Here is a 511,607-nt window from a genome sequence, read left to right on the forward strand (position 1 = left end):
CCGGTTTTTTTTAAAAATGGTTTTGCCGCGGAGCGCTTAAAACGCTCACCAGCGCTCACGGCCGGACTCGGCATGACAGGTTTCCGTCTTCTGCATGCAGAAGACGGAAACCTGAAAACGGAGTTCAGGCGCTGGTGTGAACAGAGGGAGCTTTCCTTACAGATGATGCTGACCTGTGAGGAACAACCCACAGGTACAAGTCTATGGACAAGTATTGTGTGGGACGGGCTTCTTTACAGCCCAGCGATGACGCTAAGTTATTAGGAATGCCCTTCTGACAGTGGGGACACATCGGTACTGAAAGTAACAGCACCAATATCTCCAGCCCTGGGGCGCATGCTGGTCTGGTATATAAAACTGCACTTTCCTCTTTAAGCCATATAAGTCAGAAGGCAGTGTCAGGCAGGGGGCATGATTCAGATCTCTAATCAGAGGCAGCCAGTGTCAGAGCTCAGAATCACTTCCCTTACTTGCTCCTGCCTGACACCGCCTTCCTGACAGTACAGAGTCTAAATAGCATATCAGGCAGTGCTGATTGCTTGGGAATGGTGGGAGCTACAAAAAAAATTCCAACTGTGGCAGAATCATTGGAGCAGCGACTAATAAATTATGTAAAGAGCCGGACATGTTAGAGGTGGTGATAGGTTCCCTTTAACGCAGTTGCCCAATGAAACAAATGTTTACAAATGCTATCCTTTTCATTTAAAATGTTGAAATTTTAATGACAGTAAATTATAAGAGTATTTATATTGCAAAAGGCTATCATTTGGAAACATTTTTTTGTGATTACACAATTCCTTTAAATTTTCTTAGCACCTGCTTTGTGGCTTATATTCATGACACAAGCCTGCTGCTCTGAAAGACTCTGAACCTCTACAGACTCTTTTGGCTTATGATGAAGTTAGGCGGGTATAGATGGGAAAATTAAAACTACATAAAGCATGATTTCTCTTGTCAATGTAATCTAAGATGGGCTTCAAGTGTTTAATACATATGTGAATAGGGCTTTATATATAACAATTTTTTTTGAAGATTCTGCAGCAATAACTGTTTCTTTCTGACTCACTTGCTGAGTGTTTATGTGAGCACATTAAGAAAACCCTCTATTATTAAAGAACTTGACCTTTTCCAAGAACTCTGAACCGAAGGTATTTTAGACAAATGTAAGTGTAAACGTAAAAGCAAATATAAGTTAGACCAATTTAAGGCTGAAGCCCCACATTGTTGAAACGCATTTTTTTGTTGTTGTTGCAGATTTTGTTGCGGTTTTTTGAGCCAAAGTCAGGAGTGCCTGCAAAAGGAATGGGAAATATATAGGAAGCTTATCCTTTCTGCTCAATCCACACCTGACTTTGGCTCAAAAAACGCAACAAAATCTGCAACAAAGAAAGCTGAGTTTCTGCAATGTGGGGCTTCAGCCTAAGACCAAGGCCACTCATTGCAGAAAAGCTGCAATTTTACAGCATATCCGAACTTTTCCGCAACATGGGGCCTCAGCAGCTCTAAACGGTAAGCAACATTTAACCCATATGGCATACACACAAGATTCACAAATTATTACACAAAAACTAAGTAAAGATTTTTTCTACACTTCAAAGAAATGTCGCATAAAACCAGAAACAATGTATCTAGGTTCAACTATAAAGTGACAGTACAAACCCTATATACTACAGTCACCAATGGAATGGGTCACAAGTGATAATTAACTGAAAAATAACATTCTCATGTTACAACATAGTTGGTCATTTTCTGGCAGTGGAACTGTAGCTCATAATAATACTAGCAAATATGTTATTAATCAGACTATAAAAAGAACAAACAATTAAACTGCATGTCATTAAATGCTTGGAAACAGAAACAAAGCCTACAGCTGGCAAGCGTATAGCAAGATTGTAAAAAGGAATAAAGTGCAATCTGATTTTTTTTTGCTTCTTCAAAAACATGAATGGATCTTTATACAAAGAAAAGGTAATATTTGGGAATGTTTCTCATTTTCTTTGTGCTGAGACCCATTACAATTGATACAAAAAATGTACAGGGGAGCAAATCTCCTGGTAATAAAGGCAGCTTCAAGATCAACTATCAAAATGTAGGGAAAAAAATTGTCAATAAAATGACAAAAAGAACCAATACAGACCCTTTTAAATCCCCAACCACTACAAAACCATAACTCTGGTGCTGCCCAAAGATCTTTGTTAACTTGGCTGTGATGAAGTCTATATATGCGACTGCTGCCAATCACTGCAGTAGATGTATAGATGGAGATGTATACAGCGGTCTCAAGAACAGGTATAGCAGTGCTGGAGTAGTACAGAGAGCAGAAGGTTGTTGATTCCTGTACAAAAACTTCCCAAACAATTCACTGGAAAGGGAATACAAAGGTCCCCTCAGTACATTGAGTGGTTTGATAATAATCACTGCTAATAGGAATTACCACTATTTGCTGAACAGCACCTGTACTAGTTCAACCATAGCAAGTATAGCAGCATCCAGCTTGTAGGTAACATACAATTACCATGGATGGGTTGCATTGTTGGTCTGATTTATAAAACCTATTTACAATTGGTCAATAAATTGGTCAATAGTGGGGAGCCCCATGTTTGAGGATCCAGTTGGTCTGTGCATTACACAGGCAGAATTTTTATATCAGTTTTTGTCTTCTATGTTCGTACTGCCAATGCAATGAACACTTACCAGGTTCCCTCAGTAACAGTTCACTGCTGGGGCTCCCAATAGTAAAACATGCTATCATCAGCTCATCTTCAAGAGAGCCTTTGAACGAAAATGCACTGTCAAAGGCAAAATGTAACTGTCACTTCAACCTTTTTTTTTTGCGCAGGGTAAATTATTTTAAGAATTTTTGTTGTAGGTGTTGAATTAACACAAGTTCTGACGTTTCTAAATGAAAATCGCTAAGGAAAATCTGTGTTTGGCATGTACAGTCTAAAAGCCAGAGGCATGGGACAGAGACAATTTCACAGTTAAGAGGACGAACATAGTTAGATACATGTATGTAGCAGCAATAAAATGAAAAGCAGTTTGGGAAGTCTGCATGTAACAGGTAACTATAGTCAGAGTGTATAGTAGATGTTAAAGACATTTTCCTTAGTAATGCTCATTTAATGCATTGCTTAGGGGCGACTTCAGAGTTTTCTTTTTAATAAATGTCAACATTACCTAATTTAGAATATTTGCAATAATACTTATCACATCACCTACAAATGAGAAAAAGGGTTGAAGTGACAGTTACACTTTTAGTTTAATTCAATGAAATCATACATGTAAAATATAAAGATAAAAATAATCTTCAAAGTGCCCGTGTTTTGCATAATTTTTCAATATTTCTGTAAAGCAGTTGTAAAACACTATCTTCTAAATCAGTTTTGCTAAATGAACACTGAAATGCATTCTTCACAATGATCAATGCAAGTCTTTTGTGGACAGTATTATGGGTTATCCAAGCAAAAAAGACAAAAACAATGTAAGGCTTTAGGAATCTACGGCTAAAAATGCATAAAACACACTGTATTTATGAATATTTTCTTGATCAAATATATATTTAGCTTTATACACTATATTAAAATACATTTTAAGCATACATCTTGTAAAAGGTTACCAATATGTTGCTATAGAAGTGTGTAAACTTTAAATCAAGTGTTTCTAACTTTTTAACAAGCTGCATAATTGCTGAGGAATGAGTAAAACATGGGCAATTTCAGACGTTGTTGGTCCTTGCGACACCAGCCAATCACTGTTCCTTCACTGTTTGCAGTATAAAGATGATGGCCATCACAGGAAAAAGTAATGCTGAAAGGAGAAAAAATTAAAAAAAAAACAGTTTATCTTGAGAGACTATTTCAAAAGCATTAAGATTTTATGGCTGTAAATAATATGGGAACTAATACACAACTAGCAACTAAAAATTTTGTGAAAATGTGTAACTGAAGCGGTGTTAATTTTATGGTGTCTATTTGTATCAAAGATCATATTAAAGGGTTTCCCAGGATAAACTAAGAATTAACCCCTAAACTAAATTCCCTCGCCTATCTTCTAATTTAATTCTATTAAAAAAAAAATAAAAAAATTACCCAAATCCCTAGAGCGTTCATGTGACCGCAACACAGACACTTTCGGATAATCCGGTGACGTTCCATTTCACCACTTCCAAAACGGAAACGTCACCATTACTCTCCCCATTCTCATCAATACTTACCAGCTTTCCTGTGTCTAGATATGGCTCCTCCCCTCTTCCTCTCTGCTAGTAGTGGGTGTGATAGCTTAGCTAGAGAGACTGGGGGAGGGATAGCTTAGTAAAACAGGAGGGAGTGGCTAGTAGTGGGCAGGATAGCTTAACTGGTGAGAGAGCAGAGGGTGTGAGTGAGAGGGAACTAGGGTGGAAGGTACAAAGCTGCACAGGAGGAAGTTATATCATGCAAACAAATGAAAGGATGCCAGCAGCTCCCAGAGACACCCAGAAATTATTCCAAACACTGCTAAAGGTATATGGGTGTACTTATTAACCAATTACTAGCACTAACAGAACTTTTTTTAAAAGAAAAAAAAAAGATTTTTTTGCCCGAAAAACCCTTTTAATGTAACTTGGTAACATATTAATGAATTTTCTAACATCTTGTTCAAAGGTTCATATTTCTTATCTTAGTTTTTTTTTTTTTGTAATCAAAATCATATTTTTAACATCAGTGTTCATAACCCCTGATCTGGTTGCAGGGGATTTCCAGCATCAAATATGCCAACACCATTATGCCTACTTTTTTGGGAGCGTTATGAAGACAATGCAGAAATTAAAGAGACAAAATTCTCTTACACAAAATCATGATTTGCATACAAGGCATATATCTGGCTCACAATTTTCATATTCCAATGCTTAACACAAGTTAAAAAAGACTCTTTTTGGTTTTTTATCCTCTATAACTTTTTTCACTCTCAGTAAAAGACTTAAGGGCTCATTCACACTACGTATACGGCAGCTTATTCTGAACGTAAAACACGTTCAGAATAAGCGGCGTATAAAGCAGTTCCATTCATTTCTATGGGAGCCGGCATACGAGCGCTCCCCATAGAAATGAATGGGCTGCTTTTTTTTCACTACGAGCAGTCCCATTGAAGTGAATGGGAAGCGCTGCGTGTACGGCTCGGCAAGAGCCGTACACGCAGTGCTTCCCATTCACTTATGATTCCAGCTTCTACAACCTACTTAGTGTGCAGGTTATGCAGGTCCAACAGCAACAGCTGTGGGCTTATGTGCAGCAGGATACCATAAAAAACATGTAATCTTCCATGCCCAACCATGTAGAAATCACTTACATATATCATCATTACAATCACACATATAACTTTTCATTTGATTCCAACAAATCCTCAGTGCATTTTTTTATTTTTTTTGTCAATGAGTGAAGTTCTGTACATGTGACAACACCTTATGCCCCATTTTGGCACAGAATATTTGCTACTTACCATACTAATGGTCTATTTGACTTTGGGAAGGTTATTTCGCGAACCGGCTTCAAATCCCATGTACTCCATAATCTGTGAAAAACAAACGGAAAAGATTAACTAACTATTTCTTTGGAAAAAAGAAGAACCAAAAAGGACCACAGTGCTGAATCCTACAGAGGTTGTGTCCCACCTCTAGAACCCACATCCATATTGAGAATGGAAACCCATCTCTTGATCACAACAAAAACAGAGAGGCTGAGTTTGCCTACATCTCTGCATTCATTTGTACAGGAGTTGCACAAATAACTTTGCTGGCAACCTATTTTTGGGATAGCCTTATCAATTGATACCTCCACCACCAGAGGGATGAGTCCAGTCCACTTGTGGCAGAATGCAGAGCTTTCCACTGCTCATTAGGCTCAAGTTAATGGCCCTAATAAGCAGGAAGTCTTAAGATACAGACTCTGTATCAAAATCAAGCTGCAGTGTCCTGCTGCAATCTCTGCCTCCCATCAAAAACAATGGGAGGCAGAATCTGTGCTGAATCTGCCACTGATTCCTACATGTGAACAGCCCTTAACGGTACCAAATTCAGATCCATACCATATGTATAGGAAATGCAGCAAATATCTTACTCATGATCCAATTTGGAGGGTCTAATAACACAAATATAACTAATGTAATATCTAATAAGAAAATGCTTTAGAAATAGAGAATCACCATTAAGGAAGACTATGTGTTTGGGTTGCTGGGGGAGATAGTGTACTGTGTATGCAACAAGAACACTGTTGGGGCATTCATTCATTTAAGGCTGCATTCACACTGAGTAACGCTGGCGTTTTTTGTGCTTATTTTTGCACATAGCGCCGCGTATACGCCGCGCTATTTTGCGGTGGCGTTGACTGGCGTTAACGCGGCGCTATGTGCAAAAATAAGCACAAAAAACGCCAGCGTTACTCAGTGTGAATGCAGCCTTGGGCTTCTTCGACTGTGGCACGCTGCCTTCTTATACGCATATTGTCCGATACAGGACAGCACCTTATGGAGCAACACCACTAATCCTTCCTTCAGGAGTATAGAGAGTTTTATGTAGGTCTGTGGACAGAAAACATTCACACATACTAACTGGATTTTGTAATCTATATGCTTGGATTATTGGACATTTGGATTCATTGACGCACTTTAGTGGGGTTTTTTTTAGACATATGATTCACAATTTATATATATATATATATATATATATATATATATATATATATATATATATGAACCTAATTGATGATTAATAAACTTTGATATCTGCACTTTTCTGTGTGAAATCTTTTGTATACTGTGAATAAACATACTGTTTCTTTATGAAGTGGGAAAAAAAAACTACAGTAGATTGTGGATTTGGAGCTCCATATGAATTTTTTCTAGCTCCTATATTTACTGTATTGAAGGTATTAAATGAAAAAGATTAAGTTTCTTACATCTGTAGATATGAAAGAATATACACTAAAATACAAAACAAATCGGTAGTTCAAGATCACAGCGAAAATATTGTCCTGCAAGATAAAAGGGATTGTACACTGGAAATCATATAATACATTTTAGAAAAATCTGTAAAATGTATTTATTATCTTACCGCACAATGCCATTTTCCAGTCCTCCAGCTACGACATTAACCGATATTCCCTCTGGTTGGTTTGAAAAAGCAACACAGGAGATTATCTCTCTGCAATGTACATGTCCAATAAGATCACCATTTACAGTCCAAAGTCTCAGGTCACTGCCACCACCAACTAGAAAGATAAAGAAAATAAAACTTGTTTAATACATGATAAGTAAATTTGATACTTACGTTGTATACATGGTTCCACCAATAACTTACCTGAATCACAAACTGTTGCAATGTCTCCCATTGTTTCACTAGCTGAAACTGCTGTGACTGGACTTTTGTGGCCAGTGAGACTTTGAACATAGCATAACCTTAAAAGAAAAAAATAAATGAGTAAGTGATGAAAGGACGTCTTATTTGTAACCATGTTATAAACATTTTAGATTCTACAGTTTCCAAATACACCTCTGTTATTCAACTTTGGAGCCCTATTTTCAGGAATTACTGTTTACTTCACATGCAAATCAGGGGGGAAAATGTTTTGAGGCATTCTTTAGGACCTAGGTCTAAGTGCTTTGGCCTCTACTAGAGATGAGCGAACACCGTTCGATCGAATAAGTGTTCGATCGAATAGCAGGCTGTTTGAGGTATTAATTCCCAATCGAATACCACGCGGCATACGCAGTAAAAATTTGTATCCCCTCCCACCTTTTTGCACCAATAACTGTGCATTGAAATGAGGTTTATTGTACTAACAGAAAATGTGCAATATGCATTAAACCAAAAATTTGACCGGTGCAAAAGTATGGGCACCTCAAAAGAAAAGTGACATTAATATTTAGTAGATCCTCCTTTTGCAAAGATAACAGCCTCTAGTCGTTTCCTGTAGCTTTTAATCAGTTCCTGGATGAAGGTATTTTGGACCATTCCTCTTTACAAAACAATCACCCCAGTCCATGCCTCTGCCTGTAGCCATCTTTTTTCCTGCTTAGCTTACCTCCACATCTACACTGCCTTCCCCGCTAGACATCACCCCTGTCCATTTATTGTCGGTGGCCTCGTCCTCCACCAACTCCTCTTCCAATTGTTCACTCTCCTCTTACTGCAAACCGCACATGACAACAGCATGCCCTGATGGCAAATGTGTCTCATCATCATCACTGAGGATGGAAAATGCTGGTTGCAGGTCCACAACCACAAAATCGCCAGGTGATGGCGGATGCGCCAATGTTTGGGCATCAGTACACACAAAGTCGTCTGGTATCTCCAGGGATTCGGGAAGTGGTTCAACAGAGGGAGAGACAGTAAAAGGACCTGAAAAGAGATCCTGGGAGGGGGCAAGGATGGGATGACTCTGTTGGGAAGATTGGGCATGTTGGGAGGAAGGAGGGGCAGATTCTTGGGTATGAACACGACTGCAGGTAGTGGCTGACCGGCTGCTGGAAAAGCAGCTGGAAGCATTATCCGCTAGCCATTGTAACACCTGTTCCTGGTGTTCGGGCCTGGTCTGTGTTGTACCCTGCACCTCTGCTTAACGCAGCTTTCATATCAGGAATTGTGATGAGCGCATGCTAATGTTTCTTGTCCAGTGGAAAGGATGGGATAGGATTTCACATAAGTCTGCCACCCATGGAAACTCATGGTGCAGAAACTGAGGGAGCTTATTTTGATGAACCTTTGGGTTTTGGAGATGGAACTCCATCAAAGGTCTCTGTTGCTCACATACCCTGCTCAACATACGATATCTAGGGTTTCAGTGTGTGGTGACCTCGCACAACAGTCGGTGCTTCAGGCAGATGTAGGCGTTGCTGGAGTGTATTGAGGCTAGCACCAGGTACTGTAGACTTGCCAAAGTGGGAGCACAAGTACCGCACTTTAACCAGTAGCTTGTGTAAATTGGGGTAAATTGTTAGAAACCGTTGCACCAATAATTTGAAAACGTAGGCTATGTGTGGACCGTGTTTGAGTCTGGCAAGCTCCAGATCTGCTACCAGGTTCCGGCCATTATCACATATGCCAACTTGCACTTGTGCCCAGGTGCAGCGTGGCAAAAAACAATCCAGGATGGCATCCCTGACCTCGGAGGCACTGTGCTGTCTGTCCCCCAGGCTGATGAGCTTCAGCACGGCCTGCTGACATATTCAGGTATTTTCCCATTTTGATAGAGGTTTTTTTGAGTGTGGAAAGTGTGTAGGTGATAGGCTGTGATGGTGGGGTAAAACTGTTACTTGGGCTTGTTATATGCCCCAGGCATGCTTTCCCTGCTGTCCCAGTTGCATTCCAGATGTGTTGGCATCATTTGCTGTGGTGTCATAGTGGACTTGGTGACCCTCCTGAGTCGAATGGTGGGTTCCCCTGAAACGAAGCATTTTTCCCCATAGACTATAATAAGGTTTGATATTCGATCGAATAGTCGAATATTGAGCGGCTATTTGAAACGAATAACGAATATCAAATATTTTACTGTTCGCTCATCTCTAGTCTCTACTTTTCCCTTTATTTGATTATGAATAAAATGGTGATTTACATAACAAAGGGGCACCAAAGCTTAAAGCATATTTGGAAAATTTTGACTCCTCTACAAGTCACTATATTTAGGTTTATAACCAATTTAATGATGATAGACCATTTAATACATGTTTCATACCGATGACCTATCGGATCTAATTTGTGGACGTGCTGGAAGCTGTGGCAGTTGATAAGAAGCAAAAGAGGGCCTGTCTTTATTCAAGAAACAGAAACAGATGTGCAGTACACTTGTGTAACATGAATTACATGAATAACAACAGAGTTGTTTCTGTCTCATGTACACTGCAATAGCTTCACATGCCTGGAGGCTGCTGGTACAGCTAATCTGTGTGAACTCTGTGTTTTGGACTCCGACAGATCAGTTATTTGGGATGGATAAAGATCAGTTATTGATGACCTGTGGAAAAGTCATCAGTATGAAATATGCATTAAAAGTCAAAAAACCCTTACATTCCAAATTAATTAATTCTTATTTAATTTCAGGATTCATACAGTGCTCTACTTAGCAATATAGAGCCATATATAATACAGATGAGAAAAGATACATAGCCATATTATTCAGAATGTGGATGAAGAAACAGTATTAGGATAAAGTAAAAAAAAGGTTTCCCCCGGTTAATCCAGAAAAAGATACCCAAGATACAGCCGAAAAATTTTCTCTTGTGATCCTGAGTGACAATCTGTCATCTCTGTCCCTAATCCTGCACTAATCTTGGCAATCTGTACATGGATAGGAAGAGAAAATAGCCATAGGCTAGCAAATAATCCTGTTTTAAGTGCGTAGTGTCTCTTATAGATCACAGAAACAGCAGCGCATGATTAACAGCTTTGATATAGTAGGGACTTATATATACCGACTAAGCAGATATTTACAGAGCAGAAAAATGTCACACTGCAAATATCTAGTCAATATCCCATACAGCTAAGCTGAAGAGCTGTCCATAGAGACCAGTACTCTATTAACTAATATTCTGCCTAAGGATGGACTTCTATATCATGATGTCTAGTTTTAATTTCCATACATATTTCTGCACTGGTATGCTGCGCTTCCTCAGGGAATTCTGAGATAATTTGGAAGAGTAATAGAAAAATGGGCTATGGGGGTAGCTACTGGCCAGTGACACTACCTCTATGCCCTGAAGTCTGCATATAATAATAATAAAAATTTTTATTCATATAGCGTCAACATATTCCGCATATATTTGAACACATTGCGGCTGCCAAACAACTAATATTGTAAAGCCTCAGCCCACCAGGGCGTAATTGACAATGGTGGCAAGAAATCCGTAGGAGGAGAGTGTGGATAAACCATGCTTTGGATCCTTTAATGGGACTCAGTAAACAGTAAAGGTGCTCAGTGAGTAACTCACTTCATACATCCAGTAATGAAAGAAAAACTGACACTCTTAAATGCTTATTGTGGATAACTTTCCAAACGGTTTATTATATCCAAATATGAGCAGAAAGATTTTGTTCTCAGAAGGACCTTTATGAGTCATCGTATATTGAAGAGAAATGGAACAACCAAAACATAGTGCATGAAGATACAAAGGTAAACCAGCCACCAGGGCCCAGGATAAGTATGCTGAAGATTTCTTTTGTATTTTCTGCAACAAATCAGCTCTGTGTGAAAACAACCTCATAGTTCTCCAATTGCTTAAGTATGATAGCCAGGAATGGATTAAATAGTGGAAACCTTGGGTGTGCACTCTGGGGACTTCAATGTCAGAGAGGAAGAGAGGGGCCTGCATCAAGCTGCAGATTTGAACCTGTAGTTTAGCATTATATTCAACTGTATGTGCACCTCCAACACATGCATACAGTCAGAAGCAATAACAGAGAAGAGAGCTATTAGTTTAGGGTGGGGAAAGGAGGGGGGGTTGTTCCTGACGGAGCAGAACTATACACAGTGCATACGAATCATTCACAGTAAAACAGTATGACCGTAGTATTGACCATAAAGGAGAAAGCAGGACAGGGTCACGAAGACAGGAGTATAAAATGAGGTGAGAAAAGTAGGAGAATAGTAAAAGATATTCCACAACTGCCACACTTTCTGGTGAGTACTGTTATCCTGCTGGGGAGTCACAACTCCCACATCCCCCTGATATGCAAGATCTCTTGTAGCCAATCCATTGTGGACGTGGGGGAAGAAGATTACCAGCGACAAGGAATGATGTACTTGGCCGCTATCAGCATATACCTAACTTAACAATGTGTTTCTGTATTTTGCATGAGAAAAAGAAAAGAAGGCGGCGGGCTGGGTCATCCTCCAATGATACCCCAGTGATGTCCTTTATGATCCTGAAAACCTCATGCCAAAATGGATGGAGACGGGGACAGTTCCACTAGACGTGTTGCATTGTGCCCCGTCCTAAGGAGCAGAACCAGCTTTGGGCGCAAACCGTTGGGAAAATATTATAGGCCACAGAAGGGACCCTGTACCTGGAAAGAATCTTGTAATTAGTCTACTGCACTTTGCATAACATGGAGAACTTATGGCAGGAGCAGAAGGCAATGTGCCACATGTCAGGCAGGAAGGTGATCCCAAGCTCCTTTTCCCAGCCAGCTACAAATGAAGGCAAAGGAGAGTCAGGATCAGCGGTCAAGAGGTTATAGATGAGAGACATTGAGTGTAAAGGCAACATAGTGCTTACTCAGAGTTTCTCAAATTAAAAAAAGGGTTCAATGCAGGTCATTTGCTTTCCTGGGGGAGGAATAGAAGTAGTAGAGTTGGAGGTATTGCCAGTGCAAAGCCAAAGTTCTACTCTCCAGAGGTACTAAGTCAGAATAAGGCAGTTCTATTGGGAGGCTTTTTTTGGAGGCTGATTTTGAGGCAGATTCCTGACCAAGAAACTCAGTGTGGACTCAGCCTAAGAGTTAGAAACCTTACCATTATTAGTGCCCTGGAACTTCACTAAGAGCTGCTTCAATGAAATGGGTATTCAGAAGACACTGAAAAAGGTATCTCCTAAGACCAAAGGAGTAAATCTCCCTCTTTTCTCATGCTTGGGATCAGAGCAGAAGGAAGGCAAAACAACTTTCTGGGATTAGTGGAACCTGGATATTACCTAGGCATATAAGAGGGGCCTGGAGAAAAGATGTCCCAAATAAGAATGGCTAATGGAAAAAGCTCGTATGTTGCCCACTTCTGTGTCGTATGTGATGGTTAGAAGAAAGGTCCTATTTCTGAGAGAGGATTTTAATAGTCAATTTCTCTATAGGCTGAAAGAGGGGTATCCATCTGAACAGACAATACTAAATTTAAATTCCTAGGGAGAGATCTCTCCTAATTCACATTCTGCTCCTTAGTACATGAAATAGAACTGGCAATCACAGGAGCTTTCCCGCACTGAATTTATTCCCATGGTGTTTTAGGTGTAATCAATTTTATTGAAATTTTGCAAAAAAAAAAAAGAACAAAACACAATAGGGGGAGCTTTAAGCCCACACAATATCTACTAAGGCCTCAGAGAGACCAAGAAGTTGATCATCCACCGGGAAGGCACTCCTGGTCAAGTGAGGCCAATAACAAAAGAACAAAAACAAAGTCAGAACAACCAACAAATTCAAGAGGGGGAAGGGAGGAAGTCACAGTATGACAAACACAAGTGAAACAGGAGGCAAGGGGAGGACAAGATAGACAGGACACAACAAGGAGAGAAGGGTGGGCTACAGAAAAAAGGAGAGAGGAGAGAAGAGGGAAGGGCCCAAGGGAGCCAGGACTAGGCAATGAGAAGGCAGGAGTTCAACCAAACAGGGAAGAGAACTCTGAGGACTCTTGAAACACTACCCACGACTGCCAGAGGGCATCAAACTTGGACGGGTTGGGAAAGTCTTCTGTGACCAGGCCCTCCATCCTCCTGATAAGGAGTTCTTTGAGCCATTCCAGCAAAGAAGGAGTCGTGGAGCGGAGTTAGTGACAGGGGATAACCGTACTAGCAGCTATGAGGAATTGGTGCAGAAGATCACCCTTCGAAAGGCATTTTAAAAGTTATTTTTGACATGTTTTCCTCTGCACATTTCCTTACCCTATTAAATCTATAGGAAAAAGCTTGTGATTCTGTAACTAAAATAAATATGTAATAATTTTCAAAAAAGCATATGCTGGCACTGTGAAATGTATATTTTCCACCATGCAGGGCCTTAGCCTTAATGTAACTTATGAGAGTGCATTTACATATTCAGTTTTTGCATATAATTTTTGAACACAGGTGTGGATTATAAAGGCGAAGACAATAGGGTGCAGTAAATGCACCTTCAGCAGAATGTTATTTCCAAATGATTTTCATATGTTGGATATTATATCATCAGTACAGTTGGAAGAATAATTTGTAATATCAAAAGTTCTTCGTAGAACATACCTGTTTAGATCCCAAATGATGCACGTACCATCCATGCTGACACTTATCAGTATACTATATGGTTTACAAACAAACAGGTTGGTTATTTCGTCAGAATGACCATATAGATGTACCTCCGACTCCACTTCAATTTCCATTGGCTGTATAAAAATTTAAATTTTAAGTTTATTATAATAATAAAAAAAAAATAAAAAATTACCATACATCTATGAATTCTATATATTTCGTGTCGGTATGTAAACCTAAGTGGCTTCATGGCTACAGGCTAGAAGCTAAACATTTGTACTCGTACTTCTTTCCCTCTGTCCTCTACTGTTTGTTAACCTAGCAAATCAAACATAGGGGAAAGAATAAAGAGAGACAAACTGCAAAGAGATACATCACTCTCTTTAAAATTTTGTTTATATTTTGTTACCTTTTATTTGTTCTTTGGGGCAGATGTGTTAGGGGGCGTTCACACTACCGTCGGTGTCCGACATGTAGTGTCCGCTCCTAGTGTCCGCTCAAAATCTGTCACGGACACTAGGAGCGGACACTAGATGTGTCCGTGACACCTGTCATTCACTTGAATGGGCATCGGGTGCGTTCTTTTGCACTCCGTGCCCGTCCTTCCCTGTCCGCAAGAGAAGATGTCCGACTTCTCAAGCGGACAGAGGAACCCTGCATGCATGCGGACACCGACGGTAGTGTGAACGCTCCCTTATATTGCGTTGTTGATCCAAGCTTGCCATAAAGTAATCACTATGTGTTAAAGAACAGAGAAATAGCGCTAAATCTATTCACTGACACAGCAGTGAAAACTAAGCATGCACCTCCTTCCCCTGTTGTACAGAGAAAAGACATTACAGGGCTGTGTGAGGAACCTATTAAATCAATGAGGAGAGGGTGTGGGCTACGGCTCTAACGAATAAATGAGATAAAGTGTTCATATAGTGTTATTTTTTTTCTATATGTATTCTATGAATTTTATGGGTTTTTTTTAGAATATATAAAACTTCTGGCTGCCATAGAAACCAAATAGGTCGGGTGATCCAGCCTACTGCAGATTGCACTAGCTCAGATTGCACTGATTGCCTGTTCGGGCTTTCTGTTCAGCCTTCTGTTTAAAAAAATGTGGAGAGAAAAGTTCTGCAAGCAGTCCATATTTTTCTGGAGGAAAGCGAGCGGACCACATTATAGTCTATGGGTTTCGTGAGTTTCCACAAGTAATCACTTTTTTAAGTGGATTACGTTTCTGTTCATGGGTCCCCAAACAGACCCCACACATGCAAACCCAGATGCAGGTGTGACCCTAACATCATCTTGCTAAAACAGCCACCTGTTACAACATGTAAAGGCACAGGCCTTTTTGCACACGACAGTGAATAACCGTTTTAAAACTCATGAATGTCTATTGGTTCAGCCAAATGTTCATTTTCTTTCACATAATGTTTTTAATGGATATCAAAAAAACAAACATGTTCTATATTAGCTTGTTTTGACGGACATAAAAATTGACAAGCGAATAGATTCATAGACATTCATGGGTTTTAAAACGGCTGCGTCACAGCTCTCAAAAAACAGACATCACATGGCTGTTATTCAAAGTGAATAAGGCCTTATCCCCCTACGCTCACCTTAAAATTTCTAAACCCTTGCAGATTTTGCATACATAGCTCAAATAATTGCTGACATAACTCTGGTGCCTTATGTACATTTTACTCCTTTAGCTTTTTCAGCAGATTAGATGTCCATTTGGGGGGTCTCCGAGCGTAAAGGCTAAAGGAATAAAAAAGCTATTACCCACAGCATTTTTCAAGCGGAAAGGGGAACAGAATTCACAAACAGAACTCCAGCGCTGGTGTGAACTCAGCCTTAAACTAGTAACATATTATCCCTCTCTGCATTCCCTTATTGATCAGTTTTTATGACTATTTTTGAGAGGTGAGAAAACATCAATTTGGGCATCTGAATTTTAAGTTTTATGGTGTTTATCATGTAAACTAAATAATGTATTAATTTTATTTTAGGGGTTGTTACAGATGTGGTAATACTAATTGTGTGTTTAATTATTTTCATTAACAAGGGGGATTAATAAAGTAAATTTTTACTTTTTTGCTTTAAAACAATATATTTATTGCAGTCAGAATTGACAGCAGAATCTAAGGGGTTAAATGGCAGGCATACTTTCAGATTGATGGTATCCATGGTACTCCCTTCCCTGGAGTTATCTGAAGTGACAGTGACAAGAGGGTAAAAATATCATTCTTCTCACCTTGCAGACTCTCAGCTGTACATATTCTCCTACATACTAGTTGAAGTGAAGCTCCGTTTTAACCAGTGATATCTCAAGATCCAAGTGGGCAACATACAAGATTCTTGGTGTTAAAACCAAAATCACAGCTGTAGCCCCCGTGGCTCTAGAGTTAGAGGTATTCAAAGTGTTCCCTCTGCAGTTCACTAAATCTTGCTTGAGGTAATATGTTATGTACTTTGCTCAAACTCCAAGCTGGTTTCATTCAGATCAGTGTGGGTGGGAAGGGGGGTTAAATGAACTGAAAGACTTTTTTTTTCACAGACATTAACCCAAAAAGAACGGTCTAGTTGCTGACGATTCTACTGTACAAAAGAGGACATCAATGAGTACTTCTAGAAATATTGTGCAAGAGAATCCTTATCTCTACATAGACTGTGTCAGGGTTGATCCCTCCATATAGCAAATGACTAGCAATGCTAGTTTGCCGGATTAAAGACAACAAAGATGCACACAGTCTTAGGCTAGGTTCACATCATGTTGTTATATTATTGTTCATACATCCATTAGAAGAAAACATATGTATGGCAAACAGATGCAAACGGATGCCTTGGAATGGGCAACTGTTTTACAGAAACAGATGGTTTTTCCATGGCATCCATTTGCATCCGTTTTTTTTTCTTCACGAATGAATGAACAGTATAGTAAAAACATGATGTAAACATGAAAACCTAGCCTTACCTGATCAGAACTGTTGCATCCCCTGCTAGAAAATAGTAGGGAAAAGTTTTTGTGACAAAGTCTCACTGAAGATGATAAGTGCATTTTGTAAAGGAGGACAGGGGGGGATCTTTAGAACATGGACCCAGCAGCAAGAACGAGGGACATCAGGTATGCTTATTTAAATTTGTAATTCGGAATGAAGGCCAGCTTTAAAGTGGCTGCCCTGGCAAAATTGGTCAACCCTTTTAAAGTTTAAATAAGCTGGGGGGAAGTGAAAAAGTATACTCACCTGTCCCGATTGCTTTGGTGCCCTCTCGCGCCTCCCAGGTTATCTGCTCCTGCGGCATTTTCCGGAGTTGAGGCCAATCAGCGAAGGGCCTGAATGTCACTACCTGTGACATTATGGATCCTCTTCCTAAGGCCTGCTGAGGCCAGACAATCAGCACAATGCTGGAAAAAACCCAGGAGAGTAGACGAACCGGGAAGCGCAGAATGACACTGGAGCAACGGGAACAGGTGAGTATGCCTTTTTTTTTTTTCATTGCCCCAGCAGATTTAAACTTTAAAGCTAAAGCCCCAAATTGCAGAAGCGCACCTTTATTTGTTGCAGATTTTGCTGTGTGTGTTTGAGCCAAAGCCAGGAACAGACTGAGCAGAAAGAAGAAGTATAAGAAGCTTCCTACATATTCCGCATTTCATTTGTAAACTCAAAAGAAGAAAAACACAGACACCGAGCAACCTTATAGTGTAGTATTACCGTAAAAACCAGTTTGGAATGGATAAGACCAAATAGCCTCTCAGCTGTACCAGTTGTGAACTGTTCACAACTACGTATTAGGGTTGGATGACCAGGCGGAGGGGGCAGCACACCTCATAGAAACTGAATTCCAAGGGAACCGGGAGTAGACAGCAGCAATAGGGAAGTAGTGGCAGTGGTATATTTATGGTCTGTCTCAGTCTGATTTTTTTTATTTGGCTGTGAACTTGTATAACAGATCTGTTTTTATACATGTACACTTTTGTGATTATATGGATGTGTATTGTTACCTTGAATTGTAGAATACTGTTACATTTTGTTCTTCATTTTTCTGGTTTTAATAGTTTTTCTGCACTTGAAAAAGGGCGTTTTGGCCCGAAACGCGGTTACTTGTTTTGCGTTGTGCTTACTTCTCAATAAACATCAATGAACCAACATGTGCCTTTCTGACCTGTGAGCACCACTTCCACTACTTCCCTATTGCTGCATTTCATTTGTAGCAATTCATAGCTTTGGCTCAAAAAACCGCAACAATATCTGCAACAAAAAAAGCTGTGTTGTGCATCTGCAATGTGGGGCCTTAGCCTAAAAAGTTTTGCCTGAAAACCCCTTTCAGGCCCAAACTAGACTGTATCCTTTAGGAATTAAATTACTTCAAATTGCAGAAAAGTTGCATATACAAATCAAAAGATATGAAAAAGGTAAATGAGAATTAACATACCGTGGTATTGGTGAATCGATTTAAGTATGCTGTGATAACACCACATTTGCTGCCAGTGTAAAGTTGACAGCTGTCTGGCACCCAAGCACAACTTGTGACCTGTATAAGGAATACAAATATTAGGTATGGTAAATAAACTAAAGTTAATTGGTTAATCTGTCATTATTCGGGTCAGAGATGTGTGAAAGAAATTACTTCCACTATCTTGTCTTCAAAACTCCTGTAAAAATAGTAAGAGGGTATCGGTAATATTCCCCTTATCTGTAATAGTTCCCCCTTATCAGTAACAGTCACCCTGTAAAAATAATACTACTCCCTTATAGTTTCCTATATTTCCTTATTAATAATAATCCTCTCATAAATAATAGTTACGCTAGGTTCACACCTGCGTTCACGGTCTCCGTTCTATGGTTTCCGTCTTCTGCATGCCAGAAGACGGAAACCACAGACCGGGTCCGGCCGTGCGCGGCGGTGAGCGTTTTATGCTCTCCGCCGCGAAACCGGATTTTTTTTATCCGGACACAGAGTACTGCATGTCCGACTCTGTGTCCGGATTATAAAACCCGGTTTCGCGGCGGAGAGCGCAAAACGCTCACCGCCGCTCACGGCCGGACATCTCTCTCACCCATTCAAATGAATGGGTGAGAGAGACTCCTGCAGGTTTCCGTCTCCTGCCTCTGTTTTAGGCAGGAAACGGAAACCTCAAGTACGGACACCTGGGCACAGATGTGAACGAGCCCTTACCCTTATAAATATATAAATATATGTATAAAGTCCCCCTTTATAAATAACTACAGTGAAGGAAATAATTATTTGATCCATTGCTTATTTTGTAAGTTTGCCCACTGACAAAGACATGAAAAGTCTAGAATATTAAGGATAGGTTAATTTTAACAGTGAAAGAGAATATACTGTAGATATTAAAAAAATCCTGAAAATCACATTGTATAAATATTATAAATTTATTAGCATTTTGCATAGAGAAATAAGTATTAGATCCCTCTGGAAACACTTTATACTTGGTGGCAAAACCCTTGACGCGTACAGCATTCAGACATTTTTTGTAGTTGATGATGAGATTTGCGCACATGTCAGGAGGAATTTTGGTCCACTCCTCTTTGCAGATCATCTCTAAATCATTAATATTTTGAGGCTGTTGCTTGGCAACTCAGAGTTTCAGCTCCCTCCATAAGTTTTCTATGGGATTGCGGTCTGGAGACTGGCTAGGCCACTCCATGACCTTAATGTGCTTCTTTTTGAGCCACTCCTTTGTTACTTTGGCTGTATGTTTTGAGTCATTGTCCTGCTGGAAGACCCTCTGCTCCAAAGTACAATCTGCTCTACAGTGGCCCCCACACAGTACAATTTGCACCCCAGTGATCCCCACATACTACAATCTGTTCCACAGTGGCCCCCGCACAGTACAATTTGCACCACAGTGATCCTCACTCACTACAATCCGTTCCACAGTGGCCATAACAAAGGCTTTATTGTGACTTTAATGCCGACATAAGCCTTGAAATTTTGCATCTTGTATCTTTTGCTGCATTTACATTCTTGTATTTGATAAAATATTTAATATAAGAATGTTACAAAAAATTTTTTTAAATTATATACTGAATGTTTCAGACTATAAGATGTACTTTTTTCCCCAAAAAAATTGGGAGGAAAATGGTGCATTTTATAAGTCCAATTGTGAGGGTGTTTTGGATGGATGGCAGAAGCAGAGGAGCGAGCTCGCAGCATTGACCCACTCCTGCTGCCACTGGTTGCCTGCAGTGGCAGGAGTGTGACAATGTGCAAGCCCTGAGTTGCAAGGCTAGGGTGTCCGAGCGAACCCATCTTGGTATCTGCCGTGCTATTACAGTGGATGCCAAGTCTGTAAAATGATGGCAGCTGCTCTGCTGCAGAGCGGTTGCCATAGTGACTGCTTCTCCGCTGTACTGTACAGTGGAGACCCGGAGCTAATTGCCCACGATCAAAGTCCACCTTGATCACGGGCATTACTTCAAGGCCCCGCTAAAGTGTAAATGTAGTCCACCGGGGCGGTCTCCCCTGGCCCTGTACCTTTATTGTTGCAGGGCAGCTCCCACACGATCGCAGCAGCCATCTCGTTCCTTTGACAGGTAGGAACCTAATGAAGGATCCCATGCCTGCCATAGGAAAATTACTACAGTAGTAATGTATGAGATCTCCCATATGGGACTTGCAATCAAATGATTACAGGTTCAAGCCCCCGAGGCGGCTTAACTAAATAGTTAAAGGAAAAAAAAAAAGTTAAAAAAAGTTAAAAAATTAAAAGTTCTAAATTACCCCCTTCCCCTAGAATACATATGTAAGTAGAATATTACTGTGAAACACAGACACATTAGGTATCCTTGTGTTTCCCTATTGACTGAGCATTTAGAGAGATCTCTACATTCAAGTACATTCTATCCTTGAAAATCAGGATCCCTACATTGAAATATTATAAAACTTTTCATTATACAAACAACAACATTTGTCTCGCAATATTTGTCTGTAATTGGACAACCCCTTTAACGTGACAAAGGGATCTCTAGGCAACATCTTAAATATTATCCATTTAGAGACAATAGCAAAGACAGCACCGAGCTGTATATGGTGAAGTGCAATAAAACAATGTCATAGACAGGTAAGCAAAAGGGTCTCTCACCTTGATAAGTTTTTGAGGGATTCACAACTACCAGATGGGCCTCAGAAGCTTTTAACAGGGGGTTCCTCCCTGGGTGACGTACAGCCACAGGATGCGTGCCACCATCAGTGTCAATCGAGTACAAGAAGGACACCACCAGCCTTCTCACAGCAGTTTATTGCACTTGAGAAAGGGCAGTCTAAGGCCAGAAACGCATTGTTGTGAATTGTTGAACTCTAATAAAGATTTGATCATTCATCCATTGGGTGAAGCACGGTGATCTTTTAACTGTGGTACTTCTGGTACTCAATAGTATCCATGGCATTGATATGTAGCGAATATTGAAATTAGGCCATAAAAAACTTACCGTATTTTTTATACGGTAGGACTATAGGACACACTTTTTTCCCCTCAAATTTGTAGTGGGGAGAGGTTTGATGAAGAACAGTCAGCCAAAGGGGTACAGGCCCCACAGCCATCTGAAGATGAGCATAGTATAATGTGTGGGGGCCACTATGAGGAGCCTATTGTACTGTGTTGGAGCCACTGTGGGTAGTATATTGTACTGTGCGGGGGTCAGGCGGTGCAAGCACGTTAGGAGAAGAAATCCTGTGGCGGGACTGGTGTGTTCCACATTAACATAGGTAAATTCCACTGCAGGACTACCTATCAAAGTGGCCCTGCACCTGTTTCAAAACTACAACTCCCATCATGCTTGGACAGGTTGGAACGATGGGAGCTGTAGTTTGGCAACAGCTGCAGAGTACACAGGTTGTACAACACTGATGTCCGCATATAAGAGTTTTGCACAACCTGTGGCCCTCCAGCAGCAGATCCCCCACCCCCACATACATTTTCTTTTCCTATTTTCCTCCTCTAAAACCTATATGCATCTTATGGTCCAGTGCAACTCAGAGTCTGAAAAATATGGTAAATCCAGGGCAACCCCTTTAAGGCAGACTACTCAAACATAAAGCTTGGGAAAGCTGGAAACATGAGTGTAGACTTGGTAAATGAAGTTTAACCCTTTCGTAACATCTGCCAGCTGTAGTATATATAAATATTATGAAATTTTGTAGCAAAGTCCAATAACTATTTAGGATTTCTACCATACATAGCAAGAAAGTAGTATTGGGGTCTATGGTACATGGAATTTGGGGGGGGGGGATTGGGGACATGGGTTGCTGCTTAAAAGGAAAAAAAAAGTTTTTAAAAAGTCTACATTTTTAAAAAAAATATAAAAAACGTTGATTTGAATGACCACCTTTCCCTGGAATACATATAAAAATAAACAAAAAGTAAACAACATATTAGGCATTCATGTATCTGAAAATGCCTGAACTATAAAAATAATACTTATAAAAATAATAATTGCACTTACTTTCAGACAAGCAAGTAGCAATACCTGGTGTGGTTTTGTGCAAGGTACACAAATATGAATTTCAGGATCCGTATCAAAGAGAGCAAAAAAGGAATTTAAGGATTCTCGTTACACCTGTTAGATTGCCTAATTCTTGACCATCTAAAAACCATTGTATATTTACAAAGTTTCACATTATGCATACAAGTTAGTGTGGAAGCATGAGTATATCATTTTCTTTTAAATATTTTACCTGATGTAGTTCAGAACACTGAATGAAATTTACAGGTGGCTCACTTTGTTTGCTTTTCAGTCTCAGAATGTTATCAGGATACCCCCAGCTTAGTATTGCTGACCACTGAATATCGATGCTATGCATACTTCGAACACCTTAAATAAAAATAAATCAGTCACACTTTATTATAGTTGATCTTGCTGTTTTTTTTACATCATGAGAGAAAAATTATATATTCGTAATATAAAGTAGAACTTTATTTTTATACTAACTAATAGAATACCTGTGGCTTCGTTCATGGAAAATATGTTAAATTGTTGGGCATGCTAAAGTAAATTTTCAGTGTCACACTCAAATTGACATTTTCAGAGTGCTACAGTAAATCTTTTTTTTCCCATTTTACTAATTTGTCGTAACATTGATGTGAACTTTTTTTTTTTTTTAAATTTCAACATTTTTAGTGATTTTACATATTCAATACATATTATGTAGTATAAACTATCTATTTTTTTTTTTTTTTTTCAAAAATTAATATTTATGCTCCTTATACAAAAAAACCCATTTACACCCAATTAACAACATAGTGCATTCCTTCCAGCTCCCTCCAATCTATAAGTAGTTCACGGACAAAAGAGTAAAACTGGTTTACAGTTACACAACTATCTATTGTAGTGCTTCAGTGATGAAAGCTCCTTGTATAGTATACAATAATGACAATCTTACTATGAGGTAGTTTTCGCCTGACCAATATTGCTGCTCAGTAAGGCTGCTTGCGCACTAAAGTATTTTTCACAAGTCTTCGGGCCGTGAATTCTACAGCTCCAAAGACATCTATGGAGCCTGCAAAATTCACAGCTTTGTGCACAAAGTCATCTATGGAACCACCAAATCCATGTCCCTGAGGCCTGTGAAAAATACTGTAGTGTGCAAGCAGCCACTAAGGATACCAGAAATGTTTTGTCATTGCGTGCGTGTATGTGTGCACGCGTGTGATCCATGTGAATGTATGTGTGTGTCCATGCATGTGTGTGGTCTGTGTATACATATGCGTGAATGTGCACATGTAATCCATGTGTTTGTGCGTGTGCAGTGCAAGTGTCCATATGTGCAGTAATTGTGTATGAGTGCATGTGCTCTGTTCGTCCATGTGCGTAATGTGTATCATCTGAGTGTGTTTGCGAGCGTGAGGGGTTGCTAAGGCAGCCAGGAGGCACTGCAGCATTAAAACTGCAATAAAAACAAAAAACATAATGAACAGTAACAAAAACTCATGTGTATCCCAAAATATAGTGGTTCACATGTAGTTCTTGACCAAATGTCTGATGGCTAAGTACTAATTACTAACTATCTTGGATTCTACAGGACAGTCACGTATAGTGGGTTTCTCTCCCGGTCGGTGAAAGGTATGTCCCAGATTCAACTCATCTGTGTACGGTGAAGACGCAAATGAGTTGAATACAATGGCGAAGCAGGACCAGACAGTGCTTGCTTCACCACTGTTCAACCCCAGGAGCTGTAGGCATGATGTGACCAGCAGAGATTTAGTTTTTGGCGAACTGAGCCTTGCACCAGCAGTGTTTTTGGCCCTTTGGGTGAGTTGAGCCTTTAACCAGAGATTTGTTGGCCCTTGAGGTGAGTTGAGCCTTTTAACAGTCGTGTTTTTGGCCCTTGAGGTGAGCCTTTAACCAGCAGAGATTTAGTTTTTGGCCCTTTAGGCGAGTTGAGTCTTGCACCAGCAGTGTTTTTGGCCCTTTGGGTGAGTTGAGCCTTGCACCAGCAGAGTTTTTGGCCCTTTGGGTGAGTTGAGCCTTTAACCAGCAGAGAATTAGTTTTTAGCCCTTGAGGTGAGTTGAGCCTTTTAACAGCAGTGTTTTTGGTCCTTTGGGTGAGTTGAACCTTGCACCAGCAGTGTTTTTGGCCCTTTGGGTGAGTTGAGCCTTGCACGAGCAGAGTTTTTGGCCCTTTGGGTGAGTTCAGCCTTTAACCAACAGAGATTTAGTTTTTGGCTCTTTGGGTGAGTTGAGCCTTTAAACAGCAGTGTTTTTGGCCCTTGAGGTGAGCCTTTTACCAGCAGATTTTTAGATTTTTGCCCTTTGGGTGAGTTGAGCCTTGCACCAGCAGTGTTTTGGCCCTTTGGGTGAGTTGAGCCTTGCACCAGCAGTGTTTTTGGCCCTTTGGGTGAGTTGAGCCTTGCACCAGCAGTGTTTTTGGCCCTTTGGGTGAGTTGAGCCTTGCACCAGCAGTGTTTTTGGCCCTTTGGGTGAGTTGAGCCTTGCACCAGCAGAGTTTTTGTCCCTTTAGGTGAGTTGAGCCTTGTACCAGCAATGTTCTTGGCCCTTTGGGTGAGTTGAGCCTTGCACCAGCACAGTTTTTGGCTCTTTGGGTGAGTTGAGCCTTGCACCAGCATAGTTTTTGTCCCTTTGGATGAGTTGAGCCTTTTAACAGCAGTGTTTTTGGCCCTTTGGGTGAGTTGAGCCTTTACCCAGCAGAGATTTAGTTTTTGGCCCTTTGGGTGAGTTGATCCTTGCATCAGCAGTGTTTCTGGCCCTTTGGGTGAGCTGAGCTTTTTAACAGTAGTATTTTTGGCCCTTTGGGTGAGTTGAGCCTTTACCCAGCAGAGATTTAGTTTTTGGCCCTTTGGGTGAGTGGAGCCTTGCACCAGCAGTGTTTTTGGCCCTTTGGGTGAGTTGAGCCTTTGCTGGAGGGTTTGGAGGCTAGCAGCGGCTACTGTCCAGCTCCAGAGCTGCTACCAGGTTCCGTCCGTTATCGCACATGACCATTCCTGGGCCTAGGTGCAGCGGCACAAACCACATTGCCGTCTCATTGGAGGATGGCATCCCTCCGATGAGATTATGTCAACTAAGTACATTCACTCATAAACGGCATAATAGTCAAAAATACCAAATGACAATGGTCACCCATTCACCTATACTCTGGAAAATCCAAAAAGTCACAAACATGTGTATCAGCTCACCTTAACATCATATAGACACGTCAGACGCGCGTTTTGCCCCTGCTACAGGGCTTCGTCCGGGGACCTCTTGATATGGCATATGTGTGTATATAATACTATTCATCTGGACCCCTGGTTACCCTGCCCATGGCATAAATATTGATTCTAGATAACTGTGTGTATTACCTCACTAACATCACTTTGGCTTGCTGGCACTTTTAAACCTGATGGTTTTTCCTGGTTATTTTGTGTAATTTTTGTAGTGTGTCATTATATGTCCATGTGATTTTTTAATATTTGGATAGCAATAAAAAATTATATTTTATACCTATCTGTGGATATGGTTGTTCTTTTTGTATATGTGTACACTTCAAACTGTTGATTCATAAAAAACCTGTCTTAGATAGACAACTAGATAGTGGCCTACTATTTGAACAAGCAATCTGGAACCAGAATTATGCTTTTGATGATGGAGTCAAGTAGATTTATCAACTGGCATCACTACCATTTTCAAAGAGCACTGGGGCATCCCCAGTGCTGCGAGAGAAATCTCCAGCGCCGCCTCCATCTTCTTCAGGAACGGCCTCTCCCTGCGTCGTCTTCCGTCTTGGATTTCAATCTTCTAGGCATGCGCAGTTGGCTCTGCCATCAGGCCTCGAGCAGAGTCGATTGCACATGCCCGGCAGCCACAAGAAAATGGCCGCTTACAGCAGCTTACTGTGTAAGCGGCCACAAGAAAATGGTCGCTTACATAGCTTACTGTGTAATAGGCCATTTTCTTGTGGCTGCTGGGCATACGTAGTCGGCTCTGCTTGAGGCCCGATGGCCGAGCTGACTGCGCGTGCCTAGAAGATTGAAACCCAGGATGAAAGAAGACGCAGGAAGAGGCTGTTCCTGATCCATCCCAAAACGAATGCCACCAGGGTAGTACTTGGAATTAGTGTGGGCATTCATTACGGGCACTGTCACCAGACACCTGGCTGATATGGTGGCCACTCAGCTCCTCAGCAGCTGTCATATTTAAATATGTAACATCCAGTGTATTATTACAACAAATGTCAGAAATGTGTTAAGTTATATGTAAACATGCAGGTTTTCAGATGCAGTTTTTGATGCCAAAACCAGATTAGCTTATAAAAGGTGTGAAGTTATGAAGGACAGATGTTACTTCTCTCAGTTTTTTTTTTTTTAATTTTATTTATTTTTTATATAACTCTCCAGGTATTGGCTTCAAACATCACCAAACCCTAAATGTGTAAATACACCCTGTATGTACCATGACGCTATGTTCAGATGATTGAGATGTGAAAAATGCTGTGGAAAACGTTCATTTTTCACAGCTGTTTTTCACCCAAGAGGCACCTGTTTTCATGGATTCCACTTACATTTCAGTGTATGGAGGGATCCATGAAAATAGCCAAAATTAAGACATGACCTGTATTTTGACTGTCGATGAAAACAGAAAAACAGTCATGTGAATAGTCCTCATTCACTGACACTGAATTTAATAATGTTGTGTGACATCCGTTAAAAAAACAGAAGTTGCACAACCATTAATCACTGTCATGTGAACGTACCTAGAGACTGGGCCTCCATGTTATGTTTGCATTTTGTTGTTTTTGAAAAGGTTGTATGAAAATACATTTGAATAAATACTATTTATCATTAAATTTCTGTTTCTTTATGCATGAATGGATGTGTCTGTCCAAATGCGGTTTCATACAATGTTTATAAAATATTAAATTCACAAAACACAGGACCAAAATTACCATATATACTTGAGTATAAGCTGACTTTTTCAGCACATTTTTCATGCTGAAAAAGCTCTCATTGGCTTATACACGAGTCAAGGTCCACGGAGCACAGAAAACTGGAAGGACCTGGAAGGGGGAGGTCCTTTAGTGCTACTGCTCTGTGATTGGCTTGTCATGAGGTCACTTGACTGTGATGTCATCAAAGGTCCTGTAGCCACTGGTATGTAACATCTGCAGATAAGGTTGAGTCTAAATCCTAGTAGCTCCGCCCACACCAGAGTCCGATCACATGGTCATGACATCATCAGAGGTCCTTTAGCACACTAGGATTTAGCATCTACCCTGCAGATTAGTGGCCAGGATTCATTGTGTCTTATGTAAGATGTATGGAGGAGAGGAAGCTACAGTAAAGTGAAACACACAGGTACCTTCCTTTAGTTACTCTGCCTATTAATGTCAGGCATTTGGGGTTATTAATTTAGTTTCAGTAACTCCATGTGCCTCACAATAATAGCAATTAACCCCATCATGTCCCTCATATTAACCCCTGTGTGCCCCATAGAAGGGTTACTAATATGTGAAACACATGGGGGTACTAATAAAGGACCTTAAAGAGGACCTTTCACCACTTTTGGGCACATGCAGTGTTATATACTGCTGGAAAGCTGACAGTGCGCTGAATTCAGCGCACTGTCGGCTTTCCCGATCTGTGCCCGGTGTAAAGAGCTTACAGTGCCGGTACCGTAGTGCTCTATGGTCAGAAGGGCGTTTCTGACCATTAGCCAGAGACGTCCTTCTGCCTCGCAGCGCCAATCGCGCTGTACTGTAGAGCGGGGAGGAACTCCCCCCTCCCGCTCCTGATAATGCTCGTCTATAGACGAGCTGTGTGAGCAGAGGGAGGGGGCGTTCCTCCCGGCTCCACAGCAAAGCGCGATAGGCGCCGCGAGGCAGAAGGACGTCTCTGGCTAATGGTCAGAAACGCCCTTCTGACCATAGAGCACTACGGTACCGGCACCGTAAGCTCTTTACACCGGGCACAGATCGGGAAAGCCGACAGTGCGCTGAATTCAGCGCACTGTCAGCTTTCCAGCAGTATATAACACTGCATGTGCCCAAAAGTGGTGAAAGGTCCTCTTTAATTATGAAGATACCTAATTATTACCTCCATACAGTGTTGGCCAAAAGTATTGGCAACCCTGCAATTCTGTCAGATAATACTCATTTTCTTTCAGAAAATGATTGCAATCACAACTTCTTTGGTATTGTTATCTTCATTTAATTTGTCTTCAATGGAAAACCACAAAAAAAATTGTCAAAAAAAGGGGGTGGACAAAAGTATTGGCACTGTTTGAAAAATCATGTGATGCTTCTCTAATTTGTGTAATTAACAGCACCTGATACTTAGCTGAGGTACCTAACAGGTAGTGGCAATAACTAAATCACACTTGAAGCCAGTTGAAATGGATTAAAGTTGACTCAACCTCTGTCCTTGTGTGTACCACATTGAACATGGAGAAAAGAAAGAAGACCAAAGAACTGTCTGAGGACTTGAGAAGCAAAATTGTGAGGAAGTATGAGCAATCTCAAGGCTACAAGTCCATCTCCAAAAGACCTGAATGCTCCTGTGTCTACCGTGCGCAGTGTCATCAAGAAGTTTAAAGCCCATGGCACTGTGGCTAACCTCCCTAGAAGTGGACGGAAAAGAAAAATTGACGAGAGATTTTAACGCAAGATTGTGCGGATGGTGGATAAAGAACCTCGACTAACATCCAAACACTGGACTGCTTGACTGTGTGCATGGCATTATGAAGTCTGAAGACTACCAACAAATTTTGCAGTATAATGTAGGGCCCAGTGTGAGAAAGCTGGGTCTCCCTCAGAGGTCATGGGTCTTCCAGCAGGGCAATGACCCAAAACAGACTTCAAAAAGCTCTGGAAAATGGTTTGAGAGAAAGCACTGGAGACTTCTAAAGTGGCCAGCAATGAGTCCAGACCTGAATCCCATAGACTACCTGTGGAGAGATCTCAAAATGGCAGTTTGGAGAAGACACCCTTCAAATCTCAGGGACCTGGAACAGTTTGCCAAAGAAGAATGGTCTAAAATTCCAGCAGAACATTGTAAGAAACTCATTGGTGGTTACCAGAAGCGGTTGTTCGCATTTATTTTGTCTAAAGGTTGTGCTACCAAGTATTAGGCTAGGCTGAGGGTGCCAATACTTTTGTCTGGCCCATTTTTTGAGTTTTGTGTGAAATGATCAATGATTTGACTTTTTTTTTCATTCTCTTTTGTGTTTTTTCATTGCAAGCAAAATAAATGAAGCTATTAATGCCAAAGAGTTTGTGCTTGCAATAATTGTCTGGAAGAAAATGATTATTACCTGACAGAATTGCAGTGGTGCCAATACTTTTGGCCAACACTGTATGTCTGACATATCAGTAACTCTTATGTGAGGCACACAGGGGGTAAAGTGATTGGTTGAAATATTGACCTGGCAGAAACACTGATGGGTTAACTGCTATTACTATGAGGCACATGGAGTTACTAAGCTGCAATGCACATGACCAGACTTTTTATCTGCAATGGTAGATTTCCCCCTAGGCTTATACTCGTGTCAATAAGTTTTCCCAGTTTTTTGTGATAAAATTAGGGGTCTCGGCTTATATTCAGGTCGGCTTATACTCGAGTATATACGGTAATATATATAAAACTCAACCTTTATTGGTATACATCTAAAAACATCTCCTAGATAGCAGCAATACTGGAAATATAATAAGGTGCACTCATAAAACCTTGCTCATAGAGAAAGAAACTATCTTACTAGGGACTTGATATGCAGGGACTTGATAAGTGGGCACAGAGTGAAATTATCCTTTTTAGTACCCTACAGTATATCCCACAAATTTACTCTAGTCTTTACAAGCACAGTCCCACATAAAAGCTCTCCCTATTTCTCGCTAACACAAACACTTCATTTCCAACATGTTCCACGCCTAGCATAAAGATGGACAATCTTCAGGGGATTAGGCAGTCTCTTCTTAGTGATAAAAGAAAGTGAGCCAGTGCTCCAACCCAATATGATCAATCTGAGCATATCCACAGATAGCCCTAGTTCGGGGGAGTTGTGTCCTCGGTAACCTTGTTCAGCTGCTAGGTGTAGGGCAGGCTGTTGGTCCCTTACTGAAAAGATATTTTTGGCCTATTGTTAAGAAAACCTAGATCCTGAACTACTCCAATTCAAGGGAGGGAGTATCATTTAAAACTGAAATGGAGTCTTCTAGCACTACAGTGATGTCATAGTTTATATAATGTACATAAATTTGAGGTCATTATGCTTGGCCAAATACGAGGATACATTTTTTTGTTGAAGTATTTTTTTTTCTAAATAAGAACTACCAAATTAATTTATATCAGCTCTGGTTTTGGATAATAAAAAAAGAAAAGAACGCTGAACTATTGGGGTAGATGAAGAATTAAAAAAATGTTAAATTTAGATTTGGGCTTGAAAACCATAAACATATTAAACCAATCTTTAACACCACTAATTTCTGTAAACTGCTTACTTATTTTATTTAACAAAACAAAAAAAAATCAACATGTTAATTACCTTGTTCCTTGCTGTAACTCATCATTAAGCAGAATTTTCTTGATAAACCACATATAGCCCGAGTAGGCAAAGATTGTAAAGATCCAAATCTTTCTCCATGTGGCTGACTGAAGCAGACCGTGGGATCTGGAGCACTTGGGGAACCAACATATTCCCCCCATTTGAGTCCTCTTATCCACGGAAGTGGGCTCTATCATTGCAAAAAACTGAGCATTAGTACATTATTAGGGTTACATCTGACAAGAAAAAGAAAAAAACATGTGGACCTACCATGAAAGTTTGGTTAGGCAGAAAAACATAATGCTACCCTAAGTTCCATATAAGACAAAAAATAGAGAACATAACACTGAACTAAACAGAGCCAAAATGTAGAAACTGATCATCCATAACTTTCCCAAGCAATAAGTGCAGTTAGTTTTGATGCCACATATGCTCATTGCTCTCTCTAATGTCAGGTGGTCAGTGTTAGGAAAGAGCAACCAAATGTTGTGATTCTGATCTCTGACACGGTCTGCCTCTGATTGAAGCTTTGAATCATGCACCTTGCTTGTACCATACCATGCAACAAAACTAATTGCAATTAAAAAAAAAAAAAAAAAAAAAGCTCAGGTACAATGGGAGCTAGGGAAAAAAATTCCAACTGCAGTGGAGTCGGTGGGGGTGGTGAAAGGTCCTCTTCAAAGGGTTAACAGACAACAGTATACATGTATATAATGTAATGAATACAATACAGTTCTAAACACAATATTTAGACAGTAGAAGAAAGTGGGCAGACTTGGAGCATGACTCTTTCAATAAGAAATGAAGAGGAATGTAAGTCTGCAACTTGTACTTTAACTTTGGGAGAGAAGTAGAGGGCAATTACCGTAACTAAAAAAAAAAGTAAATTGTCTTGGAGTCTCTACTTTCTTCGCATAAAGTAAGCTCAGAAAACAGACAAATGCTTTGATATCAGACCTTATGTAAGCTATGGATTAGTCAACTGCAGGCTAGGACAATGACACCAGAGAACTAGATATCAAAGCAGCCACTGTGTATTCAAGGGTACACTGTGCTGTGCAATATCATAACTTTAGGCTGGGGTCCATGTAGTGTAAACACAGTGATTTTGCTAATCCCAGCCACACAAATATCCACAGTGGACATGCTGAGATTTAAAAAACCGTTGTGTTTTTATATATCACAATATGTCATTTATACTTACAAAAACTCTGCAGACTTTCTGTGAAAAGCTCTGCGGTGTAAACCATGATACGTCTCTGCCACAGTTTTTCCAGCATCACTTTTTGGATGTGGCTTGCTACGCTACCATAGCCTTAGATGGTCTTTGGAGACTCAGGCTCACCCAATATACTTTAACCTGAATTGCATTTTTTACAAACTCTTTTTTGTTTTTTCTAAAGAAATTGTTCTCCCTAAATGAAAGATGATGCTTCACATAATCTGCCCTGGTAACAGAATCCCTTTAAAGAAGACTTGCCAACACTCCCGACATGTCTTTTAGAAAGACAATAAAGACATGTCACAGAAGGCAATAAAAACTAATGAAAAGTCATTGCTAAATGTTTTACTAATGACGTTTCATTGGCTTTTGTTTTCTTCTTTGATAAGATATTATGCTGCAGTTTAACCAATTGAAGAGGTTTTGTTAACTCTGCTACAGCTGTATTAGTGACTTTTTCTGACTTTTAAGCAAAAACAAGAAAATTGAGATTAAATTAATGTAAATAATTTTTTTTACGTACAGGATACATAGATTCTTTAGTGTTGTCTCTGTTTTCCCGGAATGCCAATTGAACTAGCAATCCCATAGCTGCAGGAAGTTCGCCTTCCATTAAAAGCTTTGATCCTGAACGACTCACATGGGCTGAATGGAAAAGTTGCCTAGGAGTTTGACCATATGTTTTTATCATAGTTTCTAAAGCCCGTCTTTGTACAGGGTCTTCAACTGCTGAAACATCCATTCCAAAATAAGTCTAAAAAACAAAAACAAAGCATGACTCTTATGACATGACACACAATCATAAAACATATTACTAGGATATCTCATTAATCTTATGCGACTACTAGACTCAAGTGATATTCTGCTGATAACAAGGTGAGTAACATACTAAACATAAAAATAAATATGCCACCAAATGAAAGGAGAAGTGGAAGTAAAATTTTTGCTATGTGCCACTATGGATTGTCATTTTCAGATTTGCTTTTCAGTAACTGACAACCAATTTTCAATTTGTTAGTAAACATCTATGCTAAGAAACTGAGACACTAAAACAATATGGCAGCAAATCCAGTTGTAGATTAGCATTTAGATCTCCAGAAGAATAAAAACTTTTTTGTCCAGTAGAACCTACCCTGTAAATCAATGTCTGTGTCAATAGAGCTTTGCCCCTATAATGAATAAGGAAACTTCCAATCTCTCTTAAACATTAAATATAATAAAAATCATAATGAATGTTCACTCTAATGTCTAAATTGCTAATAAAACGCCATTGGTAAGTTTTGGATAAAAACTTTCTGAAAATCTTAATATCACTGGCACAGATCAAATAGTAAGTAGACTTACAGCTGGATGAAACACATTAATCGCCTGAACAGCAGCACGTCCTTTCTGTTTATAGCCAAATACCAGATCAATCCAATGACATATGGTTTGTGAAACATAGTCTGATTCAAGGGCTTGTCGATGAATCAAAATGAAAAGACGAGGATCATTCCGTGCCCAGGGTGGAAGATTAACATGATTAACACGTTCTCCATTTTGACGTACTCCAAAATCAAAGCCTGTGTAGTTTAAACACAAATGCATAAATAACAAAGATGACCACTGTAAAACCTGAGGTTCAAGGGTTTTTATAGTTTAAATGCAAATAGTTTACAGTGTAACTAAATTTTTACCCACTTAATTTTCTGGCAGTATTTGTGCCACCAATACATTTTGTAATGTACCGTATTTTTCGGACTATAAGACGCACTGGACTATAAGATGCACTAAGGTTTTAGATGAGGAAAATAGAGGAAAAAAATTTTGAAGCAAAAAATTGTAAAATATTTAATATATGGGAGTTGTCGTTTTGCAACAGCTGCAAGGCCACATTGACAGGTGACCCTGCAGCTGTAGGGGGACACATAGAGTGGGTTTTTTTGCGGGGCCAGATGCACTTTTTAGTTATACCATTTTGGGGAATGTCTATTGCTTAGATCACCTTTTATTGAAAAAAACCTGCCGGTTTAGCACTTGTGATATTGACGTTCACCGTACAGGAAAACTATTAGTAGACCGGGCATTTTCGGACACAGGGATACCTGATGTGTATGTGTTTGACATATGATTTTCTACTGTTATATATATTCTAGGGAAAGGAGGTGATTTAGAACTTTTATTTATTTCATTTTTTAATTATATATTTTTAAAGCTTTTTTTTTTTTTTTTTTTTTTTTTTTACTATTTTATTCCCCCCCGGGGACTTGAAGCTGCAGTCACTTGATTGCAAGTCCCATAGACGGCAATACAACTGTATTGCCGTCTATGGGACATTCTGTATATTACTATTACGGCTGGTCATAGACCCAGCCGCAATACTAATATAGCAGTGACAGGCCTGGGAGCCTTCATTAGGCTCCCGGCTGTCACCCGAACAGGTCAGCTCCTGCGATATCGCCACGCAGGAGCCGGCCTGCAACTTTACAGGTATGGGGTCGGTGGGGACCAGCCCTGGGGGAGAAGGGGCCGCCAATACAGACCCGGCATCCGCTGTAATAGAGAGGCGGATGCCGGCGAGGGATAGACGCCGACACAGGTGTCGGGACCTGAGACATCGCTGCACTCCTCTGCTCTGCATGAAGCCAGCGGCGGGGGGACGGAGGAGCAGAATAGCATCGTCCCTGCCGCTGCTGGCTTCATGCAGGGCAGAGGAGCGCAGCGATGTCTCAGGCCCCGGCACCTGTGCCGGCGTCTATCCCTCGCCGGCATCCGCCTCTCTATTACAGTGGATGCCGGGCGGCCACATTCGGACTATAAGACGCACCCTTCTTTCCCCCCCAAATTTTGGGGAAAAAAAGTGCGTCTTATAGTCCTTTATGGACAACTTTCGACTCCTTTATGTGAATCTTTTTTTTTAATTTAACTCTTTTACTTGCCTCTCTATTAGAGCTGTCCCCTGCTTATCATTTTGTCATTGAGCATGGAGTACAGGGCTGTGTGAAGTGAACAGAAAATTAGGTTGGTGGAAGGTCACTTCAAATGGTTATATCTCAGGCATTTTGAAACATAGAAACTTGCTTTTGGTGTCATATGAAAGAGGAGATCCAGTTGAAAGAAGATATTCTCTTCTATTCATCTTGTAGTACTGAGAATACTGTGTGCAGGGGCCACTATGGGGCATAATAGTGTGTACAGGGGCCACTTGGGGAAATAGAACTGTGTGATGGGCCACTATGAGGCATAATGGTGTGTGCAGGAATGCGAGGGAGGGAGGGGAGTCGGGGTCTTCGGCGTTGATCGGGGCTGGAGGCGTGTCAAAACATACTAATTTCTATTTATCATTATTTGTATTATTAATTTAGGCAAATTGCGAGACTTCCCTGTACACCAAAAAACAAATTTATGCCAGTCAGGAACTGGCATAGATTTATCGGATAACACACAGATCCTGCACTGGACTAGCTAATCTATCTGCCTCTGCGTCAAAGAAGCTATAGTAATGGATAAAACAGGAAGAAGTTCTGCTCCTATTCAAGTAGGTGCAGAGCTGTAGTACCCTGGTGCCTCTTCTGACATAGTTGGACCTTTGGCAGTGATATTTGCATATGGAGTAAAAATTAAAAAAATTAAAAAAAAATTATTTTGCCAAAGTATGATTAAAAAAAAAATAAATAAATCACCTTTTAAATGTGGCATTCCAAAAGATGACTGCAAAGATGTATTTTCATCTTTTCAAGGTATTGGATACTTTGATCTTGAAAAGGTTAAAAGAGTTGTTCAACCATTTGTAATTGATAACCTATCCTTAGGATTTGTCATCACTTTGATATTGGTGGGAGCTGCAATAACCCAGCTTGCCAAGAAGTGCTGGCTCCATCCACTGTATAGTTCCTGTATTGGTGCATTGCTGAAGATAGCTGATGAGTGGAGGTATCAGATGTGAGATTCGCTACCTAATATTGATTGCTTCACCTTGAGCTAGATTATCAATATCAAAAGACTGGGAAACCCCTTTTTTTTTAATGTAGATTTTGAGCCCCACATAGAGCTCACAATGTACTCCCCCCCCCCCCCCCCCCATCAGTATGTCTTTTTTGGAATATGGGATGGAAAGCCATGCAAACACGGGGAGCATACAAACTCCTTGCAGGTGTTTTTTTGCCCTTGGCGGGATTTGAACAGCAAGACACCAGCTCTGCAAGGCTGCAGTGCAAACCACTGAGCGACCGTGTGGCTCCCAGCAACCTCTTTAAGCGTATTACAGCTCCTTTAATAAATAATAATCAGAACAGATTTTACATACCTTCTCGGTTTACCAAAAAATCTGGTAAGTAAAAAAACTCTGGAATCAACTCTTTCACGTCAGTCATTGATTCATAAGAAGATAATCGCCATGTTGTATTCATGGAATGAAAGGTTCTGTCCGGAATATCAAAGCTTTGATCTGAAATGTAAGCAATGTACAGATATAAACAAAAAGATATAAACATGAAAGATAAACACTTGTAATAATAAATACATTTTAAATGGCTACTGAAGCAAATCGAAGCCTTCTGTTTGTCTCATTCATACCATTAAAGTCAGTGGTGGCAAACAAATAGAGGCAAACAAGAAAATTACATCGAAGAAGGAAGAAACAAATTAAATAACTCCAAGAAACTCACCATGTACCAGTCTCTGCAAAGGGACTACACCATGGCCACCTACCTGGAGAAAATATCCCACCCCAAACAAAGAAAAGCCCTGAGCCGGTACTGACTGAGTGCCCACAACCTAGAGATTGAAACGGGGCGGCAAAAGCAGACCTGCAAGCCACGGTAGAACAGACTGTGCCAACACTGCGACCAAGGGGCCCTAGAAGACGAGGCCCATTTCCTACTACACTGCACCAAATACTCAGCTATGAGGGCCATCTACTACCAAAGACTCTCTGCCCACAAACCAGACTTCACATCTGCAGATGAGAAGAGGAAACTCTACATCCTACTGGGAGAAGAGGAGTCCACCGTGGAGATCGCTGCCCAAAACGTGTCACGCTGTCAAACAAGAGGAAGATGAAACCCCAAGGACTATTAAACCCCCACCCACCACCCAAAGACCTTTAAGCCCCCATCATCCGCCTACTCCATGCCCGCCCATACCCACATGTCCCAAGCAAGAACAATGAGACCCCAAGAACACATGAACCCCCAACCCACAAACCCCCTACCCACCCCCTTCCCCCAACCCCAACCATTCTTTGCTTTGGCAACACCACATGTTTTTCTTTGGTCATGCTAATAAAGCACATTTGTATTTCTATTTGGTGGGCATAAAACAGAAACTGCTTTCTATTAGGTCTCAATTTTTGCAGGGAAAAATAACATAGTTGCAATTTTCATTCTGACAGAAAAAAAAAAAAATAGGATGCCAACAGAAGGCTTCTGTGTGCATCTAAAAACTGATAAGAAAAAAAAAATCACTTCAAGATGGATAAGTAAAAACCTTTACCTTCCCAGAAATGTGAACAGAACCTTATCTGCAGTAAGAGCTCTCCCTGCCTGAGGACACAGAAAGTCTAATTTAATTAGACTTTCCGGGTCGCTAATTTAATTTAAGCGGACAGAAAAACCCGACATGTAGGTTTTTTGCCCCCACAGTATCATATATGAGCGACCCAGAAACAGGTTTGAAAATGACCTTGACCACACTCATGGCTGGGATACGACTCCACAGACAGTACTGCTGGTGACCTGCATGGAGCAGGTGATCTGTGGACCAGTGGGAGACAGGCAAGTGGTCTGTTCCAAGAGGATTGGATTCCAAGTTTAAGCTCAGTGTGAGCCACATTGCTGAGAAGAAACCACAATAAAGCTTATTTACCTCAGAAGGTAGTTAGGGTACAAGGCGTGAGGTATTGCCCTCTGTGTGGGCTAGGTTGTTGTATTATTTTTGTTCCTGCTGAAAGCCAAATAAAGCCATTTGTTGTGGATTTCCATTTCCTGCTATGCTGTTTATTTGGCAACCATCAGGCTACCTTTGATGCTAAACCACTCCCAATTGTCACTATATATATATATATATACACACACACACATACATATATATATATATATATATATATATATATATATATATATATATATATATATATATATATATATATATGGATGCCTAATGTGTTTCACAGTAATTTTCTACTTTGAGGGCAGGTTCTCCCTGGGGGACTTGAACCTGCAGTCATTTGATTGCAAGTCCCATAGACGAGAATACAAGTGTATTGCCATCTATGGGAGATTCTCTACATTACTATTAATAGTTATATAGCGATGACAGGCCTTGGAGCCTTCATTAGGCTCCTGGCTGTCGTCTGAACAGGTCAGCTCCTGCGAGCTTGCTGCGTAGGAGCCGGCCTGCAACTTTAAAGGTATGGGGCAGGCCGAAGGGGGGGAGGACATCTCCGGAGGGGGGAGGACACCTCCGGAGGGCACCTCCGCTTACCTCCTGTCACCTCCTGTAACGCTTACAGTGGAGATGCCGAAGCTTATGCCTACAATCAGAGATTGCAGGCATAAGCTTCAGCATCTCTGCTGTAAGCATTACAGCGGAGGTGCCGGTTTCTATGGCGACCGCTCTGCAGAGTGGCGCCATTACATTTACAGACCTGGCATCCGGACCCGGCATCCAGACACCGGGGCGGGTGCCGGGGCCCACAGCATCGCCACGTTCCTGCCAGAAGCATGGCGATGCTGTACATTAAAATCTGCAGAAGTACTTACGGTACTTCTGCTAGCAGGCCAGGAAGCAGACACACGCTGGGTGCGGGCCTGAGTTTACGTGGCCACGTCACTCGGCATGTGATGGAGCAGTGGGGGTGGGGGTGGGGGGGGTGTCTGCTATCCTGGCCTGCTACAAGAAAATTACCGTAATAACCCGAATATAAGCCGAGGAGCACTTCTTCAGCACAAAAACTGTGCTGAAAAACTCGGCTTATACTCGAGTATATATAGTATTTCCTCTGAGTATTTCCTTCCTACATCTGAGATACTAATACTCACTACACCCCCTGATAAATTCTTTGAGGGGTGCAGTTTTCAAAATTGGGTAACTCCTTTGGGGAATCCACTTTTTTTGGTATCTTGAAGGCTCTACAAACATGACAAGGCGTTCAGATACCAAACATTTGAATCTGCGCTCCAAAAGCCGCATCGCGCTCCTTCCCTTCTGCGCCCTGCTGTGAGCCCAAACTACAGTTTATGTCACATGTATGACACTAGTGTACCCAGGATAATGTAGGTAATGTCATATGTGGGTATAAACTGATATTAGGGCAGAGCCGGACACAGAAGGGAAGAAACTACACCCCTGAAGTATTTATCCAGGGGTACAGAGAGCATTTTTTAACCCCCAAGTGTTGCTATAACTTATTATTCATAAATGAATACGAAGCTGATTCTGAAAGGTGAAAATGACAATTTTTCCAGGAATACGTCAATTCAATGTGTAAAATGTTGTGTCTGACTTGTATCAGAGATGAACGCTCCAAAAGCTGTTGTGTCAGGGATACCCGCTTAACAGTTTTTGGAGTGTGTATCTCTGCTGACATAAGTTGGGCACAACATATCGGGCACTAAAATGGTGAATCTCTGGAAAAATTTGATTTTTAACTTCTCATTATTAGCTGCGCATTCTTACTTTCTTATGGTAGAGTTGGAAGGGACCTCAAGGGCCATCGGGTCCAACCCCCTGCGAGTGCAGGTTTTCCTAAATCATCCCAGCTATATGTTTATCCAGATTCCGCTTGAAGATTTCCATTGATGGAGCTCCCACCACCTCCCGTGGCAGCCTATTCCACTCTCTCACTACCCTCACTGTCAGAAAGTTTTTCCTAATGTCTAATCTGTATCTCTTTCCCTTTAGTTTCATCCCATTGCTTCTTGTACTTCCTTGTGCTAATGAGAATAGGGTAGATCCCTCTGCACTGTGACTACCTTTCAGATATTTGTAGACTGCTATTAAATCTCCCCTCAGCCTTCTCTTCTGCAAACTAAACAATCCCAGTTCTTTTAGCCGCTCCTCATAGGACATGGTTTGCAGACCTTCCACCATTTTGGTTGCTCTTCTCTGGACTTGCTCCAATATATCGATGTCTTTCTTGAATTGAGGTGCCCAGAACTGTACACAGTATTCCAGGTGTGGTCTGACCAGGGAAGAGTACAGCGGAATAATGACCTCTCTTGATCTAGATTCAATGCTTGTCTTAATACATCCCAGAATTTTATTAGCCTTTTTTGCAGCAGCACCGCACTGTTGGCTCATGTTGAATTTGTGATCTACTATTATGCCCAAGTCCTTTTCCCCTATGCTATCACTTAGTTCTATTCCTCCCATACTATATATGTTTTTTACATTTCTGTTACCCAGATGTAGAACTTTGCATTTGTCCCTGTTAAATACCATTTTGTTTGCCTCAGCCCATTGTTCCAGTGTGTCTAAGTCCTTTTGAATACACTCTCTCTCCTCTCTAGTGTTGGCTATTCCTCCTATCTTCGTATCATCTGCAAATTTTATGAGTTCCCCAATAATTCCATCGTCCAGATCATTTATAAAGATATTAAAAAGTACTGGGCCCAGAACAGAGCCCTGCGGCACCCCGCTTTTGACTTTCTTCCAGTTCGATGTGTAGCCATTTAGTATTACTCGTTGTGCCCGATCATTAAGCCAGTTGTGAATCCACCTAACTGATTTTTTGTCAAAGCCATACTTAATCATTTTTTCAATAAGAAGGTTATGTGATACTTTATCAAATGCCTTACTGAAGTCAAGATATACTATGTCCACGGCATTCCCTTGGTCCAACCATTCAGTGATTTTGTTGTAGAAGGAAATCAGGTTAGTCTGACAAGATTTATTGGTCATAAAGCCGTGCTGGCTCTGGTTAATTAATGCCTTCCCATCCAGGTACCGAAGTAAATGTTCCTTGACAATTTGCTCAAAGATTTTTCCTGCTATCGAGGTCAGACTTACCGGCCTGTAATTTCCTGGATCGTCCCTTTTCCCCTTTTTGTAGATGGGGACAACATTTGCCCTTTTCCAATCTAAAGGGACCACTCCTGTTTCTCATGACTCACCGAAGATTATAGCAAGGGGTTCTGTTATTTCCTCTGCTATCTCTTTCAGGACTCTAGGGTGTAAATCATCTGGTCCTGGGGACTTGGTTTCCTGTAACTTGGCTAAGTGCTCTCTTACCAGACCTTTGCTTATAGTCAGCTTGGAGTCCTCCTTCCCCTCATCTCCATCACCATTAATGTCGATATTTCCATTAGTTTATTGGGAGAAGACGGATACAAAATATGAATTTAGTAGCTCCACCTGCTGTTCCACCATGTTAACTGTTTCTCCTTTGTCATTCTTCAGGACTCCAATGGTCTCCTTCACTTTTCTTTTGCTTTTAACATATCCCCAAAATCTTTTTACCTTACTCTTTGCCTCTTTTGCAAGCTTCAATTCGTGTTCAGCCTTAGCTCCTTTGATGCTTGTCTTGCAGAGTCTGCAGACTGCTGTGTACTCTTCCTTAAGTATAGTTCCCATCTTCCACTTTTTGTATGTTTCCTTTTTCCTTTTTAGCAGGTTATGTAATTTTTGGTCATCCATCCTGATATTTTTAGGTGCTTCCCATTTTTCTTCCTTCTAGGTATTGTTAGTTCCTGTGCTTTAATGATTTCCCTACGGAAGATTTCTCACCCTTCATGTGCATTTTTGTGCTTAAGAATTTTGCACCATGGAATTCTGCTAACCCTTGCCTTCAGGCTCTTGAAGTCTGCCCTGCTAAAGTCGAGCCTTGAAGTCTGTGTCTTCTCAGGTCTTCTTCTTCTTGCAATCCCAAACTCAAGTATAGCATGATCGCTGAATCCCAGTGTCCCTGCTACCCGTAGTCCCTTAACCATGTGCTCTTTGTTGGTTAGGACTAGGTCCAAAATGGATGTTCCTCTCGTGTTTTCTTCTACTAGCTGGGCAATGAAGTTGTCTGCTAGAGAGGATAAAAATTTGATGGAGCCTTTACTCTTGGCTGTATGGGTTTCCCAATGAATGTCAGGGTAATTGAAGTCTCCCGTGATCACTATTTCATGTTTCTTTGAGAACGTGGTCATTTGCTGTGAAAAAATCTCATCCATGTCTTCTGTCTGTCCTGGTGGTCTGTAATAAACGCCTAGTATGATGTCCTTATCATTGTTTTTCCCTTGAATTACTACCCAAATAATTTCCAGTAGATTATCATTCTGTAAAACTGTAATTTCTGTGGAGATGTGTTCTTTTTTAACATACAATGCAACTCCACCCCCTCTTTTATTAGTTCTATTCTTTTTGAATAAGTTGTATCCTTCCATCTGTATGTTCCAATCATGCATGTCGTTCCACCAGGTTTCTGTGATGCCGATGACGTCATAGTTTTCCTTGTGTATCATCAGCTCTAGTTCTCCTTGTTTGTTTCCCATGCTTTGTGCATTTGTGTAAAAACATTTCAGATTGTGCTCTGTTGTATCCTTTTTCGTAATTTCCTTCTGAGTATCCTGTCTTGGGTCCTCTTCACCACATCTAGCAACCTTGTTTAGTATGTCTTTTAGCTGCATGTTCTTGTCTTTCTTTTTTCTTCCCATCCCCTCTTCTTCTAGTTTAAAGCCCTTCTGATGAGTGTGGCAAGTCTTCTGGCAAATATGTTTTTCCCAGGTTTTGTGAGATGTATCCCGTCTCTAGCAAGGAGTCCATCGTAGAGGTAATTCACGCCATGGTCCAAAAATCCAAATCCTTGCTCTCGGCACCACCGTCGAAGCCAGGTGTTTACCTCTAGTATTCTATTCCATCTCCTGATGCCATGACCATCAACTGGGAGGATTGATGAGAATACTACCTGCGCATCCAGTTCCTTCACGGTCTTCCCCAAATTTTCAAAGTCTTTATAGATAGTTGGTAAATCATTTTTTGCCGTGTCGTTTGTACCCACATGTATCAGTAGGAATGGGTAGTCGTCCTTGGAGCTGAGGAGGCTTGGTATCCTATCGGCCACATCCTTGATTTTTGCTCCTGGGAGGCAGCATACTTCTCGTGCGGTTAAGTCTGGCCTGCAGACAGCTGCCTCTGTGCCTCTTACCAGTGAGTCACCCATAACCACGACTCTTCTTTTCTTCCTTGCAACACCATTTCTTGTTGCTCCTGATTGTCTCTGGGTGACTTTTGTTTCTTCTTTTGCTGATAGGTTATTTTTGTCATTTTCATCCGCCTGCATGAGAGTTTCATATCGGTTACTTAGCTGTGTGAGTGGTGATGGCCTTGTGATCCATTTGCATCTCTTGGTCACATGTGTCCAGTTTTCTGCCTCTGTAGGTTCTCTCAAGTATTCTTCCCTTACTGTATTCGGGGGACTTGCATCAGTCTCTGCAACTGTAGGCTCTCTAGCACTTTCATCCCCTACTGTGTTCTGGAGGCTTGCTTCAGCTTCATCAATGAAGACCTCACTTTCTTTGATGCTTCTCAATGTCACTATTCTTTCTTCCAACCTCTGCACTTTTTCTTCTAAAAGGGCCACTAGTTTACATTTCATACAGGTGAAGTTGGCTTTATGGTCCGGCAGATCTGTAAACATATAGCAAGTGTTGCAGCTCACCATGAGGGTTTTCTCCTCTTCCATGTTGCTCATTAAATTTGGATGAATGATCTTGTATATGTTTTTTTGGGTTTTTTTCCTCGTCTGACGCCGTCTAACGGTGCGCGGTTTTGCGATGTCCTCTAACCAGCGAGACCCAGCAATTCCCAGCAATCGATGAGATTAAGGCGACTCTTCTCCTCTTCCCAGCATGCACCAGAAATATTCAGATGAGCTTCCATTCATTTCTGGAAACTAAATAAATGAAACACTCAAGGATTAAAAATGCTCGCTATGCCACTTGATAATTCCCATCAGTGGAGTAGTGGCCAAAATGGTGTGACATGTCTGCGGATTCCACTTTATTGGCAATTCAGGGGCTTTACAAAAGTGGCACAATGTCCTAAAACCGAACTGTGCTCCAAAAACCAAAATAGCGCTCCTTGCCTGTGTTTGGCTGTGCACAAATAGCCGTTTCTACCCAAATATGGTATTAAGTACGTTATAGGGGGTACACCAGTGTCATACATGTGGGCATACAGTGCCATTTGGGTACACAGCAGGGCACACATGTGAAGCGTTATGCGCTTTTGGAGTGTAGATTTAGACTGTTGGTTTTTGGACACCATGTCATATTTTCAGAGACCCTAAAATTGCCCTACAAAATGGGGTCACTTCTTGGGGAATTCCAGTTTACTGTCACCTCCAGGGCTCTGCAAAAACAACATGGCGTCCCGAAAGTCCCTCTAAATCTGTACCCCAAAAGCTAAAAAATGCAGTGCACCATCCCTTCCAGTTTACATCTACATATATTATTGTTGGCCAATCAGGATGGCCCACTTAATAATTTTAGGAGTGCAGATCTCTGATAAAACAAAGTGGATGCAACGTATTGGGCACCAAAATGTCAAATTTCAATTTTCATTTTGTACATTAATTTTTAGGAAGCATTTTAGGCTACAAAATGATAATACCCCTTAATTCATTCTTTGATGGTTGTAGTTTTTAAAATGGGGTCACTTTTGAGGGGTTTCCATTGTATTGATCCTTTAGGGGCACTGAAAATGCAACATGGCAACTAAAAACTATTTCAGCAAAATCTGCCCTCCAAAACCTAAATAGCGCTCATTCCATTCTTAGCTCCACCATGTACCCATACAGAAGATTATGACCACATACGGGGTATTGCTATGTTCATCATGAGCAATTGTTTAACAAACTGTGGGGGACTTTTTCTCCTTTAACCCCTTGTGAAAATTAAAACTTTGGGGATAAAGGAACATTTTAGTAATTTTTAATTTACACATCCCAAGGTTAGTAAAATCTGTGAAACGGCTATAGGGTCAAAATGTTCACTATACCCTTCAATGAATACCTTAAGGGGTCTAGTTTATAAAATGGTGTCATTATTTTTTCAATTGCTTTGGTAACTGAAATTTTGTTTGAATGTGCAATGGGTCTGAAACATTTTAAAGCAAAATTTGTGTCTTGAAATCCAGTTGGGGCTCCCTTCTTTTTGGGCCCTACTGTGTGTCCGTACATAGGATTAAGGAAACAAAGTATACATTCTTTGAACATGGGAGAAATGAGGTAATCTATTTTGGAGTGTTTTTCTTCATTTTCATGTGTTGTGTGCAAAAAAAAACCCAAAAAATTGCCTTTAAAATGATGCTTTAGTGTAAAAAAATAAAATTCCTCTGCCTCTAGCCACCTTTTTTGCTGCTGCGCTTGCATCCACATCTACACTGCTTTCCCCCCTAGACATCACCCCTGTCCATACCTTTAGCCACCTTTCTTCCTGCTTAGCTTGCCTCCACATCTATACTGCTTTCCCCGCTAGATATCACCCCTGTCCATGTCGGGTCGGTGGCCTCGTTGTCCACAAACTCCTCTTCCAATTGCTCACTCTCCCCTTACTGCAAACCACACATAACCACAGCTTGCCCTGATGGCAGCTGTGTCTCATCATCATCACTGAGGCCCAGAAAGGCCGGTTGCAGGTCCACAACCATAAAATTGGTAGGAAATGGCGGATGCTCCAATATTTGGGCATCGGGACACACAAAGTCGTCTGGTAGCTTCTGCGATCCGGGAAGTGGTTCAACAGAGGGAGAGACAGTAAAAGTACCCAAAAAGAGATCCTGGGAGGGGGCAAGGGTGGGATGACTCTGTTGGGAAGAAGAAGGGGCAGACTCTTGGGTATGAAGATGACTGCAGGTAGTGGATGACTGGCTGGTGGAAAAGCAGCTGGAAGCATTATCCGCTAGCCATTGTAACACCTGTTCCTGGTGCTCGGGCCTGGTCTTTGTTGCACCCTGCACCCTGCTTAACGCAGCTGTCATATCAGGAATTGTGATGAGCACATGCTAATGTTGATGAACCCTTGGGTTTTGGAGCTGGAGCTCCATCAAAGGTCTCTGCTGCTCACACACCCTGCAACAACATATGGTATCTAGGGTTTCAGCATGTGGTGACCTCGCACAACAGCCGGTGGTTCAGACAGATATAGGCGTCGCTGGAGTGTATTGAGGCTAGCAGCAGCTACTGTAGACTTGCCAAAGTGGGCGCACAAGCGCCGCCTTTTAACCAGTAGCTTGTGTAAATTGGGATACGTTTTTAAAAACCATTGAACCAATAAGTTGAAAACGTGGACCAGGCAAGGACCGTGTTGGAGGCTGGCAAGCTCCAGAGCTGCTACCAGGTTCGGTCCATTATCACACACGACAAAAATGCCTTGCCCCAGGTGCAGCGGGAAAAACACATTGCCATATCATCCAGGATGTCCCCCAAGCTGAAGAGCTTCAGCACGGCCTGCTGACGTCTCCCCACGCCAGTGTGCAGCGTTTCCAGCTCGTAGCTGGGGTCGATTTAACGGTGGAGGAGGAGGAGGAGGAGGGTGGAGTTTCAGCACTCCTGACAGGAATATTGGGTGGGGAGACAAGGTAGGCCGCCACAGTTTGCGACCCGGTCCCAGCCTCAACTACATTCAGCCAGTGTGTCGTGATTGAGATGTAGTATCCCTGGCCGCATGCACTTGTCCATGCGTCAGTGGTCAAGGGGAACCTTGTGCAACTTAGTGCAGAACTTAGGGCCCGTCTGATCTTATGGGACACGTGCTGGTGCAAGGCTTAACTCACCCTAAGGGCCAAAAACACTGCTGGTGAATTTTGTTCAGTTCCAAAGGACTCTGTGTTTAGATTTGGCTCAGTCACAGCTCCACAACATGCCCTAGAAGGCAAGGTTTCCTTTAGTGGCTCCACCTCAGCAGGATGATGAAGCTTGGTTGAATCTGGTGTCGGAAGAGAATGTGGTTTCTGATGTACATCTAAAGTACTGGAGCATGTTGTTTGGTCTATTAAAACCTGATCAGAACCCTGTAGAGGTACTGTCGAGTCCGGTATTAGAGGACCATTACCGGTAGTAGTGGTTGCAGTCAATTCTCCATCTTTGCGGCCCTCTAAATAAAAGACTCCCAGGACTTGATGCCAAAATGTTATCAATTTGATAATCCAAATCAAGGTCAATGTCTGGGTCCTCAGTCCAATCCACTGCATCAATCCCACAAAATAAGAGTGATGGTTCTGGAACCACGGTTTTAGGGGCTAAGAATTTTAAAGGGGCTAACACTCTGCTGGTGCAAGGCTCAACTCACCCAAAGGGCAAAAAATTCTGCTGGTGCAAGACTCAACTCACCCAAAGGGCAAAAAACTCTGCTGGTGCAAGGCTGAACTAAGTTAAAGGGCCTAAAACTCTGCTGGTAAGAGGCTGAAGTCACCTAAAGGCCCTCAATCTCTGATGGTAGCTCAGCTTATAGGCCACATCACACACACACACACACACACACACACACAATCTACAATGACAGTTGAGGGTACTGTTAGATTTCCCATTGCCTATTCCATCTGTGGTTGTCATGGGAAACGTTATTTAAAGGGGTGCTTGGTAATGTTTCTTTAGCGTCAAATTTGGGTTTCTGTCCATCCAATTGGGGAGGAAAGAAGGTTTTCAGGTACTTTCCCACTTTGATAGAAGTTTTTTTTTTGAGTGTGGAAAGTGTGTAGTTGATAGGCTGTGATGGTGGGGTAAAACTGTTACTTTGGCTTGTTAGATGCCCCCAGGCATGCTCATACCTCCCAAATTTTTAAGAACTGAAAGATGGATAAAATGTGTGGTGCACGTAGCGCGCCGCGGCAAATTTATCTCCAATAACTTTTATGTTGAAAGATATGCTTTATATTTTTTTGCATTTTCCATGTGCCCCCACACAGTATAATCCTCCTACAGTCACCCGTAAATTATATGTCCCCCCTCTATCTCTCCCCCAGTTTCATATACACCCTTCATCTGCCCCCAGTGTCATGTCCCCCTTCCATCTCTGCCCCCAGATTCATGTCCCCTTCATCTCTGTCCCAGATTCATGTCCCCATCTCTGCCCACAGTTTCATGTCCCCAATCTCTGCCCCAGTTTCATGTCCCCCCATCTCTGCCCCCAGATTCATGTCCCCCATCTCTTCTCCCAGATTCATGTCCCCCCATCTCTGCCCCCAGATTCATGTCCCCCCATCTCTGCCCCCAGATTCATGTCCCCCCATCTCTGCCCCCAGATTCATGTCCCCCCATCTCTGCCCCCAGATTCATGTCCCCCCCATCTCTGCCCCCAGATTCATGTCCCCCCATCTCTGCCCCAGATTCATGTCCCCCCATCTCTGCCCCCAGATTCATGTCCCCCCATCTCTGCCCCCAGATTCATGTCCCCCCATCTCTGCCCCCAGATTCATGTCCCCCCATCTCTGCCCCCAGATTCATGTCCCCCCATCTCTGCCCCCAGATTCATGTCCCCCCATCTCTGCCCCCAGATTCATGTCCCCCCATCTCTGCCCCCAGATTCATGTCCCCCCATCTCTGCCCCCAGATTCATGTCCCCCACATCTCTGCCCCCAGATTCATGTCCCCCCATCTCTGCCCCCAGATTCATGTCCCCCATCTCTGACCCCAGATTCATGTCCCCCCCCATCTCTGCCCCCAGATTCATGCCAGCAGTGGCGTAACTACCGTGGTTGCAGCAGTAGCAGCTGCCACAGGGCCCGGGCCATTAGGGGGCCCGGTGACAGCCGCTACCGCTGCGTTTTTTTTTAAATAGGCTGTTACGGGCCCTATTCACTTGCCGATCCTGGCTTTGCAGACCCCCGAGTATAATGACCGGCGGATCGGGAGAGGCAAGGGAACATAAAAAACTGTTACTTACCTCTCCGCGATCCTGCCAGGCCTCCGTTCTACTGTTGTCTGACGTCACATGAACCCGGCCTGCTTCCCAGGTCATGTGACGTCAGACGTCATTAACGAAGGACGCGAGCGATGGTCAGCACAGGAGGACAGCACAGGAGCCGGGGAACAGGTAAGAAGCAACAGTGGGTTTTTTTTTTAATGTTTTTATTCCCCGGGTCTCCGATTATTATACTCTGGGGTCTGAAAAGACCCCAGAGTATAATAATTGTTTATGGTTGTCCACAGAGGGACACTATTGGGGTTAATACTGTGTGCAGGGGCCACTACTGGGGTTAATACTGTGTGCAGGGGCCACTATGGGACATAATACTGTGTGAAGGGGCCACTATTGGGGTTAATACTGTGTGCAGGGGCCACTATGGGACATAATACTGTGTGCAGGGGCCACTATTGGGGTTAATACTGTGTGCAGGGGCTACTATTGGGGTTAATACTGTGTGCAGGGGACACTATTGGGGTTAATACTGTGTGCAGGGGCCACTATTGGGGTTAATACTGTGTGCAGGGGACACTATTGGGGTTAATACTGTGTGCAGGGGCCAGTAAGGGACATAATAGAGTGCGGAGGAGGGGTCGGTCGAGGTCTTCGGCGTCAGTTGGGATGGGGGGGGGGCCCCATGTCAAAAGTTCGCCACGGGGCCCCGCCATTCCTAGTTACGCCACTGCATGCCAGTCTCCCCTTCATCTGCCCCCAGTGTCATGCCGTCCCCTCCTTCATCTGCCCCCAGTTTCATGTTCCACCTCAATGTCTACACACAAAGACCACTTAAACTCACCTTTTCCTCGCTCCCCTGCCGCCTCGCCAACACAGTTGTAGGTGCGATGTGACGTCATCACATCGCACCTACACAGCAACTAGCCGGAGTGCAGCGGCAAAGCAAGGAGCTGAGCTGTGACAGCTCCTTGCTTTAGTCGCGTATGTATTGCATAAATCTGGCCTTTATGGAAGAGTGACAAGAAGAAAGCCATTTTCAAAGATATCCATAAAAAGTCTTGTTTAAAGTTTGCCACAAGCCACCTGGGAGACAGACCAAACATGTGGAACAAGGTGCTCTGGTCAGATGAAACCAAGATCAAACTTTTTGGCCACAATGCAAAACAATATGTTTGGCGAAAAAGCAACACAGCTCATCACCCTGAACACATCATCCCCACTGTCAAACATGGTGGTGGCAGCATCATGTTTTGGGCCTGCTTTTCTTCAGCAAGGACAGGGAAAATGGTTAAAATTGATGGGAAGATGGATGGAGCCAAATTCAGGACCATTCTGGAAGAAAACCTGTTGGAGTCTACAAAAGTCCTGAGACTGGGGCAGAGAGTTATCTTCAACAAGACAATGATCCAAAACATAAAGCAAAACCTACAATGGAATGTTTCACAAATAAACTTATCTAGATGTTACAATGGCCAAGTCAAAGTCCAGACTTAATCCTGAATCTAATGGAGAATCTGTGGAAATAGCTGAAAACTGCTGATCACAAACACTGTCCATCCAACGTCACTGAACTCAAGCTGTTTTGCAAGGAAGACTGGGCAAGAATTTCCATCTCTTGATGTACAAAACTGATAGATACATACTACAAGTGACTTGCAGCTGTAATCGCAGCAAAAGGTGGCCCCTTTAAGTTGTCTTGTGCTGAACCAGAAATGTTCCCTCTAACTCGGATGTATATAATTTCTTTTTGTTCTGGAATTAATCTATTCGCTTTTAAAATGCAGAAATAAAGACTTTGTAGGGGTCTTTTTGGGCAGTCAGACCCCACCTATGAAATAGTGAGTTATACCCTATACCAGTGATGGCGAACCTATGGCACGTGTGCCATAGAGGGCATGTAGAGCCCCCTCTAATGGCAGGTGTGTGGTTGCCCGAAACGCTCACTACCGGGGAATCCGGTACCGGGGAATCCGGTTAGTGAGCAATCTCTGCCTTCAGCTGCTTGTGCAAATGCACATCCAGCTGAAAGGTGTCAGTGCGCACTGCCTACACTGACTACAGAGTGTGACCTCTGCACCGACGCGGGCGTGATGACGTAAGTCATCAGCGCCCGCAGTGAACAGAAGAGAGGATGCTCAGAGGCCCTTCAGGTAAGTATATTTGTGTGTGTACTGTCTGGGGAGGGGACTACTGTGGACCATTTCATGTTGTGTGGGGAGGGGGCTACTGTGGACCATTTCATGCTGTGTGGGGAGGGGTGCTTACTGATGGGTAGATTGTATTGTGTGTGTAGATACACTAAAGACACTTATTGTCTCTCTGATTCGTTCGCACCTTGACTACTGTAACTCCTTACTAATTGGTCTTCCCCTTATTAAACTCTCCCCTCTACAATCTATTCTGAACACAGCGGCCAGGCTCATCTATCAGGCTAGATACTAACGCGATGCCTCTGGTCTGTGCCAGTCACTACATTGGCTGCCTATTCATTATAGAATAAAATATAAAGTTATCACCCTCATCCACAAGACTCTCCATAATGCTGCACCTCCCTAAATTTCCTCCCTCATCTTTGTCTACCGCCCAACCCGTGTTCTCCGTTCACTCAATGACCTAACACTTACATCCTCTATTATCAGCACCTCCCACGCTCGTATACAAGACTTCTCCCGAGTTACACCACTTCTCTGGAATGCTCTACCCCCGGACAATCAGATTAACTCCCAATTTCTACAGTTTCAAATGCAAACTAAAGACACATCTTTTCAGACAGGCTTATCACAATTTCTAACGTAAACCCTTCCGTACTATAATTAGAATACCCAAAATTTAACCCTCCTCTATCCCCGTTTCCACATTTCCCCACATGATATGATGACATTTCAGGCTAACTTTATAGGTCCAAGCTCCATCCACATGTTAAAGGACACGACTGGTGACGGCTCATAAAGTTTTATGTTTGTGTAATGACAGTAACTTCTATTACAGAATTATTTGACCCCTGTATAAGCAATGCCGCCCCTGCTACCTCTTGTGTCACCCCCTCTACCTCAAAGATTGTAAGCTCTTGCGAGCAGGGCCCTCAGTCCCATTGTGTGAAATGACTTTCTTTGTAATGCATCTTTCTGTCTGTATTTGAACCCTACAAATTGTACAGCGCCGCGGAATATGCTGGCGCAATATAAATAAAATTTATTATTATTATTATTATTGTCTAGTGTTATACTTGTGATTTGTGCATTTGTTCCCAAATAAAAAATCTGTGTGAACATTTTTTTGATTTTTTTTGGTGATTCTATTCCTTATGCATAAGGTTGTTTTACTTTTAAAACAGCATAAGAAATTAAGGAACATTAACAATAATATAATGACACACACAAGAACATGCTTACGAATAGAAACGTACCTTGATATGCTAGGAACATTTTGGTGAAAGGAGGCAATCTGACCAAAAAGTGCAGCACAGTACCACTGTTTGAGTAGTGTGATCCATAATGATATGGCTGTACTGGAGGCATTGGATCATCTTCTCTGTCTGCTTTGCAATACTCATCTTCCAAATACTGAAGGTAAGAAAAATGTGTTAAGCTTGCATAAGGTCAAGGATCTCAAATTTTCTATATAAGAAACAGTAAAAAGTTTGATCTTTACATAACGTTTTTGACCAAGATTTGAAACTTCCAGAGCGAAACAGCACAGCCTTAATGAACCCCTTCTCAACACCATTTTTGCTTTTGCATTTTTTTTTTCTCTCAGGCTTCCAAAATTCATAATTTTTTACATGTTCTGTTCAAAAAGCTATTTTACGGTCCGGTACCGTAGCTCTTCTATGGTCAGAAGGGCGTTTCTGACCATTAGCCAGAGACGTCCTTCTGCCTCGCGGCGCCAATCGCGCTGTGCTGTGGAGCTCCACAGCACAGCGTGATAGGCGCCGCGAGGCAGAAGGACGTCTCTGGCTAATGGTCAGAAACGCCCTTCTGACCATAGAAGAGCTACGGTACCGGACCGTAAGCTCTTCACACTGGGCACAGATCGGGAAAGCCGACAGTGTGCTGAACTCAGCGCACTGTCAGCTTTCCGGCAGTATATAACACTGCATGTGCCCGGATATGGTGAAAGGTCCTCTTTAAGTATTAGTGTCCGTTTATGGAGATTTTTTTTAACCCATGTGAATTTTTCTACATCCATTTGTATTTGGAAACATTGAATGTAATTACTGTGGATATAAAATAAAGTAAATTATTTTTGTAACTTTATATGAAACATGGACTTCAATGTAGTTTTTTTCAGTGATATATTAGACTTTAGGAGTGGTTTCTTTATATTTTCATATTATGGAATTGTGTAAAAGTTTTTTATAACTTTAATTTATACTGGGGAATGATATTTGATAAAATTTTTAATTTTGTCTTTTTTTTGTGATGCAAACAGGATAAAAGAAACCCATGCCATGAACCCCTAAGTTTTTATGCTGATGTTAATACCATAGGAGAAAAATCTGTGATAACTTATTATACAAAAACCATAAACCCTCACCATGTGAAAAAAAAAAAACTATTTTAAATACTGGAAAAAATTGAATACTCGACTCATTTCTCTCTCAATCAGAGAGTTCATGAGTAGACAAAGATATTCGGCATCACATAAATAGCGATCTCCAATATAGTAGAAGGAAAAAAGGGATGGTCAGAGAGCAGATCACATATTGAGATACAGTCTGCACTGCAGGGAGTCCATTGGGCTATTACCTCCTGAGGTTGTCTAAGCTTAATAGCAGATGTCAAAGCAGGCAGAACTGCAGTGTAGAGCACCACAAATACTGGATGAGAAACACAGAATGTGAACAAAGACTAAAACCGGATAGACTGGTGAGCAGAAAATCAGACACAGATGAAGACAGGGCAAATAGGCAGCAGAAGGCACATGCGCAACAAGTAGAAGATACAGTATATTGCAGAAAGCCCAGGAACAGACAAATAACAAAATGTATTGCACAAAGCCTATGATAAAATCACAAATTTTAAGATATCCAAATTACAGCCTGTATCCCTTGGATCCCTTAATAACAGATGGATAAAAACAGGAATGAAAACAAATAACAGGACAAGCATAAAAACAAGGTAGACATAGCTGAACACTAAGCATGCACAGGCACATAACATAGAAACCACATATCAAACAGTACAGACACCAGGACAATATAGGCATAGAACAATTAGTAGCATGTAAACTAGGTCTGCCAAGAAGGGGGCATGATATGGCATCAAAATGTATACATGGATATACCTGATTTGACAGGTGAAAATTGGACTTGGAGTTCTTTCTTGTTTAACCTCTTCAAGACCACCCCTAAATGTACCTTCATCACCAGGCCTCGTTTTGTAGGGGACATTTTAGATTCTCTACAAATGTGACATGGTGTCCAAAAAACAACAATCTAAATAAATCAGCTGTCAAAAAGCACATAGCGCTCCTTCACATCTGCACCCTGCTGTGTGCCTAAGTGGCAGTTTATGCCCACATGTATGACACTGGTGTACCCAGGATATTGTACTTAATATATGTGGGTAGAAATTACTGTTTGGGCACAGCCGGGCAAATAATAAGGAGCGCTATTTTGGTTTTTGAAGCACAGTTTGGTTTCTGGACATTATGCCACTTTTGAAGAGCCCCTAAATTTACAGTAAAGTAGAACTTGCAGACACATAACCCTACTTTGGACACTACACCCCGCAAGGCATTCATCAAGTGGATAGCGGTCATTTTTAAGCTTTGAGTGTTGTATTAATTTCATATCCAGAAAGGAATGCACAGTTCATAATGAAAAGTGAAAATTGCAATGTTTCCATAGATATGCCATTTCAGTGCTCGATATGTTGTACCCAATTTGTGTCAGCAGAGACACACACTGCAAAAACTGGTAAGTGTATATTCTGGGCACTTCAGCTTTTGGAGTGTTCATCTCTGATACAAGCCGGGCACACATATTACGCACTGAAATGACGTATTTTTTTTTTTTATTTGTACTGTTAGCACACTAGAACCAGCGATCAGAGAGGATCGCTGGTTCTATACTAACTATAGACTTGCAATACAGTGTATTGCAAGTCTATAGAGGAAATTAGCTATGCAGACGCATAGGTTAGCTTCCTCTCGTCCCGGCAGGATCAACCAGGTAAGAGGGGGTCTTAGCAGCCTGGGGTCACTGGCCAGACCCCAGGCTACAGAAGATACTTATGGGCACCCCCCGATCTCGCCGCGAGGGAGGGTGCCCGTGAGACATTTAACATCACAAAAACCTCTGGATGCGGCAAAGATGTTTCACCGCCGCAAATGAAGGGTTAAAACCTCCACTTGATGCTCGTCTCCAGCGGAGGTTACGGAGCAGGGTGTTAGCTATGAGATATAGCTAACCCCTGTTCCCGATGCCGCCCGCGGCCAACCCAAGACCCATTTTAGATGGGTCAGTATTTTAACGTTGGCATGGCACAGAGCCCATGCCGCGCCAACGTTAATCTACAGTGGGCGGTCGGGAAGCACTATCGGCTTTCCCGTTACGTGCCCCTGGTGAAGAGCTATCGGTGCCATTACCGTAGCTCTTCAGTGTCAGAAGGGCGTAGACTGTGAGGATCGCCCCTCCTGACAGTAGTGTCCATAGCGATGGTGCTGAGCGGTGAGGAACGACCACCCTCGTGACAGTACTTGTCCATAGACTAGTACTGGGGGGGCGATCCTCACAGCTTTTTCTTACGAGATTCGTTTTTACGACGTTCACTGTGTAGCCAATGACATGTCACCTGTATTCTATGTTTCGGTACTATTCTGAGGATACTAAATTTATATGGTTTTATTTACGTTTTAACCCCTTAACAAAAATCCAAAACTGTGCCAATTTTTTTTTTCCCCTAAAGATCGCCATATTCTGACACCTGTAACTTTTTCTATACTTCAGTTTAAAGGGATGCATAGGCCTTCTTTTTTGCGGGACCAAGTGTACTTTTTAGTTATACCATTTTGGGGAATTGTTATAGCTTTGATCAATTTTTATTCAAATTTTTGTCAGACGCAAAGCAGTGAAAAAAACGGCAGTTTGGCACTTTTTTTTCTCACTATGGAGTTTACTGTACGGGAAAAATATTTTTATAGATCTGTAGACCGGGTGTATGTGTTTCACAGTATTTAAATGGGATCTAGAATTGGTAAAAGTCATTTTTAGATGAGCACATTCTTGCATAGCCTTTAGAGGCTATTCCACACATGTACCTTTTGTATGTAAATTGCCTCAGTAGTCTTTAAATAAGTCAATTTTCTTTCATATGCTAATTAGCTTTCTCCATGCATCGGAAGTGTGTGCTATTTTCTGTGTATCCTAGCAGGGAGATGAGTCATCAGCACAGCAGCCTCTGCTGTGCATACACATAAAGAATAGCAGAGAGGAAACGGGCTTATTTAAAGACTAATGAGGCAATCTAAAGGCTATGCAAGCATGTGATTAGTTAAAAATTACTTTTCCCAATGATAGAGCCCCTTTAAGCACTTTTATATGTGTTCTAGGGAAATCAGGATGATTTGAACTTTTATTATTTTTTAATTAAATAAAAAATAAAAAATTAGGGTCTTGAACCCAAGGGGATTTGATCACTAATGCAATGCATTACAGTGCAAATCCATTGCAATGCTTTGCAAAAAAAACATAGAGCATAGAGTAGCCTGCAACAGAATCCATTGAATGACACGCCGGGGAGCCTTTATAAGGCTCCTTGCTGTCATGGCAATGGAATCCCGGGCCAGTTGCTCCGGGTGCTGGTGATCGCCAGGAAAATGGCAGCACCTACGTGCTTGCTGGGAAAATCGCGCCTCGGTCAGCTTTGACCAAGGCGCCAGAAGGGCTAATGTTTAGGGTTGAGCTGATCTTGACTTTTCAGGATCGATTTTGAAATCCGATTTCTGATCATTTTTCATTCAAACCCGATCTCGATCCCAATTCCAATCCCAATGCAAGTCAATGGGATTTTTTTTACTAATCGGAGATCGGATTTTAAAAACAATCCTATTCACTATACAGCATGGAGTCTAACAATTGAACGCTTTAATTGTTAGAATCCACGCTGTGTAGTGATTTTTTTTTTAATCACCAAGTAGCCAGAGGATTTTTTCTTAATCCTCTGGCTACTTAGTCCCCCCTGGTGTCCACTTACCTGCAGAGATGGCTGGTCCAGTGTTCGGTATGTTCGTTCTTCTTCGCCTCGCTGCCCCCTGCCTCCTCAGTTAGGAGAGTGTGGGTGGGTTAGGAGAGTGTGGGCGGGTACTGGGTGGGGAGACATCGCGTCTCCCAGCCCTGTAACCGCCCACACTCTCCTAAGCCACAAGCCCCGCCTTCTTCCCAACTCTTTAACACTAACCTGGGAGGCGGGGGCAGCGAGGCGAAGAAAAACGAGAACACCGGGCACCGGACAAGCCATCTCTGCAGGTAAGTAGCTACTAGAGATGTTAGCTAGTCTCCCATTAGAATTAGAGATGAGCGAGTACTGTTCGGATCAGCCGATCCGAACAGCACGCTCGCATAGAAATGAATGGGGGGTTAAGCGGCCGGCCACCGTCAAAGCGGAAGTACCAGGTGCATCCATTCATTTCTATGGATCGTGCTGTTCGGATAGGCTGATCCGAACAGTACTCGCTCATCTCTAATTAGAATGAATGGACGCAGCCGGTGCACAGGGGGTTAAGGCTGTGTGCTGGCTGCTTCCATTCATTCCTATGGAGCCGCAGCGTTGCCTTCACACTGAGTATACCCTCCGCTCAGAATGTTAAAAGTGAGTAACATCAAGACTAATAAAATTCATGTTTTATCTATAAATTATTAAAAAGACTAAGAGGAAAATGTATTAAGTCTCATCATAAATCAGAGGCATCCGCTGGAAGACCATGTGCCAGAAAACCCAGTTCACCTGCTATTTCCTTAAGGTACTGACTTGAGAAGCTCCTGCAGTGTTTAAAGTTCTCTGAGCTTATACAAATAGCAACTGAAATGGCATATATAAACCCTGTTCCTCCTGAACCAAGTGCCTGTTAATTTAGCTATACTTCAGTTAGGCTCTGAGACCTGATCTTGTGTATTGCACAGCTTTATTCAGACCCTTGGCTGGTTAGCTTTATCAGGTTGTACTTTTGTTTCCTGTTTCTAATATGACCTCTCTGAACTGAACTTTGGCTTTATACTTGATATCTGTTTATCTCCTGATCCTGCCTCTGACTTGACCTCCTGATACTTTTTCACCTCTGCAGTGGTGAGCATTTCTTTTAGGCTTCGTCTTTTTGCATTTGCTTAGCAGCCCCAAACTAATACCACAATGCAGTGAAAAAATGCCTCCCAACAGTGCCAAACAAATAATATAAGGTAGTGTAAAAATCCCCACACAGAACAAATTACCACAATAAAATAAAATAGAAATGACCCTCAGCAGCAATTTCACAACGCAGCACAAAATACTTCCCCAACAGTACCACGTATTGCAACAGTCGAATGTATATGAAAATAAAACCTAATGATTCACTAGTAGGGCTGAGTGATTAATCTAACCATTTTGAGTCCCTTTTAAATGTACTAAGATGCTAATTTTTTAGAACTGTAAACTTTACTACTACTCCATCTCTATGGGAGCGTTCACACTACCGTCGGTGACCGACATGTAGTGTCCGCTCCTAGTGTCCGCTCAAAATCTGTCACGGACACTAGGAGAGGACACTAGCTGTGTCCGTGACACCTGTCATTTATTTCAATGGGCATCAGGTGCGTTCTTTTGCACTCCGTGCCCGTCCTTTCCTGTCCGCAAGTGAAGATGTCCGACTTCTCAAGCGGACAGAGGAACCCTGCATGCAGGGTGATTGAAGAGTGATGCAAATAAGATTATAGCCAGAACTGTTTTATCTATGTCTTTGAAAAATGTTTTCTGACACTTATTTTAATGCATTATTTTAAAAGGTTTTAGCAAAAAAATGCAATGTTTTCTTTAAATTTTCCAGGTCCATACAGTGTGCTGGAGTTTTAAAAAAAGCAAGTAAAAAAAAACTGCATTGTATAGAAAAAAAAAAGGTCAAATATTGTTTCCCAATTCCTAAAGTAACCAATTATAATTTTCAAATTTGACTGGAGGTTTATTTAATAATATAAACTTTCCAAACTACCTTACATACCTTGTAATTATCTATATAGCGATCTTCCTTCTCTTTTGATTGAACAGCAATAGGCTTCCCAAGGTTCCTTCAGTACAAAAATACAAACAAGTCAAGTATACAGAAAATACTGATTTTCAATAATATCTCAATACATATATTTCACAATTACCGTATATACCGTATATTGAGTATAAGCCGAATTTTTCAGCCCAGTTTTTGAGCTGAAAAAGCCTCCCTCGGCTTATACTCGAGTCAGCAAAAAAAAAATAAAAATAAATAAATATATATATATATATATATATATATTTTTTTTTTAGGAGTGTGTGTGTGTGTGTGTGTGTGTGTGTGTGTGGTCTATGACAAGCCACAATATCAATGTATAGAATCTCCCATAAAATAGTGCAAAAAAGATTTAAAAAAATTTTTTAAAATAAAAGTTCTTAATCCCTCCTTTCCCTAGAATACATACAAAAGTAGAAAATGACTGTGAAACACTTACACATTAGGTATCCCTGTGTCTGACAGTGCCCACTCTACTGAATATAGGGTATCTGCAGTGCACCTGGTCTGTCGGGAAGGGGTTAATAGGAGCACTGCAGATCCCCTATATTCAGTCAGACTGAATTCCAAGTGGGGGAAGAAAAAACAGTCCTCAAGCTCAGGGAAGGGGCAAACAGACAACCAAAACACCCCCTCCCCTTTCCCAACACCCAGCATCTACCGCACCCAAAAACTCCGACCATTTTAATTTTTGAAATTTTCCAGTAGCTCCTGCATTTCCCCCACTCGGCTTATACTCGAGTCAATAAGTTTTCCCAGTTTTTTGTGGTAAAATTAGAGGCCTCGGCTTATATTCGGATCGGCTTATACTCGAGTATATACGGTATAACAATTCTGCAACATAATGGATTTCTTAGCACTGCACATAACTGTGGTCAACCACAGAATTTCAAAAGGGGTTGTCTGACATTTTAATAAAATTGACTACAGACAGGAAACTTTACAGCAGAGAAAAAAAACCTTGCTTATCGTTTGAATGTCTATCCCCTCCAAAGTCCCCACTCCCACTAGTCTAGAAGCGGTGACATGCTCAGGGACGTACTGTATTTATGGCAACGTAACTTAAAGGCAGGTACTAGCTCTGTTGGAAGGAAGAGGTAGCATTTTTTTTTAGGTGACGGTTTGATTAATTTTTCACAAACAGATACTGCTTTGGGGGCAACTTACTGATTGGTGGGGTCCACACAGCCGAGACCCCCACTGACCATAAGAAGTGGAGTGTTTTCAACCCCAGTTTGAAGGGAGTGTCAGGTCCGAAAAATGCTCTGCCACTACATTAATTTCAATGGTAACCACTAGACACAGCAGATGTACAGTACTTTGCTATATCTAGTAGTTACCACTGAAATGAATATATTGGAGTGTGTTTCTGGCCTTTTGCTTAATTCAAACTGAAGTTCAAAACACCCTAGTTCTTGTGATTAGTAGGGATCCCTGCTGTTGAATCCCCCCTCACAAGCTATGCCTTATTCTGTGTATAGAATGTAGCTTTTTGTAACAAGAATCCACCTTTAATCATGGAATTCATTAGATCCATTGCCAAAGGTGTATTTAAATCAAGTAACTAGCCAATGCTAAGGGATGGTAAGGAAAGAACCACAAGTAACAAATAACGTGCTGCCTTAGTCACTCGTCTCATATCAACATGATAAAGTTTGATTTGTACAATGTGTTTCAGAAATGTACTGTTCCTTTCCTGGCATTAATAAAACAAATTGATAGACATTAAGCACAATAAAGTCATTATTATGGGGGATTTCAACTACCCAGATATCAAACCTGCAGGTCCAATAAAAGGAACAGGTTATTGACAGTTATAAAAGACCTTTTACAACTAATGCAGGATCCTACAAAATATGAGGCACTTTTAGACCTAATTTTAACGAATGAAACTGACACATTGTCAAAAGTGGAGGTTGGGGGGGGGGGATCTAAGTAATAGTGACTGTAACAATACATTTTATTGTACAAATTAAAAAAAAAAAAAAAAAAGATGTTCAGTAGAGGGGGTACAAAAGACTACACTTCAGGATGGCCAATTTTAACCAGTTCAGAGAGGAGCTTAGCACCATAACTTGGAACAATGTCCTCAAAGGGAACACAAATAAAATTAGACATATTCCTTATGGAAATAAGCGGGCCATAAATCATAGAAAACCAATATGGTTAACTGAAACGGTAAGGAGTGCGATGAGGGACAAAAAGGAAGCATTTGAAGTACTAAAACAAGAAAGTAGTGTCAGCAATAAAAAACTATAAAGAAAAATACATTGTATAAAAGACAAATAAAGAAGGCAAAGATTGAGGCTGAGAGAATAATTGCCAAGTAAAGTAAAAATTTACACAAATAATAAGAAAATAAAAATTAATTTGTGCCCTCACTAAAATAATCTGGGTGGAAGAAGGATGAGGAAAAAGCACAACTATTAAATGCCTTATTCTCTTCTTTGTTTACACAAGGAAATACAATTGACAGCAACATGATTAGGGGTAATGTAAACTATCCACTAAATGTCACCAGTTTAATCCATGATGAAGTGTGGTGGCGATGCCTTAAAAAAACCCAGTAAAATAGAGTAATCACCAGGTTTCCCTGAGTTCTGAGGGAATTATGAATAGTCCTAGACAGAACCTTATATCTAATATTTAAGGATTCAGTAATGAATGGGTCTGTTCCACATGACTGACTTATAGTAAATGTGGTACAGATTTTCAAAAAAGCCTCTAAAAGTGAGCCTGGAAACTATAGGCCAGTAAGTTTGACCTCTGTGGTGTGTAAGATATTTGAAGGTTTTCTATGTGATGCTATCCTGGAATAGCTCAATGTAAATAATTTTATAAAACTCAATCAGCATAAGGAATCAGTCCTGTCAAACTAATTTGATCAGCTTCTATGAAGAGGTCAGCTCATGACATGGTTAATGTAGTATATGTACTACATCTGGACTTTTCAAAGGCTTTTGATACTGTACCACATAAAAGGCTGGTATACAAAAAGAGAATGACGGGATTGGGGGAAAACATGTATTTGGGTTCAGAACTGGCTCACTGATAGGAAACAGAGGGTACTTGTTAATGGTAAATATTCAAACTGGGTCAAAGTCAATGGTGGGGTGCCACAGGGATCATTATTGGGTATAGTAGAATAATACAGGGGACTCTAGGGAAGCTGGAAGCATGGGCAGAGACTTGACAAATGAAGTTTAATGTAGACAAATGTAAGGTTATGCATTTTAGTCGAAGAAATAAAATGTATGATTATGTACTCAATAATAAATTACTTTGTGAGACTGCCAACTGAAAAAGACTTGGGGATAGTAAGCTAACCTTCAGCAACCAGTGCCAGACAGTTGCCGCCATGGTAAATAAAGTTATGGGATGCATCAAGGTACAGATTCTCCTGACAAGAACATAGTTATATTTCTTACAAATCACTGGTATGGCCACACTATTGTGTGCAATTTTGGGCCCAAGTATTCAAGAAGGACACAATTGAACTAGAGAGAATGCAGAGAGGGACGACCAAAACTATTAGGGGAATGGGTGGATTGGAGTACAACAATAGATTGTTAAACTTGGGGTTATTGAGTTCACAAAAAAGACATCTACGGTAAGACCTAATAATGTACAAATACATGAAGGGACAAGAACAAAGAACTTTCTAATGATCTTTTGATTTCTAGTCACTGGACAAGAGGACATCCTCTACGTCTGGAGGAGAGAAAGTTTAACAAGCAACACATACAGGGATTCATTACTCTAAGAACAGCGAGGTTATAGAATTCTCTGCCCCAGAAAGTGGTGATGGTGGATTCATTGAGCAATTTCAAAGAGGGTCTGGATCTTTTTTTTTTTTTTTTTTTGTAGATTGTGAGCCCCACATAGAGCTCACAATGTACATTTTTTTCCCCATCAGTATGTCTTTGGAATACGGGATGGAAATCCATGCAAACACGGGGAGAACATACAAACTCCTTGCAGATGTTTTTTTGCCCTTGGCGGGATTTGAACACCAGGACTCCAGTGCTGCAAGGCTGCAGTGCAAACCACGGAGCCACTGTGTGGCCCCTGGATCTTTTTCTTGAACAGGAAAAAATTAAAGTTTATGGGTTCTAGATTTTGTTAAAGGGGCTCTAACTTAAAACAGATTATGAGCTAAGCAAATGCCTGAATAGCCTTTTTAAAGGCTATTCATGTGCTGCCACCAGTTCTTCCAAAGAACCCCCCGTTTTTAGTAAAAAATCGGTAAAAATTATATGCTAATGAGGCTCACCGAGCATATCAATGTGATACCTCAGTAACGCCCCTCCATGGCTTGTGCTCCATTATGCCTTCCTCCTCCACATTTGCTGTACCGCCTACATCCTCGTTCTCTTGCTCCTGGCACTTAAAATCCCGTGCATGCGTAGTAACGCTCTGTTTTGAGCGCTACTGCGCATGCCCAAGTGCCATTTTCTTGTAGCTACCTATAGAACTCAGCATACTGCTCAGTATGCTGTTCGATAGCAAGCTACACCAAAATGATGCTTGCGCATGAGCAGTACTGCGTGTCCGGGCGCCATTTTGTTGTAGCCCACTATGGAACAGCATACTTACCAGTATGCTGAGTTCTATAGGTAGCTACAAGAAAATGGTGTACGAGTATGCACAGTACTGCACGTCCAAGCGCCATTTTGTTGTAGCCTGCTATAAAACAGCAGGGACTACACCATGGCCACCTACCTGGAGAAAATACCCCACCCCAAACACAGACAAGCCCTGAGCCGGTACAGATTGAGCGCCCACAATCTAGAAATTGAAACGGGCGACACAAGCAGACGTATAAGCCACGGGAAAACAGACTGTGCCAACATTGCAACCAGGGGGCCCTAGAAGACGAGACCCATTTCCTACTACATTGCACCAAATACTCAGCTATGAGGGCTGTCTACTTCCAAAGACTCTCTGCCCACATCCCACACTTCACATCTGCAGACGAGAAGAGGAAACTCTATATCCTACTGAGAGAAGAGGAGACCACCGTGGAGATCGTTGCCCAATACGTTTCCTGCTGTCACCAAACGAGAGGAAGTTGAGACCCCAAGGACTATTAAACTCCCAACCCACCACCCAAAGACCTTTAAGCCCCCCATCGCCTGCCTACCCCACGCCCACCTATGCCCCAAACAAGAACGACGAGACCCCAAGGACACACGAAACCCCAACCCACACACCTGCCCCCTTCCCCCACCCCCAACCATTCTCTGCTTTGGCAATACCAAATGTTTTTCTTCGGTAATGCTAATAAAGCACATTTGTATTTGTATACTGATTGCCAGATTGGAGTCAAGAAATAATTTTTCCCCCAACATGGGGCAATTGGGATAAGCCTCATAGGGTTTTTTGCTTCCTCTGATCTGAATCAACACTTTAGGGTTTATGTATAGATTGGACTTGATAGATCTGTGTCTTCACCCTACCTCATCTACTATGTGATTTAATAACTGTAGGAAAACTGCATAGTTTATTTTCTATACACAATGAGGGCTTATTCACATGTCAGTCTGTCTGTGTTCTCCATGGACAACACACTATTCTATTGTTGTTAAATGCGTACTTGCAGGCATCCATTTCTCTTTTTCACAGATTGTTGAAAGTGTAAAAATTCATGTTATTGTGCTGGGGAGTAATTCATTAATATGTAACATATTATTAAAAAGGTTTTTCCAGGCAGAAAATCTTTTTTTTTTTTTTTTTTTTTTTTAGAAAGGTCTGTTAGTGCTAGAAATAGTTAATAAGTACACCCCTATACCTTTAGCAGTGTTTGGCGTGATTTCTGGGTCTCTCTGGTTGCTGCTGTATCCTCTGTGTTTGCTAAGGGAGCATTCACACTACCGTCAGTGTCTGCTGCTAATGTCCATTCAAAATCTCGCACGGACATTAGCAGCGGATACTAGCTGTGTCCGTGACATTTTTCAATCATTTAAATGGCGATCGGGTGCGTTGTTTTGCACTCCGTGCCTGTCCTCAAGTGTCCGTTCCTAAAGATGTCCGAGTTTTCAAGCGGACAGCAAAACCCGACGTAGGTTTTTTCTGTCCGCTTGAAAGGTCGGACATCTTTAGGAACGGACACTTAAGGAGGGGCACGGAGTGCAAAACAACGCACCTGATCGCCATTTAAATGAATGAAAAAGGTCGTTGAACGCTGACGGTAGTGTGAACGCCCCCTAACATGGTGTAGCTTCCTGCTGTGCAGGTTCCCTTGTAGCTGCTCCCCCCCCCCCCGGGGCTTGAACCTGCGGTCACTTGATTGCAAGTCCCATAGACGGCAATACAACTGTATTGCCGTCTATGGGAGATTCTGTCTATTAGTATTACGGCTGGTCATAGACACCAGCCGCAATACTAATATAGCCGTGACAGGCCGGGGAGCCTCATTAGGCTCCCGGCTGTCACCCGAACAGGTCAGCTCCTGCGATATCGCCGCGCAGGAGCCGGCCTGCATCTTTACAGGTACGGGGCCGGTGGGGACCGGCCCCGGGGGAGAAGAGGCCGCTGACAGACTGCAGACCCGGCATCCGCTGTACTAGAGAGGCGGATGCCGGTGAGGGATAGACGCCGGGGCCTGAGACATCGCTGCCCTGCCCTGCATGAAGCCAGCGGCGGGGGGACGGAAGAGCGGAATAGCATCACTCCTCCCGCTGCTGGCTTCATGCAGGACAGAGGAGCGCAGCGATGTCGCAGGCCCCGGCACCTGTAATGGCGTCTATCACTTGCCGGCTTCCGCCTCTCTATTGCAGCGGATGCCAGGCGCCACATTCGGCCTATAAGACGCACCCTTCTTTTCCCCCCAAATTTGGGGGAAAAAAAGTGCGTCTTATAGTCCGAAAAATACGGTAAGTGTTATCCTATGCCACTATACCTACCTATATTCTTTTTATATGGTCTAGCATAAGCACCCACGTTCTTTATTCTATGTGTCTATTTTTGTATGTCTTTGGCCTAAATCCATCTGCCCTGCTGTACATTATTGTTTTTAATAATAATTTGTTATCTAGTGTGTAGTAAAATATTTGATATTTTTTTATATTGGTTGGATTATTGTCTTCTTGTATTAGCTTGTGCTTTTTCCATGATGTATGTAGAACAAAAGCATTTACCAAAGAGAGAGGGTCACTTCAAATGTCTGTAACTCCGGTTTTATATCACCAGATAAATTTATTCTAGTATCACAAGAAAATGGAGATTCAGGCAAGATTGTATTACCCACTACAAAAGAACCAAAGATATCACTACTTAAATACAGTCGGGAATGTGAAAATTATATGCAGCAGTTCATGCTGCATATGAAAATCAAATTCCCAACAGTGTTTTTAAAGGGTTTGTTCCATGTTGGACACTTATCCCCTATTCATGGGATAAGAGATAATGGCTCGATCACTGGAGCCCAACCTCTGGGTCCTTCAGTGGTCAGGAGGACAGAGGACTGAAAGTCCCCTTTAGGCCTCTTTGTGAATGGAGCACCATGGGACTTGCGTATTCAGCGTTCCATTCACCTCTATGTCGTTGCAGGCACTGACAGAGCTTACAGTCTTGTCAGCTTTATAGAAGCGAACGGAATGCTGGTCATGCAAGTGCACTGGTGCTTCATTCACAAGGAGGCTTTGGGAGACTTTTGATACCCTGTTCTCCTGGTTACTGAAGAACTCAGCGATTGGATACTATATGCCCTGTCCTGTACAAAATAAGAATATGAGTAAGTGTCTCACCTTTCTTGCGATACAAGCAGGACTGGTTTCAGTTAAAACTGCAGCAATGGTTAAAACGCCCAATCTGAGCTGAACTCCAACCGGGGGTTGTGGTGCAGGGTGTTAGATGTCCTGATGCCGCCCATAATAGTACGGTAGCTGATCTGAAGAGCTAGGCTTAATAGCGGTTGTTGCCTTGGGTTAATTGCTCCCCCTTATAAATAGCCTCCCTTAACCTTTTCGCTGCCAAGGGTCTCTGGAAATTTTACACCTCCAGTAGCCAGAGCAATGTTCACAGTTTTGAGATGGACAAATCAAACCTAAATTGCAACATTAAAAAAGCATCCAACCCCCCATACCTATATATTTTCGTAAAGTAGACACCTGCAGCATTGTCAGAATGCCACTTGGTACTGTATACGAACAGGCACCTTCATGCAATTTTGATTTAAAGTGAATGTTTTATGAAAAAATGCAAATAAATGTATATTAGTTGTTAAAAGCAGAAACCAAACAAAAAATGAAATGCACCAAACCTCCTAAAATAAGAGTTCAACATGTGCAGAGTTCATACATATCACTATAGCCTGCACCCGCATGCACGTGTCTTCAGAAAATCGCTAGAACTGGAAGGAACAAAAATCCACTTTGAAGCTGGAAATGTTAAAAAAGTATCATCCTATAAAATGTAGTGATTACACACCATGAAAAGTAAGTGAACCCCTAAACCCTATATATTTTTTGAAAGTAGACAACCTGAAGATTACAAATGTCTTAATGGGTCATCGATAGCCACATCCACCTTCATGCAACTTTGCAACCAACACAAATAATTTTTTTGAAAAAGTACGCTAAAACATATATTTGCACCTAAAACTCATGTTCAATCTCAGATTCATATACAAAATACATTTAAATTAATAGCTTAAGGTGTATACAATGTGGATATATACTATATGTACCGCAAACATCAACTACAACAAGAGCTCAGACTCCCAAAAACATGAATACAGAAGACAAGCAGGATTTAGCTGTTATTCACTAATATGTTAAAAAGCTATACTGCACCTACCAAACTGTGACTGTGATACCAAAATCTAACTTTTTTCAGAGTACACAGCATTCTGTATATAAAAACACAATTTCATAGTTCATATATACAACCACCTTCATTCAACTTTGCAGCAAACAGAGATTGCTAGCAAAAATTGCACAAAAATTCAAATTTGCCACTAACGTGCGGCTCAAGCAATCCCTTTAGGCAAACAATGTACTGTCCATAAAACTGCAATATGTGAGGAGTTCATACATACCACACATGTATATATTTACAGGGGCGGGTGTTAAAAGATCGCCAAAATCGGAGAAATGCGCCATCCCATTTTGTGCATGCAAATTAAATAGGACTCCCTTCGCCAGCCCTGTATACCTGAACCATTTTTCTCGGTGGCATAAAACTGAAGATACAGCCAATCGAAGTGACTTGTAATGCAAGTTATGTACATGTGTGTTTACCTTGCCTCTGTGAGTATTTAATATATAAACATTTTCAGCATTCTACCAAAAATTATGCACCTCTCCTCAATGGCAGTGTATACAACAGCTGCTCCACCTACACATCCTCCTGACTCTGGTGAGGCATATGTGATAACACATCACCACTGCAATACTTACGGACCACCAAGGAGTGGAAACGAAGATGTTCAAATGGTAAGTATTGCTTTTTTATGTTATATAGTTTCCTGCTTGTAGTCAATTGTTTTAAAGTATTAGACAGCCAATTTACATGTTTACCAGAAGCATTTTACTAAGTATATGTCCAGAAAGGTGCCACTGCTACAGTGGGGAGATAACTGGAGAAAAAAAAAGCAATTTTATGTAGTAAAATTTATTATAAATTTCCTAACATCCACTGTGCACTACTCACTTGAAAAATTGTATCTTTAGACACAGAGTTGACCTAATACGTGCATAACCCAACGTCCTTACAGTGGTTGTCAAACGAGACACTGATGATCACTAGGACTACTATATACTGAATACTATATTGAATCAAATTACAAAGAAATTCATATTCATATTCATCTCTAAGTTGAGCATCCCCCCTCCTGAGTAGCTGTAGTAGCTGAGTAGTGTAGGACACCTGACAAAGCTGCTTAGATTAATGTTTGTATATGTGTTGTCTAATTTATGGTTGCACAAGCCAAAAATGATTCTACAAGACATGTAAGTACCTGTATATTAAGGTGTTGCTAAGGTCAAGCGTTTCACTGGTATAATCACAGAGTATGAATGGGAAAACAGGATATTGCATTAGGTCATTGAATGATCTTCCAGCATGTTTGTTCAAGTGAGTCAGATATTCAAAGTTTGTTATCTGTCCAGAACTCCAGAGTTGGGTCAGAGCCGTGATGTTTCCATACTCCAACAGATTAGGAAGATTATTGGTCAATATTTTCTGGTACACATCATCTCGCACCTTGAAAAAAAAAAATACATGCAATTTGGTTAATTTTAATTTTCAGGAGCCATTACATTTTAAAGTGTGCACAGATAGTAAACATCTGTGTAAGCAGTAATGACATGATGAAAGAAGACTTTTACTGTACATAAATACAAAAATAAAATAATGCACGGAATAAACCTTCCAATTTATCTTTATCTTAATAATTATTTTCAATTGCCCCAACAGCCATTGTCCTACTCAATCCCAAATGTTGTTCTTCCCTACATTTGTATATCTGTGTGTGATGATTTGCTACACAGGAACCCAATAAGTGGGCAATGATATTATATCTGATATAGAAGGGAATATCATTGGTGTACTCAAATCATGCATGCCACGGTCATCAATCCTGAAGTGCTTGTGCTGGGGACCAAGGAATAATCAGGTATGTTTCTCTTTAAAGTTTTCTTTTTTTTCTTTTGTCATTTATTTTTGTTTGATTACATTGTCTCTATCTTTATACACTTCCTAGGATTCACTGAAAAAAGTTGAAAAACTGCACAGTAAGATTACTAAAAACAAACTTTTATTTGATATGCATTATAAACAATAGAAAGGCTTCACATATTGAAATGATAAATGAGGACCAGGAAATATCCATTTTGTACTTATTTAGAAAAATAAAAAAAGGAAAAATTCACATTTTTCGAATTTTGAAATCTTATGCATTTGAGGCAGATAGTCCTACCATCCAAATTAAGTGTGGTAGGTGGGTAGTGGTAAGTAGGTAGTGGTAGGTGGGTAGTTAGTAGTAGTAGTATCCAAATCTCTGCTCCATGTTGGCATTATTGTTTAATTTAATTTATTTTAATCACATCATCCTGTGGCAGTAAGTTCCATAGTCTCAATGTTCTTACTGCAAAGAATCCCATCAGTGTGGCTTGGATGTCTAGTTGCATCGCCGTCTGAATTGTAAGCTCCTGCCGCTCATAACTCTCAACTGAGACTCTGCATTTCTTTAAAAAGTAGCCTTATATAACTCCTTGCCTCCCAGTCCACTCCAGTGGGTGTCCTACCTACAACACGGCACCTGGTCCAGTACACTGTCAGTAAGAGGAGCCACATCCCCCATAGTACTTTTTCATGGGTCCCCAGTGCAACTGAATTAGTCTCAGAAGACTGCTAAAGATCCTGCACTGACCTTGTGGCTACCCTCTCCTCTCCATTACCAGATCCATCATTCCACCTCCCCACTCTCCCTTTATTCTAATGCAAAATGATGTATTGCTACTGGAAAAGTAGCTATTTTAATATCAGATTCATGCCCCATCCAAGTTACCTTTTTTCCCCTGGCAGGTATGTTATTTTGCGTTGTAAATGGAGGGCAAGCCTGTCATACACTGTAATTCATATGCTCCCAACTACTCCCAGATTAGCTTTGATCAAGGTGGTCTAACTTCCCCCTGCAGCTGTGCTGGTAGAAGGGGATTTTGACATGATTTTTTTCAGAAAAAATGGACCATCACTTCATGGAGGCCCCCTAAACCCTTCTTTAAAAAGATTGGCAGCAGATTTTCAGTGACTGTTTAGACCACATTCCTTGTTCGATCCGTGGAGTATCAACCAACCTTCAAACTAATTTTTTTTATTCTAACTCAACCCCATAAGACATACAAACAAATTGTCTATATTTGTTTAAAAAAACCTTAACTTGTATTTCCTTAAAGGAGAGCCCATGGGCTCTATAGGGGACCAAGCCACTACAAGATGTTTTCACTACTCTTTCTGTAAACCAACTCTAGTGATTCGAGCAGCTTATTTTTGCAAACCCAACTAGGCAGTAACCAGACTCTTTTAGGCGTTGATGACTGAATCGTTTTTTTAATCACCCTCTTGGTGATTATCAGGCTTCCTCATGTATCCTCCCCCGCCCCACCCCCACCCATTCCAATCTGGCAGGAAAAAAAAATATCTAAATTGTCTCTTTATGAAATTAAATGTAGAAAATAAGATTTAGCTTTTATTAATCATGAAAGCAATGAAAGTGAGCTTGTTAAAAATACCAGCATCATGCCATCAATCCATGAACAAACTATTTTATGTTACCAAAACAGTCTCTAAATAAGCATTTGGAGTTGGAGGCCATATAAGGCAAATTTTGCAACTTCTTATTGATATAATATCTATGAACACTCGACAAGTCACATTGAAGCTTCAACTATAAATTGGATTGGTGAATCTATTTAAAATGGTATATCACTCCTATAAAGAGACACTAAATGTAGTAACATATTTATCAATAACACCTGGGATGTTTGCAGTACATCCCCAGGTATTAAGAGTCAATTGTTAAAAGCACAGCGCTGAACCTAAAAACTAAACCCATCCCTCGATTTCAGGTGTCCTCAGGGGTATGAGTTAAGACAGTGATGCTAAAAAGAGCAATTCTTATATACGGTTAGCATAAACTCCCAAAAGGATTACCTTCTTTGTTAGCCAATGGACTTGGTTCCCCTAGACTCACAGCGCATTTAAACCAATCTCTGTTCTAAAAGTTGATCCCAACCAGTACTCATAGCCAATTGCAATGTTTGCAATGATGCGCAATAGGAATGCCCCAGTATGCACAATAAATACAGAACCAGACTTAGCCTCCATCACAGTCCATAAAGGAGCGGGATGCACCTGTGTGTGCCTGAGCGTGCAAGCTCCACTCCATAACACACTTAGTTTTTGTCCGGTAACTTTATGTCTAGTTCACATGCATCCAGACTGATGTCATTCGCACATGTGTACAACTACAAACCACGGACTAAAGATTCTTTTTTAGGATAGTTCTGCATCTTTTGTCTAATAATAGACAAAAGAGACATGGAGGAGAGAAGGGACTGGTACATATTCCAAGTGCTAGTTATGTTATATTCAAGTCTGATTTAAATGCCTATTAGCAATCATAGAAAAAAGCCCATTTATATAAACAAATACCATTACATCAATAAATGGGGAATCCAAAATTACATATTGGCAGTGGTACTGTATCTGTAAAGGAAATATTATCTATCTACCTATCTATCTGTATCAATAAATTTTTATTCCAATTTTTTTAAAAAAAGGAGAAAAGAAGGAGAGGAGGGAAATAAGCATTGGCTATCAGTTTTTGCCACCATAATGATCATACTAAAATATTGATATACATTTATATAATGTATGTTACTGGACTATCTAGGATAATCTAAGGTGGAAGACACGACAAAAATTTCTATACAGGGCATTAGAGAAAAGCAGAGAAAGTAAAGCCCTCATTTTACACTTGTGGGCTCAGGCTATTCAGCTCAGGCTATCCACTTTGTAACGGCCAAGGAAAGTGATGGATGTTTCATGAATTTCTGAAGTGAATTTAATTCTATTATTATCATTCAACATTAATACAAAGTCTTGAAAAAGAGATTTTTCATCTTCCCATAGGATATTAGCATTATCTATATATCTTTCCCAGAATGAGTTATAGAATAGAACGATTAATCATCAGAAAAAAAAAAATGCTCTCACCTGCCTAAAAAATATTAGCATAAGTTGGTGCACACGTGTCCACAGAGGTACCCATTTTCTGATGGCTGCCTCCATACCCCTGATATTAACGGAGTTAAACTACAAGACAGAATTTAAACTCACTTTCCCTTCTATACATGTCCATATTTGCATTCTCCTTGCTAAATGAAAGGCCTTGTCTCTCCTCAGCTGTATTTCTGCTTTGAATAAGACCATAACCTACCCGACTGATGGACCTCTGCTCCTTGAAGAGCACTGTCATGCAATTTGACTGGATGGTGGGCGTTAAAGGATTTCCTAAACTATTATGATAATCTAGTCCACTGTTACTGGGTGGCTCAGTTTTACATTATAGTAGGCCCAGGCCCAGTGGGCCTTGACCCAACCCCTGCTAGAGTAGTGTGTGGCACAGTACACTCACTGTCCTACATACAGATAGACAATGCACAGCAAGTCAGATCAAGTAGGATAACTTGATTACCAGGATTTTTATGTCCGATTGCAATTCAGGTTTAATAGAATGTTTATTTTCAGCATACGGAATGTCTCTGGATTTTTTTTTCTTCCAGGAAAAAAAAATACTACTTGCTTGGTTTATATCTATCTATTGTACTTTGTTCTTGTACTGTATCAACATAATATGCTTGGTTCTGTTACTTTACCTATGAAGTAAACTTTGTTCAAATATTGTATCTCTGTAGAAATCCTGGCTCTGAAACTGTATGTAGTAAGCTTGGTTCCGAAACTGTTTTTATGTAGTAAGCTTGCTTCTTGAATTGTATCTGTGCTGTAATCTTGGGTCTTTTAATTTATCTATGCAGTAAGCTTGGCTCTTGTATCACATATACAGATATGTAGTAATCTTGTTATGCAGCAGTAACAACAGAAAAAATCCAAGACTCAGGCTTGGATTTCTACTATGGCCCTTTAGTAAACGGCCATAGTAGACATGCTTTTTTTTTGTCACTTGAAAAATACTCTTCATTTAGTTGCATATTATGCATTCACTGAGCTTGTTTCCGTTGCTGTATCCATGTATTGAGATTGATTTTGTTACCAAGTATATTGAGTAATTGTGTGTGGTAATTTAACATACTACATAGGAACACTGACTTTAGTACATTATCTAGACAATATGCTTGATTTGTTTAATATGCCAATACAATGAGCTTCATTTGGTTACAGGCTAGGCATAATGTGTGTGTATATGAGCCAAATGTTAGAATGTTTACATGATACATGCAGGTTTCTGTGCATATTTTGTGTGTAAATGCATTTGTGATACTTATGCATTTGTATATATGTATTATATACATGCATGTTTATTCAAAGTAGGGATATGAGAAAGGGAGGCCGAAGCACAAGTGCTATACAGTGGCCTTTTGTTGTCAGTTTCCCACCCTCTTGTTTTACTCACATTTGAATAATAAGTTATCCAAATATTATTTAAGATATTTGAAAAGGCTTCACAATTTCAAGATTTTGATATTACTAGAAATATACAGTACTTTCTACCAAGAACTACTATATGAATACTCACTTCCGCTGACACATATAGAAGGCGTTTTCTAAAATTAATTCATTCTAAAGATTTATTTTACACTTTTTTCTTTTTGAATAAAAAATCTGTGTCAATAATACATTTGCAATACTACAATAGGAATTACCTTTGTATTGTCGAAAGCCAGCAACAAGGTTCTTCCATTTGTTAGAAAAATCTCTACAGCATTATCTCGTAACTGCCACCAGCGCTTGTGTACTTCCTTTATTTCTTCATAGGTCCAAGAAAATGATGCAGGTTCTGATTCTCCAAGAAGAGGCTGCAAACAGTATAAAACAGCAATGGTCTGTATAGTTTTTATGGAATTTAAAGTACTACACTGAAAGTTGTTGTAGTACTTAAAATACAATCATGTACAAGAATATCAACACAAAATATAAATATAAAATCAAATTGGAGATAGAAAAACCTGGCAAAAAAATCCTAAAATTAATACGTTAAGGAAAAAACTCTGCATGCTTTCTGTGAAAAGCACTGCGGAAAAAAACGTATTGTGTTTCCGCTGCATTTTTTTCTGCAGCGGCTCATTATGTTGGGCCTTACTCTAAGGGTAGTGACACCCTATCTAGCTGAAGTTGCATCCACTTAATTACTGGCCATTTGGTTTTGCTGCTACCACCAGTAATTAAATGCATCCAAAGTAATTTGGTATTTCATTAACACCAAGAGGAGTGAAAGACTGGATAAGGGTCGGTTCACATTAGCGTATGTATTCCCTCCATTTAGAGGCTGCATGGAGACCCCCCGGATGGAATACAATAGCACTTGCAAGCGCTGTCCTGTAAAAGCACACTGACCCTATAGACTATAATGGTGTCAGTGTGCGTGCCGCACACTGCCCGCACGGATGATTCGTTCATTATATATCGTTCGTTCATTATATATACTATCGTTCATTATAGTCTATGGGATCCATGTGCTTTTACAGTACAGCGCTTGCACTTGCGATTGTATTCCGTCCGGGGGGGTCTCCATGCGGACTCTAACCGGACGAAATACATACGCTAATGTGAACCATCAAGCATGTAGTGAATCATTCAAGCAACTAGTGTGACAGGTATTGTCTCAAACACACCTGAGGCAATGTATCAAAGGCTTCATGCAATGTATTAAAGGCTTCATGCAATGTATCCACCAACGTACTTTAACCCCTTTATGACCAATGACGTACCTGTACATCATTCTTCGCATAAGGCTGTATGGAGACAGCTTAGGAGCTGAGCCCTCTTCATACTCCATATTAAGGCTGGGTTCACACAAGGTTTTTTGGTCCGGGAACCTGTGGCGGAGGGTGTCTCAGGTTCTGGACCATAAACTGGGTAGCCGTGACTAAAAGTCGGTGCACTGCACCGGCATCCAGTCGCGCACTTCTCTCCGGATTACGCCCAATAAATGGGACTCGTCCAGAGGAGGGAGTGTCTTCAGGCGGAATCACGAGGCGAAACGGCCTGAAGAATGAGCATTTCGCTTCTTTTTCCAGGAGCCGGAACAAACTGGCTCCTGGAAAAAAGACCTGAGCAGCTCCCATTGATTTCAATGGGAGCCATCTTTTTGGTCAGGATTTTGAGGTGGATACAGCCTCAAAATCCTGACCAAAATACTCCATGTGAAATTAGCCTTATAGATCAGAACTGTTAACACTTTAGATGTCGTGGTTAAACCTGATCACGGCATAAAAAGTCTGTCGGTAGCGTGTAATAGAAGTGAATGGATTTTGCCATTCTACACACATCCTATACTCGGGGAAGTAGTCCAAGATCCATCCTATACAAGTTACAGTATTACTTGATAGAAAGAGATAAAGTATATTGCTCAGGGCGCAGGGAACACCCATAAAAAGAAGAAAAATTTTAAAAAATACAGATTATACATCAGAGAAACCATAGAAAGTTAGAGGTTTAAGTGATCATACAAAAAGAGCTACTGTGATAGAGATGTGTAAACTATGAATACTGGAGTGTAAGGATGCAAATAGCTGGGTTGTTTTAACTTACTCTACAGACTGCACATACATGACCACTGTTCATGCATGTCATCCTTGATGCAGTTGTAGAGGGTCTTCCACTCTAGTGATCATGGTGGTACCACTGGTAAAGCCTACTACTGTGGATAATTGATAAAGATTTCTAGTTGGTCACCCCTTCTGCCCTTTTACAAAGTAGGATAATTAAATTACCAGACTTTCAATAACAATGTACAAAACAGACAACTATATATCATAACAGCCAAAGCAATCTTCTTTTCAAATAAAGCATGCTTAACACTTACATAGGCTTCTACTGTATCACTTGAAGAGTCCTCAACAAAATACATTCCAGTTTTCCCTAATCCCAAAATAAAGATAGATGGTTAAAACAAATATAAAAACCATATGCACTTTAAAGGACAAAACAAAATTTAAAAATACAACCAGTATATAAAAATAGAAAATAGATTAAAAAAAAAGTGATGTGATAAATTATTAAATCAATTAAATAAAACAAAACAATAATGTATATTTTTTAGTGAGGAATTTTGATTTGAGTTTTTTTTTTTTTTTTTTTTTTTTAAACGATTGTGTCTTATACCTGATGTTTTCTAAGGATTACCTCTAACAATGCATACTAAGAATCTGCAGTTCATCTTCAAGGGTTTATCAAGAAAGTCAAATCCACATTAATGGTTGACTGGTGATGACACTGAATATATAAATGCTAAACTGCAGGAGTATAGTACATTTACTTTTCAATGTGAACATGACCTTAAAACTCATAGGCATTGCTACTTTTTAAACTAAATCTAAAATTATTCTATATGTTTTTATACCATGTTTCGCTGAAAATAAGCAAGGGTTTTATATTATTTTTGTTCTTATTTATTTCTATGAAGAACAATCCACTCACCAGACACTCTTAGATCCAAAACAATTAGAGTCTGCAAGTGGCAATGGTGGATGGGCTCACACACACAGATTTGTGTCACTCCTGTCACTGTCACTGTGAGACCTCTTGCCATTGCAGCAGCATTCTACAGCAGCCAAGTGTAGCAGTTGGCTCCCCTGGTGACCGGAAGCAGTCACAACAGAGTGATACCAATTGGATACCCAATCTGTGTTTGAGAACCCGGCACTTCCGGTAGTCAACCCTTACTGATGTGGAGAACTCTCTCACTAGTACTATCTTGTACACATAGCTTAAAGTCAATGCCTGATTCTTTTTGGGGTATCTGCTTTCCTTGATGAAGGGTCTAATGTATCTGTTCTGCTGTATTCCATTTACTTTTTTACATGTATAGCTGCTTGGACTTTTTTTTTTTTTTTTTTTTTTTTAATGACCTGTAACTAAGGCTTATTTTCAGAGTAGGTCTTATATTTCAAGCATACTCTAGAAATCCTGCAAAATCATGGTGCAGCTTATTTTCAAGGTAGGGCTTAGGTTTCTGACATATGTGTAGTCCAGGGATCTGGAGTAGGCCTCAGCCCAGATGTAGATCCATGGCCCATTACTGGGCCAGAAAAAAGTCTGCAGATCCTGAATTCCAGTGCACACCCATGAAGAGAAAGGAAGCGGCTGGGTCTGTCCTGTAACTCGAGTCCAGTGAGATAATATTGCACTTGTTTTGTTTGTGTGGCTGGTAGTAAGTCACACGTATAGTTAGGTTATCATTTCTGTTCAGTTATTTGCTGTATTTTGTTTTGCTCAATTTTGTGCCTGCAGTCAAATTTTATTTATTTTCCTATTTTTTTTTCTAAATAAACTTGCTTGCTGCATCTTTTGTGTCCCTGTCTTTGACTGTCTGGATATTCAGAGTGAGGTGGAATTGAGAAAAAAATGCAGTGCTGACGTTTTCTTGTGGGATTTGTTTTTATGGCTTTTTATGTTTTAATAACTTTACAAAAATTCTAAATTTTGAAGAAAAAAAATTCTTTGAATCACCATATTCTGACCCCTGTAACTTTTTTAATATTGACAGTGTACGGAGCTGTGTAAGGCGTCTTTTTTTGTGGGACAATATGTAGTTTTTATTGGTACCATGATGGGGAAACACCAAATCAGCCATTTTGATTCTTTTTCTTGCTATGCCATTTACCATATTAGACAAATGTTTTTATATTTTAATAGCTTGGGCGTTTTCAGACTTGGGGAAGCCTAATGTGTTAATGTTTACATTTATTTATAATTATATTATATTAACTTTATTAATTTTTTTAATATATTTTTTTAAAACATAACTTCTTTTTTTTTGCCCCATAGGGGGTTTGAACATATGATCTTTAGATCACATGTGGCATAGACTGCAATACTACAGAATTGCAGTCTATGGCAGATTTGCTATGTAAGTATTGAAGCTTGCTGCACGCAGGCCTCAGTAGTTACAATACTATTGTAGCACTGAGAGCCTTCAGAAGGCTTCAGGCTGATATGGTAATGGGACACCTCCTGCGATGGCACTGCGCGGGGGGGTGGGGGGGGCTTGGTTACTTGAAAGAAAGAGAGAGCGAAAGTGACCGCTCAGATGCCATGTTCGCATTTGACCACGGCATCTGAGTGGTTAAAGGGGCTCTATCACTGGGAAAAGTCATTTTTAACTAATCACATCCTTGCATAGACTTTAGAAATGCTATCCCACACCTACCTTTAGTATTTAGATTGCCTCCGTGGTTTCTGAATAAGTCCGTTTTTATTCATATGCTAATGAGCTTCCAGCCAGCACAGGAAGTTCCCAGCAGCACTCGTCTCTCCTATTATCTCCTATCTGTGTGTGCAAACAGGAAGCTGAGTCATCATCAGCAGCAGCCTCCCATAGGAAACAATAGGAGAGGAGTGCACGATGTATCGTGCACCAGTCTAATTAGCATATGAATAAAAACAGACTTATTCAGAAACCACTGAGGCAATCTACATACTAAAGGTAGGTGTGAAATAGCCTTTCTAAAGGCTATGCAAGGATGTGATTTGTTAAAAATGACTTTTCCCAATGATAGAGCACCTATAAATGCCCATAATCAGAGTCATCTCTTATCACGGGCGATACTGCCGGGTTCCTGTATGAAGCACTGCAGACCTGGCAGCTAGTGCGGCCGATTTGTTTCAGAACAGCCGCAATATTTTTTCAGCGCATCAGTATGTTACTGTACGTTCTGGTGCACGTAAGTATTAAAGGGATTGTCCAGGCAAAAATGGACAACCCTTTTAACTTTTAAATCATCCTGTCACACTTTTCATACTCACCTGTCTCAGATGTTTCGGTGTACTACTCTTGCGTTCTGGTCCTTCTGCTGAACCGGTTGCTTCCAAAGTTCTACTGATTGGCTTCAGCAGTCACGTGACCGCTGAGGCCAATCAGCGAATAGCATGTGATGTCACTACCTGTGACATCACAGATCTCTTACTGAAGCCAATGAATGGTCTCAGTGGGACTGTTGAGGCCAATCAGCAGCTTTAGCAGAACTCTGGAAGATATCTGTACAGCAGAAGGACCAATGGCTGATTTATAAGTTATAGAGGTTGTCCAATTTTGCCTGGATAAACACTTTAAATAAGTTAGCGCTAAGGTAAGTATGGACACATCTGTAGCTTTTATAGATATTTAAAATTACAAACCTAATAAGAGTTCTCCGATGGTTTCCCTTGATGGAGCCACATTAATACATCTCCGATTTACCCTAAAAAAAAGTCAAGAAATATGTAATTTTAACAAATTTTACAATTAGTGCAAAACAATCTTTACAAGGCTATCTAGTGATTATAATAGGGATTCAAACTCTGATCAGCCAGTTCCATTGGCAGTTCCAACCCTATAAGGACAGTTACATTTTTAAACCTGACTTTTGTAACTTTATATGGCAATTACCGTATTTTTCGGACTATAAGACGCACCTAGGTTTTAGAGGAGGAAAATAGGGGAAAAAATTTTTGAAGCAAAAACTGGTAAAATATTTAATATATGGGAGTTGTAGTTTTGCAACAGCTGCAAGGCCACATTGACAGGTGACCCTGCAGCTGTACGGGGATGCATAGAGCGTTTTTTTTTGCGGGGCCAGCTGTACTTTTTAGTTATACCATTTTGGGGGATATCTATTGCTTAGATCACCTTGTATTGAAAAAAAAAAACAGGAGGTGATTTAGAACTTTTATTTATTTCATATTTTTAAAGCTTTTTTTTTTTTTTTTACTATTTTATTCCCCCCCGGGGGCTTGAACCTGCGGTCACTTGATCGCAAGCCCCATAGACGGCAATACAACTGTATTGCCGTCTATGGGACATTCTGTATATTAGTATTACGGCGGCTGGTCATAGAGACCAGCCGCAATACTAATACAGCAGTGACAGGCCGGGGAGCCTCATTAGGCTCCCGGCTGTCACCCGAACAGGTCGGCTCCTGCGATATCGCCGCGCAGGAGCCGGCCTGCAACTTTACAGGTACGGGGCCCCTGGGGACCGGCCCCGGGGGAGAAGGGGCCACGGATACTGACCCTGCATCCGCTGTACTAGAGAGGCGGATGCCGGGGAGGGATAGACGCCAGGGCCTGAGACATCGCTATGATCCTCTGCCCTTCATGAAGCCAGCAGCGGGGGGACTGAGGAGCCCCTGCCGCTGCTGGCTTCATGCAGGGCAGAGGAGCGCAGCGATGTCGCAGGCCCCGGCACCTGTAATGGCGTCTATCACTTGCCGGCTTCCGCCTCTCTCTTACAGAGGATGCCAGGCGCCACCTTCAGACTATAAGACGCACCCTTCTTTTCCCCCAAAATTTTGGGGAAAAAAAGTGCGTCTTATAGTCCGAAAAATACGGTAATTAGCTACTTTAACTTTCTGAAGTGATTTAGAATTTTTTTCCTATGACAAAGTATACTTTACACTAGTGAAAAACATTCTTCTAAGCATTTTGCATTTATTTCTATAAGAAAAAAAAAAAGTAAATGGGTCTGAATTACTGTATATATTCGAGTATAAGCCGAATTTTTCAGCACAGTTTTTGTGCTGAAAAAGCCCCCCTTGGCTTATACTCAAGTCAAGCAAAAAAAAAAATAATTTTTTTTTTGCGGGTGGTCTATGACCAGCCGCAATAGTAATGTATAGAATCTCCCATAAAATATTGAAAAAAATAAATAAAAAAGCTTTAAAAAAAATAAAAATAAAATAAAATAAAAGTTCTAAATCACTCCTTTCCCTAGAATACATATAGAAGTAGAAAATGACTGTGAAACACATAAACATTAGGTATCCCTGTGTCTGAAAGTGCCCGGCCTACTGAATATAGGGTATCTGCAGTGCTCCTGTTCCAAGTATATTCAAGTATATACGATATCTAAAATTCACAATTTTGAACATTTAAAATTCTCTTCTTTTCAGAGATAGAAGTACCACTCAAATTAGTTGATAAATATTATATGATATATCTGCTTTATGTTGGCATAATTTCTCAAATGTCCTTTAATTTTTAGAATGTAAGAAGGTTTACAAGTCTAACGGCAGTTTTCCAAATTTTCAAGATCCATTTTATAAGGAGCAATTCAGTTCTGAACACCCACATAAACCACCTCATTTTCAAAACTACACTCCTTAAACCAAATAGAAAGTTTTGGGGTTACACACTGTGAAAAACTGAAAAGAGCGGACATATCCTGACTGAATTTCTGTCTCTCCCACCTAGGTTTTGGGGTTATACACCGTGAACAACTGGATTGAGCGGACACAGCTTGACTGAATTTCTGTCTCTCAAACCTATGTTTTGGGGTTACACACTGTGAACAACTATATTGAGCGGACATAGCCTGACTGAATTTTGGTGTCCCCCACCTAGGTTTTGGGGGTACACACCCTGGATATCTGGATTGAGCATACATAGTCGGACTGAATTTCTGTCTCTCCCACCTAGGTTTTGGGGGTACACACCCTGGATATCTGGATTGAGCATACATAGCCGGACTGAATTTCTGTCTCTCCCACCTAGGTTTTGGGGGTACACACCCTGGATATCTGGATTGAGCATACATAGCTGGACTGAATTTCTTCTCTCCCACCTAGGTTTTGGGGGTACACACCCTGGATATCTGGATTGAGCATACATAGCCGGACTGAATTTCTGTCTCTCCCACCTAGGTTTTGGGGGTACACACCCTGGATATCTGGATTGAGCATACATAGCCTGACTCAATTGCTCTGTATCCCTGTTTTGTGGTTACACAGCCTGAAAAGCTGGTTTGCATGTATATAGCAAGAAGTAACTGCTGTGGATTGCTGCTATTTTGTTGTGGCCCCCCAAAATAAAAGCTGTTTGTCTGGTATATAGCAAGAAGTAACTGCTCTGTATTCCTGATAATTTGTGTGTGTGTGTGTGTGTGTGTGTGTGTGTGTGTGTGTGTGTGGGAACCTCAAAATAAAAACTTTTTGTCACGTATATAGCAAAAAGTAACTGCTGTGGATTGCTGCTATTTTGTTGTGTTTACTCATCTGTAAAATCCTTTTCTCGTTGTTTCAATGGGAGACACAGCAACCATGGGTATAGACCTGGTCACTAGGAAAGAAAAAACATTTGGCTCCGCCCACACGTTATACCCTCCCACTGACAGTGCACTCAGTCAGTTTTGTACCACAGCAGTAGGAGAGAGTCCAAAAACAAGAATATGGAACCAACCACCAAGAACAAACCTAAATATGTGAAGAAATAAAACCTCGTACATCAAATAACAATGGGTGGAACAACGAGAAAAGGATTTTTACAAGTAAGTACACCAAAATCCCTTTTTCTCGTAATATTTCACTGGGGGACACAGCAACCATGGGATGTCCAACAGCAGTCCCCGAGGGAGGGAAAAATAAACAGTCCTGAGAACAACTGGTACACTTCCGCTTGCAGCACCCTCCGACCAACTGGCATTGGCAGAAGACACAGAAAAATCTGGTAAAAATTTAGTGAAAAAAAAAAAAAGGGACCGAAGTCCAGGAAACAGCCTGCTGTGGATTGCTGCTATTTTGTTGTGGCCCCCCCAAATAAAAGCTGTTTGTCTGGTATATAGCAAGAAGTAACTGCTGTGTCTCTCTCCCTATCTCTGACCACAAAAATGGCAAATACGGCGGCGGCCGTTCTTATACATGGGAGGTCACATGTTTTCGGCAGCCAATGGGTTTTTTCAATTTTTTTAAACTGCCTCCGTTGTCATAGTTCCTGTCCCACCTCCCCTGCACAGTTAATGGTGCAAAAAACGTGCCAGGGAAGATGGGAGGGGATACGAATTTTTACTGCGTATGCCGCGTGGTATTCGATTGGGAACGAATACCTCAAATGGCCTGATATTCGATCGAATATCTACTCGATCGAACGGTGTTCGCTCATCTCTAGTTATATATAATGACAGTTGTTATTTATTGTGGACTGTGTTTCTGGCTGTGCTGAATCACAGTACATTGTATGCTTGTAGATGGCTGATTGCAAATAAATGCTTTTTCAATATATATAAAAAAAAAAAAGTGGTAAAGGGACGTTTTTGTATATATAAACAATTGAAAATGTTTACCTTATCTGTTCACTTGCTGCTTTCTCTTTTACAGTAGAAGATAAAGAAGAATGTGTTTTGTCCTCAAAAAAGTAAGACAGCGGTGGCTTAACAGCTTCTGTAAAATAACAAGAAAAGCACATAAGTATAGGAAAGAACACAGAAATATAAAACTATAATAGAGAAATTATCAGAAAATGCCTGTAAACTCTCACTGTTAGGGTTTTTTCTTACTCTGTACAAGTCAGTCACTCAGATCATTGTAATTGTTTTTTCTTTGTAAACCCTTTTCATATGTACAGTTTCACTGAATAGTACTCTAAAATAAATAATAATGATGTTTTCAATGTTTTATTTTTACATTCCTGAATTTGCTATTTCTTCAACTGTTTGCTTCTAGCAATCACATTATTATTCTAAACACAGCATCTATGATTAGAGATGAGTGAGTAGTATTCGATCGAATACCTCCCCTGCATAGTTATTGGTGTAAAAAAAAAGCGCCAGGGAAGGTGGGAGGGGCACCAAATTTTTACTGCGTTTACCACGTGGTATTCGACAGATTACACCAATAACTATGCAGGGGAGGAATTTGATCGAATACTACTCGCTCATCTCTATCTATGATGCACAACCACGTGGGGACTGGACCTTAAACCCAGACAAATCCAACATAATAAAAATGGCAGCTAATGCATTTCATACTCCTTAGAAAGTCACATGACTAAAATCAATCATTCATAGGTAAAACATGTTTAAAAAATGAGAGAGAACATATAAACAAATGAATACTCTGACAGGACAAGGGTGAAAGTAGTAGAAGTAGTAAACATCTCTCCCAGGTTCCTGTCATATACCTTCTAAAGCAGCTGAGAAAGCTTGTAGCAGGAAAGCTGTGTTACTTGCTGGAGGGTTTTACTAAAACCCTGGTAAATGGTCTGGCTGCTGGAGTAGGGAGAATTGGGTTGAAGATGTAAATTATAGGATACGTCAGCCAGGTAAAGTGAAGCCTTACCAAATCTATCAGGTAAACGCAATCAAACCTTGGAAGGACCGTGAGGTGTTGTTAGTAGTCAACAATACATATAAAGGGAATGGCGTCTCTGGGATACCTAAGGTTACATTCCAGAAACTGGCTGGTTCACAAATTCAGGAGGGAAAAGAGTTTGTACAGCGCAATAGAGTATTCTCTGAACTACACACTTGATAAAACATGACATAACAGAACCAGGGGTAAAAGTAAACCAAAAGCCATACCAGGTACCTGAGGTGAGGCACAAAGCTACTGCAGAAGAAGTGCAAATGATGATTAAAGGGGTTGTCCCATCACAAGGATCCTATCTATACTGCTTGTTAATGTGGATATAAGACTTTTCCTAAATACATTGCTTCAGCAAAACTGCTTTGTTTGTCCACTATCTTATTTTATTCAATTCTTTGTGGCCACAGCCCTGACTTAGCTGCTCATGAGTCAAGTGATGTATCTGCTGCTCTCAGGGGGGAGGGAGGAGGGGCTAAGTGCACGGGAGCGAGCCTGTGTATCTAGCTATTCCTGTATCTGCACCACGTGACCTAGCTTCCTGTTAACAGATAGGGGAGAGGCGCTGCTTTCATTTCTTCTGATCTCCTAGTTATCAGGCTAGCTAATTCAATTGTGTTCATTATGGCAGAGACAGGCAGTCTCTGTATGTAACACAGAATGGAGTTGCTGCTGCCTGTACTTCATAGTCCAATATGGGTGGGCAGAGCTACACGCGAATTTGGGGGCGGAGCTAAATGGCAGGTTGTATGTGAAACCCCGCCCACCAAATGATGCAAGAAACCAGGAAGAAAGAAGATTTTACAGCAGTAAAGACTGATGAGTATATGACGTGGGAATACTCCTTTAATCTCGGGGTTATCGAGGAGTCACAGTGATTGGTCTAGTTCTATAGTGCTAATCCCAAAAGCAGATGACACTATATGATTTTGTAATAACTTCAGAAAGTTGAGTACAGTGTCAAAACTTGATGCTTATCCAATTACTCGAGTGGATGAGCTCAATGATAGATTGGGTAATGGCCGATATTTCACTACATTGGATTTCACTAACGGCTACTGGCAAGTGCCATTGACAAAGAAGGTGAAAGAGAAAACTGCCTTTATACATATCTACCAAGTTCCTGTCATATACCCTCTAAAGCACCTGGCAAAGCTTACAGCAGGAAAGCCATGTTCCTTGCTGGAGGGTTTTACCAAAACCCTGGTAAAAGATAAGGCTGCTGAAGTAGGAAGAATTGGGTATGTCTCTACTCCATTTAGCCACTCCAGGTTTTGGGATGAGTGCGCCTAATTCTGTGTGTCCTGAAATGTGTATGTATAAAAGGGAAGACACCACACAGGAATATTTCCCAGGTGTGAGTAGAGTTACACCTGGGAAAACCAGGTGTGAGTAACACTACTGTGAATTGTGTTTACGGATCTGTGCAGTAGGATCAGCTCTCTAACTATGGTTAGGTATCTATGTTAGAGGTAGTGGCCAGATGGCTAGTATTTTATTTTGTTATGCTTTTGTTTTGTTTGCCTGGAAGCACTAATAAAAATGGTTGCGGCCTGTTGCACCATACTTGGTTAGACTGGACTTATTGTTGTAACAAAAGTGCTCTTCTATCTGAAGAGACGACAATCCTCGAGCTAATCCTGTTACAATTATGCAAAAATCACAGCCAGGGCTAAGAAGCTGCACGCAAGACCAACACTAGGTTCACACTAGCGTGGTCTCTCCGTTGTTCGGGTAAATCAGGGGACTAAAAAACGGAGAGGCAGACTGCTAAAACAGTGGTAACACACGAGTTCAACGGACCTCATTGGTTATAATGGGAATCATCGGAATTCCTTTAATTTTATACTGAAACTGGCAGAGGAAAAAGTACTCCGTGCAGGACCATTTCTTGTGCCGATTTTTGGAGGACACTGTGATGAGGTCTACATCATACATCATCAAGCACAATGTCAAGCATCATATTGAGTGATAAAGTTTGTGACCACTAGACTCTCTAGAGCAGTGGAAACACAGTGAATCACACTTCTCTATCTGCCAGTCTGATGAATAAGAAAGGGGTTGTTGAGTGCCAATTTCCTAACTGACTGCATTGCGCTAATTGTAAAGTTTGGTGGAGGAAGCCCCTTATTTCCACAGAAGGGAAATATTAACGCTTTAGTATGAGACATTTGGACAATTGGATGCCTCCAATTTTGTGGAAACAGTTTAAGGAAGGTATTTTCTGCTTCAGCATAACAATACTCTTGTGCATACAGCAAGTTCCATAAAGGCATGGTTGAGGAAGTTATATGTGAAAGAACTTGAGTAGCCCATACAAAATCCAGACGCAACAATCTCCAACACCTTTGTAATGAATTACAATGGAGATTGCAGGCCAAGCTCTCTCTCATCCCAAATCAATGCTTGATCTTACAAATGCTCTTCTGGATTTATAGGCCAGACTTCCCACAATCACATTCCAAAACCTTGTAGGTGCAAGAACCAAGAAAGCAAAATGCTGTTCCAAACAGCGAAACCTGAATCCTTTCACAAACATGCCAAGGTCACAATGGTGGAAAACCCATGTCTTCTCTGATTAAAAAATTAAAATGCTCACTCCCACATTTCATATTAAAGATGCCCAGGGTAAGACATGGTTATCTACATGAAAAATAGTTAAACCTTTACAATCTTCTTATTCCTGCTTTTATAATTTACAAACAAAGAGTGGACTTCCTTAATGATCATCAACAAGGAGAGCTCATTATCTGTTTCTTAAACAGTCTATAACACATCAAGGTCCCATATGACACAGCCTCTCACTTATTAGACCCAATAGCATTGGTGGAATTGAGGGGAGTAATTAATAGCTTTTCCTTAGGCAAACGTCCACCTCCAGATGGCTTTAGTCTTTTCTACTTTAAAAAGTGTGAAGACGTTCTACCCCACTATCTCACTCAATCACCCAAACATGCAATGTGTGCTTCAAGAAGTCCCCATTCACAGACAAGCCTTGAATGCACATTAGATTCTAATCCACAAAGAGAACAAAGGCCTTCATTCATTCAGCAGTTATAGGATGATCTCGCTGCTTAACGTAAGTGTTTCAATATGGGCCAAATTACTCACACATCATTCTCTCCCATTTCACTGATATAGAGCAGTCTGGTTTCATACCAGGAAGGGAGAACAGGGACAATTCAGTTTGTCTCACACAACACACCATGCTCAAAAAAATCATAGTCCACTTGTCCTTCTTGGCTTAGATGCAGAAAAGGCATTTGACAGGGTCAACTGGACTATCATGGAAGCAGTATTCTTTATAACTCCAGATGCTGCAACCCAGATGGAGGAGACTGGAGGATGGGATTAGTAGTGGCAGATGATGTGCCACCTGCTAGGCTGAGCACAGTCAACCAAGCACTCTAGCCCCGTTCTGGGCCGGACACCACTGAGGGGGGTCCTGCAGCACTACTCAATAGTGGTGATAGTAGTTTCCCCTGAAGAGCTCCTCTCTGAGCCGGTGAGATGGTGTTCTGAAGGGCCCTGATGGTAAGGCAGGCGCTACTCAGAAAGCCAGTGGTTGCAGTTAAACAGAGTAACAGCTTTATTGCAACAACTGGAAACAGGTACAACGGCAGCTTCCAAAATGTGGGTAGTAATACTACAATGTCCAATTTCCCAGCCTTGGTTTATAGGAAGTTGCCCAAGGATGTTACAGTCTCTAGGGCAAATTTTTGCAACTACTACTCCTCGCGTGTCACTCCAAGATAAGGATGCAGGGGATAGTGGTGTTTCAGCGAGTCCTGACAGGGACCTGGTTACCTTCAGCTTAGGTCCGAATACATTCCTCCAGTCAGGGTCCTCTCATGCTCCTCCTGGCATGGAATGCAATAAGCCAGTAATAGTCTCTTTCTCAGGGCTGTCTGTAGTTGAGTCTGGGGCAATGTTCTCTCCTGTAAGGGTAGCCGTTGAAGACCAGTCTTAGCACTGTAAAAGTACCTCTGCACAGTCCAGCACGAACTGCACAGGTTCTCTGCTTCCACTAGACCAGGGATAGGGAACGTACGGCTCTCCAGCTGTTGCAAAACTACAACTCCCAGCATGCATACTCGCTCTCCTGTTCTTGGAACTCCCATGGAAGTGAGTGAAGCATGTTGGGAGTTGTAGTTTCACAGCAGCTGGAGAGCCGATGGTTCCCTACCCCTGCACTAGACTCTAGACTGAGGCTCAATGGTCACACTGAAGACATAGGCCTCCTACAACTCCACCCAATGGCCTGTGATTTGCAAGAGCTGAACCAAGGGTAAGAGTTTGAAACGCTGGGGTAAACAACAGGAAGGCTGCAAAACAACATATGCACAAGTGACATACAGTAGAACATACCAACACAACCCAGAGGCACAATAGACAAACAATGCAGTAGCACTCTGGGATTCTGCACAGACACTAAGTAAGACTATGGGTTGACCCTCCATTAGAAATCATGATTGTGCAGGGTTGCCTGCTATCCCTTATCCTGTTCAAATCAGTCATGGAGATGTACCTTATAAATGTTAGACAACAACAAGAAAAACGACATTGGAGGATTGAACTTAGCAGTCCCCATTCTTCAAGCCACCACTTTTGCTGTTGACTCCTTTTTTTCAGGCATACGTTTCCATAAAATACCTTGACATACATCTTGCTGACAGTCAGACTTGTATTGATTTAATATTATTCCCCTCTTAGTAGATATCTACATTTGATTTCTTTATCAGGACGAAAAATGTACATATCCAAAAGCCCTACATATCATACAAATGCTTCCTTATGGGCAATTTTCTCCAGGTTTGTTTGGAAATAGAAAGAGAACCAGATTAGCTTAGTTAAGAAGCTTAAGTTCCATGGAGGGCAAGTCTTCCTGGCCTCCACACATTACAGAACCACACATCTTCTCCACTGGCTTGAACCTTTGATGTCTAGCACTTAAAGGGATCCTATCACTCAGACATGATTTTTTTCTAAGTACCATGTCGGAATAGCCTTAAGAAAGGCTATTCGTCTGCTACTTTTCGTCATTTTCTCCGCACTGCCGTTCGCCTACAATCCCGGTTCTTCTCGGTTTGCTAATTAGCTCTCTCGCAGCACTGGGGGCGGGCCCCATTGCTCAGAAAGCACTGGGGGCATCCCCAATGCTGCGAGAGAACTCTCTCCACCGTCGCCTCCTCTTCTTCAGCAGCGTCATCTTCAGCCTCTTCTTCCAGCGGTGGCATGTTACTTCTAAGGCCGCGGGCCTTGGGCAGAGCAGACTGTGCATGCCCACAGGCCACGAGAAAATGGCTGCTTGCACAGTATTGAAAGCGGCCATTTTCTTATTAGCATACCGAGAAGAACCGGGATTGTAGGGAACGGCGGTGTGGAGAAGACGACGAAAGGTAGGAGACGAATCTAAGTGGTACTTAGAAAAAATCATGTCTGAGTGATAGGATCCCTTTCATATACTTGAAACATGCTGCACTTGTAGCTCATGGCCTTTCCTTTATCAATAATTTATGGCTTTTGAACCCCAAATGGATGTTTCCCAAAATACCTTGATATGGAGAACTTGTTAGGCATGGAGAACACTATCTAAACTTGCTTATTTTCCATTTTCAGTTCTCCCTACTAACTTAATACCTCAGACTATCTCCAAAAACCAGTCTAAGCCTCATATCTCATCAGACACTCTCCAATTCATTACTTGAAGGTATTATCCTAGGCGATCAAACAATGCCAGAAATTCCTTTCTTTGCACCCTCGTCCCAGACCACTCACTCCCTTTGAAAAGAATTAACTATATATCTTCTTGCTCCTCAATAAGACCTCCTGCCTATATTGTGAAATAATGGCTGAAAGAGATCACTAAGCCAATGTTTACTCTCTCTCAGGAGTTTTAAATCAGTCATAGAGACTGTCCTCTTTATGTGCTAGATATATGCAATGTTATTTTTAAAATTTGAATAAAATCTCTTAGGGCCCCTTCACAAGGAGTATACGCTTGCTGATTCTGAATGTGTAAGGGCCCCTTCACACGGCGTAAGCGTGTCACTCATTTAGACACGTATACACGTGTCCGAGCGCGGCACTTCAAAACAGAGCCCATTGATTTCAATGGGAAGCGCTACGCTCAGACACGTGTATACGTGTCTAAATGAGCGGCGCGCTTACGCCATGTGAAGGGGCCCTTACACGTTCCGAATCAGCGGCGTTAAAATAGATCCCATTGCTTTCTATGGGAGCCGGCATACGTGTGCTCCCCATAGAAATGAATGGGCTGCTTTTTTCCCTACTGCTTTCAACGTGATACACGCATATCACATTGAAAGCAATAGGGAAAAAAGCAGCACATTCATTTCTATGGCGAGCGCACGTATGCCGGCTCCCATAGAAAACAATGGGATCTCTTTTAACGCCACTGATTCGGAACGAGTTAACACATTCAGAATCAGCGAGCGTATACTCCATGTAAAGGGGCCCTTACAAATTAAAAAAAATAACACCAATTTGTTAGTTTTCTATCAATTCTTTGATTGTTTAAATTTCTGTACACTGGCTCAGATGAACTGACTGTTGCTATTTCAAAATTATTTGCAGTATGCATTCACACTGTTCAATAATCTCAATAAACTTTTTTGTGTGAGATTCAGAATCAGAAATGTTTAACACAGAACTGATGGTTCTTGATAGTGTTATATGCTAACTTCTCTCCAGGGTATGCTCAAATACAGGTCAGTAATTCAAGTGAGAGCCTGTTCTGAAATTCTATTATAGCACTCCATACCTTCTTCTGGTTCTTGGTTTAACCTTTTCATGACCGGGCCTAAAAGTGCCTTAAGAACCAGGACTAATTTTTCAAAGCTAACGTGTCACTTTATATGGCAATAACTTTGAGACTTTCATGACACATTATACTTCATGTTAGTGGAAAACACGAATCAATATTTTAATATTTATTTATAAAAAAAAATAGGAAGTTTGATGAAAATTTGGAAAAAAAAAATATCGCAATTTTCAAAATGTGAAATGCTCTGGCTTTCGAACAAATAGTCATATTAACCAAATACATTGATAAATATTATCTACCATATCTCTGCTTTATATTGGCATCATCTTTTAGTCATTCTTTAATTTATTTAAGACATTACAAGGCTTACAAGTGTAATAGCGGTTTTCCAGATTTACATGAACATTCTCCGAAATAATTTTTTAGGGACCACTTCAGTTCTGATGGATATTATAAAGGCCTATATATTAGAAACCCCCATAAATCACCCCATATTCAAAACTGAACCCCTCAAAAAATTCAAAACAGCATTTGGGAAGTTTATTAACCCTTTAAGCATGTCATAGGAGTTAAAATAATATGGAGGTGAAATTTAGACATTTAATTTTTTTTCACTAATAATTCATTTAACCCTAAAATTAATACCTTCACAGGCTTCAAAGGGTTAAAGGGGCTCTATCAGCATAATTATGCTGATAGAGCCCCACATATGCGTGAATAGCCTTTAAAAAAGCTATTCAGGCACCGGTAAAGTTATATTAAACTACCTCCCGTTTTAGAAGCAGCATGCTACCCGCGCCATTTTTTTTATCAATGTCAGTTTGCTAGTTAGACGGGACCCGAGGACATCGCTGGAAGAGGAGGCATGGCTGAAGATGACATTAGACCCTGAATGCCCGCCCCCTGTGCACGTTCAGTAAGTTGAACATATTCTGTCTTAGGATTTTATTTTAAAACAGGGGGGGTAGTTTAAAATAACTTTACTGGTGTCTGAATAGCCTTTTTAAAGGGGCTATGTGGGGCTCTATCAGCATAATTTTGCTGATAGAGCCACTTTAAAGAAGAAAATGCATCTGATAGTTTATCATGCAATTTGTCCCGAGCACAGAAATACCTCACATGTGGGTGTAAACTTACGTTTGGGCAGACGGCAGTGCACGGAAGAAAAAGAGCGACAGTTGACGTTTGAAAAGCAGATTGTGCTGGAATAGTTTTCAGACGTCACATCTCATTTGCAGAGCTCATAGAGTACCAAAACAATGGGAATCCCCCAAAAGTGACCCCATTTTGGAAACTACACCCCTCACAGAATTCATCAAGGGGTAAGGTGAGCATTTTGACCCTATAGCCGTTTCACAGATTTTATCAAAATCAGGATGCCCGACTTTCCCACAATAATGGCTTCTGGGAAAGTCGGGCATGATCTTCATAATAGCCCTTATAGATTTTTAGCAAATTGCTGTTAAAAACACTGTCGGGAATTGAGATCTTCAATGAGATCTAAATCCCCAACAGCGTTTTCAACAGTAAATTGCTTTGGCACAGTAAGGGTTAACGCGAAGAACCTGGTATCATTTTAAAGATGAGATTATCATCTTTAAAATGAATCTAAAATTATCCTCATAGGCCAAACGAGTCATGAGATATGGGCATTAGAACTAAGGACGTAGCAGCTACGTCCTCGGCTAGGCAAGTGACACCCTGGGAGGATGTAGAGCTACATGATTGGCAGTGAAAGGGTAATGCACATTTTCTGTTAGTGCAATAAAGCTCATTTCAATCCAGAAATATTACTGTGTCCATCAGTTATTAGATATATCAAACTGATATGGTTGTTGCAAACACCAAAATATTTAGAACTAAAAATGATTAAGATTAATAGGGGTGCCCAAACTTTTTCATAGGACTGTAGGTTGCAGATGAGTCTTCTACTTTTCCAAAACATATTCAATTGCTACCACCGCATTATAGAGTACATTTTTGTGCTCTGTAAAGTGTTTTAGCTTTGTCTTTATATAAGGTAATTTAGCCAGGAATTTTATTTTTATCAAAAAGCAGATATTACCGTATATATTCAAGTATAAGCCGACCCGAATATAAGCCGAGGCCCCTAATTTTACCACAAAAAACTGGGAAAACTTATTGACTTGAGAATAAGCCTAGGGGGGAAATGCAGCAGCTACTAGAAAATTTCAAAAATTAAAATGGTCGTAATTTTTGGGTGCAGTAGATGCCAGGTGCTGGGAAAGGGGAGGGGGTGTTTTGGTTGTCTGTCTGCCCTTTCCCTGAGCTTGAGGACTGTTTTTTTTCCCCCCACTTGGAATTCAGCCTGGCTAAATATAGGGTATCTGCAGTGCTCCTATTAACCCCTTCCTGACGGAACAGGAGCTCTGAGAATCCCCTATATTCAGTAGACCGGGCACTTTCAGACACAGGGATACCTAATGTGTATGTGTTTCACAGTAATTTCTACTTTTGTATGTATTCTAGGGAAAGGAGTGATTTAGAACTTTTATTTTTTTATTTTTTTTATTTATTTTTTTGCACTATTTTAAGGGAGATTCTATACATTAATATTGTGGCTGGTCATAGACCCCCCTCCTAAAAAAAAAAAATAATAAAAAAAACAATAAGCCGAGGGGGGCTTTTTCAGCACAAAAACTGGGCTGAAAAATTTGGCTTATACTCGAGTATATATGGTATGTTCCTGTAAGACCAAGTTCATACAAGCACAGTTCTATCTCCTACAGGTTAAAGAGGCTCTATCATTGGCAAAAGTCATTTTTAACTAACCACATCCTTGCATAGTCTTTAGAAAGGCTATTCCACACATACCTTTTGTATGTAAATTCCCTCAATAGTGTTTGAATAAGTTGTTTTTATTCACATGCTAATTAGGCTCCAGCGTGCACAGGAAGTTGTCAGCCAGCTCTCCTCTCTATGCTGTGTGCTATGTATGAGAGAAGGGAGGAGGAGTCAGCAGCAGCAACCTGTGCTCTATATACAGAAGACACTGAGAAGCTAATTAGCATATGAATAAAAATGGACTTATTCAAAATCTACTGAGGCAATTTACATACAAAAGGTACGTGTGGAATAGCCTTTCTAAAGGCTATGCAGGTTTGTGATTAGTTAAAAATTACGTTTTCCAATGATAGAGCCCCTTTAATGTAACCCAATTCAGATAATACTTTCTGCCTTGCCAGACAAAAGTTCACTGTAGAGTAACAAGAGATAAGATGGTGTAATAATTTCTGTTTGTATGATGACTGTATAAATTATTTTTGAACTGATACATAGGAGACTTGCGCAGCACTACAAGCTGTAAAGTAAGCATGAAGCAACTTGCCTTCTTGTCTTTGCCTGTCCCTGAGAATGTACTTGTTTGGAATCGTTAAATAGCATTTTTGTAAGCGTCTTCTCTCTCTGTTTGGACCTTCAGTTGGATCAAGCTGGTAAGACGTTGGATAGGATACCGGGTTGTACCAAACAGCCCTTTGAGATAAGATACATAAAGTTATAGTTTTAAATAATCTGAGAAATAACAAAAAAAAAACAAAAAAAACATTAGCTACAGTGAGAAACAAGTCACACAATAAAGCACACAAAATAATAGCAACATAATGCATATAAATGAATAAAAAATGTGCTAAAATAAAACAATCAATAAAAAGCCTTTGAGCCTTTGACATACCAAGAAACACAAGATGAGAGCTACAATCAAGAGCTGTTTGATGGACAAAAATGGGTTTCAAGGAGAAGAGTTTGGTGGAGAAGAGATAATGTTAAGGAATTAGTCAGGGGTTGCTCTAAACAACAGTGAAGGGAAATCTTAATGCTTCAGCATTACAAGGTTTTATGGCCTGTCCTTAAGATAAATTACACCAAAATGCACACAAAACAGCCAGTTAAAACTCAAATACATCTTTATTAGTGACCATATAATTGCATAACATAAGATAAGATAGAGGAAGGAAAGGAATAAAAGACGCCCAGAAATATTACCAGAATTTTGCAAGATGTACTCCAGGAGAATTGTAGTGTTAAACGTACGTTGTGCCTGTTGCCCATTCTGTTTATATTTTGCAAAATTCCGTGTATCAGAGTTGTAAGGTACCGTTTTTGATGACTGTACTATAGAACACGGGGCCCATGTCTTTGTATACAGTAGTGGCCTGGCGCCAGTACTGGAGGTCAGCTCCCAATGACTTCAATAGGAGCCGAGCTGCTATACCAGCACCCGGCAACTATACAAGGACTTCCGGCCCCATGTTGTCTTTAGTATGGGTGGAGGAAGTGTGCCCATACAAATGATATGAAGAGGGGGGCGTTCCTTACTGCCCAGCCATGACACGGTAAGGAATGCTCTCTATCACAGTACTGTGCAATAGATGTTACGCCCTTGTGACAGTGAAGACCTACAGTAACGGCACCGATAGCTCTTCACCCGGGGCACAGAATGGGAAAGCTGATAGTGCGCTGAGTTCAGTGCACTGTTGGATTTCTAGCAGTGTATTATACCGCATGTGCCTCAGGAGGTGAAAGGTCCTAATATATGCTCGACTATATCTGAATAGCTGTAGGAATTGCTTCACATTATGCACATGGGGGAACTTGTGGCTGAGTAGAATGAACACACTGAGGCCTCCATGCAGTTGTGATTTCCCTAAGTATGAATTTATGAGGAAAATAGATTTCCCTGCCTTCTTTAGCTGCACGGTCTGCCCCCTGATTGTTGTGATGGATAGAAGTCGCCTCATGTCACGCCATGGTGATAGTGGAGCAGTTTACTGATGGTCTGGGTATTTCTCTGTAGTCCTCCTCCCTTCCTCCCTGTTTCTTCCCCCAACCTGTATTTTTTTTTTCTCTCTTTTCTCAATTTCACAATTAAAAATTAAAACAGATATCCTTAGGATAGGTTATCAAGGGTTAGATGTGTGAGGGTCTGACACCCAGGACCCCCAAAGATCAGCTGCTCCTGAACAATGTGTCATGGTAATGTTCAGCTCTGCACTACCTAAAGCCGCCACTATGCCTTGTAACATACGTTACTGGGAGCAAAGCTGTCCACAAACAGATGATCTGGGGCGGGGGGTTCCAAGTGTCAGACACTTGCAAATCTAATATTGATGACCTCTAAGCACTGTAAATGGACTAAGCAATGTGGGTAGGGGTTAAGAACTAATTATAAGTAATTATTTACTTACCGGTCATGAGTCATTTGCTGGACAAGTTCTTCCCAATGTCGACTTGCACTTAAATCAACCTTGTACATATTGCGAATGTGTTGTATAACAGTCTTTCGTTCCATTCCTTGAGACAAAGATACACTCTGAGTTATATCACCAGCTGTTTTGGAAATGTCTTTCAGTTTTGATTCTAGACGTTGGAAAAGTCTGCCGATATAGATAAGGTTAGAATAAGTACAGTAATATAAAAATTCATTTAGCACTCTTATTGCCAAAGACATATGTAAGATTCATGCATAGCTTCTTCCTTTTTACAACGTGACTGCAACATGACTGCTACAAGCTGCTCCAATGAACATTTATCTGATCACCTATTAGGGAAACGTACTATTACATGACAGTCATTTCACACCATATCACTACAAAGCAGCAAACAGGTATTTAAAGCTACTGGTACTTCTAATGAAGTCCCAATGAACATAAAGGTGTAAGATCCTTCAGATGCTTGCAGTTGTGCATAAACCTACTATTCGGCCACCTCTAAACAGTGCTCACAAAAAGAAATGGTTGCACTGGGACCAGACATACATGAAGACTAATTTGAAACAGTTTTGTTTATCAATGAGTGCCCCCTGTAACCCCCTAATGGTACAGATGGATGGAGAAGTGGACGGAAACCATGTTTCCAACAAGGCTGCAATTAGAGATGAGCGAGTACTGTTCGGATCAGCCAATCCGAACAGCATGCTCGCATAGAAATGAATGGACGTAGCCGGCACGCGGGGGTTAAGCAGCCGGCCGCCGTCAAAGCGGAAGTACCAGGTGCATCCATTCATTTCTATGGAGTGTGCTGCTCGCTCATCTCTAGCTGCAATGTCAGCAAGGTGGTGATGGAGTCATGTTTTGGGCCAGAATCATGGGGAGAGAGCTAGTAGGTCCTTAGGGTCACTGAAGGTGTGAAAATGACCTCTGCAAAGTATATACATGTGTGTAAATTTCACCTCCATTTTGTTTTAACTCATGTGAAATGCTGAAAAGGTTAAGAAACTTTCAAAATGCGGTTTGGTATTATTCAAGGAGTGCAGTATTGAGAATGGGGTGATTTATAAGGGTTTCTAATACAGAGGTTTTTCAAACTCCTTCAGAACTGAACTGGTTCCTTGAAAAATGGGTTTTGGAAATGTTCTTGAAAATTTAGAAAACTGCTGTTTGAGTTGTAACCCTTATCCGAAAAAAAAAATCTGAAAAAAATTTCAAGTGTTATTAAAAGTTTAAGGCCAACATAAAGCAGAGATATGAATGAACACTTACAAATTTTCACCCAAATTTCTGTTTTTATAATTAAACACATAACATATCAATCAAATTTAACATCAAGTACAGGATGTTGTGAGAAAACAATCTCAAAATCACTTTGGTGATTACAGTGTTCCAAAGTTATTACCGTATAAAGTGACAGTTCAGAATGAAAAAATTGAGCTCTATCAGGTAGAGGAAGGGGTTAATAGCCTCAATGAGCCTTATCTGAGGATTTCAGCACACACTCAGTATTATTCTCTGTTAACAGCCATTGCACCATGGGATTTGTAGCAATAATATAGGTCACAACACTGGTATGTATTCTAACAGTAGAAAATTCGGTGCAGTCTATTGGATTTGCAAGATTTTCCTTTTACCTTATTATATGCCAGTAGTAAGTAGTCCACTTTACTAGATAATCCTATATGGGAAGGTTAGGGTATGTTCACACGGCAGAAAATGGATTCCGCGTGTGAACATACCGGGCGGCTAGCCGTGACGGAATGCCAATGCAGTGCACAGGGCATCTGATCGCGGCTTCCGCTCTGGATTAGGCCCGAACGAATGGGCCTAATCGAGAGGGAGTCTTGTGCCGTGCGGCTGAAGTCAATGGGAGCCATTTTGGCAAGCGGATTATGAGGCGGATTCCGCTTCAAAATCCACTGCCAAAAAACTCAGTGTGAACTAGCCCATCACTGGAGAGTTTGTCTATAGCTGCCAGTCAGCTTAGTACTTTAATTTTGCTTGGACAGATAACAGCTGACATCAGATTGGTTGCTATTAGCAACTGCCTCATTTTACTTTTCCACCATTTTTTCATCACATCTTATGCTTTTTCAGAACATATTAAAGTTTTCAGTCATAACCTTTGAAGAGCGGCAGTGGATGCGAGGTGATCTGACCTGACTTTGGTGGAATCCTTTGCATCCCCACTTTATACCAGTAACACCAGGCACTTTTCTTAGTATTATTATACATCTGACCTCTGAGGATACATTTTTGTTTAGAAACATGTAGGTCTTTCAAAGGTGCTTTAGTAGAGTATAATTCTCTATTAAGGTTTGTGAGGAGCACTACAGAGCATTATACTGTGTGAAGGGCATGAATATGGCATTATTCTCTATAGGGGCACTAGGTAGCATTACAGTATATGGTGTAAGCCGATGGCTGGTCAAGTAATGGAGGGGGTGTACATCTCACCCAGACTACTAAGGTGAGTGAGATGAGAAAATTCCAGAAGGAATGTTTGTTCTCAGCAGACAACTTTCGTCTGCTGAGGTTGGTAGTGGGACCTGTCATTCCACCCCCCCTCCAGTCCACACTTTGGGGATGTTCCGGCAGCAACTCAGCTGCAGAGTACCTGCTCATCAAGGGAACTTAATAAGCCAGTTCCAGCAGCAGACTTTGGGCAGAGTTTGGCTGGACAGCCAAAGGAAGAGGTCATATTTTTGGAGCTGTGTCTTGAGTGATTCAACTGGCTTTTTGATTTGTTATTCTAGGTGAGGTAACCTATTCTAGGTTTAGTTAGACCCTAGCCGGGCAGGTATTTATTTTTGTACTGTTACCTTTTGTTGCTGCACTATATTTTTGAGTGAAAATAAAACTCTACCTTTGTTTTGCACAAAAGAAACTGGACTTGTGTGTCTATGCCACCCCACCTAGCAACCCCAGACCCTGACAATGGATACTATAATGCTACCTAGTGCCATATTTGTGCCCTTCGCACAGTATAATGCTCTTGTAGTGCTCCTCACATAGTATAATGCCTTCCACACATGCTATGTTAATACACCACACACAGTATAATGTCCAGTTATGATGTGTAGACACACCAATAGGAGATACAATGTGGAGGCCACTAATGGGACTTTGTGCATGAGCACCTTAACATTTAGGTAATAACCCCTTTATCATCCCTAGCATAACAGTTAGTGTTTTATTGTCTAAGAAAAATACAGTACCTTTTCTTTTAATGAGACTAAAAGTTATGTTTTAGCTTTGTTTTGTTTTTTTTTGTTTTTTTAATGTAGGTTGTGAGCCCCACATAGAGCTCACAATGTACATTTTTCCCTATCAGTATGTCTTTTTTGGAATATGGGATGGAAATCCATGCAAACACGGGGAGAACATACAAACTCCTTGCAGATGGTTTTATGCCCTTGGCGGGATTTGAACACCAGGACTCCAGCGCTTCAAGGCTGCAGTGCTAACCACTGAGCCACTATGTGGCCCCTGTTTTAGCTTTGTTTGCTACTGCTCTTAGTAACTATATCTATCAGTAAATACTTAATGGTACAATGGTAACAATAAGAAAAATAAATTAAGCTTTGTTTAAAAACAAAATAATAACTAAAAGCGACAAAAAATAAATAAATCTTCTTACTTTTGCTGATTATTTACAATTGTTTTTTTCCAAGCTGCTTTGTTTCCAAGCTCTTCACTTTCACATTTTTGGAGCTCCTGGAAATTTTAGAACACAATTGATCCAAATGTTGTGATGTAAAACAAAGCATGCCATGACAACATATTATAGTAACATGGTTTGTAAATCTGAGAAAAGGTCTATCCGGGACTATTATCCTGCAATGCTAATACAGTACAGTGGAAGACTTGGAACCTCATAACATACTCCTCCTCTTATTTTCTAACTCCAAATTTGCAAGACTTTTTTTTTTTTTTTTTTTCCATCAGAAACGTAAAATACATAAAAGCATGCATTCTACAATTAATGTCTGTTGCTCTCATGACAGATGAGAGTAATGGACATTAATAATTAATCAATCTGGCCTTTCATTTTAAAAAATCAAAGCACAGTAGAAAATAACATGATTTATAGCAGCAGAGCACAATAAGTAAATCACTGCTTTGTAAAAATAATATCAATTATATAATTTTGTATAAGGATTGTGGAAAAAAAAAAAGATTTATGGAGAGCACAGATCGACACATTTAACCCTGGGAGGGTTAGATAGTTGTTAAGAAGCATTTGGAAGTTGGTGGATATTTTGGTGTCAGGATGGGACCAGGAAGTAGACACTAACAGGGACCTAGAAAGTGCCAGACTAGGTGCAATAGAAAATGTTTCATTCTTGTGGTTATGCTTTTTTAAAACCTTCTGCAAATACTTTTTAACTACATGGAAAGTTAAAAAGCTACCACAACTAAAAAGTTTCAAAAATATTTTTTACTGGTTAAAGTAAAAGATGACAGAGCTAAATAAAAAAACAGTATGTTGTTGCATTCTCAAACCTCTTCAAAAGCCTTAAGAAGATCTGTCCGCAAGGGGACATTTGGAGGCATGCATTTGTAACCACATTCCTTTAATGCACTTATAAGTAAGATTCCCATTTCTTCATCTTCTCTGGTCAAACCCTCCTTATGATTGTACATCAGTTCAAATAAATACAAAGCCATCTTGGGTCCATGCTGAAAAAAACAAAACAAAACAAAAAAACGCTCTCACTAAGTCCAAGCTCCATAAAGAACAACCATGAATAGCAAATTAGAGATAAATAAACATGCAAAACAGCCTGCATACAATATGAATCACTATAACTGCAATTTTACAGTACACATGACAGAATTGTAATTGCAACTGATTCTAACCAGTTCTTGCTGATATGAAACAGGTACACCAAAGTTCCCTTCTGCCCCCCTTCCTGCAAAGCACCAGGGAAACATAATATAAAATGTACAATGAGAAGGTAAATGGTTAACACTATAAAGTGTTTCTTTTGCACACTAAAGCCACTAGTTTCCTTCTAGAAGGTTCCTGGAATTGCCCATCTGCTTAGTCTTCAGGGGAAATAAACCAGCCTTCTTTCTTTTCATCTGCATTCCTGAGTCAGTTTCTACTGTCTGCAACCACCAAGCTTCCAGTTTTATTGCCCAAGAATGGAGTCCTCATTAAGGTTAACAAAATATTCATAACATCCCTTTGTGCTTTAACCCCTTAAAGACACAGCCCAAAAGTGTATAAATGACCAGGCTTCATCTTTCAAATCTGACATGTCACTTTTTGTGGTGATAATTTAAGACACTAAGTTATCAAAATGATTCTCAGATTGTTTTTTTTTTTGTGACACATTGTATTTCTCGTCAATGGGAAATTTTGGTCACTATGTTTTTGTTTCATTATTAAAAAATAGGAAATATGGTAAAAACTTGGAAAAAATACACTTTTCAAACTTTGAAATTGCATGCCTTTTATACAGAAAGTCATATTATCCAAATTACATCATAAATATAATTTACCATATCTCTGCTTTATTTTGCAATCAAACTTTAATCATCTTTTCATGTGCTTCTATTATATTATAATTATATTTATATGATATTATATTGCAAGTTGAGCAATAATTTTCCAAATTTTCAAGAATATTTTCAAAACACATTTTTCAAGGGACTAGTTCAATTCTGAAGGGGCCTTGAAAGGCCTCTCTAATAGAAACCCCCATAAATCACCCCATTCTCAAAACTGCACTCCTGAAAGAATTCAAATCAGTATTTAGAAAGTGTCTTAACCCTTTCAGCATTTCACAGCAATTAAAACAAAATGGAGGTCAAGTTTACACTTTTCAATTTTTGTCACTAATATATTCATCTAGCCTTAAAAATTACTCATTCACAAGGGGTTAAAAGGAAAAATCGGCAGATTTTCATGTAAAAGGTTTTAGTTACATTTGCACAGCCCTTGAAGTCCCCGAACATTGGAAACCCCACTACACATTTTTTTTTTGCATGGCACTTTATGACCTCAAGGACTTGATACTTATTTTCCACCACAATTTGCAAATAAATTCTTTCCAAATCAGACAATGTGATTTTCTGGATTGGTTTTCTCACTTTGTCTCTCATAGTTGAGGTCTACCTATGATGTCAATTACAGATCTCTGTCATTTTTTTAAGTGGGAGAACTTGCACAATTGGTGGCTGACTAAATACTTTTATTCCCCACTGTTACACTGTCACCACTGATCCCCACTGTAGTTACATAGTAGATGAGGTTGGATAAAGACATCAGTCCATCAAGTCCAACCGATAACCCTACAGTACCCTACTGTGTTGATCCAGAGGAAGGCAAAAAACCCAATTGCCTCATTTCAGGGGAAAAAAATCCTTCCCGACTCCAACCTGGCAATCAGTATAAACCATTGTATAATACTCCAATCTATTGAACGGCCATGATCAGGACATATTTTGAACTGATCCTGAAATTCTGATATTCTTACACTATAATGACAATGCACAGTGCGTGCCCCGAGATGCCCTGCACACCTATTCAAAGCCAGGCCAGGCATCAACCACTTTAATGCCAAATTTGAAGTGGCATACATCCCTCATCAGAACATTTTTATAGATAAGTGTCTGATCAGTTTCAAAGACAGGTTGAAACTCCCCCAACACCTGCCCAATACTGGCTTAATGAGAAGGCATTAAAATGTATAACCTATGTGAGAGCAGCTTAGGCTAAACCTGAAGGTAAGGGATACAAGAATTGAGCCCCAAGAATGCCCCCCCAATCCCAGTGAGAAAATGTGGGATTGGCTGCACACACTGCTAGACCAGGGTTATCACTTACATATGGAAAACTTTTACACCAGCATGTCATTCTTTAGGTGCCTCATTTCCAAAGAAATGCAGCTTGTGGGACAGTATGCAGAAATCAGAGAGGCCTCTCTGAGGAATAGATTGTGCTGTGTCTCAGAAGGGATGAGAATACAGTAGTCAAAAATGAAAATATGGTGCTGGTCAAATAAAAGGACACAGCTGGACTCTTAACTAATTAAGTGACTTTTGAAGGCAATTGATTGCACTGATTTTATTTAAGGGTATCAAAGTACAGGGGGCTGTAAGTAAGTCACACTTTTCAGATTTTTATTTGCTTAAAATTTTGAAAACCATGTGTCATTTTCGTTCCACTTCACAATTTTGTGCTATTTTGTGTTAGTCTATCACTTAAAATCTCAATAAAATACATTTAAGTTTGTGGTTGCAAGCTGACAAAATGTAAAAAAGTTCAATAGGGTATGAATACTTTTGCAAGCCACTGTATGACCAGCGGCTCAATGTAAGCAAGACCTGCACAAAATAAAGGCTTGTGCAGTAAAAAAAAAGAAAAAAAAAAAGTATAGTGGATGAGGCTGGGGAAGACTGGAGTTTAGCAGAAGAGATTGGAGAAGGGACAGATCAAGATGAACACTCTGCGTGGAGGATCACAAGGGTAACGCACTCAACAGCACTCAGGGCAGCAGAGTGACTGCTTTGCTTGCAAATCCAGAGGCACTGACATGAGCAGAGCAGAGCAGTGGGGGCAGTTTACAGTAATTTAGTTTTCTAAACTACTGATTAATTTACACATGGCGCATGAGGTCCAGAAAATAAGCCATGCTGAATAGAAAACCATATAAAACAATTTTTGTTGAAAAAACTATATTAATGTGCAGCCCCTGTGATCAAAAGAACTAGGAAAGCAAATTTTAATGTTTAAGTGCAATAGTATATATAAAAACAATTTTGTTTTAGGTGAAAAGCTAAATTTACATTGTTTTCACATTTTATACCATTCTTCTGCTTCTAGTGAAAAAATATTCTCAACTTATTTAACAAATAAGGCTAGTTATTTCAATCCTTATGTGTCCAGAAAAAACATTGTAAAACTAGTTGATAGTTCTTGGATTTTTAAGGTGGGGAGCCAAAAACAAAATTGAAAAATACAAAAATAGAGAAATAAAAAAAGTGGTGGCACTATGGACTATAACGCACAAAGTCCAATTTTATATGTTTCACAGCATTAGTGCAGAAATATTCGTACTTGGACTTAAGGCCATTCCTGACCCAGCCTTGGGTATGGTAGTGCTCTTACACCCAGAAAAACAGGTCATGCAAACTTTTGGATATAAAAGAAGAAAAGTGGGGGCACTCACCAAGGTTGAAGATTATTTAAAAACGAGTCCTTTATTCAGAAAAGTCATAAAAACATTGGGAGAAGAAGATGACAGCTGGACAAAAGAACAGGCAACAGCCGTTTCACACACTTCGTGCTTTCTCAAGCCATTTGTAGTAACCAGAACCTGAAACTTTACATTTCTATATACCAAAAACGATCAATCATTTCTTTGAGCCAATCAATATAAGACACGTCATTTTCAAGGGGTTTAAAAAAAATGGAAAATACCTGTGGCAGGAAGGGGTTTAACCTCTTCCCAACATCCGCCGTAATAGTACGGCGCTGCTGGAAAGGAACCTGTGTGCGCACCATGCCCTGCGGGTGTCAGCCGTAACACCCGTGGTCGGAAGCGGGTCCGGCATCTCCGGGGTTTCGCAGCACAATGGTGCCGAGGGGTGCCGGTGTTGGGCAGCCCGGGGTCTAATCAGAGACCCCGGGTCTGCCCCATGCCATCTCCTGCACCTACCTAGTTGATCCTGCCAGGAATGGAAGCAGTCATCCTGTGCATCTGCACAGGCTGACTGCTTCCTGTGTTCTGCAATACGTGTGTAACACGTGTATTGCAGCTATATATAGTGAAGCAGTGATCAGCAGATCACTGCTTCAATCCCCCATGGGGGATAGAAAAAAAAAAAGTAAAAAAAAAGTAAAAATAAAATGTGAAGACAAAAACCCCAAAAGTCGCCAAATCATTAGGACATAAGTGGCTGCGACTAGAAGGAAATGTATAAGGGCTCGTTCACATCTGCGCCCGGTCTCTGTTCTGCAGGTTTCCATTTCCTGCACAAAACAGAGGCAGGAGATGGAAACCTGCCAGCATGTTTCAAGCCCATTCATTTAAATAGGTTTCAAAGATGTCCGGCTGTGAGCAGCGGTGAGCGTTTTATGCTCTCCGCTGTAAAACCGATTTTTTTAAACCGGACAGAGAGTCGGACATGTAGTACTCTGTGTCCGATTTAAAAAAAAACAAAAAGTTTTGCATAAAACGCTCACGGCCGGACCCGGTCTGACAGGTTTACGTCTTCTGTATGCAGAAGATGGAAATCACAGAACGGAGATCGAAAGCTAGTGTGAACCTAGCGTCAGCTGTGCGAGCGTTTTCAGGGGACACCCCATATTTAGAGCTTATGAGAGATAATACACCAGCGCTGATCCCCCAGAATGCTCCTCTTCCCCATCCATGTCATAGGAGCTAGTGGGAAAATAGAATGGGATTTGGTGTACCCAATTTACTGCGCAAAGCTTACACATTCACTTCGGGGTTACTAATGCTCACTACATCACTTGATAAATTCTTTAAGGGGTGCCGTTTTCAAAATGGGGTCACTTTCTAGAGGTTTCCACTGTTTTGACTCCTCAAGGGCTTTGTAAATGCGACATGGTTCCTGAAACTGATCACAGCCAGATCTGCCCTCTAAAAGTGGGGTACTATGGTAGTCGGGTGAACTTGCATAACAAATTTTGGGATGCGTATTCTCCTTTAACCCCTTGTGAATGTGCAAATTCTAGGGCTAAATGAAAATATTAGTAAAATAAAATCAAATTTGAAAATTTCATCTCCATTTTGTATTAATTCCTGTTAAGCACTTATAGGGTTAAAATACTAAGTATATGTAGTTTTGGCTTATTTAAGGGGTGCAGTTTTGAAAATGGGGTGATTTATGGGGGGTTTTAATACAAGGGTCTTTCAAAACCCCTTCATAACTGGATTAGTCCCTTAAAAAAATGGGTTTTGGAAATTTCTTTGAAAATTTTGAATATTGTTGTTTCACTTGTAAACCTTCTAATGTTCGTAAAAAAATAAAAGGGTGACTAAAGTTTGATGCCGACATAAAGCAGAGATCTGGACATGAGATTTATTATATAATTTTGGCGGTCTGACTATCTGTATGCAATGCACATCATTTCAAACTTTATAAAATGCATATTTTTCAAAATTTCCACCACATTTCCTATTTTTCATAATTAAACACAAAACATATCAACCAAAATGTACTACTAACATAAAATTATAATGTGTTATGAAAAAACAATCTCAAAATCACTTTGGTAAGTTAAAGTATTCCAAAGTTATTGCCACATAAAGTGACACGTCAGTTTTGAAAAATCGAGCTTGGTCAGGAAGTCAAAAAGTGCCATTTTGTGCGGTTTTCTACGTTTTTTTTATGATGTTTGCCGTTCAGGTTAAATAATTGTTTAATTTTATTGTTCATGCTATTACGGATGCAGTGATACCAAATCTGTAATGTTTTTATCTATTTTTCTTTATTTTATATAATAAAGCATTTTATATGGGAAAAGGGGATTTTTGGGGCTTTATTTATTTCTAATTTATTCTAAACGTATTTAAACATTTTTATTTTTTACTTTTTATAACTTTTTGGGGGATTGAAGCAGTGATCTGCTGATCTCTGCTTCACTAGATGTAGCTGCAATACACGTGTTACACATGTATTGTAGAGTACAGGAAGCTCTCAGCCCTGTGCACACGCACGGGGCTGACAGCTTCCATTTTGGCAAGATCAACCAGGTACGTGGAGGGGACGCATGGGACAGACCCAGGATCACTGATCAGACCCCGGGCTGCGCACTACCAACACCGGCACCATTATGTCCCGATCCCCGGAGATGCCGGCGGTCATGTTTGACCGCCGGCATCTCAGGTGTTAACACCCGCAATCGGACCCTGTTCCGACCGTGGGTGTTACAGGGCATTGTCAGCTGTAACATACAGTTTCTGTGTGCGCACCATGCAACTGCCGGCGGTTTGCGGGAAGTCCTTCCTGGCAGCGCCGTACTATTACGGCGGATGTCGGGAAGGGGTTAAAAACCATTGCGTTTTTGGCAAATGTTAGCATGTTAATAAAACTTTTGGAAATACTGGTATTTTCGGTATAGATGTAATAGGGAAAGAAAGTCTGTGAAAATGCATTTCTACTAGTCTTTCCTACAGCCCTTTCTGGCTGCGGCTTGCTTTCTGGGGCTTTACCTAAGGCTGGATTTATATCTTCATCAGCGTCTCCTTCTGGATATTCCGTCGCAGAAACTGTCAAAAATGCGGCGGATGAAAAACTGCTTTAAGTACAACTTTTTCGGACCTAGGTTTCAGTTCAAATTAATGGACACCCAACTGATCCCTTTATAGTCTATGGGGTCCGGCCAGCACCATTTGTGTCTGCTATTTTAGCTGTTTGGTTCTCAAAGAGCAGCGTATAGCATAGACTTGTTGGAAATAAAATGTTAAAAAACTTTCCTGTCCGAATGTCTATGTAAATATATAACACATTAAGTAATACTATATTTAATCTGAGCTCTTACTTGCAAACCAGGATTTAAACATTCTGCTAATATATCCTGATGCCTTGGTTCAGTGACTATTTGAAGAACTTTCTTTCGATTCTCAGTTGATTGTGATGGTGACAAAAGATGAGCCAAAAGCCTTCCCAGCTGAACACGAAATGTATCAATACATAGATAAAGTATAGTTTTCCACTGATGTTTGGGAGAGCTTGCTCTACCTGAGCCCTGCAGAAGGAGAGACATTATAACATTTTCAAAGAAAAATCTAATTCAATGGAAGGTAATGTTATGTTCACACATGGCAGATTGATTGTAAATTTATACCATACATCAAACTGAAATATGTGCATGAGTTTTTAAAAACCAGTAATTTATGTGGAATAGTTTTAGTTATTTTTGGAACAAGCCTGCCACGGGTAAACACAACCGTAACCTCCATCTCATCCAGCAAGAAACAGTCATAAGAATAAAATATCACTCAGTACATGAAATGTGGGAGTTACTAAGTAAGACTAGGTTCACACCTGTGCCTGGATTCCGTTGGGGATGCAGAGAGAAAAGTCAAGCAGGACTTTTCTCTCCATATTTTTCAGGCGGAAACTTGGCGGACCCAATTATAGTCTATGGGTCCGCAGTTAATCACTTTTTAAACAAAACCGAGGAAAAGAAACCCAAATGCAGATGTGAACCTAGTGCAAGAATGCTTTCACAAATAGAAATATTAAGTTTATTGTTGTCGGTTGCTTATGTCCAAAAAAATCTAAATCAAATCTTTATTTGGTGTTGCAGAGAGTTTTGGAAGGAACTCAACAAGGAGGTTGTTCCAACATACTGGAGAATTAGTGGTGTAAGTACCGCCATAGCAGCTGCCACACGGTACGCAACCTTTGGGGGCCTATTGGCCCCTGCTGTTTTTTTTTTTTTTTCTTTTTTTTATATAGGGTTGCTGGTTACAGGCCCTATTTACTTACTGATCCCTGTTCCTGTTCACAGCTGCCTCCACTTCCCCTTCTACCCTCCTGGGGGCTCCATGGGACCCATATCACATCTCTGGGGCCTGCTGCAGGGAAGAAGGGGAAGTGGAGGTGGCCGAGAGCAGGAGCGGGGATCGGTAAGTAGGGCCACGGGCGAACCCCAACAAATAATTCTATTATTATACTGTGAGGTACTCTTCAAACCATAGAGTATAATGATCGGAGGCCCAGGAAAGGTGTGCTCCAGCTTGACTCCCTGCTGTCTTCTGACTTCTGTAGTGATGTCATGTCATGAGTCTTGTGACTCATAATGTCGCTAGTGTAATGTATGTCTATAACGTCAATGAAGAGGACTGAAAACAGAAGGGAATCGAGAGCAGGAGAGGAGAGTACCACTGTTTTTTATGTTTTTCACCTCTCCATGTCCTCCGATCATTATACTCTGGGATTTGAAAAGACCAAAGAGTACAATAATAGTTCGTGGGTGGAATACCCAAAAATTTACGGTTCTGCTGAACCCGAAATGTTTACATTATTTTCAACGAACACCATTGCGGCCATGATGAGACATAATACTGTGTGCATGGGTTGCTATAGGACATTAAACTGTGTGAAGGGGCTGCTATGGGATATTATACTGTGAGTAGGGACTGCTTTGGGCCATTATACTTTGTGGAAGGGCCATTATAGCACAATATACTGTGAGGAGGGGCTGTTATGGCAAATTATATTGTGTACACAGCCAGCTGGATTGACGCTCTGCTGGTCTGGGCCCTTGAAGAGGAAATGTTTGCCAGCTTGTAGCTGTCATACATTTACCCTATCATTCATGCTAAATTTCTGGTGTACAGGGCATGATAAATATGCCCCAATATGCATAATAATACTTTCTACAAACCTATTTGTGCTGTCTCCCTAAAACCTAAATACTTCCTCAGTACTTTACAGGTGAAATTAACATTCATGACCTAGGAAAGAGGCTCGGGTGTAAAAATATGAACCATAAAATAGTACAAATGTTATGAATTGGCATATTAAAATATGAGAAAAAAACATTTTGCACTAGTTAAAATATTATGCATACATACCAATGAACGCATGATTCCTTCAATCATGATTCTCAATAATTCACTTTGAAATTCATTTCTAACATGGAAAACATTCAACTGTAAGTCATCATCAGATGCTTCTAAATGCAATTCTGCTTCGTCTTTTACTTCTGCAATATCTAAAATAGACCAAATTCAAACGTACAAAAGTGAATCTGCTGGCACATAAAACTTACCCCTATCTGCAATGTGTTTTTTTTTTTTTTTTATAATAAACAAATCAAATAAAATGTACTGATGAGATATAGAGAAGTAACATATATTTCAGTTCTTACCTACTAAAATGCATAGGGAAATTCAAAGATTTACACCTGGGAAGTTAAAAGCTCTCAGCTGTAAGTTACCCTGAGTGCTTCATGTGAGTGGAACGGACTTGCGCTTGTGTAGTCTATGCTTTATTCATTCTACTTGATCTCCAGAAGCCTCAGAGAAATGAATGTAGTGTTGGCCACACATGCACACCACCTCTCAGTTCAAGCAGAACACTTTGCAGAATTTACATAGCCCCATTCTCTTGACAGCTAGGGGTTCCAGCATCACAGATGTATTCCCTATAGTGTTGATGTCTATAGTGGAAAACGCCCTTTAAAGGGATCCTATCACTCAGACACAATTTTCTCTAGGTACCACATCGGAATAGCCTTAAGAAAGGCTCTCCTACCTTTCTTCGTCTTCTTCACGCCGCCGTTTGCCTACAATTCTGTTTTTTCTCGGTATTCAAATTAGCTCTTTTGCAGCATTGGGGGGGGGGCAGCGCTCAAACACCACCATTTTCTCGTGGCCTGTGGACATGCGCAGTCTGCTCTGCCCAAGACCCGAGGCCTAGAAGTTAAAAGACACCGCCGGGAGAAGAGGATGGAGGCAAATGCTGCAAGAGAGCTCATTTGCATAACGAGAAAAAACAGGATTGTAGGAGAATGGTGGCGCGGAGAAGACGACGAAAGGTAGGAGAAGAATGGCCTTTCTTAAGGCTATTCCAAAGCGGTGCCTAGAAAAAAATTGTGTCTGAGTGATAGGATCCCTTTAAGTAAAACTGAATTGTGAAAAAGGATGCCACTTATACTGTATTTTACAAATTCTCTAGTTCTTTAACTTGACAGGGATATAAACAACTGCATGTTATTACATAAGTTAAAAAAATACAACAAAGGTTAAAAGAAAAAACATAGATTGCAATTCTCTACTAATCAGTCTTCCACTCACTAAACTCTGACCAATATATTCTATCCTAAATGCAGCAGACAGACTCATATTTCTGTCAAATCTCTACGCAGATACAGATGCATCTACCGGGACTGGTTGCCCATTCAGCAGAGAATACAATTTAAACTTTTGACACCCACAAATCATTCTACAGTGCGACATCTCCCTACATCTCCTCCAGCACAACGGTATCTTCCCCAGTTGCAGAGATACTGGTGCTGTTAGTTTCAGCACCGATATTCTTCCATTGTCAGAGAGACCTGCCTTAAAGCTCAGGGTCATTGCTAGGCTGTCCCGGCTATGATCACGGCGATATATTTATATAGTTGTACTCACATCAGTACAGGTCAGTACTTCTCTCAATAGCTAGTTGCACACACCAAGGCATTGAGAAATCAATGAGGACCAATTCACAGTAAACTGGTAAGTCTTTTTGTTGCTTTGATTCTGTATGAGGCTATTAAAGGGGTATTCCTATTTCAAGGATACTAGCTTACGTAAATTCAACAGTTTTTCTAGCAATGCTGCTTTGTTTGTCTTCTCATTTTTCACACAGCATTTCCATCTAGCAAGGCCTGTATCTGATGCGCAGGACAGATGACGTGAGACACTGCTCTTTGGGGGGAAAGAGGTGGGTCTCAGTTCTCTCATTGTTATGTTACATAGTTATATAGTAGATGAGGTTGGATAAAGACATTAGTCCATCAAGTCCAACCTATTTACACCTCTGCAGTGAGAACAATCAGGTTGCAGTTTTCTGATAAAGGCTCAGAGAGTTTTTGTTATCTCTCTATGTATACCCAAAGATAACATTTCTCTGTAGAAGCATGGAAAGTGTTTTATACAAACCTGTGTAACATAAAATTCATATACTGTGCATATTATTTTATCTGCATTTATATTAGATTTTGAGAAATCATAAACATCTCTAGTCTGTATCAATTGTGATACTTCATAGTGTCCTGTTAATCAAACAGTCAAAGCCACCTACCACCAGCTTGCTGAAGAATACAGGAAGTAAGAAGAGACTGTTAGCAAAGCAACAGACATGGAAAGGGGAAAACCCCTTTAATCAATTTTTATAAAATCACACTATAAAAACTGTATACCTTGAAAAATAAGCCTGTTTACAGCAAGAACTGTCAACCGCTGTAGTCTCTGTACAAGTTCAGATTCAGAAGCTCTTATTGGATTTTCTTGACTCATTCTTCTGTGCATTAGCTCTGTAAGCTCACTGCTTGCAAATGAACGCATAGTGATTAAAAGAGGGTCTGACTGTGGATACAATAACCTTTGTGCACCTAAAAAAAAACAAACAAAAAAAAACTAATGAAAGTTGTCATACTGTAAACTATTTTTTTTAATTTAATTTTATAACCTCTTAATGACATGGCCCCATTTTTCAAAACTGACGTGTCACTTTATGTGGCAATAACATTGAGATGGAATTCCCACAAGGTAATGGAACAAATATTAAAATATAATTTTATTGGTATGCACTAAAACAATACTTTGCCCTGGTATAAATTGAATAAAAGGAAAATACTACCCCAACCCTTCACTAGACCTGCCCTATAAGATGTAGGGTCATAAGGTCAATATCCAAATCAATTTAGAGTGTGAAGCTATTTTTTCACTGTTCTCAAAAACATGTCCTAATCTAGAGGCAAGGGAATGCTCCTGTTGATATACGTTTAAATCACAGGGCACATTAGGAATAATATCCTGTACCTACTTAGGACAATAAATATGTACTACTTCATGGGAAGGGGTACATGAAATACACAGTCCTAATACCTAAACTGATTAAGAAGGAGTAATGGCCACTAGTCCTCTTTATTTTCACTGACCAAAAATACTCCTGAATGTGTAAAACAATTGTAACATGTCGCACATTCGGCTGAATCACTGTAATGGACTAATAACACACTCAAACTAATTTCTGTGCGTTATAGTGGCTACATTAGAGGAACAGGGTAACTCCTAGAACTAGGATAACCTGCCAGTGAATGATGATCACAACTGGCCCCAGGTAGATCCTATTAACCCCACAATGCTCACAGTGTATATGGTGTTTGTGTGGCTCTAAAAAACATGAGCTGCTTTCGACAACACACAAATCCACTCAGTATCACTAGTAGGTGGAGTGAATGGCAAGTATGTATTCCACTCCACCCAAAGATAAAGTTGAATCATCTCATATGGTGTCTATATAGTTCTAATAGGTGAAATCCGATACTTCAAACACCCCAGATTAGCTTAGTATCACTAGTGAATGGAGTGGACACTAGCGTATTCCACACCACATAATAGTACAAAATTCAATGTCCAAAGGCAGAATTGCCATAAAAATAATACAAACTTTATTAAAGAAATACAATAAAAAAAACATGACAAACAAAAACATGCAACAAATAAAACAGGAGGAACCAATACTTCCAAAATGGTATGTAAAAATCACATAGCAATAATTATGTTGGACTTTCAAGCAAGGCTGAAAGTACAAAGAGTAAACATAGTGGCAACATCATAAGACAGACATACCATGAACAGGGGTGCGTCTGTTCAAGGTATGTCTTTCTTATGATTTGATACTCACAGTCTTTCCATGTACTGAGTTTGTTTGTACTTTCATCATTGCTACAGATCTTGGCTACATTTCTTGTTGCTTTTATGCACTTTATATACCTATATAGCCTTTGGTGTTGCCACTATGTTTACTCTTTGTACTCTCAGCCCTGCTTGAATGTCCAACTTAATTATTGCTATGTGATTTTTACATACCATTTTGGAAGAATTGGTTCCTCCTGTTTAATTTGTTGCATTTGTTTTTGTTTAAGTCATGTTTTTTTTATTGGATTTCTTTAATAAAGTTTGTATTATTTTTATGGCAATTCTGTCTTTGGATATTGAATTTTGTATTTTGGGGTGAATTTGCCATTACTGTGCCTTAGGTTGCAGTGTGTATATTTACCACATAAAAGTACAAGGAACATCTCTACACGTTTCCCTCTTAATGTATAGAGTTCCTCAGGAGACTAGACAATTAGCGATCTCAATAGCGGTATAGATAATACAAAATATTACAGCCATCTCAATAATGGTGATTAAAATTGCTTTTCCCCACAGCTTGATGGTAGGTGTGAGTACTCTGATTGTAGGCTATATTAATAAATAATATACACAAAAAAATACACACAAACACGGAGAGAACATACAAACTCTTTGCAGATGTTTTTTTGCCCTTGGCAGGATTTGAACCTAGGACTCCAGCGCTGCAAGGTTGCAGTGCTAACCACTGAGCCACCATATGGCCCCAGCTATATTAATATTTGTGCCATTAACTTGTGGGAATTCTGTGACAAATTGAGGTTCTTTTTTGGAAATAATAACATTGAGATGCTTTAACCCCTTCCCACTGAGGGCATTTTTCGATTTTCGTTTTTGACTCCCCCCTTCCAAACCCCATAACTTTAACTCTTAGAGCCATACGTGATCTTAATGTTTGCAGGACAAATTTTTCTTCTTGATGCTACCATTATTTATTGCATACAATGTACTGGGAAGCTGGGAAAAAAATTCGGAAGGGGGTGGATATGAAGAATAAGTGCATTTGTGCGACTTTCTTACAGGCTTCATTTTTACGGCGTTCACTGTGCAGCCAAAATGACATGTCATCTGTATTCTATGTTTCAGTATGATTCTGGGGATACCAAATTTATATGGTTTTATTTACATTTTAACCCTTTAACCACTTCAGTACCGGGCCAATTTGTGGTCCAGGACCAGACACATTTTCGGGTTTTTTGTATGTAAGGTTTTGAGGGCTGTAACATTTTTCTCGTATGTCTCATTCAACTAATTTTTGTGTCTTTTTTCGGGGACACATAGGGCTTTATTTTTATGTTTTTATTTTCGAATGTGTTTTTTTTTATATCCGGGAAAATATAAACATAATAGGAGGGAAATTGTGTTTGATTTTCACTTTATTTATTTTTTTATTTAATATCACAAAGTGCTACTGAAAAACTTTATAAAATAGTTTTTCCTCTCCGTTACGGTAATTTTTATTTTGTATGGTGTTGTTGGGGGTGGGGCTATAACCTTTAATAGTGTCATTCAAGTCAAGAGAACCAAAAATGACGACTTTAGATTTTTTTTTATTTTTATGAAGTACAACTTAAGTTAATTACAAATTAAAAGTTTTGAATTTTTTTCTTCATCCGTTAACTTTTTACAGACTTCTAAAGTTTCAAAAAAGTGCACATTTTAGCCTGGTATGGCTTTACATTTTTTATCATATCTCGGGCTAGAATTAAGATAAAGAGATGGGAGAGGCATCATTTTTATCAGAACGGTATCGTCTTTCATTTGATATGTCACAAGACTAAGTTTCTTTATATTTTGTTATGGAGAAATCAAATTCAAAATCAAAATCACACGGAGTTTACGCTCTGCTCATTCTGAACATAAACTCGTTCAGAGTGAGCGGCGTAAAACATCCCATTGACTTCTATGGGTGCCAGCATATGCGTACTACCCATTGAAATCAATGGATGCTTTTTTACCTATTTCTTTCAATGTATTATGCTGTTTTTACACCGCTCACTCTGAACGATTTTATGTTCAGAATGAACAGAGTGTAAACTCCATGTGAAGGCTCCCTAACATGTAGGAATAGCCTTAAGAAAAGCTATTCTTCTCCTAACTTTAGATGTCTTCACCGCAAAGCCATTCAGTAGAAATCCCGGGTTTCTTCTGTATGCAAATGAGTTCTCTTGCAGCACTAGGGGCGTCCCCAATGCTGCGAGAGAACTCTTCCAGCACTGGCTTCAAACTGCTGGCCATGCGCAGTCGGCTCTGCAGTCGGGCCTCGGGCAGAGCAGACTGCGTATACCAGTGACCATTTTCTTGTGGCTGCTTACCCCAGCTTACTTTGTAAGTGGCCACAGGAAAATTGGCACGGGCATGTGCAGTTGGCTCTGCCCGAAGCCCGACGGCAGAGCCAACTGCGCATGCCCAAAAGTTTGAAGCTGGTGCTGGAAGAAGGGAGAAGAAAATGTCATTTTAATGATTGAATCCCTTAAATGTCTGGTTTTCTTGAAATATAAAAAAAACAAAAAACTTGCAAGTCTTCAGTAGGTGATACCTTTTTTAATGGCTAACTCATAATGACGACAGAATATGACGTTTTGAAGCTTACTCTGGGCTTCTTCTTCAGATATATCTAAAAACACTTTCTGCAGGCTGCATATTTGTGTACAATTGGACATATAGGGATAGAATTACAGGAGGGGGGGGGGGAATGAGGCTTATTACTATATACATATAAAAACAAATAATCAATTCCCAGTTCCCAGGTTCTTTATCTTTACGGCTGTCTTAGTTCAGTGATTTGTATAGAATGACATGAACCCATGTGATGCATTCATTCCATTATCTAGAGAGGCAGGATGAAGTCATTGAATCCTCTGCTTTGAACCTTTACACAGACGTTGCAGGTAGTGTAGGTTACGGTGCATATTTTAATGGTGATTGGTCAGCTGAGAGATGGCGGCTGTCCTGGTTGGATTTAGTGATTTTACTAAAAATATTGTGCTTTTGGAACTCTTTCCGGTGGTTGTTGCCATAGTGATCTGGGGTAAAGCTTTTACGGGCAAAAGAATAATTTTACATTCTGACAATAAAGGTGTTGTCTTTGCTATTAACACGCTTTCTTCCAAATCAGATCTGGTGGTGAAACTGTTGAGACATCTAGTGTTATGTTGCATGACCTTTAATGTATGTCTAAAAGCAAAGTATATTGAAGAAAGGTCAAATATGATTGCTGACGCATTATCTCGTTTGCAGCTAGAGGGCTTTCATCTTCTCGCTCCAGAAGTTGCAGCAGAGGGAATTGCATGTCCACTGCACTTATGGGACATTATCTGGAATTAGTATCCCAGTAAGTCAGTGGCACCCTAAACATGTGCTGATTACTCAGCCGCATGGTTGTCATGGATTCAATTCTGTAATAATCTACACATTGATTTTATGAAAATTAATTTGTCTTTAGCTTTATTATTTATCTCTGATTTAATGTATAGAGAGCTTTCTCATTCCTCCATTTCCGAAACGTTGGCAAGGATCTCATTTTTTCTATGTTTAGGTGGAGAACCCCCATTTATGAGTTTTCACCCAGTTCAACTGTTGAAAGGTTATAAAAGGTGTTATGATAATAGGTGCCCTATTACAGCAGACTTGTTAAATAGGATATGGTTTGTCTTAGATCAGGTTTGTTTTGATTTATTTGAGTTGACGTTGTTTAGAGCAGTTTATGCACTAGCGGTTTTTAGTGCATTAAGGATTAGTGAATTGGTTTGTAGAAGTAAGAATTGTATGTAAGGTTTATTGGTGAACGATATATAAGTTAATGATGATGGTTTTGCAATTTATTTAAGGAGATCCAAGACAGACCAGGAAAGTAAAGGTATTTTGTTTCATTTGTATCTGTTAGGTGAATCTATTATCTGTCCTGTATCTAATATGAAAGCTTGGTTATTTTGTAGGCCCGTGGTTCCCGATCCTTTGTTTATTCATAGTAACGGTATGCCCCTGACTATTTTCTGTTTTTCAATTTAACAGAGTGCTGCGTAAATGTGTATTGAGACTCGATATAAATGGTTACAGATTTTCAGCACACTCATTCAGGATTGGTGCTATTACAGAAGCAGCTAGATTGGGTTTAGATGAAGCCATGATCAAACAGGTAGGTCGCTGGGACTCCAGTAGGTATAAGATGTATGTTAGACCTAATTTGTTGTAAAAATATTTTGTGGTTATACATATTTTTTTAAAAAAATGTATTGTTTCTGTGATTTTTCTTTTTGTTTTTTAGGATATCATGTAACTGTTTGGATACTAGTCCACTCTTTTGAGTACTGGGCTAGACAGAGGGCACAGAGTAGGAGCTATTCAGAGAACCTCTCTTTTTCTCGGTCAAAAGTTAAAATTCTTTGGTATGGTGTAAGGGGTCTCTCTTGGAATGGCTTGTTACAGGAAATACATAAGCAAATAAATAAGCTCATTTTGTTGTGGCCTAATCCTAATATTATTATTTTTCATTTAGGAGGAAATGATCTGGGTAAAAACTTTAGATTTAATGTGGCAAATGTGTATACCGCAGTTTTTGCTATAATAAAATGCATGTTTCCTGACTCATTGTTGATTTTTTCTGAAATTAATTAATTTTCTTAAATTATTCAGCGGATGACCTGATCAGGTAAAGAGTTGGCCCATGTTGATAGAATTAGGAAAAGAGTGAATAGGGCAATGTTTAAGTACTTGCCCTCTTTGGGAGGTTGCTCCTACAGAGATAATGATCTGGAAGGCTTTCTTCCTGGTTTATACAGATCAGATGGGGTTCATCTCTCAGAAGTTGGGATTGACATTTTCAGTTCGGCGCGTTTCTTCCTGACGAAGCCAGGAAGTGGCGAAACACGCGATCGTTCCATAGCTGGGTAGGCTCACTATTACCTTTTATAACAGTACTCTGTACTTGGTCTTTATACAGTTTCACTGTTTGGTCTTATATTTATTTATTGCACAGGTTTCAATGTTATCGTGTTTCACTTTATTATTGTTATCTTATGTTACTATGTAACATTTATTTGTGGAATTGAGTTAATTGAATGTGGATTGCACACTTTTACATGTATGACCTTGCTTAGTTTACTATTTATATAGCATAACATTGAGCCTCCCATATTATGGTATTATTGGTTTATTTGGTCCTTCCCATATTTATTATATCATTATTTTTTTTGTTATATTATGTTTCTATATATTTAAATAAAATATTTAATGTTTTATTTATAAGTGATCCTGTCGTTTTGACACTATTTTTTGTTGCTGTATAGTGGATTCACTGTTTTTGAGCCTTCTTTGTATTGTGTATAGTGAGCAATAAGGGTTTAAGGTTAAACATTATAATTATGCTGCGGAAAATTAACCGTAAATGCAAACACAAAACCAATTACATAACTGTCTTGTTTTTAGTCACGATAAAATACTATTTACCTGTAGTGTTCTTTCTTTTAGGTGATCTTGTATAAGAAGAATGAGGAAAATGACACGTGGTGGAAATAGCTTGAGTGTCTTCATTTGAAGTTGTTTTTATGAACTCAAAAGCAGAGTGTAAAATTTTGAACTGGATTACAACAGCCATATCTGGGGGAAAAAATTGAATAAACCTTTATTTTGATACCAAGCCTATTTTGTCATATGTTACCTAGAAAAATATTCAGTAAATTTACTTAAAGCACAAAAATGTGTTCCATTTACTTGAGCTGCAATACAAAACACAGTCTATGAACAGATGTGCTACTGTTTCTGGAAAAAGTGCAGACAAATTTTCTAGATCTGGTCATCCCCTTTAAAGACTTGGATATCAATGACTTATCCTTAGGATAAGCATTAATGTCAGATTGCCGAGGGTCTGACATCAGGATTAAGACCACAGTGATGGGAAGAGCTCTACAGCCTCTTCTCTGTCACTAAATACACCAAAATACATATCATATCCATACAGCCCCATTCACTTGAAGCTGGACACAGGCTATGCAACAAGTAAACTTGATGTTACTGGCCTACGAGGAGGAAAGGCTACTGTTTTAATCAGCTAATATGTTGGGAACCCCAGGGATGTCAACTCACGCTGTTCTGCAGGGAGTATGCCAGATTTACAGACTCCTCACCTGGTCATCCTGCCAAACTTTTTTTTACCCACAATCCTGGAAGTACGTCATATTCAAAATCATTGCAGATTGATTCACATGAACCTATTAAAATAGTGGCTCTCGTGATTACATGGAGAAAGTAAAGAAGAAGTTTCCTGAAAATAAGCTCAAATCACAATTCTCAAAATAAAAAAAACATTCAAATATAATCTCTACCCAAGATAGGTGAAAAGAAGAGGACTCAAAAGTACAGCTGACTAAATGAAGGTGTAAAGAAGAAAATGCATATACAATCTATAAAAAGATTATGAGAAATAGCTCATCCATATGAAATTAAGTCACATCCTATCGTGCACGACCCTGTCCTCCTTGACTCCTCGAAGCTCCAATATCAACGAAGAAAAAGATCCAAACGGGTTGTTTGAAGGATCCGCAACACATGGACGTGTAAAAATACGACTTTTATTTCATGACTTTTTAAAATTTAGCCACAACAAGCGATAGGCGCAAAGCCACATTAAAGGGGCTCTATCAGCAAAATCATACTGATAGAGCCCCACATATGCGTGAATAGCCTTTAAAAAGGCTATTCAGGCACCGTAAAAGTTATATTAAACTACCCCACAGTTTTAAAATAAAACCCTAAAAAAGAATGTTATCTACTTACACATCGTGCACGCTGGGCGGGCATTCAGGGTGCGCCGTCTTCTTCATCCACGCCTCCTCTTCCTCCGATGTCCTCGGGTCCCGTCCTCCTCCGGCGCTCGCGAACAGACACTGATAAAAAAAAAAAATGGCCTGGGCGCCTGCGCAGTAGCCGTAGTAGAAGCCGCATGCTACTGCGCAAGCGCGCAGGCCATTTTTTTTTATATCAGTGTCAGTTCGCGAGCGCCGGAGGAGGACGGGACCGGAGGACATCGGAGGAAGAAGAGGCGTGGATGAAGACACACTCTGAATGCCCGCCCAGCGTGCACGATGCGTAAGTAGATAACATTCTTTTTTAGGGTTTTATTTTAAATGGGGGGGGGTAGTTTAATATAACATTTACGGTGCCTGAATAGCCTTTTTAAAGGCTATTCAAGCATATGTGGGGCTCTGTCAGCATTATTTTGCTGATAAAGCTCCTTTAAGCAGGCTGCAGAGTACAAACCTAACTAGTCCCGAGCACCAGGAAGAGGTGTTACAATGGCTAGCGGACAATGCTTCCAGCACATTCTCCACCAGCCAGTCAGCTTCTACCTCAACTCCTCCTCTTACCCAACAGTCTGGTCCTCCCTCCTCACAAAATGCCCAATCTTCCCAGCAACCTAATCCCACCTTTCCCACCTCCCAGGAGCTGATTTTGGCTCCATTCACTGTCCCTCTCTCTGTCCTGAATCACCAGAGGTAACAGATGAGTTGCCTGATGCACAAACACTGGAGCATACGTTATCTCCTGTTGTTGTTGTTGACCAGCAATCCGCCCTCAGTGACGACGATGACGACACACAGTTGCCATCAGGACAGCCTGTTGCCGTCGTCGGTGTGCAAGAGAAGGAGCCGTCAGATGAATTGGACGAGGAGGAGATGGACGATGAGGACACTCACCTGACCTGGACAGGGCGGAAGTCAAGCAGGGACAGCAGTGTAGATGTGGAGGGAAGTGCGGCACCAAAGAGGGTGGCTAGAGGCAGAGGCATGTCGAGAGGCAGAAGACAGCTGCTTCACGGAACACAAGCCACAGCCAGCAGGGCCCAAAATGTTCCCTCTTGTAGCCAGCCTAGAAAAACTCCCCCATCGAGGCCACGGTCTTCGGTGGTGTGGAATTTTTTTAATGTCTGTGCGGCAGACAAATATACAGCGGTTTGCACACTCTGCAACTCTGAAACTGAGTGGGGGCTCTGAAAAGAGCAACCTTACAACCACTGCCATGCGCTATCATTTGGAAGGCAAGCACTGGGCTCAGTGGCAGAGAGCAAATGCAGGACAATCGTCGTCCGGCGATGCCGCCACTGCCTCTCCCACTGTTGCCAGTGCTGGCGCTGCAGTCCAGACCAGAAGCCAGGAAACCTCCACATCTGCCTCCACCACTTCAGAGACTTCTCCCTCATCCTCCCCTTCTCCTGCCTCAGCTCCTTTTCCTGCCTCAGCTCCCTCTCCTGCCTTAGCTCCTTCTCCTGTACCATCATGCGCCTCCTCAAAACAACCCACCATCTCCCAGACTTTTGAGCGCAGGCAAAAATACAGCGCTACCCACCCCCATGCACAAGCCTTAAACGCGCACATCTCCAAACCGATGGCCCAGGAGATATTGCCGTTTCGGCTTGTTGAAACTCAGGTCTTCCGTGACCTGATGGCAAGTGCGGCACCTCGCTATGCCGTGCCTAGCCGTCACTACTTCTCCCAGTGTGCCGTCCCTGCCTTGCACCAGCACGTGTCACTCAACATCTGGCGGGCCCTAAGTTCCGCGATTTGCACAAAGGTCCACTTAACCACCGATGCGTGGACACGTGCATGCGGACAGGGACGCTACATTTCACTGACTGCACACTGAGTGAATGTAGGCGAGGCTGGGACGGGGTCACAACCTGGGGCGGTCTACCTCATTTCCCCGCCCAACATTCCTGGCAGGGGCTCTGAACCACCACCCTCCTCCTCCACTGTTACATTGACCCCAGCTACCAGCTGGAAACGCTGCAGGACTGGCATGGGGAGACGTCAGCAGGCCGTGCTGAAGCTCATAAACTTGGGGGACAGACAGCACACTGCCCCAGAGGTGAGGGATGCCCTCCTTGATGAGATGGCAACATGGTTTTCGCCACTGCACCTGGGCCCAGGTATTGTCTTGTGTGATAACGGCCGCAACCTGGTAACAGCTCTGGAGCATGCCAACCTCCAAACACATTCCATGCCTGGCCCACATGTTCAATTTAGCGGTACAACGGTTTTTGAAAACATATCCCAATGTAGCCGAGCAACTGATGAAAGTGCGGCGCTTGTGCGCTCACTTACGCAAGTCCACAATAGCCGCTGCTAGCCTCCAAAGCCCCCAGCAACGACTCCATCTGCCAGAACACCGGCTGATTTGCTATATCCCCACACGCTGTAACTCGACATACCACATGTTGAGTAGAGTGTGTGAGCAGCAGAGACCCTTGATGGAGTACCATCTCAAAAACCCAAGGGTTCATCAGTTTCTGCACCATGAGTGGCCATGGATGGCAGACTTATGCGAGATCTTGCGTGTCTTTGAGGAGTCAACCATGAGGGTCAGCTGCGATGACGCAATCGTGAGTGTCACAATCCCGCTCCTGTGTGTGATGCGAAAATCCCTCATCACCATCAGGGATAACGCATTGGACGCTGAGGAGTTGGGCATAGGAGCAAAAACATCCCAACAGGATAGTCAGGGCACACTCCTGTCCGCTTCACAGCGTATATTGAGGGAGGAAGAGGAGGATGGCGAAGTAGCAGATCTCATTGTCACACAGGAGGCTAGCGGGGAAGTTCATTGCGTCCCATTGCTGCAGCGCGGTTGGGGCGAAATGGAGGAGGAAATGGAGAGTGACCATTCCGGTGGGGGCAGCCAAGTGACGCCAAGTAACACATGGCTGAATACATGTTGGAGTGCTTTGCAACTGACAAACGCATTGCCAAAATCCTGGAGAGGAACGATTTTTGCAATCCTCGACCTCCGGTATAAAAATTATGTTTGTAATTTTATTCCGGTAGAGGGGAGGGCCAGTCGCATGAGTGACTGCCACAAGCAACTGGTACAGAATATGATGGAGAGGTTTCCATCAACTCTCATTGGCGACACACAGGAGAGTTCCTCCAACAGGCCACAACCTGTCATCCGTCCACACCCGGCAGCGGCACACTTTCCAAGGTCTGGGACACGTTAATGGCGCCCACTCGCCAAAGTACCGCCACTGAGGGGCCTAGTGTCACCAGGAGGGATAAGTATAGGTGCATGTTGGGGGAGTACCTGGCCGACACCAGCCCTGTCCTCTCTGATCCCTCTGCGGCCTATACTTACTGGGTTTCCAAGTTGGATTTGTGGCTGGAACTTGTGCTGTACGCATTGGAGGTCCTTTCCTCCCCTGGCGCCAGCGTGCTTTCGGAAAGGGTCTTCAGCGCTGCCGGTGGCATAATTGCGGATAAGCGCAGCCGGCTGTCAGCTGACAGTGCTGAAGCTCAAAAAAATGAACAGCCACTGGATAGACCCATCATTTTCATGTCCACCGGTGTCAAGCACCCAGACATGAAGTTGCATGTGTGTGCTTACCCTCTACAATTCCTCCTCCTCCTCCTCCATCAGCGTTGCAGAATTCTGATCCTATTAGGATCAATCCACCCTGATTCTCCCCAACTCTGCTGTTTAGCGTCTGAATCCACCCCGATTCCCCCAAACTCTGCTGGTTAGTCAATCCACCCTGATTCCCCCCAACTCTGCTGGTTAGAGTCTGAATCCACCCTGACTCCCCCCAACTCTGCTGGTTAGAGTCTCTACTCACGCCAAGGGCCAAAAACACTGCTTTTTAAAGGCTCTGCTCACACCAAGGGCAAAAAACACTGTAATTTATAGGCTCTACTCACACCAAGGGCCCAAAACACTGCTTTTTAAAGGCTCGATTCACATCAAGGGCCAAAACCACCACTTTTTAAAGGCTCTACTCACGCCAAGGGCCAAAACACTGCATTTTAAAGGCTCTACTCACTCCAAGGGTCAAAAGCACTGTATTTTAAAGGCTCTACTCACGCCAAGGGCCAAAAGTACTGCTTTTTAAAGGCTCTACTCACTCCAAGGGCCAAAAGCACTGCTTTTTAAAGGCTCTACTCACGCCAAGGGCCAAAAACACAGATTTTTAAAGGCTCTACTCACTCCAAGGGACAAAAACTAAATATCTGCTGTTTAAAGGCTCCACACAACACAACGAGAGTGATGGTTCTGGAACAACTGTTTTAGGGGCTAAGAATTTTAAAGTGGCTAAAACTCTGCTGGGTGCACGGCTCAACTCACCAAAAGGGCCTAAAACTCTGCAGGGAGAAGGCTGAAGTCACCTAAAGGGCCTCAATATCTGCTGGTAGCTCAGCTTAAGGGCCTCTAACTTAATTTGGAAGGGCTCACATTAAGGGCTATAAAAGTGAATTTTGGAAGGTCTTACCACATCACACACACATCCACGGTGACAGTTCAGGTTGGGTACTGTTGGATCTCCAATTCCATTTGTGGTTGTCATGGGCAACGTGATTAAAAGGGGTGCTTGTTAATGTTTGTTTAGCTTAAATTCGGGTTTCTGTCCATCCATTTGGGGAAGAAAGAAGGTTTCCAGGTATTTTCCCACTTTGATAGAGGTTTTTTTGAGTGTGAAAAGTGTGTAGTTGATAGGCTGTGGGGGTAAAACAGTGACTTGGGCTTGTTAGATGCCCCCAGGCATGCTTACCCTGCTGTCTCAGTTGCATTGCAGAGGTGTTGGCATCATTTGCTGAGGTGTGATAGTGGACTTGACGACCCTCCTGAGTCAAATGGTGGGATCCCCTGAAACTAAGCATTTTCCCCCATAGACTCTAATGGGGTTCAATATTCGATCGAATAGTTGAATATTGAGCGGCTATTCGAAACGAATATCGAATATTTTACTGTTCGCTCATCTCTAGTAGTTAACTTAGGGCCCATGCACACGATGTAACGCGACGTTGATTCTGACACGAAAACTCGTGTGAGAATCAGCGCTTCAAAATAGAATCCCATGACTTAACCCGCGTAACACATTGCAATAAAAAAAAATTAAAAAATCTGAAATTTCCCCATTGTGGGACTATTAAAGGATTATCTTATCTTAAAAAGCCTCCTCCCATTGATTTCAATGTGTGCGCGCGTAACACGGAACCCATTGAACTCAATGGGATTCTGTTTTGCAGCGCTTGATTCTGACACAAGTTTACGTGTCAGAATCAATGCCGCATTACATCGTGTGCATGGGCCCTAAGTTTACACACAAATTTACACTTTCTATTTGCACTGCTGTTATTTTCATGATGCCTTAGCACAGCATTGACAATACCCTCTTTGCCTGCTGAAGGACAGTGTAAAAATCGTTCAATATAATGTAAAAATCGTTCAACATAATGTAAGAGGTCATAAGTAAACAGGCAGAGAGCCTCCTCTGTTCTTCATCATAACTCTCAAATCATATTTAGTAGCTCCCATAGCTATGAAAAATGTGTGTCCATTAAGGAGATCCTGTTTTGTACAATCCTTCTAGCTTCAATTAGAAAAGTTTGGAGCCTGGAGTATAGAAATGCATTTTATTCACAAGGACTTGCCATGAAATCAAATGACCTAACTAAAGAGAAGGAAATGATCAATTCCCCAAAAAACAACAAGTATAGCATTACTTATTGAATTGCATTGGGGAAATATGTGCATAATAAATCTGGAGTACATTTTTAAAGATGCTTTGTTCTCTCCACAGCCTAAATAAAAAGCCAGTATACCTCTAATATTTTGTTTTGCTTAGAGAAAGCTATCAACATTGTTGGAAGATGAGTTAGTTCACAAAGTTTTTTGCAGGCGGATTTTGACATGGAATCCGCCTCAAAATCTGCCTGCAAAAAAGGCTCATATTCAGGCTCATATTCAGTTCAATGGGAGTCGCTCGGTTCTTTTTCCCACTAGCAATTTTTTTCACGTAGTGGGAAAAAGAAGCGACATGCCCTATCTTCCCGCAGATTCCGCGACTGAGACAGCCACAGCATCTGCGGCGCAAGGCCTACTCCAGATTAGGCCCATTTAGCCAGAAATGGGCCGGAAATGCCACGATGGGATGCTGATGCAGTGCACTGGCTAGCCACGCAGAGAGTTCACATAGCGGAAAAGGTTTCCGCCATGTGAATATACCCTTACAGTTCATACTCTATATGTGGGTATAAAAAAAGTTGCTCATGTAAAGCCCTAAAGAGCTAGACAGCACTATGTTCTGAAGTGTGACACATTAACAATTAGACTGCACCCACTAAATTCTCAAAGTTCACTCAATTAGGACCCCTGAACATTGAAAACTTTTAAAAGAATCCACAGTTTTTCTATACATGAATCATGTATACTGCGTTCTTTCCATAGTAACATAGCTGATAAGCTTAGAAAACAAACGCCAGAATAAAACCCATGCACAAAACTGATAAAAAAAAATAAAACACACCACAAAAAAAAGTTTGTAAAAGCACCACTGAAAATACTTTAAATGAATGATGTTTTAAGATAAGTGTTTTAAAATCCCTATAAACAATTATGAAATAAAAAGGAGGCCTTAAATGCATTTGAAAGGAAATTCTTACTTCGCAACTTTTCATTTTTGCTTTCATTCAAATATCCAAGTATTACTATCAAATCCTCAAAAATTCGAAAATACTGGGATCCAGATGAACTGCAGGAGTGTATGGTAACAGCTATTAAAAGTTGCTGCAAATCACAAGCAAGCAAAACGTAGTCATCTGGGGAAACACTGGAAGACAAAATGACAAAAAGTTAACAGTGATGCATTAATTAAAGAGGTTGTCCTGTTATTGACACTTATTTCCTATCCAAAGGACAAGGGATAAGTGTCTGATTGCTGGGTCAGTCCCCTAGTGATCAGTAGAAATGAAAGTCACCCTAAGCTCTAGTTGTGAATGGAGCGTCAGTTCATTTGCGTGACCCCCTTGCCTGCTGCATTAAAAAGCAGGTAGCTAAGAAACCACACAGGCCCATAGACTATATAATGGGGTCAATGTGTTTTACGTAAGGTGTCTGCACAAATCATGCGGAGAGAAAAGTACTGCAAGCCACTATAGGACTCCCCGAACGGAATAGCAAACGCAGATGTGAACCAGGCCTCACTGAATAAAGAAAAAAAACTTACCTTGTTTCAATTCCACATAGGGTTGCTAATGTGTTACACAATGAATACAGAAAGCCACTATCAAGTAGCATATCTGCAACTTTTGAGCAGGAGTTAATAATCTGAAGCAAAAGGCAAAATAAATTGTGCAACAGGCTGGCATCATGTAAAGAATTTTCAATCAACCCAAGAACTGGGATGATGCACCACTTCTTGAAGATATTAGCAGTTTTGATTTCATCAACATCAAACCTGTTTGGAATGAAAATAAATGAGCCTTTTAAATAAAGATCTTAAAAGGAAATTACCATTTAACAGAGAAAACAAACAAAAAAACACCATAAACATAAATAAAAAAAAAATACTAATTTCATAAAATGTAAATAAACAAGAAATATAGAAACACTACATGGCGGTAATTATTATAATCATTGGTGATCAGACACTGATAAGGTAAGTTACATAAATTATGCAAACAAACATCAGAACTATCAGCAAAAATACGTTTATGGTATATGTCTTTAAATTTCTCAGAAATGCTGACTCAGGTCTGTTTTGTTGGTTCACGAGGCCACTAGACATGTTTGGGTTTTATGCTATTAAAGGGGTATTCCCTGTAAACATAAGGGCTCGTTCACACGTGAACAAAGGAGCGGATTTTGACAGCGGATTTCGCTTCAAAATCCGCCCCTTTACAATGGTGGTCTATGCAGACCGCTGGGCTTCTTTTTTCCGCTAGCGGCGGGCTGCTGCTAGCGGAGAAAAGAAGCGACATGTCCTTTCTTCAGGCGGAAGCCGCGGCACGCTAGACTGCGGCTTCCGCCTAGCGGCAGCACCCTCCCATGTCGGCTCATTCAGTTGAGCCAACATAGGAGGTGAAAGCCGTGACCGCGATGGTCGCGGCAGGCAGGTTTTGACCAGAGAGAGACGCGGCTCGCCGCGTCTCTCTCTGGTCAAAACCCGGGCAGGCGCTGCACATGTGAACTGACCCTTAATAATGTTGTTGTTGTTGTTATTATTATTATTATTAATAATAATAATAATGCATTTTATTTATATAGCACCAACATATTCTGCAGCACTTTACAAAATGTAGGGTGCAAGTACAGACAGAAACTTACATTACAGAGAAATAGTCAATTCACACGATGGAACTAAGGGTCCTGCTTGCAAGAGCTTACAATCTATGAGGTAGATTGGGAGACACAAGAGGTAGCAGGGGCTGTTACTATACTAGTATTAAAAGTGCCCCCTCTAATTGCTAATGATTTCCAAATATAACGAAATATAGAATCTTTATGTGTTCTCAGATATCATATGTCCAATGCCCCATGTTTTAGACATACAGACTGTAAAGTTACTAATGATAAGGAAGGCTTTCAGGTCATGCAAGAATATGTCGATAAAGAACTCCCTTGCTTGCTTCCTTTTCATCTCCTTGCCATAAAACAGTCATTACTTCTAGTCATGTGACCCTCCTTTCAAGCTAATTCTTCCTCTGTCAAACATGTGACATGCTTTTACATCTCGATTTAGAGCATTCACTTTCTTCATGATATTGAACTATGAAGCGAGGAATTGCTTCCTTCCCTGTGGTTTTATTGTTTTTTGGTGACAGTGAAGCAGGGTAAAGGCATACCTCCCAACTTTCAAGGAACAGAAAGAAGGACAAAATGTGCTCCGCACACTTCTGTGCTGACTCCTCCCATTCTCATCCAATTTTCCACATGCCCCCACACGATATAATGCTCCCACAGTCACCCTAACATTATATGCCCCCATATTATAATGTTTCTCTCCAATTTCCCCACAGTAAGAAGTCCCTCTCCTCATGCCCCAGGGGGGGGAATACGAAGGGGGGGGGGGACATTAAAGTGGGGAAGCTGGAGGGGGACATTAAAAAATGGTGTAGTTGGAGAGGGACACATTAATGGCAGCTGGAGTGGAACATTAAACTGGGGACAACTAGAAAAGGAGATTAAACTGGGGTAGCTGGAATGGGACATTAAACTGTAGGGGTAGCTGGAGGGTGACATTAAACTGGGGCAAGTAGAGGCGGACATGTTGTCCACAGTTTAATGTCCTTTTCCAATTGCCCCCAGCTTAATGTATTCATCCACTGAACGTTATTTTTTAATGTCCTTCTCCAGCTGTCTCCAGTTTAATGTCCCTCTTAATCTCCCCCTAGTTAAAGAGGACCTTTCATCAGTTGGGGCACATGAATTCAGCGCACTGTCGGCTTTCACATTCTGTGCCCCAGGTGAAGAGCTATCGGTGCTACTACTGTAGCTCCTTACCTCACACAGTACACCCTGCACCCCTCATCTCTGCCCCTCTCACACAGTACACCCTGCACTCCACATCTCTCCCCTCACACATTACACCCTGTACCCCACATCTCTGCCCCCTTACACAGCAAACTCTGTACCCCAGATCTCTGCACCCCCTCACAGTACACTCTGCCCTCTCACACAGTACACCAGGCACTTTACATTTTTCTCCACTGATATAACTCTGCTTCATGTGAAGGATCGTGTTACAAGAATAGACACGCCCCCTGTCATGTGACATCTGATGTCATCAGCAGGTCCTTACAGGATCGTAGTATTAGTTTTTACCCGGAGATAACAGCCGGATGGTGATCTAATAAAGTTTATACATGAAGACATGCATCAGGGGCATAGCGGGACATGCAGTAAGCCATCCGGGACCGCGGGACACCAGTCTGATAGCGGGACTGTCCCGCGGAAATCAGGACACTTGCGAGCAATGGATAAAGGCAGTATCTCCACTCCCCCACATGCAGTGCTGGTTTTACATAAAGTGTGGCCCTGGGGAAATGAAAAATGGAGCCCAAATTGCTGTACCTAAAAAGTGCCTCTAGAGATTTACATCTTATGCTGTGGACTGCCTAGGATAGGGGTAGGCACCCTTCGGCACTCCAGCTGTTGTAGAACTATATCTCCCAGCATGCTCTGCTGTTCTTGGAACTCCCATGGAAGTGAATGGCGCATTTTGGGAGTTGTAGTTTCACAGCAGCTAGAGTGCCAAAGGTTGCTAATCACTGACCTAGGACATTGTCTGGAGATTAGAGCAGAGAGAAACAGAAGAAGCTGTGGCTCCAACTGGGTGGGTCAGAAAGTTTACAAAGCTCCCTCTTTTTGGCTAGCCGAGAGCCATGACATCACTAGTCACTGCAGTGACGACCATGCTGCCTAGCTGTCTGTATATCTCTGTGTTTAGCTAAATTATACATATTTGTATGTGGTTGATGTTGAGTGTCATACTTACCTCTTTTTTTTCTGGTGTTTTGTTCTATCTAAACTGCTAGTAAGGGCCGTAACTACCATAGAGGCAGCTGCCACAGGGCCCGGGACATTAGGGGGCCCAGTGACAGCCGCTACTGCTGCGGTTACTGGCTGAAGTTACTAAGGGACATACTACTGTGTGCAGGGGCCACTAAGGGACATAATACTGTGTGCAAGGGCCACTAAGGGACACAATACTGTGTGCAGGGGCCACTAAGAGACACAATACTGTGTGCAGGGGCCACTAAGGGACACAATACTGTGTGCAAGGGCCACTAAGGGACATAATAGAGCGCGCAGGAATGCGGAGGAGGGGTCGGTCGAGGTCTTCGGCGTCGGTCGGGGGGGGAGGGGGCATGTCAAAAGTTTGCCACGGGGCCCCGGCATTCCTAGTTACGCCACTGCTGATAGTTTATGTAAATTGAAGGCTTTTCCTAAATATATTGCTTTAGAAATTCTGCTTTGTTTGCCTGTTATGTGAATTTATTCCTCCCATTGTTTACACTGTGTTGCTATAAACATGAACCTATAAGACAAGTTATGTCACTCTCTCACTGTTCTTGCCGGGCAGGGCAATCCATTCAGATAATTGCAGTTATCTGATAAATCCAAGTCTGTTATGTCTCTGAGTAAACACACAGATCAAACTTTGTTTGTTCTATACAAGAATCTGCAGATTATCTGACCTGCAGAAGTGTTCTGTGTCCTGTTCAGCAGGAGGGAGGAAGGAAGTGAAATACAGGAAGTGAGAAGCAGACTTTCAGTATGTCCAGTTCACAATCACTATCTAAATATAGGTTCTGGGGATAATATCAGTCCTTGAGGAGAGAGCACCTTTGCAGGCGTGTAGAGACTTACAAAGCCATTTTCGCTCCACTGGGGGATTATAGGAAATATTCAAATCTGTTTCCCAGAATGTAATTAGGAAAACAATGCCTCTGCTTGCTGCCCTCTAGGGACAGCCCCCTTAAACATCATGCATGACTCTTTCAACAAGCCTAAAGCAATGTTGCAAGGTTTAGTCAAACCAGTAAATATATCCCAAAAGGAACAGCATATAATAAGATGTTTTAATTTTAATTTTTCTCTTGCTTACATAGTGCCAAAATATTCTGCAAGTGGGGGGTACCCCCATATGCCTTTTGAGAATAGGAGGAAACCAGAGTAGCCAGAAGAAACCCACACAAATAAGGGGAAAACACACTAACTCCATGTAGATGTTGTCCTTGTTTTGAGTCAAAAGCTATAATAGAGAACCTTCTAACTTTCCTGGATTTTGCGGGACCATCCCAGATTCTAAGCGGAAAGGGACATTAGACTGTGGGGGCAACTGGAAAGGGACATTACACGGAGAGTAAATAAAGGGGGAAATTAAATGTCAGGGCAGCTGGAAGGGGACATTATACTGTGGGGGCAGATGGAGGGGGACATTATAATGTGGGTTATATCATGTTATGGGGACTGTAGAGGCATTATACAGTGTGGGGGCACAAAAATAAATAGATGAGAATGGGAAGAGTCCAAATGGAAGTGTGTGGAGCTAAATTCACAGTGACAGGCACAGTGCACCACACATTCTGTCCTTTGAAAGTTGGGAGGTATGGAGAATGGTGAATGGGTCTTGTATACATGAACGCATACAATCCTCAGAAAATGGTTGGTAACAGAACAATAGCGAGCAAGTGTTGTATCCTATCCTACTAATATTATAAATGTGAAAGTTTGGATGTTTGTGTGTTTGGATGTTTGTTACTTAATCGCGCAAAAACGGCTGAATGGATTTGGATAACATTTTTCACATAGATAGTTTTTAACCTAGAATAACACATAGGCTATTTTGTATCCCAGTAATTGACATAGATTCATGACTGTTATGAATTTATGTTCATATACTATGTTACACTGTAGGAGATTTCAGCTATTTGCACTTTGCTGATAACCTACTGTTATCTTTCTAAACAAACACAAAGCTAACACTGCACATTCTCTGATCTGCAGAAGACTTCTGTGTCCTTTTCAGCCAGAGGGAGGAGGGGGGGGAGACAAATACAGGAAGTGAGAAGCAGACACTCGAGGCAGCGTGTTCAGACACTGACCTGGGAAAACCCCTTTCATCCAAATTGACGAAACACCACAGCAGGTGGATCATCAACACCAACAACACACATTATATGGTGTCCCAGCAAGCGGCTGAGATTTGGGAACAAAGGCACGGTGCCAGGAACAAGTTCATGGGCAGGCAGGCTTGAGAGCTGTCGAATCGCCAGAGCAAGTGGATCTTCAGTGCCAACAGCACGCTCATTATATGGCGTTCCAGCGAGCTGCTGAGATGCCGAAACAATCACAGGCACGGCGCCAGGTACAAGTTACGTGGCAGGCCAGCTTCAGAGCGGCTGAAACGCCAGGAGCAGGCGGAACATCAACACCAACAACATGTTCATAATATGGCGTCCCAGCAAGATGCTGAGATGGCAAAACAATCAAAATCACAGCTTGAGGTTCAGCAGCAGTTCAGCTTGAGAGCTGCCAGAACACTGCAGCAGTTGGATCATCAACACCAACAACATGCTCACAGTATGGTGTCCCAGTGAGCTGCTGAGATGCTGGAACAATCACAAGCACGGCACACCAACTGTCACACACAGCTATACTCCAGGTTTCCATAACAACCCTGCCATTTTTTTTTTACACTACACCCATAGCAGGGCCGTGTGGGTATCCAGAGATGCAGCATAGCAGGGTATGCTGTGCATATGCAGAAATGTTACAGAACTGTGTAGGCTGCGAAGGGGTGAACCTACCTCTTTCGCCGCCCGAGGCGAACTACAGAAAGCCGCCCCCCCCCCCCCGGAGGAGGGGGTGTGGCCGAGCAGAGGGGCGGGGCTTAGCGCCGTTCGCAGGCAGAGAGCAGGCACGGAGAGGACCTGCTCTCTGCCTGAGCGTGAGGGGAGGCTGCTGGAGCAGCGCTGCTCCAGTGGCCTCCCCAAACCCCCGCTCGGTGGTAAGCCAGTCCAGGAAAGTTTGTCCTGGACTGGCTTAGGGAAGCAAAAATGCCGCCCTCCCTGGGGCCCTGGCATAGTGACACCTGAAGTGGTCGCTTTAGGTCGCCTCATGGGAGGTGCGGCGCTGAGGCTGCATTTGGGCATTGTTTGATGTTGTGATAAACTATTGCTGGCGGTCATTATGTAGTATTAGCTGGGATTTGGCATTACGTACATTCTTACTCATAGGATTCTTCTTTTCATTTCTACTACTTTTTTATGTTAGTATATTTATTATGTGTCCATGAGTGTTTGGTATTTGTATTTATTTTGTCTCACCAGCATACTAAGCTTTACTTGCTGCACTATAAACACCATCTTGGTATCCCTGGTACTTAGACTTATGTAGCCCCCATGACTTATATATATATATATATATATATTTATTAGAGATGAGCGAGTACTATTCGAAACGGCCGCTACCATTCATTCTTATGGGAGCTTGCTATTCGAAACTGCCGTTTCGAATAGTACTTGCTCATCTCTAATATTTATTGTTTGTATCTATGTATCCATACTTTTATTCAGGATATTAATAAATTTATAAGTTTTATACTATTTGGGTGTGGATGTTTGTTTTGTTATCATGATTGTTGCCCTACACGCCTGTGATGTATTATTTGCCTCTGTATAATTATGCACAATAATTTATTCTTCCGCTCTTATGATGCTGAAGCTGCTGTCCTCAGTGCGACTTTCAACTGTATATGCATCTACAACACAGGCAAATAATAAGTTCCCAAGGTAAAAGTAGAATAAAGTATTATGTTCAGCCATAGTGATGTTATATATAGTGATATGATTTCCCTAATGTTCCAAACTCGGTTCTAAGATGGAAGTTTGTAGAGCCTAATTATGCTTTGACGCTTTTTACTTGGCTAAATACTTTTGAAACTAAAAAGGATCTTCAACTGTAAATCCAGAAAATGATAGCTAAGCACTGGTTGGACTCAGTCACTCACGAAATGAGAGTAGAGATCCAGGCTATAAATCTTACCATAGGTATAGAACAAACTGTCTACATGCAAAGGGGGGCATTGAAAAAATTTGACAAACAATGGGGAAAATGGCTAGATCACTCGAGGTTGGCAATGAGAGAACTATTACAAAATAGACTATTCAGGTTGGGGTGAAATTAGGGATAGGGTAAATTTAGCAGATACTGGAGGAAGGAAGGAGTGTTCACAATGTTGGTTGAAAGGCTGTGAAGGGGAAAGAGGCCTATAATTGTATTTATTTGTAAACTACTCCATACCACTACTACTTACAATAGTTATAACAGGTACAATACTTACTCCTCATTCAATCCAAAATGCCGTCCAAAGAACATTTCCAACAAGCACTCTAAAACCTCTCGACTTGCATGATGGAGGTATAACTGGTTTGCAAGAAGACAGAAACCACTTTTCTTTAAAAATGCCTCCTTTTCTTCTTTAGATGCCCGTAGAAAATATGCATTCAATAGCTAAAAATTAATAAATTGAATATTTAATGAAAAAGTAATAATTAAAAAAATATACTATGAAGTGGGAAATATGAGACAATAGATTTCCCATAAAAACAGAAAATTGTTTTCTCATGCATATGCAAAATTAACAGCATTAGGTAGGCCCAAAATACAGTACATACATTTTAAGAAATCTATAGTTAAAATGTAAAAAACCACACAGATTCTGCTTTTTAAATGTCTTTTTTTTGTTTTGGCTTTTTTTTAAAAGGGACCTATTATTTAATGTGGCAATACCTTTGAGACTTTAACTTACCCACGTGATCTTGAGAGGTTTTTTTTCCGTAAAATATTATGTATCATGTTAGTGGTAAACTTTGACTTTGACTTGTGTTTGGGGGCGTTCACACTACCGTTGGTGTCCGACTGCAGTGTCCGTTGCTACTGTCCGTTCAAGATTTTAGCAACGGACACTAGCTGTGTCCGTTACAATTTCCATTCATTTCAATGGGATTTCATCTGTTGTCAGTTTGTGTCCGTTTGTGTCCTTAAGGGTCCGTTAACAACCATGTCCGTTTTTTCAAGCGGACAGAGAAATCACACATGCAGGATTTTTTTGTCCGTTTGAAAAAACGGACATAAAGTGTCCGTTTTTTATTTAACATGAAGGTCTATGGGCAACGGACATATAACGGACATTAACTGATGGCCATCAGTTAGGGAGCGTTCACACTACCGTCGGTGTCCGACATGCAGGGTTTTTCTGTCCGCTTTGTAAAAAAAAATATGTAAACTTTTTAGCACAACTGCAGGGACAGTATTGTTCTATACAGTAAAATGGTCAAAATTGGCACCAGGAAAAAAAAAGGATTTTTTGGCCGTGCTCAGTGAGCTAGGAGAAAAGTGTTAAACTGCATCAAAATCTGTGTCATGCTAAAAACAAAGTTTTTTTTTATCTTTATTTAATCTTATCTTATATTACTTTCTTAACTCCTTGCTGCTCAGTAACATACTGTTACCGTGTAATGAACATATTGTGGGTGGTTCAGGGACAGCACTCACTTCAGCTCCTAAAATACACCCCTTGATTTCTGTGTCCAAGGGGTGACATGGCAGCCAGGCAGCCAATCAACGGCGACCTGGCTGACTTTCTCTATTGTACATAGGGATACCATGTGTTATTTACTGCATTACAGAATTATTACAGTACATAGCACTGGCGATCAAGAGGACCCAGGTTCCAGTTCCCTTGAGGGATAAGGGAAAAAAAAGTGTAAAAGTTATTTTAACCACTTCAGTACTGGGCCAATTTGTGTACATTTTAGGTTTGTTTTGTATGTGTAGTTTAGAGGGCTGTAACATTTTTCTCTTATGTCTCATTCAGCTAATTTTTATGTCTTTTTTCGGGGACACATAGGTCTTTATTTTTATGTTGTTTTTATTTTCGAATGTGTTTTAATTTTTTTTTTTATATCTGGGAAACTATAAACAAAATAGGAGGGAAATTGTGTCTGGTTTTCACTTTTCTTTTTTTTATTAAATAACACAAAGTGCTACTGAAAAACTTTATAAAATAGTTTTTCCTCTCTGTTATGGTAATTTTTATTTTGTATGGTGTTGTTGGGGGTGGGGCTATAACCTTTAATAACAGCATTTTATTGGCATATTTTACTTATTTTTTAAAATTATTTTATTTAATTTTTTTAAAAACTTTATTTTTTCAGATGGTCTTGGAGCGCTGTATACACAGTGATCGAGAAGGCAGGGAAGGGAATAAATCTTCCCTGTCTTCTCTCTTTTATTCATATGCTAATTAAGTTTCTCTGTGGACCCGGAAGTGTCTGTTTGCTGTACATACATATAGAGCAGACAGTGCAGAGATTAGTCATCAGCACAGCAGCCTCTGCTGTACATACACAGAGAATAGCAGAGAGGAGGGCATGGTGAGACTTTCGGTGCACAGAGAAGGATAATTAGCATATGAATAAAAATGTACTTATTCAAAATCTACTGAGGCAATTTACATACTAAAAGTATGTGTGAAATAGCCTTTCTCTAGGCTATGCAAGGATGTGCTTAGCTAAAAATGACGTTTCCCAATGATAGAGCCCTTTAAAAAAAACAAAAAAAACCCAAAACCTTAATTTGAAAAATGCATAACGCAAACAAAATAAAGTAAACAAACATATTAGGTAATCGTGTGTAATATATACATATGTAAACACACTGCAATGCATAAAGTAATTTGTTTTGGCCTCCCCCAAATATAGTAAGAAAAAGTGATCAAAAAATCATACAGTTGAAGGTTTTTTTTTTGGTTTTTTTTTTTAACATGTAAGCCCCATAAATGTTAATGAAAGCTAATAAAAACTTTATATATACACCTTAAAATGGTGCCAAATGAAAGTAAAATTATTTGCACAAAGAATAAGCCTTCACATAGCTAAATCTGAATTATGTAAGGCGGAAAAAGTTATTGACTCTTCCTTCAGAATAAAATTATTAATTTAATTTTTACACACAAATCTTCTTGAATATTTACTTTCACACCACATTAATTGCACTATTAGTTATTAGAGATGAGCGAACACTAAAATGTTCGAGGTTCGAAATTCGATTCGAACAGCCGCTCAATGTTCGTGTGTTCGAATGGGTTTCGAACCCCATTATAGTCTATGGGGAACAGATACTCGTTAAGGGGGAAACCCAAATCCGTGTCTGGAGGGTCACCAAGTCCACTAAGACAACCCAGGAAATGATGCCAACACCTCTGGAATGACACTGGGACAGCAGGGGAAGCATGTCTGGGGGCATCTAACACACCAAAGACCCTCTATTACCCCAACATCACAGCCTAACAACTACACACTTTACACACTCAATACCACATCTCTGACAGTAGGAAAACACCTTGAAACATGTGTATTTGGCACTTGCAGTGAGGAGAGCTTGTCACCAGCAGTGAATTTGGCCCTTGTAGTAAGTTGAGGTTGGCACCAACATTTGTTTTGAAAATCAGGGTGGATTGAGCCTCTAACCAGCAGAGTTTGGGCAAATTCATGGTGGAGGGAGCCTCTAAACACCCCAGTTTGGGCAAATTCATGGTGGAGGGAGCCTCTAAAAACCCCAGTTTGGACCAATTCATGGTGGAGGGAGCCTCTAACCAGCCCAGTGTGGGCAAATTCATGGTGGAGGGAGCCTCTAAAAAACCCAGTTTGGACCAATTCATGGTGGAGGGAGCCTCTAACCAGCCCAGTGTGGGCAAATTCATGGTGGAGGGAGCCTCTAAAAAACCCAGTTTGGACCAATTCATGGTGGAGGGAGCCTCTAACCAGCCCAGTTTGGGCAAATTCATGGTGGAGGGAGCCTCTAAAAAACCCAGTTTGGACCAATTCATGGTGGAGGGAGCCTCTAACCAGCCCAGTTTGGGCAAATTCATGGTGGAGGGAGCCTCTAAAAAACCCAGTTTGGACCAATTCATGGTGGAGGGAGCCTCTAACCAGCCCAGTTTGGGCAAATTCATGGTGGAGGGAGCCTCTAAAAAACCCAGTTTGGACCAATTCATGGTGGAGGGAGCCTCTAACCAGCCCAGTTTGGGCAAATTCATGGTGGAGGGAGCCTCTAAACAGCCCAGTTTGGGCAAATTCATGGTGGAGGGAGCCTCTAACCAGCCCAGTTTGGACCAATTAATGGTGGAGGGAGCCGCTAAACAGCCCAGTTTGGGCAAATTCATGGTGGAGGGAGCCTCTAAACAGCCCAGTTTGGACCAATTCATGGTGGAGGGAGCCTCTAAAAAACCCAGTTTGGACCAATTCATGGTGGAGGGAGCCTCTAAACAGCCCAGTTTGGGCAAATTCATGGTGGAGGGAGCCTCTAACCAGACCAGTTTGGACCAATTAATGGTGGAGGGAGCCTCTAAACAGCCAAGTTTTGGGAAATTCATGGTGGAGGGAGCCTCTAACCAGCCCAGTTTGGACCAATTCATGGTGGAGGGAGCCTCTAAACAGCCCAGTTTGGGCAAATTCATGGTGGAGGGAGCCTCTAAAAAACCCAGTTTGGATCAATTCATGGTGGAGGGAGCCTCTAACCAGCCCAGTTTGGACCAATTAATGGTGGAGGGAGCCTCTAAACAGCCCAGTTTGGGCAAATTCATGGTGGAGGGAGCCTCTAAAAAACCCAGTTTGGACCAATTCATGGTGGAGGGAGCCTCTAACCAGCCCAGTTTGGACCAATTAATGGTGGAGGGAGCCTCTAAACAGCCAAGTTTGGACCAATTCATGGTGGAGGGAGCCTCTAAAAACCCCAGTTTGGACCAATTCATGGTGGAGGGAGCCTCTAACCAGCCCAGTTTGGGCAAATTCATGGTGGAGGGAGCCTCTAAACAGCCCAGTTTGGGCAAATTCATGGTGGAGGGAGCCTCTAACCAGCCCAGTTTGGACCAATTAATGGTGGAGGGAGCCGCTAAACAGCCCAGTTTGGACCAATTCATGGTGGAGGGAGCCTCTAAAAACCCCAGTTTGGACCAATTCATGGTGGAGGGAGCCTCTAAAAAACCCAGTTTGGACCAATTAATGGTGGAGGGAGCCTCTAACCAGCCCAGTTTGGACCAATTAATGGTGGAGGGAGCCTCTAAACAGCCAAGTTTGGACCAATTCATGGTGGAGGGAGCCTCTAAAAACCCCAGTTTGGACCAATTCATGGTGGAGGGAGCCTCTAACCAGCCCAGTTTGGGCAAATTCATGGTGGAGGGAGCCTCTAAACAGCCCAGTTTGGGCAAATTCATGGTGGAGGGAGCCTCTAAACAGCCCAGTTTGGGCAAATTCATGGTGGAGGGAGCCTCTAAAAACCCCAGTTTGGACCAATTCATGGTGGAGGGAGCCTCTAAAAACCCCAGTTTGGACCAATTCATGGTGGAGGGAGCCTCTAAAAAACCCAGTTTGGACCAATTCATGGTGGAGGGAGCCTCTAAAAAACCCAGTTTGGACCAATTCATGGTGGAGGGAGCCTCTAACCAGCCCAGTTTGGACCAATTCATGGTGGAGGGAGCCTCTAAACAGCCCAGTTTGGGCAAATTCATGGTGGAGGGAGCCTCTAAACAGCCCAGTTTGGGCAAATTCATGGTGGAGGGAGCCTCTAAAAACCCCAGTTTGGACCAATTCATGGTGGAGGGAGCCTCTAAAAACCCCAGTTTGGACCAATTCATGGTGGAGGGAGCCTCTAAAAAACCCAGTTTGGACCAATTCATGGTGGAGGGAGCCTCTAAACAGCCCAGTTTGGACCAATTCATGGTGGAGGGAGCCTCTAAAAACCCCAATTTGGACCAATTCATGGTGGAGGGAGCCTCTAACCAGCCCAGTTTGGACCAATTCATGGTGGAGGGAGCCTCTAACCAGCCCAGTTTGGGCAAATTCATGGTGGAGGGAGCCTCTAAACAGCCCAGTTTGGGCAAATTCATGGTGGAGGGAGCCTCTAAAAACCCCAGTTTGGACCAATTCATGGTGGAGGGAGCCTCTAAAAACCCCAGTTTGGACCAATTCATGGTGGAGGGAGCCTCTAAAAACCCCAGTTTGGACCAATTCATGGTGGAGGGAGCCTCTAAAAACCCCAGTTTGGACCAATTCATGGTGGAGGGAGCCTCTAAAAAACCCAGTTTGGACCAATTCATGGTGGAGGGAGCCTCTAAACAGCCCAGTTTGGACCAATTCATGGTGGAGGGAGCCTCTAAAACCCCCAATTTGGACCAATTCATGGTGGAGGGAGCCTCTAACCAGCCCAGTTTGGACCAATTCATGGTGGAGGGAGCCTCTAACCAGCCCAGTTTGGGCAAATTCATGGTGGAGGGAGCCTCTAAACAGCCCAGTTTGGGCAAATTCATGGTGGAGGGAGCCTCTAAAAACCCCAGTTTGGACCAATTCATGGTGGAGGGAGCCTCTAAAAACCCCAGTTTGGACCAATTCATGGTGGAGGGAGCCTCTAAAAACCCCAGTTTGGACCAATTCATGGTGGAGGGAGCCTCTAAACAGCCCAGTTTGGACCAATTCATGGTGGAGGGAGCCTCTAAAAACCCCAATTTGGACCAATTCATGGTGGAGGGAGCCTCTAACCAGCCCAGTTTGGACCAATTCATGGTGGAGGGAGCCTCTAACCAGCCCAGTTTGGGCAAATTCATGGTGGAGGGAGCCTCTAAAAACCCCAATTTGGACCAATTCATGGTGGAGGGAGCCTCTAAACAGCCCAGTTTTGGCAAATTCATGGTGGAGGGAGCCTCTAAAAACCCCAGTTTGGACCAATTCATGGTGGAGGGAGCCTCTAACCAGCCCAGTTTGGGCAAATTCATGGTGGAGGGAGCCTCTAACCAGCAGAGTTGTGGGAAAGCAGGGTGGAGGGAGCCTCTAACCAGCAGAGTTGGTGGAAATCAGGGTGGAGGGAGCCTCTAACCAGCAGAGTTGGGGGAAATCATGTTGGAGGGAGCCTAGTATTAGCAGAATTGTGCAACGCTTATGGTGGATGAGTATGAGGATGCGGAGGAATTGGAGAGGTTGAGTACAGACATGGAGTTTCATGTTGGGGTGCTTTACACAGGTGGGCACAAAAATGAAGGCTCTATCCAGTGGTGGTTCATTTTTATCAAAGTGAGCCGGTCGGCACTCTCAGCTGACAGACGGGTGCGCTTGTCAGTGATGATGCCACCGGCTGCACTGAACACCCTCTCAGATAGGACGCTGGCGGCAGGACAGGACAGCACCTCCAAGGCATATAGGGCAAGTTCAAGCCACAGGTCCAACTTCGACACCCAATACGTGTAGGGCGCAGAGGGGTCGGAGAGGACAGGGCTGTGGTCGGAAAGGTATTCCCGCAACATGCGCCTATACTTCTCACGCCTGGTGACACTAGGACCCTCCGTGGCGGCACTTTGGCGAGGGGGTGCCATCAAGGTGTCCCAGACCTTAGACAGTGTGCCCCTCGTTTGTGTGGACCGGTGAGAACTTGGTTGCCTACTGGAGGAACTGCCCTCCCTGCCGCCAACGTCACATGCTGGAAACATCTCCATCATATTCTGCACCAATTGCCTGTGGCAAGCATTGATGCGATTGGCCCTCCCCTCTACCGGAATAAAAGACGAGATGTTGTTTTTATACCGGGGGTCAAGGATAGCAAAGATCCAGTACTGGTTGTCCTCCATGATTTTGACAATACGCTTGTCGGTTGTAAAGCACCCCAACATGAACTCAGCCATGTCTGCCACAGTGTTAGTTGGCATGACTCCTCTGGCCCCACCGGAAAGTTCAATCTCCATTTCCTCCTCATCCTCCATGTCTACCCATCCGCGCTGCAACAATGGGACGATTCGAAGTTGCCCGGAAGCCTCCTGTATCACCATCACATCATCGGACAACTCTTCTTCCTCCTCCTCCTCCTCCTCCATTAAACGCAGTGAAGCGGACAGATGTGTGGACCTACTCTCCAGCTGTGACGGATCGGATGCTATCCCTAACTCCTCTGTGTGATCTGAGTTATCCCTGATGTCAATCAGGGATTCTCTCAGAACACACAAGAGCGGGATTGTAAGGCTCACCATCGCATCCTCAGAGCTCACCCTCCTTGTGGACTCCTCAAAGACCCGTAGGATGTCACAAAGGTCTCTCATCCATGGCCACTCATGGATGTGAAACTGAGGCAGCTGACTTTGTGGAACCCTAGGGTTTTGTAGCTGGTATTCCATCAAAGGTCTCTGCTGCTCAACCACTCTATTCAACATCTGAAACGTTGAGTTCCAGCGTGTGGGGACGTCGCACAAAAGCCGGTGTTGTGGCACATGCAGGCGTTGCTGGAGAGATTTTAAGCTAGCAGCGGCTACTGTCGACTTGCGAAAGTGGGCGCACATGCGCCGCACTTTCACCAGTAGCTCTGGAACATTGGGGTAGCTCTTTAGGAAACGTTGCACCACTAGGTTGAAGACGTGGGCCAGGCATGGAACATGTTGGAGTCCGGCAAGCTCCAGAGCTGCTACCAGGTTCCGGCCGTTATCACAAACGACCATGCCTGGGCCCAGGTGCAGCGGCTCAAACCATATTGCCGTCTCATCGAGGAGGGCATCCCTCACCTCGGAGGCAGTGTGCTGTCTGTCCCCCAAGCTAATCAGCTTCAGCACAGCCTGCTGACGTCTACCAACGCCAGTGCTGCAACGTTTCCAACTCGTAGCTGGGGTCAATCTAACAGCGGAGGAGGAGGCGGTGGCGGAGGAGGAGGCGGTAGAGGAGGAGGAGGGGGGTGTTCTTCTCGTGTCCCTGCCAGGAATGTTAGGCGGGGAGACGAGGTACACCGGGCCAGTTTGGGAAGCAGTCCCAGCCTCAACTACATTCACCCAGTGTGCCGTCAGTGAAATGTAGCGTCCCTGTCCGCATGCACTTGTCCACGCGTCGGTGGTCAAGTGGACCTTTGTGCAAAGCGCGGAACTAAGGGCCCGCCTGATGTTGAGTGACACGTGCTGGTGCAAGGCGGGGACGGCACACCGGGAGAAGTAGTGACGGCTAGGGACGGCATAGCGAGGTGCCGCAGTTGCCATCAGGTCCAGGAAGGCGGGAGTTTCAACAAGCCGGAACGCCAACATCTCCTGGGCCAGCAGTTTAGCGATGTTGGCGTTCAAGGCTTGCGCGTGTGGGTGGTTAGCAGTGTATTTCTGCCGCCGCTCCAATGTCTGAGAGATGGTGGGTTGTTGTAAAGAAACGCCTGATGGTGCCTTTGATGGTGCAGGAGAAGGAGATAAGACAGGACCAGGGAAGGATGAGGTAGAAGTCAACAAAGTGGCGGAGGCAGATGAAGTGGTGTCCTGGCTCGTCCTCTGGAGTGCATCGCCAGCACAGTCAGCAGTGGCAGTGGCAGAGGCAGAGGCAGTGGCAGAGGCAGTGGCAGTGGCGTGAACGGCAGGCGGCCTTTGTCCTGCCGTTGCTGCCTGCCACTGATTCCAGTGCTTGGATTCCAAATGACGGCGCATTGAAGTGGTGGACAGGTTGCTCTTCTCAGAGCCCCTAATCAATTTCGAGAGGCAAATTGTGCAGACAACACTATATCTGTCCTCGGCGCATTCCTTGAAAAAACTCCACACCTTCGAGAAACGTGCCCTCGAGGTGGGAGTTTTTCGGGGCTGGGTACGAACTGGAACATCTTGGGAGATTCCGGGTGTGGCCTGGCTTCGCCTAAGCTGCTGACCTTTGCCTCTGCCTCTAGCTACCCTTTTTGGTGCTGCACCTGCCTCAACATCCACACTACTTTCCCCGCTTGACATCCCCCCTGTCCAGGTCGGGTCAGTGTCCTCATCATCCACCACTTCCTCTTCCAACTCCTGTCTCATCTCCTCCTCCCGCACAATGCGCCGGTCAACTGGATGCCCTGACGGCAACTGCGTCACATCATCGTCGATGAGGGTGGGTTGCTGGTCATCCACCACCAAATCGAACGGAGATGGAGGAGACTCTAGTGTTTGAGCATCTGGACACAGATGCTCCTCTGTTAGGTTCGTGGAATCGTGACGTGGAGAGGCAGGTTGAGGGACAATGAAAGGAGCGGAGAACAGCTCTGGGGAGCAGGGACAGTTTGGGTTATTGTTCTGTAAAGCTTCGGAATTTTGGGAGGAAGGAAGACAAGACTGTTGGGTAATAGGAGGAGAGGAGGCAGAGTCTGACTGGCTGCTGGACAATGTGCTGTAAGCGTTCTCTGACAGCCATTGCAAGACCTGTTCCTGGTTCTCAGGCCTACTAAGGTTTGTACCCTGCAGTTTAGTTAATGTGGCAAGCAACCCTGGCACTGTGGAGTGGCGCAATGCTTGCTGCCCCACAGGAGTAGGCACGGGACGCCCTGTGGCTTCACTGCTACCTTGCTCCCCAGAACCATTCCCCCGACCTCGCCCACGGCCTCGTCCACGTCCCTTTCCGGGAGCCTTGCGCATTTTGAATTCCTAGTTAGAAATTGGCACTGTATACCAGTAGTAAAAATTGTGGGTGCACGTAACCCCAATATATTCTTTGAATTCCCAGTCAGACACTGGCACTATATGGCAGTAGCAAGAAATGAGGGTATTTGTATTCCCAATATATTCTTTGAATTCCCAGTCAGACAATGGCACTGTATACCAGTAGTAAAAATTGTGGGTGCACGTAACCCCAATATATTCTTTGAATTACCAGTCAGACACTGGCACTATATGGCAGTAGCAAGAAATGAGGGTATTTGTATTCCCAATATATTCTTTGAATTCCCAGTCAGACAATGGCACTGTATACCAGTAGTAAAAATTGTGGGTGTATATAGCCCCAATTCTATTGCTAGGGGACTTGCAGGGTATTTCTGGGGTGAAGGTGGGGGGGCACACCGTTGGAACGGGTATCGGGGTATATATCGGGTATACGGGAATACACTGACAGTGTATTCCATTCAGGATCCTGGGAAAGCTGGGTTGCGGCGATTGAGCCCGTCAGTGCCACGTTACACTGACAAGCTTCTCCCTGGAATTTAGCTCTTACAAGAGCTGTTGGTTGTCTTCTCCTTCCTATCCTAGCCTGTCCCTGCCTACCCAGAATCTAAGCCCTAGCTAGCTGGACGGAAACCTCCGTCCTCGGTGAATTGCAAGCTCAGAATGACGCGAACCTGGGCGGCGCTGTTCTTTTAAATTAGAGGTCACATGTTTTCGGCAGCCAATGGGTTTTGCCTACTTTTCTCAACGTCACCGGTGTCGTAGTTCCTGTCCCACCTACCCTGCGCTGTTATTGGAGCAAAAAAGGCGCCAGGGAAGGTGGGAGGGGAATCGAGTAATGGCGCACTTTACCACGCGGTGTTCGATTCGATTCGAACATGCCGAACAGCCTAATATCCGATCGAACATGAGTTCGATAGAACACTGTTCGCTCATCTCTATTAGTTATCAAGGAGTAGTTCAGGCGCTCTGTATGTAACCATTTCAGAGGTCAGCCTGTCCGTTGTTTTGGTCCTCTAAACTAGTTTTACTTTCTTTGACCTGGCACATGTCAACAATTATCTCTCATATCTCGCCACTTTGGCCAGAACAGATTGGTTTGAAGAATGTGTGCTTTTCAAACTTCTTGCCTTGCTATAGACAAGAATTATCAGAAGCCAGTGAACCAATTATGAATGGAATCAGTCAGGCTAAAAAAATAGAGAAGTTGGAGGTTTGACTTACCGACCACATAGGCTTGTTTAAGACATACACAATAAAAGTCATTTTACACACAAAGAACAAAGATGAAATCTTACTTTCAGGACTCCTTGTTGAATAAGTGAAGATGGATGATTAACTAATACTATAAGGACATCTGCTTGGATTATTTCATTGAAAACATCGGCTACCATTACGTCTGGCATGGTAATCAGCACTCCATATAAGAGTCTATAAAGCCCACAGCACACAAGGTGCATACATTCATCCACTGATCTGAAAATAAAAAAAAAAATAATATTTGACAAAGCATTTGCTTAATACACCTTTTTAGATAGTTATGAAAACTGTAAAGCCTGTATAAACAAAGAGTACACGATCAATGAAGCGCTAAGGGGAAAATAGAAATCCTGCTTGATACAAGTTGCCGAGTAAGCGATCAATGAAACCCTATGGTGAAAATCAAACTCCGGCATGATATGCGCATCTGCACACAGCACCACACGCCAGAGGATTAGATACGCGCATCTGCACACAGTACCACATACCGTAGGATTGGATATGCACAACTGCACACAGTTCCACACACCAGAGGAATAGATACATGAATCTTCACACAATACCACATGCCAGAGGATCAGATACATGCGTCTGCACACAGTACCACACGCCATAGGATTAGATACGCGCCTCTTCACACAATACCACACGGGTGAGGATTAGATACATGCCACTGCACACAGTACCACACACCAGAGAATTAGCTACGCGCCTCAGCACACAGTACCACATGGGGGAGGATTAGATACGCGCATCTGCACACAGTTGTACATGCCAGAGGATTAGCTACGCACGTCTACACACAGTTCTACACGCCGGAGGATTAGATACACGCCTCTTCACACAACACCACACGGGAGGATTAGATACACCTGCCTGCACACAGTTCCACAGGCTGAAAGATTAGATACGGGTGTCTGCACATAGTACCACACGGGCGAGGATTAGTTACGCGCATCTGCACACAGTATCACACACCAGATGATTGGATACGCACATCTGCACACAGTTCCACATGCCAGAGGATTAGAAACGCACGTCTGCACACAGTACCACATGCCGTAGGATTAGATACACGCATCTGCACACAGTTTCACACACCGGAGGATTAAATACGTGCGTCTGCACACAGTACCACATAAAGGAGGATTAGATACATGCATCTGTACACAGTTCCACACGCTGAAGGATTAGATACTGGTGTCTGCACATAGTACCACCCGGGGGAGGATTAGATATACACACGGTTCAAGACACCGGGAGTTTAGATACGCACATCTACACAGTACCACACGCCGGAGGATTGGATATGCACATCTGCACACAGTTCCACATGCCAGAGGATAAGAAACGCACGTCTGCACACAGTACCACATGCCATAGGATCAGATACGCGTGTCTGCACACAGTACCACATGCTGGGGGATTGGATACATGCATCTACACACAGTACCATATGCCAGAAGATGGGATACGCGCATCTGCACACAGTACCAGATGATGTACGATTAGATACGCGCATCTGCACACAGTACCAGATGATGTACGATTAGATACGCGCATCTGCACACAGTTCCAAACGCCGAAGGATTAGATACGCACATCTGCACACAGTACCACACGGGGAGGATTAGATACATGCATCTGCACATAGTACCACACACCAGATGATTGGATACGCACATCTGCACACAGTTCCACAAGCCAGAGGATTAGAAACGCACGTCTGCACACAGTACCACATGCCGTAGGATGAGATACACGCATCTGCACACAGTTTCACATGCCGGAGGATTAGATATGCTCATCTGCACATAGTACCACACGGGGGAGGATTAGATATGCACGTCTGCACACAGTTCAAACGCCGGAAATTTAGATATGCACATCTACACACAGTACCACACGCCAGAGGATTGGATATGCACATCTGCACACAGTACCACATGCTGTAGGACTAGATACGTGCATCTGCACACAGTACCACATGCTGGGGGATTGGATACATGCGTCTGCACACAGTACTACATGCCAGAGAATGGGATATGTGCATCTGCACACAGTACCAGATGTCATAAGATTAGATACGCGCGTCTGCACACAGTTTCACACGCCGGAGGATTAGATACGCACGTCTGCACACAGTTGTACACGACAGAGGATTAAATACACGCGTTTGTACACAGTACCACACGCCGGAGGATTAGATATGCGCCCCTTCACACAATACCACACAGGGGAGGATTAGATACGTGCCTCTGCACACAGTACCACATGCCAGAGGATTAGATACGTGCATCTTCACACAGTTCCGCACGCTGGAGGATTAGATATGTGCGTTTACACACAGTACTACATGGGAGAGGATTAGATACATGCCTCTGCACACAGTATCACAAGCCGTAGGATTAGATATGTGCCAGAGGATTAGATAGACGGCTCTGCACAGAGTACCACACAGAGTTTTACTCCAGGTTTCCATAGCAACCCAGTCATTTTTCTTCACTGCTGTATGTCAGCTTTAAAGAAGCAGGGCAGTGTGGATGACACTATTACACAAGGTCACATTCACACAGCTCTACTCCAGGTATCCATAACAACTTATCACAGGTTTTTCACTGCCAAAATGAGATACACATAATCACATGCCGCTTATGGACATACATGCAAACAACATACAAAATACACCAGTGCAAAATTGGACAATTCTTATGGGGCCACTACACAAACAAAAAATTTAATATACCCGTGCGAAGCTGGGTCCTCCTGCTAGTATAGTATAGATTTTAGTATTCTGAAAGAGTATCTGTAATAATAAAGATAAAGTAAAAGTTAAATAATACAGTACCTTTCTTCCATATACACTGCATCTGCATGAGCAAGTCCAAATACTGAAGGCAAGGAAAAGCTACCCCATTCTTCGGACTGTTTCTTGTCAGGAACATCTGGCCAACTTGAACTGGGTAAAGATCCATTTAAAGGAAAAGCAAGACTGACACTGCCTTGTCCTTTCCTAGAAGAGTAAATTCCTTTTAGTTTGTCAGGCCTCTGCAAAACTGTGTCTTCTCCAACGCCTTCCTGGCTTATTAATGCACTTGACTCATTTGGAGTGCTTTGGTCCAAATCTTCTCTAGGTTTCTCAGAAACTGTGATACAGTCAGAAAGCATACCTGATTCATAGACTGACTGAGCTGACTCACAACTGCTCACATTTTGATCTTCTTTCTTCAGTACGTCTAACCTGTGGTAAGATTCGTCCATTGCATTTTCCATTGCTTGTTTGCTGTCTGATGAGTCTGTCAAATCAACTGTACTCTTATGAAAGCTTCCTCCTAACCTTTTCGGCTGTATTCTGGGTGAACAAGAGGGAGATGCTGGCAAACTCTTGGATCGATATCTCTCAACCACAGGAAGATGTATATGCTGCTGCGATGAAAATATTGAAGTTTCTACTCCTACATTAAAGAAAATACACAATGTTTTAAAGTCAATTTTCAATTCACTTGTTTCTACAAAATGCTATTTTTTTTATTTTTATTTTTTGTAAATGTAGATTGTGAGCCTCATATAGGGATCAAATTGTACTTTTTTTTTTTCCATTTAAGTATGTCTTTGTAGAATGGGAGGAAATCCACGCAAATACGGGGAGAATATACAAACTCCTTGCAGATGTTGGTCCTGGCAGGATTCGAACCCAGGACCCCAGCACTGCAAGGCTGCAGTGCTAACCACTGAGCCATCGTGTTTGCCCCCTACAAAATGCTATTTTAAACATTTCAAAGAAAACAGAATATTGTAGACGAAAAAAACATAACATGTTTTAGGAAATTTAAATGTTATTTTTAAACATTTGTCATTAAATGGGTATTATCAGAACATGTTCAATGCTTGTATCCCAACAGCACATATGAAAATGGGTTGGGTTTTGTTACGAGTGAGATTAGAATAGGCACCAAAACACAAATTAAAGACAAGTTTAAAAAAAAGCATTTTTAATACCCTGCATGCAACCTATTTATATAATTGAAATACCATTAGTACTTCAGTAGATGGTATCAGTACCATATTTATGCTGATAACACTCACCTCCTTTCATGACATCACCCCTGCATTGATATGTAATGTAGCATAATATGGAAGCCACAGTATAGCATATTATACTGTATGGAGGCCACGGTGGAGCATTATACCTTGCTGGGACCACTGTGGAACATATTATAATGTATGGTGGGCCACTATGGAGAATTATACCATGCTCGGGCCACTGTGGAGCATATTTTACTGTGGGGGGCCACTGTGGAGCATTATACCATACAGGGGCCAGTCTAAAGCATATCATACTGTGCAGGGGCCGCTACGGAGCATATTATACTGTTCCGGGGTCACTGTGGAGCATTATACTATGTGGGGGCCAATGTGGAGCCTATTATACTGTATGCTGGTCACTGTGAAGTGTTATAATGTGCAGGGACCACCGTGGAGCATATTATACCCTGCATGGGACACTGTGGAGCATATTATACTGTTCATGGGCCACTGTGGAACATATTATACTGTGCAGGGGCCTCTATGGAGTATATTTTACTGTGCGCGGGTCATTGTGGAGCATATTATAGTGTGAAGAGGGGACTGTGAAGCCTATCAAATCAAACAAGCTTCATTGACACGTCTCAATAGATATTTAGCATTGCCAAAGCTAGTAAAGTGTGTGTGTGTGTGTGGGGGAGAGTTGGGGTTGGGGGGAGAGTGGTGGGTATGTGGGGGTGGGTGATTTGGTGTATAACAGTCTGTGGGGTCTCATCTTCCTCTTAGTTGGGGTTGGCTGTATGGGGGGGTGGGGGTGTGATTTGGGGTTGAGACCCCAAATTCATGGGGTCTCAACTTCCTCTTAGTTGGTGACAGCTGTATGGGGGGTATGAATTGGGGTATAACAGTCCGTGGGGTCTCATCTTCCTCTTGTTTGGTGACAGCTGTACACGTATTGGGCAGCGATCTCCACAGTGGCCTCCTCTTCTTCCAGTAGGATGTAGAGTTTCCTCTTCTCATCTGCATTTGTGAAGTCTGGGATGTGGGAAGAGTCTTTGGAAGAAGACGGTCCTCACAGCTGAGTATTTGGTGCAGTATAGCAGGAAGTGGGCCTTGTCTTCTAGGGCCCCCTGGTCACAGTGCTGGCAAATTCTGTTCTCCTGTGGCTTGTACGTCTGCCTGTGTTGCCCTTTCTCCATCTCCAGGCTGTGGGCACTCAGTCTGTAGCGGCTCAAGGTCTGTCTGTGTCTGGGATGGGGTATTCTCTCCAGGTAGGTGGCCATGGTGTAGTCCCTTTGCAGGGATTGGTACACGGTGAGTTTCTTGGAGTTATTTATTGCGCTTCTCCGTTCCTCGATGTACCGCTCTTTGTCTCTCTTGATAGATCCTTTTAATTGAGCCTTGTTCAGGACATGTTGGGGGTTTTGGCTTGGCAGGTGGTTGTTGTTTGGTTGCGGGGTGTCGGGTTTGCTCAGGGCTCTGTGGTTTAGCCAGGCTTGGTGGTGGTAAGAGCTGGGGCTGCTGCCCTGTATATGTGTCCAGAATGATAGTGCCCTCTTCTGCATGGTGATCAATAGGGGGAGCCTCCCTAGCTCTGCCCGGCATCGCATGTTGGAGGTGCTGCGATGGACATGGAGGAGGTACTTGCAGAACTCAAGGTGGAAGGTCTCTGTTGGGCCGGAATCCCACTTTGACTGGTCTGGGAAGGTGGCTGGGCCCCAAACCTCACTGCCATAGAGAAGGATCGGAGCGATGACTGCGTCAAATATCTTCAGCAAGACACTCAGCGGTGGTTTGAGGTGGTACAGTTGTCTTCTGAGGGTGTAGAAGGTTCTGCAGGCTTTTACTTTCAGGGTTTCTACTGCTGCTTTGAAGCTCCCTGATTGGCTGAGCTCCAACCCCAGGTAGGTGTAGCTGTTGGTTTTCTCCAGTGTGGAGCCTTTCAGTGTGAATTGTGGGGTGGGGGCTTTGTTGTGGACATTGGTTTCTTCTGAAATACCATGACTTTGGGATTTTTTTTCTTTTTTTAATGTAGATTGTGAGCCCCACATAGGGATCACAGAGTACATTTTTCCCTATCAGTATGTTTTTCCGGAATATGGAATGGAAATCCATGCAAACATGGGGAGAACATTCAAACCCCTTGCAGAAGGTTTTCTGCCCTTGGTGGGATTCGAACTGAGGACTCCAGCGCTGCAAGGCTGCAGTGCACTGAGCAACCGTGTGGCCCACGACTTAGGTTTTCTTGTGGTTGATGGGTAGAGCCCATGTGGTGCTGAATTTTCCCAGCACCAACAGGCTTTCTTGGAGGTCTTTCTCGGAGGTCTTTCTCAGTGGGGGACAGGAGTAGGAGGTCGTCGGCGTATAGCGGGAACTTCACCTCCCGGTCGTTCAGGGTGAGGCCTGGTGTTGGTGAGGCTTCTAGGGCTGCAGCCAGTTCATTGATGTAGATGTTGAAGAGCGTTGAGCTCAGGCTTCCAGTGTAGGAGCTCTTGATGACATCATACGTTCTTCCTCCTATTCCACTCTCTAGGAGTTTCAGGAGCAGACCCAGGTTCCATACTGAGGTCAAACGCCTTCTTACGAAGTCTACGAAGCAGGCAAATATCTTGCCTCTTCTGGTGTTGTGGACATGCGTCTTGATGAGGCTGTGCAGCGTGTAGATATGGTCCGTGGTGTGGCGGTTTGGCATGAACCCTGCTTGGCTCTTGCTGAGGACCCCGTATTGTGTGAGGAAGGTGAGGATTCTGTTATTGATGATGCTGTTGAACAGTTTCCCTAGCGTGCTGCTGACACAGATCCCTCTGTAGTTGTTGGGGTTGTATTGGTCTCCATTTTTGTAGATGGGGGTTATGAGGCCTTTGTTTCAGTCTTGGGGGAAGTGTCCTGCATTGAGGACGAGGGTGAATAGTTTTGCCAGTGCCGCGTGTACTGCTGGAGGGCTGTGTTCGATCATCTCTGGTAGGATGCCGTCAGGGCCCCTGTATGTCTTCCTGTTTGTCTTTTAAGGTGATTGGTGAGTCCAGAGGGTTCTGGAAGTCCTTGATGACTTTCTCCATATCCCTCAGTTTTGTGGTTATCTGTTGCTGTTCTGGGGTTAGGACTTCTTCAGGGATGTTTTTGTAGAGATCTCTGAAGTAGTTGAGCCAGATGTTGCCATTTTGGATGTGGCGGGAGTTTTTCTTGGGTTTTGTGCCCATGTGGTGCCAGGTCTCCCAGAATGAGCTGTCTTTGAGGGAGTCCTCAAGTTACTTCATTTTGTGGGAGAGGTACCTCTGTTTCTTCTCTCTGAGGATGCCTTTGTATTGCTTGCGTAGATTGTCGTAGGCTTCCCTCACCTCCATAGAGAACGACGTAGAGCCTTGAAGTCGCTGTGAAACCATTTGTGAGACTGTTTGTTAGTAGGTCTCTTAGGCTTTGTCTGTTTCAGGCCTGCTAGTTCTGCTGTGGTGTACAGAATGTTATTGAAGTCCTTCACTGCTTGGGTAACACCTTTTTGGCCTGGCTGGTAGGAGCTCATATAGAAGTTTGTGAGCAGTTCCTTGATTTTGGGTCAGTTGGCCGCATTGGTGTATTCGGTGGCTGGCCCATTTAAAGGATGGTGGCAGGTTATAGAGAGCAATCTGGTGGGGCTGTTGTGTGGGTGGCTTGTCAGTGGATCTCATGTACAGCAGGATCTGGTTGTGGTCCGACAGGTGTGTCTCAGGGGTGACTATGAAAGCTCTATGTCTGCTGGGTCTGCGTCTGTAATGACATAGTCCACCACGCTGTTGCCCATGTGGGAGTTTAAAATGAAGCGTCCTTGAGAGTCCCCTCTGGTACGCCCATTCATTATGTACAGTCCCAGACTCCAGCACAGGTTCAGCAGCTGTCACCCGCTCTTGTTGACTCTGTCATAGCTATTTCTTCTTGTCTATGCGGACTCTAGAGGGAACCTCGCCTCTCAGGATATGCGGGTTTTCATCAGAGACAGGTAGTCTTTCTCTGTGCCCGTCCTGGCGTTTAGGTCGCCGCAGATCAGCACTCTGCCTTGGGACTGGAACTGGGCAGCTTCCCTTTGTAGGACCTCATAGATGTCTGGGTTGTGGTAGGGGGACTCTGATGGGGGGATGTATGCTGCACAGAGGTATATGTCATGTTGGCCGTTGAGGATGGAGCTGCATGTGATTGTCTCCGCGTTTAATGGCTTTCACATGTTCTTTAAGCTCCTCCTTGAACCATATTATACCATGTAGAGGCCACTGTGAAACATACTGTGCAGATGCCACTGTTGAATATTATACTGTAAAGACACCACTGTGAAGCATATTTTACTGTGAAGCAATATCATAGCTCTCAACCGTCCTGCATTTAGTGGGACTTTCCCCATATTAAGCTCCTGTGTGTGGTGTGATGTGGTGTACTGTGTGTGTGTGTGTGTGGTGTACTGTGTATGTGTGTCTGTGTGTGGTGCATATGTCCCAACCATCCCAAATTCTGCAGGACATTCCCGGATTCTGGGTCATGTCCTGCAGTTCCTGTTGGTGGAATGTATGTCCTGGTTTCAACTCATCTGCGACCTCCAGATACAGTGAGGGAGGAAGCAGGAGCTGTCGGCACAGCTCCTCAGGACTTTGGCTGCATTTAACACCATGACTGTTGAAGCTACGGTCATGAGAATTTGCTTTTTTTCCCGGTAAAGAGGAACAACAGACTTTGGGACAGGAGGTCGGCTTGTAGAAGAATAGACCTGTAAGGATTGGAGTCAGGGTCAGGCAGTGCAAAGTGACACAGCTGGGAAAGCAACACTGTGCAACTAATGACAAAAGGGGTCGCAGGCCCTGCAGCTATAACTATGCTGTAATATCTGAGATGAGGCAGACCAATGCACTTCCTAATTGAAGTGTGCCTACCACGGCTCCTAACCTTCTATCCTGGCGGCTAGGATAAGGGGAGAGGAGGCCCTGAAAGTCCTAGGGACTGGAGTCACGGGGTCACACCTAAACAGAAAGCACAGTGTCAATGCAATGCAAAACAAAAGACTAAACAGCATGGAACAAGGGGGGACCACAAGTCCCAGCAAGACACAGAAGAGAAGGCGAGGTCAGACGAGCAAGAGGTCAAGCCAGGAGATATAATAAAAGGTACCAAATCAAAAGACAAGGGATAGTCAAAAATACAAGCCGGGCCTAAAAACCAAGAAACATATGGAATACAAACAGACAGGGAATCAGACTGAGCAGAGGAACCAGGAACCACAAAGTGAATGGCTGGCAAGGATCCATGCCTGGGTGGGGTTTAAATAGCAGCAGAGAACACACCTGATGGCTAATGGCATGGAGACTGAAAGCAAGGAAAAGATTAACCCTTAATGACCTAAGCACACCCAATAGAACTCCTAACATGTCTCCCAGGGAGACGCCGCGCAGCAAGGAGACCGCGGCGACTCCATATCTTGACAAGACCAAGGAGCATCTGCCAGCAGGAACAAGAGATCTGCAGACCAGGTCCTGCGGGGTCAATCTGGGGCCGCTAGGATAGCCAGGACCCTCTTTGGTTTTGAGCTTTTTGAGAACTCGAGGGAGAAGAGGAAGGGTAGTATACAGGTAAAGAAAGTGGAAATCCATCCTGGGAATCAAAAGGGCCTATGACTATTTACCTGGGTTCAGCTTTTCTCGGCTTAGGAAGTCTACAGCCCAATGTCCATTCCTGAAATGAGAACAGGGTCAAAACATGACTCTGCCCAAAAAAGAGAGCAGAAGGCTTCCTGCATAACCGCTCAGCTCCAGGTGCCCTGATTGTTCAAGTAAGTGACCACAGTGGAGTTGTCCGTCTGGACTCTGACTGAACAGCCCTGAACGAGATAGAGCATTAGATTCATCTGGAGAGAGGCTTCTGATTTGGACCTCAGGCCCTGAATGGTCAAAGCTCCGAAGGCCACTTCCCAACTGGAAAGACTGGTTTGGGTGAAAATGGAAGTGAAGAAACAACTTTCCCTGGGAGATACCTGGGGAGGAGAGCCACCAAAGAAGTTCCTGGCGAACCTGGGATGGAGACTTGTCCCAGTGTGCCAGAATCACCAGTTGCAGAGGATGCGAATGGAATGGAGCATAAGGGATGGACTCAAAGGTCGACACCATCGTGCCCTGGACCCACATGCATAGACGAAGAAAGCACAGAATTTTTCCCCAAAGGAGGGACACACTAGACCGTCGAGCTTGGATCTTGGATTGCGGAAGGAGAATCTTTCCCTTATGAGTATCAAGAAGAATGCCCAGGAATCCCATGTGCTGGGAAGACACAAAATAGGACTCGATGAGCCAGCTAAACTGACGAAGGAGATCCAAAGTGATTTGTAAGCTGGTGATATTATCTGTCCTGCAGGTTACTTTCAGCAGGCAAACACACTGGATCACTCAAACTTAACCCAAATAAAATGTAACTTTTATTAATAACATTTAAAAAGGTGTAATCGACCTCAACACCCAAAGTGAATATGGACGCATCCTTTAAAACAGCTCAGGACGTTGGTGTGGTTAAAACCACAATTCCCAGAGCCCAGGTGGTGGACTCGGTACTAGCAAGGGGTTGGTCAACGTTGCCTAGATAGCTGTTAGATTATAATTACAATCCTTATGAAGAGCTCATTGAATAGTTTACAGGGTAGTGCTGATTATATGTACTATGGGACGGAGAGGTAATATTGTAGCTGAGGAGTTTCAACTTTAACAGTTGACTAGGACATATTGGCTCCCCAGCTTATTTGACGAATGCCCTTATCTTCGGTATATCTGTATGCTTAGCGTGTACCTAATATTCCCCGCAACATCTGTATGCATACCAGTAGGTGTGATTAGGGTAGACTGTTGAGACTCAGGGGCTGACCTGAGGAATCTGCTGTAGCACAATGCTATGAATAGGTGTCAGCCTAAGCCCAATTAGGATCTCACAGTCATGACCACGCTCTCAAAGAAACATGAAATAGTGATCATGGGAGACTTCAATTACCCTGACATTCATTGGGAAACCCACACAGCCAAGAGTAAAGGCTCCATCAAATTTTTATCCTCTCTAGCAGACAACTTCATTGCCCAGCTAGTAGAAGAAAACACGAGAGGAACATCCATTTTGGACCTAGTCCTAACCAACAAAGAGCACATGGTTAAGGGACTACGGGTAGCAGGGACACTGGGATTCAGCGATCATGCTATACTTGAGTTTGGGATTGCAAGAAGAAGAAGACCTGAGAAGACACAGACTTCAAGGCTCGACTTTAGCAGGGCAGACTTCAGGAGCCTGAAGGCAAGGGTTAGCAGAATTCCATGGTGCAAAATTCTTAAGCACAAAAATGCACATGAAGGGTGGGAAATCTTCCGTAGGGAAATCATTAAAGCACAGGAACTAACAATACCTAGAAGGAAGAAAAATGGGAAGCACCTAAAAATATCAGGATGGATGACCAAAAAATTACATAACCTGCTAAAAAGGAAAAAGGAAACATACAAAAAGTGGAAGATGGGAACTATACCTAAGGAAGAGTAAACAGCAGTCTGCAGACTCTGCAAGACAAGCATCAAAGGAGCTAAGGCTGAACACGAATTGAAGCTTGCAAAAGAGGCAAAGAGTAAGGTAAAAGGATTTTGGGGATATGTTAAAAGCAAAAGAAAAGTGAAGGAGACCATTGGAGTCCTGAAGAATGACAAAGGAGAAACAGTTAACATGGTGGAACAGCAGGTGGAGCTACTAAATTCATATTTTGTATCCGTCTTCTCCCAAGAAACTAATGGAAATATCGACATTAATGGTGATGGAGATGAGGGGAAGGAGGACTCCAAGCTGACTATAAGCAAAGGTCTGGTAAGAGAGCACTTAGCCAAGTTACAGGAAACCAAGTCCCCAGGACCAGATGATTTACACCCTAGAGTCCTGAAAGAGATAGCAGAGGAAATAACAGAACCCCTTGCTATAATCTTCGGTAAGTCATGGGAAACAGGAGTGGTCCCTTTAGATTGGAAAAGGGCAAATGTTGTCCCCATCTACAAAAAGGGGAAAAGGGACGATCCAGGAAATTACAGGCCGGTAAGTCTGACCTCGATAGCAGGAAAAATCTTTGAGCAAATTGTCAAGGAACATTTACTTCAGTACCTGGATGGGAAGGCATTAATTAACCAGAGCCAGCACGGCTTTATGACCAATAAATCTTGTCAGACTAACCTGATTTCCTTCTACAACAAAATCACTGAATGGTTGGACCAAGGGCATGCCGTGGACATAGTATATCTTGACTTCAGTAAGGCATTTGATAAAGTATCACATAACCTTCTTATTGAAAAAATGATTAAGTATGGCTTTGACAAAAAATCAGTTAGGTGGATTCACAACTGGCTTAATGATCGGGCACAACGAGTAATACTAAATGGCTACACATCGAACTGGAAGAAAGTCAAAAGCGGGGTGCCGCAGGGCTCTGTTCTGGGCCCAGTACTTTTTAATATCTTTATAAATGATCTGGACGATGGAATTATTGGGGAACTCATAAAATTTGCAGATGATACGAAGATAGGAGGAATAGCCAACACTAGAGAGGAGAGAGAGTGTATTCAAAAGGACTTAGACACATTGGAACAATGGGCTGAGGCGAACAAAATGGTATTTAACAGGGACAAATGCAAAGTTCTACATCTGGGTAACATAAATGTAAAAAACATATATAGTATGGGAGGAATAGAACTAAGTGATAGCATAGGGGAAAAGGACTTGGGCATAATAGTAGATCACAAATTCAACATGAGCCAACAGTGCGATGCTGCTGCAAAAAAGGCTAATAAAATTCTGGGATGTATTAAGACAAGCATTGAATCTAGATCAAGAGAGGTCATTATTCCGCTGTACTCTTCCCTGGTCAGACCACACCTGGAATACTGTGTACAGTTCTGGGCGCCTCAATTCAAGAAAGACATTGATATATTGGAGCAAGTCCAGAGAAGAGCAACCAAAATGGTGGAAGGTCTGCAAACCATGTCCTATGAGGAGCGGCTAAAAGAATTGGGATTGTTTAGTTTGCAGAAGAGAAGGCTGAGGGGAGATTTAATAGCAGTCTACAAATATCTGAAAGGTAGTCACAGTGCAGAGGGATCTACCCTATTCTCATTAGCACAAGGAAGTACAAGAAGCAATGGGATGAAACTAAAGGGAAAGAGATACAGATTAGACATTAGGAAAAACTTTCTGACAGTGAGGGTAGTGAGAGAGTGGAATAGGCTGCCACGGGAGGTGGTGGGCGCTCCATCAATGGAAATCTTCAAGCGGAATCTGGATAAACATATAGCTGGGATGATTTAGGAAAACCTGCACTCGCAGGGGGTTGGACCCGATGGCCCTTGAGGTCCCTTCCAACTCTACCAAAAAGAAAAAAAAAAAAAAAAAGCCCTTCATATATCTAGTGGCCATCCTGAGCTGTTGTATAGGACGTGTCCATGTTCACTTTGAGAGTTGAGGTCAATTACACCTTTTTAATTGTTATTAATAAAAGTTAAATTTTATTTTGGTTAAGTTTGAGGGACCCAGTGTATTTATCTATATGTAATTGGTTGCTGTTCACCCTGAGTATATATTACTTTCAGCAGGAGGTCATGCAAAAATGGAATGACATGACTCATCACCTTGGTAGGGGAAGGGGAGCGCAACAAACTGGCAATGACGTAAACCCACCGCGAAATGAAGAAAACACTGATGGCACAGCACAATGGAAATATGTAGGTTGGTGTCGCGAATACTGATGGAAGACAGGAATTCGCCAGCCTCCATACAAAATCTGCAGACACAGACAAATTGGATAAACAGGACAAACAATCATCATCTAGGTTGGCGAGCCAGGATTCCCGGAAGGCGAACAGCCATCCTCCTAGGGAGTCGCAAATGGGGGAAGATCTTCATGCAGAGGAGGGCTTGGAAGGAGGAGGCCTGGAGGACTTGAGCTATGACTCCCAGGCAGGTCTAGCCTTGAAGGAGGTTTTCTAGGAATGAGAGTCTCAGGAAGACTGCCCTCTGGAGTGCGAGTTGGCGTTAAAATGCTGAAAGCGGCTGGAAGAGGATGGATGGCATTTAAAGATCCCCCCCCCCCAGTAATTTCAAAAATGAGCTTCTCCAGGCCCTTGCCAAAAAGCTTATCTTGCTGGTCCAGAGAGAAGAAAAGGGCCATGATCATGTCCTTAGTGGCGGATTCAGCATTTCAAGATCGAGTTCAAATGATACAGCAGATAGCTACTTTGTGGTCTCCAGCCTTGGCAGAACAGCGAACTGCTTCTAGAGAGGCATTGCACAGATACTTGGAGGCATGTAGGATTCAGCCGCTATGAAGGCTCCCTTAGAGAAAGAGTCCACTATCTTGTCCAAGGGATCACTGAGGGAGATGGAGTCCATCCAAAGCAAAATGGAAGACTGGGATAGCCTAGTTATTGCGGGATCCACTGCTGGGAGACCCTGACCATTTGTAGACACACTGGTCTAGAAAAGGAAATTGGCCGACCAACTTCTTAGTGAAAGGCAGGGGATGGTCTGTGTGAAGCCATTCTTCTTTTAAGATATTGCTCATACAAAAAGAGGCTAGATACAGTGTTGGCCAAAAGTATTGGCACCCATGCAATTCTGTCAGATAATACTCATTTTCTTCCAGAAAATGATTGCAAGCAAATGATTGGTATTAATATCTTCATTTATTTTGCTTGAGGAAGTGAGGTAAAAAGTCAATTAATGTTGCAGAGAATCATGTTAGAACTGATACAAAATTACTGTGCCAAAAGGTAAGCAATAATACAGTATAAGTGAATAGCAACCATGTTAAGGAAGTAAGTGCAAGGATCAATGGACTCCTAAGAGTAATTGACAACTAGAGATGAGCGAACCGTAAAATATTCTATATTCGTTTCGAATAGCCGCTCAATATTCGACTATTTGATCGAATATCGAACCCCATTATAGCCTATGGGGAAAAATTCTTTGTTTCAGGGGAACCCAGCATATGACTCAGGAGGGTCACCAAGTCCACTATGACACCTCAGCAAATTATGCCAACACCTCTACAATGCAACTGAGACATCAGGGGAAGCGTTCCTGAGGGCATCTAACAAGTCCAAGTCAAAGTTTTACCCCACCTCACAGCCTATCAACTACACACTTTCCACAATCAAAAAAACCTCTATCAAAGTGGGAAAATACCTGGAAACCTTCTTTCTTTCCCAATTGGATGGACAGAAACGCAAATTCGACGCTAAAGAAACATTAACAAGCACCCCTTTAAATGATGTTGCCCATAACAACCACAGATGGAATAGGCAATGGGAAATCCAACAGTACCCACCCTGAACTGTCATTGTGGATGTGTGTGTGTTTGTCTGTGATGTGGTAAGACCTTCCAAAATTCACTTTTATGGCCCTTAACGTGAGCCCTTCCAAATTAAGTTACAGGCCCTTAAGCTGAGCTACCAGCAGAGATTGAGGCCCTTCAGGTGACTTCAGCCTTCTCCCTGCAGAGTATTAGGCCCTTTTGGTGAGTTGAGCCATGCACCAGCAGAGTGTTAGCCCCTTTAACATTCTTAGCCCCTAAAATGGTGGTTCCAGAACCATCACTCTCATTGTGTTGGATTGATGCAGTGGATTGGACTGATTGCAGTCTTGCTATATGGCAGTTCTTGCTATATATGTGAAAAACAGCTTTTTTCTGGGGTCCCCCACAAAAAATTGCAGGAATCCACAGCAGGCAGTTCTTGCTATATATGTGAAAAACAGCTTTTCGGGCAGTGTGTAACCCCAAAACAGGAATACAGAGCAATTAGGTATGGCTATTTATGCTCAATCCAGATATCCAGGGTGTGTACCCCCAAAACCTAGGTGGGAGAGACAGAAATTCAGTCCGGTTATGTATGCTCAATTCAGATATCCAGGGTGTGTACCCCCAAAACCTAGGTGGGAGACACCGAAATTCAGTCCGGATATGTATGCTCAATCCAGATATCCAGGGTGTGTACCCCCAAAACCTAGGTGGGAGACACCGAAATTCAGTCCGGATATGTATGCTCAATCCAGTTTTTCACAGTGTGTAACCCCAAAACCTAGGTGGGAGAGACAAAATTGTCAGGCTATATCAGCTCAATCCAAATTTTAAGGGTGTACTCCCCAAAGCTAAGTGGGAGACACAGCAATTCAGTCAGGCTATGTCAGCTCAATCCAATTTTTAAGGGTGTACCCCCCAAAGCTAAGTGGGAGACACAGCAATTCAGTCAGGTTATATCAGCTCAATTTAATTTTTAAGGGTGTACCCCCCAAAGCTAAGTGGGAAACACATCAATTCAGACGGGCTATATCAGCTCAATCCAATTTTTTGTTCAATCCAGTATTGTTTGCCCTCCATGATGTGAACTATGCCTTTGCAGCGCTTCCAGCTCTTAGCTGGGGTCGATTTAATGGAGGAGGAGGGTGGTGTTTCAGCACTCCTGCCAGGAATATTGGGCGGGTGGAAAAGGCAGACCGCCACAGTTTGCGACCCGGTCCCAGCCTCAACTACATTCAGCCAGTGTGCCATGATTGAGATGCAGCGTCCTTGGCCGCATGCACTTGTCCACGCGTTGGTGGTCAAGTGGATCTTTGTGCAATTTAGCGCAGAACTTAGGACCCGTCTGATGTTACGGGACACGTGCTGGTGCAAGGCTCAATTCACCCAAAGGGCCAAAAACACTTGTGGTGAATTCTGTTCAGTTCCAAAGGACTCTGTTTATATCTGGCTCAGTCGCAGCTCCAGAACATGCCTATGAAGGCAAGGTTTCCTTTAGTGGCTCCTTCTCAGCAGATGATGGTGGTGAAGCTTGGTTAACCCTTTCACTGCCAGGCACGTACACTGTACGTGCTCCCAAGGTGGCACTTCAGTAGCCGAGGACGTACTTAGTACGTCCTCCCTACTAATGCCGATATCTCTGGACTGCATCAACATATCTTGATGCTTTAAAATGCATTTTAAAGAAGAGACTCCCATCTTTAAAATGATACCAGGGACTTGATGATTTTACTTACAGTTTTGTAGTGATTCACTGTTGAAAACACTATTTGGCATTGAGATCCAACTGCAGATCTCAATTCCCGACTGCGTTTCAACAGTGAATTTCTCCAAAACTGTACATCCAATCATCGAGTTATTGATATTTTAAAGATGAGATTCTCCTCTTTAAAATGCAATTGAAAGCATCAAGATACGTTGATGCAGTCCAAAGATATAGAGCTCCAAAGTGTCCCCCCCCCCCTCCTGTCTAAGCAAGCAATTTGCAAAGGAAGAGGGACACCGAGCTGTGCAGCAGAGAGAGAGAGAAAGTGAAACAATCTCTCTCTGTGCATAACTTGTATGTGACAGCAGGAGGGGGGTGGCAGGGACTCTATTGTCCCTATTAACCCTTCTCCTGCCAATCAGAGCGTATACCATACATTTGCCTCTGATTGTCACATACAGTTATAATGTAATTCCCCCCTGAGCTTTACTAGTGGGGTATTCTTATGTTATACCTCCTGAACATAACCAGGAAGTTTATTGGCGCTGTGAATTTTTGCGCAATTTTTGCTAGCAATCTCTGTTTGCGGCAAAGTTGAATGAAGGTGGTTGTATATATAAACTATTAAATTGTGTTTTTATATACGGTATGCTGTGTACTCTGAAAAAAGTTAGATTTTGGTATCACAGTCACAGTTTGGTAGGTGCAGTATAGCTTTTTAACATATTAGTGAACAACAGCAAAATCCTGCTTGTCTTCTGTATTCGTGTTTTTGGGAGTCCGAGCTCTTGTTGTAGTTGATGTTTGCAGTACATATAGTATATATATATACACATTGTATACACCATAAGCTATTATTTTAAAAGTATTTTGTATATGAATGTGAGATTGAACATGAGTTTTAGGTGCAAATATGTGTTTTAGCGTATTTTTTCAAAACATTATTTGTGTTGGTCGCAAAGTTGCATGAAGGTGGATGTGGCTATCGATGACCCATTAAGACATTTGTAATCGTCAGGTTGTCTACTTTCAAAAAATATATAGGGTTTAGGGGTTCACTTACTTTTCATGGTGTGTAATCCCTACATTTTATAGGATGATACTTTTTTAACATTTCCAGCTTCAAAGCAGAATTTTGTTCCTTCCAGTTCTAGCGATTTTCTGAAGACACGTGCATGTGGGTTCAGGCCATAGTGATATGTATGAACTCTGCACATGTTGAACTCTTATTTTTAGGAGGTTTGGTGCATTTAATTTTTTGTTTGGTTTCCGCTTTTAACAACTAATATACATTTATTTGCATTTTTTCATAAAACATTCACTTTAAATCAAAATTGCATGAAGGTGCCTGTTCGTATACAGTACCAAGTGGCATTCTGACAATGCTGCAGGTGTCTACTTTAAGAAAATATATAGGTATGGGGGGGTTAGATGCTTTTTTAATGTTGCAATTTAGGTTTGATTTGTCCATCTCAAAACTGTGAAAATTGCTCTGGCTACTGGAGGTGCAAAATTTCCAGAGACCCTTGGCAGCGAAAAGGTTAAATCTTGTGTCGGAAGGGAAAGTGGTTTCTGATCTACATGTCAAGGTCAAAAAAGCTGTTTTTCACATATATAGCAAGAACTGCCTGCTGTGGATTCCTGCTATTTTTTGGGGAGACCCCAGAGAAAAGCAGTTTGTCACGTATATAGCAAGAAATAACTGCTGTGGATTCCTGCTATGTTTTTGGGTGACACCCCTAATAAAAGCTGTTTGTAACATATATAGCAAGAAGTAACTGCTGTGGATTGCTGCTATTTTTGGGGGGGACACCCCTAATAAAAGTTGTTTGTAACGTATATAGCAAGAAGTAACTGCTGTGGATTCCTGCTATTTTTTTGGGGGGACCCCTAATAAAAGCTGTTTGTCACGTATATAGCTAGAACTGTTCTGTATCCCTGTTTTCCACCGTCCGTGGAAAGCTGGACTCCTGTCCCTGCAGTGTATAGCTCTGAGAAGAGCTGTTGTTCTTCGGTTTTTCCCTGCCTATCTGAAGCTAACCCTATCTAGCCCTCAGCAGGTCTCTCTCTGTCTCCCTATCTCTGACCGCAAAAATGGCAAATACAGCAGCGGCCGTTCTTATAAATGAGAGGTCACATGTTTTCAGCAGCCTCCGTTGTCGTAGTTCCTGTCCCTCCTCCCCTGCACAGTTATTGGTGAAAAAACCGCACCAGGGAAGGTGGGAGGGAATACGGATTTTTGCTGCGTATGCCGCGTGGTATTCGATTGGGAACGAATATCTCAAACGGCCTGATATTCGATCGAATACCTATTCGATCAAATGGTGTTCGCTCATCTCTAGTGACAACCATGTTAAAGGAAACAAGTGAAAAGGTAAGGAAATAAAGTTATGGTATACCTGGGATCATGACCACCACTACGGCCCAACGCGCGTTTCCCCTGTATACACAGACTTCGTCAGGGGTAAAGTTAAGTGAGACCCAGTAGCAGTATATAAAGGAAAATAACCAATAAGAAGCAGGAAGCCACAGGTGTTGAATAAGAGCTATGAGACTATTCTGGCCAAACACTGAGTAGATACACAAACACCCACTAGAGCGGCTGTAGAATTCTCACTGAAAAATTAATAGATCAACCCTGAGTGTATGTAAATGCCATCTAAACGCCAATAAGATATTCCTATTTTGAGTAAAATGTGAAAAAACACCTTAGACATATTCACAAAGAAAGGATCGCTATAACATTATAGAGTCTCGCTTCCTTTTTTGAGGATAAAGAGACTGCTATATGCCTATATTCACACATGGCTGATTTGTTTCAGATTTTTTTTTTTTTATAGGGATCACAATGTACTTTTTTTTTTTCTCCTATCAGTATGTCTTTGTAGAATGGGAGGAAATCCATGCAAACACGGGGAGAACATACAAACTCCTTGCAGATGTTGTTCCTGGTGGGATTCGAACCCAGAACTCCAGTGCTGCAAGGCTCCACTGAGCCACTGTGTTGCCCCTTGTTTCAGATATTTCTGTGACAGACAATAAGCGCTCTTTCTACAAGATGAACTAAAGAGTTTGTGGAGTGAGAAGAGCAGCTTAGATCCTACAAATGTGGATAAAGCCAAACAACCTGTGGAACATATGAATAGCTGACATGTGTATTGAGTTGTTAAGGGTTAATGATCCGTGCTGCAGGGGAATTATAGGGTTAGGCTGAGGCCCTGCATTGCAGAAATACAGCTACATTGATAGTCTGAACACAAGCCAATAGAGGGAAAAAATATTTCATGAAAAAAATATATATATTACATACATAATAGATATATATATATATATTACATACATAATAGATATATATATATATATATATATATTGCATAGTACTGCCCCATTATTAATGACACATGAGAAAATACAATGAATGCAAGTGAAAACAACATTCCCTCATACGCGAATCTTATCCTGGGGCTGTGGGAACAAAGGATCTTCTGCAAATGTTGACACTAGCTCAACCTTTCACAACTCTGACCACTCACGTACTTATGACTTTAGGTATACGTTGAACTGTCAGTCATCGGGCATTATTTATGCTGCCACTTGTCCCTGCAATTTGATTTATGTATAATCAGGTTTTATTAAAGGTTTTATAATTAAAGCACAAAGACAAACAAGTAAATCTGTACATGGGGCACACAGGCCCCAATCGACATAGGTAGAACACCCCCGACTGATAAGGCACTAGTACAATATAAAATGTAATCATTGCTAAAGCAAAATACAGAGAAAATACAAACTGACCACATGGGCCAACCAATATGAGCAGCAAAAAACACATACAGGGGACATGGAAAGAGGCAGCATGGTGGCTCAGTGGTTAGCCTTGCAGCACTGGAGTCCTAGGTTCAAATCCTGTCAAGGACAACATCTGCAAGAGTTTGTATGGGTTTCCTCCGGGTACTCCGGTTTCCTCCCACCCACCAAAGACATACTGATAGGGAATGTAGATTGTGAGCTCTATATGGAACAAGGAAAATGTTTGTTTTGGTACCGTGTTAGCCAGTGGTTATAAAATATAAAAAAAAAAAAAAAAAAAAAAACTTTGCAAGTCTTCAGTAGGTGATACCTTTTTTAATGGCTAACTCATAATGATGACAGAATATGACGTTTCGAAGCTTTCCTCTGAGCTTCTTCTTCAGATATAACTAAAAAGCACTCTGTAGAGGCTGCATATTTATAACTGGACACAGGGCTAGAATTACAGGAGGGAGGGGGAAGAGGCTTATTACTATATACTTATAACAACAAACAATCAATTGCCAGATCCCCCAGTTCTTATCTTAATGGCTGTCTTAATGATGTGTATAAAAAGTCATAAACCCACGTGAGATGTTCATCCCATTGTCCAACGTCTGGAATAGGGTCATGGCCTTGTACTCATAAATCAGTCGCTGTTTCCTTGATTTAAAGTTCCCTTTTAAGATCAAGATTTTCATGTCATTGATGATGCTGTGGTGTTCCTGGCAAAAATGATTTGGCACGGGAAGATCAGTTCTCTGTTGTTTGATTGTATGGCGATGTGAATTAATTCTCATTCTGAGTTTCTGACCAGTCTCTCCAACATACAGATTTTCAGTGGAACATTTGGTGCAAATGATCAAATACACCACATTAGGTGTGTTACAGGTGAACGTACCTGGGATTTTATATTCCCTGTTAGAGTTTGGTATCTCTATCCTGTCAGTGGTCAGTATGTGAGGGCAGGTTTTGCACCTCTTCTGTCCACATGGGAATGTTCCTTTGCTAGTTGGAGGTGACAGAGAGCTGCTAATAATCATATTCCTGAGGTTTGGTGGCTGTCTGTAGCATAGGAGAGGGGGGTCAGAAAATATGGATTTTAGACGGTTGTCTTTTTGCAGTAGTGGATGTAATTTGCGTGTGATTCCTCTCAGCGTCTCCAGGTGGGGGTTGTTTGTGACAACCAGGGGTACCCGAGTGTTCTCCTGTTTGGTATTGTATTTTAATAACTCCGATCTTGGTATCCTGGTGGCTCTGGTGATTTGGTTATCAACTGTTCTTGGATGGTAACCCTGCCTCAAGAATGTGTTTTTGAGGCCCCCAAGGTGTTCGTCCCTATCTGCAGGGTTTGAACATATGCGATGGTATCTGATGGCCTGGCTGTACACAATGGAGTTCTTTATGTGTTTAGGATGAAAACTATCCCATCTTAGGTACGTAGGGCGGTCAATTGGTTTCCGATACAGCGATGTCTCAATTTTGTTGTCCTGTATCTTGATGACTGCATCCAGGAAGTTTATTTCGGAGAAGGAGTGATTGAGCGTCAGGTTGATGGTGGGATGGAACTGGTTGAACTGTTCATGGAAGGTTTTCAGCTGTTCCTCAGACCCGGTCCAAATCACCTCCAACTACAAAGGAACATTCCCATGTGGACAGAAGAGGTGCAAAACCTGCCCTCACATACTGACCACTGACAGGATAGAGATACCAAACTCTAACAGGGAATATAAAATCCCAGGTACGTTCACCTGTAACACACCTAATGTGGTGTATTTGATCATTTGCACCAAATGTTCCACTGAAAATCTGTATGTTGGAGAGACTGGTCAGAAACTCAGAATGAGAATTAATTCACATCGCCATACAATCAAACAACAGAGAACTGATCTTCCCGTGCCAAATCATTTTTGCCAGGAACACCACAGCATCATCAATGACATGAAAATCTTGATCTTAAAAGGGAACTTTAAATCAAGGAAACAGCGACTGATTTATGAGTACAAGGCCATGACCCTATTCCAGACGTTGGACAATGGGATGAACATCTCACGTGGGTTTATGACTTTTTATACACATCATTAAGACAGCCATTAAGATAAGAACTGGGGGATCTGGCAATTGATTGTTTGTTGTTATAAGTATATAGTAATAAGCCTCTTCCCCCTCCCTCCTGTAATTCTAGCCCTGTGTCCAGTTATAAATATGCAGCCTCTACAGAGTGTTTTTTAGTTATATCTGAAGAAGCTCAGAGGAAAGCTTCAAAATGTCATATTCTGTCATCATTATGAGTTAGCCATTAAAAAAGGTATCACCTACTATATGGAACAGTGATTGTCAATGTCTGTTAAGCATAATAAAGAGGGCAAGGGACCCAGAAGGGTAAGACAAACAGAGTGACAGGACCACAAACACGGAAAAGGGGGGGAAGACAAGATAAGAGAGCAAGAAGGGAAACCGGGGAGTGAAAGAAGAGAAGGGAAGGTCAGGAACGCAACCAGATCCCTCTTTAGGAGAAAGAAGAGGAAAAGTCAGAAGACTCCTGGAATAACACCCAGAGCCGTTCAAACCTGGAGGGGTCAGGAGAGTTGCAATTTGATTTATGTAGGACTAACAACTCCAGGGCAACATCCGGGAGCATGTGTTGGGTATCATCAATGCTAAAGACATAGAAAACATTGATTCCTTAAAGACCATCCCGAAACACTTCCTTCAATTCCACGACTGTGATGCATCTACTTTGAGATTTAACGCTATTCACCAGATTCCCATCGGCTCATGTGCTGGACAATGGGAAAAGAAACTGGCACAACATGACTGCAAGTGGATCTTTAGACTCAACACTGTCTCACCCAATGGGCTTAATGAAAATGTAAGCTTTGCATCGTTATAGACCACACCGCCTTTCTTTGGTTTATATTTTATATATTTCTTTGCCCTGTCCCACCAGTATATTTCTATGCATCTGGACAATTGCTGAGTGTATTTTCCATGCATTACCTCATTGATCATATTTTAAATGTTTTTAACCTTTTTTGTTTCCATTTTTTGTTTCGCCCTTTTGTAGGTTTTTGCCCCTGTGTGTTTGGAACTCTTGTATCAACCTCTGATGCTTCTGTTCTTGCCATCGACCTACGTCATCTGTGGATATATTCATTTTTTACTTAGTGTTTACATGTTTTTATATTTTGTACCCAGTACTCTCTTATCTGTGTTCACATTCACTTCACTGTGCACCGGTTGCATTTTTTATTTCATTCACTTTTTCACTATTTGTTTTGGAACTGCATTTGTGCAATGTAATCAATATGATAATTTTATTGTCTCATAATTTGTTGGTGTCACTTGTATTCATTGAATATTCTCATGCGTCATTATTAAGCTCCATTCACAGGGAGTAACGCCAGGCGTTTTTTGTGCTTATTTTGTGCTTATTTTTACGGCCGTAAAAAGACGTTTCCATTGAGTTCTATAGTAAGATACGTCCGTAAAAAAACGGACGCAAAAATCGGACGTAAAAAAAGGACGTATTTTTCTATAGAACTCAATGGAAACGTCTTTTTACAGCCGTAAAAATAAGCACAAAATAAGCACAAAAACCGCCTGGCGTTACTCCCTGTGAATGGAGCCTAATAATGACGCATGAGAATATTCAATGAATACAAGTGACAACAACAAATTATGAGACAATAAAATCATATTGATTACATTGCACAAATGCAGTTCCAAAACAAATAGTGAAAAATACAATACTTTATACCAGGTATACCATAACTTTATTTCCTTACCCTTTCCTGGGGGGGGGGGGGGTTTCACTTGTTTCCATTAACATGGTTGTCACTTACTCTTAGGAGTCCATTGATCCTTGCACGTGCTTCCTTAACATGGTTGCGATTCACTTAATTATACTGTATTATTGCTTACCTTTTGCACAGTAATTTTGTGTCAGTTCTATCATGATTCTATGTGACACTAATTCACTTTTTACCTCACTTCCCCATGGTATGTGTCTATATTTATTTGGCTATATATTCCCCGGTCACTCCACCCTTTGGACTTGTGATTTGGTGTTTTATTGATATTATTTCCTTGTTTCCCCATCATTTTTTTTTTTTGTGTTAATGTCTTTTAATATGTCAATAAAATATTTAAATTTTATATGAAATTTCTGATGTGGATATTTTTTACGGATTGATTTTAAGGTATCGCCAGGTTGTGATTGTGGAGGAAGATGATGTCCTCTTGAGTAGGTCTTCTGAGATATGGAGGGTCTTTCTCACTACAAGAATGAGCTCCTGCGTAGCAGAGGATCTATATGTCCCTAGCAGAGACGTCCCAAGTAGATTATTAGTCATTAGTCTATGGATAGTTCATGAGTATGAAAAAGTGATTTGAGGCAACCCCTTTAATATGCTCAACAGTGTTGGTGCTAATATATTTGACGTGGGATACTTTCCCTAGCTTCATACATTTTTTTCACTATTTTTACACATTAATAGTTATGTTAAACATAATATGATAAGTTTATAATCGCTTGTAGTTTATACTTTATGAAGAAAGTTAATAGACTAAAACCACGGGCATATACATTTATCACCATTATCATTTATTTTAGAACATCACACGATAGGTGTATTTGTCTTTATAATGGGAACTGGGAGACTTTATAGACTTTGTTAGTAACAGTAATACCCCTGTTTCGGGGTGGGGGAGTAATACACCTGTTTCCAGTTGCAGATAATTTCTCTTATAGAAATTAGGTGAAGCATAATGGCGGGTATCAGTATGTAGGGGTGTGGTTAAACAGGGATTTTATGTCCAATTGCAAGTTTCGGCAATGACAGTTTTTCAAATGAGTTTCAGTTGAGATTGTGACACAATTTTCTATGGGGTCACATGGCAATCAGGTGATGATCAGATGATGATCTAAGGCACTGTTGATTGGAGCACAAATTATAGAAAAATTCCCCTTTTTGTTCCCCTATTCCACGCCCCCTGAGGAAACCAACATGAAATACATGTTAAGGCGGTTGCTTCTCCTCCCCTAGCATTTCACTGTTGCTTAATTTTAAGTATGGCTATTAATATGACTTGTATTTAGCATAATATTGCAGCAGAACTGTAATAATATGCTGTAATGTGATAGGGATTTATCTTATAAACCTGCAATGTGCAGCTGTAATTTGGAGATATTTGTACATATTATTTGATATATAGCCAGATAAGAAATTGTCATCTGTGTTAACACAGAGTAGTAGGTATAGGTTTGGATATAATACCTCGTTGTATCCTACTGGGATGTATTTTAATATGCAATACAAAGAGAAATTTAATGGATTAAAATAAACATTGATAATCTTATAAGAGTTCGCAGCTCCAATGTTGTTGGGTTTTTTTTCGGATTATAGTTTATGGTGTCTACAATCTTTTTGGCTGGTATAGGGCTAGCTTCTTAGTGAATGTGGGGAACAGGACCTCTTGAAGGAATTCCCATGACATGGTGAGGGTAATGGTGGTAAAAAATTGATTCATGGAATGCTTGCCGCTGAGCAAACAGGTGAAAAGTTGGTCAGGCTTTTTTGTTCATTTGTAAAAAGTGTCCAATGTTCAGCTCAGGGCCTTCTCATTGGTGCTGGTTAATATAATATTAAACTTTATCCTCTATGATTACTTTATGTAAATTTATAGTAAAAGCTCTGGTGTGCAATCTTCAGTCAAAACAATGTGTGTTTAAAAATATACTGAGCTTTAGTTGTCTTCCTCGACGCTAAAGAAATAATTTTGACAATGATAAAGGCATTATATACTGTCTGTGTCCACGTCCATATCCTGTTGGTGATCACTGTTCTTGCTGGATCTTCATCACAATGTAAATTTTTAACAGCGTCATCCAATGTTGCGACCTGCTTTTTCTCTACTGCAGTCTAAGGGTCCATTCACACGGAGTAAACACGCATTCATTTTGGCAAAATACACGTGTAAAAGATACACGTATAAAAATAAGACTCCCATTGACTTCAATGACATTTTTTTTACACGTGTAAAAAAACACGTAAAAATACACGTGCAAAATGTCATTGAAGTCAATGCTAAAAGTCAATTGAGTCTTATTTTTATACGTGTATCTTTTACACGTGTATTTTGCCAAAATGAACATGCGTTTACTCCGTGTGAATGGACCGTTAGGGAACCTTCACACGGAGTTTACGCTCTGCTCATTCAGACACATATACGTGTCAGAGTGTGAGCGCTTCAAAACAGATTCCATTCACTTCAAAGTGTGCCGGCTTACGCACGCTACACATTTAAATCAATGGGAGGCTTTTTAACCCATTGATTTCAATGTGTAGCGTGCGTAAGCTGCTACACATTGAAATCAATGGGTCAAAAAGTCTCCCATTGATTACAATGTATATTGCGCGTAAGACAGCACCCATTCAAGTCAATGGGATTCTGTTTTACAGCGCTCACTCTGACACGTGTTTACGTGTCAGAATGAGCGGCGCGTTACTCCGTGTGAATGCAGCCTAACACAATCACAAACAAAATATGTTTTAGAATATCTCTTTACAACATACAGAAAAACATTTACTGACCTTTGCTTGAAAACACAGGACTCGTTTTAGATTGCCCTTCGTTCAAAGATTGCCTTTGGTTTATTACAGATTTAAGTTTTTCCTGAAAAATTTTATCATCTAAAGAGAGAGAAAACACATAACATTCACAAATATGTATCTTAAAACTTAAAAAGTTTTACAAATTTTTGAAGCATTAAACAGGAAATGTTAAATGATAAAAAGAAAAAACGCTCAAGATCCGAATTGTACTAAAAAGTATACCACTACAGTCCAACTGCACAGAAAGATAACCATACAGTTCTTAAAGTGCCATTCCAATATGTCCACAACAACAATGGTTTCATTCTCTATACAGATTTTTTTTTTCATATATATACTAAATTGCTAATAGTTATCAATTTCACTGCTAACTATAATTAATACTGTAATTTATTGTTATATTTGGAGTTAAAAATTCTTCCCCTTGTAATTTGGCACTTGTATGTTTTTCTTTTTTCTGTTTCTTTTTACTACCTCATTAACCTTGTATAGTTAATACTCAGTGTCATAATGGTACGTTGCTTTAATGCTGTGGACATTGGTACTGTCCCTGCAGCATTACTTTAAGCCCAGGACAAGCCGTTAGAATCTGAAGATATGCCAGCTCTGGCAGATTAAACCCATGGATGCCATGATCAATAGAGATCATGGCATCTAGAGATTCAAGGGCAAGATCGCCCCCACCTGCCACCCCTTGTATACTTCAGTGTAACGGGGTCTAAGGGGTTGCATTGGCAGCCAGGAGCCTGAGCAATGGCCTGTTCTCATTATACATAGTATGTTAGAGTTGTCTTTTTTTTTCATATGGAACCCTCAAAGCATTAATAAAAGCTAATCAAAGCATTATACGCATCTCAAAATGTCAAATGAAGTACAACTTGTCATGCAAACATAATAAGCACTCACACATCTATGTAAAAAGAAAAATAAAAAAAATATGAATTTTGGAAGGCGGGGAAGGAAGATGTGAAATGAATGTATTTAAAGAAATTGAAATTTGTAAATTAAACGTCCATTATTATTTCTGTGAAATGCTTATTTGATTTCTAAATGATGTTTTGATTGGTTTGAGGGTGAAAATGGGGTGAGGTACACTGAGTAGCCAAAAGTCATGGGAAGGTACAGGATGCGCTGTCAATAGCGGGTCACGCCTCCGCGAACCCTGATAACTGCAGCAAGACGACGAGGCATGAACTCCACGAGGTGTGGGAAGAGTTCTTGAGGGATATTGATCCACGCTGTCTGCACTGCAGCCCACAATTGTATCTGCGTAGTTGGAGCTTGGTCCATGGAGCAGACACTGGTATCCACAGCAAGCCATAAATGGTGTTGAGGTCGGGCGAGCAGGCAGGCTAGTCGAGGGTTGTGAGGCCACGGATGTGTTTATTAAGCCAGTCTCGTGCCACCGAGTGATGACATGTTGCATTGTCCTGTTGGTACACAGCATCCCCATCACGGAACTCCACCACAATAAAGGGGTGCAGATGGTCTGCCATAAGTTGCATGTATTGAGCACCGGTCATTGATCCCTGCACCTGAACAATGGGGCCAAATTGCGACCATGTGAACACGGTCCAGACCATGACGGAGCCACCTCACGCCTAGAAACATCCCTGTTGGCATGCAGGATGCATGGCTTCATGTGGCATATGCCACACTCTCACACACCCATCAGCTCTGCACTGCACTGGAACCGTGATTAATCAGACCATGCCACATGCCAACACTGTTCCATGGTCCAATGACGATGGTCGCAGCCCATGTCAATCTTAGAGCTCTGTGTTGCGGCGTCAGCAAAGGCACATGGGTCAGGCGTCGACTGTTGAAACCTATGAGGTGCACAGTTCTGTCAGAAATGGGGTCCTGGGGTCAAATTGGCGTCGATTTGACCCAAAGTAGACAGTCAAGAGCCCTGTACGACTCTGGGGAGGAGACATGATGTCTGTTCATCAAACACTCGTGGTGTGCCAGTTTATGCGGCTGCCAACGTTGTCTCTGCGATATTGCAGGTCCACCCAAGACAAGGTTAACCTTAGAAACCCAAATTCCCAGATAATCTCCAAAATGCTATTCCCCGTGCATCTTGCAAAGATTATCATCCCACGTTCAAAGTCACTTAACTTGTGATGTGCTGCCATGTTCACGAGACACCTGTCTACAGACTTTTCAGATATTCTGGTGACACTAGCATCATAGGCCGCATCAAGTCTCACTGTTTGCGCATCATATCCAACACAACCGAAACTGGGATATGCCTTCCCATGACTTTTGGCAACTGAGTGAATATGACAAATATAGGTTTTTAAAAACCCCTTCAGAACTCAACTGTTTCCTAATAGTTTCAAGAAAATCCTATAATCGTTGTAAGGGTTTGTAAAATATGGAGGAATTTTCTGCAGATTCCACAGATTCTGCCTCCCAATTTTTCAATGGGAGGCAAAGATCACAACGGGAACACTAAAAGAAAATAAAAAAAAATAAACTTCCTGCTCACTCTTGCAGTGCATTCCACAGGTAATTAAACAGCAGACTCTGTGGCTCCAGACCCCCTGCTGATTAGGCTCATTCATCTGCAGCAGAAAGTTGGGAAAGGAATGCTCATGCCCTGTATCAGCATCCGGTCACAGGTGACCCACAGGTTGGAAAATGAAAATGAATTCCTCTTCATTTTCTGCCATGTGAACTTACCCGTTAGGGCCTGTGCACATGGAGTATACGCGCGTATCACATTGAAAGCAATAGGGGAAAAAAAGCAGCCCATTCATTTCTATGGGGAGCGCACATTCAGAATCAGTGAGTGTATACTCCGTGAGAAGGGGCCCTTATGTCGCTGTTTGAATAAAAAGTAAAAGCAATAGCAATTCCCCAAAATGGAATATCTAAAAAGTACACCTGACCCTGCATAAAAAAAAAAAAAGACGCAACCCCATATGCAAGTATTACGGGTGTCAAAATATGGCAACTTTTAGAAAAATTTTTTTTACATAGTTTTGGATTTTTGTTAAGGCGTTAAAATGTAAGTAAGACCATATAAATATTTGGTATAATCGGAATCACATTGAAAAAAAGACGCACAAATGCACTTTTTCTTCAAAACCATCACATTCTGATTTTTTTTTCCAGCTTCCCAGTACATTGTACAGAATAATTAATGGTAGTATCATGAAGAACAATTTGTCTTTCCCCCTACGCCCAAACAGCAGCACAAGATGGGGTATTCCTGCCCCTGTGTACTGTTAGGACAGGTGGAAAGTTTAATAAACTAGCAACTTTGCCCTCCCATAAAAGGCCCAGGCGACCTCCCCCTCCCTGTGATTTTTTCTGTCCTGTTACCAGGACAGGTGGAGGGAGAGGTCTCCTTTCCTCTCCCAAATTGATTACTTTAAGATAGGGCCTCTGCTCCCCCTTTGGTTACTTACCTGGGGTAGTGGAGGTCCCCTTCTCGGGTGCAGCATCCTGCGCCTGCTTCCAGCGCCGCTCCCCCGCCACCCAGGACTTGCTTCGCGCATGCGCGGCTCTTCCGTCCCGCGCATGCGCAATACAGAGGAGCGCTCCGGACGGTTTTTTGGCCCTTTGTTAAGGGTTTTCTAAGGGGCATGGTTCCCCCAGCTGGGGTCCCTTCGGGCTAAGGGGGCCCAGGTTAGGCTGGGGCTCTCAGAGTGTTCCCCAGGTTTAACCCCTTAAGGACCAGGCCATTTTTTGGTTTCGCATTTTCGTTTTTCCCTCCTCACATTTCAAGAGCCATAACTTTTTCATTTTTCAGTTCACAGAGTCACATGATGGCTTATTGTTTGCGGGACAAATTGTACTTTGTAATGGCATCATTCAATATGCTGTGCAATGTACTGGGAAGCTGGAAAAAAAATTCAGAATGAGGTGCAATTGGAGAAAAAAAGCATTTGCGCCATTTTCTTATGGGTTTAATTTTTACAGCGTTCACTGTTTGGTACAAATGACATGTTACCTGTGTTCTACGTGTCAGTACGAACGCGGTGATACCAAATTTATATAGTATTTGAAATGTTTTGATACTTTTAAAAAAATGATAAACTTTGCAAAATAGAAAAAAAATTTTGTGTCATCATGTTCTAACACCTGTAACTTTTTCATATTTCCATGTATGGAGCTGGTTGTGGTGTCTTTTTATGCGGGACAAGATGACGTTTCTATTGATACCATTTGGGGAAAGATCTGATAGTTTGATCACTTTTTATTCAATTTTTTTATAGGAGGCAAAGTGTTGAAAAAAACGCTTTTTGGCTGTTTTTATTTTTTTTGCCGCTACGCCGTTCGCAGTACGGGATAAATGTTTTAATATTCTAATAGTTCGGGCATTTTGGAGCGCGGGGATACCTAATATGTTTATGTTTAATGTTCTTTAATTACTTTTATAGCTAATCTAGGGAAAGGGGGGTGATTTGAACTTTTATATTTTTTTTATTTTTTTAATACTTTTAAAAACTTTTTTTTTTCTTCTGTTACATTTATGATCAGACCCCTTAGGTACCTTGAAACCTAGGGGGTCTGATCGCTCATACTATTCACTGCAATACTACAGTATTGCAGTGAATAGGAAAATCGCAGCACTTCTATTAGACGATGCCTCTGGCATCGTCTAATAGATCTAGTGCAGAGACAAGCCTGGAAGCCTTCAATAGGCTTCCGGCTGTCATAGCAACCGATCACCGCCCTCATGTGACGTTCAGGAGGGCGGCGATCGGGGAAACATGGCGGCGCCCATGCCGCCTGCGCTGTTTACACGCTGCGGTCGCGTTTGACCGCAGTGTGTAAAGGGTTAACAGCAGCGATCGGCTCGGGCACCGACCGCTGCTGTTATTGGCAGGTCCTGGCTGTATGATACAGCCGGCATCTGCCGTGTATGGAGCGAGCTCAGCGTGTGAGCTCGCTCCATACATCCCCATGCGACCCATGACGTACAGTTACGTCAAGGGTCGCTAAGGGGTTAAAATTGGGCTGATGAATGGAGGGGGCGGAGATGGCTTAGGTCCGCCCTCCCCCCCTTTCCTCCACCTTACTAATACCTGGTTTGCCCAGTGCAGCTTGCCTGTCAGCTCCAGCTTGCAGGTTCCTACTGTCCTGGGCAACCAGAAGGTAGAATTCCCTTACAAGGTTTGTTCTGAAAAAGTGACAGAAGGTGATGTATTCCCCCTGGTGGGGCCTGAGGGTAAAAGCAGTAAGGTAAGAGAAATAACAAAGAATATGTTTCTCTTTAGATGTCGTCTTCCTCCTAAATTCCTGAAAATCCTAGGAGGAAAGCTTCCAGCAAACGCCGCCACCTAGCCTGCATCAAATGTGAGGTGCCTCTTCCGGACGGCTATACTTATCAGTGTTGTCGAGGGTGCCGTGGTCCCCCGTCGGAAGACACGTCCGTCCAAGATGTAGTTGGCTGGGTGAGAGAGTTTGTTGAGTCGATGAGAGAAATGAAGGTCTCGATCTCCCAGATATCTAAGAGACCTCGCTTGGAGTCATCGCCCCCTTCTCTCCCACCGATAGAGGCTCTGCAGATCCTGGATGAGGTTTCCTCAGAGGAGGACAACCTGGAGACGGTCAAACCAGTCTTCTCGGTGGACAGAATGCCTAAACTACTGAAGGTAATACGGCTAAGGAGATGGGGAGGCTACTGAGGAGACTCCGTCTAGCTCCCTCAAATCCTTTAAGGCCAACGCAGATATGGTCAAGAGTATTGAAGCGGAATGGAGGTTTCCAGAGCGTCCATTCAATGCTTCCAGGCGCTTTAGGACTCTTTTCCCTTTAGCCTAAGCCCAGTCCAGAGCATGGGGCCCTCCGCCCAAGGTTGACATAGCGGTTTCCAAACTATCAAAACGCACCGTGGTACCAGCGGAGGATGGTTCTAACCTCCAGGATGTGATGGATCATAGGGCGGAGGGGTCCCTGAGGCGCATTTATGCCTCCTCTGAAGCACAAGCCTCGGTGGGCATTGCAGCTAGCAAGGTAGTTACCAAGCTGCGTTCGGAGGTCTCGAATTTAGAAAGAGACATCGACTCGGGTGTCCATCGAGACGATCTCCTGACGGCCATGACAAGTATCAGCCTCATGTCGGATTACCTCTTGGAGGCGGCTTTCTATCAGGTTAAGCTGGTAGCAAGAGCCATGGCTTTGTCTACTGCCGCGAGGCGCCCCCTCTGGCTTAAGCCCTGGAGGGCAGATAATGCCTCAAAATTCAACTTGTGCGCCTTACCATTTGAACCAGGCAGATTGTTTGTATGATGTTCTCCCTGCCCTCTCCTCGGAAGAAGATTGGTCGAGCAGTACCAATAAGTAACATAAGTATTTCTGCAGTTTGAAATTAACAGCATCACTATGCTCCTGCTATGAGCGTGGTGATGCTGCAGCCCGGCACCCGCCCTGGTGTCTGGATGCCGGATCTGTAACTATAATGGCATTGCTCTGCTTCAGAGCTGTCACCATACCAACCGGCACCTCCGCTGTAACTTTTACAGCGGTAATGTCGGAGGTCCCTGCAATCATGCCTGCAATCAGAGATTGCAGGAATGAGCTAGGACATCTATACTGTAAGTGTTACAGCGGAGATGCTCTACGATGTTCCAGTACGAGGGGTCCGGGCAGGTGCCGCCATGCTGCTGGAGGGAGGAGGGAGTAGGCGTGACCGGTCTCTCAAGTGCGATCCTCTAGATAGGAACTGCGGCGGCCGGCTGCCGTTCTCCTTCAGGTCCGGTCGGATGGGGATTCGACTCAGAGTTCTTGCCGGGTATTCCCCTCAGAGCTCCTGTAAAGGCTCCTCGGCCGGCAGTGCTTCTCTTTTGCAGGCTGCTCTATGCAATATGACAATTTTTGCAATGTATTGCAATGCATAAGCCTTGCAATGCATTGCATTAGTGATCACAACCCCTGGGGTTCAAGACCCCTAGGGGGTCTAATAAATGCAAAAAAAAAAAAAAAAAAGTAAAAAAAAATAAATAAAATAAAAATAAAAGTATTAAAGTATTAGTAAATAAAAAGTATTAAAATTCAAATCCTCCCCTTTCCCTAGAACATATATAAAACTAATAATGTTAATACTGTGAAAAGGAAAATGTTTGTTTCGGTACCGTGTTAGCCAGTGGTTATGAAATATGAAAAAAAACAAAAAAACTTTTTAAGTCTTCAGTAGGTGATACCTTTTTTAATGGCTAACTCATAATGATGACAGAAGGTGTTTTTAGTTATATCTGAAGAAGAAGCTCAGAGGAAGCTTCGAAACGTCATATTCTGTCATCATTATGAGTTAGCCATTAAAAAAGGTATCACCTACTGAAGACTTAAAAAGTTTTTTTGTTTTTTTTCATATTTCAATACTGTGAAACACATACACGTTAATTATCCCTGTGTCCAAAAACGCCCACTCTACATACCTATAAATATATTTTTCTGTACGGTAAATGCTGTAGCAGGAAAAAAAAAAAAGTTGACTAACTGGCCCTTCCCCGAGACTGAGTCTTGGAATTCAGTCTGACTACATCCAGGCTAAGTATAGGGTATCTGCACTGCTCATATTCCGTCGGGAAGGGGTTAATAGGAGCACTGCAGATATGCTATATTCAGCCAGGCTGAATTTCAAGTGGGAGAAAAAAAAAAAAAAAAAAAAAACAGTCCTCAAGCTCAGGGAAGGGGCAGACAGACAACCAAAACACCACCTCTCCTTCCTCAGCGTTTGCTGCACCCAAAAACTCCGGCCATTTTAATATTAGAAATTTTCCAGTAGCTGCTGCATTTCCCCCCTAGGCTTATACTCGATTCAATAATTTTTCCCAGTTTTTTGTGGTAAAATTAGTGGGGTCGGCTTATATTCGGGTCGGCTTATACTAGAGTATATACGGTACTTGAACTGAATCCAATAGAAAATATATGGAAGATAGTAAAGCTCAGATTTCATAGGAGTCCACTGAACTTTCAGGATTTGAAGCATGTTTGTGTGGAAGAATGGGCCAAAATCACACCTGAGCAATGGATATGATTAATTTCTCCATACCGGAGGAGTCCTGAAGAAGCAAAAGCTTTTTAACGATGTATTAAATAAATTTCAGTAAAGCGTATTCAATACTTTCTCCGTGTCATTTCAATTTATTACACATAATTTAATGTATGGACATCTATGCAGGGCCGGTGTCAGCGCACGGCATAGTCGGGCAAGTGCCGGGGCCCACAGAGCCTCTGGGGGCCCCCCGGCACTTGCCTGCCCCAGCACTTGCCTGTCCCGATCTCAGCTCATCGGCTTCCGACGGACGCCGATGACCTGAATACATAGGCGATTAAAGCAGGAGCTGTGAGCTCAGCTCATGCTTTAACGCTGCCGCCCGGCTTCGGCGTGTGTAGGCGCGAAGTGATGACGTCACATCGCGCCTACAACTATGTGATTGGAGTGAGAAAGCAGAGAGAGGAGCGGCGGGGAGCGATGGAAGTAGAGTGTGTTTGTTTTGTATTAAACATTAATGTGGAACATAATGAAGGGGGCCCCTGAAACTGGGGGGCAAATAAAGGGGGGGGGGAATGGCATGATACTGGGGAAGATGAAGGGGGTGGGGAGAGAACGGTATGACACTGGGGCAGATGGGGGGGGGGGGGCGGCATGACACTGGGGCAGAGACGGGGGGACATGAAACTGTGGGCAGATGAACGGGAGTGGGGGAACGGCATGACACTGGGGAAGATGAAGGGGGGGGAACGGCATGACACTGGGACAGATGAAGGGGGGAGAACGGCATGACACTGGGGAAGATGAAGGGGGGAGAACGGCATGACACTGGGGCAGATGGGGGGGTGGAACAGCATGACACTGGGGCAGAGACGGGGGACATGAAACTGTGGGCAGATGAAGGGGGAGAACGGCATGAAACTGGGGACAGAGATGGAGGGGGGGGACATGAAACTGGGGGCAGAGGAAGGGTGTATATGAAACTGGGGGAGAGATGGAGAGGGGGCATATAATTTACGGGTGACTGTAGGAGGATTATACTGTGTGGGAGCACATGAAAAATGAATGAGAATGGGCGGAGTCAACATAAAAGTGGGTGGAGCTAAGTTTGCACATTTTGCCCCTCTTTCTACTCTTCAAACGTTGGGAGGTTTGGCGTTGGTGACGCCACACTCCTGCGTGACGTCACTCGCTTCATCTACGAAGCACAGTGTCTCGACTCCCCCGCCTCCTTTACAAGGGGGCCCACTGAGGCTCTGTCGCCCAAGGGCCCATAAAAACCTGGAGCCGGCCCTGCATCTATTGTTTTGAAATTTTTGCCTGTATGGACTGATTTGGATTGAAATCAATAGTACCTTTAAATATATATTTACTAAGAAAATTGGTGACATGTTCAATACTCATTTCACCCACTGCATATATTTATATATGAAAATATATTACATACATTAGTAAATAACGCATTTTTTTGGACTATAAGACGCACATAGGTTTTAGAGGAGGAAAATAGGGAAAAAATGGTAAAGCAAAAAATGGTAAAATATTTAATAAATGGGAGTTGTCACATTGACAGGTGACCCTGCAGCTGTATGGGAATGCATAGAGCGTTTTTTTGGGGGGCCAGATGTACTTTTTAGTTATACCATTTTGGAAAATGTCTATTGCTTAGATCGCCTTTTATTTAAATCAGAGGCAAAGCGGTGATAAAAAGAACACACAGCAGTTTGGCACTTTTGATTTTGACGTTCACCATACAGGAAAAATATTAGTAGTCCGAGCATTTTCAGAAACAGGGATACCTAATGTGTATGTGTTTCACAGTGATGTTCTACTTTTATATGTATTCTAGGGAAAGGGGGCAATTTAATAGTTTTTTTTTGTTTCTTACTATTTTATTAGCCCCCGCTTAGGGGGCTTGAACCTGCAATCATTTGATTGCAAATCCCATTGACGGCAATACAAGAGTTGGCAAGACACCTGTGGACCTGTGATTTTTCAAGTAGCATCGCCAAGCTCCTGCCACCATTGGTTTCCTGCAGCGGCAGGAGCGTGGCGATGCTGTGGTCCCTGACACACAAACCCTCCCAGGCATCTGCCGTTCTAGGACAGCGGATGCCGGGTCTATAAATATAATGGTGCACAGCGGTCAACATAGCAACCGGGTCTCCCTGTAGCTCTTACAGTGGAGATGCTGGAGCTAATGCCTGAGATCTCTGATCACAGGCATCCAAGACCTGCCCGCCCCCCCAAAAAAAGTTGCTTGACTCGAGTATAAGCCGAGGGGGGCTTTTTCAGCACAAAAACTGTGCTGAAAAACTCGGCTTATATTCGAGTATATATGGTAACTTTTTTATTTCTATTGCACAGTAAATAGCAAATAAAAAAGGAAAAATGCAGCACTGATGTTTTTGCATTTCCTTCTCACAATATAAATCATATAAAACAGTCATACACAAGATATACGCCAAATTGTTGCCTTTGAAAAATACAGCTTTACCGTCATAATAAAAAAAAAATAGGGCTCTTGAAATGCAATAAGAAAAAAAATGTAATATAAAATGTAATATAATGTAAAATATTAAACAATTTGTAAGCATAGTTTATCCATAAGCAAGTTATCTAACAATAAATTAGGCCTACATAAAAGAAATCTCACCTATGTGTAAGGAAAAGAAAAAATTATTGGGATTATGACAAACAAAAGTGTTTGTTGGTGGATGGACTGCCAAAAGAAAGCTGAAGATTAACTTCAGTAAGTCCATCTCCGGAGGTGATCCAAGTACTTCTTCAATAATTTTTATATAAGATCCACAAACCTCTTGAGGAATAGAGGTTACGTAGCCTTCCTTGTGTTCCTGAGGTGTAAAGACATTAAGATGAAGATCAGTTAAACATTTCAAACCACAATAAATATTAAAACAAAAAAATAATAAAAATAATTCTCTATAACAAGAGAGATCAGAATCGGGTATCTTGGGCTGAGAATGAGTCCTATGGCAATAAAAGAAACCATTTAAGGGCCCCTTCACACGGCGTTTACGCTCTGTGTATTCAGTCTACGTGCCGTGTACTCTGTCCATTTTACACGTGTAAAAATACACGTGTAAAATGTAGTTAGCTATTGAGTTCAATGGCTTGTTCGTATGACACGCGTCTTTTTGCGCGCATCTCAATGGCTACCTACATTTTACACATGTAAAATGGACAGAATACACAGAGCGTATACAGAATATACAGAACGTAAACTCCGTGTGAAGGGACCCTAAGGCCCAGTTCACATCTGCGTTCTGAGTGTCCGCTTGGAAACTTATATTATACGCATTAAAAAGTGGTTACCTAAGGGAAACCCACGGACCCCATAGACTATAATGGGGACGGTGTTGTTTTCCGCACGAAACATGCGGAGATAAAAGGGCTGCTTGCAGGAGCACAAAGGTGAACATAGCCTTACTGATGTTTTGGATTTTGATTGGTGGTGAACACCTGAGCACTGTTGAGCGATTGGAACTACGTAAAAATATTCTCACCTTCCTATGTTTTGTTATAAATAAAGACAGCTGGAGGAATTAGCCTTCAACTTTATTGTAAAATACCCTTATGTTAGTATGTTACCTGAAACCTGAGAGTGATCCTAGTGCCTGGATCTGGGACTGCACTCAAGGAAAACACCAAAACCACATACTACATACTCCCTACCTTTTTGTCTCACTATCCATTTCATTGTTCCAGATGGTCCCCAGTTCCCAATTGTTTTTTGGGTGCCTAAAGTGTATATAGAGAGTTTTCTGTGACTTGTTTATGGGTGAATGGGTATAGAGAAGTATGTGATTCTTATTCTTGAAACAAAACCCATCCTATTATCAAATAAGCAAATTCCCTATCACTTATTAAAAAAAAAGAAAAAGAAAAGGAGTTAAGACTGAAGTGTATATATGTATTTATTTTTGTTGTTGTTTGTTTTTTTTGTTTTTTTGTTTTTGTTTTTTTTTTTGGGGGGGGGGGTACCAGTATTGTGATAAATGGAACGTCTGTCGCCTCCTATAGTCTACCTTAATGAACGGAGGGCTTTGTTCTAGTTTTTTTTTTTATTATTGTTTTGTTTGTTTGCCTTGTAGATGTACAAAATCTGGAGAGATCAAGGGAATGGCTACCCATATACTTTTAGCTTAGATGTCCTAGAGTGCTCTATACTATGTTAACTAACTATGATGGGGTCCCCTTGCTTGGAATGTGCCCCCTATAGTAAATGTACTATCCCCTGTGCCCCCATTAAAAAAAACATGCACCCCAGCCCTGTGTCCCACCTTTCACAACTAGGCAGCAGGCAGTAATTTCCCAGGGGTCCTTGTGCACAGGTTAGCTATGTTTACTGGCAAGACAGTGGTGATGATATTCACTACACTGATTCCCCCTCCACTGACCACTGTTTGGCCTCAGCAGTCACGTGGAATGCAGGGCTTCTGGGGAACAAGCTATGGCAAATGACTGAATGGGCTGTAGCAGCGGACACCAGATGGATGAGTCAGGAATTTTTTTGTGTGTTACACCTGCCCTGGGCCCCTCCAATTCCTGGAGAACCCCTTTAAGCTATGTACTAAACCTGGGAGTACACCCTTGACTTCTTTAAATCACTGCACATTTGCTGAGAGCTCAGTGATGTAGCTCAATCAGCTTCAGTGCTAAGTGGTGTGCATAATCAGTAGATGTCAGGCCTAATTTTTTTTTAAATTTTGGGGGAGGGGTGTGGCATTTAAATTTTCACCTTAGACAGAAGAAAATCTAGAATCATCCCTGTTCATCATCAATGTTCCAACATACTGCTCATTAGTAACCGCAAATAAAGAAATGTTCAGCTCACCCACTTGTGAGCTGCTCATTGCCTGGTCATAAATAAAAGGGGGCACTAAATTATAGAGGTTATTTGTGGTCACCATCCAAAGACCATTCCTAATGCATAGTTTAGCAAAAAGCTAAACAATAGCCTTTTCTTACATCTACTTCACCAGTATTTAAAGAGCAGGTGCCTGCAAGAGGGGAGTAGAAGAAGAAATCAAGCTGCAAGCATGCTATTTCAAACCAAATAGTGTGCCTGTAGACAAGCTGGCGAGGGCCACTTCTATACTTTTTAGGATAACTGTGTGCAGACAAATTTTAGAGTTACAAATGTGATTTTGCCATAATTTTCATCAGCATTTTGCCTTGATGATACACATAGTTATACAGTAGCGTGGTGATATGCAGGGGAGGGCATAGGTTAGTGTAACTATGAGGAGTATGTACAGGGAAGGGAATAGATCTGTTAGTGACAGAAAGAAAGTGAAGTATCCTTGTAGGTTATGAATCTAACCTTGTGATGTCCCAAACCTTATCAGAAAGGGACTGCTAATTCCCCAAGGGTTCAGGGTTTAGGAAGAAATTCCAGCTTTGCCAAGCTGTTACATTTCTTAGTCATTGCATCTTGCAGTTACACATTTCAACCAAAACAAAGGAAAAATTGTAAGGCACTATGATCAAAGTGTAAAAGAATCAGGTCAACGGTACATAGTAACAGCAAATCAATCAAATACATTTTCAAGGGACTCATTAAAGCCCAACAGAGTCAGGGTGTTCAACTTATACATTCAGAACATTTCCCTCCTTTTTAATGGTTCAAACAAGTCACTAAGTTGGCTTGGAATTTGAATGAGTGGGATCACTGTGAACCCTTGAAAACTAAATTCATGAATGGTTTTAGCATGCTTAGAGACAGTGTTTTGGGGTATCCATTCACTACATTAGACCGGTGTTTGTTCAACCGTTCTCTAAGGCTCATGGTCATTTTCCCCACATACTGGAGGCCACACAGGCCCTCTAACAAAACATAACATAGAAAGAGGCACATAATATAATAATAATACATACATTTTATTTATATAGCGCCAACATAGCACTGTACAATTTCTAGGGCTGAATTATAGACAAAAAGATACATTACAAAAAATTTCCACTTCACACAATAAGACTGAAGGCCATGCTCGCAAGAGCTTACAATCTATGAGGAAGAGGGGGTATGTCACTACCTACCTACATAACAGTAGGTAGGGGTGACATAGGATGACGCATTACTTATAAAGTGGTCAGACAATTTTGTAATAGAGATTACTGTCATTACACAAACAAAACTGTATGAGCAGTCACATCCTTTTAAGCAATATAGTTAATAATTCTGTAAAAAACAAAAACAAAATAAAAACAAACAAACCATTCCTCCTCTTATAAAACAAGACAGGAGCTACTAACCCTCTTCCCAAGGCAAGAGGAATCTCCCTATAAAAAGAAGCATGTTGTTGGCTAACAACTCTTTAAAACCTGACATTATCCTCCTACTCATACAGGAGGTCAGTCCAGGAGCAGTAGGGTGTCATTCCAAAACCCAATTGCAAGGCAAACATCTCCATGACTTTTGGATATGGGATGTCCCTCACTCCTTCCTAAAACCACCCAAACTACAGTAAGTATTGACTTTGGAATAAATGCACAAAACACTTTATTTTGGGTGTCAAAATGGCCACAGCTTTATTAAACTCACAGAAGTAAAATAATGACAGAAGGAGTCAGGTGAAGTGCTAGACCATTGGGATTCACGAATACTGTGAGATCCCCAGCTGTCTGACATACAGCACCCGGCCAGACAGCAATAAATAAATAAAGGGGGCGGCACGCTCCGGCTTGCAATTCTAGCAGAGCCAGTACACTTTAAGGGCACCAACGACCCTGTGCTTAACCACTGTGCCCGCCCCTGGATGACGTTCCTATTCCGACATCCTTCAGGCTGGCCATTTCCAAAGCTCAGCCTGTTCACCACCATGAGGTTTAACCTCCTCTATTAGTTAAAATAAGTCCACAATAACTTGCCTGCAACTTCCACCTGACTCCTCAACCGCCACAGAAGAGGCCATTTGACACCTTAAATGGACTCGACCGCCACCAAACTGATTAGGAATGCTCTAGCCTCTAGAAACCTTATATACCACAAGTCTCCATACCATCTTCCCTACAGTACAATACAAGCTATGAATGTGGCTAAAAAATGCAGTTAGAAACTACTAAAAAGAAATAGGACTACAATACTGAAATTTCCATAAACCAGTATACACGGGGAATACCGCCATACCACAAAAATGTAATTGCCAACCATTTCTGCACTTAAGTATATACTTCCCCCTTATGAGGTGTGAGGTCCCACTTATGGTGGCAACTATATACATATGATATAGATGTATATACCACGTACGAAATAACACCTCTGCAAGGAACTGCCACTAAAACTAGAACTGTCGATTTAGCTCCATTGGCAACCCTATACACTGCCGGGAAAGACATGGAGAGTTCAAAGAAGGGTAGAGAAAATTACTTGCTGTGCGTCAGCTTCACCAGATACTACAGCAACTCCAGGGGACTTACTGTATTGAAATAACTCACCATCGTTGTTTGATGGGTGCCAAGCACATCAACAATAAAACAAGCCATTAAATGATGCTTAGCATGATGAGAATAAGCCCATGATCAGCTCGAGATACAGAAGTCTGTGAAGGCAGCGTGAGACCCTTTCCCGTCATCTCTCATTCATTGTCAGAGTACTTGATGACCTTTACCCTTAGCCGCATGCACCGACCCAAGGGCACCCAAACCGAAATTCGAGGCTGAAATTCTCTTCTTTGCTGGACATGAGCCAGCACCATCCTGATGCTGACCGTTCTGCAAGGGGGGGGGTTGCAGGCCTATATAGCTCCTGCTCGCAGAGCATGTGGTCATCATAGTAAGCAGTGCTGGGTTCCATTCGCTAACTGGCTGCGATAGACACTCTACTGCAACAGTGGCGGTATCAAACTGTTGGCAACCTTAAGAGAATATAAGTTGGTCAATATAAGCGGTCAAATACCTTCACTAAGATAAGTACAAATCAACAGAAAGGGTCCTTGAAGCTATAGATTGTTATCAAAAACATGCCCCCTTTTTTTTTTTTTTTAATAAATATTTTTCTCTCACTCTCCAGCCGCAACCAGCACCAGCTCGGAGGGCTCAATTTAGTGCACAGGCATGTGAAAACTGATAGCCATGACCCTAGGGATGTACCCTAACAGGGTCTTCTTAAAATTAATTGGTTTGCCATAACCAGGGGTCCATACCTTTGATGGTTACCCCTCCACACCAGGGGGCCATACTTCAGATGGCTACCCCTCCACACCCAGGGGGCCATACCTCCGATGGTTACCCCTCCACATCCAGGGGGCCATACCTCCGATGGTTACCCCTCCACACCAGGGGGCCATATCTCCGATGGTCACCTCTCCACACCAGGGGGCCATACCTCTAATGGTCATCCCTGCACTGGGCTACACCCGAGGTGGTTGCCCATTATTGGCCAAATTATAAGTAACTTCAAGGACCCAGTAAAAAAAAAAATATATATATTTAATGTCAATGGTGCAAATTATATTGCACAACAATAGCTATAGTTTAGGATTATATTTAAGAAAATAAATTAATAAATAACTATATTACATTCTGTTAAACACGCGTGATCAAGCTTGTTAGTGTATCGCAAACAACCTGTTACACAGTGGCTTGTAAGCACTTGTGTGTGTCTCAGTCCTAAGCCACCAGGCCCTTTAGGGTTACATAATAAGGCAAGGCCAGTGATAGTAACAAAGTAAAACACCGGTCTAAAAATTGGAGATCCAGACACACATGGTCATCTCTTCTACCTGTACTAGATCACTCAGCTAGTTAGACATGTATGTACAGTATTGTACTTATGTTGGGACTATGCATGCAAATCCCTTTACATATATATTCATACAGCACCATGAAATTAAAGGCTCTAAAAGAAATATAACTTATAAGAACTTAACTTAAAAGAAAGAATAACTTACATGGCTCACCCCACTGTTTAAGCAATAATATTAAGTAATACCAGCTCCAGAATAATTCTGACCCATGTAGGTAATACGGAAAAACTTAGCAGCTGTCAGTGGGTACATTATACTGTTATAGTACACCACTGAGAAATAACCCATCACATAGTATATGACATGGGACCGGCTGCATTATATGATGTAACATATAATATTGGTAATCTATATACTTATTTGGATACAGACTGTAAATGCTCCTAAATGAAGGGCTACACGGGAAGACTAAGAAATACAATAATCCGATGCATTATTTGTCTGATATCCATTGTCTAAATGTGTTGGGCCCTAATACGGAGGTCATAAATAGAGCATTAGATGCCATATAAGGAGGAGGAAATAATAACACAAGCACTTAACTATTCCGGATACAAACCCCTTCCTGTTGAGGGGGAGGTCCTTGGAGCTACAAAAGTCTGGCTGCCAATCTGTTCTACCACACCAAATTACCCCCAGCCGCAAGCACTGGCCCAGGAGCACCATAACACCCAGAATGGCAGATACCACACATAATAACCCACTCCCCTGGACACCACCCAGCAGGAGCCCATAGACCAGCTAGACCAAGGTAAATTAATATTAGGGGAAACTAACCACCATGTTTCCCCACCTCCGAAAATTTCAACCAACTCCAAGGACCCCCTCACCCCCCCCCCCCCAATTAAAATTAACCTTTATACAGTACCTTCTATAGGAAGGGTTAATAGTAACACAAGCACTAAACTTCTCTGAATACAAACCCCTTCTCATGAGGGGGAGGTTCTTGGAGCTACAAAGTCCTGGCCGCCAATTTGTTCCACCACCAATTTACCTCCAGCCGCAAGCACTGGCTCAGGGGCACCATAACACACAGAATGGCAGTTTTCCATATATAATAACCCACTCCCCGGGACACCACCCAGCAGGAGCCCAAAGACCAGTCAGACCAAGAGAAATAATCCCCACCATGTTTCCCCACCGCTTACAATTTCAAACAACTCCAAGAACCCCTCACCAACGGTATAGCCAGTATACACAGTATGACCTGTATACAGCCCTGAGAAATTACATAAAAATGATTAACTTTAACTTATCCCCAGCATGATAAGTATTAGCACAGAAATGGAGGATATACAGTACAGGGATTACAGTGCAGCCTCCATTACCCTCACCACACTGTACCAGGCTGTCCCTCTCTCACCACAGTGACCTCTCAGCTCCACCATAGAGAGCCCCTCAGTCCCCTGGACTTATGTACAATCTGCATTAATTGACTGTATATATCTTGAGGTAATACTGAAGTATACATTATATATCAGCAGTGTGTGACATGAGGGGACTCTGTGACTATATATAACCTGAGGTAATACTGCAGTATATATGATATATCTGCCATGTCTACAGTGTGAGGTAAATACATGAGGGGACATTGTGACTGTACATATCTTGAGGTAATACTGCAGTATATATGATACATCAGCCATGTCTGCAGTGTCTGTGGTAAATACATGAGGAGACTCAGCCATGTCTGCAGTATGTAGGGTAAATCCATGAGAGGACATAACTGCAGACATCTTGTGGTAATACTGCCTCATATACAGTATAGTTGGTGATACTACACTAGTGCTGTGTAATGTGAATGTGGTCACACCAGTCCTGTGTGAGGTGATAAATCTCAGTCTTATACTCCCTGATACAGCAGACATGCTTCATCCAGGTCTTGTGATGAGAAAGAGGATGAAGGTGGATGAGACAGGAAGTTACATCTATTCCTAAACTCCTCCCTCCCTACAGTGACACACTAAGCACTACATACTCCTAAAGCTGAATATACACAGATATACCGTTAAAGCTGAACCATTCTGTATAAATCTACACAACTACTGCACAAAGAAGAAACTGCAGGAGTTATTGGTTCCCCCATCCCAAAGTCATGTCCCCCTTTGCCGATGGCTCCGGGGGTGTCTTATCCGCCATACCATCCACATCTGCTAATGCGCCTAACAATAGACCTTCCTTCACCTCTCCTCCCTTTGTAAACCATCCTAACAGCCACTGGAGCAGACATGTGAGCAACACCAGACAACGTAGAAGATTCTCTCATTACTATTTAGAATACTCCGTTAACCATGACTAATATATAGATCAGGCTCTTTATCTATCAACAATTCCTATAAAAAAAAAAACCTAAAAAAAAAACCTACCACCTTAAAGACCTCTGAGTCATCATAGAGCTTTCCGTTATACTAAACCCCATGGACATGTACTATATAATGGATATAATGGAAATTACTTTATACACAAAAATCTAAGAGTCTAAAAAGAAAACTAGGCAATCAAGCAAAGCATAAAGAAATAAAGAAATTAAAAAAGAGCCAGGAGCTCTAGAGGAAGGGGGGGGGGGGGGGGAGAACAGCCAAGAGCTTCAAAAACAATCCTCGAATATCTTTTCTCCAAACATATTCTTCTCTCTCTACACGGTACCTATTGCACAAACCATCACCAGATTTGGCTTCTGGTACCATCTTTATACTGATGACACCCAACTATATACCTCATCGCATTACATCAGCCCTGTCTCGCTTTATCTGAAACAATCTCTCAAAGACTGAACTTCTGCTGTTTGCACCATCTAAGGCTAAGATCACACAGATTTTTTTGGACTGGAACCTGAAGCGGAGGCCGCCTCAGGTTTCGGTCCAAAAGACAGGTTGCCGTGACTGAAAGCCGGTGCACTGCATCGGCATCCAGCCGTGCACTCCGCTCCGGATTAGACCCAATAAATAGGCCTAGTCCGGAAGAGGGAGTTTCTTCAGGCTGAATCGCGAGGCGATTCGGCCTGAATAATGAGCATCTTGTTTCTTTTTTCCGGGAGCTGGAAGATTTCAATGGGAGCCGTCTTTTTAGTCAGGGTTTTGAGGTGATTACGGCCTCAAAACCCTGACCAAAAATCTCCATGTGAACTTACCCTAACAGACCCATCCCTGATATCTCCATTGCATTCTCCGACCCATCAATAACTCCTAGGCAGAATGCCCATTGCCTTAGGGTTGTGTTTGACTCAGTCCTTTCCTTCTCCCCCCATACAATCACTCACCATAAAAAGTAGAGAAATATTGTATCCTATGGTCATCTCTGGAGAATCAGAAGGAACTGCAAGGATGACAAAGATTATACTACCCAGAGCAAGGTCACTATATAACAGTTTGAATAAAAACACTATCCAACACTGCCTGACAGAGAAATAACTAACAACTTTCATCACAACATACTTTAATCAAATCTACTTTACAGAAATATTGGCCAGTGTGACCAGTATCTTAAAGATACTTTACCAGACCAACTAGCTACTACTTAAAGGAGGAGAAAAACCCTCAGAAATTACCTATTACCTAATAGATTGAGGGAGAACTCCACCACATCTGATGCACTTCGCAAATCAGTCATCCGAGGAAGCTATCGCTGTAACCATCCCAATTTTTTGACTATTGGCAACCATTGTAGCAGCTGCATAACAGGAGAATTATTTAACGTGAAACCGTTCGTAAACTGAGCCTCATTCTATGTTCTATATTTGTAAGGGAATGTTTTGTACAGGCTGAAAAAAAATCTGGTTCAGGATGTGATTTTTGTTCTGGTTTTTCCCACTTTTTTTTAGCACACTGTAAGGACCTGGAAACTTGGAATGCATCAAACATCACATTAAAAAAAAAAATGTGTCACATTTTCTGGTTTTCGAGATGCTATTTTTTATGTGGTTTATGATGTGGTTTTATTTTTTTTTAACACCATTTATGCAAAAAAAAATCATCAAAAACAACAAGCAATTTTTAAAGGGAAGTTTCCAGGCCCATAGTCTACTGCAGCAAAAAAAAAAAACAACAAAAAAAACACAACAAAAAAAGAGACAAAAACCGCGCTGTCAAAAAAAAAAGTGTCAAAAAAGTTTATTTTTTCCTGAAGCAGATTCCACCCCCAAATCCGAGGCAGATTACGCCCAGAATTCGACTACCATCGTTCTCAATGGGAGGCAAAGACTGCAGAAGGATGCAGCAAAAAGAAGCGTACTGCTCAAGAAGCCATGGCTAAAGACTCCCTGCTGATTAGGCCCATTCATCTGGGCCTAATAAACAGTGGAATGCAGCAACAAAAATACCCATGCACTTGAAAATGAAGAGGAATTTGCCTTCATTTTCCACTGTGTGAACATACCCTGCTTCCAGTATGGGGAGAGAATGACCATGAGCCTTAGGGTCAGTTCACACGTGAACTGCCCGCGTGGGTTTTGACACCGAGAGAGACGCGGTGAGCCGCGTCTCTCTCTTGTCAAAACCCGCCTGCCGCGACCATCGCGGTCGCGGCTTTCCCCTCCACTGTCGGCTCAAATGAATGAGCTGACATAGGAGGGAGCAGCCGGGGGCGGAAGCCACGCGGCTTCCGCCTGAAGAAAGGGCATGTCGTTTCTTTTCTCCGCTAGCAGCAGCCCGCCGCTAGCGGAAAAAAAAGCCCGGTGGTCTACATAGACCACCATTGTAAAGGGGCGGATTTTGAAGCGAAATCCGCTGTCAAAATCTGCCCCTTTGCCTATGTGTGAACTAGCCCTTAGAGAACTCTTACTATGTACAATTGACCCAATTTTTGAACACTCCAATCACAGTACTTTATGATTTTTCCTTTTTTTGGAAAAAAGGCAGTGTAGTGGAAATCTAGAAGGATATATGTTGCTTTAGCAGAACATAGTCTGCTAGGGATCCTTATTTAAGTTACATGGGCTGGAGGCAGGTTAGCAGAGGGAGTCTTCCAGTCCACACTTTTAGTCCACTACGGGGTTTTTTACCTAGTCCCAGGTGTTCTCAGGTGAGGCTCATTACTGGGGAAGGAAGCCTGGTTAAAAAAAAAAAAAAAAAAAAAAAAAAAAGGAGCTAACAAGTTTTATAGCCTGAGAGAGCACTCTCTTGTAATGGATGTTTGCACAGTTTGCTACTGCGTTTGGTGACACATTTTTGGACCTGCACTAGGTTAGTGAGACATGCTGCTATTTAGTTACAGCCGAGCAGGCTTAGTGTTTTATTTTGTTTGTATGGTGTTTTTCTTTGTTGAAGCACTATTGGAGTTTAAATCTGCTGCCTGTGTGAACTTTGTCAATTCTGATTACAAATTACAATTACAAATTCTTAAGTATAAGTAATTTGCTAAGTATGGCCAATTTTAGATGGGGGATGTAATATATGATGAGTGCGCCGGCTCCCTTACAGCATGCGCATACGGACATCATGAATGCACGTTAATACTGAGATTCAACTCTGTGCATATGCGTGGTGGTATTATCCATGCGCAAGTGTAGTTGAGAACGTCAGATGCCAACACAGATGATCGACACAAACATGCTAATAGTGGAATGTGGTATGTATTTTTTTTAGCTTTTTTACGAATAACAAGATACACTTTTCTCTTTGCTATATATGGTGAACTCATGGCCCCTATTTGAGGGGTGGAAAAATGAGAGTGGAACATTTAAAAATGAGTTTTGTTATGTGTGGTTGTATATTCCATGTGTTTGCACTTGAAAAAGGGCCTCTCTTTCCCTGAAAAGTGTTGTACCTGTGAAATTAATTAAAGAGCAATATTTTGCACATCTCTGTAATGAGTTGGTGAGGTTTTGTTTGCAGGGCTGTGTATACTTTTCAGTTATATCATTTTGGGGAATTGCTTTTGCTTTAATAATTTTTTATTAAAATTTTTAATCACAGGCAAAACAGTGAAAAAATGGCAATTTGGGCTTTTTTTTTCCCGCTATGGCGTTTACAATACAGGAAAAATATTTTTATAGATTTGTAGAGCGGGCGTTTTTGGGCACAAGGATACCCTACATGTATGTGTTTCACAGTATTTAACTACTTTTACATGTGTTCTAGGGAAAGAGGGGTGATTAGAATTTTTTGTACTTTTTCGTTTTAAAAAATTTTTTTTTTTTGCATTTATTAGACCCCCTAATTGCAATATATTGCAAAAAAATTGTCAAATCACAGCAGACAGTGTTGGGGAGCCTTTACAAGGCTCTCGGGTGTCATGCGACGTGACGTCGGCCCTGGATCTTGCTCCAGGTGCCGGCAATGACCGACAGAATGGTTGTTGGAGGGATTAATGTCCCCGATCGGTGCGGGTACCGACCGGGGGCATTAGTACTAAGTGTCTACTGTATAAATCAGCGTATATACACACTACGCTTTCATTGGCCAGTTACCTATTTATTATGGTCTGTCATTCACATTCATGCCATCCCAAGGAAGAAGGCTTAGAGCCGAAACGTGCGTTGGGGTTAGGAGAGTGGGCCAACCAGCTGCAGTTTTTACACTCCATCTATGGGTATGTAAACTTTTGATCTTATCCATTTACTACATCTTTTGCTCCAAAATCACTTGGTGTGTCACTTTTTTGATCCGTTTATAGCCCTACTGATTACTCCTAGCATGGAATAATACACTTTGATATACATTTTTTTGCCACATCATGTTCTTACTCATGTAATTGTGCTGTGCACTGGCCCTGAACAATGTTTAAGTACTATGTAGTTAGTGATGTGGGTCAGGGATGTAATATGTAGAGATTGCTAATACTAAAAATTCTCAATCTATTGGAGCATTTTGTTACATCATTGATTTTGTTCATACCCCTAATATGCTGGGTTTGTCCTTCACACCTACTTGTTGGTAGATGTTGTTTTGTCACCTTTTTAACATCTTATGTATTGTCTTTGTATAGTTAATAATAAAAAGTTTTTCTATATTTCAAGCATTTTCTACCTTTTGTTTGTTTACCCCCTGTATAAAACAGCGGCAACTTCCGGGCGGCTACCATAGTTAAACACCCGGCATGCGCCGTACTAGTATGGTGGTTGTCGAGAATGGGTTAAAAAGAAAATGGAGCTTTTGATCAATTAGGGTTTATTCACATAATAGTGAAAAACTTCTTGCAACATTTGTTACACATTTATTTTGAGAACATATGGAATTCAATGTGTCTATTCACATGTCTTTTTTTTTTTTGACGGTCCAATTTTCGCAATGACATATTCTATGTTTTGATGGACACACAGACCAAATTTAAATCAATTAATCTGTTTTTAACTGATATAAAACAAGTTTGACATCCATTAAAAAATGATCAGTAGGATGGGTCAAAAAAGAAAGGTCAGTGAAAATTTTATTTTTTTTCAATGATCGTTAAAAACAGATGATACTCCATGCCATCAAAACATGGAACAAAAGAACAGACCTACAACGGCCATTAACCCCTTGGTGTCACAGTCAGTTTTGGACTTCATGACACATTTCCTTTTTTCAAATATGAAGTGTCAGTTTATTTGGAACGCTTTAACTTTTCCAGGTGATTTTGAGAATGTTTTTCGTGACACATTGTACTTTGTGTTTGTTGCAAATTTGAGTCAATACGTTTTGTGTTTATTTATGAAAAATAGGAAATTTGCTGAAAATTTTGAAAAATATACAATTTCAAATTTTTTTTATTACAGTATCCTCTTTTTCATATAGAGTCATACCACTCAAATTAGTTAAAAAACAAGATTCACCATATATCTGCTTTATGTTGACATCATATTTTAAACATTCATTACATTTTTTTTGAACAGAGAAAGAGAGAGCACATGTTTAAAAGAAGGTGCTCAACCCAGTTACTGAAAGTGTAACAATTTTTTATTGGGAAAAAAAAAAAAAAAAAAGTTTAAAAACAATTAAAAGAAAAACAGACAGTGGAATCTAGAAAATGGCAGGAAAAGATTGTAATAGTTGGCAAGGGAAGATAAGCTAAAATCGCCCTGGTCTGAATGCTCACTGTAAAGCTGCTTGTGGCCACCCACATCAAATCTTATTGGTAGTAGCAATGAGAGGTTGTTGAACTGACTAACACAACATTGGGCAACTCGTATCCCTGAGCACTGCATAGGACCACTCCGTTTGCCAATTGAGCACTGATACAATGCTATTCCCATCCTAGTTTTATATTTCAGCAGTAATCTTCAAAGTAAGTTGCTCTTGTCCAGTAATATCACTCTCTTAGGGCTAGTTCACACGGAGCTAGTGACCGCGTATTTTGGTCCTGCTTTTGATGCGGGAAGCGCGTCAGAATCAGGACCAAAATGCGCCTTCCGTGGCTAACCGTGACTGTCGCGGCTTCCCGCTCCGGAGTAGGCTCAAATAAATGGACCTAGTCCGGAGGGATTCTCTTGACGCGGAGTGGCGATTTCCACCACGGTGTCCGTCTCAAGAAAGGGCAGCTTGCTTCTTTTATCCACGAGCAGGAACAAACCGCTTGCGAAAAAAGGTTGCTAGCGTTCTACACAGACCTCTATTGTGAGGGGGCAGATTTTGAGGTGGATTCCATGCCAAAATCAGCCCCCTCTTGCCCTGTGTGAACTAGCCCTTAGTATACACATATAGAAGGTTTTTCACTCCTTCCTAGTTCATGGACAGAAACAGCTTTGTGTACCAGTCATGTGTTGTCCCTCCTACCCATCTTTCTCTTTGAGGGTGTTCATATTTATTGTTTTTGGTGTGATGTATTATCATGTTCTTCTTGACTTGAAAAAGGGACCCCAGATCCCAAAAACTATTGAGATTTTCAGCTGCTTCAATGTTTATGACAATGTCATTACCTGGTCCCTTTGAATGTGTGTGAATGTGTCAGCTGGTTTATTTTTAAGTTTAGGAGACACAATCATCAACAAAATCTGTAATAATTAACTTTCTAAAATAAGAAAATATTACCAATTTAGCTCATAAAATTAGATACCTGTAAAACTTGAAAAGCAAGCAGGAAGTGATGCACCACTTTGGCTTTCAATAACCTCTTTATATTAAACACTTTGTAAGGATGGGTATCTCTGATTAGTATTTCCAGAGAGGTCATTAATGTTTTCCAAACGCCAACCTTAACAAAAAAAAAATATATATATATACACAAATAAATATATAAAAAAAGTTCTCTGACAGAATTCAAGATATTAGGAATGAAACCACTCCCTTAGTTGCATGGTGGAAACCCATCTCTCATTTGGGATTACTTACAAAGAAGAAAAGCAGTCCAGTCTGCCAGCGACCATATAAAGCATAGTAGAAATCTCCTTTAGGGTGCATTCAGACTACGTAACGCCGGGCGTGTATGAGAGCCGTACACGCCGGCATTACGGCAGACTGCCGAACACTTCCCATTCACTTCAATGGGAGCGCTCGTAACAGCGGCGTTTACGAGCGCTCCCATTGAAGTGAATGGGAAGTGTTCGGCAGTCTGCCGTAATGCCGGCGTGTACGGCTCTCATACACGCCCGGCGTTACGTAGTCTGAATGCACCCTTAGGGTGCATTCACACTGAGTAAACGCTAGCTTATTCTGAACGTAAAACACGTTCAGAATAAGTGGCGTCTAAAGCAGCTCCATTCATTTCTATGGGAGCGGGGATACGAGCGCTCCCCATAGAAATGAATGGGCTGCTTCTTTCACTCCGTGCAGTCCCATTGAAGTGAATGGGGAGTCCCGGCGTATACGGCAAGCTCTGCTCATGCCGGAGCGTACACGCCGGCACTCCCCATTCACTTCAATGGGACTGCACGGAGTGAAAGAAGCAGCCCATTCATTTCTATGGGGAGCACTCGTTACCCCGCTCCCATAGAAATGAATGGAGCTGCTTTAGACGCCGCTTATTCTGAACGTGTTTTACGTTCAGAATAAGCTAGCGTTTACTCAGTGTGAATGCACCCTTATTCAAACAATAGCATTACATGCCATGTAATGTCCCCTTGATAAAGATCCTGTGTCAATACGTGGTGAATGATGCTATTGTTTGAATAAAGAAAATTCCTATTATGCTTTATATGGTTGCTGGCAGACTGGACTGCTTTTCTTATGTATATATTAATTAATTAACATCCAAAACGGTTAATAGACATTTACTCAACTGGGGCAAAGCATCAATGTGGGAAAGTGGGAAAACTGGGAATTTGTTTTAATTAGAAAATCTAACTGCTAAAAAATCATAAGCATTTTCACTTGTCATAATAGTTCATCAAGGAGCACAGAAGTAGCAGTTAAAGGGGTTCTCTATTTTCTAAGGGAGCCTTCACACGGAGTAACGCTGGGCTCAATATGTGCTTGTTTTTGCTGCCGTAGAAATGCAAGGGCAGCGTTTACGTGGCGTTTTTTTTACTATGAGCATATACGCCGCGTATACGCTCATAGTAAAAAAACGCCGCGTAAACACGACAAACGCTGCCCTGCATTTCTACGGCAGTAAAAATAAGCACACATTGAGCTCGACGTTACTCCGTGTGAAGGCTCCCTAATACTGATGGGCTATCCTTATGGTTCTGACTGTCAGGCTATATAGCTATAGATCAGCTATTACCAAAACAACACTGTTCACTTGCCATACAAAGTGCAGCAGTGGCTTTAGGTACTACAACGTTTATGGGACAGCTCTGCAATATCTATAGTTGTCACTACACATCGTATGGCGAGTGAGCAGCGAATCTCCCATTTAAACATTGCCATGCTTCCCCAAATCAGCTGACTCTCGGAGGTCTAAGGATAGCCAATCAACATAAAGTGAATAGCTCCTTAAAGTGTAAATCAGCAATGGCCACTGATCATAGCAGGAAGCTGAAAATATAAGCATCATGCTTTATTTTACCACATATTCCATGGTGTAAGACCTATTCACCATTCTCCTGACCACAGGAACCAGAAAATAAAGAAGAATCTGAGATGGATGTTCACCTCAAATTCCTTTTCATCTTCCTGTGTGAAAACTTATTCTAAGATAGTTTTCGCGTATCTATACTGTAGACTTTAAGTAGTTATAATATTTCCTCTAATGGTTTGTTCACACTTGTGTTCCGATTTGCATCCTTTGAGTTGCATAGGGACCCAAAAGGCAAAAACCCTATTCATCTAAAAAGCAGTTATGAAAACAATGATCCAAAAATCTACTGATTTTAAGTGGAATGTGGGACGGAGACTTGTACAGAGACTTGAATGCTAGTGTGAACCTAATGTCCATGTCCTATTAAGGAAAACAGATTTGTTATTCGCAGATGATTGAGGAGTCAAGAGATTGCCACCGGTAATATTCGAAATATACAATCTACCTGGTAAGAACTGTAACACTTTCAACATGTAATCTCAAAGTTTGGTTGAAGCAGAATATCTTTTACATACCTCCGCCTTTGACCAAATTTTCCAATCTAAGAGCAGGTGTTCCAGTAATCGAACATCTTGAATTAAAGCAGTAGTTTGATAATTTAGACAAAAATTTCCGTTTTCACTCATATTGAGTAACCAATCACCAGTGCATCCTTTTAGTATAGTCTGAATGATAAACATATTAAAATTAATAAAATAATGCATCCTACTGAAAACATTCATCAATTCTACAGCAAACACAAAAATGTCAAACCTGAAATAAAAATATTACTTACTAGCTACCATAAACTGATTACTGAGATCATTATATTAGAGATGTAATCTATTAAAGGGGGTATTGATCTCAGAAATGTCAGATATGATAGAGAATTCACAGTTAAGTAATTTGTTTTGTTAAAGTCAAAATATTGACTACATCATGGATCAGTCAGTCCAAATTAATGAGCATGTTTAAACTACTAATAATGACACAGACACTGAGTTCCATATCACATCAGCCATGCTAGCCCCTTAGCCCAGCTCAGCACAACTGACCCTTTATTGAAAGTACACACACACTTTAGAGACAAAGAAAGGAGGGGTTACTGCCCCCTTGACATTCCTGAGCTGCTGTCCACCTCCCATTGGCTCCAAACTTCAATGTCCAGCCAGACACCTCCTTGCTGTAACCTGAAGACTTCTGCCTCTTCTACCATGAGGTAGAAGACAGGATATAAACTCCATCTTGGATTCAAAGTCCTTTGTCTCAGAACTGTAGGAAACATTAGTATTTCCAAAACACATCATACATATAAAGTATATGAAACTTGATTCATGTTCTCAGACTTGACAGTTTAACCCCTTAGTGACCGGCCTGTTTTGAACCTTAATGACAAGCCAAATTTTGGACATTTGCCATGTGTGAATTTATCAGTAAATAATTCTGTAACACTATAGCGCATCCAAATGATTCTGATATTGTTTTTTCTTGATATGTTGTACTTTACTGAGAAGGTAAAATTAGACGGATATAACTTGCGTAAATTTATTTAAAAACTCGCAAATGTTTTTGAAAAATTTTCAATGTTTTCCATTTTCAGCTGCGATATCTCACATATAAACAAGCAGAAGGACCCGACTTTGCATGGGTATATTTAATTTTGTGTTTTTATGTAATGGCCCCATAAGAATTGTCCATTTTTGCACTGGTGTATTTTGCATATCGTTTGTGTGTGTCCATAAGCGTCATGTGATCATGTGTATCTCATTTCGGATATCAATGAAAAACCTGCAATCGGTTGTTATGTATACCTGGAGTAAAGCTGTGTGTATGCGACCTTGTGTAACAGTGTCATCCACAGCACCCTGCCCCTTTAAGGCTGACATAACGTAGTGAAGAAAAATGGCTGCATTGCTATGGAAACCTGGAGTAAAACTCTAATATGTGGTACTCTGTTAAGAGCCATGTATCTAATCCTCCGGCGTGTGGTACTGTGTGCTGACGCATGTATCTATTCCACTGGTAGGTGGTAATGTGAGGAGTGGTGCGTATCTAATCCTCTAATGTATGGTACTGTGTGCAGTGGCATGTATCTAATCCTCCCCTGTGTGGTATTGCGTGCATTGGTGCATATATAATCCTCTGGCGAATGGTATTGTGTGCAGTGGCACCTATCCAATCCTCCGGCATGTGGTATTGTGTGCAGTGGCGCATATCTAATCCTCTGGCATGTGGATTTGTGTGAAGATGCGTGTATCTAATCCTCTGGCGCTTGGTACTGTGCGCATACGCGCGTATCTAATCCTCCAGCGTGTGGTACTGTGTGCAGACGTGCATATCTAATCCTCCGGTATTGTGTAAAGATGTGCATATCTAATCCTCCGGCGTGTTGAACTATGCGCAGACATGCATATCTAATGCTGCGGTATGTATAACTGTATATAGATGCACGTATCTAATCCTCCGGTGTATGGAACTGTGTGTAGACGTGCATATCTAATCCTCTGGCATGTGGTATTGTGTACTGACTTGTGTATCTAATCCTCCAGCGTGTGGTACTGTGTGCAGATGCATGTATCTAATCCTCCCCGTGTGGTATTCTGTGCAGTATTGTGTATCTAAGCCTCCGCCGTGTGGTATTGTGTGCAGTGGCGCGTATCTAATCCTCCAATGTGTGGAACTGTGTAAAGATGTGCGTATCTAATCCTCTGGTGTGTGGAACTGTGCGCCGACGTGTATCTAATCCTGCGGCATGTGGACCTGTGTATAGACGCACGTATCTCATCCTCCGGCATGTGAAACGGAATGAAGATGCACGTAACTAATCCTCTGGTATGTCAAACTGTTTTAAGACTGGTGTATCTAATCCTCTGGCATGTGGAATTGTGTGTAGATGCACATATCTAATCCTGTGGTGTGTGTAATTGTGTGCATTGTCGCGTATCCAATCCTTCGGCATGTGGTATAGTGTGCAGTGGCGTGTATCTAATCCTGTGGTGTGTGGAACTGTGGGCAGACTTGCGTATCTAATCCTCTGGCATGTGGTACTATGTGAAGACGCGCGTGTCTAATCCTCTGGCGTGTGATACTGTGTGCTGACCTGTGTATCTAATCCTCTGGCATGTGGAACTGTGTGCAGACGTATGTATCTAATCTTATGGTGTGTGGAACTATGTGCAGACGCGCGTATCTAATCCTTTGGCATGTGAAATTGTGTGCAGACGTGCGTATCTAATCCTTTGGCATGTGGAATTGTGTGCAGACGCATGTATCTAATCCTCTGGCATGTGATACTGTGTTCTGAACTGTGTACCTAATCCTCTGGTGTGTGGTACTGTGTGCAGACACACGTATCTAATCTTTAGACATGTGGTACTTTGTGCAGACAGGCATATCCAATCCTCTGGCATGTGATACTGTGTGCTGACCTGTGTATCTAATCCTTCAGCGTGCGGTACTTTGAACAGACGTGCGTATCTAATCCTCTGGCATGTGGAACTGTGTGCAGACGCACGTATCTAATCCTCTGAAATCTGATACTGTGTTCTGATCTGTGTATCTAATCCTCTGATGCGTGTATCTCAGTTTGTATATCAGTGTTGGATCGTACATTTGGAGTGACCATGTGTATTGCAGTTATAATATGAGTGAAACATGCAGGTTTGTTTTGGCTAATGGGGGTCAGGGTGTTGGGAAAGCTGTATCTCTGGAACGGTACATCCGAGTGAGTTGTGGCCTCATCTTAAACCTTCCCAGACACCTGAAGTATCTGTGTGCCAAATTTGGTGAAGATCAGCCCAGTCGTTTGGTCGCTCATAGAGAACAGACAGACAGACTGACAAGACAGACAGAGACAAGATTTCATTTTTATAATATAGAGAGATAATACAAGGTAAAAAAAAAAGTTAGTAGTTCCTTTTGTGTTTCAAGCATATTTGAAATAATTGTAGCATATTTGAGTAATTTAGACAATTTAGAAGTTTATAAGCAAATTTTAGAAATTTTGAGTATGATTTTTTTCCTGTACCAAGTTGTGTTTGCAGACAGGAATCGGTGGCATAATGATAGAACTTCCCATTAAATTACCCAATTTGGAAAACTAGACCCCTTCAGATATTCTTTGAGGGGTATAGTGAGCATTTTGATCAAACAAATATTGTTTTGCAAGAATTACAAATTACGAAAAAAAAAATATTTTCATTTTCTTCAAATATATGTCATTTTAAAGACAGTTTTTTTTTTTGCACACAACACATCAAAAAGAAGAAACACACCCCAAAATATATCACCCCACTTCTCCCATGTTAAAAAAATATACACTTTGTGGCCATAGACCTATGTACGCACATACAGTACAGCCCAAGAAGTGGGGAGTGCTAAATGGATTCCAAAACACAAATTTTGCTTGCAGATATTTTAGGACCATTGCACAAACAAGATTTAAGTTTCCAAAGCAATTGAAAATCCCCATAAATGACACAATTTTATAAACTAGACCCCTTAAGGTATTCATTGAGGGGTATAGTGAGAATTTTGACCCCATAGGTTTTGAGAAAAATTGTGTAAAAAAAAAAAAAAATCAATCATATTTTTTATACAAAAGTGTCATTTTATAGGCAGTTTTCTTGCACATAACACATGAAAATGAAGAAAACATCCCAAAATAGATTACCCCATTTCTCCCATGTTACAAAAAGGAACAATTTGTGGCCTTAATCCGATGTACGGATGCACAATAGGGCCCAAAAAGAAGGGAGCACCAACTTGATTTCAAGACAATTTTTGCTTTAAAATGTTTCAGACCCATTGCACATTCAAACAAGATTTGAGTTTTCAAAGCAATTAAAAACACTCCATAAATGACACCATTTTATAAAATAGACCCCCTCAGGTATTCATTGAGGGGTATAGTGAGCATTTTGACCCTATACCCGTTTCACAGATTTTACAAACCTTGGGATGTGTAGGTTAAAAATTACTAAAATGTACCTTTATCTCCAAAGATTTCATTTTCACAAGGGGTTAAAGGAGAAAAAGTCCCCCATAGTTTGTTAAACAATTGCTCATTTTAAATATAATTTTTATTGAAAAGAAGAAAGCTTTTACAATATAATAAAAAGCATCTACAAACATAAGAAGAATCGGCATAAGTCTAAATAGTAGAATAGAAATTGTAAGCTGGAACCTCGGGCTGCAACCCAAAAACATGGATGACACAAACATAACCAAGCATACAGAGACCAAAGGACCAGATATACACACGCTACAAAGACACCAATTCTACGAGAGGACAAGAAAGAGATGAAAGGGGGAACACAACCGGAAGGGAACAGGAAAAAAAAAAAGGAAAAAGAGAGATAGGGGAGACGGAATAGGGACAGAAAAGGACAAGAAAACCAAACAATAACATGAACAACATAACCACATACCTGAATACAATACCAGAGAAACACAAAATACATCCAAAAAATTGAATAAAATAAAATAAAGCCACCTGGGATAGCAACATATTAGGCAGATAGTAATCAGGGGGTCCCCATGGGGGCGGTCTGTGGCCGAGGCGAAAGAACACCCTTAGTAGACTCCACGTACGAAATCCAGAGAGACCACTGGGATCGAAACTTGGCGTAAGTATGGTTTTTGTTAGACAACAAACATTCCAAGGTACATGCCAAGTTCACATGGTGAAATAGTTCAGCTAAGGTCAAACAAAGAGCGGACTTCCACTGACGCGCGATCATGGCCCGAGCTGCGAGCACGATCTGTCCCAGAACGACCTGCATATCCGAGGGAAAACTACCAATATCTAAGAAACAAAGGGCGAGACCAGGAGAGGGACTGATATCAAAACCAGCTATGGCGGACATGAAATGAAATACCGCTATCCAGAAGGTTTGTACCAGAGGGCAGTCCCACCACAAATGCAAAAAAGAACCTACTTGGCCGCACCCCCTCCAGCAGAGTCTGGAACAAGAAGAATCAATATGCGCCATTTGGGTCGGAGTCCTATACCACCTCAGCATAATTTTCAAAGCCGTTTCCCAATGTGCTGCCCCCTTAGATACACGTTTAACAAACCCAGCTGCCACATACCAATCCGACAGAGGGATGGTTCTGGCAAGATCCGCCTCCCAACGGAGCAGGTGAAGAGGCTTGACCCGCTCCGGAGGGACAGAGAAAAAGCCATAAAACGCAGATAACCCACCTCTAACAGGCGTGGACCTATTCCACAGCTTTAAAGCAAGCCTGGGAAAGGTCAATCTAGAGGGCTCGTAGGATTGAAAAAAATGACGCAACAATTGCTCATGAACATGGCAATACTCCATATGTGGCCATATGAAACCCCTCAAAAGTAACCCCATTTTAAAAACTACACCCAACAAGGAATGTATCAAGTCGTATCATTTTGAGCCTAAAAATGCTTCCCAAAAAGTAATGTACAAAATAAAAATTGACATTTCGGTGTCCAATACGTTGCACCCACTTTGTGTTGTCAGAGACCTGCACTCCTGCGTAGAGCGGCAGGGGCAGCGCTTCTGTTAAGGTAAGTGGACAGCAGAAGGGACTTAAGTAGCCAGGGGATTTTTTAATCACTACAAGCATGGAGTCTAAAAATTAAAGCGTTCAATTTTTGGACTTCATGCTATGTAGTGAATAGGATCCTTTTTCAAATCCGATCATTCATTATTAAAAAAATCCCATTGATTTGCATTAGAATCAGAATTGGGATCGAATGGAAAATGATCGGAAATCAGATTTTAAAAACGATCCTGAAATCTCAAGATCGGCTCAACCTTACTTGGGGGTTAAAAATGCTCTCTGTGTCCCTGGATAAATCCTTCAGGGGTGTAGTTTCCAAAATAAAGTCACATATCAGGGGATTCCACTTTACTGGCGTTTGAGCTCTACAAAAGTGTCATGGCATCCAAAAACCAAACCGTTATCCTGGATACACCAGTGTCATACATGTGGCATAAACTGTAGTTTGGGCACACAGCAGGACGCAGAAGGGAAGGAGTGCTATGTGGCTTTTGGAGTACAGATTTGGATGTTTAGTATCTGAAGGCCATGTCATGTTTGTAGCGCCTGTAAGGTACCAGAAAAGTGGATTCCCCAAAGGATAGACCCCATTTTGCAAACTGCATCCCTCAAAGAATTTATCAGGGGGTGTAGTGAGAATTAGTATCCCAGACGTGACTGCACAGCGAAAAGGGAATATGTAAGCTGTGCGGAGTACATTGGGAACACCAAATTCCCTACCATGTCCCAGTAGCTCCTATTATTGGGGGAGTCACTCCGGGGGGTCACTTCTAGCGTCTTTTCCCTCATAAGCTCTAAATCTGGGGTGTACCCTGATGTACGCTCACACAGCTTATATATTCCCTTCCTGCCGCAGCCAGTTGTCTTCTAATGATTTGGTGATTTTGGGGGGTGTCGTCTTCACATTGCGCAAGCGATATTTTCTTTAGTCTTGTGGTGACGTGGCCATATAAGGGCTTATTGTTTGCAGGATGAGATGCATTTTGAATTGACAACATTTTTGGGTGCCTACAACTTATTGAATACATTTTATTAACTCTTCTGCTGGATTTAAAAAAATAAAATCAATTCTGGCATTGCATTTTACCTTTTAAATTTTTTGCCATTCAGCGTACAGTATAAGTAACATATGACCTGCGGGTCAGTACGATTACGGTAATATCAGAGTTATATTATTTTTTTATGCAATACTAATTCTACAGAACAAAAAGACATTTGGGGACATAATTCAGTGATTTTTGCATCGCCATCTTCTGAGAGGCGTAACATTTTTATTTTTCAATTGAAAAAATTGGTTGAGGACTAATTTTTTGCGGGACAACCTGTACTTTTTATTGGTACTGTTGTGGGGTGCATATGAATTTTTGATCACTTTTTATAGCATATTTTTTAAGGGGAGATGGTGAAAAAATCATTTCCGGCGGGTTTTTCTATTTTTTTTTTTTCCCGATGTACATTATTGTTTCAGTTTTATTGTACAGATTGTTTCGGACAAGACAATACCAAATATGCATTGTTTTTATTTAATTTTTAGGTTTGTTTATATAATATATCTTCTATAGAAAAAATAATTTTTCGGGCTTTATAAGTTTATTAATTTTTTTTTTCACTTTTTTATGTGTCCCTTTTAGGACATTTGATTCAGCAATGATTTCACTGCTGAATCAATGTTACAGACTGGATACACACAATGCATGTGTCTCCAGTCTTTAACAGGAAGTCAAGCGATGTAGACGCATCGCTTGACTTCCTTAGTACCTGGCAGGATCAACCAGCTAACGGGGGGGCTCAAGCAGCCTGCGGTCACTGGTCAAACCAAAATCCAAATCAAAGCTGTTACAAACATATAGCATAATAAACTGCAGACCAAAAAAAAGCCTTACACGTTACTTCATGAGTGATTCATCAGGGGATAGGTAAAGTGACAAAGAAAGCAGTGAACCTGCTATACCCAGCAAAAAAACCTATGGGGTATTTGGTCAGACCACCAGCGTGACCATTCTGATGCCGGCAATAATTAGTGTGATGCTACTCGCCCTTATATTGGAACATATTTAGTCTCCCAAATCCCATTAACCAATCACCATCATGCTCCACTACACACCTATCCTGTCATGAGCAATAATCAAAAGTACACAGTGATACCGGCTTCCTTATCCTACAGGGAGAATCCCTTCAGTGACGTGTCACATGACATGTCAGACACAGGTGACACTAACAATCCATACACTCCTTCCCGTGTGGCATCACACAGACATGCACAGACGGGGCCAGTCCAAAGCCTCCTACCAATACGTCAGGCATGCTAGTCCAGCCTCACAACATCAATACAGCGCCTAAGAGTTATACCAAAGAAAGCCCTCCTATACAACATCAGTAGACATGCCCTGACTTTTGAAATACATGACTTAAGTAAGGAATCTCCCACTTATGATGGGGGGGGGGGGGAGGACCACCCCTAATACATACATTAATCAAACATCCCAATCCAGGCTGGGGCATAGATAAGAATATCCCGAAACCTCCCTCTAATCTCTGGAGAAGGACTACACTACACAACAATAAATTCATCATATGATAAATATAAAGGGGCCTCTGATATTTAAAGTAAACTTTTAATACAGCATAGATACTAAAGTAGAGACACTCTAATTCAGATTTAAATATGTGGACATGAAAATAGATAAATGAAAAAGATGGGACAGTGGGTGTACTAAAGTCCCCCTAAGGACAGAATCTATACTGTGCAATAATTACACCAGTATCAAAAACACTCAGTATTAACTGAGAAACAGTATATGGGCATGTATGCAAAAAAAAAACCCTCAAAGACATATTCAACACTAAACTCTATACAATATATATAGATAGATTATTTATTATTATTATTCATTATGCTTACTTATATAGTGCCATCATATTCCGCAGTGCTTTACAGACATTGATATATTTATTTATTAGATATTTGATGTAAGACATAGACCTAAACTTAGCTACACATGACTCTTGTACCAGAAGCAACTACCTTCCCCAGAGATACCATTCCCATAATAAATCCATACAAAAAATAGTAAAAATAGGGGAAAAAGGTGAAATAGATCATATAAAGACCAAAACCTAATGAAAGGTATAGAACAAAAGAAGATTTGAGAAAAATAATATTGAGAAAATGGGGTGACATCAGTTTAAAGAGGACCTTTCATCAGATTAGGCACATGCAGTTTTATATACTGCTGGAAAGCTGACAGTGCGCTGAATTCAGCGCACTGTCGGCTTTCCCGATCTGTGCCCGGTGTAAAGCGCTATCAGTCCCGGGACCGTAGCACTTTAGTGTCAGAAGGGCGTTTCTGACAGTTAGCCAGGGATGCCCTCCTGCCCAGCAGCGCCTATCACGCTGTACTGTGTGAGGAACGCCCCCTCCCTCTGCTCACACAGCTCGTCCATAGACGAGTATTATCAGGAGCGGGAGGGGGCGTTCCTCCCCGCTCCACAGTACAGCGCGATAGGCGCTGCTGGGCAGAAAGGCATCCCTAAGTGTCAGAAACGCGCTTCTGACTGTAAAGCGCTACGGTACCGATAACACTTTACACCGGGCACAGATCGGGAAAGCCGACAGTGCGCTGAATTCAGCGCACTGTCAGCTTTCCAGCAGAATATAGAACTGCCTGTGCCCAATCTGATGAAAGGTCCTCTTTAAAGGATTGGGGGGGGGGGGGGGTTTCCACTTGGAATTTTGAATTACAGGGCCTGCCAGCAAGTTATATGAATTGCTGGCCAGTGTCTGCCTCAACTTCCCCTCTTCCTTCCACCCCTCCCACTCCTTTCAGTAAAGTTACAGTCTATGGAATCGGCAGGTAGTTGCTTTTTAAGCATATAGGGTTTACATTTTTTGGGTCCCCAAATGGAGACCCAAAGGTAGTGGGTCTGAGTAATCCCTCCATTGTGCCCTTTTTTTTTTTTTTTCTTTTTTTAACCTGTAGGCAGCAGAGGGGCAGTGAGAGAAAGATGATGGTGCAGCTCAGAATATAATTTGAATTGATTAAGTTCCAGTTTACAGTGTTGCTACTATATTTAAGATTGCTACATCAGTGACTAAGATGTTCGAAAGGAATCAAACACACGGCACTCTTCATACATACCTTTAGCATATGAAATCCCACAATACATTTTGGTTGTATTAAAACTTGCTGTATCATAGGATATATATCACAGTTTTCACTTTCCTGTATTCTCTTCTGGTTATATTTTATTAAAGACAATATAATCTGTAATCCTAAAGATTGTGTTTTTTCACAGTTGCTAATCTCCACAATCTGAAAAAAAAAGAAAAGAAAAGAAAATTATGTTTAGAACACTTAAATAATATTTGTTACATATTTGTTACATATGTTATGTTACATACATTTATAATAAATATATGTTATGTTACATCCTTGAAAGATTTCCAAGCAATTTTCTCAGGCCCCAACAGCAGCTCTTCGAAATGCTTGTCATTCATGATTTTCCAGATTTGTGGACCAACAAAAATGCCTTCCTTAATCTTGGCATCTGTTGTTCTTGGAAACATTTGTCTCAAATAACGAAAACCTTCTACTTCCTTGTTCATTGATTTGAAGAGTCAGCTTGTTATGAAAACAATGTAGAGGTTTATTAATGTCTTCAAGGGAAACAGGAAGAGGAAAAACTCCCAGAATAACAGAAATATCAGTCAATGTCTCATTAGCTTACATCATCAGAGAGACTCTAAGGTTGCATTCACACTACTGATACGCTGCCTGATTCTGAACGTTAAAACACGTTCAGAATCAGTGCGTATGAAGCAGTTCCCATTAATTTCAATACGAGCGCTCCCCATTGAAATGAATGGGCTGCTTTTTTCACTACGAGCGCTGCCATTGAAGTGAATGGGAAATGCTTGCGTGTACGGCTCGGAATGAGCAGAGCTAGCCGTACACGTGATATCATTTTGAATAGCCACTCAATATACGACTATTCGAACGAATATCAAACCCCATTATAGTCCATTATGACACCTCAAGAAATGATGCCAACACCTCTGGAATGCAACTGGGACAACAAGTCACAGTTTTACCCCACCATCACAGCCTATCAACTACACACTTTCCACACTCAAAAAAAAAAAAAAACACTATCAAAGTGGGGAAATACCTGGAAACCTTCTTTCCTCCCCAATTGGACAGAAACCCAAATTTTAAGCTAAAGAAATATTAAAAAGCACCCCTTTAAATCATGTTGCCCATAACAACCACAGATACAATAGGCAATGGGAAATCCAACAGTCCCCACCCTGAACTGTCATTGTGTGTGTGTGTGTGTGTGTGTGTGTGATGTGGTAAGACCTTCCAAAATTCACTTTTCTGGCCCTTTAACGTGAGCCTTTCCAAATTAAGTTAGAGGCCCTTAAGCTGAGCTACCAGCAGAGATTGAGGCCCTTGAGGTGACTTCAGCCTTTTACCTGCAGAGTTTTAGGCCCTTTAACTTAGTTCAGCCCTGCACCAGCAGAGATTTGTTGGTCCTTTTGGTGAGTTCAGCCTTTAAACAGCAGAGATTTAGTTTTTGGCCCTTTGGGTGAGTTGAGCCTTGCACGAGCAGTGTTTTTGGCCCTTGGAGTGAGTAGAGCCTTTAAACAGCAGTGTTTTTGGCCTTTGGAGTGAGTAGAGCCTTGCACTGGCAGTGTTTTTGGCCCTTGGAGTAGTTGAGCCTCTAACCAGCAGAATTTGAAGGGAATCAGGGTGGATTGAGACTCTAACCAGCAGAGTTGGAGGGAATCAGGGCAGATTGAGCCTAGTAGAAGCAGAATTGTGCAACGCAGATGATGGAGGAATATGAGGAATTGTAGAGGGTGAGCACACACATGAAACTTCATGTTGGGGTGCTTGACACCGGTGGACATGAAAATGATGGGTCTATCCAGCGGCTGTTCATTTTGATCAGCGTCAGCCAGTCAGCACTGTCAGCTGACAGCCGGCTGCGCTTATCCGTAATTATGCCATCGGGCTGTGCTGAAGACCCCTTCCAAAACTGGAGGCAGGGCAGGAAAGGACCTCCAATGCGTACAGTGCAAGCTCCTGCCACAAATCCAACTTGGAGAGCCAATAAGTATAGGGCGCAGAGGGATCGGAGAAGACAGGGCTGGGGTCGGCCAGGTACTCCCGCAACATGCACCTATACTTGTCCCTCCTGGTGACACTAGGTCCCTCAGTGGTGGTAGTTTCACGAGGGGGTGCCATTAACGTGTCCCAGACCTTGGAGAGTGCACGCCTGCCGGGTGTGGACCGGATGGCAGTTGCAAGAACTCTCCTCTCTGCCGCCAATGAGAGTTGATGGAAACATCTCCATCATATTCTGCACCAGTTACTTGTGGCAATCTCTGATGCGACTGGCCCTCCCCTCTACCGGAATAAAATTAGAAATATTATTTTTATACCGGGGGTCCAGGATTGCAAAAATCTAGTAGTGGTTGCTCTCCATGATTTTGACAATGCGTTTGTCACTTGAAAAGCACCCCAACATGAATTCAGCCATGTGTGCCAGAGTGTTACTTGACATGACTTCACTGCCCCCACTGGAATGGTCACTCTCCATTTCCTCCTCCTCCATTTCGCCCCATCGGCGCTGCAGCAATGGGACACAATTAACTTCCCCGCTAGCCTCCTGTGTGACAATGAGATCATCTGCCACTTCCTCCTCCTACTCCCTCAATATACGCTGTGAAGCGGTCAGGAGTGTGCACTGACTATCCTGCTGGGATGGTTCTGCTCCTATGCCTGACTCCTCAGCGTACAATGCGTTATCCCTGATGGCGATGAGGGATTCTCGCATCACACACAGGAGCAGGATTGTTACACTCACGAGTGCGTCGTCAAAGCTGACCCTCTTGGTGGACTCCTCAAAGTCACGCAAGATCTCGCATAAAAGTCTGCCATCCATGGCCACTCATGGTGCAGAAACTGCAGGAGCTGATTCTGAGGAACCCTTGGGTTTTGGAGATGGTACTCCATCAAGGGTCTCTGCTGCTCACACACTTTGCTCAACATGTGGTATGTCGAGTTCCAGCGTGTGGAGACGTTGCACAACAGCCGGTGTTCTGGCAGATGGAGGCGTTGCTGGAGGCTTCGGAGGCTAGCAGCGGCTATTGTAGACTTGCAAAAGTGGGCGCACAAGCGCCGCACTTTCACCAGTAGCTCGGGGAAATTGGGGTACATTTTTAAAAACTGTTGCACCAATAAATTAAAAAAGTGGACCAGGCATGGAACGTGTTGGAGGTTGGCAAGCTCTAGTTTGTGACTGGGTCCCAGCCTCAACTATAGTCACCCAGCGTGCAGTCAGTGAAATGTAGCGTCCCGGTCCACATATCGGTGGTCAAGTGGACTTTTGTGCAAATCGCGGAACTTAGGGCCCGCCTGATGTTACGTGACACATGCTGGTGCAGGCGAGGACGGCATAGCGGGAGAAGCAGTGACGGCATAGCGAGGTGCCGCACTTGCCATCAGGTCACGGAAGGCCTGAGTTTCCACAAGCCGGAACAGCAACATCTCCTGGAGTTGTTTGGAGTTTGGAGATGTGTGCATCTAAGGCTTGTGCATGTGGGTGGGTAGCGCTGTATTTTTGCCTGCACTCAAATGTCTGGGAGATGGTGGGTTGCTGGGAAGATGCGCATGATGGTGCAGGAGAAGGAGCTGAGGCAGGAGAAGGAGCTGAGGCAGGAAGAGGGGAGGATGAGGGAGAAGTATCCAAAGCGGCGGAGGCAGATGTGGAGGTGTCCTGGCTGCTGGTCTGGACTGCAGCGCCAGCACTGGCAACAGTGGGAGAGGCAGTGGCGTCAACACTGGACGATGATTGTCCTGCGTTTGCTCTCTCCCACTGATCCCAGTGCTTTCTTTCCAAATGATGGCCCATGGCAGTGGTCGTAAGGTTGCTCTTTTCAGAGCCCCTACTCAGTTTCGAGTTGCAAAGTGTGCAAACCGCACTAAATTTGTCCTCCGCACATACATTAAAAAATCTCCACACCCCCAAAGACCGTGGCCTCGATGTGGGACTTTTTCTAGGCTGGCTAGAATAGGGAACATTTTGGGCCCTGCTGGCTGTGGCCTGGCTTCGGTGAAGCAGTCGTCCTCTGCCTCTGGACATGCCTTTGGCCACCCTCTTTTGGTGCTGCACTTCGCTCCACATCTACACTGCTTGACATCCCCCTGTCCAGGTCAGGTCAGTGTCCTCGTCATCCACCACCTCCTCTTCCAATTCCTCTCTCAGCTCCTCCTCCTCCTGCACACCGACCATGGCAACAGCATGCCCTGATGGCAACTGTGTCTCGTCATCATCGTCACTGAGGGCCGATTGCTGGTCAACAACAACAAGAGCTGGCGGATGATCCAGTGTTTGGGCATCAGGACACAGAAACTCATCTGGTACTTCGGGAAGTGGTGGGACAGAGAGAGGGATAGTGAATGGACCCAAAAACAGCTCCTGGGAGGTGGGAAAGGTAGGATTACTTTGCTAGGAAGATTGGGCATGTTGTGAGGAAAGAGGACCAGACTGTTGGGTAGGAGGAGGAGTTGAAGTAGAGGCTGACTGGCTAGTGGAGAATGTGCTGGAAGCATTATCCGCCAGCCATTGTAACACCTCTTCCTGGTGCTCGGGCCTGGTTAGTGTTGTACCCTGCACCCTACTTAATGTAATATAATAACATCAAGCCGGGGACTGTGGGGAAGCGCAATGCTTGCTGCCGCAGAACAGTAGACACGGGAGACGCTGTTGGTTGACCGCAAACCTTGCTCCCCATCTGCATTTCCAGACCCCTGTCCCCGTCCATTTGCACTAGCCTTACGCATTTTTAGATGTATAGTAATGCGATTTTTATGGTCTATACACCGAGGAAAGCTGGGTTGAGCGTAAATAGCCAGACAATGCTCTGTATCCCTATTAGGATTTTTGGGGGACACCACCTGGAAAGCTGGGTTGAGCGTAAATAGCCAGACTTAATGCTCTGTATCCCTGTTAGGTTTTTGTGGGGGCACCATCTGGAAAGCTGGGTTGAGCCTATACAGCCAGACGTAATGCTCTGTATCCCTGTTAGGTTTTTTGGGGGGACACCGCCTGGAAAGTTGGGTTGAGTGTATATAGCCAGACTTAATGTCCTGTATCCCTGTTAGTTTTCGAGGGGACATCCTGTGGAAAGCTCGACTCCTCTCCCTGCAGTATGTCTCTGAAAAGAGCTGTTGTTTTTCTTCTGTTTTTTTCTTGCCTACTAGGAGCTAATACCTATCTAGCTCTCAGCAGATCTCTCTCTCTCCCCATCTGTCACCGCAAATGTGACGAAGATGTCCCCAACTATTCTTATAAATCCGAGGACACATGTTTTCGGCAGCCAATGGGTTTTTCTTTTTTTTTTTCCAATGCCTACGTTGTCGTAGTTCCTGTCCCACCTGTTCTGCACAGTTATTAGTGCAAAAAACGTGCCAGGGAAGGTGGGAGGGGATACAAATTTTTACTGGAATTTTTATTGGAATCAAATAACTCGAACGGCCTGATATTCGATCGAATATCTATTCAATCGAACAGCGTTTGCACATCTCTAGTCACGATGTCTTGTCCAGTATGACAAGATATACCTGCCATAGATCCCCCATGGATGACCAGTGCCACCATCCACGATGATGACCCCAGACCTGTGTGTCTGTCACACATTTATTATCATGAGAGGGGGTGTTGCCTTCCATCTTGTTGCTTTATAAGGGCAACTCTAAAATGGTGTACGCTAACTGCACCCATGTACCAAAATATGGCAGAGTGAAGTCAGCAGAGTATTAAAACTATGTATGCCATGAATATTGCAATATCATAATATTTAACATGGGTCCACAAGTGCTTTATGTGCACCATTTTTCTGCCCGGGAATTAAATGGTTAAGGATTGGCAACTTCCTTCTTCTTTAATGTGACTGCTTAGCCCAGCTGTCCCATTTGCAAATGAAACAGCAGTACTTTGTATATCCGAGCTGCAATCCAAGCAGCAGTGCCACAACTTTTAAAACTTCACAGATGTCCCAGGTGTAGTTGCTGTACTTGATGTGTTTCAACAACAGTTCCATGTTCTCGTATGTTTCTTTCATGTGTGCAGCATAGCCAACAGGTAGTGAAGGATGAACATTACCTTACGCTTACGCTGTGCTAAAGGGAGCCTCTCATTGGGAAAACTCACTTTTAACTAAGCATATATTTGCATAGCCTTTATAGAGTCATCAGCAGCAGCAGCCTTCCCTGCTTCAACTCCTACGGTTTACAACCATCACACAGTGCTCAGTGAACTTCCTGAGTGCTCTGTGCTGGCTAATTAGCATATCCCTTTAAGTCATCTTGGTGGTTTCAAAAGACAGAAACTTTTATACCAGGTGACAGCAAATGCCATCCTTGAAATCAGTAACACTGCATTTGCTCTTGACTAACGTAATTCCTGGACCAAGTCATTCAGTTCTGACTATGTTATAAGGTGAGGCTCCATAGAAATACTGTATATGACTAAGTCTGAATTAGCGTCGTCCCTCCTTTCTGACCTATGGACTGCAACATCTTCATTGGCTGCCTCCTCTAGGCTCCATTTCTCTAGTAGCTTTGGTACTGGAAGAGTTATAATGTGGCACTGGTCTCATAGCTGAAAGCAAATTGGGATATTTAATGCAGTTTTGATTTTTAGCAGAGAAACAAGAGACATTGCCAAGAAAGAAGCAAAATTCGGTCACATGATCCTTCACTTCCCATCATATTATTGGGACAGCAAATGGCATTGACTTGTGAGAATTTCTCAGGCTGATCAACAGTATATCTTGCGCAACAAATGTGAGGAGCCCAGAATTTTTCTTGATCACTAATATTGCATCTAAAGTACAGCTCATAGGCTTTCATGATAAGAGCCGTCATTGTGCGTCTTTAATGCTTAAGCCTGTACTCACCACAAATGTGCAATAAGTACTGTGACTGTTCTGACACTGGCAAGACATTTTAGCTATACCAGTTTGTACTGGAGTAGTTTATAGCTGTTTATATTTTGAACAGTGGAGCGATGGTGGGAGTGGTGCCTTCACAGAACCCTAAAACCCTAGTCTGCTTTGAAAATTTTTCTTGGAAGAGATGATGCTGATGCAGTACACCATGTGTCTTGTTGCTGTGGTTAATCTTGCCAAGGTGTATGACCTTTGGCATGAAACCGATTGCAACCCAAGCAATAATGTTCAGAAAAAGCTAACCAGACTCCACGTTCCCTCAAGGAATATTCATATACAGATAAGTTTCCAAGTGAAGTAACAATCTATTTATTTGCCAAATAATAACGCGTTATAGGGTATAAAAGACAAAACCCTTTAATCAGATCAAGCAGATCTCCAGGAAAGCTGCACCCTCTGTTTGATACTTTCACAAGGGTTGTGTCTACACAACCAACCCAGGTAAGCACTCCAACATACAGCTTTCAGTTCGGGTTATTCAATACCTTGTGTGAACTATTAATATGTTCCACACAGGGGCACTTGTTTCTGCCTTTTTTTTTTTTCCTTTTTACTCCAGATACTTTGACGTGAAACTTTTTTCCATACCCTCATCTCTGTAACAGAAATTGGTTGTTTGTGTCTTATTCCCAATTTTAAGCATCCTACTAAACTGTGTTTTCAAGCCTACATGTGAAAGATGATCATCATCACCATAACTGGAAAATCACACACCTGACCATAATGTTACAAGATCCCTGATTTTGTGCATGTAAAATTGATAATAAACACTTCTATTTTTCAAAGTATTCTTACTTTGCAGCATTTTTTTCCACATCTATCCAAAATGTTTGTACAGTAGTGTATGTACATGCTTGATTAATTTTTGTGTCACATTAGAGGAGCAGAGGGAAACCAAGGTGAAGGAAATGGGTGTGGTAGATATCCAATTACAGAGGAAAGGTAATAGAGCAGTGTTCAGACAGAGCAACAAGAACCCTAAGGCTGCGTTCACATGGAGTAACGCGCCGCTCATTCGGACACGTAAACACGTGTCAGAGTGAGCGCAGTAAAACAGAATCCCATTGACTTCAATGGGTTCGGTCTTAGGGGGCGTTCACACTACCGTCTGTGTCCGACAGGTAGTGTCCGCTCAAAATCTGGCACGGACATTAGGAGCGGACACTAGCTGTGTCCATGACACCTGTCATTTATTTAAATGGGCATCGAGTGCGTTCTTTTGCACTCCGTGCCCTTCATTCCCTGTCCGCATGTAAAGATGTCCGACTTTTCAAGCGGACAGAAAAACCCGACATGTAGGGTTCTTCTGTCCGCTTGAGAAGTCTGACATCTTTACATGCGGACAGGGAAGGAAGGGCACGGAGTGCAAAAGAACGCACCCGATGTCCATTTAAATAAATGACAGGTGTCACGGACACAGCTATTGTCCGCTGCTAATGTCTGTGCCAGACTTTGAGCGGACACTACCTGTCGGACACAGACGGTAGTGTGAACGCTCCCTTACTGAAGGAATACAGGACCAAAAAGCAACATTTGTTTCTACTTTTTATAGTTACTCAAAATAAAAATACCATTAGTATGTATTGGGGGCATGGGCAAGAAAATAAAAAAGGGTTATTTCAGAATTCATTAAGATTTGCTTATTTAGAAAGGCAAATTCTTATTTAAGAGGTGATCAGAACAGACTTGAATGCGAAAAAAAAATCTAATAAGGAACTTTACCATGACAATCTTGACAGAATTATACTTCTATTATGAAAGAAAACAAACAATGTATCCCACCTAACTCAGGGTAGACAGATCTCAGTTTGGGGGTACCCAAATACCCAATATAATATTGTATATATTGGCCATACATCTAGACACATATGCCTTCAAGGGAGTTTACTGCCACCAAAATCACTTCTAAACCACCGATATGCTGTTGTTGTGGCACAGTAAACATATCTTTTATGTGCTAAAGTACAATCTTGCTGTTGAAAAATTAATCTTTCATTCCATTTCCAAATGTGTTTCTCGGTGCTTTCAGGGCAGAGCCACAACAGCTGAAGCATCCATTTTCTTTTGTGGTCACCACCCATTGCTGTCCCCAAAACTTCAAGACTGAAATATCCCCTGGACAGCAATTTGCAGCAACTACAAAAGAAGATGGTGATTCAGTAGATGTTGCCCTGCCTTGAGTGCAAAGAACAGCTAATTACCATATGCATGTTCACTGTGTCAACAAGCAGCTCTTCAACTGCATATAAGTGGTCTAAAAACGTTTTAGTGGCAGTAGATTCACCTAGGGGGGGTGAAGGGGTTTTCTCACAAACACAGCTACATTTAAATTTATAAACAATCATTTTTGCAAATATAAATAAATAGAATTATCTTTATCAGTTGTCAATGGATATGACCATCAATACAAGAACTTTGTATGGGCTGGGGGACCTGTGAGAAACACATCCATGATTTCATTATTCTAGACAAATTATCAAGCAGGGACACTACATGCGTGAAAACCCAAAACAAACAAAAAAATACATTGGCAACCGCGGCAGTGCAAAGTATTCTCCCACTAGCCTATGCCCGCTACTTCATCTGCATGTTGTTGGCTTCGATGATCCATCTATATTCAGCAATTTACTGCCTTCGACATTTTTCCTGCGCAAGCATTTCTGCAGCTGTCAAACTCTCCTGCTGCTGAACTTGTTCCTCACACTATGCCTGTGATTGTTCTGGCAACTCAGCATCTCGCAGGGTAGCCATATAATGAGCGTGTTGTTGGCATTGATGATCCACATGCTACGGAGTTTTGGCAGCTCTCAAGCTGGCCTGCGGCTGAACTTGTTTCTTGCACTGTGCCTGTGATTGTTCCGGCATCTCAGCAACTCGCTGGGACGCAATATAATGAGTGTGTTGTTGGCCAAATTTCATTCAAATTCGTTCAGACGTTTTTGCGTGATTGAGGAACAAACACACAAACATCAAACTTTCACATTTATAATATTAGTGGGATTATTTCATGTACCTTTGCGATTTATACATTTCTGTTTTAATTTAGAAATAATGATTTTGCAAAAAAACATTTATTGAGGCAGTAGGTCATACAGAACAGGTTATAGGTCACACGATATAGGAAAGCTTGGCCTATTATAAATTCACAAAGACTGAGGATGGACTTTCTTACAGATATTTAGCACACTGTGAATGAAAAAATTTGTACTTAATAATGTGATGTGTGATGATCTCAATAGCAGACAACAATGAAGATTGCAAAATTAATAGGGAACCTATCACCATGAAAATGTTGTGTAAATGATAAATCTGAATGTTTCACCACAAAATTATATAATCGGCTCACATGTAGATTTTTTAGTATGATACAATACACTCTTTCAGGAGATGCATGCACAACTTACTCTTGCGAAGAGAAACACAATTGCTCCGATTCCTCCAATCTCATGTAAAACACTGTGAATGTTTTTTTCGTGACATGGATGTAACATTTTCAGTGCCTGAGAATCCAAAGATTTACTTGTAACTTCTCTTGTACTAAAGGGTCTTGGACAGGATATAGTTTTCAAACTTCCTTTCATCCTGATTACTGGTTCATAAATTGTATAAGTCATTGGACTTTCCATATCATATACAACCGCAAGATTTTCCTATGGGCAACAAAAACATAATACAACATATTTAATCATTTTCATTTAACTTCCAGCATAATTTATGCAGGACTCTACTAAATCACTCATATTGGTAATCTTTGGAATTAATGTACACTGTATCTAAACTTTTTGATAGCAGAGAACAACAGACAGCTGTAGTTTCTTCAGAATCCAGAGAATAATGAGTGGTGGGCTAGAAAAAGAGTCTTCGGCACCAGTCTTCACGTCTCTTCTGGTCTCAGAGGCATAATGGCGTCATGTGGCATCATTATACCAATGTGACCACTGAGGTCCACTCAGCAGGGCTTGAATACCAGCACTGGAAAGCATTATATTCTAAAGTCTGATGGGTCATGTGTGGCAAACCCCCAAAAATCATAATGAAAACCATAAGGGCCACTATGGGTCGTTATACTGTGTGGAGAGGCAACTATGGGAGTATTCTTAAAGGGGTTGTCCAGGAATTGGACATACCACGGAGAAGCCAGGGCAGGCGTAACATTAAAAAATTTTTTTTTAATATATACTCCTCTGTCCCCGGCACTCTGGTATACGCTGCCTGTTCAATCATATGCTGTGCATTTATACCCAGAAGCCCTGTACCGCATGTGATGGCTGAGGGACTACTGTTGTAATTTACATATGTGCCTCTCGGACAACTGCTGAGGCCGCTGATTGGAGTAGGATCGAAGGAAGGTGCGACCTAATGGCTTTGGCAATGGACACCGCAGCACCAGGGACAGTTGAATAATTTTTTATTTTTTTTTATGTTACAATGTTACACCCACTCCTGGCCCCTCCAGTGTTTGTATAATGTCTATATCCCCAATAAATTGAGCACTGATGCTGGATGTATGTCCCCAGCTTCTTTAACCCCTTAAGGACGCAGGGTAGTTTGGGCCTTAAGGCTCAGACCCTGTTTTTTAAATAGGACGTCTTTTACTTTATGAGAGGATAGCTTCATAATGAATTTACCTATCCAAGTGATTCCAAGAATGTTTTTCGTGACACATTATACTTTATGTTGGTGGTAAATTTTGGTCATTATACTTTGTATTAGTTTATTAAAAAAAGGACAATATACTGAAAATTTCATAAAATCAGCAGACAATCTTATCATAAACATTATAACAGTCATATCACACAAAATTCTTCCTAATTAACATTTCCCATATGTCTACTTTATATTGGCATTGTTTCTCCAATGTACTTTTACTTTTCTAGGAAGTTAGAAGGCTTATAACTTTAATAGCAAATTGTCAGATTTTCAAGAAAATTTCAAGATTTTGTTTTCTATGGACCTATTTATTTGTGAAGTGACTGAGGGTCCTATATAATAGAAAACAGAAACTGTAGTCTTCAAACTATTCAAAATTGTATATAGGAACTTTATTAACCCTTTAGGTGTTCCACAGGAATTAATGCAAAATGAAGGTGAAATTTTTAAATGTCACTTTTTTATGCACATTTTCCATTTTAAACCACATTTTTCTGTAACAAAGATTAACAGCAAAACATACCATAATATTTATTACTCTGTTTCTGCAGTTTGTAGAAATATCCTGCTCGCACCGCTTATATATTCCCCTCCTGACGCAACCAGATTTGTTCTAATGAGTTGGCGATTTTGGGGGTTTTTTTGTCGTCACATTACTCAAGCTATTTTTTTATTTTTGTTTTGATGCAGCCATATGAGTGCTAGTATTTTTCCAGGATATGATGCATTTTGTAATGACATCATTTTTGGGTGCCTATAACTTATTGACTATTGTTTATTAATTTTTTTTTTATCCACCAAAAAAGTTAATTCTGGCATTGTATTTTACTTTTTAAATGTTTTTTCGCACGGCGTACAGCATAAGTAACATGTTACCTTTATTCTGCGGGTCGGTACGATTACGATGATACCTAACTTATACAATTTTTCTATGCGTTAGTAATTTTGCAGAACAAAAACCCATATGGAGACATAAATCAATGATTTTTGCATCACCATCTTCTGAGATGCGGAACATTTTTATTTTTCGGTTGACAGAATTGGTTGAGGGCTTATTTTTTGCGGGACAACCTGTGCTTTTTATTGGAACTGTTGTGGCGCAGATATGACTTTTTCATCACTTTTTATAGCATATTTTGCATGGTGAGATGGCAAAAAATTTGCATTTCTGGCGGGGTTTTTTTCTGGGTTTTTTTCCCCCGACGTTTACAGTTCCTAAAACTGTAACTAGAAAAATAGAGAAAAATAAGCTAACCACTAACCCTGAGCGTATAGCCAGAAGTAACAGATAAGATGCTTCCCCAGTAACCCTGAGGCTTATATTTTGACTAAATGTGCTGACCATTGTGTCTATCTGCGTTTTAGAATATATCTAGTTAAAACCAGTTATTCACTGCCCTTCCTTACTACATGCTGGCGGATGGAAGTTACCATATTTGTACATCGCAATACGTGATGGCCATAACAAGACGCATAAAGTTCACAAGATATGAAGTGAGTTCTAATGTCTTGTTTTGTCTGTCATCCATTAGCATGAAACCTGGAAGGTCATGGCATCCATTTTATCAGACTGTGCTAACACACTAAAATGGATGACACGGACAACCATGTGTTAACACATGTATTGTTTATATACGTATTCATAGTTTGTAAATGCCCATTTTGTACTTTGACCAATGATAATTCATATTTCTATATGATGTAGTTTGTTATGCCTAAATTAGCATACAACGATTATTTCTCTATAAACGCTAAGTAATATGTAATAAACTTTGGAACATTCTGATTACGATACTTGAGTGTCTGTTCTACGAGCGCTCGTGATTAGATCATCAATTTGGACTACGACAACATATCCAGGGCTGATTGCACCTAACACTGTATAGGTGAAATATTATTTTAGTTTTATTGTACAGGTTGATACGGATGCAGCGATACCAAATATGCATAGTTTTTATTAATTTTTAGGGTTTAATTTTATAAAACTCATTTAATATAGAAAAAGGGAATATTGGGACTTTATTCATTCATTTTAGACACTTTTTTAAAAAAATTTTTACATTTTTTTATTTTTCCAATAAGGATACTTGGACCAGCAATACTCTGACTGCTGGTCCAGTACTACAGCCTGCAATACACATGTATTGCAGGCTATAGAGGAAGTGTGTCTATGGAGACGCATGGACACACTTTCGGCATCACGGCAGGATCAACCAGGTAAACAGGTCTCCTAGCAGCCCAGGGTCACCACCCAGACCCCGGGCTACATAAAATTCATCAGGGTACCCCCCGATCTTGCCACGGGGGTTACGAGGGGGTCGGTATGTTGCGCAACTCTTAAATGCTACGGACATGACTGGGGAAGTTCGTCCCGGCTCTCGCTGTGAAATACAACTGGGTACCGGGAGAAATGGCATTCTGTGCCCGTGCCATTACAGGTCAGTAATAGTACTGAGCTGAGCGCTAACATGCTACTTGCAAGGATGTACTATTACTGACCTGAGTGTTGACCTGAGTGTTGCTTTAAGGGGTTAAATCACTGCTGGGAGGCTAAGTTACTTATCTTGGCCAAACGGCTTTATTGCTGAATGGTACACATGTGTAGTGGTAGTCCAGCCTACATTTTTAAGTAGTTAGAATTGGTCCTGGTAACAGAGCAAGTTATTATCTAAGCAGATGGCTTGCTTTTTTTTTTTTTTAATTTAGTGCCCATTCTACTCTATTTTTTTTCCCCCAGTCTTCTCTCTGATTTAAGCCTTGTACAACTCTCTTTCCATTTAACCAGCAAAAGTCTGAGGTTCTGGACATTTTCTTTTCATCTATTTAGTTTGCAACTGTTTCATTTGCTTTCAGATAGTAACACACAATTTTGAAATATCTAGAACTTCATCTTGCTCCTCATGACTCCTGTCTTTTTCATTGTAATTTTCCTCCTTTGCATGGGTTTCTCAAGCCTAATCAAAATAATTGGTCCACATTCTCTTGGTTTTGTTTCTGTGAACTCTTCAAAATGAATGTTCTGCCCCAAGCAGGCTTTGCACAATCATATTACACCAGAACATTTTCTTTTGACCTCTCCCTCTCTTTTAGCAAAGTCAAGTAAGGAGGAGGGGGCATAGATCTACTTGATGTTCATTATTATATGAAGTTGCTTTTCACTAATATATTAATTTGCTTATTGAGTGACTGGCCCCACGATTTCATAACTAAGATTTGGACATCCAATAAGTCACCTTAATTAACTTCTCAAATATGGTTATCATCTGGCCCCCTGCCATACCTGTTTTCATTCTACCATAACATTAACCCTGGAAGTGGTGTGCAAAATGCACTTGCAAAACCCCACTTGACTCCTCATTCTTCTTCCACTTTTTATGTTTTCAGAAAGTCCTGAGTTCCCCCTGGTGTGCCTGACCATTTACTTGGGAGACTTACCCATGTGTTCTAATTACATACAGTGACTGAAAGAACAAATATGTGCATCAAGTTGAACCAGGGGATAGGAAAGGGCATGGTATGATATGCATTTCCATAAGCATAAATGCTATCTTTCTCTAAAAAGGCATATAAGTTTTTATTGAAGTGATCAAAGGACTTCCTGTACTGTGTCCTGGTTTTCTCTAGGAACAGTTGTCTACACTACAGCAGTATGCCCCTCAAGATTCCGAAGGACAAATCAGGTTCTCCGCTTCCTTCATTCGTTTCCCTTTCCCACTCCTTTCTTGCGCACCAAGACTCTCATTGAGATCTTATGCCTTTATTTGCTCCCTCTTCTTCTACCCCACAATCCGATCCAGCACCCTCTACATTTACAAATGAGAAAGCGTTAAATATCTCTCTCAGAAGCGCAGTAGGTGAAATTATCCTACATGGTTGATAATGTGAGGGGCAAGTATAGTCATGTATCTTTTATACTCCATTTTGTACTATATACTCCATTTCAGTGAAAGATATTATTCTGTACCAAGTTCACTATTCTTGAGATAGGGGGATATTGTCACTCCTTGGGGAGAGACCACCATATAGGTGTGTGGAGACTTATTAAGCCTTTAGCACTCCTCTTTGCAAGGGGCCATGGGAAGAATATGCAAATTTGTCTTCCATGATGTAATTAGGAAGTAAGGTGTCTCAGTGTTGCAAACCAATAGAGGGCACTCACTGCAATGTGCAAGCCTGTCTTCCCTGATGTAATTAGGAAGACAGGATCTCAGTGAGATAGCCCAATAAAGGCTGCTCCCTTTAACAACAACAAATGATGGAGCAAATTGCTGTTGTCAATAGCCCGCAAAGACCTTTGAAGCACAGAGATGAGAAGCGGGCTGTGCAAAGAGCTTTGCATAAGATGACCCCAGATGAAGACATGGAGGCCTTCCTGACTGTGTGTGAGAGAGTGGCTGAATGGGAGAAACTGCCAGCTGCTGACAGGGCAGACGTCATTGCACCATACTTGAAGGCCAACCCCAGAAGGCCTATTATGACCTCTGCCAGCAAGATGTCCAAGACTATAATAAACTAAAGCTGGAAATCCTTGCTCGGCTGGGGGTAACCACTGCTGTCCGTGCCCAGCGAGTACATACCTGGCGCTACCAGATGGACAAACCTGCCAGATCCCAGATGTATGACCTGATTCACCTGGTGAAAAAGTGGCTGGAACCAGACACCTGTACCCCTGCAAAGATGGTGGAGAAGGTGGTCCTAGACCACTTCACCAGAGTTCTTCCTCCTGCGTTGCAGCACTGGGGTGGACATGGAGACCCCAAAGATGCCAACCAGCTCATCAGCCTTCTGGAGAAGTAGAAAAAAGTCCAAAGAAAATGCTCAACCCTGAAAATCAACTAGGAATGGTATGTTGTAGTGGTGAGGGCTGCACGGAGACCTCCGACTGAAAAGTAGGTTGCAATGGTAAAAAACAATACAAAATCCAGCATGCCCAAGGGGTATCAAGGGGTATTATCATTCTGAGCCTAAAAATGCTTCCCAAAAATTAATGCACAAAATGAAAATTGAAATTTTTAAAGAAATATGCTATTTTGGTACCCTGTACGTTGCACCTACTTTGTGTTATCAGAGACCTGCACTCCTAAAACTATTAAGTGGGCCATCTCGAGGGACAAAAAATTATATATGTGGGTGTAAACTGCTGCTTGGGCACACAGCAGGGCTCAGAAGGGAAGGAGCACTGCGCTTTTTAGCTTTTGGGGGACTTTCTGGGCGCCATGTTGCTCTTTTAGAGCCTTGGAGGTGTCAGTAAACTGGAATTCCCCAAGAAGTGGCCCCATTTTGTAGGGGCAATTTTAGGGTCTCTGCAAATGTGACATGGTGTCCAAAAATGAAGAATCTAAATCTGCACTCCAAAAGCACATATTGCTCTTTCACATCTGAGCCCTGCTGTGTACCCAAATGGCACTGTATGCCCACAAGCATGACACAGGTGTACCCCAGATAACGTATGTAATGCCATATGTGGGTAGAGATAGCTGTTTGGGCACAGCCGGACACAGAAGGGAAGGAGCGCTATTTTGGTTTTTGGAGCACAGTTTGGTTTTAGGACACCATGCCACTTTTGTAAAGTCCCTGAATTGCCAATAAATTGGAATCCGCAGACGTCACCCCATTTTGGACACTAGCCAACACACAATCCCTGATGGGATTTATCAAGTGGTGTTGTGAGCATTTTTAACCCTTGAATGTTGCATTTATTTAGTTTCCAGAAATGAATGCTCAGCTGATAATGAGAAGTTTAAAATGAGATTTTTCCAGAGATTCGCCATTTCAGTGTCCGATATGTTTTGCCCAACTTATGTCAGCAGAGATACACACGCCAAAAACTGGTAAGCGGGTATCCCGGGCACAACAGCTTTTAGAGCGTTCATCTCTGATACAAGTTGCGCACAAAATATTAGGCACTGAAATGACTGATTCCTGGAAAAAGTATTTTTACCTTTCACAATCAGCTGCGTATTCATTTATGGATAATAAGTTATAGCAACACTTGGGGGTTAAAAATGCTCTCTGTACCCCTGGATAAATTCTTCAGGGGAGTAGTTTCCAAAATAAGGTTACATATTAGGGGACTCCACTTAACTGGCGTTTCAGCTCTGCAAAAATGACATGGTGTCCAAAAAGCCAAGCCGTCTGTGCTCCAAAAACCAAACAACCCTTCTTCCCTTCCGTGTCTGGCTGTGCCCTAATATCAATTTATACCACATATGATATTACGCATGTTATTCCTGGTACACCAGTTTCATACATGTGGCATAAACTGCAGTTTGGGCACACAGCAGGGCGCAGAAAGGAAGGAGCGCTATGCGGCTTTTGGAGTACAGTGTCATATGTTTGGTATCTGGACGTCATGTCATGTTTGTAGAGCCTGTAAGGTATCAGAAAAATGGGATTCCCCAAAGGAGTGACCCCATTTTGAAAACTGTACCCTTTAAAGAATTTATCAGGAGATGTAATGAACCTTAGTATCCCAGATGTGACTGCACAGCGGATGGCGAAGAGGGAATATATAAGCTGTGCGGAGAACATTGCAAAAAAAAAATTCCCTACTATGTCCCAGTAGCTCCTATGATTGGGAGAGTCTCTCTGGGGGTCACTTTTGGCGTCTTTTCCCTCATAAGCTATAATTCCTTGATGGGTGTAGTTTTTAAAATGGGGTCGCTTTTGAGGGGTTTCCATTGTATTGATACTTTAGGGGCTCATGGCACCTGAAAACTATTCCCTCAACATCTGCCCTCCAAAAGCCAAATAGCACTCTTTCCATTCTGAGCCCCACCATGTTCCCATACAGCAGATTATGGCCACATATGGGGTATTGCCGTGTTCAGGAGAAATTGTTTAACAAACTGTGGTGGGCTTTTTCTCTTTTAACCCCTTGTGAAAATAAAAACTTCGGAGCTATAGGGACATTTTTGTAATTTTTAACCTACACATCCCAAGGTTAGTAAAATCTGTGAAACGGCTATAGGGTCAAAATGCTCACTATACCCCTCAATGAATTCCTTAAGGGTTTTAGTTTATCAAATGGGGTCATTTATGGGGGTTTTCAATTGTTTTGGTAACTCAAATTTTGTTTGAATGTGCAGTGGGCCTGAAACAGTTTGACGCAAAAATTGTCTTGAAATCCAGTTGGTGCTCCCATCTTTTTGGGCCCTAATGTGCGTCCATACATAGGATTAAGGCCACAAAGTGTACATTTTTGAACACAGGAGAAATGGGGTCATCTATTTTGGGGTGTCTTTCTTTATTTTCATGCGTTATGGGGAAAAAAACTGCCTTTAAAATGACACTTGTGTAAAAAAAAAAAAAAATGAACATTTTTTGTTTGATGCAAATTTTTTCAAAACCTATGGGGTCAAAATACTCACTATACCCCTCAATGAATAACTCAAGAGGTCTAGTTTCTAAAATTGTGTCACCATTTGGAAGTTTCTACTGTTTGGGCACCTTCATGGCTCTGCAAATGGGACATAATGCCTGATCATGATTCCAGCAAAATCTGTCCTCAAAAACCCAATTAGCGCTCTTTCCGTTCTGAGTGCTGCCATGTGTCCGTATATCAGTATACCAGAACATATGGGGTATTGTTGCATTCAATAGAAATTGTGTAGCAATATGTGGGTTGCATTTTCTCCTTTAACCCCTTTTGAAGATGAAAAATTGGGGGCTAAAGTGACATTATATTAGAAAAAAAAATCATTTTAAATTTTAATGTCTCAATGGTAAAAAATTCTGTCAAACAGAAATGGTCAAAGTGCTCACTATATCCCTGGATACATTCCTTGAGGGGTCTAGTTTTCAAAATGGTGTCATTTTGGGGGGTTTCCACAGTTCAGGCATTTCAGGGGCTCTGCAAATGCGACATGGTGCCTGAAACAGATTCCAGCAAACTCTGCCCTCCAAAATCCCAATAGCGCTCCTTCTGTTCTGGACCCTACATCATTTAACATTCTCACATGGAATAGTTTCATGCTTGGGGGAAATTGCTTAATAGAATGTAGAATGCGTTTTCTCCTTTAATCTGTTGTGAATGTGTAAATTCTAGGGCCAAATGAATATATTGGTGAAGAAAAATTTAAAATTTTAATTGCCGTGAAATGCTGAAAGGGTTAAGAAACTTCCTAAAGGCCGTTTTGAATTCTTCCAGGAGTGAAGTTTTTAGAACGGGGTGATTTATGGGGGTTTCTATTAGAGAGGCCTTTCAAGACCCCTTCAGAACTGAACTGGTCCCTTGACAAATGTGCGTTGAAAATATTCTTAAAAATTTGAAAAATTACTGCTTGACTTGTAAGCCTTATAACATCTGAAAAAAATGAAAGAGCAATTAAAGTTTGATGCCAATATAAAACAGAGATATGGTAAGTTAAGTTTATGACGTAGTTTGGGTAGTATGACATTTTACATAAAAGGCATGCAATTTCAAAGTTTGAAAACTGCATTTTTTTCAAAATTTTCACCAAATTTCCTATTTGTTCATAATAAAAGACAAAACATATCGACCAAAATGTACCACTGACACGAAGTACAATGTGTCACAAGAAAACAGTCTCAGAATCACCATGATAAATTAATGCATCTCAGAGTTATTACCATATAAAGTGACACGTCAGATTGAAAAATGAGGCCTGGTCATGAAGGTACTTTTGGCTTGGTCTTAAAGAGGTTAAAAGAGCTGTTGGTTTTACTTTTTTCTGCCTATCCAAACCTAAATCCTCTCTCGCCCTCAGCACAACGTCTCTCCCTATCTAACTCCAAACTGCAAATGACACAAATATGGATTGTGGATGGGTTGGATGATTCTGCTGAGAAGATTGGGCATGCTGGGAGGAAGGAGGGGCAGACTCTTGGGTATGAACACGACTGGAAGTAGTGTCTGAACGGCTGGTGGAAAAGTAGCTGGAAGCATTATCCGCTAGCCCTTGTAACACCAAAAAATCCTGGCACTTGTATATGTTGCTTTAAATACTCTATTTCATCCATATTAATAACCTGTTATGAAACGTTTTGGTCCCACAATTGTATCTTCACCAGTCGTCTCGGTATTTTCTGTATATAATCAGTATACAGTGGCTAGTGGCATGGTGCCCAGCTTCTTTAATAAATCAAGAAAAATATGGCCTGAACATAGTTATGAATACAACCGCTACACAATCTTACCAGATTACTGGTGAATAGAGATGAGCGAGTACTGTTCGGATCAGCCGATCTGAACAGCACACTCCATAGAAATGAATGGATGCACCTGGTACTTCCGCTTTGACAGCGGCCGGCCGCTTAACCCCCCGCGTGCCGGCTACGTCCATTCATTTCTATGCGAGCGTGCTGTTCGGATCAGCTGATCCTAATCCCACTGCATGTGGTACTGTGTGCTGACCTGTGTATCTAATTCTTCAGCGTGTGGAACTTTGTGCAGACGCGCGTATCTAATCCTCTGGCATGTGGAACTGTGTGCAGACGCACGTATCTAATCTTTCGGCATGTGGTACTTTGTGAATATGTGCGTATCTAATCCCCTGGCGTGTGATACTGTGTGCTGATCTGTGTATATAATCCTTCGGCATGTGGTACTGTTTGCAGACGTGCGTATCTAATCCTTTGGCTGGTGGAACTGTGAGTAGATGTGCATATCTAATCCTCTGGTGTGTGATACTGTGTGCTGACCTGTGTATCTAATCCTTCAGCATGTGGTACTGTGAGCAGACGCGCGTATCTAATCCTCTGGCATGAGGAACTGTGTGCAGATGCGCCTATTTAATCCTCTGGCGTGTGGAACTGTGTTCCTACCTGTGTATCTAATCCTCTGATGTGTGTATCTCAGTTTGGATATCAGTGATGGATTGTACATGTGGAGCGACTGTGTGTATTGCAGTTGGAATATGAGTGAAAGACTTGCAGGTTTGTATTATCTAATGGGGTCAGGGTGTTGGAAAAGCTGTATCTCCGGAACGGTACATCCGAGTGAGCTGAGGCCTCGTCTTAAACCTTCCCGGACACCTGAAGTATCTGTATTCCAAATTTGGTGAAGATCGGTGAAGTCATTTGGTCATGCATAGAAAACAGACAGAAATTCATTTTTATAATATAGAGAGATTATAATATATATAATACTAGCAGGAGGACCCGGCTTCGCATGGGTATATTAATTTTTTTGTTTGTGTAGTGTCCACATAAGAATTGTCCAATTTTGCACTGATGTATTTTATATGTCATTTGTGTGTGTCCATAAGAGTCACGTAATCATGTTTATCTCATTTTGGATATCAGTGAAAAACCTGTGATCAGTTGTTATGGATACCTGGAGTAAAGCTGTGTGCATGTGACCTTGTGTAACAGTGTCATCCACAGTGCTCTGCTTCTTTAAAGCTGACATAGAGCAGTGAAGTATAATGGCTGGGTTGCTATGGAAACCAGGAGTAAAACTGTGTGGTACTCTGTGCAGAGCAGTCTATCTAATCCTCCAGCGTATGGTACTGTGTGCAGAGGCACGTATCTAATCCTCTCTGTGTGGTATTGTGTGAATAGGCGCGTATCTAATCTTCCAGTGTGTGGAACGGTGTGCAGATGTGCGTATCTAATCCTCTCTTATGTATTACTGTATGTAAACGCATGTATCTAATCCTTCTGTGTGTCGTACTATGTGCAGAGGCACATATCTAATCCTCTTTCGTGTGGCATTGTGTGCAATGGCGTGTATCTAATCCTCCGATGTGTGGTACTGTGTGCAGACGCAAGTATCTAATCCTCACCTATGTGGAATTGTGTGCAGTGGCGCGTATCGAATCCTCCGGCATGTGGTATTGTGTGGATAGGTGCGTATCTAATCCTCTGGCGATTGGTACTATGTGCAGAAGCACGTATCTAATCCTCTCCCGTGTGGTATTGTGAGCAGTGGCGTGTATCTAATTATCCGGTGTGGAATTGTGTGAAGACGCATGTAATGTGTGCAGGCATGCGTATCTAATCCTCTGGCATGTGGAAATGTGTGCAGACCAGACGTGCGTATCTAATCCTATGGATGTGATACTGTGTGCAGATGTGTGCATCTGTGTCCTCTGGTGTGTGGAACTGTGATCAGATGCGCATACTCATTCCTCTGGCATGTGGTACTGTGTGCAGACGCATGTATCTAATCCCCCAGCGTGTGGTACTGTGTGCAGACTCGCATATCTAATATTACGGCATGTGGAACTGTGTGCAGATGTATGTATCTAATCTTCCCCTGTGTGGTATTGTGTGAAGAGGAGCGTATCTAATCCTCCCCATGTGGTACTTTGTGTAGACACACGTATCTAATCCTTCAGCGTGTGGAACTGTGTGCACAAGCGCATATCGAATCCTCGGTCATGTGGTATTGTGTGCAGATGCACATATCTAATCCTCCCGTGTGGTTTTGTGTGAAGAGGTGCGTGTCTAATCCTACAGCATGTGGTTGTAAGGATTGAAGTCAGGGTCAAGCAGTGAAAAGTGACACAGCTGGGAAAGCAACACTGTGCAACTAATGACAAAAGGGGTCGCAGGCCCTGAGGCTAGAACTATGCTGTAGATCTGAGATGAGGCAGACCAATGCACTTCCTAATTGAAGTGCGCCTGCCACGACTCCAACGCTACTGTCCAGGCGACTAGGGTCAGGGAAGAGGAGGCCCTGAAAGTGCTAGGGGCTGGAGTAACGCGGGTGACACCTAAGCAGAAAGCACAGTGTAAAATGCAATGCAAAACCAAAGACAAAATAGCATGGAACAAGGGAGGACAAGTCCCAGCAAAAACAAAGAAGAGAAGGCGAGGTCGGACGAGCAAGAGGTCAAGCCAGGAGATAAGAATAAAGTACCAAATCAGAAGACAAGGAATAGTCAAATACAAGCCGGGTATACAAAACCAATAAACAGACTGAAAGACACACAGACTGGAAATCTGACAGAGCAGACAAGGAAACACTAAGTGAATGGCTGGCAAGGATCCATGCCTGGGTGGGGTTTGAATAGCAGCAGAGAAAGCACACCCACAACACCTGTGATGGCTAATGGCATGGAGTACTAAGAGCAAGGAAAAGATTTAACCCTTAATCACCTAAGCACAACCAATAGAACTCCTAACACGTCTCCCAGGGAGACGCCGCACAGCAAGGAGACTGCGGCGACTCCGTATCCTGACAGTGGTACTGTGTGCAGACGTGTGTATCTAATCCTATGGTGTGTACAACTGTGTGCAGATGTGTGTATCTAATCCTCCCTGGTGTGTGGAGAAGTGTGCAGATGTGCATATCTAATCCTACGGCATGTGGTACTGTGTGAAGACATGCGTATCTAATCCTCTGGCGTGTTGAACTGTGTGCAGATGTGTGTATCGAATCCTCCCGTGTGGCATTGTGTGAAGAACGCCTCCAGTGAAGAGGTGCGTATCTAATCCTCCCCCATGTGGTACTTTGTGCAGACACACATATCTAATCCTTCAGCGTGTGAAACTGTGTGCAGACGCGCATATCAAATCCTCTCCTGTGTGGTATTGTGTGCAGACGCGCGTATCTAATGATACGGCATGTGGTACTGTGTGCAGACGCGCGTATCTAATCCTCTGGTGTGTGGTAATGTGTGCAGATACACATATGTAATCCTCCCGTGTGGAATTGTGCGAAGAGGCGCGTATCTAATCCTTTGGCCTGTGGAGATGTGCACAGATGCATGTATCTAATCCTACGGCATGTGGTACTGTGTGAAGACATGCATATCTGTATGCAGATGTGCGTATCTTATCCTCCCCATGTGGTACTTTGTGCAGACACACGTATCTAATCCTTCAACGTGTGAAACTATGTGCAGACGCGCATATCGAATCCTCCCGTGTGGTATTGTGTGAAGAGGCGCGTATCTAATCCTATGGCGTGCACAACTGTGTGCAGATGTGCATATCTAATCCTCTGGCGTGTGGAAATGTGTGCAGATGTGTGTATCTAATCCTTTGGCATGTGGTACTGTGTTCAGACGCGTGTATCTAATCCTTTGGCATGTGGTACTGTGTTCAGACGCGTGTATCAAAACCTCGGTCGTGTGGTACTGTGTGCAGACGCGTGTATCGAAACCTCGGTCGTGTGGTACTGTGTGCAGAAGTATGTATATTTAATCCTCCCTGTGTGGTATTGTGTGAAGTGGTGCGTATCTAATCCTACGGCTTGTGGAACTGTGTGTAGACGTCCGCATCTAATCCTACGGCATGTGGAACTGTGTGTAGACGTCCGCATCTAATCCTACGGCATGTGGTACTGTAAGCAGACACGCATATCTAATACTCTGGCGTGTAGAACTGTGTGCAGATGAACGTAACTAATCCTCCCGTGTGGTATTGTGTGAAGAGGCACGTATCTAATCCTACAGCGTGTGGAACTGTGTGCAGACGCGTGTATCTAATCCTATGATATGTACAACTGTGTGCAGGCACGCGTATCTAATCCTCTGGCATGTGGAAGTGTGTGCAGACGCACCTATCTAATCCTCTGGTGTGTGGAACTGTGTGCAGACGCGCGTATCCAATCCTCTGGCATGTAGTACTGTGTGCAGATACATGTATCTAATCCCCCGGCGTGTGGTACTGTGTGCAGACGCGTATATCTAATCCTTCGGCATGTGGAACTGTGTGCAGACGCATGTATCTAATCCATCAGTGTGTGGAACTTTGTGCAGAAGCATGTATTTAATCCTATGGCATGTGATACTAGCGTGTGATTTGGGGTATAATAGCCTATGGAGTCTCAATTATATATAACCCTCCCCGTGTTGTATTGTGTGCAGTAGTGCGTAATCCTCTGCCGTGTGATATTGTTTGCAGGGGCGCCTATCTAATCCTCCATTGTGTGGTATTGTGTAAAGACGTGCGTATCTAATCCTCCAGCATGTGGAACTGTGCGCAGACGGGTGTATCTAATCCTGCATGTGGAACTGTGTACAGACGTGTGTATCTAATCCTGCAGCATGTGGTATTGTGTAAAGACATGCACACTATTGTGTGCACTAGAGTGTATCTAAACCTCAGACATGTCGTGTTGTGTGCAGTGGCGCGTATATAAACCTCCATTGTGTGGTATTGTGTAAAGACATGTGTATCTAATCCTCTGGCATGTGGAATTGTGTGTAGATGCGCGTATCTAATCCTGTGGCGTGTGTTAGCACATATCCAATCCTCCAGCGTGTGGTATTGTGTGCAGTGGCGTGTATCTAATCCTGGAGTGTGAGGAACTGTCGGCAGAATTGCGTATACAATCCTCTGGCATGTGGAACTGTGTGCAGATGCGTGTATCTAATCCCCTGGCATGTGGTACTGTGTCAATACATGCGTATCTAATCCTCTAGCGTGTGCTACTTTGTGCAGACGTGCGTATCTAGTCCTCTGGCATTTGGAACTGTCTGTAGATGTGCGTATCTAATCCTGCTACATGTGTAACTGTGTGCATTGGCGTGTTTCCAATCCGCCGGCGTGTGTTATTGTGTGCAGCGGAACGTATCTAATCCTGCAGCATGTGGAACTGTGTGCATATGTGCGTATCTAATCCTCCAGCTTGTGGTACTGTGTGCAGACGCATGTATCTAATCCTCTGGCGTGTGATATTGTGTGCAGACCTGTGTAGCTAATCCTCCAGCGTGTAGTACTTTGCGCAGACACATATATCTAATACTCTGGCATGTGGAACTGTGTGCAGACGCGCGTATCTAATCCTCTGCCGTGTGATACTGTGTGCTGACCTGTGTATCTAATCCTTCAGCATGTGGAACTTTGAGCAGATGCGCGGATCTAATCCTCTGGCATGAGGAACTGTTTGCAGATGCACGTATCTAATCCTTTGGCATGTGGAACTGTGTGCAGACATGCTCATCTAATCCTGAGCATTGTGGAACTGTATGCAGATGCGCCTATTTAATCCTTTGGCGTGTGGTACTGTGTGCTGACCTGTGTATCTAATCCTCTGATGCGTGTATTTCAGTTTGGATATCAATGTTGGATTGTACATGTGCAGTGACCGTGTATATGGCAGTTGGAATATGCGTGAAAGACTTGCAGGTTTGTTTTGGCTAATGGGGTGTTAGGGTTTTGGGAAAGCTGTATCTCCGGAACGGTACGTCCAAGTGAGTTGGGTTCTCGTCTTAAACCTTCCCGGACACCTGAAGTATCTGTGCGCCAAATTTGGTGAAGATCGGTCCAGTCGTTTGGTCGTGCATAAAAAACAGACAGATAGAAAGACAGACAGAAATATTATTGTAATAATTGCAGCATCTGAGGGATTAAGTGGCTGAGAAGGTGGTCTTATTCATTAGAACAGGCACTATTACTGCTGTATAATAGCACAGTGGTTTGCAAGAATAAAACTCTCAGCAGATCCTGGGATCTGTACTAATTGGTGTCTGTAGTTCTCAGAGGGTCAGGGGACATTAAGGGCCTGTTCATGTGAAAGAAAATGAAGAGAAACTGAGGGGAACTTCTGCCTCAGATTCCTCATCATTTTCCAGTCTTCCAGTTCCACAGGTCAGAAAAAAAGCAGAGTTTCACTTCACCTGATGTGTCAATGTAAACACTGGTAGGCAACTGTCTCCAATGTTGTAGAACTTACAAGAGAATACAGAAAACAGATGCAGCCAGAGTCAGAATGCACAAAATTTAAAAGTCTGTCACAAGTTAGCTTTGCATTCTCCATGAAATACCATGAGAAATAGCTGAGGTTCTGGAATCAACAACTTGTCCACATACTTGTTTGAATGTGAACATGGCCTTAACTGTACTGTTAAACAACTATACAGAAAACAAAACACATTTATATCTACCATGCAGCTCTACTTACAGCTAAAGCGGATAGGTCAATTTCATTGCTGTTAATGAGAAAGTCGTAAATTTTTTCATTCTGCAGGATTTCTTTTGTTATGTATTTGCAATGATCGATAACAACATTTCCATGCTTACAAGTCATTAATGAAGTAAAACTGGGACCTCGACAATATAAATGAAATGCTTCCTCTATACCAAGAACGGGACCTTGACAAAAAGAAAATAAAAGAGATTAAACAACATTTAAAAAAAAAATAAAAAAAAAAAAATAGCTTAGCTTTCCAAATGAAAAGAAAAGATACTATATAATGCTAAAGAATTATTTTTCTGGTTCAACAAAAAAAAAAATCTCACCATTGAAAAGGAGAACATTTCCTAAACATAGAAGTCCTACTGAAGGAATATTATCTTCTTGAGATGAAATATGATGACCAATCATACAAAATGTTCGACTGCTGTCAGAAGAAAGGCTTCCTTTTCTGGGAGGATTATATTCCAAAGTAACATCTGTTGTCCTGTGTTTTTGTTTTAAAAATAAAAATCTGAAGATTAAAATATGCATTAAATATAAAAAAGGTTTAAAATACTAATGGAATTTTGAGACAACAAACTGTCAAAATATCAGTTAAGTAAATTATTGCATCAGTATATATATGTGGACATATGTATGCCTTCCTGAAGGGACAAGTTGGGTTCCTCTTTACTTGTTATATATTTAGAAGAAGATGTCATACATACAATATTATAAATCTTAACGCTCATAATAAATCTGCATTTAAATTATTAAACAATACATTTACTTGAGATATCTGCATAGAGTCCCAAGTTAAACAGTTAGAAACTAATAAGTACTCAGATGTGTATAAAATATGACACTTTAAAGTGTTCTTGTTAATTTTTTAATAAATCCCCAGTACATTTAAACAAAACATGATATAAATTTTTCAAAAGTGTTAAGCAAAGTGGTCAATTGTGCACCAAGAACATCACATTTAAAAATACAGATAATGTCTCTACCAGTAATGCTGTGGAGCAGTAACTCATAACCCTTAAAATAGGCAGGGTAGTTTGGTTATTAAACGTGTATTCCCTAGGTGTGTTTACCATGAGTCCTGCTGTTATCCAAACAATTCTCCTTCTATATTATATCTAAGACCCTTGAAAGGGGGTACATACTGTACCCTGCTTTACAAGGGACCCAGAAACTCGCCTAGCGCCTGATATTATCCTGCTATGGCGAAGGGAAAAGCTACTAAATGTGCTAATAAGGACAACTGTGTTGAAAGTGGGAGATTGTTTTATAGGGTTAACCACATTGAACTAAGTGGTCTTTACCTGTTTTCTGTGTACAATATGAAAAAAACAAAAAAACTTTTTAAGTCTTCAGTAGGTGATACCTTTTTTAATGGCTAACTCATAATGATGACAGAATATGACGTTTCGAAGCTTCCTCTGAGCTTCTTCAGATATAACTAAAAACACTTTCTAGAGGCTGCATATTTCTGACTGGACACAGGGCTAGATTACAGGAGGGAGGGGGGAAGAGGCTATTACTATATACTTATAACAACAAACAATCAATTGCCAGATCCCAGGTTATCTTAATGGCTGTCTTAATGATTTGTATAAGAAGACATAAACCCACGTGAGACGTTAATTCCATTGTCCAACGTCTGGAATAGGGTCATGAACGGACAGAAACTCAGAATGAGAATTAATTCACATCGCCATACAATCAAACAACAGAGAATTGATCTTCCCGTGCCAAAACACTTCTGCCAGGAAGACCACAACATCATCAATGACATGAAAATCTTGATCTTAAAAGGGAACTTTAAATCAAGGAAACAGCGACTGATTTTTGAGTACAAGGCCATGTACGGGACCTTTAGAGTATGCTGGTTGCTAGGTCAATCAGATGGTGGCAAGGATGTCAGCTCAAAGTACTAGGTTTATTGGAAGCAGTTCACACAGTCCAAAGTTTGTAAATCAAAATGGCTTGCTTCAGCATAAGGATAACACAAAGTAGCTTTCTTCAGCGAGGTACAAAATCAAATAAAAACAGTCCTTACTTCAGGATACAAAGCAGGTAAGTCCTCAAGGTTTGCTCACCAACACACAAGGTGATTTTTAGGGCTTTCTCCTCCAGATACACACAAGGCAGTGTGTACACCAGGATTCTCTTACACGAGAGGACTACACCCCCTTCCACTGGGCAGCCTCAACTCTTTTACAGCTGATCTCTCAGGTCACTAGCAAACCAGGACTGGAGTATAGGTCTGGTTCTAGAACCCCTCCTAAATCCTAGAGCCGTACTCCAGCTAGTCACCACATGGATACCAGCCAACTCAGCGGAATGTACCTGCCATCTACAACTTTACCTGCCCCTTTAAGAACCTTTGAGGATCTAAATAAATACAATATATATATATATATATATATATATATATATATAAAAATTCAAAATCACCCCCCTTTTCCCTAGAACACATATAAAAGTGCTTAAATACTGTGGAACACATACACATTAGGTATCCCTGTGTCCAAAAATGTCCGATCTACAAATCTATACAAATATTTTTTCCTGTACTATACAGCAGAAGAAAGTTAAAGTTCTGGAGCGGCCATCTCAGTCTCCTGACCTCAATATCTTTGAGCCACTCTGGGGAGATCTCAAGCGCGCAGTACATGCAAGACAGAACAGAAACTTACAGGAACTGGAGACTTTTTGCCAAGAAGAATGGACAGCTTTACTATCTGAGAAAATAAAGAGCCTCATCCACAACAACCACAAAAGACTTCAAGCTGTCATTGATGTTAGAGGGGGCAGTACACGGTATTAAAAACTGGGGTATGTGAAATTATGAACAAGGTCACTTTGACGTTTTTGATTATCAATATGATTTAAAAAGAGAAAACAGAAGTTTGACAAATTACTTCAACCAACCACTAACCATGAATGGAGAAAACGTTTTTGTGTTATCATTTATATTGTCTGAAAAAAGGACCAAAAAAAACCCAAAAAAAATCGTCCAGGGTATGTAAACTTTTTAGCACAACTGTACATCTGGCCCCACAAAAAAAACACCCTATGCACAGGGTACCTCCAATGAGGCCACTGCCTCAGGAAACATTACTCATGGAAAACCAGGAGGCATTTTAGTACACTATTTTGTTAACCTAAACCAGTTCAAGACAGGCCGCTTTATAAATATGCTGAGCAGAACCTGTCCTGGGCTGGTTTAGAAGTGTAGGGAGAGGAGGAGACTGACAAGAAGGGAGCTCGGCATTGTGTAGACCAGCAGTTCTCAACCTATGGGTCGCAACCCAGGCGGGGGTCGAACGACCAAAACACAGGGGTCGCCTAAAGCCATCGGAAAATACATATTTCCGATGGCTTTAGCAGCTGAGAAGCCACGCTACGTTTTGCAGCAGGGTAGATTATAGTGGGCTGAAGGACCTGTGATGATGTCATGACCATGTGATCGGACTCTGTGGGCGGAGCTATTCAGTACAGTGCCGAGTTACACAGGAAGAGGAAGTTGCAGTGAATGGAGACTGAAAGGTAAGATGGAGAGAAGAGACAGCATGTGTAAGCAAGAGGGGGGGGGGGTTCAGGCTGTGTGTGAGCATGATAGGGGGTTCAGGCTGTGTGTCAGCATAATAGTGGGGTTCAAGCTGTGTGTGAGCATGATAGGGGGGGTTCAGGATGTGTGTGAGCATAATAGGGGGGTTCAGGCTGTGTGTGAGCATGATAGGGGGGTTCAGGTTGTGTGAGCATGATAGGGGGGTTCAAGCTGTGTGTGAGCGTGATAGGGGGTTCAGGCTGTGTGTGAGCAAGGGGGGGAGGTTCAGCAGATTTTGTGGAAGAGAGCTTTTGTGATTAATCACTATGTTTAAATTATGTTTGATTTGTATCAATGAGAATACATAATGAATATCAGATATTTACATTCCGAATCATAACTGTAGCAAAATTAAGGCCCATTCACACGGTCACAGAGGGGCAGATTATGGTGCGAAATCCACGTCATAATCCGCCCCCTCATAATGGAGGTCTATTTAGACTGCCGCTCACGGAAAAAAAAGAAGTGGGCTGCCCTTCAGGCGGATTCAGCGGCTCGGCGAGCCGTGGCGTCCGCCTGGCGGCAGCAACCTCCGGAGTCGGCCCATTACTTTAAGCTGACTCTGGGGGGGAAGCCATGACAGTCGTGGCGTGTTTTGATCCGAGAGTGACGCAGCTCCCCGCGTCACTCTCAGTGCCTGAATCCGCTATACCGCCCCCTGTGTTGAAGACTGCATGGAGTCCTTCCAGTGCTCCTGGTTCAACAGCTTACACAACAAGTAAGCATTAATACTATATAACTATGAATGCAACTAATTGCATGAAATGTATTTATCCTCTATGCTTAGGACAGAGGATAAATACTGGATTGGTGGTGGTGTGACTGCCGAGACCCTCATTGATGGCTGAATACTGTAGTTCAGCGATCTTTGGCATGGCAATCGTAGTAGGGGCATGGGGTTGAATTCATAACAATTACCATAACCCTTAACCATCCTAAGAATAGGTGGCAGTCTCAGCAGTTAGACCAATTGGTTATTTTCTATTGTAGGGATAGAGGATAATATTTCTCATGGCATAAACACCTTTAGGCTAAGACTCCACGAAGCGTTGCAGGAAAGACAACGGCAGAAATGCTTTGCGTTGTTTCCCACAGCGCTTTTCACAGAAAGTCTGCAGAGATTTCCTCTGCAGACTTTCTGCATTAATTATACCTATAGAGAAACCGTCAGTGTTTCCATGGGTATAACTGACATGGTGCGATTTCTAAAAACACAATGGTTTTGGAAATCACAACATTTCCATTGTTGGGATTTTTCTGCAATGTATGAACGAAATTCAGGGACTGTAAAATGTTGCAGTTTTTGCCGCGGCATTTCCACTGCAGCAAACATGGCGCCCCAGACTTGAGGCCTCACGTTGTGGAAACACAGTTTTGTTGTAGAATTTTCTTTGAGCCAAAGTCAGGAGTGGATTTAACAGAAGGGAAATGTCTAAGAACTTCCTTTATATTTCCATTCTTTTTCAAGTCACTATGGCTCAAAAAGAAAATTCTGAAAAATCTGCAACAAAAAAATGCTGCATTAATGTTGGGCCTCAGACTTAAAGGGGTTCTCAAATCATCTATAATTTGCTGCTGCAAATAGTAGCAGGGAATATTAAAAAACAAAACAAAACAACAAGCAGCTCTATGGTCAGTAATTGGCTACTGCAGTTTCCTGACACAAACAGAATGATCATGCGCTAACATCTGGAGGGATGAGTTAATCAAAAGGAACAAGCAGCTGTCATAGAACCCAGAAGACCAAGGGAACGTGACATCCACCCACTAAAGGGGCCACCTTTTTAAGACAGTTGGCGAACCCCTTATTTACAAAAAAATGAATGTTGTTGTTAACTTTGTCTTGCTGCCATTCATTTGAATTTCCGAGCTGTCCCTGTTTAGTCTTATGACTAGCCAGCAACTCCTGCTCCCACCCCCACCAACTAACACTTCAATGTGATCGAATTACTCCATGTCACAATGACAGTAAATCACTACAGTAGCTTATTTTCAGATTGACTAAGAGCAACACCAGTCACCTAGCTAATGTGGGAATTCCTTTGTAGCTTTTAATTCTGATGCATCTCCTTGTTTTCTGCCAGAATGAATAACTGCAAGAACTCTTAGGGTACGTTCTTACAGAGAAATTTGGAGCATATTCTGCCTCAGTCAGCCCCAAATTCCACCTGAAATCTACCTCCTGTTCATTTCAATAGAGGAAAGCACTTTTCTGTTAGCTCATTTTTATCAGCTAGCAGAAAAAGGCAGATTCTTCAAGGGAGACAGATTTTGGAGCTGTTTTTGAAGCAGAACTTCAGAAACAGCACTGCTTCAAATTCCTGCTGCAGAAGTTTTTTACCTGACAAATTCAATGTCAAACTTCTTTGTGTGAACATACCTTAATGGGTATGACCCGATGGGTCAGTGTGAGAAGTGGAGCTGTGGAAATGGGAAGTCCTTCCTTATGTTCCTGGTTTTGATGCCATGCTCCAGTGGTTGAGGTATACACAGGGTGGCCATAAAATAACCTCAGGTGTTTGGAGTCGTGTGCAGGCTGACCCAAAGGACGGAATTGCCTGAAAATTTGTATGTGTGCTAATCAAGGCATGGGGAAACGGATGGCATGAAAAAAAAAAATTAATACCAAAACTCCCCACCAGGGGATAATGTGGCGCTGTACAGTAAACGTCCCTTATTCTCTACTCAGTCTCACTCAGTCGTCATGATGCCTGTCTCTTTGCCAGATTGTGAGTGTCTAGTGAGGTTGTTTTATGAGAATGCCGGGAACGCCACAGCTGCCCTGAGAGCTTTTCATCGTTTGAAAGACCTGCATACAGGTGCCGGCCCAATGTCTGTAACGTCGCCGAGACAAATGATGAAAATTTTTGAGGCAACTGGGTTACTGAGTGTGCAACCAGTCCGCGGCCGACGACCTGTACGCACCGAGGTCGTGGAGGATATTGCTGCAGCTGTTGAGGAACAGAGCACCAGTAGTCATAGCGGTAACTGCAGTGCACACAGTGTTTCCAGGCAATTGGGCCTCCCATACGATACCGTGTGGAAAGTTCTGCGAAAAGTCTTGCGGGCATACCCTAACAAAATTAGCCTTCATCACCAACTGCTTCCTCGTGACAATGACACCCACATCATATTTGCATTAATGTTTCTGGCCAGAGTGGAAGTGGATACCAATTGGCCATGGAATATCCTGTGAAGCGACGAAGTGCATTTTTACCTGGATAGTACGGTCAACACACAGAACTGTCACATATGGGCCACCGAAAACCCGCGTGCGCTTGAGGGGGTTCGGCTGCATTCCGCAGTAACCGGAACTTTGAAATATCACAGAAGACAGAATTATCTGCTGAGAAACATTCTTTCTGGAGTTTTCTCATCTCAACCACCTTAGTAGTCTGGGTGAGATGTACACCCCCTCCATTACCTGACCGGCCATCGGCTTACAGCTCCAAAAACCAAATAACCCTTCTTCCCTTCTATGTCCGGCTGTGCCCTAATATCAGTTTATACCCACATATGACATTACGTATGTTATCCTGGGTACACCAGTGTCATACATGTGGCATAAACATGGCACCCAGCAGGGCGCAGAAGGGAAGGAGCGCTATGTGGCTTTTGGAGTATAGATTCAGATGTTTGGTATCTGAACGCCATGTCATGTTTGTAGAGCCTGTAAAGGTACCAGAAAAGTGGATTCCTCAAAGGAGTGACCTCATTTTGAAAACTGCACCCCTCAAAGAATTTATCAGGGGGTGTAGTGAGTATTAGTATCCCAGATGTGAATGCACAGCGGATGGTGAAGAGGAAATATGTAAACTGTGCGGAGTACATTGCAAACACCAAACTCCCTACTATGTCACAGTAGCTCCTATGATTGGGGGAGGTCACTTTGGGGGACACTTCTGGTGTCTTTTCCCTCATAAGCTCTAAATATGGGGAGTCCCCTGATATATGCTCACACAACTTATACATTTCCTTCCTGCTGTAGCCAGTTGTGTTCTAATGATTTGGCGACTGTTTTTTTTTTTTTTTTTTGTCTAGATGCTATATTTTCTTTATTTTTCTGGTGATATGGCCACATAAGGGATTGTTGTTTGCCGGATGAGATGCATTTTGTAATGACACCATCTTTGGGTGTCTACAACTCATTGAATATATTTTACTAACTCTTTTTGGCCGGATTTAAAAAAAATTAAATTCTGGCATTGCGTTTTACCTTTTAAATTTTTCACAATGCAGAATACAGTATAAGTAACGTGACCTTTATCCTGTTTGTCGGTACAATTACGGCGATACCTTATTTATAAGGTTTTTTTATGTGTTAGTAATTTTGCAGAACAAAAACACATTTCGGGACATAAATCAATGTTTTTGTCATCGTCGTCTTCTGAGAGGCGTAGCATTTTTATTTTACGGTTGACAGTGTTGGTTGAGGGCTTATTTTTTGCAGGACAACCTGTGCTTTTTATTGGTACTATTGTTCGGTACATATGATTTTTTAATCACTTTTTATAGTATATTTTGTAAGGTGAGATGGCGAATAACCATTACTTCCGGCAGGTTTTTTCCATTTTTTTCCCCTGACGTTTACCGTGTACATTTAGTTTTTTTTTCTGTTTTATTGTATAGATTTTTACAGATGTGACGTTACCGAATAGGCATTGTTTTTATTAATTAGGGTTTTTTTTTACATAATTAGTTTCCTTTAGAAAAAAAAAAAGGGAATTTTGGCTCTTTATAACTTTATTAATTTTTTTAAAACACTTTTTTTCATTTTTTTTTCACTTTTACATATGTCCCATTAGGACACTTGATTCAGCAATGATTTCATTGCTGAATTAATATTATACACAGGGAGACACAGGCTGCATGTGTCTCCCAGTGTATAACAGGAAGTCAGGCTATGCAGACACATAGCCTGCCTTCCTAAAGTCCTGGCAGGATCACCAGGTAACAGGGGGCTGTAGCAGCCTAGGGTCACTGGCCAGACCCCAGGCTGCACAGTACACATATCAGCACCTTCCAATCTCTCCGCAGGGCGTGCCGGGTACCCCGGCAATATCGCTCAATCCTTTGGGTGCCGCGATGATGTTTCATCATGGCAACCAAGGGGTTAACAACCCCCATTGGAGCTGAGGTTTAAGGAGCAGGGTGTTAGCGGTCAGATACAGCTAACACCTGCTCCATTACGTTAGCACTGACAGGAAAAACCTTCCCTGACTACCGACGTAATTTTACTATAGGGCAGTTTGGAAGGACCATTCAGAGCTGATGTAATTTTACTATGGGCCGGTCGTTAAGGGGTTAAACAAACACTCTCTGCTTAGCTCCCACAGTGCATGTGCTGGCTCTAGGACAGCACAACTGTCAGCTGTATCCCTCATGCCTTCTGTATCATAGCTCAACATTAGAAATATAAATTGTATGTCCCATTATATTGTTTGTTTACTTGCTTCATCATCTGACCTCGTAGCCCCTCCCCCTTGGGGATGGGTTTACTGCCCATTTTTTTTTGGCCTTTAAATATGTGAAACGTTTGCAATTTTACGGTCATATTTACACTTGAGAAAGGGCCTCTGTTAACCAGAAAGTTGAATGGTAAATGCCAAAAAAAGTCCATCTTCTGGACCAGCAGTAGTGACCAGCAGTAGTCCATCTTTTTGCTTCCTGGAGAAATGCTCCTTATAGTTGGATTCTGACGACATGTGATCCTCTCATTACATACTGAATAAGATGTCCAATTGCTATCTGAAGTCCAGTCCAACCTAGGATTATACTACGTGCATTTATAGTAGTTGTACACTATCTGAACAAAAAGGCGAGAGCCTCTCCACTTGTTTATTTTCTATTTATTACTTAGTTAACAGTATTACACTATTTGGTGCTTGGTACTGCTTCTGTTTTTTCATCCAGGTTCTAAACTTACTAGCTTTGCAGTCACTTCCTGCAGCAGTGAGACAGGGCCAGAAAAAATAGAAACGGAAAAGCAGTGGTGAAGGATTAAAGCATTTTTCATATTTTCAGCCCATTCTGCCCCTTTGCAAAAAAATTATATTGCATCAGAAAACACCTTTGTATAGACATTATGATTACAAACTAAATATTTTAGAAGAGGTAAAATAAGTAAAAGAAAAGAAAACATACCTTTGTCCAGAGACCCATATCATTATTTTACTGCACACCTTGTTCTTGCTTTCAAACACCTCTTTACATGTAAAAGCCAAGTGTTGCCAACTTCCAGGTCTTAAAATGTTTTCCTGCGTTTCAACTTGTGCCAAGATGATCCATTTATAGTCATCACTTGAGCATAGTCTATAAACATATAAATTAATCAAAATGTTAATTCTTAAAGTATTTAACGTTAAAGGAGTTGTCCAATTTCAGATAAATATTGAGACACAAATGTTATCACTATATTATAAAAATGAATCCTTGTCTGTCTGCTCTCTATGCGCGACCAAACAACTGGACCGATCTTCACCAAATTTGGCACACAAATACCTCAGGTGTCCGGGAAGGTTTAAGGCGAGGCCTCAACTCACTCGGACGAACCGTTCCGGAGATACAGCTTTCCCAACACACTGACCCCCCCCCCCCCCATTAGCCAATACAAACCTGCAAGTCTTTCACTCATATTCCAACTGCAAAACACACGGTCATTCCACATGTACAATCCAGCACTGATATCCAAACTGAGATACACACATCAGAGGATTAGATACACAGGTAAGAGAAATATAAAAATGATGACCGGATGCCAATCTCGTGGAAATAGTAGACTCCAGTCAGGAGCCCTCCAGGCCAATTGCAGCTCTTACCCGGACATTGTCCCACACAGTGGGGGTTAGGCAAATTATAAAGGATATATAGAAAAACCGGGAAATGATATAGCGTTGATGGCAGCAAATTTAAAATAGACTTGAGTATAAAAATCACGATGTGGATGGTTAAGATGAATTGGTTCTGTTTCTTGCTCCAAAGACATGAACAGCAGCTTAAAATGGCTACGCGTTTCAAAACTGGGCAGGTGTCTTCTTCAGGCCAAGCAGGAGGTGTCCAGCCATAGCCTTAATACCATAATTTGGTTCTAAGGCTATTGCTGGACACCTCCTGCTTGGTCTGAAGAAGACACCCGCCCGGTGTCGAAACGCGTAGCCATTTTAAGCTGTTATTCATGTCGTTGGAGCAACAGATACACAGGTAAGCACCCAGTATCACATGCCAGAGGATTAGATAAGCGCGTCTGCACACAGTTCCACATGCCAGAGGATTAAATATGTGTGTCTGCACACAGTTCCATAAGCCGAAGGATTAGATACATGCGTCTGCATACAGTTGCACATGCCAGTGGATTAGATACACGCGTCTGCACACATTTCCACAGGCCAGAGGATTTTTTTTCTTTTTGGTAGAGTTGGAAGGGACCTCAAGGGCCATCGGGTCCAACCCCCTGCGAGTGCAGGTTTTCCTAAATCATCCCAGCTATATGTTTATCCAGATTCCACTTGAAGATTTCCATTGATGGAGCGCCCACCACCTCCCGTGGCAGCCTATTCCACTCTCTCACTACCCTCACTGTCAGAAAGTTTTTCCTAATGTCTAATCTGTATCTCTTTCCCTTTAGTTTCATCCCATTGCTTCTTGTACTTCCTTGTGCTAATGAGAATAGGGTAGATCCCTCTGCACTGTGACTACCTTTCAGATATTTGTAGACTGCTATTAAATCTCCCCTCAGCCTTCTCTTCTGCAAACTAAACAATCCCAGTTCTTTTAGCCGCTCCTCATAGGACATGGTTTGCAGACCTTCCACCATTTTGGTTGCTCTTCTCTGGACTTGCTCCAATATATCGATGTCTTTCTTGAATTGAGGCGCCCAGAACTGTACACAGTATTCCAGGTGTGGTCTGACCAGGGAAGAGTACAGCGGAATAATGACCTCTCTTGATCTAGATTCAATGCTTGTCTTAATACATCCCAGAATTTTATTAGCCTTTTTTGCAGCAGCACCGCACTGTTGGCTCATGTTGAATTTGTGATCTACTCTTATGCCCAAGTCCTTTTCCCCTATGCTATCACTTAGTTCTATTCCTCCCATACTATATGTTTTTTACATTTCTGTTACCCAGATGTAGAACTTTGCATTTGTCCCTGTTAAATACCATTTTGTTCGCCTCAGCCCATTGTTCCAATGTGTCTAAGTCCTTTTGAATACACTCTCTCTCCTCTCTAGTGTTGGCTATTCTTCCTATCTTCGTATCATCTGCAAATTTTATGAGTTCCCCAATAATTCCATCGTCCAGATCATTTATAAAGATATTAAAAAGTACTGGGCCCAGAACAGAGCCCTGCGGCACCCCGCTTTTGACTTTCTTCCAGTTTGATGTGTAGCCATTTAGTATTACTCGTTGTGCTCGATCATTAAGACAGTTGTGAATCCACCTAACTGATTTTTTGTCAAAGCCATACTTAATCATTTTTTCAATAAGAAGGTTATGTGATACTTTACTTTATCAAATGCCTTACTGAAGTCAAGATATACTATGTCCACGGCATTCCCTTGGTCCAACCATTCAGTGATTTTGTTGTAGAAGGAAATCAGGTTAGTCTGACAAGATTTATTGGTCCTAAAGCCGTGCTGGCTCTGGTTAATTAATGCCTTCCCATCCAGGTACCGAAGTAAATGTTCCTTGACAATTTGCTCAAAGATTTTTCCTGCTATCGAGGTCAGACTTACCGGCCTGTAATTTCCTGGATCGTCCCTTTTCCCCTTTTTGTAGATGACGACATTTGCCCTTTTCCAATCTAAAGGGACCACTCCTGTTTCCCATGACTTACCGAAGATTATAGCAAGGGGTTCTGTTATTTCCTCTGCTACGCTCAAAAGGAACACACGCTGAAGACTTAGATGTACAGGTCAGCACACAGTATCACACGCCAGAGGAATAGATATGCACGTCTGCACACAGTACCACACGCCGAAGGATTAGATACACAGGTCAGCACACAGAATCACAGGCCAGAGGATTAAATATGCACGTCTGCACACAGTTCCACACGCTGGAGGATTAGATACAAAGGTCAGCACACAGCATCAAACGCCAGAGGATTAGATACATACGTCTGCACACAGTTCCACATGCCAGAGAATTAGATACGCGCTTCTGCACAAAGTACCACATGCCAGAGTATTAGATACACAGGTCAGCACACAGTATCACACACCAGAGGATTAGATACGCGCGTCTTCACACAGTACCACACGCTGGAGGATTAGATATGCAAGTCTGCCCACAGTTCCACACACACCGCAGGATTAGATACACGCCACTGCACACAATACCACACAAAAGAGGATTGGATATGCGCCAATGCACACAGTTACACATGCCACAGAATTAGATATGCACATGTACACACAATTCCACATGCCAGAGGATTAGATACGCAAGTATTCACACAGTACCACACGCCAAAGGATTAGATACATGCATCTTCACACAGTTCGACACACTGGAGGATTAGATACGTGCGTCTATACACAGTTCCATATGCCACAGGATTAGATACGAGTGTCTGCGCAGCTACACACGTTGGAAGATTAGATACGCATGTCTTTACACAATACCACACAATGGAGGATTAAATACGCGCCACTGCACACAATACCACACGAGGGAGGTTTAGATACACACTACTGCACACAATACCCCACAGGGAGGGTTAGATACACGCGTTTGCACACAGTACCACACCCCAGAGGATTAGATACGCATGTCAGCACACTGTACCACACGCCGGAGAATTAGATACACGCATCTGCACACAGTTCCACACGCTGGAGGATTAGATACGCAAGTCAGCACACAGTACCACATGCCAGAGGATTAGATATGCACATCTACACACAGTTCCACACGCCGGAGGATTAGATATGTGCATCTATACACAGTTACACATGCAGCATTAGTTACGCACGTCTGAGCATAGTTCCACATGCCGGAGCTTTAGATACGCATGTCTTTACACAATACCGGAAGATTAGATACGCGTGTCTGCACACAGTACCACAAGCCAGAGGATTAGATACGCGCATATGCACATAGTACCAAGCGCCAGAGGATTAGATACATGTGTCTATACACAAATCCACACACCAGCGGATTAGATATGTGCCACTGCACACAATACCACACGCTGGAGGAATGGGTATGCGCCACTGCACATAATACCACTCGCCAGAGGATTAGATATGCACCAATGCACACAGTACACATAAGGGAGAATTAGATACGTGCCACTGCACACAGTACCACACGCCAGAGGATTAAATACACGCCACTGCACACAGTACCACACGCCAGGGGATTAGATATGCACCACTCCACACGCCGGAGGATTAGACACATGGCTCTGCACAGAGTACAACATATTCGAGTTTTACTCCAGCTTTACATAGCAACCCAGCCATTTTTCTTCATTACTTTGTGTACTTTGTGTCAGCCTTAAAGGGGCAGGGCGCTTTGGATGACACTGTTACACACAAGGTCACATTCACACAGCTTTACTTGAGGTATCCATAACAACTGATCCCAGATTTTTCACTGATATCCAAAATGAGATACACATGATCACATGACGCTTATAGACACCTTATAGACACACAGAAACGATATACAAAATACACCAGTGCAAAACTGGACAATACTTATGGGGCCACTACACAAACAAAAAACTTAAATATATACGTGCGAAGCCGGGTCCTCCTGCTAGTTTCATATATATAAAAGTGAGTTTATGTGTGTCTGTCTGTTTTTTATGTGGGACCAAACGACTGGACTGATCTTCACTAGAGATCAGCGAGTACTGCTCAGATCAGCCGATCCGAATAGCACGCTCGCATAGAAATGAATGGACGTAGCCGGCACACGGGGGGTTAAGCGGCCGGCCGCCGTTAAAGCGGAAGTACCAGATGCATCCATTCATTTCTATGGAGCGTGCTGTTCGGATCGGCTGATCCGAACAGTACTCGCTCATCTCTAATCTTCACCAAATTTGGCACACAGATACTTCAGGTATCCTGGAAGGTTTAAAGGGATTCTATTATTAAAACTGCATTTTTTCTTGCTAACACGTAGGAATAACCTTAAAGGGGCTCTGTCATTGGGAAAAGACATTTTTAGATAAGCACATCCTTGCATAGCCTTTAAAAAGGCTATTTCTCACGTACCGTTTGCATGTAAATCGCCTCAGTAGATTTTGAATAAGTCTGTTTTTATTCATATGCTAATTAAACCTCTGCGTGCATTCCGGAAGTGTCTGTGTACACTGTCTGCTCTTTGTATATGTACAGCAGAGATGAGTAATCAGCACAGCAGCCTCTGCTGTACAACAGTACATACACATAGAGCAGACTGTGATCAGAGACGCTTCCAGTACATGGTGGAAGCTAATTAGCATATGAATAAAAGCGGACTAATTCAAAATCTACTAAGGCGATTTACATACAAAAGGTACGTGCGAAATAGCCTTTCTAAAAGGCTATGCAAAGATGTGCTTATCTAAAATTGACTTTTCCCAATGATAGAGCCTCTTTAAGAAAGGCTATTCTTCTCATACCTTTAGACGTCTACCGTTCCGTAGAAATCACGGTTTTCATCGGTATGCAAATGAGTTCTCGCAACACTGGGGGCGGTCCCCAGCGCTCAAACAGCATTGGGGGTGTCCCCAGTGCTGTGAGAGAACTCTCCAGCAACTGCCTCCTCTTCCTCTGGAACACCCTATCTGTGACGTGTTCTTCGGATGGCTTCTTCTGGCTTTAAATGGGACGCATGCACAGTCGGCTCTGCCATGCCTGCGGCCATTTTCTTGTGGCCGCTTACATAGTATGCTCGTGTAATGGGTCCCATTTAAAGCCAGAAGAAGCCATCCGAAGAACATGTCATGAAGAGGGCTTTCCAGAGGAAGAAAAAGCAGTCGCTGGAGAGTTCTCTCGCAGCACTGGGGACACCCCCAGTGTTGCGAGAAAACTAATTTGCATACCGATAAAAACCGCGTATCTATGGAACGGTGGTGCGGAGAAGACATCTAAAGGTAGGAGAAGAATAGCCTTTTTTAAGGCTATGCCTACGTGTTAGCGAGAAAAAAAATGCAGTTTTAATGATAGAATCCCTTTAAGATTGGGCCTCAACTCTTTTAGATGTACCATTCCTGAGATACAGTATTCCCAAAACAATTACTGACATTTGGCAGTCTTTCACTCATGTTCCAACTGCCGTACACATGACCACACCACATACATACAGCATTACTCCAGGTTTATCCATCACTGATATCTAACACTGAGATTAGATTAGATACACAGCTCAACACACACCATCATACATCAAAGGATTAGATACACAGCTCAGCACACTTCCTGTTTGTGGCAAATTAGCATAAGGGAGGGGGAAATTTTTTTTAATGTGGGTGGGGACCATGGCAGCCATTTTGAACGCTGACATTTTGGATCCAACTTTAGTTTTTTTCAATGGGACGAGGGTCACATTAAACTTATTGAGAATTTCACAAGAAAAATAATGGTGTGCTGCTTAGTTTTAACGGAACTTTATTCTTTCATAAGTTATTAACAATTTTCTCTTTGTTTACAGCCATTGATATGTCGCAGAGGTTAACACGATGAGCGGATAGAAATTGTGTTGATGTCTGGAGAACGCAATACCCAAGTCATTGCACCAAATTTCAATGCAAGACACCCATCTCCCATGCAACAGTTAGAAATCTGCTTGCCAAATTTCATGAAACTGATTCAGTGTTGGATTGGCCAAAATGTGGACGCATGAAAATTGTCACTAATAAAGAAACATCACTCAACGAGGACGACACAGATCGGCGTACTGAATTTGCAAAATGGACAAAACAAAAATTGAAACAGGGCCCTCAGTTTACACAGAACATTAAGTTAAGTGATGAGGCAAACTTTTTGTGAATGGTGAAATTAAACAAACAAAAAAAACAAACAAAAAAAAAAACCGCTATTGGTGTGACACTAACCCACACTGGATAGAGCCCTCCAAGACTGTTGGAACACAAAAATTGATGGGTATGGTATATGGAGTACAAAGCTAGGGGGACATTCTTCATCAATGGAAACCTCAATGCCACTGGATATCTTAAACTACTACAGGATGATGTGTTTCTCTCTTTATGCACTGAAGCTGGCGCATTCTCTGAGTTTTTCCAGCAAGACGGTGCACCACCACATTATGAGTGTCAGGTCCGAGCTTTCTTAGATGAACTGTTTCCTGAAAAGTAGATTGGTCGTTGTGGGCCAGTTGAATAGCCACCAAGGTCTCCTGATCTGACCCCCTTAGACTTTTATCTTTAGGGTAATCTGAAGGCAATTGTCTATGCTGTAAAGATACAAGATATGTAGCACCTTAACCCCTTCCCGTCGATGGCACTTTTTGACTTCCTGACCAAACTCGATTTTTTAAAACTGACATGTGTCACTTTATGTGGCAATAACTTTGGAATGCTTTAACTTACCAAAGTGATTTTGAGATTGATTTTTCGTAACACATTATACTTCATGTTAGTGGTAAATTTTGGTTGATATGTTTTGTGTTTAATTATGAAAAAATAGGAAATGTGGTGGAAATTTAGAAAAATATGCATTTTATAACGTTTGAAATGATGTGCATTGCATACAGATAGTCAGACCGCCAAAAATTATATCATAAATCTTATGTCCCAGATCTCTGCTTTATGTCGGCATCAAACTTTAGTCACCCTTTTATTTTTTACGGACATTATAAGATTTACAAGTGAAACATGTTACTTGTGTATTGCAGTGTAGAGGAAGCTGTCAGCCTGTGTAGACGCACAGGGCTGACAGCTTCCTTTTGGGCAGGATCAACCAGGTACGTGGAGGGGGTAAGTGATGGGGCAGACCCGGGGTCACTGATCAGATCCCGGGCTGCCCCCTACAAACATCAACACCCCCCGAAACCGGCGCAGGGGGTGTCGATTGGCACATGTTTGACCGCCGGCATCTCAGGGGTTAACACCTACGATCGGACACGGTTCCGACCGCGGGAGTTACAGGGCAATGCCAGCCGTATGTTACGGCTGACACCCGCAGGGCATGGTGCGCACGCAGGTTCTGTGTGCGCACCATAGTACGGCGGTTTGCGGGAAGTCCTTCCCGGCAGTGCCATACTATTACGGCGGATGTCGGGAGGGAGTTAAACAACGAATACTGGAATCCTGTGCTAGCATTTCTTCTGTGGTGTTGCTATCAATGTGTCAAGAGTGGGAGAAGAGGGTTGCATTGACAATCCAACACAATGGACAGTACTTTGAACACATAATTTGTAAATAACTCATGAAAGAATAAAATTATGTTAAAACCAAGCACACAATTGTTTTTCTTGTAAAACAAGTTTGATGTGATCCATGAACCTTTTCCCATTGAAAAAAAATAAAATTGGTTCCAAAATGGCAGAATTCAAAATGGCTGCCATGGTCACCACTAGAGATGAGTGAATATACTTGTTTGAATACCGCCACCATATAGCTCCCGATGCATAAACACTTCCGGGGCATCAAATTTTTACTGCCCCTCCCATCTTCCCTGCCGCGGGGAGCTATGCGTCGGAGGTATTCAATCAAGTATATTCACTCATCTCTAGACACCACCCATTTTGAAAAGTTTTCCCCCTCCCATATGCTAATGCTTTAAAGGGCCAGGGCGCTGTGGATTACATGGTTACACAAGTTCACATTCACACAGCTTTACTTCAGGTATCCATAACAACCACTTGCAGGTTTTTCACCGATATCCAAACTGAGATATGATGCTTATGGACACACACCAAATCACATACAAAACTGTGCAATTCTTATGAGGCCACTACACAAACAAAAAATGAAATATACCCGAAGCCAGGTCCTCCTGCTAGTAATTTATAAAATGAAAAGTCATACAATTTTATAATTTAATAATACAGGCCCGTCTCGTTCCAGTAGGGGAACTTTAATAAGACAGGCATAGGAAATACCAGTCTTAGTAAATTATTTAGCATAAGTATACAGTAAGGGAGGTTGCACCAGTATTATCATCTTCATTACAACTGTCTAATAGGCAGCAAAAGCTTTGTTAAAACTTTGTTCACATCAGTGTTTGGGTTTCCATTTGGGGTCCGCTTGGGGAACCCCAAACTGAAACCTAATCCACTTAAAAAAAGCGGTTACACACGAAAACCCGCAGGCCTCAGACTAAAATGGGTTCTGCGTGGTTTCCGCCCGAAAAAGTGAAAAAATGCTTGCAGCGTTTTTCTCTCTGCATTTTTCATGTGGAAAGGGGAACAGAATGCCCATACAGAAAGTCAGAGATGCTGTGAACCCAGCCTAAGTACTCCTGTCCTTCTGTGGAACAGTTCTGGTGCCTACAAAAGGTGTCAAACAGATCTCCATAGGCTTAAAGGGATTCTACCATTAAAATACGTTCTTGATAACACATAAGAATAGCCTTAAGAAAGGCTATTCTTCTCCTACCTTTAAATGTCTTCTCTGCGCTGCCGTTCGGTTGAAATCCCGGTTTTCCTTGGTATGCAAATGAGTTCTCCAGCAGCACTGGGGGCGTCCCCAATGCTGCGAGAGAACTCTCCAGCAACGCCTTTATCTTCTTCAGGAACGGCCTCTCTGTGGGTCTTCTTCTGGAGCTGGGTTTGAATCTTCTAGGCCTCGGGCAGATCTGACTGTGCATGCCCGCGGCCACAAGAAAAATGGCCGCTTACACAGTAAGTACCACAGTCTGGTAAGTGCAGTCAGCTCTGCCCGAGGCCTAGAAGATTGAAAGCAAGGATGGAAGAAGACACAGGAAGAGGGCGTTCCAGAAGAAGATGGAGGCATTGCTGGAGAGTTCTCTCGCAGCATTGGGGACGCCCCCAGTGCTGCGAGAGAACTCATTTGCACACAGAAGAAAATCGTGATTTCAACCAAACGGTGTCACAGAGAAGACTAAAAGTAGATGGAGAAGAATAGCCTCTCTTAAGGCTATTCCAACGTGTTATCGAGAAAAAAAAAAAAGCATTTTAATGGTAGAATCCCTTTAAGCAGAGAAAGCTGCTGCTAAGCTAAGTTTCATGTGAGAGACCAACATATAGAATACCAAAACTGAGCACATGGGAAAGCTAGGTTTGCATGAAGATTTAATTTAAATTTGAAACTAACATTTGTGCAATTGCATTACTCCAATTTTAACTGAAAACATTTCACTAAGACAAAATAGATTACCTAAAAGTAAAACGACTTGATGACACGTTGAACCAGATCTGCATCATGAGCACCTTGGAGCCCACAGAGAGAACATGTATAAAGTCTTCATCCAAAAACCTATCACAAGTGGAATATTCTGCTCCAAGAGTTTGGTCTGCTATTAAAAGTAAAATAAATAAGTTTAAATACAGACACATCTTACTAAACACTAAGAACATGATAAATTATGCAACAGTTTCGCATTTCTTCAGTGTTATAATTTGAAAGAACTACCCTGGCTAACATCTCAATTCATCATACTGCTCATAAAACTTACAGTAAGTCACCTATTGTACAGACATCCTGTGTTCTAATAATAATAATGGGAAAAACACAGATTTTCATCATACTTGTGAATTTTTAGTCTATAAGGAAACCATAAAACCAAAACAAAGGCATCGTGCCATTAGGAAAATCCCTGTCTATATGCTCTACTGTTGTGTACGAACATCAGAAGCGAGTTAACATCCGAGTATCAGAATGCTGTTTCAAACAGTATTTCCTCCATTGTTACAATGTAAATGTTTGCCACTCTGTCTGTTGACACAGGGTTTTTTGCAGGCGGATTTAGACAAATAATCCAGGCCTGGGTAAAGTTAGGGAAATTGAATTCAGCTTCCCAGAGATGTGAGAAAACACAGTTAAAAAGGACCTTTAATGTCCAGAGGCACATGCGGTTTTATACCGCTAGAAAGACGACAGTGCTCTGAATTCAGTGCACTGTCGGCTTTCTAGCAGTATATAAAACCGCATGTGCCTGAGGACATTAAAGGTCCTCTTTAATTTATGTTATAAGGTGAGGAGGATGGGCAATTACTTTTTCATACAGAGCCCTGTAGGTTTTGATTAACTTTTCCCTTAAAGGGATTCTACCATTACCAAACATTTTTTTTCTCTTACTTTTTTCTTGTGGCCGGCGGGCATGCGCAGTCAGCTTTGCCCTAGGCCTAGAAGTTTGAAGCCAAACCCAGGAAGCGGCGCTGGAGACTTCTCTTGCAGCATTGGGGGCGCCCCCAGTGCTGCAAGACAACTCATTTGCATACCGGCAAAAAACGGGATTTTAACCGAACGGCGGGGCGGAGAAGTCATCTAAAGGCAGGAGAAGAATAGCTTTTCTGTCAACGAGAAAAAAAGGTTTTTAATGGTAGAATCTCTTTAATAATAAAATGCCTTCATTTAAAAACGGCATTTTGGGTTTACTTGTGTTATGTTTGTCTAATATTAAAATTTATTTGGTGATCTGAAACATTTAAGTGTGACAAACATCCAAAACATCAGGAAATCAGAAAGGGGGCAAATATTTTTTCAAACTTACTGCGTTTTCGCAGTACAAAATTATAGTTTTTGATGCTACCATTTTGGTGTACGTACAAAATTTTGATCACTTTTATTGACATATTGAAATGCAAGATGAACCAAAATAACAGCATTTTTTTTTTAATAAAAGGTACTTTTTTTTTTTTCTTACAGCTATTAACTTAGTTATGTAGTCTTTGGCTTTAACAATCAGTATAAAAGATACATCTGATCCCAGGCATTGCAGCAAAATATCCACTGTGTAACATAGTAAGAATGCACAGCTGCTATGCCCATTCCCCCTCAGCGCAATATAAAATTACATCAGTTTGACTGCATGTTGCATCACCATTTGATGTAAATCTACAGTGCATGACACAACACTTAAAGGGATATGTCAGGTGGTTTGAAGCCCAAAATTGCTTAAATCCAAATTGCTCATCCATGCAAACATTAGTATACTAGTTTTTATTTATTAGTGAATGAAGAATCTGGTAGTCTAATGCACTGTTTAAAAAAAAAAAAAAAAAAGTACTGAGAAAAGTACTCATTGCTTCACTGCGCATGCCATGCACATTGAATTCATCATTCACAAAACACATGCAGCAATTTCCTGTAACAGTCTGCTCTTTAGCATAAGTAATGTATAATTTACTAATAACTGGGGGGAATAGGGTGCTTCCATTTAGGTTTGGGATCCTAAATCCTAGATGCACAACTGCTAGCTGGCAGATTACTGTCAACAAACCACCTCACAAATTCAACATACATTTTGAAATAAGAAAAGTCTTAAAAAGCCAGATGTATACCTGTACTTTGTGATTGAAAAGCAAACTTATTTTTTTTCCGTGTTTGTTTTCCTCTCATCAAACTTTCTAATTCTTGATTGCATTCAAGCTTTAACCAGAGTGTTAGGCTGAATCCATCAGACATATGTGGCCAGCAATTCTGGCCAACCAAACGTAAATGAATAGGTGCAATGTGCCACGGAGAGAGTATATGGTCACTTTGGACGTCTTTATTTTGCCAAGTTTTTGCTCTTCGGCAGAATCCTGTTATTTTACCACTGGTTGAGCCAGCAGACTTCTGAGCAACACCACTTGATCCAATTAGGTTAAGAGGAAAGGCCAAGTGTTTCAGAGGCATCATGCCATTACTAGCCTCGCTGATCTTGAGAATTCCTTTAACAAGCATTTCCTAAAACAGTAAAACACTTTTTATGACTATAATATTACAATTTACTAAATTCATATTTACGGATCTTAATTCTACATAATAAAAAAGTGTTAATTGCTATATTTGGTCAAATATTCCAACATAGTTTGACCCTTTAAGAATTCAATGAATACATTAATGCTTGGAGACTTTTTTCAGATTTTCCCTCCACGCCTTCCAAAATGCATATTTATTTTTTTTTGTCAACATAGTTATGTGAGGGTTTACTCTTTGGATGAGAAGTGTACTTCAACTTTGTATCATTTTGGGCAACATATATTTTTCAATGTTATTAACATTTTTTTGGTGGTCTATGTGAACCCCCCCCCCACACACACACACACTATTCTATCACAATTTATGCATTTTGTCTTTACGGCACTCAATCTGCATTAAGCTGGTATAGCAATTATGTCCAGCGGGTCAGTATGATTCTGGCGATACCATATTTAAATTCGAGCTATTGTATTTTACCTCTTTTATAAATAAAAGCTCACTTTTTCAAAATAAACTATTTTCCTGCGGTCACGCTTATAACTATTTTAATGTAACAAAACAGAGTGCCAAAGGTAATGCTGTGAAAACAGATCCTAAGCAGCAAAGTGCTAAGGAGATGCCTTATTAAACTCCAAACACTTCTTAAATTTGTTGTTAAAAATCAAATCTGAAATTTCATGCTATCGTATAACAGATATAGAATACTTACATTAGGCAAAGAACTTTCCAGAAAACAACGTAAGAGAAGAGCTAAATCCTCTGAATTTAAACTCTGACCCATCAATGAAACCAAAATTTCGATCAATACTTTTTGACATTCTAAAATGAAGAAATGTATATATTAAACAAAGCTTTGCATAAGGCTTCTGTGACATTGTAGAATTACTGTTCTGATTAAAAAGACTTTATAACTGAGTCGTTCATGATGTTAAGGATGCTGATCTCTATAGGGTGGCGCACAGAGTGCACTGTTCTCCTAATTACATCCTGGAGAATAGATTTGCATATTTTTTTTACCCAGAATCCCTAGCGGAGCAGGAATGACTTGTACTGCCGTACTGCCTATGTAGGCAAACACTCTCCCTGATGTGTACGATTGTCCCCTGACCCTGTTCTGAAAGAGTCATATCAAGAGCCAAATACAGCTTTGCAAAAAAGATTTACCAATCCTTCCTCTCCTCCCGCTTTCTCAAACTCAACATGGAGAAAACAGAGTTTATCATCTTCAGCCCATCCTGTATGGCCCCACCACCTGACCCATCCATCAAAGTTAATGGAACCACAATTACCCCTGTCCCACAGGCCCGATGCCTTGGGGTAACCCTGGACTCTGAACTATCCTTCAAGCCACATATTCAAGCCCTCAACACCTCCTGCCGCCTCCAGCTCAAGAACATCCACCGAATTCGCCCCTTCCTCACCCAGGAAACTACCAAGATGCTCGTCCAGGCCCTAATAATCTCCCGCCTAGACTACTGCAACACCCTTCTCCATGGACTCCCAGCTAACACCCTCGCCCCCCTCCAGTCCACCCTAAACTGCGCTGCTCGCTTAATCCACCTCACCCCCCGATCTTCACCAGCTGCTCCCCTCTGCCAGTCCCTCCACTGGCTACCTATAGCCCAGCGAATTGAGTTCAAGCTACTAACGCTAACACACAAAGCCATCCACAACCTGTCCCCTCCATATATCTCTGACCTAATCTCCCGCTACCTGCCCACACGTAACCTCAGATCCTCCAATGACCTCCTGCTCCGCTCTGCTCTCATCCGCTCCTCACACAACCGTCTCCAAGATTTCTCTCGTGCATCCCCCATACTCTGGAACTCCTTACCACGACACATAAGACTGACCCCCACAATCACAAGATTCAAGGTGGCACTGAAGACTCATCTATTCAGGAAGGCCTACAACCTCCAATAACACTATCACCGCACCGCCATCTGTACAGTCTCCCCCCTCTGCTTCTGTCTCTATCCCTCTTCCCTTATAGATTGTAAGCCCTCGCGGGCAGGGCCCTCTACCCCACTGTGCCAGTCGGTCACTGTTAGTATTATATCTACCTGTATATTCTGTGTACTGTATGTAACCCCCAAATGTAAAGCACCATGGAATTAATGGTGCTATATAAATAAATAATAATAATAATAATAATAAAACATCTTGGCAGAGTTTAAGTTGAAAACAAAGAAGAAAAATCAAAATAAATCACCCCTTGACCATTTAAAGTGGCTCTATCATTAGATTTTGGCCATTTGAGATAACCATATGCCTGATTAGCTTTTAAAAAGGCTATTCAGGTGCTGCTAATCATTTTTCCCAAGACCTCCCCCCGTTTTTATGATATATCAGTAAAATGATATGCTAATGAGCCCCTCCGTGCACCCCCCGCATCATACCATGCTCACGTCCACCTCTGTTGCTTGTTCTCTAAAAGTCGTCCTCCTCCTCCCTGCGAGTAATCTTGGGCATGCGCAGTAGCAATACACCCTATAGTACACAGTGAGCTCTGTTATGTCAGCGTTCCTATGGCAGTGTCATAGGTTTAAATGGAAAGTTGCAGGTTTGTCTTCTCCGCTCCTCCCACAACACTAACAGCTCAGCTACATCATGTTCTGCTGTGATCTCCTGTCTGGGTAAACTTCTGCTGTGCCCCCCCCCCCCTCCTCACCACCGCTACAATTGAGGAGGGAGCTTGATTCTGTATATCTACACCAACTGATACTGCGCATGCCCGAGATTGCCGAGAATACAGATGCGTATTGAAATCTCGGTTTCAATATATCGTCTGTATTCTCGGCGATCTCAGGCCTGCGCAGTGTCAGTTAGTGTAGGTATACAGAAAAAAAATGGAAAAAACGATTAGCAGCACCTGAAAAGCCTTTTTAAAGGTTATTCAGGCATATGATTATCTCAAATGGCCAAAATCTAATAATAGAGACCCTTTAAGTACATGGCTACAAATTGCCATAAGGGCAGGGCTTCATTTTTCAAAACTGACGTGTCACTATTTGGCAATAACTTTGAGATGCTTAAACTTAAGATTTTGAGGCTGAGGGCCGTTGCGAGAACACTGGTTTTTTGGTTGCAGATAGAGATGAGTGAACACTATTCGGAACAGCCGTTGTGAATAGCACGCTCCCATAGAAATGAATGGATGTAACTGGCACACGGGGGGGTTAAGCGACCGGCCGGCGGCAAAGTCTGTGTGTCGCCGCATCCATTCATTTCTATGGGAGCATGCTATTCGGAACGGCTGTTCCGAATAGTGTTCGCTCATCTCTAGTTGCAGATTTTGTTGTGTTTCTTTGAGATCTAGTAAACACCATCATTTCTGTCCAGGCCTGTTTCATGAGCTTTATTTATTTATTTTTTTAATTCTGTTGAATCATGGTTGAAAAGCAATGTCTGACTTTCATTTGTTCATTTTCATAGAATTTTTATTTATTACTTTTGTCAGATTCAGATTATTTCTGTGACCATTGTGGGTTTTTCTTTAATTAAACGAGGGTTACCAACAATTTTGTCCATGAGTGTAGGTTTAGTATGGGTTGGAGATGATGGACTGAGGTCTTCATCCAACCTCATCTACTATGTAAACTGAAGATATGCTTGTGGTGTGGAAAACATATCCTTCATAAAATATACCCATATTGTGTGCTTTATAAGATGTACTTTTAAATCTATACAAAACCATGTAATTAAATATATATTTACTGTGCTTATTTGATTTGTATTATTAGATTTCTAGTCATCATTAGAAATTTTTCATGATATGTCTATATCTACTGAGGTACTTCATAATGTCTGGAAAAAAAAAGTTGGATACCAAAGCATAAAAAGCGAATAAAGCAAAATATTGCAAATTATATTTCTGAACTGATTTGCGTGGTATGAACATCTGTATGAAAATGAGATTATTTTGAACTCTGAAAATTGCATATTGTTCCAAATTTTCAAAAAAGTAGCGTGTATTTTGCATTAATTGTATATTGGATTAATTCAGTCTTAGGGTTTTAATAGTCCTTAATAAAGGTTATAATTATTATGTTTTTAGTTCTCACCTCCAGTGACGTTAGTTCTACTATAATGGTAGGTCAGCACCTATCAGTGAAATACTTCTATCGTTAGCATTGTTTTACATGATACAGAGGGCTGCATCTGCTATGAGTATCTTGTCTCAAGTGACAGATTGAGTACCTGAGTGGGACAAGCTGCAGTGGTCTGTGACATCAGACAGAAGCACCAAAGAGAACAGGGAGCCATGCCAGAGTCCAGGTGAGGTGAGAAACACTGTTTATTATAATTGATCACCTTCCCTGGGCCTCTTCTAATTATACTCTGGGGTCTTAAATACAGTAATAGCTTGTGAGTGCCGAACCCCAAAAGGTTCCTGAAACCTGAAATTCTTGGAATTGTGTGTGGCAGGGCCAGTATGGAATATTATACTATTTAAAATGGGCCAATGTAAAATCAGTATACTATGAGAAGGGGCCACTAGAAGACATTATACTGTTTGAAGGCCACTATGAGACATTAAACTATGTGAAGGGACCACTAAGGATCATTGTATTGTGTGGAGCGACCACTATGGTACAGTCCTATGAAAAAGCTTGGGCACCCCTATTAATCTTAATCATTTTTAGTTCTAAATATTTTGTTTTTTGCAACAGTCATTTTAGTTTGATATATCTAATAACTGATGGACACAGTAATATTTCAGGATTGAAATGAGGTTTATTGTACTAACAGAAAATGTGCAATATGCATTAAACCAAAATTTGACCGATGCAAAAGTATGGGCACCTCAACAGAAAAGTGACATTAATATTTAGTAGATCCTCCTTTTGCAAAGATAACAGCCTCTAGTCACTTCCTGTAGCTTTTAATCAGTTCCTGGATAAAGGTATTTTGGACCATTCCTCTTTACAAAACAATTCAAGTTCAGTTAAGTTTGATGGTCGCCGAGCATGGACAGCCTGCTTCAAATCATCCCACAGATGTTCAATGATATTCAGGTCTGGGGACTGGGATGGCCATTCCAGAAAATTGTAATTGTTCCTCTGCATGAATGCCAGAGTCGATTTGGAGCGGTGTTTCGGATCATTGTCTTGCTGAAATATCCATCCCAGGCGTAACTTCAACTTCGTCACTGATTCTTGAACATTATTCTCATGAATCTGCTGATACTGAGTGGAATCCATGCGACCCTCAACTTTAACAAGATTCCCGGTGCCGGCATTGGCCACACAGCCCCAAAGCATGATGGAGCCTCCACCAAATTTTACATGGGGTAGCGAGTGTTTTTCTTGGAATGCTGGTTTTTTTTGTATGACCAAACAACTCAATCTTTGTTTCATCAGTCCACAGGACCTTCTTCCAAAATGAAGCTGGCTTGTCCAAATGTGCTTTTGCATACCTCAGGCGACTCCGTTTGTGGCGTGCTTGCAGAAACGGCTTCTTTCTCATCATGCTGTAGCTCTTTAGAGGTGGTCTGTGCATTGTCCTTGACTGTTCTCACCATTCTTCTTTTCTGCCTTTCTGATAATTTTCTTGGCCTGCCACTTCTGGGCTTAACAAGAACTGTCCCTGTGGTCTTCCATTTCCTTACTATGTTCCTCACAGAGACAACTTTTTGTATCCTTCCCCTGAACAACTATGTTGAACAATCTTTGTTTTCAGATCATTGGAGAGTTGTTTTGAGTAGCCCATGATGCCACTCTTCAGAGGAGATTCAAATAGGAGAACAACTTGCAATTGGCCACCGTAAATACCTTTTCTCATGATTGGATACATCTGGCTATGAAGTTCAAAGCTCAGTGAGGTTACAAAAACAATTTTGTGCTTCAGTAAGTCAGTAAAAAGTAGTTAGGAGTATTCAAATCAATAAAATGATAAGGGTACCAACATTTCTGCAACGGTCAAATTTTGGTTTAATGCATATTGCACATTTTCTGTTAGTACAACAAACCTCATTTCAATCCTGAAATATTACTATGTCCATCAGTTATTAGATATATCAAACTGAAATGGCTGTTGCAAACACCAAAATATTTAGAACTAAAAATGATTAAGATTAATAGGGGTGCCCAAACTTTTTCATAGGACTGTACATTATACTGTGTGGAGAAGCCACTGTTGGACATTAAATGTTGAGCTCTGTTGGACATTATTCTTAAAAGGGGTCTCCAAGGATTGGATAAACTCTAAGGGAACTGGCGCAGAAGTAAAAGTAATAAAAATAAAAAATAAAAAAAACATTCCTGTTACTAGTACTCTGCCACTGCAGCACATTCTGTTTCACTCCTGGCCTCATTAGCCAGAAGTCCTGCACATCACATGCAGGGATTGGTGATGACACTTATCAGGGGTCAAGTGGGAAGCAGGACTTCCGGTGACTAAGGTACGGTGCACAACCATACAGGTTTTGGCAACTCCAGTGGAATTTGCTTATAATTTATCACCAACATAAAGTACAACGGGAAAAAAAAATAAATCTTAAAATCGTTTGAATTTGGGTAAGTGTATTATAACAATATTAACATATAAAGAGACTCATGCCAGGTATGGAAAATTGGGATTTATCATCAAGACCAAAGCTGGAAGCAATAAAAAAAAATTACAACACATTACTAACCTTGCACCTCAGAATCAGTACTTGAGAAAAGAAACTGAAACCCACTTAGCAAGCATTTTGCTGTACCCTAAAGTGAGAAAAAAAAATATAATGGTCAGTAACTTTTCAGACAGCAATATCATTTCATAGAGCATGTGACTCAGGACCAAAATGTAATGCACATTAATTAAAAATGCTTTCTGTCTGAAAACCTCTCTGAAGCTTAGGCCACACTTTATGAAATCAGAACTTTTTTTTGCTGCAGATATTTCAGAATATTTTTTTTTTTTTTTAAGTTGTGGTTGTTCTTTTTTGAGCCAAATCTAGGAGTGGATTGATTTTTTGGGCTGGCTGCTCTGTTAGGAATCAAATGCAGCACCACGCAAAATAGTGAATCGCAGCACCAAGCACACTGATCAAATAGCACAAAAATTGTGCTGAGCGTCCAGCGTACTCCGAGCTGCACCAAACCCAACCCAACCCTCCAGAGATGCTCACTAGAGCTCCTGATGTTGGGGATGGAGTAGGGCGACAGCCGCAGGGGTTCCGGCTCTTCTCCTAACACCCTAGTTCTTGCCATGTAACCAATTCCACTTCTGTTTTTTCTGTTGTTTATCTGACTTTTTTATTTCTGTATCAGCGCTACCCTGTTTCCCCGAAAATAAGACATCCCCCAAAAGTAAGGCATGGGGGGAGGTTTGTTAAATTGCCTAATATAAGGCACCCCCCAAAAATAAGACATCCCCAAAAACACTGCAGCCGGCAGAACACTGTGCACGATGTTCCGTGTGCACAGGTATGCCGGCTGCTGCCTCTGCTGTGATACCACTGTTCCTGCTGCTGGGAAAGCATCGTATGCTGCGGGGAGTCCACTCTCCCAGCTCATCCCACAGCAGCCGGAACAGTGGTATCACAGCAGAGGAGGCAGCCAGCATTCCTGTGCACACGGAGCACAGCGTTCAGCCGGCTGCAATGCCCACTAAGTGAGTCTCTCCGGCACAACCGCCGGAAGCCTCGCTAATCTCTGCTAAGCCCCGCCAACCACTTCCACCACCGTGACCAACAGCAGCACCAGCGCTGCTATGAAGATGGGGAAGGTAACTAGCATATCTCCCAGCACCACCTACAACCGGCAGTCATGCCGGCACTCCGTTAAGGAAGCGCCGACATGACTGCCAATTGTCCCCCGCTCCAGCCGCTCCATAAGACTTCCCCCGAAAATAAGACAGGTCATATATTTTGGAAGATAATTTAATATAAGACACTGTCTTATTTTCGGGGAAACAGGGTAGGGGTGCATTTTGCCTGTCTGGTCTGTTTTTTTGTCAGGCGTTAAGATACGATAACATAAGATAAGATCATTTTAAATAATCTCACCATGGGGCAATGCAGTGTGTTACAGCAGCACAGATAATCCAATAATATAAAATACAAAATAAGAGCACAAAAAGCTCCACAGTGGCATTACGGTGACAGTAGGTACAGATAAAAAAAGATAAAGGTAATAAGATAGTAGATTATGGTGTACTTCCAAGTAGATGATAAAACGTAACTTTTAATAATATTGTTAAAGCCCCCAATATGGAAGCAAATTAATTAAGACGTCTAAACACCCACTCTAAAAATTGGTGCTATCGGAAGTCTTTCATCCCTGCTCCGTTTAGACTGTGCAGTCAACATCGGGCCTAATGTAGATCACTCCATACAGAGAATCGAAAGACATTGAAGTGATATCCTTCCTACTATCTTATTAACCCCTTCCCGCCGATGGCATTTTTTGATTTTCGTTTTTCGTTTTTGACTCCCCTCCTTTTTTTTCTAAAAGTCGCCATATTCCGACGGCCGTAACTTTTTTATACGTAAGTGTACGGGGATGCATAGGGCGTCTTTTTTTGCGGGGCCGGGTGTACTTTTTAGTTCTACCATTTTCGGGAAATGTTATTGCTTTGATCACTTTTTATTCAAATTTTTATCAGAATCAAAACAGTGAAAAAACGGCGGTTTGGCACTTTTGACTATTTTTCCCGCTACGGCGTTTACCGAACAGGAAAAATATTTTTATAGATTTGTACAGCGGGCGATTTCGGACGCGGGGATACCTAACATGTATATGTTTCACAGTTTTTAACTACTTTTATATGTGTTCTAGGGAAAGGGGAGTGATTTGAACTTTTAATACTTTTTATATTCTTTTTTTTTTTTTTTTTTTTTGCATTTATTAGACCCCCTAGGGGTGTTGAACCCCAGGGGGTCTGATGACTAATGCAATGCATTACAATGCTAATGCATTGCAATGCGAAAAATCATCCTCTCTTTTGCAGGCTGCATAGACCAGCCTGCAAAAGAGAGGATTTGCAGACAAGCCTGGGAGCCTGTACAATAAAAATTCCAGCTACAAATTAATTTATCATCAAGGAATATTTCTGAACTGGAGGTTATGGTACTTTCAAAGGGTCTCATTTGTCCCCTCAACACATCTGGATCTTTTCACATGGGTAAAAGATATCTCATTATTTGCTCGCAAATTACGCTGGGCAAAATTTATGTCCATAGTGGAGAAAAGACTCCTACAGAAAGGCGGCCCTAGCAATGCTGAGCTGAGAGATATTGTGATATTAGAAAACTTGTTAGACGAAAGTGAGGGAATTTCAGGTCCAGGTCCCTTCACTGATCTACAAGCTAGAAGTACAGCGACACTCCCGCCTTGTAACACATCTGCCATTGACATCTTTGAAAAGATGGCAATCAGTTCTATTACTGACGTCGCCAAAAGTATGAAGGGCAGTAGACACAATCTAACTACATCAGAAATGACAGCATTGATTAACCTTGAAAAGGATAGAGAAATCATTATAAAACCCTCTGACAAAGGGGGGAACATAGTCATCCTGGATAGGGATGACTATGTTGAAACGTGCATGAATATCCTTTCACATAGGGAATGTTATAAGATCTTGGAAAGGAACCCAACAGGTGCATTTTTGGAAGAACTGAGATGTATCCTGGAAAGAGGATTGGAGGTGGGCATTATTAGCAGGAAGGAGCTAGACTTCATGCTCCCAAAACATCCACGCATCGCCACCTTTTAATGCCTCCCCAAGGTGCACAAAGGGTACCCACCCCTGAGAGGACGTCCTATAGTCTCGGGCATCGGCGGCATTACAGAAGGTGTGAGCACTTATATTGACCATATCCTCAGGCCATTTGTGCTCACCTTGCCGTCGTATGTCCGGGACACCATGGACATCCTCCGGCACCTTGAGGGAGTGCATTTACCATCTAACGCGTTTTTGGCGAGCCTGGGTGTAGAATCCCTTTATATCTCGATACCACATGAGCTGGGATGTCGTGCAGTCGAGTCCTTCCTGCGAGGAAGAGGGAATTACCCATAACGAGTTCGTGGTTGAGCTCATGAAATTTGTGCTGAGTTATAACTTTTTCTGGTTTAATGGTCGCCTCTTCCACCAGCAGCAGGGTACTGGGATGGGGAGTCCTGCTGCCCCCACGTATGCCAACCTTTCTTTGGGGTGGTGGGAGAGGCACCATGTTTTTGCAGACCATCAGGATGAGTGGACTCAGCACATTTTAACATGGTATAGGTACATCGATTATGTTCTTCTAATATGGACAGGACCCCATGACTTGTTCCACCAGTTTGTGTCTAGACTGAACCAAAATGAGCTCAATCTGAGGTTCACAGCCACGATTGACTGCAGCAAGATCAATTTTTTGGATTTAGAAATCAGAATATGTGATGATGGCAATCTTGAGACAAGTCTATACCGAAAGGAAACGGCTACGAACAGTCTCCTTCGGTGGGACAGTTTTCACCCCCGTCCCCTTCGCCAAGGAATTCCGAAAGGACAGTTGCTTAGGGTCCGAAGGAACTGTTCTACAGAGGATGATTTTGCTCTCCACTCCGATGCATTGGAGAGTAGATTCATACAGAGAGGATATCCCACACGAACCATCAGAAAGGCAAGGAACTTTGCCCATAACTGTGATAGACAAGCACTTTTGACACCAAGGAATAGGCCCGCCTCTGACAAGGGATACTATTCGGTTGATTGGCACATATGATCTAGGGATGGAGACGGTGAAAAAATCAGTGAAGCCACTATGGGGGATTTTACAGCAGGACCCTATGATTAAAGATAAAATTTCAAATCACCTTTCCATCATTTACAGACGGGGACGCAACCTCAGGGATCGGTTGGTCCATAGCCACCTAGACACTTATGGACCCTCTACCACGTGGCTGAGTAGGGACAGACTTAAGGGACATTCTGCTGTGGGAACTGTGGAGAATGTGGATATATCCTGAAGGGCAAAGAAGTTATAGCAGCGTCTAACGGTAACAAATACACCATCCGGGACTTTATAAATTGTCGATCAGTGAGTGTAGTATATGTAGCATCTTGCCCATGTGGACTCAACTACGTGGGCAAGACTAGACGTGAGTTCAGAAGGAGAATCCTGGACCACGTGGGGAACATCCGCAGGAGGAAGGATCGTCCCATCAGTAATCACACCTGGGTTAAACATGGAGGCAATACAACTGTTTTAAAATTCCAAGGCATTGAATTGGTTAAGAAATCACCCGGGGGAGGGGGGGAGAGATTGGGATAGAGTGATATTACAAAAAGAGACGCAATGGATATTTAGAATGGATTATGTTAAACCAAAAGGATTGAATGATTACATCTCCTTTATCCCGTTTGTATAGGTGCATCTCAAACTGGCCCTAGAGACCACTAAGAGATGTGGATCAAGATATGCATTATTGAGGAATATAGGAGAGTATATTTATTATTCCTCCACATTCTACATTTAGTGATGTCTGCTGTGTGCCATCTACCCTTCGTGACTCATCAGATTGAGTGATAGAAGTGAGCATAGATATCAATATTGTCATCTATAATATCTTCTATATCAAATGACTGATTGCTGCAAGAAATACATGATTCTGTAACACATTATATCTCATCTAGCTCAACATCACCACAATCTTGCATCTGATGCCGGTTTAATTGGCAGCGTATCATATTCTTAATAGAATGGAGGACAAATGAGGAGAATTGATGAAACACTAAATCTCGGTCCCCTTTTAGACTGTTTGAATAACTCACTTAGGAGAGAGACAGAGCGTTGATCTGAAGAGACAGACTTTGATGGGGCACGAGGCAATGAAATCTGCTGTACATGCAAAGTAGTCTCTATAGCTGACCATGATTCTGTTTAGCTCTCTGACCCTGTAGTACGCTGCGACATTAATAATGGGAGAGTGAAATACAGCAGCTGTGGAAAGAGACATACTCCGATGGTAAACTGTGATAGTGACACTATATGTAGCGGAGCTTTTATGCTTGATCGTGTCTTTGTGTTGACATCTGAAGCAAGAACACGCCCCCTACATGACGCAATGAGGGCTGGGTAGCTGTGCGCGAATGTGGGCTCCTGGTCCGATCATGTGAGGGGGCGTGGCTACATTTGTGTAATGAACTGGAGTCTATATATAACTATGTAGAACTCGACCGCGGCGTCTTACATCGGCGATTACCGGCAGCTCACCATCAGAGCCACGCCGGGAACTGCAGTTATCACTGCAGTTGGGAGTTTGAGTGTCCTTAGGGTCTCGTCATTCTTGTTTGGGGCGTGTGGGTATCGGTGGGTATGGGGTAAACAGGTGATGGGGGGGCGCTTAGTGGTGTTTGGGTGGGGGGTTTAATAGTCCATGGGGGATGGGTGGTTTGATAGTCCATGCGTCTCATCTTCCTCTTGTTTGGTGACAGCTGGACACATACTGGGCAGCGATCTCCACAGTGGCCTCTTCTTCTCCCAGTAGGATGTAGAGTTTCCTCTTCTCGTCTGCAGATGTGAAGTCTGGGATGTGGGCAGAGTGTCTTTGGAAGTAGACTGCATTCACAGCTGAGTATTTGGTGCAGTGTAACAGGAAGTGGGTCTTGTCTTCTAGGGCCCCTTGGTTGCAGTGTTGACACAGTCTGTTCTCCCGTGGCTTGTACGTCTGCCTGTGCCACCCATTTCAATCTCTAGGTTGTGGGCGCTCAGTCTGTACCGGCTCAGGGCTGGTCTGTGTGTGGGGGGGCGTATTCTCTCCAGGTAGGTGGCCATGGTGTAGTCCCTTTGTAGCGATTGGTAGATGGTGAGTTTCTTGGAGTTATTTAGTTTCTCCATTCTTCGATGTACTGCTCTCTGTTTGCCTCTGTGGCCGCCTTTGTTTTGGCCTTGGTATTCATCTGTTGGCGTTTTTGGTTTGGTGGTTGGCTGTTTGGTTGGGGGGTATCGGGTTTTCTCAGGTCTCTGTGGCTTAGCCAGGCTTGGTGGTGGTAGGAGTCGGGGTTGCTCCCTTGAATGTGCGCCTGGAATGCTAGCGCCCTCTTCTGTATGGTGAGCAATAGGGGGAGTCTGCCTAGCTCTGCCCTGCAGGCCATGTTGGAGGTGTTGTGATGGACATGGAGCAGGTATTTGCAGAACTCCAGGCGGAAGGTCTCTGTTGGGCTAGAGTCCCATTTTGGCTGGTCTGGGTAGATGGCTGGGCCCCAAACCTCGCTGCCATAGAGAAGGATCGGGGTGATGACTGCGTCAAATATCTTCAGCCAGACCCTCACCGGTGGTTTGTGGTGGTATAGTTGTCTTCTGATGGTGTAGAAGGTTCTGCAGGCTTTTGCTTTCAGAGTTTCTATTGCTGTTTTGAAACTTCCTGATTGCCTGAGCTCCAGCCCCAGGTAGGTGTAGCTGTTGGTTTTCTCCAGTGTGGAGCTGTTCAGTGTGAATTGTGGGGTAGGGGGCTTTGTTGTGGCACTTCATCTGAAATAACATGACTTTGGTCTTGTGGTTGATGAGTAGGGCCCATGTCATGCTGAATTTTTCCAGCACTGACAGGCTTTCTTGGAGGTCTTTCTCGGTGGGGGACAGGAGTAAGAGGTCGTCGGCATATAACAGGAACTTCACCTTGCGGTTGTTCAAGGTGAGGCCTGGGGTTGGTGAGGCCTCTAGGGCTGAAGCCAGTTCATTGATGTAGATGTTGAAAAGCGTTGGGCTCAGGCTACAGCCTTGTCTGACCCCTCGGGCCTGTTAGAAGTATGCTGTCCTTTTCCCATTCACCTTCACACTGCACTGGTTTCCAGTGTAGGAGCTCTTGATGACGTCATACGTTCTTCCTCCTATTCCACTGTCTAGGAGTTTTAGGAGCAGGCCTGGGTGCTTTACTGAGTCGAACACCTTCCTAAAGTCCACGAAGCAGGAGAATATCTTGCCTCTTCTGGTGTTGTGAACGTGGGTCTTGATGAGGCTGTGCAGGGTGTAGATATGGTCTGTGGTGCGGTGGTTTGGCATGAACCCTTCTTGGCTCTTGCTGAGGATCTCATGTTGTGTGAGGAAGGTGAGGATACTGTTATTAATGATGATGTTGAACAGTTTCCCCAGCGTGCTGCTGACGCAGATCCCTCTGTAGTGGTTGGGATCGTATTGGTCTCCATTCTTGTAGATGGGGGTTATGAGGCCTTTGTTCCAGTCTTGGGGGAAGTGTCCTGCATTGAGAACGAGGGTGAATAGTTTTGCCAGTGCCGTGTGTACTGCAGGAGAGCTGTGTTTGATCATCTCTGGTAGGATGCAGTCTAGGCCACTGGCCTTTTTGCCTTTCAGCAGGGCAATTCTTTCCTGTATATCTTTTATGGTGATTGGTGAGTCCAGTGATTGGTCGGTTGGTTGCATTGGTATATTCCATGGCCTGGTGGTTGGCCCATTTGAAATGTCTTGGTAGGTTGTAGAGGCCGGTCTGTTGGGGCATCTGTGCGGGTGTTGTGTTCATGGTTCTCATGTATAGTAGGATCTGGTTGAGGTCTGATAGATGGGAGTCAGTTGCAATTGTGAAGTCTTCAATGTCTGACAGGTCTGCATCTGTAATGGCGTAGTCCACTACTCTGTTGCCCACTTGGGAGTTTAGTGTGAAGCGTCCTATGGAGTCCCCTCTGATATGTCCGTTCATTATGTATAGTCCTAGGCTTTGCAGGTACAATTGTTTAAAAGAAACCTGACCTGAGTCCTATCGAAAATCTATGGAAGGAACTAAAGCTCAGACTTCATAGGATTTGAACAGTGTTTGTGTGGAAGAATGAGCAAAAATTACACCTGAGCAATGCATGTGACTAGGTTCTCCATAAAGGAAGCGTCTTGAAGCTGTCATCACCATGAAATATTAAATAAATTTCAGTAATCGTGTTCAATACTTTTTCCTTAAGACATTTCTTAGTATTATACATAGCTTAATTTACGGACATCTATGGTTTGAGTTATTTACCTGTGGTTGATACCGACATCTAGTGAGAATTTCATGTCAAAAGCATCCTTAGAAATATATTTACTTAGAAAATTGGTGACATGTTCAATGTAAATTTCACCTGCACCTTGTTTTTAAGGTAAACTGTACCTGATCGGTACTGTTGTCCTTGGTGCAGTAAAAAGAGTAAAAGAAAAAAACATACAGATCAAGGTATTTCCTGTATTAAAAAATTCATGTGAGGGTTCTATAGTGGTGCCTTCAACAATCACACATTTCACTACATGCCTTGTTAATACAGTAGGTGATAAACATGGTTTAAAGGTAACAATCTTACATCTATATTTTAAATAGTTTCAAAAATTATAATTCTTTCATGACTATTATTCTCCTCAACAAACATTTCCCTTCTCTGTAAGACCCGGTTCACATTTGCATTCGGGTTTCTGTGCGGGGAGTCCGTTTGGGGACCCCCCAAAGGAAACTTATACGCATAAAAAGCGGTTACCTAAAGGAAACCCGTGGACTCCATAGACTATAATGAGGTCCGAAAAACACGGTAAGAAAAGTGCTGCTTACAGGACTATATTTCAAGCAGATAGGCTAATGGAATAATGTGAACGCAGATGTGAACCAGGCCTATCCTTTTAAATTACTACTTAACTTACTTGTTGAACCAAAAGCAAAATATTTTTTGACTTCATCTTCAATATTTTCAAGAGGATATGGAAAACTCTGTTGACTAAGGTTGTGCTTGCATGACATCCAGAAAGCAAATTCAGAACTAACACACATATTTCAGGATACAAAACTTCGCCACTTGTGTATAGGTCTTGTTGATCACTTGTACTTCTAGATTCTTCAATCTCTATTTTGACTTCTGCAAAAAAAAAAAAAATTATATATAATCACAAACTCACTAAACACATTGGCCCAGATTTACCAATAATTACAAAGTGTATATTTAGACATGACTGACGCTTGATGATAAATCTGGTCTAAGCTTATATCTCATTTTAGCCAGCTTAATTTAAGCCAGAATTTTACCATACAAACTTGGCTCATTTATGTGCATTTAAATCATGCTCCCTTTTTCTGATAATTCACACTGAGAGAAGGTGACAGGCAGAGTGGTGGAGTCACGGTATATCTTCCCCAGATTCCTGACCTATGTGTGGTCCAGGGCAGATCATGAATAAGCTGCAGCCCAGGTGTGGTGTGGTTCATAGGCTCGCTACTGAGCCATAAAAGGCCACAGATCCTGCACTTCAGGGCAGATCCTTGAAGGAGAGGAAGTGGCTGGGTCTGTCCTGAGAGAGCCTTGTGTTACAGTACAGTGTCGTTTTGGTTGATTCATGTGGCTGGTAGTAAAGCACATGTACAGTTAGTATTTTTTGTTTAATTAGCGCTCAAACAAAAACTCCCATCTCAAGGATCCCATCTATGCCGGTAGTTTATGTAAATTGAAGAATTTTTCTTAATATGTGGCTGTTTATGTGAAAAGGGCCCACACTGTCGATATGGAGTTCTTGGTATCATTGAAACGGTTATGGTGTAACATTGTCAGAAACAGCAAAAAATTTTTTATTGAAAGCACAATTACGAGAAAAAAAGTGAAAAACACAACATACCAAAATTGTGATTTTTTTACCCAAATATGTTTTGGACTATTTTCTCTAATTAGTATCGACGATCCGGGCCCTTTTCACGTAAACAGCCACATATATTTCTTTAGAAATTCTACTTTGTTTGCCTGGTATGTGAATTTATTCCTCACATTGTTTACAGGGTAAACATGAAAAAAAACTTGCTTTGATTGTACTGATCTGCAGAACATTGCTAATGTCATTCTTAACATATTGAACAAAAATCTAAAACTTTAATTTCACTTTTTACGCAAGCATACACAACATCTTTGGTCATTCTCCAAAAGGATTGGAAAAACCTCTCAGCCGTGGGCACCTACAAAAATTTATGCTTCTTTTCAGCCAACAAATTCAGGCTATGCAGCAGGAAAGTGAGCAAATTAATTTTGCTTTCACCAATCTTTTTTTTTTCTTACCTGCACCACCTCTCAGCTTAAACATGTTACACCCCTTCCCCTTGCTATGGACACCATTCCCATTTAGCATATTTCCAAATGAAAGAGATCAGGAACTATGGTACTAAAAATGTGCATTATTTTACATGTAAACAGTGACCAAGGTAATAGTAGGATGATAGGAGTGGAGGGGTAGGGAGTAAATGCGCACACCAAAGTATGATCTTGAACAGTTTATTAAACACGACGCGTTTCGGGCATCTGCCCTTTCTCAAGTGTGATACAAACTATAAAAAGAACAGTCCAATATGGTAGCAACATATTAAAAATCAACATATACAAATTTCCATCGTTAGCCAATGTGATCATCCAAAATCATATAGATACTGACACTTCTTCTTATGGTAGAGTTGGAAGGGACCTCAAGGGCCATCGGGTCCAACCCCCTGCGAGTGCAGGTTTTCCTAAATCATCCCAGCTATATGTTTATCCAGATTCTGCTTGAAGATTTCCATTGATGGAGCGCCCACCACCTCCCGTGGCAGCCTATTCCACTCTCTCACTACCCTCACTGTCAGAAAGTTTTTCCTAATGTCTAATCTGTATCTCTTTCCCTTTAGTTTCATTCCATTGCTTCTTGTACTTCCTTGTGCTAATGAGAATATGGTAGATCCCTCTGCACTGTGACTACCTTTCAGATATTTGTAGACTGCTATTAAATCTCCCCCCAGCCTTCTCTTCTGCAAACTAAACAATTCCAGTTCTTTTAGCCGCTCCTCATAGGACATGGTTTGCAGACCTTCCACCATTTTGGTTGCTCTTCTCTGGACTTGCTCCAATATATCGATGTCTTTCTTGAATTGAGGCGCCTAGAACTGTACACAGTATTCCAGGTGTGGTCTGACCAGGGAAGAGTACAGCGGAATAATGACCTCTCTTGATCTAGATTCAATGCTTGTCTTAATACATCCCAGAATTTTATTAGCCTTTTTTGCAGCAGCACCGCACTGTTGGCTCATGTTGAATTTGTGATCTACTATTATGCCCAAGTCCTTTTCCCCTATGCTATCACTAAGTGTTATGTCAGTCCAGGTAGCTGCAACGGGGCTAAGGGATAGCAGTAGGGAATCTCGCCCTGCACTACTCCCACTAGCTATCCCGGTCCCTGCCTCACGGGTGTGGGTCGGCTGTACTCAGGCTAAGCCTGACCCCGACAGCTCCTCTCTCACTGATTCCGTAGGCCTAGAGGGAAGTGGGAGAAGGAATGCCCTATAAGACCTCTAGGGACTGGAGACTAAAGGGGGTCACCCCTAACGAACAAGTGAAGCTGCTACTGACAGGGACTGACAAGGGTGTGCGCTGACTAACAACACAAGCAGCACACAGGAAAAATGTGGGAAAGGATTCCCCCAAACCAATATGGGAAGGAACCTTAAACTAGGAAACAAACACAGGGAAACTGAGTAGAAATCAAAGGATAAGGCTATTCACTCACACAGTCAATTATACACAGAGGGAGGATTGGTGAACACAGAAGGGAAAACACACAAACCAACTCGTTCACCCAAACCTCCCAAAAAACCAACCACGGAACTTCCTCTATCCCAGATAACCACCTACTCCTCCTGCTAAGGCCTAGCTCTGTAAAAGCGACACTCAGCACAGAACCATGGGAGGCATGGGTTTAAATACAGAGTAGAGACCACTCCTCCCAGGTGCAAATGGGAGGACAGACTAATCAACCAGGAGATAAAGCTGCCTACCATCAGTGCGCACGTGCAAGTCAGAAGGTGTGCACCAATACCCACGACAGGACAACCCCGCAGCGCCAGGATGCCACCCCAGACACTGCGCAGCCAAAAACTCCCCAGGTAAGAAAAATAGAAAGTAAAGAACCTAAATACTCCTAACACTAAGTTCTATTCCTCCCATACTATATATGTTTTTTACATTTCTGTTACCCAGATGTAGAACTTTGCATTTGTCCCTGTTAAATACCATTTTGTTCGCCTCAGCCCATTGTTCCAGTGTGTCTAAGTCCTTTTGAATACACTCTCTCTCCTCTCTAGTGTTGGCTATTCCTCCTATCTTCGTATCATCTGCAAATTTTATGAGCTCCCCAATAATTCCATCGTCCAGATCATTTATAAAGGTATTAAAAAGTACTGGGCCCAGAACAGAACCCTGCGGCACCCCGCTTTTGACTTTCTTCCAGTTCGATGTGTAGCCATTTAGTATTACTCGTTGTGCCCGATCATTAAGCCAGTTGTGAATCCACCTAACTGATTTTTTGTCAAAGCCATACTTAATCATTTTTTCAATAAAAAGGTTATGTGATACTTTATCAAATGCCTTACTGAAGTCAAGATATACTATGTCCACGGCATTCCCTTGGTCCAACCATTCAGTGATTTTGTTGTAGAAGGAAATCACATGCACTAAAGGTTTCAATATTACCAACAAATAGTTTAACCCCTTCCCGCCGATGGCATTTTTTGATTTTCGTTTTTCGTTTTTGACTCCCCTCCTTCTAAACCCCATAACTTTTTTATTTCTCCGCTCCCAGAGTCATATGAGGTCTTAATTTTTGCGGGACAATTTTTTCTTCATGATGCCACCAGTAATTATTCTATATAATGTACTGGGAAGCAGGAAAAAAATTCAGAATGGGGTGGATTTGAAGAAAAAATGCATTTCTGCGACTTTCTTACGGGCTTTGGTTTTACGGCGTTCACTGTGCAGCCAAAATGACATGTCCCCTGTATTCTGTGTTTCGGTACGGTTCCAGGGATACCAAATTTATATGGTTTTATTTACATTTTGACCCTTAAAAAAAATTCCAAAACGGTGTTAAAAAAATTTTTTTCTAAAAGTCGCCATATTCCGACGGCCGTAACTTTTTTATACATAGGTGTACGGGGATGCATAGGGCGTCTTTTTTTGCGGGGCCGGGTGTACTTTTTAGTTCTACCATTTTCGGGAAATGTTATTGCTTTGATCACTTTTTATTCAAATTTTTAGCAGAATTAAAACAGTGAAAAAACGGCGGTTTGGCACTTTTGACTATTTTTCCTGCTACGGCGTTTACCGAACAGGAAAAATATTTGTATAGATTTGTAGAGCGGGCGATTTCGGACGCGGGGATACCTAACATGTATATGTTTCACAGTTTTTAACTACTTTTATATCTGTTCTAGGGAAAGGGGGGTGATTTGAACTTTTAACACTTTTTATATTTTTTTATATTTTGTTTTACTTTTTTTTTTATTTTTTTTTTGCATTTATTAGACCCCCTAGGGGTGTTGAACCCCAGGGGGTCTGATCACTAATGCAATGCATTACAATGCTAATGCATTGCAATGCATTGCAAAAAAGCATCATCTCTTTTGCAGGCTGTATACACCAGCCTGCAAAAGAGAGAATTTGCAGACTGGCTGGGAGCCCTTAACAAGGCTCCCGGCTGTCATGGCAACGGGGGGGGTCGGCCCTGGAGCATGCTCCAGGAGCCAGCGATCCCTGCCAAAATGGCGGCGCCCATGCGCCGCCGGGAAGATGGCGCCTCCGGCGCCTTTGACAGCAGCGCCGGAGGGGTTAATGCCTCCGATCGGTCCGGGGACCGATCGGAGGCATTAGAGCCGGTTGTCTACTGCTTGAAGCAGTAGACACCCGGCGGCTATGACGGCCGCCCGGCTCCCGGGCGGTCGCCATAGTTACAGACCCGACACGCGCCGTACTATTACGGCGCATGTCGGGAAGGGGTTAAAAGGTGTTTGGCTTATCACAATAATATTTACTCTCAAACCAAATGATCCTGAGTAGAGCAGAATACAGAATACAGTGCTGTAGCAAAAGGTGCTTACTAATCAAAATAGTATTTACTATTAAAGCAAAAAGGGCCGGGATATAATAAAAAACAGTACTGTAGTAAAGCTTCTTATAGTTCTTACCTGTGTAGTGGTGAATACCAGTATGCTGCTTCACTTCTGCGTGTCCACCTGCCATCTACAATGCACAGGTGCACACTATACGCTTACTTGTAAACTTAATGCTAGGAACATTATATGAGCGTATGTCTGATAGCTAACTGCTTTCTGAGAATTAAAGTTATCTTACTAGTTTTGAATTAATTAGAAGACTAGGTTATCAATAAATAGATAAGTTAAAGGTATAATACCAAATGGTAACCATTGAGGATTAAATTTACATAAATACATAAAATTTGCATGCATTAATAAAATTTGCATAAAAATGATAATCAATTAAAAACATAATCCAATAGAAATGCACATAATTTTCATATATATAAAAAAGGATAAATACATAAACTTGCAGAAACTCCAAAGTCTTCCAGTTAATATTTTGTTATATCCTCTAAGGTTTCGTTAAGTCCCATAGGGGTTAAGGTGTTAATTTTGTATATCCAGTATATCTCCTTTTTGCTCAGACTCTCAAAACGATTCGGTTGGTTCTCAGGTATATGATCGATCGGAGTTACTGAGAAATCTTTAAAATTACACGTGGTGTTGTGCCCCATGACGTGACACACTATGTTTTGCAAAGCCATTAGACATTAGAGCGATGCTTGTTGATGCGTTCGCGTAACGTCATTATAGTGCGACCGATATACTGTAGCCCACAAGTACATTCTAACAGATAGATGACATAACTAGAAGAGCAATTCATATGGTGTTTAATTTGAAATCGCTCACCCGTAACACTGCTAGTGAAAGTGGTGGTACGATTTTTTATTAATTTGCAACACTTGCCCTTTTGGTGACAGCATTTATAGCTCCCTACAATAAGTTTAATTAAACTTTGTCCAGTATTTTCTTTAATTGGTCGTAGCCTGCTAGGGGCTAATATACTTTTAGATATATTAGCAGTGTTACGGGTGAGCGATTTCAAATTAAACATCATATGAATTGCTCTTCTAGTTATGTCATCTATCTGTTAGAATGTACTTGTGGGCTACAGTATATCGGTCGCACTATAATGACGTTACGCGAACGCATCAACAAGCATCGCTCTAATGTGAATAATGGCTTTGCAAAACATAGTGTGTCACGTCATGGGGCACAACACCACATGTGTAATTTTAAAGATTTCTCAGTAACTCCGATCGATCCTATACCTGAGAACCAACCGAATCGTTTTGAGAGTCTGAGCAAAAAGGAGATATACTGGATATACAAAATTAACACCTTAACCCCTATGGGACTTAACAAAACCTTAGAGGATATAGCAAAATATTAATTGGAAGATTTTGGAGTTTCTGCAAGTTTATGTATTTATCCTTTTTTATATATATATATATATATATATCAAAATTATGTGCATTTCTATTGGATTATGTTTTTAATTGATAATTATCATTTTTATGCAAATTTTATTAATGCATGCAAATTTTATGTATTTATGTAAATTTAATCATCAATGGTTACCATTTGGTATTATACCTTTAACTTATTTATTTATTGATAACCTAGTCTTCTAATTAATAAAAACTAGTAAGATAACTTTAATTCTCAGAAAGCAGTTTGCTATCAGACATACGCTCATATAATGTTCCTAGCATTAAGTTTACAAGTAAGCGTATAGTGTGCACCTGTGCATTGTAGATGGCAGGTGGACACGCAGAAGCGAAGCAGCATACTGGTATTCACCACTATACAGGTAAGAACTATAAGAAGCTTTACTACAGTGCCTGGGGGTTTGAGTGGCCCCCAGGGTGCCTTAAATCACTGGGCTTGGGAACCCCACTGATTTGGGCACTATTGCGTGGCACTGGATTACACCTATTTGAGCACACCACTCCTTAATGCCTGGTTTACCAGCATTGGAGTAATTTTTATAGATCCGGCGGTAAACCGGGCTCGTACTGGGCACTTTACCACTTATTTAACTGTTTTCCACTTTTTTATTTTGCACTCTGTCACCTTTTTGTGTGTCGACGAAGGGATGCTGTACCCCTTTGGGACGCTTCCTGACGGTTGTCCGGGGATGAGGCCTGTAATGGGTCTCTCCCCTCTTTCAGCTGACCTGTCCTGGGGAACCAGGGCAGGCGCAGACTTCTTGCCTGAGCCAAGGAGTATCTCTGGTGGTGGCAGCCCGGAGAGAAACTTGGCGACTGGTAATCCTGAGTACCCTTGGTGGTGGCAGCCCGAGGGGAAAACGGATGTTGGTAGGGCCATCCTGCTCCGGCAGATGGCCCTTTCGGATACTCGACCTCACTCGGTCACCTTTTGGTCCTTGTGGGGAAGAGTTTGAGTCAGGAACCTCTCTCCCCTTTAGGGAAAGGGTGCGTTTTTTGGCAAGCATCCTGGGCACGTTTTTTTTAGTGTGGCACCCACACTTTTTTCGTGCACTTGGTGTTTTTGATTTGGCACAGACGGAGACCTTCAAAAAAAACAAAAAAAAAAAAAAAAAAGAAGCTTTACTACAGTACTGTTTTTTATTGTACCCCAGCCCTTTTTGCTTTAATAGTAAATACTATTTTGATTAGTAAGCACCTTTTGCTACAGCACTGTATTCTGCTCTACTCAGGATCATTTGGTTTAAGAGTAAATATTATTGTGATAAGCCAAACACCTTTTAAACTATTTGTTGGTAATATTGAAACCTTTAGTGCATGTGTCAGTATCTATATGATTTTGGATGATCACATTGGCTAACGATGGAAATTTGTATATATTGATTGATTTTAATATGTTGCTACCATATTGGACTGTTCTTTTTATAGTTTGTATCACACTTGAGAAAGGGCAGATGCCCGAAACGCGTCGTGTTTAATAAACTGTTCAAGATACTTTGGTGTGCGCGCTTACTCCCTACCCCTCCATTCCTGTCGGGCTTGCCTGAGGAATCACCTATCATTGTATCACGCTGTTTCACAGTGTAAGGGAAAGAGCTGCTGCTATAACACCTTTTATATGCTCATATGGAGTTGTGACTATTTCACAACACCAATAGGTAAGAGAATAACTACATATCATCACCAAGAGTGTTTATAATTACTACACTATATTGGCGTTCGGTGTCTCTCCCATTTTATCTTTTCAAGGTAATAGTAGGGGAATGGACAAGTTTAGGAGTGCATACTTTAAACTCTACATCCACATCTGTATCAGTGACTAATACTAAACTCTGTTGCAGATCTAGTCAAAAATAGTAAATGGAGTCCACTGAGAACCTTATTATCTGAGCAAAGATCTATTTAAAAGCGGAGTAGAACATATAGAACATAGTCTTATAGAGCTATATACTGTAGACATATGAGGCTACGTTCATATACCCATAGGAGAGAATCATAAAAAGAACTTCACCCCTTTCTGATGAAAAGTGTTTTCTAAGCATAGTCAGTTGAAAAGAAGAGCATGTTTTGGGGATAGGGGCATCACTGCATATATTTTTTGGTAGTGATAGTGCCTCCTAAATGCAAGAGGACTGATGTACGTTCTCTTTCATTTAGGCATGCATTGAGAACAACTTTTATTAGCGCTTTCACTCTTCTTCATCCTGTTCTATTATCACTCAGGACTGCAGGTTGAAGAAGGGACTCACAGTAGTGCTGTACCGACAGCATGCACAACCATTTAAGGTGAGAGCATACCCGAAGAGTAGTTCAGAGTATTGACTGACTAATCAAGTCACTCTATGTGCAGTATTTTTTTTGTCATGTATACCTATTTTCACTTCTAATACTAAATAATAAAAAATAATAGTCAAATATCTTTAAATAATAAGACTAGTGTGAGAAGCACTGCACTCAACATCAGGTGTCTGTGTTGCTTTAATTGTAGGCCATAATATTTCCTGGACAACTCCTTTAACCCTTTCCCTCCGATGGTATTTTTTGATTTTCGTTTTTGACTTCCCTCCTTCTAAACCCCATAACTTTTTTTTATTTCTCCGCTCCCAGAGCCATATGAGGTCTTAATTTTTGCGGGACAAATTTATCTTCATGATGCCACCATTAATTACTCTATATAATGTACTGGGAATCAGGAAAAAAAATTAGAATGGGGAGGATTTGAAGAAAAAAATGCATTTCTGCGACTTTCTTGCGGGCTTTGGTTTTACGGCGTTCACTGTGCAGCCAAAATGACATGTCCCCCCTGTATTCTGTGTTTTGGTACGGTTCCAGGGATACCAAATTTATATGGTTTTATTTACATTTTGACTGCTTAAAAAAAATCCAAAACTGTGTTAAAAAATTTTTTTTCTACAAGTGGCCATATTCCGACAGCCGTAACTTTTTTATACGTCAGTGTACGGGGATGCATAGGGCGTCGTTTTTTGCAGGGCCGGATGTATTTTTTAGTTCTACCATTTTCGGGAAATGTTATTGCTTTGATCACTTTTTATTCAAATTTTTATCAGAATCAAAACTGTGAAAAAACGGCGGTTTGGCACTTTTGACTTTTTCCCGCTACGGCGTTTACCGAACAGGAAAAATATTTTTATAGATTTGTAGAGCGGGCGATTTCGGACACGGGGATACCTAACATGTATGTGTTTCACAATTTCTAACTACTTTTATATGTGTTCTAAGGAAAGGGGGGTGATTTGAATTTTTAATACTTTTTATATATTTTTTTATATATTTTTTTTCTTTTTTTATTTAATTTATTGTAATGCAATGCATTACAATGCTAATGCACTGCAATGGATAAAAAATCATCCTTTCTTTTGCAGGCTGCATAGACCATTCATGCTCCAGGAGCATGCTCCAAGAGCCTGTGATCACCGGCAAAATGGCGGTGCCCATGCGCGATCAGGGACCGATCGGAGGCATTAGAGCCAGTTGACTATTGCTTAAAGGGGCTCTATCACTAGGAAAAGTCATTTTTAACTAATCACACCTTTGCATAGCCTTTAGAAAGTCTATTTCACACCTACCTATAGTATGTAGATTGCCTCAGTGGTTTCTGAATAAGTCCGTTTTTATTCATATGCTAATTAGACTGGTGCACGATAGATCGTGCACACCTCTCCTATTGTTTTCTATGGGAGACTGCTGCTGCTGCTGCTGCTGATGACTCAGCTTCCTGTTTGCTTCACACACATAGAAGATAATAGAAGAGAGGAGGGTGCTGGGAACTTCCTGAGCTGGCTGGAGGCTCATTAGCATATGAATAAAAACGGACTTATTCAGAGACCACTGAGGCAATCTACATACTAAAGGTAAGCGTGGAAAAGACTTTCAAAAGGCTATGCAAGCATGTGTTTAGATAAAAATGACTTTTCCCAGTGATAGAGCCCCTTTAAAGCCATAGTTACAGACCCGACATGCGGCGCATGTCAGGAAGGGGTTAAAAATGATATACAATATTTACAAGCCAATGAAAAGTTAACACATAGTTACATAGTTTGTATGGTTGAAAAAGTCATATGTCCATCAATTTAACCAGTTCAACACCAAAGCTATTTGTTAAGTTAAAAATGATCTGCTGTTTATTTACTATTACTTCATGCAAATGGTCATGGGAAGAATATGCAAATCTGACTTCCATGATGTAACTAGGATGCCAGTGCCTCATGAATGCACACCAATAGAGGGCGCTGACTGAGAATGTGCAAGTCTGCCTTCCATGATGTAATTAGGAAGACAGAGTCTTAGTCAAGCACAACCTATAGAGGGCGCTCCCTTTAACATCATGCCGACCTACTCAGAGGCCTTTGTTTGCAATGATGTTGGAATTTAACCAGATACAGTCTTCTCAGCCAAGGACAGCTGTTTCGATGTACTTGCATCTCGTCAGCTTGGCGCAGAGAGGACTGATCTGGCAGAGGTGAGAGGCTTAGACAGGGTTGAGGGGATATCGTCACTCCATAAGGAGAGACCACCATAGGTGTGTGGAGTCTTATTAAGCCATGAGCGCTCCACTGCAAAGGAACATGGGAAGAATATGCAAATCTGACTTCCATGATGTAATTAGGATGCCAGTGCCTCAAGTATGCACACCAATAGAGGGCTCTGACTGAGAATGTGCAAGTCTGTCTTCCATGATGTAATTAGGAAGACAGAGTCTCAGTCAAGCACAACCTATAGAGGGCGCTCCCTTTAACATCATGCCTACCTACTCAGAGGCCTTTGTTTGCAATGATGTTGAGATTGACTGAGACTCAACCCCCTTTCCCTAGAACACATATAAAAGTACTTAAATACTGTACTTAAAACACATACACATTGGGTATCCCTGTGTCCGAAAACGCCCAGTCTAAAAATCTATAAAAATACTTTTCCCGTACGGTAAATGCCGTTGTGGGGAAAAAAAAAGTTAGAAGTGCCAAACCGCCATGATTTTCACTGTTTTGCCTCTGATATGAAATTTGAGAAAAAAGTGATCAAAGCAATAAAGGTTCCCCAAAATAGTATAACTAAAAAGTACACCCAGCCCCACAAAAAAAGATGCCCTATGCGTCCCCATACACGGAAGTATAACATAATTATGGGTGTCAGAATATGGAGAGTTTAAGAAAAAATACATTTGTTTTTTGTTAAAGGGTTAAAATGTAAATAAAATCATATAAATTTGGTATCCCCGGAACGTACCGAAATAGAGGTGACATTTCATTTTGGCTGCACAGTGAACGCCATAAAAACTAAGCCTGTACGAAAATCGCACAAATGCATTTTTTTTCTTCAAATCCATCATTCTGAATTTTATTTCTAGTTTTCCAGTACATTGTACAGAATAATTAATGGTAGCATCATGAAGTAAAATATGTCCCGCAAACATTAAAACCTCGTATGTCTCAGAGCGGAGAAATTGAAAAAAGTTATGGGATTTGGAAAGTGAAACGTGGGGTCAAAAACAAAAAATGTCGTCGGCGGAAAGGGGTTAATTAAAAGAGTTTTGAGGGGTTTGTCTGGCTAATGAGGTCAGCAATTTATGAAAAAGTCACACTCAGAGCAGGAGTTTGAGTCAGGCAGTGGAAAAATAGAGGAGTTGGCGATTTTGGAATATTAAAGCAATACCATCATTTTCAGGATTACTTTCACTATCTGCCTCATATCCTCTTTCTTCTCCAAAAAGGCTAAACTTGCAACTCAGGCTTTCATCTGGCTCTTCAGAAAGATCTCCAAGCTCCTCAAACTGCTCAGTCTTCTGCACCTACAAAAAAAAAAAAAAAAAAACACTATAAATGTTAATCTCCAATTCACAGGATTTGGATCCTCACCGATGTTCCAGCTCTTTAGAGTACAAAAAGATAAGAAAACTTGTAGATATCACTGTCATAGCTGCTCATAAGCCTAATACTAGATTCACCAGTATATATTAGGCTGCTTTCACACAGAGTAACACTCCGCTCATTCTGACACGTAAACACGTGTCAGAGTGAGCACAGTAAGACAGAATCCCATTGACTTCAATGGGTTCGGTCTTACGTGCGCTACCCATTGAACTCAATGGGAGGATTTTTTACCTATTGCTTTCAATATGATACGCGCGTATTACATTAAAACATAAGCCGTTAAAGGGGCTCTATCATTGGGAAAAGTCATTTTTATATAAGCACATCCTTGCATAGCCTTTAGAAAGTCTATTCCACACCTACCTTTTGTATGTAAATCGCCTCAGTGGTTTTTGAATGAGCCCGTTTTTATTCATATGCTAATTAGCCTTTTGGTGCACCTCGGAAGTCTCATCGTGCACCCTCTGCCTAGTGTTTCCTATGTATATGTACAGCACAGACTGCTGCTGATTATGATGACTTCCTGCTTCCTGTTTGCACACACAGATAGGAGACAATAGTAGAGAGCAGTGCTGCTGGGAACTTCCTGTGCTGGCTGGAAACTAATTAGCAAACGAACTTATTCAAAAGCCACTGAGGTAATTTACATACAAAAGGTACATGTGAAATAGCCTTTCTAAAGGCTATGCATGTATGTATGTGCTTAGTTAAAAATGACTTTTCCCAATGATAGAACACCTTTAAATACATACATACAGTTAAATTACTAATCTCCCCCCCTTTCACTACACCAGACAAAAAACAAAACAAAAGAACAACAACACATGAACAGTATGAACTGCTGCTGGGCGTAGGGGGAATGGAAGATTATGAATGATAATCTGTTTTCCCTTAGCCCAAACAGCAGCAGAAGGATCCCTCCCTTATTGTATCTTTATTTAGCTATGCTTAAAATTGTTATGCATTATTTTGTTTCTATTATACTTTTGGACTAACACATTGAGGGGGAGGTCTCTCGGCCTCTTATAGGGGAACAAATCGTTAATTTAAAATTCCACCTGTCCTAACAGTACACAGGGGCAGGAATACCCCATTTGTGCTGCTGTTTGGGCTAAGGGAAAACCGATTATCATTCATAATCTTTCAATGTACCATTATGAAGTACAATTTATCCCTCAAAAATGAAGCCCTCATATTGATCTGTGAACAGAAAAAAAATGTACAAATTTGTGTTTTTTTGTAAGGTGAACTTTTAAAAGTGAAAAATCATCAAATGGTTCAGTCAGATCATTTGTCAACCACAGGACTTCTGTATGGTTCTGTTCAAATCTACACTATGAATTAATTCTTTAGTGTTACATAATAGCAGCAGAAAAAGTTTAAGCAATGAGGGATCATTCACATGACAAATCAATAGCATCCAGTGTGGTCATGAATCAGCAATAACCAAATTTAATCGATCCTGTCACTTGGCGTGACTGACTGGAGCTCGCTGAGACTCTGTGGCCCAACTAAACCTAAAACCAGGCCTGATAATCAATATAATAATTACATAAATTATAAAAAATTTGATTAGATATTAAAAGTTCTACGGGCAATTTTTTATTTTTTAAAAAGCTCATTTTGGTGTTATTAATGAGTTAGGTTAATAAGTGCACCAAAATACCTTTAGCAGGGTTTTGAGTGATTTCGAGTTTTCCCTGGGAGTTCCTGACATCTTCAGCTTTTGTTTACAGGAGTAACTACCTTCCTGCTATCTTAGCTCTAATTCACGGACTACTTGCCCTATGTACCTACCTCAGATCACCCCATCCCATACTTACCAGTCTTCTGTGTCCTGAAGATCATTTTTTCTATCCTGCTGGCTGCTTCTTCTTTGGACTTCTGCAGCACCTGCGCAATACAACCAAGAGTTCTATCTGCCAAGATTAGTGCAAGAGGTTCTATTGCGTAGGCAGAGAAGAAGTCACTGACACTCCGTTCAAAGAAGAATGAAGACAGGTAAGTATCATGGCGACAGAGGGTGGATGGGGAGTACTGGTAAGGTTCCATTTTACTGAAATTGGTTAACATAGAATCACTGAATTATCAGAAAGTGTGCCTGGGGAAGTCACATGACCGCCCTGGCGATCTCAGTTATTATAGTTTTTTTTTCTTTCTAATAATTAAATAAGTTAAATAAATAAATACCCGTATATACTCGAGTATAAGCCGACCCGAATGTAAGCCGACCCCCCTTATTTTACCACATAAAACTTGGAAAACTTATTGACTCGAGTATAAGCCTAGGGGGGAAATGCAGCAGCTACTGGAAAATTTCAAAAATTAAAATGGTTGGAGTTTTTGGGTGCAGTAGATGCTGGGTGCTGGGGAAGGGGAGGGGGTGTTTTGGTTGTCTGTCTGCCCCTTCCCTGAGCTTGGGGACTGTTTTTCTTTCCCCACTTGGAATTCAGTCTGGCTGAATATAGGGGATCTGCGGTGCTCCTATTAACCCCTTCCCGACGGAACAGGAGCACTGTAGATCCCCTATATTCAGTAGACCAGGCACTGTCAGACACAGGGATACCTGATGTGTATGTGTTTCACAGTCATTTTCTACTTCTGTATGTATTCTAGGGAAAGGAGGGATTTAGAATTTTTATTTTTTTTTAAATCTTTTTTTTTTTTTTGCTCTATTTTATGGGAGATTCTATACATTAATATTGTGGCTGGTCATAGACCCCCCCCCCCCCACCCCACTCCCAAAAAAAAAAAAAAAAAAAAAATTAACATTTTTTTTTTTTTTTTTTTTGCTGATTCGAGTATAAGCCGAGGGGGGCTTTTTCAGCACAAAAACTGGGCTGAAAAATTCGGCTTATACTCGAGTATATACGGTAAATAAGTTAGATGGGGGGGGGGGGGGATAGTTTAGGGTTCATTTTCTAGTTTTATGGTTGAAGAAATCCATGACCTGAAACAGCTAAGTAGCCATTACCCTTTACCAATCCGTATGAAATTCTTTGTTTTCACATACCTTTTCACTTTGTTCCTCATAATGTTCAAAGAGCAAAGGGAAATCTGACACAGCCACTCGCAGAAGACTATCAAAAACATGTGATGAAAGTTTTGTCTCAAGTATTCTTGAATGTGTAAGTAGTTCTTGTATTTCAAGCATGATGTGTTGGATAGAGAAATTCTAAAAGGAAAATACAGTTTGTTAAACATGTAAGAAATAAATAAAATAAAGTAATTATTTTTTAAAACCACCACTATATTTTTAGAAGAAAAACAAGGATGGATCACCAATTGCAGAGGTCTACATCCCTATTAACCCCTTCCCGACATGCGCCGTAATAGTACGGCGCGTGTCGGGTCTGTAACTATGGCGACCGCCCGGGAGTCGGGCGGCCGTCATAGCTGCCGGGTGTCTACTGCTTTAAGCATTAGACAACCGGCTCTAATGCCTCCGATCGGTCCCCGGACCGATCGGAGGCATTAACCCCTCCGGCGCTGCTGTCAAAGGCACCGGAGGCGCCATTTTCCCGGCGGCGCATGAGCGCCGCCATTTTGGCAAGGATCGCCGGCTCCTGGAGCATGCTCCAGGGCTGACGACATGTTGCCATGACAGCCGAGAGCCTTGTTAAAGGCTCCCAGCCGGTCTGCAAAATCTCTCTTTTGCAGGCTGGTCTATGCAGCCTGCAAAAGAGATGATGATTTTTTACAATGCATTGCAATGCATTAGCATTGTAATGCATTGCATTAGTGATCAGACCCCCTGGGGTTCAACACCCCTAGGGGGTCTAATAAATGCAAAAATAAAAATAAAAAAAAAAAAAGTAAAAAAAAAATATATATAAAAAGTATTAAAAGTTCAAATCACCCCCCTTTCCCTAGAACACATATAAAAGTAGTTAAAAACTGTGAAACATATACATGTTAGGTATCCCCGCGTCCGAAATCGCCCGCTCTACAAATCTATAAAAATATTTTTCCTGTTCGGTAAATGCCGTAGCAGGAAAAATAGTCAAAAGTGCCAAACCGCCGTTTTTTCACTGTTTTGATTCTGATAAAAATTTGAATAAAAAGTGATCAAAGCAATAACATTTCCCGAAAATGGTAGAAATAAAAAGTACACCCGGCCCCGCAAAAAAAGGCGCCCTATGCATCCCCGTACACCTATGTATAAAAAACTTACGGCCGTCGGAATATGGAGACTTTTAGAAAAAAAAATTTTTAACACCGTTTTGGAATTTTTTTTAGGGGTCAAAATGTAAATAAAACCATATAAATTTGGAATCCCCGGAATCGTAACGAAACACAGAATACAGGGGACATGTCATTTTGGCTGCACAGTGAACGCCGTAAAACCAAAGCCCGTAAGAAAGTCGCAGAAATGCATTTTTTCGTCAAATCCACCCCATTCTGAATTTTATTCCTGCTTCCCAGTACATTATATAGAATAATTAATGGTGGCATCATGAAGAAAAATTTGTCCCGCAAAAATTAAGACCTCATATGGCTCTGGGAGCGGAGAAATAAAAAAGTTATGGGGTTTAGAAGGAGGGGAGTCAAAAACAAAAATAAAAAAATGCCATCGGCGGGAAGGGGTTAAGAAAAGTTGAACATCCTTTAAGAACAACAATATTTCTGCCTGAAATGAGCGTTGGACCATATCAGGTCCTGTAGAGGGCAAACAGACCAAAAATTGTTAGCTGCAGGGACAGCTACTCTTGTTCCATAAACAAGAACCATGTGATAGCTAGAGGAAAGAAAGACCATAAATATACAGTAGCTCAAACACAACCCTCACTCCTATTGTTTGAACTGTTTTATTACACTGTGAGCATCTCATTTTGACCTTATATGAACACTATGATTGTTAAAGTGCTGCAGCATATGTTGCTGTTGTATAAGTAAAAATGTATGCATCATCATTGCTCAGATTGACATTCTGCTATGCAGTTACATGAACTTGTCGTTAATGAACGATAAAAGCCGAACAGATCCGTCTATCAAATGACAAGGAAACTGGACCATTATGATATCAAAATCCTTAAGCATTACAACTAATTGTCCTATAGGTGATTTAACTTTTAGGTCTTACCCAAGATTATTTAAAGCATAACTAAACTTTTGGATAGCTTTTGATTTTCTACCAGTATTTGTGCAATAAATACATTTTGTAATATACCTTATTATCAAATTTTGGATCCTCTGTCAATTCCTGCATTTTTTCTCTGTTTCCCTAGTTTCTGTATTGAGGGCCGTTTCTGTCTATCACTGAATGGTATTGTGTATGGAGAACAGGGCTGTGCAACATGTAGAGAAAATGAGGGCAGCAGAGGGTTACTTCAAACAGTTATATTTTGGATATTATAAAATGTACAAACATGTTTTTAGTGTCATATGAAGAGGGGGTTATAGTGCTATCTAAATATATTTCCAGCAATCTCACTGGATGAAAACCAAGTCAGGATTGGGATTTTTTTTTATCCTATATATTATACAGCTGCATATAAATATCCTGATCCAGATTGTGTTTTCAACCAGAGGTATCTCTGGATATAATTTAGCACTGACCAATAGAGAATCTAATCTTTGATATGACATCAAAAGCAGGTCTATTTGTTTTATAATGTCCGAGACATAACTGTCAGAAGTGACCCTCCACTACACTAATTTTCTCTACATTTTAACCACTTCAGTACCGGGCCAATTTGTGGTCCAGGACCAGACACATTTTAGGTTTATTATGTATGTGCGGTTTTGAGGTCTGTAAAAATTTTTTCGTATGTCTTAGTCAACTAATTTTTGCGTCTTTTTTCGGGGACACATAGGGCTTTATTTTTATGTTATTTTTATTTTCAAATGTGTTTTAATTTTTTTTTATATCCAGGAAAATATAAACAAAATAGGAGGGAAATTGTGTCTGGTTTTCAATGTATAATTTTTTTTTTATTTAATAACACAAAGTGTCACTGAAAAACTTTATAATATAGTTTTTCCTCTCCGTTACGGTAATTTTTATTTTGTATGGTGTCGGGGGTGGGGCTATAACTTTTAATAACTGCGTTTTATTAGCGTATTATTTATTTATTTTTTATTATTATTTTATTTACATTTTTTTAAAACTTTTTTATTATATTTTAATTTAATTTTTTTCCCAGATTGTGTCCCCATAAGGTGATAAGAGACCTTTGGGGACATCTGATCACTTTTTTTTTGTACTTGAGGCTGATTTCTCCTATAACTGAGGCTGGTACATTTAACCTCAGTTACAGGAGAAATACAGCCTCCTGCACACTGTATACACAGTATGCAGAGCTGATCTGAGTCCTGTAGGACCCAGCAGCTCTGGCAGGACACTGCTCCCGGCGGATCACGTGTCTGCCGGGTCAGAGGGCAGCTGATTTATGGCTGCGTCCATAGCCGTGTATACAGCGCTCATTGAGCGCTGTATACACCGCGATCGAGATAGCAGAGCAGGTAATAAATCTGCCCTGCTATCTCTCTGGGAGCTCCGGCTGAAGTTACAGCCGGCTCCTAGTGAAAGCAGCTGCACGATCTTGTGCAGCTGCTGTGTTCTGACTTGGACGTACAGGTACATCCTGGCAGAACTAGACAACCACTATCCGGACGTATATAGTCTATGGGCGGTCCGGAAGTGGTTAAAGAGGACCTTTCATGGATTTGGGCACAGGAAGTTCCATATACTGCTGGAAAGCACAGTTCATTGAATTCAGCAAACTGTCGGCTTTCCAGCAGTATATAGTACTGCTTGTGCCCAAATCCATGAAAGGTCCTCTTTAAATAACCCGTACTCCTGTACACAGTAACATTCAGTGATGGGCAGGAACAGCTCTCAATAAAGAAGCAAGGGAAAGAGTGAAAAAAAATGCAGATTTTCATAGAAATGATCCATAATGTGTTATTAAAATATATTACATAAATCTATGACAACTACTGCCAGAAAAATCTAAAGTTGTCCAAAAGGATAGTTTTAATATGTCTATAAATCTCCCATTTATAAAAAGTTTTCTTTAGAAAGTTACATAAAAATGAAAATCTTGCTTTACCTGAGAAGTCTCCAAATCAGATTTATAGTTTTGTGCACTATGAAGACAAATAGATAATAAAGCTTCAAATAGCTTTCCAGCTCCATATGACCAGTTTTGAGCATTATCTTTGGAAGCAAACAACCTTGACGTGTCATCTGGAGAGTCAGGAATTTGTGATTGGTAATGCACATCATCCATTGAACTTTGGCTGTGGATTAGAGCTTCTCCTTTGTTACAGGATTTCAAACTAGAGTTTTCTTCTTTAACTTTGTTTAATGCTTCTGAATGTGATGCATTAATATTTGCTATGCTAAAATCTTCATACCTGTGGAAGTTATTGATCATCATGTGAACAAGCTTATAGCACAACTCAAAGCCCCCAATTTTATGAAACTGCTTCTGGAACAACAAACTTTTCAAGTAAAGCAAGCAACACATAGACCAAATGTCAGCTGTGCAGTTTATTTGTTCTGGTGAAGGCAAGAACAAACTTTCAACATTCAGTTTTGGTAAAATGTTCAAAGGTTCACTCGCAGTGCTGTCATAGCCAGATGTGTCTTCTGATTCATTGATCGATTCAAGATCAACATCTGGATCTTTGCTTACGCTCAAAAATGCCAAACAGAGAAATAGATTAATTGTGTTTATCTTCTGATCAATATCCTTTTTATTTGGATGGACATCTTTAAGAGCACCATAGAATTTACACAAACTTTGTGAAACATTGATGCATTCTTGAGGCTTTAAAAGGTGAACAGAACATTCTGAAGCAAGAGTTTTATCATCAATTACACTGAAGTCTGCAGTAGTTGAGAAAAGGTCATTTTGTTGTTCGCCAAAGCAAATAAGAGTCTCAAACACTTTCAAACAAAAACACCTCAAAGGTTCCAAATAGGTAAGCTCAGTAACTTGATGTAATCCTTTTAGATTTAAGAAGGTTTCACGAATTATCCTATGAGGGAGGAAAAAAAAAAGGTAATTTTTGTTAAAATTTCCTTAATTCGAAGTAAAAGTTAACCTTTTGGAAATAAAATTAAAATTGCACCTATATAAACTAAAGTCCCATAACACACAAGGAAGTTAAAATGTTTCTCACAGCTGATCCCTAACTCGTTTTTGACAACTTGACCACTATGCAACACTAGCATATGTCACTAAGCAAAGTGCAAAGAAAACACTACAAATGTGAATCCCAGAATTTGCGTTTGAAATGATAGTGATAGTATATAATATATGCCTATTCTACAATCTTTCACGTCTGATTTGCAAAGCTAAACCACTCACAGATCACTATTCTTGCTGAATTGCATCTATGCTGAATCACATAACTTTTTTAAAACTTTATAATTGATATTGCAAAAAAACACTTATTTATTGAAACAAATATGCTTAAATTAACAAATATGTGTTTCTTTACATGTATTCTGTATACTAAATGTTCTCCTTCTGTTACCATATCACCAGGTTTATCTGGGAAGAATATGCAAATCTGTCTTCCATGATGTAGTTAAGAAGTCAGTGCCTCAGTCATGCAGTCCAATAGAGGGCGCTCCCTGAGGATGTGCAAGTCTGTCTTCCATGACTGTGGCTCTGTCTTCCTAATTACATCATGGAAGACAGACTTACACATCCTCAAGTCCTCTATTGGACTGCATGACTGAGGCACTGACTTCCTAAATACATCATGGAAGACAGATTTGCATATTCTTCCCATGTTCCCTTGCACATTGGCACTCTAATGGCTTAATAAGACTCCACACACCTAAGCGCTGGTCTCTCCCTATGGAGAGGCGATATCCCCCTAACCAGGTATATCTGAACATAAACGTGGTGTTATGACAATACACAGGATTTTTGGCAGTGCATGGTAGTGGTCCTTGGTAATAAAGCTGCAGCAACGCACAGGCCAGGTTTCAGCCTTTGCTTAATATAAGCAAGCGGGGAATCCCAAAATGTTGACATACAGGTAAATAACACTTTGAGAGACGTAGATTTCAAAATAAAAAGGTCCAAAACTTTACTTTTCAGAATCACATTTCAAAAAGATAGTGCTGTGTCACATGAATTACAAATTAATAGAATTAAAAAAAACATATGTCCATCAAGTTCAACCAATGAATGGTCACAGTACATGAATGAAGAGATGGGGTATGATTAAACATCACACCTTTGTAGTTCCCTATTGATCCAGAGAATCTCCCATGAGGGAATGTTCACACAAGAATTTGATGCTGACTTGGGAGCGAATTTCTCCTACAACTCAGCTACAGATTTTGCTTCTTATTGTTTTCAATGAGAAACAGAGAAAGCAGTAGGACGGTAAAAATAAAATGGCCTCCTGCTTAATCTCTCTGAACAGACATCTTCTGGCCTCTGAAAAAGGGATTTTTTTTTCTCCACAAAGAAAAAATACCCAGTTAAAGATGACCTTTTACTACATCCAACAACTTCAGTTCTTAGCATGTGTTAATAGGTGCCGCTCCAATGATTCTAGCACAATTACAATTGTTTCTATAGATTCTACTGTTTTTGAGCAATCAGTGCTATTAGTTTTGTGTTTGATATTATATTTAGGCTCTGTACTGTCAGGTGACAAGTGTCAGGCAGAAGCACAAAAGGAGGTAAGGCAGATTCAAAGTGTCAGAGCTCAGAATAACACCCCTCGCCTGCTCCTTCCTGACACTGTCCAGCTGGCAGTACAGAGTCTAAGTAATCAGGCAACCATGATTATCAGGCAACAAAACTAATGGCATTTATTATTCGGGAACAATGGGGACTGAGCAAAAAATTCTAACTATGCCAGAATCTGTGGAAAGTGCGTATTAAATGATACAGAGTTGGATTAAGTGTAGATGATGATAGGTTGCATTCAACTTGTGAAGGAAATTTACATATAATAGCTTTTTTATATTTTTTTTTTGGAGCGACTGATTAACTTATATGCAATTAATCACTGAGTTGTTAATGTAGGTTGTGTTTAACTCCTTAAGTCCTTAAATCCTTCTCAGTCATGTCAAGCACTTGAATCATTTTACACAGATTCTAGAATAGTCAGACATTTTTCTAGAGCCCACACTGTTCTTAAACAAGAAACGCTATTAGCTTTGGTTCCTGACATGTTAGTTAGGCTCTGTAATATCAGGTGGGTGTTGTGACAAATTTAACCACATGGATTTATGTCACTTTACAGAAATCACTGACCTGTGAACTGATAAGGACCTGTAAGTGTTTACATTGCTTCTACCAATTACTAACAACCCTCTACCCCCCTTCCTCCTGGAATTCTATCCCTTTTTTGTATATAAAGCTGCTTCTTCAGAAATGGCTTTAAATTTACTTAAGAAAGGAACCTAAATGTTCCGAAACATTGTAATCTGTCATCATTATTAGTTAGCCATTAAAAAGGTATCAACTACTGAAGACTTTTTTTTTTTTATAAAAAAATTAAGAATTAAATAACATAAATGCAAAATAAACACTAACTAAAACAACTTTGCTTTTTTTTTTGAAGTATTCACTATGCTATATACCATATTTTTCGGACTACAAAATGCACTGGACTATAAGATACACTAAGGTTTTAGAGGAGGAAAATAGGGAAAAAAATTAGTAAAGCAAAAATATTTGTAAAATATTTAACAACAATATAATATTTCACCAATGTAAATAGAATTGGTGGTTTTCGGACACAGGGATACCAAATGTGTATGTATTTCAACAGTAATGTTTTTGATTTATATGTATTCTAGGGATACGGGGGTGATTTGAACATATATACACACACATTATATATATATATATATATATATATATATATATATATATATATATATATATATATATATATATACATATACACACACACACATACATACATACATACACATATACACATGCTGTATTTTCCCGGCGTATAAGACGACTGGGCGTATAAAACAACCACCGACTTTTCCATTTAAAATATAGACTTTGGGATATACCTGCTGTATGAGAAAATAATCATTGGTCTCAGTTTGGTGCCATCAGCTGTACATGCTAATACCAATGTAAAACTGGACTTCTCATGTCCTGTTTTAATTAAAATAGGTTCATGCACTTTGTGCACAGGTTTGGCATCCATGGATGGAAAGAGACACCCACAACATGCTGTATTTTTCATTCTGATGTTAGGAGGCATTCAGGGTCTAAACTAATGTGGTGGATATCAGAAGAAATACTATAGAAAGAAATAGGATCAACTCTAATTTCAGATCTCACTCCTGCAGTGAAGCTATGCAAGAAGAGAAAAAAGGGCGGGCCAGACGGGTGAAGGAAGCGTGGTTTTCTAAGCAAACTTGAAAACACAGCTCCTTCATCCGTCTGGCCCGCTCCTCCTTCCCTGCCTGTGTGGCTTCATTGCAGGAGCGAGAGGATCTGAGGGGCAGTGAAGGAGGGGCGGGCCAGATGAGAGAAGGCGGCGTGGTTTTCTCAGCAAGCTTGAACCACGCCTCCTTCACCCGTCTGGCCCTGCCTCTCATATCTCGCTCCTGCAATGAAGCGACACAGGAGGGAAGGAGGGGCAGGCCAGACAGTTGAAGGAGGTGTGTTTTTCTCGGCACAGCGCTGCTCTCCTTTTACTTCGCACAGACAGGACACAGATGCACAGCCGCTGCATTCGGACTATAAGACACACCCCCATTTTCCTTCCATATTTGGAGGGGAAAAAAGTGTGTCTTATAGTCCGAAAAATACGGTAATTAACCTATTACCTTTAGTCTTGAAAACGGAACAATTATAGCAATAGCTAATTTATATATTTTTTTTTTTAAGTTTTACTAAATTTGAACATTCAGCCCCCTTTTTTTTTATCATGGGATTTGAACCATCTGACTATGTTATACACTGCAAAACTTAGTGTATAACTAACATCAACCTAAAGCTATTCACTCACTCATTCCTAAAGGCAGGATGGAAGCCAGGGGAGAAGGCGACAGATCTGCAGTCAATGATCAGGACAAAGGTTGGCATGGGATCACTATAGTTCAGAATATTCATGGACCTCCAGAAAAGTTTAACCATTTATTTTAACATTAAGAATTTCATTGAAAATTTCTTGTTTGTTGCAAAACTAAGAACAAATCAAAACAAGAAATCAATAAAAGTGAATATATAAAGTAGAAGAAAGGCACGGGGGGGTGGGTGATGGAGAGGGCAGGGAAAGCAAGAAACGGCATACTGAAAGTATCCCATGGCATCGGGAGCGGGTGTATGCTGTAAACATGACCGTGGTATCCAAGGAGTTCCATATGGTAAAATGTCCCCCTGGGCACCCCCCCACAGGGAGACTGGGTGGTGCCCTGATGTACAGTCATGGCTAAAAGTTTTGAGAATGATACAAATATTAATTTCTACAAAGTCTACTGCTTCAGTTTTTCTAATGGCAATTTGCATATACTCCAGAATGTTATAAATAGTGATCAGCTGAACAGCAATTACTTGCAAAGTCAATATTCGCCTAGAAAATGAACTTTATCCCCCAAAACACATTTCAACATCATTGCAGCCCTGCCTTAAAAGGACCAGCTAACATCGTTTCAGTGATTGCTCAATTAACACAGGTATGGGTGTTGATGAGGACAGGGCTGGAGATCAATTGTCATGATTAAGTAAGAATGACACCACTGGACACTTTAAAAGGAGGCTGTTGCTTGGCATCATTGTTTCTCTTCTGTTAACCATGGTTATCTCTAAAGAAACACACGTGCAGTCATCATTGCACTGCACAAAAATGGCCTAACAGGGAAGAGTATCTCAGCTAGAAAGATTGCACCTCAGTCAACAATCTATTGCATCATCAAGAACTTCAAGGAGAGAAGTTCCATTGTTGGCAAAATGCTCCAGGGCGCCCAAGAAAGACCAGCAAGCGCCAGGACCGTCTCTTAAAAGTGTTTCAGCTGCGGGATCGGGCTACCAGCAGTGCAGAGCTTGCTCAGGAATGGCAGCAGGCAGGTGTGAGTGCATCTGCACGCACTGTGAGGCGGATACTCTTGGAGCAAGGTCTGGTCTCAAGGAGGGCAGCAAAGAAGCCACTTCTCTCCAGAAAAAACATCAGGGACAGACTGATATGCTGCAAAAGGTACAGGGAGTGGACTGCTGAGGACTGGGGTAAAGTAATTTTCTCTGATGAATCCCCTTTTCGATTGTTTGGGACATCTGGAAAACAGCTTATTCGGAGAAGACGAGGTGAGCGCTACCACCAGTCTTGTCTCATGCCAACTGTAAAGCATCCTGAAACCATTCATGTGTGGGGTTGCTTCTCAGCCAAGGGAATCGGCTCTCTCACAGTCTTGCCTAAAAACACAGCCATGAATAAAGAATGGTACCAGAATGTCCTCCAAGATCAACTTTTCACAACCGTCCAAGAGCAGTTCCATGGCCTGGAAACTCCCCAGATCTTAATCCCATTGAGAACTTGTGGTCAATCATCAAGAGACGGGTGGACAAACAAAAACCTACAAATTCTGACAAAATGCAAGCATTGATTGTGCAAGAATGGACTGCTATCAGTCAGGATTTGGTCCAGAAGTAGATTGAGAGCATGCCAGGGAGAATTGCAGAGGTCCTGAAGAAGAAGGGTCAACAATGCAAATATTGACTTGCTGCAGTAACTCATTCTGTCAATATAAGCTTTTGTTACTCATAGTATGATTGCAATTATATTTCTGTATGTGATAAAAACATCTGACAAACGCACATAAAAACCAGAGGGCAGCAGATCATGTGAAAATATAATACTTGTGTCATTCTCAAAACTTTTGGCCATGACTGTATCATGACTGCAGCGCAGGTTCTGGCCAGTGAACTCAGGCTGCTAGTAGCCCCCAGTTACCTGGTTAATACTGCCGGGAAGTGAGGAAATCTGCATAGGCTGACATCCTCTATAGACTGCAATACATGTGTATTGCAGTCTATAATGCTGATCCAGTGTATCATTGGTTCTGGTTCCCTAGTAGGATATCAATAAAAGTATAAAACAAAAACAAAAAAACTATGAAAAATAAATTAAGCAAACAAATGATTTTTCGCCATCTCACCTTTAAAAAAATGCTATAAAAAGTGATCAAAAAATGATCATGTACCCACAGACAGTACCAATAAAAAGCACAGATTGTCCCACAAAAAATAAGCCCTCAACCAACTCTGTCTGAAAAAAAAAAAAGAATGCTACTAGAGATGAGCGAGCACTATTCGAAACGGCAGTTTCGAATAGTGCGCACCCATAGGAATGAATGGACGCAGCCGGCTGGCTCCATTCATTGCTATAGGTGCGTGCTATTCAAAACTGCCGTTTCGAATAGTACTAGCTCATCTCTAAATGCTACACATCTCAGCGATACAAAAATAATTGATTTCTTTCCCCAAATGATTTTTTGTTCTGCAAAACTGGTAACGCATAAAAAACAATATGAATGATGTATTACCGTATTCGTACAAACCCGCAGAATAAAAGGTAACATGTTGATTATATTGCATGCGGTGTGAAAAAAAAAAAAAAAAAAGGTAAAAACCAATATCAGAATTTTTTTTTTTTTTTTTTATCAACCAAGAAAGAGTTATTAATATTCATTCTATAGGTTATAGGCACCCAGAAATGTTATTACAAAATCTCATCCCACAAAAAAAAAAACAAGCCATCATACGGCTACATCACAAAAAAAAAATATATATATAGCTTGCACAATGTGAAGACAAAAACCCCAAGTGTCACCAAATCATTAGAACACAAACTGGCTGTGACAGGAAGGAAATGTACAAGCTGTGTAAGCAAATATTCCAAATTTACAACTTACAGTGCCTTGCGAAAGTATTCTGCCCCCTTGAACCTTTCGCCACATTTCAGGCTTCAAAGATACAAAATTTAAATTTTTTTTTGGGGGGGGAGGAATCAACAACAAGTGGGACACAATTGTGAAGTGGTACGAAATTTATTAGAGATAGTAAACTTAAATAAAAAAAATGAAAAGTGGGGCGTGCAATATTATTCGGCCCCTTTATTTTCAGTGCAGCAAACTCACTCCAGAAGTTCAGTGAGGATCTCTGAATGATCCAATGTTCTCCTAAATGACTGATGATGATAAATAGAATCCACCTGTGTGTAATCAAGTCTCCGTATAAATGCACCTGATCTCTCATAGTCTCAGGGTTCTGTTTAAAGCGCAGAGAGCATCATGAAAACCAAGGAACACACCACGCAGGTCCAAGATATACTGTTGTGGATAAGTTTAAAGCTGGATTTGGATACAAAAAGATTACCCAAGCTTTAAACATCCCAAGGAGCACTGTGCAAGCAATCGTATTGAAATGGAAAGAGTATCAGACCGCTGCAAATCTAACAAGACCCGACTGTCCCTCTAAAGTTTGATCTCAAACAAGGAGAAGACTGATCAGAGATACAGCCTAGATGTCCATGATCACTCTGGATGAACTGCAGAGATCTACAGCTGATGTGGGGGAGTCTGTCCATAGGACTACAATCAGTCGTACAATGCACAAATCTGGCCTTTATTTCCATAAAATGGAAAGAAGAAAGCAATTTCTCAAAGGTATCCATAAAAAGTCTTATTTAAAGTTTGCCAAAAGCCACCTGGGAGACATCTACAATGGAATGGTTCACAAATAAATGTATCCAGTTGTTAGACTGGCCAAGTCAAAGTCCAGACCTGAATCCAATAGAGAATCTGTGGAAAGAGCTGAAAACTGCTGTTCACAAACGCTCACCATCCGACCTCACTGTGCTCCACCTGTGTTGCAAGGTAGAATGGGCAAGAATTTTAGTCTCTCGATGTGCAAAACTGATAGAGACATACCCCAAGGGACTTGCAGCTATAATCGCAGCAACAAAATATTAACGCACGGGGGCAGAATAATAATTCATGGGGGTTTCTAATATATAGGCCTTTAGAACATTTCAAAGCCTTGTAACATCCAAGATGAATTAAATGATAATTAAAAGATGATGCCAATATAAAGCAGAGATATGGTAGACAAATATTTTATAATTTGATTTTTATTGAAGAAATTTTTTTTCATAATACAAGAAAAGCAAAACCACAGTGGGCCAAAAGTAAGACAGACAAAAACCTGTGGCCGAATCGGGACGTACAGTACTATACATCACGTACAATAATTCAAACAACCTCTTATCTAATATAGAAACTCAGAAGCATAAATAATGGTTACAAACGCATGAGCAGTAGTCCTATCAGTTTTCGAGTGGCAGCCAATAACGTTCCAAACAGGGCCTGGGGCAAGGTAAGGGGGTGGGGGAAGGGAAGAGAGGGACAGGAAAGGCGGTGGAAGAATAGGGAAGGGAGGAAAAACATTGTTAAAAGAAAAACAAATTTGGCATAATAAAGTCAATAAGTATTTAAGAGCATAAAAAAAACACCGCATGTTCAGAGCAGAATGGTGCAATTCAAATGGGAATAGCATTGATGAGGAGGTCAGTATACAAATAGAAGTGCAAACTGCCATATCAATTGGAGTACCAACAATAATAATAGCAACCATGATCCATGACGACCCGTTATGGAATTGCACTAGGGGTGGGGAGGGGATTCTTGGTCCGGGGATTTCTCCTATCTTCCATAAAAGCGGACCAGAGGGCCTATCTGGGGCAGAAACTGGAGAAGGTATGGTTTTTGGTGGTCAACATCCGCTCCAGGGTGAAAGCCAAGTCCACACAAAGGGTCAGCTCATTTATTGTCATACAGGGTATAAACTTCCACTCCCTCACCATTATGGATCTGGCGCCAGAATTACCCAGCACCACATGCATACCCGTGGGGAAAGACCCAGTGTCTAGAAAGCATAACGCCAGCCCTGGGGAGGGGGAGATGGGGAGACCAGCTACAGAGGACATGAAGCCAAAGACAGCGGTCCAAAAGGCCTGAATCGGGGGGGGGGGGGGGGGCATTCCCACCACATGTGCAAAAGAGTGCCTTCGCGACCGCAACCCCACCAGCAGAGACTCGAGAAGGAGGCCTCAATATGCGCCAAGAAGGATTTTTTGAGCCATCTCCCTGAAACCCGCTTAACAAACCCACAGGCCTCATACCACTCAGGCAGAGAAATAGATTTGGCAAGGTCCATCTCCCACCTCGAAAGGCATAGAGGTTTGATCCGCTCTGAGGGGGTGGAGAAAAAAAGTATAAAAAGCTGAGATGCCGCCTTTAGGAGGTGCGGTTAGTCTCCACAGTCTCCATGCAAGACTGGGAAAAACAAGTCTTGACGCTCCATGGGTTTGAAGAAGGTGCCCAAGCTGCAGGAATTTCTAAAAAATCCTTGTGCGGGAGATCATATTCCTCCCGCAATACAGAGAAGGATTTAAAGCGATCGTTGTGATAGAGATGGGAGATTTTGCAAAGACCTTTCGCTATCCAACTGCGAATCCTCAACTGGGGGAGAAACGCGGTCGCGTACTACAGTGGGAGTTTCGCTAGGGGGACCAAATCCTCTAAGGAAGTATGTGACAGGAAATATTGCCACATCCATGCAGACGATTTTATACTCAGCAATGGGGCCTGATGAAGCTGCGGGTCAAGGTCCCTGGGGCATAATATACTCATGAGTGGAGCCTCCAGCATAAATTCCTCAATCTCCGCCCACCTCCAATTAGCCACATCACTCCAGCTAACCCGGAGTTGCTCAAGGGTTGCCGCCGCATAATACTTTTTAACATCAGGGACTCCGGTGCCCCCATTAGACCAGGGCCTAGACATCACCTGAAATCAGATCCTGGATCTCTTACCCTCCCAGATAAACTGTGAAAGTATGTGCTTAAAGAGGACCTTTCATCAGATCGGCACATGCAGTTTTATATACTGCTGGAAAGCTGACAGTGCGCTGAATTCAGCGCACTATCGGCTTTCCCGATCTGTGCCCGATGTAAAGTGCTATCGGTCCCGGTACCTTAGCGCTTTAGTGTCAGAAGGGCGTTTCTGACAGCCAGGGATGCCCTTCTGCCCCGAGGCGCCTATCACGCTGTACTGTGTGAGCGAGGAGGAACGCCCCCTCCGTCTGCTCAGACAGCTCGTCCATAGAAGAGGATTATCAGGAGCGGGAGGGGGGAGTTCCTCCCCAGTCTTAGAGCACAGCGCGATAGGCGCTGCTGGGCAAAAGGGCGTCCCTGGCTAAGTGTCAAACGCCCTTCTGACTGTAAAGCGCTACGGTACCGGGACCGATAGCGCTTTACACCGGGCACAGATCGGGAAAGCTGACAGTGCGCTGAATTCAGCGCACTGTCAGCTTTCCAGCAGTATATAAAACTGCATGTGCCCGATCTGATGAAAGGTCCTCTTTAAGTTTAGAGAAATAGGAATCGGGTATAGGGATGGTCACAGTGCGGAATAGATATCAAATCAAAGGCAGTGCCATCATTTTAACAATAGTGATCCTGCTCGCCCAGGACAGCATCAGTTTAGCAAAGATAGCCAGCAGGGAGGATACCTTAGATACAAGCGGGATATAATTCGCCGAGAATAAATTAGAACTAGGGGCTATCAAGGTGATGCCTAAATATGTGATACAATCATCCTTCCATTGGTAGGGGAAGTGAAGTCAGAGATCCTCCCGCAGAGATGGGGGAATAATGATAGGTAAAATTTGGGATTTAGTAGGATTCACTTTGTAATAAAATATTCTAAAATCGTTCTAAGGCAGCAGTGGCAGCCTTCAAGGAAGGGCCTGGAGAAGTCAAAATTACATTGTCCGCATACAGGCCAATCTTATGCTGACTGTGACCAACTATGATACCCGCAATGTCCTTATCTAACCTAATGTACTCTGCCAACGGCTCCATTACAAACGCAAATATTATGGGAGAGAGGGGACAACCCTGGCGGGTACCGTTAGAGATGGGGAATGGATCGGACAGGAAGCCCAAGGACAGCACGTGAGCAGATGGACAGGAATATAAGGCCAATATTGCCGACTTAAAGGCAGGGCCAACAACAAATTTATCCAATAGGCTATCCACGTAGAGCCAATGGACCCTATCAAAGGACTATTCATCTTCTAAGGCAAGGAGCTGGGACAGTGCCCCATCATGTTCAGCTTTTTGAATGAGATCTATAAATCTGTGTGTGCCATCTGGGGCCTGCCTACCCAAGACAAACCCCACCTGGTCAGATTTGATCAACTGAGGGAGAAGATGTAACAACCGTTCAGATAAAATTTTAGCGTATAGTTTGACATCCACATTTAAAAGTGATATGGGTCTAAAGTTAGCGGGGCCGGTGGGAGATTTGCCTGGTTTCGGGAGGGTAACAATAGTTGCGGAAAGCATCTCCTCCAGAAATTGTTGGTCCTCCGACGCTCTCCTAACCACCTCCACAAGATAAGACAACAAGACATAAGAGAATTTCTTACAATAAATGCCCTAGAAGCCATCAGGGCCAGGAGATTTCAATGATGATATGGACTCCGGTACCTCCAGTTGAGTGATAGGCACAGCCAGAGATCGGGAGTGTTCAGGAGAGAGGCGAGGAAGGGTCACAGAGTGCAGGACGTCACCAATCTCCAATCTAGTGGGTTGATGTGTGCTCGGGTCGCTCTCAAGATTATACAAGGAGATATAGTAAGATCGGAATGGTTCAGCTTATGGGACAGCATTTCATGCAGGGGCATTTCATTTGCAGCATGCATCTTAACCAAATTGCATCTTAACCGAAGTGCAGATTAACCAAAGTGCACTTATACATGGCACTTAAACAGGGCACAGAACAGGCTAACCATGGCAGAACACCAGGTAAATTGCCACCTAATACAACAAGTTTTACCACATGGTATCCTATAGCTACACTGTCTCTTACTATCTTAGCCATTGTCTTCCTGCAGATCTCTCCTTCACCTCCACCACCAGTACACTCCATCCATATCAGTCCCTCTCTTCTTCCTTCTCCCATGTACAGCTCTCACACACTTTTCAGTCTCTTTAATCATCCCTTTACTTCTTTTAGCAGCGAAACCAAACATAAGCGCCCACATAAATCACTGAACCACCTTCTGTCTCTGTCCATTTTACTCCTCCTAGCTGCTGGGGACATCTCTCCTAACCCCGGCCCTCCTTCCTTCACTAACTCTTCTCCCTGCACACATAGAAGGCCTACAAACCTCATCAGTATTTACCGTGTTCCTTCTCCTCATCTCTCCCCTGTCTCTTTTAACTGCTCTCTCTGGAACGCCCGCTCAGTGTGCAACAAACTAGAATATATTAATGACTTATTCCTTAGTAAATCCCTCGGCCTGCTCGCCCTTACTGAAACTTGGATCCAGCAGGAAGACACAGCCTCCGCTGCTGCTCTGTCTCATGGTGGCCTACAATTCTCACATACCTCTAGGCCTGACAACAGGCAGGGTGGTGGGGTAGGCTTACTTCTGTCACCACAGTGCATTTTTCAGGCCATTCCACCGGTCCCCTCACTCACATTCTCCTCATTTGAAGTCCATGCTATCAGACTTTTTCGCCCACTCTCCTTACGGTTAGCTGTGATCTACCGTCCACCTGGCTCACCCTAACAATTTTTGGATCACTTTGCTTCTTGGCTTCCCCACTTTTTATCCAGTGACATTCCTACCCTCATCATGGGTGACTTTAACATCCCTATTGACACCCCTCACTCCCCAGCTGCCTCACAGTTTCTCTCATTAACCACTTCTCTTGGTCTTTCACAATGTTCTTCTTCTGCCACACATGTAGGTGGAAACACGATTGATCTTGTCTTCCATCGACTCCTCAGTTTCTAAATTTACTAACTCTGCTCTGCCCCTCTATGATCATAATCTTCTGTCTCTCACCATCAGTGCCCTCTCCCCTTCACAAGATACACCTACCCAACACACATATAGGAACTTACGTGCTATCGACACCCAGCACCTCTCAGATACTCTACAGTCCTCTCTGTCCCCCATCTCTTCAATCTCCTGTCCCAATCTGGCCACCAGTCACTATAATGAAACCCTTAAAAATGCATTGGATGAGGTGGCTCCCCCCTCCACTCGTAAATTCCCACATAGCAGGCAGCAACCCTGGCACATGCCACAGACACTATTTCTTCAGCGGTGCTCTAGGTCTGCCGAACGTCTCTGGAGAAAATCACGCTCACCTGCAGATTTCCTCCACTTCAAATTTATGCTTAAAACATATAGTTCTGCCCTTTACCTTGCCAAACAAGACTATTTCACTGCCCTCATTTCGTTTCTCTCCAGCAACCCTAAAAGGCTTTTTGAAACTTTTCACTCCTTACTCACACCAAAGGTGCAGACGCCATTCACAGACCTTAGTGCCGATGACCTGGCCACGTATTTCCATGATAAAATTGATAAGATCCGTCAGGAAATTACTGCCCAAGCCCCAGGTGGCATTTATCTCCTCACCAACCGCACTTCAGCCTGTCCATTCTCATCTTTTGAACCTGTTACAGAAGAGGAAGTCTCCCAACTACTTTCTTCATCTCGCCCTACAACCTGCAGTAGTGAACCCTTCCCCTGCTGTCACAACTTACCTTACTAAAATATTTAACGTCTCTCTCTCTTCTGGAATCTTCCCATCCTCCTTCAAGCATGCTGTTATAACTCCGCTATTGAAAAAACCCTCCCTGGACCCATCCTGTGCTGCTAACTATTGACCCGTCTCTAACCTCCCCTTCATCTCTAAACTCTTGGAACGCCTGGTCTATTCTCGTTTAATCCGCTATCTCTCTGCTTGACCCCTTACAATCTGGTTTCCGCGCTCTGCACTCTACTGAAACGGCTCTCACAAAAGTCTCCAATGATCTCCTAATGGCTAAATCCAATGGTGACTTCTCTCTTATTCTTCTGGACCTCTCTGCAGCTTTTGACACTGTTGACCATCAACTCCTCCTCACTATGCTCCGCACAGTCGGCCTCAAGGACACTGCGCTCTCCTGGTTCTCCTCTTATCTCTCAGACCGCACTTTCAGTGTATCATTTGCGGGCTCTATTTCCTCCCCGCTTTCCATTGCTGTTGGGGTTCCTCAGGGGCTCAGTCCTCGGCCCCCTGCTCTTTTCTCTCTACACAGCCCCCATTGGGCAAACCATCGCCAGATTTGGCTTCAGGTACCATCTTTATGCTGATGACACCCAATTATACACATCTTCCCGGGACATCACCCCTGCACTCATACAGAACACCAGCAACGGTCTCTCTGCTGTCTCAAATATCATGTCCTCGCTCTATCTGAAACTAGACTGAACTACTACTGTGTCCTCCATCTAATAGATCTGTCCCTGATATATCCATTGCAATCTCAGGCCTTACTATAACTCCTAGGCAGCAGGCCTGCTGCCTCGGGGTCAAGTTTGACGCAGACCTTTCCTTCACCCCTCATATTGAATCACTCGCACGTTCATGTCACCTCCACCTCAAAAACATCTCCAGAATACGCCCTTTCCTTACCAGAGATATACTAAAGACACTTATTGTCTCTCTGATTCATTCTCGCCTTGACTACTGTAACTCCTTACTAATCGGTCTTCCCCTCACTAAACTCTCCCCTCTACAATCTATTCTGAATGCAGCGGCCAGGCTCATCTATCAGTCTAGACGCTATAGCGATGCCTCTGGTCTGTGCCGGTCACTACACTGGCTGCCTATTCATTATAGAATAAAATATAAAGTTATCACTCTCATCCACAAGGCTCTCCATAATGCCGCACCTTCCTATATTTCCTCCCTCATCTCTGTCTACCCCCCAACCCGTGTTCTCCGCTCATTCAATAACCTAACACTTACATCCTCTATTATCAGAACCTCCCACGCTCGTATACAAGACTTCTCCCTAGTTGCACCACTTCTCTGGAATGCTCTACCCCGGACAATCAGATTAACTTCCAATTTCTACAGTTTCAAACGCAAACTAAAGACGCATCTGTTCAGACAGGCCTATCACAATGTCTAACGTAAACCCTTAACCCTCCTCTGTCTCCTCTCCCACATTTCCCCACATGATATGATGTCATCTCACGCTAACTGCATATGTCCAAGCTCCATCCACATGTTAAAGGACACGACTGTCGACGGCTCATAAAGTCTTATGTTTATGCAATGACAGTCACCTCTATTACAAAAGTGTCTGACCTCTGTATAAGCAATACCGCCCCTGCTACCTCGTGTCATCCCCTCTACCTCATGGATTGTAAGCTCTTGCGAGCAGGGACCTCAGTCCCATTGTGTGAAATGATTTTCTTTGTAATGTATCGTTCTGTCTGTATTTGAACCCTACAAATTGTACAGCGCTGCGGAATATGTTGGCGCTATAGAAATAAAATTTATTATTATTATATTATTATTCAGCTAGGAGACGTGGGTCGATAAATTTTGTCTCCCTGGTCATTCAGCAAATAAGCTATCCGTGACTTATGCCGAGCCTGCTTAATCTTTCTAGCCAAAAAGGCACTAGCTTTGTTGTTATGCACGTAAGCCTGACATTGAATTTTCTTAAAGGCCAAAACTTTTTTTTTTTATATTGCGAACCCCACATAGAGCTCATAATGTACATTTTTCCCTATCAGTATGTCTTTTTGAAATATGGGATGGAAATCCATGCAAACACAGGGAGAACATACAAACTCCTTGAGAATGGTTTTTTGCCCTTGGCGGGATTTGAACACCAGGACTCCAGCACTGCAAGGGTGCAGTGCTAACCACTGAGCCACCGTGTGACCCCTAAGCTCAGTCCCATCGTGTGAAATGACGTTCTTTGTTATGTATGTCTGTCTGTATCTGAACCCTATAAATTGTACAGTGCTGCGGAATATGTTGGCGCTATATAAATAAAATGTATTATTATTATTATATTATAAGCTAACAAACTCTGTAGCTGCAATTGGCACTTTCTAATCTCCGCGGAGAGAAAAGGGGTAGGGTTGGATTTATTGGATACAGACAGGGAGGCTAGGGAGCAGAGAAAAGCATCCACTTTGAATAGATTGTTCCTTCTTGGCCCTAGCGCAGGCCTGGGTAATGGGATCATGCGCCATTTGCGTAGAAGTGACATCCCCGCTTCCACGGAAGTTAGGTGTAATCAAATTTTATTGAAAGATTTTTTTTAACAAGAAATAACAAACAAATCAAGCAAATAATGAGGATAGGAGAACCCCAAAATGAAACAGGGGGCCACGCAGGGCCTCAGGGTAGAGTATACGCAAGGGGGACATCCTCTCAAGGAGGACACAGTCTTCCTAAAAATAACAAACCAAACAAAAACAAGGGAAGAAGATGGAAAGAAGAAACAGAAGAGAGAAAAAAGGAAAGGTGGAAGGAAACATGAGAACGGTAAGACTAAGTCCACGCACTAGGGACCAGAAAGGGGGGGGGGGGGGGGGGAGTTACCAGACAACCGTACAGAGCGATGGGGAATGACAAAAACCAGGAACCACCACATGAAGACAGACAGCAAAGACCGGGGAAGAGACACAGTGAGGAGATCAGGCAAACAGGGCAGAGAAATCTGAGGATTCCTGGAACTCCACCCACGGCCGCCAGAGAGCATCAAACTTTGAGGAATCGGATAGATCCATCGCCACTCCATCCTACGTACAAGGACAAATTCCTGTAACCATTCCAACTGCGGGGAGGGTGTCAGAGAACGGCCAGAGACCTTCTCGTACAGGGAAAACACAGACTTCCAAAAGGGTTGAATCTCCCCACACTCCCACCAAATATGCAAGAGAGAACCCTCCGCAGTACCACAGCGCCAACACCGGTCAGAGACCGCAGGGTAAATTTTATGGAGGAGGGTGGGGCACCGATACCATCGGGTCAGCAGTTTAAAGTTTTTCTCCTGAGCATTACAGGGCAAAGGCAGCTTGTGTGAGAGTAGGAAACAGCGATCCCAATCAGCGACAGATAGTCCTGCCCCCAAGTCAGAGTCCCAAGCCCTAACGTAAGGTGGTGGGCCCGGGGCAGCAGAATATCATAGAGGAGGGAGAGGGTCCGGGGGGGAGGGGGAGCGGGTCCCTTTAACAAATTCTCCAGAGGCGTGAGGGGGAGGGAAAGGAGAGAAGGGATCGAGCATCTGTGCCAGAAGTCAGAAAGCTGATGATATTCCAGCCAAGAAACTGGAACGTCCGGGTTGACTGACTGCAATTGGGCGAATAAAGGAAGGAAAGGGGAGAAGCCCGAGATAGAGCAGAAGCAGACATACGTAGAGGAATCCCATCCCAAGAAGCGACGGGCGGAAACACCCGGCAAGAACATCGGGTTCCTAAACAAGGGACTTAGAGGTTCCACGGAAGTTACAGAGTGGATTACCCGATTCCTTGGCACTAAGAGATTGGTGGGGAAGCCCCAGCAGTACCTGATGCCTTTATCTCCGAGAATCTTGGCGACAGGCACGAGATCCCTCCGCGCCTGCATAGTGGCTGCCGACAGGTCCGGATACAAAGAGATTGCCGAAAAGGGTGCCACTTTTCCTGGCCTCTGTGAGTATGGAGTCCTTAATGTGATAAAAATAAACTCTCATCAGGACATCTCTAGGGGCCTCAGCAGGCTCTGAACCCGCCTTGGGTATGCGGTGGGCTCTGTCCAGCTCAGTGAGATGGGGCAAAATCTTTTTGAACAGGCGTTTGATATAAGCTGGGAGGTCCTCAGAAGAAATGTCCTCAGGGATACCGCAGAGCTTTATGTTGTTACACCTGGAACGATCTTTGACATCTGCTGATTTGATCTTTAACCAGTGAACTTCCGCTTCTAAAACATTATGTACATCAACCAATTCGTTGTGTGCAACCATCTTGTGCTCGATGTGATCAGTTAGCTCTCCAAGGGAGTCAATGCTGTTCTGTAACTTGCCCACTAGGAAGGAGACACTCTTATGAATAAAAGATTACAGCAAAACTAGCATTCCCTTCAGGGTGTCACATGTAACCGGGTCCGGGGATGCCGGAAAGTCCACAACATCCTCATGGCTGAGGAGAGAGGTCTCGTTGGAGGTATCAATCGCGGCACGACCGCCCTTTTTACGTACCGGGCCTTTGCTGGATGGCAACCCTTGAGGAGACAGGCTTGAGCCTCTTTTACTGCTGTCCGCTTGCGAATGGCGGGAGTCAGTAGGTTGAGAAATAGCCACCTCAGACAAATCACTATTTTGTAGTGGAGGCAGACTACTAGTAGAGGAATGAGCAGAACTCCCTCGAGACCCGGATGGATCCACTGAGAAGAACTCAGAGATTTCTGGGGTCTCCCAAGGAAGAGGGCTTCCTCCTAGGCATGGTAAAGACACCAGAGGGCAACAATAAGAAAACCACTGTAGAGATGACCTAGAAGAGGGGTGTGAGGGCTCCTTTGATAAACGTCAGCAAAGTAAGGGTGACGCACAATGGTATTATTCCAAGCCAGCTGTGAGCCACAGAGGCGATTATGTTGCCTGGCTACTCAATCCTAGTGGAGAAGTGAGAAGAGGCACTTTGAGCAACAGAGAGAAAGTCTTTGACAATTCTATGAGCTCTGAGGGTAAATGCAGCTTCAGTAGAGGCGAGGAGCCCCCAGGGTGTTGGAGTAAGGGCTCAGCACTCACAGATGGCTCTAAAATACACTGCCAGGAGGAGTTATCCAGAAAGCTGCAGGCATACACGTGTCCATAGACTCAGCACAGGGAGGGTGAGGAGCCCCCCTGATGGATGTGTAGGGGCTCTGCACTCCCTTCCTCGGCAGGGAGCAGTAAGTCAAAAACAGTCAGCGCCAGGAGGCATAACAGAAGGTTGCTGCTGCAACTACATAAAAGTCTAAAATGGGCTCACCCAGCTCAGATGCACATCTGCATATACTCTGTAGGATTCAGAGAGCACTTGAACTCCAGGATGTCAGGCCTCCCAGGTGCTAGAAAAGATGTAGGCCGCAGGATCACTCAGGAGTGCCGGGACAATGCTGAGCAGCAGGATACCACTCTTCACAGCAAGCCCAGGGCTGGAGGAAAGCACGGGGTTTGAGGGAGCTCCCTTGATGTTATGAGACTTGTAGCAGGCTGGTGAGGCTCCAGGAGTGAGGTAGGTTGCAAGAGGCCAAGTTTGTTATCCGGCCGTGGAGTGGAGAAATAAAGGCCCCTGGTGACTGACTGAGACTTGGCAGACAGCATCGGGGAAGCTAACGGGTCAGATGGTGGTTACAGCCGCAGATACACAGTGGATTGAGGTAGCTGTAAAGGAGCTCAGCATGGACACTCCTGTTGATGGCAAGCCACGCCTCCCGGTAGACAATATTTATTAATGTATTTGTGTGACATGATTTTTTTGAAATGCAGAGCATTTCACATTTTGAAAATTACGATTTTTTTCCAAATTTCCATAAAAACTTCTATTTCTTTTTATAAATATTGATTAGAGTTTACCACTAACATGAAGTACAATGTGCCACAAAAAAAAAAAAAATCTCAAAATCACTTTTGCAAGTCAATGCATCTCAAAGTTATTGCCATATAAAGTGACACGTCCGTTTCGGAAAATGAGGTCTGCTCCTTAAGGCACTTTTGGGCTGTGTCCTTAAGGGGTTAAAGCTGCTTATCAAGAAGGAAGACCCAGCAGGAGAAGAAATGCCCTTAAAGCCCATCTCAACTAATTTGCATAAGAATTTAATATTTTCATTTTTCATGAAATATTCAGTGCAAAAAAAAAAAAAAAAAAAAAACACACGCTCCCAGAAGTTCCCTGGCTTCACTATAGAAGAAATACAGTACATCACTAACAATACCAATTCTTCTTATGAAAAATTATACAGGTTCCATGCCCTTTTGTCTCATTAACCTATATCTACTACTGCTCCTCTCCACCACTAAATACTACTTCCTCATGCACTGATCACATGTTGACACCGTTACAGGTCGGTCACCAATATTACATATCGTTACTTTCAGGTAACACTAAACTCCTTAAAGCTGGGCAGCAGACATGCATGGGTCTGTGGGCTGGATGGGGCTTGTCTGTGGGCGGGGCCGGGCAAGTGGGCAGGGTCGGGCGGAGCGTGAGAGCAGGAGACAGCGGCGTTCTGTGGCCACCCAGGGATCCCCGGTGTCTGCTTGTTCACAGCGCAGGCTGAGAGTTATCTCTGGACACTGGCAGGCTGGGGCTGCGGCAGCCCCTCCTGCCAGTGTCCGGAGATGACTCTCAGCCTGCACTGTGAACAAGCAGACACCGGGGATCCCTGGCTGCATCCCGCCATCGACCCATACATCCTTTGCGATCGACCGGTAGATCGTGATCGACGTATTGGGCACCCCTGGTCAAGGGGAACTAGGCATCACAGGATTCAGAAGAATCATACACATCTGAACTTGAGAAAGGAGTATGTGACCATGAAACACTTTGTGCTGTTCTGTATATATACTGAAATAAAGGTTTTCTGTGACCTGACAACTTGGAGTGCGTGGAGTACCTATCTGGAGATTTTACTCTTCGAGGAGTTTAATGGACGTATGGCTGCAGGATCAGATATAATAGGCATGTATTTATGGTAGGGTTCATTATTAGTGGGTGATGATCATGCCACTATCGGGCTAAAGTTTATACTGATCATATCCACTTTTTGTGCCAAGTTGTTGTTTATTTCAGATTAAATAGGGTAAAATCCCTACTTAATGTTTTCAAATGAATACCAAGACTGGCGTTTCATACAAAACTCTTATAGAGGACCTTTACCACTTCAACTACAAATTGTTGCATCTTTCAGTAGGTACCAGTCCACTTCTTCCTAGCCCGTACTGTTGCTGAGCAATCAGTGCTATTAGTTTCAGCATCCAATATGCTAATTAGGATCTCTACTGTCTACTCTTTGGTCCTAGACTGTAGTGTAAAAATACCTGAAAGGAACCTTCACTTTGAAAAAGATTTCCAATCCTTAAAAATATGCAAATTGTTAAAACACACAAGGATTTTACTATCGTACTATAAGCTGTTGAAGTGACTCTTCTGTAGCTGAGGCCACATACCGAAAAGAGTTGCATTTCTTTAGATTTTCTTTTTTTGAGCCAAAGCCAAGACTATCTTCAAAAGGAATGGTAAAAAAAAACAAAAAAAAACAAACCTCATACTTCCTCCTGTTAAATTCACAACTAGCTTTGGCTCAAAAAGGATTTTCGTGTCTTTCATTTATTTTTATTTTTTAAGCGCAAACAAAAAACACGTGTCTTGTGACACCATAATGGTGCCTGCACATGGTGAGTCCGAGCAAACATAAACCCATAAGAATTACCACTGCTGGTCTGCACCTGTATACTTCATTTTTCAAGACACAAGTTTACAGTCATGGCCAAAAGTTTTGAGAATGATACAAATATTAATTTCTACAAAGTCTACTGCTTCAGTTTTCCTAATGGCAATTTGCATATACTCCAGAATGTTATAAAGAGTGATCAGCTTAACAGCAATTACTTGCAAAGTCAATATTTGCCTAGAAAATCAACTTTATCCCCCAAAACACATTTCAACATCATTGCAGCCCTGCCTTAAAAGGACCAGCTAACATCGTTTCAGTGATTGCTCCATTAACACAGGTGTGGGTGTTGATGAGGACAGGGCTGGAGATCAATCTGTCATGATTAAGTAAGAATGACACCACTGGACACTTTAAAAGGAGGATGGTGCTTGGCATCATTGTTTCTCTTCTGTTAACCATGGTTATCTCTAAAGAAACATGTGCAGTCATCATTGCACTGCACAAATATGGCCTAACAGGGAAGAGTATCGCAGCTAGAAAGATTGCACCTCAGTCAACAATCTATCGCATCATCAAGAACTTCAAGGAGAGAGGTTCCATTGTTGGCAAAAAGGCTCCAGGGCGCCTAAGAAAGACCAGCAAGCGCCAGAACCGTCTCTTAAAAGTGTTTCAGCTGCGGGATCCGGCTACCAGCAGTGCAGAGCTTGCTCAGGAATGGCAGCAGGCAGGTGTGAGTGCATCTGCACACACTGTGAGGTGGAGACTCTTGGAGCAAGGCCTGGTCTCAAGGAGAGCAGCAAAGAAGCCACTTCTCTCCAGAAAAAACATCAGGGACAGACTGATATTCTGCAAAAGGTACATGGAGTGGACTGCTGAGGACTGGGGTAAAGCGATTTTCTCTGATGAATCCCCTTTTCGATTGTTTGGGACATCTGGAAAACAGCTTATTTGGAGAAGACTAGGTGAGCGCTACCACTAGTCTTGTCTCATGCCAACTGTAAAGCATCCTGAAACCATTCATGTGTGGGGTTGCTTCTCAGCCAAGGGAATCGTCTCTCACAGTCTTGTCTAAAAACACAGCCATGAATAAAGAATGGTACCAGAATGTCCTCCAAGATCAACTTCTCTCAACTGTCCAAGAGCAGTTTGGCGATCAACAATGCCTTTTCCAGCATGATGGAGCACCTTGCCATAAAGCAAAGGTGATAACTAAATGGCTCAGGGAACAAAACATAGAGATTTTGGGTCCATGGCCTGGAAACTCCCCAGATCTTAATCCCATTGAGAACTTGTGGTCAATCATCAAGAGACGAGTGGACAAACAAAAACCTACAAATTCTGACAAAATGCAAGCATTGATTGTGCAAGAATGGACTGCTATCAGTCAGGATTTGGTCCAGAAGTTGATTGAGAGCATGCCAGGAAGAATTGCAGAGGTCCTGAAGAAGAAGGGTCAACACTGCAAATATTGACTTGCTGCATTAACTCATTCTAACTGTCAATATAAGCTTTTGTTACTCATAATATGATTGCAATTATATTTCTGTATGTGATAAAAACTTCTGACACACATAAAAACCAGAGGGCAGCAGATCATGTGAAAATATAATGTTTGTGTCATTCTCAAAACTTTTGGCCATGACTGTAGGTGCAATACAGCCAATAATGGAAATCTGCATGCAATAACTGTGGGTTGGGAGCATCATATATAGGCACCAGGTTTTCAGAGTCACATAATAAAACACCTGCTATTTATCTCTTGCTTGTGATATTCTATACTCTGATCACATGGTTATCTACCCTTTTCTTCTGACTGTTGTAGCAGAGGTCATACCTCCATGTCTTCCTTCATTAGAAGCATCATAATTATTAGGATCACCTTTTGCTGGGCTCAATTACTTTAGTGGGTATTGTGTGAAACTTATTATTGTAGAAACTTAAAATGGTACTAGATTTTTTTCAGATAGAGACTATCTGTATATTATTGCATTTAGACCAGTATTTGGAAGACTAGCAGGCTCAGCATTAAATTCAATAAATATAATGTAACTCATCATGCTAATAGCCTTTGGTTAAACTTACTGAACTAATTAAATTTTGATATTACATACTGTACATATTAACCAAATGGAAATGTATGCCAAAAGTGATGATTTTGATAGAAATTAAAAAAGAACTTTTACCACATCCAGCAACCATTCCTGGGTAATAAGGGTTCTTTTCTTCACCCAATATATTAATTAGACTTTCTACTCTTTGGTGGGTGGTCCTGGGCTGTAGTAGACAGCATGAGTATGCCCACTTGCAGAAAAGAGTCTAATTGGCATATTACTTAAACTAACAAATGATTGCTTGGGAATGGTGGGTGCTAGAGAAAACAATACAACTACAGTGGTATCAGTGGAGTGACGCTTATTAGAGAATGCAAAAAGTTAAAAGTTGTCAAAGGTCCTCTTTAATAATAAAAGCAAAAAAAATAAAAAAAAATAAATCACTAACCTGAATTTCAGCAACTCCGGTAAACTTTTTAAATAAACTTTAAGTACTTGCAGTAAACAGAATTCCTGGTTGTCAGCTGACTGGCTAGACAATGTAGAAATGCCATACTGTTGGCAGTGATGAATAATTTCCACTCCTCTTTGTAAAATTCCACCGAAAATAAGAGTATATAACTTCTGCTGAATAACTTTATTTCCGTCTTGAATTAAATTGCAAATATGGCTAGAAATATGCAAGCTTAGCTGTAATTCTTTGCTAAATACAAGTTCCTGGTAAGCTTCTAGAGAATCCCACTTCCACATCATATCTTCAGATCCTCCACATGGCAAAACACCTTGTAACCTGTAAGGCATGCTGCACAAACTTGTTACAGAATTCACATCAGATTTCCCTGGAAACATACTCTGTAAGTCTGTTAAACGATCACTGTCCACCACACAAACGTTACAAGAAGCTTGCTTCATAACGTTGGATATTTTACCTCCACCCAGCTGATTCAGTAAAAAATCTGCAAGAATACTTAGTATGTGCTGCTGCATATTTTTTAAGGCTGGCAATTTAAAAGCATAAAGAAGTGGTGTGATAACTGATAAAGGATCCATACAACAACAAATTCCAGCATTCTGGATTCCGAAGAGAATTTGCAGGTATGTTTTTGTCGCTGATACTTTCTCAAGTAACCGCAAGCAATGAAGGGAACACACTGCTATGCAACACCTTCTTGCAGAATAGGAAATTTCTCTACATGTACTTTCAAAGATTTCATTTTTGAACAGAGAGATGGGAAGACCTGAAAGGTCTCTGTGGTGGTGCATGAAATGAGAGAACTCACATCTCCGATGCCTTTTCCTTGTACACATTGATTTATGGAGTTGTTCAGATTTTACCTTCTTTATTACATTGACAATTTTTAATACACTACTAATGAGAATAAAGACATGGTCAGAAGCTTCTGAATGCAGATTTTCATACTGTAGCCCTATAGATTCTATTTGAAGGACTGCATTTTCAAAAAGATCAAAGCCACTATAATGTATGAAGTCATGTAAAAGTTCTATACATTGACTAAAATAGAGAGCATTCGGTGCTGCACATTTGAGACCAGAGAGTATAATCCGAAAAACACCTTCAAGGAGTTCCACAATAAAAAAAGCTTGATGTTTATAGCTACACAAATTGACATTCTCCAAAGGATCTTGTAATACTTGGTGTGTTTCGCGATTTTTAACAGAGTAAGATTTTAGCTTCAAAGAGGTTCGTAATAAATCAATAAGATTACTCCTAAGATTATCAGGCATCACATCCTTCTCGACAATATCTACAGACAGAAGACTTATGACTGTATGCAACAGCATTCGCTGGATTGATGCAACAGGTTCCTCAGTCCAACCGTGTACTTGTGTTAGCTTGCCATAAGCACAATAATCACCAATTTCAGATATAAATTCTGTTAATGCTGGAATAACGCAAGTTGAAAACATGGAACTAAGATTCAGCATTATATCAAACTTGCAAACTTTTTCAAGTAAAGACAAAAGGATCTGACAAAGATTAAAGGGTGAAAAATCCTTATTTGATATGGAAGTAGTTTCTTCTAATGGATTCATTTCTATCGACATCTTAGAGAATGAGTCGTTTAAATCTGTTTGGAGTTCCCCCTTTTCTTGAGAACTCTCAGCTATTTTAGGATCGAAGACACATATAGATACTGGTTTTCCAAATGGTTTTCTCAGCTTCACCAATGAGGAGGATTTTTCTTGTACAGTAGTCTCAGAATCTGATGAAGAGAATGATCTTTGCTCATCATTCACTGAATAACGAATTTTTGTGTGACGTCTTTGTTTATGCTGCAGCAAAGTATTTGAGCTATGACTAAAGTCTGGATGGGAGGTTTCTTCAGTAGCTAGCCTTAGATGAGGTAATGGCAATATTTCACTGATGGCAAATGTTTCCAGTTCATTGGAAAACAGGTTAGACACTGAAATATACAAATTTAAAACAGATATCAAAACATTGAATAGGCTTAATAGGAATATGTCCTCAAAAAATGACAGTACATAAACCACAATTATAGGAATAAACCATGTCTAACTAGTACAAGGAGTACTTTTAATAAGAATCATTGTGAATGTTTCTTCATTCTTCTAGAATATGTACAAATAACCTGTCTAACGCTAGGTTCACAATAGTGTTTGGGTTCCTATTTTTCGGGTCTGTTTGGGTACCTGAAAAACGGAAACACAACACTCTTAAAAAGTGGTTATTCACTGAGATAGACTATAATAGGGTCCGACGGGTTTCCACTTGAAAATATGGAAAGAAAAATCCTGCTTGCAGGATTTTTCTATCTGCATTTTTCAAGCGGAATGGGAAACCGAATCCTCAAACGGAAATTCAGCGCTAGTGTGAGCCTAGTGTTAGATACCAAACCAACTATACTTGTGCAAGGTGTGTTTATTGTGAACACAGTCACAAGAAAAACAAACTACACTCTTTGAATATGGTGGTATTATGTATCAGAACATAATTAATATAAAACAAAGAGACGCAAGAATCAAGCTGTGTAATGATAGCATCTCTAAATATAAGAAATTATAGGAACTAGTTGATAGAGAGCAGTAGAATAAGCTGTTTAAATCTTAAACAGTAAAAAAGATAAATCCCAGGCACCTAAGCGTCTTCACCAGCTTTAGTTTCAAAGCCAAATGGACTTTTGCTAAAAATGGGGCCCAAGTTATCACCACAGAAACTGGTATAAAAAATTAAAGCTGCGGAAACTGAAATGTAACCTAAACCCAAGATAATCTCACAAGACAGATAAAAACAAGGGAGATGATTTATAACAGTGAAAAGGTCCAAGCCAAAAGTCAATACTAGAGGTAACGTCAGAGCAAAAAAAAATTAAAAAGCAGATATCCATTAACAATCATTAGGTTAATATTGAAGCAGTCCTGCATAAATTATCCTAGTATAGGAGCATCAATAAAGTGGATGAGAAGGAACAGGGTTTAAATATCTATTCTCGGCTGCTAATCGGATCAGCATAAGAGAGCCCTAAAAGTGCAGACACTTCACAGGTTGGTATGATAACCTTAAAGTAACTGCAGCTAAACTGAGATTCACAACAGCTAAGGGCTCGTTCATATCTGCGCCCGGTCTCCGTTCTGTAGGTTTCTGTTTCCTGCACAAAACAGAGGCAGGAGACGGACACCTGCAGGACTCTTTCAAACTCATTCATTTGAATGGGTTTGAAAGATGTCCGGCCGTGAGCGGCGGTGAGCTTTTTATGCTCTCTGCCGCGAAACCGTTTTTTTTTTTTTTTTTTTTTTAAACCGGACACAGAGTCGGACATGCAGTACTCTGTGTCAGATTTTAAGAAAACGGTTTCGCGGCGGAGAGCATAAAACGCTCATCACTACTCACGGCCGGACCCGATCTGACAGGTTTCCGTCTTCTGCATGCAAAAGACGGAAACCACAGAACGGACTGCCGAATACTAGTGTGAACCTAGCGTTACAGGACACTGACACAGTTTCAATACATGCTAAAGGTGCAAGTCATTCTTTTCCTGCTCTACTATTCTCTAACATGTAGGCTGCAAGCTTTCACACCTGTGGCCAACAAAATACTAACCACAGCTATGACATCATCTTGCCAGGCAGGCAGACATGATAACATCACAAAATTGTGCCTCTGGGGTTCATACATCTTGTGGTCACGATATCTTGCAGGCCTGAAATGACTTGCAGAATTCAACTTAACCATAAAGAGGTGGCAGAGACTTCATGTACAAGGGAACTGAAGGTAGCCAAGTTTATGATTTTTTTTATTGCACACTTTAGGGGTCGTTATTAAAATACAGGGCCTGATTAATATAGGAGACAATAATAAAAGAGCTTCAATTATGTAAGGGCACACTGGGTGTAATAGTAATTTAAAGGGGTCATTATAAATAAAAGAGGAACCGCAGAGATAATATTGATTTAAGAGCACATCAGGCGCATACTGTAATTAACAGAAAAGAGTACAGGGGATGTTATCAATCGCTGGAGAAGAGGGAAGTGTGGATTTAAGGTGGCACTCAGGCATTACTGATTTAGGTAAGCATGGAGAATTATTAAATAGCAGGCAAACAGATGGCATCAATCATCTTCCAAGGGCTTTATTTATATTATATACACTTTAAGAAAAAAACACCAAACAACACAGAATTGATAGACATCTTAAATGATATGCAAATGATAAAGACAAATAGAAAAAAAAAATCTAAACATCTTGATTTATTCATTTTCCAGTATGACTGCCACACAGAAACACACTAATACACCTTGACATACTATCAATGGTTGTCTGAGGAATGAAATGCAAAGCTGTATGCATTTGTGCATGCAAATCATCAAGATTGACTGCTGGCAGCTCCCTCTGCAACTGCAGATCAATGACATCCTAGATGTACATAATGGGAGGCATATCCAGATATGTCGCAGGCCATGGTAGCACGTTTAGACCATGCAGGCTTCTCACAAGTTGCATTGCCCTGTCTAAAATTAGCTCCTTGGACATCTTAAAGAAATGACTGTTTTATGAGCAGGTGTAGTGGTTAGTGTACTGTCAGGGTCTGGGGTTGCTAGTTGGGGTGGCAGACACACAAAAGCCCAGTTTCTTTAGTCCAAAACAAAGGTAGCGTTTATTTTCACTCAAAAAGGTAGTGCAGCAACAAAAGGAAACAATACAAAAATAAATACCTGCCTGGCTAGGCTCTAAGGGGGCGTTCACACTACCGTCGGTGTCCGACAGGTAGTGTCCGCTCAAAATCTGTCACGGACATTAGGAGCGGACACTAGCTGTGTCCGTGACACCTGTCATTTATTTGAATGGGCATCGGGTGCGTTCTTTTGCACTCCGTGCCCGTCCTTCCCTGTCCGCAAGTGAAGATGTCCTACTTCTCAAGCGGACAGAAAAACCCTGCATGCAAATGTGGCAAATGTCTGCAACATCTGTTCAGCCGTTTCCAACACAGAAGCTGCTCAGGCACTGACATAAGAACACCCCTCTAATCCAAATGACCAGATGTAGCAGAGCTTAGGAAGTGCTGTAACACAGCGGAGTACGCTCTCCATATGCAGAGATGTACATACAACTCAGTATGCTGCGCATATGTAGCAATATAGCAGAGCCGAGACGTGGAAGCAAGCTGATCATCCACAACAGCAACTGGCTAAATATAAGCGGCTCAGCGCCAACACCAACCCACAGACAAAGTCGCGGGCAGATGCTAGTATATAATAATTTCCCCTTATAACAGACCTCTTATATTTAAGTTTCCTCCCTTATAAATAGGCTTCCTGATATATAACAGTCGCACCCTTATAAATAATACTTTGCCATTTATATTAACACTCCCGCTTATACATAATAGCCCCTATTATTACCCCCCCCTTATAACAACCCACCTTGTATATATTAGCCCCCTTACTAACAGCCCAGCATTATACAAACTTGGACAAAATTGTGGGTATCTCTCGTTTAATGAAAGAAAAACCCACAATGGTCACAGAAATAACTTAAATCTGAAAGTAATAGTAAATGAAAATTGTTGTCAAGCCAGAAAGCTTCTGGGAGAATGTCCTATGGATAGATGAGACAAAAATCGATGTTTTTGGCATGGCACATAAGCTCTGTGTTCACAGACGGAAAAATGAAGCATATGTTGAAAGGTAGAGATGAGCGAACACTGTTCGGAACGGAAGTTCCGAACAGCACGCTCACATAGAAATGAATGGAAGCGGCCGGCCGCCGGCAAAGTCTGCGTGCCAGGTGCTTCCATTCATTTGTATGGGAGCATGCTGTTCGGATTGGCTGATCCGAACAGTGTTCGCTCATCTCTATTGAAAGGATCACTGTTCCTACTGTGAGACATGGGGAGGCTCTTATTTTCTGGGTCTGCTTTGCTGCATCTGGCACAGGGTGAATCTTGAATCTGTGCAGGGTACAATGAAATCTCTAAACTATCAAGGGATTCTAGAGAGAAATGTGCTGTCAGAAAGCTTGGTCTCAGTTGCAGGTCTTGAGTCTAGCAATAGGATAATGACCCAAAACACACAGCTAAAAACACCCACAAATGGCTAAGAGGAAAACATTGGACTATTCTGATGTGGCCTTTTAGGAGCCCTGACCTAAATCCTTTTGAGCATCTTTGGAAGGAGCTGAAATATGCCATCTAGAAAAGGCACCCTTCAAATCCGAGACAACTGGAGCAGTTTGATCATGAGAAGTGGGCCAAAATCCCTGTTGAGAGAAGCAGGAGTGCAGAAGTCTCTTTGCAGAAATCTCATTAACTGGTACAGGAATCGTTTGATTGCAGCGATTGCCTCAAAATATTAAATTAAGGAAACCATTTCTGTCCAGGCCACTTTAATGAGTTTTATTTTTTTTTATTTTTTAATTCTGTTGAAGCATGGTTGAAAAGCAATGTCTGACATTCAGTTCATTTTTATAGAATTTTTAATTATTACTTTTGTCAGATTAAAGTTATTTCTGTGACCATTGTGGGTTTTTATTTCATTAAACAAGGGGTACCAACAAATTTGTCCACGTGTGTATGTATAAATTTGTTTTTTTAATGTCATGATCCACCCACCCTGCTTTCATTGCAGAGTCAAGACAAATTTTTTTTATTTTCCAAAGTCAACCGGGGGTTAAAGGGGTTGTCCCATCACAAGGATCCTATCTATACTGCTTGTTAACCACATAAAGGACCGCTGTACCTAAATTTACAGCCTGCGGTCCAGGTACCTAAAGACCGGACTATTGCCGAAATACGTCCTGTCTTTAGGTACCTTCCTGGCGGGGGGGGGGGGGGGGGGGGGGGGCAGGGGTTAGGTGTTACTAACACCTAACCCTCCCCCCCCCCCCCCTCAATAACGTCCAGTCGGAACAGAGTCCGACTGGACGTTTTAACCCTTTCGATCGTGCCGTGAAACATAGAAAGGGATCCGCCGAAAAATTAACCCGATCGGCACCCCCCCCCCCCCCCCCGGCGAGATCGTGGGGTGCCGATATCAGCAAAAGGTAGCCTGGGGTCTGGCCAGTGACCCCAGATTACCGGAGCCCCCACATACCTGGTGATCCTGCCGGGCGATTGAGGAAGTGAGTGATGTGTCTCACTTCCTCTGTAGCTTGCAGGACACTGAATGCTATGTCCTGCAAGCTACAATGCAAAAATCAGTTGATGCTTTCATCAAAGCATCAACTGATTCAAGTGTCCTAAATGGACACATGAAAAAGTAAAAAAAAAAAAAAAAAAAAAAAAAAAACACAATAAAATAAAGTGTATAAAAATTTTTTATAAAGTTATAAAGCCCCAAAATCTCTTTTTTTCTATAGAAAATGAATTATATAAAAAAAAACATGGATGCGGACCAGATGGCCAGGCCCCTTGGCTGAGAAGCAGCCCCACAGCATGATGCTGCCACTACCATGCTTGACTGTAGGGATGGTATTCTTGGGGTCGTATGCAGTGCCATCCAATCTCCAAACGTCATGTGTGTGGTTGGCACCAAAGATCTCCATCTTGGTCTCATCAGACCAGAGAACCTTGAACCAGTCTGTCTCAGAGTCCTCCAAGTGATCATGAGCAAACTGTAGACGAGCCTTGACATGACGCTTTGAAAGTAAAGGTACCTTACGGGCTCGTCTGGAACGGAGACCATTGCGGTGGAGTACGTTACTTATGGTATTGACTGAAAACAATGTCCCCACTGCCATGAGAGCTTCCCAGAGCTCCTTCCTTGTTGTCCTTGGGTTAGCCTTGACTCTTCGGACAAGCCTGGTCTCGGCACGGGAGGAAACTTTCAAAGGCTGTCCAGGCCTTGGAAGGCTAACAGTAGTTCCACAAGCCTTCCACTTCCGGATGATGCTCCCAACAGTGGAGACAGGTAGGCCCAACTCCTTGGAAAGGGTTTTGTACCCCTTGCCAGCCTTGTGACCCTCCACGATCTTGTCTCTGATGGCCTTGGAATGCTCCTTTGTCTTTCCCATGTTGACCATGTATGAGTGCTGTTCACAAGTTTGGGGAGGGTCTTAAATAGTCAGAAAAGGCTGGAAAAAGAGATAATTAATCCAAACATGTGAAGCTCATTGTTCTTTGTGCCTGAACTACTTCTTAATACTTTAGGGGAACCAAACAGAATTCTGGTGGTTTGAGGGGTTGAATAATAAATGACCCTCTGAATAGAGATGAGCGAACACTAAAATGTTCGAGGTTCGAAATTCGATTCGAACAGCCGCTCAATGTTCGTGTGTTCGAACGGGTTTCGAACCCCATTATAGTCTATGGGGAACAGATACTCGTTAAGGGGGAAACCCAAATCCGTGTCTGGAGGGTCACCAAGTCCACTATGACACCCCAGGAAATGATGCCAACACCTCTGGAATGACACTGGGACAGCAGGGGAAGCATGTCTGGGGGCATCTAACACACCAAAGACCCTCTATTACCCCAACATCACAGCCTAACAACTACACACTTTACACACTCAATACCACCTCTCTGACAGTAGGAAAACACCTTGAAACATGTGTATTTGGCACTTGCAGTGAGGAGAGCTTGTCACCAGCAGTGAATTTGGCCCTTGTAGTAAGTTGAGGTTGGCACCAACATTTGTTTTGAAAATCAGGGTGGATTGAGCCTCTAACCAGCAGAGTTTGGGCAAATTCATGGTGGAGGGAGCCTCTAAAAACCCCAGTTTGGACCAATTCATGGTGGAGGGAGCCTCTAACCAGCCCAGTTTGGGCAAATTCATGGTGGAGGGAGCCTCTAAAAAACCCAGTTTGGACCAATTCATGGTGGAGGGAGCCTCTAACCAGCCCAGTTTGGGCAAATTCATGGTGGAGGGAGCCTCTAACCAGCCCAGTTTGGACCAATTAATGGTGGAGGGAGCCTCTAACCAGCCCAGTTTGGACCAATTAATGGTGGAGGGAGCCTCTAACCACCCCAGTTTGGACCAATTCATGGTGGAGGGAGCCTCTAAACAGCCCAGTTTGGGCAAATTCATGGTGGAGGGAGCCTCTAAAAAACCCAGTTTGGACCAATTCATGGTGGAGGGAGCCTCTAACCAGCCCAGTTTGGACCAATTAATGGTGGAGGGAGCCTCTAAACAGCCAAGTTTGGACCAATTCATGGTGGAGGGAGCCTCTAAAAACCCCAGTTTGGACCAATTCATGGTGGAGGGAGCCTCTAACCAGCCCAGTTTGGGCAAATTCATGGTGGAGGGAGCCTCTAAACAGCCCAGTTTGGGCAAATTCATGGTGGAGGGAGCCTCTAACCAGCCCAGTTTGGACCAATTAATGGTGGAGGGAGCCTCTAACCAGCCCAGTTTGGACCAATTAATGGTGGAGGGAGCCTCTAACCAGCCCAGTTTGGACCAATTCATGGTGGAGGGAGCCTCTAACCACCCCAGTTTGGACCAATTCATGGTGGAGGGAGCCTCTAACCAGCCCAGTTTGGACCAATTCATGGTGGAGGGAGCCTCTAAAAAACCCAGTTTGGACCAATTCATGGTGGAGGGAGCCTCTAAACAGCCCAGTTTGGGCAAATTCATGGTGGAGGGAGCCTCTAAACAGCCCAGTTTGGGCAAATTCATGGTGGAGGGAGCCTCTAACCAGCCCAGTTTGGACCAATTAATGGTGGAGGGAGCCTCTAACCAGCCCAGTTTGGACCAATTAATGGTGGAGGGAGCCTCTAACCACCCCAGTTTGGACCAATTCATGGTGGAGGGAGCCTCTAAAAACCCCAGTTTGGACCAATTCGTGGTGGAGGGAGCCTCTAACCAGCCCAGTTTGGGCAAATTCATGGTGGAGGGAGCCTCTAAACAGCCCAGTTTGGGCAAATTCATGGTGGAGGGAGCCTCTAAAAAACCCAGTTTGGACCAATTCATGGTGGAGGGAGCCTCTAAACAGCCAAGTTTGGACCAATTCATGGTGGAGGGAGCCTCTAAACAGCCAAGTTTGGACCAATTCATGGTGAAGGGAGCCTCTAAAAACCCGTTTGGACCAATTCATGGTGGAGGGAGCCTCTAACCAGCCCAGTTTGGGCAAATTCATGGTGGAGGGAGCCTCTAAACAGCCCAGTTTGGGCAAATTCATGGTGGAGGGAGCCTCTAACCAGCCCAGTTTGGACCAATTAATGGTGGAGGGAGCCTCTAACCAGCCCAGTTTGGACCAATTAATGGTGGAGGGAGCCTCTAACCAGCCCAGTTTGGACCAATTAATGGTGGAGGGAGCCTCTAACCACCCCAGTTTGGACCAATTCATGGTGGAGGGAGCCTCTAACCAGCCCAGTTTGGGCAAATTCATGGTGGAGGGAGCCTCTAAACAGCCCAGTTTGGGCAAATTCATGGTGGAGGGAGCCTCTAAAAAACCCAGTTTGGACCAATTCATGGTGGAGGGAGCCTCTAAACAGCCAAGTTTGGACCAATTCATGGTGGAGGGAGCCTCTAAAAACCCGTTTGGACCAATTCATGGTGGAGGGAGCCTCTAACCAGCCCAGTTTGGGCAAATTCATGGTGGAGGGAGCCTCTAAACAGCCCAGTTTGGGCAAATTCATGGTGGAGGGAGCCTCTAACCAGCCCAGTTTGGACCAATTAATGGTGGAGGGAGCCTCTAACCAGCCCAGTTTGGACCAATTAATGGTGGAGGGAGCCTCTAACCAGCCCAGTTTGGACCAATTAATGGTGGAGGGAGCCTCTAACCACCCCAGTTTGGACCAATTCATGGTGGAGGGAGCCTCTAACCAGCCCAGTTTGGGCAAATTCATGGTGGAGGGAGCCTCTAACCAGCCCAGTTTGGACCAATTAATGGTGGAGGGAGCCTCTAACCAGCCCAGTTTGGACCAATTAATGGTGGAGGGAGCCTCTAACCACCCCAGTTTGGACCAATTCATGGTGGAGGGAGCCTCTAAACAGCCAAGTTTGGACCAATTCATGGTGGAGGGAGCCTCTAAAAACCCCAGTTTGGACCAATTCATGGTGGAGGGAGCCTCTAACCAGCCCAGTTTGGGCAAATTCATGGTGGAGGGAGCCTCTAAACAGCCCAGTTTGGGCAAATTCATGGTGGAGGGAGCCTCTAAAAAACCCAGTTTGGACCAATTCATGGTGAAGGGAGCCTCTAAAAACCCGTTTGGACTAATTCATGGTGGAGGGAGCCTCTAACCAGCCCAGTTTGGGCAAATTCATGGTGGAGGGAGCCTCTAACCAGCCCAGTTTGGGCAAATTCATGGTGGAGGGAGCCTCTAAACAGCCCAGTTTGGGCAAATTCATGGTGGAGGGAGCCTCTAACCAGCCCAGTTTGGACCAATTAATGGTGGAGGGAGCCTCTAACCAGCCCAGTTTGGACCAATTAATGGTGGAGGGAGCCTCTAACCAGCCCAGTTTGGACCAATTAATGGTGGAGGGAGCCTCTAACCACCCCAGTTTGGACCAATTCATGGTGGAGGGAGCCTCTAACCAGCCCAGTTTGGACCAATTCATGGTGGAGGGAGCCTCTAAAAAACCCAGTTTGGACCAATTCATGGTGGAGGGAGCCTCTAAACAGCCCAGTTTGGGCAAATTCATGGTGGAGGGAGCCTCTAAACAGCCCAGTTTGGGCAAATTCATGGTGGAGGGAGCCTCTAACCAGCCCAGTTTGGACCAATTAATGGTGGAGGGAGCCTCTAACCAGCCCAGTTTGGACCAATTAATGGTGGAGGGAGCCTCTAACCACCCCAGTTTGGACCAATTCATGGTGGAGGGAGCCTCTAAACAGCCAAGTTTGGACCAATTCATGGTGGAGGGAGCCTCTAAAAACCCCAGTTTGGACCAATTCATGGTGGAGGGAGCCTCTAACCAGCCCAGTTTGGGCAAATTCATGGTGGAGGGAGCCTCTACACAGCCCAGTTTGGGCAAATTCATGGTGGAGGGAGCCTCTAAAAAACCCAGTTTGGACCAATTCATGGTGGAGGGAGCCTCTAAACAGCCAAGTTTGGACCAATTCATGGTGGAGGGAGCCTCTAAACAGCCAAGTTTGGACCAATTCATGGTGAAGGGAGCCTCTAAAAACCCGTTTGGACCAATTCATGGTGGAGGGAGCCTCTAACCAGCCCAGTTTGGGCAAATTCATGGTGGAGGGAGCCTCTAAACAGCCCAGTTTGGGCAAATTCATGGTGGAGGGAGCCTCTAACCAGCCCAGTTTGGACCAATTAATGGTGGAGGGAGCCTCTAACCAGCCCAGTTTGGACCAATTAATGGTGGAGGGAGCCTCTAACCACCCCAGTTTGGACCAATTCATGGTGGAGGGAGCCTCTAACCAGCCCAGTTTGGGCAAATTCATGGTGGAGGGAGCCTCTAAACAGCCCAGTTTGGGCAAATTCATGGTGGAGGGAGCCTCTAAAAAACCCAGTTTGGACCAATTCATGGTGGAGGGAGCCTCTAAACAGCCAAGTTTGGACCAATTCATGGTGGAGGGAGCCTCTAAACAGCCAAGTTTGGACCAATTCATGGTGAAGGGAGCCTCTAAAAACCCGTTTGGACCAATTCATGGTGGAGGGAGCCTCTAACCAGCCCAGTTTGGGCAAATTCATGGTGGAGGGAGCCTCTAAACAGCCCAGTTTGGGCAAATTCATGGTGGAGGGAGCCTCTAACCAGCCCAGTTTGGACCAATTAATGGTGGAGGGAGCCTCTAACCAGCCCAGTTTGGACCAATTAATGGTGGAGGGAGCCTCTAAAAAACCCAGTTTGGACCAATTCATGGTGGAGGGAGCCTCTAAACAGCCCAGTTTGGGCAAATTCATGGTGGAGGGAGCCTCTAAACAGCCCAGTTTGGACCAATTCATGGTGGAGGGAGCCTCTAAACAGCCCAGTTTGGGCAAATTCATGGTGGAAGGAGCCTCTAACCAGCAGAGTTGTGGGAAAGCAGGGTGGAGGGAGCCTCTAACCAGCAGAGTTGGTGGAAATCAGGGTGGAGGGAGCCTCTAACCAGCAGAGTTGGGGGAAATCATGTTGGAGGGAGCCTAGTATTAGCAGAATTGTGCAACGCTTATGGTGGATGAGTATGAGGATGCGGAGGAATTGGAGAGGTTGAGTACAGACATGGAGTTTCATGTTGGGGTGCTTTACACAGGTGGGCACAAAAATGACGGCTCTACCCAGTGGTGGTTCATTTTTATCAAAGTGAGCCGGTCGGCACTCTCAGCTGACAGACGGGTGCGCTTGTCAGTGATGATGCCACCGGCTGCACTGAACACCCTCTCAGATAGGACGCTGGCGGCAGGACAGGACAGCACCTCCAAGGCATATAGGGCAAGTTCAAGCCACAGGTCCAACTTCGACACCCAATACGTGTAGGGCGCAGAGGGGTCGGAGAGGACAGGGCTGTGGTCGGAAAGGTATTCCCGCAACATGCGCCTATACTTCTCACGCCTGGTGACACTAGGACCCTCCGTGGCGGCACTTTGGCGAGGGGGTGCCATCAAGGTGTCCCAGACCTTAGACAGTGTGCCCCTCGTTTGTGTGAACCGGTGAGAACTTGGTTGCCTACTGGAGGAACTGCCCTCCCTGCCGCCAACGTCACATGCTGGAAACATCTCCATCATATTCTGCACCAATTGCCTGTGGCAAGCATTGATGCGATTGGCCCTCCCCTCTACCGGAATAAAAGACGAGATGTTGTTTTTATACCGGGGGTCAAGGATAGCAAAGATCCAGTACTGGTTGTCCTCCATGATTTTGACAATACGCTTGTCGGTTGTAAAGCACCCCAACATGAACTCAGCCATGTCTGCCACAGTGTTAGTTGGCATGACTCCTCTGGCCCCACCGGAAAGTTCAATCTCCATTTCCTCCTCATCCTCCATGTCTACCCATCCGCGCTGCAACAATGGGACGATTCGAAGTTGCCCGGAAGCCTCCTGTATCACCATCACATCATCGGACAACTCTTCTTCCTCCTCCTCCTCCTCCTCCATTAAACGCAGTGAAGCGGACAGATGTGTGGACCTACTCTCCAGCTGTGACGGATCGGATGCTATCCCTAACTCCTCTGTGTGATCTGAGTTATCCCTGATGTCAATCAGGGATTCTCTCAGAACACACAAGAGCGGGATTGTAAGGCTCACCATCGCATCCTCAGAGCTCACCCTCCTTGTGGACTCCTCAAAGACCCGTAGGATGTCACAAAGGTCTCTCATCCATGGCCACTCATGGATGTGAAACTGAGGCAGCTGACTTTGTGGCACCCTAGGGTTTTGTAGCTGGTATTCCATCAAAGGTCTCTGCTGCTCAACCACTCTATTCAACATCTGAAACGTTGAGTTCCAGCGTGTGGGGACGTCGCACAAAAGCCGGTGTTGTGGCACATGCAGGCGTTGCTGGAGAGATTTTAAGCTAGCAGCGGCTACTGTCGACTTGCGAAAGTGGGCGCACATGCGCCGCACTTTCACCAGTAGCTCTGGAACATTGGGGTAGCTCTTTAGGAAACGTTGCACCACTAGGTTGAAGACGTGGGCCAGGCATGGAACATGTTGGAGTCCGGCAAGCTCCAGAGCTGCTACCAGGTTCCGGCCGTTATCACAAACGACCATGCCTGGGCCCAGGTGCAGCGGCTCAAACCATATTGCCGTCTCATCGAGGAGGGCATCCCTCACCTCGGAGGCAGTGTGCTGTCTGTCCCCCAAGCTGATCAGCTTCAGCACAGCCTGCTGACGTCTACCAACGCCAGTGCTGCAACGTTTCCAACTCGTAGCTGGGGTCAATCTAACAGCGGAGGAGGAGGCGGTGGCGGAGGAGGAGGCGGTGGCGGAGGAGGAGGCGGTAGAGGAGGAGGAGGAGGGGGGTGTTCTTCTCGTGTCCCTGCCAGGAATGTTAGGCGGGGAGACGAGGTACACCGGGCCAGTTTGGGAAGCAGTCCCAGCCTCAACTACATTCACCCAGTGTGCCGTCAGTGAAATGTAGCGTCCCTGTCCGCATGCACTTGTCCACGCGTCGGTGGTCAAGTGGACCTTTGTGCAAAGCGCGGAACTAAGGGCCCGCCTGATGTTGAGTGACACGTGCTGGTGCAAGGCGGGGACGGCACACCGGGAGAAGTAGTGACGGCTAGGGACGGCATAGCGAGGTGCCGCAGTTGCCATCAGGTCCAGGAAGGCGGGAGTTTCAACAAGCCGGAACGCCAACATCTCCTGGGCCAGCAGTTTAGCGATGTTGGCGTTCAAGGCTTGCGCGTGTGGGTGGTTAGCAGTGTATTTCTGCCGCCGCTCCAATGTCTGAGAGATGGTGGGTTGTTGTAAAGAAACGCCTGATGGTGCCTTTGATGGTGCAGGAGAAGGAGATAAGACAGGACCAGGGGAGGATGAGGTAGAAGTCAACAAAGTGGCGGAGGCAGATGAAGTGGTGTCCTGGCTCGTCCTCTGGAGTGCATCGCCAGCACAGTCAGCAGTGGCAGTGGCAGAGGCAGAGGCAGTGGCAGAGGCAGTGGCAGTGGCGTGAACGGCAGGCGGCCTTTGTCCTGCCGTTGCTGCCTGCCACGGATTCCAGTGCTTGGATTCCAAATGACGGCGCATTGAAGTGGTGGACAGGTTGCTCTTCTCAGAGCCCCTAATCAATTTCGAGAGGCAAATTGTGCAGACAACACTATATCTGTCCTCGGCGCATTCCTTGAAAAAACTCCACACCTTCGAGAAACGTGCCCTCGAGGTGGGAGTTTTTCGGGGCTGGGTACGAACTGGAACATCTTGGGAGATTCCGGGTGTGGCCTGGCTTCGCCTAAGCTGCTGACCTCTGCCTCTGCCTCTAGCTACCCTTTTTGGTGCTGCACCTGCCTCAACATCCACACTACTTTCCCCGCTTGACATCCCCCCTGTCCAGGTCGGGTCAGTGTCCTCATCATCCACCACTTCCTCTTCCAACTCCTGTCTCATCTCCTCCTCCCGCACAATGCGCCGGTCAACTGGATGCCCTGACGGCAACTGCGTCACATCATCGTCGATGAGGGTGGGTTGCTGGTCATCCACCACCAAATCGAACGGAGATGGAGGAGACTCTAGTGTTTGAGCATCTGGACACAGATGCTCCTCTGTTAGGTTCGTGGAATCGTGACGTGGAGAGGCAGGTTGAGGGACAATGAAAGGAGCGGAGAACAGCTCTGGGGAGCAGGGACAGTTTGGGTTATTGTTCTGTAAAGCTTCGGAATTTTGGGAGGAAGGAAGACAAGACTGTTGGGTAATAGGAGGAGAGGAGGCAGAGTCTGACTGGCTGCTGGACAATGTGCTGTAAGCGTTCTCTGACAGCCATTGCAAGACCTGTTCCTGGTTCTCGGGCCTACTAAGGTTTGTACCCTGCAGTTTAGTTAATGTGGCAAGCAACCCTGGCACTGTGGAGTGGCGCAATGCTTGCTGCCCCACAGGAGTAGGCACGGGACGCCCTGTGGCTTCACTGCTACCTTGCTCCCCAGAACCATTCCCCCGACCTCGCCCACGGCCTCGTCCACGTCCCTTTCCGGGAGCCTTGCGCATTTTGAATTCCTAGTTAGAAATTGGCACTGTATACCAGTAGTAAAAATTGTGGGTGCACGTAACCCCAATATATTCTTTGAATTCCCAGTCAGACACTGGCACTATATGGCAGTAGCAAGAAATGAGGGTATTTGTATTCCCAATATACTCTTTGAATTCCCAGTCAGACAATGGCACTGTATACCAGTAGTAAAAATTGTGGGTGCACGTAACCCCAATATATTCTTTGAATTACCAGTCAGAAACTGGCACTATATGGCAGTAGCAAGAAATGAGGGTATTTATAACCCCAATATATTCTTTGAATTCCCAGTCAGACAATGGCACTGTATACCAGTAGTAAAAATTGTGGGTGCACGTAACCCCAATATATTCTTTGAATTACCAGTCAGAAACTGGCACTATATGGCAGTAGCAAGAAATGAGGGTATTTATAACCCCAATATATTCTTTGAATTCCCAGTCAGACAATGGCACTGTATACCAGTAGTAAAAATTGTGGGTGCACGTAACCCCAATATATTCTTTGAATTACCAGTCAGAAACTGGCACTATATGGCAGTAGCAAGAAATGAGGGTATTTGTATTCCCAATATACTCTTTGAATTCCCAGTCAGACAATGGCACTGTATACCAGTAGTAAAAATTGTGGGTGCACGTAACCCCAATATATTCTTTGAATTACCAGTCAGAAACTGGCACTATATGGCAGTAGCAAGAAATGAGGGTATTTGTATTCCCAATATACTCTTTGAATTCCCAGTCAGACAATGGCACTGTATACCAGTAGTAAAAATTGTGGGTGCACGTAACCCCAATATATTCTTTGAATTACCAGTCAGAAACTGGCACTATATGGCAGTAGCAAGAAATGAGGGTATTTGTATTCCCAATATACTCTTTGAATTCCCAGTCAGACAATGGCACTGTATACCAGTAGTAAAAATTGTGGGTGCACGTAACCCCAATATATTCTTTGAATTACCAGTCAGAAACTGGCACTATATGGCAGTAGCAAGAAATGAGGGTATTTGTATTCCCAATATACTCTTTGAATTCCCAGTCAGACAATGGCACTGTATACCAGTAGTAAAAATTGTGGGTGCACGTAACCCCAATATATTCTTTGAATTCCCAGTCAGACACTGGCACTATATGGCAGTAGCAAGAAATGAGGGTATTTGTATTCCCAATATATTCTTTGAATTCCCAGTCAGACAATGGCACTGTATACCAGTAGTAAAAATTGTGGGTGCACGTAACCCCAATATATTCTTTGAATTCCCAGTCAGAAACTGGCACTATATGGCAGTAGCAAGAAATGAGGGTATTTATAACCCCAATATATTCTTTGAATTCCCAGTCAGACAATGGCACTGTATACCAGTAGTAAAAATTGTGGGTGCACGTAACCCCAATATATTCTTTGAATTCCCAGTCAGAAACTGGCACTATATGGCAGTAGCAAGAAATGAGGGTATTTGTATTCCCAATATACTCTTTGAATTCCCAGTCAGACAATGGCACTGTATACCAGTAGTAAAAATTGTGGGTGCACGTAACCCCAATATATTCTTTGAATTACCAGTCAGAAACTGGCACTATATGGCAGTAGCAAGAAATGAGGGTATTTGTATTCCCAATATACTCTTTGAATTCCCAGTCAGACAATGGCACTGTATACCAGTAGTAAAAATTGTGGGTGCACGTAACCCCAATATATTCTTTGAATTACCAGTCAGAAACTGGCACTATATGGCAGTAGCAAGAAATGAGGGTATTTGTATTCCCAATATATTCTTTGAATTCCCAGTCAGACAATGGCACTGTATACCAGTAGTAAAAATTGTGGGTGCACGTAACCCCTTTGAATTCCCAGTCAGACAATGGCACTGTATACCAGTAGTAAAAATTGTGGGTGCACGTAACCCCAATATATTCTTTGAATTACCAGTCAGACACTGGCACTATATGGCAGTAGCAAGAAATGAGGGTATTTGTATTCCCAATATATTCTTTGAATTCCCAGTCAGACAATGGCACTGTATACCAGTAGTAAAAATTGTGGGTGCACGTAACCCCAATATATTCTTTGAATTACCAGTCAGACACTGGCACTATATGGCAGTAGCAAGAAATGAGGGTATTTGTATTCCCAATATATTCTTTGAATTCCCAGTCAGACAATGGCACTGTATACCAGTAGTAAAAATTGTGGGTGCACGTAACCCCAATATATTCTTTGAATTACCAGTCAGAAACTGGCACTATATGGCAGTAGCAAGAAATGAGGGTATTTATAACCCCAATATATTCTTTGAATTCCCAGTCAGACAATGGCACTGTATACCAGTAGTAAAAATTGTGGGTGCACGTAACCCCAATATATTCTTTGAATTACCAGTCAGAAACTGGCACTATATGGCAGTAGCAAGAAATGAGGGTATTTATAACCCCAATATATTCTTTGAATTCCCAGTCAGACAATGGCACTGTATACCAGTAGTAAAAATTGTGGGTGCACGTAACCCCAATATATTCTTTGAATTCCCAGTCAGACACTGGCACTATATGGCAGTAGCAAGAAATGAGGGTATTTATAACCCCAATATATTCTTTGAATTCCCAGTCAGACAATGGCACTGTATACCAGTAGTAAAAATTGTGGGTGCACGTAACCCCAATATATTCTTTGAATTACCAGTCAGAAACTGGCACTATATGGCAGTAGCAAGAAATGAGGGTATTTATAACCCCAATATATTCTTTGAATTCCCAGTCAGACAATGGCACTGTATACCAGTAGTAAAAATTGTGGGTGCACGTAACCCCAATATATTCTTTGAATTCCCAGTCAGAAATTGGCACTATATGGCAGTAGCAAGAAATGAGGGTATTTGTATTCCCAATATACTCTTTGAATTCCCAGTCAGACAATGGCACTGTATACCAGTAGTAAAAATTGTGGGTGCACGTAACCCCAATATATTCTTTGAATTACCAGTCAGAAACTGGCACTATATGGCAGTAGCAAGAAATGAGGGTATTTGTATTCCCAATATACTCTTTGAATTCCCAGTCAGACAATGGCACTGTATACCAGTAGTAAAAATTGTGGGTGCACGTAACCCCAATATATTCTTTGAATTCCCAGTCAGACACTGGCACTATATGGCAGTAGCAAGAAATGAGGGTATTTGTATTCCCAATATATTCTTTGAATTCCCAGTCAGACAATGGCACTGTATACCAGTAGTAAAAATTGTGGGTGCACGTAACCCCAATATATTCTTTGAATTCCCAGTCAGACACTGGCACTATATGGCAGTAGCAAGAAATGAGGGTATTTGTATTCCCAATATATTCTTTGAATTCCCAGTCAGACAATGGCACTGTATACCAGTAGTAAAAATTGTGGGTGCACGTAACCCCAATATATTCTTTGAATTACCAGTCAGACACTGGCACTATATGGCAGTAGCAAGAAATGAGGGTATTTGTATTCCCAATATATTCTTTGAATTCCCAGTCAGACAATGGCACTGTATACCAGTAGTAAAAATTGTGGGTGCACGTAACCCCAATATATTCTTTGAATTCCCAGTCAGACACTGGCACTATATGGCAGTAGCAAGAAATGAGGGTATTTGTATTCCCAATATATTCTTTGAATTCCCAGTCAGACAATGGCACTGTATACCAGTAGTAAAAATTGTGGGTGCACGTAACCCCAATATATTCTTTGAATTCCCAGTCAGACACTGGCACTATATGGCAGTAGCAAGAAATGAGGGTATTTGTATTCCCAATATATTCTTTGAATTCCCAGTCAGACAATGGCACTGTATACCAGTAGTAAAAATTGTGGGTGCACGTAACCCCAATATATTCTTTGAATTACCAGTCAGAAACTGGCACTATATGGCAGTAGCAAGAAATGAGGGTATTTGTATTCCCAATATATTCTTTGAATTCCCAGTCAGACAATGGCACTGTATACCAGTAGTAAAAATTGTGGGTGTATATAGCCCCAATTCTATTGCTAGGGGACTTGCAGGGTATTTCTGGGGTGAAGGTGGGGGGGCACACCGTTGGAACGGGTATCGGGGTATATATCGGGTATACGGGAATACACTGACAGTGTATTCCATTCAGGATCCTGGGAAAGCTGGGTTGCGGCGATTGAGCCCGTCAGTGCCACGTTACACTGACAAGCTTCTCCCTGGAATTTAGCTCTTACAAGAGCTGTTGGTTGTCTTCTCCTTCCTATCCTAGCCTGTCTCTGCCTACCCAGAATCTAAGCCCTAGCTAGCTGGACGGAAACCTCCGTCCTCGGTGAATTGCAAGCTCAGAATGACGCGAACCTGGGCGGCGCTGTTCTTTTAAATTAGAGGTCACATGTTTTCGGCAGCCAATGGGTTTTGCCTACTTTTTTCAACGTCACCGGTGTCGTAGTTCCTGTCCCACCTACCCTGCGCTGTTATTGGAGCAAAAAAGGCGCCAGGGAAGGTGGGAGGGGAATCGAGTAATGGCGCACTTTACCACGCGGTGTTCGATTCGATTCGAACATGCCGAACAGCCTAATATCCGATCGAACATGAGTTCGATAGAACACTGTTCGCTCATCTCTACCTCTGAATAAACTTTTCACAATATAAAAAAAAATTAAAGAAATAACATTCTTTTTTGCTACAGTGCATTTCACACTTCCAGGCTGATCTACAGTCCAAATGTCACAATTCCAAATTAATTCAGAATGTGTAAACCTGCTAAATCTGCAGGGGGTTGTATACTACTTGTAGGCACTGTATATATTCCCTCTTCACCATCCGCTGTGCAGTCACGTCCAGGATACTAATACTCACTACACCCTGAGAAATTTTTTGAGGGGTGCAGTTTACAAAATGGGGTCACTCCTTTGGGGAATCCACTTTTCTGGTACCTTACAGGCTCTACAAACATGACATGGCGTCCAGACACCAAACATCTGAATCTGTACTCCAAAAGCCGCATCGCACTCCTTCCCTTCTGCGCCCTGCTGTATGCCCAAACTGCAGTTTATGCCACAGGTATGACATGTATGACACTGGTGTACCCAGGATAACGGATGTAATGTCATATGTGGGTATAAACTGATATTAGGGCACAGAAGGGAAGAAGAGTTATTTGGTTTTTGGAGCACAGACGGTTTGGTTTTTGGATGCCATGACACTTTTGCAGAGCTGAAACGACAGTAAAGTGGAATCCACTGACATGAGACCTTATTTTGGAAACTACACCCCTGAAGGATTTATCCAGGGGTACAGAGAGCATTTTTTAACCCCCAAGTGTTGGAATAACTTATTATCCATAAATGAATACGAAGCTGACTGTGAGAGGTAAAAATGACAATTTTTCCAGGAATACGTCACTTCAGTGCGTAATATGTTGTGCCCGCCTTGTATCAGAGATGAACGCTCTAAAAGCTGTTGTGCCCGGGATACCCCCTACCAGTTTTTAAGTTGGGCACAACATGTTGCGCACTGAAATGGCAAATCTCTGCAAAATTTTCATTTTTAATTCTCATTATCAGTTGCGATTTCATTTCTGGAAACTAAATAAATGCAACACTCAGGGGTTAAAAATGCTCGCTACACCACTTGATAAATCCCATCAGTGGGCTAGTGTCCAAAATGGGGTAACATGTCTGCGGATTCCACTTTATTGGCAATTCAGGGGCTTTACAAAAGTGGCATGACGTCCAAAAACCAAACTGTGCTCCAAAAACCAAAATAGCGCTCCTTCCCTTCTGTGCGCGGCTGTGCCCAAACAGCCATTTCTAGCCACAAATGGCATTAAGTACGTTATCCGGGGTACACCAGTGTCATACATGTGGGCATACACCGCCATTTGGGTACACAGCAGGACGCAGATGTGAAGGAGCGATACGTGCTTTTGGAGTGCAGATTTAGATTCTTTGTTTTTGGACACCACGTCACATTTGCAGAGACCCTAAAATTGTCCCTACAAAATAGGGTCACTTCTTGGTGAATTCCAGTTTACTGCCACCTGTGTAGTTTCTAAAATGGGGTCACATTTGACGGATTTCAATTGTATTGATACTTTAGGGGCTCAGCAAATGCGACATGGCACCAGAAAACTATTCCAGCAACATCTGCTTTCCAAAAGCCAAATAGTGCTCTTTCCATTCTGAGCCCCACCATGTACCCATACAGCAGATTATGACCACATATGGGGTATTGCCGTGTTAAGAAGAAATTGTGTAACAAACTGTGGGGGGCTTTTAATTCTTTAACTACTTGCAAAATTAAAAATATGGCGCTAAATGGACGATTAATTGGAAAAAAAAAAGTAATTTTTAATTTTTATGTCCCATTGTTAATAAAATCTGTGAATCAGCTGGGAGGCCAAAATGCTCACCAAACCCCTAGATAAATTCTATGAGGGGTGTAGTTTCCAAAATGGGGTCACTTTTAGGGGGTTTCCACTGTATTGATACTTTAGGGGCTATGCAAATGCGACATGGCACCTGAAAAATATTCCAGCAAAATCTGCCCTTCAAAAGCCAAATAGCGCTCTTTCCATCCTGAGCCCCGCCATGTTCCCATACAGCAGATTATGACCACATATGGGGCATTTCTGTGTTCAGGAGAAATTGTTTAACAAACTTTAGGGAGCTTTTTCTCCTTTATCCTCTTGTGAAAATGAAAAATTTGGGGCTAAATTGACGGTTTGTTGGAAAAAAAGTAAATTTTCATTTTCATGTCCCAATGTTAATAAAATCTGTGAAACAGCTGTAGGGTCAAAATGCTCACTATACCCTTTGATATGTTCTGTGGGGGGTGTAGTTTCCAAAATGGGGTCCCTTTCAGGGGGTTTCCACTGTATTGGTACTCTAGGGGCTCTGCTAATGCGACATGGCACCTAAAAATTATTCCAGCAAAATCTGCCATCCAAAAGCCAAATAGTGCTGCTTCCATTCCAAGCCCCTCCACGTTCCCATACAGCAGATTATGGCCACATATAGGGTATTGCCATGTTCAGGAGAAATTGTTTAACAAATTGTGGGGGGCTTTTACTCCTTTAACCCCTTGTGAAAATGAAAACTTTGGGGCCACACGGTGGCTCAGTGGTTAGCACTGTAGCCTTGCAGCGCTGGAGTCCTGGTGTTCAAATCCCGCCATGGGCATAAAACCATCTGCATGGAGTTTGTATGTTCTCCCCGTGTTTGCATGGATTTCCATCCCATATTCCAAAAAAAAAAAGACATGCTGATAGGGGAAAAAAAATGTACATTGTGAGCTCTATGTAGGGCTCACAATCTACATTTAAAAAAAAAATTTAAAAAAAAAAAAAAAAAGAAAACTTTGGGGATAAAGTGACATTTTAGTAATTTTTCATTTACACATTCCAATGTTAGTAAAATCTGTGAAACAACTGTAGGGTCTAAATGCTCACTATACCACTTGATGAATTCGGTGAGGGGTGTAGATTCTAAAATGGGGTCACTTTTGGGGGTTTTCATTGTTTTGGTACTCTAGGGGCTCTGCAAATGAGACATGGCGCCTGAAAATTATTCCAGCAAAATATGCTGTTCAAACACCCAGTGTCGCTCCTTCCCTTCCATGCACTGCCGTGTGCCCAAAAATCAGTTTACACCCACATGTGGGGTATTTCTGTGTACGGGAGAAATTGCATAACAAAATCTGAGATGTATTTTCTCCTTTAAACCTTTGTGAATGTGTTAAGTTTAGGTCTAAATGAATGTATTAGTGAAAAAAAAAAAGAAAAGTCTAAATTTCACCTACATATTTTTATTCTTATGAAATGCTTAAAGGGTTAACAAACATCCCAAATGCTGTTTTGAATAATTTGAAGGGTGTAGTTTTGAAAATGGGGTGATTTATGGGGGTTTCTATTATACAGGCCTTTATAATTCCTTTCAGAACTGAAGTGGTCCCTAAAAAATTAGTTTGGGGAATTTTCTTGTAAATCTGGAAAATTGCTGTTAAACTTGTAAGCCTTGTAACATCCTAAATAAATTAAAAGACAATCAAAAGATGATGCCAATATAAAGCAAAGATATGGGAGATAATATTTATTCACGTATTTGGGTGGTATGACTATCTGCCTGAAAAGCAGAGAATTTCACATTTTGAAAATTGCAATTTTTTCCAAATTTCCATCAAATTTCTTAGTTTTTTTTTATAAATAAATACAAAAATATTTGAAGTATAATGTGTTACGAAAAAAATAATCTCAAAATCACTTGTGTAAATTAAAGCGACTCAAAGTTATTGCCATTTAAAGTGACACGTCAGTTTTGAAAAAAAGAGGCCCGGTCCTTAACACACTTCTGGGCCTGGGCCTTAACCGGTTAATGTGGATGTAAGACTTTTCCTAAATACACTGCTTCAGCAAAACTGCTTTGTTTGTCCACTATCTTACTTTATTCAATTCATTGTTGATACAGCCTTTGACTTATCTGCTCAAAAGTCAAGTGATGCATCTGCCTGCTCTCAGGGAGGAGGGGCTAAGTGCACGGGAGCGAGCCTGTGTTTCTAGCTATTCCTGTGTCTACACCACGTGACCTTCCTGCTCTCAGATAGGGGAGAGGAGCTGCTTTCATTTCTGAACTCGTCTTCTGTTCTCCCAGTTATCAGGCTAGCTAATTCAATTGTGTTCATTATGGCAAGCAGTCTCTGTATGTAACACAGAATGGAGTTGCTCCTGCCTGTACTTCATAGTCCAATATTGTGCATATAGTGTTGTTTGAGAACCTTTGATGACATCACAGGCTCTTCAGCCGCCCCACAGGATCACGCTATGTGGTGGGCGGAGCTACACACTAATTTATGGGCGGAGCTAAACGGCAGGTGAAACCCCACCCACCAAATGACGCAAGAAACCAGGAAGAAAGAACATTTTACAGCAGTGAAGACTGGTGAGTATGCGACGTGGGAATACCCCTTTAAAGATTAGGTCTGTGATTGAGCCTCTGTGGTCAGATGAGTTTCAATAGCCAGGGTCGGATCCAGGGCTCGGCGAGCCGGGCAACCGCCCGGGGCCCCACGGCGCGGCCAGGACCTAACAAAATGGTCCCGGTCGCCGATGAGCTGAATACATAGGTGTTTAAAGCAGGAGCTGTCACAGTTCAGCTCCTGCTTTAACGCTGAGCTCCGGCATTTGTAGCCGCGATGTGATGACGTCATCACATCGCGGCTACAATATGTGTATGAGGGAGAGAGCTGCAGGGGAGCAAGGAAAGGAGAGTGTGAGTGTGTGTGTGTGTGTGTGTGTGTGTGTGTGTGAACAGCATGACACTGGGGCAGATGAACGGAGGGAGAACGGCATGACACTGGGGCAGATGAAGGGGGAAGAACGGCATGATACTGGGGCAGATAGAGGGGGGGAGAACAGCATGACACTGGGGCAGATGAAGAGGGGAGAACAGCATGACACTGGGGCAGATGGAGGGGGGGAGAACGGCATGACACTGGGGTAAATGAAGGGGAAGAGAACAGCATGACACTGAGGCAGATGAAGGGGGGAGAATGGCATGATACTGGGGCAGATGAAGGGGGGGGATGGCATGACACTGGGGCAGATGAAGGGGGAGAGAACCGCATGACACAGGCAGATGAAGGGGGGAGAATGGCATGACATTGGGGCAGATGAAGGGGGGAGAACGGCATGACATTGGGGCAGATGGAGGGGGAGAGAACGGCATGACACTGAGGCAGATGAAGGGGGGAGAATGGCATGATACTGGGGCAGATGAAGGGGGGAGAACGGCATGACATTGGGGCAGATGAAGGGGGGAGAACGGCATGACATTGGGGCAGATGAAGGGGAGGGGAGAACAGCATGACACTGGGGCAGAGACGGGGGGGACATGAAACTGTGGGCAGATAAAGGGGGAGAAAGGCATGAAACTGGGGACAGAGATAGAGGGGGGAACATGAAACTAGGGGTAGATGAAGGGTGTATATGAAAATGGGAGAGAGACGGAGGGGGGACATATAATTTACGGGTGACTGTAGGAGGATTATACTGTGTGGAATCACATGAAAAATGAATGAGAATGGGCGGAGTCAACATAAAAGTGGGCGGGGCCTAATTTGCTGCGGCGCGCGCCACACATTTCGTTCCCTCTTTCTAGTCTTCAACAGTTGGGAAGTACAGGTTAGAAGTGCGAGACCCCCCAGTAAGTAGGGCCCCGCCAAAGTCAATTGCCCAGGGCCCCACAAACCCTGGATCCGCCACTGTCAATAGCTTCATTATACACCGTGCAAATCTACTTTGGAGCATTACGTACTATGGTAGGTTTCTGTGGAGCATTATATTGTGGGGGCCACTAAAGTGACTTATACTGTGTGGGGCCACTGGAACATTATACTGCGTGATGAGAGAACAGAATAAATGGCAGAATGATGTGCAAAAAGGCATAATAAAAGATAAGTACAGGTAGCAACATTTATGCTTCAAATGTGGATAGAGTGGGGGGGGGGGGGGAATCCACATCAAAACTCTCGTCCAAAAGTGGACTCACCTTCAGAAGGTTAGGGGACCAAAAGATTGTCTGCACTACTGTCCTTTATTTTAGACGACAAACTTTTTTTTTTTTTTTAATATGAAAGCTATTATACTGACTAAATGTAACTAAATAAAATGAAATTATCTCATATCTGAGCAGCTAAAATTCTCTAAAATACACACATTACTAAGAAACCAAAGCTCTTGAAGGGAGTCTGACAACTCGCTCAAGCAAATTCAACTAGTACATCAGATTATACAGAGCACATTACAATGATAAACTGACACTAGAGATGAGCAAATATGCTCGAATACCTCGGCCGCATAGCTCCTGGCGGCAGGGACACTTTCGGGGCATCAAATTTTTACTGCCCCTCGCACATTCCCTGTCGCCGGGAGCAATGCAGCTGAGGTATTCGATCGAGCATATTCACTCATCTCTAACTGACACATCTGTTATGCACATCACTTTTGTAAATTTGGAAAAAAAACAACTTTGACTTTATATGTAAATGAGGCAGTTGGTGCAGATGGGAGGGGCACTTTAGCTCCTGAAGCCCTTCTCTTGCTGCTCAAGAAGGATGGGTGATGTCAGAGCAGTGGGAGGATCAACTTCTATTACACAGGGTGTTGCAGGCAGGAAATGGTAGGAGTTTTAATAGCAAAAGAAGAACTCCCGGGAACTAAAGGTATGCCCCCAGTGAACCAAATATATAATCTGCATACCATTTCAAAATAGTTTTTCTATAAATCTACAAGTGATATACAAGGCATTTTGTTGAACATTATAATGTGGTCTATAATATGGTGGTGAGTGGTGACAGTTGAATATGCTTGGGAGAGGTGGAATACTACCTTTAAAAAGATATTTTTTTTAAATTCAATTCTTTCTTTACTCCCTTTTCAGATGGAGTTATATTTTCTGAAATTGTTTTATAGTTTTACCTCTTTCCTTGTCATATTCCATAGGAATCTTCCAAACCAAAGGTAGAAGAGACAAAATTAGAGTCATAAGTTCTTCTCGACAGGTTAAACTCTGTAATAAACACAAAAATTTAATATTTTGTGTATGAACATGGAAGTAGTAGACATGTCAACACCTAAACTCTCAATGACTATAAAGCACTGCACTCATTGGTCATTTTTTTTTTCATTTTAAAGGTATATCTGTAAACCTCAGTTAAAGATGCTTTCCCATCATAGAAACTGATGCCATATCACTAAAATTTGCCACATAGCAATATTCCATTTAACCATAATCTAATCAACACATTATATGGCGATATAAAAGTAGCTATACATCATGTCGTTTACTATACCTAAATTAAAGAAAACCTACCCATTCTGGATAGGTTAATGCCCTCTATAAAATTTTGAGTTCTCAAAAGGAATTTAAATCGCTAAAAATGATCTATTTTTTCTTAACCCTCCTATATATTTACCCTGAAAGTATAGGGAACCTTAGAAAATAGTATGAATTAAAAACATTGTTTATTCATCCTTATTAAAAGATTAAATATTATTATTTTTATACAATAATAGGAACGATTTGTTGAAGCGGTTAACCACATCATTAAAATTGAAACTCCAGTTATAAACGACTTCTCACAAATGAATACTACAGGTGAAAATTAGATATTTTGAAATATAACAAAGAAATCATAGAAAGACAGATTATAGAGATCATTAGAAATTTTGAAATATATTTGAAAGGAAATCTGCTTCCTTTTTGATTTATTAAGCTAGTCACCAGCTCCTTATCTTCAATCTCAATTCTTGTTTACATTGTATGTGTGAGGCTGAATACTTATAATTAATACATATAATTCTGTAGAGCAGGGAGGGTTTAAGTAGGATTCTCCTGCTCGTTGGTTAAAATGTACCTCTAAAGCGCAAAAACATTTCCACACTAGTGCAAGTTAAGAAGATAATAAACTTATCAATATACTGTATATACTCGAGTATAAGCTGACTTTTTCAGCACAGTTTGTATGTTGAAAAAGCCCCCTCGGCTTATACTCTAGTCAGGGTCCACAGAGCACAGAAAACTGGAAGGACCAGCATAAACTAAATGAAGGGGTCCTTTAGTGCTACTGCTGTGATTGGCTTGTCATGTAAGGTCACGTGACTGTGTTGTCATCAGAGGTCCTGTAGAAACTAGAATGTAACATCTGCAGATAAGTCAGTGGCCAGGATTCATTGTGTCGTAAGGAGGAAAGGAAGCTACAGTAAAGTGAGAGTAAAACACACAGGTACCTTCCTTTAGCTACTATTCCTTGTAATGTCAGGCATTTGGGGTTATTAATTTAGTTTCAGTAACTCCATGTGCCTCACATTAATAGCAGTTAACCCCATCCTGTCTCTTATTTTAACCCCTGATTGCCCCATACAAGTGTTACTAATATGTGGGGTTACTAATAGGATGGGGGTTAACTGCTATTGCTATGAGGCACATGGAGTTACTAAGATGTAATGAACATGACCAGACTTTTTATCTGAAATGGTGGATCCCCCCCCCCCCCCCCCGGCTTATACTTGGGGCCTCGGCTTATATTCGGGTTGGCTTATAATCGAGTATATGCGATACATCAATTACTTGGCATCAACTTTTGTCTACTATTCTGCTGAGTCGTGTGTGTGTGTGTGTGTGTGTGTGTGTGTGTGTGTGTGTGTGTGTGTCTCCTTGACAATTACTTTGTCCTGTTCAGGCTAAGGATTAAGTACTTTTACTCTGTACTTTTGATATCTCATAAAATAAGGTGTTGTGGATAAAATGTCCATTTTCGATATTTACAGTTCTATTTTGTATTGTCTAGTACTGCTATTAACCAAGTGTCTGTTTTCCTTAAAGAGGACCTTTCACCATATCCGGGCACATGCAGTTCTATATACTGCCAGAAAGCTGACAGTGCGCTGAATTCAGCGCACTGTCGGCTTTCCCGATCTGTGCCCGGTGTGAAGAGCTTACGGTCCGGTACCGTAGCTCTTCTATGGTCAGAAGGGCGTTTCTGACCATTAGCCAGAGACGTCCTTCTGCCTCGCGGCGCCAATCGCGCTGTGCTGTGGAGCCGGGAGGAACGCCCCCTCCCTCTGCTCACACAGCTTGTCCGTAGACTAGTATTATCAGGAGAGGGAGGGGGCGTTCCTCCCCGCTCCACAGCACAGCGCGATTGGCGCCGCGAGGCAGAAGGACGTCTCTGGCTAATGGTCAGAAACGCCCTTCTGACTGTAAAGCGCTACGGTACCGGGACCGATAGCGCTTTACACCGGGCACGGATCGGGAAAGCCGACAGTGCGCTGAATTCAGCGCACTGTCAGCTTTCTGGCAGTATATAACACTGCCTGTGCCCAGATATGGTGAAAGGTCCTCTTTAAGTGTTTGATGTTGTAATTGTCTTGTGACCTTTGTGACGCGTAACTAGATGTCAGCTCAGCAAGATGGCGCTTACATCTTGAACTACACCCGTAGTCATGTGCAAAAGCAGGATGAGAGAAAGAGGAACCTCAGACTCTTCAGCCAACAGCAAGTCAACACATACATGTCCACGCCTCCATAAGATGCTATATAAGATGATGTTTATAGTAAATAAAGGAGAAGTTGTGTCCACCCTGACTGAGTGCAGAGTGTCATTTCTTTGAGCACGCTCCTTGTCCCTGCAGAATTAGGAAACCAGCAACCAACCAGAGATACTATTTAAGTATCAATCCAAAACAGCAGCTGTTTGCCAGATACATAATACTATATTCACCAAGGCTTCTCAATATTTGTTGGTTTTTTTTTTTTTTTTGCTTCTTCCAATAAGTCTCTCAGTTTCTTTTTGTACGCCACTGTAGGATTACCGGGGAAAAACTCATAGCAGTCTCTGCACAGTACTTCAAATGATTTAAAGCATAATTAACCCATTAAAGACCTGGCCATTTTTCGTTTTCACATTTTCTTTTTTCCCTCCCCACATTTCAAGAACCCTAACTTTTTCATTTTTCAGTTCACAGAGTCACATGATGGCTTATTGTTTACAAAACAAATTGTACTTTGTAATAACACCATTCAATATGCTCTGCAATGTACTGGGAAGCTGGAGAAAAAATTCAAAATGAGATGCAATTGTAGAAAAAATTGCATTTGCACCAATTTAATATGGGTTTAATTTTTACAGCGTTCACTGTGTGCTAAAAATGGCATATTACCTGTATTCTGCTTGTCAGTACAAACACGGCGATATCAAATTTATATAGTATTTACATAGTATACCTTTTCAAAAATGAAAAACTTTCCAAAAGAGAAAAAAAAAATTGTTTCGCCATGTTGTGACACCTGTAACTTTTTAATATTTACATGTATGGAGCTGGGTATGGAGTCTTTTTATGCGGGACAAGATGACGTTTTTACTTATACCATTTGGGGAAAGATCTGATGGTTTGATCACATTTTATTAAATTTTTTAGAATAGGCAAAGTATTGAAAAAAAATACTATTTGGCGATTTAGATTTTTTTACGCCGTTAACAGTATGGGATAAATATTTTAATAGTACAGCCATTTTGGAGCATGGGGGTACCTAATGTGTTTATGGTTATTTTTGTTTACTTACTCTGATATAGGAAAAGGAGGGTGATTTGAATTTTTTTATTTCTTTTCTACTTTTAAAAACCTTTTTTTTCTTCTTCTTCTTTTACGATCAGACCCCCTTGAAGCCTAGGGGATCCGATTGCTCATGCTATTCACTGCAATAGTACTGTATTGTTGTGAATAGCAAAATGCCATCAGTTCTATTAGAACAGTGTTCAATAGAACTAATGCAATGACGAGCCTGTGAGCCTTTAATAGGCTCCCAGCTGTCATAGCAACGGATTGCTGCCCCCTGACGATGTTCAGGAGGGCAGCAATCAGTGAAAAATGGTGGCGCTTGTGGCGCCTGAGAAATTTAGACACCGCGGTCCCGTTTGACCGTAGCTTTTAAAGGGTTAACATCCATAATCGGTGCAGGCCTGATACAGTAGCACCCTAGACCGTACAAAACTCCCAACACAAACACTAGCGACTTTGGCACATTCATCAAACACGCTTGTTTCAGCAATGCTCAAGATGTGCTGAACGTCTGTGGAGAAGATCTAACACATCTGTACATTTTCTTCAATTCTAGTTTGCGCTCAAAGGCTATTACTTTGTCCTTCATCTCTCAAAACAAGTCTTCCTCAGATCCTGACCCCTTCCATCTAGAAGTTACCCACTTTCAATAAAGAAGCAAATGAAAGAATAAAGAGATGTAGAATTTCATTGAAATGAGCCAAATTTACACTGCCCTTATAGCGATATAGATCTCCTAAATAGATAAATAGAAAGGACATGTTGAGGAAGGCAAGTACATGGAGGAATACCTACGTTTAACCCTTTTCAAACCAACACAAGGATATTCATCAACTGTGAGAATTACTTTTGATTAGTCAATCTTGGGACAAAAATATTAAACCAACAATGATTGGTTTGAGGATTTATAATAATAAATGATAATAGGGGGAGCATAGCCCAAACATACACGTGTGAAGATGTACAGCTCCTGAGCTCCCGGACCCCCGAGTGTTTTTTCTTCTATGCCAGGGGATCAGAGATCCTCCAGACTCCCAGGTAGCGATGGTCTGCCAAGTGGGCAAAAAAAAAAAAGGACTCTCCTCGTCATTGTCTGAGCCTCAGATAGCTCGTTTTCTGCTCTCCATGCCAGTGCCTCCAAAATAGTGTTAGCCTGCACCCCCCTCTCTGCACAGCCAGCACTATAACCACAGGTATCAGCTCCCCAGCTGCCTACACAGCCTCCTGAAATACAGCTCCAGCCTTCCCTGTTCTCTCTGATGGAGCCTGAGAGGATGAACACTTCCTACACAGAAGCTGGCTTCTATCACTTCAACCACTGCAAAAATAATGTTCTCAGCCCCACTGAAGTGCTCTTGCTGGCTTCCCCTGCCCTGGAGCAGTTAACCCTTGAGCTCCTGCCTCTTCTGCTTCATGGTGGACACACTCACACTGCTCAAACACAAGACTCTGCAGCCGTACTCTCAGCTCCTGTGTCCCAGCCTGCCTCTTCATCTCCAGGTCCTCTGCCATCAGCCTCTACCTCAGACTCTACGCCTGGAGCCATAGCAACCTCCTCTGGGGCACCCTGATGCCCCCTCCTTTCAAGATGGACACTATTGTGGCATGTTCCTCACCCTGGAGAGCCCACCTAACCTCTGTGGACGTCTTTGGTTCCTCTCAAAGGAGAGGACCCCCTTTTTACATCTGCTGTACTCAAGGGCTCCCAATGGTCTCCAAGCACCCTGCTATCTGCTATACCCTGATATACGTGGTCATGAACCGGACTTCAACTGCACCCTGGCTGCTCTTTGTACGCCACCATCCTCTGACCTGTCTGATTCTTCCCTGCAGGACGCTACCTACTTCTTCGGTTGCAGATCCAAGCACCCCAAGTTGGCAGTTATCTGGAACCTCCTCAGCTCTCTGCCAACTAAGATGGACTTGGAAACTATAGTCTGTCGGGTGGAGGCAAAACAGGAACGGATTATTGCAGAGATCAAGTCCATCTCCACGCAGGTTTCTGCTCAACAATATCAAACTGCCAATGTTTTGCTTCTGTTACTTATGCTGTACTCTGCACGGGAAAAAAATAAATGCTAAAAAGCAATGCTAGAATTGATGTTTCCTTTAATATCCCACCCAGAAAGAGTTAATAAAATGTAGTCAATAAGTTACAGGGCCCAAAATGGTGGCATTGAAAAGCACATCTAATACCGCAAACACCAAGCCCTCATATGGCCACATTGCCAGAAAATAAAAATAAAAATCTAGCTTGTACAATGTGAAGACAAAAACCCCAAAAGTCGCCAAACCATTAGGACATAAGTGGCTGCGACTAGAAGGAAATGTATATGCTGTGCGAGCGTTTTCATGGACACCCCATATTTAGAGCTTATGAGAGATAATACACCAGCGCTGATCCCCCAGAATGCCCCTCTTCCCCGTCCGTGTCATAGGAGCTAGTGGGAAAATAGAATGGGATTTGGTGTACCCAATTTACTCTGCACAGTTTACATATTCACTACGGGGTTACTAATGCTCACTACATCACTTGATAAATTCTTTGGAGGGGTGCGGTTTTCAAAATGGGGTCACTTTCTACAGGTTTCCACTCCTCAAGGGCTTTGTAAATGTGACATGGTTCCTGAAACTTATCACAGCCAGATCTGCCCTCTAAAAGCTCCTTGGCGCGGCTTCCCTTCTGCGTCTCGCTATGCGTCCATATATTAGTTTACACCCACAAGTGGGGTACTATGGTAGTCGGGAGAACTTGCATAACAAATTGTGGGATGTGTTTTCTCCTTTAACCCCTTGTGAATGTGAATATTCTAGGGCTAAACGAAAATATTAGTAAAATAAAATTTGAAAATTTCACCTCCATTTTGTATTAATTCCTGTTAAGCACTTATAGGGTTGAAATACTTGGTATATGTTGTTTTGGCTTATTTAAGGGGTGAAAACCCCCTTCATAACTGTATTAGTCCCTTAAAAAAATGGGTTTTGGAAATTTCTTGAAAATTTTGAATATTGTTGTTTCACTTGTAAACCTTCTAATGTCCGTAAAAAATAAAAAGGTGACTAAAGTTTGATGCCGACATAAAGTAGAGATCTGGGACATGAGATTTATGATATAATTTTGGCAGTCTGACTATCTGTATGCAATGCACTTCATTTCAAACTTTATAAAATGCATATTTTTCAAAATTTCCACCAATTTTCCTATTTTTTCATAATTAAACAAAACATATCAACCAAAATTTACTACTAACATGAAGTATAATGTGTTATGAAAAAACAATCTCAAAATCACTTTGGTAAGTTAAAACATTCCAAAGTTATTGCCACAAAGTGACACATATCAGTTTTGAAAAATCGAGCTTGGTCAGGAAGTCAGAAAGTGCCATCGGCGGGAAGGGGTTAATTCTAGAATCCCTTTAAGTATAACCCTAAACAATGTGAATTTTGCTATGATGAGGGCATGAGGAGGTGATAAGTCAATGTGTGTTTTCTTTTACATTCAGAAACATATGTAAGTCCAGTACATACAACTTTCCCAATTAGAGGGCAGCATGCTGCTCCTCATGCATGAATACTGCAAATATACAATAGTAAACAATATGAGAGCCCTCAGCTGAGATTCCTATGAACTGGAAGACCATTATTCTAAGCCCAAGGTATATGAGCAGCTACAGAAGAATTATTATACTTGGATGCTCCTGGGGGCAGTACCATTTCCGTGGAGTAGGAAAATGAAGAATACTTAAAACTCAATTAACTTCTAACCTACATAAACTCCTTATCTATGTTCCTGGATTGTAACTCAGTAATCAGGGACAGCAGCCATGGTGGCACAAGCAGATGACAAAAGTTGGACCTGGCGTATCCTCATCCTTCATTTCCATGCAGACAAGAGAGATAATTATTTAACCTATATGTGCAGCTGCAAGACGTAGGTAGAGCAGCTTTAGTATGCAGTGAGGGGTAATAGATCTAATTGCAGATCTCAATTCCCAACAGCGTTTTTAATAGCAATTCGCTCCTTTACTATAAGGGCTATCATGAAGATTCTCATCTTTAACCCCTTCCTGACATCCGCCGTAATATTACAGCAGATTCAGGGTGTTTAAGTATCTTTTATACTGTAGACACCTTGCGCTAATGAAGACCAGGACTTCTTGGACACAGATGACTAATTTGTGTGTTTCACAGTAATTTTAAAAATTTTCTAAGTATTCTAGGGAAAGGGGAGCGATTTGAACTTTTAAAATTTATTTTTTTATTTTTACTTTGACCAAAGCACCAAAAGCTACAGATCAGAGCTGGCAGTGGCCACAGGCCTTAACGCCAGGCCTCTGCTGTGTAATACAGTAGAGACACAACAGTGATGGCGGCTGACATCCACTCGACATCCACTGTACTATTATGGCAGATGTCGGGAAGGGGTTACTAAAAATTTGTACATTTTTAATCTACAAAACTTTCAAGAAATGACAGGAGAAAAACATGTCTCCTGAGGTTCATAATTTGTGTTAGCTAACTGCTATATATGTAAAAACGTATGTTTTTTTTTGGTTTTTGTTTTTTTTAACAACCGCATTTGTAGTTTACAATAACTTGTATGTGTTTTTATGGAAACCCAGCATAAAGTATACTGGAATTTATTCATAAAGAGAAAAAAAAAAAGTACCGTATTTTTCGGACTATAAGACGCACTTTTTTCCCCCCAAATTTGGGGGGAAAAGAAGGGTGCGTCTTATAGTCCGAATGTGGCGCCTGGCACCCGCTGTAATAGAGAGGCGGATGCCGGCAAGGGATAGATGCAGGTGCCGGGGCCTGAGACATCGCTGCGCTCCTCTGCCCCATGAAGCCAGCAGCGGCGATGCTATTCCGCTCCTCCGTCCCCCCACCGCTGGCTTCATGCAGGGCAGAGGAGCGCAGCGATGTCTCAGGCCCCGGCACCTGTGCCAGCGTCTATCCCTCGCCGGCATCCGCCTCTCTAGTACAGCGGATGCCTGGTCAGTATCGGTGGCCCCTTCTCCCCTTCTGGGGACCGGCCCCGTACCTGTGAAGTTGCAGGCCGGCTCCTGCGCGGCGATATCGCAGGAGCCGACCTGTTCGGGTGACAGCCGGGAGCCTAATGAGGCTCCCAGGCCTGTCACTGCTATATTAGTATTGCGGTTGGGTCTAGGACCAGCCGTAATACTAATATAGAGAATGTCCCATAGACGGCAATACAGTTGTATTGCCGTCTATGGGACTTGCAATCAAGTGACCGCAGGTTCAAGCCCCCGGGGGGGGGAATAAAATAGTAAAAAAAATAAATAAATAAATAAAAAAGCTTTAAAAATATATAATAAAAATATGAAATAAAAGTTCTAAATCAGTCCTTAGAAAATCATAAGTCATAAACCGCCGGGTTTTTTTTTTTTCAATACAAGGTGATCTAAGCAATAGATATTCCCCAAAATGGTATAACTAAAAAGTACATCTGGCCCCGCAAAAAAAAAACAAAAAACACTCTATGCGTCCCCGTACAGCTGCAGGGTCACCTGTCAATGTGGCCTTGCAGCTGTTGCAAAACTACAACTCCCATATATTAAATATTTTACCATTTCTGCTTCAAATTTTTTTTTCCCTATTTTCCTCCTCTAAAACCTAGGTGCGTCTTATAGTCCGAAAAATGCGGTAGTAATACTGAAGATTTTGTAAATTGGTTAGGCTGCTCATAAAACATACCTGGTCAACAGTTTTGTTGAGTGTTGCAAGTAGCAAATGTCCTCGTCCATTGATTAAGTATTCCACAAGCACTGCCATATGGCTTTCTTCCTCCTCATCACTCCTAATCTCTCTATCCGCAGTACATAGTTTATTAACATCAGACAAAAATTCTCTTGCAGTGTCATTGCAGTGAACATTCATGATGTATCTGGAAAAAAAGTTTATAAATTTAAGCAACATAATATACAATGTGAGAGAGCAAACAAGATTGCAATAAAAGTAGGCAGTCAAAAGCAAGTAAAGAAGTACAGGACTACAGGTTACTTTATATAGCACAAAAGTTTTTTTTTGAAAAAGAACAAACTAAAACATTGTATAATATAATTTTCACCCATTTTACTCTGTCAACAGAGAGAATATAGAGGGAAAGGGAAAAATTGGGGGAAGAGAAAGTCAATAATCATCCTTCTAAACACCATCATTAACCCCTTTGCACTGGAGGAATTATTAAATTTTCGTTTTTGACACCTCTGCTTTCCAAACTCTATACTTTATTTTTCTGTTCTCAAGAGACATATTGCTTGCAGGACAAATTGTTCTTTGTGTTACTACCATGTATTATTCTCTTCAATGTACTGGGAAGCTGGAAAACAAATTCAGAATGGGGTGGATTTGAAGAAAAAGTATTTGTACAACATTCTTACAGGCTTCCAAGAGGTTTATGTCTGTTAAGGAGTAGTTGAGCATCAGAATGATGATGGGATAAAACTGAATGAAATGATCATGGAAGGTTTTTAGCTGTTGTTCAGACCCAGTCCAAAAGGATTAGGATACTGTCAATGAAGCAATAGTAGGCCAGAGGTTTGGTGGTGCAGGTAGACTGCATCTGAACAACAGTTGAAATCCTTCCATGAACATTTCTATCAGTTCCATCCCACCCTCAACCTGACGTTCAACAAGTCCTTAATGGAAATAAGCTTCCTGGACACTGTCATCAAGATACGGAGCAACAAAGTTGAGACATCACTGCATCGGAAGCCAACTGACCGCCCAACATACCTAAGATGGGATAGTTTTTATCCAAAACACAAAGAACTCCATTGTCTACTGCCAGGCTATTAGATACCATCACATATGCTCAGACCCTGTAGATATGGTCAAACACCTGGGTGACCTCAAAAAAAAATTCCAAGAATCCAAGAATGGATTTATTAAAATACAATACCAAACTGGAAAACAATCGGGTGCCTCTGGTCATCACATACAACCCACACCTGGAGATGTTGAGAGGAATCGCACGCAAACAACATCCACTATTGCAAGAAGACAACCGTCTAAAACTCAATGTTTTCAGACCTCCCTCTCCTGTGCTATAGACAGCTATGGGAAAAAGCTATGGGAAAAAGTCAGCTCCCACATATCGCAAGCTGACAGAGATCCCGACATAATACAGTGACTTGGGCATGTTAGATTCCCTCAGACATGCTTCCACTGCTGTTCCAGTTGCAGTCCAGGGTGTTGGCATCACTTTCTGGGGTGTCATAGTGGACTTGGTGACTCCCCTGAAACGAGCATTTTTCCCCCATAGACTATAATGGGGTTCGATATTCGTTCGAATAGTCGAATATTGAGGGGCTATTTGAAACGAATATCTAATATTGAATATTTTAGTGTTCGCTCATCTCTAATAAACTCTTTTCTGTGAAGCAGTGATGCTTTAACCGGTTAAGGACCGCCGTACGTAAAATTACGGCCTGCGGTCCAGGTACCTAAAGACCGGACTATTGTAAAAATACATCCTGTCTTTAGGTACCTATTTCGCGGGGGGATGGGTGCGGGGAGGACGGGGGTTAGGTGTTACTAACACCTAACCCCTTCCTCAATAACGTCCAGTCGGAGCTGAGTCCGACTGGACGTTTTAACCCTTTCGATCGCGCCGTGAAACATCGAAAGACAATTGAATCAGATCGGCACCCCCCGCGGCGAGATCTGAGGGTGCCGATAGCAGTAAAAGGTAGTCTGGGGTCTGGCCAGTGACCCCAGTCTGCCCGAAGCCCCCACATACCTGGTGATCCTGCCAGGACCTTCTGATGTCAGGCTGTGCGTCTACACAGCCTGACATCCTGCTACGGAATGCCATGTGGGACACCTGCAGGCTGTGTCTCACATGGCATTCTATATCAGCAAAGTATTGCTGATTGAAGTGTCCTAAATGGACACATGAAAAAGTAAAAAAAAATGTAAAAAAAATAAAATGAAGTGTATGAAAAAAATTAAGTTATAAAGCCCAAAAATCCCTTTTTCTCAATAGAAAATGAATTATATAAAAAAAGAACTAAAAAGTAATAAAAACAATGCATATTTGGTATTGTCGCGTCCGTAACAATCTGTACAATAAAACTGAAATATTTAATGTACACGGCGAACGCCGGAAAAAACTCGCCGGAAGTAATGATTTTTCGCCATCTCACCATACAAAATATGCTATAAAAAGTGATCAAAAAGTCATATGCATCCGACAACAGTACCAATAAAAAGCGCAGGTTGTCCCGCAAAAAATAAGCCCTCAACCAACTCTGTCAACCGAAAAATAAAAATGTTACGCCTCTTAGAAGATGCGATGCAAAAAACATTGATTTATGTCCCCAAATGTGTTTTTCCTCTGCAGAACTAGTAACACATAAAAAAATACTATAAATGAGGTATCGCCGTAACCGTACCGACCCGCAGAATAAAGGGAACATGTTACTTATACTGTACGCTGCATGGCGCAAAATTAAAAAAGTAAAACTCAATGCCAGGATTGATTTTTTTTTTTTTAAATCCAGCAAAAAAGGGTTAATAAAATGTATTCAATAAGATGTAGACACCCAAAAATGGTGTCATTACGAAATGCATCTCATCCCGCAAAGAATAAGCCCTTATATGGCCGCGTCACCAGAAACAAAGAAAATATAGCTTCTCACAATGTGAAGACAAAAACCCTCAAAAATCGCCAAATTATTAGAACACAACTGGGTGCGTCATGTAGGGAATATATAAGCTGTGTGAGCGGATATCAGGGGACACCCCAGATTTACAGCTTATGAGGGAACAGACACCAGAAGTGACCCCTAAAGTGACCCCCAGAGTGACTCCCCCAATCATAGGAGCTACGGGGACATAGTAGGGAATTTGGTCCTCCGCACAGCTTATACATTCCCTCTTCGCCATCCGCTGTGCAGTCACGTCCGGGATACTAATACTCACTACACCCCCTGATAAATTCTTTGAGGGGTGCAGTTTTCAAAATGGGGTCACTCCTGGTACCCCATGGAATCCACTTTTCTGGTACCTTACAGGCTCTACAAACATGACATGGCGTCCAGATACCAAACATCTGAATCTGTGCTCCAAAAGCCGCATAGCGCTCCTTCCCTTCTGCACCCTGCTGTACGTCCAAACTGCAGTTTATGACACATGTATGACACATGTATGACACTGGTGTACCCCCGGATAACGGACATAATGTCATATGTGGGTATAAACTGATACTAGGGCACAGCCGGACACAGAAGGGAAGAAGGGTCATTTGGTTTTTGGAGCACAGACGGTTTGGTTTTTGGATGCCATGACACTTTTGTAGAGCTGAAACGCCAGTAATTTGGAATCCCCTGATAAATTACCTTATTTTGGAAACTACACCCCTGAAGGATTTATCCAGGGGTACAGACAGCATTTTTAACCCCCAAGTGTTGCTATAACTTTATATATATAACTATAACTGTAGTGGATTGTGAGAGGTGAAAATGACCATTTTTCCAGGAATACGTCCTTTCAGTGCCTAATATATTGTGCCCGACTTGTATCAGAGATGAACGCTCTAAAAGCTGTTGTGCCTGGGATACCCGTTTAACAGTTTTTGGAGTGTCTCTGCTGACATAAGTCGGGCACAACATGTTGCACACTGAAATGGCAAATCTGTAAAATTTTCATTTTTAACTTCTCTATCAGTTGCGATTTCATTTCTGGAAACTAAATAAATGCAACACTCAAGGGTTAAAAATTCTCGCTACACCACTTGATAAATCCCATCAGTGGGGTAGTGTCCAAAATAGGGTGACATGTCTGCGGATTCCACTTTATTGGCAATTCAGGGGCTTTGCAAAAGTGGCAAAAAAAACCAAACTGTGCTCCAAAAACCAAAATAGCGCTCCTTCCCTTCTGTCCCCGGTTGTGCCCAAACAGCCGATTCTACCCACATATGGCATTAAGTACGTTATCCGGGGTACACCAGTGTCATACATGTGGGCATACACTGCTATTTGGGTACCCAGCAGGGTGCAGATGTAAGGAGCAATATGTGCTTTTGGAGTGCAGATTTAGATTCTTCGTTTTTGGACACCACGTCACATTTGCTGAGACCCTAAAATTGCCCCTACAAAATGGGGTCACTTCTTGGTGAATTCCAGTTTACTGGAACCTCCAGGGCTCTGCAAAAACATCATGGCGCCCAGAGGGTCCCTCTAAATCTGTATCCCAAAAGCTAAAACGCACAGTGGTCCTTCCCTTCTGAGCCCTGCTGTGTGCCCAAGCAGCAGTTTACACCCACATATATAATTTTTTGACCCCCGGGATGGCCCACTTAATAGTTTTAGGAGTGCAGGTCTCTGACAACACAAAGTGGGTGCAACGTATTGGGCACCGAAATGGCATATTTTTAAAAATTTCAATTTTCATTTTGTACATTAATTTTTGGGAAGCATTTTAGGCTCAAAATGATAATACCCCTTGATACATTCCTTGACAGGTGTAGTTTCTAAAATGGGGTCACTTTTGAGGGGTTTCCATTGTATTGATACTTTAGGGGCTCTGCAAATGCGACATGGCACCTGAAAACTATTCCAGCAACATCTGCCCTCCAAAATCCAAATAGCGCTCTTTCCATTCTGAGCCCCAGCATGTACCCATACAGCAGATTTTGGCCACATATGGGGTATTGCCGTGTTCAGAAGAAATTGTGTAACAAACTGTGGGGGGCTTTTAATTCTTAAACTATTTGCAAAATTAAAACTATGGCGCTAAATGGACAATTTATTGGGAAAAAAAAGTAATTTTTCATTTTCACGTCCCAATGTTAATAAAATCTGTGAAACACCTGTGAGGCCAAAATACTCACTCTACCCCTAGACAAATTCTATGAGGGGTGTAGTTTCCAAAATGGGGTCACTTATAGGGGGTTTCCACTGTATTGGTACTTTAGGGGCTCTGCAAATGCGACATGGGACCTGAAAAATATTCCAGCAAAATCTGCCCTCCAAAAGCCAAATAGCCCTCTTTCCATTCTGAGCCCCGCCATGTTCCCATACAGCAGATTATGACCACATATGGGGCATTTCTGTGTTCAGCAGAATTTGTGTAACGAACTTTATGGAGCTTTTTCTCCTTTATCCTCTTGTGAAAATTAAAAATTTGGGGCTAAATTGACAGTTTGTTGAAAAAAAAGTAATTTTTCATTTTCATGGCCCAATGTTAATAAAATCTGTGAAAGCTGTAGGGTCAAAATGCTCACTCTACCCTTTAATATGTTCTGTGGGGGGTATAGTTTCCCAAATGGGGTCACTTTTAGGGGGTTTCCACTGTATTGGTACTCTAGGGGCTCTGCTAATGCGACATGGCACCTAAAATTATTCCAGCAAAATCTGCCATCCAAAAGCCAAATAGCGCTCCTTCCATTCTGAGCCCCGCCATGTTCCCATACAGCAGATTATAGCCACATATGGGGTATTGCCGTGTTCAGGAGAAATTGTTTAACAAACTGTGGGGGGCTTTTACTCCTTTAACCCCTTGTGAAAATGAAAACTTTGGAGATAAAGTGACATTTTAGTAATTTTTCATTTACACATCCCAATGTTAGTAAAATCTGTGAAACAACTGTAGGGTCTAAATGCTGACTATACCCCTTGATGAATTCTGTGAGGGGTGTGGATTCTAAAATGGGGTCACTTTTGGGGGGTTTCCATTGTTTTGGTACTCTAGGGTCTCTGCAAATAAGGCATGGCGCTGAAAATTATTCCAGCAAAATCTGCTGTTCAAACACCCAGTGTCGCTCCTTCCCTTCCATGCACTGCCGTGTGCCCAAAAATCAGTTTACACCCACATGTGGGGTATTTCTGTGCACGGGAGAAATTGCACAATAAACTGTCAGATGCATTTTCTCCTTCAACCCTTTGTGAATGTGTTAATTTTGGGTCTAAATGAATGTATTAGTGAAAAAAAATGAAATGTCTAAATTTCACTGCCATATTATTTTTATTCTTATGAAATGCTTAAAGGGTTAACAAACATCCCAAATGCTGTTTTGAATAATTTGAGGGGTGCAGTTTTGAAAATGGGGTAATTTATGGGGGTTTCTATTATACAGGCCTTTATAATTACTTTCAGAACTGAAGTGGTCCCTAAAAAATTGGTTTGGAGAATTTTCTTGTAAATCTGGAAAATTGCTGTTACACTTGTAAGCCTTGTGACGTCCAAAATAAATTAAAATACAATCAAAAGATGATGCCAATATAAAGCAGAGATATGGGAGATAATATTTATTCATGTATTTGGATGGTATGACTATCCGCCTGAAAAGCAGAGAATTTCACATTTTGAAAATTGCAATTTTTTTCAAATTTCCATCAAATTTCCTAGTTTTTTTATAAATAAATGCAAAAATATTGATTAGTGTTTACCACTAACATGAAGTATAATGTGTTACGAGAAAACCATCTCAAATTCATTTGTGTAAGTTAAAGCGTCTCAAAGTTATTGCCATTTAAAGTGACATGTCAGTTTTGAAAAAAGAGGCCTGGTCTTTAACATACTTTTGGGCCTGGTCCTTAACCGGTTAAAGAAGTTGAGTCAGCAGGTCACCTGTTGACCACCATTGTGTAAGTGCAGTTGAATTTGGCCCACACTGCATTGCCCAGCTGTAGCTAGTTAGTTAGGAAGGATTCGGGAATTTTGCTCGTACTTCATGATTTTTATACTACTTGTGTTCATCCCGGTCTGTAGGAGTAAATTCTGATCTTCAGGCGTCTATTTCACAGATGGGTATGTCCACAATAACGGATAAAATGTCTGGTTGCATCTAGAGAGATCTTTGATACTAGGAGGTTTAAAGAGGCACTAAAATTTTTCCCTCTGTGACTGATAAGCTTCTTAGAGAATTATATAAGCAATATGGGAAAGTGTTTTACTGCCCAGTTTCCTCACTGTGCAATGTCAAGAGAAAGTACATGGAATATTTTTTTGGGTGGTTATTACTATAGTGGGTTTTGGCTTTGGTTTATTTGCCTACATTAAACTTGTTCACTTCATTTGATTAGAGGATATTGGAGGATCTCCATTGGTCCTTCCTCCCATTTGAGGGGCAAAAAAAAAAAAAAAAAAAGAACCCTCTATGTAGGTGTAAACTGCCGCTTGGGCACACAGCAGGGCTCAGAAGGAAAGGAACTTCTGAGCCCACTTTTTAGCTTTTGGGGTAAAGATTTATTGGGACTTTCTGGGCGCCATGTTGTTTTTGGAGAGCCCTGGAGGTGCCAGTAAACTGGAATTCCACAAGAAGTGACCCCATTTTATAGGGGCAATTTTAGGGTCTTTGAAAATATGACATGGTGTCCAAAAACCATCAATCTAAATCTGCACTCCAAAAGCACATATCACTCCTTCACATCTGTGCCCTGCTGAGTACCCAAAGGGGAGTGTATGACCACATGTATGACACTGGTGTACCCCAGATAATGTACTTAATGCCATATGTGGGTAGAAACGGCTGTTTGAGCACAGTCAGACACCGAAGGGAAGGAGTGCGATTTTGGAGCACAGTTTGGTTTTTGGACGTCATGCCACTTTTTCAAAGCCCTTGAATTTCCAATAAAGTGGAATCCGCAGACATGTCACCCCATTTTGGGCACTACCCCACTGATGGGATTTATGAAGTGGCATAGCGAGCATTTTTAACCCTTGAGGGTTGCATTTATTTAGTTTCCAGAAATGAATGCGCAGCTAATGAGAAGTTAAAAATTAAGTTTTTCTAGAGATTCACCAATTCTCCTACCTTTACATGTCTTCTGCGTGCTGCCGTTCGATAGAAATCCGGGTTTTCTTCAGTATGCAAATGAGTTCTCTCGCAGCACTGGGGCGCGGTCCCCAGCGCTCAAACAGCACTGGGGCATCCCCAATGGTGCGAGAGAAATCTCCAGTGATGCCTGTATCTTCTACTGGAACACCCTTTCCCTGTGTCTTCCTCCGTTCTGGGTTACAATCTTCTAGGCATGTGCAGTCGGCTCTGCCATCGGGCCTAAGGCAAAGTTGACTGTGCATGCCCACCGGCCACAAGAAAATGGCCACTTACACAGTAAACTGTGAAAGCGGCCATTTTTTTACACAGTAAGCTGGTGTAAGTGGCCATTTTCTTGTGACCGGCGGGCATGCGCAGTCGGCTCTGCCTGAGGCTTAGAAGACACATGAGGAGGGCGCTCCAGAAGAAAGAGGAATTGCTGGACCGCCCCCCAGTGCTGTGAGAGAACTTATTTGCATACCAAAGAAAACCCGGATTTCTACCGAACAGCGGTGTGGAGAAGACATCTAAAGAGAAGAATAGCCTTTCTTAAGGCTATTCCTACGTTTTAGTCAGAAAACAAAAGGTATCCAATGATGGGATTCTTTTAAAAATGCTCTCAATACCCCAGGATGAATCCTTCAGGGGTGTATTTTCCAAAATAAGGTCATATATCAGGGGATTCCACTTTACTGGCGTTTCAGCTCTGCAAAAGTGTCATGGCATCCAAAAACCAAACAGTCTGTGTTCCAAAAACAACCCTTCTTCCCTTCTGTGTCCGGCTGCGCCCTAATATCAATATATACCCACATATTCTATTACATACGTTATCCTGAGTACACCAGTGTCATACTGGTTGGTAAACTGCAGTTTCGGCAAACACAGAAGGGTGCAGAAGGGAAGGAGCGCTATGCGGCTTTTGGAGTGCAAATTTGATGTTTGGTATCTGGACGTCATGTTTAGAGCCTGTAAGGTACCAGAGAAGTGGATTCTCCAAAGGAGTGACCCCATTTTAAAAACTGCCCCCGACAAATTTATCAAGGGGTGTAGTGAGTATTAGTATCCCAGACGTGAATGCTCAGCGGATGGTTAAGAGTGAATATGTATGCTGTACGGAGTACATTGCAAACACCAAATTCCCTACTATGTTCCAGTAGTTCCTATGATTGGGGGAGTCATTCTGGGGGTCACTTCTGGTGTCTTCCTGATACACGCTCTCGCACAGCTTATACATTCACTTCCTGCCGCAGCCAGTTGTGTTCTAATAATTTGGCGATTTTGGGGGTTTTTGTCTTCACATTGCTAGATGCTAGATTTTCTTTATTTTTCTGGTGATGTGGCCATATAAGGGCTTGTTGTTTGCAGGATGAGATGCATTTTGTAATGCCACCATTTTTGGGTGCCTACAATTATTGAATACATTTTATCAATCAATTCTGGCATTGATTTTACCTTTTAAATTTTTCACCATGCAGCGTACAGTATAAGTAACATGTGACCTTTGTTCTGCGGGTCAGTACAATTACGGCAATACCTCATTTATATTATTTTTTTATGTCAAACTAATTTTGTAGAAAAAAAAAAAAAAAAACATTTGGGGACATAAATCAATGATTTTTGTATCATCATCTTCTGAGAGGCGTAACATTTTTATTTTTTGGTTGACAGTGTTGGCTGAGGACTCAATTTTTGCGGGACAACCTGTGCTTTTTATTGGTTGTTTTGTGGGGTACATATGACTTTTTGATCACTTCTCATAGCATATTTTGTAAGGTGAGCTGGCGAAAAAAATCACTACTTCTAGCGGGTTTTTTCCCCTTTTTTTTTTTCCTCGATGTTCACTGTGTGCATTAAATATTGTTTCAGTAATATTGTACAGATCGTTACAGATGCGACGATACCAAACATGCATGGTTTTTATTATATATATATATATATATATATATATATATATATATATTCTCTTTAAGAAAAAAAAAAAAAAAAAGGGTAATTTTGGTATGATTTCATTGCTGAATCAATATTCTACACTGCCAGACACATCATACACATGTCTGGTAGTGTATTCAGAAAGTCAGGCTATTATGCAATGTTATGTGTAGTGGTTTGCTGCATACACACATGTATATTGGAGACTCTTTTTGCATATAATTAGGATCTGGATATTTGCCATTTGTTCCTTACTTTGCAGTCTGTTATTACCTACCCAGTCTGTCTTTATTTGTCTAATGACACAATAGTGTTTAACCCTTTAATGACCGGCCAATAGTAAAATTACGTCGGCACTGATAGGTCCTTCCTGACTGCCCTATTGTAAAGTTACACCGGGCAGTCAGGCAAGGACGTAATAGAGCGGGTGTTAGATATATCTGAAAGGTAACACCCGCTCCATAACCCCCCCATCGGAGCTCAGCACTGATAGGGGTTTTTAACCCCTTGGATGCAGTGATCAAACCTGATCGCTGCATCCAACGGGATGCGCAATCGTTCCCCCAGCACCCCCTGCGGCGAGATTGGGTGTTGCAAGTATTTAGTCTGTATTATGCAGCCTGGGGTCTGGCCACTGCAATTCTAACTTTGTCGTCTACTTGATTAAATGTCCATGCGGTCTCGCATACGTTGGGGAGACCACCCAACGTGTGCGAGACCGCATCAAACAACATAAATCCAATATTCGCTGTCAAAACCTATTATTACCCATTCAAAGTTAGAATTGCAAGTAAAGTAATCATGAATGGGAAATGTCTGGCCAGTGTGAGGGTGATATATCTTGTCGCCTCTTAAGATGTTAGAGCACTGATGGCAACTGAGGCATGGAAAAGTGCCGTGTCGTGGACTGCTGAGAAAACTCTGACGTGATTTTTTTCTGATTGGTTCTGACGTGAAAAAATCACGTCAGAGTTTTCTCAGCAATTCTAACTTAGTCGTCTACTTGATTAAATGTCCATGCGGTCTCGCATACGTTGGGGAGACCACCCAACGTGTGCGAGACCGCAAACAACATAAATCCAATATTCGCTGTCAAAACCTATTATTACCCATTCCATCACACTTCATTCACGCAGGGCACAATATCTCACAGCTTAGATTCCAGGTCCTCGAACATGTGGCTATGCCACGTAGGGGTGGAAACAGGACCACCCTTTTGAAAAAACGCGAAGCCTATTGGATACATAGGCTTCAGACCATGGAACCCCGTGGACTGAATAGAGAGTATGAAATCCAATCATTCATATAGGCTAGTGTTCTGTTTCATGGGGCTATTTTGTATGTTATATGCACCTAGTTATATCACCTGATTTATTTACCTGCTTATTTCACAGGCTTGTTAGGACCACCTCTGACTGAACCCCCCTGGGCCCGCCGTCGTTGGTATCCTTCATTGTTTCATCCTATTATTATTATTTTTATATTTTTTTATTTTCTCTTTTATTTATTTTTTTTTCATTTTTTGTTTTTTGTTTTTTTCTTTTTTTAATTTTTATTTTTTAATTTTTTTCTTGATATGCCAAGAATAAAAATTCTTTTTACATTTATTTTTTTCTATTTTGTCAATTTATTTTCCCAATTTTTCTGGTTTTCATTTTTCTCTCTATTCATTCTTGTCTTTGTTACTTCAGCTGTGGTGTTCTTCCCTTCCATTTCATTTGTCTTTTGTTTCTTCTTCTATTTAGGTCACTACAATAACTGTTATACATCTATTCATCACTGCTATTCATACAGTTAATTTCTTTCTCACCAGTTAACATAGGGGCTTCTATTATCACGGATCATTATAGGTTAACGCCACTATGCTTGACTTCGGTTTCCCATTTAAGATAAGATAAGATAATCCTTTAATAGTCCCACCTTGGGGAAATTTCAGCGTGTTACAGCAGCATAGTAATACAGATACAGGATAATACAGAGTAATATGTTACAGACGTAGACACAGATAAGCTGAGAAGAGAAGATATACTAGGAGTCCATGGCAGCTAAGGAAAAACAGAAGAGAAAGAGGAAGACCTCATGGTCATCCTCATAATCATTAGTTCTCTGTGCGGAGAGCTCTTCGTTTGGTCTGATGTAGATTATACAGCCTGGTCGCGGTTGGAAGGAAGGACCTGCGATAGCGCTCCTTCTCACACTTGGGGTGAAGCAGAGGGTCGCTTACAGTGCTGCCAAGTCCCATCAGGGTCCCATACATGGGGTGGGATTTGTTCCCCCGCATGGAGGTCACCACAGACAGTATCCTTCTGTCACCCACCACCTGTACTGGGTCCAAGGGGCTCCCCAGGACAGAGCTGGCCCTCCTGATCAGCCTGTCAAGTCTATTTCTGTCCCTGGTTGATATACTGCTTCCCCAGCAGGCCACACCGAAAAAGATGGCTGAGGCAACCACAGAGTTGAAGAAGGCCCTAAGAAGTGTCCCCTGGACTCCGAAGGCCCTCAGCCTCCTGAGCAGGTAGAGTCTGCTGTGGCCCTTTCTGTGCAGCACCTCCAGGTGATCAGCCCAGTCTAGTTTATTATTGAGGAGCACGCCCAGGTACTTATAGGTCCTGACTATCTCAATACATGTTCCTTGGATCTCCACCGGGGTCGGAGCACCTCTCCGTTTACTAAAGTCCACCACCATCTCCTTGGTCTTCCCAGCATTAATCCTGAGCTGGTTCTGCTGGCACCATTCAACAAAATCCCGGTTTAAGTCTCTGTATTCCCTATCATCGCCATCAGTGATAAGGCCGACTATAGCAGAGTCATCGGAGTACTTCTGTAAGTAACAGCTGGATGAGTTGTGCCTGAAGTCAGCAGTGTACAGTGTGAAGAGGAATGGGGCAAGAACTGTACCTTGAGGTACCCCCGTACTACAGATCACAGTGTCAGACACACAGTCCTGGGCTCTCACATACTGAGGGCGGTTCTCCACTTTAGTCACTTAGCCTCCGGTTACTATCCTTGTTCTGGCCTTTGCGCGCATGCGCCGACCCGCGCATGCGTGCCTCCTACCCGCTTGTCATCACATACGTAGGCGCGAGTCGGACCAATCATGTTAGGTCCAGCGCCATTTTTAAAGGGCGGCTTGACGCCACTCTGACCGCGCTCTTCCCACGGCAGACTGCCTGATTTCTTTTTTGCGCAGCATAGACTCATCCACAGCGGGCTTGGCTTGGTTTCAGCGGAGGTAAGGTCCCCCTAGAGGACGAGCAACTACATTACTGAGTTTTCTGTTTGTACCTACCCTTAGTATCATACATTGTACTGATTGCAGGTATCTGTGAGCCTCCATTACTTGGACACTGGTCCTATTTACTCCTGTTTCTACTGCAAGACAGGTGGCATTTTTACTTTCATCTTTTTTATTGCCTACTATTATTTTATTATATTCAAGTACACTATTTACCTTGACTAGGTGCACTTCATAGATATTTACTGTACCATCCTTGTTGTTGACAAACCTCATGCATGGCTCTCGTATGGCTTATTTGTATATATAGTGTACATGTTTGTATATACCTTTTTCTGTATCATGATGTGTCACACCACTGTATCACCACTGCAATTAATTGATTTATTTATTTTTTTGAAATTTATGTAGAGTCTGACGAAGGTCGACTAAGACCGAAAACGTTCACTACTGAACTCTACTAATAAAACACGTTTGGTTGGACACCACTTTTTTGTGAAGCTCCTCTTTATTGTTTTATTATGTACATGGGAATACCCCTTTAACCTCCGGTCAGAGCCGAGTTCCAATCGGAGGTTTTAACCTTTATCCTAGTCCCACCATGGAGAAATTTCAGTGTATTACGGCAGCATGGTAATACAAATACAGGATAATAAACAGTAATATATTACAGAAGGAGACACACATAAGCTGAGCAAAATACTAGGAATCCATAGCAGCAAATGAAGAAAAGAAATAAAGACGACTTCAGGATCATTTAGTTCTCGGTGTGGAGTGATTTTGCTTGGTCTAATGTAGATTATGTATCCTGACCATGGTTGGGAGGAAGGACTTATGATAGCTCTCCTTATTACACTTGGGGTGAAGCAGTCGGTCACTTACAGTGCCACCATGTGCCATTAACCCCTTTGATGCCGCGATAAAACAGGATCAGGGGGTAATCATACACATTAGGGAGAGTGTGTGTCTACATAGGCGTACGGAAACTTACAAGTCATTCCTGCTCCGCTAGGGTTTCTGGGTAAAAAATATGCAAATCTATTCTCCAGGATGTAATTAGGAGAACAGTGCCTCTGTATGCTTCCCTCCAGGGACAGCACCCTTAACATCATGCATGACTCAGTTAAAAAGCCTACTGACATGAGGTGGAGTTTATTGCCAAATTAGTATTTCTATTCCAAAAGGAACAGATTCCCAGCTATGGACAGCGCTGTTTCGGTCTTTTAGACCTTCTCAGCATAGCGCAGGGATACTGATTAAACAATACATGCAAGGAGTTCCGCGATGCCTAATGTCCCTCTGGTTACCCCATGCGGGGTGCCCATATGTACACTCACCGGCCACTTTATTAGGTACACCTGTCCAACTGCTCGTTAACACTTAATTTCTAATCAGCCAATCACATGGCGGCAACTCAGTGCATTTAGGCATGTAGACATGGTCAAGACAATCTCCTACAGTTCAAACCGAGCATCAGTATGGGGAAGAAAGGTGATTTGTGTGCCTTTGAACGTGGCATGGTTGTTGGTGCCAGAAGGGCTGGTCTGAGTATTTCAGAAACTGCTGATCTACTGGGATTTTCACGCACAACCATCTCTAGGGTTTACAGAGAATGGTCTGAAAAAGAAAAAACATCCAGTGAGCGGCAGTTCTGTGGGCGGAAATGCGTTGTTGATGCCAGAGGTCAGTGGAGAATGGCCAGACTGGTTCGAGCTGATAGAAAGGCAACAGTGACTCAAATAGCCACCCGTTACAACCAAGGTAGCCAGAAGAGCATCTCTGAACGCACAGTACGTCGAACTTTGAGGCAGATGGGCTACAGCAGCAGAAGACCACACCGGGTGCCACTCCTTTCAGCTAAGAACAGGAAACTGAGGCTACAATTTGCACAAGCACATCGAAATTGGACAATTGAAGATTGGAAAAACGTTGCCTGGTCTGATGAGTCTCGATTTCTGCTGCGACATTCGGATGGTAGGGTCAGAATTTGGCGTCAACAACATGAAAGCATGGATCCATCCTGCCTTGTATCAACGGTTCAGGCTGGTGGTGGTGTCATGGTGTGGGGAATATTTTCTTGGCACTCTTTGGGCCCCTTGGTACCAATTGAGCATCGTTGCAACGCCAAAGCCTACCTGAGTATTGTTGCTGACCATGTCCATCCCTTTATGACCACAATGTACCCAACATCTGATGGCTACTTTCAGCAGGATAATGCGCCATGTCATAAAGCTGGAATCATCTCAGACTGGTTTCTTGAACATGACAATGAGTTCACTGTACTCCAATGGCCTCCACAGTCACCAGATCTCAATCCAATAGAGCATCTTTGGGATGTGGTGGAACGGGAGATTCGCATCATGGATGTGCAGCCGACAAATCTGCGGCAACTGTGTGATGCCATCATGTCAATATGGACCAAAATCTCTGAGGAATGCTTCCAGCACCTTGTTGAATCTATGCCACGAAGAATTGAGGCAGTTCTGAAGGCAAAAGTGGGTCCAACCCGTTACTTGCATGGTGTACTTAATAAAGTGGCCGGTGAGTGTATATGTCCTAGAGACTAGTCCTGACATCTCCAACTTCTAGGGAGCTTTGCCATGGACACCTTCCAGTGGATGTCATCATCCACCTTCTTCACAGAGCTCTATGACTGATTAAGATGAAATAAAAGATATAAAATTTTATTTAGCAATGAAGAGCATTTCTAATCGTGACAGACTTTCCTATAATAGCTAGAGAGAAGGAGACTGCCACCCAGTACTAAAAAGATAATGTTATATACCACTGCAAAGCTGACAATGCTGTTTTTTGTTGTGTTTTTTTTTTACTTATTCCATAGAGATCAAGGCCATTGATTTCGACTAGGAGTCACCATTACAGCATCCTTCACAGTACAATGTAAGTCTTGTATCGATAATATTGAACCCTAATGTCGCCAACAGTAGAGATACAGGTAACAAACAAACAAACAGCACCCATATATCTGAAATGAGGAAAGATTACAGCAAATCAAAGTTTTCGGAAGATTTCTAATGAACGATAGATCTAACACAACAGGAAACTTGTATGTACCAATTTATTGGCATATTTTAATGTTTTTAATATTGTATAACTTTTTTAGGGGTATTTATTATTAAATGTTAAGTTTTATGATTTATGTTATGTTCTTAAGTGATAATATACTTGTGATTTTCTGATGTCTACTCTTCTCTGTAGGGTTTGGTCAGATTGTGGGCCGTCTGCTTCTTGTTTTCCATATTTTATGACTCTTCAACTCGGCCTGGACAGACAGACACAAAAACTATGTGTATGGGCTCATTGAAATATATTGGTCTGTACTTTTATCCATAACTGCAATTACAAACAGTAGTCAATTTGATGTCGTATATGGTTTCAATTGCAACTGGATTTTATAGGAAGGGTCTAGCATAATGAGAAAACCAATTCATTATAAAAAAAAATGCTTTTTTGGATTATTCTGTTCAAAAGAATATAAAGGAGGCATTCCAAATAAAATAGATCTGTTCTGAATAATTTAAAAGACCTTTTTAATTCATCGTTGATTTACAATTTTCTTTCAGGTGTCAAGTTTTCTTGCTGAATATAATACTGCAGTGTTCTAGAATATTAAATTGCTGTCAAACAGTGAGAACTGTGTACTGCCAAGAGGGGGCTAACTTAATTATGAAAAGAGCCTCAATTATACAAAGAGTCTTATGACAATCATCTCTACATGCAAACAGCTGACTGAACCAATCATATGACCGATGAGATGAAGGGAATGTGGCTGCTAAAACCCTTTACTGAACTTCTAAGCCATCGGCTCATGTAATAGTAAAATCATAGTTGCAATGCAACGTCAATTACTCCTTTTGGTAACGAAAATTAATAAATAAAAATAAGGAACTTTGCCAGTCAAGCTACATTTACATCTGTGGTGGAAACCCCTTTGGAGATTTCCTCATAGAGTCTGTCAAAAATCAGCAGAGAAATGGTGTCTGCCTATTTCAGTTTGAAAACAACACCAGACAAACCCTACCGTAGTCAATGGAGTCTGCCAGGCTCTGTGTGTAACATTGTGTCTGCATTTATATTTGGCAAGAAACTCTGTGTGTAACCTCTGTTTTAGCAGTTCATGAACCCGAATAATGGAGATGCAATACTAGTGTGATCCTAGCACCATGAAAACAATTTCATTGCATTGCTGTTGAAATTATGTTGGTTTTACAAAAACTATCATATTCATTTGAAGTTCGGTTAAAAAAAAAATCTAACAGATTCCATATAGGATTTAACTGGGTGCTGTCTGCGTTTTCACAGACCCAGTTATTAGACAAGATAGACAGACCCATAAACATGGGCAGTAATAGGACTTTCTCCATATTTAAGCTAAGTTCTGAGATTCGCACACATATCCGTAAAACTATGGATGTGGGTATAGGGTCATAGAAACAAGTGATTCTGCATATGATCACAATTATGGTTCGATAATTGATGAATTCAAGAGGTTAAAATCCTCACTTGGAGCTCAGCTCCAACCCGGGGTTAGGGTCCATTCACAGGGAGGAAAATGGCATTGAATTTGGTGCTGAATTTCTTTTTCTGCTAGCAGAAAAAGGAACCCATTAAAGTCAATGGAAGGCTGTTTTTTTTTCAGTGCTGAAATTCAGCACCAAATTCAGCGCCATTTTCCTCCGTGTGAACGGACCCTTAATTGAGCAAGTGTTAGCGGTCAGTAGCAGCTAATACCTGCTCCCGATGCCACGCAGATAGAGTGCTTCCAGTACTTTTCTCTCATGCGGAAACCACAAGAACCCCAATATAGTCTATGGGGTCCTTGAGTTTCCTTTTAAGTAACCGCTTTTATGCGTATAGGTTTCCTTTCGGGGGGAGTTCCCCAAGTGAACTCCTTGAACCGAAACCCAAACACATGTGAATAGGGCCTATCTTCCATTACAAAAGTATGTTAGAGTCAATGAGAATAGACACAGAATCAGTCTGTGACAGCTAAAGTCCATGGGGGGGGGGGAGAGAGACACATTTCATAGTGTTTCAACTCATTTAACCCTTCCCACCGTGGCCATTGTTTGATTTTTGTTTTATGTTTTTGACCACCCTTCCAACCCTATAGTGACTATTTCTCTGCTCCCAGAGCCATACCAGGTCTCAATATCTGCGAGAAATTATTCTTCATGATGCTACCATTAATTACTCTGTATAATGTACTGGGAAGCTGGGAAAAACATTCAGAATGGGGTGGATTTGAAGAAAAAGTGCATTTGTTCGACTTTCTTATGGGCTTCCTTTTTACGGCGTTCACTGTGCAGCCAAAATACATGTCATGTGTATTCTATGTTTCAGTACGATTCCGGGGATACCAAATTTATATAGTTTTATATACATTTTAACCCCTTAACAAGAATCCAGAACTGTGCAAAAAATTTGCTTTTCTAAAAGTCGCCATATTCTGACACCCGTAACTTAGCATAGGACGTTGTTTTTTTTTGCTTTGATCACTTTTTATTCAAATTTTTATCAGTGGCAAAACAGTGGAAAAAAAACGGCGGTTTAGCACTTTTGATTTCTTTTCCTGCTAAAGCGTTTACCATACAGGAAAAATATTTTTATAAATTTGAGAAGATGGTGTTGTCATGGAGAGCTTACCAGAAACCGAATTACCGATAAGTACTAATTCTATTTTCTCAAATGCCCTCCAAGACAGCACCATAGGAGGAATGCCAAATAACTCTGAGGCTTGGGTGGGAGACTGGCGCTTGCAATGCCTTCCTTCCAGAGGAGAGTTCCGACATGAGAGAAAGGTCCAATCTATAATGTTTGGTAAAAGTATGGACCAAAGACCAAGTAGTTGCTCTTCAAATTGGTCTAAAAAGAGGCATTTGCTCTCTCAGCCCAAGAAACGGACATGACTATGGTAGAATGAGCTTTAACATGTCTCGGTGGAGATCAACTCTGACACAGGTATGCCCCACAAATCTTGTAGCAAGGGACTTCCTTCAAAATGTTTTCTTTTTGTTAGAGACATAATATTGAATAAAAAGATTTTGATCCCTTCTCTAGTCTGAAGAGGCTTTCAGATAAGAAAGGATAGTTCTACAAACCTCTAGCCCATAAAATGATTCTTCCCTCCTGTCAAACCAATGTTGACCAAAGGATGTAAGAATGATCTTTTTAGACATATGAAAATCGGAAACTACTTTAGGAAAAAGGGTAGGGACTATTCTGTAAATTTTTAGGAAAGGCTCTCTGATAGAGCCTGAATTTCATTAACTCTTCTGGCAGATGTTATAGCAACCAGAAAATCCGCTTTCTAGGACAATTCCCTGATAGCCTCAGTAATTGGTTAAAAGGGATGCAGTGGTAGACCTTTAAAGGGATTTTACAAGTAAAATCAATTTTTTTTCTCGTTGACACGTAGAAACAGCCTTAAGAAAGGCTATTCTTCTACCTTTAGATGTCTTCTCCGCGCCGATGTTCGGTAGAAATGCCGGTTCTCATTGGTATGCAAAAGAGTTCTTTCACAGGACTGGGGGCATCCCCAATGCTGCGATAGAAGTCTCCAGCGCCGCCTCCATATTAACCCTTTCCCGCCTATGACATTTTTTGATTTTCATTTTTCGTTTTTGACTCCCCTCCTTCTAAACCCCATAACTTTTTTATTTCTCCGCTCCCAGAGGCATATGAGGTCTTAATTTTTGCGGGACAATTTTTTCTTCATGATCCCACCATTAATTATTCTGTAAAATGTACTGGGAAGCAGGAAAAAAAAATTCAGAATGGGGTGGAATTGAAGAAAAAATGCATTTCTGCGAATTTCTTACGGGCTTTGGTTTTACGGCGTTCACTGTGCAGCCAAAATGACATGTCCGCTGTATTGTGTGTTTCGGTACGGTTCCAGGGATACCAAATTTATATGGTTTTATTTACATTTTGACCCCTTTAAAAAATGTAAATTTTTTTTTTTTTTTTTTTTTTTTAAAGTCGCCATATATCTGACAGCCGTAATTTTTTTATACGTCAGTGTACGGGGATGCATAGGGCGTCTCTTTTTGCGGGGCCGGGTGCTCTTTTTAGTTCTACCATTTTCGGGAAGTGCTATTGCTTTGATCACTTTTTATTCAAATTTTTATCAGAATCAAAACAGTGGAAAAAAAGGCAGTTTGGCACTTTTGACTATTTTTCCCGCTACGGCATTTACCGAACAGGAAAAATATCTTTATATATTTGTAGAGCGGGCGATTTTGGACACGAGGATACCTAACGTGTATGTTTCACAGTTTTTAACTACTTTTATATGTGTTCTAGGGTAAGGGGGGTGATTTGAATTTTTAATACTTTTTATATTTTTTTTATATTTTTTCTTCACTTTTTTTTTTTTTTTTTTTTGCATTTATTAGACCCCCCCTATGGGTGTTGAACCCCAGGGGGTCTGATCACTAATGCAATGCATTACAATGCTAATGCATTGCAAAAAATCATCCTTTCTTTTGCAGGCTGCATAGACCAGCCTGCAAAAGAAAGAGATTGCAGTCCGGCCAGGGAGCCTTATAAAGGCTCCCGGCTGTCATGCCAACGTGACGTTGGCCCTGGAGCACCGGCAAAATGGCAGCGCCCAAGCGCCGTCGGAAAAATGGCGCCTCCGGCGCCTTTGACCGTGGTGCCGGAGGGGTTAATGCCTCCAATCGGTCCAGGGACCGATCGGAGACAGAGTCAGTTGTCTACTGCTTAAAGCACACCCGACATGCGCCGTACTATTACGTCGGATGTCAGGAAGGGGTTAAGGAACGGCCTCTCTTCGTGTCTTCTTCTGGCGGTGGCTTCAAACTTCTAGGCCTCAGGCAGAGCCGACTGCGCATGCCCGTGGCCACAAGAAAAATGGCTGCTTACACAGTAAGTGGCCATTTTTTTGTGGGCGGCGGGCATACGCAGTCGGCTTTGCCATAAGCCTAGAAGCCTGAAGCCACTGCCAAAAAGACGCAAAGAGAGGCCTATCCTGAAGAAGATGGAGGCAGCCCTGGAGAGTTCTCTCACAGCATTGGGGCCGCCCCACTGCTGTTTGAGCACTGGGGCCCGCACCGAGTGCTGCGAGAGAACTCATTTGACATCTAAAGGTAGGAGAAGAATAGCCTCTTAAGGCTATTTCTACGTGTCAACAAGAAAAAATTCAATTTTAATGGAATAATCCCTTTAAGGACTACGCTGAGATCCCATTGTCGAAATAAAGTCTTTTTTCCTTGGAAGAAGTCTACAGGCCCCAGAAAAAAAAAAATTCTCTCTTTACCCATCGATGGTTAGTGAAGTCAGAATAAAAAAAATAAATAAATAAATTCTAAAGTCTGATACTTGTAACTTTAAAGTACAAGTTTTTAGACCCTTATCTAGCCCCGCCTGCAAGAAATCCAAGATTTTTGCTATATTTGGGCGGTTAATATCAGGAACACTACCGCCACACGCAGGAAAGGAATTTCTTCCACACCTTATTGTAAATAGCATGGGTAACTTTTCCTTCCTGCCTGGAAGGTTTGAATAACTAATTCAGTCAACTCTTGACTTCAAGGAGGTTTCAGAAGCCAGGCTGCTAACCAGAGTTTCTGGGGGTCTGGATAGAATATTGGACCCAGATGTAGAAGGTCTGGGAACCAACGGAAGAACCATAGGGTCCACTATCTTGAGATTGTTTAGAAGGCTAAACCACCCTCTTGGCAATACTGGGGCTATCAAAATGATCTTTAGAATCTCCTTGATGATCTTTTGCAGGACCCTTGGAAGTAATGAAAGCGGAGTAAAAGCATATGCCAGGGTGAACTCCTAGTTGTGGGAACCCAAGGTTTTCTTGGGTTGAGTGATAAGAACTGAGGAACTTTTGCATTTTGATGATGGGCAAATAAGCTTACCTCCAGAGTTCCCCAGACCTTGCACACCTGCTGGAAGATCTCTATCTTTAGACTCCACTTCCCTGGATTTAATGTTTCCTGCTCAGAAAATCCACTTGACAGTTTAAAAAAAACTTTCAGATGGGGAGCAGAAATGGACTTTAAGTGTGTTTTTGCCCAGGTGAATATCTGAGCTGAGAGAGCCTGCAGGTTCCGCCAATGAAAACCTCCTTGGTGGCAAAGATATGCTACTGTCGTCATGTTGACTGACAATATTCTGACTTGCGAGTTTGTTATCAATGGTCTGGTTGCTTTCAATGCTTCCCAAACTGCCTTTAACTTCAGAGTCTGAAATTACCTCTGAGAAAGGACCGCTCCCCAACCCAATCTGCTTGCATCCATAGTGATCTGAATCACTGGAGATGGGTTCCAAGGAATTCCTCGATGTAAATTTGAGCTGTTTTCCACCATTGAAGGGAGGGTTTCACACTGTGGGACACACAGATTATCTTGTTTAAGATAATAGCTCTTGTATAGGCCTGAGCTCAGGGTCCTGCCTGGAAACAAGAGGTCATTGACCCCAGTACAGACATTGCCTCTCAAGAGAAACCTTTGTCTTCCTTTGAAAGACAGTGATCTTGGACCTTAGAGCGTCTATCTAGTCTGAGGGGAGAAATGACATCTGCAGATGGGAATCGAGAAGGATACCCAGAAAAACATTGCAATACCTGGGAACTATATTGGACTTTTCCCAATTTATGACCCATCCTATCTTTTGTAAAGTCTGACACACTATTTGAACCTGTTGTTGAAGAAGAGACAAAGACTGAGGCTAGTACCAAGAGGTTGTCTAGATAGGGGACCACTATCAAATTTTGTTTCCTTAAGAAAGCTACTACTTCCACCATCACCTTCGTAAATAGCCTTGAGGCTGATGATATTCAAAAGGGGAAGGCCCAAAACTGAAAATAAAGTGTTTCCCTCCCATGCTGGACTGCAAATCTTAAATTTTTGGTAGAATGGATGAATAGGATTATGATAATATGCATCCTGAAGGTTGATGTTGGTCGTGAAATGATCCTGCCCTACAGGGGAATTGTGGATTTTACTGAATCCATCTTGAAATGATGATAAACTATATATTTGTTTAATACTTTCAAGTTTACAATTATTTTGTATGCCCTACTTGGCTTTTTTTTTTTTTTTACCATAAACAGGCGGGAATAATGATCTCCCCCTCTTTCTAAGGGGGAAACAGGACAAATTACTTCCTAGAAGATTCTATGGGAAGAATATGCAAATCCGCCTTCCATGATGTAATTAGGAAGACATTTGCTGCCTCATTGTTGCAAACCAATAGAGGGCGCTCACTGGAATGTGCAAGCCTGTCTTAAGACAGGATTCCAGTGAAATAACCCAATAATGGCTGCTCCCTTTAGCCTCATGCCCGACCTTCCAAGAGGCCTTTGTTTAGCAATGACGCTGGGATTATTACCAGGTTATAGTCTCTCAATCGAGGACAGCTGTTTCGATCTGGTTGGATCTCATCAGCCCGATGTAGAGAGGACTATAACCTGGTAGAGGTGAGAGGCTTAGACAGGGTTCGGGGGATATTGTCACTCCTTAGGGAGAGACCACCATATAGGTGTGTGGAGACTTGTTAAGCTTTGTTAAGTGGAGTGCTAAAGGGGGATAGGTTGAAAAGGCTATTTTGAAGCAGTTTGCTATGGAATTTAAGATATACAGGCTGGATGTTAGTGCCCCTTCACACGGAGTTTACGCTCCGTGTATTCCGTCTACGCTGCGCTCATGCTGTCCATTTTACACATGTAAAAATACACGTGTAAAATGTAGTTAGCCATTGAGTTCAATGGCTTTTTAGTATAACGCGCGTCTTTTTGCACGCATCTTTTTGCAAAAAGACGTGCGTTATACGAAAAAGCCATTGAACTCAATGGCTAACTACATTTTACACATGTATTTTTACACGTGTAAAATGGACAGAATACACAGCGCGTAGACAGCGTAAACTCCGTGTGAAGGTGTCCTTACTTCCCTCCAGGATACGACATACTTTGACAACCTGCCCCTATACTCATGGCGTCATTGTTTCTCCTGGGGTTTATAGGGGTTGGAGAGGATATTTTTCCCCTTGCCCACCTTAGGGTAATTCCATCTTCCCATTTTACCCTTGGATTTGTATTCAGGACTGCATCCTTGAAAGGGATGAAAAGCTGTTACATTTGTAAAGGTTTCGGTTCTAGACAACTTTTTATCCAATGCTTTCTTAAGCAATAAATCTAAATCAGAGTCAAACATATAATATTCAAGCAGAAGCGGCATACTATTCCCTTCCAGAGGGAGTGTGTCACCAGCCCACATTTTCAGACAAGGATGAACGGCGAGTTGTATTTGAGACGACCCCAGATCTAGAGGCAATCCACACTAGCTCTGCTGAAGCATTTGCTAAAAAGCCTGTGGCCTTCTGTAGCAGCGGGATGGAGGATAACATGTCTTGCCTAGGGGTGCCTTTTCTAAGATGGATCTCTAGATGATCTAGCCATCTATACATGGACCTTGTAACACATGTTGCCCCAATATTAACTTACAACAGGGCTGAAGAGCACTCCTAGGATTTTGTTTAAGAAGGCTGTCAGCTTTTCTACATAGCTTATCTTTAAGCTGAGACGAGTCTTCAAAGGGAAGCGTCATTTTTTTTTCACTTCAGCCACCTGAATATCAATTTTTGGCACTTCCGCCCAACCTTTGATTTTAGTTTCATCAAAAAGGAAATCTCTTTAATTTCCTGATACAAAGTAAGCGGCCACAAGAAAATGGCCACGGGCATGTGCAGTCATCTCTGCCCGAGGCCCGATGGAAGAGCCGACTGCGCATGCCTAGAAGTTTGAAACCCACCGCCGGAAAACGATGCAGGGAGAGGCGTTCCAAGCGAAGATAAAGGCATTGTTGGAGATTTTTCTGGCAGCATTAGGGATGCCCCCAGTGCTGTTTGAGTGCTGGAGACCGCCTCTAGTGCTGCAAGAGAACTCATTTGCATATAGAAGAAAAGCGGGATTTCTACTGAACGGCGAGACGGAGAAGACATCTAAAGGTAGGAGAAGAATAGCCTTTCTTAAGGCTATTCTTACGTGTCGGGGAGAAAAAAAAAAAAAGGGAATCAATGATTGGATCCCTTTAAGCCAAGTGGCCCATCTAGCTGAATTTGCTAGGGCCGTACAGCGGACTGACAACCTCACTGCATCCGCACAGGCATCAGCTAGGAACTCCGCAGACTTACAAATAATGGGTAAGGCTCCAAAATCTGGTATCTAGAGGCCATACTCCTGAGCTGGGATTCAAGCCCTTCCAGCCAGACCATAAAAGTTCTGGCTGTACAAGTTGTCGCTACATTTGGCTTGAGGGAAGACTTTTTTAGTCCAAGGAGGTCTTTCAATGAATTTATGTCCTCAAAGGGTAGTGCAGAACTTTTCAAGGCCCTAGAGATAGCAATGTCTAGTTTAGGAATACAGTCCCATGAGAAAGACGTTTCTTCCTCAACGAGGTACTTGCACTTCACCCTTCAAGAAATAAAGCCTTTTTTTAACCAGCGTTTTTCATTTGCTTCCTATGAGCAGAGATATTCTTGCAGAAAGAAAAAAAGTCTATGGTGATGCATCTCTAGACCCCCAAACATAATATCTTGGACCGAACAGAGAGGCCTAGTGTCCTCAATCCCCATGGTGGCTCTGACAGCCTTTAACAGCTTCTCTGTGTCTACCAGGAAACATGATGACTTCTTACCCTCTGTTTCCCAAGAGGAGGGGGTGGAGGACTCATCAGACAGTTTGCCACTTTCATCACCAGTGGAATCCCTGCCACAAGAGAAAACTCTCTCTCCTCTCGACTAGAGGAAGGGTCTAAGTTTTTCTTCCTACCAGCTTTAAAGGGATATTCCGATGAACATAACCATTTTTAAATCCTATCCTACTAATCCTACTAATATTATAACCTACTAATATTATATCCTATCCTACTAATATATATTATTATATTATATATTATATTTATATTATGTTAAAGTTCGGATGTTTGTTCCACAATCACGCAAAAATGGGTGAACGGATTTGGATAAAATTAGGCACATAGATAGATTGTAACCTCAATTAAAATATAGGCTACTTTTTATTTTGGTAAATGACATGGCTTCACAACTGTTATGAATTTTTGTTCACATAATATTACACTGCTGTTATTTCAGCTTCTGAGAAAGTCAGGGCTGTCATCTCTCTGTGTAAACACACACTAACCCTCAGTGTTCACACATTTGAATATTATCCGATTTGCTCCAGGCACTGCAGAAAAACTGACATGGGCAATCACCTTTAATCCAAATTGGCAGTTTGCCAATTTTCAACATGCTTGGAAAAAGAAAATCTAATTTGTCGCAAACAATGAGAGTTATGAAGGTAGCCAGAAGTCACAGAGTTCTCCTCAATTGGAGCTGAGGGGGATCATCGACACCAACAACTCGCTCACTATATGGTGTCCCAGCAAGCTGCTGAGATACCGGAACAATCACGGGCACAGCTCGAGGAATGAGTTCAGCAGCAGGCCAGCTTGACAGCTCCCAAAACACTGGAGCAAGCGGTTAATCAACGCCAACAACACACTCATTATATGGTGTCCCAGCGAGCTGCTGAGATACCGCAACAATCACGGGCACAGCGCGAGGAACGAGTTCAGCAGCATGCCAGCTTAACAGTTGTCAAAACGCCGGGGCAGGCGGATCATCAACACGCTCATTATGTGGCATCCCAGCTAGCTGCCGAGATGCTGGAACAATCACATGCACAGTGCAAGAAACAAGTTCAGCAGTAGGCCAGCTTGAGAGCTGCCAAAATTCCGGAGCATGCGGATCATCAACGCCAACAACACGCTCATTATATGGCATCCCAGCGAGCTGCTGAGGTGCCGGAATACTCACAGGCACGGTGTGAGGAACAAGGTCAGCAGCAGGACAGCTTGAGAGCTGCCGAAATGCCGGAGCAGGCAAACCATCGATGGCTGCAATTTGCTGAATACAGGCGGATCATCAATGCCAACAACACGCAGACAAAGTTAAACATACTCAAAAGCATACTCACCAGTCTTCGTTGCTGTAAATTCTTCTTTCTTCCGGCTTTGTTGCATCATTGGTGGGCGGGGTTACATATGCAAAGCCAAGCGGCGAGATGCCGCTGGCCCTGCGTGCACGCTCATAGATCAGTCTAGCCTTCACACTGCGAATACAGACCCGGCATCCGCCTCTCCCCTCCTTCCCCCCCCCTGCCCTGCTGGCTTCATGCAGGGCAGGAGAATAGCGATGCAAGGCATCTGTGCTGGCATCTAACCGTACCCGGCATCTGCCTCCGTATTGCAGCGGATGCCGGGTCTGTATTGGCGGCCCCTTCCCCCCAAAGGGTAAACTACACACACACACACACACACACACACACACACACACACACACACACACACACACACCCCTCCAGGCTCGCTCCGCCCTGAGAGCAGGCAGATACATCACTTGACTTATGACCAGATAAGTCAAGGGATGTGTCAAAAAAAAAAAAAAAAAAAAAATGAATAAAGTAAGATAGTGGACAAAAAGCAGTTTTGCTGAAGCAGTGTATTTAGGAAAAGTCTTACATTCACATTAACAAGAAGTATAGATAGGATCATTGTGATGGGACAACCCCTTTAAACATTTTGAAGAGTTTTAAAGATTTTCTCTAAATCTCTTGTGGTCACAAGTTGTTGTCTTGATCGGTTACCAGTTGATATGACCATGAATGCAGGAATTTTGTAAGGTCAGACAATCAGCCATGATTTCCTTATTGTGGCTGGGATATTTTCTGATACATGTAGTGTCCCTGCCTGATAACCCAGCTACAATAAGAAAATCATGGCTGGGTTTCTGACAAGTCTGAGACAGCTTTTCCATAATGTAGGGCCTTAGCCTTATGGTTCCTGCACACAGTAAGTTTAGGTCCAATCTATATATAGCCCATATTTGCCAATTTGAATACTGTACAAAAATCTGTACCTGCAGCATAGATATCACACCATACCAGTTAACAAGCAGGAACCCCAAAGGTTTTGCCATGAAATATATGTTTTGTTTTTTTTTCCTTAAATGTAGATTGTGAGCCCCATATAGGGATCACAATGTACATTTTTTTTCCCTATCAGTATATCTTTGTAGAATGGGAGGAAATCCACACAAACATGGGGAGAACATAAAAACTCCTTGCAGATGTTATTACTGGTGTGATTCGAACCCAGGACTACAGCGCTGCAAGGCTGCAGTGCTAACCACCGAGCCACCGTGTTGCCCTTGAAAAATATGTTTAGCTGTTATATTACAGGTTATTCCTTTTAACTGGCCATGCAGTAACCTGCAAAACAGTCCTGCCAGTAACAAGGACGGTAAAGATAGAAAACCATCAAAAAGTGTTTCACTTAGGCTAGTCTCCGCCTCTGAAAATCATCGAAGAGAGGATGTTTCTTTAGAATAAAAACGACAGACACCTTTATAGTCTATTGGGTCCATGGGAAACCACTATTTTAGCAGTCTGGCTCTCTGTCATTAGCTCTCTGTGATTAGAATCCTGCAAGCAGGACTTTTCTCTCCACATGTTTCGTGCGAAAAACAAGCAGAAACCACACAAACCCCATTATAGTCTATGGGGTCCGCGGGTTTCCAAACCCAAACGCAGATGTGAACCAGGCTTTACATATATACAGAAATGAAAGCACCGGTGGTTTAGGGAAATAGAGGCTGCTTTAGCTACAACAAGGTCCAACATGTGTCACCACCTTAAAAATTAATCACCCTGATCAAAAATGCAAAACATATAGGAAACAGCATTAATTTGAGCAAAACTGCTAATTAGTAATAACACGACAGGCTGAAATTACCAAGTGCATTTTAGTTACATTTTAAGGGGGCTCTATCGTTGGGAAAAGTCATTTTTAACTAATCACATCCTTGCATAGACTTTAGAAAGGCTATTCCACACCTACCTTTAGTATGTAAATTGCTTCAGCAGTTTCTGAATAAGTACGTTTTTACTCATATGCTAATTAGACTGGGTGCACGATGCATCATGCACCCTCTTTGCTATTGTTTCCTATGGGTGTATACAGCACAGGCTGCTGCTGATGATGACTCAGCTTCCTGTTTGAAGACACACATAGGAGATAATAGCAGGGACGAGTGCTGCTGGGAACTTCCTGTGCTGGCTGGAAGCTCATTAGCATATGAATAAAGACGGACTTATTCAGAAACCACTAAAGGTTTTACATACTAAAGGTAGGTGTGGAATAGCATTTCTAAAGGCTATGCAAGGATGTGATTAGTTAAAAATGACTTTTCCCAATGATAGAGCCCCTTTAAAGCCTAATGCGCACGATGTGTGTACAGTGTGTGTCAGCTATGTTTTTCACGTTTCGCAAAATGACCCATTCATCTCTATGGCCCCATTCACATGACTATTTTCATGGTCAGTGTATGGAGCCATGAGCAAAACTCAGGACAGGTCCTATTCTTGTCTGTTTTGTGGACCATGCTCACTAGCTCCAACAGATCTGTGGCTGCAGGAACACGGCCGATCCAAGGGTAGCACACGGATAACATCAGAATGCTGCCCATACCATTCAATCACGGTCAGTGGACAACACATAGTTATGTACTTGCCGCCTTAGTTTTTTTTGTTTCGGTTATGCCATTACCTTACATAGTTATTCATTTAAAAAGCTCAATATGAACTGAGCCTAACAACCAGTGTCTGAATTGAGATTCAAAACTATATGGAAAAACAATACATCTCTATGATGTCACATTGTGAAATCATGAGACTGCTACATAATAGCCATAGAAAATCTCAATGTGTTGGATTTTAGTCACAGCATTTCTACAGCTCACAGTTCTGCTAAGTTTTAGTCATGAAAATTTCTCACACAACGCATTGCTGCCCCGCTCTAGTCTAATACTGTATGTCACTTTATGACCAAACCTGGCAAACCAAGGAGATGGTTGTGGACTTTAGTAAACGGAGAAGTGCTCCGACCTCGGTGGAGATCCATGGGACATGCATTGAGATAGTCAAGGCCTATAAGTATTTGGGTGTGCTCCTCAATAATAAATTAGACTGGGCTGATCACCTGGAGGTGCTGCACAGAAAGAGTCACAGCAAGCTCTACCTGCTCAGGAGGCTGAGGGCCTTCAGAGTCCAGGGGTCACTTCTTAAGGCCTTTTTCAATTCTGTGGTTGCTTCAGCCATCTTTTTCGGTGTGGCCTGCTGGGGGAGCAGTATATCAATCAGGGACATAAATAGACTTGACAGGCTGATCAGAAGGGCCAGCTCTGTCCTGGGGAGCCCCCTGGACCCAATACAGGTGGTGGGTGACAGAAGGATACTGTCCGTGGTGACCTCCATGCGGGAGAACAAATCCCACCCCATGTATGAGACCTTGATGGCACTTGGCAGCACTGTAAGTGACCATCTGCTTCACCCCAAGTGTGAGAAGGAGCGCTATCACAAGTCTTTCCTTCCAACTGCGATCAGGCTGTATAATGTACATCAGACCAAGCGAAGATCACTCTGTACAGAAAACTAATGATTATGAAGTCTTCCTTCTTTCTTCTTCCGTTCTTTAGCTGCTATGGACTCTTAGTATATCTTCTCTTCTCAGCTTATGTGTGTCTACTTCCGTAAAATATTACTGTGTATTATCCTGTATCTGTATTACTATGCTCCTGTAACATACTGAAATTTCCCCACTGTGGGACTACTAAAGAATTATCTTTAGCTTCAAAAAAACGCATCAGAAAATATCATGAAAAACTGATCGCATAAGGACAGTCTTAGGCCCCATTCACACAACAGAGTGTGTTGCCCGAGGAGGAAGCCGATTTTACAGTGGAACATACTCTGAGTGACAAAGTGGCTTCTGATCTTTTCCAATGATATGAAACAATATAGGGCCACTATAATTATAAGAACAGAGACAGTTCCTGGGACAGCCAAGGTCTGCACATTTGGTGGTGTGCTTTAGGGTGGAGCCAATTGCACATTTCGGATTCAAGAAATATAAAACCACCATATGAGATATATATATATATATATATATATATATATATATATATATATATATAGTCAGGGTCAGAAGTAGCAGACTCGCAAGCCCAGATTTTTAGTCCAAAAAGGTAGTTTTTTACTGTTACTCCACAAGAGACAGTGCACCAACGAAAAAAAGAAAAAAAAAATATATGCCTGCCTGGCTAGGCTCTAACTACACACATAAATAGAAGCAAATTTGAAGAAAATCCAGCACTGCAGTCAGGTATCCGTATAAAATAAAACTTGACTTTTATTGACTCGTAGTTACTACATTAAAAAAATCTGTGTGCTGCAAGAGGAGTAGCAGAAGCCTACCCGTTTCGGGATGGACCCTTACTCATGGTGGTTTGGCACTATTGACTATTTTTCCCTCTACGGCCTTTACCGAACAGGAAAAATATTTTTATAGATTTGTAGAGCAGGCGATTTCGGACATGGGGATACCTAACATGTATGTGTATTACAGAATTTAACTACTTTTATATGTGTTCTAGGGACATTTAAAAAATATATATATATATATATATATATATATATATATATATATATATATATATATATTTTTTTTTTTGCATTTATTAGACCCCCTATGGGTGCTGAACCCCAGGGGGTCTGATCACTAATGCATTGCAAAAAATCATCATTTCTTTTGCAGGCTGCATAGACCAACCTGCAAAACAAAGAGATTGCAGACCGGCCGGGAGCCTTTAACTAGGCTCCCGGCTGTCATGACAACGTGACGTCGGCCCTGGAGCTTGCTCCAGGTGTCGGCAATCACCGGCAAAATGGCGGCACCCATGCGCCGCCGGGAAAATGGTGCCTCCGGCACCTTTGACCGTGGTGCCAGAGGGGTTAATGCCTCCGATCGGTCCCCGTACCAATCGGAGACATTAGTGCCGGTTTTTCTACTGCTTAAAGCAGTAGACACCCGGCGGCTATGGCAGTCACCATGCGCCGTACTATTACGGAAGGGGTTAAACCTCACTGATGAGGACAATCCACAGCAGCTGACATGCTGCAGAAACGTCGACAATGTGTGGACTGGAGAGGGTGTGAAATGACAGGTCCCACTGCCAACCCTACCTGCTATTCCTAAAAAATCCAGCCCAAAACTGAGCATGTAACAAAATGCTCAGCAGACAAAAGCTGTCTGCTGAGAATAAGTCATTCCTGGACTTTCTCTCATCTTGCCCACCTGAGTAGTCTGGGCGAGATGTACCCCTCCATTATTTTGCCGGCTATCGGCTTACATACAATACATATATAATAATTATTATATATAAATTAGGGTGACCTTAGAAAATGGCATTCCTGTTTTGTGTGTGTGGGGGGGGGGTTTCCCATCAATCAAGGATCAAATTTCACGTGGTTCCAAAACGCATTGTGTGTGAAAGGCTTTAATAAAGGAATTTATACAAGACTTGGAGGGTAAGCACGGATCTATACTTTGGTATCCACATGCTGTTGAAGTGTTTGGATTGGTCCTGATTCTGTTTGCTATACATATTAAGGGCTCGTTCACATCTGCGTTGTAGGGTCCTTATTGCAGGTTTCCGTTTCCTGCATAAAACAGATGCAGGAGACAGAAGCCTGCAGGAGACTTTCTCACCCATTCATTTGAATGGGTGAGAAAGCTGTCCGGCCGTGCGCGGCAGTGAGCGTTTTGCGCTCTCCGCCGCGAAACCGGGTTTTATAATCCGGACACAGAGTCGGACATGCACTACTCTGTGTCCGGATAAAAAAATCCGGTTTCGCGGCGGAGAGCCTAAAACGCTCACCGCCGCGCACGGCCGGACCCGGTCTATGGTTTCCGTCTTCTGCCATGCAGAAGACGGAAACCATAGTACGGAGACCCTGAACGCAGGTGTGAACCCAGCGTTATACGATAAGTGATCTGCTGCTTTTGGATTTCCTCAGTTATATGCTTGATTATGTGCTGTAACCTTATTACAGCGCCATAAGGGGATTATCCACCTATCTCTAGGTTTATTTTTTTCATATGATACGGGGTAATGCACTAGGTACCGCAAAGTCCTGTCTTTGTGTTTTCGTCGAATTTCACAGATCGCTGATAGACTTGAGTCTGTTGACAAATCCATGATGACGGGCAAAAATAGCATCTGATGTTCATATGACTAAGGCCTAACTCTGAACCACATGATTTAGGAGACACACCAACTTATGAACCTTCCCTACTTCTAGTGACTATAAAATATACGTTGTCTCTTCAAAAAAAGTGGCTTTACCCTGACCAACCAATTTTGGACATACTGACGAACCAGTTAAAAATATTACTTTTACAATGACTGGCCAGAAACAGCATATGCAACACACCAACTTTTTTTTTTCCTTCCAAAAGGAGGAAGTCACTCATAACACTACACCAGTCAAAAACAAAGAAATGTATTATTTTTGTATACTAAGCTTGGGTTCACATCTGTGTTTGATCGCTGTTTGGGGATTCCGTTTCCAATTTTGCTTGAAAAATGCAGTGAAAAAAGTCCTTGCAAGCAGGACTTTTCTCTCTCCACATTTTTTGGACAGAAAGCGGGTGGACCCCATCATACTCTATGGGGTCTACGAGTAACTGTTTTTTAACCACTTCCGGACCGCCCATAGACTTTATATGTCCGGGAAGTGGTTGCCAAGTACTGACAGGACGTGCCGGTACATCCTGCCAGAATACAGCAGCTGCACGAGATCGTGCAGCTTGCTGATACTGGGAGCTGGTTGAAACTTCAGCCGGAGTTCCCAGAGAGATGGCAGGGAAGGTTTATTCTCTTCCCTACCTTCTCGATCACTGTGTATATGGTGCTCATTGAACGCCATATATACACAGCTATGGGCGCCGCCATGATGAGGCCGCCCTCTGACCCGGCGGTCATGTGATTCGCCGGGCTCAGTGTCATGAAAGAGCTGCTGGGTCCTACAGGACCCAGATCAGCTCTGTATACTGTGTATACAAGGTGCAGGAGGCTGTATTCCTCCTGCAACTGGGGCTAATGTACCAGGTCCCAGTTATAGGAGAAATCAGCCTCTTTATCAAAGCAAAAAGTGATCAGATGTCCCCAAAGGTCTCTTATGGCCTTATGGGAACACCATCTGAAAAAAAAAAAATTTAATTTAAAAAAAGTTTTAAAAAAATTTAAATAAAATAAGTAAAATAATACGCCAATAAAATTCCGTTATTAAAGGTTATAGTCCCACCCCCGACAAACACCATACAAAATACAAATTACCATAACTGAGAGGAAAAACTATTATATAAAGTTTTTCAGTTGTACTTTGTGCCTGGTTTTCACTTTTTTTTTCTTTATTAACACAATGTCCCACCTATTTTGTTTATATTTTACCAAATATAAAAAAAAATTAAAACACATTCGAAAATAAAAACATAAAAATAATCCCCTATGTGTCCCCGAAAAAAGCAGCAAAAATTACCGTATATACTCGAGTATAAGCCGAATTTTTCAGCCCAGTTTTTGGGCTGAAAAAGCCCCCCTCGACTTATACTCGAGTCAGCAAAATTTTTTTTTTTTTTTTTTTTTTTTTTTTTTTTTAGGAGGGAGGGTCTATGACCAGCCACAATATTAATGTATAGAACCTCCCATAAAATAGTGCAAAAGAAAAAGATTTTAAAAACATAAACGTTCTAAAACACTCCTTTTCCTAGAATACATACAAAAGTAGAAAATGACTGTGAAACACAAACACATTAGGTATCCCTGTGTCTGAAAGTGCCCGGTCTACTGAATATAGGGTATAGACCTGTTCCGTCGGGAAGGGGTTAATAGAAGCACTGCAGATCCCCTATATTCAGTCAGACTGAATTCCAAGTGGGGGGGAAGAAAAAACCCAGTCCTCAAGCTCAGGGAAGGGGCAGACAGACAACCAAAACACCCCCTCCCCTTCCCCAGCAACTACTGCACCCAAAAACTCTGATCATTTTAATTTTTGAAATTTTCCAGTAGCTGCTGCATTTCCCCCCCTAGGCTTATACTCGAGTCAATAAGTTTTCCCAGTTTTTTGTGGTAAAATTAGGGGGGGTCGGCTTATATTCAGGTCGGCTTATACTCGAGTATATACGGTAGTTGAATGAGACATGGGTAAAATATTACAGCTCTCAAAACTGAACATACAAAATAAACCTAAAATGTGTCTGGTCCGAGACCACAAATTGGCCCAGCACTGAAGTGGTTAAGCAGACTGGTTTTCAAAGAATGGAAACCCGAACGCAGGTGTGAACATAGTGTAAGTGTCACTTACTAGAAAGCCTCAAATAGACCCCAAGGGGAACTTGAAAAGAACTGATGCATGTGAGTAAAGGAATTTGGGGACATCAATTATAGTCATTGCCGGAGAGCATCAGTGGAATGAAGGGTTTTTTCTTTCACAGTTTTAACTCATACACACTGTAAAAATTATATGCTCTATTACTATTGGCTCTTCTGGATTTTATTGCTTGCATTGGTATCAAATTTATTTGAGAAGAATTCTAAGGGTGAGTTCACACTACGTAAACGGCAGCTTATTCTGAACGTAAAACACGTTCAGAATCAGCGGCGTATAAAGCAGTTCCATTCATTTCTATGGGAGCCGGCATACGAGCGCTCCCCATAGAAATGAATGGGCTGCTTTTTTCACTACGAGCAGTCCCATTGAAGTGAATGGGATGTGCTCGCGTGTACGGCTCGGCATGAGCAGAGCTAGCCGTACACGCCAGCACATCCCATTCACTTCAACAGGAGTGCTCGTAGTGAAAAAAGCAGCCCATTCATTTCTATGGGGAGCGCTCGTATGCCGGCTCCCATAGAAATGAATGGAACTGCTTTATACGCCGCTTATTCTGAACGTGTTTTATGTTCAGAATAAGCTGCCGTTTACGTAGTGTGAACTCACTGTGATGAAAATGGCGCATCTTGTGATTTGGGGAGGGTAAGATTACACCGTTTCAACCATGGACAGAATCAGTATGTGCCCAAGCATGTGGCCCATAACATATGATATCACACAATTTCACCAAGCTTGTTATGTACAAAAATTACAATACAAGCACTTTCAATGGATATTAGCAACAAAAGACATCAGTCATAATTTTACAAAAAACATTATCAAACAAAATTATCATTATCAAATCCAAAATCCCAACATTACTCAGAACATGTCAAGTCATCTCAGAAATTCAACTTTCAACATATCAATCAAGCAGGACCCCTACCTTAACATGACATGCAACATGATTCTGAAAACCATTTCATGACTACAATGATTGTGTGTGATAGCTGAAGAAACAGTACAGATGCAATTCACAAAAACACAGACCGTCAGCACTGCACCATGCAAATTTGTCTTTCAGAAAACCACATCACCCCCAAGCAGACGGCAGAAGTTCATGTTGTCGTTTATATAAAAAAAAAAAAAAGTGATAAAATAAAAGAAAGAAAATGTCAATTTAAAACAACGCGTTAACAAAACTATCGAGAGTAATAAGCGAAACGAGCGGTATACTTACGTACTAAAGCTATACGAACGCAAACTAAACCAGGACACTCCATCCGCCAGTTACCCAGCTGCTCTCAGGAAACCAGACAGTCATCCGCCCCTTTTTTCGCCACCAGTGCATCAAAAAGCCGCGAGACTTTGCGAGAAGACTCCGATGCAGGAAACATCGCGTCATCTAGAGGCACAGAGAGCGGCGATATTATGTTTTGCGCATGCGCATGGAAAATTATTGCGATTTGGATTTGAACATTGTGAGGTTAATGTGCTTTGTGATTATGTCCTGAATTGTGATGTAGCGAACTTAACTTGAGGAGCTGCTTTTGCTTGAGGCAAAAGTAGGCATTCATAAAGCTCTAAAATTAAGAAACAGAATTTGGATGAAAAAAGCATGCAATAGCAGAGACTCCCAACACTGGGAGATAATGCTGTAACTAAAGTCCTGGTGCAAACTTTTGTCTAGGGCCCCTACATCAAATTCTTAATAGTGACTGGCCCCACATTGTATAATCATACCTCCCAAAAAATGAAAAGAGGGACAAAATGTGCGCCCTGGCAAATTTAGCTCCGTCTACTTTTACGTTGACCCTGTCCATTCTCATTCACTTTACGTGTGCCCCCACACAGTATAATCTTCCTACAGTCACCCACACATTATATATCACCACATTATAATGCTCCCTTCCAACTGGTGCCGGCGTTAGGAGGGACAACTGGTTTAATACTTTCCCTATTAATATAGGGAAAGTATATGACGGAAGGATGTGTAGCTGCAAAAGCTGATACACAGCAGCCAGTGCAGGAGCTGCAGGTCTTAAAAGAGGTAGCTCTACTCAGCGCTCTCAGGATGCTTCCCTCCCTCGATGGCTGACGTGACAGTATTTAGTTCTAGTATAGCAGTCAGTGGCTGAAGTGACAGTATTTAGTCCTGGTATAGCGGTCAGTGCGTGATGTAACAGTATTTAGTCCTGGTATAGTAGTCAGCGGGTGACGTAACAGTATTTAGTCCTGGTATAGTGGTCAGCAGGTGACGTGACAGTATTTACTGGGTATACTCGAGTATGAGCCGAGGCCCCTAATTTTACCACAAAAAAATGGGAAAACTTATTGACTCGAGTATAAGCCGAGGGGGGGGGGGGGGGAATGCAGCAGCTACTGGAAAATTTCAAAAATGAAAATGGTCGGAGTTTTTGGGTGCAGTAGTTGCTAGGGGAGGGGGTGTTTTGGTTGGCTGTCTGCCCCTTCCCTGAGCTTAAGTACTGCTTCCCCCCCCCCCCCCCCCACTTGGAATTCAGCCTGGTTGAATATAGGGTATCTGCAGTGCTCCTATTAACCCCTTTCCGATGGAAGAGGAGCACTGCAGATACCCTATATTCAGTAGACCGGGCACTTTCAGACACAGGGATACCTAATGTGTTTGTGTTTCACAGTAATTTTCCACTTTTGTGTCTATTCTAGGGAAAGGAGTGATTTAGAACTTTTAATTTTTTTATTTTTTTTTAAAGCTTTTTTTCCCCACTATTTTATGGGAGATTCTATACATTGATATTGTTGCTGGCCATAGACCTCCTCCCCTAAAAAAAAAATTTTTATTTTTTTTTGCTGATTCGAGTGTAAGCCGAGGGGGGCTTTTTCAGCACAATAACTGTACTGAAAAATTCGGCTTATACTCGAGTATATACAGCTTATACTCGAGTATAGTCCTGGTATAGCAGTCAGCGGGGGACGTGACAGTATTTAGTCCTGGTATAGCGATCAGCGGGTGACGTGACAGTATTTAGTCCTGGTATAGCGGTCAGTGCGTGATGTAACAGTTTTTAGTCCTGGTATAGCAGTCAGTGGGTGATGTGACAGTAATTAGTCCTGATATTGCTGTCAGTGGCTGATGTGACAGTATTTAGTCCTGGTATAGCTGTCAGTGGGTGACATGATGGTATTTAGTCGTGGTATAGCGATCAGTGGGTGATGTGACAGTATTTAGACCTGGTATAGCGGTCCTATTTGATAACTCTGTATGTATATAAATATTTTTAGTGTAGGGAAGGGCATATGCTTTGTTGCTTCTGCACCTGATCTTTAAAGATAAGGCACAGAAGAAACTAGTTAGCCTAGGCAAAAAAAAAAATTAGAAATTTACAAACAACCCATTAAAAGACATTAAGAACACCCCTGTAAGTACCAGTGATTGAATTAACAGAATGTGACTAAATTGTATGTACAAGTAGAGCCCCACTTTTAATTTTACCGAGGGCCCCAGTTTGTCTAAAACCGGCCCTGCTTCCAATTGCCCCAAGTACCTCTCCTAGTGCCCCAGTTTAAACTGGCAGAAACTAGAGGGGGACATTAAAAAGTGGGGGTAGTTGGAGGCGGGCAATAAATTAATGGCAGCTGGAGCGGGACATGAAACTGGGGGAAACTAGAGGCAAACAGCTACTCCCACGGTTCAATGTACTCCTCCAGTGACCTACTTTGTTTAATGTCCCCCTCCAGTTGTCCCCATTTTAATGTCCCTCTTAATCACCCCCAGTATAATTGTCACCTTCATCTGTCCGCAGTTTAATATCCCCCTTCATCTGCCCTCAGTTTAATGTCCCCCCATGTCTGCCCCCAGTTTATTGTCTCCCCTTTGTCTGCCCTCAGTTTCATGTCCCCCCGTTGTCTGCCCCCAGTTTAATGTCCCCCCCTTCCTCTGCCCCCAGTTTCATGTCCCCCTTCCATCTCTGCCCCCAGTATAATATCCTCCCTCAATCTTTGCCCCCAGTGTAATGTCCCCCCTCCATCTCTGCTCCCAGTTTCATGGCCCCCCTCCATCTCTGCCCCTAATTTAATGTCCCCCATTCATCTTTGCCCTCAGTATAATGTCCATCCTCCACCTCTGTCCACAGTATAATGTTCCCCTTTCATCTCTGCCCCAGTATAATGTCTCCTCTACATCTCTGCCCCCAGTATAACGTTCCCCTTCCATCTCTGCCCCTAGGTTACTGTTCATAACATAAAAACACTTATACTCACCTGTCCTCGATCCCCTGCCATTTTGTCTGCAGTCTCAGCTTCAGCGCTGAGCTCCGGGCGCTTAGCGTTGAAGCAGGAGATGTCTGCCAATAGCACCTGCATCCATCAATACTGTATTTAACTCATCTCCGTGCTCCAGATGCAGATGAGTTGAAACCAGGACATACATCCGGCTGACCGGGACTGCGGGACATGACCCTGAATCCAGGAATGTCCTGCAATATCCGGGCTGGTTGAGACGTATGGTATAATATGCTCCACAGTGGCCCCCAGATAGTATAATAAGCTCCACAGTGGCTCCCCTAGATAGTATTATATGCTCCACAGTGGCCCGCATACAGCATTATATGCTCCACAGTGCCCCCCACACAATATAATATACTCCACAATGGCAGCACACACAGTATAATATGCTTCCCACGGTGGCCACACCCAGTATTATATGCTCCCCATAGTGGTTCCCACCCAGTACTATATGCTGCTAACAGCCCCCCTTTCCTTTGGTGCTATTATTATATTTTGGTGTCTCCTCAGACCCCAGAATATAATAATTGACGGCCCAAGAAAGGTGATTAACAATAACCAACAATCATACATTCCTTGCCTCACCTTTCCTGGGCATCCTTTCTCCATCCTGCTGTCTTCAACGTCTAAAGCCCTCTTAAGACGCTCCTGCTGAGGCCTGTGATTGGGCCTCAGTGGTCACGTGATGCACAATGAAGTCATTATGCCGCCACGCCCCATGTGACTGCTGGGGCCTAATCACAGGCCTCACTGAAATGACGAAAAAGCGAATGAGAGGATGCTGAGCCCAGGAGAGGCAAGGATTTGTATTTATTATTTTCAGTTACCTACCTTGGCCTCCATCTATTGGAAAGGGACCTGGCAATACACCACAGTCCCTTTCCAATAACAGTATATATAGCGGTCTGGGAACCAGGCTTTCCCCGTCCACTGTCATAGTGGTTCAGGGCCCCGGCCATCTTCAGCTTGCCGTGGGTCCCGTACCCTACCGAGCTCGGTCGCGGCCAGATTCCCTGTGACTTCGACCGTTTCACCACTGCTGGGAGAGCTCTTCATAGGGTGATTTGTGAAATGCAAGTCAGAAGAAAAGTGGGAGTTGCCTTTCCAAGGGGCATGGCTCCACACCCCACATAATAATAATAATAATAATGATAATAAATAATTAATAATACATTTTATTTATATAGCGCCAACATATTCTGCAGCACTGTACAATTTGTGGGGTTCAAATATAGACAAAAGATACATTAAAAAGAAATAGTCACTTCACACAATGCTACTGAGGGTTCTGCTCCCAAGAGCTTACACTCTATAAGGTAGAGGGGGTGACACAAGAGGTAGCAAGGGCAGCATCGTAGGTAGCATTGCTTATAGAGTGGTCAGGCAATTTCAAAATAGAAGTTACTGTCATTAAACAAACATAAAACTGTTTGAGCCGTCATACAGTTCAACGTGCAGATGGTGCCTGGACATAAAAATTTAGACTGAGAATGGCCGCTTACACCAGGCGGGAATGCACAGTCGGCTGTGCCCAAGGCAGCAGACAGCAGAGCCGACTACTCATGCCTAGAAGTTTGAAGCCAGTGTCGGAAGAAGACGCAGGGAGAGGTTGTTCCAGAAGATGATAGAGGCAGTGACGTAACTAGGAATGGCAGGGGCCCCGTGGCGAACTTTTGACATGGCCCCCCCCCCCCCTTCCTGACTTACACTAAAGACCTCGACCGACCGACCTCCGCCGCATTCCTGCGTGCTCTATTATGCCCCATAGTGGCCCCTACACACACCATTGTGCCCCATAATGAACACCCATGAACAATTATTATACTCTGGGGTCTTTTCAGACCCCAGAGTATAATAATTGGAGACCCAGAAAGTAACCACTTTTTAATGCATATAGGTTTCTGTTTGGGGGTCCCAAGCAGACTCCATGAACGGAAACCTGAACGCAGATGTGAACCGGGCCTAAACATCACATTATAAAATACAATTCTAGTATGTATAATGGTAGACATGTATGGAAGCAAATACAGATAAGATAAGATAATCCTTTAATAGTCCCACAATGGGGAAATTTCAGTGATACAGTTTCATGGATGGTACAGTAGTATGTAACAAGAGAGAAACACATACAAGCTCATGGCAGATAGAGAAATACTAGGAATCATAGCAACTAAAAAGAAAGAAACACACACTGCAGGATCATTTAGTTCTGTGTATGAAATTATGTTAATAATACAGCCGACTGTGGTTGGAGGACATGAGGAGGAGACACAGCATGTAGATATAACAGGCAGAAACGTTTTTTTGCAGAGGTGGGGGACATATGCAGCTATCATGATAGCATGTGACAGTTCCTTTGGTACATGGGGCCACATAGTGAGATCTCCTGCTCACAGCTGATAGTTCGGTATCTTGTATCAGTGCTATTGTCCATTAACCACAAAAAATGCCCCAAATGTCCTTCATCACAAGCCCTCCTCCTTTCTTCTTACCACTGTGTTCTACTGCCCAAACAAGTCTGAAGCAATCCAGGTAGACAGGGTGCTGCTCTCTTGCCAAGCTTCCATAAACTCATGGGGTAAGTGGGTGATGGTAGGCTCCCAGGCTGTAACAGAGTCCCACATGTCCACAGTAAAAGAAAGAAACACCAGTCAGCTGTAGCATCTTCACACATCAGCAATACACGCCAAAAAAATCATCTCCTTGAAAGAAGAAGTCCGCACTTCCATGCAGGTTTCTCCTTCAGCTTTGTCTGCTTCATGGTGACCATGCTGTCCTTAGCTCGTGGGGGGATGGTAACAGGCACATGTGCACACAGGAAACTTCAGCTGAATCAGGTCTTGAGTCTTGTCCATGCTTTAACAATAGAAACAAAAGGAAAAAAAAATACTCCGCAGGGTCTTCCATTTGATTTATAGCTGCTAATTCGTAGTGCTAGTTTGCTTGGTTAGAGGATTATTGAAGATAGAGACAAAAAGAGTGAAAAGGAAAGATAACAGTTGCTCTCAGCTTGGAGCTCTGTATCGAGGCAGTTACTCATCTTGCTGGAGATAGATAGATAGATAGATAGGAGATAGATAGATAGATATGAATTAGATAGATAGATTGATAGATAGATAGATACGGTAGATTGATAGATAGGTGATAGATGGATGGATAGATAGATAGATAGATAGATAGATATGAGATAGATAGATAGATAGATAGATAGATAGATAGATATGAGAGAGATAGATAGATATGAGAGAGATAGATTAATAGATACGGTAGATTGATAGATAGGAGATAGATAGATAGATAGATAGATAGATAGATAGATAGATAGGATATAGATAGATAGATAGGATATAGATAGATAGATAGATAGTAGATAGATAGATAGATAGATAGATAAATATGAGATAGATTAGAAAGATAGATATTAGATAGATAGATAGATAGATAGATAGATATTAGATAGATAGATATTTGATAGATAGATAGATAGATAGATAGATAGATATGAGATAGGAGATAGATAGATTAGAAAGAAAGATAGATAGATAGATAGATAGATAGATATTAGATAGATAGGAGATAGATAGATAGGATATAGATAGATAGATAGATAGGATATAGATAGATAGATAGATAGATAGATAGATAGATAGGAGATAGAAAGATAGATAGACAGACATTGATATGCTGTATATACTTACACATATACACATCTACTTACACACATACACTCACCGGCCACTTTATTAGGTACACCTGTCCAACTGCTCGTTAACACTTAATTTCTAATCAGCCAATCACATGGCGGCAACTCAGTGCATTTAGGCATGTAGACATGGTCAAGACAATCTCCTGCAGTTCAAACCGAGCATCAGTATAGGGAAGAAAGGTGATTTGAGTGCCTCTGAACGTGGCATAGTTGTTGGTGCCAGAAGGGCTGGTCTGAGTATTTCAGAAACTGCTGATCTACTGGGATTTTCACGCACAACCATCTCTAGGGTTTACAGAGAATGGTCCGAAAAAGAAAAAACATCCAGTGAGCGGCAGTTCTGTGGGCGGAAATGCGTTGTTGATGCCAGAGGTCAGAGGAGAATGGCCAGACTGGTTCGAGCTGATAGAAAGGCAACAGTGACTCAAATAGCCACCCGTTACAACCAAGGTAGCCAGAAGAGCATCTCTGAACGCACAGTACGTCGAACTTTGAGGCAGATGGGCTACAGCAGCAGAAGACCACACCGGGTGCCACTCCTTTCAGCTAAGAACAGGAAACTGAGGCTACAATTTGCACAAGCACATCGAAATTGGACAATTGAAGATTGGAAAAACGTTGCCTGGTCTGATGAGTCTCGATTTCTGCTGCGACATTCGGATGGTAGGGTCAGAATTTGGCATCAACAACATGAAAGCATGGATCCATCCTGCCTTGTATCAACGGTTCAGGCTGGTGGTGGTGTCATGGTGTGGGGAATATTTTCTTGGCACTCTTTGGGCCCCTTGGTACGAATTGAGCATCGTTGCAACGCCAAAGCCTACCTGAGTATTGTTGCTGACCATGTCCATCCCTTTATGACCACAATGTACCCAACATCTGATGGCTACTTTCAGCAGGATAATGCGCCATGTCATAAAGCTGGAATCATCTCAGACTGGTTTCTTGAACATGACAATGAGTTCACTGTACTCCAATGGCCTCCACAGTCACCAGATCTCAATCCAATAGAGCATCTTTGGGATGTGGTGGAACGGGAGATTCGCATCATGGATGTGCAGCCGACAAATCTTTTTTTTTTTTTTTCTTTTGGTAGAGTTGGAAGGGACCTCAAGGGCCATCGAGTCCAACCCCCTGCGAGTGCAGGTCTTCCTAAATCATCCCAGCTATATGTTTATCCAGATTCCGCTTGAAGATTTCCCGTGGCAGCCTATTCCACTCTCTCACTACCCTCACTGTCAGGAAGTTTTTCCTAATGTCTAATCTGTATCTCTTTCCCTTTAGTTTCATCCCATTGCTTCTTGTACTTCCTTGTGCTAAGGAGAATAGGGTAGATCCCTCTGCACTGTGACTACCTTTCAGATATTTGTAGACTGCTATTAAATCTCCCCTCAGCCTTCTCTTCTGCAAACTAAACAATTCCAGTTCTTTTAGCCGCTCCTCATAGGACATGGTTTGCAGACCTTCCACCATTTTGGTTGCTCTTCTCTGGACTTGCTCCAATATATCGATGTCTTTCTTGAATTGAAGCGCCCAGAACTGTACACAGTATTCCAGGTGTGGTCTGACCAGGGAAGAGTACAGCGGAATAATGACCTCTCTTGATCTAGATTCAATGCTTGTCTTAATACATCCCAGAATTGTATTAGCCTTTTTTGCAGCAGCACCGCACTGTTGGCTCATGTTGAATTTGTGATCTACTATTATGCCCAAGTCCTTTTCCCCTATGCTATCACTTAGTTCTATTCCTCCCATACTATATATGTTTTTTACATTTCTGTTACCCAGATGTAGAACTTTGCATTTGTCCCTGTTAAATACCATTTTGTTCGCCTCAGCCCATTGTTCCAATGTGTCTAAGTCCTTTTGAATACACTATCTCTCCTCTCTAGTGTTGGCTATTCCTCCTATCTTCGTATCATCTGCAAATTTTATGAGTTCCCCAATAATTCCATCGTCCAGATCATTTATAAAGATATTAAAAAGTACTGGGCCCAGAACAGAGCCCTGTGGCACCCCGCTTTTGACTTTCTTCCAGTTTGATGTGTAGCCATTTAGCGGCACATGTGTAGCGATGTGTAAACATCTGCGGCAACTGTGTGATGCCATCATGTCAATATGGACCAAAATCTCTGAGGAATGCTTCCAGCACCTTGTTGAATCTATGCCACGAAGAATTGAGGCAGTTCTGAAGGCAAAAGGGGGTCCAACCCGTTACTAGCATGGTGTACCTAATAAAGTGGCCGGTGAGTGTATATTCATATATAACATATAAACATACCTATCTACACACATACAAGTTTCAAACAGTATATAAGACACATAATGTAAACATATACACATCTATACATATTTTATCCAAAAATATACTTACATGTGGCTGTGCAGTTCTGTCTAGCAGTGAAGAGAGCAGATACAGCTCTATATCGAGGTAGTTATTCATCTTGCTGGAGATAGATAGATAGATAGATAGGATATAGATAGATAGATAGATAGATAGGATATAGATAGATATGAGATAGATAGATAGATAGGAGATAGATAGATAGATAGATAGATAGATAGGATATAGATAGATAGATATGAGATAGATAGATAGATAGATAGATAGATAGATAGATAGATAGATAGATAGATAGATAGGAGATAGATAGATAGATAGATAGATAGATAGATAGATAGATAGATAGATATGAGAGAGAGATATGAGATAGATAGATAGATAGATACGGGAAAGATAAATAGATAGATAGATAGGAGATAGATAGATATAAGATAGATAAATAGATAGATAGATAGATAGATAGATAGATAGATAGATAGATAGATAGATAGGAGATAGATATATATGAGATAGCTAGATAGATAGATAGATAGATAGATAGATAGATATGAGATAGATAGATAGATAGATAGATAGATAGATAGATAGATAGGAGATAGATAGATATTAGATAGATAGATAGATAGATAGATAGATACGGTAGATTGATAGATAGATAGATAGATAGATAGATAGGAGATAGATATAAGATAGATAGATAGATAGATAGATAGATAGATAGATAGATAGATATGAGATAGATAGAGATAGATAGATAGATAGTTTAGAAAGATAGATAGTTAGATAGATAGATAGGGTAGATAGATAGATAGATAGATAGATAGATAGGAGATAGATAGAGATAGATAGATTAGAAAGATAGATAGAACTTTTGACATGCCCCCCCCCCCCCGACTGACACGTCACCGAAGACCCCCTCCTACACATTCCTGCGTGCTCTATTATGCCCCATAGTGGCCCCTGCACACAGTATTATACGCCATAGTGGCCCCTGTACACAGTATTATGTCCCTTAGTGGCCTCTGCACACAGTATTATGTCCCTTAGTGGCCCCTGCACACAGTATTATGTCCCTTAGTGGCCCCTGCACACAGTATTATGCCCCACTGTGGACACCCATAAACAATTATTATACTCTGGGGTCTTTTCAGACCCCAGAGTATAATAAGCGGAAACCCAGGGGGAGAAAAACATTAAAAAAAAACACTGTTGCTCACCTATCTCCCGGCTCTGCTGCAGTCCTCCGCTGTTGGCCTCCGCTGTAGTCCATCTTCAATGATGTCAGACGTCACATGACCTGGAATGCAGGCGGTAGCGGCTGTCGCCGGGCCCCTAATGTCCCTGGCCCTGTGGCAGTTGCCTTTGCTGCTATGGCGGTAGTTACGGCACTGACTGTGGGGGTAGCTGGAGGGGGACATGTCTGCCTCTAGTTGCCCCCAATTTAATGTCCCCCTCCAGCTGTCCCAGTTTAATGTCCCCCTCCAGCTGCCCCAGTTTAATGTCCCCCCTTCAGCTCTCCCAGTTTAATGTCCCCCTCCAGCTGCCGCAGTTTAATGTCCCCCTCTAGTTTAAACTAGGGCACAAGGAGAGGGGCTTAATACTGTGAGAAATTTGGAGGGGAACATTATAATGTGGGGGCAGACCACGTGACGTCTGGGACATTACCATAAAGGCCGAAAGCCTGCTAGGAGTAACATTGGATCCTGGAGAGGTGAATAACAGTGTTTATTATGTTCCTTCACCTTCCCTGGGGCTTTGATTATTATACTCGTGGGTCTGAAAAGACCCCCCAAGTATAATAATAGTTCAGGGGTGGGCCGATATTTGGCATAATAGAGTTGGGTGAACTCTATTATGCCAAATAATGAGGAGAGAATGACAGCAAACAGAGGCGAAAAAAATAGACAAAAGTCTATTTTGCTCTTATAGCGCTTTTTCAAGCCATGTACATGTCCATCAAGAGTTTAACATTTGCAGATATATGTAGCAAACAGAGCAGACAAATGACCCACAGAAAGCGTCACATAAGGTAAGTATACTCCTCCTTCTCGTTGTAGAACTATGAGGCATAGGTTGATAAGACCCTATCTTTATCATCGAGGGAAATTACATTTATTCCAAAAGACAAATATATACTTCTAGAAGACCAAGGTTATAAAGTACTAGCACAAAGAAGGACCAGAAACACTTTTTTTACGTATAGGAACGAACCAAAGAACGTCTATATAAACTTTATAGAACACAGACGTAATCAATCAAGACACATTACGTCACATAAGAGGTTTGGTTATAATTAGCTTCTCCTACACATACGGTGGACCTGAAGGAAAAACTTCATTGTGATTACCACCAATCAGATGAACCCCGACTCTGTAAGCATAGAGAATGGGGACGGGGAGAAACTCCTCCCCCCAGTCTCCTGCCAACCAATCAAATAAAGCGCCGACAAGCTCACTATAGAATGCTATGGACTCGAGGGGAGACAAGCTCCTCCTCTTCGTAGAGCGGACCTGAGAGGAAGGTACTGACATGATTTTTAACCAATCAGATAAGCGCCAACTATCTACACTCAAAAGAATGGGAAAGCAAACCCCTCCCCCTGTACCTTCTCCACCAATCAGGAGACAACCGACCATGCAAGTCTGGGAGGAGTAGAAAAAACATTAACTACCATTGAAAAAGAAGGTAAATACCATGAAACACCTATAAAATACACAGAGTCAAAAAAGAATATATAACCTCCAAGAAAGGCAAATACCATGAATCGCTTATACAATACACAGTGTCAAAAAAAGAGTGTATAACCTACAAGAAAGGCATAAGAGGAGGAGGAGCAACTACCAAGTATAGATTCTCTTAACCAAACGAGATAGAACAATGAAAAATAAGACGTGTATACAAAATCAACAAAACAAATCATAAGAAGGCCCCCATTTTGTTCTTTTCATTCAGACCAAGGGGTCCTAAAGCGTTAGTTTTCATGATCCAACGAGCCTCATGTTGAAGTAACAACTTATTTCTATTTCCACCTCGTGGTGGTAAATTAACTACTTCAATACCTGTGAAGGTTAAAGGGGCTCTATTAGCAAAATCATTCTGATAGAGCCCCACATATGCGTGAATAGCCTTAAAAAAGGCTATTCAGGCACCGTAAATGTTATATTAAACTACCCCCCCCTCCCGTTTTAAAATAAAACCCTAAAAAAGAATGTTATCTACTTACGCATCGTGCACGCTGGGCTTCGGGTGCGCTGTCTTCTTCATCCACGCCTCTTCTTCCTCCAATGTCCTCCGGTCCCGTCTTCCTCCGGCGCTCGCGAACTGACACTGATAAAAAAAAAATGGCCTGGGCGCCTGCGCAGTAGCCGTAGTAGAAGCCGCATGCTACTTCGCATGCACCCAGGCCATTTTTTTGTATCAGTGTCAGTTCACGAGCGCCGGAGGAAGACGGGACCGGAGGACATCGGAGGAAGAAGAAGCGTGGATGAAGAAGAAGATACACCCTGAATGCCCGCCCAGCGTGCACGATGCGTACATAGATATTCTTTTTTAGGGTTTTATTTTAAAACTGGGGGGTAGTTTAATATAACATTTACGGTGCCTGAATAGCATTTTTAAAGGCTATGCACGCATATGTGGGGCTCTATCAGCATGATTTTGCTGATAGAGCCCCTTTAAAGGGATTCTACCATTAAACTACTTTTTTTCTAATTACCACGTCGGAATAGCCTTAAGAAAGGCTATTCATCTCCTACCTTTAGACGTGGTCTCCGCCGCGCCGTTCCGTAGAAATACCGGTTTTAACCGGTATGCAAATGAGCTCTCCGCAGCAATGAGGGCGGGCCCCAGCGCTGAAAGGCCGATGAGCGCATCCCTATTGCTGCCCAAGAGTTCTTTCCCGCGCCGCCTCCTTCTTCTGCAGCAACTCCGCCTCTTCTGGCTTCTCTTGCTCTTGTAGTTTGATACAGGAGCATAGAGAGGCCACCCCAAAATGGCCGCCGGCCAGCTCCAGTATTGAACTGCAAGAGCGGCTACCCAAAAATGGCCGCAGGCCGCCGGCTATTTTTGGGTAGCCACTCTTGCAGTTCAATACAGGAGCTGGCTGGCGGCTATTTTTGGGTAGCCGCTCTTGCAGTTCAATACAGAAGCCATTTTGGGGTGGCCTCTCTATACTCCTGTATCGAACTACAAGAGCAAGAGAAGCCAGAAGAGTCGGAGTTGCTGCAGAAGAAGGAGGCGGCGCAGGAAAGAGCTCTGGGCAGCAATGGGGATGCGCTCATCGGTGTTTCAGCGCTGGGGCCCGCCCTCATTGCTGCGGAGAGCTCATTTGCATACCGGTTAAAACCGGTATTTCTACGGAACGGCGCGGCGGAGACCACGTCTAAAGGTAGGAGACGAATAGCCTTTCTTAAGGCTATTCCGACGTGTTCATTAGAAAAAAAAAGGTAGTTTAATGGTAGAATCCCTTTAAACAATCTGCATTGACATCATGTGTCTCGTGAACATGACTGATCAGCCGAGTGGCACCTTTTTTGCTCTCAGTTGACCTGTAATGCTCATGAAAACGCACATATAGATGGCGTACGGTCTTCCCTATATAAAAGAAGCTGCAAGGGCAGGAAACGACATATACAAAATAAGTTTTACAGTTAATGAACTGTTGTACATGATGAACAACACCTCCCATTTTTAAGACCTTTTTACCTAGATTAAATTTGTAGAAATTGCAATTTCTACATTTATAGTTTCCTTTTAGGGATGTCCCAACATAGCCAGTGATCTTTATCACTAATCCAGCGGCTCGACACAAGGGAATCTTTTATTGTTCTGCTTTTTCTAAAAGAGATTAAAGGTCTCAGTTTTTGGCTTTCTCTGCCAAGATGGGATCGGCTTCTATTATGCACCAATTTTTGTATATCGCTGTTTTGATTTGATTGGCTAGGGGACTGTATTCAAATGAAAAGCAAAAATAATGTAAATTTTTATCGTTTTTCTCAGACTGATTCTGTAATAGTGAATCCCTGTTAACCTGTTTGGCTCTTTAAAAAGCCAAAATTTCTTTGCAATAAGCAAGGGGTCTCAAACTCAACTCAGCATGTGGGCCACAGAGCAAGATCCCAGCCAGTCGGCGGGCCGCACTAGGTCTACAAACAATTGCTGGAGCTCTAGAAAAGGGCACCAGCATAACAATAGTGTGGGACATTATCTATATAGGGTGGGTGCACTACAACTCCCAGCAGCTCCAGGGCATCTGGAGCTGCTGGGAGTTGTAGTAATTGAAAGATTTGGGGGCAAAATAGGGGACAATAAAAGCAGTTTTTTGGGGGTTTGTAAAATTGGCACTTACCTTGTCACTGCAGGTCTGGCCTCCGCTGCTAAAATCCAGCCACCGCGCTCAGCGTCAGGACATCAATGACGCATAAGGAAAAGAGCTGCGGCTGAATTGGCCAATCCGTTACTAGGCTACAGGGGGCGGGCCCAAGGTCCGGGACATTCTCCCGCCGCTGCGCTACAGCCGGCCATTTTTATGTAGCGTAGCGGCGGTCACCACTAAATGGAACATACTAGGCTTGGCGTGGATTAGTCTGCGGGCCGCACAAAATTGTTCGCCAGGCCGCAACCCCTGCAATAAGCGGTACTTTAATTGTTCAGCTTTTCTTTTATTGGAATTTTCATCGATATTTATTCTTTTAAGTCTTAAAAACTGTCCATACGGTACTGCATCTTTAACGTGTGGGGGGTGAAAGCTTCTATAATGAAGCAAAGCATTAGTAGATGTTAATTTTCTAAACATTTCCGTTTTTAGACCTTTTTCAGTTTATATAACCATAACATCCAAAAATTCAAGAGCTTGATCGCTAATCTTTGCAGTAAAATGCATATCCATGCTGTTTCTGTTACGATATTCTACAAAGCTGAAAAATAAGTAATTAGAGCAAGACCAGAGGATGAAACCAGCAGTCTCCATTGTGGTTTGATTTTAGACTCTGCCTCCTCACAGACGAGCCTCCAGCAGAATCAGCTTTGATTTGCCGAATGCTGTACACTGGCCAATCAACGCGCCAATCAACGCTGGTCAACGCTGGTTTAAAAAAAAAAAAAAAAAAAAAACATATACAAGATCATTCATCCAAATTTAATGAGCAAAATGGAAGAAGAGAAAACCCACATGGTGAGCTGCAACACTTGCTATATGTTTACAGATCTGCCGGACCATAAAGCCAACTTCACCTGTATGAAATGTAAACTAGTGGCCCTTTTAGAAGAAAAAGTGCAGAGGTTGGAAGAAAGAATAGTGACGTTGAGAAGCATCAAAGAAAGTGAGGTCTTCATTGATGAAGCTGAAGCAAGCCTCCAGAACACAGTAGGGGATGAAAGTGCTAGAGAGCCTACAGTTGCAGAGACTGATGCAAGTCCCCCGAATACAGTAAGGGAAGAATACTTGAGAGAACCTACAGAGGCAGAAAACTGGACACATGTGACCAAGGGATGCAAATGGATCACAAGGCCATCACCACTCACACAGCTAAGTAACCGATATGAAACTCTCATGCAGGTGGATGAAAATGACAAAAATAACCTATCAGCAAAAGAAGAAACAAAAGTCACCCAGAGACAATCAGGAGCAACAAGAAATGGTGTTGCAAGGAAGAAAAGAAGAGTAGTGGTTATGGGTGACTCACTGCTAAGAGGCACAGAGGCAGCTGTCTGCAGGCCAGACTTAACCGCACGAGAAGTATGCTGCCTCCCAGGAGCAAAAATCAAGGATGTGGCCGATAGGATACCAAGCCTCCTCAGTTCCAAGGACGACTACCCATTCCTACTGATACATGTGGGTACAAACGACATGGCAAAAAATTATTTACCAGCTATCTATAAAGACCTTGAAAATTTGGGGAAGACAGTGAAGGAACTGGATGCGCAGGTAGTATTCTCATCAATCCTCCCAGTTGATGGTCATGGCATCAGGAGATGTAATAGAATACTAGAGGTAAACACCTGGCTTCGACAGTGGTGCCGTGAGCAAGGATTTGGATTTTTGGACCATGGCATGAATTACCTCTATGATGGACTCCTTGCTAGAGATGGGATACATCTCACAAAACCTGGGAAAAACATATTTGCCAGAAGACTTGCCACACTCATCAGAAGGGCTTTAAACTAGAAGAAGAGGGGATGGGAAGAAAAAAGAAAGACAAGAACATGCAGCTAAAAGACATACTTAACAAGGTTGCTAGATGTGGTAAAGAGGACCCAAGACAGGATACTCAGAAGGAAATTACGAAAAAGGATGCAACAGAGCACAATCTGAAATATTTTTACACAAACGCACAAAGCATGGGAAACAAACAAGGAGAACTAGAGCTGATGATACACAAGGAAAACTATGACGTCATCGGCATCACAGAAACCTGGTGGAACGACATGCATGATTGGAACATACAGATGGAAGGATACAACTTATTCAAAAAGAATAGAACTAATAAAAGAGGGGGTGGAGTTGCATTGTATGTTAAAAAAGAACACATCTCCACAGAAATTACAGTTTTATAGAATGATAATCTACTGGAAATTATTTGGGTAGTAATTCAAGGGAAAAACAATGATAAGGACATCATACTAGGCGTTTATTACAGACCACCAGGACAGACAGAAGACATGGATGAGATTTTTTCACAGCAAATGACCACGCTCTCAAAGAAACATGAAATAGTGATCATGGGAGACTTCAATTACCCTGACATTCATTGGGAAACCCACACAGCCAAGAGTAAAGGCTCCATCAAATTTTTATCCTCTCTAGCAGACAACTTTATTGCCCAGCTAGTAGAAGAAAACACGAGAGGAACATCCATTTTGGACCTAGTCCTAACCAACAAAGAGCACATGGTTGAAGGACTACGGGTAGCAGGGACACTGGGATTCAGCGATCATGCTATACTTGAGTTTGAGGTTGCAAGAAGAAGAAGACCTGAGAAGACACAGACTTCAAGGCTCGACTTTAGCAGGGCAGACTTCAAGAGCCTGAAGGCAAGGGTTAGCAGAATTCCATGGTGCAAAATTCTTAAGCACAAAAATGCACATGAAGGGTGGGAAATCTTCCGTAGGGAAATCATTAAAGCACAGGAACTAACAATACCTAGAAGGAAGAAAAATGGGAAGCACCTAAAAAGATCAGGATGGATGACCAAAAAATTACATAACCTGCTAAAAAGGAAACATACAACAAGTGGAAGATGGGAACTATACCTAAGGAAGAGTACACAGCAGTCTGCAGATTCTGCAAGACAAGCATCAAAGGAGCTAAGGCTGAACACGAATTGAAGCTTGCAAAAGAGGCAAAGAGTAAGGTAAAAGGATTTTGGGGATATGTTAAAAGCAAAAGAAAAGTGAAGGAGACCATTGGAGTCCTGAAGAATGACAAAGGAGAAACAGTTAACATGGTGGAACAGCAGGTGGAGCTACTAAATTCATATTTTGTATCCGTCTTCTCCCAAGAAACTAATGGAAATATCGACATTAATGGTGATGGAGATGAGGGGAAGGAGGACTCCAAGCTGACTATAAGCGAAGGTCTGGTAAGAGAGCACTTAGCCAAGTTACAGGAAACCAAGTCCCCAGGACCAGATGATTTACACCCTAGAGTCCTGAAAGAGATAGCAGAGGAAATAACAGAACCCCTTGCTATAATCTTCGGTAAGTCATGGGAAACAGGAGTGGTCCCTTTATATTGGAAAAGGGCAAATGTTGTCCCCATCTACAAAAAGGGGAAAAGGGACGATCCAGGAAATTACAGGCCGGTAAGTCTGACCTCGATAGCAGGAAAAATCTTTGAGCAAATTGTCAAGGAACATTTACTTCGGTACCTGGATGGGAAGGCATTAATTAACCAGAGCCAGCATGGCTTTATGACCAATAAATCTTGTCAGACTAACCTGATTTCCTTCTACAACAAAATCACTGAATGGTTGGACCAAGGGAATGCCGTGGACATAGTATAGCTTGACTTCAGTAAGGCATTTGATAAAGTATCACATAACCTTCTTATTGAAAAAATGATTAAGTATGGCTTTGACAAAAAATCAGTTAGGTGGATTCACAACTGGCTTAATGATCGGGCACAACGAGTAATACTAAATGGCTACACATCGAACTGGAAGAAAGTCAAAAGCAGGGTGCCGCAGGGCTCTGTTCTGGGCCCAGTACTTTTTAATATCTTTATAAATGATCTGGACGATGGAATTATTGGGGAACTCATAAAATTTGCAGATGATACGAAGATAGGAGGAATAGCCAACACTAGAGAGGAGAGAGAGTGTATTCAAAAGGACTTAGACACACTGGAACAATGGGCTGAGGCGAACAAAATGGTATTTAACAGGGACAAATGCAAAGTTCTACATCTGGGTAACAGAAATGTAAAAAACAAATATAGTATGGGAGGAATAGAACTTAGTGATAGCATAGGGGAAAAGGACTTGGGCATAATAGTAGATCACAAATTCAACATGATCCAACAGTGCGGTGCTGCTGCAAAAAAGGCTAATAAAATTCTGGGATGTATTAAGACAAGCATTGAATCTAGATCAAGAGAGGTCATTATTCCGCTGTACTCTTCCCTGGTCAGACCACACCTGGAATACTGTGTACAGTTCTGGGCGCCTCAATTCAAGAAAGACATCGATATATTGGAGCAAGTCCAGAGAAGAGCAACCAAAATGGTGGAAGGTCTGTAAACCATGTCCTATGAGGAGCAGCTAAAAGAATTGGGATTGTTTAGTTTTGCAGAAGAGAAGGCTGAGGGGAGATTTAATAGCAGTCTACAAATATCTGAAAGGTAGTCACAGTGCAGAGGGATCTACCCTATTCTCATTAGCACAAGGAAGTACAAGAAGCAATGGGATGAAACTAAAGGGAAAGAGATACAGATTAGACATTAGGAAAAACTTTCTGACAGTGAGGGTAGTGAGAGAGTGGAATAGGCTGCCACGGGAGGTGGTGGGCGCTCCATCAATGGAAATCTTCAAGCGGAATCTGGATAAACATATAGCTGGGATGATTTAGGAAAATCTGCACTCGCAGGGGGTTGGACCCGATGGCCCTTGAGGTCCCTTCCAACTCTACCATAAGAATAAGAAAAGTGTGGACGCACAGGCTGACAGCTTCCTTTTTAGGCAGGATCAACCAGGTACGTGAAGGGGGTAAGTGATGGGGCAGACCCGGGGTCACTGATCAGACCCCGGGCTGCCCCCTACGAGCACCGGCACCCCCCGAAACCGGCGCGGGGGGTGCCGATCGGCACCATAACAGACAGAAACCCCGGAGGTGCCGGCAGTCATGTTGACCGCCGGCATATCAGGGGTTAACACCCGCGATTAGACCCGGTTCCGACCGCGGGTGTTACGGAGCATTGTCAGCCGTGTATTACGGCTGACACCTGCAGTGCATGGTGCGCACACAGTTTCTGTGTGCGCACCATGCATTCGCAGTAAGGGTACATTCACACTACGGAACGCCAGCGTGTATCACAGCCGTACACGCCGGCGTTACAGCAGGGCTGCCGGACACTTCCCATTCATTTCTATGGGAGCCGGCATGCGAGCGCTCCCCATAGAAATGAATGGAAAAAAGCAGTCCATTCATTTCTATGGGGAGCGCTCGCATGCCGGCTCCCATAGAAATGAATGGGAAGTGTCCGGCAGCCCTGCTGTAACGCCGGCGTGTACGGCTGAGATACACGCTGGCGTTCCGTAGTGTGAATGCACCCTAATAGTACGGCGGTTTGCGGGAATCCCTTCCCGGCAGCGCCGTACTATTACGGCGAATGTCGGGAAGGGGTTAAGACCAAGCCTAAAAGTACCTTCATGACCAGGCCTCATTTTTCAATCTGACATGTGTCACTTTATGTGGTAATAACTTTGAGATGCATTAATTTATCATGGTGATTCTGAGACTGTTTTCTCGTGACACATTGTACTTCGTGTCAGTGGTACATTTTGGTCAATATGTTTTGTCTTTTAATATGAACAAATAGGAAATTTGGTGAAAATTTTGAAAAAAATGCACTGAACAACATTTCTAAAGGCTATGCAAGGATGTGATTAGTTAAAAATGACTTTTCCCAGTGATAGAGCCTCTTTAACCCTTTCCCACTGATGGCATTTTTTGATTTTCGTTTTTGACTCCCCTCCTTCTAAACCCCATAGCTTTTTTATTTCTCCACTCCCAGAGCCATATGAGGTCTTAATTTTTGCGGGACAAATTTTTCTTCATGATGCCACCATTAATTATTCTATATAATGTACTGGGAAGCAGGAAAAAAAATTCAGAATGGGGTGGATTTGAAGAAAAAATGCATTTCAGCGACTTTCTTACGGGCTTTGGTTTTACAGCGTTCACTGTGCAGCCAAAATGACATGTCCCCTGTATTCTGTGTTTCGGTACAGTTCCAGGGATACCAAATTCCATGGTTTTTATTTACATTCTGACCCCTTTAAGGCGTGAATAGCCTTTAAAAAATGTTATATTAAACTATCCCCCCCCCCCCCGTTTTAAAATAAAACCCTAAAACAGAATGTGATAAACTTACCGAACGTGCATGGTGCGCCATCAGGGTGCGCCATCTTCTTCATCCACGCCTCCTCTTCCTCCGCTGTCCTCGGGTCCCGTCTTCCTCCGGCGCTCGCAAACTGACATTGCTTTAAAAAAATGGCCTGTGGAAGGTCTGCAAACCATGTCCTATGAGGAGCGGCTAAAAGAACTGGGATTGTTTAGTTTGCAGAAGAGAAGGCTGAGGGGAGATTTAATAGCAGTCTACAAATATCTGAAAGGTAGTCACAGTGCAGAGGGATCTACCCTATTCTCATTAGCACAAGGAAGTACAAGAAGCAATGGGATGAAACTAAAGGGAAAGAGATACAGATTAGACATTAGGAAAAACTTTCTGACAGTGAGGGTAGTGAGAGAGTGGAATAGGCTGCCACGGGAGGTGGTGGGCGCTCCATCAATGGAAATCTTCAAGCGGAATCTGGATAAACATATAGCTGGGATGATTTAGGAAAACCTGCACTTGCAGGGGGTTGGACCCGATGGCCCTTGAGGTCCCTTCCAACTCTACCAAAAAAAAAAAAAAATTCATTCCTATGAGAAAAAGTCAGCTCCCTCATAACAGCAAGCTGCCAGCTCTCCCGACTAGCAAAGACGAGCCTGCGGCAAATCAATGCTCGTCTTTGCCAGTCTGGATTGCTGGCAGCTTGCGGTTATGAGGGAGCTGACTTTTTATCAGCGCAACTGCAAGCGCTGTGCAGTTAAAGTGCACGGATCCCATAGACTATAATGGGGTCCGTGATCTTTAACTGCACAGCGCTCCTCCTAAACTCTCTCCCCCTGCTACTCGTGGACTTGGTGACTCTCCTTTAGTCGAATAGTGTTTCCCCTGAAACGAACATTTTTTGACCAAAGATTATAATGGGATTCGATATTCGATCGAGTAGTCGAGTATTGAGGCTCTACTCAAAACGAATATCGAATCTCGAATATTTCACTGTTCATTCATCTCTATTAATTATAAAAAATCTCTATATTGCCCCCTGATTGTAATGGGGGATTGAAATTTGAAGCATTACCCCCTTTAAAAAAAAAGTGTATTCAACAGGTAAATCCTCATTAGAAGTATTAAGAAGATCAAGTGAGGCAGTTTTCTCTTTAATGTCCATATTTTCTTGAACAAAAAATCCTAATGGACTGATGGTACATGGGACTTCTCCTATCAATTTAGGTTGAGTATTGTCGGTTTTTAAGCTAAAATGCTTGTATAGATTAAGCTTTCGTATTCCTTTAATGCGATCAATCTCAAAGTCTACATCGTTAAAGTCCTCTAATATACAAAAATTCAAACCCCTAGATAGGAGGGATTAGCAAGTGTCATCCAGAATTTCTTTTGTCAAGTTGACTACCATAATTTTATCAGGAACATCGTTTTTGCTTTTCATTTAAATACAGTCCCCTAGCCAATCAAATCAAAACAGCGATTTACAAAAATTGGGACATAATAGAAGCTGATCCCATCTTGGCAGAGAAAGCAAAACTGAAACCTTTAATCCCTTTTAGAAAAAGCACAACAATAAAAGATTTCCTTGTGTTGAGCTGCTGAATTAGTGATAAAGATTAGAGATGAGCGAACACTAAAATGTTCGAGGTTCGAAATTCGATTCGAACAGCCGCTCAATGTTCGTGTGTTCGAACGGGTTTCGAACCCCATTATAGTCTATGGGGAACAGATACTCGTTAAGGGGGAAACCCAAATCCGTGTCTGGAGGGTCACCAAGTCCACTATGACACCCCAGGAAATGATGCCAACACCTCTGGAATGACACTGGGACAGCAGGGGAAGCATGTCTGGGGGCATCTAACACACCAAAGACCCTCTATTACCCCAACATCACAGCCTAACAACTACACACTTTACACACTCAATACCACCTCTCTGACAGTAGGAAAACACCTTGAAACATGTGTATTTGGCACTTGCAGTGAGGAGAGCTTGTCACCAGCAGTGAATTTGGCCCTTGTAGTAAGTTGAGGTTGGCACCAACATTTGTTTTGAAAATCAGGGTGGATTGAGCCTCTAACCAGCAGAGTTTGGGCAAATTCATGGTGGAGGGAGCCTCTAAAAACCCCAGTTTGGACCAATTCATGGTGGAGGGAGCCTCTAACCAGCCCAGTTTGGGCAAATTCATGGTGGAGGGAGCCTCTAAAAAACCCAGTTTGGACCAATTCATGGTGGAGGGAGCCTCTAACCAGCCCAGTTTGGGCAAATTCATGGTGGAGGGAGCCTCTAACCAGCCCAGTTTGGACCAATTAATGGTGGAGGGAGCCTCTAACCAGCCCAGTTTGGACCAATTAATGGTGGAGGGAGCCTCTAACCACCCCAGTTTGGACCAATTCATGGTGGAGGGAGCCTCTAAACAGCCCAGTTTGGGCAAATTCATGGTGGAGGGAGCCTCTAAAAAACCCAGTTTGGACCAATTCATGGTGGAGGGAGCCTCTAACCAGCCCAGTTTGGACCAATTAATGGTGGAGGGAGCCTCTAAACAGCCAAGTTTGGACCAATTCATGGTGGAGGGAGCCTCTAAAAACCCCAGTTTGGACCAATTCATGGTGGAGGGAGCCTCTAACCAGCCCAGTTTGGGCAAATTCATGGTGGAGGGAGCCTCTAAACAGCCCAGTTTGGGCAAATTCATGGTGGAGGGAGCCTCTAACCAGCCCAGTTTGGACCAATTAATGGTGGAGGGAGCCTCTAACCAGCCCAGTTTGGACCAATTAATGGTGGAGGGAGCCTCTAACCAGCCCAGTTTGGACCAATTAATGGTGGAGGGAGCCTCTAACCACCCCAGTTTGGACCAATTCATGGTGGAGGGAGCCTCTAACCAGCCCAGTTTGGACCAATTCATGGTGGAGGGAGCCTCTAAAAAACCCAGTTTGGACCAATTCATGGTGGAGGGAGCCTCTAAACAGCCCAGTTTGGGCAAATTCATGGTGGAGGGAGCCTCTAAACAGCCCAGTTTGGGCAAATTCATGGTGGAGGGAGCCTCTAACCAGCCCAGTTTGGACCAATTAATGGTGGAGGGAGCCTCTAACCAGCCCAGTTTGGACCAATTAATGGTGGAGGGAGCCTCTAACCACCCCAGTTTGGACCAATTCATGGTGGAGGGAGCCTCTAAACAGCCAAGTTTGGACCAATTCATGGTGGAGGGAGCCTCTAAAAACCCCAGTTTGGACCAATTCATGGTGGAGGGAGCCTCTAACCAGCCCAGTTTGGGCAAATTCATGGTGGAGGGAGCCTCTAAACAGCCCAGTTTGGGCAAATTCATGGTGGAGGGAGCCTCTAAAAAACCCAGTTTGGACCAATTCATGGTGGAGGGAGCCTCTAAACAGCCAAGTTTGGACCAATTCATGGTGGAGGGAGCCTCTAAACAGCCAAGTTTGGACCAATTCATGGTGAAGGGAGCCTCTAAAAACCCGTTTGGACCAATTCATGGTGGAGGGAGCCTCTAACCAGCCCAGTTTGGGCAAATTCATGGTGGAGGGAGCCTCTAAACAGCCCAGTTTGGGCAAATTCATGGTGGAGGGAGCCTCTAACCAGCCCAGTTTGGACCAATTAATGGTGGAGGGAGCCTCTAACCAGCCCAGTTTGGACCAATTAATGGTGGAGGGAGCCTCTAACCAGCCCAGTTTGGACCAATTAATGGTGGAGGGAGCCTCTAACCACCCCAGTTTGGACCAATTCATGGTGGAGGGAGCCTCTAACCAGCCCAGTTTGGGCAAATTCATGGTGGAGGGAGCCTCTAAACAGCCCAGTTTGGGCAAATTCATGGTGGAGGGAGCCTCTAAAAAACCCAGTTTGGACCAATTCATGGTGGAGGGAGCCTCTAAACAGCCAAGTTTGGACCAATTCATGGTGGAGGGAGCCTCTAAACAGCCAAGTTTGGACCAATTCATGGTGAAGGGAGCCTCTAAAAACCCGTTTGGACCAATTCATGGTGGAGGGAGCCTCTAACCAGCCCAGTTTGGGCAAATTCATGGTGGAGGGAGCCTCTAAACAGCCCAGTTTGGGCAAATTCATGGTGGAGGGAGCCTCTAACCAGCCCAGTTTGGACCAATTAATGGTGGAGGGAGCCTCTAACCAGCCCAGTTTGGACCAATTAATGGTGGAGGGAGCCTCTAACCAGCCCAGTTTGGACCAATTAATGGTGGAGGGAGCCTCTAACCACCCCAGTTTGGACCAATTCATGGTGGAGGGAGCCTCTAACCAGCCCAGTTTGGGCAAATTCATGGTGGAGGGAGCCTCTAACCAGCCCAGTTTGGACCAATTAATGGTGGAGGGAGCCTCTAACCAGCCCAGTTTGGACCAATTAATGGTGGAGGGAGCCTCTAACCACCCCAGTTTGGACCAATTCATGGTGGAGGGAGCCTCTAAACAGCCAAGTTTGGACCAATTCATGGTGGAGGGAGCCTCTAAAAACCCCAGTTTGGACCAATTCATGGTGGAGGGAGCCTCTAACCAGCCCAGTTTGGGCAAATTCATGGTGGAGGGAGCCTCTAAACAGCCCAGTTTGGGCAAATTCATGGTGGAGGGAGCCTCTAAAAAACCCAGTTTGGACCAATTCATGGTGGAGGGAGCCTCTAAACAGCCAAGTTTGGACCAATTCATGGTGGAGGGAGCCTCTAAACAGCCAAGTTTGGACCAATTCATGGTGAAGGGAGCCTCTAAAAACCCGTTTGGACCAATTCATGGTGGAGGGAGCCTCTAACCAGCCCAGTTTGGGCAAATTCATGGTGGAGGGAGCCTCTAAACAGCCCAGTTTGGGCAAATTCATGGTGGAGGGAGCCTCTAACCAGCCCAGTTTGGACCAATTAATGGTGGAGGGAGCCTCTAACCAGCCCAGTTTGGACCAATTAATGGTGGAGGGAGCCTCTAACCAGCCCAGTTTGGACCAATTAATGGTGGAGGGAGCCTCTAACCACCCCAGTTTGGACCAATTCATGGTGGAGGGAGCCTCTAACCAGCCCAGTTTGGACCAATTCATGGTGGAGGGAGCCTCTAAAAAACCCAGTTTGGACCAATTCATGGTGGAGGGAGCCTCTAAACAGCCCAGTTTGGGCAAATTCATGGTGGAGGGAGCCTCTAAACAGCCCAGTTTGGGCAAATTCATGGTGGAGGGAGCCTCTAACCAGCCCAGTTTGGACCAATTAATGGTGGAGGGAGCCTCTAACCAGCCCAGTTTGGACCAATTAATGGTGGAGGGAGCCTCTAACCACCCCAGTTTGGACCAATTCATGGTGGAGGGAGCCTCTAAACAGCCAAGTTTGGACCAATTCATGGTGGAGGGAGCCTCTAAAAACCCCAGTTTGGACCAATTCATGGTGGAGGGAGCCTCTAACCAGCCCAGTTTGGGCAAATTCATGGTGGAGGGAGCCTCTAAACAGCCCAGTTTGGGCAAATTCATGGTGGAGGGAGCCTCTAAAAAACCCAGTTTGGACCAATTCATGGTGGAGGGAGCCTCTAAACAGCCAAGTTTGGACCAATTCATGGTGGAGGGAGCCTCTAAACAGCCAAGTTTGGACCAATTCATGGTGAAGGGAGCCTCTAAAAACCCGTTTGGACCAATTCATGGTGGAGGGAGCCTCTAACCAGCCCAGTTTGGGCAAATTCATGGTGGAGGGAGCCTCTAAACAGCCCAGTTTGGGCAAATTCATGGTGGAGGGAGCCTCTAACCAGCCCAGTTTGGACCAATTAATGGTGGAGGGAGCCTCTAACCAGCCCAGTTTGGACCAATTAATGGTGGAGGGAGCCTCTAACCAGCCCAGTTTGGACCAATTAATGGTGGAGGGAGCCTCTAACCACCCCAGTTTGGACCAATTCATGGTGGAGGGAGCCTCTAACCAGCCCAGTTTGGGCAAATTCATGGTGGAGGGAGCCTCTAAACAGCCCAGTTTGGGCAAATTCATGGTGGAGGGAGCCTCTAAAAAACCCAGTTTGGACCAATTCATGGTGGAGGGAGCCTCTAAACAGCCAAGTTTGGACCAATTCATGGTGGAGGGAGCCTCTAAACAGCCAAGTTTGGACCAATTCATGGTGAAGGGAGCCTCTAAAAACCCGTTTGGACCAATTCATGGTGGAGGGAGCCTCTAACCAGCCCAGTTTGGGCAAATTCATGGTGGAGGGAGCCTCTAAACAGCCCAGTTTGGGCAAATTCATGGTGGAGGGAGCCTCTAACCAGCCCAGTTTGGACCAATTAATGGTGGAGGGAGCCTCTAACCAGCCCAGTTTGGACCAAATAATGGTGGAGGGAGCCTCTAAAAAACCCAGTTTGGACCAATTCATGGTGGAGGGAGCCTCTAAACAGCCCAGTTTGGGCAAATTCATGGTGGAGGGAGCCTCTAAACAGCCCAGTTTGGACCAATTCATGGTGGAGGGAGCCTCTAAACAGCCCAGTTTGGGCAAATTCATGGTGGAAGGAGCCTCTAACCAGCAGAGTTGTGGGAAAGCAGGGTGGAGGGAGCCTCTAACCAGCAGAGTTGGTGGAAATCAGGGTGGAGGGAGCCTCTAACCAGCAGAGTTGGGGGAAATCATGTTGGAGGGAGCCTAGTATTAGCAGAATTGTGCAACGCTTATGGTGGATGAGTATGAGGATGCGGAGGAATTGGAGAGGTTGAGTACAGACATGGAGTTTCATGTTGGGGTGCTTTACACAGGTGGGCACAAAAATGACGGCTCTACCCAGTGGTGGTTCATTTTTATCAAAGTGAGCCGGTCGGCACTCTCAGCTGACAGACGGGTGCGCTTGTCAGTGATGATGCCACCGGCTGCACTGAACACCCTCTCAGATAGGACGCTGGCGGCAGGACAGGACAGCACCTCCAAGGCATATAGGGCAAGTTCAAGCCACAGGTCCAACTTCGACACCCAATACGTGTAGGGCGCAGAGGGGTCGGAGAGGACAGGGCTGTGGTCGGAAAGGTATTCCCGCAACATGCGCCTATACTTCTCACGCCTGGTGACACTAGGACCCTCCGTGGCGGCACTTTGGCGAGGGGGTGCCATCAAGGTGTCCCAGACCTTAGACAGTGTGCCCCTCGTTTGTGTGAACCGGTGAGAACTTGGTTGCCTACTGGAGGAACTGCCCTCCCTGCCGCCAACGTCACATGCTGGAAACATCTCCATCATATTCTGCACCAATTGCCTGTGGCAAGCATTGATGCGATTGGCCCTCCCCTCTACCGGAATAAAAGACGAGATGTTGTTTTTATACCGGGGGTCAAGGATAGCAAAGATCCAGTACTGGTTGTCCTCCATGATTTTGACAATACGCTTGTCGGTTGTAAAGCACCCCAACATGAACTCAGCCATGTCTGCCACAGTGTTAGTTGGCATGACTCCTCTGGCCCCACCGGAAAGTTCAATCTCCATTTCCTCCTCATCCTCCATGTCTACCCATCCGCGCTGCAACAATGGGACGATTCGAAGTTGCCCGGAAGCCTCCTGTATCACCATCACATCATCGGACAACTCTTCTTCCTCCTCCTCCTCCTCCTCCTCCTCCATTAAACGCAGTGAAGCGGACAGATGTGTGGACCTACTCTCCAGCTGTGACAGATCGGATGCTATCCCTAACTCCTCTGTGTGATCTGAGTTATCCCTGATGTCAATCAGGGATTCTCTCAGAACACACAAGAGCGGGATTGTAAGGCTCACCATCGCATCCTCAGAGCTCACCCTCCTTGTGGACTCCTCAAAGACCCGTAGGATGTCACAAAGGTCTCTCATCCATGGCCACTCATGGATGTGAAACTGAGGCAGCTGACTTTGTGGCACCCTAGGGTTTTGTAGCTGGTATTCCATCAAAGGTCTCTGCTGCTCAACCACTCTATTCAACATCTGAAACGTTGAGTTCCAGCGTGTGGGGACGTCGCACAAAAGCCGGTGTTGTGGCACATGCAGGCGTTGCTGGAGAGATTTTAAGCTAGCAGCGGCTACTGTCGACTTGCGAAAGTGGGCGCACATGCGCCGCACTTTCACCAGTAGCTCTGGAACATTGGGGTAGCTCTTTAGGAAACGTTGCACCACTAGGTTGAAGACGTGGGCCAGGCATGGAACATGTTGGAGTCCGGCAAGCTCCAGAGCTGCTACCAGGTTCCGGCCGTTATCACAAACGACCATGCCTGGGCCCAGGTGCAGCGGCTCAAACCATATTGCCGTCTCATCGAGGAGGGCATCCCTCACCTCGGAGGCAGTGTGCTGTCTGTCCCCCAAGCTGATCAGCTTCAGCACAGCCTGCTGACGTCTACCAACGCCAGTGCTGCAACGTTTCCAACTCGTAGCTGGGGTCAATCTAACAGCGGAGGAGGAGGCGGTGGCGGAGGAGGAGGCGGTGGCGGAGGAGGAGGCGGTAGAGGAGGAGGAGGAGGGGGGTGTTCTTCTCGTGTCCCTGCCAGGAATGTTAGGCGGGGAGACGAGGTACACCGGGCCAGTTTGGGAAGCAGTCCCAGCCTCAACTACATTCACCCAGTGTGCCGTCAGTGAAATGTAGCGTCCCTGTCCGCATGCACTTGTCCACGCGTCGGTGGTCAAGTGGACCTTTGTGCAAAGCGCGGAACTAAGGGCCCGCCTGATGTTGAGTGACACGTGCTGGTGCAAGGCGGGGACGGCACACCGGGAGAAGTAGTGACGGCTAGGGACGGCATAGCGAGGTGCCGCAGTTGCCATCAGGTCCAGGAAGGCGGGAGTTTCAACAAGCCGGAACGCCAACATCTCCTGGGCCAGCAGTTTAGCGATGTTGGCGTTCAAGGCTTGCGCGTGTGGGTGGTTAGCAGTGTATTTCTGCCGCCGCTCCAATGTCTGAGAGATGGTGGGTTGTTGTAAAGAAACGCCTGATGGTGCCTTTGATGGTGCAGGAGAAGGAGATAAGACAGGACCAGGGGAGGATGAGGTAGAAGTCAACAAAGTGGCGGAGGCAGATGAAGTGGTGTCCTGGCTCGTCCTCTGGAGTGCATCGCCAGCACAGTCAGCAGTGGCAGTGGCAGAGGCAGAGGCAGTGGCAGAGGCAGTGGCAGTGGCGTGAACGGCAGGCGGCCTTTGTCCTGCCGTTGCTGCCTGCCACGGATTCCAGTGCTTGGATTCCAAATGACGGCGCATTGAAGTGGTGGACAGGTTGCTCTTCTCAGAGCCCCTAATCAATTTCGAGAGGCAAATTGTGCAGACAACACTATATCTGTCCTCGGCGCATTCCTTGAAAAAACTCCACACCTTCGAGAAACGTGCCCTCGAGGTGGGAGTTTTTCGGGGCTGGGTACGAACTGGAACATCTTGGGAGATTCCGGGTGTGGCCTGGCTTCGCCTAAGCTGCTGACCTCTGCCTCTGCCTCTAGCTACCCTTTTTGGTGCTGCACCTGCCTCAACATCCACACTACTTTCCCCGCTTGACATCCCCCCTGTCCAGGTCGGGTCAGTGTCCTCATCATCCACCACTTCCTCTTCCAACTCCTGTCTCATCTCCTCCTCCCGCACAATGCGCCGGTCAACTGGATGCCCTGACGGCAACTGCGTCACATCATCGTCGATGAGGGTGGGTTGCTGGTCATCCACCACCAAATCGAACGGAGATGGAGGAGACTCTAGTGTTTGAGCATCTGGACACAGATGCTCCTCTGTTAGGTTCGTGGAATCGTGACGTGGAGAGGCAGGTTGAGGGACAATGAAAGGAGCGGAGAACAGCTCTGGGGAGCAGGGACAGTTTGGGTTATTGTTCTGTAAAGCTTCGGAATTTTGGGAGGAAGGAAGACAAGACTGTTGGGTAATAGGAGGAGAGGAGGCAGAGTCTGACTGGCTGCTGGACAATGTGCTGTAAGCGTTCTCTGACAGCCATTGCAAGACCTGTTCCTGGTTCTCAGGCCTACTAAGGTTTGTACCCTGCAGTTTAGTTAATGTGGCAAGCAACCCTGGCACTGTGGAGTGGCGCAATGCTTGCTGCCCCACAGGAGTAGGCACGGGACGCCCTGTGGCTTCACTGCTACCTTGCTCCCCAGAACCATTCCCCCGACCTCGCCCACGGCCTCGTCCACGTCCCTTTCCGGGAGCCTTGCGCATTTTGAATTCCTAGTTAGAAATTGGCACTGTATACCAGTAGTAAAAATTGTGGGTGCACGTAACCCCAATATATTCTTTGAATTCCCAGTCAGACACTGGCACTATATGGCAGTAGCAAGAAATGAGGGTATTTGTATTCCCAATATACTCTTTGAATTCCCAGTCAGACAATGGCACTGTATACCAGTAGTAAAAATTGTGGGAGCACGTAACCCCAATATATTCTTTGAATTACCAGTCAGAAACTGGCACTATATGGCAGTAGCAAGAAATGAGGGTATTTATAACCCCAATATATTCTTTGAATTCCCAGTCAGACAATGGCACTGTATACCAGTAGTAAAAATTGTGGGTGCACGTAACCCCAATATATTCTTTGAATTACCAGTCAGAAACTGGCACTATATGGCAGTAGCAAGAAATGAGGGTATTTGTATTCCCAATATACTCTTTGAATTCCCAGTCAGACAATGGCACTGTATACCAGTAGTAAAAATTGTGGGTGCACGTAACCCCAATATATTCTTTGAATTACCAGTCAGAAACTGGCACTATATGGCAGTAGCAAGAAATGAGGGTATTTATAACCCCAATATATTCTTTGAATTCCCAGTCAGACAATGGCACTGTATACCAGTAGTAAAAATTGTGGGTGCACGTAACCCCAATATATTCTTTGAATTACCAGTCAGAAACTGGCACTATATGGCAGTAGCAAGAAATGAGGGTATTTGTATTCCCAATATACTCTTTGAATTCCCAGTCAGACAATGGCACTGTATACCAGTAGTAAAAATTGTGGGTGCACGTAACCCCAATATATTCTTTGAATTACCAGTCAGAAACTGGCACTATATGGCAGTAGCAAGAAATGAGGGTATTTGTATTCCCAATATACTCTTTGAATTCCCAGTCAGACAATGGCACTGTATACCAGTAGTAAAAATTGTGGGTGCACGTAACCCCAATATATTCTTTGAATTACCAGTCAGAAACTGGCACTATATGGCAGTAGCAAGAAATGAGGGTATTTGTATTCCCAATATACTCTTTGAATTCCCAGTCAGACAATGGCACTGTATACCAGTAGTAAAAATTGTGGGTGCACGTAACCCCAATATATTCTTTGAATTACCAGTCAGAAACTGGCACTATATGGCAGTAGCAAGAAATGAGGGTATTTGTATTCCCAATATACTCTTTGAATTCCCAGTCAGACAATGGCACTGTATACCAGTAGTAAAAATTGTGGGTGCACGTAACCCCAATATATTCTTTGAATTCCCAGTCAGACACTGGCACTATATGGCAGTAGCAAGAAATGAGGGTATTTGTATTTCCAATATATTCTTTGAATTCCCAGTCAGACAATGGCACTGTATACCAGTAGTAAAAATTGTGGGTGCACGTAACCCCAATATATTCTTTGAATTACCAGTCAGAAACTGGCACTATATGGCAGTAGCAAGAAATGAGGGTATTTATAACCCCAATATATTCTTTGAATTCCCAGTCAGACAATGGCACTGTATACCAGTAGTAAAAATTGTGGGTGCACGTAACCCCAATATATTCTTTGAATTCCCAGTCAGAAACTGGCACTATATGGCAGTAGCAAGAAATGAGGGTATTTGTATTCCCAATATACTCTTTGAATTCCCAGTCAGACAATGGCACTGTATACCAGTAGTAAAAATTGTGGGTGCACGTAACCCCAATATATTCTTTGAATTACCAGTCAGAAACTGGCACTATATGGCAGTAGCAAGAAATGAGGGTATTTGTATTCCCAATATACTCTTTGAATTCCCAGTCAGACAATGGCACTGTATACCAGTAGTAAAAATTGTGGGTGCACGTAACCCCAATATATTCTTTGAATTACCAGTCAGAAACTGGCACTATATGGCAGTAGCAAGAAATGAGGGTATTTGTATTCCCAATATACTCTTTGAATTCCCAGTCAGACAATGGCACTGTATACCAGTAGTAAAAATTGTGGGTGCACGTAACCCCAATATATTCTTTGAATTACCAGTCAGAAACTGGCACTATATGGCAGTAGCAAGAAATGAGGGTATTTGTATTCCCAATATACTCTTTGAATTCCCAGTCAGACAATGGCACTGTATACCAGTAGTAAAAATTGTGGGTGCACGTAACCCCAATATATTCTTTGAATTCCCAGTCAGACACTGGCACTATATGGCAGTAGCAAGAAATGAGGGTATTTGTATTCCCAATATATTCTTTGAATTCCCAGTCAGACAATGGCACTGTATACCAGTAGTAAAAATTGTGGGTGCACGTAACCCCAATATATTCTTTGAATTACCAGTCAGAAACTGGCACTATATGGCAGTAGCAAGAAATGAGGGTATTTATAACCCCAATATATTCTTTGAATTCCCAGTCAGACAATGGCACTGTATACCAGTAGTAAAAATTGTGGGTGCACGTAACCCCAATATATTCTTTGAATTCCCAGTCAGAAACTGGCACTATATGGCAGTAGCAAGAAATGAGGGTATTTGTATTCCCAATATACTCTTTGAATTCCCAGTCAGACAATGGCACTGTATACCAGTAGTAAAAATTGTGGGTGCACGTAACCCCAATATATTCTTTGAATTCCCAGTCAGACACTGGCACTATATGGCAGTAGCAAGAAATGAGGGTATTTGTATTCCCAATATATTCTTTGAATTCCCAGTCAGACAATGGCACTGTATACCAGTAGTAAAAATTGTGGGTGCACGTAACCCCAATATATTCTTTGAATTACCAGTCAGAAACTGGCACTATATGGCAGTAGCAAGAAATGAGGGTATTTATAACCCCAATATATTCTTTGAATTCCCAGTCAGACAATGGCACTGTATACCAGTAGTAAAAATTGTGGGTGCACGTAACCCCAATATATTCTTTGAATTACCAGTCAGAAACTGGCACTATATGGCAGTAGCAAGAAATGAGGGTATTTATAACCCCAATATATTCTTTGAATTCCCAGTCAGACAATGGCACTGTATACCAGTAGTAAAAATTGTGGGTGCACGTAACCCCAATATATTCTTTGAATTCCCAGTCAGAAACTGGCACTATATGGCAGTAGCAAGAAATGAGGGTATTTGTATTCCCAATATACTCTTTGAATTCCCAGTCAGACAATGGCACTGTATACCAGTAGTAAAAATTGTGGGTGCACGTAACCCCAATATATTCTTTGAATTACCAGTCAGAAACTGGCACTATATGGCAGTAGCAAGAAATGAGGGTATTTGTATTCCCAATATACTCTTTGAATTCCCAGTCAGACAATGGCACTGTATACCAGTAGTAAAAATTGTGGGTGCACGTAACCCCAATATATTCTTTGAATTACCAGTCAGAAACTGGCACTATATGGCAGTAGCAAGAAATGAGGGTATTTGTATTCCCAATATACTCTTTGAATTCCCAGTCAGACAATGGCACTGTATACCAGTAGTAAAAATTGTGGGTGCACGTAACCCCAATATATTCTTTGAATTACCAGTCAGAAACTGGCACTATATGGCAGTAGCAAGAAATGAGGGTATTTGTATTCCCAATATACTCTTTGAATTCCCAGTCAGACAATGGCACTGTATACCAGTAGTAAAAATTGTGGGTGCACGTAACCCCAATATATTCTTTGAATTCCCAGTCAGACACTGGCACTATATGGCAGTAGCAAGAAATGAGGGTATTTGTATTCCCAATATATTCTTTGAATTCCCAGTCAGACAATGGCACTGTATACCAGTAGTAAAAATTGTGGGTGCACGTAACCCCAATATATTCTTTGAATTACCAGTCAGAAACTGGCACTATATGGCAGTAGCAAGAAATGAGGGTATTTATAACCCCAATATATTCTTTGAATTCCCAGTCAGACAATGGCACTGTATACCAGTAGTAAAAATTGTGGGTGCACGTAACCCCAATATATTCTTTGAATTCCCAGTCAGAAACTGGCACTATATGGCAGTAGCAAGAAATGAGGGTATTTGTATTCCCAATATACTCTTTGAATTCCCAGTCAGACAATGGCACTGTATACCAGTAGTAAAAATTGTGGGTGCACGTAACCCCAATATATTCTTTGAATTCCCAGTCAGACACTGGCACTATATGGCAGTAGCAAGAAATGAGGGTATTTGTATTCCCAATATATTCTTTGAATTCCCAGTCAGACAATGGCACTGTATACCAGTAGTAAAAATTGTGGGTGCACGTAACCCCAATATATTCTTTGAATTACCAGTCAGAAACTGGCACTATATAGCAGTAGCAAGAAATGAGGGTATTTATAACCCCAATATATTCTTTGAATTCCCAGTCAGACAATGGCACTGTATACCAGTAGTAAAAATTGTGGGTGCACGTAACCCCAATATATTCTTTGAATTACCAGTCAGAAACTGGCACTATATGGCAGTAGCAAGAAATGAGGGTATTTATAACCCCAATATATTCTTTGAATTCCCAGTCAGACAATGGCACTGTATACCAGTAGTAAAAATTGTGGGTGCACGTAACCCCAATATATTCTTTGAATTCCCAGTCAGAAACTGGCACTATATGGCAGTAGCAAGAAATGAGGGTATTTGTATTCCCAATATACTCTTTGAATTCCCAGTCAGACAATGGCACTGTATACCAGTAGTAAAAATTGTGGGTGCACGTAACCCCAATATATTCTTTGAATTACCAGTCAGAAACTGGCACTATATGGCAGTAGCAAGAAATGAGGGTATTTGTATTCCCAATATACTCTTTGAATTCCCAGTCAGACAATGGCACTGTATACCAGTAGTAAAAATTGTGGGTGCACGTAACCCCAATATATTCTTTGAATTCCCAGTCAGACACTGGCACTATATGGCAGTAGCAAGAAATGAGGGTATTTGTATTCCCAATATATTCTTTGAATTCCCAGTCAGACAATGGCACTGTATACCAGTAGTAAAAATTGTGGGTGCACGTAACCCCAATATATTCTTTGAATTACCAGTCAGACACTGGCACTATATGGCAGTAGCAAGAAATGAGGGTATTTGTATTCCCAATATATTCTTTGAATTCCCAGTCAGACAATGGCACTGTATACCAGTAGTAAAAATTGTGGGTGCACGTAACCCCAATATATTCTTTGAATTCCCAGTCAGACACTGGCACTATATGGCAGTAGCAAGAAATGAGGGTATTTGTATTCCCAATATATTCTTTGAATTCCCAGTCAGACAATGGCACTGTATACCAGTAGTAAAAATTGTGGGTGCACGTAACCCCAATATATTCTTTGAATTACCAGTCAGAAACTGGCACTATATGGCAGTAGCAAGAAATGAGGGTATTTATAACCCCAATATATTCTTTGAATTCCCAGTCAGACAATGGCACTGTATACCAGTAGTAAAAATTGTGGGTGCACGTAACCCCAATATATTCTTTGAATTACCAGTCAGAAACTGGCACTATATGGCAGTAGCAAGAAATGAGGGTATTTATAACCCCAATATATTCTTTGAATTCCCAGTCAGACAATGGCACTGTATACCAGTAGTAAAAATTGTGGGTGCACGTAACCCCAATATATTCTTTGAATTACCAGTCAGAAACTGGCACTATATGGCAGTAGCAAGAAATGAGGGTATTTATAACCCCAATATATTCTTTGAATTCCCAGTCAGACAATGGCACTGTATACCAGTAGTAAAAATTGTGGGTGCACGTAACCCCAATATATTCTTTGAATTCCCAGTCAGACACTGGCACTATATGGCAGTAGCAAGAAATGAGGGTATTTATAACCCCAATATATTCTTTGAATTCCCAGTCAGACAATGGCACTGTATACCAGTAGTAAAAATTGTGGGTGCACGTAACCCCAATATATTCTTTGAATTACCAGTCAGAAACTGGCACTATATGGCAGTAGCAAGAAATGAGGGTATTTGTATTCCCAATATACTCTTTGAATTCCCAGTCAGACAATGGCACTGTATACCAGTAGTAAAAATTGTGGGTGCACGTAACCCCAATATATTCTTTGAATTCCCAGTCAGACACTGGCACTATATGGCAGTAGCAAGAAATGAGGGTATTTGTATTCCCAATATATTCTTTGAATTCCCAGTCAGACAATGGCACTGTATACCAGTAGTAAAAATTGTGGGTGCACGTAACCCCAATATATTCTTTGAATTACCAGTCAGAAACTGGCACTATATGGCAGTAGCAAGAAATGAGGGTATTTGTATTCCCAATATACTCTTTGAATTCCCAGTCAGACAATGGCACTGTATACCAGTAGTAAAAATTGTGGGTGCACGTAACCCCAATATATTCTTTGAATTACCAGTCAGAAACTGGCACTATATGGCAGTAGCAAGAAATGAGGGTATTTATAACCCCAATATATTCTTTGAATTCCCAGTCAGACAATGGCACTGTATACCAGTAGTAAAAATTGTGGGTGCACGTAACCCCAATATATTCTTTGAATTCCCAGTCAGACACTGGCACTATATGGCAGTAGCAAGAAATGAGGGTATTTTTATTCCCAATATATTCTTTGAATTCCCAGTCAGACAATGGCACTGTATACCAGTAGTAAAAATTGTGGGTGCACGTAACCCCAATATATTCTTTGAATTACCAGTCAGACACTGGCACTATATGGCAGTAGCAAGAAATGAGGGTATTTGTATTCCCAATATATTCTTTGAATTCCCAGTCAGACAATGGCACTGTATACCAGTAGTAAAAATTGTGGGTGCACGTAACCCCAATATATTCTTTGAATTCCCAGTCAGACACTGGCACTATATGGCAGTAGCAAGAAATGAGGGTATTTGTATTCCCAATATATTCTTTGAATTCCCAGTCAGACAATGGCACTGTATACCAGTAGTAAAAATTGTGGGTGCACGTAACCCCAATATATTCTTTGAATTCCCAGTCAGACACTGGCACTATATGGCAGTAGCAAGAAATGAGGGTATTTGTATTCCCAATATATTCTTTGAATTCCCAGTCAGACAATGGCACTGTATACCAGTAGTAAAAATTGTGGGTGCACGTAACCCCAATATATTCTTTGAATTACCAGTCAGAAACTGGCACTATATGGCAGTAGCAAGAAATGAGGGTATTTGTATTCCCAATATATTCTTTGAATTCCCAGTCAGACAATGGCACTGTATACCAGTAGTAAAAATTGTGGGTGTATATAGCCCCAATTCTATTGCTAGGGGACTTGCAGGGTATTTCTGGGGTGAAGGTGGGGGGGCACACCGTTGGAACGGGTATCGGGGTATATATCGGGTATACGGGAATACACTGACAGTGTATTCCATTCAGGATCCTGGGAAAGCTGGGTTGCGGCGATTGAGCCCGTCAGTGCCACGTTACACTGACAAGCTTCTCCCTGGAATTTAGCTCTTACAAGAGCTGTTGGTTGTCTTCTCCTTCCTATCCTAGCCTGTCCCTGCCTACCCAGAATCTAAGCCCTAGCTAGCTGGACGGAAACCTCCGTCCTCGGTGAATTGCAAGCTCAGAATGACGCGAACCTGGGCGGCGCTGTTCTTTTAAATTAGAGGTCACATGTTTTCGGCAGCCAATGGGTTTTGCCTACTTTTTTCAACGTCACCGGTGTCGTAGTTCCTGTCCCACCTACCCTGCGCTGTTATTGGAGCAAAAAAGGCGCCAGGGAAGGTGGGAGGGGAATCGAGTAATGGCGCACTTTACCACGCGGTGTTCGATTCGATTCGAACATGCCGAACAGCCTAATATCCGATCGAACATGAGTTCGATAGAACACTGTTCGCTCATCTCTAATAAAGATCACTGGCTATGTCGGGACATGCCTAAAGGAAACTATAAATGTAGAAATTGCTATTTCTACAAATTCAATCTAGGTAAAAAGGACTTAAAAATGGAGGTGTTGTTCATCATATTCAACAATTCATTAACTGTAAAACTTGTTATGTTGTATACGTCATTTTCTGCCCTTGCAGCTTCTTTTATATAGGGAAGACCATACGCCACCTATATGTGCGTTTTCATGAGCATTACAGGCCAATCGAGAGCAAAAAAGGTGCCACTCGGCTGATCAGTCATGTTCACGAGACAAATGATGGCAATGCAGATTGTTTAACCTTTGCAGGTATTGAAGTAGTTAATTTACCACCATGAGGTGGAAATAGAAATAAGTTGTTACTTCAACATGAGGCTCGTTGGATCATGAAAACTAACGCTTTAGGACCCCTTGGTCTGAATGAAAAGAACAAAATGGGGGCCGTCTTATAATTTGTTTTGGTGATTTTGTATATACGTCTTATTTTTCATTGTTCGATCTCATTTGGTTAAGAGAATCTATACTTGGTAGGTGCTCCTCCTCCTCTTATGCCTTTCTTGTAGGTTATACACTCTTTTTTTCACACTGTGTAGGTACAGGGGGAAGGGTTCGCTTTCCCATTCTTTTGAGTGTAGATAGTCAGCACTTATCTGATTGGTTAAAAATCGCGTCAGTAGCTTCCTTTCAGGTTCGCTCTATGAAGAGGAGGAGCTTGTCTCCCCTCGAGTCCATAGCATTCTATAGTGAGCTGGTCGGCATCTATTTGATTGGTCGGCAGGAGACTGAGGGGAGGAGTTTCTCCCCGTTCCCATTCACTATGTTTACGGTGTTGGTGTTCATCTGATTGGTGGTAATCACAATTACACTTACGTCTATGTTCTATAAAGTGTCTGGGTCAGGGGTTGCTAGGTGGGGTGGCATAGACACAAAAGTCCAGTTTCTTTAGTCTAAAACAAAGGTAGAGTTTATTTTCACTCAAAAAGGTAGTACAGCAACAAAAGGAAACAATACAAAAATAAATACCTGCCCGGCTAGGCTCTAACTAAACATAGAATAGGTTACCTCACCTAGAATAACTGTTCTGCCCTCATAGGCAAATTTGTATTGTATGGTAACGGAACCATCTACTGGTTATTCACTGTAACCTCCTTTCAGCTCTAGCCCTATGCATTATGGGTAGTGTCCGGGTTTTTTCTACTTCCTTCCTATTCAGCAACCATTTTACATCATCTCTTAGTGTGAGGAGGTCACTCTATGCCACCTGCGCCATATGTTTGCTATCTCAAGCCTGTTTCAAGCATAGTCAGTAAGAGTGTTATATTTATGTCACTATGCCTTGTTTTACTGTGTGTTGATGCATTACATAGTTCTGTTCATAGCCTGTATTACTACCTCATGTTATACCATACTTGAGAGTATCTGTATATATGCACTGTACAGATTGTATTCTAAGTGCCATTATTTCTTCCTATAGTTTCACCTTTCCTGTCTTTCCTGTCAACTTTCAATAAAGCGAAGGTTTACAACGTCACAGCCTTTTTCTTAAAGAAGACAGGGGTTTAGCTACATGTCTATTACACACCTCAGTCACGTGTATGAGGACAGTATAGTGAAACGACTGCTAATGACAAGCTCACGGGATCAGTGAAACGACTGCTGATTACAAGCTAGGAGATCAGACCAGACGGAGCCCACCATTATCCACACAGAGTCAGCATACAGATAGCATAGCTACCTCCTAACGGTCTCATCATGTCTCAAAGCTGAGCATCTTCAGTTAAGACAAGGTCCCTGACAAATGGCTCTAACTGGACATCTATCAGAAAAGCTGCCACCATTGCCCATGCAGAAGCGGAAGCAGCAAAAGCGAAAGCTAGCTTCACAGAAAAAGAGATACAGTTAAGGATGGAGAACGCACGCCTCGACGCCGAGAAAGCATGCCTCGACGTTGAGAAAGCACGCCTCGATGCTGAGAAAGCATGCCTTGATGCTGAGAAAGAGACGCAGCTGCCTTAGCAAAGGCAGAATTCTTAGAAGCCGCAGAAATTTCAGAATCCGAGATTCAACATGATGTTAACCTTCATTAACAGACCGAGTGAAACTGATTATGCAGATCGCCAGGAAGATTACTACCACTCTGCTTACTACAAACCAGAGAATGCAAATCAATGCAAGACTGGCTACAACAACCACCCCCCCCCCCCTCCCACCACCAGAACGGAAGATCCAAAATACTTCCCAACTTAGAGGACACCCTTTGCTTCTGAAAGGTGCTACACAGATTGGACTAAACCAGAGACATCCACCAGGTATGACTACACACCACGCAGGTACTTTGACAACACACCACCAGCTAGTTCTAATGCCATTCCAGCCACCATGGACTTTGCCAGGTTCCTTGCTCGACGTGAGTTGGTCACCAAGGGACTTGTAACGTTCACTGATCGTGCTGAGAACTACAGAGCCTGGCGAGCCTCTTTCCAAAACGCCACCAGAGACATAGGTCTATCATGTAGCGAGGAACTGAATCTCCTGGTAAAATGGTTGGGAAACGAGTCTGCAGAACATGTAAAGAGAATCAGAGACATCAATATAAATCGTCCAGATGTCGGTCTCAAAATACTCTGGGATAGACTCAATGAGTGCTATGGCTCACCTGAGGTCATGGAAAGTGCCTTATTCAAAAGAATCAAGGACTTTCCTAAAATATTTAACAGAGACTATCCAAAGCTTAGAGGGTTAAGTGCAGGCTCGGACTGGCCTGCCGGGTAACCAGGGAATCCCCCGGTGGGCCCCGAGCCCTGACTGAAAATTTTGATTTTACCAATGTAAATGCATTGGTCGGGGCCTGATCGGGATGGCCAGGGGCCCCCAACCAGGCACCTGGCCAATGCATTTTCCTCTACACACAGGGGTCCCCATTAGCTGATGCTGAAGCTGTACACATCAGAGGACAGCATGTGTATCTTCAGCATCAGCTAATGGCCGCTTCCTTCACTTACCTGCAGCTGCTCTCCTGTGAGGTCTCCCCTGCGGCATGCACGCACGCACTTCCTCCCCCTCCTCCCCTCCTCCTCACACTGAGTCCTCTTACATCGTAGCGTGTGGGGAAGACAGGAGCCGTCTGCTGCAATGGTGAATAAATTCTTTTGGTAAAATATGTATGTTTTATATATATATATATATATATATATATATATATATATATGTACATTTGTGTAAAGTATGTGACTTGTATACTGTGTGAGTACTGTATGTTTGTATACTGGTATGTGTGAGTATATACAGTATGCTATAATAATGTGTATGTATATATGTGTGTATATATAGTATTCATACAAGTATATATATGACTTATATATGGTATATGAATGTATATAAATGTATATGTGCTATAGTATTGTATATGTGTGAGTATATATGGTATATGGTATATGTATAAGGCCTGGTTCATATCTGCGTTCGGTGATCTGTTTGGGGAGTCTGCATGGGAACCCCCTCCCCCCCCTCCAACAGATTACCAAACGCATTAGCGGTGTGCAGTGAAAGTACCCGGACCCAATAGACTATAATGGGGTCCGTGTGCTTTCCATGCGGTGTCCGCACGAGTCATGTGGACAGGAAAGTAGATTGTGAAGTACTTTTCTGTCCGCATGTTCTATGTGGACACCGCACGGAAAGCACATGGACACCATTATAGTCTATGTGTGCTTTCACTGCACACCGTCTGCTAATGCGTTCGGTAGTCTGTGACGGTCCCCATGCGGACTCCCCGATGTGATTACATTTCATTCACTTTGCTGGCTCCGTAAAACACATTTTTTTTTCTGTAGTAGCCAAAGACTTGTTTCTGCAATGTGAGGTTTGAGGTATATATGGCCTATCCTGAGTATAGGCCATAAAAAAAGTTTAACCCTGGAAACCCCTTTAATACTCCCCACACATTTTAACATCCCCCTTCCCCAATATGTTAGCCCCATCACTGCTCCCACACAATATAATGGCTCCATCACTGTTCCCCATACATTATGGGGGACCAGTGAAGTGGCCATAAAATATTTGGCCCAGACATCCCCTTAAAACAGGTTGTCTATAAACTGGAGTGATCATTGTGGTGGCCGCCAGGGAGGTGTAAAAATAATTTTTTTTTTTTTTAAAAAAAAAGCTTTCTCACTTGTCCTCAGCACCCCGTTGTCCCCGCCTGTGTCTGTTTGGTCTCATGGCTTCATTTATGGAAATCCTGTACCTAATTGGTCTCAGCAATCACATGATGTGCAGGACTGCCAGCAAGGAGACCGAATGGACACTACCGGCGGACAACAGAGCGCCAAGGACAGATGAGTATGTTTTTATTTATTTGTTTTTTATTTTACACCTCCTGCCCACCACATGAGTTGCTCCAATTCCTGGACAACCAGTTTAAAGGATTTATCCATCTTTCTAATATTGATGGTCTGTCCTTAGGATAGGCCATCAATATTACATCTGTGATGATATCTCAGCCAGGGCCTCTGCAGATCAGCTTTTCCGGGACACTTCAGCTACGGGTAATGGTAACATTTGTAGGAGCCATGCTGTTCACTTGCCATACAGGCTGTAGCAGTAGGTATATGTAGTTCACATGGTATAGTGTGTGAGTAGCAGGGCTCCCAACAGGTTATTACCTTTAACCGCCCTGTCTCGGTACCGCTGATCTGCAGGGTCCTGGCGGTGGGCCCCTAGAAACAATTCCACTGGTGGGCCCTAGACATCCCAGTTCGACCCTGGTTAAGTGACTTGTTATTGGAGTTGCGTGTAGCAAAGGCAGAAGGAGATTTGGTAGGATTGACATTTTTTGATACTGCAAGAGGTGTTAATCCCATAGTTCAGAAGCTCCCGTATAATTTACCAGAGAAGTGGCTTATACTCACTATACTTCTCACTATAAACAGGTTCACAAAGTGCCATTTCCCCCATTTAATGTATTTGTAGATTTTATCTCTGAACAAGCGAAAATCAGACATGATCCAAGCTTTGATTTCATGTTGTCATGTGGTACCACCCATGTTAGTAAACATTGTAGAGCAGACCTGGGCAAAGCCCGGCCCCCGGGCCATATCTGGCCCTCTGACTGATTCAGTCCGGCCCGCACAACTTGTCTAGGGGGAGGGGGGGCGTGTCTAGGGGGCGTGTCTTAGTGCCGGCAGGACAGTGCAGGAAGATGGAGACGTGAGTGTGTGTCATAAGGTACTGGGGAATGTAAGATGCAGGGGGGGGGGGGAGAGTGTGTGTGTGTGTGTCTGTATGTCTGTCTATATGTGTGTGTCTGTCTATATGTGTGTGTGTGTCTGTCTGTCTATATGTGTCTATCTGTCTATATGTGTCTGTCTGTCTATATGTGTCTGTCTGTCTATGTGTTTGTCTGTCTATCTGTCTATATCTGTCTATCTATATGTGTCTGTCTGTCTATATGTGTCTGTCTGTCTGTCTATATGTGTGTGTCTGTCTGTCTATATGTGTCTGTCTATATGTGTCTGTCTATATGTGTCTGTCTGTCTATATGTGTCTGTCTGTCTATATGGTCTGTCTATATGTGTCTGTCTGTCTATATGTGTCTGTCTATATGTGTCTGTCTGTCTATATGTGTCTGTCTGTTTATATGTGTCTGTCTGTCTATATCTGTCTGTCTATATGTGTCTGTCTTTCTATATGTGTGTGTCTGTCTATATGTGTGTGTCTGTCTGTCTATGTGTGTGTCTGTCTGTCTATATGTGTGTGTCTGTCTATATGTGTCTGTCTGTCTATATGTGTCTGTCTGTCTGTCTATATGTGTCTGTCTGTCTATATGTGTCTGTCTATATGTGTCTGTCTGTCTATATGTGTCTGTCTGTCTATATGTATCTGTATGTCTATATGTGTCTGTCTGTCTATATGTGTCTATCTGTCTATATGTGTCTGTCTGTGTGTCTCAGTAACCTAGGGGCAGAGATGGAAGGGGAATGTTATACTAGGGCAGAGATGGCAGATGGAGGGGGGGACATGAAACTGGGGGATTGATGGAGGGGGGACATGAAATGGGGAAAATGAAGGGAGATATGAAACTGAGGGAGACATGGAGGGGGGACATGAAACTGGGGGTAGATGAAGAGGGCACTTAAACTGGGGGGACATTAAAATGGGGACAACTGGAGGGGGCATTAAACCATGGAGGTAGGTGGAGGGGGACCTGTCTGCCTCTAGTTGCCCCCAGTTTAATGTCACCCTCCAGCTACCCCTACGGTTTTAATGTCTGCTTCCAGCTTCCTGATTTTAATGTCCCCCTTTAGTTGCCCCCAGTTTCATGTCCCGCTCCAGCTGTCAATTTATTGCCCCCCTCCAACTACCCCCACTGTTTAATGTCCCCCTCCAGCTGTCCCAGCTTCATGTCTCCTCTAGTTTCCACCAGTTTAAACTGGGGCACCAGGAGAGGGACTTAATACTGTGGGGCAGTTGGAAGGGAACATTACAATGTGGGGGCATATAATGTACGGGTGACTGTAGGAGGATTATACTTTGTGGGGGCACATGGAAAGATGATTGGGAATGGGCGGAGTCAACGTAGAAGTGGGTGGAGCTAAATTTGCCATGTCGCGGCCATCTAGCATAGTTTCAATTTCTTATGCGGCCCCATGGGAAAATTAATTGCCCACCCCTGTTGTAGAGCATTGGTTGAAGTGTACAAAACTAACATTTCCTCCACAGGTCCAGTCCGCCAAGAGTCTAGCCCACATCTAGACAAGGACCCAAGCAGACAGTGTCCCTTACACAAGAAGCCACATTCCCTACTTAAGTGTAGAACCTTCAGGGAAAAGTCACTGGAGGACTGGAAAGCCTTCCTTAACGAGAACGATCTGCTTCAAATGCTGCTTTTCAACTTCACATTTCGCTAGAGACTGTGAAGTTAATCCAAAGTGTTCCGAATGTGACAGCTCAGAACATAACTCAGCTCTACACCCTGGACCACCACAGTGAACCGTCCCCCAAACCCAAGAGCATAGCGGGGAGTCGAAAGACATGAATACTGACACTCCAGTAGTTACTTCTAAATGCACAGAGGTATGTGGAGGCCTCAGAGGAGGCAGGTCCTGCTCTAAAATCTCTATATAGAGGGCAGCATAACAGAGGCACTGTCTCCCTGTTTACATCTTGGGAGACAGATTTGCATATTCTTCCCATGTCCCTTTGCAGTGGAGCAACTATGGCTATAAGTCTCCACACACCTGAGAAGGTGGTCTCTCCCTAAGGATAGACGTTATTCCCACAATCTGGTCTTTCAGCCTCTCACTTAAACCAAATCAGTTCTCTCTAGGCTGCGCTGATGACGTCCAAAGAGACAGAAACGGTGCCGTCCGTAGCTGAGAAACTGATTTGGTTATAACCTCGCATCATGCAGCAAAGGCTTCTCGGAAGTCGGGCATGTTGTTCAGGGTTGCTTGCTATAGAGGGCAGCATAACAGAGGCACTGTCTCCCTGTTTACATCTTGGGAGACAGATTTGCATATTCTTCCCATGTCCCTTTGCAGTGGAGCAACTATGGCTATAAGTCTCCACACACCTGAGAAGATGGTCTCTCCCTAAGGAAAGACGTTATCCCCACAATCTGGTCTTTCAGCCTCTCACTTAAACCAAATCAGTTCTCTCTAGGCTGCGGTGATGACGTCCAAAGAGACAGAAACGGTGCCATCTGTAGCTGAGAAACTGATTTGGTTATAACCTTGCATCATGCAGCAAAGGCTTCTGGGAAGTCGGGCATGTTCAGGGTTGCTTGCTATAGAGGGCAGCATAACAGAGGCACTGTCTCCCTGTTTACATCTTTGGAGACAGATTTGCATATTCTTCCCATAAAATCTCTCTAGTGAGAGACTACCCAGCAAGTGACCGGAACAAAGCCATCAAAATGTACGCAATTCTGGACGATCAAAGTAATAGGTCGTTAGCCAAGTTCGCCTTCTTTGATAGCTTTAATATTGAAGGACCCATTGCACCCTACTCTCTAAAAACTTGTGCCGGTATGGTAGAGACGGCTGGAAGGAGAGCAAGAGACTACGTAGTAGAGTCCACAGATGGTAAAGTGTGTCTGCCTCTGCCAACTATACTGGAATGCAAGCAAATCCCCAACAATAGACCTGAGATACCCACTCCTGAAGAAGCAGTGTATCAACCTTATCTGAAGCATATTGCACACCTGATCCCAAACCTTGATCCAGAGGCTCAGATAGTCTTGTTCCTTGGGAGAGATATTCTTCAAGTCCACAAGGTTAGACAACAGATCAACGGTCCCCACAACACTCCTTATGCCCAGAGACTGGACCTAGGATGGGTCATCAGAGGCAGTGGTGTAACTAGGAATGGTGGGGCCGATGGCGAACTTTTGACATGGGCTCCCCCCCCCACGCCGAAGATCTCGACCGAGCCCCTCCTACGCATTCCTGCATGCTCTATTATGTCCCATAGTGACCCCTGCACACAATATTATGCCCATAGTGGCCCCTGCACGCAGTATTATGTTCCTTAGTGGCCCCTGAACACAGTATTATGTCCCTTAGAGGCCCCTGAACATAGTATTATGTCCCTCAGTGGCCCCTCCACACAGTATTATCCCCCATAGTGGACCCTGCACACAGTATTATCCCCCATAGTGGCCCCTGCACACAGTATTATGCCCTATAGTGGCCCCTGCACATAGTATTATGTCCCTCAGTGGCCCCTACAGGACTAAATACTGTCACGTCACCCGCTGACCGCTATACCAGGACAATTGTGGATAAAAAGCCTAGTCATGTGTATTACAATTTAGTAACTCCATGTGCCTCATATTAATAGCAGTTAACCCCATCATGTCCCTCACATTAACCCTTGTGTACCTCACATAAGAGTTACTGATATGTGAGAGACATGGAGGTAATAATAAAGTATCTTCATTATTATTACCCCCATATGTCTCACATATTAGTAACTAATTGCTATTAATATGAGGCACATGGAGTTATTAAAACAAAATTAATCACCCAAATGCCTGATATTAATAAGCATAGTAACCCCAGTATGTCTTGTGTACCTGTGTTTTCTTTTTTTAGTTTAGGAGCTTCTTCTGCTCCTTCTCTTGTGTGCAGGACAGCAGGAGCTCGGCAGGGGTCCATTTTCTGTATAGGGATAATCCCCTGTCCTCAGCCCTCTCATTGGTGGGCAGAGGACAGCCAGAGAAAAGGACGAGGGGGGGGGGAGAGAAAAAGCGTCCTGAGAGCGCTGAGTGGAGCCAGACCTTCAGCTCCTGTGTATCACCCGTTGCTGCAGCGTTGGACATATACTTTCCCTATATTAATAGGGAAAGTATTCCACCAACAGGGGGCCCCTGCAAGTGCTGGGGCCCTGGGCAATAGCCAAGTTTGCCCCCCCCCCCTCAACGCCGTCCCTGCTCTACTCTCCCGGGCCGCCGATCATTATACTCAGGGGTCCAAAAAGACCCCCGAGTATAATGATAGCAGCGGTAGCGGCTGTCACCGGGCCCCTAATGTCCCGGGCCCTGTGGCAGCTGCCTCTGCTGCTATGGCGGTAGTTACGCCACTGATCGTAGGGGAGGTCTGTTTGGTAGGTGTACACAAACCCACAACGCTCAACAGCATGCTTACCAATACACTTGAGTGTGGACGTCCATCTCTCCTTCAACCATGCGAAAATGACTGGACTGATCTTTACCAAATTTGTCACACAGATACCTCAAGTGTCCGGGAAGGTTTAAGACGAGACCTCAACTTGCTCAGACATACCATTCCGGAGATAGAGCTTTCCCAAAACCCTGACCCCCCCATTAGCCAATAGAAATCTGCAAGTCTTTCAGCCATATTCCAACTGCAATACACATGGTCACTCCACATACACAATGCAACACTGATATCCAAACTGAGATACACGTATCAGAGGATTAGATACACTGCTCAACACACAGTACTACAAGTTGCAGGATTAGATTTGCGTGTCTGTACCTCACAGTGGAGGATTAGATACGTTGGTCTGCACACAGTTCTATACACCTGAGGATTAAAAACATACGTCTGCACAAAATACCATATGGAAGAGGATTAGATATGAACCTCTGCACACAGTTCCACACGCCAAAAGATTAGATACGCATGTCAGCACACAGTACCACATGTTGGAGGATTGGATACACGTGTCAGGACACAGTACCACACACCGGAGGATTAGATATGCACGTCTGCACACAGTTCCACACACCGCAGGATTAGATACATACATTTACACATAGTTCCACATGCCAGAGAATTAGATACACGTGTCAGGACACAGTACCACATGCCAGAGGATTAGAAATGCGGGTCAGCACACAGTTCCACATGCTGGACAATTAGATACGCGCGTCTGCACCCAGTTCTTAGATGCATACATCTATACACAATACACCAAGCAGGAGGATTAGATATGCATCTTGGCACACAATACCACACGACGGAGGATTAGATACGAACCTCTGCACATAGTACCACACGTCAGAGGATTAGATATGTGCATCTGCACACAGTTCTCCATGTTGGAGGATTAGATACATGCGTCTGCACATAATACAACACAAGCAGGAGGATTAGATATGCACCTCTGCACACAATACCACACGATGGAGGATTACATATGAGCATCTGCACACAGCTCCACACGTTGCAGGATTAGATACGAGCATCTGCACACAGTTCCACACAACGCAGAATTAGATATGGGCATCTTCACACAGTTCCACCCGCTTCAGGATTAGATACGTGCGTCTGCACACATTTTGACATGCCAGAAGATTAGATACGCACGTCAGAAGACAGTACCATACGCCAGAGGATTAGATACGTGAGTCTGTACACAGTACCACACGCCGGAGGATTAGATACGCGCACCTGTTCACAGTTCCACACGGCAGAGGATTAGATACGCATGTCAGTACACAGTACCACATGCCGAAGGATTAGATATGCGCGTCTGCACACAGTATCACACGCTAGAGGAGATTATATACGCACGTCAGAACACAGACATGATGGCGGATTAGATACGTGCATTTGCACACACCGGAGGAATAGATATGTGCATAAGCACACAGTGCCATGCGTTGGAGGATTAGATACACGCATCTGCACACAGTACCGCATGCTGGAGGATTAGATACGCGCAATTTGCACACAGTTCTACACATCTAAGGATTAGATATATGCTTCTGCAGAAAATACCACACGGTGAAGGATTAGATACAAACCTCTGAACACAGTACCATACATCAGAGGATTAGATACGCATATCTGCACACAGTTCCACACACTGGAGGATTAGAAACGCGCGTTTGCACCAAGTTTCACATGCCGGAGGATTAGATATGCGCATCAGCACACAGTTTTACACGCTGGTGGTTTAGATACACACGTATGCACACAGTACCACACGCCAGAGGATTAGATATGCAGGTCTGCACACAGTACCACACCTCGGAGGATTAGATATGCATGTCTGCACACAGTTCCACACGTCGGTGGATTGGATACACGCATCTGCACATAGCACCTCAAGCTGAAGGAATAGATGTGCGTGCCTGCACACAGTTCCACATGTCGGAGGATTAGATATGCACGTCTGCACACTCTACCACATACTGGAGAATTAGATACATGGGTCTGCACACAGTACCATATGCTGGAGGATTAGATACGCACGTCAGCACACTACCACAATTTGGATGATTAGATACGCACGTCAGGACACAGTACCACACACCGAAGGATTAGATATGCAGCACTGCACACAGCTTTACGCCAGGATTTCATTGCAACCCAGCCATTTTTCTTCAATGCTGTATGTCAGCTTTAAAGGGGGCAGAGAGCTGTGGATGACAGTTTCATAAAGTCTCCATAACAACCGATGGCAGGTTTTTCACTGATATAAAAACTAAGATACACATGATCACATGATGCTTATGGAAACACACAAACGACATACAAAATACACCAGTGCAAAACTGGGTAATTCGTATGAGGCCACTACACAAACAAAAAATGAAATATACCCGTGTGAAGCCGCATCCTCCTGAGTCTTATATAAAAAAAGAGTTTTGGTCTGTCTGTTCTTTATGCATGACAAAACGACTGGACCGATCCTCACCACATTTGACAAACAGGTACATCAGTTTCAGACTGGGTCTCAGATCAAAACAATGACCCGCAATAGTCAATACAAACCTGCAAGTCTTTCATTCTTATTCCAACTACCATACACACGGTCAATCCACTTGGGCAATCCAACACTGATATCCAAACTGAGATACACACAGAGAATTAGATACACAGCTCAGCACACACTAACAAATATTAGAGGATTAGAAACACAGCTCAGCACACAATATCACACATCAGAGGATTAGATACACAGCTCAGAACACACTATTACACATCAGAGGATTAGATACATAGTGTCAGGACTTGAACCCAGGGACTTTAGTGTCCCAGGCTGCAGCTCTTCTGCTATTCAGTTTCCTCGACAGCTCCTATGCTTATCTGAAGCCTGGCTCCCGGGGCCTCGAAGTTTCAGTTCCAGCCTCGCTGGTTTGCTCCACCCTGTTCTCTAATTGAACTTCCTATTTAAACCTAGCCTTGCACTTCCTGCCTTGTGAGGTTATTGTGCTCTGCCTGTAATGTAGCTGCTCTCTCCTGCTCTGCTGCAAACACTGATGCTTTTGCGGTGCAAAGACCACTGGCTTGATCCTGACTACGGTATTTGCCTCCTCCTCCTCCAACACTGATGCTCATCTTGTACATTGACTACTGGCTTGTACCTTACTACGGTATTTGTCTCCTCCTCCAACGCTGATGCTCATGTGCATGCTTGTGTATTGACCACTGCCTTCCTCCAGACTACGTTATCAGCCTTGCAAGTAAGTCAGCCCCCAAGTAGTAGCAACTTAAGACTCCGAGCCAGACCCAGGATGTTAGGGAGCCTTCACAAGGAGTAAACACTCGCTCAATTTGTGCTTATTTTGACGGGCGTAGAAATGATTGGGTCGCGTTTACGCCACTTTTTTTACTAGTCGCGTTTATGCCGCGTTTTCGGGCGCGTTTTTGGGTCGTGTAAATGGAACGTTTATGCTATTGTTTTTTTACCGCCGTAAAACAAGGCAACTCATTAAAAACTCAAGCCAGCCCACTGGGCAGGCCAAAAAAGGACATCCCATTATTTAATCAGCACACATCTGAGGATGCTCTCAGGAGATTTTGGTTTAACCTGCAACATACGCCATCACTGAGCTACAAAATATGGCTACAACCCCCACGGCAAACCCAGCTACACAGCCAAACGCTGAAATTCCAGCAGAAAGCCACGACACGGCACTACTGGTGGGCGTACTAGTCAACATGGTTCAGCGACGCAGACTACAAGAGGAGGTACGTTTACAAATACATACTTTGTGATGTTTTAATGATGTTCCAAATACTCTTGCCAATAATATTTTTATTTCAATAGCAGCAGCATGAGGAGGAGCACCAACATGAGGAGGAGGAGGACCAACATGAGCCCCCGAGGCCAAAAAGAAGGTGCTATTGGGTACACCTCATAAACCTATTACGAAGGGGCCACACGGTGGCTCAGTGGTTAGCACTGCAGCCTTGCAGCGCTGGAGTCCTAGTGTTCAAATCCCACCAAGGGCATGAAACCATCTGCAAGGAGTTTGTATGTTCTCCCCGTGTTTGCATGGATTTCCATCCCATATTCCAAAAAAGACATACTGATAGGGAAAAATGTACATTGTGAGCTCTATGTGGGGCTCACAATCTACATAAAAAAAAATAAACCTATTACGGCCATCCCGGGGGGGGTTTCGCACATCTCTACTATGAGTTGAGGCTGTAAGTTACTATTTCTTTTAACAATGTTGTGAACTGATGGCCATGTCTGTAGTTGCAACATTGGGTATTTAACTGTAAAGTGTAAACTGTCACTTTTGGGGACACTCTGCTATTTTATATTGTCTGTTAGGTCCATTTTGGATATTTCACTGTGTGGAGGTGCAAGTGCTCAACATTACACTGTGTGCACTATTTATTGTTTAAATTTTTTGTATTTTAAAAAGGGATTCGACGGTAAGCATGCATGTGTGCAGAAGCCACCGCATTCAAGATCCCTGTACTTCAACTACAAGAAGTACTTTTCAGTGGTCCTGATTGCGGTCGCTGATGCCAGGTACCGTTTTCTTGCTATCGAAGTCGGTGCCTATGGTAGTACTGGGGACTCCCGTGCGCTACTGTCATCAGTTTTGGGCCGCACAGTACTGCTAGATCAGGTGACTTTACCTCCACCAAGACCATTTTTGGGTACCACGCATCCAGTCCAGTTCGTCGTGGTAGGGGATAAGGCATTTCCCTTCTTGGAAAACCTGCTGCGCCCATACCCACGTACGAGACTAGATGCCCGGAAGAGGGTCTTCAACATGAGGCTGAGCCGGGCACGATGCTTCGTGGAGTGCGCCTTCGGGCTCATGAGTAGTAAGTGGAGGGTCTTCACCTGTACAGTACTCTGCAGTTGGCTCCCGATACTGTAGACCTGGTGATCAAAGCTGCCTGTGTGCTTCACAACTTTGTATTGGACTATGCCAGCCCCAACATTGTAGTGGAGCCACAGGCAGCTTTGGGTCACCCACCATTACCATCTAGGCGCTCAGTTCGGCCAGCCAACACAGCTGTACAGGTGAGAAATGCCTTCACGGACTACTTCGAGAGTCCCGAAGGTGCCGTGCCTTGGCAGTTTTCTCGCCTCACGGATGACGAGCCTGACCCGGACTGAAGACCTTGCTCATCGTGGTTTTTTTTTTTTTTTTTTTTTTTTTGGGCTGAGAATTTTGTTCTTTGTTTTTTTGGCCCAGATGGTGAGCCCCACAATGTATATTTGTCACTATCAAGTATGTCAATGTAATGTAATCTGTGATGCAGCCATGTTGTTTGCTATGGTGACGTACTTGACACACAAGTTATTTTATTTTTTGTAAAGAAACCCAAAAAAATTTAAATCTTCTTGTGTCCGTGTTTTTTTTCCAAGCACAAATCCAATTGTTGTAATTTTTTTAAAGTTGATATATTTTCAAGGCTGTGGAACCTCCCAACAAACATACCTCTGTGTTGTCTCCCCTCAGGTTCCCATGCAAGCTACACTGTGGACTAGTTTGCCCACCTTTTGTTTTGTCAAAAACTTAAGCTTGATAGTAGGGAGAGGTTTTAGTTAGTTATGTGTGTATATGGTATATAATAATAAGGGAACCTCCCATTTAACCCAGGAATGTTTGCATGATTTTATAGAAACTACCCATGTAGCCATTTATCAAATTGTGTGTGGCCCAAACAAATTCCTTGATATGTAAATTTCTTAATAATGTATACAAACAGACTCTTCTCTCTCTGCCAACACTTCACAAGATGTATTTAACAAAATTGTCCCAATAGCTGTTCACTAGAGGCACATTTTACTTTACTTTTACTTTTTGGTAGAGTTGGAAGGGACCTCAAGGGCCATCGGGTCCAACCCCCTGCGATTGCAGGTTTTCCTAAATCATCCCAGCTATATGTTTATCCAGATTCCGCTTGAAGATTTCCATTGATGGAGCGCCCACCACCTCCCGTAATGTCAAACAGAACAGTGTGCAGAATTCCGCACACTTTTTTCCTTTCACATTGTGTTCCCCCAACAAAAGCTATTGGTGGGGTTCACATAGCTGTTTGCTGCGTCATCAGAAGGCTGTTCATTGACAGTGTGAGGGCAACCCCCTTTTCACAGTACATTGCAAATAAAAAACAGAAAAAAAAAAATGTGACGAAGGGTCACACTCCTACACTATCAACAAACACCCTTTTTTTTTTCCACAATGAACACATATTTTAGAGGTTACAGCCACCCATACCTCTTCAGTATAGGGCATGGATATGAAAAAATTAAACAATTAAAAAGGCTTTTAAGGGAGCCTTCACACGGAGTTAACGCTGCGCTCATTCTGATCATCAAAACACGTTCAGAATGAGCACATAAAAAGCAGCTCCCATTGATTTCAATGGGTAGCACGCGTATACCGGCACCCATGGAAATCAATGGGAGCTGCTTTTTACGTGCTCATTCTGAACGTGTTTTGACGTTCAGAATGAGCACAGCGTTAACTTAGTGTGAAGGCTCCCTTAAAAGAGGACCTTTTCTTCGGTTTGACAACAGACATTTCAATGGGTTACTCGGGTCCATGGATATTAGCCCCTAAATAATTAGCCCCAGTGCTCTTGTCAGCGTCTAATCACTCATGTTGGTGGGCTGTAGTGCAGATCTGATGGGAATAATGTATTTGGACATAAAGCCTCCTTTCAATTTAAGTGCCAGGTTCATTCATATACGTGTGGTGCACTTGTACAGTAAAATCGTTGTATTGCACCATTTTTAGGTTTAATACAGACCATATGGTAGCGGATGATAGGGTTCATAATTATTGACATGGTGGACTGGGTATTGGAGAGTGCAGAGTCAGCAACTTGGGTGTTGTTCACACTTGATCCATTTTAGTGCAGTTTTCACACTGACTCTGTATGAATGGCTAAATATCTTATAATGCATTGGGCATTTGCACATCTAGACCCAGCACCTCTGTCATTGTTCATACTGTATTAACTGCAGTGCAGGTTCTGTGTCGATTCTGCAACAATAGGTCAATCACACATCTGAATATAGGGGCCCTTTTACTATCTGGGCAGTAACCGACAACGTGAGCTGTATGTTTTGCCCCAGGCAGAGTTAACCCCAATGCTCTCATATGGAGTGGTCTGTTGCGGTACACTTTACCTGCTGTGAAACACTTGGGCGTGGTTCACACTTGATTCATTCTAGTGCGGTGTTCACATTTGATCCATTTCAGTGCAGTTTTTACACTGATTATGTATGAATGGCTAAATATCTTATAATGCATTGGGCATTTGCACATCTAGACCCAGCACCTCTGTCACTGTTCATACTATACTAACTGCGATGTGGTTTTTGTGTCGATTCTGCAACAATAGGTCAACCACACATCTGAATATAGGGGCCCTTTTTTTTATTATCTGGGCAGTGAGTGACGACGTGAGCTGCATGTTTTGCCCCAGGCAGAGCTTACCCCGATGCTCTCATATGGAGCGGTCTGTTGCAGTACACATTACCTGCTGTGAAACACAAGTAGATGTAAAGGCACGTTTAGACGGGGGTGATCTATATTTTAACTTATCCCCTTCTTGGTTCAGAGCCTGATCTGGTGTTGAATATTACTTCTATTACATATTTACCTTGCTTGGAGTCCCTCGTTGGTCTTTCCGGGCTGTGTTACTATTGTGTTGTTATGATGCCGCCTCACGACCACGCCCATTCTGATTAAATCGGCCTGAAACAGATTGGCCGAAAAGAGGTGGGTTCGGCCGGGGGGCGGGCCTGGACCAGACTGAGGTCCATTTAAACGCCGCTGAAACAGTGAACAGTGTTGGACTCACTAGTACTGCGACCTACCATCTTGGCTACAGGAACTGCAGTTCTTACTGCAATCCTTTTTTCTTTTTGGATATTTCAAAACTATACTTCTCACGCTCCTGATGAGGTAATGCTGAAACGCGTTGAGAAACCATAATATAGGGGTATTGGTATCCATAAGGGTACTCTTACATAGGAATGAGTTTATCACGGGTTTATATGCTGTTTAGTTGCTGTGGACTGAATCTATCAGCCCTGGTGACTATAAAAGGACCTGTGTAGAACCGACCCACAGGTGTCACTATTGGGTTTGGCTTCCTAATCAGTTTCACTAAAGCAGCAGTCTATTCACATTGGCGTTTTATTGTATCTACTCGTGGACTCACCTAGTTATACTATCTATAGTGTGTGAAATATCAAGGGTGGGGGAATGGAAGTTGTAGCCCTCTCCAGCTGAAATTGGCCTATGTAGTTATTTATGTGGGGCGTCAACCCAGCTGTGTATTAGGGGCTCTCCACCCACTACATCAGTTACAAACATTATAATAGGTCTAGTTGTATTTATAGAGTCCTATTGCTTGGTTTTTATGGTGGGGACACGAAAAGGAATAAAAAAAATTTAATAGAAAGAAATAAGTCACTTTTTAGCGTTATGACTTTTTTTTTTTTTTTTTTTTAAATGTAGATTGTGAGCCCCACATAGAGCTCACAATGTACATTTTTCCCTATCAGTAGGTCTTTGGAATATGGGATGGAAATCCATGCAAACATGGGGAGAACATACAAACTCCTTGCAGATTTTTTTTTTTTTTTTTTGCCCTTGGTGGGATTTGAACACCAGGACTCCAAGGCTGTAGTGCTAACCACTGAGCCACCATGTGACCCCTATGTTTTAGTGTTATCACTTTGACAAAGGGGTACCCTTTTTGATTTCAGTTTATTCATGGTACAACCAACCCAGTGTGTACAAGCCCTTCCCAAATATTACATCAAAGTCAAGATATCTTTAGAAAGAAAAGTGTAAACAATATAAAAACAATAACAATTTTTCAAAAATAGAAAAAAGGGGTTGGGGGAAAGGAACAGGAGGCTAGCGATTTATAAAGGGGTATAAAGGGAGTGGAGGAATGGGCCGGGGAACTGAAGGAGGATCAACATTGGGAGGAGAATCCACATTGGAAGCACGACTTTCAGAAGGTGGGGCATCTGTCACTTCCGTGCTTTGCTCTTGAGGAGAGGGCACATAGTACTGGGCACGGGATAACGTCCCTGTGGATGCGGCAACACACTGCTGTCGGAACTGGCTTCCCATGTAAGCCAGATCCAGCGGCTCAGGAGCAGATAGGAAGTCCACCGCCACAGCCTGGACATAGCCTTTAAACAGTTGCTGCCTGTGAGACGGCAGCTGGGGGCAGATAGCTGCCACATCATTTCCAAAGAAGTGAAATTTGTCCAGGCTGTTCACCCTCTGGATAAAGGACAGGGCCTGACTTTCCAAGTCCAGTTGCCTGTCCGTTATCCAGAGGGCACTCCCTGTCTGCTCCTGGGTGGAAGGTGTGGGTTGACGAGGGGCAAGGGGACAGGGGAATGCCGGTGAAGCCACCCTGGAGGAGTAAGGGACAGGGGAATGAGTTAGGCCTCTCTCCAGTTCATGAGAGGTTTCGACAGGAGGACTTGTTGGGACGCTCTCCCCTTGCTGCAGCTCCTCTTGTGATGCTTCAGCAGGCTCACGGGAACCACTGGCAATGGTATTGCTGGAACATCTGTGAATGAAAAGAGAAAGAAAATATAAATCTACATTTCCAATATATATATATTTTTTAAAAGGCAGTAAACTTACTCCCGAGAGACACTGCCACTCAAGAGGAACTGTAGATCGGTTTCAAAAGCGATTTTTGGAGAGGCCCCACTGTGTTCCACCTGCCTCATATCTCTCATGAACCGTTCCCGCACACTCTTCCACCGTGTGCGCACATCATGTTCTGTAAACAGCAAAGAATAAACAAGACCGAGCACAAAGGGTTAAGTCATAAATTCAACACAACCAACAAGAAAATCTTCCAAAAATATAAATATATATACTCACCAATCTGGGTTTTCTGTTTGGCACTGAAGCTGGACCACTCCTGTTGGTATAGCTGGCCACATAGGTTCACATAGAGCTGAAAAAAGCCTTGAATGGGGGGGGGGCTTTAAAAATAGTCAGAATCCGTAGCAGTGACTAGTTCATATAGAGCTGAAAAAAGCCTTGAATTTTGGGGATCCTGAAAAATAGCAGCAATCCACTGCATTTACAAGTTCATATAGCTGATAAAAACCTTGAATTTTGGGGTGTCCTGAAATCTAGCAGCAATCCACTGCATTTACATGTTCATATAGCTGAAAAAACCTTGAATTTTGGGGTTTCTTTTAAAATTGCAGCAATCCACTGCATGTAACATCTCTGCCTGTTTGGGTTACTGCACCACTCTCTGCTCGCATGCGGCGTTGCAGGAGGCAGGTGCAGTTTGGTTCTTGGCTTAAAGTTTTTGGTTGCACTGTGTGAACACGGCTCTAGTTCTGTGATTGTATTTGCACCACACCCGTCTTCTGCCCTTGTTTGCCTCTGTTCATGAAGTGTTAATTCGTGTGATTGACAGCCTGCCTTCCTGTCAACTCCAAGGGAGGGTTCTTCTTCCCTATTTAGTCTTGACTCTCATTCACACTTATGCTTGCTATTGCCTTGTGCATACTTGCTACTTGTGTCACTATTTTTGCTTGCATTCTTATCCTTGACCTTTGGCTTTCCCTACTGACTATTCTTTGGATTTCAATTTGGCACTGCATCGCTCAACTGTTACTGACCCTTGACTAGCTGACCTCTCTTCGTTGTTGTCCGTCTTGTCTCCGTTTTGTGTCTCACATATCCAGGAAGGGACTGTCTTCGTTGTTGCCGCCTATTACGTAGGATAGGGCAAGGCAATAGGAAGGGTCAGTTGGGGGCTTCAGCTTAGGGCTCACTGTCTCTTGTGTCCCATCCCAGGGTTCAACAGCTACCAGGGAATCGCTGTCCTAGCAATTCCCTAACACTGCATTTACAAGTTTATATGGCTGGAAAAAAAACTAGAATTTTGGAGTTTCTCGAAAAATAGCACCAATCCACTGCATTTACAAGTTCATATAGCTGAAAAAAAACTTTGCATTTTGGGGTTTCTTGAAAAATAGCAGCAGTCCACTGCATTTACAAGTTCATATCTCTCTATATTATAAAAATGAATTCTTGTCTGTCTGTCCATCTGTCTGTCTGTTCTCTAATGCAAACCAAACGACTGGACCGATCTTCACCAAATTTGGTACAGAGATTCTTCAGGTATCAGGGAAGGTTTAAGATGAGACTCCAACTCGCTTGGACGTACGGTTGCCGAGATACAGCATTCCAAACACAATGCCCCCCCCCCCTTAGCCAATACAAACCTGCAAGTCTTTCACTCATATTCCAACTGCAATACACACGGTCACTCCACATGCACAATACAACACTGATATCCAAACTGAGATACATGCATCAGAGGATTAGATACACAGATCAGCACACAGTATCACTTGCTAGAGGTTTAGATACACACATTTGCACAAAGTCCCACACACCAGAGGATTAAATACGTGCTTCTGCACACAGTTCCACACACTGAAGGATTAGATACATGCATCTGCACACGGTTCCACATGCCGAAGGATTAGATACACACATCTGCACACAGTACCACACGCCGGGGGATTGGATACATTCGTCTGCACACAGTACCACATGCCAAAGGATTGGATACACGCATCTGCACACAGTTCCACACACCAGAGCATAAGATATGCACGTCTGCACACAGTACCACATGCCATAGGATTTGATACGCGCGTCTACACACAGTTCCACACTCCAGAGGATTAGATATGTGCGTCTGCACACAGTTGTACACGCCATAGGATTAGATACACGCGTCTGCACACAGTACCACATGCTGTAGGATTAGATACGCATGTCTACACACAGTTCCACACGCCGTAGGATTAGATACGCGCCTCTTCACACAATACCACACAGGGGAGGATTAGATACGTGTGTCTGCACACAGTACCACACTTTGGAGGATTAGTTAGATGCCTCTGCACACAGGACCACAAGCCAGAGAATTAGATATGTGTCTCATCACACAGTACCACACGGAGGAGTATTAGATACGCACATCTTCACACAGTTCAAAACATCGGAGGATTAGATACGCATGTCTTCAAATAGTACCACCGTCAGAGGATTAGATACGCGCATCTACACACGATACCACATGGGGAGGATTAGATACACACATCTGCACACAGTACCACAGGCCAGAGGATTTTATATGCACATCTGCACACAGTTCCATATGCCAGAGGATTAGAAACGCACGTCTGCACACAGTACCACATGCCGTAGTGTTAGATACGTTCGTCTGCACACAGTTTCACATGCCGGAAGATTAGATACGCGCGTCTGCACACAGTGCCATACGCCGGGGGATTGGATACATGTGTCTGCACACAATAACACATGCCAGAGGATTGCATATGCACATCTGCATGCAGTTCCACACACCAGAGGATTAGATAAGCATGTCTGCACATAGTACCACATGCCGTAGGATTAGATACGTGTTTCTACACACAATTCTGCATGCCGTAGGATTAGATACACGCCTCTTCATACAATACCACACAGGGGAGGATTAGATACGTGCGTCTGAACACAGCACCACACTTTGGAGGATTAGATACATGCCTCTGCACACAGTACCACATGCCAGAGAATTAGATATGCGTCTGAGCACACAGTACCACACGGGGGAGGATTAGATACGCGCATGTGCACACAGTACCACACACCAGAAGATTAGATATGCACATCTGCACACAGTTCTATATGCCAGGGGATTAGATACATGCGTCTTCACACAATACCACACACCGGAGGATTAGATACATGCCACTGCATACAGTACCACACTGGAGAGGATTAGATATGTGCCTCTGCACACAGTACCACATACCAGAGTATTAGATACGCTCCTCTCCACACAATACCACATGCCAGAGGATTAGATATGCGCCACTGCACACAATACCACATAAGTGAGGATTAGATGCCTGCGTCTGCACACAGTACCACATGGGGCAGGATTAGATACATGCCGCTGCACAATACCACAAGCAAGAGAATTATATACGCATCTCAGCACACAGTACCACACAGGGGAGGATTAGATACACGCATCTGCACACAGTACCATACGCCAGAGGATTAGCACTGTACTTTAAAGGCTCTACTCACTCCAAAGGCCAAAAACACTGCTTTTTAAAGGCTCTGCTCACACCAAGGGCCAAAAGCACTGCATTTTAAAAGCTCTACTCACTCCAAGGGCCAAAAGCACTGCTTTTTAAAGGCTCTACTCACTTCAAGGGCCTAAAGCACTGCTTTTTAAAGGCTCTACTCACTCCAAGGGCCAAAAACACTGCCTTTTAAAGGCTCTACTAACACCAAGGGCCAAAAGCACTGTATTTTAAAGGCTCTACTCACTCCAAGGGCCAAAAACACTGCCTTTTAAAGGCTCTACTAACACCAAGGGCCAAAAGCACTGTATTTTAAAGGCTCTACTCACTCCAAGGGCCAAAAACACTGCCTTTTAAAGGCTCTACTAACACCAAGGGCCAAAAGCACTGTATTTTAAAGGCTCTACTCACTCCAAGGGCCAAAAACACTGCTTTTTAACCCCTTCCCGGCATGCGCCGTAATAGTACGGTGCTGCAGGGAAGGGCTTCCCGCAAACCGCCGTACTATTACTGCGGATGCATGGTGCGCACACAGAAACTGGGGGGGTGCCGGGGTTTCGGAGGGTGCCGGTGTTCGTAGGGGGCAGCCCGGGGTCTGATCAGTGACCCCGGGTCTGCCACTTCACTTACCCCCTCCTCGCGCCTGGCTGATCCTGCCGTAAATGAAGCTGTCAGCCTATGCATCCACACAGGCTGACAGCTTCCTGTGCTCTGCAATACACGTGTAACACGTGTATTGCAGCGTATATGTATTGAAGCAGTGATCAGCCGATCACTGCTTCAATCCCCCATGGGGACAGAAAAAAAAAGTGAAAAATAAAAAGTAAAAATAAAAAAAGTTTAAATAAGTTTAAAATAAATTAGAAATAAATAAAGCCCCCAAAATCCCTTTTTCCCCATATAAAATGTTTTATTATGTAAAATAAAGAAAAAGAGAAAAAAACATTACATATTTGGTATTGCCGCGTCCGTAATAACCTGAACAATAAAATTAAAACATTATTTAACCCGAACGGCGTAAAAAAAAAATGTAGAAAAACGCACAAAATAATGATTATTCACCACCTTTCACTTACAAAATGTTCAATAAAAAGTAATCAAATGGTTAGATGAAAACCAAAATGGTACCAATAAAAAGAAGAGGTCTTCCCGCAAAAAATAAGCCCTCAACCAGCTCTGTCTAGCGAAAAATAAAAATGTTATGCCTTTCAGAAGATGGCGATGCAAAAATAGATTTTTTTTCCCTAAATTGAATTTTATTCTGCACAAATAGCATCGCATTAAAAATAATATAAATGAGGTATCCCCGTAACCGTACCGACCTGCAGAATAAAGGTCACATGTTACTTATGCTGTATGCTGCACGGGAAAAAAAATAAATGCTAAAAATTAATGCCAGAATTGATGTTTCCTTTTACATCCCACCCAGAAAGAGTTAATAAAATGTAGTCAATAAGTTACAGGCCCCAAAATGGTGGCATTCAAAAGCACATCTAATACCGCAAACACCAAGCCCTCATATGGCCACATTGCCAGAAAATAAAAATAAAAATCTAGCTTGTATAATGTGAAGACAAAAACCCCAAAAGTCGCCAAATCATTAGGACATAAGTGGCTGCGACTAGAAGGAAATGTGTAAGCTGTGCGAGCCTTTTCAGGGGACCCCCCCCCCCATATTTAGAGCTTATGAGAGATAATACACCAGCGCTGACCCCCCAGAATGCCCCTCTTCCCCGTCCGTATCATAGGAGCTAGTGGGAAAATAGAATGGGATTTGGTGACCCAATTTACTCCGCACAGCTTACATATTCACTTTGGGGTTACTAATGCTCACTACATCACTTGATAAATTCTTTGAGGGGTGCGGTTTTCAAAATGGGGTCACTTTCTAGAGGTTTCCACCGTTTTGACACCTCAAGGGCTTTGTAAAAGCGACATGGCTCCTGAAACTGATCACAGCCAGATCTGCCCTCTAAAAGCTCCTTGGCGCGCCTTCCCTTCTGTGTCTCGCTGTGCGTCCATATATTAGTTTACACCCACAAGTGTGGTACTATGGTAGTCGGGAGAACTTGCCTAACAAATTGTGGGATGCGTTTTCTCCTTTAACCCCTTGTGAATGTGCAAATTCTAGGGCTAAACGAAAATATTAGTAAAATAAAATCAAATTTGAAAATTTCACCTCCATTTTGTATTAATTCCTGTTAAGCACTTATAGGGTTAAATTACTAGGTATATGTTGTTTTGGCTTATTTAAGGGGTGCAGTTTTGAAAATGGGGTGATTTATGGGGGGGTTTAATACAAGGGTCTTTCAAAACCCCTTCATAACTGGATTAGTCCTTTAAAAAATGGGTTTTGGAAATTTCTTGAAAATTTTGAATATTGTTGTTTCACTTGTAAATCTTCTAATGTCCGTAAAAAATAAAAGGGTGACTAAAGTTTGATGCCGACATAAAGCAGAGATCTGGGACATAAGATTTAGGATATAATTGTGGCGGTCTGACTATCTGTATGTAATGCACATCATTTCAAATTTTATAAAATGCATATTTTTCAAAATTTCCACCAAATTTCCTATTTTTTCATAATTAAACACAAAACATATCAACCAAAATTTACCACTAACATGAAGTACAATGTGTTACGAAAAAACAATCTCAAAATTACTTTGGTAAGTTAAAGCGTTCCAAAGTTATTGCCACATAAAGTGACACATGTCCGTTTTGAAAAATCGAGCTTGGTCAGGAAGTCAAAAAGTGCCATCGGCGGGAAGGGGTTAAAGGCTCTACTCAATCCAAGGGTCAAAAGCACTGTATTTTAAAGGCTCTACTCACTCCAAGGGCCAAAAGCACTGTATTTTAAAGGCTCTACTCACTCCAAGGGCCAAAACCACTGCTTTTTAACCGATTCCCGCCGATGGCATTTTTTGATTTTCGTTTTTTACTCCCCTCCCTCTAAACCTCATACCTTTTTTATTTCTCCGCTCTCAGAGCCATATGAGGTCTTATTTTTTGCGGGACAAATTTTTCTTCATGATGCAACCATTAATTATTCTATATAATGTACTGGGAAGCAGGAAAAAAAAGTCAGAATGGGGTGGATTTGAAGAAAAAACGCATTTCTGCGACTTTCTTACGGGCTTTGGTTTTACGGCATTCACTGTGCAGCCACAATGACCTATCCCCTGTATTCTGTGTTTTGGTACGGTTCCAGGGATACCAAATTTATATGGTTTTATTTACATTTTGACCTCTTAAAAAAAAAATCCAAAACTGTGTTAAAAAAATTTTTTTCTAAAAGTTGCCATATTCCGACGGCCGTAACTTTTTTTTATACTTCCGTGTACGGGGATGCATAGGGCGTATTTTTTTGCGGGGCCGGGTGAAATTTTATTGCTTTGATCACTTTTTATTCAAATTTTTATCAGAATCAAAACTGAAAAAACGGCGGTTTGGCACATTTGACTATTTTTCCCGCTACGGCATTTACCGAACAGGAAAAATATTTTTATAGATATTTTAAAGTCTCTACTCAGCCCAAGGGCCACAAGCACTGCTTTTTAAAAGCTCTACTCACACCAAGGGCCAAAAGCGCTGTATTTTAAAGGCTATACTCACTCCAAGGGCCAAAAGCACTGTATTTTAAAGGCTCTACTCACACCAAGGGTCAAAAACACTGCTTTTTAAAGGCTGTACTCACACCAAGGGCCAAAAGCACTGTATTTTAATTGCATAACAAAAGAAATTTCCAGCAACCAAAATTATAAAACTTAACTTTTACTTAAAAAACATATAAAATATGGGAATCACATCACCATTTGAAGAACTTGAACACGAACATAGTTGATAGCTGACGCGTTTCAGGACAAGTTTTTTAACGTCCCTTACTCATAGCTCAAACTATAAAAATGATCTAACAGGATATATAGTGTTGAATAGATGGAACCACACCCAACAATTAACCTTAACTCTATAAACACCAGGTTAAATTCAAAGACCACATTCAATCCCAGTACACACACATATAAGCTCAAAAACCGCAGACCTATTATATTCATGTAAAGAAACGCAGGAAATGTACAAAAGTCGATGATCAATTCCATTGTAAATGTACATGAGTTCAGAAAAGTAGAAAACCCTTTGTATTCACATAAAAGTGCCACCAAAAATACAAAGTATTACATATACAAAGGGTACCGTTATTCAAAAAACAGGATCCATTATATTGCTTTCAAAAGAAAAATGACATAGATATATATGTTTTGAGGACCCCTTAAGAATCAAAAATGCATATATGATCCTAACAAGAACTTACCCTGGCCAGTAGTAATACTTATCCATGGGCCAAAATTCCCCACTTGACTTCCGGTATTACCAGTGTTGTGATCGGATCATATTGATACATCACATGACCAGACTGACATTTAAATCTATGTAGCTATTCATTGAACTATTCATTGCATTCAAGCAACAAGATCAATAAGCTATATTACTTTCTAGGCAGAATCACATAAAAATATATACACCCCATGAACTGCATGAGAACATATATGATCCTGACAGGAACTTTCCCTAACCAGCAATAATACTAGTCCATAATTCAATGGTACCCATGATTCCCCGCTTGACTTCCTATATTGACAATCTTGTGATGAAATCACATGATACATCACATGACCGGACTATTGTTTAATCACATTTAGCGATTCATTAGTATCTATTGATATTGTATTGATACAAAATACATGGGATAGTATTTGGATGTTTAATTATTGTAACCTTTCAATAAATAAAAGTCAAATCTTGTCTTTATTGAGTCCATGGGGCACTCTAGTATTAAGGTTCCATATCCATTGTGCTTCACGTTTAAAGGGGTATTCCCACCTCACATACTCATCAGTCTTTACTGCTGTAAAATCTTCTTTCTTCCTGGTTTTTTGCATCATTTGGTGGGCGGGGTTTCACATGCAACCTGCCGTTTAGCCCCGCCCCCAAATTAGTGTGTCGCTCCGCCCACCCATATTGGACTATGACGTACAGGCAGCAGCAACTCCATTCTGTGTTATATACAGAGACTGCTTGTCTCTGCCATAATGAACACAACTGAATTAGCTAGCCTGATAACTGGGAGGACAGAAGAAATGAAAGCAGCTCCTCTCCTCTATCTGCTAACAGGAAGCTAGGTCACGTGGTGTAGACACAGGAATAGCTAGAAACACAGGCTCGTTCCTGTGCACTTAGCCCCTCCTCCCTCCCCCCTGAGAGCAGCAGATACATCACTTGACTCATGAGCAGCTAAGTCAGGGCTGTGGCCACAAAGAATTGAATAAAGTAAGATGGTGGACAAACAAAGCAGTTTTGCTGAAGCATTGTATTTAGGAAAAGTCTTACATCCACATTAACAAGCAGTATAGATAGGATCCTTGTGATGGGACAACCCCTTTAAGAAGCACAGCTCGTCTGTTATCCCCCACGTACTGGACATGGAACCTGATCAATCACAAAATATTTGAACGTGGAAACATTCCCATTATGGCACGAAGAAAAGTGTCTGGAGGCATTAGACATATTATTAGTAGGTGTCCGCTCCATGTCAGCTAGATGTTCTGAAATTCGTGTTTTAACAGCACGTATGGTACAGCCTACATACTGTACATAAGTGCACAAGAAGTGCATTCTATAATATAGACAATATATGTGCTGTTACAGTTATAATAATTCAAAATTTTATATGTTTTAGTACCTCCTGATGTATTGAATGTAGTAGTGTACATTTACAATGGAATTGATCATCGACTTTTGTACATTTCCTGCGTTTCTTTACATGAATATAATAGGTCTGCGGTTTTTGAGCTTATATGTATGTGTACTGGGATTGAATGTTGTCTTTGAATTTAACCTGGTGTTTATAGAGTTAAGGTTAACCCCTTAGTGACCTTTGACGTACTATTACCTCATGGGCGCTAGGTACTTAGCGTACCATGAGGTAATAGTACGTCATGGTAATTCCGCCCGCTCACTAGCTGAGCGAGCGGAATCGGAAGCGGGTGATAGTTGTTACAGACAGCTATCACCCTCTTCCTTAACCTCCGATCGATAAAAGCTTAGATCGGCGGTTTTAACCCTTTGATTGTGGTGGTCAAACATGACCACCGCAAACAAAGGGTTTTGCGGTGTTTGCCGACCCCCCCCCCCCCCCCCCGGCACCCCCCGTGGCGAGATCAGGGGGTGCCGGTATCTGTAATATGCAGCCTGGGGTCTGGTTAGTGGCCCAAGGCTATCAGGAGCCCCCACTTACCTGTTCAGCTTGCCGGCGTCTTCTGGAAGTGAGCTTCCTGTTTGCAGAGTGAGAGGTGCAGCCTGTGTCTCACTCTGTATGAAAGAGGATCATCACTAATCCAAGTGTCCCATAGGCACATGAAAAAGTAAAAAAAAAGTGGAAAAAAATAAAGTGTTTTAAAACAATTAATAAAGTTATAAAGCCCCAAAAATCCCTTTTTTCTATAGAAAATAAATTATATAAAAAAAAAACCCTAAACATTAAAAACACCACATATTTGGTATTGCCGCGTCCGTAACAATCTGTACAATAAAACTGTAACAATATTTAATGTACACGGTGAATGACAAAAAAAACCCGGAAAAACCCCGCCGGAAGTAGTGATTTTTCGCCATCTCACCTTACAAAATATGCTATAAAAAGTGATTAAAAATTCAAATGCACCTCACAATAGTACTCACATTGTCCCGCAAAAAAATAAGCCCCTAACCAACACTACTACATTAGCTAACAGGCCAACTACCTCATAGAAAAGAGATATTTTTCTTAAAATTGTATAAATTTATTGAAAAAGATCTATTCTATATAAATAATTACATAAATACAGAGATAAATGGTGCAACCACATTAAGTGCAGTAAGATACACACTAGTAGGCTTACGCTAGGTTCACACCTACGTTCTTCTTTCCGTTCTGTGCTTTCCGTCTTCTGCATGCCAGAAGACGGAAAGCACAGACCGGGTCCGGCCGTGAGCGGCGGTGAGCGTTTTATGCTCTCCGCCGCGAAACCGGATTTTTTTATCCGGACACAGAGTACTGCATGTCCAACTCTGTGTCCGGATTATAAAACCCGGGTCGCGGCGGAGAGCATAAAACGCTCACCGCCGCTCACGGCCGGACATCTCTCACCCATTCAAATGAATGGGTGACAGAGACTCCTGCAGGTTTCCATCTCCTGCTTCTGTTTTAGGCAGGAAACGGAAACCTGCATAACGGAGTTCACAACGCTGATGTGAACGAGCCCTTACATGGTATAATATGCACTATAATGAGTCAATGCAAGATTCAGTGACAGAAGACTCTCCATGAACTGAAAGAAGGCAATTAACAATATATGTAGCAATACATGGAGAGGCTCTGAGTGACTAGGAATTGTAACTAAGGAAAAATGTTTTTTAACATTGCAGACACATAAGATAGCATATGAAGTAATAGATCATTACTAGAGATGAGCGAACACTAAAATGTTCGAGGTTCGAAATTCGATTCGAACAGCCGCTCAATGTTCGTGTGTTCGAACGGGTTTCGAACCCCATTATAGTCTATGGGGAACAGATATTCGTTAAGGGGGAAACCCAAATCCGTGTCTGGAGGGTCACCAAGTCCACTATGACACCCCAGGAAATGATGCCAACACCTCTGAAATGACACTGGGACAGCAGGGGAAGCATGTCTGGGGGCATCTAACACACCAAAAACCCTCTATTACCCCAACATCACAGCCTAACAACTACACACTTTCCACATTCAAAAAAACCTCTATCAAAGTGGGAAAATACCTGGAAACCTTCTTTACTCCCCAAATGGATGGACACAAACCCCAATTTAAGCTCAACAAACAGTAACAACCACCCCTTTAAATCACGTTCCCCATGACAACCACAAATGGAATAGGCAATGGGAATTCCAAAAGCCCTCACCCTTAACTGTCATTTTGAGTGTGTGTGTGTGTGTGTGTGATGTGGTAAGACCTTCCAAAATTCACTTTTCTAGCACTTAACATGAGCCCTTCCAAACAAAGTTACAGGACCTTAAGCTGAGCTACCAGCAGAGATTATGGCCCTTGGCATGAGTAGAGCCTTGCACCAGCAGTGTTTTTGGCACTTAGGGTGAGTTGAGCCTTGTACCAGCGTGTGTCCCTTAACATCAGGCGGGCCCTAAGTTCTGCGCTTTGCACAAAAGTTCCACATTAACTAGGCTGAATGGTACAAAGATTAGTAGGCCTGAGAACCAGGAACAGGTCTTGCAATGGCTGTCGGATAACGCTTAAAGCACATTGTCCACCAGCCAGTCAGCCTCTACCTCCTCTTACCCAACAGTCTTGTCCTCCTTCCACCCAAAATTCCCAATCTTCCCAGAACAATAACCCCAACTGTCCCTGCTCCCCAGAGCTGTTCTCCCTTCCTTTGACTGTACCGCAACCTGCCCCTCCATTTCGCGATTCCACGGACCTAACAGACGAGTATCTGTGTCCAGATGCTCAAACACTAGAGTCTCCTCCATTCCATCTCCGGTCGATTTGGTGGCGGATGACCAGCAACCCACCCTCATCGACGACGATGAGACGCAGTTGCTGTCAGGGCAGCCAGTTGACATGCGCATTGTGCAGGAGGAGGAGGCGAGACAGGAGTTGGAAGAGGAGGTGGTGGACGACGAGGACACCGACCCCACCTGGACAAGGCGGATGTCAAGCTGGGAAAGTAGTGTGGATGTTGAGGCAGGTGCAGCACCAAAAAGGGTAGCTAGAGGCAGAGACATGTCCAGAGGCAGAGGTCAGCTGCTTTGCCGAAGCCAGGCCAGACCCGGAATGTCCAAAGATGTTCCCTTTTGTACCCAGCCCAGAAAAACTCCCCCATCGAGGGCACGTTTCTTGAAGGTGTAGAGTTTTTTCAAGGAATGCGCCGAGGACAGATATAGTGTCGTCTACACAATTTGCCTCTCGAAATCAAGTAGGGGCCCTGAGAAGAGCAACCTGTCCACCACTTCAATGCACCGTCATTTGGAATCCAAGCAATGGAATCAGTGGCAGGCAGCAACGGCAGGACAAACGTCGCCTGCCGTTCATGCCACTGCCTCTGCTCACAGTGCTGGCGATGCACTCCAGAGGACGAGACAGGACATCACTTCATCTGCCTCCGCCACTTTGTTGACTTCTCCCTCATCCTCCCCTGTTTCTGTCTTATCTCCTTCTCCTGCACCATCAAAGGCACCATCAGGCGCTTCTTTACAACAACCCACCATCTCTCAGACATTGGAGCGCCGGCAGAAATACACCGCTAACCACCCACCCACGCAAGCCTAGAACGCCAACATCGCTAAACTGCTGGCCCAGGAGAGGTTGGCGTTCCGGCTTGTTGAAACTCCCGCCTTCCCGGACCTGATGGCAACTGTGGCACCTCACTATGCCGTCCCTAGCCGTCACAACTTCTCCCGGTGTGGCGTCCCCGCCTTGCACCAGCACGTGTCACTCAACATCAGGTGGGCCCTTAGTTCCGCGCTTTGCTGCAAGGTCCACTTGACCACCGACACTTGGACAAGCGCCTGTGGTCAGGGATGCTGCTTATCTTTAAGGACAGGCAGGGTGAATGTGGTGGAGTCTGGTCCCGGGGTGCAAACTGAGGTACCCTATCTCCTCTCCCAGGCCAAAATTCATGGCAGGAGTAGACTGAAACCCTACGACGCTGCAACCTCCACCCCAGCTACTAGCAGCAAACGCTAAAACACTGGTGTGGGGAGACGTCAGCAGGCGGTGCTGAAGCTCATCAGCTTGGGGGACAGACAGCACAGTGCCTCCGAGGTCAGGGATGCCATCCTGGCTGAGATGGCATTTTTTTTTCCCTGCTACACCTGGGGCCTGGCATTTTTACGCCTGTGATAATGGCTGGAACCTGGTAGCGGCTCTGGAGCTTGCCAGCCTCCAACACGTTCCATGTTTGGCCCACGTCTAACCTAGTGGTGCAAAGTTTTTTGAAAACATACCCAAATGTACCGAAGCTACTGTTGAAAATGCGGCGCTTGTGCGCCCACTTTTGCAAGTGCACAGGAGTCGCTGCTAGCCTAAAAACACTCTAGCACGGCCTACATCTGTCCAAACACAGGCTGTTGTCCGTCATTCACACACGCTGAAACCCTACAATACCATATCTTGAGCAGGGTGTGTGAGCTGCACAGACCTTTGATGGAGTTCCATCTACAAAACCCAAGGGTTCCTCAAAGTCAGCTCCCAAAGTTTCTGCACCATGAGTTTCCAGGGGTGGCAGAGTTATGGCTAGGGGAAGAGGCATGGATAGGGATGATGTCTAGGGGCAAAAGCAGTGTGGATGTGGAGGCAAGCTAAGCAGGAAAAACTGGGGGTACAAGCTAAGGCATGGACTGGGGTGATGTCTAGGGGCAAAAGCAGTGTGGATGTGGAGGCAAGCAAAGCAGGGAAAATGGTGGCTAGAGGCAAAGGGATGTCCATAGGCAGCAAGGGCAAAGATGCAAAACTCTCCCCTGTTTCAAGAATTTTCCTGACTTGTCTCCCCACAAAACATTCCGGGGAGGAGGGCTGAAACACCACCCTCCTCCTCCTCCGCTGTTAGATTGACCCCAGCTACGAGCTGAAAACGCTGCAACACTGGTGTGGGGAGACGTCAGCAGGCTGGGCTGAAGCTCATCAGCTTGGGAGACGGACAGCACACTGCCTCTGAGGTCAGGGATGCCATCCTGGATGAGATGGCAATTTGTTTATCCCCGCTGCCCCTGGGGCCAGGCTTTTTTGTCTTGTTGGAGGGCTCTGGAGCTTGCCAGCCTCCAACACGTTCCATGCCTGGCCCACGTGTTCAATGTAGTGGTGCAATGATTTTTAAAAACATACCCCAAATTAGCTGAGCTAAGGGTGAAAGTGTGGCACTTGGACACCCACTTTCCCAAGTCTACAGTACCTGGAGCTAGCCGCAATACACTCCAGCAAGGCCTACATCTGCCTGAAGCACCTACTGTTGTGTGAGGTCACCACACGCTCTAACCCTAGATACCGTATGTTCAGCAGGGTGTGTGAGCAGCAGAGACCTTTGATGGAGTACCAGCTACAAAACCCAAGGGTTCCTCAGAGTCAGCTCCCTCACTTTCTGCACCATGAGTTTCCATGGGTGGCAGACTTATAGCTAGAGGCACAGGCATGGATAGGGGTGATGTGTAGGGGCAAAAGCAGTGTGGATGTGGAGGCAAGCTAAGCAGCAAAAACTGGGGGTACAAGCAGCCGGTGGCATCATCACTGACAAGCACAGCTGTCTGTCAGCTGACAGGCTGACTTTCACCAAAATGAACAGACAATGGATAGACTCATCATATACATGTCAGTTACATGACAAATTTAGTGCAATTTGCAAGTCCAAGATGGGTTGGAGATCTGCAGAGAGGAATCTCACCACCTCTTGCGGGTGCCATCATTTGGAAGGCAAGCCCTGGGCTCAGTGGGTGAGAGCAAGCGCAGGATAATCGTCGTTTGGCCTGGCGGCCACTGCCTCTCCCACTGTTGACAGGGCTGGCGCTGCAGTCCAGACCAGCAGCCAGGACACCTCCACATCTGCCTCTGACACTTTGGGGAGTTCACCCTCATCCTCACCTTTTCCTGCCATTTCTCCTTTTGCCCGCGCCATCATGCGCCTCTTCCCAGCAACTCCCCATCTCCCAAGCCTTTCATTTCATGCTAAAGTACAGCGCAACCCACCCACATGCCCAAGGCTTCAACGGCCTCATCTCAAGAAATCTGGCCCAGGAGATGTTGGAATCCCGGCTGGGGGACACTCTGCCCTTTTTGGGCAGAGTGTCTACTGCGCCACCGCACTGTGCCGTCCACACCAGCACTTTCCCCCAAACATGAGGCGGTCCCTAAATTCAGCGCTTAGCCCTAAAGTTCCACGTGACCAGTTACGAATGGACAAGTGCATGCGGACAGGGACGCTACCTTTCAATTTTGGCACAGTGGTTGAATGTAGTTGAGGCGTGGACCGGGTCGCAAAATGTGTTGGCCTGACTTGTCTCCCCACACAACATTCCTGGGAGGAGGGCTGAAACACCACCCTCCTCCGCTGTTAAATTGACCCCAGCTACAAGCTGGAAAAGCTGCAACACTGGTGTGGGGAGACGTCAGCGGGCCGTGCTGAAGCTCATCAGCTTGGGGGCCAGACAGCACACTGCCTACAAATTGAGTCATGCCATCCTCGATGAGACGGCAATGTGGTTTTTGCCACTGCACCTGGGCCCAGGCATGTTGTCATGTGTGATAATGGCCGTAACCTGGGATCGGCTCTGTAGCTTGGCAGCCTGCAACATATTCCATGCCTGGGCCACGTTTTTAACTCATTGCTGCTAACCTTTTGAAAAAGGTACCCCAATGTTCCTGAGCTACTGGTGAAAGTGTGGCGCTTGTGCGGATAGGTTTTTAAAGTCTATAGTTGCCACTGCTAGCCTCTATGCACTCCTACAACGCCTGTACCTGCTGGAACAACGGCTGTTGTGCGACGTCTCCACACTGCTGGCACTAAACATATCATGTGTTGAGCAGAGTGTGTGAGCAGCACAGACCTTTGATGTAGTTCCAACTCCAAAACCCTCGGGTTCGTCAAAGTCAACTCCCTCAGTTGCTCAACCATGAGTGGCCATGGGTGGCAGACTTATGTGAAATCCCATCCCATCCATTGCACTGGACACAAAACATTAGCATGCGCTCAGCACAACTTCGGATATGGTAGCTGCGTTAAGCAGGGTGCAGGGTACAACACAGACCAGGCCCGTGCACCAGGAACAGGTGTTAGAAATACTGCAGCATCCGCCATTTCCTTCCAATTTTGGGGTTTTGGACCCGCCACTGACTTGTCTGGACCTAAGTGGGGATCATGAGACACAGTTGCCATCAGGGCAAGCTGTGGTCATGTGCGGTTTGCAGTAAGGGGGCAGTGCGCAATTGGAAGAGGAGTTGGTGGATGACGAGGCCACCAACCCCACATGGACAGGGGTGATGTCTAGGGGCTAAAGCAGTGTAGATGTGGAGGGAAGCTAATTCAACAAAAAAAAAAAACAGGGTAGAAGCAAAGGCATAAACTGGGGTGATGTTTAGGGGCTAAAGCAGTGTAGATGTGGAGGGAAGCTAATTCAACAAAAAAAAACAGGGTAGAAGCAAAGGCATAAACTGGGGTGATGTTTAGGGGCTAAAGCAGTGTAGATGTGGAGGGAAGCTAATTCAACAAAAAAAACAGGGTAGAAACAAAGGCATAAACTGGGGTGATGTTTAGGGGTGAAAGCAGTGTAGATGTGGAGGGAAGCTAAGCAGCAAAAACAGTGGGTAGAAGCAAAGGCATGCAAAACTCTACCCTGTTGGAAGACTTATTCCTAGGTCTGGAACACGTTAATGGCCCCCCTGGACAAATTACTGCCACTCAGGGGCCTAGTGTCACCAGGAGGGACAAGTATAGGCGCATGTTGTGGGAATACCTGACCGACACCAGCTCTGTCCTCTCCGATCCCTCTGTGCTCTACAGCCTACACTTATTTTCTCATCTTTTTTTCTGCACTGCACATCTCTTGCCTGCTTCCTTTGGGATCTTACAAGTGGTGGTCCACTTCCAAAGATGGTAATTTCACTAGACAGTGTAACGGGAGTAGCTGAGGGATCGCTGTCTTAAACACTTTTTGGCACAAAATTAACTTCCAAAGCCAAATATGGTGCAAGTATATGATGCAAGGACACCTACACACCTATCTCTGACACATTGGGGAGTTCACCCTCATGCGCCCTTTTGGCCTGCACCATCATGCGCCTCTTCCCAGCCACTCCACATTTCCCAAGCTTTTCATTGCAGGCAGAAGTACAACACAACCCACCCCCATGCCCAAGCCTTTAACAGCCTCATCGATAAACTGCTGGCCCTGGAGATGTTGGTGTTTGTTTATGCTTCTGGAGACCCAGGCCTTCCGTCAGCAGATGGCAGCTGGGGCACCTCCCTATGCTGGGCCTAGCTGTTACTACTTCTCTTGGTGTGCTGTCCCTGCCTTGCGCCTGCATGTGTCCCATAACATCAGTCGGGCCCAGAGCTCTGCGCTTTGCTGCAAGGTCCACTTGACCACCGACACATGGACAAGCGCCTGTGGTCAGGGATGCTGCAGTGCTTATCTTTAATGACAGGCAGGGTGAATGTGATGGAGTCTGGTCCCCGGGTGCAAACTGGGGTGGCCTATCTCCTCTCCCAGGCCAAAATTCATGGCAGGAGTAGACTGAAACCCTACGATGCTGCAACCTCCACCCCAGCTACTAGCGGAAAACACTGTAACACTGGCGTGGGGAGATGTCAGCAGGCCGTGCTGAAACTGATCAGCTTGGGGGACAGACAGCACAGTGCCTCCGAGGTCAGGGATGCCATCCTGGCTGAGATGGCATTTTTTTTTCCCTGCTACACCTGGGGCCTGGCATTTTTGCGCCTGTGATAATGGCTGGAACCTGGTAGCAGATCTGGAGCTTGCCAGACTCAAACACGGTCCACGCATGGCCCACGTTTTCCAACTTGTTGGTGCCATGTTTCTTTGAAACCTACACCATTGTGCCTGATATACAGGTCAAAGTGGGGCCATTTTCGTAAGTGAGAACTAGCCTCTGCTAGGCAAAAAACATTCAGAACACACTCCTCTCAACTTCGCACCGTTGGCTGGCGGAGGAAGACGAGGGGGTTGGAGTGGCATCTGATGTCCCTGTCCCACACGAGGCTAGAGGGTGCACTTCAGTGCATCCCATTGCTTCACCACAAATGGTGTGAAGGGGAGTGGAAAATGGAGGAAATGGAGACTGACCCTTACAGTTGGGGCCAGCAAAGGCATGCCAAGTAACACACTGGCACACATGGCTGACTTCATCTTGGGTTGCTTTTCAACACATATTTCACATCATGAAGAACAAATAATACTGGATTTTTACAAGCCTCGAACCCCGGTCTAGGTCTAATGTCTGTTCCTTTCTTATATTAGGGGAGAGGGAAAAAAATTACTTCAGTGATACGTTTAGCGTACATAGACTGACTATTAATGTGTATCCCACTTAGTGTTGTTAGGGTTACACACCGTCACAACCTGGCTAAAGCTTCTATAGCTGTTAATAAAGTCAACATAACTTTACGGTATCCAAAAAGACAGCTGGTACCGACAGAGAGCAAGACAAATGTCAACCAAAGCTGTGAGCTCTGAACACCCACAGTGACTTTGGCGTCATCATCATTATAAGGGAGCGGGTGGTAATAAATAACTTGGCAGTGCCTAAAACCCAAAAAGCTTATACAACTATATTTACATTAAGATACACAAATGACACTTTTCAGTAGCATGTCATGAGACAAGCTGATAAGCTCTTCCATTGTGCAGTGCTATTTGAAAGTTAAACGCTGCCTTTATTTTAATTCTGGAGAAGGTGCAGACATTAGATTTAGAACATGTTGTCTTCATTGTCCAAATCCTCTATATAGGTAACGTGTTTTTCGGGCCGAGCTGTCTGGGAACGAGCTGGTGCAGCACTGACAACCTGGGTGAATATGGCAAGAGCCTGAGATGTAGGGTGAATGAATCCCCAAATTATTTGTGGAATTCCCAGTGAGACAATGGCACTATATACCAGTAGCAAAAATTGTGGGTGCACGTAACCCCCATATATTCTTTGAATTCCCAGTGAGACAATGGCACTATATACCAGTAGCAAAAATTGTGGGTGCACGTAACCCCCATATATTCTTTGAATTCCCAGTCAGAAACTGGCACTATATAGCAGTAGCAAAAATTGTGGGTGCACGTAACCCCCATATATTCTTTGAATTCCCAGTCAGACAATGGCACTATATACCAGTAGCAAAAATTGTGGGTGCACATAACCCCCATATATTCTTTGAATTCCCAGTCAGACAATGGCACTATATACCAGTAGCAAAAATTGTGGGTGCACGTAACCCCAATATATTCTTTGAATTACCAGTCAGAAACTGGAACTATATAGCAGTAGCAAAAATTGTGGGTGCACATAACCCCCATATATTCTTTGAATTCCCAGTGAGACAATGGCACTATATACCAGTAGCAAAAATTGTGGGTGCACGTAACCCCATATATTCTTTGAATTCCCAGTCAGAAACTGGCACTATATACCAGTAGCAAAAATTGTGGGTGCACGTAACCCCCATATATTCTTTGAATTCCCAGTCAGACAATGGCACTATATACCAGTAGCAAAAATTGTGGGTGCACATAACCCCCACATATTCTTTGAATTCCCAGTGAGACAATGGCACTATATACCAGTAGCAAAAATTGTGGGTGCACGTAATCCCCATATATTCTTTGAATTCCCAGTCAGAAACTGGCACTATATAGTAGTAGCAAAAATTGTGGGTGCACGAAACTCCCATATATTCTTTGAATTCCCAGTCAGACAATGGCACTATATACCAGTAGCAAAAATTGTGGGTGCACGTAACCCCAATATATTCTTTGAATTCCCAGTGAGACAATGGCACTATATACCAGTAGCAAAAATTGTGGGTGCACGTAACCCCCATATATTCTTTGAATTCCCAGTCAGAAACTGGCACTATATAGTAGTAGCAAAAATTGTGGGTGCACGAAACTCCCATATATTCTTTGAATTCCCAGTCAGACAATGGCACTATATACCAGTAGCAAAAATTGTGGGTGCACGTAACCCCAATATATTCTTTGAATTCCCAGTGAGACAATGGCACTATATACCAGTAGCAAAAATTGTGGGTGCACGTAACCCCAATATATTCTTTGAAATACCAGTCAGAAACTGGAACTATATAGCAGTAGCAAAAATTGTGGGTGCACATAACCCCCATATATTCTTTGAATTCCCAGTGAGACAATGGCACTATATACCAGTAGCAAAAATTGTGGGTGCACGTAACCCCATATATGCTTTGAATTCCCAGTCAGAAACTGGCACTATATACCAGTAGCAAAAATTGTGGGTGCACGTAACCCCCATATATTCTTTGAATTCCCAGTCAGACAATGGCACTATATACCAGTAGCAAAAATTGTGGGTGCACATAACCCCCATATATTCTTTGAATTCCCAGTGAGACAATGGCACTATATACCAGTAGCAAAAATTGTGGGTGCACGTAACCCCATATATTCTTTGAATTCCCAGTCAGAAACTGGCACTATATACCAGTAGCAAAAATTGTGGGTGCATGTAACCCCCATATATTCTTTGAATTCCCAGTCAGACAATGGCACTATATACCAGTAGCAAAAATTGTGGGTGCACATAACCCCCATATATTCTTTGAATTCCCAGTGAGACAATGGCACTATATACCAGTAGCAAAAATTGTGGGTGCACGTAATCCCCATATATTCTTTGAATTCCCAGTCAGAAACTGGCACTATATAGTAGTAGCAAAAATTGTGGGTGCACGAAACTCCCATATATTCTTTGAATTCCCAGTCAGACAATGGCACTATATACCAGTAGCAAAAATTGTGGGTGCACGTAACCCCAATATATTCTTTGAATTCCCAGTGAGACAATGGCACTATATACCAGTAGCAAAAATTGTGGGTGCACGTAACCCCCATATATTCTTTGAATTCCCAGTCAGAAACTGGCACTATATAGTAGTAGCAAAAATTGTGGGTGCACGAAACTCCCATATATTCTTTGAATTCCCAGTCAGACAATGGCACTATATACCAGTAGCAAAAATTGTGGGTGCACGTAACCCCAATATATTCTTTGAATTCCCAGTGAGACAATGGCACTATATACCAGTAGCAAAAATTGTGGGTGCACGTAACCCCAATATATTCTTTGAAATACCAGTCAGAAACTGGAACTATATAGCAGTAGCAAAAATTGTGGGTGCACATAACCCCCATATATTCTTTGAATTCCCAGTGAGACAATGGCACTATATACCAGTAGCAAAAATTGTGGGTGCACGTAACCCCATATATTCTTTGAATTCCCAGTCAGAAACTGCCACTATATACCAGTAGCAAAAATTGTGGGTGCACGTAACCCCCATATATTCTTTGAATTCCCAGTCAGACAATGGCACTATATAGCAGTAGCAAAAATTGTGGGTGCACATAACCCCCATATATTCTTTGAATTCCCAGTGAGACAATGGCACTATATACCAGTAGCAAAAATTGTGGGTGCACGTAACCCCATATATTCTTTGAATTCCCAGTCAGAAACTGGCACTATATACCAGTAGCAAAAATTGTGGGTGCACATAACCCCCATATATTCTTTGAATTCCCAGTGAGACAATGGCACTATATACCAGTAGCAAAAATTGTGGGTGCACGTAATCCCCATATATTCTTTGAATTCCCAGTCAGAATCTGGCACTATATAGTAGTAGCAAAAATTGTGGGTGCACGAAACTCCCATATATTCTTTGAATTCCCAGTCAGACAATGGCACTATATACCAGTAGCAAAAATTGTGGGTGCACGTAACCCCAATATATTCTTTGAATTCCCAGTGAGACAATGGCACTATATACCAGTAGCAAAAATTGTGGGTGCACGTAACCCCCATATATTCTTTGAATTCCCAGTCAGAAACTGGCACTATATAGTAGTAGCAAAAATTGTGGGTGCACGAAACTCCCATATATTCTTTGAATTCCCAGTCAGACAATGGCACTATATACCAGTAGCAAAAATTGTGGGTGCACGTAACCCCAATATATTCTTTGAATTCCCAGTGAGACAATGGCACTATATACCAGTAGCAAAAATTGTGGGTGCACGTAACCCCCATATATTCTTTGAATTCCCAGTGAGACAATGGCACTATATAGCAGTAGCAAAAATTGTGGGTGTACGTAACCCCCATATATTCTTTGAATTCCCAGTCAGAAACTGGCACTATACAGCAGTAGCAAAAATTGTGGGTGCACGTAACCCCCATATATTCTTTGAATTCCCACTCAGACAATGGCACTATATACCAGTAGCAAAAATTGTGGGTGCACGTAACCCCCATATATTCTTTGAATTCCCAGTGAGACAATGGCACTATATACCAGTAGCAAAAATTGTGGGTGCACGTAACCCCAATATATTCTTTGAATTACCAGTCAGAAACTGGAACTATATAGCAGTAGCAAAAATTGTGGGTGCACATAACCCCCATATATTCTTTGAATTCCCAGTGAGACAATGGCAATATATACCAGTAGCAAAAATTGTGGGTGCACGTAACCCCAATATATTCTTTGAATTTCCAGTGAGACAATGGAACTATATACCAGTAGCAAAAATTGTGGGTGCACGTAACCCCCATATATTCTTTGAATTCCCAGTGAGACAATGGCACTATATAGCAGTAGCAAAAATTGTGGGTGCACGTAACCCCCATATATTCTTTGAATTCCCAGTCAGAAACTGGCACTATATAGGAGTAGCAAAAATTGTGGGTGCACGTAACCCCAATATATTCTTTGAATTCCCAGTGAGACAATGGCACTATATACCAGTAGCAAAAATTGTGGGTGCACGTAACCCCAATATATACTTTGAATTCCCAGTGAGACAATGGCACTATATACCAGTAGCAAAAATTGTGGGTGCACGTAACCCCAATATATTCTTTGAATTCCTAGTGAGACAATGGCACTATATACCAGTAGCAAAAATTGTGGGTGCACGTAACCCCCATATATTCTTTGAATTCCCAGTGAGACAATGGCACTATATAGCAGTAGCAAAAATTGTGGGTGCACGTAACCCCCATATATTCTTTGAATTCCCAGTCAGAAACTGGCACTATATACCAGTAGCAAAAATTGTGGGTGCACGTAACCCCAATATATTCTTTGAATTCCCAGTGAGACAATGGCACTATATACCAGTAGCAAAAATTGTGGGTGCACGTAACCCCCATATATTCTTTGAATTCCCAGTCAGAAACTGGCACTATATAGTAGTAGCAAAAATTGTGGGTGCACGAAACTCCCATATATTCTTTGAATTCCCAGTCAGACAATGGCACTATATACCAGTAGCAAAAATTGTGGGTGCACGTAACCCCAATATATTCTTTGAATTCCCAGTGAGACAATGGCACTATATACCAGTAGCAAAAATTGTGGGTGCACGTAACCCCAATATATTCTTTGAATTACCAGTCAGAAACTGGAACTATATAGCAGTAGCAAAAATTGTGGGTGCACATAACCCCCATATATTCTTTGAATTCCCAGTGAGACAATGGCACTATATACCAGTAGCAAAAATTGTGGGTGCACGTAACCCCAATATATTCTTTGAATTCCCAGTCAGACAATGGCACTGTATACCAGTAGCAAAAATTGTGGGTGCACGTAACCCCAATATATCCTTTGAATTACCAGTCAGAAACTGGAACTATATAGCAGTAGCAAAAATTGTGGGTGCACATAACCCCCATATATTCTTTGAATTCCCAGTGAGACAATGGCACTATATACCAGTAGCAATAATTGTGGGTGCACGTAACCCCAATATATTCTTTGAATTTCCAGTGAGACAATGGCACTATATAGCAGTAGCAAAAATTGTGGGTGCACGTAACCCTCATATATTCTTTGAATTCCCAGTCAGAAACTGGCACTATATAGGAGTAGCAAAAATTGTGGGTGCACGTAACCCCAATATATACTTTGAATTCCTAGTGAGACAATGGCACTATATACCATTAGCAAAAATTGTGGGTGCACGTAACCCCAATATATACTTTGAATTCCTAGTGAGACAATGGCACTATATACCAGTAGCAAAAATTGTGGGTGCACGTAACCCCCATATATTCTTTGAATTCCCAGTGAGACAATGGCACTATATAGCAGTAGCAATAATTGTGGGTGCACGTAACCCCCATATATTCTTTGAATTCCCAGTCAGAAACTGGCAATATATAGCAGTAGCAAAAATTGTGGGTGCACGTAACCCCCATATATTCTTTGAATTCCCAGTCAGACAATGGCACTATATACCAGTAGCAAAAATTGTGGGTGCACATAACCCCCATATATTCTTTGAATTCCCAGTGAGACAATGGCACTATATACCAGTAGCAAAAATTGTGGGTGCACGTAACCCCAATATATTCTTTGAATTCCCAGTGAGACAATGGCACTATATACCAGTAGCAAATATTGTGGGTGCACGTAACCCCAATATATTCTTTGAATTCCCAGTGAGACAATGGCACTATATAGCAGTAGCAAAAATTGTGGGTGCACGTAACCCCCATATATTCTTTGAATTCCCAGTGAGACAATGGCACTATATAGCAGTAGCAAAAATTGTGGGTGCACGTAACCCCTATATATTCTTTGAATTCCCAGTGAGACAATGGCACTATATAGCAGTAGAAAAAATTGTGGGTGCACGTAACCCCCATATATTCTTTGAATTCCCAGTCAGAAACTGGCACTATATAGCAGTAGCAAAAATTGTGGGTGCACGTAACCCCCATATATTCTTTGAATTCCCAGTCAGACAATGGCACTATATACCAGTAGCAAAAATTGTGGGTGCACGTAACCCCAATATATTCTTTGAATTCCCAGTGAGACAATGGCACTATATACCAGTAGCAAAAATTGTGGGTGCACGTAACCCCAATATATTCTTTGAATTACCAGTCAGAAACTGGAACTATATAGCAGTAGCAAAAATTGTGGGTGCACATAACCCCCATATATTCTTTGAATTCCCAGTGAGACAATGGCACTATATACCAGTAGCAAAAATTGTGGGTGCACGTAACCCCAATATATTCTTTGAATTCCCAGTGAGACAATGGCACTATATACCAGTAGCAAAAATTGTAGGTGCACGTAACCCCCATATATTCTTTGAATTCCCAGTGAGACAATGGCACTATATAGCAGTAGCAAAAATTGTGGGTGCACGTAACCCCCATATATTCTTTGAATTCCCAGTCAGAAACTGGCACTATATAGGAGTAGCAAAAATTGTGGGTGCACGTAACCCCAATATATTCTTTGAATTCCCAGTCAGACAATGGCACTATATACCAGTAGCAAAAATTGTGGGTGCACGTAACCCCAATATATACTTTGAATTCCCAGTGAGACAATGGCACTATATACCAGTAGCAAAAATTGTGGGTGCACGTAACCCCAATATATTCTTTGAATTCCTAGTGAGACAATGGCACTATATACCAGTAGCAAAAATTGTGGGTGCACGTAACCCCCATATATTCTTTGAATTCCCAGTGAGACAATGGCACTATATAGCAGTAGCAAAAATTGTGGGTGCACGTAACCCCCATATATTCTTTGAATTCCCAGTCAGAAACTGGCACTATATAGCAGTAGCAAAAATTGTGGGTGCACGTAACCCCCATATATTCTTTGAATTCCCAGTCAGACAATGGCACTATATACCAGTAGCAAAAATTGTGGGTGCACATAACCCCCATATATTCTTTGAATTCCCAGTGAGACAATGGCACTATATACCAGTAGCAAAAATTGTGGGTGCACGTAACCCCAATATATTCTTTGAATTCCCAGTGAGACAAAGGCACTATATACCAGTAGCAAAAATTGTGGGTGCACGTAACCCCCATATATTCTTTGAATTCCCAGTCAGACAATGGCACTATATACCAGTAGCAAAAATTGTGGGTGCACGTAACCCCCATATATTCTTTGAATTCCCAGTGAGACAATGGCAATATATACCAGTAGCAAAAATTGTGGGTGCACGTAACCCCCATATATTCTTTGAATTCCCATTTAGACAATGGCACTATATACCAGTAGAAAAAATTGTGGGTGCACGTAACCCCAATATATTCTTTGAATTCCCAGTGAGACAATGGCACTATATACCAGTAGCAAAAATTGTGGGTGCACGTAACCCCAATATATTCTTTGAATTACCAGTCAGAAACTGGAACTATATAGCAGTAGCAAAAATTGTGGGTGCACATAACCCCCCATATATTCTTTGAATTCCCAGTGAGACAATGGCACTATATACCAGTAGCAAAAATTGTGGGTGCACGTAACCCCCATATATTCTTTGAATTCCCAGTGAGACAATGGCACTATATACCAGTAGCAAAAATTGTGGGTGCACGTAACCCCAATATATTCTTTGAATTCCCAGTCAGACAATGGCACTATATACCAGTAGCAAAAATTGTGGGTGCACGTAACCCCCATATATTCTTTGAATTCCCAGTCAGACAATGGCACTATATAGCAGTAGCAAAAATTGTGGGTGCACGTAACTCCAATATATTCTTTGAATTACCAGTCAGAAACTGGAACTATATAGCAGTAGCAAAAATTGTGGGTGCACATAACCCCCATATATTCTTTGAATTCCCAGTGAGACAATGGCACTATATACCAGTAGCAAAAATTGTGGGTGCACGTAACCCCCATATATTCTTTGAATTACCAGTCAGAAACTGGAACTATATAGCAGTAGCAAAAATTGTGGGTGCACATAACCCCCATATATTCTTTGAATTCCCAGTGAGACAATGGCACTATATACCAGTAGCAAAAATTGTGGGTGCACATAACCCCAATATATTCTTTGAATTCCCAGTGAGACAATGGCACTATATACCAGTAGCAAAAATTGTGGGTGCACGTAACCCCCATATATTCTTTGAATTCCCAGTCAGACAATGGCACTATATACCAGTAGCAAAAATTGTGGGTGCACGTAACCCCCATATATTCTTTGAATTCCCAGTCAGACAATGGCACTATATACCAGTATCAAAATTTGTGGGTACACATAACCCCCATATATTCTTTGAATTCCCAGTGAGACAATGGCACTATATACCAGTAGCAAAAATTGTGGGTGCACGTAACCCCCATATATTCTTTGAATTCCCAGTGAGACAATGGCACTATATAGCAGTAGCAAAAATTGTGGTTGCACGTAACCCCCATATATTCTTTGAATTCCCAGTCAGACAATGGCACTATATACCAGTAGCAAAAATTGTGGGTGCACGTAACCCCAATATATTCTTTGAATTACCAGTCAGAAACTGGAACTATATAGCAGTAGCAAAAATTGTGGGTGCACGTAACCCCAATATATTCTTTGAATTACCAGTCAGAAACTGGCACTATATAGCAGTAGCAAAAATTGTGGGTGCACGTAACCCCCATATATTCTTTGAATTCCCAGTCAGACAATGGCACTATATACCAGTAGCAAAAATTGTGGGTGCACGTAACCCCCATATATTCTTTGAATTCCCAGTCAGACAATGGCACTATATACCAGTAGCAAAAATTGTGGGTGCACGTAACCCCAATATATTCTTTGAATTACCAGTCAGAAACTGGAACTATATAGCAGTAGCAAAAATTGTGGGTGCACATAACCCCCATATATTCTTTGAATTCCCAGTGAGACAATGGCACTATATACCAGTAGCAAAAATTGTGGGTGCACGTAACCCCCATATATTCTTTGAATTCCCAGTCAGACAATGGCACTATATACCAGTAGCAAAAATTGTGGGTGCACATAACCCCCATATATTCTTTGAATTCCCAGTGAGACAATGGCACTATATACCAGTAGCAAAAATTGTGGGTGCACGTAACCCCATATATTCTTTGAATTCCCAGTCAGAAACTGGCACTATATACCAGTAGCAAAAATTGTGGGTGCACGTAACCCCCATATATTCTTTGAATTCCCAGTCAGACAATGGCACTATATACCAGTAGCAAAAATTGTGGGTGCACGTAACCCCCATATATTCTTTGAATTCCCAGTGAGACAATGGCACTATATACCAGTAGCAAAAATTGTGGGTGCACGTAATCCCCATATATTCTTTGAATTCCCAGTCAGAAACTGGCACTATATAGTAGTAGCAAAAATTGTGGGTGCACGAAACTCCCATATATTCTTTGAATTCCCAGTCAGACAATGGCACTATATACCAGTAGCAAAAATTGTGGGTGCACGTAACCCCAATATATTCTTTGAATTCCCAGTGAGACAATGGCACTATATACCAGTAGCAAAAATTGTGGGTGCACGTAACCCCCATATATTCTTTGAATTCCCAGTCAGAAACTGGCACTATATAGTAGTAGCAAAAATTGTGGGTGCACGAAACTCCCATATATTCTTTGAATTCCCAGTCAGACAATGGCACTATATACCAGTAGCAAAAATTGTGGGTGCACGTAACCCCAATATATTCTTTGAATTCCCAGTGAGACAATGGCACTATATACCAGTAGCAAAAATTGTGGGTGCACGTAACCCCAATATATTCTTTGAAATACCAGTCAGAAACTGGAACTATATAGCAGTAGCAAAAATTGTGGGTGCACATAACCCCCATATATTCTTTGAATTCCCAGTGAGACAATGGCACTATATACCAGTAGCAAAAATTGTGGGTGCACGTAACCCCATATATTCTTTGAATTCCCAGTCAGAAACTGGCACTATATACCAGTAGCAAAAATTGTGGGTGCACGTAACCCCCATATATTCTTTGAATTCCCAGTCAGACAATGGCACTATATAGCAGTAGCAAAAATTGTGGGTGCACATAACCCCCATATATTCTTTGAATTCCCAGTGAGACAATGGCACTATATACCAGTAGCAAAAATTGTGGGTGCACGTAACCCCATATATTCTTTGAATTCCCAGTCAGAAACTGGCACTATATACCAGTAGCAAAAATTGTGGGTGCACATAACCCCCATATATTCTTTGAATTCCCAGTGAGACAATGGCACTATATACCAGTAGCAAAAATTGTGGGTGCACGTAATCCCCATATATTCTTTGAATTCCCAGTCAGAAACTGGCACTATATAGTAGTAGCAAAAATTGTGGGTGCACGAAACTCCCATATATTCTTTGAATTCCCAGTCAGACAATGGCACTATATACCAGTAGCAAAAATTGTGGGTGCACGTAACCCCAATATATTCTTTGAATTCCCATTGAGACAATGGCACTATATACCAGTAGCAAAAATTGTGGGTGCACGTAACCCCCATATATTCTTTGAATTCCCAGTCAGAAACTGGCACTATATAGTAGTAGCAAAAATTGTGGGTGCACGAAACTCCCATATATTCTTTGAATTCCCAGTCAGACAATGGCACTATATACCAGTAGCAAAAATTGTGGGTGCACGTAACCCCAATATATTCTTTGAATTCCCAGTGAGACAATGGCACTATATACCAGTAGCAAAAATTGTGGGTGCACGTAACCCCCATATATTCTTTGAATTCCCAGTCAGAAACTGGCACTATATAGCAGTAGCAAAAATTGTGGGTGCACGTAACCCCCATATATTCTTTGAATTCCCACTCAGACAATGGCACTATATACCAGTAGCAAAAATTGTGGGTGCACGTAACCCCCATATATTCTTTGAATTCCCAGTGAGACAATGGCACTATATACCAGTAGCAAAAATTGTGGGTGCACGTAACCCCAATATATTCTTTGAATTACCAGTCAGAAACTGGAACTATATAGCAGTAGCAAAAATTGTGGGTGCACATAACCCCCATATATTCTTTGAATTCCCAGTGAGACAATGGCACTATATACCAGTAGCAAAAATTGTGGGTGCACGTAACCCCAATATATTCTTTGAATTTCCAGTGAGACAATGGAACTATATACCAGTAGCAAAAATTGTGGGTGCACGTAACCCCCATATATTCTTTGAATTCCCAGTGAGACAATGGCACTATATAGCAGTAGCAAAAATTGTGGGTGCACGTAACCCCCATATATTCTTTGAATTCCCAGTCAGAAACTGGCACTATATAGGAGTAGCAAAAATTGTGGGTGCACGTAACCCCAATATATTCTTTGAATTCCCAGTGAGACAATGGCACTATATACCAGTAGCAAAAATTGTGGGTGCACGTAACCCCAATATATACTTTGAATTCCCAGTGAGACAATGGCACTATATACCAGTAGCAAAAATTGTGGGTGCACGTAACCCCAATATATTCTTTGAATTCCTAGTGAGACAATGGCACTATATACCAGTAGCAAAAATTGTGGGTGCACGTAACCCCCATATATTCTTTGAATTCCCAGTGAGACAATGGCACTATATAGCAGTAGCAAAAATTGTGGGTGCACGTAACCCCCATATATTCTTTGAATTCCCAGTCAGAAACTGGCACTATATAGCAGTAGCAAAAATTGTGGGTGCACGTAACCCCCATATATTCTTTGAATTCCCAGTCAGACAATGGCACTATATACCAGTAGCAAAAATTGTGGGTGCACATAACCCCCATATATTCTTTGAATTCCCAGTGAGACAATGGCACTATATACCAGTAGCAAAAATTGTGGGTGCACGTAACCCCAATATATTCTTTGAATTCCCAGTGAGACAATGGCACTATATACCAGTAGCAAAAATTGTGGGTGCACGTAACCCCAATATATTCTTTGAATTACCAGTCAGAAACTGGAACTATATAGCAGTAGCAAAAATTGTGGGTGCACATAACCCCCATATATTCTTTGAATTCCCAGTGAGACAATGGCACTATATACCAGTAGCAAAAATTGTGGGTGCACGTAACCCCAATATATTCTTTGAATTCCCAGTCAGACAATGGCACTGTATACCAGTAGCAAAAATTGTGGGTGCACGTAACCCCAATATATCCTTTGAATTACCAGTCAGAAACTGGAACTATATAGCAGTAGCAAAAATTGTGGGTGCACATAACCCCCATATATTCTTTGAATTCCCAGTGAGACAATGGCACTATATACCAGTAGCAATAATTGTGGGTGCACGTAACCCCAATATATTCTTTGAATTTCCAGTGAGACAATGGCACTATATAGCAGTAGCAAAAATTGTGGGTGCACGTAACCCCCATATATTCTTTGAATTCCCAGTCAGAAACTGGCACTATATAGGAGTAGCAAAAATTGTGGGTGCACGTAACCCCAATATATTCTTTGAATTCCCAGTGAGACAATGGCACTATATACCATTAGCAAAAATTGTGGGTGCACGTAACCCCAATATATACTTTGAATTCCCAGTGAGACAATGGCACTATATACCAGTAGCAAAAATTGTGGGTGCACGTAACCCCAATATATTCTTTGAATTCCTAGTGAGACAATGGCACTATATACCAGTAGCAAAAATTGTGGGTGCACGTAACCCCCATATATTCTTTGAATTCCCAGTGAGACAATGGCACTATATAGCAGTAGCAATAATTGTGGGTGCACGTAACCCCCATATATTCTTTGAATTCCCAGTCAGAAACTGGCAATATATAGCAGTAGCAAAAATTGTGGGTGCACGTAACCCCCATATATTCTTTGAATTCCCAGTCAGACAATGGCACTATATACCAGTAGCAAAAATTGTGGGTGCACATAACCCCCATATATTCTTTGAATTCCCAGTGAGACAATGGCACTATATACCAGTAGCAAAAATTGTGGGTGCACGTAACCCCAATATATTCTTTGAATTCCCAGTGAGACAATGGCACTATATACCAGTAGCAAAAATTGTGGGTGCACGTAACCCCAATATATTCTTTGAATTCCCAGTCAGACAATGGCACTATATACCAGTAGCAAAAATTGTGGGTGCACGTAACCCCCATATATTCTTTGAATTCCCAGTGAGACAATGGCACTATATAGCAGTAGCAAAAATTGTGGGTGCACGTAACCCCCATATATTCTTTGAATTCCCAGTGAGACAATGGCACTATATAGCAGTAGAAAAAATTGTGGGTGCACGTAACCCCCATATATTCTTTGAATTCCCAGTCAGAAACTGGCACTATATAGCAGTAGCAAAAATTGTGGGTGCACGTAACCCCCATATATTCTTTGAATTCCCAGTCAGACAATGGCACTATATACCAGTAGCAAAAATTGTGGGTGCACGTAACCCCAATATATTCTTTGAATTCCCAGTGAGACAATGGCACTATATACCAGTAGCAAAAATTGTGGGTGCACGTAACCCCAATATATTCTTTGAATTACCAGTCAGAAACTGGAACTATATAGCAGTAGCAAAAATTGTGGGTGCACATAACCCCCATATATTCTTTGAATTCCCAGTGAGACAATGGCACTATATACCAGTAGCAAAAATTGTGGGTGCACGTAACCCCAATATATTCTTTGAATTCCCAGTGAGACAATGGCACTATATACCAGTAGCAAAAATTGTAGGTGCACGTAACCCCCATATATTCTTTGAATTCCCAGTGAGACAATGGCACTATATAGCAGTAGCAAAAATTGTGGGTGCACGTAACCCCCATATATTCTTTGAATTCCCAGTCAGAAACTGGCACTATATAGGAGTAGCAAAAATTGTGGGTGCACGTAACCCCAATATATTCTTTGAATTCCCAGTCAGACAATGGCACTATATACCAGTAGCAAAAATTGTGGGTGCACGTAACCCCAATATATACTTTGAATTCCCAGTGAGACAATGGCACTATATACCAGTAGCAAAAATTGTGGGTGCACGTAACCCCAATATATTCTTTGAATTCCTAGTGAGACAATGGCACTATATACCAGTAGCAAAAATTGTGGGTGCACGTAACCCCCATATATTCTTTGAATTCCCAGTGAGACAATGGCACTATATAGCAGTAGCAAAAATTGTGGGTGCACGTAACCCCCATATATTCTTTGAATTCCCAGTCAGAAACTGGCACTATATAGCAGTAGCAAAAATTGTGGGTGCACGTAACCCCCATATATTCTTTGAATTCCCAGTCAGACAATGGCACTATATACCAGTAGCAAAAATTGTGGGTGCCCATAACCCCCATATATTCTTTGAATTCCCAGTGAGACAATGGCACTATATATCAGTAGCAAAAATTGTGGGTGCACGTAACCCCAATATATTCTTTGAATTCCCAGTGAGACAAAGGCACTATATACCAGTAGCAAAAATTGTGGGTTCACGTAACCCCCATATATTCTTTGAATTCCCAGTCAGACAATGGCACTATATACCAGTAGCAAAAATTGTGGGTGCACGTAACCCCCATATATTCTTTGAATTCCCAGTGAGACAATGGCAATATATACCAGTAGCAAAAATTGTGGGTGCACGTAACCCCCATATATTCTTTGAATTCCCAGTCAGACAATGGCACTATATACCAGTAGAAAAAATTGTGGGTGCACGTAACCCCAATATATTCTTTGAATTCCCAGTGAGACAATGGCACTATATACCAGTAGCAAAAATTGTGGGTGCACGTAACCCCAATATATTCTTTGAATTACCAGTCAGAAACTGGAACTATATAGCAGTAGCAAAAATTGTGGGTGCACATAACCCCCCATATATTCTTTGAATTCCCAGTGAGACAATGGCACTATATACCAGTAGCAAAAATTGTGGGTGCACGTAACCCCCATATATTCTTTGAATTCCCAGTGAGACAATGGTACTATATACCAGTAGCAAAAATTGTGGGTGCACGTAACCCCAATATATTCTTTGAATTCCCAGTCAGACAATGGCACTATATACCAGTAGCAAAAATTGTGGGTGCACGTAACCCCCATATATTCTTTGAATTCCCAGTCAGACAATGGCACTATATAGCAGTAGCAAAAATTGTGGGTGCACGTAACTCCAATATATTCTTTGAATTACCAGTCAGAAACTGGAACTATATAGCAGTAGCAAAAATTGTGGGTGCACATAACCCCCATATATTCTTTGAATTCCCAGTGAGACAATGGCACTATATTCCAGTAGCAAAAATTGTGGGTGCACGTAACCCCCATATATTCTTTGAATTACCAGTCAGAAACTGGAACTATATAGCAGTAGCAAAAATTGTGGGTGCACATAACCCCCATATATTTTTTGAATTCCCAGTGAGACAATGGCACTATATACCAGTAGCAAAAATTGTGGGTGCACATAACCCCAATATATTCTTTGAATTCCCAGTGAGACAATGGCACTATATACCAGTAGCAAAAATTGTGGGTGCACGTAACCCCCATATATTCTTTGAATTCCCAGTCAGACAATGGCACTATATACCAGTAGCAAAAATTGTGGGTGCACGTAACCCCAATATATTCTTTGAATTCCCAGTGAGACAATGGCACTATATACCAGTAGCAAAAATTGTGGGTGCACGTAACCCCAATATATTCTTTGAATTACCAGTCAGAAACTGGAACTATATAGCAGTAGCAAAAATTGTGGGTGCACATAACCCCCATATATTCTTTGAATTCCCAGTGAGACAATGGCACTATATACCAGTAGCAAAAATTGTGGGTGCACGTAACCCCAATATATTCTTTGAATTCCCAGTGAGACAATGGCACTATATACCAGTAGCAAAAATTGTAGGTGCACGTAACCCCCATATATTCTTTGAATTCCCAGTGAGACAATGGCACTATATAGCAGTAGCAAAAATTGTGGGTGCACGTAACCCCCATATATTCTTTGAATTCCCAGTCAGAAACTGGCACTATATAGGAGTAGCAAAAATTGTGGGTGCACGTAACCCCAATATATTCTTTGAATTCCCAGTCAGACAATGGCACTATATACCAGTAGCAAAAATTGTGGGTGCACGTAACCCCAATATATACTTTGAATTCCCAGTGAGACAATGGCACTATATACCAGTAGCAAAAATTGTGGGTGCACGTAACCCCAATATATTCTTTGAATTCCTAGTGAGACAATGGCACTATATACCAGTAGCAAAAATTGTGGGTGCACGTAACCCCCATATATTCTTTGAATTCCCAGTGAGACAATGGCACTATATAGCAGTAGCAAAAATTGTGGGTGCACGTAACCCCCATATATTCTTTGAATTCCCAGTCAGAAACTGGCACTATATAGCAGTAGCAAAAATTGTGGGTGCACGTAACCCCCATATATTCTTTGAATTCCCAGTCAGACAATGGCACTATATACCAGTAGCAAAAATTGTGGGTGCACATAACCCCCATATATTCTTTGAATTCCCAGTGAGACAATGGCACTATATACCAGTAGCAAAAATTGTGGGTGCACGTAACCCCAATATATTCTTTGAATTCCCAGTGAGACAAAGGCACTATATACCAGTAGCAAAAATTGTGGGTTCACGTAACCCCCATATATTCTTTGAATTCCCAGTCAGACAATGGCACTATATACCAGTAGCAAAAATTGTGGGTGCACGTAACCCCCATATATTCTTTGAATTCCCAGTGAGACAATGGCAATATATACCAGTAGCAAAAATTGTGGGTGCACGTAACCCCCATATATTCTTTGAATTCCCAGTCAGACAATGGCACTATATACCAGTAGAAAAAATTGTGGGTGCACGTAACCCCAATATATTCTTTGAATTCCCAGTGAGACAATGGCACTATATACCAGTAGCAAAAATTGTGGGTGCACGTAACCCCAATATATTCTTTGAATTACCAGTCAGAAACTGGAACTATATAGCAGTAGCAAAAATTGTGGGTGCACATAACCCCCCATATATTCTTTGAATTCCCAGTGAGACAATGGCACTATATACCAGTAGCAAAAATTGTGGGTGCACGTAACCCCCATATATTCTTTGAATTCCCAGTGAGACAATGGCACTATATACCAGTAGCAAAAATTGTGGGTGCACGTAACCCCAATATATTCTTTGAATTCCCAGTCAGACAATGGCACTATATACCAGTAGCAAAAATTGTGGGTGCACGTAACCCCCATATATTCTTTGAATTCCCAGTCAGACAATGGCACTATATAGCAGTAGCAAAAATTGTGGGTGCACGTAACTCCAATATATTCTTTGAATTACCAGTCAGAAACTGGAACTATATAGCAGTAGCAAAAATTGTGGGTGCACATAACCCCCATATATTCTTTGAATTCCCAGTGAGACAATGGCAGTATATACCAGTAGCAAAAATTGTGGGTGCACGTAACCCCCATATATTCTTTGAATTACCAGTCAGAAACTGGAACTATATAGCAGTAGCAAAAATTGTGGGTGCACATAACCCCCATATATTTTTTGAATTCCCAGTGAGACAATGGCACTATATACCAGTAGCAAAAATTGTGGGTGCACATAACCCCAATATATTCTTTGAATTCCCAGTGAGACAATGGCACTATATACCAGTAGCAAAAATTGTGGGTGCACGTAACCCCCATATATTCTTTGAATTCCCAGTCAGACAATGGCACTATATACCAGTATCAAAAATTGTGGGTACACATAACCCCCATATATTCTTTGAATTCCCAGTGAGACAATGGCACTATATACCAGTAGCAAAAATTGTGGGTGCACGTAACCCCCATATATTCTTTGAATTCCCAGTGAGACAATGGCACTATATAGCAGTAGCAAAAATTGTGGTTGCACGTAACCCCCATATATTCTTTGAATTCCCAGTCAGACAATGGCACTATATACCAGTAGCAAAAATTGTGGGTGCACGTAACCCCAATATATTCTTTGAATTACCAGTCAGAAACTGGAACTATATAGCAGTAGCAAAAATTGTGGGTGCACGTAACCCCAATATATTCTTTGAATTACCAGTCAGAAACTGGCACTATATAGCAGTAGCAAAAATTGTGGGTGCACGTAACCCCCATATATTCTTTGAATTCCCAGTCAGACAATGGCACTATATACCAGTAGCAAAAATTGTGGGTGCACGTAACCCCCATATATTCTTTGAATTCCCAGTCAGACAATGGCACTATATACCAGTAGCAAAAATTGTGGGTGCACGTAACCCCAATATATTCTTTGAATTACCAGTCAGAAACTGGAACTATATAGCAGTAGCAAAAATTGTGGGTGCACATAACCCCCATATATTCTTTGAATTCCCAGTGAGACAATGGCACTATATACCAGTAGCAAAAATTGTGGGTGCACGTAACCCCAATATATTCTTTGAATTCCCAGTGAGACAATGGCACTATATACCAGTAGCAAAAATTGTGGGTGCACGTAACCCCAATATATTCTTTGAATTACCAGTCAGAAACTGGAACTATATAGCAGTAGCAAAAATTGTGGGTGCACATAACCCCCATATATTCTTTGAATTCCCAGTGAGACAATGGCACTATATACCAGTAGCAAAAATTGTGGGTGCACGTAACCCCAATATATTCTTTGAATTCCCAGTAAGACAATGGCACTATATAGCAGTAGCAAAAATTGTGGGTGCACGTAACCCCCATATATTCTTTGAATTCCCAGTGAGACAATGGCACTATATACCAGTAGCAAAAATTGTGGGTGCACGTAACCCCAATATATTCTTTGAATTACCAGTCGGAAACTGGAACTATATAGCAGTAGCAAAAATTGTGGGTGCACATAACCCCCATATATTCTTTGAATTCCCAGTGAGACAATGGCACTATATACCAGTAGCAAAAATTGTGGGTGCACATAACCCCAATATATTCTTTGAATTCCCAGTGAGACAATGACACTATATACCAGTAGCAAAAATTGTGGGTGCACGTAACCCCAATATATTCTTTGAATTCCCAGTGAGACAATGGCACTATATACCAGTAGCAAAAATTGTGGGTGCACGTAACCCCCATATATTCTTTGAATTCCCAGTCAGACAATGGGACTATATACCAGTAGCAAAAATTGTGGGTGCACGTAACCCCCATATATTCTTTGAATTCCCAGTCAGACAATGGCACTATATACCAGTAGCAAAAATTGTGGGTGCACGTAACCCCCATATATTCTTTGAATTCCCAGTGAGACAATGGCACTATATACCAGTAGCAAAAATTGTGGGTGCACGTAACCCCAATATATTCTTTGAATTACCAGTCAGAAACTGGAACTATATAGCAGTAGCAAAAATTGTGGGTGCACGTAACCCCAATATATTCTTTGAATTCCCAGTGAGACAATGGCATTATATACCAGTAGCAAAAATTGTGGGTGCACGTAACCCCCATATATTCTTTGAATTCCCAGTCAGACAATGGCACTATATACCAGTAGCAAAAATTGTGGGTGCACGTAACCCCAATATATTCTTTGAATTCCCAGTCAGACAATGGCATTATATACCAGTAGCAAAAATTGTGGGTGTATATAGCCCCAATTCTATTGCTAGGGGACTTGCAGGGTATTTCTGAGGTGAAGGTGGGGGGGGGGCACACCGTTGGAACGGGGATTTGGGGTGTATATATGGGGTATACGGGAATACACTGTCAGTGTGTTCCATTCAGGATCCTGGGAAAGCTGGGTTGCGGCGATTGAGCCCGTCAGTGCCACGTTACACTGACAAGCTTCTCCCTGGAATTGAAGTGATATGTAACCCCAATATATTCTTTGAATTCCCAGTGAGACAATGGCACTATATGGCAGTAGCAAAAATAGTGGGTGTATATAGCCCCAATTCTATTGCTAGGGGACTTGCAGGGTATTTCTGGGGTGAAGGTGGGGGGGCACACCGTTGGAACGGGTATCGGGGGTATATATCGGGTATACGGGAATACACTGTCAGTGTATTCCATTCAGGATCCGCGGAAAGCTGGGTTGCGGCGATTGAGCCCGTCAGTGCCACGTTACACTGACAAGCTTCTCCCTGGAATTTAGCTCTTATAAGAACTGTTGGTTGTCTTCTCCTTCCTATCCTAGCCTGTCCCTGTCTACCCAGAATCTAAGCCCTAGCTAACTGGACGGAAACCTCCGTCCCTGGTGAATTGCAAGCTCAGAATGACGCGAACCTGGGCGTCGCTGTTCTTTTAAATTAGAGGTCACATGTTTTCGGCAGCCAATGGGTTTTGCCTACTTTTTTCAACGTCACCGGTATCGTAGTTCCTGTCCTACCTACCCTGCGCTGTTATTGGAGCAAAAAAGGCGCCAGGGAAGGTGGGAGGGGAATCGAGTAATGGCGCACTTTACCACGCGGTGTTCGATTCGATTCGAACATGCCGAACAGCCTAATATCCGATCGAACATGAGTTCGATAGAACACTGTTCGCTCATCTCTAATCATTACCTTGTGTGTATGTCACGCACCAGTACGTGCCCCGATGCGCGTTTCGCCACACAAGTGGCTTCATCAGCCTACTAGTGTGTATCTCACTGCACTTATTGTGGTTGCACCATTTATCTCTGTATTTATGTAATTATTTGTATAGAATAGATCTTTTTCAATAAATTTATACAATTTTAAGAAAAATATCTCTTTTCTATATGGTAGTTGGCCTGTTGGCTAATGTAGTAGTATTAGTGATACTACCCAAATTGCCCTATATTTTTTGTTTGGGACCCTAACCAACACTGTCAACCAAAAAATAAAAATGTTACGCCTCTCAGAAGATGGCGATGCAAAAAACACTGATTTATGTCCCAAATGTGTTTTTGTTCTGCAGAATTAGTATCACATAAAAAAAATAATATAAATGAGGTATTGCCGTAACCGTACCGACCCGCAGAATAAAGGTCACATGTTATTTATACTGTACACTGCATGGCGAAAAATTTAAAAGGTAAAACGCAATACCGGAATTTTTTTTTTTTTTTTTATCCAGCAAAAAAGAGTTAATAAAATGTATTCAGTAAGTTATAGGCACCCAAGATGGTGTCATTATAAAATGCATCTCATTCCGCAAACAACAAGCCCTTATATGGCCACATCACCAGAAAAAGAAAGAAAATATAACATCTAGTAATGCGAGAACAAAAACCCGCAAAAATCGCCAAATTATTAGAACTCAACTGGCTGTGTCAGGTAGAGAATATACAAGTTGTGCAAGTGGATATCAGGGGACACCCCATATTTACAGCTTATGAGCGAAAAGACACCAGAAGTGACCCCCAGAGTTACTCCCCCAAACATAGGAGCTACTGGGACATAGTAGGGAATTTGATGTTTGCAATGTCCTCCACACCGCTTATATATTCCCTCTTCGCCATCCACAGTGCAGTCACGTCTGGGATACTAATACTCACTACACCCCCTGATAAATTCTTTGAGGGGTGCAGTTTTCAAACTGGGATCACTCCTTTGGGGAATCCACTTTTCCGGTACCCTACAGGCTCTACAAACATGACATGGTTTCCAGATACCAAACATCTGAATCTGCGCTCCAAAAGCCACATAGTGCTCCTTCCCTTCTGCGCCCTGCTATGTGCCAAAACTGCATTTTATGCCCCATGTATGACACTGGTGTACCCAGGATAACATACGTAATGTCATATGTGGTATATACTGATATTATGCCACATGTATGACACTGGTGTACCCGGGATAACGTATGTAATGTGACATGTGGGTATAAACTGATATTGGGGCACAGCCGGATACAGATGGAAAGAAGGGTTATTTGGTTTTTGGATGCCATGTCCCTTTTGCACAGACCCTAAAATTGCCCTTACAAAATGGGGTCACTTCTTGGGGAATTCCAGTTTACTGGCACCTCCAGGGCACTGCAAAAACAACATGGCGCCCAGAAAATCCATCTAAATCTGTACCCCAAAAGCTAAAAAGCGCAGTGCTCCTTCCCTTCTGAGCTCTGCTATATGCCCAAGCAGCAGTTTATACCCACATATATAATTATATAATTTTTTGTCCCTCGGGATGGCCCCTTAATAGTTTTAGGACTGCATGTCTCTGACAACACAAAGTGGGTGCAATGTATAGGGCACCAAAATGGAATATTTCTTTAAAAATTTCAATTTTTGGGAAGCATTGTTAGTCTCAAAATCATAATACCCCTTGATACATTCCTTGATGGGTGTAGTTTCTAAAATGGGGTCACATTTGAGGGGTTTCCATTGTATTGATACCTTAGGGACTCAGCAGATGCGACATGGCACCAGAAAACTATTCCAGCCCACCAAAATCCAAATAGCGCTCTTTCCATTCTGAGCCCCACCATGTTCCCATACAGCAGATTATGACCACATATGGGGTATTGCTGTGTTCAGGAGAAATTGTGTAACAAACTGTGGGGGGATTTTAATTCTTTAACTACTTGCGAATATTTTAAATATGGGGCTAAATGGACAAATTATTGGGGAAAAAAAAAGTAATTTTTCATTTTTACGTCCCAATGTTAATAAAATCTGTGAAACAGCTGTGAGGCCAAAATGCTCACTCTACCCCTACATAAATTCTATGAGGGGTGTAATTTGCAAAATGGGGTCACTTTTAGGGGGTTTCCATGGTATTGGTACTCTAGGGGCTCTGCAAATTCAAAATGACACCTGAAAAATATTCCACCAAAATCCACCCTCCAAAAGCCAAATGGCACTCTTTCCATTCGGAGCCCCGCCATGTTCCCATACAGTAGATTATGGCCACATATGGGGTATTTCCGTGTTCAGGAGAAATTGTTTAACAAACTGGGGGGGTCATTTTCTCCTTTAACCCCAAATGCTGTTTTGAATTATTTGAGGGGTGCAGTTTTTTTTTTTTTTTGTTTCAATGATTTTTATTGAGAATTTTTCAACACAAACAATATACAAATAGAAATATAGACAAGTATACATACATCTAAGTATCCACAGCATTACGTTAGCGGTACAAGATGAGCAGCAGATAAATGTACAGTAACAAGGGAGCCAATAAAAGAAAAAGAAGGAAGGTACAGGTCAAGCAAAACAATCATAAAAATGCAGTCCCAAATATCAGGAACGATACCAGAAATAACAGAATCTCTGGTCAGGAGATGTCTCAAGGTCATACAAAATATTTAGATTTAGACCACGGTTCCCAAATCTGCAAAAAGGAATGATAAGAGTGATTTCCTAATGCAATTATACTTTCATATTTGAATGTGGTATTTACCATATCTACTAAGGCCGAAAGGTTTGGAATCAAATTTGATTTCCATTTCTGAAATATCAAAATTTGTGCCATCGTTAAGAGTTTGCAAAAGAGGCGTTTATATGGTTTGATAGTAATAGGTATATGCAATAGTAATATCCCTAAAGATGGAGTCGGGGTCAATCTGCAGTGGAACAGATCAGAAAGCAGTGTAAACACTGCACGCCAATATAGAAAGATGAGGGGGCATTGCCAAATCATATGAAAAAAAAGTCCCTACATCCCCACATGTTCTCCAGCATGACCCAGACGTTAAAGGGTACATTTTTTGTAAAGTCGATGGAGAGTAATACCAACGTAGGCATACTTTAATTGCAGTTTCAATATGTGAGCTACACATTAGGGAAGAGTGTATCAAACGAAAAGATTGACACCAGTCCTCCGCAGAAAAAGTCTTCTTAAGGTCCCGTTCCCAATATCTAAAAGGGGGCGATTTATGAAATTCCAAGACCTCACCTAATAAATTATACAAAAAGCGTAGGCCCTTCATTTTTTTTTGAAACATAGGTTATTACTCTATTGCAATAAGGTACAGGTGGTACCGGGGTCTTAGTTAAGAAATGGGAGATTTGTATATATTTATAATAATGATGTGGAGGCAAACCAAACTTTCGTTGCAACGCTGGAAAGTGTAATAGGTTGTTACTTTCGTCATATAACTGAGAAAGATAAACAATTCCTAATTTTTCCCATGAGGAGACCTCCAAATCAGTAATTAACCATGACAACGTTGACAGGGGGGTAGTAGATGGAAGCCAATGAACATGAGAGGAGGCCTCCGTATGCATAAGAGACCAAGATTTGAGGGAGGCTATCATAGTAGGAGAAAGTAATTTCGGTGGTAATACATTCCAAAAAGGGAGCATAAGCAGATCTCTAAGTCTGCCGGGATAAATATAAGCCCGTTCAATTTGAATCCAAGGAATAGCATTATCTGCATTCCACCACCCAGAACATTGGGCGGTTAGAGTAGCTAAATAATAGTTACGGATATTAGGAACTCCCAGTCCCCCAGCCAGTTTATGTTTAAACAAAGGACCTCTACATATTCGAGGCCTCCTCCCATTCCATATATAACAGGAAATCACTCTTTGAACAGATTCAAAATATGACTGCGGAATCAATATCGGCAATGTGCGGAACAAATAAAGCAGCTTAGGCAGGAGAAGCATTTTAAACGCAGTCACTCGCTCAATCCAAGATATATCAACTCGAGACATCTTATCACAGCTATCTTTCAATGTTTTAAGCATAGGTAAATAGTTGCAGTGGAAAAGTGAACCAGCAGAGGACGTTATTTGAATACCTAAGTATTGAAGAGATTCCTGCCGCCAATCAAAACCATATCGTGTATGCAAAGCCCGGAGGGGAGCAGGAGAGACATTAAAAGAAAGAGCTTGGGATTTAGAAAGATTAAGTTTGTAAAAGGACAGAGTCCCAAAGTGGTCAATCAATTGCATGAGACGTGAAAGAGAGGTTTGAGGGTCTGTTAAAGTTAAAATAATATCATCTGCATAAAGAGAGATCAAGTGAGATCATCCCTTCACATCAATTCCCTTGATGTTAGGGTCTTCTCTAATAGCCTGAGCCAACGGTTCCATGGAAAGAACAAATATCAAAGGTGACAACGGACACCCTTGACGGGTTCCATTCGTTATATCAAAAGGATCCGAAAAGGTGCCATTGGTAAATACTTTTGCCGATGGCGCCGAGTATAAGGCTCCAATGGGTCTTAATATATCTCCAGAGAAGCCCATCCTGCGCAACACCGAGAAGGCATAAGACCAACAAATGCGGTCGAACGCCTTCTCGGCATCCAGAGCCAACATGACCATTTCCAATTTCCTCATTTCAGTCTGATGAACCAAGTTTAAAACTCTACGGGTATTTTCATATGATTGCCTACCTTTCACAAAACCTACTTGATCATAAGCAATCAGGTCAGGGAGGCAATTCGCGAGTCTAGTAGCTATCAGTTTAGCATAAATTTTTAAATCCACATTCAATAAAGATATAGGTCTGAAGTTCTGAGGAACATAAGGGTCCTTTCCCGGTTTGGGTAGGGTAACAATCAAAGCTTCTTGATTCTCTCTAGGGAAACTCGCAGAGGTTATAGCATGAGTCAAGAAGGACCTCATAGGGGTGCTTAAAATAGAGGAGAACGACTTATAGTATTCATTCGTGAGTCCATCCGGACCTGGTGATTTATGTGAAGGCAAGGTCTTAAAAATCATAGCCAACTCGGTAGGGGTAATAGGAGCATTAAGAGTCTCCAGTTGTTCAGGTGACAGAACAGGTAGTTTAATACTATTGAGGAATGTATCAATTGCATCCTGTGTTGGGGTGCAGTGAGACGTATCATTTGCTAAATTGTAAAGTTCGTCATAAAAATCTTTAAAACGATTAGCAATCCCTTTGGGGTCATATATTTTATCAGAGTTAGTAGTAGAGAATAGAAAGGGAATCCTGGATTTGGTATGTTTAGCTTTAAGTCTAGAGGCCAACAGTTTACCTGCTTTATTGGATTGCGAATAATACGTGGCTTTCATTTTGCGTAGATTTTTCTCATATCGATGTAAAAGACACTCCCTTAGTTGTCTCCGAAGAGACATTAGTTCAGACGCTGCTATAGACGAAGGGGAGCGCTTATTAGCATCTTCACAATGCTTAATTTGTTGTGTCAGACGGTCTATTTCAGCTAGACGAGCCTTCTTTTCGATATGTCCTAAACGTATTAAAGTGCCTCGAATAAACGCCTTATGGGCATTCCAAACAATAGCAGGGTCAGAAACAGAATGGGCATTGATTCGGAAGAATTCCTCTAAGTCGTTTGCAATCAAGGCTTTAGTATGTGGGTTAGATAGCAAATAGTCGCTACATCGCCAAATATAATCTCTATTCCCCCTGTACCGCTCCGCTATAGTGAGTGTAATAGCAGCATGATCTGACCATGTAATTTGAGAGATATCAGCCCTTTGTATCAGAGGAAGCGTATTTTGGTCAGTGAGAAATAGGTCTATACGGGAATAGCTATTGTGCATCGGGGAAAAGAAAGCATAATCCCTTTCTGTGGTATGTAATATACGCCATACATCATACAAGCCATAATGCCACAGGGACTGTGTAAAGTCAGGGTGGCGAGACCCTTTTTGGGAAGAAGTATCTACAATAGGATCTGGAGCTAAATTAAAGTCTCCCATTAACAATACACAACCTTGTTTCCTTTTTTCAATAATTCTCATAAGTTTGTTAAAGAAAGCCCGTTGGTGTTGATTAGGGGCATAAACAGACACCAGCGTATATGTAACATTATTCAGTTGGTATACCACAATAATAAACCGTCCCCTAGGGTCCGCATAAGTATTCAAAGAATGAAAAGCTACCGTGTCTCTAATACCAAGTAAGACTCCTCTACTTTTGGAAGCGTGATGAGCATGAAAAATATGTGGATATAAGGGATTGTTAAGTCGTACAGCATCTTTTGCAAGTAGGTGAGTCTCCTGGATTGCCAGAATATCACAGTGTTGGGCTCGGACTTTTCTCCACAAATAAGCTCGTTTTTGGGGAGAGTTCAACCCTCTGACATTCATAGAAAAAACTTTAAGACCCATTAAACAATGAAATGAAAGCTATACCTGTCTCCGCACATAATACCCTGATTAATAAAAGTGACCGAGACATCTCCTGCCATGTACCTTCATTATCATAAGCAGACCAGTACCTAAACATAGAACAAAAGCAACAGGAAAAAAGAAAAGGGAAAAAACATACTACAACAATATAACCAGTAAGAAAATACCAGACAATGCAAAGCAGTGCCGTATTGCTGATATCTAAAAGTAAGGCAAAATACAGCGGACCAGCAGCTGTAGGACTCAAAAGGGGGAAATAGTCCAACAAAGGCCGCCAGTAGAAAGGACTCGCCATATTGTGAGAAAGCTTAGCCCTTATCCAATGGAATCCGCGGGTGATTTCCTTTGTGACCTGCGCACAACAGTCCATCCATCCGTGACTGGGTGAACTTGAGATTTCTCTGGAGGGATAATAATATCAATCTGCCAACGATTCAGAAGAGACTTCCCTTCCTCCAAAGATTTAATCACATGAGTAATGTTGTCTTTAACAATTACAAGGCGGACCGGGAATCCCCATTTGTACAAGATGTTATGGTGGCGCAAAGTAAATGTGATCAGAAGAAATTGACGTCTCAATTGTAGGGTAGAAGCAGAGAGATCTGAAAAAATGGATATAGCTCCAAAAGGATCAGGTAGAGAGTCCAAATTGCGAGTAGCTAAAAGAACTAATTCTTTAGTGCGGTAAAAATGAATCCTAGCCAGAACATCTCTAGGAACAGAATCCGGTAGATGCGTTGGTCTGGATATCCTATGCGCCCTGTCAATGGTAACATCCACAGGATCTGGACCCGGAATAAGTGTACACATTAATTTTTGCAGATAAGAAGTCAGTTCTTTAGGAGATACAGTTTCAGGAATGCCCCTGAATTTCAAGTTGTTTCTGCGGGATCTGTCCTCTAAGTCTGCCACCTTAGCCTTAAGGAAAACTACCTCCTTCTCCAAACCATAGTGAGCGTCAATCAGCTCGTTGTGTGACGCAGCAAATTCAGCCATTTTGGATTCAACATGAGCAGTACGTTGTTTCATTTCACCCATATCTCGGTCTATTGGAGTAATCATCCGAGACATGTCTGCCTTCAGAGATGTATAAAATGCCGTAAGCATAGACTTCATAGAGGATTCAGTGAGTAGATTAGATGAAACTGGAAAATCAGCCAGTACCTCCTCATGTATATCAACACCAGGAATGTCCTCCTCAGAACCAGAAAACTGAGAGTCAGTAATTTTTGGACGTCTTTTAAGAGGGCTGGTAGAGGGAGAAGTCGCTTGGCCTGCAGTGCAGGAAGACGGAGAGCCGCCATCTTGTGATATCCCATGTTTCTCACTACCATTAGCATTGCGAAGTTGATCATCCGACCCAGGTAAATCAAGCATAGGAGTTGGTGGCAGCGAAGTGTCCGCTGCCGACAGGGTATGTTTAGCAGAGCGTATCGCTTCTAGCTGTTCCGGAGAACGGCTCGCTGGCGAGGAGGCCTTAGAGCCTGAGCTCGAGTGAGAAGCGGCGCCATCTTGACTCACCTCTCCGGTAGGTTTGAAATAAAAGTCCGTCAATTTGCGAGGTTTAGCGCCGGCAGTCTTCCTCTTTGGCATCCTGCTGTACTAGGAGGATATATCCTTCACTGTGAAAGCCAGTCAGCCCGGGGAAATTGCTGTGAAAGTCGCTTTAGTGGGCTAAGTCTGCAGAGCACAGAGCTCACACATCCATTCCTCTCAGCAGCCAAGCTCCGCCCCCGAGGGGTGCTGTTTTGAAAATGGGGTGATCTATGGGGGTTTCTATTATATAGGCCTTTACAATTCCTTTCAGAACTGAAGTGGTCCCAAAAAAATTAGTTTGGGGAATTTTCTTGGAAATCTGGAAAATCGCTGTTACACTTGTAAGCCTTGTGACGTCCAAAATAAATTAAAAGACAATCAAAAGATGATGACAATGTAAAGCAAAGATATGGTAGATAATATTTATTCATGTATTTGGGTGGTATGACTATCTGCCTGAAAAGCAGAGAATTTCACATTTTGAAAATTGCAATTTTTTCCAAATTTCCATCAAATTTCCTATTTTTTTTTATAAATAAATACAAAAATATTGATTAGTGTTTACCACTAACATGAAGTATAATGTGTTACGAGAAAACAATCTCAAAATCACTTGTGTAAGTTAAAACGTCTCAAAGTTATTGCCATTTAAAGTGACATATGTCAATTTTGTAAAAAGAGGCCTGGTCCTTAACCCACTTTTGGACTGTGTCTCTAAGGGGTTAATTGTTGGGTGTGGTTCCATCTATTCAACACTATATATCCTGTTAGATCACTTTTATAGTTTGAGCTATGAGTAAGGGACGTTAAAAAACTTATCCTGAAACACGTCAGCTATCAACTATGTTCGTGTTCAAGTTCTTCAAATGGTGATGTAATTCCTATATTTTATGTTTTTTAAGTAAAAGTTAAGTTTTATAATTTTGGTTACTGGAAATTTCATTTGTTATGCACTTTATATATCACCCCTACACAGTCGGGGATATCCGTGCAATCAAATAGGTCTCAAACTTTTATTGCCTAGTGGAGTTGAGTGGATTGCTTTTCTTGGTGACTACTGTATTTTAATGGCTCTACTCACTCCAAGGGCCAAAACCACTGCTTTTTAAAAGCTCTACTCACACCAAGGTCCAAAAGCACTGTATTTTAAAGGCTCTGCTCACTCCAAGGGCCAAAAACACTGCTTTTTAAAGGCTGTTCTCACACCAAGGGCGAAAAACACTTTATTTTAAAGGCTCCACTCACTCCAAGGGCCAAAAACACTGCATTTTAAAGGCTTTACTCACACCAAGGGCCAAAAGCACTGTATTTCAAAGGCTCTACTCACTCCAAGGACCAAAAACACTGCTTTTTAAAGGCTCTACTCACACCAAAGGCCAAAAACACTGCTAAGGAGGCTCTATCAGCAAAATCATGCTGATGGAGCCCCACATATGTGTGAATAGTCATTAAAAAGGCTATTCAGGCACCGTAAATGTTATATTAAACTACCCCCCCCCCCCCCCCCCGTTTTAAAATAAATCCCTGAAACAAAATGTGATAAACTTACCGAACGTGCACGGTGGGCGGGCATTCAGGGTCTGACGTCTTCTACATCCACGCCTCCTCTTCCTGTGATGTCCTCGGGTCCCGTCTTCCTCCGGCGCTCACGAGCTGACATTGCTAGAAAAAAATGGCCTGGGAGCATGCGCAGTAGCCGTAGTAGAGGCAGCATGCTACTGCGCATGCACCCAGGCCAATTTTTTTAGCAATGTCAGTTCACAAGCGCCGGAGGAGGACGGGACCCGAGGACATCACAGGAAGAGGAGGCGTGGATGAAGAAGATGGCGCACTCTGAATGCCCGCCCACCGTGCACGTTCGGTAAGTTTATCACATTCTGTTTTAGGGTTTTATTTTAAAACTGGGGGGTTGTTTAATATAACATTTACGGTGCCTGTATAGCGTTTTTAAAGACTATTCACGCATATGTGGGGCTCTATCAGCATGATTTTGCTGATAGAGCCCCTTTAAAGGCTCTACTCACGCCAAGGGCCAAAAACACTGCTTTTTAAAGGCTATACTCACACCAAAGGCCAAAAGAACTGTATTTTCAAGGCTCTACTCACTCCAAGGGCCAAAAGCACTGTATTTTACAGGCTCTACTCACGCCAAGGGCCAAAATCACTGCCTTTTAAAGGCTGTACTCACAACAAGGGCCAAAAGCACGGTATTTTAAAGGCTCTAGTCACTCCAAGGGCCAAAAACACTGCTTTTAAAGGCTCTACTCACTCCAAGGGCCAAAAACACTGTATTTTAAAGGCTCTACTCACTCCAAGGGCCAAAAACACTGCTTTTTAAAGGTTCTACTCACACCAAGGGCCTAAAGCACTTTATTTTAAAGGATCTACTCACTCCAAGGGCCAAAAACACTGTATTTTAAAGGCTGTACTCACACCAAGGGCCAAAAGCACTGCTTTTTAAAGGTTCTACTCACACCAAGGGCCTAAAGCACTTTATTTTAAAGGATCTACTCACTCCAAGGGCCAAAAACACTGTATTTTAAAGGCTGTACTCACACCAAGGGCCAAAAGCACTGCTTTTTAAAGGCTGTACTCACACCAAGGGCCAAAAGCACTGTATTTTAAAGGCTCTTCTCACTCCAAGGGCCAAAAACACTGCTTTTAAAGGCTCTACTTACACCAAAGGCCGAAAGCACTGTATTTTAAAATCTCTTCTCACTCCAAGGGCAAAAACACTGCATTTAAAGGCTCTACTCACACCAAGGGCCAAAAGCACTGTATTTTAAAGGCTCTACTGACTCCAAGGGCCAAAAACACTGCATTTAAAGGCTCTACTCACACCAAGGGCCAAAAGCACTGTATTTTAAAGGCTCTACTCACACCAAGGGCCAAAAACACTGCTTTTTAAATACTGTACTCACACCAAGGGCCAAAAGCACTGTATTTTAAAGGCTCTACTCACTCCAAGGGCCAAAAGCACTGTATTTTAAAGGCTCTACTCACTCCAAGGGTCAAAAACACTGCTTTTTAAATACTGTACTCACACCAAGGGCCAAAAGCACTGTATTTTTAAAGGCTCTACTCACTCCAAGGGTCAAAAACACTGCATTTAAAGGCTCAACTCACACCAAGGGCCAAAAGCACTGTATTTTAAAGGCTCTTCTCACTCCAAGGGCAAAAACACTGCATTTAAAGGCTCTACTCACACTAAGGGCCAAAAACACTGTATTTTAAAGGCTCTACTCACACCAAGGGCCAAAAGCACTGTATTTTAAAGGCTCTACTCACACCAAGGGCCAAAAACACTGCTTTTAAAGGCTCTACTCACACCAAGGGCCAAAAGCACTGCTTTTAAAGGCTCTACTCACACCAAAGGCCGAAAGCACTGTATTTTAAAGTCTCTTCTCACTCCAAGGGCAAAACCACTGCATTTAAAGGCTCTACTCACACCAAAGGCCGAAAGCACTGTATTTTAAAGGCTCTACTCGCTCCAAGGGTCAAAAACACTGCTTTTAAAGGCTCTACTCACACCAAAGGCCGAAAGCACTGTATTTTAAAGTCTTTTCTCACTCCAAGGGCAAAACCACTGCATTTAAAGGCTCTACTCACACTAAGGGCCAAAAACACTGCTTTTTAAAGGCTCTACTCACACCAAGGGCCAAAAGCACTGTATTTTAAAGGCTCTACTCACTCCAAGGGCCAAAAACACTGTATTTTAAAGGCTCTACTCACTCCAAGGGCCTAAAGCACTTTATTTTAAAGGATCTACTCACTCCAAGGGCCAAAAACACTGTATTTTAAAGGCTGTACTCACACCAAGGGCCAAAAGCACTGCTTTTTAAAGGTTCTACTCACACCAAGGGCCTAAAGCACTTTATTTTAAAGGATCTACTCACTCCAAGGGCCAAAAACACTGTATTTTAAAGGCTGTACTCACACCAAGGGCCAAAAGCACTGCTTTTTAAAGGCTGTACTCACACCAAGGGCCAAAAGCACTGTATTTTAAAGGCTCTTCTCACTCCAAGGGCCAAAAACACTGCTTTTAAAGGCTCTACTTACACCAAAGGCCGAAAGCACTGTATTTTAAAATCTCTTCTCACTCCAAGGGCAAAAACACTGCATTTAAAGGCTCTACTCACACCAAGGGCCAAAAGCACTGTATTTTAAAGGCTCTACTGACTCCAAGGGCCAAAAACACTGCATTTAAAGGCTCTACTCACACCAAGGGCCAAAAGCACTGTATTTTAAAGGCTCTACTCACACCAAGGGCCAAAAACACTGCTTTTTAAATACTGTACTCACACCAAGGGCCAAAAGCACTGTATTTTAAAGGCTCTACTCACTCCAAGGGCCAAAAGCACTGTATTTTAAAGGCTCTACTCACTCCAAGGGTCAAAAACACTGCTTTTTAAATACTGTACTCACACCAAGGGCCAAAAGCACTGTATTTTAAAGGCTCTTCTCACTCCAAGGGCAAAAACACTGCATTTAAAGGCTCTACTCACACTAAGGGCCAAAAACACTGTATTTTAAAGGCTCTACTCACACCAAGGGCCAAAAGCACTGTATTTTAAAGGCTCTACTCACACCAAGGGCCAAAAACACTGCTTTTAAAGGCTCTACTCACACCAAGGGCCAAAAGCACTGCTTTTAAAGGCTCTACTCACACCAAAGGCCGAAAGCACTGTATTTTAAAGTCTCTTCTCACTCCAAGGGCAAAACCACTGCATTTAAAGGCTCTACTCACACCAAAGGCCGAAAGCACTGTATTTTAAAGGCTCTACTCGCTCCAAGGGTCAAAAACACTGCTTTTAAAGGCTCTACTCACACCAAAGGCCGAAAGCACTGTATTTTAAAGTCTTTTCTCACTCCAAGGGCAAAACCACTGCATTTAAAGGCTCTACTCACACTAAGGGCCAAAAACACTGCTTTTTAAAGGCTCTACTCACACCAAGGGCCAAAAGCACTGTATTTTAAAGGCTCTACTCACTCCAAGGGCCAAAAACACTGTATTTTAAAGGCTCAACTCAGCCAAAGGGCCAACAAATCTCTGTTGGTTCAAGGCCGAACTAAGTTAATGGGCCTAAAACTCTGCAGGTAAAAGACTGAAGCCACCTAATGGGCCTCAATCGCTGCTGGTAGCTCAGCTTAAGGGCCTGTAACTTAATTTGGAAGGGCTCACCTTAAGGGCCATAAAAGTGAATTTTGGAAGGTCTTACCAAATCACACACACACACACACACACCCACACACACACCCACAATGACAGTTCAAGAATGGACCAAGTTGTCAATTTGTGATTAGAAATCCAGGACAAGGAGGACCTGCGCTAATAGATTTAGGTGAAAAAAACGACTTTATTGGAAAAACACACTACGCGTTTCGGGCATACACTCTGCCCTTCTTCAGGTGCAATGGTTCTAAACAAATAACAATAAATAAAAACCTGGGATTGGAAGCTCATCTGAATATTTCTGGTGCATTCTGGGAAGAGGAGAAGAGTCGCCTTAATCTTATCGATTGCTGGGTCTCGCTGGTTAGAGGACATCGCAAAACCGCGCGCCGTCAGGCGTGCGAGTTTCTACACTTCGTAGACGGCGTCAGAAGAGGAAAAAAACAAAAAAAACATATACAAGATCATTCATCCAAATTTAATGAGCAACATGGAAGAGGAGAAAACCCACATGGTGAGCTGCAACACTTGCTATATGTTTACAGATCTGCCGGACCATAAAGCCAACTTCACCTGTATGAAATGTAAACTAGTGGCCCTTTTAGAAGAAAAAGTGCAGAGGTTGGAAGAAAGAATAGTGACGTTGAGAAGCATCAAAGAAAGTGAGGTCTTCATTGATGAAGCTGAAGCAAGCCTCCAGAACACAGTAGGGGATGAAAGTGCTAGAGAGCCTACAGTTGCAGAGACTGATGCAAGTCCCCCGAATACAGTAAGGGAAGAATACTTGAGAGAACCTACAGAGGCAGAAAACTGGACACATGTGACCAAGAGATGCAAATGGATCACAAGGCCATCACCACTCACACAGCTAAGTAACCGATATGAAACTCTCATGCAGGCAGATGAAAATGACAAAAATAACCTATCAGCAAAAGGAGAAACAAAAGTCACCCAGAGACAATCAGGAGCAACAAGAAATGGTGTTGCAAGGAAGAAAAGAAGAGTAGTGGTTATGGGTGACTCCCTGCTAAGAGGCACAGAGGCAGCTGTCTGCAGGCCAGACTTAACCGCACGAGAAGTATGCTGCCTCCCAGGAGCAAAAATCAAGGATGTGGCCGATAGGATACCAAGCCTCCTCAGCTCCAAGGACGACTACCCATTCCTACTGATACATGTGGGTACAAACGACACGGCAAAAAATGATTTACCAACTATCTATAAAGACTTTGAAAATTTGGGGAAGACAGTAAAGGAACTGGATGTGCAGGTAGTATTCTCATCAATCCTCCCAGTTGATGGTCATGGCATCAGAAGATGGAATAGAATACTAGAGGTAAACACCTGGCTTCGACGGTGGTGCCGAGAGCAAGGATTTGGATTTTTGGACCATGGCGTGAATTACCTCTACGATGGACTCCTTGCTAGAGACGGGATACATCTCACAAAACCTGGGAAAAACATAGTTGGCAGAAAACTTGCCACACTCATCAGAAGGGCTTTAAACTAGAAGAAGAGGGGATGGGAAGAAAAAAGAACGACAAGAACATGCAGCTAAAAGACATACTAAACAAGGTTACTAGATGTGGTAAAGAGGACCCAAGACAGGATACTCAGAAGGAAATTACGAAAAAGGATACAACAGAGCACAATCTGAAATGTTTTTACACAAACACTCAAAGCATGGGAAACAAACAAGTAGAACTAGAGCTGATGATACACAAGGAAAACTGTGACGTCATCGGCATCACAGAAACTTGGTGGAACGACATGCATGATTGGAACATACAGATGGAAGGATACAACTTATTCAAAAAGAATAGAACTAATAAAAGAGGGGGTGGAGTTGCATTGTATGTTAAAAAAGAACACATCTCCACAGAAATTACAGTTTTACAGAATGATAATCTACTGGAAATTATTTGGGTAGTAATTCAAGGGAAAAACAATGATAAGGACATCATACTAGGCGTTTATTACAGACCACCAGGACAGACAGAAGACATGGATGAGATTTTTTCACAGCAAATGACCACGCTCTCAAAGAAACATGAAATAGTGATCATGGGAGACTTCAATTACCCTGACATTCATTGGGAAACCCACACAGCCAAGAGTAAAGGCTCCATCAAATTTTTATCCTCTCTAGCAGACAACTTAATTGCCCAGCTAGTAGAAGAAAACACGAGAGGAATATCCATTTTGGACCTAGTCCTAACCAACAAAGAGCACATGGTTAAGGGACTACGGGTAGCAGGGACACTGGGATTCAGCGATCATGCTATACTTGAGTTTGGGGTTGCAAGAAGAAGAAGACCTGAGAAGACACAGACTTCAAGGCTCGACTTTAGCAGGGCAGACTTCAAGAGCCTGAAGGCAAGGGTTAGCAGAATTCCATGGTGCAAAATTCTTAAGCACAAAAATGCACATGAAGGGTGGGAAATCTTCCGTAGGGAAATCATTAAAGCACAGGAACTAAAAATACCTAGAAGGAAGAAAAATGGGAAGCACCTAAAAAGATCAGGATGGATGACCAAAAAATTACATAACCTGCTAAAAAGGAAACATACAAAAAGTGGAAGATGGGAACTATACCTAAGGAAGAGTACACAGCAGTCTGCAGACTCTGCAAGACAAGCATCAAAGGAGCTAAGGCTGAACACGAATTGAAGCTTGCAAAAGAGGCAAAGAGTAAGGTAAAAGGATTTTGGGGATATGTTAAAAGCAAAAGAAAAGTGAAGGAGACCATTGGAGTCCTGAAGAATGACAAAGGAGAAACAGTTAACATGGTGGAACAGCAGGTGGAGCTACTAAATTCATATTTTGTATCCGTCTTCTCCCAAGAAACTAATGGAAATATCGACATTAATGGTGATGGAGATGAGGGGAAGGAGGACTCCAAGCTGACTATAAGCGAAGGTCTGGTAAGAGAGCACTTAGCCAAGTTACAGGAAACCAAGTCCCCAGGACCAGATGATTTACACCATAGAGTCCTGAAAGAGATAGCAGAGGAAATAACAGAACCCCTTGCTATAATCTTCGGTAAGTCATGGGAAACAGGAGTGGTCCCTTTATATTGGAAAAGGGCAAATGTTGTCCCCATCTACAAAAAGGGGAAAAGGGACGATCCAGGAAATTACAGGCCGGTAAGTCTGACCTCGATAGCAGGAAAAATCTTTGAGCAAATTGTCAAGGAACATTTACTTCGGTACCTGCATGGGAAGGCATTAATTAACCAGAGCCAGCACGGCTTTATGACCAATAAATCTTGTCAGACTAACCTGATTTCCTTCTACAACAAAATCACTGAATGGTTGGACCAAGGGAATGCCGTGGACATAGTATAGCTTGACTTCAGTAAGGCATTTGATAAAGTATCACATAACCTTCTTATTGAAAAAATGATTAAGTATGGCTTTGACAAAAAATCAGTTAGGTGGATTCACAACTGGCTTAATGATCGGGCACAACGAGTAATACTAAATGGCTACACATCGAACTGGAAGAAAGTCAAAAGCGGGGTGCCGCAGGGCTCTGTTCTGGGCCCAGTACTTTTTAATATCTTTATAAATGATCTGGACGATGGAATTATTGGGGAACTCATAAAATTTGCAGATGATACGAAGATAGGAGGAATAGCCAACACTAGAGAGGAGAGAGAGTGTATTCAAAAGGACTTAGACACACTGGAACAATAGGCTGAGGCAAACAAAATGGTATTTAACAGGGACAAATGCAAAGTTCTACATCTGGGTA

At 42.4% G+C, this 511,607-nt stretch overlaps 1 protein-coding gene across 1 annotated transcript; it reads right to left on the bottom strand.

Annotated features, from left to right (window-relative positions):
- Positions 1–3,264: 3,264 nt before the first annotated feature.
- Positions 3,265–397,102, bottom strand: LYST (lysosomal trafficking regulator). The gene is made up of 52 exons (XM_075267816.1): positions 397,010–397,102; positions 360,208–360,397; positions 350,848–350,938; positions 322,827–324,804; positions 298,139–299,072; positions 294,097–294,258; positions 290,866–291,001; positions 278,512–278,723; positions 269,566–269,632; positions 263,638–263,747; positions 262,526–262,913; positions 260,400–260,538; positions 250,248–250,415; positions 240,832–240,992; positions 240,494–240,684; positions 223,428–223,673; positions 213,143–213,316; positions 203,000–203,149; positions 200,580–200,717; positions 185,495–185,693; positions 174,864–174,962; positions 150,288–150,894; positions 147,478–147,655; positions 136,058–136,227; positions 128,435–128,665; positions 127,872–128,038; positions 119,893–120,042; positions 112,944–113,135; positions 110,611–110,750; positions 108,567–108,773; positions 101,549–101,725; positions 100,683–100,759; positions 97,019–97,207; positions 95,161–95,306; positions 84,007–84,103; positions 80,091–80,152; positions 76,777–76,832; positions 74,615–74,767; positions 69,187–69,431; positions 59,184–59,250; positions 52,396–52,552; positions 36,452–36,592; positions 33,511–33,728; positions 32,690–32,920; positions 30,945–31,134; positions 22,651–22,787; positions 18,385–18,483; positions 13,951–14,090; positions 7,331–7,428; positions 7,085–7,241; positions 5,476–5,547; positions 3,265–3,807 (listed from the first exon to the last, which is right to left on the bottom strand). The coding sequence occupies exons 2-52, from the start codon at positions 360,388–360,390 to the stop codon at positions 3,669–3,671; spliced, it is 11,016 nt and encodes a 3,671-aa protein (XP_075123917.1). The 5' UTR covers positions 360,391–360,397; positions 397,010–397,102; the 3' UTR covers positions 3,265–3,668.
- Between the last annotated feature and the right edge of the window lie 114,505 nt (positions 397,103–511,607).

This window comes from Leptodactylus fuscus, chromosome 3 (genome assembly GCF_031893055.1).
Source record: "Leptodactylus fuscus isolate aLepFus1 chromosome 3, aLepFus1.hap2, whole genome shotgun sequence".
NCBI lineage: Eukaryota > Metazoa > Chordata > Amphibia > Anura > Leptodactylidae > Leptodactylus > Leptodactylus fuscus.

Bases quoted from the DNA above. Each gene is read 5' to 3' on its own strand.
- LYST (XM_075267816.1), bottom strand. From the start codon at position 360,390: ATGAATGTTCACTGCAATGACACTGCAAGAGAATTTTTGTCTGATGTT. The intron at 278,724-290,865 runs GTATTGCTTTAA...TTTTTTTTGCAG, and splicing joins AAGTAATCCTGAAAATGATG to AAGTCAAAATAGAGATTGAA. The intron at 213,317-223,427 runs GTAAGTTGTGCA...TTTTTTTTTCAG, and splicing joins TTGTGTTTCTCTTCGCAAGA to ATTGTGGAGATTAGCAACTG.